This window comes from Typopeltis vanoorti, chromosome 10 (assembly GCF_054136105.1).
Source record: "Typopeltis vanoorti isolate ZY-2024b chromosome 10, IOZ_Tvanoo_1.0, whole genome shotgun sequence".
Taxonomy (NCBI): domain Eukaryota; kingdom Metazoa; phylum Arthropoda; class Arachnida; order Uropygi; family Thelyphonidae; genus Typopeltis; species Typopeltis vanoorti.
This window is the reverse complement of record NC_143558.1, coordinates 2822992-3294104: the sequence shown is the minus strand read 5'-3', so window position 1 is coordinate 3294104 and position 471113 is coordinate 2822992. Positions and strand designations below refer to the sequence as shown.

The window sequence follows — 471113 nt, the reverse complement described above, 5'->3', positions numbered from 1 at the left end:
GCATCTCAGAAGAAAAAAAATCGATTGTAGAACAGTTACAGACAACAGTATGAACATCCGTGTGGTTGGGACTAAAAGAGCTATGCCTGTTCTCTTTGGAAAATAAAAGGCCTTACGCGATTTTTAAAAAAATATTTTTAATTTTAGTATCTTAATTAATATTACTGAATATTAATATATGATTCCTGTGTAGCGCCCTGCGGAAAAAGCGTTTGCCTCCATAGTGCTAGACCACAAAACAAAAAAAAAAAAAAAAGGCAGTTGTTGGTTTTGACGCTGATCGTCGAAGAGAGGAACTTTTTGTATGCCTTTCTTCAACCAGTTGCTGAGTTAGTCGATATTTGCAACGGGCAAGAAATATTTTCCTATCGCATTTTTTTTTCTAATCCCGAAGCTTTAAAATATCGACGTACAACTCACTGTGTCAAACAATATATACTTATTAGGATTTAGGACTACGGGAATAATACGTCGGTAGATGGACCTCCTCCACTGAAAAATTCCAGAAAAAAAAAAAAAAAACCGCGTACAAATAACCAAGGTATAAAACGGGATAAAAGGCGTTAGAGGATTTATATATGAGCAGAGTATCTGGAGTTCTTTTATAAACTTCATTACTTAAATGCGGTACTAAAATAATTACCGTTTTTATTGTTAAAATTTTTCATTTGATTTTTGATGTTTGATTATTAATTAATTAGCGTATGATGATACTGTAAAATTCGATTTAGCTTAAAAATACCAAAGCGCTTTACATCGATTTTACAGAGGTCAAGTCTCAACGAGAACTGTAAATAACCTTGTGTGGTTCTTTCTTGACTATTATGTATATAAACTATTACACTTTTTTTTTAATAATGTTAGTCAAGTGGCTTTTAATTTATTGTCCTACATGTTTCGCCGATTTTTGCTATCGGCATCTTCAGGGAATACAATTGGTAAGCTATATGAAGGTAACAGACTAGGTTTTAACTGACAGTTCTAATTCATACAAAATTAGTATTGTGTGAGACAATGCGCGTGTCTCGGGAACATGATTTATTTGTTACGAGACATAATTGTTACGAGACTGGCTTGAATGCTATTCTGATATTATGTGGTTTTAGAAGGTTAGCCAATTTTTTGGAAATGCTGCTGACAAATGGAATAGTTATAGTACTGATGTATTGGACGTCATCGCGTTGGTTATTCAAAAACACTTTACAACAAGATTCTCTTGACTGATATACCACATAGACAACGCGATGACGTCCAATACATCAGTACTATTACTACTCCATTTGTCAGCAGCATTTCCAAAAATTGGCTAACCTAAAACCACACAACATTAGAGGAGCATTCGAACCGGTCAACACTATTCGGAAATTTTTAAGATCACCGAAAGACCCTCATCCATTCTACAAGTACTCTGGAGTATATAATATACCTTGCTCATGTGGTATTAGTTACGTAGGTCAGACCTCCAGAAGCTTCGAAACGAGAAAGAAAGAACACACAGAGACGTCACATCTCTGTTTACAAACATTCCAGTTGTGGAAGTCATCAACATCTTAGACAACTTGTTCCCAAGAAAAACATCACTGCTTTGTTCAATCATTGTTTAACTTCGAACTATTTTATTTGGCAAAAAACGATCTACAAACAATTTACCGGATTAGCCATGGGTAGTCCCCTCTCTCCTTGTGCTGACTTATTCATGGAAGACCTAGAGGATAAAATCTTATCCCAAATTACCCCAAAACCGAAAACTCTACAAGTACTCTCATCCATTCTACAAGTACTCTGGAGTATATAATATACCTTGCTCATGTGGTATTAGTTACGTAGGTCAGACCTCCAGAAGCTTCGAAACGAGAAAGAAAGAACATATGTCAGAAACAACAGACAAGATATTTTAGGCCTTTCTTGCCACTTTGCCTCTACTAACCATCACATTGAGTGAGATAAGAGCCTTATGCCCTATACAGAAGAGAACTACCATTCCAGAACCTTCAAGGGGACTGCTATGGTCGCCCGTTCAACAGGAAACCTAAATAAGAATCAAGGTCTAATTCTACCGGAAATTTGAAAACTTTAATTAGATCACTAAACATCAAAGAAATGAACTTTCGCGCCAAATACATTATGTCTCGTAACAAATAAATCATGTTCCCGAGACACGCGCATTGTCTCGCACAATACTAATTTTGAATGAATTAGAACTGTCAGTTAAAACCTAGTCTGTTACCTTCATATAGCTTACCAATTGTATTCCCTGAAGATGCAGATAGCAAAAATCGGCGAAACATGTAGGACAATAAATTAAAAACCCACTTGACTAACATTGAAAAAAAAGTGTTTTAGTTATTATAAAACAAGCTGTTTCTGATAACTGAACTGAACAGTTTCACATCGTCGTAAACTACACTGCTCAACAAAATGTTTTTTTTTTTTTCATGAATATGAGCATTTTGCAAATATAAACCATCTCGGTGATGATGATGATGTTGTAATGTCAGATGTGACATTGATTGATAGGAGAATAGAAGTTGAAGAAATGGAGGTGCTTAAAATATTTCAGAACCTCAATACGAACACAGCCTTGGAATAAAACGGCACATCGGCCCGTGTGTTAAGAGAATGTACAAGGGAATCATCAGCTCCTCTGACCAAGCTGTTTAATTTAAGACATTACCAGAAAGGTGCCATTGGAATGGAAAGAGGGCAAAATAGTCCTGCTGAATAAAAGAGGCACAAAGAGAAATAGCAAATTATAGATCAATTAGCATCCCAGGAGTGGTGGTGAAGGTATTGGAGAAATGAGTAAAAGACAGAATCCAGGACTGGGTGGATAGGAATAATATAATTTGCTTACTTTTTATAATAAAGTAATTTTATTATAAAAAGTAATTTGCTTAATAATGCGTAGTCATTTGTTTACTTTTTATAATAAAGCAACAATGGAGTTGGATGAGGGAAACTACTACTCAGCGATATCGCAAGACTTTGCAAAGGAATTTGACAGGATTTCACATAGAACTCTGTTGCATAAATTGGAGAAAATGGGGATGGATATGAATGGACAGATGTCAGAGAGTGATTTATGACGGAGTTGAGTCGAGAAGAAGGTTAGCGAGGTGAGGGTGAAGAAGAAGAGATCTTTGGGAAGATGGGAAGACTAGATCACAAGCTGTGTGCTATATTGATGGAACTGAACTGAGGAAAATGATGAGGTCAGGAACTTGGGGATGATTGTGGACAGGGAGTTGAAGTTCAGAAGGCATATTTCAAAGGTGGCCAAAACAGCGCATCAGATTGCGTGGTTGTTGAAGAACACACTAACAAGCATGAATAGAATTTATTGTTCCCCTTTATAAGGCTTGAATAAGGCCATATCTGAGCTACTGAGCGTAGATCTGGGGTCCCAGATTTCGCGTGGATTGGTGAAGAGGATGCACAGGCAAGTGACAAAGTTTGAGGTAGGTCTATGGAATACTCGCTATGAGAAGATTGAAGTTCTGGGCTGGCTTCAAAAACCAGCTGCTAGGCGAAAAAGCGGAGACATGACAGAAATACATAAGTTATTAAAGGAGTTTTTATAGGAATGACACAGATGACTTTTTTCAGTGCATGGCGGGACGGGAGAGAACGAGAGGTCATCCATGGGAATTATGTAGGACTGTGGTTAAAAAGGGTATTAACACTAAGGTTTTTTGCTTGGAGGGTGGTGAATGGGTGAAATGAGTTGCCAGGGGTAGTTGTGAATGTTTCGTCAATGAATGCAGTTGAGGAGAGGTATGATAGGTATTTGTGTGAATTGGCTAGTGTGTAAACAACGGATTTTGCTTCGAATTTGCATGAAATTCCTAGCAGCCAATCTCACACTGCAATGCAAATTGCTCATGCCTATGAAAACACAGATTGCGACCATATCATTTCACTCTCGTTTTTTGGCCCGGGGCGTTTCGAAGACTTGAACCTGTTGCAGGCAGAGGTTAGTATTCGGGAAGTATTCTCTTGACACTTTGGATGCAGCTTTAGGAAAGAGGAATACCCTCTTTCCTAAATCATAACGGAAACACGTTCATTTAATTTTTTTAATGTAGAATTTTCTGCTATGTTTAATATCCATTATCAATACAATTAGAGGGAAAAAACCCACCTCAAAAAAAAAAAAAAAAAGAGAACATCAATTCAATTGAAAGCGTGATGTTATATGCCTTATCGGCTGTAGGTGAATAGCTCCATTTGCATTAATAAATACAATAAAATAAATTTTTACCGTAATTTATTTTTGCATATTTATTAATACAGATGGAGCTATTCTCCTGCAATCGATAGGGCATATAACATCACGCGCTTTCAATTGAATTGATGTTCTTTTTTTGTGATTGTTTGTTCGGAGTTCGATAAAGGGCTTATTGTGGGAGCCCGTCTGGCTGGAACCACGATTTTGAAAACAGCCGAGCTGACTGGTTTCTCAAAAAGGTAGGATATCTCGGGTGTTTAATCAATGGGAAACTAATCCATATTGCTTGTCTAAGAGGCTAACTGTAGTCCTACGACATTCTGTCAGGAATGAAATCGCCGTCTGAGAAGACTTGTACGGACAAACAGAACTTCCTGTGTGCAGCAATTGACCGAAGCATTTAATGAAGGCTGTTCCCGAACCATATCTCAACGAACTATGCGCAAGGAATTGAAGAGGATCGGTATTTGGCAGTCGCATGCCTATTCTGCGGAGAACTGGGAAGTTCGTCTGCAGTGATGTTAGGAACACCGTGATTGAACATTGCAGATTCCAGTCGGATCACGAGACTGGAAAAAAGTCACGTGATCCGACGAGTCGCAGTATGCTTTGTTCTGTACAGAAGGTAGGCAGATAGTTTGGCGGGAGCCGCATGGCGCAATGAACCCCGCTTGCCTTGTAAACACAACTCAAAGTTCTGGAGGATCATGGTGTGGGGCATGCTGTATTGGTACGGAACAGTCCCACTTATATTGCTAGAAGGTCGGATGTCCTCCAAGGAATATTTATCTGAACATTGTTGCCGATCAGTTCCATCTCGCAATGTTCATTTTTTATCCAGCAGGTGACGGTTGTTTCATGGACGAAAATGCTGCTCTCCATCGAGCATGAATTCTTCAGCAGTGGTTCAGCGAGCATGACAGCGACTTCCACCATCTTCCCTAGCCACCACAAGCCGGAATCTGAACCCAATTTGCAATGTATGGCCCATGTTAAAAACAGATCCGGAAGTGAAGTCTTCTTCAGCCAAATTTGAGCCAGTTAAAGATTGTCTGGCGAACACCTGGTATGTTATAGACGTAAGATTTAATCCAACAGCTTGTGGAATCCATGCGCATATGTGTGCTGTAATTCGGGCTAAAGGAGGTCCAGCACGGCATTAACTAAAGGTTTCTAATTTAGTAGCCGGTATGTGTAGTAAAAAAAAATATATATATATAAGGATACTGCAAATATACCATACTCAACATACTACCTCTTAGATATTTATACGTTTATATGTTAGTGCTGTTAATAAAAAAAGACAATAAAAAAGACAAAAGACAAAAAAAAAGCTAGCTTCCATTCTGCACTCTCTTAAGGATCTATTTCCTCCACTCTCTGTTCTACGTGTTTACGAGGTTCTTGTTCTTGTCATTAATCCTATTATGGTCAAAATGGGAGATCCGCTTTGGTGAACACGAGAAATAAACTCGGCTCCATATTACGATCAGTCTGGTCTAGCCTTGGATACTTTGCACAGGATTAGATGAAAATAACTACTCTGCTTCATCACAGCTAATGCAGACTTCAAAGATTTTTTAGAATCTGTAGAAGGTTTGAAAAACAGCCCCATCTTAATAAATATGTTATGTTAAACTTCTCAAGATTTGAGAAAGTTTAATTCTTAGGCCTCCCCCCCCCCCCATCCCCCAACAGCTAAGACTAGCTAATAGCACCCATAGCAAAAAAAAAAAAAAAAAGGATAAAATAAATAAATAAATGAATAAGATAAATAAAATACAATAAATAGACTTTTGCCAAGAAAACTAAAAAACACAACTTAGAATATTTTGGTTTTGGTTAGAGCTGGGATCTGTTAATTGGTTTCATAAAAAAAATTATGAAAAATTTTTTTCGCAATTTCGAAAAATCGACAAGGGTTGAATTTCATCTCGGAGATAGAAAGAATGAAAGAGAGACAGATAGAGAGAGAGAGAGACAATAAAATCAAAGTATCGAAGAGGCTTTGGGAGAATGAGATTAAAGAGGCAACTGAAAAGTTCCAGCTCCAGAGATGAGTGGAGAAATTTTCGAGAGGCCTTTTTCCATCAGTGATTAGAAAATTTTTGATAAAGAAAAAGAAGAGAAAGCACGTGTGTGTGTGTGTGTGTGTGTGTGTGTGTGTGTGTGGTATCTGATCTTTTTACGACAGTGATAGGTTATTAAGTTATGATAGGTCATAACTTAATAACAAATTATGGTGAACTTTCACTTTACCATTTGTTGATTTGTTATATACCGGCCTAGTTGGCCGAGTGGTTAGCGTATCCGCTCTTCCGCAAAAAGGCTGCGGATTCGAATCCCGCCGTGGACATGGTTGTGATTGTGCGTGAAAATACTAGTGGTGGTGGTCGGCGGTAGATGGCGTTGGTGTAGATGATGAAAATAGTTGAGGTGGTGGTATCACGTAATAATAATAATGTACACTGCTTACAAAGAAGTCAACGGACACCATAATGAGAGGAACAAACAGCTATGGCGCCCATCTCAATGAGATGTAGGACATTCTTTCGCTTTGATGACGGCAGGAATTCTAGTGAGCATATTTGAACATACTTCTCACAAGGGTGCGCCATCGGTCAATGGGAATTTTGGACTATTCTATCTGTAGGCATGTAATGAGGTCCTGGACTATTGTTGAACGGATGTCCACTATACAACAGTTCCACTATTGTGGAACTGGCTTCCTCAGATCCCTGATCTGAGGAAGCCAGTCAAACGTAGTGGCGTTCTTGTCCACAAACCATGCAGTTACAGCAGCAGCCTTATGACACAGTGCCTTGTCTTGCTGAAAGAGACAATGATCAGTTCTTTAGAAACACCACAAAGTAGGAAGCTTTGCATTGTTCAGATACCCCTCAGAGTTCAATGTTTGTGGCACCACAAACAGAGGTCGAAGGAAAAAACCAGGAAAAACAGGACCATACAATTACAATTCCGAATTTCATAGCTTGATTTTTGATCGTTATTAACAATCAAAACATTCCGACAGTTATGGAGGAAAAAGAGGAAGCACTATCATTTATCGTTCTAAACCATGTTGTCGGTAAAAGAAAACAGAATTAATTATAATGGTGAGATAACTTTTCACCATTATATTTCACATAACACTAACCTGCATAATGCCTGACTGCAAAATTCTCATTACTTAATGACTTCTTATAATTGCTTGTACACAATACCGTCCTCTATGTATGTTTGCAGACGTTCATCCTAGGGTATAGAAGATTCGTGAGAAACTTTGGTGGTCGTCTACTTGCAAACTGCATCATGAATTTAAATATGTGTATTAGCAAGCCAAGACGATTTAGAAGTGGTAAAGATTGCGCTGAATGTTTGCAGAGGGTAGAACACCTTGGGTTCAGTTTCGTACGATAACCGAAATTGCAATATTACAAAAATGTTACAAAGCGGGCGTGGTTGGCCGAGTGATTAGCGTATTCTCTCTCTCTCTCTCCAGCCAAGAGGCTCCGGGTTCAAATCCCGACTAAGGCATGGATGTGTGTGGTTGTCTTTCACCTTCATACATTAATCCAGACAGATATGCACACACTCTCCCAAGATGGAGTGGGGTCTCCATGAGAGAAGTAGACCCATCGGAAGTGATAAAAACAGCAGACACTGCGACATGACTCTAGGAAGAAGAAGTGAGAAAAATTTGTCTGTGCGAATAACGGTATAGCTTATTGTTGCTTCTACGATGAATCCTAAGAATCCAACGAAGATGCAGAGATAATAATAAGAATTTTTTTAAATTTTTTAATTGTTTTTTTTTTTTCAAGAAAATCGACCTTAGAACTATATTTCAGACAATGTAATAGAGTGTTAGGGTTAGAGAAATGACGCGGTTATCAGCCGTACTCTCCTCCCAGGACGCTTGTGAAAATCATTAATAGTCTTGGCCAACCATCGGTGACGGCTAAGAGATCAACTGCCTATCAGTCTTCAGAAACTTAGGATTAAATGGCCCTTCGCTTTCACCGAGTGGAGGATAAAGAGTTAGCTGATTTATTTATTTATTTTTAATTTTTCTAAATTGGCTGAAAGAAAGCAAAACAATCACTGAGGTAGAACCATGGAATGGATTACGTTACCCATAATCCCTTTATAATTAAATGCACAATTCGGTTGTAGAAATCTTGTTCTCCCTACAAGATAAAAAAGAAAATACTTAGACTGGTAGATAGATAGAAAAACTTAGTTGCTGTTCTACGGAAGAAATGAAAGAAAAACGTTTTGTGGCTCGACTTATATGCTAAATGAAAGCATCTGATTGAGTGTTCAGAGAACACCTAACAGGGGTCGTTTTGGTTTTATTTATTTTTGTTTCGATTCTGTAGCGCAACAAGGTCAAAATAGCATCACTACTTCCTTCACGCACACTGAAATCTTATTCCACAGGCCTTCTGTTTCATGTTTGGTTTATTATTATTAGTATTCGTTTCTAGCAAATACATTTTTCACGTGTTTGCTGTTTCTCTGTTCATAACAATGTTTTTGAAACGGATGAATTGGCTTTCACAACTAATTTATGTGCAAAATAAAAATTTGAAAAAAATGTGGAGATAGATGACATGCTCGCTTCAACTTCCGCCAAGTTTTCATGTTTTTCTTGACCACAGCGATAGTTATTTTTTGTTATTTTAAATTCGGGGCTTGCTAACTATGACCTTTAGCTATTCTTTGATGATCAATGGGGTCTTTATTTCGTGCAAATCACGGAGATTGAATATAAGTGAATGAATAGGAGTCTAATATTGCGATTTCTTTCTTAAGGAGTGGGGATATGCGTATCAGAAAATAAACAACATCGCCATTAAACGAGAGACAAATTCTCAAAGCAATATTTATAATGTATAGTAAGAAAAAAGAAATCTAGTTTTGGTATTGCACGACTTGAGATAAAAGCTTCCTTTGTTTCGAGATGGGATGTTTATAATAATAGAAAACAGTTGCCGTCATGGCAGTGACGTAGCTAGGGGGGATGGAGACGGGGGACGACACTTTGCGTTTTAGATATCTTGCCTTTCTGTCTAAAGAACAGAAACTGGGTGATGAAATAGACTTCGACAATGTCATCGACGATTTTGGTAACAGAAAAGCAAGAAAAATAACACTTTAGGATGTTGGAATTAAAGATTTACTTCAAAAATAAATATCGTGTCTTAATTTATTTCCTATACGTCGTTTTGACTTTTTGTAGTATTTTTGGTGTGTATTGAGAGGGGCGGCAAACTCCGGGATCGCCCCGGCCGGCAGAAGCGCTAGCTATGCCACTGCGTCATGGCTAAAGAACGATAATTGGCGTGTTTCCCCCCACACAGAAGTTAAAAAAGCTGAACTTAGTACTTCTTGTGTCTGATTGTTATCAGCAAGTTTCACAAGGATACATCACTTCGACCAAATATGGATTAAAAAATGAGAGCTAGGAAATTATTATGAAATTCAGTAAATTAATAATTCGTATATTTCAGAGTTCAGAGGACTTTTTATTACAGCTACAGAGGGCTTTTTTATTTTCGATAATTTTCTTTCCTTTTTAATTCTTTCTTTCTTGTTTTGGTTTTATTATTTATTTATTTCGAAATTCCGTTTGGAAGTAATCTATTTTTGGTTCTTTTCAATTTGTATTCGATGCTGATTATAGTTTCATAGGATTTCCGTTTTAGATTTGGCGGAGAGGGAGGGACACGCCTTTAAACCACTCCTCTGCTGTTAAATCGGTACAAACTGTAGCCCGCGTTTATCTAAATCTCCGAAGTGAAAAAAAAAAAAAAAAAGTTAACCAATGAAAGCAGAGGAGCCATCTAATTCCGATTTTGCAGTTCTATGTTTAGGCCTGGTTGGCCGAGTGGTTAGCGTATCCGCTCTCCAGCAGAGAGGCTGTGGGTTCGAATCCCGCGTAGGCATGGATGTTTGTGATTGTCTTCCACCTTCATTCGTTCACCCGAGTATAGATACACTCTCCCAATATGGACTGGGTCACCATGGGATAGTAGACCCAAAACCTCCCTCAGTGGGTAGAAAAACAGGCTGTTCATCATCACGTTTAGGAAATAGGATTTTAAAAAATCCAAGCTGAATTTCTTTGGATATAAACAGATAGCAAATTTAGAATTTACTTGATAAATACATATGGTGTCTTTGTCTTTCGTAATTACCCTACATGATTTTTATTCATTTATTTTATTTTTTATTTTTTAATGATGTTTTGGTGTTAGGAAATTATGAAAAACAGAAGGCAAGATGGGACTCGTCTTTGAATGGTCCAGCTTTTTCGTGTTATTAGCAACCATACATCATCCTATACAGATTAACCGTTGTTAAATTGAAGGAATCATACAGAATAATCAAATTTCTTCTCCTGAAGAACGTGATAGCAAATGTCCAAGAATTTAAAATCATAGAATCTTAAAATTTAAAATACGAAGAATGTAAAATCTTAGGACTACTTGAATATCAGCTGTGGATACGCAAAATTGAGTCAATGTAATGACTCTTAAGCCAGAATTGCACGAGCCACTGACTGATTACCCTTATTTCAAGAATTATTATAAATCGCCCTGAGGTAATTCCAATTCTAAGTTGAGCTTTCTTTCTTTCTCCCCCCCCCCCCAATATAGGCATTTAACTAGACACAGGCTGGCAAATTCGTAGCGCTAAATTAATAAAAATATTAGAAAATGTCCTCTGCAGATATTTTATATCTGTGGTACATTGTTTTAACCCATTTCTACCGGAATTCGAATTTAATCGCGTTTGATATTACACAGTTTTCGGAAAAACTGCACGGCCGTCGATCAAAAGTGAAATAGGGGGAAGGGGGGGATCGTGCGGATCGCGTCATTTCTCAACTTTTGCAAGTTGCATCATTCACCCGAATTAGGAATAAGTGAGGAGGCAGCCTGATGCGAGCGATTGGAGCATTTAATAAGGAAAAAGGATTTAGCATAAAAATATGAAACTTAGCAGCTCGTCCAGATTACGATATGCATGTAGTTACAGACAGTTATGTGATGCATCATCATTACACATACACACACATACGCACACACAGAAAAAATTGCATACAGCAAGTTTTCAAACAAAATGGGTAAATAGCATTTAAATTTTGCATTTTACACGTGAGCCTGGATCTTTGAACACAAATATGCTAGAAATCGCCCGTTTCTAGCCTATACCTGTAGCTCAGTGGAGATGGCATGTGTCTTACACGGCGCTAAATCGTCCGAAAAGTTCGATTCTAGAAGGCTACTCGAGGAACTTTTGCTAAGCCTTTTTTCCACCGGTTACCGAGTTAGTCGATCTCCGGCACGGGCAAGCAGATGTTTTTCTCCCGAAAACAAAAAATCGACAATAAAACCCACGTTATCTCAGACAATGAATATATAGTGTTAGAATAGCCTGGATAGGTACCACGAGACGACGGCATTTAGGAGTCGCCTCTCTGCACCGGACGCCATGAATAATTAGTGATAGTCTTGGGCCAGCTATGTCTGATTGGCTACCAGTTGAGAATGTACTGCCACCCACCCCCCTCAGTCCCCAAAAGTTAGATAGGGCTAAAAGGGCCTCGCCTGCTCCCTATACGGAAATAAAAGGCGTTAACTGATTAATTTTTTTTATGCTAGAAACCATTACTTAAAGCCAATAATTATACAATTGCGAACGGAGATTCCTCCTTTCTGTAGAAACATAAACATTCTTTGATCAGAGTTTTGTATTTGTTTGGGTTGGTTTCACCCCTCATTGTTAAATGTAGTGTGTTGAATATTTTTGGCACTAAATAAGGATCATTTTTGTGTATTGTTTCTTTATTTCATTTGGGAATGATATATCATAATTTATATCTACTAAAAAACATTGTGATATTTACGCAGTGCCGGATCACCAAATAGGCAGAGTAGGCACCAGTCTATGCGCTCCACGCCGTTTAGGGGCCCGTAGGCCGGTATTTCACAGTTAGAAGATTTCAACGCTGATGAAACAGTGCCAGCATCGCGATCGTACAAACTCATTTTTAAATATAAGGTGCAATGAATATTCCCAAATGACAGCGTTAAGAATTTATAGGGTTCTTCTCATGATCACGAACGCTACTGATGAACGAACCTTTTCGAAGTTTAAAACTGCTGAAAAATTGTCATCGATCTTCAGTGACACAAGAACGACTGAACACACTTACCATTATGGCCACTGAATACGACGTCTTGCAAAAGGTAACTTCCAAGATATCCTGAAAGATTTAACCACAAAAAATTGAGGAAAGTTTTGTTTGGTTATTGAAATTAAGAATTCCTTATTTGTTTATTAATATTGTGTAATATTGTTTAATAATATTTAATAATTATTGTTTAATAACATATTATGTTTATTTGTTTAATAACATTAATATTTGTTTTATGTAATAAAATTGGTTTATTAATATTGTTGGTTGGTAAAATTGAAAACGTACAAGGAGATAATTTGTGAGGGGGGGGGGAGACATTTCGACTGTCTAGGGACGTCCACAGGGTTTAATCCGGCACTGTATTTACGTATTCTTTGTCGATTTTTATGAATAGCAGTACCCTATAAGCATATCAATTATCTGAAGGATAGTATGTTTAGTATGGTGTATTTATTGCACATTGCAATATCCTTGTATTTGTTTCTAGTTAAGATTTGAATTACTTTACTATTATTACTATTACTATTATTACGGGCAACTCCAGGGAGTCATTAGACTCATCGAGGGAGGCCCCAAATCATATTCATCACAACTATTTGACATTCATACAGTATCTATCATACCTTGCCTTAAACTCATTCACTGTCACAGCATCCACCACAGACTCAGGGAGCGCATTCCACTCATTCACTACTCTAAAAGTAAAGAACCCAGCTCTAACACCTTTACTAACCACACTTTTTCCCAGTTTCCATGGATGTCCCCTAGTCCTCCCACAACCAGCCCTGTTCTCAAAAATATCTTCTGAATTAATTTTATAGAAACCCTTCAGTAATTTGAATGTCTCAATCATATCTCCCCTCCTCCGCCTATCAACCAATTTTTGCAACCCACAAATCCTCAACCTGTTCTCATACGGTTCATTCCACAGACCTGCTATCATCTTGGTCACTCGCCTCTGGATCCTCTCCACCTCCTCCCCATCAAGAAGAAACATAGGTGACCAAATCTGAGCACAGTAGTCTAGATGGGGTCTTATCAAGGTTCGATAGAGAGGAACAATAACCTGCTTGTCTCTGCTTGTCAACGTATTCTTCAGCAACCAAGTGATTTGATGAGCTGTTTTGGTCACTTTTGCAATGTGTCCCCTAAATTTCAATTCCTTATCTACCAACACTCCTAAATCTCGTGCCTCATCAATTTCCTGGAGCAGGGTTCCACCAATGCAGTAAACTGCCGCCAATCTTTTCACTCCAAAATGCATAACCTTACATTTTGCCACATTAAACTGACATCCATTCTCCTTAGCCAGACCTCCAATCTATCCAAATCATCCTGCAAAATTTTGACGTCATCTGCATTCACTATCGCCCTACCCAACTTCGCATCATCCGCAAACAAATGAACTGTTCCTCTCAGATCATTTCCTATATCATTTATGAACAAATTAAACAGCAGTGGTCCAAGAACAGATCCCTGTGGCACACCACTAGTCACAGGCCGTCTTGTGGACTCTACTCCCGAGTAAACCACTCTCTGATATCTCTCCGTCAACCACCCTCCTATCCATCTCACCAACCCTATGTCCATTCCCATATGCTGCAATTTACTGATTAGAATTCCATGTGGAATCCTGTCAAAGGCCTTGGCAAGGTCCAGTAGAATCACTGTAAACCCATTACCCTTATCCAGTTCAGCCGTCACTGTGTTATAATACGTGAGCAAGTTACTGAGGCATGACCTACCCTTCAAAAAACCATGCTGTCCCCGATACAGTATCCCATTTTCTTCTATCCAATCTTGTATTTTCCTCTTGACTATTTTCTCTAAGACCTTGACAATGATTCCTGATATGCTAATCGGTCGGTAATTTACAACAGCAGTCTTGGAACTACCTTTATGCAGTGGAACTATTTTCCCCTCTTTCCACCCGCTCGGGACTAACCCAGACCCGAGACTCAAATTAAACAAAATGGTCAAGGGTACTGACAATTCTCTAGCTGCTTCTCGTACAACACGAGCTGGTATACCATCCAATCCCACAGATGTATTGACATTGAGGTTATGCAATAGACTACTCACCTCCACTTCATTAACCACAATTCCCGTATAATCTACTGGTTTATTCGTTTCTGCAATGTCACCACCTGGATGATATACTTTTGCAAAGTGCTCACTCAGTAACTCAACTATCTCAACTGATTCAGTTACCTCCCTACCATCGGCATTCTTTAAAATCAATCTGCCATGTACATTTTTCCTTTTACTTGCTACATATCTAAAAAACTTTTTAGGATTCTCTTTAGCCTGCATGGCCAATGTTCTTTCGTATTCTGAATTTCGTATTCTTTATTCTGAATCGAAACTATATGGTTCAGTGTATTAAGATAGATCCTCACCCATCTTAAAATACCATATTGTAGTGTGCTTTGAATCAATGCAGAATATAATATTTTATATATTATATTTGAAATTAGAAACCTATTTAGGTAGTAAAGTCTGTTTAACATAATCCTCACTGTATTTACGACATCGGTGATGTGCGGTTTCAAACTTAATTTACTATCAAATTTTTAATCGCAAATAAGTCATTACATGGACTTTACACTGATCATCATTCACTATGGTTTGCATTTGTTCGGTTGTGTCCGCAGAGAAAATTAGAACTGTGCCATCCGCAAAAACGTTTATTTTACTGTTAGTTCAAGATTGCAGAAGTCATTGATGTACACTGATTTAGCTCTGCATCAGGAAACCCTCCCATCGATTGATATATTGCGATAACGAAGAACCACGTGATATGAACGTCACGTGCGGCTACTATAAATAGGCACACCTATTTATACGTAATCCTCTGTCAGGGCCGGTCCGAGAGTATCTGATATCCCTAGGCAAAGAAAATTTAGGCGCCCCTATACATCGTCTCTATATGTAGATTTTGTCATACTCACACAAGCACACGTCCACCTACACATGTGGATATTTATAAAAATAAAATCATTCCCCGCTCATCTTGGGACAGATGCCAAAAGGAGGAAAAATCTCTGCACTTGAGGTTAAGTATACAAAGAGCAGGGGAGCGGAAGAAACAGAGAAAGGCGAAAATAATGTAGGATCATCAGCGAGCACCAGGACGGCTTGACTTATTTCAGTTTTTTTTTTATTATTAATGAAGGTTATACTAATTTTTTTCGAAGGTTGTAATTTTACCCCGAACTATGTAGCAAAATCTGTGACCCCGAGGTCTTGGCTCCCCTTGGCGATTGCCTAGGTTCGCCTAATGATAAAATCGGCCCTGTCCTCTGTACGTAATCAGGAAACATTTGCCAGTAATGGGGAAACGTGGTGACCTAAGCCAATTTGACCGCAGGCAGATAGTTGGGGCGCTGGAGGACAGGTGCTAGTATTTGAGAAACAGCAGCACTTGTTGGGTGCTCCCGTACTGCTGTATCAAGGGTGTGCCAGGACGGAATTAACCATGAATACACATCCATCAGAATGGCTCACATTGGTCAGCCATGCACGCTTGATCCTAGAAGTGAGCGTCTGGTGTCACGACCGGTATCTCAGCAACAATGTGCAACAGTCATACAGCTCACTCACCAGTACAACAGCGGGGTAGTTCTGCCTGTTTCTGCATGCACCATGCGCCGCACCTTGATTCGTTTGGGATTCCACAGCTGGATACCAATATTCTCGAACAATGCCTCGCATGGGCCAAGGAATGTCGGCAATGGATCTTCGACAGATGGAAGAAGGTCGTTTGGATTGATGACTCCTGTTTCCTGCTGCGCAATGCTGATGGCCGGGTTCGCATTTGGCATAGTTGTGATTCAATAGGCCGGTGAGTTGGTGTTATGGTCTGGGGAGCTTTTGCCTGGCATGCCTCCATGTCTGCAGGAGGTCAATCCCGACCACAGTGCCATCTTTCAACGGTACAATGCACATTGTCATCGGGTTCGTACAACTAGTGAGTGGTTGGTAGAACATAAAACGAATTCGCCACATTGCCTTGACCCCCAAACACTCTATCTCTGATCCAACTGAACATGTGTGGGATATGCTAGAACGGGGTGTGAGAACTGTTGACTTCCTCCACAGAATGAGCGTGAATTGGCGGAATTGCTGCAGCGGACAGGGGTCAAGTTACGAATAGAGGATGTTCGACACCTTGTGGAATCTGTTCCTAGGCGTCTGTGAGTCATGATTGCACAGAGGTGGACCAACGCGTTTTTGTTCCTAATGCAAAGCTAACTCAATGTACGTACTAAGTAAAATTGATCTTAAAACCAATTCTTGTGGAACACCACAATCAACCGTTTCGGAACTGCTATGGTTAATGTTTATTTTCGATATCTTCTAATTTTTGCCAATTTCTGTAATATTTTTGAAAGACCGACAGGAGGGAGATTGGTCTCTGTAATTTTTCAAGTCATTTTTCTGTTTCCCTTTTTATAAATCGGTACTACTATAGCTTTCTTAAAATCCGATTGAAACGTGGCTGTCATCGTGATAAGTTAAAATATACATTAAGGGTTCCGTAATATACATTTGGCATTCTTTTACAATGCTACTGTTAATGCCATCGTATCCTAAAGTTTTAGTTTTTTCTGTCCACTTCTGTTTGCCGTCGGGTTTTACCCTTCAATTAAAAATGCTTGGAGATTCGAATTGGTTTTTTAACTGAAAGTGAGGTAACCGGTCTCTTATGGAGGTAGTAAGGTTTTTCTTCACATATACTCAGTGGCGGATTAAGGATAGTTGGGGCCCCTAGGAAAATTATATTTGGGGCCCGCCAAAAAATAATAATAAAAAAAAAAAGAATAAAAATGTATAAAAGTTAAGTGGCAAAGAAATGAAATTTTGTACTTTTGAATTTTTTGAACTCCTGGATTTTTCTGCCTGTTAAAGGATGATAAATAATAAAACTGTTTAGTTTAATGAATAATTTTTTATATCGTTTTTACAAATTTCCTTTGCGAATTTTAGAATTCGCGAATTTATTGATTATGTCTTCAAAGTTTAATTTTTTTTTTGGCAAACTCGTGTTCAATGGAAATTAGGGATAAGGCATTTAATCGCTCTTGGCTCATTACAGCCTTCTTTTGATTTTTTATTAATGACATCTTAGAAAAAGATCGCTCACCTTCACACACTCCGCACGCCAATGTCAAATATAGTCGAAATGCGATACTCACGTTTGGATAGCATTTCATGGACAAAATTTTCTTAAACGTGTCCATGATATTTCCTTCATTTTCGTCCTTTTCTTCGATGTGAAGCGCGACATGTTGATGAAATTGAATTATTTCATTTTCTAAAAGTTCTTCGAGATCGTTTGAATATTTTGCGACAAGTTGTTTAGCTGCCTGTTGTTTCTGTTGTAAATTAAAATCTGAATATTCAAAGAGAAACGTTTGAAGGAAGTTTTTCGTAGGCAACAGAGTTTTGCCATTTCTGTGATTAGACTGTCGCATATAGCTAAATATGCTTCAATTTTGAACCGATCCTTTGCCGAAAAATTATCATGGTATGTGGAACGAGATTTATTTTATCTGTGAAAAACTTCAATTTCATTTTACGCTTCTTCAGTTGTCGAACAGTTCAAACTCATTCAAATTTTTGATGGACTAAAATTTTTTTTCCTTCTGTTTCAAATTGATCAAAATTTCCTCAAATTTGTTTTAGATATTCTATTAAACTTCCTAAATGATCTGTGACCTCTTTCAATAGGACTGCATCTTTTTGAAATATTTTATTGACCTTATCAATTCTTTCCAAAATAGTGTACCAAAATACACATGGTATACATGTTTCTATTTCGCATAGTTTGAACAAAATGTTTGCTGCTTCACTTCTTGTGTCGCAATTTTGTTCAATGTCTACTGCTAACATTTTAAAAAATTTAAGGATTGAAATATAATTTGATTTTAAAGATCTAACTGCGTCAAATCGCGCAGACCATCTTGTATCGGAAAGGGATTTAATCATAAAAGGTCGAATTATCGCTTAAATTATTTAAGCGAATTTGTTCCTTTAATAAATTCCATCTGTAAGTAGATCCGGACACAAAGTTAAATAGTTTTTGAATAAGTCCAAAAAATGAAGTTGCTTCAACACAAATACTCGCTGCGGTTTGTCCCACGAGATTTAGAGAATGAGCGCTGCATGGTATGTATTCGGCCAGATCATTGATTTCTTTTATTCGGCTTTGCACTCCACTGTATTTCCCTGACATGTTTGCTGCATTGTCGTGACTTTGAGAACGACAGTTTTTTATATCGAGTTGCAATCTTGAATAAATTGTAAAATCTCTTGAGATAATGCACTGCCTTTGTGACTTTTAATAGACAAAAATTTGAGAAACCTCTCGTGTACTTCAAAAGTACTTGGATTTACATATCTTATTATAAAAGTCAGCTGATCGACATGTTGCAAATCAGGAGTGGAATCTACTATAATACCAAAGTATTTTGCTTCTTTAAAACTTCTTTTAGAATTTTGTCAAGTACATACTCTCCTAACAATCGAATAAATTCGTCACAAAGGGTTGAGGACAGGTATGACACATTTCCACGTCAACAATTTGCAAATGTGATTCGCCAGAAACACATATTTTGCTAATAATTCTAGCATACCCAAATAATTGCCGTTGAAAGGCGATCCAAACATTTCGTTTTTTCCTCTTACTGCAAGCCCTCGCTAACAAAGAAAAAGTATTACATCGACTATTCTTCGTAATACTTGTTTCCAATATTCGGACTGAGTTTCCATTTTTTTAATAAAAAGCGTACCCAAACCCTTCTTGTTAGATCGAATGGACCAACTCATAACCGATCTTGAATGAGCCGCGCTATTTTCGTGGATCGAAAGCCGATATACGGCGTATTTCCAGTCATTATGTCCAACTATTAGTCGATCCTGAACTTCAACCGAAGAAAATAACTTGCAAAATCCGCAATACACCATTTTTGTCTTTGGTGAAAAAACTAGCCAAGGACCATCAATTTCTTTGCCATTCAGCATTTTCCGTTTGAAAATGGATTTTGAAATGAACCGTTGAACTCCTCCACTTATTTGCAGCGTAGACTTGATCGTTTCTTTGTCATCAAAATCAATATTTTGTGGAAAATAACCTTTTTGAACAAAATATTGAAGAAGCTGTTCTTGCTCACAATTATTCCATTCAGCAGGGTCATTATTTGGCGAAACACGAACAGTCATCGTGTGTGATGCACTTACTTGTCCATTATTATCATTAAGCACAAATTTTCCTCTCTCCTTAAAATTTTCACCATTTGAACAGGAGAAGAAGGTGCAATTACTTGTTCATCATTTTCATTTTTCATCTAGCATCGTTAGCTTTTAATTCCAGAAATCCTAAATTTGCTAAAGATGTTTGCCCTTTCGCTTCTCTTTTTTTCTTTTCTTGTTGAACTTTCCGCTTTTCTGCTCCACTTGGGTACCGCCGCTCCATAGTTAAACACTGAAGGGTAAAATAAGTAAATTTAAAAAATGTTTATGAGATTTAGTTTTGAGTTTTCCAAAAAAAAAATGTTTATTACTTACGTTTGCTCTTTAACCTGATTGTTTATCATTTTCTTTTTTACAGTTTTACAAAGTTTTTTTTTTTACTAGCACTACACTCAAATAATGAAAACACGAAAAGTCACACTAAAAAGTTATTTTTGAAACAAACATCTCACTCTTACACGATTCCATAACAAATGAAGTTAAGGAGCAACCAAGCGAAACTTCCTATCTCGGCAATGCAATCAGTTTTCGTGACCTCGAAGCTCTCAACAGCGCCGTGCGCCGACATTGGTAATGCGGTTTAATTTAAAGCGTAGATAGTGCGCGCTGTTCAAAATACGTCTTAAAACGTAATAATAGTTTGAAAAAATTTTCGCTTAAAATAATCAAGATTTTTATTGTGTTTACTGAAAACATCAATCTATTTTAGGAAAATGTCTTGGCTTGGGGGCTCCCCAAAGCCTGGGGTTCCTAGGCACGTGCCTCATTGCCTTAATGGGTAAGCCGCCACTGCAAATACTGTATTTAGTTTTTTTTTATCTTTCAAAAATTTCAATTTTTATCCTTCAAGATTTACTTTATCCGTAAATCCAACCAGTGCTAGAAAATAACAAAGTAAAAACAATATTTAGTTTTGGTGGAAAAAGATCATATATTTAAAGAAGTAGTCAAAAAAAAAAAAAAGTGATTCTTTAAGCTATTAACGAATTCATAAATTTTGTTCCTGACTTAATGAAATCTTTCTCTTATAAATGAAGTCAGAATCTCCACTAACTTATAATGTCAATTGGGATTGTGTGTCAAGAGAAATTGTAGGAGATACTTCCTACTTTGTGGCGTTTCTAAGGAACTGCAGCCATTCGCTCAGCATTCCATTCTTGGTTGCGTTTTCCTCACAACGTACCATTAGAATTTTCCCATACCAGTGTTGACCATAGAACTCTTATTGCAATGGTTAGTGATGTACCTAGATTAAAGATAATTTCTCTCTCCACTTCAGAAGTAAGTCCTGATGCATTCTATGACTTTGTGTATTAAAGATGATCATCAAGATACTTTTGGATGGGTGCTTGAAGGAAGGACGCTGATTACGACTGCCTCGACTGAACAAATGAAATGGATTTTAATACTGCACCATTCCGTCTAGAGAGCCACATTACAAGAATCTAAATGTGTTCCCTTTCCTTTCAAAATCGGCTTAAGTACGGGACTCACTTTCTGCCTAGATTTGAATATATAGGTTTAATCGAGATAAGCATGAATGCTTTTGATACAAGCTTGAAAAATTCGAAAAGAACTGCTATCAAGAACTGTAGAGCAGATTGTTCGAGTTTATTGTGTTATTATCGCATACGTAGAGTACATGTCAGAAGACAATGCAATAGTGAAGGTTACAGAGAATAGGTTAAAGAACAAATGTATAAAGGCAATAGAGTCCTACTCTCAGACTAAAACAAAGGACTGATGTAGCCTGACATTGTAGTAAAGAGTGCCGATACATTAGGTTATCAACTCGATGTATAGGCTGTGGGTGCTAGGATATTACTCACTACCCTCCATCGTGAGAAATTTGCTTAATATGCTGAAAACTGAAACACGATTTCAAGAACACCAGATTTAATCAAACTTTACCTCAAACTGTCTCCTCTAGAAGTGTATGACATCAGCAAAGTTATATGGACAGATTTTCTAAGGCTGATTTTAAGATATACTTTGAACGACTTGCAAGGTGCACTAAAACGTGAAGAACTCACCACAGAATAACTTCTCGATTCCATAGCACTGGAGTTGATAGCATAACATATAGTTAGGGCTTAGACCTCTTCTGTCCCTACATGTGAATCCATAGTATTTCAACTGTCTATTACTTACTCGTTCTTCTATTAAACTTGACCATAATTAAACTTGCCCTATTCACAGCTTTATATAGTTAGATCTAACAACCAGAATGTCACCAAATTTTTAGACTGAGACATGGGATGAAGAATCATAATAACACCATCAGCTAACGCCTTCGATTCCTTTATAGGCAATAGGCGATGCCTTTTAATCTGATCTAGCTTTTGGAGACTTGAGTGGGCAGTTCAACTCCACCAGTCGCCAAACATCGATAGCTGGTCCAAGACTATCATTAATTATAAGCGGCAACCGGAGAAGAGACTGCCAAACAAGAGCTACCATTTCTTAGTACGTAACCTTGAAGGGATATGTTATTGTCAGAAATAGTATGGGTTGTACGGTCTATTTTCCTGACTTTTCGGCCGAAAACGCATAGTTTCCGGGAGAAAAATAAATCACTTTGCAGTGCCAGCTTTCGACTAACTCGGGAGCTTGTCGAATAAAGCCTTTGAAAAAGTTCCTCTAGTTGGTGACAAGACTTGAACTTAAATCTATCTTCAGGCAGCGTGGCGCAGAAGATGCAAACGGCACTTCCACTGAGCTATACAGACTTAGGGAAGAAGGATTTCACGAAAAAAAATTAGAAAAAATTAGGTAGAAAAAGTGGAAGGTAGAAAAATCGCAGAAAGGGGAGAATATGGCGCTGTACAATTTAAAAAAGCATTAAAATGGACAGATAAATGAATAATAAAGACTAAACGGATACAGCGGACTCATAATAAAACTCAGCAGACTCAGCAATAAAACATTTAACATCAATTTAATTTAGAACAGTAATTACGATATTCTGGTCGCTGGGTTGTCACGGCGCATCAGGGAATCACCTCGGTGGTGGATGAGGGGGATGATCAGTGGCACTACTTTGTAGGCCTCCCAGCTAGGCCCATGGGACCCACTAACCAACGACAGCTGTGGTCGTCCATTCATATTGGGGATTGGATGGTTCTGGTGGCCCATTTATTAAAAAATGCCGCTATGTAAAGCATCATGTATGAACATAAATGAAATAAAGCCAGGGTAAACTCAATATGCACAGAATGGGGGTGTCAGGGTGATGTAGCAGCCCCTGCGGTATCATCAGTCCATGACTGCTATAAAGAAATTCAACGCAGAAATTGCTTGAAGATTGCTACTTGGAATGAAAGAGGATTGAATAAATGTGGAAAATTGGCTAATGTGATGAGAGAGATTGAGAAACTGAATATTAGTATACTAGGAATAAGTGAAATAGTTTGGAAAGGATCATCAGATTTTGAGTCGAAACTTCCAAATAGCAAGATATATAAAATATATACGTCAGATGGTGAAATATCAAGAAGAGGTGCAGCGTTTATTGTAGAGAAGAAAACTAATAAAACATTATCCATATAATCAAAAAATCAGATAGAGCAATGGCAATTCTAGTGAAATCTAAACCTAGAGATATGCTGATCATTCAAATATATGCTCTTAAAGAACAGAATGAGGAAGCAGAAATAGATATCATGTATGATGAAATAGAAAGGTGTATAAAGAAAGTCGGAGACAAGAAAGATCGAGTTATTTGTGCTATGGGTGACTGAAACGCAAAATTTGAATCAGAGAGAACATCTACACACATGGGTCCATTTCGACTAGGAATTCGGAATGAGAGACGACAAAAAGCTGGTTGATTTTTGTAACAAGCACAGTCTCATCATAACTAACACTTATTTTGAGTAAAAACCAACAACACGATACACATGGGAAAGTCCGGATGGAAGATACAAAATCAATTAGACTATATTGTAGTTAGTAAACGCTACTTCAATGGAATACGGAACTCAAAGGTGATGCCAAGTGCTGGCTGTGAATCTGATCATAGACCGGTCTTAATGAAGATAAATATTCGCCTGAAAACAATAAAAATTAAAAGAAGTCAACCCCTAAATTGGGATCTGCAAATGGTACAAAATCCGATAGTAAAATCATAATTTAATGAAAATATTTGAGAACTGCTCTCTGCACAGCAGTAAAACGGAAATGAACCCTCTCAGTGGAACAGACTACAAGCAGCTATCATAACATCTGCTAAAAGTCACATCGATAAGCAACAAGAAAGAAAGAAAAAAACATGGATAACTCAAGAGGTAATCAACCTTATTGATGAAAGAACATGGAAAAGAGGAGCAAATGAAGAAGAAAGGTTAAGATATAAAACTTTGGATAAAAGAATCAAACAATTATGTAAAAGATTGAAAGAAAACTGGATAAATAGGCAGTGCACTGAGATAGAAGAATTACAAAATTGGAACAAAACCAGAGAAGCATTCCTGAAAGTGAAAGAACTTAATGGGAAAGCAAAATGTACGCAGTCTAATAACATCAAGGACAAAGATGGAAACATACTCATTGATAAGGAAAAGATAAATGGAAGATGTGTGGAGTACTTATCAGATCTCTACTATGATGATAATGGTAACATGTTAGATGATTCACGCCACCTTAAGTTAAACGTAACAACAGATACCACTTAACCCACAAGAAAGGAGGTAGAATATATAATTAAGAATCTTCCTAATAATAAATCCCCTGGGTGTGACAATATTTCGGCTGAGCTGCTGAAAGCTTTGACTGGCAATAATAACAACTATTTAGTGGAATCCATTCAGAACATCCATAAAACTATACAATTACCTGAGTTTTTACAACATCTATCTGAACCAATTCCAAAGAAACATAATGCACAAAATTGTGAGGATTACAGAACTGTGAGCCTAATATCCCATGCATATAAAATTATTTTAACCATCGTTAACAAGCAAATTGAAAGAGCCATAAACAGTGAATTGAGTGAACAACAGAAAGGCTTCAGAAGAGGAATAGGAACCATTAATGCTATCTTGGAACTAAAAATACTAATAGAAAGATCACTTGAAAGAAATGGAACTAAAAATACTAATAGAAAGATCACTTGAAAGAAATGGAAACATTTACATATACTTCATAGACTTTCAGAAGGCTTTGGACGGGGTAAAACATAATAAAATGTTCAATATATTAGATAAATTAGACATAGAAGATCATGTACTTAAGATTATAAAAATGATTAACATCAGAACAGAAAATGCAGCTGTTTAACTCTGAGACTTCTGAAGTGAAAATAAAAAAGGAGTTAGACAAGGTTGCATCCTTTCACCAAAATCTATTTAATATCTATAGTAAGACAGTGATGAAAAAGATTGAAAAACAAAAAAAAAAATTAGTATCAATGGTATAAAATACAACAATCTTAGACATGCTGATGATACCATTCTAATAGCAGAAAACAGAAACAAATCAATCAAATTACTGCAGCTACTAATTGAAGAAGGTAAAGAATTTGGATTAGATATAAATGCAAAAAAGACTAAATTAATGAAAATCTCAAAAGAAAGCAGATCCGAGCAAGAAATATTCATAAACAATATGAAAATTGAACATACAACGGAATACAAATATTCAGGCACCTACTTTACTGCAGATGAAAAGCAAGATAAAGAAATAAAAATAAGAACAGCCATAGCTAAAGATGCATTCAGGAAAAATAAAGATCTGCTCAGCAGTTCTGTGAGTATCGAGACAAAGAAAAGAATGATAAGAACATTAGTGTGGCCAATTTTCACATATGGAAGTGAGACCTGGATATTCAAGAAGTCAGTAAGGCAACAGATAATGGCCTTTGGAATGATAATTTGGTGCTAAAGGAGAGCTCTGAAAATCTCATGGACAGAACATGTGACAAATACAGATGTCCTACAGAGAATGAGAACACAGAGATCTTTATTACAGGAAATGATCCAGAGAAAGATGAGAATGGCAGGACATGTACTGAGAGGTTCAGCAGGACAGAGGATGCTAACAGTGTTAGAAGGAAAAATTATGGGAAAAGGATCAAGTGGAAAAACGAAGGACATGCCTTGAAGATATAAGATCATGGACAAGATCACATGGCTATGCAGAAACAAAAAGGAAAGCCACCAACAGAGAGAACTGGAAGGACATAATGCTGCACCCTCTCACTGAGGAAGCTACATGAAGAAGAAGAAGAAGAATTACGATATTACAGTTACTGGAGCGTAAGCGTTGTCACAACTCTCTTGCATAACTCGAGCACATTGAGTTCACCCATGCGAAAAAGGACCTGGTTCAATGTGGCCCCGTTCTTGTGGACCAGAAATTGCATCCTGTATAGCCTGCTCAATAGGCCTGAATTAATGATTGTCACAGTCAGTGGTACGTTGTCCTTCAAAGCTGTCAAGTTCAAGAAATCGCCACGATGGAAATTGGCCTTCAGGTAACCCAGCAAACAAAAATCTCATGGAGTAATATCAGGGGAGTGAGGCGGCTATACAACTGGAAAGAAGCGCCTATTCACTCTTTCTTCTGAGAAGTGATGCTATAGAAGCTGCTGTACTGGTCGTGCAATGTGGAGAGGTGCTCCATCTTGTATAAAAATAGTCTCGTCCATACATCGTTGTTGCTGAAGTGGCAGAATGGCGAAACTGTTCAGCATACCGCGATATTTCCGTGAAGTAATGGAACAAGTTACTGGTCTTGTAAGATTGATGTCCTCAAAAAAGAAAGTGATGTCCTCAATATTATAAAATCTTCTGTGAAGATTTTATAATCTTGAGGTTGATTTTATAATCTTACCACATTAAATGGTAATTTTCGGTGAATGTAGTGGGAGGTCCTGGAGCGCACGGGGTGATTAAGAAGCCCAAATTCGACAATTTTGGGTGTTTTCAGTCCCTTTGAGATAAAAATGCGCCTCACATAATTTTCCAAGGCCCAACATCGTCGACTTTCAATCTGAGACAAATGTCAGCCGCTTGTCATAAGCATTGTGTTTGTGGTTGACCTTGAGTAGATAAAATATAATAATTTTGAGGAACTAAGGCGCATCCAATCCAATTTTCGCGCTACTTCACGGGCACTGCTACTACAGCCACATTTTCATGTGATCCGTCGACAACTGCGGCGGCAGCTTCTTCCATTACCCGTGGTGGCTCTGGTTAACGTCCTCTACTGGGTCGAACTTCCAAAGATCCTGTTTCTTCAAACTTCCGAGTCATCGATCTAACTGTGTTAGCTGACAGAGGACTGTTACGCGTGTTCTGGCGAGTTCTAAATTTAGGAATAGCGGCTGATGCATTGCACTCGTTAAGATAAAAGAACTTTATAAGTAACGCGCGATAAGGTAAAGAAGGCACATATTGAACACGACTATCATTAGGAATGCGTTTGTGAAGTTCTCCTTTTACTTTATGACTGTTATGATTTTAGCAAAAAAAGTTACTTAACTTCGTTTAATGCAAATTTTCGGCTGTTTGGGTTACAACTGTAGCCCGCTATTCCCCCTATCGGCGACATTCTGAATAAATTTTTTCTCGGAATGTTCTTACCCATGTCTTGATTAGTCTCACAACCAAATTTGATGACATTCCGTTTAGATTGAGCTACATAAGGTATAAATAGGGGAAGTTTAATTCTGGCCACCATGTATACTACACCCTTTGTCCAAAAAGAAACCGAACTTTTGATAGAAAATAAAAAAACAGGCCAATTATAATTATTCAAATCATTTATTTCAATCAATATAAAAAACTCCAAGATAAAACTCGCCATTGACCGTTTGGCCAGGCGGAATGATTTCTTTGTGGATAATGCCCTTGGAATCGCCGAAACAAATCAGCATTGTCTTTACTTTTGACTTCTCCAAGCGACTTTTTTTCGGAAGCCCCTCTTCTGGTGGTCTGCACTCAGAACTCTGGCTCTTTAACGTTTCGGGTTCATACTCAAAACATCACGTTTCGTCACCAGTAGCGATCGTTTCAAGGAAGTTTGAGACCTTACGAGTGGTTTTAATGAGTTCCTTGCAGTGTTCAATTCGATACATTTTTTGGTCGTCGGTCAACTTGTGTGGAACAAATCGCGAATTCAATTTACGAAGGCCCAAACTCTTGGTCAAAATGTTGTGCCCAGTTGATTTTGGAATCCCCCAATTCATCTTCAATCAATCTCACGGACGATTTCGGATTTTCTTTGATGAAATCACGCACTTTTTGGATGTTAACTTCGCTCAGTCCAGTTTTTGGAAGGCCAGACTTTTGCGTCTCACGCGTCCTCAAGCATCTCACGACCACTGTGATATCGCTTAAACCACTCGTAAACTTGAGTACGGGATAAGCATTCATCACCGTATGCTTTTTGAAGCATTTGACGCGTTTCGGTAAAACGTTTACCAAGTTTAACACAAAAGTCAACCGCAGCTCTCTCTTTGAAACTTATTTTTCGACCGTTCGTCAAAATACACTGTCACTCTCGGCTAGGCTGATCATACGTACCGTTTTGAACGCGACAGTACCTTTTTTTTTTTTTTCGTTTTTTTTCTTCATATTTTCAGGCCGTCCCATCGTTTTAATGGAAATGTCAATTTTGTCCCGTTTTAATAAAAACTATAAATATACATTATTCAAATTATGAAGCCTATTTGGCTCTTTATATTTAAGTAAACATAAATATACTTTAATATTGGTATCAGTATCATGGATACAGTAATTTGTATAATCATGGAGTCGGATTGATATCTGTAGTGATACTAAATATTGATATCTGCAGTGATTTATTCAGAGAAAATAAAAAATGCATGTTGACAACACTTGCGCGTGTCAGACACGGCGTCTGTTCTGCTGTAGCGTTAGATTTTGTTTTGCTTGTATGCTAGCCGGTCGCTCTGTTATTAAATGCCGGTGGTTTAAATTTCGTATATATTTTTTTAACTTTTAAGTCTTTTTTTTTTTAAAAAAAGCTTTAAGTCTCCGTAGCGCAATTGGAAGAACGACGGTACATTGCGCCCTTCGATTGGAATAGGCCTAAGTTCGATTCTCGTCGCGACGGGAGGAATCTTTATCTGGTCGATTTCAATCGATGGTGAGTTAGGCGATCTCATACGGAGGTAGTAGGGTTTTTTCTCCCGGAAACTCGGATTTTTCATCCCGCATACATACAAATCAGCCCTTCAGAACACACGCAATTTACAGACAAAAATTACTAGTTGTGGTGGCGTTGGAGGTGGGCGATAGATGGCGTTGATTCGTAGTAGAGGTAAGGTGTAGAGACAGTTGAAGATGTCCTCCCGCGATGAGTCTTCGGACTCCTTGGAGGTATCAGGAATAATAATAATAATAATAATAATAATAATAATAAAGTCTATCCTTGCAATGTCAAAGACGCGAAACTGCAGTTTTAATGACGATCTCCAGAAAGAATTCAAATTTATTAAACTGGACAAGCTGTGTAGTGATGGAACAAAAGTGGTATGCCAACATTGTAATGTCCATTTTTCCGTTGATCATGGAGGCAGAAGCGACATCAACCATCATCTACTTAGCCAGAAACATAAGGATGCTGAAAAGACTTCAGTTAACAACATCAGCTCGTTTATAGTGAAACGTGACGGTGATAGCGAAAGTGATAAAATTGCAGCAAGTGAAGCTCTTGTTGCTTATCACACTGTGGGTCATAGCCAACGTTTTCGCGCAAATGACTGCTTGTCGACATTGATCAATAAAATTTATGAACCCAAATTTTCTTCAGCATGTACCAAATCAGATGTAATAATTATAAACGTTTTATCACTAAAGATGTTGGGCAAAGTAAAACTTTTTGTTTATCGTCTTACTTTTTCATGAATACAGAATATTACATAACCCCCGTCCCATTTTTGCCATCCCAATGTCTCCTTTTTGTCTCAAGGAAATATGGTCAGCCTACTCTTGGCACTATAACTCAGCTTCTAATGAAACAAATGTCAAATGCTGGCCTGGTTGGCTGAGTGATTAGAATATCCGCTCTCCAGCCAAAACGCTACAGGTTCGAATCCCTCCGTGGGCATGGATGTTTGTGATTGTCTGTGGAAATACTAGTGGTGTGGTGGTCATGGGTGGTAGATGGTGTTGGATTTCAGTGGTGGAGACAGAGTTGTAGAGTAGATGCCCTCCCTCGATGAGTCTTACTAATTTTCAAAGGAAAATTAGTAAGTTTTATTAACTGAATGTCTCCTGGGTAAAGGGATTTTTTAAAATAGTTGATTAAAAAAAACCAAAACAAGCTTAGATATTTTCCAAATCCATATTTTTTAAATTCAGGAAGTAAAAATGAATTTTTTTTTTGTGGGGAGATCGTGAACATATACAGAATCTGGATTGGGTCCAAGCCAAAAAATTAAGGTGTTCTAGCCAGGTACCTGGATCTAAGAAAACTAGTTGAAATATCGGTTAAATTATCTTCGTTTATATAAAATTAAGGTTATCATAACAAGAGAGTAGTGTTTATTTTATCACAACCAATACTGATGATAATCATAATAATAATAATAATTATTAGCAGAGACTTATTGGAGTCAGGAACTAATCGAGGGAAGCCACATAGTACCCGCACCTACTATCATACTTATTCTTGAATTGATTCGCATTGCTTGCACACACAACATCCAATGGCAATCCATTCCAGTCATGCACCACTCTATGAGAGAACAATCTAGACCTCACCCCTTCTTAGCGGCATTCATTCATATTTCAAGGATGCCCTTTTATCCTTTCCCCACCCTCTATAAATTGAAAAATTCCATCATCTGAAATCCTGAACCTTTCTCCTGTTTGCCAGTGTCTGCAGTCTACAAATTCTCTGTCATCATAATCTGTTTTCTGCAATTCTATCATTTTTAACACTCTCTCCACTGTATCAGAATCACAACAGACACCAGGAGACCAAATCTGTGCACTATAATCCAAGTTAGGTCTTATCAAGGCTTTATATTTTTCTAGGGGCAAAATGACATTCTTATCTTTACACGTAAAGTTCATTTCAGCGTTGCAATTATCTCTTGAGTTGTATTTGCAATCTTTGCTATCTGGCCCATGAACTTCAACTTGCTGTCCACTAACACTCCAAGATCCCCGGACATCATTTTCTTTTACCATAATCCCACCAATATAACACAGCATTGGATATCTAATCATGCCAAAGTGCATGAATTTACATTTAATGACAATGAACTGATATCCATTTTCCCATGCCCACAATTCCAGCCTATTCAAATCGTTCTGCAAGTACCGCAGAATGATTCAAAATCTTTCCCAATATCATTTAAACAGGTTGAATAACAGTGGGTCAAGGACTAATCCTTGTGGTAACATTAAATCTAGGAGAGTCACATCCAGTGGCGGCCGGTAAAAATTTTAAATGGTGGTGCTGCATATACACAATAAAAAAATAATAAAAAAATATTTTTTTCATAATCAGTAACAACTTTATTAATAAATAAATTTACATATTAAAAATTGCTTCATTAAAAATATTTCACCCTCACTACGAACAAACACCAATAATAAAAGTTTCGTATCTCACAGAAATAACGTGCGAAAAAAGTGTTTCTGGCTGCTTACAGAATTGACAGGTTGCAAGACCATCCAACGGTATTCCTTTTGCCACAACCCTCATTTTGGTTAAACATACATGATGAACTTGAAAGAAAAATGTTTTATAGAACAGACTTATTGGAAGACGAAGCACACTATTTAAGATTGAGCTCAGTTTGATCTCTCCTCTTTTTTGTTCTCGATGCTGAGGTATTGGGAAAATGGTTCTAGTTAGCTTTGCATATATTGCTCTTGATTTGGTATGTAGTAACTTCTCAATACCGTAATGTAAAGTATATACCAACTTATTGTACAATTGAGGCTCGTTTCTAATGTGCACATCTTTAAATTAAAAAAAAATTATATTTTATGGCTGTGTATTTCTCAGTTAGGTGCTTCTTTCAAGTCAAGCGTGTTTATTTTGTGTCGAGTAATTTTGCATTTGACATAATGGTTTGTATTTGGTATCAGATTGTATGATTAGGCATCGTTGCAGCTAAGCCTAATCTCGCTATTGTGACAGCTAAATCTTCTTTGTAGCCACGTATGTAAATCCTTGTGTTAGATATTTTTGGTTATTCATATAATGACGTGTTTGATGAAACATTTTGAGAATGATATGTTATAGTGATCGCGTTCTTGTTGTTAAGCCTAATACTGCCATTCTCTGAGCATATATACTGGATGTTAAATGAAATCTATTTATTATAAGTGTATAATACTGAGATAATTATTTCAAGCAACGTATGTAAATTTTGTTAGGTATTGTTTAATGTTGTTTAATATGAGTATTTTATTTTAAACTTAGTTCAGAACTCAATATGATAACAAGATCACAGACAATTTGTTTGAAAGGGCACAATCACACACCTAATATATTATCTGTTTTTAATAAATTACTTGCTAGTGAAAGTTTGGTGGATGTAACATTGTTGTGCGAAGGAATGACCCTTAAGGCTCACAAAATAGTACTATCTGCAAGCAGCACTCTTCTGTACAGCTTATTTTTAGAGAACCCAAGTAGTCATCCTGTTGTGACATTAAATGACATGAAGTTCAACGACTTAAGGTTGATAATCCAATATATGTACCATGGTGAAATTAATATTTCATGGGATATGCTTCCATCATTGTTAAAATCTGCAGAGTTCCTAAAAATGAAAGATTTTTTGGAAGTTGCTAATAAGTACAATGATTCTGTGGAAGGCATACAGCAGAGCGCTTTAGATTATGATCGTCACGAAGCAGGGAAACCGATCATTGTTCACTTGGTTGCTGAGGGTCAACTGTCAGGTGAAAGTGTGCATACGGGTGTATTGTCTTGTTCAGTGTCTGATGCTACAGTTGATTCTCACCTAACAGTCACAACCTTGGGTAGTGATGACAACAGTCCTTTCATCAATTCAGGTGAATGTGTGCATAACGGTGTGTTGTCGGTTTCTGATGCTGCAGTCACGGTTTTTAGCGGTGATGATGGTCCTTTCATCAATTCAGGTGAATGTGTGCATGGCAGCGTGTTGTCAGTTTCTGATGCTACGGTTGATTCTCACCTGCCAGTCACAAACTTGGGTATGTCATCTGAGTCAGCCATTTCTTCTGTGGTTGCTGGTGATGTCAATCCAGATTACTTAACATCTTGTGTTTCTATAGTATCCCCTCTTGAATCTGATGTCAAAGTAGAAACGAAAGACTGTGCAGTCCATTCCACATCTTCTAATATATCAAATGTTTTGCCTGTATTAAGTGACTCGTATGATCACAGAAGTTTTAATGTAATATATGATGATACATCTGGTTTGACTAATATCCCAAGTTTAAGTGATCATCAAGACTTCGCAGTTAGCTACCATCAGTCACATAGGGAACATACATGTTTTATACAGCCATATCCCAATGTATCGGATAGAAGCATGTGGAGGAGACTGTGTTGTGCAAGTTCTCCTGAAACAAATGAACGGACATTTTTAAATGACTGTAATATATTTTATAATTTTGATCAGACCAAATTGTATAATCTATCTTTTAGAATTCCAATATGTTCTAATATTTTTTATGGAATAGGAAGTATGGGGGGATTAAGAATGACAAAGTATGAGAATGACAGAAGTGAATATGTGCATGGAATAAATAGTGCAGAAATAGATACACACATATTGCTGAGTGATATACTAAAGAATGTGAGAGAGGTTCAGGAACAAAAACAAGCATCAGTGGGAGTAAACGATGTCAAATTAAGAAGAAGCAAAAAAGATGTTGTGCTGTATGGGAATTCTATAATTAAGGGTGTGAAGGATGGTAGAGTAATTAAAGCGTGTTATCCAGGGTCAAAGATTGGAGATATAACTAGGGCTGTGAAATTGCAGCAAGATAGAGTGAGTGAGATTATTGCAGTTATAGGGACGAATGATCTACGTAGCGAAAGATTTTCTGTAAGACGGGATTTGAAGAATTTAATGATTGCAATGAATGCAAAGAGTGAGAGTGGAAAGATCATGAGTGTGCTACCACGATTTGATTGTGATGAAATGAACAGAAGAGCAATTATAGTAAATGGAATAATGTCCAGATTGTGTAAAAAGTTTTGCAAAGAAATGAAACTGAATATTCATTTTATGAATGTCTGGGATGAGTTTGATAAAAGGAAGGAGTATTTTAAGAGAGATGGTTTGCACTTAAATGGATTAGGAGCTTGGCATTTAGAACATTTATTGATAAAGGACAGAGTAAAGTGTCATAAACAGGGAAATGGGATTTGCTAGGGAGGCAGGTGATAGAGTTAGCTGTAAATAGTACTAAGGTCATTAATCGTTGTGAAACTGGGATTAATTGTTCGCAGAATGTTAACAGTAGACAGAGTGGGGTAATTCGCACACAGGGATATTACGGGAGGAAGGGTGTATTGCAGTTTATGTATACCAATGCTCGAAGTATTAGGAATAAGTGTGAAGAATTTTTGTCATTACTTAGTACAACATGGCCAAAAATTATAGGAATTAGCGAAACTTGGTTAACCAAGAATGATATAGTTATTGGGATTGAATGTAAGGGGTACAGTATTTTCAGGCAGGACAGAGATGACAGAATGGGGGGAGGGGTTTTATTAATGATAGACGAAACATTAAAGCCAAAAAAGATAGAAGTACCTCACTGTGACAGGTATGTAGAGGGCAGTTCATTAGAGGCTGTTTGGTGTGAGATAGAGATTAACAAGGCGAAATATGTAATTGGTTATTGCTATAATCCAAGGGGAATAAGGGAGAATGTAGATAGCATGCATTGGCAAATTAGCACGATGAGTAAAGGTCAAGTAATTATTATGGGGGATTTTAACTTTGGGGACATAGATTGGGGGAAGGAATGGTCACAAGGAACAAAGGAAATGGAGTTTATACAATTGTTAAGAGATAATTACCTGAGACAGCATGTGATGGAAGGGACAAGAGATTCTAGAGTGTTAGATCTGGTCATAACATCGGAGAACATATCAATAAGTAATTTAGTTACAATGTCTCCACTTGGGGAAAGCGATCATGTGGTCTTGACCTGGGAGATTGAAAGACGTACTGAATATTCTATTAAGAATGGGTATGTGTGGAATTACAAGGCTGGTGATTATAGAAAGCTGAGAAGTCAGCTTTCAGCTGTATTATGGCATGAGAAATTCAAGGGGAGAGATGTTGATGGTGCGTGGGAGATTCTCAAGGAGTATATGAAGAAAGCTGTATCAGACTGTATTCCCAGAGTTAGAAGGAGAAATCAAGTAGGAGTAAAATGGATGACTAATACTATTAAACAAGAGTTGCAGATAAAGAAAAGGTTGTGGAAGACATATAAAGAAAAAGGTGATGAGCGTTCCAATGAGCAATATAAGGTACAGGCAAAGAGAGTAACCTGTATGGTAAGGAAAGCCAAAGCTAATTATGAGAGGAAGCTAGCTGATGAATCCAAAAGAAACCCTAAAGTTCTTTCGCTATGTGGCTAGTAAAAGGAACAATATCCATGGAAAGATTACTTTAAAAAGTGTTGATGGTAAGGAAATTACTGAAGCTAATCAAATAGTTGAGTTGCTTAGTGATCATTTCACAAAAGTGTACCATCTTCGTAGTGATAGTGCAATGTCAGATGTGCCATTGACTGATGAGAGTATAGAGATAGATGAAATTGAGGTGCTTAATATATTAAAGAACCTTAATGCTAACACTGCCATTGGGTTAGATGGCATATCGGCCCATGTGTTACGAGAATGTGCAAGAGAATTAGCAACTCCTCTAACCAGGATGTTTAATTTAAGCCTCAGTTCTGGTAAAGTGCCAATAGAGTGGAAAGAGGGGAAAATAGTTCCATTGCACAAGGGAGGCTCTAAGACTGATGTTGCAAATTATAGACCAATCAATATATCTGGAGTGGTGGTTAAGATTTTGGAGAAATTAGTTAAAATTAGAATTCAGGACTGGGTGGACAGCAATATGATACTTTATAAGGGGCAACATGGTTTTGTGAAAGGTAAGTCTTGCCTAAGTAATTTGCTTACGTTCTATAATAAAGTAACAGTGGAGTTGGATAAAGGAAATTCTTACTCAGTGATACTGCTTGACTTTGCAAAGGCTTTTGACAGGATTCCACATGGAACTCTGTTACATAAATTAGAGCAAATGGGTTTGGATCCGAAGATGGTGATTTGGATTAAAGGATGGCTGGCGGACAGATATCAAAGAGTGGTTTACGGAGGAGCTGAGTCCAGGAAAAGGCAAGTGACTAGTGGTGTACCTCAGGGCTCAGTTCTTGGTCCTCTATTGTTTAATTTGTACATCAATGATATTGGAAATATCTTGAATGGAAATATCCACTTGTTTGCTGATGATGCAAAATTGGGAAGAGCGATAATCAATTCAAATGATGTGGATATTTTACAGGATGACTTAAATAGGCTGACGCTATGGACTGAGGTAAATGGCTGTCAGTTCAACGTGGCTAAGTGTAAGGTGATGCACTTCGGGAGGATGACATCGCATGCTGTTTACTATATTAACGGAACTGAACTGCAGGAAGTTGATGAGACAAGAGACTTGGGAGTTATTGTGGACAGAGAACTTAAGTTTAAAGGGCATATTGCTAAGATTGCCAAAACATCACATCAAATTACATGGTTGTTGAGGAACACACTAACAAGCAGGGATAGGGAAGTTATTATTCCACTCTATAAGGCATTAAAAAGGCCGCATTTGGACTATTGTGCACAGATCTGGTCGCCAGGATTTCTTGGTGATGCGGAAGTGGTAGGGAGGATTCAGAGGCGGGTTACAAAGATTGTTGCAGGTCTGTGGGATGTTCCTTATGAGGATAGATTGATGATCTGTGGGCTCCAAAAACTAGCTGATAGACGTAGGAGAGGAGATATGATTGAGGTATTTAAATTGTTAAAGGGATTTTACAGGATTGATACTGATGATATTCTTAAGACCAATGCAGGATGTGAGAGAACGAGGGGCCATCCCTGGAGATTGTGTAAGAGTGTGGTTAACAAGGGTGTTAGGACTAGATTTTTTACTTGGAGGGTTGTGAATGGGTGGAATGCTTTGCCAGAACTGGTTGTGAATGCTTCAACTGTGAATGAATTTAAGGAGAGGTATGACAGGTATTGTGTAAATAATGGTTAGTGTGTCAATGTCGGGTCTCCCGCGATGAGTCTTTTGACTCCATGGAGACACCGTTAAAATAATAATAATAATAATAATAATAATAATAATAATAATAATAATAATAATAATAATAATAATAATAATAATAATAATAAAAGTTTCGTATCTCGCAGAAATAACGTGTGCATGCATACAATTTATCTGTAAATTTATCTAAAGCTACACTGCCCAAACGAGCAGTGTCGGAATCACTTGTAACGTGGAATGACAAGCATAAACGAATATCGGCGAGTCTAGCTGCAATTGGCGCGATAATTCTCACGCTGCGTTAGATCCCAGTGCATTTGTTTCGCGTAACGATAATTGAAAAATATAATTCTTTTCATATTTTCAACAGTGACACTCGTCATAATTCAGCCTTGTATCTATAATAAATAAATATGTTATTTTAACAAAATAAAATAAGATTTACAAAATATAGTTCACCCTCATCACGAACACGTACCAATAATAAAAGTTTCGTATCTCACAGAAATAACATGTGCAAGCATATGATACACTGCACAAACGAGCAGTGTCGGAATAACTTGTAACGTGCAATGAGAAGTGCAAACGAATATCGGCGAGTCTAGCTGCAATCGGCCGAATGTGATAATTCCCACACTGGGTTAGATTGCAGTGTATTTGTTTCGTAATCTAAAGCGTTAATCGAACAATTCCAATTATTAACTATTCAATCAATGTCAAAACATAAGCTGTAACCTTTAACATGTTGTACTGCATTTATTTAATGTTGTAAGCATTGTTATTATTTATGAACACAAACAAAATTTAATTTTTTCCTTGGGGGGGGGGGGGCTGCAGTGTCGCAGTGCTCATGTACGAGCCGCCACTGGTCACATCCCGCACATACCACTTTTTGATATCTGTCAGTCAGCCATCCTCTTAACCATGCTAATATTTTATAATACAAACCCGTATACTCCAATTTCTGCAACATTCTTCCATGCTGTATTCTCTCAAAAGCCTTAGCAAAATCCAAATGTATCATGGCGTATCCATTCCCCTTGTGTAATTTAATGGTAACATTATTATAGAATGTGAGCAAGTTGCTAAAACATTACTTGACTTAGTAAACCCAAGCTGTTCATTGCAAAGTAGAGTTTCCCTGTCAACCCATTTCTAAATGCGAGCCCCCACCTAACTTTTCCAAAATCTTCACCACCACTCCTGAGATACTGATTGGTTGATAGTTGGAATACATCGGTCTTTGCACCACCCTTGTGCAATGGAATTACCATACATTCTTTCCATTCCTGTGGAATCTTCCCTATTATGAGAAGCATATTAAACAACCTGGTCAAAGGAATAGCCAGTTTAGCTGAACACTCTTTTTTTCCCCCGTGCTGATTTCCCATCAGTCCTTATTGATGAATTTTTATTCAGTTTGTGCAACATCTCTAATACCTCCTGTTCATTCATCTGAGTTTCTTCAGAAGAGTAGCAGTGAATGCAATGTTGCATACACCAAATTGATAGCTTTTATCAAAATGGACATTCATTAGTTGAAGAACCTCTTCTGCATTCAGAAGTTATTCTTTCATATTCATTCTTTCTTATACTTGCAGCATATCAATAGAATTCTCATGGACTGTCTTTAGCTTGCAGAGCCAGTTTATTTTCATACTCAGACTTAGATTTCCATAACAACAATTGTGACTCTTCTGACCTGTTGCCTATAATTTTCCTAATGGACATCATCCTTATGCACACTGTATTCCTTCCACATCATCCTTTTCTTACGAATCTCTTGCTTAATAAGATTACACATCCATTTGACTCCTATCCTGTTTAATCTTCGAACTATCGGGAGACTTCTTAAATGCTTTGCATCCAGTAACCAATACCATTTTCCACTGAACCCAGTATACTGTACTCCTTGTACTCCTCACAGCAGTTCAATAAATTCAGTTTCATTCTAGCCTTGGGATTTTACTGTTAATCAATCGATATTTGGATAATTAAAATCTCCCATTATGATTCTTTTTTATGCCCATTGTCTCGATTTGGTGATGCATTTTTTCATCACTAGCAACTGATCCACTAGGTCTATAACAACACTTCACTATGTAATTGATTTTGTTAGATTCCACCTCACACCAGATGGCTTCGAACTGCCACATGAAATACTGTTAGTAGTAGTAGTACTACTACAATCAGAGGTCTCAACTCTAACTGGATTCAAGTCATCTGATATCATTAGCAGCACATCTGCTCTTCTCCTCCCTAAAAATACCGTGCCCTTGATACTCGATTCCACTTACCATATCTGACTTTGATAGTCAGATCTCACTAATGCCTATAATCTTAGGTCCCAACATATTGACTTAGGCATCAAACTTTACCCCTTTGTTTCTGATACTCTTAACATTCGTATATAGACATAATAAGCTAACTGTATGTTCTTTTGTATACTCTTGTCTGCAGTCTGCATGACACAGTTGGACAACTTGCAGATCTCTATTCTTCTCTAGCCTTATACATGTAGACATTATCATTATAATGGTGTCTCCATGGAGTCAAAAGACTCATTGCAGGAGACTCTCACGATAAGTATGACAGGTATTGTGTAAATTATTTACACAATACCTGTCATACTTAAGTTCATTCACAACCACCTCTGGCAACGCATTCCATCCATTCACAACCCTCCAAGCGAAAAATCTAATCCTAACACCCTTGTTAACCACACTCTTACATAATCTTCAGGGATGGCCCCTCATTCTCTCCCTTCCTGACAGGCCGGATTTAGACTTGCTGAGGCCCTAAGCTATACAAAACTCAGAGGTCCCCTACTGTTTTAGATTACAACAGCTGGTCTTTTTTTTTATTTGAGGCCCTGGCAGATTGCGAGGTCCTAAGCTGTAGCTTTTTTAGCTTATACGTAAATCCGGCACTGCTTCCTGCATTGGTCTTGAAAATGCCTTCGGTATCAATCCTATAAAATCCCTTTAATAATTTACATGCCTCTATGATATCTCCTCTCCTATGTCTGTCAGCTAGTTTTTGGAGCTCACAGATCTTCAATCTATCCTCATAGGGAACATCCCACAGACCTGCAACAATCTTTGTAACTCGCCTCTGAATCCTCTCTACCATTTCTTCTTCACCAAGAAATCCAGGTGACCAGATCTGTGTGCAATAGTCTAAATGCGGTCTTATTAATGCCTTATATAAAGTGGAACAATAACTTCCTTATCCCTGCTTGTTAGTATGTTCTTCAACAACTATGTAATTTATTATTATTATTATTATTATTTTAACGGTGTCTCCATGGAGTCAAAAGACTCATCGCGGGAGACCCGACATTGACACACTAACCATTATTTACACAATACCTGTCATACCTCTCCTTAAATTCATTCACAGTTAAAGCATTCACAACCAGTTCTGGCAAAGCATTCCACCCATTCACAACCCTCCAAGTAAAAAATCTAGTCCTAACACCCTTGTTAACCACACTCTTACACAATCTCCAGGGATGGCCCCTCGTTCTCTCACATCCTGCATTGGTCTTAAGAATATCATCAGTATCAATCCTGTAAAATCCCTTTAACAATTTAAATACCTCTATCATATCTCCTCTCCTACGTCTATCAGCTAGTTTTTGGAGCCCATCACATTTGATGTGATGTTTTGGCAATCTTTGCAATATGCCCTTTAAACTTAAGTTCTCTGTCCACAATAACTCTTGCTTCATCAACTTCTTGCAGTTGTTCCATCAAGATAGTAAACAGCATGTGATCTCACCCTCCCGAAGTGCATCACCTTACACTTAGCTATGTTAAATTGACAGCCATTTACCTTGGTCCATACAGTCAGCCTATTTAAGTCATCCTGCAAGATATCTACATCATCTGAATTGACTATTGCTCTTCCTAATTTTGCATCAACAGTAAACAAGTGGATTTGCAAAACTTGATTCCTTTCAAAGTATCCCCAATATCATTGATGTACAAATTAAACAATAGCGGACCAAGCGTTGAGCCCTAAGGCACACCACCAGCCATCCTCTAATATTATTATCTAACACTTATCTAACCAGCTTCGGATCCATACCCATTTGTTCTAATTCGTTCAACAGAGTTCCATGCGGAATCTTGTCAAATGCCTTTGCAAAGTCCAGCAGTATCACTGAGTAAGGATTTCCTTTATCCAGCTCCACTGTTACTTTATTATAGAAAGTAATCAAGTTACTGAGGCAAGACCAACCCTTCACAAAACCATGTTGCCCCTTATAAAATATCATATCATATTGCTGTCCACCCAGTCCTGATTTGTAATTTTACCAATTTCTCCAAAACCTTAACCACCACTCCAGATATATTGATTGGCCTATAATTTGCAACCTCTCTTGGAGCCTCCCTGATGCAGTGGAATTATTTTCCACTCATTTGGGACTTTACCAGAACTGAGGCTTAAATTAAACAGTCTGGTTAGAGGAGGTGCTAATTCTCTTGCACATTCTCGTAACACATAGGCTGATATGCCATCTAACCCAATGGCAGTGTTAGCATTAAGGTTCTGTAATATATTTAACACCTCTATTTTGTCCATCTCTAGACTCTCATCGGTCAATGACATCTTTGCACATTTGATGGCTCCAAACCAGAAAAACAAAGTTAAAATCGTTCTCTCCTATTAATCATTTCCATGATAATTCCCATTCCCATCATTAGCACAATTATATAATATTGTCGCTCTTACTCTCATATTCTCACCATTCCTCCTATTATAATTTAGTTTCCCTGACTTTCTGTGTAATCTCATGCCAGTTATTAGTTTTTCAAGACTCCTGATACCAAATGCATTCAGGTGCAGGCCATCTATACAGCCTACACATTGAATTGTTTGCCATCATAGCCAGTGGTGAGCCATGGAAATTTTAACAAAGGGCTCGCATCATCGAGCAAAAGAAAAAAAAAAAGAAGCTGTATTTCACACAAAAACTTTTATTGATACAGCTTGTGTACAAATTCCAATCAAAAAGTATGAGAGGACAATCAACCTGTAAAGGCTATCATTTTTTAACAAATATTTCATGATCTAAACATGAAATATTTGCACAATCAACTGTGTTAATTTATTTTACATAAGAAAAACATTTTTTAACTATCAAAATGTAATAAGAATGAAATATTTTATAATCTTTTATAAAACATTTGATTGGCTACTGGTTTTACCAATTGATTGGCTACCAAAAGGGGAGAAGGGTAAAGATAGGGCACGCACTTATCATATTTTGAAACTTGTGCGGATTCGTTATAGAGTTGAAACAATAATTCCAAATAATCTATAGGCTAATTTTTGGTAGTCGCTTAATATATTTCAAAAAATTATGTTTTTTTCTTTCTTTTGAAAAAATAAAAAAGTAAACAAGAAAACAAGGGGCTTGCAAATTTGAGAAAAATTTAACAAAGGGCTTGTGCGAGCCCCTTATAGCTCACCACTGATCATAAATCATTATATTCTTCTTCTTAAATCATTATATTGAGGTAATATACTATTTTTAATTTCTTGCCTCTTCCAACAACCCCTTCCTGTCCTCTCTCATAACTATGTAACAATTAGTAGTTTATTATTTTAATGCTGTTTGCTACAGTGAATGTTGAATGCTGTATTTCATATTTCAGCATTCAGTGTAGACATCAGATTAGAACAATGCTTCAATGAGTAAGAGTGCAAATGCTGACAGCACTGTCTGGTAAAATTAAAGGTAACCAGTTTTATTCTTCATGATCCCATTCTTTGGGATCTTCAGTGTCTTCAGCCAAATTTTAATTTGGAATGTATATGTGGATTCCAGAAGTCTGTCACTTCTGAATTAATATTGCTTTAAGCCCCCCACTCCCCATCTGCTGGATGGATATTGAACAGTCTACTAATCTATATATTCTTTTTCATAATATACAGTTTTTAATTTACTTTTTGCTCTGCAGCTGACCCAATGGGCAAATTTACATTTGCAACAAATCCTATGGATGCCTGGCACTAATAATAAGTGAAGTCTTCCACACCTAGTGGTCATGCTTTGGGGTATTTCAGAAGCAACTTTAATGTAAAATGACCATAACTGCATTGGAATAGTTCTTGTTTTGTTAGTCTGTATGTTGTTGGAGAGAAAGATAATTTTATCTTTGTACTATTATTTTGATTACTAATGAAACTATTTAAGACATTCTAATTTAATTTGAGCAGGACTTGATTGAAGTGTTCTAGCTGTGGGCAGGATGAAGGTGTGAACTAACATCCAGGAATTTGTTAGCATGTGTTTTCTTAGACAGGGTAGAAAATGTTATTTGGGATTCTGGTTATTAAAATATCTAGAAACAGTGTGTGTTTTTAATTTCTGCTTTATAACTGCCAAGGGTTAAGCTTAAAGTGTGCTTAAGCACATTAAAAGCTTCACAGATATGTCAAGCTGTATATCCAAATACTGAACATCATTCTAAAGCTTTCACAACAACACAGTTATTACCTTTAGATTTCCTTACAGTTAAGATATTCATCACAGAGGTACTCAGCATCACACATAAAGCTCAATAAACCATGCCTTAAATTCACTGTTCCTGCACTCACTACACACTTACACAATCCTTTCCGCTCACCAATTACTCTTCACGTAAAGAACCTGCTCCTCATACTCTCCTTTATATAGCTGTGAGGATTTTAGAAAATATGAAGCATTCTAGACCTTTCTATAACCACCCCCAACACACATAAAATAATGCATTAACATAGAACATGAAAACTCCAAAACACTAGCACTTTGATATGAAGGACTTCCGAAAAAGAATAATAATAATAAAAAAATGATTAATACATAAATAATTGAAGCATATCATGTTCACACCATCATTTAATGGGGGAGGGGGAGAAGAAGTCTGACCACACCTCCTCGCAGCCCCCCCTGGACCCTTGAAGCTCTTGACCAAATTTCTTATGGTCTGATTTCAAGGTGACTAACGTGGCAAAATGGCACCCAATTTTCTAATGAAGAGTCAACTGTCCCAATACTGAACTGACACCCACTCACATCTTTGCCTGTCCAGCAATTGCAGCGGCCTTGCAGGAAGTGGATCCTAGTCCTGAACGGAAGCTCTGTGCAAGCAGGATCATCGACATGGCTGGGGCAGTGCAGGGAATGCACTGGAGGCATCTAGGAATCTTCAAAGGACAAGACAACAACAACCACTATTTAACACATTCATGCAGACTGTGTCTCATGCAGCACCAGCACAGCATGAGACATCTTGTGAAGGTGTTAGTGTTATGTGACCAGTTGTACAGCATTAGTATGTGTACAGCAAAACGTACAGCATTTGAAATATTTTATTCACCTTAACAGAAAGAGTAAACTATGAATATACATTAGTTATTTATTCTGGGGAACTTTTTCATGTAAAATTATTTTTTGATTATATGCCAAACTTTTAAAGTTCAACAAAATTATCATCGTCAATCAATGTAATCTAAATTTATGTAATACCAACGTTTTATGTTTTGTTTTTACTACTATAATTTACATAGTGTATGTTTAATGCATGTAATTTGTATTCTGTTTTATAAAACTATTACCTATTTTTACTGTGCAGTTCACAACCATCTGTAACAATAACTGGGATAATGCCTGTAATAAACGTTATTACTAGTATTATTATCATAAAACAAAGTTTAGATATATCTGTTGCTTTTAAATTTCATTCATAAAATAAACAATTACGCATGACAGCAAAAGCTGTATTTTCCCTTTTTTTAATAATAAAGGTAATTTAAGTTATTATTAGTTTGAGGTCTTTCAGTACTTCACTCATGTCGATATAAAATCAATTGTGGAGCAAAGGAAACCACGAAACGATATATATTGACCATGGTTATAGTAATTTTAATTTAAAGAATGATATTTTGTAGTTTCAAAATCAAAGTTTTACCTGTAGACATAGTATTACAATTGTTGTTTTTGATATCATAGATCCCAGGTATTCGCAGAAGTGATACGTTGCTATATCTTTTTTTATGTTTAGAAATTGAAAAGTTTATAATTATTTTAAAATAATCAGGTTTAAACCATGTCAGTAAAAAGAAAACGAAGGGATTGCAAACTGACAGATAATTGAAAAAAGAGTATCCATTTATTAAGGAGTATGGACAGGAGGGATATGTTTCATGTACAATCTGTTTGGGAAAATTTTCTGTGGCCTCTGGAGGAAAGTGCGATATCACAAGGCATTTAGCTTCTGATAAACATAAGAAATCTCTACAGGCAGCTTCAACTGTAAAGATGACCAATTTTCTCCGTCAAACTGAATTTGGGATGAAAGAAAGAGAATTAGTGATTGCAAAGGCTGTGTTTTCTTTCCATACCATATATCACAATCAAACTTTTAGATCCATGGACTGTACATCCAAACTGATTCACAAATTATTCGACAACAAATTCACATGTGCAAGGACAAAAGCAGAAGCTATCATCAAGAATGTATTAACACCACATGCATTGAAAGAGCTTGGTAAGGAATTACAAAATATAAACTTTATATCTGTGTTTTCTGATGCATCAAACCATAAAGATGTAAAACGTTTTCCTACTATTATTCGTTATTTTGATTTAAAAAGTAGTGTGAAGAATAAGATTATTGATTTTGTGTCTCTATCTGGGGAAACTGCAGAGCCTATCAGCAATTCTATCTTAACTGTTCTTGAAAAAAAACAATTTATCTAAGAAGATTGTTGCATATTGTGCTGATAATGCAAATATCAATTTTGGTGGTGTAGCTAGAAAGGGTATTAACAATGTCTTCGCTATACTGAACAGAAGTTTAGAGCAAAATATTATTGGAGTAGGTTGTGCAGCTCATATAGTTCACGATGCCATTCAAACTGCTGCTGATCTTTTACCACTAGGCATAGTCTATTGTAACAAAAATTTATAGCCATTTTTTACATTTACACTGTCAGAGTAGAATCTTTGAAAGAACTCTGTGAAGAAGCAGAAGTTAAATATCACAAAACACTAGGCTACAGTAAAACAAGATGGCTAGCTTTAATGACTGTGATTGAGAGGATTCTGAAATTATATAGTCCATTGAAGTCATATTTCTTATCCCTTGATAAGTGTCCAAGAATAATTGAACTCTTTCAATGATAATACCTCTCAGTTGTGGTTAACATTTCTTCATAGTCAGGCATCAGTATTTGAGGCAGTAGTCAGAAACACTAAAGGAAATGATTGTACAATAACGGCAGTCTCAGAGGAACTTGATATGCTAAAAGCAAAATACAGAGAATGTCTTGAATCAAACTACATTCCTATTGGCATAAGAAGAGATTTAAGAATTTTAGAAAATGAGGGAAGCATTAAAAAAAAATTGCTTATTTCTTATGTTAAAATCTTTTACAGTAACTGTTTGGAATATTTGGATATGTGGTCATCCCAGTTCCTGGAAATTAAGACATTTAAATGGATGAACCTTAAAAGTAGGATATCATGGCATGATTTTGAGGCATCACTGGCATATATATATAGATATATGGCATGATATATAGATTCTAATTTTGGAAAAAATCATTGAATATATGAAAATTACCTTTTTGATGAGGTTTCTTGTTTAAAGAAGCATATAATTGATTTAATTGATTCAAAAATTGAATAATACACACAGTGCTCAGAGCACAAACTTCCACAGTTTGTGCTCTGATGATGCTGGATAGAAAATGAGCAAAATATTAGCCAACGTGGTTGGCCAAGTGGTTAGCGTATCTACTCTCCAGCCAAAAGGCTGCAGGTTTGAATCCTGCCATGGGCTTGGATGTTTGCGATTGTCTGTGAAAATAGCAGTGGTAGATGGCATCGGTGTAGTTGTGGTTCATTGGTTGGTGGTGGAAATAGAGTTGTAAAAGTAGATGCCCTCCTTCGATGAGTCTTTGGACTCCCTGGAGATGTCAAGTAATGATAATAATAATAATAATTAGTGAGTATAAATGCGTTTTTTCTCTCTTGGTGTTATTTATACTGCGAAGCATTATTATGAAGACTTAATAAGATATTCCTCATAAGTTAGACTATTCTGGGGAGTAAATTTTATTAGACAGATTACATTCTTGTTTTCATCCTTTTGTTAAGTCACTATAATTTTTTTGTTAAGTATAATTTACATTTGTTCACAGTGGGGGGGAAAATACAATATTCTGGATGTAGCATATGCTTTACAGAACACTATTTTAAATAAATTTATTCAGCAGTACTGGACAGTTCGAATGCACTCAGAGAACAGTTATCTGAGACCTTCATGTAGTTGAGAACTCATTGAAAGAGGCTATACATCACTTGAACCAACTGTCACATCTTTCCTTAAACTTTTCTTTTTTTTTTTTTTTACTCCCATCCATGAAAGGTTATTTACAAACCTATAGTATAGGGTGCACTGTGGATAGGCTAAAGATATTTTTAATTTTTTTTTTAATCAATTATATATATATTTTTGTATTTTGAATTAATTTTTTTACATAGTTAGGAAACCCCACTCTAGAGGCCAAATATGGAACTTCTTTCAAGCCACTTCAGGCCTCCAATAAATGGGGAGGTGGTTTCACACCAGGCAATGAAATTCATCTTCCACCTCAAGACGAACAATCATCAATGCCCATGGCGGGATTTGAACCCCCAGCTTGTAGGTTGGAGAGCGGGTATGCTTAACTATTCATCCAACAAAACTGGCATTTCATTTATACTGGGTACACTCACTACTTCAAGAGGCAAACTGTTTCACTCACTCATGGGAAGAGTAAAATCTAGATATCATCTCTTTCTTAACTGTGAACAAATTTAACTTCTGCAGATGTCTCCTTCACCTTTCATATAAACAAAAAATTTCATCAGATGATATAATACCCATCTAGAAGTTTGTAGACCTCCATCATATCACCCCCCTCTTTCTGCTATTAGCCAGAGTCTGTATTCCACACTTGCAATCTATCCTTAAATTAAATCCCATAATCCCAATATGATCTTTATAACTCTCCTCTGCATCCCTTCCATTATCACCTAGGAACCCAGGAGACCAAATCTGTGCACAGTAGTCCAGGTGCAGTCTTAACAAGACCTTGTAAAGAGGCAAAATGACTCCATTATCCATACATGTCAAAGACTGCTTCAACATTGCAATTATCTTCTGAGTTAATTTTTTTGCTACATGACTTTGAACTTCAAATTCTTATCTCCATAATACCAAGATCTCTAACCTCATCAGTTTCCTGTAGCATAAACTTGCTAATATAATATGCTGTTGAAAATCTCATCATGCTAAAGTACATAACTTTGCACTATTAATATTAAACTGATAGCCATTTTCATTTGCCTGGCTTTACAGTCTACTTCAAATAATTCCATAAGTGCTGAATATCAGTAGCATCCCTGATTGCTCTGCCTATCTTTGCATCATAAACAAAAAAACTGAACATCTCTTGTGAGATCCTTCCTAATGTCATTAATGTATAGCTTGAACAACAATAGTGCAAAGACTGAACCCTGGGGTAATCAAATTGTTCACTGAACATAAGAGATCAACAATGAAAATTTTTATAAGTCAAACTGATAATTCAACACAGGAAAAAAAAAAAAAAAACTTATGCCAACCTAATATAGAGATCTTATGTATATCAGAATGAAAACCCCACTCAAAATCAACACAAAATGTAAGCAACTCATATCAGTAAACCTGTCTCTAATATGCACGCCATCAAATTCCTGACATGAAACCTCAAGGGATTATACAGGATAATACGAATGTATTATTTTTGTTTATATTATTAATTAATAATTTCCCACCAAATCAGTATTATTTTCTTGTCTACAATAATAATCTATATACATAGCAGATAATAAATTGTCTGCTATGTATTGCTTGATATAATGCCCCTGTTTACACCAATAATTGTAATATTTTAAAAAACATTTCTCATGGTATACTGTCATGCAATTTTCAGATCTACAAAAAGAAATACAGATCCTTATTATGCTCTTATGATTTCTCAACTGTTTGAAAGTGAAAAATTGATCCTGGCCACCACTATTTGGCATCAATCCATCTTGTTTTTCCCCTCAAGTTTCTCTTTCACATTTTTTTCTTAGCCTGTTCTCAAGTATGCTTCCATAAATCTTACTTGGAACCGGCAGCTTTACTCTATCCTTTTTGACTTTCAGAATATGAACTAGGTAATGGGTAATGTAAAGCTTTTCCACTGCTGTATTTGAACATTTCTGGTCTAATATCATTCTTCCTTCCTTTCCATGTTTCAGATATCTGATGGCTTTTTTTTTTTTTTTTTCAACCTCAAGTACTGATATGCACTCCTGATTGCATTCCTCTTCAATATTTTCTACCACTGTTCTGTCACTCTTTCCAAGTATTATTGCAGACATCCAGAATATCTTTTTTATCAGTTTTTGTCATCTGATTCCTTTTAAAAAAAAACATTTTTACAATATGGTTGTTTTGAATTACAGCAAAGCAAATGAAGTCAGTATATCATGTGTGTTAATTGCATGTGTTGTTCTTGCTAGCTTGCCTATTTTGCTAGATGACCATCTTGAATTTTTAGAGGCAGGAAATCCTTAACATCTCCTTATGAGAGTGGCTAACATTAGCTGAAAACCCATATAAAAGTTCTTCACATTCAGGTGACTGTTTTCAAAGAGTCAGTTTTTGAGATATACATTTCAAAAATCTAAAAATTTCATCTACAAACATCAAGATAATGTACGATGGAAAGGTCAAATTCAATTACAATTATACAAGTTTTCAAGACAGTGGTTTATTAAGGAAATGTTTCTTCAATCAAAACTAAGCTTTTTTTTTTTAGTGTGTGCCAAATATCCAATATATACAGATACACTTTTAATGAGAGTGAGTAGGCTAGGCGCATAGAAATGGAAAGACTTTTTTCTCTGGGAAATTTGGGCTTTTTATTCACAAGACAAACCAGCCAGAAAATACTTGCAACTAACACACATAGTAGACTAATAAAGTAAAACCTCGATATAACGGAGTAATTCGGGTGGGGAGGGGGGGTGTCCGTTAAATCTGAAAGTCCATTATATAATAAAGTAGATTTTCCAAATGCATCGGCCAGCATGCGTTAGAACTGCCGCAGAAAGTCGCACCACGCGACAAAAGAACCAATTACGGCGTGATTGGTGTGATCATTCGCTGAACATGTTTTATGAGCGGCGATTTATTTATATCGGCTAAATTACTACAGTGTTTTTCCAACATATGATGGCCTATTTGCAAAAATTTGTTAAAAATAACACGAAATTAATAACAAAAAAAATAACCTGTTAATTTAATTATCAGTAAATCTTGGTTAAAAGCATTTTAAAATTAACAGGGTGTTAATTTTTACATGACATACGGACCGGAAATTTTGTCTGTTAAATTGAGGGTTTACTGTACTTTTTTTTTTTTTTAGTTTAATGGTGCAAGGACAGCTATGGTCAATGGTCATGCTGTGCCAGTGCAAAATAAGAAGCATAAACAGGTATAATACTCAGTATATGAAATAAAAACCAACATAAAAAAAGTATACAAAAATAAGTATCAAAAAAATTCACAAAAACCAAGTGTGTTAAAAACGTATATGCTCAATTAAACAAATATGTACAGTATATAATTGATATTAGATGATATACATTGATATGATGTAAAAATTTAAAAACTGGGATGCCACTTAATGAATCAGAGTATAGGGCTCAGGTACATTATGAATGTGATTAAAATAGTGACTGCACTCACTGAAGCAATGAGGACTGTCAATTAAAATATGAATGATGATTATTCTGTCACCACACAACTGACTCATAATAGGAAGGAGGGAATATGTAAGATGATTATGACCTATGCAGAACAATTTTCTGTTTAGGGTCCTTGCTTAAAATAGACTGCCACAATCTGACTTCAGGCCTGATTTAATGGGGGCTTATTATTGGTCTCTCTATTCCATGATGACTGCCAGTGGGATAAAAGTTTGTCTGATGATCTGCCAGTAATCTGTGTCTGGAACAGGCTTGGAATCCAACATAAGCACGCATCCAAGCATAGCTTCAATTACTGAGAAAACACATTCGATTCTAGAGCCCGTGATGTTTCTGCAGCTCTAGACATGTTATTGTCTATAGAGAACTTCACGAATCTGTATATGCAGTGGCGCACTCAGGATTTAACCTTGGGGGGGGGGGAGTTGAGTAGACAATTTGCGAATACACACTACGCATCGCATACGACCTATGACTGAACATCTGCAGTGATCGCTAATTCATAAGTAGTATAGAAATAGAAGACACGACACAACATAAATAAAACAAAAATGAATTTTAATTAGGAAAAGATTTTTGGAAAGTTTTCTAGTGTTTTTTCCTTTTCTTTGGGGAGTATCTAGACCTTCATAGAGTTTTGAGACTATCTAAAATTAAGACAGAACTGTGATATTTTAATCATAGTCAGTGAGCAGTGTGTGCTATATATTATAATTATACTTGTGTTGATCGCTAGCTATGTTTAAGAGCTGTAGAGATGTGCCCAGGCCCCTTGGCCCCCAGGTGGGTGCACCACTGTGTATATGTAATGCACCTTGTATCTTATATAGTTTAAAACAAGCTCCATTGCATACAACTCAGCAGAAAAGTTACATTTCATGGGATCTGAGCAGATATTCTGGAGAATATCTGCTCAGATCCCAATGAAATATAACTGAGAGAATCTACTGGAATCAGAAGATTCCAGTAGATTCTCTGATTTTGAATCATGTATGTAGACAGAGAGAGAGGCACCATAGTTCAGTCTATTTTGACAATGTTCTCTGGCTGGAAGGATGTAAAGAAGCTTTAACAGGCTTTTCAATTGATGGTGAGTTAGCTGGTCTCATACAGAAGTAGAAGAGTTTTTCCCTGCCAGAAACATGTTTTTCATCACAAAATCAGACAAACTGACCAGGAGAACACACACATTTGACATACAAGAATGTATTATGACCAATAGTTTTATAATGGTTTCATAAAATGGCCATACATGCCTATATAGGCCTCATAGTAATTATATTAACATATGCTAGCTAATTAACTGAACTGACAGGCATAAAATCAGAGTATGTGCTTGAAAGAATTGTTGGACAACAGGAGCATGGAATGTGTAGATCATTATACTTGTGCCATAAGGTTTCTTCAATTCACATGAAAACATAAGGAAAGAAGTAAATAATATTATTTAAAAGCCATATATTTCAGCCTGAATATTACAGGCCATCATCAGTGGTGTCATTAACATTGCCACCGATGTCCTGTAATATTCAGGTTGAAATATATGGCTTTTAAATAATATTATTTACTTCTGTCCTTGTGTTTTCGTGTGAACTGAATGTTGGATAGCTTGCAAAAAAAAAAGTTGCATGTTAGTATGTGTGAATGCCAATTCAGTACTGTTTAGTAACATCTGTGCTATGTTGTCTAACCCAATATCTAGAACTTGTAAGAGCTTTTGTTCACAAACCAAATGGTCATATGGCAGTCTGATGAGTGTTGTACAGATTTTCCCCTATGGACAAATAGTTTGGTCATGTGAGACAGTTGGCTGGCAGGGATTTTATTTTAGCAGCATACAGCATAGACAGCTGTTGATGTCGAAGCAACAGGGATTGTTCACTTGCTTGACATATAAACTAGGGATTGGTGAGATTCAAAATGATCCACTTATGATTTATGTGGCTTGATGGTAGATAGACTCCAACCATCGCAAGGTACTTTCTCTGGCAGAAGCATGAACTCGGGGCCCCCATAATCACGTTTTGATCTTAGTGCATGATACAACTGGAGCAAAGAACATTTGTCTGCATCCCAAGAGGTGCATAAGTATGATTATCACTTTCCAGCACTCATTTTGTCATTCACAAAAGATTGTAACCCTCTTAGTAGATTAGTACCGTGAGTGGGTTAAGAACATTCCTCCCCCACCGCTATTTTTATTAATTTTTATAATTTTTTTGGTATTTTTACACAGTCCAGAAACCTTTCTCTAGAGCAGTGCTTCCCAAACTTCTGGACTTCAGGGCCCCCTTTGGAAGAATTAAAATATTTCACGGCCCCCATCGGCAAACAAATCATAATACAGACAAATATTATTATATTTATTGTATTTATATTCAATACGAAACATACACAGTGAATACCACAAAAATCAAATGCAAATATTACATTTTTAGCATCTTACATACACATTTGACATGGCACATCATCTTATATTTTTATATAGATATATTATTATTGTACATTTGCAGTACAAATGTTAAATTTGTTTTCATTAATTCACAGTCCCCTCGACAAAACTTACGGCCCCCAGTTTGGGAAGTGCTACTCTAGAAAAATAAAAATGAAACTCTTTGAAGCTATTTCAGGCCTTCAATAAGCAGGGTAGTGGTCTCACACCAGGCAATGAAATCATCTCCCACTTAAAGAAACTCATAAACATCAATGTCCACAGCAGGATTTGAACCTGCAACACATTGGTTATAGAGCAGATACTCTATCCCACTTGGCCAACCTGGGTTGGCATGGTGAGGGAGAAAAAAATTTTTTTTTTTGTTAAATATGAAATATATGTTAAATTTTGAGTCTGAATTCTGAGTTAAGGTGAAAGCCTTGCCTATAGCAAAAATGCACAAATTTTTGCTACCCTCTTCTTGTATATATACAGTTAGGAGAGTGTGGTTTCTCCTCCTGAGATCAAAGTTGTATAGGTCTTTCAATATTTCATATCTCCAAGCAGTATTGTGTTCTTTTACCATATCAAAGAAAACCAAGTGTTTGCATTTTAAAAAGGCATCTCTAATGGATGCTTCCAGCAGGACTAGATGATTAACTGTAGAATGATATTTGCAGATGCCAGATTGTGGTGTTTTTAAAAAAAAAAGTTTCTCTAGAAACCAAAAGCCAAGAGCTAACCATTTCATCCAGGATTCTACACAAGCAGCTGGCAAGAGCAACTAACCAACAATTTACCGGGGATTTTGAATCCTTCCCTGGCTTGGCAAACACAATAATAGCCTTTTGCAAGGCATCCATAAAGCTGTTCTCATAGGAAAGGAGGTGAGAAGAGGTTTTCTGTTGAAAGGTACAGCAGTTGCACTATGGCTGATGGTGACAAATGCTTAACTATCCCATAATGGATGTTGTCTGGTCCAACAGCAGCTGGGTGGCATATGAACAAAGCAGCTTTCATTTCTGGTTTTGTAAACAACCTGTTTGAAACTTCTATGCTGCTCAAAGAGAACAATTTTTCTGTTTTGAATTTTTGGGGAAGTAACTTCATGGGATAAGATGATACTGGTTTTAGCAAACATCTCTTTCTCTCAACATGTCGGCAAATGCTGCTCGGTCAGCTATTGTGCATCCATTATGTTCAAGGATGGTGCATAGGTGGGTGGTATATATCGTAATTTCATTTTCCAGCTTTTATTGCACACTTCTTTGCTCTCATTTTAGAAGATGTATATTCAATCCAAGATTCCCTCTGGCTCTGATGATTTGTCTTGCTCAAGCACATTTGAAAGCTGCCTACTTAAAAAAGTGGATATCACAAAGAAATGATCACTTCCAAATAATGTCTTCATTTTCCAACTTGAACAGTGGGAAGAGCAGACAAGTCAATGGGGAAGGAGGAGTTTCTTACTCTATTCAAGGGGGGGGGGAATAGTTGTCTAACATAAGCTTAACCATTCTTCTTCTTCTGTTTGTTTAGACACTACTTCACAGTGTGTCTGTTTAACCATGCTACCGGCCAGGACGTATATATATATACATCCACATTTCCATGGATGCAAAGTGCATATTAAAATTGTAATGTCATTGATATTACATTGAAATTTATCATGGATACGAAGCTTCTGAGGGTGCATATTTGATCTTTAATGGCCAGTAAGGTGGTTAAATCGCATATTAAAAGCAAGCATGCTAACTGCAACATAACATCATCAAGGTCATTCTGAGCGATATCTGCAGCAGCAGGAGGAAGGTAGATGTATACTGTTACAAGAGTTCTCACTGAGAACTGGATAGCAGCTGCTTCTATGTTTGTATTAAGTTGGACTCACTGGAAGGGATGTGGTTGCCCACTAGGATTGTGACTCCTCCTTCAGCAGATCCATTCCTTGTCCTTATGACAATGCCATTATGATTGACATCCCCCACATGTTCCTCAAAACTTCTAGAAGTCTGACCAACATAAGAAAGGCCACACGTGCATGGAATTTCATGCACTCCAGGACATTTGAAGAAAGGTACCTCATAATAGAATCATCACATCATTTCTCAACATCAAATCACGTTATAGATTGGAAAAACAGTTCTATGCCTTACATCGAGAATGACTACAGATACAGAACTTTAAAAGAAGCAGCTGTGGTATTACGCACAGGCAATAATTTAAATAGAAATCAGGGCATTGTTCTTAAAGACATATGGAAAAATCTCATCCTCTCTCTCAGTTCGACAGAATTACAATATGCAAATAACTACAAAACACATGGTCATGTACCGTAATCTGACTGAAGCTTTCGAACACATGAACCTTCAAACAGAAGGAACAAAATGTAACGGCCTAACAGTTACTAAAGTGTATGTTTGAAATGTAACTCGATGCATTTGTTTTCACACCAGTTCAGTCTTGAAAATGCTAGACATTGGCTAGTGAAACTTGTTGGCTCTTTGTATATTTTATCATTTATCTTCTGGTCTTTTAATAATAAAAGTTATTTATTTTAATACATCAGACCAAATATGTACAATTTAAACATGTGAAACTTTACTTCACTTTCCTAACCTAAACAGATCTGATGGTCTATATCTATCCCATTTATGGGAGATAGTAGCTAATCTTTCCTAACTTTTAAATAATCTATGTATGTATATTACCTTGATGGACCTGTGTTTCACTCAGGATTTCTTCACGAGTGCTGGTCATAAAGATGCCTCCAACGATCTCGATCTTGAGCCTCTCTCTTCCATGTTATACCCATAGATTTCACTAGTGGATCTTCCTATCTTGTAGGTGGTCTTCCTGGTTTTCTCTTTATTCTTGGTTGACAGTTGAGTATTCTATATGTCCATCTGTTATCCTGGAGTCTGGCTATGTGACCTGCCCATCTCATCTTGCTTTCATATACTGCAGTTACATCTTTTATGCCTGATCTCTTTCTTAGGTCCGTGTTTCTAACATGTTCCATTTTGCTGATGTTACAAATCCTGCATTCTATTGCATGCTGAGTTATTCTGAGTCTTCTTCTTTTCTTGTCATGTTCCATGTTTTTGATCCATATGTGAGTGATGGAAGAATGCCACTATTAAATAGTTTTGCCTTTGCAGAGATGTCAAGATTTGGATCAGTAAGTTTCTTTTATTCTGTTGAATGATAGCCATGCAGCATTCTTTCTTTTTGCTAGTTCTTCAGATAAATCGTTATTCATTTTTATTATTTGTCCTAAGTAATTGTAGGCGTCATCTTGTTCTATAGGGATGTTATCAATACATAGGTGAGTGTCACTTGTGTAGATGTTTTTGATCCATTTTGTTTTTTCTAGATTTATTTCTAAGCCTATCTTACTGCTGTTTGTGTATATTTTTTCACCCATTTCTTCTAGGTCTTTTGGGTTGTGGGATATCAGTACTAGATCATCGGCAAACATAAGGATTTGTAGCTTTTCACCATCTATGCTTATTCTTCCTTTTAGGTCTATTTTTTTCAGAATGTATTCTAAAGTGCTGGTAAATAGATTTGAGGAGATCACATTGCCTTGGCAGACATAGGGTTATTTGTGTGGTCTGATTTTTGTTAATTTCTTTTATCATGTGGATGTGAGTAGGTTCCACATTTATTTCCAGAAAGGCACTGATGACTGCATTGTGTTCTATGGTATCAAATGCTTTTTTAAATCAATAAGGAGGAAACAGAGGGATTCGGTATTCTCTGCATTTTTCTGTTAGTTCGGGGGTCAAATTATCATTCTATCTCCGAGTCAAGGGCCGGACCAAATTATTAAATAAAATAAATTAATATTAAATGAATTAAAACAAGTTGCTACTTCATATTTCATTTATTTATAATATAATGCTTTGGTATAAAGCTCTACATAAATTTTATAATATAATGAACGACATAATTTAATGTGAAGATTGGCCTTGTACTTCAACTACGAGACTATCAATATTGACGTTATTACTTAAAGATAATCCCATAGAATTTTCCAGTTTTTCATCCATTATTCTTGTCCGAATTTTTGATATATTGTATTTCATCCTTGTAAAATACTGTTCACACATATGTGCTGCCGAAAAGACAAATGATTTTTCAAAGCAATGTTGTTAAATTGTGATTTTAGCACTAAATCCGTCTGAAGCTCAATAAGTTCCATCTGTAAGTTTTCTGGCACATTATTTACATCAGCATCCATCGGATGAGCAAATATAGCGAATGTGGAGTCTTTGTTTTTGAAGTCGGCAAACCTTGTATCAAATTGCTCTATTAGTGCCTTCAGTTCATCTCCATAACAATTAAAGGGATATTTTTATGAGTTGCTAGAGTAGGAAAATGATAACAATTTTTAGCTCTTCTCTGACTTTCCAACAATCTCAGTTTATTACAAAAAGGTTTGACATGTCCATGCAGTTCATGAACCAATTGGCCTTGTTTTTGCAATTTAAGATTCAGTTCGTTTAGGTATCCGGTGACATCTACAGGAATGCTAAATCATAAACCCACTCCTCATCTTTTACTTGGTTAATTGTGTTTTCTTTTACGTTCATAAAATCTGCAATGTCTCGTCTCAGATCAGAAAATTGTTTTAACATTTTACTTTTACTCAACCACCTCACTTCACAATAATAAGACACATCTTCATAATCCGAAAATAGGTCTGCCAAATACTCCTTAAATTGGAGGTGATTAAGTGCACTTGACATAATAAAGTTAATACTGGCTACTACAACTTCCATAACATTTATGAATTTAATCGATTTTGCACACAGATTTTGTTGGTGGATAATGCAGTGAAAATTTGTTAAATTTTCCAGATGGATCTGTAGTTCTATTGCTCTTTCATGAACTATTCCAATAAATCCCATCTGTGCACCAACCATTGCAGGGGCTCCATCAGTGCATATGCCAGATAGTGAACTCCATTTTAGCCCAAATTTCTCGAAGAATATGTTGACTGTTTCAAATATAACTTCACCGGTAGTTGTTCCTTTTAACGGCCGAAGCGCCAATTCTTCTTCTGTGATGTTGAAATCTGCATCAACTCCTCGAATAAATATTGCTACTTGTGCTGTATCGGAGGCATCGGTGCTGTCATCCAAAGAAATCATAAACGATTCCAACCTAGCAATCTTCTCTTTTAAACTTTTCTTGATATCATCAGTTATAATTTCTATCCGTTGGACAATAGTATGTCTCGACAAATGAATATTCTTGAAGTCTTTCTTTTCAGGACATATTATACTTGCAACATCCAGCAGACATTCTTTGATAAATTCTCCTTCACCAAATGACTTAGAATGCTTAGCAATTTTTTTGCTTACCACAAAGCTGGCTTTGACAATGCTGTGGTGCTGCGTTCTTTGCTGCTGGGTATCCAGGTTCTTCATCATCAAATTCCTGCCATGTACCCTCAAGGGGTGTACAGGATATGATAGTACTACATGAAAAGAAATTACATCATTATTAATTTCCTATCTACAATTTTCCTCCAAATCAGTCTGTTACTTGTCAACACTCCAACATTATCAGATCTTATATTTCTATCGTCTTAAGCACTTTGTACTGTATCAATCCACCTACATCTTGGTCTTCCTCTAGGTCGTTGGCAGAAAACAAGTGTTCTCTGTCAACCTGGCAGAGAACACTTGTTTTGCTAATCTTTCCTCGCCCATTCTGTTTAAGTGACCATACCACCTGAGATTAGCTCTGCTAATGCATTCCTGGATGCTGACAATGTCAAGTTCTTTCCTAATATCCTCGTTTTTAATATGATACTGCCAATGATGCCATCTATTCACGCCTATAATCTTTCTCAGGACTCTCATATCTGTGGTCTCTAGTCTTTGGTCAAGTGTTTTACTTCTGACCCAGCTCTCAGATCCATAAGTTAAAACTGGTTTGAACACAGTCTTGTATACAGCTAATTTAGTGTTCTGACTAATTTCTCTCTTATTCCATATGAATTTATTCAATTGACTTCCTACCAAACCAGCTTTGCTGATTCTGTTGTCTATTTCTATATTTAATTTACCATCTTCACTAAAAATCGTGCCTAAATAGCTGAAATGTTTTACTTGTTCCACAGGTTCTCCATTCACAACACAGTTGACATTTTCAATGATTCTGCCTATTTTCATTGTCTTTGTCTTTTTATTGCTGACCTTGATACCATATCTATTACAACAGCTATGCAATTTAGTCAGAGAATCTTGCAGACTTGTAGCAGATTTATTTAGAAGTATAACATCATCTGCATAAAGCAAAGAGCTGACATTAACATCTCCAATTCTGACATCATGTTTAATACCACTTTCCTTCATAATGTGATCCATATAGATAATGAATAACAGAGGGGATAATGTACATCCTTGTCTCACACCAGATTTAACATTAAACCATCTTCCTGTACTTCCTTCAATTCTAACTGCTGACTTACAACTCAAATAAAGACTAAGTATTGCTTGATATAATACCCCATCGACACCATATAACTGCAGCGTATTGAATAGTTTGTCTCTTGGCACCTTGTCATATGCCTTTTCCAGATCGACAAAACTTAAATACAGATCTTTATTATATTCCCATGCTTTCTCGACTATTTGTCATAAAGTGAAGATCTGATCCTGACAGCCTCTATTTGGCCTGAATCCAGCTTGTTCTTCACCAAGCTTTTCTTCTACAATTCTTCTCAACTGTTTCTCAAGTATACTCGCATAGATCTTGCCAGGAACACTCAGTAGGGAAATACCTCTGTAATTCTCACATGCAGTTTTATTTCCCTTTTTATATATGGGTACTATGAGAGCTCTACTCCAATCATCAAGAATTTGTACCTTTGTCCAGGCTTTCTGGACTATGCAGTGCAGCCACTGTAAGACTCTTATACCACCATACTTCAGCATTTCTGGTCGGATATCATCTATTCCTGCTGCCTTTCCACATTTCAAGCATTTGATGGCTTTTTCTACTTCAAGTATGGATATGTATTCCTGACTGCATGCCTGGTCAGTGTTTTTTACCACTGTGGTGTCATCACTGCTTGTTTCATTTAGCAGTTTTTCAAAGTAATTACTCCATACTTCAAGGATATCTTTTTCTCCCGTTTTCATGTCACCTTTATCATCTCTAATTCCTTTTATAGCACTCTTTCCTCCATTCTTAAGCTTCTTCAACAACCTTCCAAGTTCTTCAACTTCTGTATTTCATCTTTTCGTAGTTGTCCATCAATTTTTGGGTGATCCGCATGTCTCAAATTAAAATGTCTCTTCAAGTTGTATTCTTTGTAGATGGATACGGATTCGTTGCACAGCAAACATACAGGCAAACCTTTATTCTGAACAAAATAATAATCCTCCGTCCAATTGTCTCGAAATTGATGATTCTCTGCATCTTACTTTTCTTTGTTTTTTGCAATAACCCCTGACATTGTCCCAAATTTATAAGCAATATTCAGAACTGTCAAACAAAAACTGTCTTCTACACCGCAGGCACTGAACAAAACAGAACACAACATCAACGCAGGCACCGAACAGAACATAACATCAATGCAGGCACTGAACAAAGCACAACACCAACGCAAGTACCCAACTGACACGTTGTAACAAGTTCACACATGCTGCTAGTCAAAGTGAGAAAGAGACCTTGGTTGGAGAAAACAGTGTGTTTTGTGCAAGTCATATGATGTCAGCTTAATGTGAGTTAGTAGAACACACCATGTTTTCTCCCACCATTACGAATCAGACAAACTTTGCTGAAATAGATTAGGGCCGGATCACATATGGGGTTGTGCATATGTGATCTAAATGGTGCCCCTAAAATAATTTGAGGCCTACATTACATCAAAGAGAGCAGTGAATATCACATTTATGCAGGTTGTCTCTCATGAACATTGATATGTTAATCTGCAACCGCCACACTTGACTTCTACTATTTATCCCTCCCTATTTTGTTCCATGAGATATTAACCTTATATTGATAAGTATTGGTCACATCTCTGAATGCCATTTTTTTTTTTTAAAAAAAAAAAAGCTGATAGCTGATAATTTCAAGAGAAATGAGTGCTATTTTTTTTTTCATTGAAAACATTTTATTTTTGAAAACAACATAACATTTACAACATAATATAGTGAATTTTTATGTCCATGAGGGTTTCAATGCTATGTACAAGAGTTAACAACTGTCACTGATATGCCAACCAAACTTTTTTGTTTAACGTTGCAATGGTAAAAATCAAAGGAATAAATTTTTGATAAGAAATAATGCATGCAATCTTTTGAGTGGCTTGGGCAAGACATCCTTGATATACATGTAATTCTATATTATATAACTATGACACGGAATAGTTTTCCCCATTTCATAGCGACAAAAACCATAGAATTACATATTACAGGAATCATCTTAAACTAAACTACTGAACTGCTTATTTCAGTGGAAGGGGACTGATGATGATGCCTTTGGATTTATTTATTTTTTAGATAAATACCGTGTGCATGTGCGCACGTACACACACACACACACACACACACACACAGGTTAGGAGGAAAAACATGAGCAAGTAATTTCTTCTTTCACCTAGATATAAGTTAGTATTACAAAATGCATATTCTGGATAAATTTTAAGTGTGATTTTAATTTAGAAAAGCAACTTTTGAAAAGTGGATACTTTTTTCCTACGAGAACAGTGTACTAAACTATTAATGTAAACTGTCATGAGTCCTTTATGTACAGGCAATAATTAGTCTCAACTTGTAATCATGACAATGCCATATATTAATTTTATTTTAGCTAGCTCTTCTCAAATACAGATAAGCAATACTATGTGTTAATATGTGCAACAGAGATCAAAGAATTAGTCAAAAGTTGCTTTTAAAAGGCTCTTTTAATTCACTGTTTTTACAGGAGTGCAAAACTTAAAAGGTATTCCAAAAAAATTTGCCTTCACTAAAATAAAATAACATTATGTAAAAACAAACGTCTATTGTCCCGTACCACTATAACAGGTAACTTATTCTCGAAATATACAAAATCAAAATGAGCAAAATCAATAACAAGTATACTGTACTCATATGCATAACTTTTTATTATTTTTTTTTTGCCAGCACGGATTAATCTATTTTTCCCCCCCTCATACTTTTCTTTATGAGTTCATAAGAGCAAGGGCATCATGGACTGAAATGCAAAAGTTTTATTGATGACGCAGGTTTGATTTATATTTATAATGTGTACCAGATGCACAATGCATAACTGTCAGTTCAGAAGCTGAATATTTAACAGCAACTAATACAATTGTGTGCTTATCAGCGAATAGCTACAAGTCCTGCTCCTATTAATTTATTAACTCTTGCTGCTATGTCTGGATTCTTCAGATGTCTGAAAAAGAGGAAAAAAAATTTTCAAGTTTAAGATACATCATAAAGAGCTAAATACGGTATCTTACAATAACAAAAACATTTTTCAGGCATAGTTCATTGCATTACCTTTCTGAAAAGAAAGGATCCAATACCAAACAGTTTACAAATTATGCAACATTCCCTTAATCAGTTCCACAGTTGGCTGTGTAAAAATATCACACTGTTTTACTTATGTTAATTTTTTATATTATTATATACTGTATGCTGAGTGAAAATTTCATTAATGATATTTAAGTTCTTTGTTATACGATAAAGTAATTTAAAATTTATTGCCTCCATAGCAATGGGAAGAACAACGGTACGTCATGTCCTTCAATTAGAAAAGGCCTAAGTTCGATCCTTGTCATGACGGGAGGAATCTTTATATTGGCTTTTTTTAATTGAAAGTGAGTTAGTTGATTTCATACGGAGGTAGCAGAGTTTTTTCTCCTGGAAACTCAGGTTTTTCATCCTGCATACAGACAAATTGGCCCTGAACACACGCAATTTTCAGACAAAAAATACTAGTAGTGGTGGTGGGCAGTGAATAGCATTGATGTAGATGATTGGTTGTAGAGGTTCAGTGTAGTGGCGGAGAGGGAGAGTTGTACAGTAGGTGTCCTCCCGATGAGTCTTCGGACTCCTTGGAGGCATCACAAATAACAATAATAATATATATATACCATATACATATGTTTGCATTTAGTAATTCAGTTGTATACTTAGAATTACCACAACTGCCATGTGATTAACCAGTAGCATAACAAAAGAAGAAAAACATATTGTCACCGGGTAACAAGACTAGCAAGGAAGGAGAGCTAGCAAGAAGAACAAAGCTACCAAGTTAAGTTCTGTGATACTGAAAAAGTTTTTATATGCATCTTTATCTACTCTCCAAGGGGGACTGTAAAGTTAATATTCAAGGACAGTATACCGTATCAAGCCTTCATATATTACTGAGAATATTATGTGCTTAATGAGAATCAAGTGGTATATGCTCCAAGGAGCAAAATGAAATCTGCAATAAAGTTCTTTTTATTGAAAGAGCATTTGGAAATGCTCAATTAAATGTACTCCTATTGTCTGAGCAATTATTCTTCATGACTGCTTCAGCAAAAATGAAGGAAAGATGTGCTTAAGAGAACTTGCTTACTAGAATATATATGCAAGTATAATAGTCAAGTGAGACCTTTTATGAGAGAGAGAGAGAGAGAGAAAGCATTTGTTTAGAATGTCTACTGTCTAGACAGCACAGTCATTTGAACTTGTATAAGAAGTTATGGATTTTTGTAGTTAAGCAGATTTAAGTAAATTAATTTAGTGTTTGTAATTTTATAGTAATAATTAGATGAAAAAAAAAAGAAAAAAGACTGGAAACTTCTGCACAAAATGTTTTTCGAGAACATATAGGCTAGCAAAAATTAGAGAACACTGACCCTGTGGTGCTATCAATATGGATCATAAGCTATCATATTATCATCAACAAATTCCTGATATGTACCTTTTGGTGTATACAGAATAATACGATAGTAATGATCTAACTTTTTTATGTAGTGCCACAGAAGATGAATATAAGATCCGGTAATATTTGTGTCTTGACAGGTATCAGATTAATTTGGAGAAAAACTGTTGATAGGAAGTTAGTAGTACCGGATCTTATATTCATCTTCTATGGCGCTTATTACTGCATCAATCCACCTGGATCTTGGTTCTATTCTGGGTCTTTTTACTGCATTCCTGAACAAAACATTTGTTTTGCTGAGCTTACCTTTCCCATTTTGTTTAAGTGACCATATCACCCGAGATTAACTCTGTTGCATATTCCTGAATGCTAAGAATGTCAAATTCCATTCTAATCTCATTTTTAAAATGAACTGTCATTGCTGGAATCCAGTTATTCACTCTCCTAATCATCATCAGAGCTTTATATCTTTCTCAGAACCATAACTTGAAACTGGTCCAAACAAGTCTTATATAATGCTAGTTTAGCGTTTTGGTTAATTTTGTCCTTATTCCATATAAATTTATTTACTGGTTCCTCACCAGCTGTGTTTATTCTGTTATCTATTTACATATTTAATTTGCTATCTATACTAAAAATTATGCCTAAATTGCCGATTTTTTTTTTTTTTTTTATACTTGTTCTACACTTAATGGACAAAACATTAGAGATAGGGGTGATGGGAAGTCGACAGTGGCATCTCCTGTGCAGAGTGAAATGTACCCAAACCGACTGCAGCTGATAAATAGGCAGAAATCGGGGCTTCCCAACAGTGTACCACAATTGACAAACATGGGCAAATATGGTGATCTTAGCAACTTTGATCACGGATGTATTATCGGCACAAAACAGATAGGTCATTTTACTGCCCAAGTGGTAAGACCCCTAGGGTTCCTGAAGGCAACTGTATCAAGGGTCTACTACAAGTCTACCATCAACAGATACACCAGCACCCAGCAAACAAGCAAGTAGTGGCCAACCACACACCACTGATGACAATGTAGACTATCGAGGCTCGTACAGACCAACTTCAGGGCAATGGCAGAGGAAATCACATCCAGTTTTAATGTTGGAGATCCAAGCACCATCAGTGAGTGAACAGTATGACGTACCCTGCATACCATAGCTACAGGAGCCAACGCCCTAATTGTGTACCACTGATGACCTCTCATCATTGGGCATTGTGCCTTACCTGGTGTCAGGACCATCAAAACTATACCTCTTCATGTATGAATCCTGTTATCAGTTGTACCAAGCTGATGGGAGTGTGCGGCTGTGGCATTGACAGCATAAGGCCATGGCTGCATTGTGCCAGGTCGGTCCTGATGATTTGGGGAGCTTTCTAATGTGACACAGTAGGTCTCCCTTAGTGTGTCAGAAAAGATCCTTAAATGCTGCAAGCTACCAGAATGTGCTGGCTGATCACCTACACACTTTCATGGCCTTCTCTCATCCTGCAGCCAATGGTCTGTTTCAGCAGGACAATGCGCAAACCCACTCAGGCATGGCTCGAGGAGCACTTAACTGAGTTTGGGACCATCCAGTGGCCTCAAGGTCCCCAGATTTAAATCCGATTGAATCTCTCTGGGATGCCATAGGGTGAGGCATCAGATCCATGTACCTGGGACCAACGTCTAAGGCATAGTTGTGGACAATGCTGCAAAAGGCATGGCTGGAATTATCTCCAGCAACTTTCTGGCATTTGGTGGAGTCAATGTCTCGAAAAGTACAGGCTGCTATTTGCACTGGAAGAGGAATGACATGCTATTAGATAGTTATCTCTAATGTTTTGTCCATTGAGTGTATATGTTCTCCATTCAGGAGGCAGTTGGTGTTCTCAATGTTTCCGCTTAATCTTCATAATCTGTCTTTTTATGGCTGATTTATTACAGCAGTTATTCAATTTAGTCAGAGAATCCTGCAGACTTGTACTGGATTTATTTAGGAGTATAACATCATCTGCATAAAGAAAAGGGCTGAGTTTAACATCTTCAATTTTAATATATCAGGTTTAATGCCACTGCACTTCATAATGTGATCCATATAAATGATGAATGACAGTGGAGATTATGTGAACTCTTGTCTTGCTCCTGTACTTCCTTCAAAAAGGGAAATAACACTGAATGTGAGAATTAGAATTTTCCTGCAGTGTGTTCTTAATGCTGAGTTACAACTCAAATACAGATTATATATTGCTCGATATAATGTTTGTTTTATACCATATAACTGCAGCATTTTGAATAGCTTTTCTCTATTCAAAACATGTTGTATGCCTTTTCCATATCTACAAAAATTATAGATTATTGTTATATTCCCATGATTTTTCACTATCTGTGTTAAAGTGAAAATATGACTGTTCTTGACAACCTTTATTGGCTTGAATCCAGCTTGTTCTTATCCAAGTCTCCCTTCCACAAATTTTCTTAACTATTTCTCAAGTAGACTTGCATAAACCTTACCAAGAATACTCAGTAGAAAACTCCTATTTCCCACATTTTTATTTCCCTTTTTTATAAGTGGGTACTATGAGAACTCTAATCATCTGCAATTCAATTTGAGCAGGCCTTCTGAATTATGCAATGTAGCCACTGCAAAACTTTTGTACCTCCATATGTGAGCATTTCTGGCTGAATATCATTTACTCCGGCTTCCTTTCCACATTTCTGACGATTTTCTTTTAATTTTTATCCCAAGCATTGGTATGTACTCCCAACTGCATTCCTTGTTGATGCTTTCTACCACCATGCTGTCAATGCTTGTTTCATTTAGCAATCTTTCAAAGTAATTACCCAAGACATCTAGAGTATCTTTATCATCAATTGTCATGTCACCTTTATCATTTGATTACAACAGCCTATAGAATATTTTGCCACATTCCTGATATTTATATTCTATGTTCTTAACAAAGTCTTTCTGACTTCATAAGCTAATTTTACATAGTGCTTCATATATTTTTCTTTTCTGTATTCTGAGTACAAGCTGACTTACTTGAACTTTCAATATGCCATGGTTTTTTTTTTTTTTTTTTTTTTTTAAACTACCTGTAACTTCTTGAGTCATGGAGCTCTGATTTTTCTGTAGTTGCAAACAATCTCACCATATGCCTGTCTTTTCTTAGGAGTCTGCACCTGATTCACTAAGGTTTGGTTCTTGTTATCAAACTCTTTCGTTTTTTCTTGAATATTTTTGTACTTCATCTCTGAAAGTTAGTCAACTTTGATTCGTTTCAAAACATTCTTACATAATTTTCAATATGACATTCAATTTAATCCTGCTCCAAACTGAATGGTAACCATTTCTGATTTTAAATCTTCAGTATACTTGTGTCCTGAAACAGTGTGAAAATATCAATCAACAATGACATAGTCAACAAGGCTTTTCTTAATTCTAGTGTCTTCTCTCCATGTGAATTTGAACTCCTCTTTGTGTTGGAATGTGGCACTAGTAATAACTAGTCAATCCTTATTATTAGCTTTACTCTTTTCTCTAAAAATTTCCCAAAATATTTCTACACATTTAGTAATCATTTCTTAGTCTATTATTTAGCTCTCCAACAAGAACCAGCTTTTCTTCTGAAACTAGAAAAATTATACAGTGATATTGAGATTTTCCTTTCCTTTCCTGAGAAAATGAAGTAAACGTTGGCTAAATATTATACCGCAGATGTGCACAATAGAACTTGGAAAAGTTTTGTTTTTTAAACTTTTGCAAAAAAAAGCAATTTCCTTGATATCACAACATTATCCTACTTAATGTCATCTTATAATTAACACTTTTCCCAAAAATAGAGCAGTAAATGCTTGTAATGATGTTACTTTTTTTTTTTTCAATAAGATATTTCTTCCACATTCTACAGTATCTGGAGTCAGGTAGATATTGTGTGCTATCAATTACAATCCAAATGCAGATAACACATGAAAGAACAGAAAGTTAAAATCATTGATGGCAAGATGGTAGTAGTGTCATAGTAGGAGAATTAAGTAGTGGAGAGGGTGTGATGCATTTAGCAAAGTAGAGTGCCCTCCTGCAATGAGTCCTTGGACTCCCTGGATGTGTCACGTAATAATAATAAGTACAGACAACCCACTTCTTACACAAATGGCAGCCATGTTTTCTCTTGCACAGGAGGTTGGATGCAATTTTTGATTTGTATATATTTTTTTTTATGTAGCTTCCACCCATGAAAATGTTACTGTAAACCTAAAGTACATTAATATTTGTGGTTTAAGCCAAATGAGAGTACAAGTTGGTTGGCTAAGTCCCAAATTGCCATCCCATCCTTGTTTGTTCAGTAGTAGTCAGTGGAAACCTACTAATGGGGAATGCCACATGAAAGTGGGAATTGGACATTAAGTCAGAAGCCCCAGGCAGTTTTCTTCATTCCTTAAGGATGATGTGGAGGAGTCTTCCTATTTGTTTGGCTTTGAACCTTAGGCAACCCCTTAACAGCAGAAAGCAGAGTAGGAAATGAATCTAACCAGGCACTTTGGAATATTTCGGGAAAATTTGGAGAAAAGAGCAAAAAAATTCTTCGTGCTGGTTTAGGATACAAGCCCTAAGGATTTGAAATTGGAAGTGGCCACCATAAAATTGAGAAGTTTTTACAGATTAATTCAACTAAACAAACATTACTGAAAAAAAATAAAACAGTTTGGAAACAGGAACCAAACCTTGAAAAACTCTGAAGAAAACTGAGTGATTCAGCTAGGGATGTATGTGGTGAAGTTGTCTGCAAGGATCGAAAACTAAGATCACCATGGTGGACACAAGATGTTAAAGCAGTAGTTCTGGACAAGAAGAAAGCATAACGAAAGTTCCTATTAAATAAGTCAGCAGAGGCACTAAAAGAATACAGAGAAAAATGTAAGAGAGCTAAGTGTCAACGAAGACTTTAGTAAGAATATAGAAAATATCAGGAAGGTAGTAAAATTGTTGGAGGCTATTGAAAACGCTTAGAAATGGAGGAAAGAATGTCAAAAAAAGAATCAAAAATGATAAAGGTAACATGAAAACTGAAGATAAGGATATCCTGGAGTAATTACTCTGAATGTTAAATAAGAAAACAAGCAGTGACAGAACCATGCTAGAACATTTTCCAAAGGAATTCAAACAGAGATCCATATCAATACTTGAAAAAGAAAAAGCCATCAAAAACTTGAAATATGGAAAGGCAGCTGGAGTAGATATTTGACCCAAAATACTCAAATATGGAAGAGTACTAGCCACTGTAGTGGCTAGTAACTCTCCTTTTTAATTCTCCTCCCTTTAACTATTACTGACAAAGTGGAGTAAAGATAGATCTGAACTGGGAACACCCAGACTAAGAACAGATGCTCAAGATGCATGAGCATCTTAAGCACTAAGATGGCCATGTAGAAGAAATGGCCACCCGGTTTCCCAAATGCAGTGCTCAATCTGTCACCCAACATACTTAACACCAGGGCAACAACAGAAGAGCAGCAGACCAAAGAAGAACTTACCTTAGATGTAGATGGTTTCCAACAAAATTGCCTGCAAAAAAAGCATAAGAAAAATGAATAAAAACACGCAAATGCCCACAAATGCAAAGACTGCCAAAAGGGGAAGAATACATCCAGTCACATTGCAAGACAAGGCACAGTGAGCCATACTAGCCTCAGCTCTAAAAGTATGTAAAATAAGAGTTAAACAGGGCTAAAAACACTAAAGGCAGCATCCAATTCAGCAACAGAGTCACTTAATATGGCACAACTACCAAGATCATGAAAAAAAAGCAAAAAAAACAATGAAGGTGGTGCTGAGTGATATCAGTAACAATCTAAGATGTCACAGTTGATCTCCAGAATCACAGCTATAGCCCATCAAAGTAAGAAACATGCTAAGAGTAGACAAATGACCAATGCTGCTTGAAATCAGAAAAGATCAGTGGAAGATCTTTGACCTCATTATCAACTGCGGCCTGGTCATCAAGCCAGAATCTCTACACCAAAGGACATCCAATGGTCAATGCCACAACTGCCAAAAATTTGGCCACTCGCATTGCTTCTGTAAGGCTGAGCTTTGTTGTGTCAAGTGCTGGGAAAATCATGCAACAACTTCATGAGTGAAACTGAGAGTGAATTTGAGAACAGTATACTAGCAAAATGTACCAACTGCACTGGACCACACCCTACCAACTACAAAGGATTAAGGGAATACCTGACCTCCAAGAAACTGAGAAAACTAACTCAGGCCCAGCCTGACAACAAGACAGAGGAAAAAACCTACTGCATCCAACCACGAAAAACCCAAAGACATACCAAAATTTACACAGTCACATGCCTTATAAGCGGAAGTGGTGGCATCTCAAAAAATAACAAAACAGAAACCTCAGAAATTCAAAGGGCCTGATAAAATTACCAAAATTGCAGCCATTCTGGCAGATATGCTTTTTGGACATTACCAATCCAAGTCAAGAAACTACAAACTTATTTGTGACACAAATGCAAGCAATTCTTGCACTAATCAATGATGGTTGACCAATGTAGAAGACCTATTTCATTGAGATCATTTTTTGAAATGTCGGCCTAGAAAACATTTGCCCACACTAACGACCTTACACAAATTGTTCACACGCCAACCAGAATTCTAGATAACCCCAACCACTCCCCCAAACACCCTAGATCTCTTTCCCACCAGTGATCCTTCAAAATACACAGCCATAGCGAATGTAGTGGGGCCCCTTAGGCAATGCTGACCACAATCTAGTGCTTGTCTCCTCCCCCATGCAACAACGCTCACACAACCATTTCTACATAAGATACGAGGGTGGCTTCATAAGTTTCCCACCTGACTAGCTTTTAGAGGTGAGAGAAAGAAAACAATTGTCACTTTTTAACATAATCTCCCTTTACTTCAGCACACTTTTTACATCTTTGAATTAGCATTTCTATGCATTTGAAAAAATAGTCTGTACTTTTGTCTGCAAAATAGATAACATTGCATCTTTCACCTCGTTGTCATTTGCAAATTTTCTTCCTTGAAGGTCTTTCTTCAGTTTCGAGAAGAGGTGATTACTGGATGCTAGATCTGGCCTATAGGATGGGTATTCAATCTCCTGGAATCCACAGTGCTGCACTGTAGCTTTCACAACAATAGTCGTATGGACTAGAGCACCGTTGTGAAGCAGGCGAACACCATGACTCAGCATTCCTCATCTCTTCTCCTTTATAGCGCCGTGCATAATATTCAGCATTCACGTTGGTATTCCTTTTCTTGAAATCAATCAAGAGAATTCTCAGCAATCCCAAAAGATTTTTGCCATGATCCTCTCGGTGGACTGAGTGACATTGGCTTTTCTCAATGGTGCTTCGTCTGGTTTGCACCACTCCATGGATTCCCTATTGAAAGAGGATCGTAAGAAAGAACCATAGTTTCATCCCCAGTGATAAAGCTCTAAAAACTTGTGAGAACAGGTAACACGATGCTACTTCTGAAATGAAAAGAGAAGTTGGGGCACCCACCTTGCACTGACCTTTGTTATGTGAATGATCAGAAAGATGGCTGTAATAGAAAGGCCCACCTTGCTGAGATTTCTTTGAGCAGTTCCTCTTCAACAAGAGAGGTATTTTCCTCAGTCATCACTTCCACAGGCCAATTCCATAAACACCATACAATCAATGTTGGATAGCACTTAGAGAAAGCCCTTCTTTGGTGAAAAACTATCATAATGCAGTACTCAATTTTTAACATTAGAGCCACTTAGCGTGTGTGTGTTAGCGAAACGAATACCTCCATCTGAATGACTGAGGTAGAGAGTTGAAACTCGTACACATAAGCTCCCATAGATCGTGCTGTCATGCATGCTGTTTTAAAACTGGTGCGAATTTTGTATGTCAGGCCAGAAACTTTTGCAACCTACCTCGTACTTTGGCATTCTAACAGCTTCAAGTGGGACAACCTCCATGACTTCTATGCCTCATGCCCATGGTTGTACTTTGTTTCTGACCTTCCAACCCAAACATATGCATTGAACATATCATGGAAACATACATAACCCACACTACTATAAACTGCAAGTCCCTAACCTAGTTATACAAATAAAAAATCAAGCATACCACAACTGGCTTATATGAAGAACTCCATCCTCCTTTAGTGCTTATATTCAAGCTCAAAATAGCTGAAGAAAACTATCAATGTTTCCAAAACAGTTTGAAAGAGCAAAAAGGAAGAAACTTGCAGCCTGTCCAAATGGCAGCTGCACTTTTTGGTCTCTTACCAAAGCAATTGGTGGTAAAACACCATTTCCATTCCTATCATATCTAGATACCTACTGCATTAGCACCCACAGAAAAGGCCAATCTCCTGACTTCACACTTTGTCTTCAATGCACGAATAACTGACTATGGTAAATGTCCCTCAAAAATTCCAGATGCCCAATACAAAATGCCCTCTATGTCCTTTCACTAAAAAGAGATTGCAGTTTTAGTGCATTTGTGTCTTGAAGACATATTTGTCATAGTCCTGCAGATTAATGGGTTAGAGTGAACAGCTGCATCCACAAAAATGTTTGCAGCCATTTTGCATAAGAAGGTTGCGATATCTGGAATTTGGTAGATCAGCAATAACAAGACAAAGACAGTGAAAAATTATGAATGGAGAACCTATATTGAAACAAGTAAAACATTTCAGCTACTTAGGCACGATTTTTAGTGAAAATGGTAAATTAAATATGAAAATAGACACCAATTTGTCTGTCAACTGAATAAATTTATATGGAATAAAATAAAAATTAGTCAAAACACTAAATTAGCTGTATACAAGACAGTGTTCAAACCAATTTTAACTTATGAATCTGAGAGCTGGGTTAGAATAAAACACTTGACCAAAAACTAGAGACCACAGATATGAGAGTCCTGAGAAAGATAAGAGGCATGAACAAATGGCATCAGTGACAATATCATATTAAAAACGAGGATATTAGGAAAAACTTAACATTGTTAGCATCCAGGAATGTTTTAGCAGAGCTAATCTCAGGGCCCCTAAACAGAATGGGAGAGGAAAGATTAGCAAAACAAGTGTTCTCTGCCAGGTTGGCAGGAAAAAGACACAGAAGAAGACCAATATATAGGTGGATTGATACAGTAGAAAGTACCTTAGAAGATAGAAATATAAAATCTGATAATGTTGAAGTACTGACAAGATTTGGAGGAAAATTGTAGATCGAAAGTTAGTACTACATGGAAAACTTACATCGTTACTATCATATCCTGTACACCCCTTGAGGGTATCAGGAATTCGATGATGAGATATTGGCTTCTTCTTGGTGAAGCTGGGCAATCCTCATGACCCAATGAGCGTTGAACACCATGCATCCACACGGCATCCAACGATTTGTATGATTTATATATATGTTTTTTTAATGTTCAAGTCTATTGTATGTCCCCAGTTTTGCAATCCGTATCAGTATAGTTCTGATCATCGTTTTGTACAGGAGTAGCTTGATTTCCATGCCAAGCTGACTACATCAGTTTAGTAATGGTACAGTTGTCCTATTGTTTTTTTTTGAGCAGACAATGTACATGAGATGCAAAGCGGAATCCTTTGTCTAACAGTATCCCTAAGTATTTAGTGACTGGCTGCCATGGAATGAGGGAGTATCAAACATAATTACCTTGTCTTTGGGGTGTGCCCATTTTCTTGCGAAGAGGACAGCAACACTCTTGTCTACATTGATGTTGATGCACCGTCTCCTGAACCACTGCTCCAATTCTAAGATAGTAGTCTACAGCTATTTTGTTACCATTCTCAGCCTTAGGGATTGGGCCAGTATTGTGGTGTCATCTGCATATAGAGCCACTGTTGTGTTGGCCATATAGATAGCAAAGAGTAAAGGGAACAATAGGGAGTGCTGGGGAACTCCTGCATTTGAATTATCTAATTCCCTGTAATTTCACAAGAATCTTCCGATCCTCAAGATAAGACTGATAAGGCTGGTCTGGCCTAATGGAGGATTGACAATGATTAGTTTATAAAGTAGCCTGTATGCCAGACCATGTTGAATGCCTTTGCAATGTCAAGAAAGATGGCACTGGTCTACTGTTTCCAATTGTATCCCACAATGATGAGTTCCATGACTCTCATATTTGTTGTACAATGGAGTGATTCTTGTGGAAGCCAAACTATTTCCTTGCAATCTTGTCAGTATTACTCTTTCAGCAATCTTTTTCAGGAGAGCAGGCTGATTGAATGGTAGTTCTGTGGGAACTGCTTTGCATTTCCCTGGTTTTGGGATTAAGATTATTTCATCTTCTTTCCAGCATGACAGAAAGTAATGAAATCTTATCATTGCATTAATGGTTGCTACAAGGTGCTTAATGGCTTTGTGGAATAGTTGTTTGATGACCTGTTGGAAATCCCATCTAGGCCAGTGCTTTCCTGTTCTTTAGTTTCTTGTATTTCAGTGGGTGACGTTGGTTGGGTGTCATTTGGATATTTGTATGCTTCAGCATGAGATGTATGCTGGCATGAACTTTTCTGATAAATCTGTCTGCATGCATATAGTTGGGGCTGCACTATTTTTCTAAATTGTCAGTGAAAGCTTCTGCCTTCCTGGCATCATGATAGACCAAACCTATTTCACCATGGATTAGTGTGAGGAATTTGCAGTCTAAGGGCCCTTTGTCATTTTCCACAGTGAATGATCCTCAGCATTTAGGACCAGCAATTTTGTTTCCCACTGTTGGATCTGATGAAGGTTTATCCATCTTCAGAGGCCAGCATCCTGGGACACTGGTGCAGGGGCTCTGTTGTTCTCATGGGTGAGATTCTTGATTTCTTCGAAGGCAATTGGTGTTGAGCATGGTACTGTAGAGGTAGCAGCTTGGAGTGCTGTTATCTCTTTTTCCAGGTTGTTTGTTGAAGTATTAATCATCTCTTTAGATTTGATAGTTGGGACTGGGCCTATGAACTAGAGGAGTGTGTTAGGTAGCTTACCCCAGTTGATTACTGATAGCTTGTCAGGAGTATTTTTCCATTTTAAGCCTATGTGAAGTAAGATGGACTGTGGTCGCAATTGAGGTTGTCCACCGCATTGAGCTTGTATTGGTGCACAATGTTTCGAGATATGGCAAAGTCTAAAATGTTGGGATGTCCTGTCGTGCTATAGTGTGTGGGTTATAGAGGTCCCACAAATGTGATATTCCTTGTGGTGGTGAAATGAAACCATTGAATATTTTACCATTCTAATTGGTGGTCCTGCTACTAGCACTGCTCTGTTCATGTCTAGTATCTCTGCTAACTCAGTTTCAAGTAGCTGTTTGCTGGTAGACTTGTATGCAGAATAGATTTCCAAGCTAACTGCACTACCGTCCCCTGGCATTGGGCCTGTCGTCATGATATTAAACATAGTTTCTGAGCCTCAGATTGTTGGCCTGGCAGAGATGAGTTTTGTTTACAAGGATTAGGTTGGCATCGTGAATCTTGAAGCTTATGCTTTTTTACATTGAGCCCATAATGACAGGTTGGTTAATCAGTCTATAGTACATGTGTAAAGAGAAAAAACTTGTTTACATTTGATTTAAAAGCCTGTATATTGTATTCCTTGGGAAACAAATAAGGAGTAAGACTTTCACAATACAGCAGTAGCAGAGATGGAGGAGGAGGAAAAGAAACTTGTTCTGTGGGTTTCAGAAGGGTGCAGGGTGGCAGCTGCATGTGTTCCAACTGACTTGAGTGGGGAAATACTGATGCCATTTCATATGAACATTTCCCATAGAAATATGTATAGAATATACATATTGCAAAAACCAAACACTCATGGAAAATTGGGTGGAGTGAGTTGGTAAGAGATGGGTTATTAATTAACTTAATTGCTCTCATCTGTATTGAGTCAAGCATTTCAAGGGAGCTCTTAGGACCCCATCCCAATGTGAGGTCTGCCCAACTATTGAGCAGTGTTCAATAGTTGGGCAGATTTGTATAAGGTTAACAGCTGTTCAGAGGTGAAGTAATGTCTTAAGCAAAAGAGAGCCTAATTATAACAAGCCAAAAGGCTATTTTACTGGCGACATAAGTTTAAGGGAGATGGTAAATCCCGTATTATTCTACAGCCAAGTATGAAACTCGGATCGAAATCCTAGAGTTTCATGCCAAAAAACTATCGGCGAGCCCAAGTGTAAGTAATCACTTGGGTAGTAGAGAGCCAAATTTTTTGAAAAGCTGAGGAGGCAATTGTTGTGATGTGTTTATGCTAGGAGAGGATTGATGTCAGGGTGATTCCAAGAAAAGAAATCTCATCTTGTCTAGAAATTTGAGTGTTGTCAAAGGTAATACTGTGAGAAAGTATTTGTGTGTGTGTGAGAGAGAGAGCGAAATAAGGAAGAACTGGGTTTTGCTAGCATCGAAATTGACAAAGTTATCTGAATCCACTGGAGGATGGCTTGGAGATCAGAAATGAGGGCAGTGGTGGTTGATGTTCTGTAGGTTGAGATGATTTGTGTAGAGTAAGGTTTATCAAATGAAAGGGAGTGTAATGTGCTGTCATTTGCAAAACTGTATTGGGTTGGAAGTCAACTGAAGTATATCACTGATATATATAGAAGGAAGATGGTTGGTGAGAGAAGAGAACCTTGTGGAACCCTGGCATTAATTGAATGGTGAGAGGATAATGAACCATCCACCATTGCACAGTGTGCATCCAGACAAGGCTGGCAATCTGACTGCTGAAGTCCTGGGCCAAATAAAATGATGGGAGTTTGCTTAGTAAGCCTTTGTGCCAGACATACTCAGAAGCTTTGGAGATATCAAGTAAAACTTGAGATTCACCAAACTTTTCCATGGCATTTGTCCAGAGATGGGTGATATGTGTATGAGGGTTCCATGACAATTCATCAGAAAAGCAATTTATTGAAATGACAATTTATGGAATAAACAATTTGTCGAATAACAGTTCATCACATGACAATTCGTTGCAAATGCCATTGGTCAAAAAAAAAAAAAAAAAAAAAAAAAAAAAAAAAAAAAATCACCAATAATTTTACGATGAATTCTTTCATAATTCACCGAAAAATTAATTTTCGTCAAAATTATGATTTTAAAGAGTTCAGTAAGAATACCAAACATCATCCAAGATGCATTCCAATCATTCACCACTCTCCAAGCAAAAAATCTAGTTTAATCTTTAATTTATTTGTTTGGTCTATAATTTGCTACCACAGACTTAGATCCTCCTTTATGCAAAGGAATTTTGCCATCCTTCCACTCTTGGGATTCTGCCAGAGCTGAGTCTCAAACAACTCAGTCAAAAGGCATAGCCAGTTGCACATTCTCTTAAAATGCGAGCTGATATCCCATCCAATCCCACAACTGTATTTGCATTCAGAATCTATATCCTAAGTACCTCCAGTTCATCAACCTCTATTCACACATCGGCCCCTGTAACCCGACATAATATCTTCACTCGAATGATATAACCTTGCAAAATGATCACACACACATAGCCATCTACTTCTGTTATCTTTCTACCATCTGCACTCATGAAAGTTATTCTTCCATAATCATTCTTCTTCCTACTTGTCACATGACGAAAATACTCTTTGGGATTTCCTTTTACTCATTTGTCTAATTTTGCCTTCTTCACCATGCTGGTCATCTTTCTTGCCTGATCATTGTACTGTTCATGAGTTCATTACTGGTCATCTTTCTCCTTATACACAACAATTTTTTTTTTTTTTTTTGCAGCTCATGCTTAATAATACTATTTATCCATCTAACTCCTACCTGATTTACCTTCCTGGCCTTGGGTATACAGTGTGATATTACTTCTCCCAATATCTCTCAACTATCCCTCATGCATTGTGAACATCCTTCCCATGCAGAACTTTATGCCATGGTAAAAATTCAAACTGCTTCATAAGTGTGTCAGTAATCCTTACGGTTTTCCTTTTGCTACCTCCCTAGACAAGACCAAATGATCACTTTCCCCAATAAACAGAAATTGTGATGACAGTAGCACTCAGGGTTCCCAACTACTAACTGGGTTCAAGTTTGCTTGACTTCAGTGATCAGACAAGAGCTGGTGCTTTCAAACTGATATGGCCACTCAATTACAAAGGAATTTCACTAGTAAGTTACTATTATAATAACGGAATTAACTCACGTAAATTATTCTTTATTCGTAGAATTTTCACCTGAGTATCACAGGCATCATCAGTATAGATACAAGGATAATTAAACAATAACTGTTATATTCACAAAGTGCCACCTAAGTAGCTAAGGTTAAATTTCCTAAATTTATTTTTAATTATTTAGTTATTTAATTATTAAATAATAATTATTTATTAAATTATTAAATTAATTATTAAATGATAATTATTTAATAATTAAATAACTAAATAATTAAAAATAAATTTAGGAAATTTAACCTTAGCTACTTAGGTGGTGCTTTGTGAATATAACAGTTATTGTTTAATTAGCCTTGTATCTATACTGATGATGCCTGTGATACTCAGGTGAAAATTCTCGAATAAAGAATAATTTATGTGAGTTAATTCCGTTATTATAATAGTTAGTAATATGTCTACTCACGGTATTTCCTTACTGAAATTCACTAGTAAGTGTTGCAGGTATATGATTCATGTAAGTACACTTGAAAAAAGGCTGAGAAAAATTGTAGAAGAGAAACTCGGAGAGGAACAAAATTGGCATATAATTGAGAAATCAAGGGAACATTACAAAGATCTATACTTAAGTTTTATAGATCTGGAAAAGGCATATGACAATGTGTCCAGAGAAAAGCTTTTCAAATTATTAATTAAACAATTAAATGGAGTAAATGGGACAGTATACAAAGCAAGCAATACATAGTCTATATTTAAGTTGTAAGTTAGCAGTTAGAATTGAAGGCAATACAGTAAGATGGTTTGATGTAAAATCAAGGGGTAAGACAAGGATCCACTCTTATCCATCATCTATATGGATTGCATTATGAAAGAAAATGTCATTAAACCTGATATTAAAGTCAAGTTTCATACAAAGAGTTAAGTTTGATAGAATCAGCTTAGCTCTTTGCTTTATGCAGATGATGTTATACTCCTAAACACATTCAAGTGCATGTCTCTAGGATACTCTAAATTGCATAACAGCTGTAACAAATTTGGCATGAAAATCAGCAATAAAAAAACCAAACCTATGAAAATAGGCAGGAATATAGAAAACTTCAGCTGTATTCTCAATGGAGAGTTTATAGAACAGGAGTAAAATATTTCAGCTATTTAGGCACAGTTCTTAGTGAAGATGGCAAGTTAAATCTTAAAATAGATAACAGTATAAGCAAAGCTGGTACAGTCGGTAGGCTAGCTGAATGAAGTTATATGGAATAAGAGAGAAATTAGCCAAAATACTAAGTTAGCCATATACAAGACAGTGTTCAAATGAGTTTTGAGTTATGGATCTGAGAGTTGGATTAGAAATAAAGCACTTGATCAAATACCAGAGATCACGGATATGAGGGTTATGAGGAAAAATTAGGGGAGTGAATCGATGGCATCAAAGACAGAATCATATTAAAAATAAGGCTATTAGGAAGGAACTTGACATTGTTAACATTCAAAATAATTAAAATTTAGAATTTTTTTTTTAATCAGGTGTTACACCTTTTCGCTACTTTATATGGGAAATATACCTTTTGTGCATTACTGCAACCTTGATATCTTTTTTGAGTCTGGGTAGTGGCCCTTCACCATAACGTATAGCATTGTACACATCCAAAAGGATGTGCTTTGCATTATGGGATACTAAGGCAATCAATGTGAAGTCACTAGCCTCTATATACAAGAAGCCTAGTTGTGAAGATACTGCACATGCAAACTGATAAAGGATCAAGCAGAACATAATTTCTCAGCATCTTTATTTTAATCCCAAACTTCAAGGTCTACAACAATGATCTCTCCACCATTCTTCAAAGGGATAATGACAACTTAGTCATTATCCCTTTTACCAAATAACTTAGTTGTTTAGTAATTAGAAAACACAACATTTTTTACAAGGAGTGTAACAAATTCCTAATATGTACCCTTAGAGGGGAATGTATAAGATTATAACAGTGCTAAATGAACAGTTAAAATCATTACTAACTTCATTTTGACAATTTTCACTCATATTAATCTGTTAGGACACCAATATCAGACCTAATATTTTGTCTTCAGGATCTTTTCCCTGCCATCCTGACAAAAAACACTTGTTTTCTAACCTTTCTTCTCCCACTGTTTAAGTGACCATACCACCCAAGATCAACTCTGTTCACACATTCCTGAAGCTACCAATGTAAAAGTAACCTGTTAAGTGACCCCATATGAAAAAGAGAGAAAAGAAATACTTCTAAGCCCTTTTATTTGTTTCTGTTTCTATTTCTTTAAGAAGATTATCATAAAGTTACGATAATATGGATGTTTCATTTATTTACTGTAATGTATTTCTATAAAAAATGTTTCAGGAAAAAACAAAAGCTTACTCTTTCACAGCTTGTGGATCATTCTGCATCTGTTCAAGGATTAACCTCATTGCAGGATCAGCAAGAATGTTCTGAACTTCAGGATCTTCCATGGCACGTCTTCTGACTTCTTCAGGATTGGAAGAGGAGGCCAACATACAACGCCGATAATAATCCAAGGCTTCCTAGAAACACAAAACATATTATATTAGTATAGTAAATTGTTACATAAAAAGATGAGTCTTGTTGTTTACAGGGGTCTACAATGCCTAACTTATTAAAAATTTCGCAAACAATATGACCCAAAAATTAATTCTTGATGTTGTAGGATAATGAAATGTCACCTTGTTGTACATTATGTTTTTAAGTATATTTTGGTAAGTTGGAATAGTATACACACATGATCAGTTGCTTTTCTGATATTAACTTAATTAACCACAGGTTTCCATGCAGAGATTAAAGCAGTACTGGTTTCTATCCATATACAGGATGATTTTATAAATAAAATATGATTATTATCATTGTTACTTTTTCAATGTTCCACCAGGAGACATAAATGTAACTAGATTGATAATGGCATAATTTCTATCATATAATAATCATAACATATATGCCATAGTATCTGAGCAAAAAACTGGACCACTCAGAAAAATGGAAAATCCCAAACTAATTAACTCCATGCAGGTATTTAAAAAAGCAGGCAAGCTATACATCAATTATTTCTCTGTTCTGATTAAAAAGCAATGCACATAAGATTTTTTTCTGTTGTTCCACTCCTTGAACAAGTTCACTTGTGTTGACCCTGAACTACTACTGCTATCACTTTTCCTTTGTAGTTTTAATTTTTTTAAATTTTCTATTACACACACACACACACAGCACAGCAAAACAATACCAACACTTGTAATAGTATCAGTTGCATATTAATTAACTCCAACTAATCAAAATAATCTTTTATTTTATTGATGACGTAAATAAAAAATGTACGTCATCAAAATAACCACAGAAATTTGTTCGGTATCAATCAGTTTATTAATCAATACCACCTATCACTACATTAAATGCAAATGAAAATTTACAAATCAGTGATAGTTACTTTGTACTAACATGAGCCTAAACAATCATAAAAAGAGGTGACTAATATAATAAATCATTCTTCACATTAACTGAACCTATAGAAATTTAACTTATGTGGTATATGTAGCTTATTAACTGTTATTTGTAACATGTAATTGTGAGTAGTTTTGAACTGAAGATCAATCAAGCTAATAATGACAAATTTTTGTAATATCCTGAATGCAAAATTTCATTAAGTTACATCTAGCTAGAGTGGAGTATTATATCTGATCTTCAAAACATCGAGTCTTCAATTAAATAACCTTTAATATCAGAATGCCATGATAATTGAAGGACTGCATAAATGGTAGATCGATGCACTGTTGTTTTGAATAATATGCCAGTAATTCTGACAATTTTAGCTAAAATAGTCAAAATAAAATCGAAATTGAGATGAGCTGCACTTTTACTAAGGTTCTCAAATATCCTATGTCAATAAAACCAGCATGTAAAATTAAGTGTTGGTCAAACTCATTTCTTAGCTTAATGACTCCAGTAGGTCATCTATCAGCGATCACTGGAGATAGATGAATACAATAATATGCACAAAAATAGTGCAAGCAATAGACTTTAAACCTAAAGTGCTAAGAGAGGAGTGTTCACTGTAGGTGTTTGTAGTCTGGGTGAGAGGTCAAGGAATTACAATTTCTTGAATATTGGGGAGTTTTAGTCTCATATAGCCATATTCACTGAAGTTGGTTTTTAAGATTTACTACCAGTTCCAAAAAAGTAATTTGTACTTACTGCAGCAAAGCACAGCAATTTTTTTTATCCCATTTGATTCGTGCAGTGTCCAAAGCATGGTCTGCTAGACATGATTGATAATATGGGTATGGATGTAAGGCATAAGAAATGTCTGCTATCACAATTAAAGCCAGTCAGCAATGTTCCCACTAATTTTTTGTTGTGAATGTGTGCAGAAATTTACGTGTGTGCAAAATTTGCCTTCTTTTGAAAAGTATGTGCGCACCCATACAAGTCACCATACTGATCATTTAAGCAAAAAAGTTAAAAGATTTTAGTTCACTCTTTACCTTCTGGTGTCAATGGGACGTCAGCCAGGTCACCCCAACTCCCCCACCATGTTCCCACACATAGCAATAGCCTCCCCAGTAAACAGTCGGAAATCACGATTCACAAGCCTTTGGCAGGACTCAATCCAGGGACTTCGCGCATGCGACGCAACACAATACTGACTGTGCTAGATAGGATTCTAAGTGTGTGTATTATTACCATCACCAAGTAAGTTGTGTGACATCAATCACAGAGCTAACATAAATATTTTATATGTATTTAATATTAATCTGATTTTATAGGTTATGTTTAGGTGGAACTTCTTTAATCAGTTTTAATTTCATCTTGAAAATCTAGTGTGCGCATATTTTTTGCTTTGTGCGCTAGTTGTAAAACATGTGTGCACATCTTAGAGGGAACATTGCCAGTCAGGTCTGCCTTTTGAGACTATACAAAGAAACATGCCTGAAATTTCTTAGGCACATTTATGAAAATTTCTTTCACTGAATATAATGAGACCAGTCAAATTTTTCTACAACTAGTACAGTTAATTGTTTTGCAATACTATGAAGTTATTATATCTCATAGCTAGTATTCTTACTAGAGCTGTAAGACAGGAAAAAAACTATAAGCTTACTTTTCCAGCCAGTAAATTAAACTACAGTAATCTACTGCTTATCCATTCTTCAAAATGATGATCCCTCAATTAATCCACTTCTAGTACAGCACCAATCAACTATCAGAATTCACAGCTCTAATACTGACGGGGTGAATAAATGGTCGATTACTGTATAAAGAAGGTCAATGAATTCAATGAATTTACAACAAGCAGTACTGCACTGAGAGTGTTAACTCTAGGCAGTGCCATTTGATGTACGCTGAGTTAACAGTTCCACTTGGTTTATATTACTTATAACATTACATAAGTGTAGAAATCCTGGAAGTCATTCCAGTTGAAACTGGAATTTTCAATGCCATAGAATAAGATGTGGAAACTGGCTGGGAGAGGGTTGATATGTAGAGGAAGAACATGGATAAATTTATGGATGGAGTTACCATGAGAAGAGCAACATTCTGTAGTGTATTTGGAGGGAGAGTTGCTTAAGAAAACATTCAGGCTGTTTTAAGAATGTTGACTATCTGATATTCAAGTTAGCAAGAGAACAGTGCATGTTAGATAATTATTGACAGTAAGTAATTTGGTTTCCCTTCCAGCTTAATCTATGAAGAGAGGGAGCAAGACTGAATTATGAACATTTAAGTCACTGATGAAGATAATCCCACAGTTTAATTCAGTAAGAAGTTAACTTTCAGCTGAGTAACCAAAGAGGTGAGCATGGTTATCTGAATTAAGAGTGAAGGAAAGGCAGCATTAATGAACAGAGTAAACTTTGGCTGAGCAGATCGCATAAATACTTTTTAACTAGCTGACTGCAGGTTCAAATTTCATTATGGGCATGGATGTTTTGTGAATATCATCATGCAGTGTGAGACCACCACTCTGGAGGCTTCAAGTGTCTTGAAAATCACTGTGTTTGGTCTCTATAATAGAGTTTTTGGCTCATCTAACCATTTACACACACCTAATACTACTACTGTGTTATAGGTTTATAACCTTTCATGGGTGGGATACACATAAGTAGTACAACAGTGTCCATATATTTATGTAATTCTTAAGCTTGATTTGTCCCACTTTTCACTGATATTAGGGCAGTACAGTAATGATGCCTGTCAATTTTGTTGAGGTTGTTTTAATAGCTGACTTAGTACAGTTCACAGTTTAGTAGCAAACTTCACTAAAACTTGTACTCATTTAGGTATGATTTTTTAATATAAATTAAAAATGCCATATTTAATTTGATATCTTAATCTGATATGATGCAGAAAATAAAATAAGGATCACTGCAAGATTCTACTCATGACACCATCCCTAATTTTTCTCAGAATTTTTATACCATGGTCTCTACTGTTTGATCACTAGTTTCTAATCCAACTCTTTAGATCTGTTAAGTTAAAATTGAATGCTGTTGTATTTATTTAATTTTTAATGGAGAACTCATCCGCAAGAGGTTGGCGTTAACTTATAGTACTGTGGATAAGCAGCTAGTTTAGTGTTTTGAATAATTTCTCCCTTGTTCCATTGTCACTAAAAATTGTGCCTTAATATCTGAAATATTTTACTTGTTCTATAGGTTCTCCACTGAGAATATAGTTGATGTTTTTATTGTTCCTGCCTATTTTCATGGTTTTGTCATTTTATTACAGAAGTTATTTAATTTAGCTTAGGAATTCTAAAGACTCTGATTTATTTAAGGTATAACATTTGCATAAACTAAAGAGCTGAGAATAACATCTCCAATTTGGGTATCAATTTTAATGCCACTTTTCTTAATCCAAACAGGTGAATAACAGTGTAGACAGTATGCTCCTGTCTTATAGTTGATTTTAGATCAATGTATTTTCCTGTATTACCTTCAATTCTAACTGCTGACTTACAACTTTAATGTATTTGCTGAATATTAGTATACTATTTCTCTAACCAACATGCCACAGGTTTGAATCCTGTCGTGAGACTACCACCCTGCTTATTGGAGGCCTGAAGTGACCTCGAAAAAGTTCGATGTTTGGTCTCTAGAACAGTTTCTGGACTATGCAAAAATATAAATAAAATATTACAAAAAATATATAAAATTGATAGGGGGGGGGGATCCTTAGCATACTCATGGTACAAAATGTGCTATAGGTTTACAATAACCTTTCATGGGTGGGATCCAACATTAAAAAAAACAAAACGTCTTGTATGAATCAGAAAGTGAAAATCTCATATGGTCCTTAAACAGAATGGGAGATAAAAGATTAGCAAAGCAAACGTTTGAAGCAAAAATGGCAAGTAAGATATCCAGAGGAAGACCGATACCACTAGACTAATCAAAATAGAAAAATATCAATGCAGCAGCAGGATTGGATGCACATTGACCTGTGTGCTATGAGAATATCCAAGAGAACTGGCAGTGCCCCTGACAAAGTTGTTTAAGCTTCTTCTCAGGCAAAGTTCCAAGTGGATATGATAGTTTCATTACATAAAGGTGGCTCCAAGACAGAAGTAGCAAATTACAATTAGTACCTCAAGAACAGGAAAAGTTGGTTAAAGGCAAAATTCAGGATTGGGTAAACAGGAATATGATACTGAATATGAAGCTGGTAGCATGGATAGGGAATGGCTGATAGATAGACACCCTAGAGTAGTATATGGTGGAGTGTAAGGTGAATGAAGATAGCTAGTAGAGTGACAAGGCTATGTGCTAAAAATTAAAATTTTATATTTTAATGATATAGGGAATAACTTAAGAGCAGGAGATACTCAGTTGTTTACTGATGACAAGTTATATAGATATCCTACAGGATAATTTAAATAAATTGGCACTGTAAGTGAATGATAATAGTTGTCAATTTAATGCTGAAAAATGCAAAGTTATGCACTTTGAGATGAAAAGATTATACACTGTGTATCGCATTATTGGTGATGAATTGTAGGAAATTGATGAGGCCATGGATTTGGACCTGATGATGGACAGAGAAATACTCAGAGGACATATTGAAAATGCTGGCAAAATAGCTCAAAGAATTATTTGGATGTTGAACAAGTAAAGATAGGGTGGTTATTATTCTTTAGTACTGTGCACAGATTTAGTCACCTTGGTTTCTTGGGATCAGGTGGTTGTGGTGAGGAAGATAATATACAGACAAGTGACCAAACTGGTGAGAGGCATGGAATCTATTCTATGAAGATAGATTGAAGGTGTGTAGTTTGTAAAGTTGAGTTGACAGTAGAAGAAAGTGAACTTGATAGAAACTTATGGGGAGGGGGGGGTCTATTAGATCAATACAAAAGAAAAATTTTCAATATGTGATTTTCAATATCAATGACTTTCTTCCTTTTACAAGTTCTTTTCTTTTTTGTATACATGTTTCTGATTATATAAAGAAATTATATGTAAAAAACAGTATCAGATCACTGATGAATACTTCTTGTTAAAAGAATGGTCAAGATATATGCTTAAAGATTTCCTGGAGGGACATTGTACTTAACAAATATCCTCCTTTACATGTAATTTTTTTATATAATCAAAAACATATATACAAAAAAAAAATTGTAAAAGGGGAAAATCGTTGATATTGAGACATTGGGCAATATAGAATCTTGTCCTTGGTTTGCATCATTTCTGGCCAAGTAACTACAAGATCAGTTCTGTTCAGAATTGTTTTTTTAAATAAAAAAATAAGGAATATTTAGCAAAGCCATTTTGTGTTTTTGTGTGTATTATACATAGCATTACTTCAAAAAAGTATAACTAATTAAAATCATAAATATAAATGATATTACTTACTGCATTTTGAGGATCTATGTCCAGAGCTTTTTGGAAGGCAGCACAGGCTTTAGCATTTTCTTTCAGTGCCATCAAAGCCATACCTTTTCTGATGTATCCTCTAACTATTATACAACGAAAAGATATATAGAAATAAATATGGAAAAGTGGCAAAGAAAAAAAAATCCAGTTCATATAATTATCCATATTTTGTATTTAGTAAACAAAGTATCACATCTAAGATAACATACATTTAGTTTTACATCTTTAGCATTTAATTCCATTTAAGCAATACACAACATAAGTTTCAAGTCTAACTAATACACACCTTAAAAAAATGCAGTCTTCTGGAAAACTTCCACAATTCAAAACAGCATAATTACATATATGAAAAATACAGCTTTTTATTATGTGGCTGGCAAGAGCAATACCACTTAATGCAAATATATCTGTGATCTCATAGATGATTGCAGTTTATTAAAAATTTTTGTGCTATGTTCCTGTGTAATGTCTTAATGAAAGAATACAAAAACAAGTTTTGTACACTATTTGGGAAGCAGATTAAGAGATTAATAAATATCCCCCCCTCCCCACAAGTCAAACTATAACCGATAGTTTCACTTTGGGGGTATATAAACTAGTTTGGGATATATAAATTAGTCAGCTCATTCTGAGGATATGTTCAGAGCTTTCAATAACAATACAACTTTAATTACAGAGATTATATAACTATATTAATATCAATTCTGATGCTTTTTTTAAATACTCTTGAATATTTTTCCATCCTGATGATAATAATTGTCTCCCATTTCTTTCCACAAGTTTTAGTTTTTTAGTTTTCTTGCATGTACCTTTGCTATATTACAATTTTCTCTGTATTCTCAGAAAGCTGACTTAATTGCCAGGAGCTTTCAATAATATTTCTTCAGATTCTAACTTGTTGAGTGCCGTGCAGTTTTAGTTTTTCTATTCCTATGGATAATAATATTATAACAAGTAAACAATTATATTTGATGGTTTCTTAATTAATGATCCCCACCCTCACTCACACACACACACACACACACACACACACACACACACACACACACACACACACACACACACACACACACACACAGTGTTTCAAGGAGGAATAGTAAATATTTTGATAGGTGGTAGTATTGATTATTCTGAGTAAAATAGTTCATATGAACATGTATCCAATTGTCAATGGATGTGGATATACAGCTGTTTGAAAATGGAACATAAAAAGTTATTATGAGAGGTTACGTTATTATGAGAAGAACGATAAATGACTTATTGTTTGTATTTATTGACTGTTTGAATGATAAAAAAAAAATGCAAATAATTGACAAATACTGTAATTTACAGTTCATAATAAATGTTCAAAAATCCCATCACCAACCTCAATGCACTTTGCAGCTCTTGTGGTAAATAGTAAGTGTTGTTCTTCTGAGGTCACCTTGATGTTCATTTATGAGGGCAGCATTATCTGTAATGTGAACAATCAATTCGTCTCTTGTATTTGCCTTTTCTTTGTATATTTCGTTTTTATTCATCCCCACAAACCAAAATCTAAGGGAAGAAGATCTGGAGATCTTGGTGGCCAATGAAGAGGTGCTTCCAAAAGTAGGAAAAATGCTGACAACATTGCATTGAGGCAGAGGAGAAGAGAATATGTTGAAGGGGATATGTTCCTATAGCTCACATGCTTTTATTATATATATTTTAAATAAATTACATCCTGGTACTTTTTTGAACAGACCTCATACAAGCATTCAAATCAGTTTTAATATATAAACATGGTACCACTGTGGCCGATCCATCATTAGGGAAAGTTCAATTTAGGTATTGTGTTATCTGATGGCTCTAATGTGCAGGAGATCCATCATGCTAAAAGAACATAACAATCCTTGTAGCCATACCAAGGGAACATCCTCCAACAGTAGTAGAAGTTTGTTTTGCAGAAAGACAATTTGGTAACACAATAGGCCCAATCAAGTGATTGCCGATCATATTGCACCACATGTTTACAGAGAAGCAATTTGGAAATATGTTTCTACAGTGGTATGTGGATTTTCATCAGACCACCAATGGAGCATCAGAGCAGTACATACAGTTTCAAATAGCTGTATCTCCACATCCATTGACAATTGGACACCTTCATCATATGAACGTTTTATTATTATTATTATTACATAACACCTCCAGGGAGTCCAAAGACTTATTGAGGGAGGGAACCTACTCTAGAATTCTCCGTCTCCAACCGCAACTATCTTCATCATGTACACCAACAGCATCTACCTTTTTTTAAACAGACAATCACAAACATCCATGCCCATGGTGGGATTTGAACCTGCAGTCTTTTGGCTGGAGAGAGCAAATACGCTAACACTTGGCCAACCAAACTCAGAATAAAACATTTACTCAGAATAATCGACTATCACTTACCAAAATATTTAACATTGGTCTATTATTTGTAGGGTCTCCAAATGCATCAACCTACCTATATTTTTGATCTGGGAAATTTTTCTTGCCATTTTTATTTCACTTGTTTTCTCTTAATCTTTCTCTCATTTTGTTTCAGTGAACATATTATCTTAAATTAGTTATGCTCGCACATTTATGAATATTAATAATGTTGTTTTTTTATATTGCTTCAATATGGTTCTGCCAGTAACACTGTATAGTCACCTTCAATTTTCCTCAATCCCTCATATCCGCAACCTCCAATATCTGATCGTGTTTCTAGCCAAGCTTTCTGTTTATATATTAAAACTGATTTGAATGCTTGTATGAGGTCTGTTCAAAAAAGTACCAGGATGTAATTTATTTAAAATATATATAATAAAAGCATGTGAGCTATAGGAACATATCCCCTTCAACATATTCTCTTCTCCTCTGCCTCAATGCAATGTTGTCAGCATTTTTCCTACTTTTGGAAGCACCTCTGGAACTGTTCTAAAGGAATGTTTTCAGCTGTCTGTTGCATTATTTAATTTCATTTATGGGATGAAACATTTGTCCTTTTAAGTCGAGATTTTAGCTTAGGAAATAAAAGAAGTTACAGGAGGCCAAATCTAGTGAAGGTTAGTGAGGTATGACACTGATGTTCTTTTGAGTTGAATGAGGACTCAGCCTTCATCTATGGGTGTCATAGCCATAAACTTGTCCTGTCACCTGTGATGATGTGCCTGAGGAACATGATCTTTAAATTCCTGAAAAAGTGTAACTCGATGGTTCTTTCGGTCCTGAGTAAGAAGCTGCAGCAATCTTCCTCATTTCCAAATCTTCCATCAGAATTTGGTGGTAGGAACTGAGATTCTTTTCTCACAGGCTAGCTTTTTAACAGTAACAACTGTTGATGACATTTTTGTGAACATGAGCCACCAAATCCCAAGTGAGGGATTTGATGGTTGTCCAGGGCAAGAATCATCTTCAATTGAAGTTGAACTATCTTTAAACTGTTTGAAACACTGATGTCTTTGAGTGGCTTACGCCATTATCCTCGAAAGATCTTTTAATCATGTGATACATTTCTATACCCTCGATGACAGATGCACCTCAGTGCATCTCTCGCTTCACTGGGTGCTAGATCTAGGCTGTGGGATGGGTGTTCAATCTCCTGGAGCACAGTCATGTGAAGCAGTAAACACCAATGACTCAGCATTTCTCATCTCTTCTCCTTTATGGCGTTGTGCAGTAGTGAAGCATAATAATCAGCATTCACAATGGTATTCTTTTTCTTGAAATCAATCAAGAGAATTCTCTGGCAATCCCAAAAGTTTGTTGCCATGATCTTCTTGGTGGACTGAGTGACATTGGCTTTTCTTAGTGGTGCTTCTTTGTTATGTGAAGCTTCTTCTGAATGATGAGAAAGATCATCTTTGATGCTCTCTTTTATACTGTTTAGCCCATCCCTTCATGGTGGAACATGAAGGAGTAGCGTCCCATGAACACCATACAATAGATGTTTGATGGCATTTAGAGAAAGCCCTTTTTTGGTGAAAATCTTTATTGTAGCACAGTACTCAATTTTTAACATTACAACCACTTAGCGTGCGTGTTAGTCAAATGAGTACCTCCACCTGAATGACTGAGGTAGAGAGAAACTGGTACACTAAGCTCCCCATAGATGGGGCTATATGTCATGCATCGTGTTTTAAAACTGATGTGAATTTTGTATGTCAGGCCTGAAACTTTTGGAATCTACCTCATATGTTTCATTAATTCCTGATATTGGGGCACTCAAAAAAAAAAAAACTTGTGTTCATTCATCCATACACTGTGGGCAAATGAGGAGATGCAATGACTTTAGGCTTGTTTCATCATGTGTTACAATCTATATACATTTTTTAAAATAATTAACTACGAGTAGTTGATATCAATTATGAATAATTAAAATCAGGTTTGACTCAGACTGTTTACTAATTAACTGAATATTACCCCAAATGTTTCATAGTTTTTATGGCTGACAGCATCTTCATGAAGATATTTAATATAAAAAACCTGAAATGTTTCCAACAGCCATTATTTCTTTAAATCTAAAACTAATGGACTGACAGTTTAATCATGCATATCATTAGGTGCATAATGCACAGTGTGTACACTGTTGTGCAAATGATGTGATTGCTGACATAAGAGGCATTGAATGATATTTCATACATTAATTAATGACTCCCAGGTGTCACGAAGTATAAATCCTTTGTTTCTGTTTAGTGTGCTGTGTGAGTGGTCATGTAAAATTAGTGATTGTTTTATTGTCTCTGATTTTTGTGTTTTTAGAATATTTAGTATCATTATAACATTTATATTGTTGGCATGGCACCAATGCAACGAACAATGGGGGGGTTTGAGACAGCCCCCCCAGTATTGTTGCCTTGTGGTACATTGTTGGTGCTTCAGACAAAAGAAGCACCAGAGATGAATCACAGGCAACATGAAGCTAATGTCTCAAACAAGGCATCCAAAGGTTTCCAAGCCTCCTGGACTACTTATATTTATGATGAATACAAAACATAAAAAGTTCCGTGCTGGCTTGATCGTCGCTCAGAATAACACGGATCGCGTTGCTTGTTTAGGTGGAGGGCAAGCTTCAAAAAATATGTTACAGTCCCCTAATCAACACTACCTCAAGATATGTTCTCTAAACTTTACGTCATTGCTCACTACATCTCTTTGTGTTTTGGTAAAACCGAAGTCATCGGCAAAATAGCCAAAGATAAAGCAATTGACATCTTGACTCTCCAGGAAACCAAGGCACCAATATTATGGTGGTGACCTACAGGACATCTATAAGGTGACAGATGAGGACTTGAATTGGTTTTCCAGCCTGGACCTTGACCTGTAGTTGGTATGGTGGTGGTTATGGAGTTAACAGAAGATCACGGTCCCGTCTCACCACGAAGACATTATTCTCGTAGTCACTATCATAGTCCTCATCATAGTATCAGCAGAACTCCTCCTGATGTTAGATGATGATGATACAATGTGAAATGGGCTTCCTCTAATGGATCAAGTTTTCTCACACAAGAGACAACTGCTCTCTAATTAAATCTCGGATACAGCTACATTTATGTTGTGAGAACATGCAGCCTTGTCATACTTGTTGCAGCAGGACGATAATTGTCCCCGACTTGATGACAAGTTACTTTTGCTTTATTTTAAAAAAAAGGAAAGACTTAGAAAGCAGGTTGTACCTTTTATGTAATGAACATTTATATGTTAAGATTTTCATCATTTGTTTCTGGAAATTGTGATTGTACTTTTCACTTACTAGTTTCATGTAGCCATAAGCATAAATAAATAAACGAACAATGGCAGCAAAGACCACATTATCAGGCGACATGAATTTGCTAGATATTATTCAGTGCACTGTGCATGAAAAGTCTGATCATTGATCTCAAGCACTTTCATTTTTTCTTGAATAATGTTTTGTATGTTGGAGTTTACAGTTCACTTCTGAAAACTGATCGACTTTCATTTTTGAAATTCATTTTTATTCTACTCAAAACTAATGATCACTATTTCAAGTCTTTTATATACTCCTGTGTTCACAATCAGTGTGAAGCTTCAGTAACAAGCAATAATAACCTTTGTTGCACATTTTGTTATCGTGAAACATGGCAATGGTGATAAGTACTATGTCCTGAACCAGAAATTCTGTAGGTACTTACCATTATTATTACCTTTGCACTTTTCTCCAAATTTCCCCAAAACATTTCTATATGTCTAGTATTCAATTCTATTCTGCTGTTTTAGATCTTCAACTAAGACTAATTATCCCTTATATCAGCCTTTCTTCTAATGACATGAAAAATTTCTCTTCTACTTCCTAGTAGAATCTCCTGTAGGACCATATGCATAACATCACATCATCCAATTCTAGATTATGATGTCTGCCATTCTAGAAGATTATCCTTGGGTTTAATTTTTGAATAATATAGATATTCTTTCCTTTCTGTGATCATTTTTTCCCTAATAGATCTTGCAGTTTTCATTTAGAGGTTTCATCTGTTTTTTTTTCTCCTTTGTTTTTTGCAACACCAAATAAGTGTTATAGTTCACGAACTAGAATCTAATGTATGATAGTCTTTATTATGCCATTCCAGCATTATGTTAGCATGCATGTTGAAGCAATTACAGTCCAGTAAGTGTTCGCAGCAGTGTAGATCAGCATAAATAGCACAAGGAACAAGATAGGAACCACTCTTATCATTGTACCTTTTAAGGGCTGGATTCTTATCCCGAGAGAGAGAGAGATCTTAGTTCCCTCTCAGTTACAATTCAAATGTTTCTGCAATAACGTAGTCAAGTGCTCTGTCTTACAGAAGTCATAATTTGTGTCCTGAAGATGCTGGTTAGAAATCCAGCAAAATATCAGTAACACAATAAGTTTTGTTCCCCTGTTGGTGTTTATACCATGAAGCATCGATATCAAAAATTACCAATACTTTCATTACACTCACATGTAAACCTTCTTGTAAAACTATTCTTATACTTTAATTAAAAATTAGTTTTTGGAAGGCAAAAATTACAATAATCAAGTTATTAAAGTTGGAAGTTTATCAACTAACCAGAAAGTTGATAGACGTTTTTTCTTGGCTATGTTACCAATTATATATTTGGTTTAATCCTTTATCTAAGTGTAAGCAAACAAAGTTTGCGTCTAAAGTATTTTCAGGACTGGGGCAACTCGTAAAAAAAGGTGGTATAAGTTCTCATCACTTGCCTTAGTATCCAATAATGCAAAACACATCTCCTTTTAGACATGTATAATGCTATGCATTAAAGGAAAGGTCACTACCAGACTGGTTTCGACTTTTATTGAGGTCTCATCAGTGGGAGCTACACCAAGAAGTGATACCAAGGTTGGAGTAATGCAGAAGTCATATTTCCATATGCCAGCTGCCAAAAGGTGTCACATCTTATTATTAAAATTCCCTGGATTAGAGATAAGCTGATGGAAGTTTTTTCACTTGGTTATGCTACCAATTATATATTTGGTTTAATCCTTTATCCAAGTGTAAGCAAACAAAGTTTGCGCCTGAAGTATTTTCAGGACTGGGGCAACTTGTGGCAAAGGCAGCATAAGTTCTCATCACTTGCCTTAGTATCCCATAATGCAAAGCACATCCCCTTGCAGACATGTATAATGCTATGCATTAAGGGAAGGGTCACTATCCACACTGGTTTCGACCTTTATTGAGGTCTCATCAGTGGGAGCTACACCTAGAAGTGATACCAAGGTTGGAGTAATGCAGAAGTCATATTTCCATATGCCAGTTGCCAAAAGGCGTCACACCTTGTTATTAAAATTCTCTGGATTAGAGATAAGTTAAACTTTTTTTGCTTACACTTGGATAAAGGATTAAACCAAATATATAATTGGTAACATAGTCAAGTGAAAAAACTTCCATTAACTTATCAAGTTACCTTTTGGCAACTGGCATATGGAAATATGACTTCATTATTTCCACCTTAGTATCACCACCTCTGAGTCTGGCTCAAACTGATGAGACCTCAATAAAGGTCGAAACCGGTCTGGGTAGTGACCCTTCCCTTAATGCATAGCATTATGGGATACTAAGACAAGTGATGAGAACTTATACCAAATTTGCCATGAGTTGTTCCAGTCCTGAAAATACTTCAGGCGCAAACTTTGTTTGCTTACACTTGGATAAAGGATTAAATCAAATATATAATAGTTAACCAGAAAGTGATGATGTTATCAATGTTAGAGTAAGTACAATAGCAAATATTCAAATTTGCTGTTGTACTTCAAATATCAAATTTCAATTCCCATTTAACTACATAATAAGAAACAAATTCATGGTATCTCATAAGACCTTCTACCTGATGGTTAATGAAATCCAAACATTGAAATGCTGCAGCAGTGAAATTCTCAGCTAATGCTACAGCAAACATTTCATTTATTAACTTATTTCATTTTCAGCCAGATTTTCAAGGGCTTTTCAGATTACAGCCTAAACAATGTTTAATGTGTCTAATTATTTAGAGTTTAGCAAGAGTAAATACGAAATGTAAAATATCTATTTATGTATGATATCTTACCAAATTCTGGATCTAGCCTAATACACACTTCACAATCTTTTAATGCTAGTGAAAATTCTGCTAATTTCTGGTAACAAGCAGCTCTATTGCTATGAAGTTTTGAATTTTCTGGATTACGTAAAATAGCCTCAGAATAGTGCTTTATTGCATTTGGATAGTCACCTAAAAACAAAAAAATGATTTACATCTGGTAGTAACTCATAACATGAAAAATGCAGTAACTTCATGCACCCCTCCCCCCAATCAATGCCATAACTGTATATGCATGGTATTTAATTTATAATTTTTCTTTAAATTGAAGGAACTGAACTAATTCTAAATTTATATGCTAATATAGGCAATTCTCAATAACGAAGAGTATTTCTTTAAATCTGAGACTAACACACCTAAGGAACTGAAATGATTCTAAATTTATATGCTAATTATAGGCAATTCTCAATTTATTAAACATTAGCTGCCAGGTATGTAAAATTCTTAACTTTTTTCTATTGTATGTTGGTCAACTTTGATGTTTTACTTGGTCTGTTGCTCAGTTTAAGAAGTTTGTTTTATTCTTATTCAAGTCCAACTTGTTTTTTTTCCAGCTGTCATACAAAACTTCTGATTATGATTATATCAGTTTTGCTGATATTAAATATCATGTGCTGGTCCAGATTTTCCAAATGTGATGAGATTCCATTTTATTTCTTTCTTTTATATTTGTAACCTTTTTCATAATCCAATGACTCCAGAGATTGTGAAACTATATCTCAGTCTGTTTCCAACTATTTGCTTTTTTATGCATTATTTTCACATATTAGAAGCTGTAGAATTACTGATAAATATCCATAAATGTTAGGTATAAGGAAGTTCCAAACTTTATATTCTATTCAATTATAGTCTTTAAAGTAAAAATGTGTTGTATAGTATACTTTTTTTTTCGTTAAATATCAGCCCTACCAGGGCTGATATTTAACAAACGTGTCCAACTTCCACCTATTCTACTTCTAACTTGATTACCTTAAGAGCTTTTTTCTAATTTTAATTCTATTTTTATCAAATTGTATAATTTTTTATTTTTTTTCCCAGATATAGATAATAAAATATTCCACTTCAATTTTCAAATTTAGTAAGCTTGTCTTTCTTTGAAATAATGGCTATCAAAGTTTCTTTTCATATCTTTTTAATCTAGGGCACTTTATACTTCTTTTATACTGTTTATACAACTTCTTTAATGATCTTAAGCATTTCTATTGCTACATTATCATTGACACATTCCTATTCTTTGTCTTCTCGATGACATTTATTATTCATTTTTAGATATTTATTCTGATGTAATATTTAAATATATCCACAGAAAATTTCTTCATCATTACTATTGTCAGATTCCCAGAGAAGCAAGGAGTCATCAAGGGAGGCTATACGTCACCCACATCGGTTGTCATACCCTTCACACTAGATACACTCACTAGGTCAACAGGCAAACTGTTCCACTCACTCGCAGTTATACGAGAGAAAAATTCTAGCTCTCACCCCTTTTCTTAACCATAGTCATTAGTCATGAGGAGAGGACAAGACAGTATTACCAGGGATGCTCTCTTGTCCTCTCCTCACCATCTATATAATGAAAATTTTATAAACCAGTATTCTATAACACCCTCTCAAGATTATAGACTTCTATCATAATTCTCCCCTCTTTCTCCTGTCTACCTATGCCTGCAGCACACACATTCTCAATCCATATTCTATAATCCTGACATCTTTAACACTTCTTATGTCCTTTTCACAGCTTCTTTATCTCTACAAACAAGGTGAGACAAATCTCTGCATAGTAGTTCATGTGCAATCATATCAAAGCCTTGTAAAGAGGAAATAACTTCCTTACCCTTACATGTCAATATTCATTTCAATATTACAATTATCCTTTAGATTTTATTGCAATTTTTGAAATGTGATCCTTGAATTTGAAATTTCTGTTCACCATGAACAGAAATTTCACATTCATGAATCTGATAATAGTAGTGACGATGAAGAAATTTTCTGTGGATATATTTAAATATCACATCAGAACAAATATCTAAAAATGAATAATAATGGCACAGAGAAGACAAAGAATAGGAATGTGTCAATGATAATGTAGCAATAGAAATGCTTAAGATCATTAAAGAAGTTGCCTTTGATAATTTGGAAATGATCTTTTTAAAGTGCCAGAGATTAATAAGATCTGAAAAGAAACAGTGTCAGTTACATCTTCACCAATATAATATGCCGTTAGATATCTCCTCATGCCAAGATGCATAACTTTACATTTACTACCATTGAATTAACAGCCATTATCATTTGCCCACACCATACTTCCAGCCTATTCAAATCATTCTGTAAATGTATATCAAGTAGCATCTTTGACTGCCCTGCCTATCTTTGCATCATCAGCAACAACTGAAGCTCTCCTGTCAGGTCCTTTCCAATATCATTGATATACAGATTAAACAATGATCCAAGGACTGATCCCTGGGATATATCATTGGTGTCACCTTAAATCTGGCAGATTCATCCCTCCCCACATGCCACTTTCTGATACCTGTCTGTCACTCACTTATCCAAGCCAATTGTTTACATTCCAATCCCATATCCACTAGTTAATGCAACAGCTTTTCATGTAGTACCCTATCATATTTTTTAACAAAGTCCAACAAGTACTACAATGTATCCATTCCCTTTCTCAGCTATAACATTATATAATACGAGCAAATTGTTCAAACATGATCTCCTTTTAGTAAAGTCATGCTGTTTCTTTAAAATAGAAAAACAGAGAAGAAAAGAGATGGTAGTGCTTGTTGGAAATAATGATTTAAGTAGCAACAAATATAGTACAAAAGAGGATATGAAAGGCTTGATGGAAGAAGCAAGAAAGAAAAGGGAGAAAGTAAATCTGGTTTGTTTATTACTGAGATATGACAGTAATGAGTTAAGAAGGAAGGCTCTAATAGCAAACGATTCAATGTGCAGATGTGAAAAAATTGGTGAGTTTTGAATGTGTAGAGAGAGAGAGTGGATGGTAGCAAAGAGCTGTATAAAAGGGATGGCCTGCACGTGAATGGATTCAGCATCATATGCCTACAGAAATTATTTATTGGAATAAGACCTAATACAGAGAGTCAGGGAAACTAGATCTTGGGAGGAATGCTGATGGTGTATATATAAGCTCAGCTAGAATGTGCAGACATAGCAATACGAATGTCACAGAACATAATTCAAGAGAGTTACCCAACTGGGACTGTAGATTTTGGTATAAGAAAAAGCAAGGAGGTAACTTGTTATGCCTATACACATGCAAGAAGTATCAGAAACAAAGTAAACGAATTTGCTGTAGTAATTATCACATGTTTCTTACATCTAAAATCTCCAAGTGCTCTCTCCACCTTTTAACAATCTGTAGATAATGAGTGTTATACTGACTTAACTGTCAGTATAACACTCATTATCTACAAACATTCCAGACCTTTTATTAACCAGCTCTTTTTCCAAATGCATGAGATTCTCTCAATAATTCAGACCATCATTTTGTCCATGTTTCTTTTCTAATTAGCAGCCATCCCCAGTCATTTTTTGATGAACCTTTGTGTTTATCTTTTAACAAAAAAATTTATAATTATCTTTGGAATATATGCTTTGAAACCTTCAGGGTCAAACTTGAAATGTTCAAAAAATACATGCTACTCTTCTACTGCCGTGTTAATACTACAATAACAAACACACTTCATTAGTACATTATCTCTGATAGTGAGCAAGAGACTGAGTCAAGTGTAGATGTGTGACAACTGCTGCATGATTGTACACATGCACAGCTTAGAGGGAACAATATGTATATTATATTCAAGTAACACATACATACACACACACACACAGTGATTCCACAATTATCTGACCAAAAGAATGCACCTTCAATTAACTGATTCTTAAATGCATTTGTGTATCAACTGACCTCTGGTACTCATCATCATCTTCCTATTTTGTATTAGGCCTAAGGGCATGTTACGGCCTCATTCCACCTTTTACCTCGTCTTCCAACTGCTCTCTTCCCCACGGGCTTGTATTCAAGGATTTGTTTGGCGATTCTACTATTGTCCGTTCTTTCAATTGCTGTTTCATTTCCATCTATAGTTGTGGATATATTCTATTATTGGTTGTTCATTCATTTCTTCCATGATTTCTTTAATGATCTTACAAGGTGTATCCTGCGGTTCTCCTCATAAATCTCATTTCTGTTACACTTATTCTTCTCTCATCTCCTTTTCTGATCGTCCATGTCTCACTTCCATAAGTCAACACCGGTCTTGCCAATGTTTTATAAGCTCTAATCAAAGTATGTTTTTGTACTTTTGAAGGTTTAAAAACTTGATTACAAATTTAATATTGAAATTTGTAATTTTCATTTCAATGTCTTTTTCTTCTCTGTAGCGTAAATGATATCCAAGGTATTTGAAGGAGTTGAACTGTTCAATAATTGTATTGTTTAAACAGATTTTACTTCTTATTGGTTCTCTTCCTTTAAAGGCAAGTACCTTTGTCTTCTCTTTTGAAATTTCCATATTAAATTTTTTTTACTATTGATTAAGATGATGGATAGAGCATTGCAGATCAGTTTCAGAGGTTGTAAGTATAGCCTGATCATCTGTAAACAGTATTGTGTCTATATTAGTGCATTTGTTGTCCGCGCGGTTAGCCTAGTGGCTTTGTGCTTTGCAACCATATGCCTTGGGAAGGAGTGTGCTAGGTTCGATTCGAGTCCACGACGTGAGGAGCTTAAGGATCTTCCTCAGTCATAGCCAAGTTAGCTGGTCTTGGGCGTCGGCAGCAGGGTTTTTTCTGCTAGTTTATCTGGGGTTTTTCATCCCGCAAGCAGGCAAACCGGCCCCGTGAACACACAGTTACAGTCATAAATACTTAAGACAAGGAAGGCAACGGGAAACCACCTTGCTCATAATCATCTCTCCCTAGAATGGTAGCATATAGCTACCCTCCCCCAGCCATATGGCAGATGGGAACCAGAAGTGCATTTGTTAAATTGGGATATAGACCCCCCCTGGTACTGTACCATGTAATTGGCCTTCAGGTATCCAACTGGAAAACTACTCTTTGGCTGTGGTTTGATAATCAAAGGATTGCTATATTCAAAATTCATTAGTGTTAGTTAATTACTGATTTTGTGGGAAAGCACTGTTCCAGTGATTATCAAAATATTGAAAAATAAATTCTCTGGAATGCTGTTCCTCTGGATGTTTGGATACCTCTTGCATATATGATCCATTCAAAAGTATTTTATCCTTTTCTACCTTTTTTGTTTTTAATGTCTGCATTAATTTTTAACTCACCACAAGAATGATCTGGCATATTTGCAAGTAGGATATTGCATTCTATATGAAATTTTCAAAGTGGGCATTGCTACTCCTAAGAGGAACTAGGAATCCCATGACTTTTAATGAGTCTAGAAATGCCAACTAGCCCCATCAGGTAATAGATGACCTTCACTGCCCAATAAAATAATAACACCATCTTGCTTATTATAGGCTTGAAGCATCTAATGCCATATTTGTCTCTAAAGCAAGGATTCTAATTTGTGCCCTTCCCCCCCCCCCCCATCTCTTCTCCATCAGTGTGAATGAAGACCTTCAAAGGTATGCCAAAACCGCCACCATTTTGAAGGACATCACTACAACTATCACATATTACTGACAGGTTTGGGTCTAAGTCAAGAGGCTTCCCAGTTAAGTGACACAATACTATACACTATGCCAAGACATGCCTGGAGGGAGAAGGATCAAAGGAGTGATATGCAGAAGGCACTGCCAAGAACATGTTATAGTAAGCGGACTGGCTGCTCTCTGCATAGGAGCCATTTCCAAGAGCATCTCCTCTCACGTCATAACTTCATTCTTTCATTGAAGTCTGAATCAAAAATGACATACAACACTGACTACAATCTCCTTCGAACTGATCAACAAATAAAGTCAAACTAAGTACAATATACAAAACATGCCAGAATCCCTAAAAAAGAGAAAACTTTCACAGACCACTTTACCAGCATTGGTATAAACACCAAAGCAGCTGAAGAAAACACGCTTACAATAAGTGACTTGACACGAGACCCCCCCCCCCCCCCCAACTTCACACACAGTTTCATACTTGGCCTATGCTAAAGCACAAAATAAATGCAAAACAACTATCAGCAAATCCATATCTGACTACATAAAGGCCAGTAGCAGAAAATGACCTGTCCTAATGGAAGCTATGCTTCTGGTCCCTTGTAAAGACCACTGGGCATAACTTCTGCTTCTCTCTCTTTCTCTCAATCCCAACATACAAGCAAATGAGCACTATATATTTTTTTTTTGGCATAAAAGGTATCAGAAGAATACTAAATAACTCAGACACTAAAAAAGTCTTCTGGTCCCAATGGTATCCCTGATTACACTCAACACTGTGCTCCATAGCTAATCCCATCAATATTACCTTGTTAATCTTTTATACTCAGCTGACACCTATCCAAATGCATGGAAACAAGCATAAATCCCTATTCGAGAGAGAGAAACAAGACTGCTACCAGACTACAACCAATCATGAAACATCGCCCAAATAATGGAGAAAGTCATCAGTCAATTTCTCCGTTACCTAGAGGCTTACCAGTTGATCCACAGCTCCTAGTATGGATTTTGCAAATACTATGGAAAAACTTGCAGAAATATGTACTCTCTTGACATTTACAGAAGTGCTTATTATTATGCCAGGCATTAAGGCCTGCCAATAAACTTATCCTTTAGTCTACCAGCCACCCACTGTAATTGTGTAGCCAGGTTTTTTTCTCCGATTATATCCTGCTTGTTATGGTGGATGGCTCCCTTTCTCTCTTCAACCACTAATCTAACACCCACTATAAGAGCAGGATACGTTTCTTACTTCTATAAGTGAAGTTTTTTTAAAATTAAATCACAAATGCTTTGAGTTTTATTGATGGTTTTACCAATGTAACTTTAATAACCTGACTTAAAAAAAAAATTTATTTTTTACACGTTATGAGCAATTACAATAATCTCATTTATTAAATATACATGGCAAACCTACCCTTCTGATAACATTCATTTCCTTTATTTTTTTCTTCCAAAGCTTTTTCAGGGTCAATATATGCTTTCCTTTGTTCTTCTTTGATTATCTTTTCAACCTGAAATATGACAAGCTATAATGATTTAAAAAATAAAAACTAATAAAATTTTTTAAAAAAATGCAAGACAGTGGGACAATCATTAGCTCAAAACATGTTTTTACACTACTGTATTGTAGACATTTTTTTTGTTTATTATTAATCCCACATGACAGGTCGCAAAACCAATAACACAACATTGCCTTGTATGGACACCTTAACAATCTGCCATGCCTGACAAAAGCTGTGGATTCTATTCATTGAGGGGAGGAAAAAAAAAGAAAAAAAAAGGTGGGAAGCCTGTTCCAAAGAACAGAGGTCTACAAAATTAATACGGCATGATGTGAATAGTTCATGGATACTGTGAGAGACAATTTGTCTTAGTCTTCTATACAAGTGTTGGAGGAAAGGCCGACACCTGCCTTATCTTCAGGTGATGCCACCACAGGAATAATATGATTTGTGTTTATAATGCTTTTAAAATAACATACAAATTAAGTAGATGACACAGTTTATTTAGCATAAATTTACTGTACAAGTATATAAAAATAAGTAAAATGTATGTGATAAGTTTTATAAAATATTCCAAATTTTTTTTGTATTACGTTATCACCCAGCATAATATGCCAACTTCTTTCCTCACTATTATTTTTACAGCTATTTCGCCTGCTTTCGTTTAGAAGTGCCCCTTTTTTGTGTTTTCCCAGAAATAATACCTATAATTCTTTCCTTACTACTGTGTCATTATTGACTGTTTAATAAGCAGCTACAATCGACAATTTTTTTTTTTTTTTTTTTTTTTTGCTGAAATCAAAGCAAGTCAGCAATGCACTTATAATTTTAATGAATAACAGTGAAGAAATTATTTCTGTCATCAATGAAGCTATGGTAATGCTGATGATCACTCACTTGTTGAAACTGGTATTGTATTTAGCACATTCATCAAATGTTTCAGTTTTTTTTTTTTTTTAAAACCAGCTTTTGAACTGGGTATTTCTGAAATCCAAGAACTGCATCTCTTTCATTTAAATGAAGCCTAATTGTTTAACTCAACTCTCACTAAATGCCATTTGGGATAATATTTTCAGGCCACTGTTTCCTATCAAGTATTTGAGTCAATGCACTAAATCAGCAGTTCTTCTATAATATAATACAAGCTTTCTATTGATTGTTTCAAAGTTCTGTAGAAAAGTTCTCAGATCAATTGGAGAATAAATTTCTAATCTATCCCATGAAGTAACACTCCTTGAAATCTTAGTTTTCAGCAGCACCTATTACAGAACCATTTGTCTTTCATGAAAAAGATGAACAACTTCTATTTTTTAGATCGCTCTGTAGAGATCTATATTGCATTTCTGTAATTCCAAAGTTAGGTATGATAATTCCTGAACAGCATAAAACATTAAACCTAAGTTTAATATAAAGTTTGTATTTGTAATTTTTTCTGTAGTCCAAGTTTACACTCTTTTTTTTTTTTTTTTTGGTCTCGATTTGAATCATTTGATGCTTCTAGAAAATGATTAACTAACACGATAGTCATTCCAAACAGACCAGAAACTCGATACCATCCATCATATGCTTAAAATACTTCCAATTTTTAACAGTTCAATATTAAGTGAGTATGTATGCACTTTCAGCTCAAGTGGCATTTTTGGTGACAAACTACAGATGCTTTTAATTTTTTGAGACCTGCAACAGATTTCACAGTATCAAGTGACAGTTCTAAATGGTGATTAGTGCAACTCCATATAATTAATGAAGTGAATTTTTTTTGTTTCATTAGTTTAGTAATTCCACTTTTACCATCCATCATAGCAGCTGCACTAATACATGTGATGTAAACTGAGATTTTAAATAGTTTCCCATTTGTATAACTCAAAACAATTAATTGAGCAGAGAATTAAATATTCCTTTTGCAGTAATACTTTCCCGAAGTCCAAAAACAAATTTAGGACTGAGGTCATTTTCCTGTCCAATATAGAATTAACAATATACACAATTAAAGTGGATTTGTTACTCAACGTGGTTGATTCATCAATCAATGAAATTTTATGTTCAACAAAAATTTTATTATCAATGTTCATTCGGGATGTTAACACAAGCATTAGATAAATGGAGAAATACACAACCCATGTCATCCCAATGAATTCTTGTAGGTTAATCTCCGATTCAAAATGATAAGAGAACTGATTTTCTTCTACTGGGTAAGTTGATGGACTAATCAAAATTCTAGTAACATTGCCAGTCATTCCTTGATGTTGGATGCAGATACCATCAGGAACAAAAAGTCTTTGCCACAGGCTCTGTAGTAAATTCTTCACTTGCTTTTAATTTCTTAATTGTAGAAGGGAAAACGAAATTAGAATTCTTTCCATTTTTCACTCTACAGTTCAAGACAACTCATGCATTCTTAGATGAACACTTGCAAAAGTCGATTAAAATTGTTGATATTAAATTAAAAATACCAAGAAATTATATTCTTGTTTAACCCTTTATTCAAGTGTAAGCAGAGAAAATTTGCACATAAAATGTATCACCCCATTTAGGTTACTTGTATATAGAGGCTAATGACTTCACATTGTGTTAGTAAAAGAAAACGAGTAAAATGATTTAATAAATTTGCAATGGGTAACAAATCGCCAGGTGCAGTACTACCTTGAGGTAGGACAAGAATTTGTTGCATGCTTTCTATTGGTGTATCACACATATATCTATTTGTAGCTTAGTAGTGGAATAAAAATGACCAAAAATCATCCTCCTCCCTATGAACATCTTACTGCACAGATGCAAGCAAAACAAAATCATGTTTTATTGTAGTACTAAAAACATACATGACATAGTCAATGTATACCGTATTTTATGAAAAACATAGTAATTAGGGTATTTAGATTTAATGGAATTAAAAAGAAATGGAATGAAAATGAGCATATATAATAAAAAACACTGTTCCCAAACAGACACCATAATGAATATTCCTTTCCTTCATAGTTACACGGTGATCAGAATTCATTATAAAAATTATGGAAACAGATACTGTGTTAAAGTAAAACTTGAGTTTTAACATTAACCAAAATAATCGCTAACGATTAAACCTTCAAATTAAAGTCATCTGGAGTAGACATATGTACAAAGAAATTTAATGGTTGACAACATCAATAACTTTAGCATACCATGTACATTGTTTCTTTGTATGTATGTGTGTGCGTATACTCCAGATGGTGACCTTAACGTGAAGGCAAAAACATCCAAGAAAAGGTATGTGCGAATTTTCTTCTAGTATGCTACACATTTGTCTCTAAAAATACATCTGCAATGCCCTAAGAATTCTTGAGTAAAAAGCCAATGACATTAAAAAGGGGCACTCCTTAACAGAAGCAGGCAAAATAGTCGTAAAAATAATAGTTTTAAGAGGAGTAACATGAGAGTTTACCCAGAAAAAAATACCAAAATGTTGTGATTATTTTGGTTTATATTAAACTGAAGTTTTACTTTAACATGGTAGCTGTTTCAATGATTTTTATAATAAATAATGCACAGTTGTAAACTAAAGAAAGCAAAAGTCTTATAGCATTAAATACAGACTTGCATGAGGAGCAAATCGAATGAGACACATTATATTCTGGTGTGGAGGCCATCAAATTCCTGACATGTACCCTCAAAGAGTGCACAGGATATTATAATAGTACTAAACGAAGAACTTAAATCATTACTAACTTCCTATCCACAATTTTCCAAATCAATCTGTTATCTGTCAAGACTCCAACATTATCGGATCTTATATTTCTGTCTTGTAAAGCACTTTTCACTGTATCCACCTATATCTTAGTCTTCCTCTGGGTCTTTTTCTTACCAACCTGGCAGAGAACACTTGTTTTGCTAATCTTTCCTCTCCCATTCTGTTTAAGTGACCCTACCACCTGAGATTAGCTCTGCTAACACATTCCTGGATGCAAACAATGTCAAGTTCTTTCCTAATATTCTTGTTTATAATGTGATATTGCCATTGATAGCATCTGCTCACACCCCTAATCTTTCTCAGGATTCTCACATCTGTGGTCTCTAGTCTTGGTCAAGTGTCAAATTTCTAACCCAGCTCTCAGATCCATAAGTTAAAGTTGGTTTCAACACTGTCTCATATACCGCTAATTTAGTGTTTGACAAATTTCTGTCTTATTCCATATAAATTTATTCAGTTGACTTTCTACCATACCAACTTTGTTGATTCTGTTGTCTATTTCCATATTTAATTTACCATCTTCACTAAAAATGGTGCCTAAGTAGCTGAAATGTTTTACTTGTTCTATAGGTTCTCCATTCATGATGCAGTTGTTATTTTCAGTGTTTCTACCTATTTTCATTGTCTTTGTTTTGTTGTTGTTGACCTTCATACCAAATCTATTACAACAACTATTCAATTTAGTCAGGGCATCTTGCAGACTCATAGCAGATTTATTTAGAAGTATAACATCATCCGCATAAACATCTCCAATTTTGACTTCAGGTTTAATGCCACTTTCCTTCATAATGTGATCAATATAGATAATGAATAACAGAGGGGGCGGGGATAACACTCAACCACCTTCCTGTACCTCCTTCAATTCTAACTGCTGACTTACAACTAAAATAAAGACTAAGTATTGCTTGATATAATGCCCCATTGACACCATATAACTGAAGCGTATTGAATAGCTTTTCTTTTGCCACCTTGTCATATGCCTTTTGCAGGTCTACAAAACTAAAATACAGACCTCTGTCTAAAACAAGACAGCATCAATAGTAGTATCATGTTAAAAATGAGGATATTCTTTCCTAATATCCACATTTTTTAGTGTTAGCAGAGTTAATCCCAATTAACAAGGTCAATTAAACAGAATGGAAGAGGAAAAGCTAGTAAAAAAAAAAAATAAGTGTTATTTAGTAGGATGGCTAGAAAAAGACAAAGATGAAGGTCAAGATCTAGGTAGAATGATACTGTAAGCAGTACCTAAAAAAAAGAGAAATATAAGATCTGATAAATTGCAGTGTATACAGATAGATTAATTTGGATGAAAATTGCTGATAGGAAGATAGTAATGATGTAACTTTCAATATATAGTACTATCATAATATTCTGTACACCACTTGAGAGTACGACAGGAATTCAAATGAGAAATACATATATATTATTTAACATAGAGTGGATTCCAGTTAATTGGGCCACACTAGAAATATCAAAATTTGTCCCAAAACAAAGTTGCACTTGTATTTTGGCTTAACGTACACAAGCCAAAATACAAGTTGTTAATTTATTGTTTATTAAAGTAAAATGTTTGTATACAATTAATTTCATATATACATATTAAACCAGTAGGGTGCTTAAGGGTCAAAGTTGTAGAACTGAAAGGAGACTGGCACATAGCCTTTAAAGGAATGCGGAGAACTGACCAGATTTGGGATTTAGCCGACCAAATTGTATTCTTATTGGCTTAAACCATTATACAAAATGATGGCACAACATGGCAAAATTTCATGCCGGCTAGGGCGTCGCCCGGTTAAACAAGGCCCCCGTTGTTTTCACCAGGGAACCAGGATGAACAGCGAAAAGTCAGCTACTAGAACAAATCTGAAAGCACACCACAACTCAACATTACCAGAGTTAAAGATAGGTACTATCAACATAAGAAGCCTGAATAGCAAAGAAATGGAGCTAGCTGAGGAATTAGATAAGTACCAGATCGATATAAAAGGGGTGACTGAAACAAAAAAGACAAAAACCGGTGAGATCTTTCTGGGTGATAAATACAAAATGTTATATTCAGACAATGACAATCAAGAAAAAGGAGTAGCCATAGTATTCAACACAAAATACAAGGCTTATCTTCTTGAATGACAGGCAGTCTGAAGTAGAGTGATGCAGGCTAATATCAGAATGCGGAATTGGACAATGAGACTTATTTGTGCCTATGGTCCCACAGAATGCTCTGCTAAGGTAGAAGTGGAGGAATTTTTTGATGCTTTAGAAAAAGCAACTGACAATGAAAAAGGAAAAGTTAGTCCTTGTTCGGGATCTAAATAGCAGAGTAGCAAATGATTGTAAGACATACAAAAATATTTTGGGAAAATTTGGAGAAAAGAGCAAAGCTAATAATAATTGGAAACACCTGGTGGATTTCTGCTCAGGAAATGGACTAGTTATTACTAACACCATGTTCCAACATAAAAATGTGCACAAATTCACATGGAGAGAAGAGGCAAGGAATAAGAAAAGTCTCATTGACTATGTTATCGTTGATAGTGATGTTTTCTCCCTGGTGCAGGACACCAGAGTGTACAGAGGATTTGAAATTGGAAGTGATCACTATTTAGTCTTGAGCAGGTTTATTTAGTTTATTAATTTAGTCTTGAAAATTGAATTTCATATTGAAAAGAATAACATAAGAAAGTTTTAAAGTGAATAAAAGTTGAGCAGCTCTCAGAGGTGAACTGTAGACTAAAATACACAAAGATTATTGAAGACAAAATGAAAGAGTTTGAGAACAGCAATCAAACCTTGGAAATTAAGTGGCAAGCCTTGAAGAAAACCCTGATTGATTCAGCCAGAGGCATGTGGTGATGTTGTCTGCAAGGGTAGAAAAATCAGAACTCCATGGTGGACACAGGAAGTTAAAGAGGCAGTGAAGGAAAAGAAGAAAGCATATCAAAAGTTCCTGTCAAATAAGGGAGCTTGTGCTCTTAGAGAATACAGAGACAAATGTAAGAAAGCGAAACACTGTGTAAAACTAGCTAAACAAGTTGTGGGAGGACTTTGGCAAGAACATAGAAAATAAATATCAAGAAGGTGGCAAAATATTCTGGAGGTTGTTGAAGAAGCTTAGGAATGGAGGAAAGAGTGCTGTAAAAGGAGTCAGAGATGATAACAATGATATGAAAACAGGAGAAAAAGATATCCTTGAAGTATGGAGTAATTACTTCAAAAAACTGCTAAATGAAACAAGCAGTGATAGCACAGTGGTAATAAAACACTCAACAGGCATACAGTCAGGAATACATATCCATACTTGAAGTAGAAAAAGCCATCAAAGGCTTGAAATGTGGAAAGGTAGCAGGAGTAGATGATATTCGACCTGAAATGCTGAAGTATGGTGGTATAAGAGTCTTACAGTTGGTTGCACTGCATAGTTCAGAAAGCCTGGACAGAGGGATGAATTCCTGATGATTGGAGTAGAGCTCTAATAGTACCCATATATAAAAAGGGAAATAAAACTGAATGTGAGAATTACAGAGATATTCCCTAATGAGTGTTCCTGGTAATATCTATGGAAGTATACTTGAGAAATAGTTGAGAATTGTGGAAGAAAAGCTTGGTGAAGAACAAGCTGGATTCGGGCCAAATAGAGGCTGTCAGGATCAGATCTTCACTTTACAAAAATTAATTGAGAAAGCATGGGAATATAACAAAGATCTGTATTTAAGTTTTGTCGATCTGGAAAAGGTATATGACAAGGTGCCAAGAGAGAAGCTATTCAATATGCTACAGTTATATGGTGTCAATGGGGCATGATATCAAGCAATACTTAGTCTATATTTGAGTTGTAAGTCAGCAGTTAGAATTGAAGGAAGTACAGGAAGATGGTTTAATGTTAAATCTGGTGTGAGACAAGGATATACATTGTCCCCTCTGTTATTCATTATCTATATGGATCACATTATGATGGAAAGTGGAATTAAACATGATATAATAATTGGAGATGTTAATGTCAGCTCTTGGCTTTATGCAGAAGATGTTATACTTCTAAATAAATCTGCTACAAGTTTGCAAGATTCCCTGACTAAATTGAATAACTGTTGTAATAGATATGGTATGAAGGTCAGCATTAAAAAGACAAAGACAATGAAAATAAGTAGAATTGTTAAAAATGTCTACTGTGTTCTGAACGGGGAAACTGTCAAACAAGTATAACATAATTTTATAACATAATCTATGTCGGGAAGTCGCCGCTAGATGAATTCGTAATGTGTAGTGTTCGTGCAAGCTCCAGATAAGAAAAGTATCATTTTCAGTTATCGATACAAATTACTTAATATTGTGCAGTTTTGTTTTGTTTGCCTTGCGTATTTTAGTGCGTCTATTTTTGGTGTGTTATAACGTATAATTTGACAAAAAAAGTTGCAAATAAATATGGCACCTGTGCGAAGGAAAATGGCGGCCAGTAATGAAGGTTCGCCATCGTTATCAAAGAACGGTAGCATAAAAGAAATGAGTCAGTGTACTAGCTGTGAAATGTACGCTTTGCGGAGTGCGGTCGGAGTGTGGTTAGATGATAATAAAGGATTGAATGTGTGTAGAAAATTTAGATAGAATGAGGAATTGAAGTGTATTTCGGATCGTGAGTGTGATATTTTTGTCAACCTTCAGAATGAAGGAAATAGGGATATGACAAGAAACGGCAAGGTTGTACATGAAAATTGTGAGAGTGTGAATGTAGAAAGTGTGAATGATAGTATAAATGGTTTCTCAGAGAACAAAAAAGATGAGATAGATGCATTGAGTGAGATCGCGTTGTTGAATAGTGCGATAGAGAGAGCAAAACAGCAGTTAGAGTGCATGAACAAAAGTAGACTGAATGAACCAACCAATAATAAAAGGTATGACAGGAAAAATAGACTTATGAATGTGAACATGAACAAAATGAAGGATTGAGTGCTGTATGGAGACTCGTTAGTACGAGGTGTGTTAGTAGAGGATTTGACAAAATCGTACCAACCTGGTGCGACCATAAAGGACGTAACTGCGTCTATTAGAGAGCAAAAGGAAAGGGTGAAAGAAATGATTGTTGTGGCAGGTACGAATGATTTGAAAGGAGATAAAATGGAAATGATAGAAGACCTGAATGAATTGTTTGAGGTAGCAAAAGAAAAGAGTGAGAGAGTTAGAATGATTAGTCTTTTGCCACGGTATGACAGTGAAATGTTTAAAAGGAGGGCCATAATTGCGAATGACTTTATGCGTGGGTTATGTATGACGAGTGGTGTGGAATTTGTGGGTGTGGAGTGAGTTTGATGGGCGAAAGGATCTATATAAGATGGATGGCTTGCATTTGAATGGTTACGGTGTAAGAAGACTTGAGAAAGTGTTGCTGAATGTAGTGGATGTGCAAATTCAGGGAAACTAGATTTGTTAGGGGGGGGGGGAGTAGAAATACAGTCCTTATGGAGGCAGTTGAATGTAAGAATGAATATAAATGCCAGAGCAAATAAGGACAACAAATCTGAGTGGGATAGTTAATATAAGGCATCAAGGTAGGGTTGGGGATACTGGGGGTCTTAAATTCATGTACACTAATGCTAGGAGTATTAGGAACAAGAAGGAAGAGTTTTTGGCTATGGTTGGCACTTCCAGACCACAGGTTATAGGTATTAGTAAAACATGGCTGACTGTAGATGATATAACTAGTGGGATTGAATGTGATGGGTATAGTGTGTTCAGGAATGACAGAGAGAATAAAATGGGGGGAGGAGTATTGTTGATGATAGCTGATGAGCTCCAGCCAAGGAGAATAGAAGTTGAATTACAGGATAGAGAAAAGAGCACATTTGAGGCCATTTGGTGTGAGATTGTGGCTAGCAGAACTAAATATACAATTGGGTGCTGCTATAGACCAGGTGATGGAAAAGATGGTGGTGACAGTATGCACAAGCAAATAGAAGAAATGGGTGGAAGGAGGGTGATTATTATCGGAGATTTCAACTATGGTCGCATTGATTGGAGTGAGGAGAGGACACACGGGAGGAAGGAAATGGATTTCATGTGGTTATTAAGGGATAACTATCTGCGACAGCATGTAATGGAAAATACTAGGGGTCAGAGAGTGCTTGACCTAGTAATTACATCTGAGGATTTGGCTGTAACAAATATGACCACATTGCCACCAATCGGTGAGAGTGATCATAGGGTCTTAACTTGGGAGGTGGCTAAAGGTGTAGAATTTTCAATTAAGACAGGGTACATGTGGAATTATCGGGCTGGAAAGTATGACAAGCTTAGGAGTTTGATTGGTTCAGTGCCATGGCATGTCCAACTGCAAGGACTAGAAGTTGATAGTGCATGGGAGGTAGTTAAGAAGTGTTTGCATGAAGCAATGGCTGACTGCATACCTAGAGTCCGAATAATAAATCAAGTAGGGGTTAAATGGATGAATAACACCATTAAACTTGAGTTGCAAAAAAAGAAACAACTATGGAGGGAATTTAAGGAGAAGGGTGACCGGCAAGCACATGAACGGTATAAAGCGCAGGCCAGAAGGGTGACGAGTGTGGTAAGAAAAGCAAAAAAGGATTACGAAAGAACATTGGCCATGCAGGCTAAAGAGAATCCTAAACAGTTTTTTAGATATGTAGCAAGTAAAAGGAAAAATGTACATGGCAGATTGATTTTAAAGAATGCCGATGGTAGGGAGGTAACTGAATCAGTTGAGATAGTTGAGTTACTGAGTGAGCACTTTGCAAAAGTATATCATCCAGGTGGTGACATTGCAGAAACGAATAAACCACTAGATTATACGGGAATTGTGGTTAATGAAGTGGAGGTGAGTAGTCTTTTGCATAACCTCAATGTCAATACATCTGTGGGATTGGATGGTATACCAGCTCGTGTTGTACGAGAAGCAGCTAAAGAATTGTCAGTAACCTTGACCATTTTGTTTAATTTGAGTCTCGGGTCTGGGTTAGTCCCGAGCGGGTGGAAAGAGGGGAAAATAGTTCCACTGCATAAAGGTGGTTCCAAGACTGCTGTTGTAAATTACCGACCGATTAGCATATCAGGAATCATTGTCAAGGTCTTAGAGAAATTAGTCAAGAAAAGAATACAGGATTGGATAGATGAAAATGGGATATTGTATGGGGGACAACATGGTTTTGTGAAGGGTAGATCATGCCTCAGTAACTTGCTCACGTTTTATAACACAGTGACGGCTGAACTGGATAGGGGTAATGGGTTTACAGTGATACTACTGGACCTTGCCAAGGCCTTTGATAGGATACCACATGGAACCCTAATCAGTAAACTGGAGCAGATGGGTATAGATATAGGGTTGGTGAGATGGATAAGAGGGTGGTTGAAGGAGAGATATCAAAGAGTGGTTTATTCAGGAGTGGAGTCTAAAAGACGTCTTGTGACAAGTGGAGTGCCACAGGGCTCTGTTCTTGGGCCACTGCTTTTCAATTTGTTCATCAATGATATTAGAAAGGATCTGAGAGGAAGTGTTCACTTGTTTGCTGATGATGCAAAGTTGGGTAGAGCAATTGTGAGTGCACAAGATGTCACAATTTTACAGGATGATTTGGATAGTTTGGAGGACTGGGCTAGGAAAAATGGATGTCAATTTAATGTGGCAAAGTGTAAGGTTATGCACTTTGGGGTGAAAAGAATAGCAGCAGTATATCGCATTTGTGGAATCATACCCCAGGAGATTGATGAGGCCAGGGATTTGGGAGTGTTGGTGGATAGGGAGTTGAAGTTTAGGGGGCACATTGCAAAAGTAACTAAAACAGCTCACCAAATCACTTGGCTTCTGAAAAATACTTTAACATGCAGAGACGAACAAGTTGTTGTTCCTCTGTATCGAGCATAAGACCCCATCTGGACTTCTGTGCCCAGCTATGGGCACCAGGGTTTCGTCGTGATGGGGAGGAAGTGGAGAGGGTCCAGAGACGAGTGACCAAGATGATAGCAGGTCTGTGGAATGAACCTTATGAGAATAGGTTGAAGATTTGTGGGTTGCAGAAATTGGACGATAGGCGAAGGAGGGGTGATATGATTGAGACATTCAAATTACTGAAGGGTTTTTATAAGATTGATCCAGAAGATATTTTTAAAAATATGACTGGTGGTGGGAGGACTAGGGGCCATGCATGGAAGCTGGGCAAGAGCGTGGTTGACAAGGGTGTTAGAGCTAGGTTCTTTACTTGGAGAGTGGTAAATGAGTGGAATAAGCTTCCAGAGTCTGTTGTGGGTGCTACGACCGTGAATGAGTTCAAGGCAAGTTATGATAGATACTGTGTGAATGTTGAATAGTTGTTCTTGACATGATGTTAGGGCCTCCCTCGATGAGTCTGTCGACTCCTTGGAGTTTCCCGGAACAACAATAATAATAATAATAAAAAGTAAAACATTTCAGCTACTTAGGCACCATTTTTAGTGAAGATGGTAAATTAAATATGGAAATAGACAATAGAATCAACAAAGCTAGTATGGTAGGAAGTCAACTGAATAAATTCATATGGAATAAGAGAGAAATTAGTCAGAACACTAAATTAGCTGTATACAAGACAGTGCTTAAACCAGTTTTAACTTATGGATCTGAGAGCAGGGTCAGAAGTAAAACACGTGACCAAAGACTAGAGGCCGCAGATACGAGAGTCCTGAGAAAGATTAGGTGCATGAACAGATGGCATCATCATATTAAAAATGAGGATATTAGGAAAGAACTTGACATTGTCAACATCTAGGAATGCGTCAGCAGAGCTAATCTCAGGTGGTATGGTCACTTAAACAGAATGGGCGAGGAAAGATTAGCAAAACAAATGTTCTCTTCCAGGTTGGCAGGAAAATGACCGAGAGGAAGACCAAGATATAGGTGGATTGATATGGTACAAAGTGCCTTAGACGATAGAAATATATGATCTGATAATGTTGGAGTCTTGACAAGTAACAGACTGATTTGGAGCGAAAATTGTAGATAGGAAGTTGGTAATGATGTAAATTTTTCATGTAGTACTATCATATCCTTTACACCCCTTGAGGATACATGTCAGGAATTTGATGATGATGATATTAAACACGTATGCAGCTATTATCAGTTAATGACGTCATAGGAATTGATCTTAGCCTTTTTTTTTTTGATTGATTGCAATTAAACAAAATTAACAGGTATCTAATGCAGATATAGCACTGCCTGCATTGCCTTCCTATATGAAATAGTTGCAATTCAGTAATAAATTTTCTAGCATACTGGGAATTCAAGTTCACTACTGTTATCACTTTTCGTGTTCTTCTAAGGTCCTCTGATTCTTTGTCGCAATTTCCTCCTCATAATCTTCATAGCTTATCATGTGGTTCACATCTAATGGAATTTTCACTGTCAGCCATATCATGATTGAATGTTAAAACCAGTAATCAAAACTGGTTTTGAACGGTGTTGCTTATTTCTCACCAATTATCAGCCATAAGCTGTATTTCTTGTAAAAGATTAACTTTTGCATTGATCTCCTTAGCAACTATCAAGAACCAGTAAAATCTTGATTTCCATTGTAATTCTGTGACCCAACTCATAAGCCAATTCTTAAAAAATTCAGATGTTACCCACACATTTCTGTTTGCATGGTACTTAACTTAAACTCTCCACCCTAATCGCTTTAAACATCAAGGCTCTTCCTCCAATAACTAAGAGTTTCATTTATCAGTTACTGACACATCTGAACAGCATAACACTGTCAATGATCCATTGCATTATCGATCCACACAGTGTAGCGTGTTTATAACAAAGGGAGCCATCCAATTTGGCACAATAAAATAGCCCCATTTTGTCGGCATTGAAGATGTCATTTGATCTAAATTTTCGAAGCAAGATTATGTAATATTTTTTAACTCCATGTGGTAGAAGTTACTGGCTGGCCCAATTAAACGGAAAAATAAACTAAGCAAATTCTTGTTATATTCTCATTTTGTTTTTGTTGTTCCATACTTTCCCAATAATAATAATAATAATAATAAAAGATATTATCATACAAAGGCTGGAGCAGTTACTGTGACCAGACATCTGAAGTAAAAAATAATATAATATTAACAAGTTTGTAATGAGGAGGGACAAATCATCTTGTCCTCTGAGCTTGGGGTGGGCAAGCATGCCACTAATCGTGACAAGATTCTATTAAAACCAAAGCTATATGCATTGGGAGATCCATTTCAGGAATTGTTAGAAAACGAATAATTAAGGTATATTATAATTGTAAATAAGCAATTAAAAATTGGTACTAACAGATGACAGTGAACTGCATCATACCTCTGATAACTTGGACAAAGTGTCAGGTGTTCTATGCTCTGTTAATGACTTTCGATAGTATGTCCTTGCTTCTTCCCATTTCTTCAGTTTTGCATAAGACCCAGCCATACGGGAATAAGCTCTGAAATTTTAAAGTAAAATGAAAAACTTCATGAAAATTCTTATAATTCTCTTTATAGCTCATCACAAGGATTATAATTTATACATCAATTTTTGCTTATTAGTGTCTTACCGAGCAATAATCTTGAAATCTGCTCGGTTTTCACGACCAATTTCTATTGCCTTTTCACATTCTTGAATGCTTTTATCAAAATCTTTTTGTTCGAAGAAGACAGCTGGAAATATTTGCAAAAAAAAAAAAAAATTATCAAATTAAAATGTGGAATAAGTATTAAACATTTAAATGAGTAAAAGTCATCTATAAAAATACAATGATCAAGAGTCATATCATTGAATAAAAACTAAAAATAGCAAGCATTCATAAGTAATAACTAGTAATAATGAATTTCATCATTACACATTAGGTTATTTTACATATAACAGTTCAACAGATGTATTTCTCATATATTATTCCATCTGCAGGCCTGGTTGACTAAGTGGTTACCACATCTACTCTCCAACCAAAAAGGCTGCAAGTTTGAATCTCACCATAGGTATGGATGTTTAATGAGTCTTTCGATGGGACATGAATTGCATCATCTAACATGAAACCACTATTCTGCTTACCAAAGGCATGAAGTAAGGTGAAAATTCCATGTTTGGTCTCCAGAGCAGGATTCCAGATTATCTAACCTCACCCACCCATAATAGTACCAGCAATGTTCCAATAAGCATTGTATGAGTGGGACATAAAAAACTTGCCACCAGATATTTTTGAGCTGGAGAAGAGGAAAACATGAAGAAGGAAAATCACTGTTTATGCATTTCACTTATTTTCTTAACCTCTGTGGAGTCAATAAAAATTCTATTGTACTACTCCTTGAACTTACCACCACCATTTGCACTTTTAGGCGATGCATTCCATTCTCCTACAATTATGCAAAAAATTTACTTCTTATCCCACTACTCACTTTTTATTAATTTACCATGCAATATCAATCTGCAAAAATCTCCTCAGTGTTAATACGATAACTTCAACAGCTTAAATGTTTCAATTATATCCCCCATGCTGTCACCTTTGTCTTATATCCACCAAACTCTGCAGTCTGCATTCCCTCAGTCTATACTCATAATTAAGATTGTAGTCCTGATATCATGAGCAGGGAAATTCAGATGTAGTCTGATCAAAGCTTTATAAAATGGGACTGCAAATCTTATCTCGTGTGGTCAATGTCTTTCTCAATATTACAGCAATCCTCTGAGATGTCTTCACAATCTTTGCAATATGTCCTCTGGATTTCAAATTTCTATCACCCCAAGATCCTTTTCTTCCTCTACTTTTTCCAGTGCAACTCCACATGTTTACTGAGAGATAACTGTGCATTATTCATCCTGTATAAATAATACAGGTTGGGAAAGGAGGAACTTGTTTACATTCAATTTAAATGATTATATAATCATTTAAATCAAATGTAGAACAGCTTAAGACTGTTCCACAGTACAGCAGTTGCAGAGATGAAGGAGAAGGAAAAAAACTTGTTCTGTGGGTTTTAAGGTGCACTGTGAAGGGATGTTGAGCAGCAGCTGCACGTGTTCCAACGCGCATAGTACTAATTGGTGGAATTAGCGATGCTATTTCAGATGAACATTTCCCATGGAAATAATTGTAGAATACACATATTGTGGAAACCAAATGTTTTTTGTGAAAGTGGAGGGGGGGGGGGGAGTGAGCTGAGTCATTAATTTCTAATTGCTCTCCTATGTATTGAGTCAAGCATTTTGAGGGAGCTTTTATGGGCCCCATATGTGAGAGCAGTATTCAATAGCATGGCGAATTTGTGATTTGGACAAGGCGCAGTAACATCTTGAACAAAAGAGAAATCCTAGTTTTTTAGATGCTCAGGATGCAATGGCTGTGATGTGTTTATGTTAGGAGAGGCTTGATGTCAGGGTAATTCCAAGAAGAGAAATCTCAAATTGTCTGGAAATTTGGGTATTGTCAAAAAAGAATACCAGGAGAAAATGGTTTTTTTTTTTAGAGAAATAAGACAGTGCTGGGTTTTATTAGCACTGAAATTGACGAAGTTATCTGAACCCCATTGGAGGATGGCTTGGAGATCAGAAATGAGGGAAGTGTGGTTGATGTACTGTAGGTTGAGGTGAGTTGTGTAGAGAGAGGTTTATCAAATGAAAGGTAGGAGTGCAATATGCTGTCATCTGCAAAACTGTGTATAGGACTGGAGGCAGTGGTGAGCTATAAGGGGCTCACATGAGCTTTTTGTTAAATTTTTCTCAAATTTGCGAGCCCCTTGTTCTTCTTGTTTAATAATCTTGTAGAACTAAAAAATACCACTGCAGAATGTATACATGTTAGTATAATTGCTACTTTAAATTCATATGGATTTTCTGATAACTATTTAAAATATCATGTCATTGCATTTTGTTCTGATGGAGCTAGTGTAATGTTAGGAAACAAATCAGGTGCAATCAAACTTCCATAAAGATTTCCCAACATTGTGATTTGGCATTGCATAGCTCATTGATAAAAAAACATTAAAGAAATAAATCATTTTGAAATATTTATGGATAAATTATATGCTTTTCATCATCAATCCACAAAAAATCAACGAGAATGAAATACGATTGCAAAAGACCTTGGTATCGAAATTTTAAAGATCGATTGTTTGTTTGGACCACGATGAGTAGCTTGCAGTTTACGAACAGCTCTTGGTGTGTAGGGAAATTAACCAGCTTTATGCACGCATTTTGCATCAAATGATGAATATACGGGCTTTTAAAACCGACTTCTCAATTTGGAATTTTTAAAAGATCTAGCATTAATGATTGATATCCTACAGGAATTATCATATCTGTCAGAAGTTCCACAAAATCACAATATAAGTATTAAGGGCTAAGTTAGCCTTTTTTTTTTTTTTCTAGACGATGCGAGCCCTTTGTTAAAATTTCCACAGCTCACTACTAGTTGGAGGTATAGCAGGACAAGGGTTGGTGAGAGGATAAGGAACCATCCACCATCACACACAGTGTGCATCCAGAAAAAAAACTCGCAATCCCTATAGAAGTTCTGAGATAGACCAAATGATGGTAGTTTGCTTAGTAAGCCTTTGTGCCAGATCTGTTCAAGCACTTATCAAGTGCAACCACTTGAGATTCGCCAAACTTCTCCATGGCATTTGTCCATAGATGGGCAACATATGTGAGCAAATCTCCCATAGATCGGCAGCGAAGGAATCCATATTGGCAATTGTTTATTAGGTGAATGCCTTCCAGGTAGTGTAGGAGTTGGGAATTTCATGTGGGGAGTGAATGTGAGAAGCTGCAAGATTTTTTCCATTACTTTAGACAGGACTGAGGTGAGTGAGATAGGTGGTAGCTGGATGACGGTGACTTGTCACACTTCTTGGGAATGGGCTGAATATGGGCCAGTTTCCAGCCTGTGGGATAGATACCAGTGGAGTAAGAGAGTATATACAGTACAGCCTTGGAATATCTTTTGGAGAACCAGGCACTGAACTTATCAAAGATTACTTTGGTGATAAGTTCAGTGCATATGTTTAGGTTGGAAGACAGGAAGCAATAGTCCAACCATGGGAATGAGGCATAGAAGTTGTGGAGGCTGTCCCACTTGGCACTGTTATAATGCCAAACTACTCTTGTATGGAAGTGACTGTGTAATGTTGTTGCATGGGGGGGGGGGGGAGCACTAGATTGTGGTCAGAATTACTTAGGGGGCCCACTACATTCACTGTGTATTTGGAAGGGTTGTTGGTGAGGAAGAGAGCATCTCTGCCTGCAAGATCTGTACAACTGGAGGAAGAAAGCCAGTTGTTGTTGTAAACATTAAATCTCCTAGGAGGATGATTTTGCTGTTGGGAAAGTAGGACTGGAGAAAATCAATTTTTAAGGAGAGGAAATCAAAGAGCTCAGAGTAGTCGGCTGCATTAGGGGAGCGATAGAGACAGCAAATGAATTTGACTGAGCGGGGAATGGATATTTTCAATCAAATAAAGTCCAAATTTTAGGTTGGGTGCTCTCTGGCAAGGTTTGTCAGAGTGGATGTATGCACAACTGCCATTAGTGGGTTGAAAGGAGTTAAAGAGTGTGTGGTTCGGAAAGTTGAGATGAATAGTGCTGGTGGAGGAGGTAAGAGTTTCTGTCATAGAAAGATTAGGCAGGGTTTGGTAGACTAAAGATGGTGATGGACACGATTAAGGTTGGAGTTTAGGCCATGGATGTGTGAAGTGGATATGTTCTGTGAGGCATATGTTTGACTGCAAGGGTATTGCACATTTCTTATGCAGTGCCTGATACTGGTATCCACGGTGGCATCACTTGATTTCTGCACTAATTTAACTTGTTTATAGTTGATGATCCAACTGGCATCTCCATTTTAACGCTTTCTTTAAGTTCTCTTTAAAGATGGCATCCTTGTTCTCTGTGTGCAAATGTCAGGTCTGTTCGAGTATACATGATTGGGGGACAAGGGTCTTTGAACTTGTTGATTGCTTTTTTTAATTTAGATGTGCTTGTCGGCATGTCACAAGTCACTTTGATGAGGCATGGAAGGTTCATTCCATCCCTTCTTTTATTTATGGGTCCAAAATGATGGCACCTAACAATATTTTTAGAATCGATGTTGCATTCTTCTACTAATTTGTTGATGTCTTTTCAGAGATTTTCCCCTTTTCCATGGGAAAGTTCAAAATAACGGTATTGAATTTTTTTTTGTTTTTGGCCTCCATCGAGTCATGTACCATTGATGCGATTAGTCACAGAGTTCATTTGCAGGCAAGGTGAACTTGCATGGCAGCACTGATGTCAGTAAGTTCGAGCTTAGTTTCCAGTGCTCGTATTTTGGAGGAAAAAGTTTCATTAATAGCAATGTGGTGTTTGAAGTTTTCAATTCATTTGCCTAAGTTCAGGAGCTGTTTTACAGAAAGGAGGCACAGCGAATAGAGAAAGGGCTAGAGGTCGATAAATAGCTTGTGCACTGATTCATCTGTTTTTGTGAAGGAAGTATGTAGCCAGTGGCAACTGAACTCTCACAATATACCCTTTTTTAATCAGTGACACAAATTTTACAACTATGGCACTTTGTGGATTTGTCAGCAATCGACGGCACTGCATTGGTAGGACACAGCGTGTGTGTTTGTCATTGAACTTTTATCGCTGCCATCTTTGCTTTGTATGGCAAGTATAGTGGGCATTTACATGTGGCTGATTTTTAACTGGAAAGATAACTGAATTAATGCACTCTCTAAGCGCTTACAGGTTGTGCAGAAGTAATCGGCTCCTTAGTACCTGCTGTTAAGACTTCCGTTTAATGATTAATTTGAATGAAAAACACCTGCAGTAATGATAAAATGTGGGAGCACAAGTTTAGAGTAGATTATTCACAGATGCAGCCTGGAGAAAAATTATGATTGATTAATGACATATTTCTGTTCACGTATCACCAATGCAATGTAGTTGGAAATCAAAAAATAAAATAAAATAAACAACTGAAGGTATATGGATGAAGAATGGAATCTTTCCTTATATGTGGTCAGGAGATAGCCAGGTAAAAAAACTGATGCTATTAGGATGAACTGAAGTATGCACACAATTAAAAAAGAAAACCTTGAGGCATAAGCGCCTCCATAGTGCAATTGGAAGAACAACGGTACATTGCCCCCTTCGATTGGAATAGGCTTAAATTCGATTCTCGTCGCGACGGGAGGAATCTTTATCTGGACGATTTCAATCGAAGGTGAGTTAGCTGATCTCATACGGAGGTAGCAGGGTTTTTCTCTCGGGAAACTCGCGTTTTTTTATCCCGCATACAGACAAATCGGCCCTTTAGAACACACACAATTTACAGACAAAAAACTAGTTATGGTAGTGGTGGACGGTAGATGGCGTTGATAGAGATGATTCATAGTAGAGGTTCAGTGTAGTGGTTGAGACAGTTGTAGGTGTCCTCCTGCAATGAGTCTTCGAACTCCTTGGAGGTGTCACGAATAATAATAATGTGTATATATAATAAAACAGTACAGTTCTTAAAAATAATTTCCCAGATTTTTCAACGTATGACAGTTTTTTTGATTCTAACCAAATCTGTGTAGGGTGGTGGGAAATTAATGTGTTTGTTTTAGGATATATTAGAAAACAATGAAGGAGAATGCTATATTTCGTTGGTATATCTGAATTACTAAAAGGTATAAATATGTTAACCATCATTAATAAGCCATGTGAGAAAGGGAAATATATAGGAGAGAATGAACAAGTGAATAGAAATATTTTCGTTACTGGCAAACGAATATTATGTGATCATATAAATTCCAGACATACACATTATGCATTTATGATGGCATAATTTAAAAAAAAAAACTAACGAGGAGAGGAAAAGAGAATTGTTTGCAAAGTATAAATAACTAACCAATAATAAACAGCCACTGTATAAATTTCGTAGCTCAATAAATAACTGGGAGGAGGGGCAAATCCAATGACCTAATAATGTTGATCAGGTGATTCATTTAGGCATGGTAGAAATAAATGTTCCCTCTAATTTTTTGCTGTGAGTGTGCGCAGAAAATTTGCCTTCTTTTGAAAAGTATGTGCACATCCATACAAGTCACCATACCGATCATTTAAGCAAAAAGTTAAACAATTTTGGTTCACTCTTTACCTTCTGGTGTCAATGGGATGTCAGCCAGGTCACCCCAACTCCCCACCGTGTTCCCACACACTGCAGTAGCCTCCCTAGTTTCACATGATGATTCACAGGTCTTGGACAGGACTCGATCCTGGGACTTTGCACATGCGAGGCCAACATGATACCGACTGTACTAGATAGGATTCTAAGTGTGTGTATTATTACCATCACCAAGTAAGTCGTGTGACACCATTTTTTGGAGATCAAGTTTCTTTTCTTGATTAAAACTGTTTAATAGCTAACACAATGGAGGAGGCATCACATGTCTGCAACTGAATTATTCTGCCAAAATATGTTTTCATATTCATTACAATCTTTAGGTCTAAACTTAAAATAGAGAATGAGACATTTGTTAACTGTTATATCAGTGCTTTCATCAATGGTTACGGTGTGGAAATCTGCTCAAACATGTCATTTTCAAGAATTAAATTGATTGTTTCCAGAAACGCCAGCTGTCTGGGAGTTGAACATACTTTTCCATATGTTCATTAATATGTTGAACTGAAAGTAAAGAGTTATTCATCTTAACAACTAATAAGACGCTGTCAATAAGAACTTTATCACCATTTAGTCTTGAGCAGGATAAAATTGAATTTCATATTGAAAAGAAGAACATGTAGGAAAGTTTTAAAGTGAATAAAACTTGAGCAGCTCTCAGATCTCAACTGTCGACTAAAAGATACAAACATTATTCAAGAAGAAAAATTAAAGAGTTTGAGAACAGGAATGCTGTAAAGTGAACAGTAAAGCTGTATAACTGAGAGGAGACTTCCACACAGCCTTTAAAGGAATGTAGGGAACTGACCAAGATTTCTGACCTAATGTCCAATCCTCACATTCTCGTGGTGCACCATGTTGGGTATCTACCTGGATACTGAACAAACAAGGATGGGCTGGAATTTGGAATTTAGCTTACCAAATTGTATTCTTATTGGCTTAAACCAAAATATAGAATGATGGCACAACATGGCAGAATTTCATGCCACCTGGGGCATCTCTAGGATAAACAAGGCCCCCATTATTTTTGCCACGTAACCAGGGCAAACAGCAAAAAGCTACTGGAACAAATCCAAAAATGCACCCCAACTCAACATCATCAGAGTTCAAGATTGGTACTATCAACATAAGAAGCCTGAATGGTTAAAAAAATGGAGCTAGCTGAGGAATTAGATGAGTATACCAGATCGACATAATAGGGGTGACAGAAACAAAAAAAGACAAAAAGTGGCGAGATCTTTCTGAACAATAAATGCAAAATATTATATTCAGGCAATGACAATCAAGTAAAAGAAGGAGTAGCCATAGTAATCAACACTAAATAAGAGATTAATCTTCTCGAATAGCAAGCAGTCTCAAGTAGGGTGATGTGGCCAAATATCAGAATGGGGAACAGGGCAATAACACTTCTTTGTGTCTATGATCCCAAAGGTTCTGCTATGTTAGAAGTGGAGGAAATTTTTGAGGCTTTAGAGAAAGCAACTCACAGAATGAAAAAGGAAAAGTTGATTCTTTTTGGGGATCTGAATAGCAGAGTAGGCAGTGATTGTGAGACATACAAAATATTTTGGAAAAATCTGAAGAAAAGAGCAAAGCTAATAATAATGGCAAATACCTATTGGATTTCTGCTAAGGACATGGATTGATTATTACTAACACCATGTTTCAACATAAAAATGTGCACAAATTCACATTGGAGAGAAAAGGCATACAATAAGAAAAGTCTCATTGACTATGTTGACAGTGGTGTTTCTCCCTGGTGCAGGACACCAGAGTGTACAGAGGATCTGAAATTGGAAGTGATCACCATTTAGTCTTGATCAGGATAAAATTTAATTTCATACAGAAAATAAGAACATGTAAGAAAGTTTTAAAGTGAATAAAAGTTGAGCAGCTCTCAGATGTGAACCGTAGACTAAAATGTACAAACATCATTCAAGAAAAGATGAAAGAGTTTGAGAACAGCAACCAAACCTTAGAGATTCAGTGACAAGTCCTGAGGAGAATACTGATTGATTCAGCCAGAGAGGCATGTGATGAGGTTGTCTGTAAGGATAGAAAAATTAGAACTCCATGGTGAACACAGGAAGTTAGAGGCAGTGAAAGAAAAGAAGAAAGCATATCAAAGGTTCCTGGCAAATAAGTCAGATTGTGCTCTTAGAAAATACAGACAAATGTAAGAAAGCTAAACATTGTGTAAAACTAACTAAACAAAAGTCATGGGAAGACTTTCATAAGAACATAGAAAATAAATATCAAGAAGGTGGCAAGATATTCTGGAGGTTGTTGAAGAAGCTCAGAAATGGAGAAAAGTAAAAGGAATTAGAGATGAATAAATAAATTCCGTGTGATGATACAGTGTTCCCCCTTTTCACAGTACCATCTAGTCCTCCCAAATTTTAACCGGGCTCCCGAACTCGCATAGGCTGACAAATCCAACCTATGGCTGGATCAGTATTCCTGAGTGTAATTCGTGTGTCCTCGGACCGGTTTGCCTGCTTGAGGGATGAAGAGTTCTCATAGTACCCATATATAAAAAGGGAAATAAAACTGAATGTGAAAATTACAGAGGTATTTCTCTACAGAGTGTTCCTGGTAAGATATTATTATTACATAACACCTCGAGGGAGTCCAGAGACTCATCGAGAGAGGGTACCTGCTCTACAACTCTCCGTCTCCACCACTCCACCAGCTGCCACTACCTTCATCATCTACACCAATGGCATCTACTGCCGACCACCACCACTAGTATTTTCACAAACAAACATCCATGCCTACGGCAGAATTCGAACCCGCAGCTGTTTGGCTGGAGAGCGGATACACTAACCACTCAGCCAACAAGCTGGAATTCCAGCCAAATAGAGGCTGTCACCATCAGATTTTCACTTTACGACAAAATAGTCGAGAAATCACAGGAATATAACAAAGATCTGTATTTAAGTTTGTACATCTGGAAAAGGCAAATGACAAGGTGCCAAGAGAGAAGCTATTCATAATGTTAGTTATAGGGTGTCAGTGGGGCATTATATCAAGCAATACTTAGTCTTTATTTGAGAAGTCAGTAATTAGAATTCAAGGAAGTAGAAGAATACAGTTTAATGCACAGCAGACAATGCCCATCCTTATCTGCTGTCAGACAAGAATGTGCACTGTCTTTTCTGTTATTCATTATTTACACGGATCATATTATGAAGGAAAGTGGTATTAAACCTGATGTCAAAATTGGATATGTTAATCTCAGCTCTTTGTTTTATGCAGATGATGTTATACTTCTAAAGAAATCTGCAAGACTCCCTGACTAAACTGAATAACTGTTGCAATAGATATGGCATGAAGGTCAGCAATAACAACACAAAGACAATAAAAAATAGGCAGAAGGATTGAAAATGTCAACTGCATTGTGAAAGAAGAACCTACAGAACAAGTAAAACATTTCAGCTACTTAGGTATAATTTTTAGTGAAGATGGTAAATTAAATATGGAAAGAGACAACAGAATCAGCAAAGCTGGTATGGTAGGAAGTCAATTGAATAAATTTATATAAAATAAGAGGGAAATTAGTCAAAACACTAAATAAGCTGTATACGATACAGTGTTCAAACCAATTATGACCTATGGATCTGAGAGCTAGGTCAGCAGTAAAACACCTAACAAAAGACTAGGGGGTGCTTAAGGGTCAAAGCTGTATAACTGAGAGGAGACCTCCACATAGCCTTTAAAGGAATGCGGAGAACCGACCAGGGCTTCTGACCTAATGTCCAATCCTCACCTTCTCGTGGTGCACCCTGTTGGGTATCTACTTTGATACTGAACGAACGAGGATGGGCTGGCAATTTGGGATTTAGCCGACCAAATTGTATTCTTATTGGTTAAATCAAAATAAAAAATGATGGTACAACATGACAAAATTTCATGCCGGCTGGGGCGTCGCCCGGTTAAACAAGGCCCCCGTTGTTTTCGCCAGGGAACCAGGGCGAACAGCGAAAAGTCAGCTACTGGAACAAATATCAAAACAAACCCCAACTCAACATCACCAGAGTTAAAGATCGGTACTATCAACGTAAGAAGCCTGAATGGCAAAGAAATGGAGCTAGCAGAGGAATTAGATAAGTACCAGATCGACATAATAGGGGTGACTGAAACAAAAAAGACCAAAACTGGTGAGGTCTTTCTGAGCAATAAATACAAAATGTTATATTCAGGCAATGACAATCAAGGAAAAGAAGGAGTAGCCATAGTATTCAACACAAAATACGAGGCTAATCTTCTTGAATGGCAGTCAGTCTCAAGTAGAGTAATGTGGGCAAATATGAGAATGGGGAACTGGACAATGAGACTTATTTGTGCCTATGGTCCCACAGAAGGTTCTACTAAGGTAGAAGTGGAGGAATTTTTTGAGGCTTTAGAAAAAGCAACTGACACAATGAAAAAGGAAAAGTTGGTCCTTGTCGGGGATCTAAATAGTAGAGTAGGAAATGATTGTGATACATACAAAAATATTTTGGGAAAATTTGGAGAAAAGAGCAAAGCTAATAATAATGGCAAATATCTGTTGGATTTCTGCTCAGGACATGGACTGGTTATTACTAACACCATGTACCAACACAAAAATGTGCACAAATTCACATGGAGAGAAGAGGCTAGGAATAAGAAAAGTCTCATTGACTATGTTATTGTTGATAGTGATGTTTTCTCCCTGGTGCAGGACACCAGAGTGTACAGAGGATTTGAAATTGGAAGTGATCACTATTTAGTCTTGAGCAGGATAAAATTGAATTTCATATTGAAAAGAATAACATGTAAGAAAGTTTTAAAGCGAATAAAAGTTGAGCAGCTCTCAGATGTGAACTGTAGACTAAAATACAGAAATATTATTGAAAAGAAAATGAAAGAGTTTGAGAACAGGAATCAAACCTTGGAGATTCAGTGGCAAACTCTGAAGGAAACATTGATTGATTCTGCCAGAGAGGCATGTGGTGAGGTTGTGTGCAAGGATAAAAAAATCAGAACTCCCTGGTGGACACAGGAAGTTAAAGAGGCAGTGAAGGAAAAGAAGAAAGCATATCAAAAGTTCCTGGCAAATAAGTCAGCTTTTACTCTTACAGAATACAGAGACAAATGTAAGAAAGCTAAACAGTGTGTAAAACTAGCTAAACAAAAGTCATGGGAGGACTTTGGCAAGAATATAGAAAATAAATATCAAGAAGGTGGCAAAATATTCTGGAGGTTGTTGAAGAAGCTTAGGAATGGAGGAAAGAGTGTTGTAAAAGGAATTAGAGATGATAAAGGTGAAATGAAAACGGGGAGAAAAAGATATCCTTGAAGTATGGAGTAATTACTTTGAAAAACTGCTAAATGAAACAAGCAGTGATGACAGCACAGTGGTAAAAAACACTGACCAGGCATGCAGTCAGGAATACATATCCATACTTGAAGTAGAAAAAGCCATCAAAGGCTTGAAATGTGGAAAGGCAGCAGGAGTAGATGATATTCGACCAGAAATGCTGAAGTATGGTGGTATAAGAGTCTTACAGTGGCTGCACTGCATAGTTCAGAAAGCCTGGACAGAGGGACGAATTCCCGATGATTGGAGTAAAGCTCTCATAGTACCCATATATAAAAAGGGAAATAAGACTGAATGTGAGAATTACAGAGGTATTTCCCTACTGAGTGTTCCCGGCAAGATCTATGCAAGTATACTTGAGAAACGGTTGAGAAGAATTGTGGAAGAAAAGCTTGGTGAAGAACAAGCTGGATTCAGGCCAAATAGAGGCTGTCAAGATCAGATCTTCACTTTACGACAAATAGTCGAGAAAGCATGGGAATATAACAAAGATCTGTATTTAAGTTTTGTCGATTTAGAAAAGGCATATGACAAGGTGCCAAGAGAGAAGCTATTCAATACGCTGCAGTTATATGGTGTCAATGGGGCATTATATCAAGCAATACTTAGTCTTTATTTGAGTTGTGAGTCAGCAGTTAGAATTGAAGGAAGTTCAGGAAGATGGTTTAATGTTAAATCTGGTGTGAGACAAGGATGTACATTATCCCCTCTGTTATTCATTATCTATATGGATCACATTATGAAGGAATGTGGTATTAAACCTGATATCAAAATTGGAGATGTTAATGTCAGCTCTTTGCTTTATGCGGATGATGTTATACTTCTAAATAAATCCGCTACAAGTCTGCAAGATTCTCTGACTAAATTGAATAGCTGTTGTAATAGATATGGTATGAAGGTCAGCAATAAAAAGACAAAGACAATGAAAATAGGCAGAATCATTGAAAATGTCAACTGTGTTGTGAATGGAGAACCTGTGGAACAAGTAAAACATTTCAGCTACTTAGCCACAATTTTTACTGAAGATGGTAAACTAAATATAGAAATAGACAACAGAATCAGCAAAGCTGGTATCGTGGGAAGTCAATTGAATAAATTCATATGGAATAAGAGAGAAATTAGTCGGAACACTAAATTAGCTGTATACAAGACTGTGTTCAAACCAATTTTAACTTATGGATCTGAGAGCTGGGTCAGAAGTAAAACACTTGACCAAAGACTAGAGACTGCAGATATGAGAGTCCTGAGAAAGATTAGAGGCGTGAACAGATGGCATCAATGGCAATATCATATTAAAAATGAGGATATTAGGAAAGAACTTGACATCGTCAGCATCCAGGAATGCGTTAGCAGAGCTAATCTCAGATGGTATGGTCACTTAAATAGAATGGGAGAGGAAAGATTAGCAAAACAAGTGTTCTCTGCCAGGTTGGCAGGAAAACGACCCAGAGGAAGACCAAGATATAGGTGGATTGATACGGTACAAAGTGCCTTAGACGATAGAAATATAAGATCTGATAATGTTGGAGTCTTGACAAGTAACAGACTGATTTGGAGGAAAATTGTAAATAGGAAGTTAGTAATGATGTAATTTTTTCATGTAGTACTGTCATATCCTGTACACCCCTTGAGGGTACATGGCAGGAATTTGATGATGATGATGATGACAAAAGACTAGAGACAGCAGATATGAGAGTCCTGGGAAAGATTAGAGGGATGAACAGATGGCATCAGTGGCAACATCATATTAAAAGAAGGGATATAAGGAAAGAACCTGACAATAACAGCATCCAGGAATGCATTAGCAGAGCTGATCTCAGGTGGTATGGTCACTTAAACAGAATAGGAGAAAAAAGATTAGCAAAACAAGTGTTCTCTGCCAACTTGGCAGAGAAAACGACCCAGAGGAAGACCAAGATATAGGTGGATTGATACAGTGAAAAGTGCCTTACAAGATAGAAATATAAGACCTGATATTGTTTGAGTCTTGACAGATAACACTCTGATTTGGAGGAAAATTGTAGATAGGAAGTTAGTAATGATGTAAATTAATTTTTTATGTAGTGCTATCATATCCTGTGCACTATCATAGTTTTGCAGACCTGCAAAAGGCATATGACAAGGTGCCAAGAGAAAATCTAATCAAAATGCTACATTTATGGTGTTGATGGGGTATTATAAGAAGCAATGCTTAGTCTTTGAGTTGTGAGCAGTTGGAATTGAAGGAAATTCAGGAAGAAGATTTGATGTTAATCTGGTGCCAGGCAAGGATGTACATTATCCCCTCTGATCTATATGGATCACATCATGGAGGAAAGCAGTATTAAACATGATATCAAAACTGGAGATGTTCTCAGCTCTTCACTTTATGCAGATGATGAGAGAAGATGGTCAATTAAATATAGAAATAGACAACAGAATCAATCAAGCCGGTTTGGTAGGAAGTTAACTGAATAAATTTATGTGGAATAAGTGAGAAATTAGTCAAAACACTAAATTAGCTGTATACAAGACAGTGTTCAAACCATTTTAAACTTAGGGATCTGAGAGCTGGGTCAGAAGTAAAACTTGACCAAAGAATAGAGATCATAGATATGAGTGAGCCTGAGAAAGATTAGGAGTGTGAATAGATGGCATTAATGGCAATATCATATTATAAATGAGGATATTAGGAAAGAACTTGACATTGTTAGCATCCAAGAATGTGTTATCAGAGCTTCTCTCAGGAGGTATGGTCACTTAAACAGAATGGTCGAGGAACAATTAGCAAAACAAGTGTTCTCTGTGGAAAAAGACCCACAGGAAGACCAAGATATAGATGGATTGATACAGTAAAAGTGTCTTAGAAGACAGAAATATAAGATCTGATAACGTTGATAACAGATTTATAAAATTGTTGATAGGAAGTTAGTAATAATGCAAGTTTTTCATGTGGTTCTATCGTCATATCCTGTACACCCCTTGAGGATACATGTCAGGAATTTGATGATGAAAATATATATAACACACGTTTATAATGTAGTCACTGGGTACAGAATGTGCACAATTTATGAGAGGAGAAAAAATATATATATATATATATATATATATATTATTATTATTATTATTATTATTATTATTATTATTATTTGAGACCTCCAGGGAGTCCAAAGACTCATCGAGGGAGAGTGTGCCAACAGCATCGAACGATTGGTCCCCCTCCAACTACTAACCGCACTTAAACTTACTTAACTGAGCCATTAGTAGCAGAGGCGCTACCAATCGACCAACCTTTGCCACACACACACACACTTACGGAGTTCCATTCCAATGACTCCGTCGTAAGTTGAGGACTTTTTTTAAATTCTTAATTTGTTTGATTTCTGTTATATTTTCATAAGTTAGGTTTCTATTTACCTTAAAATGGTTAAAATTGTATAAACTTACATAAACATTTATAAAATATTTATTAGCACATATACATATAAATACATAAATACAAAATAAGAAAGAAAAAAAATACATAAACACATATCAAAAATCACCATGTTTGATGTGTTTTCAGATTTTTCTTGAAAATTTCGGCAGTTTCAAAATCAGAACTAGTAGCTTCTCCCATCATTCGTATGTTATGTAAGTTAAATCAGCTTTTAAATCGATAATACCAACCTTTATCAAATAGGCTGCATGCTTTTGTTTGAATCATAAATAAACTGAGAGGAATATTCTTGTTGATTTGATCATCTATCCATATCATTAAAAGCTTCTCCATTTCATGAATTTACCCTTCTTTTTTTCATTAAAATTGTACATTTCTTATTAACTGCCTCCATTATTCTTGATTTATCTTTATAATTGTTGAAACAGTTGAATTTGATAGTTATTCTTCTCATGCTATTTCACAGACTTTCTTTCCTTTGCCATGCTTTAATCACCTTCATTTTAACATCTAAACTTAAAGCTTTCCATGCCTTCTTTTTTATGTTGGAATTTTCATCAGTAGTATTACTTCTCTTACTGGACATGATAGGGTTACAACGAGATACAAAAATTGCAACGAGAGAACGAACACTGCGACAGCTGATTAGCAACTAATGTGCCAAAGACTGTGATAAGTTAGAAGTGGGTGAATCATAGCAGCAGCTATTGGATATTGGTGATAGGCTTTGTTTGTCGACAAATGGTGACGCTGCAACGAGTATACAAAAGTCTTCTTCTTCCCTTCAGGTATTAGGCCTAGTGGCCTATTACGGAGCTCTCTGTAGCCCGTCTAAGCCGTACCTGTCCCGTGGCTAGCCCTATGCCTGTAGCTGCGTGTGTTCACGGGGCCGGTTTGCCTACTTGCTGGAGGAAAAACCCTGCAGTCCATGCCCAAGACTGGCTAACTTGTCTACGTCTGAGAAAGATCCTTAAGCTCTTTACATCGGCGATGGGAATAGAACCTAGGACACTCCTTTCCCAGTCATATGGTTGCGAGGCATATAACCACTCAGATAACCAAGCGGATGTATACAAAATGTGATATATGTATGTATATGCAGGCGGCAAAGTTAAATTAGAGAATTTTTAATAATATTTGGCCGTCGTAAGTGTGAATCATTGTAAGTCGAGGACTGCCTGTGTATGTATATATATATATATATATATATATCTTGAAATCAATTTGAAATATTCAATGTCATCAAGACACTTCACAAATGCTATTCAAGGGTTATTTGAAGTTTGGTAAAAAAATAAGTTAAACACATTTTTATGGAAAAAATCACCTTTATTTCTCAACATAGTTACCATCAAGGTCTACACATTTGGTCCAGTGAGTTTGGTCCAGAGAGATGGGATGAAAAAATTTTGTCAATTTTTTTCATTCCATCTGAAAAGTAGGATTTGTCAAATTGTGCAAAATAGTCATTGACAGCCTTGATGACATCCTCGTTCGATGAAAATTTTTCCCACTGAGCCAAATTTTTAAGTTTGGGAACAAGAAGTCATATGGGGCCAAGTCCAGAGAATATGGTGGATGTGGGACCAATTCGAACCTCAATTCGTGCAATTTTGACATTGCAACGCCGATATGTGGGACGGAGCATTTCTTGATGAAAGAGCACCTTTTTTGTGCACCAATCTTGACTGTTTTTTCTTCAGTTCTTTTTAATGGTCCAACAACAACGCATAATAGACTCCTGTTATTGTCTTGTTATTGAGAATTCCTTGGGAATCCCAAAAAAACAGTGGCCAACAACTTCTCAGCTCACAAAACAGCTTTCACTGTTTTTGGTGCTTTTTCACTGGGCATTGTCCACAGCTTTGACTGCTGCTTGGACTCAGGTGGATCAAAGTTTCATCTACAGTCACGAATCAATGTAAAAATTTCTGCAAATTGTGATTAAACATCGCCAAACACTGCGTTGAAATGTCTTTTCGCATGCGTTTTTGATCAATAGTCAACAATTGTGGCACACATTGCGCACACAGCTTTTTCATGTGCAATTTTTCATGCAGGATATTATATACCCGCTCAGCTGAGATGCCTACAATCTCAGCAATCTCACGCACTTTCACCTGGCGGTCTTCCATAACGATACCATGGATTTTGTCAATCATTTCCTTCATAGTGACCTCAGTCAGGTGCCCGGAGCACGTTCATCTTCGATGGACTTATGATGCACCAGTATTAAAGATTATTTTTAATGCTGGTGCAGAGTCCCCATGAACTGCATCTAACTTGGCTTTGATCTGCACAGCCATCCACCTCTTCAAATAAATGTGTTTTATCACTGCACAAAACTCATTTTTCTCAATTTTTATGAAAAATGCAAACACGGCCATTTTAAATGTTTGCCAAATGAAAACTACATGTCACACATGGCTAAAATTTTGCCAGGAGTGATGAAATAGATGATATATGCCAACATTGGTATGAACGAATGAACTGTTCACCGTCTATTGGAAATTTACCAAACTTTTCAAACAACCCTCATACAAATAAAATTCTACTGCAAAAGTTTCAACTAACATACCATATAAGCTTTGTGAAAATGCGACTGTCCGATGTGGAAGCAGCATGCATACTCTAAAACGAGTTCCTAAAGGTGGTTTACATAGGTACAGACACTGCCCAGTGCAAGATGGTTAAAGTGACACTCATATTTGTGGGACCATCAACGTAGTAATTTGCCATCATTCCAACGGATCATGCAGATAGTATTAGTAATCCCATATTCTACTAGATCCAAATTGTTTAGTTTCTTAGATTAAATGTAGGATTTGCTTTAAAAAAGGCACACAGAAACAAATTGGACTGTTTATCCAAAGTAGAATAAGTTGCAGATGCACAGGACTCTTTCTACCTAGAGTCTATTCATAGACTTTAGGTAGCAGTAGAGATGGAATTTTATCTTTTGAAGATGGTATTAATGAGCTAATTGAATTTATAGGCTTGAAAGTTGTGAAAATATTAGACCACTTTAAGATGCAAAGAATGCATGTGAAATACCTTTAATGTACAGGATGGCAATTCTTTGCAGGTCTTTTCTTCTAATAGAGGGTGGAGAAAAATGGTTCATAATTTTCTCTACTGTTCTGGGGTTGTAACCATTGAGATTGGGAGTTTATCTAATTGCAGAAATTTTTTGGGATATATCAGGCAAAAAAAAAAAAAGTTTATGACTCAGGTGAAGTAGAGCGAAGAACATGGGAAAAAAAGCAAAGAAAAAGAGGAATTAAAAGTGCCAGTATCACTGGAAGTCCCCTCCACCATGAGCAGGTGCCTCACATGGAGGGGAAGGATTGCTAGTGGAGCATCCTGGGGATCTGTACTAGGGCGACCATAGTAGTCTTTAAATTATGCATTAGTGATATAATGGAAAATTTAACGGAGAATATTCAGATATTTGCTGGTGATGCAAAAGTGGAGAGGGAAAAAATTGATAAAGGTGATGTAGATATCCTGTAGGATGATTTAAATAAATGGTTGTCAATTTAATATTGTAAAATGTAAAATATCTTTTTATCCTGAAGTGCAGGATAAAAAGATTAGACACTTTGCATCATACTGATAGTACTGGATTACAGAAAATTGATGAGGCTAGGGATCTGGGGTGATGGTGGACTGAGATTTGGAGTTCAAATGACATATTGCAAAAATCAGAAAAATAGCTCAAAGTATTACTTGGTTGCTGAAGAGCACAATGACTAAATATAAGGAGGTTATCATCTCTCTTTATAAAGTTATGATTTAGCCACATCTTGACTGCTGTGTATAGATTTGGTCAGTGGGTTTCTTGGAATCATGAAGTGGTGGAGAGGATTCACAGACAAGTGACTAAGTTGGTTGCAGAGTTCAGTTGACAGGTGCACATGATAAAAACTTATAAGTTACCAAAGGGATTCTATAAGATTGACAAAAGAAAATTTTAAATACATGAGGAGTAGGGAGAGAATAAAGGATCTTCTCTGGAAGTTGTAAGAGTATGTGGACATCTTTGCTTGGAGAATGGTGGTATTGTGTGAATAATGGTTAATGTGGGTTTCCTGCGATGTCTTGACTTCATGGAGATAACCGTATAATAATAATAATTTGTAGTTATCTTGTGATAATAATTTTATTTATTCTTCTGAGATCGATAAGAACAACATTTGAAATATCTAAAAGGAATAACCGATACAATAATGACTTAGGCCTATGCTGGCATGGATGGCTATTGTGCACAGTAAGCAAATTTTCGTTGTTTTTTTTTTACTTTTCTAGTAATTTTTATGAAAAAAAAAAGCTTACATGAAATGAAGACAATGCTTCTCAAAGTTCCTAATGCTGTTCACTATCAGATGATGTGTAGGAGGTGTGAAGTACAGCATTTGCAGGGGGGGGGGTACTGTTGAGGACAAGCTTGGACTGCCAAATGGGCACTTCCTGCATGGGAGAGCCCAGAACATCCACTTGCCCTTCATCCCTGCTGCATACCTAGCTCTGTACATTTTCAACATTACACTAACCATGAAAGGTAGCATAATAAATAATAGTATGACTGTAGTTTAAAAAAAAAAAAATAATAATAATAATAAAATAATTGCTAACAAAAATATACCCCAAAACTCTAATGAACAAAATTCGACACAAAGAAATAAATAAAATAAAAAAATCAAGGATTTAAAACTAACAACAAGCACCACCACTTGAAGGAATCAAAAACCCAATGTGTTATTGCTTACCAAACCCCAAATGGTACCCTCTACAACTACGATTTGCCTCAACTTTCCTTATCATACCATACTTGATGTCTCCTGTAAGAACAGAAGATGTGCTTTTTTTTTGTCAGGTCTAATATTCCAGGTCTGATTTACCAACAGAATGGAGAACAGGTCAGATCATACCCATCCACAAAAAAAGAGATGTCAGATCTTGCACTAATTATAGACCTATTACCCTTCTAAGCCACTGCTATAAAATATTTATCAGGATTCTCCAAAACAAAGTTGAATATTCCTATGAAGAACAACAAATGGGATTTACAAATAGAAGCACAATAGATGCAATTTTCATATTAAACGGATTAGCAGATGAGAGACAAAAATAAAAAAAAAAAACTACTGCTGTTTTATTAACTTCAAACAAGCTTTTGACTCAAACAGAAGCAAACTCATTAAAATTTTAGAAAACAGAGGGTTCAACAAATACTTATTAAATTGTATCAAGAATTACTATTCAGAAACACAAGCAGTAGTGAAATACAAAAACATAGAAATAGATCAAATAGCAATTAAAAAAGGAGTTATGCAAGGTTGCCCATTGTCGGCATATTTTTTTTAACACGTATTTAAAAGAAGTAGTCGATGAAGGACTACAGATATAATTGTAAATGGAAGAAATATAACAAATTCTTGGCTGTCTGTAGTGATAACCATCACTACAGACAGCCAAGAAAAATTAGAAAATATCCTGACCAAGCTGCATCAAACAAGTAACAAATATGATATGAAATTTTAGTAAAACAAAACTAATGGTAATAGGAAGAAGAGAAGCAATCCAAATGAAAATAGGAAACAATAATATAGAACTAGTAAAGAAATTCAATTACCTAGGCTCAATGATCACTGATGATCTAGACTATTTTGAAACCATAAAACATAGAATCAGTAATGGATGGATAACAATGGGCATACTACAAAAAAAAAATGAAACAATAAAAGATTAAGCAGAGAACTCAAACTAAAGATATACAAAACAATGATAATTCCCACAGTACTCCATGGCTCAGAATGCTGGATCTTAAGAAAAAAAGAAATGGATAAACTCAATGCTTTTGAAATGAAATCACTAAGAAAAATCAATAGAACAAGCTGGACAGAAAGAAAAACAAATGATAAAGTCAAAAAAGAACTTAACTTTAAAGAAACAATTACAGCACTAAAAAAGAGCCAACTAAGCTGGTTTGGACATATTTCAAGAATGAACCCAGAAAGACTACCAAACATATTATAAAATGGTAGAATTGAAGGACAGGCCAGCAGAGGAAGGACCGAGAACGAAATGGATTGACAACATTAAAGAACACACCCTTAAACTCCATAATAGAACTACATAAAAAAAAGCAACCAGACAGAAATGGCAAAATTCATCTTTGAGGAACTCAACTTGCCATGGGTGGATGAGAAAAAGAATATTCCATGCTAAAAGGTTACCAAACCTTGGTCTCCTTTTAGATCTGCTCTAGCTCAAGTTGGAATCACTTTGTTTTTCTTTATTTGCTTTACTTCATTTTATCATCTCTCAACAGTAATCACATGCAGTCTAAGAGCACAAACAGTGAGATAATGATCTTTGGAGATGCAGTGTTCATAACTCAAACTGACTTCCAATGTTCAACTTCACAGATCAAAACTGAAGGGAAGCCAAACTGCTTGCAGTCAGTAATGATGGAACACAAATCATTCACTTGCCTAGCAGATTAAAAGATAATTCTTTCCTCTAATATTTTTTAAACAGTGGAGGGAATTTAAACTGTGCAGGGAATTTAAGGAGAAAGGTGACCACCTACAGGCACATGAACGGTATAAAGTGCAGGCCAGAAGGGTAAAGAATGTGGTAAGAAAAGCAAATGCAGATTATGAAAGAAAATCAGTCATGCAGGCTAAAGAGAATCCCAAAGTTTTTTTGATATGTTGAAAGTAAAAGAAAAAATGTATATGGCAGAATGATTTTAAAGAATGCCGATGGTAGGGAGGTGACCAAATCAGCTAATATAGTGGAATTACTGAGTGAGCGCTTTGCAAGAGTATATCATCCATGTGGTGATATTGCAGGAATGAAGGAACCAACAGCTTATACAGGAATTGTGGTGAATGAAGTGGAGGTGAATAGTCTATTACAAAACCTCAATGTGAATATATCTGTGGGATTAGAAGGTATACCAGCTCGTGTCGTACATGAAGCGGCTACAGAATCATCAGTGCCCTTAATCATTTTGTTTGAGTATTGGGTCTGGGTTAGTGCCGAGGGGGTGGAAAGAGGGGAAAATAGTTCCACTGCATAAAGGAGGTTTCAAGACTGCTGTTGTAAATTACTGAGCAATCAGCATATCAGGAGTCGTCTTCAAGGTCTTAGAGAAATTAGTCAAGAAAAGAATATGGGATTGGATAGATGAAAATGGGATATTGTATAGGGGACAACATGGTTTTGTGAAGGGTAGATCATGCCTCAGTAACATGCTCACGTTTTATAACACAGTGACGGCTGAAGTGGATAGGGGTAATGGATTTACAGTAATACTACTGGACCTTGCCTAGGCTTTTGATGGGATACCACATAGAACCCTAATCAGTAAACTGGAGCAGATGGGGATAGATATAGGGTTGGTGAGATGGATAGGAGGGTGGTTGATGGAGAGATATCAGAGAGTGGTTTATTCAGGAGTAGAGTCCAAAAGATGGCTTGTGACTAGTGGTGTGCCGCAGGGTACTGTTCTTGGACCACTACTGTTTAATTTGTTCATTAATGATATCAGAAAGGATCTGAGAGGAACTGTTCATTTGTTTGCTGATGATGCAAAGTTGGGTAGAGCAATAGTGAATGCACAGGATGTCAAAATTTTGCAGAATGATTTCGATAGTTTGAAGGACTGGGCTAAGGAGAATGGATGTCAATTTAATGTGGCAAAATGTAAGGTTATGCATTTGGGGGTGAAAAGATTAGTAGCAGTATACCACACTGGTGGAACTGTACTCCAGGAGATTGACGAGGCTAGGGATTTGGGAATGTTGGTGGATAGGGAGTTGAAGTTTAGGGGGCACATTGCAAAAGTGGCTAAATCAGCTCATCAAATCACTTGGTTACTGAAGAATACTTTGATGAGCAGAGGCAAGCAAGTTATTGTTCCTCTATATCGAGCCTTGATAAGACCCCATCTAGACTACTGTGCCCAGATTTGGGCACCAGGGTTTCTTCTTGATGGGGAGGAGGTGGAGAGTATCCAGAGGCAAGTGACCAAGATGATAACGGGTCTATGGAATGAACCTTATGAGAACAGGTTGAAGATTTGTGGGTTGCAGAAATTGGTTGATAGGCGAAAGAGGGGTAATATGATTGAGACATTCAAATTACCAAATTGTTTCTATAAGATTAATTCAGAAGATATTTTTGAGTACAGGACTGGTGGTGGGAGGACTAGGGGCCATCCATGGAAACTGGGCAAGAGTGTGATTAGCAAGGGTGTTAGAGCTAGGTTTTTTACTTTGAGAGTGGTAAATGAGTGGAATAAGCTGCCAAAGTCTGTTGTGGGTGCTATGACTGTGAATGAGTTGAAGGCAAAGTATGATAGATACTGTGTGAATGTTGAATAGTTGTTCTTGACATGATGTTAGGGCCTCCCTCGATGAGTCTAAGGACTCCTTGGAGTTGCCCGTAATAATAATAACAAGAGATTAACTACAAATGTTGAATAATCATATCCTCCAAACAAGCTGATGTATCATATAGCCCAGTATCCTAAAACATACTAGACTATGTAAATTATCATAGCGTACCCAGGTATTCTGATTTCAGAAATGGCAGTTAAAATTTCACAGTTTAAAATGCCAAATTCTTCATTTCCTCTATTGATATAATAAACTAAACTTAAAACAGTGGAAGAAAGAAAGAAATTAGAAATAGAAATAACAGTAGTAAAATATGAAAATTTCTGAATAATATAGCAAAGAAATCAGGAGTATACATGGTTGAGTGATTATTTATATTATGTCTTTAAATTTTGTGTTTCAATTTGTTTGCTTTGTTTAATAAAGTTCCTCCCAACTGTACAACTGGAAGAGGAAAGCCGGTTGGTGTTATGGACATTGAAATCATCCTCCTAGGTGATTTTAATGTTCATAACACCAACTGGCTTTCCTCTTCCAGTTGTACAGATCCTGCAGGCAGAGACGTTGAAATATTTGCCATCACCAATGACCTTACACAAACAGTTCACAAGCCAACCAGAATACCAGATAACCCAAATCACTCACCAAATACCCTAGATCTCTTACTTACCAATGACCCTTCCAAATATACAGTGAATGTAGTGTGCCCTCTGGGTAATTCTGACCACAATCTAGTGCTCATCTCCTGCCCCATGCAACAATGCTTACAGTCACACCTGCACAAGAGTAGTTTGGCATTATAACAGTGCAAATTGGAACAGCTTCCGAGACTACTATGCTTCATTCCCATGATTGGACTATTGTACTACTCCCTACACTACTCCCACTCCTATCATATCCAGATGGCTCAATTGCAGCATCACCCCACAGAAAAAAGCTAATCTCCTGGCTTCACACTTTGCCTGCAATGCACACATAACCAACAATGGCAGATGCCCCCAGTCATTCCAACTGCCCAACATACAATGCCCCCTATATCCTTTTGCCAGAAAGAGATCATAAACCTGTTGTCAAAATTAGACACAAAAAAGCCCCTGGCCCTGATGGCATTTCTCCAATTGTCCTGAAGGTCTGTGCAGCAGAACTGACTCCTATCCTTTGCCATCTGTACACGCCGTCTTACTCCACTGGTATATATATCCCAAAGCCTGGAAATTGGCCTATTTCAACCCATTCCCAAAAAGGGAGACAAATCGCTGCCATCAACTACCGCCCTATCTCACTCACCTCAATCCTATCTAAAGTGATGGAGAAAATCATCAATTCTCAACTACTACTCTACCTTGAAGGTATCCAGCTATTAAGCGACCACCAGTACCGATACCGATCAACAGGTGACCTGCTCTCATATATCACCCATCTCTGGACATATACCATGGAAAAATTTGGCGAATCCCAAGTAGTTGCACTCGACTATCTCTAAAGTCTTTGACCAAGTCTGGCACAAAGGCTTACTAAGCAAACTTCCATCATTTGGACTGTCTAAGGACTTCTGCAGATGGATTGCCAACTTCCTGTCTGGACGCACACTATGTATAATGGTAGATGGCTCCCTATCCTCCCACTATCCAACTAATGCTGGGGTCGCACAAGGTTCAGTTCTCTCACCAACCCTCTTCCTTCTATACATCAATGATCTACTTCAGATGACCTCCAACCCAATACACAGTTTTGCAGATGACAGCAGATTGCCTCCTCCCTTTCATTTGATTAACCTTACCCTACACAACTCACTTCAACCCACAGAACATCAACCACAACTTCTCTTAATGCAGACCTCCAAAACATCCTCCGATGGAGCTCAGATAAGCTTGTTATTCAATGCTAGTAAAACCCAGTTCTGTCTTATTTCTCACAAAAAAGAACCAATTTCCTCCAGTATTATTTTTTATAACACTCAAATCCCCAGACAAGATGAAATTTCTCTTCTAGGAATTACCATGACATCAGTCCTCTCCTGATATAAACAGATCACAACCATTGCATCCACAGCTTCCAAAAAACTAGGCTTTCTCTTTCGCTCAAAACATTACTATCGAATACTGCTCTCGCATTTAGAGTGGGGCTCCGAAAAGTTCCCTCAAAATGCTTGACTCAATACAGAGGAGAGCAAGTAGACTGATAAATGATCCATCTCTTACCGACTCACTCCCCCCACTTTCACATAGACGTTTAGTCTCTGCAATTTGTATATTCTACAAATATTTTCATGGAAAATGCTCATCTGAAATAATATCAATAATTCCCCCATCTCCCAACATCCCTTCACCGTACACCCTGAAACCCACAGAACAAGTTTCTTTTCCTCCTCCTTCATCCCTGCTACTGCTGTACTGTGGAACAGTCTTCCCCCTGAGGTATTTCTCAAGGAATACAATATACAGGCTTTCAAATCGAATGTTAACAAGTTCCTCCTTTCCCATCCCACCACCCATATACGGTACTAAAGTACTATAGGTTGACCAGCCAACCTCATGTATATGGGCTCAAAACAAGGATAGAGAAGAGCAACCAGTCAGTACAATTGGCTATTAGAATAGCCAGTTGTAAGCTATCAAGTAAGACTCAGATTCTGTATGTTTTAGTTGAGAAGCCATTATAACGATTCTTATATCCAAAGTGTTTTCACACACTTTGGATATAAGAATCATTATAATGGCTTCTCAACTAAAACATACAGAATCCGAGTCTTAATTGATAGTTTACAAAGCCCACTCAACTTCACAAGAGTTAAAGATCGGTACTATCAACATAAGAAGCCTGAATGGCAAAGAAATGGAGCTAGCTGAGGAATTAGATAAGTACTAGATCGACATAATAGGGGTGACTGAAACAAAAAAGACCAAAACTGGTGAGATTTTTCTGAGCAACAAATACAAAATGTTATATTCAGGCAATGACAATCAAGGAAAAGGAGTAGCCATAGTATTCAACACAAAATACAAGGCTAATCTTCTTGAATGGCAAGCAGTCTCAAGTAGAGTGATGTGGGCAAATATGAGAATGGGGAACTGGACAATGAGACTTATTTGTGCCTATGGTCCCACAGAAAGTTCTACTAAGGTAGAAGTAGAGGAATTTTTTGAGGCTATAGAGAAAGCAACTGACACAATGAAAATGAACAAGTCGACCTTTGTTGGGGATCTAAATAGCAGAATAGGAAATGATTGTCGGACATACAAAAATATATTGGAAAAATTTGGAGAAAAGATCAAAGCTAACAATAATGGCAAATTCCTGTTGGATTTCTGCCCAGGACATGGACTGGTTATTACTAACAGAATGTTCCAACATAAAAATGTGCACAAATTCACATGGAGAGAAGAGGCAAGCAATAAAAAAAATCTCATTGACTATGTTATTGTTGATAGTGATGTTTTCTCCCTGGTGCAGGACACAAGAGTGTACAGGGGATTTGAAATTGGAAGTGATCACTATTTAGTCTTGAGCAAGATAAAATTGAATTTCATATTGAAAAGAATAACATGTAAGAAAGTTTTAAAGCGAATAAAAGTTGAGCAGCTCTCAGATGTTAACTGTAGACTAAAATACACAAAGATTATTGAAGGAAAAATGAAAGAGTGAGAACAGGAATCAAACCTTGGAGATTCAGTGGCAAACTCTGAAGAAAACATTGATTGATTCTGCCAGAGAGGCATGTGGTGAGGTTGTCTGTAAGGATAAAAAAATCAGAACTCACTGGTGGACACAGGAAGTTAAAGAGGCAGTGAAGGAAAAGAAGAAAGCATATCAAAAGTTCCTGTCAAATAAGTCAGCTTGTGCTCTTAGAGAATATAGAGACAAATGCAAGAGTGCTAAACACTGTGTAAAACTAGCTAAACAAAAGTCATGGGAGGACTTTGGCAAGAATATAGAAAATAAATATCAAGAAGGTGGAAAAATATTCTGGAGGTTGTTGAAGAAGCTTAGGAATGGAGGAAAGAGTGCTGTAAAAGGAGTCAGAGATGATAAAGGTGACATGAAAACGGGAGAAAAAGATATCCTTGAAGTATGGAGTAATTACTTTGAAAAACTGCTAAATGAAACAAGCAGTGATGACAGCACAGTGGTAAAAAACACTGACCAGGCATGCAGTCAGGAATTCATATCCATACTTGAAGTAGAACTAGCCATCAAAGGCTTGAAATGTGGAAAGGCAGCAGGAGTAGATGATATCCGACCAGAAATGCTGAAGTATAAGAGTCTTACAGTGGCTGCACTGCATAGTTCAGAAAGCCTGACAGAGGGACGAATTCCCGATGATTGGAGTAGAGCTCTCATAGTACCCATATATAAAAAGGGAAATAAAACAATGTGAGAATTACAGAGGTATTTCCCTACTGAGTGTTCCTGGAACTATGCAACTATACATAATAAATAACGGAAAAACTCACGTAGAAATATTATTTAATAGTATAATTTTCGCCTGTGTGTCACAGGCATCTTCAGTACAATTAAGCTCAAAATTAAACACTAACTGACAATTCCAAAAAGCGCCACCTAAGTAGCTGGTGTAAGATAACTAAAAAGGTCAATAACTTTCCTAAAAAAAAAATTAATAAATAAATAAAATAAAATAAAATAAATAAATAAAAAATTTAATACAATAAAAAGTTAGGAAAGATTAGCTGATTTGTAAAGTACTATCTCCCATAAAGGGGATAGACGTAAGCCGTCGGTTCTGTTTAAGTTAGGAGAATGAAGTAGAGTTTCACATGCTTCTTTATAAAGGCGTTCCATGAGAAACTGACTTTTGTGAAGAACTCTTGTCTTTCTCCAATGAACTCTGTGTCTAGTGAAGATGGCATGTTCTGCAAGTCCAGACTTTTCAGGTTTAAAGTATTCAATATAAGATTGGTGTTCTTCTAGCCGAATGGAGGCAGATCTTCCCGTTTGTCCGAAATAATATAATCCACAAGAGCACGGAATCTGGTAGACACCTGGATGATTAAGATGTGGAAGCTTGTCCTTTGGAGAAGCGAGAAAGGTGGAGATTTTTCTAAACGGTCGAAAGGCAACAAAAATATTCAGTGGTTTTAAAATTTTTGCTATACGTTCACTGATGCCTTGTATATAAGGGATAGTAATGCGCGTTATTTCCTCTGTGTTTGAAGAGGGAGACATATTAAATCTACTCAAAGTTCTTTTAATGAAGCAATTCTTATAGCCATTAGATAGAAAGGAAGAAGTTATATATCGTATTTCTTTCTGTAAAAGATCGTCTGTAGAACAAAAGGAACTATTAAAACACTGGTTCATCGGGCCCACTCCTTTTGCTCTACAGACGATCTTTTACAGAAAGAAATACGATATATAACTTCTTCCTTTCTATCTAATGGCTATAAGAATTGCTTCATTAAAAGAACTTTGAGTAGATTTAATATGTCTCCCTCTTCAAACACAGAGGAAATAACGCGCATTACTATCCCTTATATACAAGGTATCAGTGAACGTATAGCAAAAATTTTAAAACCACTGAATATTTTTGTTGCCTTTCGACCGTTTAGAAAAAAAAAATCTCCACCTTTCTCGCTTCTCCAAAGGACAAGCTTCCACATCTTAATCATCCAGGTGTCTACCAGATTCCTGCTCTTGTGGATTATGTTATTTCGGACAAACAGGAAGATCTGCCTCCATTCGGCTAGAAGAACACCAATCTTATATTGAATACTTTAAACCTGAAAAGTCTGGACTTGCAGAACATGCCATCTTCACTAGACACAGAGTTCATTGGAGAAAGACAAGAGTTCTTCACAAAAGTCAGTTTCTCATGGAACGCCTTTATAAAGAAGCATGTGAAACTCTACTTCATTCTCCTAACTTAAACAGAACCGACGGCTTACGTCTATCCCCTTTATGGGAGATAGTACTTTACAAATCAGCTAATCTTTCCTAACATTTTATTGTATTAATTTTTTTTTTATTTTTTTATTTTATTTTATTTTATTTATTTATTAATTTTTTTTTAGGAAAGTTATTGACCTTTTTAGTTATCTTACACCAGCTACTTAGGTGGCGCTTTTTGGAATTGTCAGTTAGTGTTTAATTTTGAGCTTAATTGTACTGAAGATGCCTGTGACACAGAGGCGAAAATTATACTATTAAATAATATTTCTACGTGAGTTTTTCCGTTATTTATTATGTATAGTTATGTCTATTCACGGTTTACCTCTTTTAAAACAAGATCTATGCAAGTATACTTGAGAAACGGTTGAGAAGAATTGTGGAAGAAAAGCTTAAAGAACAAGCTGGATTCAGGCCAAACAGAGGCTGTCAGGATCAGATCTACACTTTACGACAAATAGTCGAGTAAGCATGGGAATATAACAAAGATCTGTATTTAAGTTTTGTCGATTTGGAAAAGGCATATGACAAGGTGCCAAGAGAGAAGCTATTCAATACACTGCAGTTATATGGTGTCAATGGGGCATTATATCAAGCAATACTTAGTCTTTATTTGAGTTGTAAGTCAGTAGTTAGAATTGAATGAAGTACAGGAAGATGGTTTAATGTTAAATCTGGTGTGAGACAAGGATGTACATTATCCCCTCTGTTATTCATTATCTATATGGATCACATTATGAAGGAAAGTGGTATTAAAAATGATGTCAAAATTGGAGATGTTAATGTCAGCTCTTTGCTTTATGCAGACGATGTTATACTTCTAAATAAATCCACTACAAGTTTGCAAGATTCCTTGACTAAATTGAATAACTGTTGTAATAGATATGGTAGGAAGGTCAGCATTAAAAAGACAAAGACAATGAAAATAGGTAGAATTGTTGAAAATGTCAACTGAGTTGTGAACGGGAACTGTGGAACAAGTAAAACAGTTCAGCTACTTAGGCATGATTTTTACTGAAGATGGTAAATTAAATATGGAAATAGACAACAGAATCAATGAAGCTGGTATGGTAGGCAGTCAACTGAATAAATTCATATGGAATAAGAGAGAAATTAGTCGGAACACTAAATTAGCTGTGTACAAGACAGTGTTCAAAGCAGTTTTAACTTATGGATCTGAGAGCTGGGTCAGAAGACCAAAGACTAGAGACCACAGATATGAGAGTCCTGAGAAAGATTATAGGCATGAACAGATGGCATCAATGGCAATATCATATTAAAAACGAGAATATTAGGAAAGAACTTGACATTGTCAGCATCCAGGAATGTGTTAGCAGAGCTAATCTCAGGTGGTTTGGTCACTTAAACAGAATGGGTGAGGAAAGATTAGCAAAACAAGTGTTCTCTGCCAGGTTGGCAGCAAAACGACCCAGAGGAAGACCGAGATATAGGTGGATTGATACAGTACAAAGTGCCTTAGACGATAGACAAGTAACTGTTGGACAAGTAACAGACTGATTTGGAGGAAAATTGTAGATAAGAAATTAATAATGATGTAATTTTTTCATGTAGTACTATCATATCCTGTACACCCCTTGAGGGTACACGGCAGGAATTTGATGATGATATCCAAAGTGAGGTCTTTTAAATTAGAGAACATGTATAATTTTTCCTACTATGTTTACATTAGCCCAGAAATTGAGACTGTATTTGATTAAATATTAGCCATTAAATAACATGAATTATAAAGATTTTTTTATACTTCTTTGGAATTGTGTATACTAGGAAAGAAAACTAATTTACAAGACAAAGGAATTGCTCATAGGAATTCTGTCCTGACAATCATTCTTCAAAAGCATTGATAAGTAAGAAGAATCAATCACATCCAGTTTCTAATTTAAAGATATTATGTATAGTCATTTACAAATATTAATACACTTTCTTAATATAGCTCAATTTTTTTTTTTCTTTTCTCTCTCAAAATGTGTGTGTGGAGAAAAAAGTTCTTTATAAGAAATTCATATCTGTTGATTATTATTTAGCAAACAACTATATTGGCTGCTTTCAACATATGGTAGTATTTGAGTAAGAGGGGGATGTCAAAAGCACAAAAATCCAACATGTAGACATAAATTATTCTATTATCATAAATGGAATTTCAATCACTCAAAGGAAAAACTTATTTTATTTACAAAGCTTTTAAAATAGATATTCTGCATTCCACCAGATAATCCTAATAGCTCATTAATGGCATACGTTTATAGTTCAGGTATTAAACACTAAAAAATCCCCTCCCACACACACACACACCTAAAATACAGAATGGGTATACCCAATGAAGTTGTTCTGAATAGTGGGGGAAAAAAATCACCAATAAAGATTAAATATGCTAAATTTTAGTTATTACAAATGTGGTTTATTTAAAATAGTACACAAATAAAACAGTTATAAATACAAAACAAGGCTTAATATATTAATTACATACCTGCTTTATTAGTATAAAATGTCATATCTGTTGAATCTAACTCTATAGCTTTATCATAACACTTCAATGCTGTTTCAAAATCTTTGTTTTTGTAAGCAGTATTTCCACTTTCTTTTTCTTTTATAGCCTAAAATAATAATTATATTTAGAAATAAAAAAATAGATATTCCATTATTGTAACTGTAGTTTATACAGTTATGACATATCACACCTCAATTATCTAAGTTGTATAGGTCTAAATCATCTAAGTGAAATACTAACCACCTGAAGTCATGTGATACATATGCATCACTCCATTCTGAGAATATCTCAGAATGGAGGATCAACAGAGAATTATCAAGCGGGGACTGTGCTTAACCACCTTACCGGCCATTATGGATCAAATACGCATCCTCGTATGCTTCGTATCCATCATATATTTCAATGTAATATCAATGGTATTACAATTTTAATATGCACTCTCATCCATGATAACATTGACGTCTATAGGCGTCTTGGCCGGTAGCGTGGTTAATGGTACAGGGATAAACTTAACGTTGTCCTATGGATATATTTCCCACCATTCCTGTAAATTGTGTCAATACATACGAGTTTCATTCACCCTTCATTCAACTGGTGAATGAGATGGTGATCAAGAGGAAGACTGCATATCTTTTGCACATTACGTGGACTTGAAATTTGTCTCAGGTATGCATTAAAAAATGGGAAAAAAAGAAAAAAACAGAGATTATGGCAACAAGTATATGGAAATGATCTGATACAATAATAAAGATCTGAATTAATGCATTGAATTATAAACAACAAACTTTTTCAATCAAGAGATATACTTCCACAGTTTAGTGGAAATTGTTTAGGATTATGCACAGTCAAGTATATTATGCCTGCTAAATGCTTCAGTCAGTGATGATGATAGCCTTTGGTTGGAAAGACATCAGTTTACTCCCCCCCCCCCCTCCAAAAAAAAAAAAATAATTTTTCATCCTGCAAAACATGCCAACTGGCCAAAATCACTAAAGAGCACATGCAATTAACAGAAATAAATTAGCTTCATAGAATTAATTAGCTCTGTAATTCAGAACTACCCAACTCAAGAACATGCACAAACTGCGGATATTTTCCAGCTGCTTCTGTGTTTTGTGTGTGCTTAGATATGAAAGAAGTAGGTACCCTGAATTTGTAAAACAAAACCACTGCCACAAGGCTAACAACTAACTCACTTTCATCTTAAAATGCCCTTATAAATGTTCTTTGCATCCTAGATGGGATTTGGACCTGTCTTTCCAACAAAGAGCACATTCTTCCAACATTTACATTTGAGTTCCAATGAGAATAATTAATAATTATCGTACGATGATACAACAGCCGCGAGTCCCCTTTACGGGGGAGTACGGCACCATCTCAAACCCCCCCCCCCATTTTACCCAGGCTTGAAACCGGCATAGCTGACAAATCAAGCCTATGGCTGGGTCAGCATTCCCGAATGTAATCCGCTTGTTTGCGGGATCGGTTTGCCTGCTTGCAGGATGAAAAACCCCCAGATAAACTGGTGGAAAAAGCCCTGCTGTCCACGCCAAAGACCGGTTAACTTGGCTATGGCTGAGGAAGATCCTTAAGCTCCTTGCGTCGTCGACAGGAATTGAACTTCAAACACTCCTAACCCAGGCATATGGTTGCAAAGCCACTAGGCTAAATGTGCAGACAGTTCCAATTGGAATGAACAGATGCCATCTGTTCATTCCCTTAATTTTTCTCAGACTCTCATATCTCTCCAGTCTTGGATCAAGTGTTTAATTTCTAACTTAGCAATCAGATCCATAAGTTAAAATTTGTTTGAACACTGTCTTGTATACAGCTAGACAGAGTTCACTGCAAGACTTCTGAAGTGTTAGTTTTTCATAGCAATCCCATCCATAAAAGCATGCACTATAGTTATTAGATATATGAAGAGCCAAAGGCTTCAATTCGGTGACATATAACTTGTTTAAGTTAAGGGATATTACATCCCATATAGTTTCTTAGCCGAATAAGAAACTCAAAGAGTTTCATGCCGAATATAGTAGAAACTATATAAAGTTCGGCGATTCCAAGCGTAAGCAAATACCTGGATACTGCAGCAACTGACCCTAAAGGTAGTGCAAGCTGAGGCAACTCGTGTCAAAGGTGGAGCAAGCTCCGATCACTATTCTTGATATTTACCCATAATGTGAACTTAGCTCCTAAGAGCTGTATTATTGTTCGACATTATGAGAGAAGGTCACTACCCAGACCGGTTTCAACCTTTATTGAGGTAGAATGGGAGTTCATGCCTTTCATCACTGGCCTCTTTAGATTTCAAAAAGTTGTGCTGAGAGTCAGCTTGATAGTGAGAGAGGAGAGGAAAGATAGAGTGGATAGTAGTAGATAGTTAAAGGAGGCCTCAGTCGATCTACTTGGCCTGACTTAAATGCCAATACCAAGCAGATCTCCGACATTATCTCCCTCCATCCGTTCTCCGGCCAGCCACCTCTTCAGATGTCTGGCCGATGAAAGAAGTGAAAAAAACAAATGCAGGAAGACACACATAAATTGAAAATCAAAAGAACTAGGACACACATAAACAGAAACAACAAAAGTCGGTGAATTAACAGAAAAGTACTGCAAGAACGGGGGAAGAGCCTGGCCCGAGTGATACAGCCCGCAAGGAGCTGCACCGCCCCACTGTAAGCCTTCGCCGCTCGGGTTCTCAGGTCTGCCCCCTCCTATGTGGATTAAGCGTGAACATACAGAAACAGAACCAAGAAACTTAGAAGGGGCTTTTTTTTTTTTTAATTTTTTTTTTTTTTAAGTCATATTTGCCCTGCTATCTCTTACCGCTTCCTCATAGTCTTTTACCACGTTTTCCATCACTGTGAGTACGTGTACTGACTCTTCATCATTAAGTTGCCATATTTTCTTCAAGCATTCATTCCATTCCGCTCGGTCGTAAGTGACTTTCCCAAACTTGAGCCATATTCTAAGACTCTCTAGCTCACCTTCACATTGCAAAGCCACGTTTCCCTTTTCCTGTACAGCTGTGTGGACTTTGTTTTTTATCTCGGGTTTATTCCTAAGATAGAATAGGATTCGTTCTGTTACATTCGAATATTCATATCGGGGTTCTTTTCTTTTTACCGGTTTTGTAATGGCATGAGAAGAACCGGTGTTTGTATCTACTGGTAAAGTTCTTTTTTCAAATTCCTTCATTATCCCTGGGTATCTCTTTTTCAGATCTACTCGTGTCAGCGACTTCAATGTGTCGCATAAGTGTTGTTTTTCCTCCTCTGTTAAGTCCAGGTGACCGTCCAGTTGCTGGGGCTCGACCTTGGTTATATCCTTTACATAGAGTTCTCCCCATATGAGTCTATTGCTCCTTTTAAAGAGCAAGAAAGTTGGCTCTCCTTTTGTGGTCATTATCTGAAATAGTTTTCCTGCCGTTTTTGGAGATCCCTTAAAGTTCTTCAAAATGACAGAGCCGTTTGGAGTATTGCTTTTAACCAACTTTGTTCCTTCCTTAGTTTCTGGATTGTTTCCTTGCTCTCTGTCTTCTTCTTCTGATGAGGTTTCTTCCTCATTTTCTGTGTTGTTTTGCGATATTATCTCATTTCCTTCCTCATCCTCGTTTGAACTTGAGGCTTCTATTTGGCTTTCAGTGTCCTGTTTATTTCGTTTCATTTCTCCTTATTCTTCTTCTGGCGTGATGGGGCGTTTTGTTGTACTGGTGTTGATATCCATTTCCTCTGTTTCTGTGCTGTTATTGTTGCCTCCCGATTCATTGGTGTAAGATTTCTTAGTGTTCTGTTTCTTTTTCTTCCTAATTCTCCCTTCTGCGTTCCTCCCAGTTATTGCCTGATTTCCTAATGTAGTCGTTGCGGTAACTGGCGGTTGGAGGGCTGGAAACTCTTCTGGTTCAGTTGTTTGTGGTTCATTTACTGTTTGGCCGGTAGCTCGAGAGTCCTGTGTTGTGAGCTTAGGAATGGCTGCTGCCGCAGGTGTTATGGCGCCTCCTGCTCTTTCTGCAAGGGTCCTATTAGGACAAATATCTATTTTATGGGATATGTTCCCACATTTACGGCACGGTGACTCACATTGATTCAATGAGTGTTCTGTCGATAAGCAGTTGCGGCATGTGTTGTTTTTCGGGCAGTGAGCGCTAAGGTGACCCAAAGCGGTGCACCGAAAACATTGTTTTCTTACGCCTGGATAATTGACTATTACTCTTGCTGAGCCTAAAAAATCAAGTTGGGGACCTCGGTTTTCATCTCGATTGAAATGCTCACTTCCCCTGATTTCCACTCTGGGATATCCGCGTCTTGTCCGATTGTTACGTTTCGGACAGTCCCCCACTTGGAGAAAATGGTTTTAATGATTTCCTCCCCTTTCTCTAGATATTCGAGTGGGAACCTGTCAATTTTTAGGGATTTTAAAATACTTCCGACTAGGAAGGGCAGGTATTTTTTCCCTTCACATTCTACGCCCTTAAGGAGCATTTCTCTTGTTTCTATGTTGTTTGTTACTATTTGGAATCTACCCCCCCCCCCCGTAGGGGGTAAGCCCGTAAATACTTTCTGCTTTGACGACTTTGAGAAGAGCTCTCACAAACGTCGCCTTGTCGATGTTTGGGTCAATTTCGATCCCGAGAGTACGAACTCTTGGCAAGAATTTCGACATTGTTAAAAAGCAAATACCTTACCAAGGGAATAGCAAATTTCAGTCCCCAAAAGGAAATACCCTAAAACGGACCTGCACCGATTGGAACGAGGCTGCAAAAAATAAAAACCAACAAAAGAAAAACTAGAATCCAAAAGAAGACTGGAACATGGAGCTTTCTCTCGGGGCCGCTAAATCTGGAACTTGAGGTCTCATCAGTGAGTAGGCAGACCTAGTTAATATCAAGTTTGTAGCGAACAGAACTTACCACCCTTCTACGAGTTTTGCCATGAGGTGTCCTAATAAATTATTAGATATATGAAGAGCCAAAGGCTTCAATTCGGCGACATATAACTTGTTTAAGTTAAGGGATATTACATCCCATATAGTTTCTTAGCCGAATAAGAAACTCAAAGAGTTTCATGCCGAATATAGTAGAAACTATATAAAGTTCGGCGATTCCAAGCATAAGCAAATACCTGGATACTGCAGCAACTGACCCTAAAGGTAGTGCAAGCTGAGGCAACTCGTGTCAAAGGTGGAGCAAGCTCCGATCACTATTCTTGATATTTACCCATAATGTGAACTTAGCTCCTAAGAGCTGTATTATTGTTCGACATTATGAGAGAAGGTCACTACCCAGACCGGTTTCAACCTTTATTGAGGTCTCATCAGTGAGTAGGCAGACCTAGTTAATATCAAGTTTGTAGCGAACAGAACTTACCACCCTTCTACGAGTTTTGCCATGAGGTGTCCTAATAAATTATTAGATATATGAAGAGCCAAAGGCTTCAATTCGGCTTCAAAGGCTTCAATTAACTAGGTCTGCCTACTCACTGATGAGACCTCAATAAAGGTTGAAACCGGTCTGGGTAGTGACCTTCTCTCATAATGTCGAACAATAATACAGCTCTTAGGAGCTAAGTTCACATTATGGGTAAATATCAAGGATAGTGATTGGAGCTTGCTCCACCTTTGACACGAGTTGCCTCAGCTTGCACTACCTTTAGGGTCAGTTGCTGCAGTATCCAGGTATTTGCTTACGCTTGGAATCGCCGAACTTTATATAGTTTCTACTATATTCGGCATGAAACTCTGAGTTTCTTATTCGGCTAAGAAACTATATGGGATGTAATATCCCTTAACTTAAACAAGTTATATGTCGCCGAATTGAAGCCTTTGGCTCTTCATATATCTAATAATTTATTAGGACACCTCATGGCAAAACTCGTAGAAGGGTGGTAAGTTCTGTTCGCTACAAACTTGATATTAACTAGGTCTGCCTACTCACTGATGAGACCTCAATAAAGGTTGAAACCGGTCTGGGTAGTGACCTTCTCTCATAATGTCGAACAATAATACAGCTCTTAGGAGCTAAGTTCACATTATGGGTAAATATCAAGGATAGTGATTGGAGCTTGCTCCACCTTTGACACGAGTTGCCTCAGCTTGCACTACCTTTAGGGTCAGTTGCTGCAGTATCCAGGTATTTGCTTACGCTTGGAATCGCCGAACTTTATATAGTTTCTACTATATTCGGCATGAAACTCTTTGAGTTTCTTATTCGGCTAAGAAACTATATGGGATGTAATATCCCTTAACTTAAACATGCACTATAGTGTTTTTATAATCCCATATTGTTGGGAGTGGGGGAGGTAGAGATTACTCAAAATCTATCACCATTCCATATATCCAGGGCACATCTGAAAAACTGACAAAAATCCTAAGGAAATGCAACCATACAACCACTTATAGACCATATAAAAAATTGGCATCTCTTATACATTTCACCAAACACCAGTAACTTTCCCCTACACCTACCAGGTCTCTTGCTGTTGCAAACTGTCCTACTAGGGCCAAACAGTCAGTATCAGAATTTCTGAACACAAGGATTACATCTGGTTCCACCAACTTGCAGACCATGCTTTGGACACCCACCACAGGATACACTTGGAAAAAAGGCCATTCTATTACAGTGCAGCAAATATAAATGTGAAAGGTTATTCCTCAACAAATTTGGGTGCATGAGACTGTCCCCAAATTTGGGAAGCATTAATCCTCGTTAATGGGAAGCATTAGCCCACATCTACAAGTCAATGACATTTTTGTTTGAAACTCTTATCAGATGAGCAGTGTCCTCCAAAATATCCAGTTTACTCTAGAAAAAAAAAGAAACCAAACTAGTCTTAAATTCTAGATTTGTTGATCCTAAGACAATCAGATGACAGTCTACAGAAAGAAAACCAAAAGGAAGGCACACTAATACTATATCCCACCATGCCTCTCAGAAGTCTGAGACACCATCAAAACTGATTCATCGAGTTTACATGTACATCACAGAAGCACTTTTACAACATGATCATATTAAATCCACATCTCTGCAATGGCTATAACTCCCAACTTATAGACAAGGTATTAAACAACCATGGCCATCATCCCAAAAGGATATTCTCAGGAATTCCATTCCACTTGTCAAAAGGTATTTATAAGTCAATGCATCTGTGTTCTGTAAATCAACTTGGTCTCTTTCCATACCTGAAAGTTAGCAACTATCTTGCACTCTCTCTCTCTCCAAAAGACTATAATAAAGCTTGGTTCACCTTTACCACGAGTTGCCTCAGTCTTGAAGATACTTCACGTGTAAACTTTGTTTGCTTACACTTGGATAAAGGATTAAACTAAATTTATTAGTCTAACCAAGTGAAAAACTTTCCAACATCTTTCTCTAAATCCGAGTAATTTAATAATGTGAGACACTTTTGGCAACTCGTATAGGTAAATATGACTTCTCCATTACTTCCATATTAGTATCACCACTTCCGAGTCTGGCTCCCACTGACGAGACCTCAATAAAGGTTGAAACTGGTCTGGATAGTGGCCCCTCCCATAATGCATAGCATTATATATGTCTGCAAGGAGATGTGCTTTGCATTATGGGAGATACTAAGACAAGGGATGAGAGAGCTTGGTCCACCTTTACCACAAGTTGCCTCAGTCCTGAAGATACTTCAGGTGCAAACTTTGTTTGCTTACACTTGGATAAATGATTAAACTAATTTATTATAGTCTAACCAAGTGAAAAAAACTTCTAACATCTCCAAAAGGCAGTTTACCTGCTATCCCATCTCTCATCATAACCTATATCTCAGGTTCCTTGCAAACAATGTCTTCTAATCAATATGCTGATTAGAAGACACTGTTCACTGAGACTGGAGAGAAGGAAGCTACATAAGCATAAAAAAAAAAGATTAAAGCTATGAAGATCTGATTAATCAAACAAAACTAAACAAGAACCACTTTAAGCAGTTCTGGTTTTTGAATTTTATTAAACAGAACTACACTATTAACAGATGCAAGAAGTGATCTCTGAATTATCTATCAAATAACCAACTGGTGAATGGATCAGTGTGTTGAATGACCTCTGGTGCAGCACCATGTAAGTATATCTTCAGTTAACCAACCACAAAACTGATTTCTTGCTGTGGTCAAGATAACGCTGAGAAGTTATTCTAACAAAACAATTATCAATTATGAAATAACTTACAAGACAGTTTTAAGCATAAAATTTTTCACCATTGTATCTAGAGCATTTTCAGTATGACTTTCCAATTCAACAATCAAAACATGTGATGTACATGACATGACAGAGGTATGGTCTAAAATACACTAAGGCTCTATTTACTGACTACAGCAACTGAATGACTACAATAGAACTATTTTCCATAGAAGGGATAACTTCAATCCATTATTTCTATTCAGATTTGGACAGTGAAGCAAGGTTTCACAACTTTATAGCAATGTTCCATGAGAGAATTAGTTTCAAATTCCACCAAATTTGGTGGAATTATTATTTTTTCCATTTGTCTTATTTTATTTCAAATGTAGATTTAAAGTGTTTGAAAACATGTAAGCGAATCCACTACTGAATAAAGTTATCCAAAGGTAGGAAGATAATGTCTTCAGAATAGAATTCTTTAATTATTCCAAAAGCTTAATTTTATTTTTGTTCTTTTTAGTGTGCTTAACAACTCACAAATTACCTATACTGCACCTGAAGATTAGAAAACAAATGACATAAATGCAATGTTCAGAGAACTTTTATACTTCATTATTTCAAATTTTCCTCTGTGTGTGTGTGCGAGAGAGAGAGAGAGAGAGAGAGAGAGAGAGAGAGAGAGAGAGAGATGTAGCACTGCTTGAAAATCAAATAATTCTTTATTAAAATAAAATATAACAAATATCTATTTCTAATAAATGGATGTTTTATTATTCTTTCTTTTAATAATTTTCACTACCAAATTTATAGACTCCTTTCTTTCTTAAGAAATCATTCAGGATAATGTTATATGCATATGACATATTTCTAATTTTTCTAACTTGAAGTGTTTCAAACAAAAATGTCATTGACAAAGCAGAATCATTGACTTGCAGATGTGGGATAATGCTTTCCATTAATGGGATTAATGCTTCCCAAATTTGGGCTATCTTATCTCTTAACCAAAACTTTAACACATACCAAATACTACACATAAGTAATTTAAAATAGAATATTCTCATGGCAATCAGCAATATTAGCCAAAGCAATCAGAAGCACTGTTTTTAATATATGGACAGTGTCAGTCATCTTTCCCTCAAAATTTATAACCACAGTCATAATATTATAACTGGTGTTCAGTTACAATATTAAAGATGGTTGCTACTAAACAAAAGTCACATATCACTGGGTAACAAGATCAAGTTGCTTCTGTGTCTTTCCCTGAGATTAAAGACAGGATGAGTGAGTTTTATATAGATTACAAAGATATCAGACAAACAAGTATCCGAAGTAAAAATCATGGAACATGCTGATGGGCAAGAATAGGCTGAAATCATCTCAGGCACACCATGCATAATTTTTTATGCAAAACTGCATCAACCAAAAGGAGATACTCTTACAAAAACACAAAAGTTTATTCAATAAAATAGATAACAATATCTTCTAAACAAAATGGATTAAAACTAATGCCCTAAACTGAATAAATCAATTTTATTTTATTTTATTTTTTATGTAGATTCATCCATGATAGATTAGTCAACCTATAATATGTCAATACCACGGATGGGAGATAAGGAACTTAATCAAATTTGATTTGGAAAGCTGTGGGTTGTATTCCTTGGAAAACATGGTGGAAGACTGTTGCAGTGGGCAGCAGTGGAAGGGATAAATGAAAAAGAAGAGAAATTTGTTCTGTGGGTTTGGAGTTGAACTGTGAGAGGGTGCTGGTTAACTACTACATGCATTTGGATGAATTTGCAAGAAGGTGGTGGAATTACTGATGCCAATTCTGATAAACAGCGCTATAAAAGTATTAAAAGAATATCTGAATGGATAATACTTTAAAATGAAAACTGCAGTCAAATTCATACTTCAATATTTATCTTTTTTGAATGGCAGGTAGTCTCAAGTAGAGTGATGTGGGCAAATATGAGAATGGGGAACTGGACAATGAGACTTATTTGTGCCTATGGTCCCACAGAAAGTTCTACTAAGGTAGAAGTAGAGGAATTTTTTGAGGCTATAGAGAAAGCAACTGACACAATGAAAATGAACAAGTCGACCCTTGTTGGGGATCTAAATAGCAGAATAGGAAATGATTGTCGGACATACAAAAATATATTGGGAAAATTTGGAGAAAAGAGCAAAGCTAATAATAATGGCAAATTCCTGTTGGATTTCTGCCCAGGACATGGACTGGTTATTACTAACAGAATGTTCCAACATAAAAATGTGCACAAATTCACATGGAGAGAAGAGGCAAGCAATAAAAAAAAATCTCATTGACTATGTTATTGTTGATAGTGATGTTTTCTCCCTGGTGCAGGACACCAGAGTGTACAGAGGATTTGAAACTGGAAGTGATCAGTATTTAATCTTGAGCAGGATAAAACTGAATTTCATACTGAAAACAAGAACATGTAACAAAGTTTTAAAGTGAATAAAAGTTGAGCAGCTCGCAGATGTGAACTATAGAGACTAAAATGTACAAACATCATTCAAGAAAAAATGAAAGAGTTTGATAACAGCAACCAAACCTTGGAGATTCAGTGACAAGCCCTGAGGAGAATATTGATTGATTCAGCATGTGATTGAGAGGCATGTGATGAGGTTGTCTGTAAGGATAGAAAAATCAGAACTCCATGGTAGACACAGGGAGTTCAAGAGGCAGTGAAAGAAAAGAAGAAAGCATATTAAAAGTTATGAAGGTTGTTTTCTTGATCATAAATTAGTAAATAATAATATTTAGTTAACCGATCAAGTGTTGATCAATTTTATTAATTAACTGGACCAACTAGTTTCGCCACACTAATCTGTTGGCTTCTTCAGGGCACTTACATATAGGTTTAAACACTTTCACAATTATGCGTAACTGCAAAACTGACAAGAATAAAAACTGACTAGAATAATTACAAATAAAATAGTATCGAACGTGAGTGAAACACGTATCGCGTGTACAAGATCAGCTAGCTGTTGCTGAGGAACCTTCTGTAGTTTGTATTAAAGTTCATTTCTTCCATTTTTAAGGCTCTGATTAGGGTTTTCCATATCTCTGGGATTAGGCCTTGATTTCTGTTAAGGTTCACAGTAGAACGGGCGACTGTGGCTGCTTCTTTGAACATTCTTGAATGGTAATCTTCCTCTAAGTAAGGGGAACAGCTTTTGTCCCACTCGATGACATGGTTAGTTGTGGAGAAATGAGACGATAGGCCAGAAATGTCCTATCTGTTGTTTTGAATAGCAAATGTGCTCCTTTTGCCTGATTTCGAGGCTTCTCGAAGTCTGTCCGATGTAATTAGAGCCACATGAGCATGGAATATTATAGACTCCAGCATATTTGTAGAAAGGATGGTCGTCTTTTGGAGATCTTAGTAGTTTACGAATAGTATCTATAGGCTGAAATGCTACTCTTATTTTGTGTTGTTTGAGGAGATTGGCGAGCTTGTTGGAGATGCCACTTACATACGGAATTGCAATCGTTTTTATATATTGAATCTCTTCTTGTTCTCTTTGTAGTGGTTCAGAGAAAAGGATTTTATTGACTAGTCTTCTTGGATAGCCGTTCAAGTACAGATTGTTGGAAATAAATTTTAACTCATCTTGAAGGGTCTTGTTGTCCGTTGTGATGCAAATAGCTCTTTTCTTTAACATGTGTATAATGCTGAGTTTATGTGATATGTGCTGTTCCCCTTACTTAGAGGAAGATTATCATTCAAGAATGTTCAAAGAAGCAGCCACAGTCGTCCGGTCTACTGTGAACCTTAACAGAAATCAAGGCCTAATACTCCCAGAGATATGGAAAACCCTAATCAGAGCTTTAAAAACGGAAGAAATGAACTTTAATACAAACTACAGAAGGTTCCTCAGCAACAGCTAGCTGATCTTGTACACGCAATACGTGTTTCACTCACGTTCGATACTATTTTATTTGTAATTATTCTAGTCAGTTTTGCAGTTACGCATAATTGTGAGAGTGTTTAAACCTATATGTAAGTGCCCTGAAGAAGCCAACAGATTAGTGTGGTGAAACTAGTTGGTCTAGTTAATTAATAAAATTGATCAACACTTGATCGGTTAACCAAATATTATTATTTACATATCAAAAGTTTCTGGCAAATAAGTCAGATTGTGCTTTTAGAGAATACAGAGACAAATGTAAGAAAACTAAACATTGTGTAAAACTAGCTAAACAAAAGTCATGGGAAGTCATAAGAACATAGAAAATAAATATCAAGAAGGTAGCAAGATATTCTGGATATTGTTGAAGAAGCTCAGAAATGGAGGAAATGGAGATTGTTGAAGAAGCTCAGAAATGGAGTGCTGTAAAAGGAATTAGAAATGATAAAGGTGAAATGAAAACTGAAGAGAAAGATATACTTGAAGTATGGAGTAATTACTTCGAAAAGATGTTAAATGAAACAAGCAGTGATAGCACAGTGGTAAAAAATACTCAAAAGACATGCCATCTGGAATACATATCCATACTAGAAAAGCCATTAAAAGCCTGAAATGTGGAAAGGCAGCAGGAGTAGATGATATTCAACCAGAAATACTCACGTATGGAAGTATGAAAGTCTTACAGTGGCTTCACTGCATAGTTCAGCATAGTCAGCAGGATGAATTTCAGATGATTGGAGTAGAACTATCATAGTACCCATATATATATATATATATATAAAAAGGAAATGAAACTGAATGTGAGAATTACAGAGGTATTTCTCTATTGAGTGTTCCTGGTAAGATACGTGCAAAGTATACTTGAGAAACGGTTGAGAAGGATTATGGAAGAGAAGCTTGGTGAAGAACAAGCTGGATACAGGCCAAATAGAGGATGTCAGGATCAGATTTTCATTTTACGACATATAGTTGAAAATCTTGGGAATATAACAAAGATCTGTATTTAAGTTTGTAGATCTGGAAAAGGCATATGACAAGGTGCCAAGAGAGAAGCTATTCAATATACTACAGTTATATGATGTCAATAGGGCATTATATCGAGCAATACTGAGTCTTTATTTTTGAGTTATAAGTCAGCAGTTAGAATTGAAGGAAGTACAGGAAGATGGTTTAATGTTAAATCTGGTGTGAGACAAGGATGTACATTATCCCCTCTGTTATTCATTAACTATATGGATCACATTATGAAGGAAAGTGGTATTAAACATGATATTAAAGGAGATGTTAATGTCAGTTCTTTGCTTTATTCGGATGATATTATACTTCTAAATAAATCTGCTACAAGTCTGCAAGATTCTCTGATTAAATTGAATAACTGTTGTAATAGATATGGTATGAAGGTGAGCAATAAAAAGACAAAGACAATGAAAATAGGCAGAATCATTGAAAATGTCAACTGTGTTGTGAATGGAGAACCTGTGGAACAAGTGAAACATTTCAGCTACTTAGGCACTATTTTTAGTGAAGATGGTAAATTAAATATAGAAATAGACAACAGAATCAGCAAACCTGGTATGGTGGGAAGTCAACTGAATAAATTCATATGGAATAAGAGAGAAATTAGGCAGAACACTAAATTAGCTGTGTACAAGACAGTGTTCAAACCAGTTTTAACTTATGGATCTGAGAGCTGGGTCAGAAGACCAAAGACTAGAGACCACAGATATGAGAGTCCTGAGAAAGATTATAAGCGTGAACAGATGGCATCAATGACAATATCATATTAAAAACGAGGATATTAGGAAAGAACTTGACATTGTCAGCATCCAGGAATGCATTAGTAGAGTTAATCTCAGGTGGTATGGTCACTTAAACAGAATGGGCAAAGAAAGATTAGCAAAACAAGTGTTCTCTGCCAGGTTGGCAGCAAAACGACCCAGAGGAAGACCAAGATATAGGTGGATTGATACACTACAAAGTGCCTTAGACAATAGAAATATAAGATCTGATAATGTTGGAGTCTTGACAAGTAACAGACTGATTTGGAGGAAAATTGTAGATAGGAAGTTAGTAATGATGTAATTTTTTCTTGTAGTACTATCATATCCTGTACACCCTTTGAGGGTATATGGCAGGAATTTGATGATGATGAAGTTATTTATATATGAATTCAAATAAAATCATTAAAATAACTTATTTACTCATTTTGAATTAGAAAATATCTAACATGTTAGTGACAGAACATTACCGACTTAATAAGAAAAAAAACAATAGGTAGTATGAGCATACAAAATGGTCAGAATATTGTTAAGATGTCAAGCTGAATTATGTCTTCTATTTGAACACATGAATTTTGTTTTATTTTGAGGGTGTTTACTTTACAGTTTATGAATTACAACAAAAATTTGAATAAATAGCCCAGCCATTTTTGACTACATCTGTGGTAATCTAACAGTAAAAGAGGCAGCAAAATATTAACCATTATGTATTTGTGATTCATTAAGTTATTTTTTAAATACAAGATAACTTGTATTTAAAAAAGAAAGGACTATTTTCCTTTCATAGTCTGAATCTGACATTTTCAAAAAAGGTTTTAACTTTGCGATTATGCCCAAACACATTCCTAAAATGGATTTCATGTGTGGAATTGAAAAAGATCTATATCCACTACTGCAAAACGTAGCCAACACTATTAGATTCAAAAGTACGATAATCCTAGCCAAAGCCAAACAACCTATTCTCAACACGTCTCCTTATGATAGAAAGGCAATTCTCAACTTGAAGAAAAATAAAGATATCATTATTACAAAGGCTGATAAGGGAAATTCTACAGTTATGCTTAACTCTAAAGATTATTATGATAAGTTAAATGTATTATTATCAGACAACTCCACCTATAAGATCCTACACAGAGACCCCACAATAAAAAATCATAATGAAACAAACCAAGTAATCAGAAATTGTAACATTTGGCCAGAAGAAGTGAAGAGAACACTAAAATCCTCACATCCTATCACTCCAAGACTATATGGGACACCTAAAATACATAAAAAGGATATACCTCTCCGTCCAATCGTTGATGGAAGATCATCACCAACCTACCTTTTGGCAAAGCATCTTGCAAACTTATTAAATAATAAAATAAGATCAACAGAATTCTATATCAAGAATAGTCAACATTTTGTAAATAAACTCCAAGTCATTAAGATTGCACCAACAGACATGCTAGCCAGTCTAGATGTTGGATCCCTTTTCACCAATGTACCAGTAGAAGAGGTAATAAACATCATCCAAGATCTCTTTACTCTAGACATCACACAGATGTTTAGACACTGCCTTAAATCTAATTTCTTCAAGGTTAACAATGCTATATACCAACAATTAGAAGGCCTAGCAATGGGAAGCCTACTATCACCATCTTGTGCAGACCTTTTCATGGAAAAGCTGGAAAAAGAAATTCTCTCCACAATCTCCCCTAGACCATCTATATGGTGGAGATACGTTGATGATAACTTCATTATATGGCAAGACAGCTTAGAAAACATAAAATCGTTTGTGGATAAAATCGACTCAATACATAGCAAGATAAAATTCACTCTGGAAATGGAAAACAACAGCCAACTGCATTTTTTAGACATCTCGATAAAGAAACAATCAAATAGTGCCAAATTATCTATTTACAGAAAGCCCACAGATACTGGAAGATATCTTCATTATACTTCAAACCATCACAAGACACACAAACTGAGCATTATCCACATGTTGAAATATAGGGCCAGAAAGTTTATATCAGAAGAGGAGGATACACAGACTGAACTCTCACTAATAGCCAACACATTATCACAAAATGGATATCCTCCAAACATCATCAAAAAATATCTATACAGTGACAACCCCAGACAAGAAGAATCGCACTCCCAGCACATTTCTACTGTAGTGATCCCTTTCATCGAGTCAATTTCTTATCAAATAGCCAGAATACTAAGAGCCTACAGCATCAGAGTGGTCTTCAAACCAACCACCAGCATCAGACAAGTTTTATGATCCCCAAAAGGTAAAGTGCCATTCTACAAATATCCAGGAGTATATTACATTCCTTGCTCCTGTGGTCTTGCCTACATCGGACAAACTTCATGGAGTTTAGACTAAAAGAACATGTTGGTAAACCATAACAGAAATATCTCTTCCGGCTTAGCACATCATTTCTGTACATCTAACCACACGATAGAGTGGCAAAACAGCTCCATGCCATATCTGGATGACGACTACAGACATTGTTTATTTAATGAAGCCACAATAGTGTTAATAACCGGCAGAAATCTCAACAGAAACCAGGGTGCAATCCTAAACAGTTCGTGAAAAAACCTGATCCTCCCTCTAAATCAATCTGAACTACAGCTAATCAATAATCACATTACACGTTTACAACAAACACGCATGCGTGATAATGAATAAGAACAATAAGTCCTCTCTGTCATGCGAACGTGTAACCTTAGCTACTAGATGGTTTACGTTTTTTTTTGTTCCTTTCAATTTGCATTTACTAGTTTTTATGTCTTTCCGTAAACACCTTGAAAAAGCCAGACAGTTTGCTGGCGAAACTGGTAGGCTATAATGTAAGTTTGGTTGTAAATGGTCAGTATTAAATAAGTTTGTATCTTAATTATAAAACGACCAAATACGTTTAGTTTAAAGGACTGTTTTCTTTTTTAATGATGATATCCTACCAGGAAGAGAAATGGAAGGGTATAGTGTTTTTCATGAGGATAGAAAGGAAAAGAAGGGAGGGGTATGTGCAGCTGATGATAGCAGGGAAATTATGTCCACATAATGTAGACATGAAAAAGGGAAACAGCAGCAATGGTTTTGAGACAGTGTGGTGTGGAGGTTGATGGAAAGAGATTATTTAGATGTTGCTATAGACCAGAGAATGTGGAGGGTGGTGATGAAGAAAGAAATAAGAAATTTGGGTTAGTGAATAAGGAGAGGGTGATTATTATGATAATCACCCTCTCCTTGTGCTGCTGATGATATCACGGAAATTATGTCCACATAATATAGACATGAAAAAGGGAAACAGCAGCAATGGTTTTGAGACAGTGTGGTGTGAAGTGGAGGTTGATGGAAAGAGATTATTTAGATGTTGCTATAGATCAAGGGTGGTGATGAAGAAAGAAATAAGAAATTTGGGTTAGTGAACAAGGAGAGGGTGATTATTATGATAATTTTAATTATAGAAGTATAGACTAGAATGAAGAGAAGGTATTTGGGAATAAGGAAAATAAATTTCTAGAGTTCTTGAAAAGGGGTGCTCAAGTTTCAAAGCTGTATAAGTGAGAAGGGAACTCCACATAGCCATTAAAGGAATGCTGGGAACCGAGCAGAAATTCTGACCTAATGTCCAATCCTCAATACTGAACTTCTGTTCGTTCAGTATCCTACCTGGATACTGAACGAACGAGGATGGACTGGCAATTTGGGATTTAGCCGACAAAACTGTATTTTTATTGGCTTAAACCAAAATATAAAATGATGGTACAACATGACAGAATTTCATGCCGGCTGGAGGCATTACCTGGTTAAACGAGGCGCCTGTTGTTTTCACAAGGGAACAAGGGCAAACAGCAAAAGGTCAGCTACTAGAACAAATTTTAAAACGCACCCCAATTCAACATCACCAGAATTAAAGATTGGTACTATCAACAAAAGAAGCCTGAATGGCAAGGAAATGGAGCTAGCTGAGGAACTGGATAAGTACCAGATCGACATAATAGGGATGACTGAAACAAAAAAGACAAAAACTGGTGAGATCTTTCTGAGCAATAAATACAAAATGTTATATTCAGGCAATGACAATCGAGGAAAAGAAGGTATAGTATTCAACATTAAATACAAGGCTAATCTTCTTGAATGGCAGGCAGCCTCAAGTAGAGTGATAGGGCCAAATATCAGAACTGGAAAACTGGACAGTGAGACTTATTTGTGCCTATGGTCACACAGAAGGTTCTACTTAGTTGAACCAGCTCTAAGTGGAAGAATTTTTTGAAGCTTTAGAGAAAGCAACTGACACAATGATAAAGGAAAAGTTGGTCCTTGTTGGAGATCTAAATAGCAGAGTAGGAAATGATTGTCAGACATACAAAAATATTTGGAGAAAAGAGCAAAGTTAACATTAATTCCAAATTCCTGTTGAATTTCTGCTGAGGACATGGACTGGTTATTCCAAAATAAAAATGTGCACAAATTCACATGGAGAGAAGAGACAAGGAATAAGAAAAGTCTCATTGACTATGTTATTGTTGATAGTGATGTTTTCTCCCTGGTGTAGGACACCAGTATGCAGAGGATTTGAAATTGGAAGTGATCATCAATTAGTCTTTAGTAGGATAAAACTGAATTTCATATTGAAAATAAGAACATGTAAGAAAGTTTTAAAGTGAATAAAAGTTGAGCAGCTCTCAGAATTGAACTGTAGAACTAAAATACACAAACATTATTCAGGAAAAAATAAAAGAGTGAGAACAGGAACCAAACCTTGAGATTAAGTAGCAATCACTGAAGAAAACATCGATTAATTCATCCAGAGAGGCATGTGATGAGGTTGTCTGCAAGGATAGAAAAATCAGAACTCCATGGTGGACACAGGAAGTTAAAGAGGCAGTGAAGGTAACGAAGAAAGCATATCAAAAGTTCCTGGCAAATAAGTCGGCTTGTAACAAGCCAAAAGGCAATTTTACCGGTGACATAAGTTAAGTTTAAGGGAGATGGTAAATCTCGTATCACTGCACAGCCGGGTACGAAACTTGGATTGAAATCCATCGAATCCTAGAGTTTCATGCCGAAAAAACTATCGGCGAGCCCAAGTGTAAGTAATCACTTAGAAAGTACAACACCAGGGCAACTCGGAGTAAAGGTGGTGCAAGCTCCGTCACTGTCCTTAATATTCTCTCATAATGTAAAACACAGCTCCTAGGAGATGTATTACTGTTTTACATTATGAGATGAGGTCACTACCCAGTCCGGTTTCAACCTTTTTTGAGGTCTCATCAGTGAGTAGGTAGACCTGGAATGTCAAGGTTTGAAGTGGAACAGAACCTACATATACCTCTACTAACGAATTTCTAAATTCATTAGCAATTTGTTACTAGAGGTATGTGTATTGACAGTGACGGAGCTTGTGCCACCTTTGCTGCGAGTTGCCGCGGTGTTGTACTTCCCAAGTGATAACTTACACTTGTGCTTGCCGATTGTTTTTTCGGCATGAAACGCTACGATTTGATGAATTTCGATCCGAGTTTCGTACCCGGCTGTGCAGTAATATGGGATTTACCATCTCCCTTAAACTTAAGTCAGCTTGTGTTCTTAGAGGATACAAACACAAATGCAAGAAAGCTAAACACTGTGTAAAACTAGCTAAACAAAAGTCATGGGAAGACTTTGGTAAGAACATAGGAAATAAATATCAAGAAGGTGGAAAGATATTCTTCAGTTTGGTGAAGAAGTTCAGAAATGGAGGAAGAGTGCTGTAAAGGGAATTAGAGATGATAAAGGTGACATAAAAATTGAAGAAAAAAATATCTTTGAAGTATGGAGTAATTACTCCAAAAAGTTGCTAAATGAAACAAGCAGTGATAGCAGAGTGGTAAAAAACACTCAAAAGACATGCCGCCTGGAATACATATCCATACTTGAAGTAGAAAAAGCCATCAAAACCTGAAATGTGGAAAGGCAGCAGGTGTAGATGATATTAGATCAGAAATGCTCATGTATGGAAGTATAAAAGTCTTAGAGCGGCTGCACTGCATAGTTCAGAAGGCCTAGACAGAGGAACGAATTCGAGATGATTGGAGTATAACTCACATAGTATCCATATATAAAAAGGGAAATAAAACCGAATATGAGAATTACAGAGGTATTTCCCTACTGAGTGTTCCTTGTAAGATTTATGCAAATATACTTGAGAAACAGTTGAGAAGAATTCTGGAAATAAAACTTGGTGAGGAACAAGCTGGATTCAGGCCAAATAGAGGATGTCAGGATCAGATTTTCACTTTATGACAAATAGTTGAGAAACCATGGGAATATAACAAAGATCTGTATTTAAATTTTGTAGATCTGAAAAAGGTATATGACAAGGTGCCAAGAGAGAAGCTATTGAAATAAGTTGTATGGTGTCAATGGGGCATTATATCAAGCAATACTTAGTCTTTATTTGAGTTGTAAGTCAAGCAATTAGAACTGAAAGGAATACAAGAAGATGGTTTAATGTTAAATCTGGTGTCAGACAAGGATGTGCATTATCCCCTCTATTATTCAATATCTATATGGATCATATTATGAAGGAAAGTGGTGTTAAACCTGATATCAAAATTGGAGATGTTAATCTTCTAAATAAATCTGCTACAAGTCTGCAAGACTTCCTGACTAAATCGAATAACTGGTGTAATAGATATGGTATGGAGGTCAGCAATAACAAATAAGCAGAAACATTGAAAATATCAACTGCGTTGTGAACGGAGAACCTGTGGAACAAGTAAAACATTTCAGCTCCTTAGGCAAGAATTTTAGTGAAGATGATGAATTAAATATAGAAATAGAGAACAGAATCAGCAAACCTTGTATGGTGGGAAGTCAATTGAATAAATTCATATGGAATAAGAGAGAAATTAGTCAGAAAACACTAAATTAGCTGTATACAAGACAGTGTTCAAACCAGTTTTAACTTATGGATCTGAGAGCTGGGTCAGAAGTAAAATACTTGACCAAAGACTGGAGACCGCAGATATGAGAGTCCTGAGAAAGATTATAAGCATGAACAGATGGCATCAATGGCAATATCATATTAAAAACGAGGATATTAGGAAACAACTTGACATTGTCAGCATCCAGGAATGCGTTAGCAGAGCTAATCTCAGGTGGTATGGTCACTTAAATAGAATGGGAGAGGAAAGATTGGCAAAACAAGCATTCTCTGTGAGGTTGGTAGGAAAAAGATCCATGGTAAGACCAAGATATAGGTTGATTGATATGATAAAAAGTGCCTTAGAACAGCGTTTCCCAAACTGGGGGCCGTGGGTTTTGTTGGGGGGGGGGGGGGGGGGGGGTGAAATAATGAAAACAAATTTGAAATGTTTTAAGACTAAGTAGATTTTTTTATTTTAAAAGAAACGTATTTAACTTATTATTTATTATTTCTTTTTTGTTATTTTTTATATTTAATATGGAAAAATTCACACATTGGTTTACAAACTTTGATTCCTGCATATTTCGCCGCTTAATGAATATTAGTAATTATTGCTTATTCATGTTTCATTTCACAGCAGTGGTTAATTGTATTTACTTCGAATGCTCTCCAGAGAAGCTCCAAATCTTCCTGTCCCTTTCATCACGTGTTCGTAATCAGGGACTGTTGATATTGACTTTATATACATATCAAAACTCGTTTTATATTATCAGTGTTATCCGAGCTAGTTTTCTGTAAAATTTACCAATAAAAGTTTCGCATATACTTCACACATGAAAAAAAGCTTAAACAATTTCATGTGGGGAGATAATAACTTACTTGCAGTGGTAAACAACATGCCCACCTTAACAGCCACTATACTGCAGAGGCAATAAAAACAAGTACTTTTATTATGCCAGTGAATAAGGTATGAGGAGTTTGTGTAATATATTTCTCAACAAATAGTGCAATTAGAATTACAGACAACTGGGATAAAAACACACTTATTAATGAATCACATGTCCCCTCATACAGAAACTATGCTGTATAGACTGAAACAAAACCATATGTTGCATGGACAAACACAGTATCTAACTAAAAACTATTCTTATTAATTAGATGTGTGCGAATTCAATTTCCCAAGGCAGCAATAAAATTCAACCGAATGTGTTAAAATTCGTAAAAGTGTTAAAACTAAGTAATATATATATATATATATATATATATTATGAATGGTATGGCAGTTTCACATATGGAATTCGGTTGAAGAGAGTTAGCATTTCAACTCAATTGTCAGCTATGCTTTTATCTTTCGGTTGCACGATATTTTGTTAATACCACACCAATCATATGTACGTTTTAATAACCTGCCTTTGCTGTCTGTTTCGCGTTAGGCTTAATTACCTTAAAGGGAGAAAAGTCACAAAAGAGAAAAATGTTCCCAGTCCGGGGATTACCTTATTCAGGTAATATTCACTAATTTCATGTTATCAGTCTGTGGTGTGCCAGTATCGGTAAGTGGTGATATTATTTGATCTATTCTATGTTAAAAAATTTAACCCTGAGATGGATAAGTGGCTGATAAAAAAAAAAAAAAATCAGAAAAGACTAAAAAAAAAAGAATAGTATTTCATATTTTACCAGAACAGCCCGCATCATCTTCAGAACCAAATGGTAAGAGGCAAAAAATGTAATATATGCATTTGATTTTTGCAATATTCGCTCTGTATGTTTTGTATTGAATATAAATACAATAAATATTATAATAATATATCTCTCTATTACGATTTTTTTTCGAAGGGGGGCCATGAAATATTAATTTTTTGCAAAGGGGGCCCTGACATCCAGAAGTTTGGGAAGCACTGCCTTAGGAGACAGAAATGTAAGATCTGAAAATGTTATAGTCTTGATAGGTAACAGACTGATTTGGAGGAAACTTGTAGATAGGAAGTTAGTAATGATGTAAATTTTATCATATTCTGGATACACCCCTTGAGGGCACATTGCAGGAATTTGATTCCTGCAGAAATGAAGAAAAAAAAAACTTGTAGAAATAAAGAGGTTCTGATTTCTCTGTATAAGGCCTTGATCAGAGCTTGTATGGATTATTGTGCAGAGATTTGGTCATCTATTTTTTATGATGAGGATATGTTGGAAAGGGTCCAGAGAAGACTGACTAAGGGAATGCAGTTTGGAAAGTCTTGTGAATAGGAGGAAGAGAGGGGATATGACTGAGACATTAGGTTGGTAAAGGGCTGTTACCGAGTTAATGTGGAAGAAATTTTTTGAAGAATGGGGAAAAGGGTTGAACAAGAAGCATGCCTGAAAATTATATAAGGAGCATGTGAGCAGGGGCATAAGGATTAGGTTCCTTGTTGGTACGTGGAATGAGTTGCCTGACATTTTGGTGAATGCAGATATATAATGAATGAGTTTAAAGCATGGTTTGATGGGCTGCATGTGTAACAGTGTTTGATTCCATGGAGGTCTGGTGAAAATAATAATAATAAAATTATCTGATTGACTGTTGTTCCAATTTTCTGGAAGATATCAAAGAGTTCATTATGTGGTGTCCAATTAGTTATTCTTGGACACAGTAATGATTATTGTGTCAGGAATATTCAAGCTTTTTGCCTATTCATTAGTACAATGAGCGAGCTAATGGTAAAATAATTGGCATCTGGAGAAACCAAACTTGAAACTTACTTTTTTTTATGCTGTGTCAGGAGGTTTCTGATATATAAGAAACTAGTCTAACAGCAGGTAAAGATCAACAGCAATTACAAGCATAAAAATACAAATTAAATTTTAGTACTAGAAATGCTGTTTACAAAAATTTGCATATTTTAACAGAATTGCTTGATTGGATTGTTTAGAAGCACTGCTGAAACAATTAAGATAATGGAACAATACATTGTCTTGTCATCTTCAGGCTTTCAAACCAAAAGAATAACATAAATCTTGACACTTATTGACAATAAATATTTAGCAACCCAAAATTTGTTATTATCATTATTGTTATATCAGAGAAAACAATCTGACCTGTGCTCTTTCTTCTGACACTTCAACATCCATAGGTTCTTCTTTTCTCTTTTCAGATTTTGATGATGATGATTCAGATGAATTTGGTTTTTCATCCATTGTCTCATCATCATCTTCGCCATCAGTTGCCTTTTCAAGATCAAGACCAAGCAGGACACTCAGTGTTGTGAGCATTCGTGGATCCTTTAAGTATTGCCTATAAGAGATATTTTGAAAAACAGTGATATACTTGGGAAGTATAAATTTGTTTTTGATTTTCTGGAAGTAATTTGGGAAAACAATGAATATCGCAGTTTATTGAAAAAGTGGCAGAATACTTTTTTACAGTTACAGAAACCTGTTTATCTTTGATATACAGGTTTCTTCAAGAGAGAAGGATCTATACACTGATTTTTGAAATTATGGATTCTACAACCGTGTTAAAATAACTCTTTTTATTAACCCGATGTTTCGATCTTCATATCAAGATCATCATCTGGAGCATATACAAGACAAGCTGCTTTACATTTCAAACTGAAAGCTAGAGAAACAATGATTTGATCACATGCTACTCACTGGCATGACCTCTAGTAAAAAAAATTACCTCAAGCTAGATTTAATCTATGATTACATGAATAAACATTCTTGCTTACAGATAGTTTTCCTTCCAGTAACAGTGATTTCCTATTTCTATTATTACAATTGTTATTTTTGATTTAAAAAATTATTTATAAATTACAACATGAGATAAACATTCTTTCTTACAGATTTTTTTCTTAAACAGTGATGTCCTATTTTTTTTTTTTTTTCTAGTATTAAAGTTGTTATTTTAGATTTAGGATCCTGGATTTTCTACAGTCCTATTTATAGTTGTTCTTAGAGAGGAAGGATTTGTGGGACGATTAAATGCCTTCCATATGTATGGGATTTTTAGACCATCATTATTGTTTAGATTGGGGTGGTTGATAATGATCTCATAGGCTTCTTTAAATTTGCGTTCATATGTTTTGGTGTGATGTAGACTAGTGCTTTCTCAGTCAATTCTATGTAAGGTGTTCAGGCATGATCAGAAAGGCCAGCTTCACCATAATTATTATATTTAATGTGTCGTTTATGTTCTTTTTGTCTGATCGGAATTGTGGGTCCTGTTTCTCCTATGTATGGTATGTTACAGGTGCAGTCAATATGGTATACTCCAGGGTGGACCAGCGGATGGAGTGGGTCTTTGGATGAGTTGAGTAAGCTTTTTAATTTTGGAGGAGGTTTAAAGGTGGCTTTGAGGTAGTATTTTTGTAGTACTCTGTTTATTTCATCTGATGTCCCTTTAATGTAGGGAATGGTTACAGTTTTATTGTAGTCTGGTTTGTCTTTGTTTTTTTATTGAGGTCTTGTGGAGAATTTTGTTCATAGTGTTTTGGCTGTATCCATATTTTTTTTTTTGAAAAGTATTGCTGATCACTTTAAATTTGTTTATCACTGAAGCAGATCTTCAGAGCCCTGTTTTTTAGATTACACACACACATAAGTTTATGTGTGTGTGTGTGTGTGTGTATACACACACACACACACACACAAACTGGCCAATATATATACATAAACTCCTACCACCATCGAACACAAAAACTAGGTGTAATCATTACCCTAAAAAACAGGGCTCTGAAGATCTGCTTCAGTGATAAACAAATTTAAAGTGATCAGCAATACTTTTCAAAAAAATGGATACAGCCAAAACACTATTAACAAAATTCTCCACAAGACCTCAATAAAAAACAAAGACAAACCAGACTACAATAAAACTATAACCATTCCCTACATTAAAGGGACATCAGGCAAAATAAACAGAGTACTACAAAAATACAACCTCAAAGCCACCTTTAAACCTCCTGCAAAATTAAAATGCTTACACAACTCATCCAAAAACCCACTCCCTCTGCTGGCCCACCCTGGAGTATACTGTATTTACTGCACCTGCAACATACCATACATAGGAGAAACAGGAGGCACAATTCTGATCAGACAAAAAGAACATAAATGACACATAAAATATAATAATTATGGTGAAGTTGGCCTTTCTGATCATGCCCTGAACACCTTACATAGAATTGACTGGAAAAGCACTAGTTGTCTACATCACACCAAAACATGGTATGAAAGCAAATTTAAGGAAGCCTGTGAGATCACTATCAACCAACCCAATCTAAACAATAATGATGGTCTAAAAATCCCATACATATGGAAGGCATATATTCATCCTACGAATCCTTCTTCTCTAAGAACTATAAATAGGACTGTAGAAAATCCAGGATCCTAAATCTTAAAAAAAAAGTTTTTTTTTTTACTAGAGGTCATGCCAGTGAGTAGCATGTGATCAAATCATTGTTTCTCTAGCTTTCAGTTTGAAATGTAACACAGCTTGTCTTGTATATTTATGTATGCGCCAGATGATGATCTTGATATGAAGATCGAAATGTCGGGATAATAAAAAGTTATTTTAACACAGTTGTAGAATCCATAATTGCAAAAATGAATGCTGATCACCGTGTAACACTAAAAGAAAGGATCTATGCACTGAAATACAAATTATTTTATTAGCAATCCTCATCATGAAATAGTTACGGATTATTCTGACTCTTATCAAAAAATAGAAACTGTTCATAAAATAAAAATTGGGCACTTTACAACTACTATAATAACTGCTTTTCAGAGTCTTCATCCAGAAATCCAAAAAAATATTAATTTTCTTAAAACATGATTTTATTTGTCAATATAAAAATTTACTTTTGCATTCAGAATATAAAGAAAAAAAAAATTTTTTTTATGATAACTTACGTCATCCCTGTTGGATTTTGCTGTAGATCACATATAAGTTTCATATATTCTGGATCTTTAAGGAAATCCCTTGTTTTTGGATTATTATGAAGCTTCATAAGAAGTCCAGGATCAGCAAATGGATTAGGGAAATTTTTATTTCCTAAACAAAATATTGCAGGATATTTAATTACAATTAAATGATAAATAAAACCAGTGAATACATTTGCATATAATCATTTATATATATTTAGTGATATTTGTAGTTTTATATATATATATATCTCACAATTATCCATTTCATAGGAAAATCAATATGCTAGCCAATTACTTAAGGTTATATAAGGAAGTGAATACAGTTAAAATTAAAAATGTCAGTTGACAAGCTGGCTTATTAACGATTGGTTAACTGAACGTATGGCTATCTGAGGGTTGGAAAACAGTTGGAAGATTGGAAAACTTACTGTGTAAAGTAAGGTCCCTGCCTTATAGTGCGTTCACTTAATGACTATCTGCTCATATGAAAATTTTCAATTATTACCTATTTCCATTTTACAACCACCTTGCATCCACTCACAGCAGTTTTACTGACATTCAAACTACTGTTAATCAACCAATGTACAGGTTTTGTGGATTCAATTATAAACTGTTTATAATTTTATTATGTCATTTTATTGTTGATAATGCAGAGAAAATCAAAAGAAGGATACTGTTGCTTCCAGTGAAAAGAAGGAAGACTCGTGAACCTATTACATTAAATACTAAGATTAAAATTATTAAATTTAGCGATCAGGCAAATTTTAGAACTGGCATGCCTCACATAGAGAAATATGCAGAGAAAAAAAAAACATTCAAATGTTACTCAATTTTCATTTGTATAACTAATGTAATAAATGCTTTCTTTAAGTCAGTTATGCCTGTTTAAAAATGTTATTAAACCATTAGATCAAGCATGTCAAACTCAAAGGCTAACACGGGCCAAATAAACGAGGTTTAAGTTTATGTGGGCTGCAAAAAACAAAAACTTCAATTTTCATAAAAATGCAGGTTTATTTTGAAAAGTACAGTATAAAAAAAGAACAAGAACAATGATAAAATTAATGTTTTCTCCCTGACACTTGGCATCTCTTCTCTCCTACTACCTTTCCTACTTCGGGGGAAATCTTGTTGCAGTGATTACTTTCAAAACTAATCCAACGTGAATGTCGGTAATTCTGGATCTGACAGAAGACTTATTTCCCTTCATAATTGTAAATAACTGCTCACACCGATAAGTACTTCCAAACATGGATATAATTTCATATGCGAATTTGAATATTTTTAAACCTGGCAGGTAAATATTTGTAAAATCCAGGCATGCCAACTTCACTGAATTTTGCCTTCAAATCTGAGTTGCACTGGATCTCAATTACCTCTATTTGCATTTGATTAGAGGGGTGTTTAAGGGTCAAAGCTGTATAAATGAGGAGACCTCCATATAGCCTTTAAAGGAATGCGGAGAAATGTCCAATCCTCACCTTCTCGTAGTGCTCCATGTTGGGTATCTACCTGGATACTGAACGAACGAGGATGGGCTGGAATTTTGGGATTTATACACCCCTCTAATCAAATGCAAATAGAGGTAATTGAGATCCAGTGCAACTCAGATTTGAAGGCAAAATTCAGTGAAGTTGGCATGCCTGGATTTTACAAATATTTACCTGCCAGGTTTAAAAATATTCAAATTCGCATATGAAATTATATCCATGTTTGGAAGTACTTATCGGTGTGAGCAGTTATTTACAATTATGAAGGGAAATAAGTCTCCAAATTGTATTCTTATTGGTTAAACCAAAATAAAAAATGATGGTACAACATGATGAAATTTCATGCCGGCAGCGGCGTCACACAGTTAAACAAGGCCCCCGTTGTTTTCGCCAGGGAACCAGGGCGAACAGTGAAAAGTCAGCTACTGGAACAAATCTGAAAACACACCACAACTCAACATCCAGAGATAAACATCAGTACTATCAACATAAGAAGGCAAAGAACGGCAAAGAAATGGAGCTAGCTGAGGAATTAAATAAGTACCATAATAGGGGTGACTGAAACAAAAAAGACAAAAACTGGCGAGACCTTTCTGAACAATAAATACAAAATGTTATATTCAGGCAATGACAATCAAGGAAAAGAAGGAATAGCCATAGTATTCAAAACAAAATACGAGGCTAATCTTCTTAAATGGCAGGCAGTCTCGAGTAGAGTAATGTTGGCTAATATCAGAATGGGGAATTGGACAATGAGACTTATTTCTGCCTATGGTCCCACAGAAGGTTCTACTAAGGTATAATGGAGGAATTTTTTGATGCTTTAGAAAAAGCAACTGACAATGAAAAAGGAAAAGTTGGTCCTTGTTGGGGATCTAAATAGCAGAGTAGGAAATGATTGTGAGACATACAAAAATATTTTGGGAAAATTTGGAGAAAACAGCAAAGCTAATAATAATGGGAAATACCTGTTGGATTTCTGCTCAGGACATGGTTATTACTAACACCATGTTCCAACATAAAAATGTGCACAAATTCACATGGAGAGAAGAAGCAAGGAATAAGAAAAGTCTCATTGACTATGTTATTGTTGATAGTGATGTTTTCTCCCTGGTGCAGGACACCAGAGCGTACAGAGCATTTGAAATTGGAAGTGATCACTAGTTAGTCTTGAGCAGGATAAAATTGAATTTCATATTGAAAAGAATAACATGTAAGAAAGTTTTAAAGCGAATAAAAGTTGAGCAGCTCTCAGATGTGAACTGTAGACTAAAATACACAAAGATTATTGAAAAAAACTGGCAGAGTTTGAGAACAGGAATCAAACCTTGGAGATTCAGTGGCAAGCCTTGAAGAAAGCACCGATTGATTCAGATAGAGAGGCACATGGTGAAATTGTCTGCAAGGATAGAAAAATTAGAACTCCATGTGGACACAGGAAGTTAGAGAGGCAGTGAAGGAAAAGAAGAAAGCATATCAAAAGTTCCTGGCAAATAAATCAGCTTGTGCTCTTAGAAAATACAGAGACAAATGTAAGAAAGCTAAATAGTGTGTAAAACTAGCTAAACAAAAGTAATGGGAGGACTTTGGCAAGAACACAGAAAATGAAATATCAAGAAGGCGGCAAAATATTCTGGAGGTTGTTGAAGAAACTTAGGAATGGAGGAAAGAGTGCTGTAAAAGGAGTTAGAGATGATAAAGGTGACATGAAAACAGGAGAAAAAGATATTCTTGAAGTATGGAGTAATTACTTTGAAAAACTGATAAATGAAACAAGCAGTGGTGACAACACAGTGATAAAAAACACTGACCAGGCATGCAGTAAGGAATATATATCCATACTTGAAGTAGAAAAAGCCATCAAAGGTTTGAAATGTGGAAAGGCAGCAGGAGTAGATGATATTCGACCAGAAATGCTAAAGTATGGTGTAAAAGAATTGTCCTGAAAAATCCATGTCCTGAGAAATGGCTGCACTGCATAGGTCAGAATGCCTGGACAGAGAGATGAATTACTGATTATTGGAGTAGAGCTCTCATAGTACCCATATATAAAAAGGGAAATAAAACTGAATGTGAGAATTACAGAGGTATATCCCTACTGAGTATTCCTGGTAAGATATATGCTAGTATACTTTAGAAACGGTTGAGAAGCATTGTGGAAGTACAAGCTGGATACAGGTCAAATAGAGGCTGTCAGGATCAGATCTTCGCTTTATGACAAATAGTGGAGAAATCATGGGAATATAACAAAGATCTGTATTTAAATTTTGTCGATTTGGAAAAGGCATATGACAAGATGCCAAGAGAGAAGCTATTCAACTAATTTAGAGTTATATGGTGTCAATGGGGCATTATATCAAGCAATTCTTAGTCTTTATTTGAGTTGTAAGTCAGTAGTTAGAATTGAAGGAAGTACAGGAAGTTGGTTTAATATTAAATCTGGCTTGAGACAAGGATGTACATTATCCCCTCTGTTATTCAAACATGTTCATGAGCAATTTTTCGTTTATTACTATCACTTGGTTTCGATAGAGACATGCTGAATACAAAGGACTGATAAAAATTAATAATTGTTAACATAAAATAACAGAATATTTTAATAAAAACTGATATTTTTTCTTGAACATCAACTTACCAGACACTAAATAACTGCACAAATTAATAAGCGTAATGTAAATAAACTTATTTTTCTTGTTCACCGAAAGCGAAATATTTCCTGTTATGCACATTAAACAAGACTGATGACTAGACGTGGCACTGGCATGTGATAGTATATAATCGGCTGGTAGAAATAGTCGGGGAAATGGTTAGCCTGCGTGTAAAGGAAATGCATGCAACACGTCTATATGTAGTAATCACTTTCATTGGCAAACGTTTGTCTGGGCTGCAAATATGTTTGACACCCATGCATTAGATGAATCCACACACACACACAAATTTTATCAAAAATAATTTGCTTTACGACAAAAATCTGCTATACAATGGTGGTCTAGAACCTAATGTTGTACGATGAGGGTATCCTATACATATAACCACTTTAAAATATTTAAGGATATTATAAAACTGAGAAAAGCAGAAAACAATATAATGCCTAATCTTTTAACTATTTAATATTTTGACTTATAAAGCCTCAATTAAAACAATGAAGTATAGAATGATAAATGTTTGAAGCAAGATTACTTGCATATATGAATAAGATACAATCTGACTTAAAAGAAAAAACATACGTGCCCTTCCCCATCATTTTACAGCTGAACTAAAGACTGAGTGAATCTACTATTCCCATTCATTTTTCATTCCGTCCACGATGGGAACAGCCTTCTCCCCCATGAACTATTCTCTAAAGACTACAATCACCAGTTCTTGAAAAAGAACATCAATAGACTACTTTTCTCTTGACCCTTCCCCACATACATAATTGATTTCGATAAGACTTTATAACCTCTCATGTGTGGTAGCGATTTATATATAACTGCTTATCTAAAGTAAACTTTATACTGTGGAGTATCTGAAGTATCTCATCTAAAGTAAGCTTCATACTGTGAAGCATCTGATGATTATCATTCAGATATGTTGTGGCATAATAAATAAACTTTCAAAAATTAAATTATTTTAAATTATCTAATTTTGGAACATAGATTAAGATATGAGATACATTATCCTCCTCCCAACAATATAGTTAATGCCCTATAATAGTCCATAAGGAATTTCATTTTCTTGTAATTAAATTCACTTGTCTTCTTTTCCACTGAAAGAATGATGTAAAAATTTATGTTAATAAAATCATTTCATTGAAATGCATTAAGATGTACAGTTGAAATTTATGACTGTTACTTGCAAAAGGTGTGCAAGTAAGTTGATCTTTCATAATAGCAGCAGAGAGACTAAATATGGACTGAAGCTGTTAAATTTCAGGAAGAATACTAATTTTATTTCAGCAAATATAGACAATTTATCATCTCTTAACCTGAAAACCATATTATAATAAGGCCATTTTCCTAGCCTAAGGAATTTACATGTTGCACATTTATTTTACATTCCATACATCATACCCATAAATTTAAGCAGTGCAACTTGTTATAACTGCTGTGAATGTGAATGAGGGGTGTGGATATTCAGAGGAATATTTTTTTAGGATACAAAAAATTTTAAAAGAATGGAAACCAATAGGTTATCTGTATCAACACTAAATGACCATCTGAAAGTATAAATCTAAAAGAAGGCCTCTAATATTGTTTTAAAGGATAAACTGTGATGCAGTTTTTGGATAAAATTTTTTTTCTTTTTCTGGTAATTAGGCTATTATAGCCTAATTACCAGAAATGTGCTAGCTATTTTATAGCTAGCACATTTCAATACTGAAATGTGCTAGCTAAAAAATGTGAATTATAGACAGAACAATTGTTTTAAAAGAGTAAATTATATCTTCTTAATAGTATTCCTCACATAATGCATTAAGTCAAAGAGAAAAACATATTCTGGAGAGAAAAACACAAAAATATCATTAATGAAAAGCTTGCAATAGACTACAGTCAAAATTCTGTCTTTTCCAGTTTTCATGTGACCTTTATCTTTGATTCCTTTTATAGCATTCTTTCCTCCTTTCTGAAATCTACATTCTTACTGAAGTCTTTCCATGACCACCCCACCTTTTTTTTTCCCCCTTAGATCTTATTTTTCTCAGTGTTCTTTTGGAATATGTATCTGCCAACTTATTGGCTAAGAACATTCACTATGCTTCCTTCTTTTCCAGGACAGCTCCTTTACCTTCTTGTGTCCACCATGGTTTTTTCTTATTTTTCTATTCATGCAGAAAAAACTTCACCACATCCTAATTGAATCAAAGTTCCCGAGATTTTGCATTAAGACCTCCAAGATTTCGTTCCTGTTTTCAAACTCTTATTATTTCTTCAATAATGTTTGAATAGCTAATTCTACAGATTAGTCATAAAGGTTGGTCAACTTTTAATTATTTTTAAAACTTCCTTACAATTCTTTCCAACGTGAAATGCATTTTTATCCTAATTAAAAAACGAGTGATGATCACTTCCAATTTCAAATCCTCTATAAACTTCCATAACCTTGAACCAACATGAACATATTACTAATAATAAATAAAAATGCATATATTTATGTTGGAACATGGTGTCAGTAATGACTAGTAGAAATCCAGCAGGTACTTACCATTAATATTAGCCTTGTCCTTTTCTCTAAATTTTCCAAAAACATTTCTATATGCTATAAATTAAAGATACCAAGAAATTATATACTTGATTTAATCCTTTATCCAAGTGTAGGTTGCCCCAGTCCTGAAGTATTTTCAGGACCAGCACAACTCATATAGAAGCTAATGACTTCACATCACCTGCCTTAGTATCTCATAATGCAAAGCATATATCATTACGGACATTTATAATGCTGGTATGTAAGTAAAGTCCTTTCTAAAAATTAAGACGATCCCCAGACCACTCCTCACGAGTGGCCGAAAGACTGTCCACAACTCAGCGTTGGTTCCACTCAGTAGTGACGCCCCCCCCCCCCCACCACCACCACCAAGCAGAACTGCTCATATTCCAGGGAAAAACATCCACTGACAAGGTCCCTTCACAGGCCATGCCAGAGAAGACCCTTCCCAGAGACTCAAAATGCTCTCTCAGGGCAAACCACCCGAAATCTAAGCTCCCCCCTCGCCAGGAGCAAGATTCCAGAAGAAACCTAAGAGAGCGAAACTCTGCATCCCATTTTAGTCGCCTCTTACAACATGCATGGGCTACAGTGGGACTATTCTTAACCCAACCACCACACAGCTTCTATCATTACAATCATTTATAATGCTATGCATTATGGGAAGGGTTTCAACCTTAGTAAGACAAGACCCAAAGGTGATACTAAGGTTGAAGTAACGAGGAAGCCATATTTTCATACACGAGTAGCCAAAAGGTGTTGCACTTCATTATTAAAATACTCTGGATTAGAGAAAGTTGTTGGAAGTTTTCGACTTGGTTATAATATAAATTAAGGATATCAAGAAATCATATACACCCAATTTTCCATTTATATGGCAGATTGGTTTTAGAAAAATTTGTGTAAATGAAAACCATGTAAGAAAGAATACAGTGCATATGAAAAAATAGAAAAATGGTTCCGGATGTGAAAACCTGATATAAAGAATAAGTTATTCTCAAACAACACACACATATATCTTAAAGAAAATAGTGTGTCATTAATAAAACAGAAATTCAAAAAGGTCCAAATACACCCACGGATATGGTTATTAGCTAAATTTTATTTGCCATCACTTTCTGACAGTAGCCGCATTCATTTATGTGAGACTGTAATTAAATCACTTCTATCACTCGAAATACTTGGGCTGGCTTCTTCATACTGCAATGGAGAAACATTTTCTTCAGTAAAAGGAACAAAATTAGCACTAATTTCCAATAATTCTGAAAGTTGTTTTTTTTTTTTACTACAAATTGTAATTAATCATTGAAATCCTGTTTTAACTAGATCTTTGTATAATTCTTCATATCGCGCCATACATGACTTCAGTTCACGTTTAAACTGTTTAGCTCGTTCAGTATTTGGATCAAGTATAAGAAAATGACTTTGCAATTTTACTAGCCATTATTTGAAGCCTTTCTTTAATTAATCCTGCAGTGAGTAGAATCTCACCATCACCATCACTTTTTTTTTCTTTTTCATTGAGATTCTCGAGGACAGCTTCTATTATTTCGTCATCACTAACAGCCTTGTCGACCATTACTTCAATATCTGCAGATGAAAAATCCATATCCGTCAACTGCATGTGCTAATCTGAAGATATTGGAATATTCAGTTGAATGCAAGTACAGGGTTTCTTTTTCACACATTTTGGCCAAGTAGCTTTCCAGCATGCATTTAAAGTTGATGGTTTCAATTCTGATAATGCCAACTTTGTTGGTGTTATCAGAATTGAAAGTGTTCGATGCAATCCAAAATAGAAAATTTCTTTCTCATATCAATAACTGTCAGTAAATTATCCTTATCTAGTTTATCCAAAATGTATTGGAATATTCTTCTTGTGTAGTAAGTTTTGAAGGTAGTGATCACACCCTGGTCTATTGGTTATATTAAGGGTGTTGTATTAGGTAGCAGAAAACAACTCCATATTCGGGTGTTCTAAAACAGGATGGACAAGCACACTGCCTATAATCAATAAAACTTTATAAAGTCCAGATTTTTTCTATCAAATAGCATTTAACTTCTGAAATAAAACATTGATGGAGCCATTCATTAAAATTTCTTTTGTAACCCAACCTTTTTTTATTTGCCTCCCAGTGGACTGGTAACATGCTACAATCCACACCTTTCACTGTCTGCGGTCTTAGGGATCGATTAATGAGTAACGGTTTTAATATACAACTTCCTGAAGCATTGCTGCAAAATAATAGTCACAAGATCCTTAACTGCTTTAAAGCAACAACACTTTTTTTGTGATTTTGCTATATAAGTTCTACCTGGCAATTTTTGTCATATGTTCTACTTGGCACGTTGTCTACATTCTGTAACATAGAGTAATCCCTGATATCTAAATTAACATTGAGGGAGTTTCCCAAAATTCAAGTTTAAGTACATATGTACCGTACTAGGAAATGATAATTATATTGGAAATACCCTTTTTAACAGAATTGAATTCAAACAGAAATTTTAAAAATAAGCACCATTTGAACCGTGTTAAATCAAAACATACAGCATAAAAACAGAATTGTTTTTGTTTTCTAAACAGTGTTATTTCGAAATCGTATAAAAAAAAAAGCCATGTAAAAGAGAATTAGCTGTACTTGGTTTAATCCTTTATCCAAGTGTAAGCAAACAAATGTTGAATTGGATTTAAATGGTATTGAATCGAACACAGATTGATAAGAAAAATAACTATTTATTAACTTAAAAACTAATATTTGGCTGGTATTATATCCAGCATCTTCAGACCACACAAACAAAGTTTGTTACAAATGTGAGACAACCACAATTCAGTGTAACAGTGGGAAAAGTATATGTAATTGCAGCGTGCAATACAAGACTAAAGTCCTAATATGGCACCATCTAAGTTAAAAAAAAAAAAAAAACAGTAGTCCAATATTTTGAAAAAAATAAAATTAAAATAAATAAATATTAATTAGACCTTAGGATGACAGTCTCCCAAATCTTTGGTAGATTTATACAGCCATACTTGTTAAAATTTAGAGTATGTTTTAAGGCTTCAGATGATTCCGGAACAACCTCTCTACTTGTAGAAGCTTCTATGCAGTACTTTTGTTTTTTCCCATTGATCCTGTGTGCTGGGGTATCCAAAGCATGGTCTGCCAGACCCAATTTGCCATAGCAAAAGTGCAGGATATATTTTTTGTGTTCACTGAGGCGGATGTCCACATTCTTCGTGTCTGTCCGTAGTAGGCTCAATGACAAGAACAGGGCACTTCATAGACTCCTGGATGTGATAAAGGAGTGAATCTGTCCTTAGGTGAACGGATGAGAGCTGCTAATTTCACATAAGGTTTAAATACAGTGTTAAGCACCCTAGATATCTTTTCCGATGATGCGTTTAATGTACGGGATGATGAATAAGTGGATTTTAGGGTGCTGGCTATTTAGATGCACTAAAAAGTTATTCAATGTGTCTGGGCCATGTGGATAAATAGCAAACACATCATCAACATAGCGCAGCCAGAGACCAGGTTTGAGAGTGGCTGTCTTGATAGCTAGCTTTCCCAGATGTTCTATGTAGAAGTTGGCTTAAAGGGGGATCCCACAGTTCATCATCATCAAATTCCTGACATGTACCCTCAAGAGGTGTACAGGATATGATGGTACTACATGAAAAATACACATCGTTACTAACTTCCTATCTACAATTTTCCTCCAAATCAGTCTGTTACTTGTCAAGACTCCAACATTATCAGATCTTATATTTCTATCATCTAAGGCACTTTGTACCGTATAAATCCACCTATATCTTAGTCTTCCTCTGGGTAATTTTCCTGCCAACCTGGCAGAGAACACTTGTTTTGTTAATCTTTCCTTGCCCATTGTTTAAATGATCATACCACCTGAGATTACCTCTGCTAACGCATTCCTGGATGCTCACAATGTCAAGTTCTTTCCTAATATCCTAGTTTTCAATATGATATTGCCATTGATGCCATCTGTTCATGCCTCTAATCTTTCTCAGGACTCTCATATCTGCGGTCTCTAGTCTTTGGTCAAGTGTTTTATTTCTGACCCAGCTCTTAGATCCATAGGTTAAAACTGGTTTGAACACCGTCTTGTATACAGCTAATTTAGTGTTCCTACTAATTTCTCTCTTATTCCATATGAATTTATTCAGTTGACTGCCTACCATACCAGCTTCGTTGATTCTGTTGTCTATTTCCATATTTAATTTACCATCTTCAGTAAAAATCGTGCTTAAGTAGCTGAACTGTTTTACTTGTTCCACAGGTTCTCCATTCACAACACAGTTGACATTTTCAATGATTCTGCCTATTTTCATTGTCTTTGTCTTTTTAATGCTGACCTTCATACCATATCTATTACAACAGCTATTCAATTTAGTCAGGGAATCTTGCAAACTTGTAGTGGATTTATTTAGAAGTATAACATCGTCCGAATAAAGCAAAGAGCTGACATTAACATCTCCAATTCTGATATCGTGTTTATTACCACTTTCCTTCATAATGTGATCCACATAGATAATGAATAACAAAGAGGATGAGGTACATCCTTGTCTCACACCAGATTTAACATTAAACCATCGTCCTGTACTTCCTTCAATTCGAACTGCTGACTTACAACTCAAATAAAGACTAAGAATTGCTTGATATAATGCCCCATTGACACCATATAACTGTAGCATATTGAATAGCTTCTCTCTTGGCACCTTGTCATATGCCTTTTACAGATCGACAAAATTTAAATACAGATCATTGTTATATTGCCATGCTTTCTCGACCATTTGTCGTAAAGTGAAGATCTGACAGCCTCTATTTGGCCTGAATCCAGCTTGTTCTTCACCAAGCTTTTCTTCCACAATTCTTCTCAACCGTTTCTCAAGTATACTTGCATAGATCTTGTCAGGAACACTCAGTAGGTAAATACCTCTGTGATTTTCACATTCAGTTTTGTTAAAAATTCTACCCACCTAAAAAGTATTTTAGACAACCGCATCTTAAATAGTTCAGACCTAAAATGGTGAGTTTTGATATCACCTCATTATTCACTAATGTACCACTGACTGAAACACTTAACTTACTAAATTCACAATTTCCCCATGATATATTTCAGCTATTTAAATTCACACTACAAGCAGGCTATTTTACATGGAGAGAGAAAATATACAAACAATTAGATGTTCTAGTAGCAAGACTTATACGTTGGTTAGACATAACTGGTAATTAGTTTACGGAATTAACAACGCACATAAAGTATATTAATTAAAGGTAACGTTAATGAATAACTTCTATATTTCGGCAATGTCACATTGCCATCTTTAGGAACATAAAGATATGGTATGTGCACTTAGGAACTAACACAAAGCAAATGAGGAAGAAAGCAAGAAACTAATATTGTTCCTAAAGTCCTAAAGTCCAAGACTACCTAATTAGCCCTCTTGCGGGCTAATTTGGTAGTCTTGGCAGTAGGGCTGAAGTTCTCATAATGAAAGTCTCCCAAATTTGGGGCAGTTTCATGCACCCAAATTTGTTGAGGTTAGGAACGTTTTTTAGAGCTGCTGAAGATTCTTTGAATAATCTTTCGTATTTAAACTTGCTGCGATGAATTATTTTCGTTTTCTTCCAACGAATTTTATGGTGGGTATCTAAGGCATGGTCTGCCAGCCCAGAGCGGCTGTACTGGTGAAACCGGATGTAGTCTTGGTGTTCTGAAATCCTGATATTTGTTGTTCTGCCTGTTTGGTCAAAGTAGGACAATTTGCAGCTGCAAGGGACCTGGTATACACCAGATAGGTCTAGGGGAAGTGGTTGGTCTTTGGTAGAGCAGATAAGGGATGCCAACTTTTTATATGGTCTGTAACAGGAGGTAAGGTCATATTTTTTGAGGATATTGGTTATTTTCTCAGATGTGCCCTGGATGTAGGGGATGGTGATAGACTTGGTGTAATCTTTATTGTGGAGGGGGGGGGGGGGGTTGTGGTTTACAGGTTTTAGTATTTTTTGGATTTTTTTTGGGGGGGTTATAGCCATTGGCTAAGAAAGTGTTGAGGATGTGGTTTAGTTCAATAGTCAGGGCCTTGTCATCTGAGCAGATTAATTTTGCCCTGTTATATAGTGTTTTTATCACCCCATATTGTTGTGAGGGGGGGGATTGTTGGTGAATGTATCTGCCAGTGTGGGTGGGTTTTCTGTAAACAGAGAAAACCAAAGATCCATCAAGCTCGCAGGTGATTAAAGTGTCTAGGAAGGGGAGGGTGTTGTTTTCCTCTTTTTCTAAGTTGAACTGGACTCTGGGGTGTTGGTTGTTTAAGTGTGCTAGGAAGGAGTGGAGTGTGTCTGAGCCATGTGGCCAAATAGCAAACACATCATCCACAAATAACGAATATATAACGAAGCCAAATAGTGGGTTTTTGTGGGGCGGAGTTTAAGGCTTTCTCTTCAAATGTCTACATAAAGAAATTGGCCAAGGGTGGGGAAAGTGGTGAACTCATGGCTGTCCCCTCTATCTGTTTGTAGAACTTTCCTTGCCAAACGAAATAGCCTGAGTTCATTGTGAACTGAAATAGGGCTGAGATATCGGGAGGAAACTTGGCTTGGATGAGCTCAAGGGCTTCTTTGAGTGGGACATTAGTGAATAGGGAGGAGACGTCAAAACTGACCATTATGTCAGTGTGTTGGAGTGCGAGGTTTTCTATACTGGCTTTAAAGTGGGCCGAGTTTTTTTATGTGTGATGGTGTGTTGCCAGTGTAGTGTGTGAGCGTTTTGGCTAAATGTTTGGCTAATTTATATGTGGGGGAATCAATGCCATCCACTATGGGGTGCAATGGCACATGGCTGTACGGTTTCACCAGTACAGCCGCTCTGGGCTGGCAGACCATGCCTTAGATACCCACCATAAAATTCGTTGGAAGAAAACGAAAATAATTCATCGCAGCAAGTTTAAATATGAAAGATTATTCAAAAAATCTTCAGCAGCTCTAAAAAACGTTCCTAACTTCAACAAATTTGGGTGCATGAAACTGCCCCAAATTTGGAAGACTTTCATAATGAGAACTTCAGCCCAACTGCCAAGACTACCAAATTAGCCCGCAAGAGGGCACCATTAGGACTTTAGGAACAATATTAGTTTCTTGTTTTCTTCCTCATTTGCTTTGTGTTAGTTCCTGAGTGCACATACCATATCTTTATGTTCCTGAAGATGGCAATGTGACATTGCTGAAATAAAGAAGTTATTCATTAAAGTTACCTTTAATTAATATACTTTATATGCGTTGTTAATTCCGTAAACTAATTACCAAACAATTAGATGGGACAACTATGGGATCAGGGGTGCTGAAGAGTCAAAGCTGTATAACTGAGGAGTCCGCCGCATAGACTTTAAAGGAATGCAGAGAACCGACCAGGGCTTCTGACCTAATGTCCAATCCTCACCTTCTCGTGGTGCACCCTGTTGGGTATCTACCTGGATACTGAATGAACAAGGATGGGCACACAATTTGGGATTTAGTCGACCAAATTGTATTCTTAGTGGCTTAAACTAAAATACAAAATGATGATACAACATGACAAAATTTCATGCCGGCTGGGGCGTCACCCGGTTAAACAAGGACCCTCCGTTGTTTTCGCCAGGGAATCAGGGTGACCAGCAAAAAGTCAGCTACTGGAACAAATCCTGAAAACACTCCAACTCAACATCACCAGAGTTGAATATGGGTACTATCAACATAAGAAGCCTGAATGGAAAGAAATGAAGCTAGCTGAGGAATTAGATAACTACCTGATCGATATAATAGGGGTGACTGAAACAAAAAAGACAAAAACTGGCGAGACCTTTCTGAACAATAAATACAAAATGTTATATTCAGGCAATGACAATCAAGGAAAAGAAGGAATAGCCATAGTACTCAACACTAACTATGAGGCTAATCTTCTTGAATGGCAAGCAGACTCGAGTAGAGTGATATAGGCAAATATCAGAATGGGGAACTGCACAATGAGACTTATTTGTGCCTATGGTCCCACAGAATGCTCTACTGAGGTAGAAATGGAAGAATTTTTTGAGGCTCTAGAGAAAGCTACTGACACAATGAAAAAGGAAAAGTTGGTTCTTTTTGGGGATCTGAATAGCAGAGTAGGCAGTGATTGTGAGACATACAAAAATATTTTGGGAAAATTTGGAGAAAAGAGCAAAGCTAATAATAATGGCAAATACCTATTGGATTTCTGTTAAAGACATGGATTGATTATTACTAACACCATGTTTCAACATAAAAATGTGTACAAATTCACATTGGAGAGAAGAGACAAGGAATAAGAAAAGTCTCATTAACTATGTTATTGTTGATAGTGATGTTTTCTCCCTGGTATTGAAGCAACTCAGAAATGGAGGAAATGGAGTGCTGTAAAAGGAATTAGTGATGATAAAGTCACAGGAAAACAGGAGAAAAAAGATATCCTTGAAATATGAAGTAATTACTTCGAAAAATTGCTAAATGAAACAAGAAGTGATAGCAAAGTGGTAAAAAAGACTGAACAGTCATGAATACATATCAAAACTTGAAGTAGAAAAAGCCATCAAAGGCTTGAAATGTGGAAAGGCAGCAGGAGTAGATGATATTCGACCAGATGTGCTTAAGTATGGTGATATAAAAGTCTTACAGTGGCTGCACTGCATAGTTCAGAGGGTGTGGACAGAGTGCCAAACAAATTCCCAATGATTGGAGTAGAGCTCTCACAATACCCGTCTATAAAAAGGGAAATAAAACTGACTGTGAGAATTACTGAGATATTTCCTTACTGAGTGTTCCTGGTAAGATTTATACTAGTATACTTGAGAAAAGGTTGAAAGAATTGTGGAAAAAACGCTTAGTGAAGAACAAGCCGGATTCAGGCTGTCAGGATCAGATCTTCACATTACGACAAATAGTCGAGAAATCATGGAAATATAACAAAGATCTGTATTTGAGTTTTGTCAATTTGGAAAAGGCATATGACGAGGTACCAAGAGAGAAGCTATTCAACACGCTACAGTTTTATGGTGTCAATGGGGCATTATATCAGGCAATACTTAGTCTTTATCTGAGTTATAAATCAGCAGTTATAATTGAAGGAAGTACAGGAAGATGGTTTAATATTAAATATGGCAATGAGACAAGGATGTACATTATCCCCTCTGTTATTCATTATCTATATGGATCACATTATGAAGGAAAGTGGTATTAAACATGATATCAAAATTGGAGATGTTAATGCCAGCTCTTTGCTTTATGCGGATGATCTTATATTTCTAAATAAATCTGCTACAAGTCTGTAAGATTCTCTGACTAAATTGAATAACTGTTGTAATAGATATGGTATGAAGGTCAGCAATAAAAAGACAAAGACAATGAAAATAGGCAGATTCATTGAAAATGTCAACTGTGTTGTGAATGGAGAACCTGTGGAACAAGTAAATCATTTCAGCTACTTAGACACTATTATTATTATTATTATTGTTCCGGGCAACTCCAAGGAGTTGACAGACACATCAAGGGAGGCCCTAACATCATGTCAAGAACAACTATTCGACATTCACACAGTATCTATCATACCTTGCCTTGAACTCATTCACGATCGTAGCACCCACAACAGACACTGGAAGCTTATTCCACTCATTCACTACTCTCCAAGTAAAAAACCTAGTCTAACAGCCTTGTTAACCACGCTCTTGCCCAGCTTCCATTCATGGCCCCTAGTCCTCCCACCACCAGTCATATTTTCAAAAATATCTTCTGGATCGCTCTTATAGAAACCCTTCAGTAATTTGAATTTCTCAATCACATCACCACTCCTTCGCCTATCGACCAATTTCTGCAATCCACAAATCTTCAACCTATTCTCATAACGTTCATTCCACAGACGGGCTATCATCTTGGTGACTCGTCTCTGGATCCTTTCCACTTCCTCCCCATTACGAAGAAACCCTGGTGCCCATAGCTGGGCACAGAAGTCCAGATGGGGTCTTATCAAGGCTCGATACAGAGGAACAATAACTTGTTGTCTCTGCATGTTAAAGTATTTTTCAGAAGCCAAGTGATTTGATGAGCTGATTTAGCCACTTTTGCAATGTGTCCCCTAAACTTCAACTCCCTATCCACCAACATTCCCAAATCCCTAGCCTCGTCAATCTCCTGGAGTACAGTTCCACCAATGTGGTATACTGCTACTAATCTTTTCACCCCAAAATGCATAACCTTACATTTTGCCACATTAAATTGACATCCATTCTCCTTAGCCCAGTCCTTCAAACTATCGAAATCATTCTGCAAAATTTTGACATCCTGTGCATTCACTATTGCTCTACCCAACTTTGCATCATCAGCAAACAAATGAACAGTTCCTCTCAGATCCTTTCCGATATCATTAATGAACAAATTAAACAATAGTGGTCCAAGAACAGTACCCTGCGGTACACCACTAGTCACAAGCCGTCTTTTGGACTCTACTCCTGAATAAACCACTCTCTGATATCTCTCCAACAACCACCCTCCTATCCTTCTCACCAACCCTATACCTATCCCCATCTGCTCCAGTTTACTGATTAGGGTTCCATGTGGTATTCTATCAAAAGCCTTGGCAAGGTCCAGTAGTATTACTGTAAACCCATTACCCCTATCCAGTTCAGCCGTCACTGTGTTATAAAACGTGAGCATGTTACTGGGGCATGATCTACCCTTCACAAAACCATGTTGTCTCCCATACAATATCCCATTTTCATCTATCCAATCCTGTATTCTTTTCTCGACTAATTTCTCTAAGACCTTGACAATGATTCCTGATATGCTAATCGGTCGGTAATTTACAACAGCAGTCTTGGAACCACCTTTATGCAGTGGAACTATTCTCCCCTCTTTCCACCCCCTTGGGACTAACCCAGACCTGAGACTCAAATTAAACAAAATGGTCAAGGGTACTGACAATTCTTTAGCTGCTTCTCGTACAACACGAGCTAGTATACCATCCAATCCCACAGATGTGTTGACATTGAGGTTATGCAATAGACTACTCAGCTCCACTTCTTTCACCACAATTCCCGTATAATCTACTGGTACATTCGTTTCTGCAATGTCACCACCTGGATGATATACTTTTGCAAAGTGCTCACTCAGTAACTCAACTATCTCAACTGATTCAGTTACCTCCCTACCATCGGCATTCTTTAAAATCAATCTGCCATGTACATTTTTCCTTTTACTTGCTACATATCTAAAAAACTGTTTAGGATTCTCTTTAGCCTGCATGGCCAATGTTCTTTCGTAATCCTTTTTTGCTTTTCTTACCACACTCGTCACCCTTCTGGCCTGCGCTTTATACCGTTCATGTGCTTGCCGGTCACCCTTCTCCTTAAATTCCCTCCATAGTTGTTTCTTTTTTTGCAACTAAAGCTTAATGGTGTTATTCATCCATTTAACCCCTACTTGATTTATTATTCGGACTCTAGGTATGCAGTCAGCCATTGCTTCATGCAAGCACTTCTTAACTACCTCCCATGCACTATCAACTTCTAGTCCTTGCAGTTGTACATGCCATGGCACTGAACCAATCAAACTCCTAAGCTTGTCATACTTTCCAGCCCGATAATTCCACATGTACCCTGTCTTAATTGAAAATTCTACACCTTTAGCCACCTCCCAAGTTAAGACCCTATGATCACTCTCACCGATTGGTGGCAATGTGGTCATATTTGTTACAGCCAAATCCTCAGATGTAATTACTAGGTCAAGCACTCTCTGACCCCTAGTATTTTCCATTACATGCTGTCGCAGATAGTTATCCCTTAATAACCACATGAAATCCAATTCCTTCCTCCTGTGTGTCCTCTGCTCACTCCAAACAATGCGACCATAGTTGAAATCTCCCATAATAATCACCCTCCTTCCACTCATTTCTTCTATTTGCTTGTGCATACTGTCACCACCATCTTTTCCATCACCTGGTCTATAGCAGCACCCAATTGTATATTCAGTTCTGCTAGACTCAATTTTACACCAAATGGCCTCAAATGTGCTCTTTTCTCTATCCTGCAATTCAACTTCTATTCTCCTTGGCTGCAGCTCATCAGCTATCATCAACAATACTCCTCTCCCCATTTTATTCTCTCTGTCATTCCTGAACACAGTATACCCATCACATTCAATCCCACTAGCTATATCATCTACAGTCAGCCATGTTTCACTAATACCAATAACCTGTGGTCTGGAAGTGCCAACCATGGCCAAAAACTCTTCTTTGTTGTTCCTAATACTCCTAGCATGCATTAGTGTACATGAATTTAAAACCCCTCATTAGCCCCAACCCTACCTTGATGCCTTATATTAACTATCCCAATCTGATTTGTTGTCCTTATTTGCTCGGGCATATTATATTCATTCATTCTTACATTCAACTGCCTCCCTAAGGACTGTATATCTAAACCCCCCCCTAATAAATCTAGTTTCCCTGAATTTGCACATCCATCACATTCAGCAACACTTTCTCAACTCTTCTTACACCGTAACTATTCAAATGTAAGACATCCATCTTATATAGATCCTTTCGCCCATCGAACTCACTCCACACGTCCACAAATTCCACACCACTCGTCATACATAACCCACACATAGTCATTCGCAATTATGGCCCTCCTTTTAAACATTTCACTGTCATGCCGTGGCAAAAGACTAATCATTCTAACTTTCTCACTCTTTTCTTTTGCTACCTCAAACAATTCATTCAGGTCTTCTATCATTTCCACTTGTCTCCTTTCAAATCATTCCTACCTGCAACAACAATCATTTCTTTCACCCTTTCCTTTTGCTCTCTAATAAACTCAGTTACATCCTTAATGGTCGCACCAGGTTGGTACGATTTTGTCAAATCCTCTACTAACACACCTCGTACTAATGAGCCATACATCTCCATACAGCACTCTATCCTTCATTTTGTTCATGCTCACACTCATACGTCTATTTTTCCTGTCATACTTTTTATTATTGGCTGGTTCATTCAGTCGACTTTTGCTCATAAGCTCTAGCTGCTGTTTTCCCTTTGTATCGCACCATTCAACAACGCGATCTCACTCATTGTGTCTATCTCATTTTTTTATTCTCAGTAACACCATTAATACTATCATTCACACTCTCACAATTCTCTGGTACAACCTCGCCGTTTCTTGTCATATCCCTATTTTCTACATTCTGAAGTTTGAAAAAAATATCACACTCACGATCCGAAATACTCTTCAATTTCTCATTCTCCCTACATTTTCTACACACATTCACTCCTTTATTATCATCTAACCACACTCTGACCGCACTCAGCAAAGCGTACATTTTGCAGCTATTTTTAGTGAAGATGGTAAATTAAGTAGGAAAATAGACAGTAGAATCAAAAAAGCTGGTATGGTAGGAAGTCAATTGAATAAATTCATATGGAATAAGAGAAACTAGTCAGAACACTAAATTAGCTGTATACAAGACAGTGTTCAAACCAGTTTTAACTTATGGATCTGACAGCTGGGTCAGAAGTATTTTACTTCTGACCCAGCTCTCAGATTTGGTAAAATACTTAACCAAAGACTACAGACTGCAGATATGAGAGTTCGGAAAAAATCAGAGTCATGAACAGATGGCTTGAATGGCGATATCATATTAAAAACGAGGATATTAGGAAAGAACTTGACATTGTCAGCATCCAGGAATGCATTAGCAGTGCTATACTCAGCTGGTATGGTCACTTAAACAGAATGGGCGAGGAAAGATTAGGAAAACAAGTATTCTCTGCCAGGTTGGCAGCAAAGCGACCCAGATACAGATGGATTGATACGGTACAAAGTGCCTTAGACAGAAATATAAGGTCTGATAATTCATATTTATAAATTTAGGGACACAAAACACACGTGTTGAAAAGATTATTTTACCGATTAATAATAAAATAATAATTTTATGTTCGACCCCTGTATTGAGGTCATCATCAGAAGGATACATGTGAATCCTTCTGATGATGACCTCAATAGAAGGATACACATGTATCCTTCTGATGAAGGATACATGTGTATAAGAACCAAGCTACATGCTGTTGCACTCTATACAGGTAAATTACATCTACGTTGTTAACTAATCTTTTTTCTTAGCCTGCCATCTAGTGATTAAAAAAACTACAATAATCTCAGCTAAACTCCTCATGTACTAGGATTCTTTTGGAATTATAGAGTTCATATTGTTATATTACGATTATCTTCTGGATTTATACAGTAAGGTTGCTATTGAATGTTCAGGAAAAAAACACTTCACCAAGTCTTCTTGTATAGAGACTTTTCTTTGTGGTTGCTATGAAGGTTGCAGATGGGTCCTCCACATTCTTGGAATGGTTAGACCATCATTTTTATTCAGATTTGGATCATGTGTGAGCATTTCACATGCTTTCTTGAATTTCCGCTCGAACCAGGTTTTGGTGTGGTGTAGGGACTTGGTACCTTTCCAATCAATTCTGTGGTATGTTTGGAGTGCGTAGCCAGAAAGGCCAGTTTTTCCAAAATAGGAATGAGATAGACACAATTGGCTGTTTCCCCTATGTATGGTATGTTACATGTGCATTGTATTTTGTAAACCCCTGGGTGGGCTAGGTGTGGCAGTGGATGCTTGGAAGAACTGAGTAGGTGTCATAATTTTGTTGGGGGTTTAAAGGTGGTTTTGATGTTGTATTTGTGTAGTGTTTTATCTACTTTCTCGGAAATGCCTCAAACACATGGTATAGCAATAGCATTCTTGAAATCTTTTTTGTTATTAGTGGTATCTTTGTGGAGGATCTTGTGAATGGTTTTTATACTGTATCCATTTTTTATAAAGGTATGTTTGATGGTCTCATATTCATGGTTAAGAGCTTGTTCATTTGAACAAATAGTTTGAGCTCTGTGTTTAAGGGTGTGCTTACGACCCCTAGTTTTTGTATTGGGTGTTGATAAGAAGTTTTGTGTATGCATTGACCTGTGTGTGTAGGTTCGGTAAACTGAGAAAGAGAGACAGCCTGAAGGAAGACGTGTGACGAGTGTTTCTAGGAACAGAAGAGAGTTGTTTTTTTCAATTTCAATGGTGAATTGGATGCGTTTATGTTGTTTGTTCAGGTGGCTAAGGAATGTATTTAGTGCTTTGCGGCTGTGGGGCCAAATTTGCAAGACAAGCCTACTGTAGAGCTCGTTGCTCAAAGTCTTCCATATAAAAGTTCGCTATTGGGAGGGGAATGTGGTGAGTCCATGGCTGTACAATGTTTTTGAAGTAAAAATTGTTTTGTCACATGAAATATCTGGAGCGGAGTACGTGGGCAAAGATGGCCGTGATGTCGTGTGGAAATATGTTCTGTAAGAGCAAGATAATATCATTGATTGGGACATTGGTGAAAAGGAAAGTTATGTCACCGCTGACTAATAGATCTTGGTCGTTGAGTATAATGTTTTTATGAAATGTTTTGTATTTTTTTTTTTTATGTAAGAAGGGGGATGACCAAATAATTCCTTGAGTGTGGCCGCTAATTTTTTGGCAAAGTGGTAATTCGGGTTGTCGATTCCTTCCACAATTGGACATAAAGGTGTCTCTGTTTTGTGTACTTTTGGCAGGCCATAAATTCTGGGCGTGCAGGCTTACTGCAATATTAATTTTTTAATTGTTTCTTCCGGCCAAGTGTTAACTGATTTAAGTAGTTCAGTAGTTTTCTTTTGGTTGCACTGTGTGGGGTGTAATTTACCATTTGGTAGGTGTTGTGGTCCGATACCAAATGGTTCGTTTTCTCTATGTAGGTTGCCCGATTTAAAACAACAGTGGCACTCCCTTTAAATAATGTCACGGTTATTTTTTTAGGGGTTTGAGAGCCAGTTTTTCAGATATGTTTAGGTTGCTGCTTAATTTTTTGGTTGAATTTAGTAAACAGGTAGTTTTCATCCATATTTTGTCAGCTAAATTGGCAGGGAGGGATCTTAAACCTCTCTCGATATGATAGATTATATCTAGTTTATTTACTGACCTCGGAGCAATGGCGTAATTTAAACCTTTCTCTAGTAGCGAGAGTTCACCTTGGGTGAGGTTGTAATCCAAATGGTTGATAACCAGACAATGGTTCGATGGTGGTTGGTTGCTCCTAACCACATTTGTGGGCGATTGGCTGCTGCTTTTGTTATCGCGTCGTAATTGTCTTGTGCTTTCCTGTAGTTTTAATGCTTGAAACTTTGTTATTAATTGTTCTTTGTTCTTGAGTAATAGATGCTTGGCTGAGTCATCTGTGATCTTGTCCAGCATATCCCAAACTTCTGGATTAACGTAACTGGATAGCTCAAATTTTAGTTGTAAAACTTTGGCTTGGGTAAATGCTAAGTTCTTTCGTGCGTGGTGGATCTGTTCTCTTAACAACCCTTTTTCTAGCCTGCCATAGATACGGAGTGCTTTAGCTGATGTAAATTTCTTCTTTAGTTTAATGCAGTTGGGTATTAAGTTGCTGTCTCTACATCGTTTCAAAAAGGCCAGTTGATTAATTAACATGGAACTACGTATCTTTAGCTTTCCGTAGAGGCTGCACTGCTTGTGGGTTGCATCTCCATGGATTATGATGAAAAGATTATTTTACTGAGGACCTATCTGCAACCTTCATAGCAACCACAAAGAAAAATCTCAATACAAGAAGACTTGGTGAAGTGTTTTTTTTTTCCCTGAACATTCAATAGCAACGTTACTGTACAAATCCAGAAGATGATCATAATATAACCATATGAACTGAATAATTCCAAAAGAATCCTAGTACATGAGGACTTTAGCAGAGTTTATCGTAGTTTTTTTTTTTTAATCACTAGACGGCAGGCTAAGAAAAAAGATTAGTTAACAACGTAGATGTAATTTACCTGTATAGAGTGCAACAGCATGTAGCTTGGTTCTTATACACATGTATCCTTCTGATGATGACCTCAATACAGGGGTCGAAACGTAAAGTTATTTTATTATTAATCAGTAAAATAATCTTCTCAACACGTGTGTTTTGTGTCCCTAAATTCATAAATATGAATGCTGATCACTGTGTAACCTTAAAAGAAAGAGTCATCATAATCCATGGAGATGTGACCCACAAGCAATGCAGCCTCTACAGTAAGCTAAAGATACGTAGTTCCATGTTAATTAATCAACTGGCCTTTTTGAAACGATGTAGAGACAGCAACTTAATACCCAACTGCATTAAACTAAAGAAGAAATTTACATCAGCCAAAGCGCTCCATATCTATGCCAGGCTAGAAAAAGCGTTGTTAAGAGAACAGATCCACGAGGCACGAAAGAACTTAGCATTTACCCAAGCCAAAGTGTTAAAACTAAAATCTCAGCTATCCAGTTACTTTAATCCAGAAATTTGGGATATTCTGGACAAAATCACAGACAACTCAGCCAAGCATCTATTACTCAAAAACAAAGAACAATTAATAACAGAGTTTCAAGCATTAAAACTACAGGAAAGCACAAGACAATTACGACGTGATAACAAAAGCAGCAGCCAATCACTCACAAATGTGGTTAGGAGCAACCGACCACTGTCTGGTTATCAACCAATCAGATTACAACCTCACCCAAGGTGAACTCTCGCTACTAGAGAAAGGTTTAAATTATGCCATTGCTCCGAGGTCAGTAAATAAACTAGATATAATCTATCATATCGAGAGAGGTTTAAGATCCCTCACGGCCAATTTAGCTGACAAAATACGGATGGAAACTGCTTGTTTACTAAATTCAACCAAAGAATTATGGCAACCTATACAAATCTGAAAAACTGGCCCTCAAATCCCTAAAAAATAACCATGACAATATTATCACAAAAGCAAGTAAAGGGAGTGCCACTGTTGTTTTAAATCAGACAACCTACATAGAGAAAAATGAGCCATTTGGTATTGGACCACAATACCTACCAAATGGTAAATTATAACCCCATGCAACGCAACAAAAAGAAAACTACTGAACTATTTAAATCAGTTAACACTTGGCCGGAAGAAACAATTAAAAAACTAATATTGCAATATGCCCGTGCGCCCAGAATTTATGGCCTGCCAAAAGTACACAAAACAGACACACCTTTACGTCCAATTGTGGAAGGAATCGACAGCCTGAATTACCACTTTGCCAAAAAATTAGCAGCCACACTCAAGGCATTGGTTGGTCATCCTCCTTCCTACATAAAAAATACACATTTCATAAACAAAATTAAAAACATTAAACTCAACTAAGGATCTATTAGTCAGCTTTGACATAACTTCCCTTTTCACCAATGTCCCAATCAATGATATTATCTTGCTCTTACAGAACATATTTCCACACGACATCACAGCCCTCTTTGCCCACGTACTCCGCTCCAGATATTTCATGTGACAAAACAATTTTTACTTCAAAAACATTGTACAGCCATGGACTCACCACATCCCCCCCCCCCCCAATAGAGAACTTTTATATGGAAGACTTTGAGCAACGAGCTCTACAGTAGGCTTGCCTTGCAAATTTGGCCCAGATATGTTAACGATATTTTCACCATTTGGCCCCACAGCAGCGAAGCACTAAATACATTCTTTAGCCACCTGAACAAACAACACAAACGCGTCCAATTCACCATTGAAATTGAAAAAAAAAAACAACTCTCTTCTGTTCCTAGATACACTTGTCACGTCTTCCTTCAGGCTGTCTCTCTTTCTCAGTTTACCAAACCTACACACACAGGTCAGTGCATACACAAAACTTCTTATCAACACCCAATACAAAAACTAGGGGTCGTAAGCACACCCTTAAACACAGAGCTCAAACTATTTGTTCAAATGAACAAGCTCTTAACCATGAATATGAGACCATCAAACATACCTTTATAAAAAATGGATACAGTATAAAAACCATTCACAAGATCCTCCACAAAGATACCACTAATAACAAAAAAGATTTCAAGAATGCTATTGCTATACCATGTGTTTGAGGCATTTCCGAGAAAGTAGATAGAACACTACACAAATACAACATCAAAACCACCTTTAAACCCCCAACAAAATTATGACACCTACTCAGTTCTTCCAAGCATCCACTGCCACACCTAGCCCACCCAGGGGTTTACAAAATACAATGCACATGTAACATACCATACATAGGGGAAACAGCGCAAATCATCCCAATCAGGAAGGATGAGCACAAGCGACACATAAAATACCTCCATTTTGGAAAAACCGGCCTTTCTGGCCACGCGCTCCAAACATACCACAGAATTGATTAGAAATGTACCAAGTCCCTACACCACACCAAAACCTGGTTCGAGCAGAAATTCAAGAAAGCATGTGAAATGCTAACACATGATCCAAATCTGAATAAAAATGATGGTCTAACCATTCCAAGAATGTGGAGGACCCATCTGCAACCTTCATAGCAACCACAAAGAAAAGTCTCAATACAAGAAGACTTGGTGAAGTGTTTTTTTTCCTGAACATTCAATAGCAACCTTACTGTACAAATCGATTAGTTAACAACGTAGATGTAATTTACCTGTATAGAGTGCAACAGCATGTAGCTTGGTTCTTATACACATGTATCCTTCTGATGATGACCTCAATATAGGGGTCGAAACGTCATTATTTTATTATTAATCAGTAAAATAATCTTTTCAACACGTGTGTTTTGTGTACCTAAATTCATAAATATGAATGCTGATCACCGTGTAACCTTAAAAGAAATAAGATATGATAATGTTGGAGTCTTTACCAGTAACAGACTGATTTGGAGGAAAATTATAGACAGGAAGTTAGTAATGATGTAAATTTTTCATGTAGTACAATCATATCCTATACAACCCTTGAGGGTAAATGGCAGGAATTTGATGATGATATTTTTAGTTTTTCATGAAATATTCTGCTTTTTATATTTTGTATCATGTATTCAATAAACTAATACCTCTGTAGTTAGCAGGTTTTGTTTTATCCTCTTTTTTAAATATAGGTATTACTATGCTTGTATTTCATTCTATTGGTATTTGTTCATTTGTATATATTTTATTTAAAAATTTTAGTAATCTTTCATGAAATTTTTTTCAAGCAAATTTATACAGTTCGGAGTTTACCCCATCTTCTCCTGCTGATTTTCCATTTTTTATTTTATTTCGGTTGTCCTTTAATTCTTTCATTGTTATCATATCATTTAAGGTATTTTGTAAGTTTCTGGTGTAATTATTTTTGATGTCAGTATTATCCGTTGAAAGATCTGTAAAGTAATCCAAGAATTCTTTTACATCCATTTCACAATTTATATTTGCAGTTTCATTTATATCTGCATTCATGTGTTTTAGTATTTTGTACACACTGGGTCTTATTTTGTATATGTCATTTTCTAGATATGATACAAATTTTTCCCAGGTTTCTCTGTGTCTCTTTCTGGTTTCTCTTTTGGCTATTGCTCGTCTTTTTTAATATTCAATTTCATCTTCTTGTTTTTTGCTACTTAACCATATTTTAAGAGCCAGCTTTTATTTTGAATTATTGTTTTTATTTCACTGTCCATATATGTAATTTTTTATTTTTTGTGTGTTCCTAGACTTTCATATGCTGCTGATGTGATAATTTCTTTTATATTATTCCATTCTTTCTCAATGTCTTCATTTTCTTGTATTTTTTCTAAGTAGTTAATCCTCTATTGATATAAATTTCTTATACTTGAATCATTTAGTAGTCTTACTTTGTAATTAGATTTTGTTTCTCTAGTTTGTTTATTTTTTTGTATTTTTTGTAGCCAGTTTGGTGGAAATCTTAGTTTTGCCTGTACTAAATAGTGATCTGTGTCAATTTCTAGCCCTCTTTTAACTTTAATGTCTAGGAAGAGGTTTGCTGGTTTTTCATTTGCTATAAAGTAGTTTATTATTGATTTTTGTCCTCTAGCACATAACGTATATTTTTATGTTTGTAAAATGTATTCATTATTTTTAAATTATTATATATTGTATAATCAATGAGTCTCTTTCCATTTTTGTTTACTGTTGGTCCTCCAAATTTTTGTATATTATTGTCAATTTTTTTCATTCCTATTCTGGCATTAAGATCTCCGGCTATAATTATACGGTCTGTTTTATTTAATTTTTCATATATTCCTTGTAACTCTTTATGAAAGTAATCATTTTCTTCTTCATTTCCTTCTCTAGGGGCATACACTCCAACAACTGTTAAATTTTCTTTCTTTAATTTTAATCACACTTCTAATATTCTTTCATTCCAGTATGTATAATGAGATATATTTTTGCTTTAATTGATTTAAGGATCCAAATCATTACACACCAACTTTTGCATGTATTTGTTTGTCCACTCCACTATATATGATATTGTAGTTAGCTGTTTCTTTTGTTCCTTTAAGTTTCTTTTTTGTTATTATTATTATTATTATTATTGTTCTGGGCAACTCCAAGGAGTCGACAGACTCATCGAGGGAGGCCCTAACATCATGTCAAGAACAACTATTCGACATTGACAGAGTATCTATCATACCTTGCCTTGAACTCATTCATGGTCGTAGCACCCACAACAGACTCTGGAAGCTTATTCCACTCATTCACCACTCTCCAAGTAAAAAACCTAGCTCTAACACCCTTTCTCTAACACTGTTTCTGTAAAAACTGCAATTTCTATATTTTCCTCATTTAAAATTTTATCTAATTCTTCTTTATGTGCTATGCGTCTAATGTTCCATGTAACATATTTCACCATGTTTTTCTTTTTCCAAAGTTTCTTAACCTTTTCCAGTTTGTGGCTGTTTCCCATGTTTTCTGTCCGGTTTGGATTTCGTTCAGACTCGAAAGTAATGTGTTTCCCTGTGTCAAATGACTAGCACGACGATAGGTATCCTAGTAGTGGAGCTGCTACCTTAAGACAACTAGGTTTGCTTTTTTAGTAGATAGTGGAAACTACAGTTTGAATAGCACTGGGGGGGGGGGGGAAGAAGTAAGAGAGTAGAAGGAAAGAAGAGTAGAAGACCATTCTCCAGATATGAATATCAAGTGTATATTGTATGAAGTAAGATCAGGTCTAGCTGGGGTATCTTGGGTTTGCCATGCCCGTACTCACCAATGTGAGCCCCTGAGAAAGCAAATAAAGTTTGCACCTGAAAATACTTCAGGTGCAAATTTTGTTTGCTTACACTTCATAAAGGACTAAACCAAGTATACTGATACCTTGATATCTTTAATTTATATTATATTATAACAAAGTGGAAAAACTTCCAACAAATTTCTATATGCTTGATAGGATTCATTTCCTACTCTGCTGTTTACATATCCAACACGGCCCACTTTTTCCAGTTTCTTTGTCAGCTGCCTGCTGAAAATACAACTAACATACTAATTTAGTTTGATAAATGCTTTCGATCTTGCATGAGAGTTGGTCAACATCCTGTAGGCTTTCTTATAAATTCTTTTCTTAATGTACATTTTTCATAGATAGATGAAAAATGAATTACCATAAGCAATGGGTTTGTAAAGGAATATCTATACATTTCACAATGAAACAATATAGCCATAAACCAAGAATGGAAGCAGCACTTTGGGATTCATCCTGTTTCATTATAACACCAATTCCAGGAGCTCAATGCAGTATTACATGATATTTATGATTAATTTATTACAAAACTGCTTTTGTGGATTTTTTTTAATACAATTAGCTTATGAAATTATTATTTTCATCTACTTTAAATAATTTAACAATCTCATATATTAAATAAAATTGCAACTGAAAATGAACAAATGATAATCAATTGTTTAGTTTGTGAGTAATTAACATGATCCTACGAACCTACCCCTGTTCATTTGTGCTTCAACCTCTTTGATACCTTCCTTTAACTGCTGGTTGTTTGGATCATACTTAAGACCCTCTTTGTATGCTGACAGAGCTTCTTCATGCCGATTCAAGTATGCCAATGCAGTTCCTTTTCTTGAGTATCCCTAACAGAAATGTTATTTAAAAACTATAATCCAACTTAATTAAATATAACTTAAGCCAGCACAGTTTAAAACAGAAAGTAAAAAAATATTTCTGTACTTAGTTAAGTAAATATGAAATATGAAACAAGCTATTGTGTAGTATTTTTTCTTGACTATTATGTATATAAACTATTACATTTTTTATTTAATTTTTTTTTTTTATAATGTTAGTCAAGTTGCTTTTTATTTTATCATCCTACATGTTTCGCCAATTTTTCTATCGGCATCTTCAGGGAATACAAATTAGTAAGCTATATGAAGGTAACAGACTAGGTTATAACTGATGGTTCTAATTCATACAAAAATTAGTATTGTGCGAGACAATGTGCGTGTCTCGGGAACTTGATTTATTTGTTATGACTCATGATGTAATTGTCATGAAAGTTCATTTCTTTGATGTTTAATGATTTGATTAAAGCTTTCCAAATTTCTGGTAAGGTTAGACCTGGATTCTTGTTTAGGTTTTCAGTTGTACGGGCGACTGTAGCTGCTTCCTTGAAGGTTCTTGAATGGTAGTTATCTTCTATATAGGGCATAAGACTCTTATCCCACTCAATGTGATGGTTGGTAGAGGCAAAGTGGCAAGAAAGGACTGAAATGCTTTGTCTGTTGTTTCTGACATATCCTAAGTGTTCTTTCTTTCTCGTTTCAAAGCTTCTAGAGGTCTGAACCTATGTAACTAATAGAAAAATTGGCGAAACATGTAGGATGATAAAATAAAAAGCAACTTGACTAACATTATAAAAAAATGTGTAATAGTTTATATGAAACAAGGTAGTTTAGTTATACTTACTTTATCATCATAATACATTTTGATATTACAGACTGAAAGAAATGGTAAATACAGTCAACTCTCACCTGTAACAAGCTACTGAAAAGTCCTAATCAGAGATCTGCTAAGAAAAACTTACTATAAACTATTCCTGTGGTCTCTATAGGTTTGCTATACAGTGAGAATCAAATATATCTGTCTTTTGATAAACTAGATGAAAATAATGGTACCACATACAAGTCGAAACAGCTAAGTATGCTGCCTTTACTGAAAAGCAGGTTGCACTGCCTGAGAGGTCACTACAAGATGAATAAAGAAATAAATACTAATATAGTAATATGGCTGCCTTGGTTGGTCAAGTGGTTAGAGTATACACTCTCCAGACAAGAAACTGTGGGTTTGAATCCTGCCAAGGCATGGAAGTTTGTGATTGTCTTTCATCTTCATAGATTCATTCATACAACTATATAAAAATGTACCATGGAAGAAGTAGATCCAGCCCTCTCGCAATGGAGAGGCTTTACCCAGTAGTGGGGAAGTTATAGGACAAGGAAAAAAAAAAACAGTACTTCATTTACTCAAATATAACTTGCCTTCGTGCATATCTCACACCCCTGATTTTACTTTACGAAGAAAGTTTAAAGCTTTTAAGAAATAGATAGTGAATGCTATTATGGCACTTTCAAATATTTTGGAATTCGGTTGAAGAGAATCAGAATTTCAATTTGGTTTGCCTTGGTCATTCAGTTGCACAATCTTTTGTTAAAAATAAATTTAGTTTAATCCTTTATCCAAATGTAAGCAAACAAAGTTTGCACCTAAAAATATCTTCAGGACTGAGGTAAGGTGGTGCAACACCAGGCAACTCTGACCACAGGTGGACCAATATTTTCAGTTGCAAACTTTGTTTGCTTACACTTGGATAAAGGATTAAACTAAATTTATTATAGTCTAACCAGGTGCAAAATAAACTTCCAACATCTTTTGTTAATACCGCACCTATCAAAACACATCTTCACAGCTACACCATCTCTACCAGCCTACCATTGCTGTCCATTTCGCACTCTGCTTTTGCTTCTCATTAGTCATTCATTAAGGATTGTTCATAACATATTTCAAGTCTTGTAAATTACTCGTAATTTTTGTTTGAAATATGAAAAAATGTTCAAGTTACAGTGCTGGTTTTAAACCCAAAGTTATTGCTTTTGCAGAAAAAAACACAGCAATTGAGCAGCAGGGCATGACTTGACAGTGAATGAGATCGAAATGATAAAAAGACAAGCAATAATGAAACTGTTTAATTTAATTACAGTTGCTAAAGGTGCAAATACATCATGTGATGAAGGTAAGTGGCTGATTATGTAAATAATATTGATAATTAAAATTTAAATACATTCATTTTATAATGTGAGCAATAGAGAGGAGACCTCCACATAGCCTTTAAAGGAATGCGGAGAACCGACCAGGGCTTCTGACCTAATGTCCAATCCTCACCTTCTCTTGGTGCATCCTGTTGGGTATCTATCTGGATACTGAACAACGAGGATGGGCTGGCAATTTGGGATTTAGCCGACCAAATTGTATTCTTATTGGTTAAACCAAAATAAAAAATGAGGGTACAACATGACAAACTTTCATGCCGGCTGGGGCGTCGCCCAGTTAAACAAGGCTCTCGTTGTTTTCGCCAGGGAAAAAGGGCGAACAGCAAAAAGTCAGCTACTGGAACAAGTCTGAAAACAAACCCCAACTCAACATCACCAGAGTTAAAGATCGGTACTATCAACATAAGAAGCATGAATGGCAAAGAAATGGAGCTAGCTGAGGAATTAAATGAGTACGAGATCGACATAATACGTGTGACTGAAACAAAAAAGACCAAAACTGGTGAGATTTTTCTGAGCAATAAATACAAAATGTTATATTCAGGCAATGACAATCAAGGAACAGAAGGAGTAGCCATAGTATTGAACACAAAATACGAGGCTAATCTTCTTGAATGGCAGTCAGTCTCAAGTAAAGTAATGTGGGCAAATATGAGAATGGGGAACTAGACAATGACACTTATTTGTGCCTATGATCCCACAGAAGGTTCTACTAAGGTAGAAGTGGAGGAATTTTTTGAGGGTTTAGAAAAAGCAACTGACACAATGAAAAAGGAAAAGTTGGTCCTTGTTCGGGATCTAAATAGCAGAGTAGGAAATGACTGTGAGACATACAAAATATTTTGGGAAAATTTGGAGAAAAGAGCAAAGCTAATAATAATGGCAAATATCTGTTGGATTTCTGCTCAGGATATGGACTGGTTATTACTAACACCATGTTCCAACATAAAAATGTGCACAAATTCGCATGGAGAGAAGAGACAAGGAATAAGAAAAGTCTCATTAACTATGTTATTGTTGATAGTGATGTTTTCTCCCTGGTGCAGGACACCAGAGTGTACAGAGGATTTGAAATTGGAAGTGATCACTATTTAGTCTTGAGCATGATAAAATCAAATTTCATATTGAAAAGAATAACATGTAAGAAAGTTTTAAAGTGAATAAAAGTTGAGCAGCTCTCAGATGTGAACCATAGACTAAAATACAGAAAGATTATTGAAAAAAAATGAAAGAGTTTGAGAACAGGAATCAAACCTTGGATATTCAGTGGCAAACTCTGAAGAAAACATTGATTCTGCCAGAGAGGCCTGTGGTGAGGTTGTCTGCAAGGATAAAAAAAATCAGAACTCCCTGGTGGGCACAGGAAGTTAAAGAGGCAGTGAAGGAAAAGAAGAAAGCATATCAAAAGTTCCTCGCAAATAAGTTGGGTTGTACTCTTATAGAATATAGAGACAAATGCAAGAATGCTAAACGCTGTGTAAAACTAGCTAAACAAAAGTTATGGGAGGACGAAGGTGGCAAAATATTCTGGAGGTTGTTGAAGAAGCTTAGGAATGGAGGAAAGAGCTGTAAAAGGAGTTAGAGATGATAAAGGTGACATGAAAACAGGAGAAAAAGATATCCTTGAAGTATGGAGTAATTACTTTGAAAAACTGCTAAATGAAACAAGCAGTGATGACAGCACAGTGGTAAAAAACACTGACCAGGCATGCAGTCAGGAATACATATCCATACTTGAAGTAGAAAAAGCCATCAAAGGCTTGAAATGTGGAAAGGCAGCAGGAGTAGATGATATTTGAATAGAAATGCTGAAGTATGGTGGTATAAGTCTTACAGTTGGTTGCACTGCATAGTTCAGAAAGCCTGGACAGAGGGACGAATTCCCGATGAATGGAATAGAGCTCTCATAGTACCCATATATAAAAAGGGAAATAAAACTGAATGCGAGAATTACAGAGGTATTTCCCTACTGAGTGTTCCTGGCAAGATCTATTCAAGTATACTTGAGAAACGGTCGAGAAGAATTGTGGAAGAAAAGCTTGGTGAAGAACAAGCTGGATTCAGGCCAAATAGAGGCTGTCAGATCTTCACTTTATGACAAATGGTCGAGAAAGCATGGCAATATAACAAAGATCTGTATTTAAGTTTTGTTGATTTGGAAAAGGCATATGACAAGGTGCCAAGCGAGAAGCTATTCAATACGCTGCAGTTATATGGTGTCAATGAGGCATTATATCAAGCAATACTTAGTCTTTATTTGAGTTGTAAGTCAGCAGTTAGAATTGAAGGAAGTACAGGAAGATGGTTTAATGTTAAATCTGGTGTGAGACAAGGATGTGCATTATCCTCTCTGTTATTCATTATCTATATGGATCACATTATGAAGGAAAGTGGTATTAAACATGATATCAATTGGAGTTGGAGATGTTAATGTGTGACATTAACATCTCTAATGAATTGGAGATGTTAATATCCAATAACATCTGCATAAAGCAAAGAGCTGACATTAACATCTCCAATGAATTGGAGATGTTAATGTCAGCTCTTTGCTTTATGCAGACGATGTTATACTTCTAAATAAATCCCTAGAAGTTTGCAAGATTCCCTGAATAAATTGAATAACTATTGTAATAGATATGGTATGAAGGTCAGCATTAAAAAGACAAAGGCAATGAAAATGGGTAGAATCATTGAAAATGTCAACTGTGTTGTGAATGGAGAACCTGCGGAACAAGTAAAACATTTCAGCTACATAGGCACTAATTTTACTGAAGATGGTAAATTAAATATAGAAATAGACAACAGAATCAGGAAAGCTGGTATGGTGGGAAGTCAATTGAATTAATTCACATGGAATAAGAGAGAAATTAGTCGGAACACTTAATTAGCTGTATACAAGACAGTGTTCAAACCAGTTTTAACTTATGGATCTGAGAGTTGGCTCAGAAGTAAAACACTTGACCAAAGACTAGAGACCGCAGATATGAGAGTCCTGAGAAAGATTAGAGGCATGAACAGATGGCATCAATGGCAATATCATATTGAAAACTAGGATATTAGGAAAGAACTTGACATTGTCAGCATCCAGGAATGCGTCAGCAGAGCTAATCTCAGGGTGGTATGGTCACTTAAATAGAATGGGAGAGAAAAGATTAGCAAAACAAGTGTTCTCTGCCAGGAAAACGACCCAGAGGAAGACCAAGATATGGGTGGATTGATATGGTACAAAGTGCCTTAGACGATAGAAATATAAGATCTGATAATGTTGGAGTCTTGACGAGTATCAGACTGATTTGGAGGAAAATTGTAGATAGGAAGTTAGTAATGATGTAATTTTTTCATGTAGTACTATCATATCCTGTACACCCCTTGAGGGTAAATGGCAGGAATTTGATGATGAGGTTAATTTAGTTTACAAAAATCCTCACATATCTCACGCCACGATTTTTTAACATTAATTTTGGGAAAAGCGCAACTTATATTCAAGTAAATGTAATATAATAATAATAAAATAAAAATAAAAATCTAACTTATTTATTTTTGTAGTGACAATGCAAGTCCTTCATGACAGGTTAAGAAAAAAAATTTTTGGAATAAGGGCAATAAACCTAAAAGGAGTGGACTGGTTAAAGGATGACCACAAGTATTCATAAATTATTTGTTTTCCAAGTAGAAGGGCTATTAGTTCCATTCTGAAATCAGTGGTTGATTGACCTGATACCTCCAAGAAATGGAAAAATAATTTCTTGTAGCTTTGTTCTTACATTGAATATTTCTTCATTTGAGATAAATGAGCTGTTGAAAGTAGTCAAACCAGATTTATCTTTCTATTTCATTTCTCTTTCTCTCTCTACATGACAAACAGATATTGAGTACCTTCACATCCATATACCACACATGCATCATGCCAACTGCACTCTTCCACACTAATAATAATTTAAATTTTATCTGAAGTCACATCCAAAACACAAAATAAACAAATGGGAATGGTTATGAGTATTTTCATTTAAATTCTTAAAATTAGGAAGAAATACAAGACAAAAATCAACTTTCAAGACAAATTGTGTCCAAAGCCAGGATTGCAGGAAGATGGATTGATAGTAGCACATTAGACGACCAAAATACAAGATCTAAAAATACTGAAACTGGACATAACAATCTGGAAGAAAACTGGTGCACTGTCACATTTCTAGCTGATCTATTTGAAGTTGATATATTTGACTGTTAATCAGAAACAGCTTTGATGCATCTGACTTTTTTTTTTAATTTTGTGAAGATGTGTATACATTTTTTTTGGCATTTCATATTAATTGATCACTCCAAAAAAAGCTACCAGATGTTGACAGTAAGTTTATCATATATTACATCAATGTATATGAAGAAAGGACGAAAATATCTAGACTTACCTTCCCCCAGTCTGGTTTTAACTGTACTGTTTTCATCGCATCATCTAAAGCTTCTCTATACTTCCCAGACTTTGCATATGCAGCACTTCTGTTACTAAAAAGAACATGATTTGTTGGATCCAACTTTATAGCTTCACTGTAATGCTTGATAGCTTCATCAGTTTTTCCTGAATTCAAGGCAGAATTGCCTAAGTCCTTCAGAGCACCAGCCTAAAAATATCAGTAACAGTTTATATACATATATACTAATTATACAAACACACATATATACATACATATAAAACAATAAAAAAAAAAATCTGCCAACTCTACTGCATTTAGTACAGATGAAAGGAATAGAATCTGCTGTGATTTCTCATTTATTTTGAAGTAATAGATTGCATTATTGAACACATCAAAGCCTTACACAGAAATTTTGTGTTGTCCCTTAATCAAAAAATTAAAAACTTTCTTCTTCAAACTGAGAAAAACTACAATAGAAACCTTTGAGATATTAAAACTTGCTTTGAAAGAGAGAGAGAAATAAAATTCAAATAACTTGAAAGGTTCCCAAGTTCAAAATTGAAGTGATAATGCTGAATGTTGGGAATCTTCATCATTAAATAAATCAACAAACAAGTGGCACTGAAGAAAAGATTTAATGATATAACACTTTAAAAAAAAATCCTTGGCTATATTGTATACTTCAAGGGCTCACTTTAGTGAATATCTATCTCAATGGCTTTAACAGGACTTTAAGGCCCCACATCCCTCCAAGTATGCTTGGATTTCGTAACCGAAATACGAGGATAAAATGGTCACCCCTATGCCTCGAAGTATTCCTGGCTGTATCCCTGTGTGTTCACAGGGCCGATTTGCCTGCTTGTGGGATGAAAAACGCCAGGTAAACTGGCAGAAAAAACCCTGCTCTCCACGCCCAAGACCGGCTAACTTGGCTATGGCTGAGAAAGATCCTCAAGTTCCTCACGTCTTCGACGGGAATCGAACCTGGGACACTCCTTCCCCAGTCACATGGTTGCAAAGCGCAAAGCCACTAGGCTAACCGCACGGACTTAGTGAATATGGGCATGGCAAACCAGAGGTACTTGATGTTGGACCATGCCTTATAATATAATATACATATGTTATATTATCTGTAGACTGGTCTCTTCCCTTTTTCTTTTCTCTCCTTCTTTCTTTTCTTCTTGCTCCTTCCCCCTAATTCTATTAGAGTATTCGAGGGCTAAGGGTGAATCTTTCCTATTTTGCTATTTCATTTCTTCTTATGTGAAAAGGGCCTCTGCTGCCCTACCACTCTCTTCTTGCAATGACTTCACTCCAAATTGCTAATATGGTTGTGCCTTATAATGCATCTCATGCTGCATCAGTTGTAACACAGAATAATCAGAGCCACATTAAGGACTTAGGCAGAGGGTCCTGTTCAAGAAGTATATTACAATCTCCATCAAAAATCAGTGATATTGTGAATGAGCAACATAGAAGGAATAAGATTAATCTTAGAAGGGAATTTCACATTGGCACATGGAATGTTCAAGGTCTACAGATGGGTACTCTTGAGATAGTCTGTAAAGAGATAGATAGGTATGAAATTGACATCCTGGGAATTACAGAGACCAGATGGAATGGAGAAGGTCACTTCAAAAGACAGGATGGTAAGCTAGTTATTTACTCGGGCGGTGACTCAAAACATCATGGGGCAGCTGTGATACTAAAGACAGCTCAGGCAAAAAAGCCTTCAGGGTTATAACCCCATTAATGATAGGATACTTTCTATTAGACTTAAGGCTCAGCCTACCAATGTATCAATCGTGGTAGTTTATGCACCCCACAAGGATAGGCCTGAAGAAGAGAGTGAAGAATTCTATGAAAACTTATAAATTGTTTTGGAATGCCTACCAAGGAGAGACATACTTTACATCTTAGGGAACTTAAATGCAAAAGTGGGAAAGGGTATGAGAATTAGCCCAGAGTGTGGCATGTGTGGTCTAGGTGAATGCAACACCTGTGGTGAAAGACTGTTGGAATTTGCCCATGCTGACAGATTAGTTATTACCAATATCTGCTTCCATAAACACCCACGATGGATCTATACTTAGATATCTAACATTGATGGGTCAAGGCACCAGACTGATTATAATCTGAGGTATGCTGATGATACAGTACTCCTTTGTAGTATCATCAGAGAGCCAGGATGTAATCAGTCTGATGATACAGTACTCCTTTGTAATGATATGGAAGAACTAGGACTAATTCTTGACAAAGTTAACAAGATCAGTAATAACAGAGGACTTCAACTCAATCCTAGCAAGACAAAGATCATGGTTCTCAAAGGAAATACAAACAGAGAAGCTCTCGAGAAACAAGTGTACCTTAATGGAGAAAGAATTGAGAAAGTCAGCAAGTTTAAGTACCTGGGATCCATTATTAATGTGAAGAAATGCTGTTCAGAAGACCTCAGAAAAAGATTAGGAATGGCTTAAACAACAGTCAGAGACCTGTTTAAAATCTGGAAGGGAAGGGATCTATCTCCATGGGAACAAAGTTGAGGATTTTGGATGCAGTTGTTTTTCCAACAGCGACTTATGGATGTGAGACTCGGAACCCAAAGAAGTCAGATAAGAAAAGGATATCCGCTTTTGAGATGTGGTGCTACAGAAGGCTGTTGAGGATATCATATACTGAAAGGCATACAAATGAATGGGTATTAGAAAAGATCAGTAGAACTTTAAGGCTCCTTAAGGATATTGACAAAAGAAAGTTAAAATATTTTGGGCACATTGAAAGGATGGAAGGAGGACTTCTCAGAACAGTAATAGAAGGTAAAATTCCTGGAAAAAGAAGAAGGGATTGACTATCAATGAGATGGATGGTGTGTGGAGCGACTAATCTTCAGAGTTGAGATCTCCAGAAAAGCAAACAACAGGACTACATGGCGAGACCTGGTGAGGTACATCACTGAGCATCGGAGTAACCATACAGCATCTGTGGATGTCCAGTGAACATATAGATAGATATATTGTGAGCTCAAAACAGATTTGTGCAAATGTAGGGATTACCATACTTCCCATACAAAAACACAAGCCAGAATTTTTTAGTGTTATTACATTAGAACATGGTGTTAGTTTTGGACATGGATTAATAACAACTAATCCATGTCCTGAAAAGAAATCTGGCAGGCATTTACCATTATAATTAGCTTTGCGTTTTTCTCCAAATTTTCCCAAAACATTTCTATATGTCTGATGATAATTTCCTACTCTACTGCTTATATCTCCAACAAGGACCAACTTTTCCTTTTTCGGCGTGCCAGCTGCCTTCTCTAATGTCTCAAAAAATTCCTTCATTTCTTCCTTTGTAGAATCTTCTGTGGAGCCATAAGCACAAATAAGTCTGTCTAGTTCCTCCATTTTGAAATCTGCCCAAATCACCACAACATTGCCTGCAATTTAAGAAGATTAGCCTCATATCTAGTGTTGAAGACTATAAATACTTCCCTTGTTTCATAATCGTTTCACTTTTCCCTGATTGCTATTGCCTGAATGTAACAATTTGTATTTGTCACTTATCAAGATCTCACCTGTTCGGTCATGCCTATTATATCAATCTGGTACTTATCCAATTCTTTTGCTAGTTACATTTCTTTTCCATTGTCTTACATTGATAGTACCAATCTTGAACTCTGCTGACATTTGTTCCAGCAGCTCACTTTGTGCTGTTCGCCTTGGTTCCCTGATGAAAATGACAGGCACCTTGTTTAACTGGGCAATGTCCCAGCCAGCATGACCATCAATGAAAGGAGTATTACAGAAAGAAAACTGAACTTGCTAAAGAATTGGAAAAGTACCACATGGACACAATTGGCATTACTGAGACAAAGACAACAAAAACAGGCGAGATCGTATTAAATAATACATATAGGATGTTATGTTCAGGCAATAATGATCAAGGAAAGGAAGGAGTAGCGATAGCATTCAACGCCAAACATGAAGACAAACTTCTTGACTGGAAGGAAGTTTCAAGTAGGGTGATGTGGACACACTTCAAAATGGGGGGAATGGACAATGAAACTTATTTGTGCCTATGGTCCCATAGAGGAGCCTCTGCAGCTCAGTTGGTATAGATGCCCTTTGGTCAGAAAGACCTAGGTTCTATTCCTATCCATGATGTGAGGAACCTTTATCTGATCTTTTTGACTAAAGGTGAGTTTACCAGTCTCATACGGAGGTGGTGGATTTTTTCTCCCAGTAACTCGGGTTTTTAATCAATCAAAACAGGCAAACCGGTCCTGTTTTGAGGGATTAAAAACCGGACATGACTACAGTCATAAATACTTATGGCAAGGAAGGCAATGGGAAACCATCTTGTTTCATAATCACTTTCCTAGTAATTAGCTGCGACCCTCTCAATAGAGAGGAGGCTGCAAGATTAGGATTAGGTCTCACAGAAGAACCTTCTGTTATTCTAAGGAAAAAGTCAAAGAATATTTTGTTTCATTAGAACAGGCAACTGACAAAGAAAATGGAAAAAGTGGTCCTTGTTGGAGATCTAAACAGCAGAGCATGAAATAAATCCCAACAGGCATAAGGAACATTTGGGAAAAATTTGGAGAAATGGGCAAAGCTAATAATAATGGAAGTATTTGCTGAATTTCTGCTCAGAATATAGACCAGTCATTACTAACACCACGGTACAACAAAGATGTGCACAAGTTCACATGCACATCTTTATGTTAGTGTTGAACACTTTTACATAAAGACAAGAAATAGGAAAAGCATCACTATCTACATCATTGTTGATAGTGATATCTTCACACTAATTCAAGACAAGAGTGTACAGAGGATTTGAAATTACTTAGTGATAAGCAGGATAAAAATGGATATTACACCAAAAAGAACAGTATGAAAGAAAGTTGAGTGGCTTTTAGAGGTAAACTGTAGATTCGACTATACGAATATTACTGAAGAAAATTTGAAGCAGTTTGAAAACAAAAACCAACTTTGGAATCTCAGTGACAAACTCTGAAGAAGACTGATTGATTCAGCTGGGGGAGGAGTATGTAGTGAAGTTGTCTGTAAGGATAGAAGAATAAGAATTCCACGGTGGACACAAGAAGTTAAAGAAGCATTTGGAAAAGAAGAAGGCATACCAAAAGTTCCTATCAAATAAATTGGTAGAAACCCTAAAAGAATACACCAAAAAATGTAAAAAATGTAAGTAGCTAAACAAAAGTAATGGGAAGACTTTGTTAAGAATTTAGATAATAAATATCAGGAAGGTGGTAAAATGTGGAGGCTATTGAAAAAGCTTAATGGAGGGAAAAGTACTAAAGGGAATTAAAGATGATAAAAGTAGCATGAAAAATGAAGTTAAGGATATCCTTGATGTCTGGAGTAATTATTATTATTTACAGCATCTGAATGGAGTCCTGAGACATCACAGGAGATCCAAATTAACCATCACACACACAAATTCTGTCATATCTCTCCTTGAATCCATTCCCCATCAGGGGACTCACAACCAATTCTAGCAGGCAATCCATTCCACTCATTCACTCATCACTCTCCACACAAAAAATCTAGTCTGCACATCCCTACCAAACACACTCTTACACAATTTCCATGGATGGCTCCTAGTTCTATTTGTTATATATTAAAAAATTTCACTTGCATCAATTTTATAAAACCCCTTTAATATCTTACAAGTTTCTACCATGTCCCCTCTTTTCTGGCTATCTACTAAACTTTGTAACCCACAAACCTTCAACCTTGTAGGGAGTATTCCACAGACCTGTCATCATCTTGGTCACTCATCTCTGAATCTTTTCAACCACCTCCAGGTTGCCAAGAAACCCAGGCAACCAAATCTGTATGCAGTTGCCAAGATGTGGCTGAATCATAGCTTTATAAAGAGGGATAATAACTTCCTTATCTGTACTTGTTAGCCACACTCTTACACAGAATCCATTTATAAAAGGGATTTTGTGTAAGAGAGTGTGATAAACTATTAAAATTAAATGTGATAACTATTAACTGTTATTTGTATTAAATGTGTATTAACTATTAAAGGGATTTTAATAAAATCCCTTTAACAGTTTTTCAACATCCAAGCAATTCAATGAGCTATTTTACCAACTTTTGCAATATCCCCCTCTGACCTTTAACTCTTTGTCCACCATTATTCCCAAGTCCTCAGCCTCATCAATTTCCTGCAAACCAATACCATCAATATGATACACCATGTGCAACCTTTTCAACCTGAAGGGCATAACCTTACATTTTGCATCACAATCCTTTACCCACAATGCCAATTTATTTAAATCATCCTGCAGGATATCTACATCACCTTAATCAACTATTGCTCTCCCCAGTTTTTTCATCATCAGCTAACAACTGAATATCCCCTCATAAATCTTTCCCTATGTCACTGATATAAAAATCAAAGAGTAGTGGCCCTAGTACCAAACCCTGAGGTACGCCACTAGTCAGTCACAATCATTCTCCTAGACTCCACTCCACCATATATATTACTCTCTGGTGTCTGTCCATCAGCTCCCCCCCCCCCCCCCATCCATGCTACTTGCCTCATATCCATTCCCATTTGCTTCAGCTTGTTGTTCTTCTCTTCAAGTGTAATTGCATAAATCATCCTAGGAATACCCACTGTGAAAATTCCCATGTAATTTTAGCTTAATTCCACTTTTTATACATGGGAACTATGAGATCCCTATTCCAAACATCTGGAATTCAACCTTGTGACCAGGTCTTCTGAATTTATGTAGTGTATTCAACTGAAAAATTTTATACCTCCACGTTTGAGCATTTCTGGTTGAATCCACTGATGATCCACTCCAGCTGCTTTTCCATATTTCAGGCTTTTGATAGCTTTTTCTACTTCGAGTGTTATATACTCCTGTTTCATTTCTCTTGAACCTTTTCTACTACTGTTCTATCACTGCTTGCATCTTTATCTTCAGTTTTCATGCCATCTTTATTCACCTCTTCATTCCCTTGATAGTTTTTCTACCATTTCTATGTTTTTTTTTTTCAATAGCTTTCAGAACATTTTGATATTTAAGATTTCAGAGTCAGGGGATTCATAGATGGAGGCCACATATCACCTGCACCAGCTATCATACCTTTCTTGCATTCGTTTACACTATCTGCATTCACAATCTCGACAGTCCATTCTATTCACGGACAACTCTATAAGAGAAAAATCTAGCTCTTACTGCCTAACTGATGGCATTCATTCTCAGCTTCCATAGATGCTCTTGACCTTTTCCCCTCTCCATAAAATAAAAAATTCCATCTACTGGTATCATGTATGATCTTTTCATATGTTCGTAAGTTCGCAATGATATCACCTTCTTTCTTCTATTTGCTAATCGCTGCAGTCAAAATTCTCAATCAGTCTTCATAATCTGTATCCTGCAATCCTTATATTATCTTTAACTCTTTTTACATACTGTCCACTATATCAGCATCACCATGAAAACCAGAAGACTAGACCTGTACACAATAGTCCAAGTGAAGTTGTATCAAGACCTCATAAAGAAGCAAACCGCAATTATCTTCTGAGTTGTATTTGCAATCATGGCTATATGGACCTTGAATTTCAACTTCCTATCTGCTAAAACTCTCCACGATCCATTATTTGATCAGTTTCTTTTAGTATAATCCCATCGATATAATATGACACTAAATATCTCATTATACTAAAGTGACTACATTTACTAACAGTGGAGTGACAGCTACTTTTAAATGCTTATAAGTGTAGCCTACCAAATCTTTCTGCAAGCACTGCATATAAACCTCATTCCTGATTATACTTATCTTTGCATCATGAAACAGCTGAATGTCACCTGTCAAATCCTTCCCAATGTCATTAAAGAATGATAACAATGGACTATTGATTCTTGTGGAACATCACTGTTCACCTTAAATCTTGCACTCTCCCCCCCCCCCCCACCCCATAACAAATTTTTAATATGCCAATCAGCAATTCTCTTATCAACACTAATATTTTTAATCCAATTCTATATTATCCAAATTATGCAAGTCTTCATGTCAAAACCTTTAGCACAGTTTAAAAGTATCAGGGTGTATTCATTCCCCGTTTAATTCGGTGGTAACATTACTATAAAATGAGAGTAGCAAGTTGTCAAAACTTTACCTTCCCTTAGTAAACTCATGCTGTTCATTGCAAAATACAGATTATCTGTCAACCATTTCTGTTCACTTGCTCTAACTTTTCCAAATCCTTCACCACCACTCCTGAGATACTGATAGGTTAACAGTTGGAAATATCAGTCTTTGTACAACTCTTGCACAAAGGGATTACAATATATTCTTTCCACTCTTGTGGAATCTTTCCTATTAACAGACTTAAATTATATAGCCTGGTCAAAGAACAGCCAGTTCAGAGTTGAACACTCTTTCAGCATCCATGCTGATATCCCATCAGTCCCTATTGCCGAACTGTTATTCAGTTTGTATTTTTTTAGATAGAGGACACCTAATTAGAACTTTATTCTTTGTATTGTTGCTACAGTTTTGTTAAACTAGTCCCTTTGTTACACCATGTTGTTGTAGTCTCATGTACTGTGACAAACTGTGTTTTTGTGCTCTGAAGATGCTCGTTATAACACCAGCGAAATATCAGCAATAAGTCAATAAATAATTATTTACTTATAATTCTGTGTTCTGATATATATCGTCAAAATTAAACAAAACAACGAACACATAAGCCTTTCTACACATCCAGTGAAGAGGTAGCAGTTACATCCAGTTGGTAACTTTTAAAAATCAGCACTCATTACGTGAACAATCTCTTCTGCATCAGTCATCAAGCACATACCATCTACATTCAGCAGTTATTTTTTCACACACATAGTGATTGAATTCTTTTAGGTTTTCTTTAATTTAGAGGCAGTTTCTTTTCATACTCACAGTTAGCTTTCCATGCAACAGTTGAGACTCTTCTGCCCTGTCCTTATAATTTTCATAAATCTCATTATTTAATAAAATTGCACATCCACTTCACTCTTACCCTATTTATTCTTCAAACTCTAAGGACATGTAGATATTGCATCATTTAAGTATTTTTTAAATGCTTACCATACACTACTGATATCCTTCCCACCTAACAAAGGATACCATGCGAGAGAACTTAATTTACGCCTCAGCTGATTATAATTCCCTGCTTTGCAGTTCAGCACGTAACCTTTTTGGAATGGAAAATCAAATAAACTTAGCCACTTCCCAAGTCAGTAAAGCATGATTAACTGTCACCAACCTAATTCAGAACAGTCACATCTTTAACTAAAACTTCCCCTGTCACTATAATTGGATCTAACACTCCTGTTCCTAAGTTCCTTCTTGAGTGCTAGAGTTGTCTTGCAACAGCTCAATAAATTCAGCTTTATTCTTCTCATGAGATTTTACTGCTACTTAATCAACGTTTGGATAATTAGAGACCCCCTAAATGGTTACTTGTTGTGCTATCATGTTTAATGATAATGCATTTTGTCATCACTAGCAATCAATCCATATGGTCTGTAACAACACCTCTACTATGTATTTGATCTTGTTTGATTCCACATCACACCAGAATGCTTCAAACTCACTGCTACTAGTATGAGGGTTGTTCGATAAGTCTGTGCAAAAATGAAGAAAACAATTTTTTTTGGGACAAACAATTTTTATTTTTCAACATAGTCTCCACTGAGGTCTATACACTTTAGTCCAATGATGCTCCAGTTTTTTGATCCTCTCCATATAGTATGATTTGTCCAACTCTTCAAAATAGGCAGTTGTTTCAGCAATCACCTCATCGTTTGATGAAAATCTCTTTCCTGGCAGACATTTTTTCATGTTTGGAAACAAACAGTAATCCGAGGGATCCAAACCTGGAGAGTGTCTGGGGGACTTCGTAGCATAAATCAAACAATTCTGTGGTCACAATTGAAGAGTGAGCAGGTGTTTTGATGTGGTGAAAAAGAACCTTCTTTTTTGCCGAGTGTGGTCGTGTTTCCTTTATTTCATTATTTAAATGATCCAGCAAAGAAGCATAATACACTCCAGTAATTGTTTTACCCTTTTCCAAGAAGTCTATGATGATTATGCCACGAGCATCCCAGAAGACACTGGCCTTAACTTCTCCTGCTGAAGGAACGGTTTTTGCATTCTTTGGTGCAGATTCCCCACTTGCTACCCATTGTTTTGACTGTTCCTTGGTCTCACGCTGGTAGTGATGAATCCATGTTTCGTCCACTGTTACGAAATGACACAAAAATTCCTCTGGATTCCGTTGAAACAGCTTCAAGCTGTCCTTGCAACAGTTCACACGTTGACACTTTTGATCCAGTGTGAGCAAACAAGGCACTCATCTTGCAGATAGTTTTCTCATGTAAATGTTCATGAAAAATATTATGTGCACAGTCATTTGAGATGCCCACAACCTTAGCAATTCAACGCACTTTCACTCTTCTATCATTCATCACCATATCATGGATTTTTTCAATAATTTCTGGAGTAGTGACCTCAACAAGGCATCCAGAAGGTTCAGCATCACTTGTGCTCATAACCACTCCCCACCCTCTTGCTCACAGTTTCCTTGTGTAACTTCCAGGGATGGCCCCTTGTCATCACTACTTCGAAAGTTACTAAACCACTTACAAACCATTCTAATCGAAGGTGCAGACTAACCATAATGTTTATCAAGCTTAGCTTTGGTTTTCTGAGCTGATTTGCCTTTCAAAAAATAATGTTTAATCACTACACGAAAAATGGAAGAGAAATTCTTTCTGTTCCATTTTTCACAAATATCTCCCTGCAATTCACTGATACAAAAGTTAAACAATATAGGTCCCAGTAATGAGCCCTGTGGGACCCCACAAATTATTATTATTATTCAGGCGTCCACGGAGTCAAAAGACTCATCGCAGGAAGGTAGTTCCTAAGAAACACAAAGTCTATCAAGACTCATCATGGGAGGTCCCTCCTAGGAAACACAAAGTCTATCAACAGTCAATGAGTCTTTAAACTCATTGACTGTTCTTGCTCACACCATTCTATCAGGCAATGCATTCCATGGTTCAAACACCCTCAATGTAAAGAAACCACTCCTCACCCTCTTGCTCACAGTTTCCTTTTGTAACTTCCAGGGATGGCCCCTTGTCACCACTCCTCCCTGCTGTTCAACCAAGTGAAAGAACTCCCCCAGTGTCGGCGCAGTAACCACCTCTCAACAGTTTAAAAGTCTCAATCATATCTCCTCTCCTCTCCTCCTTCTATCCACCAAACTCTGCAGTCCACATTCCCTAAGCCAATCCTCATAACTAACATTGTACAGCCCTTAAACCATCTTTGTTATCCGCATTTGTACCCTTTCCACAGTTAATTTATCCCCTTCAAATCCTGGGGACCAAAGATGAGAACAATCTTATAAGTCTTATACAACAAAAATATAACTTATCTCTGCAGGTCAGTGTCCTTCTCATTATTGCAGCAATCCTGTGTTACCTTCACCACCTTTGCAATATGTCACCTAAATTTCAGGTTTCTATCAATCATCAACCCCCAGATCTCTTGTCTCCCCTACTTCCTCCAGTATAGCTCATGCCAATAGCGTATGCAGCGTCTCATCAACGTCTCCCAAACCTCAAGACCTTACATTTTGCTGCATTAAACTGACACCCCCATTCATTTGCCCATCTGTCAAGCTTATTCAAATCCTCTTGCAGGGCTACCACATCTGCACTATTACTAATAACCCTTCCCAGCTTCACATCATCTGCAAACAACTGAATATCTCCCTGCAATCCACTGACAATGTCATTGATATAAAGGTTAAACAATATAGGTCCCAGTACTGAGCCCTGTGGGACCCCACGTAACCCTCTGAAACTGCCCCACCATACACAACTCTGATTCCTATCAGACAGCCAATCCTGAATCCAGTTGACCAACCTGACATCCAGACCCATGTGCTGCAACTTAAATATCAGCTTATTATTATTATTATTACGGGCAACTCCGGGGAGTCATTAGACTCATCGAGGGAGGCCCCAAATCATTTTCATCACAACTATTCGACATTCATACAGTATCTATCATACCTCGCCTTAAACTCATTCACTGTCACAGCATCCACCACAGACTCAGGGAGCGCATTCCACTCATTCACTACTCTAAAAGTAAAGAACCCAGCTCTAACACCTTTACTAACCACACTTTTGCCCAGTTTCCATGGATGTCCCCTAGTCCTCCCACAACCAGCCCTGTTCTCAAAAATATCTTCTGAATTAATTTTATAGAAACCCTTCAGTAATTTGAATGTCTCAATCATATCTCCCCTCCTCCGCCTATCAACCAATTTTTGCAACCCACAAATCCTCAACCTGTTCTCATACGGTTCATTCCACAGACCTGCTATCATCTTCGTCACTCGCCTCTGGATCCTCTCCACCTCCTCCCCATCAAGAAGAAACCTAGGTGACCAAATCTGGGCACAGTAGTCGAGATGAGGTCTTATCAAGGCTCGATACAGAGGAACAATAACCTGCTTGTCTCTGCTTGTCAACGTATTCTTCAGCAACCAAGTGATTTGATGAGCTGATTTGGCCACTTTTGCAATGTGTCCCCTAAATTTCAATTCCTTATCCACCAACACTCCTAAATCTCGTGCCTCATCAATTTCCTGGAGCACGGTTCCACCAATGCAGTAAACTGCCTCCAATCTTTTCACACCAAAATGCATAACCTTACATTTTGCCACATTAAATTGACATCCATTCTCCCTAGCCCAGACCTCCAATCTATCCAAATCATCCTGCAAAATTTTGACGTCATCTGCATTCACTATTGCCCTACCCAACTTCGCATCATCCGCAAACAATTGAACTGTTCCTCTCAGATCCTTTCCTATATCATTTATGAACAAATTAAACAGCAGTGGTCCAAGAACAGATCCTTGTGGTACACCACTAGTCACAGGCCGTCTTGTGGACTCTACTCCTGAGTAAACCACTCTCTGATATCTCTCCGTCAACCACCCTCCTATCCATCTCACCAACCCTATGTCCATTCCCATATGCTGCAATTTACTGATTAGAATTCCATGTGGTATCCTGTCAAAGGCCTTAGCAAGGTCCAGTAGAATCACTGTAAACCCATTACCCTTATCCAGTTCAGCCGTCACTGTGTTATAATACGTGAGCAAGTTACTGAGGCATGACCTACCCTTCACAAAACCATGCTGTCCCCGATACAGTATCCCATTTTCTTCTATCCAATCTTGTATTTTCCTCTTGACTATTTTCTCTAAGACCTTGATAATGATTCCTGTTATGCTGATTGGCCGGTAATTTTCAACAGCAGCCTTGGAACCACCTTTGTGCAGTGGAACTATTTTCCCCTCTTTCCACCCCCTTGGGACTGACCCAGTCCTGAGGCTCAAATTAAACAAAATGGTCAAGGGCACTGACAATTCTTTGGCCGCTTCACGTACGACACGAGCTGGTATACCATCCAATCCCACAGATGTATTGACATTGAGGTTCTGTAATAGACTAGTTACCTCTACTTCATTCATCACAATTCCAGTATAAGCTGTTGGTTCTTCCATTTCCGCAAAGTCACCACCTGGATGATATACTCTTGTAAAGTGCTCGCTCAGTAATTCCACAACATCGACTGATTCGGTTACCTCCCTACCCTCAGCATTTTTTAAGATCATTCTACCATAAGCATTTTTCCTTTTACTGTGGCACATTCTATCATGTGGCACTCAGTCAAATGCCTTCGCTAAGTCCAAGAAAATGGCAGTATATGCCTCCTCCCCCATCTACTGCTCTTGTAACTTTATTATAAAAGGCTATCATATTACTAAAAAAAGAGTGTCCCTTCAAAAATCCATGTTAACTCTCACAGATAACATTATCCTCATCTGCCCAATGTTGTATATGGTCCCTAACTAATTTTTCCAAGATCTTAACAACTACTGATGACACAGAAACTGGCCTATAATTAGACACTTCCAGTCTGCTACTGCCCTTATGCAATGGCACTATCTTACTTTCCTTCCATTCCCTGGGCACCTTTCTCATAGCCAGACTTTCATTGAAAAGCCAGGTCAAAGGAGCTGTCAGTTCTTCAGCGTATCCTCTCAAAACTTGTGGTGAAATACCATCGAGTTCCATAGCTTTACTGACATCCAGAGTACTCAGTATTTGGAACACACTTTCCTCCTGCACCTTTAAACCTCGAACCTGCCCTATCCATCTAGTATTAAAATTTACTCCTCCAGGATGAAATACTCCAATAAAGTGTTCATTGAACAATTCCACTATGTCCTCTGCATCAGTCACTCTATTCCCATTTTTTATCCCACAATGTCATTCTTCCACAGTCATTTCTCCTCCCACTGGCCACATAGCTAAAAAATTCCCTAGGATTTTCTTTGGATCTTAGGGCCAATCTCTTCTCATATTCCAGTTTCGCCTTCCTTACCATACTAGTCACTCCTGGCCTGCATCTTATATTCTTCATGCATCTGCTCTTCACCTGTCTCCTTCTCTCTCTTCCATAGCCTCTTTTTCACATGCAGCTCCTGTTTAATATTGTTTGTCATCCACTTTACTCCAAATTGTGTCCTCTTGTTCACTTGTGGTATACAACTTACCATTGCTGCTAACAAATATTCTTTCATAATTTCCCATGCACTAATGATATCCCAGCCTTCCAATTCCTCCCTCCATGAAACTTTCCCAAGTTGACGTCTAAGACTATTATAATCACCTGCCTTATAATTTCACATATGTTCCCATCTCTTTGATGCTCCTGCATGTCTATTCATCTTCCAAGTCAAAACCATATGGTCAATCTCTCTAACTGGTGGGAGAGATGTCATCTCAGTTATTATCAACTCTTCTGATGTTGTGAACAAATCCAAAACTCTCGTACCTCTTGTTCCCTCTATTACATGTTGCGTAAGACATTTGTCCCTCAAGAATTCTAGAAATTCCATTTCCTTATTGCTACATGCATCTTCCTCTCCCTAATTTATACTGCTGTAGTTAAAATCTCCCATAACAATCATTCTTCTTGCACTTGCCAAGCTCAAGTGCCTAAACATCTCCTGCTCCCCACCCTCTGTGCTCCTTGGTCTGTAGCAACACCCCACTAAATATCCTGTCTTGCCCACATCTATCTCATAGCATATGGTTTCAAAATCATTAGTGTCACTGCCTTCCAAAGCCTCCATTCTCAGAGGACATAAGTCATCGCTTATCATAAGCAGTACTCCACCACCATGCTTTCCCTTCCTATCCTGCCGAAAAATGCTGTACCCTGCTACTTCTATTCCTGTTATTGATATGTAAATATATGTAATATATTTACATATCAATAACATGTATATATATATAACATATCAATAGATATATGTAAATGAACGCCAAACACAGAGTAATAGATCTATCTGACTGAAACTTAGTGTGTGATCCTCCAACAGCTGCCAGCAACTAAAAATAACCACAATATGTACTAGTAATGCCATCTCTTTGACTTTGCACAGACTTATCGACCAGCCCTCATATTGCAGCTGCAACTTTCTGCCCTACTGATTCAAGTCATTCAACATAATTAGAAGCAATCTCCTCTTATCCTATCTTGTCTATTGTTCCTATCTTGTCTATTGTTCCTAAAAATACTGTAACCTTCACACTCAATACCAGTTATTATATCTTGCCCTGATAGCCAAATTTCACTAATGCATACAATCTGAGGTCCCAATCGTCTATATTCTGACCAAAGTCTTCCCATGATGTGTTCAGTTACTTTTACACATAGCTTGGCTCTCTTACATTTCCTCATGCAAAATGGAGCCCTGTAATCCTTTTGGGCATCTGTTGACCTTTTCATTTATTATTTTTTAGGGAATTTTCGCTAAATATTTTGCAATATTTTTTTGTCTGAAATAATAAGAAAAACATGTACTTAGTTGTAATAATATAAAAATGTAAAAGAATAATTTGCTGTTAGAATGCACCTGCACTTTAGACTTGTTGTTAAGAGCTTAATAGGAATTAAGCCGGATTAGTGCAGAATACCACCGAAATTGTACAGTCAAGCGGCCAGCTATGATGTCAGTTCTTTCATTGTTTCTGACTAATCCTGGAATACTCTTGCTTACGAACAAAGGACTCAACAGGGAATAAAAGGCAACGCAGCATGTGGTTCTTGGCTTTATCAGTCCTTGGCTCTTCACCTACTATTCTACGGGGTTCCTTCCCAAAATCCAGGAGGTTTGTTTTCCATCCTTCGTTGCCTGATGTTCACCGCTGCCAGCTCGCTCTAGGCTCCCGGTCGCTATGGCAGAACCTCAGCGTGACCGGATGAAGGACGTTCCAGTTCCAACGTGTATAATGGAATGTATGTTGGACTTTCCTTTTGCGATTGTTAGCAAGTACGCCATAAAAATTGTTGTAATATGTTATGTGTATGTAATTCGAAATCGTAAAGGATTGAGAGAGGTTACTTGTTAACTAGCAGGAAAAGTGAATGTGAAATAACGGAAAATTATGTATTGTTAAGTATATCTAATTCACAGGTTGATTGTGATAGTGTCTGAATTGGTGTCATATAAGTTTTGAATATATTGAAAGAAAGCTGAATGTAATCCCTTATGGAATACTTATGCATACTTGTAAGCCAAGTTGTGTCATAGAAGACACTTTTATATCAAGGAAAAGTAGGTTTTTCTGATAGTGAAAGCACTATCAGAAAAATTGCTCAGATAGCAAGTAGATTCTGTTGCTCAGATAGCAAGTAAATTTGTGTGTTAAAGTGTTTTTGATTAAGTTAATCTTAAATTAACTTTTATGTGCTCTGTATCACATCTTTTAGTTTGATAATAAATGTTTTTGTTTTGTAACTACCTGGTTCTCATTCCTTAGCCAATGCATTATCCCGAAAATATTAACGAGCCTGTGGGAATAGAATATAGTAACGAGCCACGACTTGCTAAAATTCTTAATTGACATTGTGCGATTGCTCAGGGACTGTTACGTTAGATAAACTTACAACACGAGGTCTAACAAACAGTAGAAAAAGGGGAGGCAAGAAATAATGTTAGGTAAGGAAGTAGATAGACAGATAAAAGAATAGATAAAAGGAAAAGTAAAACAAAGTAAATATTTTACAAAGGAGCAACTGACAAGGATTTAATAAAAGTAATATAATAGAAAGAATAATAAAGAAGAAAAGAATAGATCTATTTGACTGAAACTTAGTGTGTGATCCTCCAACAGTTGCTAGCAACTAAAAATAACCTCGATACGTACTGGTGATGCCATCTCTTTGACTTTGCATGGACTTATCGAACAGCCCTCGTATTGCAGCTGCAACTTTCTACCCTAACTGATTCAAGTCATTCAACATAATTAGAAGCAATCACCTCTTATCCTATCTTGTCTATTGTTCCTAAAAATACTGCAACCTTCACGCTCAATACCAGTTATATCTGGACCTGATAGCCAAGTTTCACTAATGCCAACAATATGAGGTCCCAATTACTGTCTATATTCTAACCGAAGTCTTCCCATGACTTGTTCAGTTACTTTTACACATAGCTTGGCTCTCTTACATTTCCTCATGCAAAATGGAGCCCTGTAATCCTTTTGGGCATCTGTTGACTTTTTCATTTATTTATTTTTTTATCCCACAAACGTGAAGTAAAAGAACTTATAGCACATCAGTGCCAATGTAGGTTGAAATTATTGGGAAACACGTCATGGGGGAAGGCAGTTCCAGAGGACAGAGGTAGATGGAATAAATGAAGAGGAGATGCAGGCATGATGAGTTTCAGTTGTACTCTAAAAAGCTGAGCCTGTTAAAACAAGAGTAACAGTTGCCGCTCTTGTTTTAACAGGCATAACAGCAAGTGGAGAAATAATGTTTGAAACTTCACTGGAGCAGTGACCATGGAAGCACCATGAAGAGACAAAGAGCTGAAACCTTACATCTGTGAGACAGAGGTTGAAGAAAGCCTGTGAGAGAAGGATCATCTATGAGCACAATTGCTTTCCTCTAGACAGTATCACGAATATGAGGTTTTAGATGCACACCCCCAAATGTGTGAACAGTATTCTAAGGATGGGCAGATTTGGGATTTATACAAGGTTAACTGGGTGGATGTAAAATAGCTTCTTGAGCAGAAAAGAATGCCTAATTTTTTAGAAGATGAGGAAGCTACTGATGTGATGTGCTTGTGCCAAGAGAGGTGGGAGGTAAATGTCAGTTCGAGGAGGGATAGTTCATCTTGTCTGGTGATGTGTGTGTGTGTATTGCTGAGGATGAGGAAAGGTAAACCAAGATCCCTTTTCTGAGAGAAAAGGCAGGATGACTGCATTTCGGCACTGCTGCCGAAATGCAGTCATCCTTGCCCCATCGAAGGATGGTATAGAGATCAGTGTTTAAGCCACGAATTGCAGATGATTTTGATGTAAAGGATGTCTGGGAATTACCTGGTTTTGTCAAAGGAGCAGAATGAATGGAGGGTACTATCTTTGGCAAAACTATGGATGCATAAAAGAAAGATCGGTGAGAGAATGGAGCCCTGAGGCACTCCTGCATTGGCGGCAAAACTCAGAGGATGCTGTCTACCATGACACACAGTGAATGACCACAGAGAAAGTTGGCTATCCAGTTACAGAGGATGGCAGATAGATCAAAGGAAAGCAGTTTGCAAAGCAAGTTTTGATGCCAAACATAATCAAAAGTCCCAGAAATTGTCAAGGGAGAAAGCACGTTTCTCCTAACCTTTCTATGGCACCAGTGGTGAGTGATGTAGGCTAAAATATCAGCCGTGAATCTGGATTGGCAGAATCCATACTGGTGATTGCCGATTAATTGGTGAGCTTCTAAATAGAAGAAGTTGACCACTGATTACTTTCTCCATATTTTGGAGAGGATTGAGGTGATGGCATTGGTTGGTAGTTTGTCTCCCTCTTTTTGGAATGGATTGGATATACGTTAGTTTCCATGAGATGTGATAGGTGCCAACTAAGTATAGAAAAATTGAAGAGACGATAGAGGACAGGTGTTAGCTATGGACAGGTCTGGTCTGAGAGCATCTGATGCCCCTAGGCAAAGAAAATTTAGACGCCCTATCGCTAAGACTTCGGGATTCCCCGAAATCTTAGAACCCCTAGGCGATTGCCTAGGTTCGCCTAATGATAAAACTGGCCCTCGCTATGGAGCACAGCATTTGAGTACAATAGGAGAAATGCCATTGGGAACAGATGACTTTGTAGTGTTCAGGTTGTCTAATATTCTTTTTGTCTTTCTGCTGAAAAGCCACAGCAGGCAATTTGCCTTTGTCATCTATGCAGGAGTGAGGAAAAGGGTGATGCTAGAAGGTCAGTTTTTTAATTGGGTGCTGTAACAGTGGTGCCATCTGGATGGGTGAGAGTCCAGGGGAGCAGAAGTTGCATCCAATGGCTTTTGCAAGGAACTGGAAGTTCACTTAGACAAGAGATGAGTTTCTGCTATTGGCCTGTATGAAGCTGGATTTGGAGATTCTGATTTGCCTTTATTGTGGGTGTCTACATAGGCTGACAATGAAGCTTCGGTTCTTGAAGCAAGTCACCTGCAGTAAGCAGTGTTTTTTTCCTTTGATTGCTTTCATACATCTGTTGAGCCAGGGTGGAAAGTGGATTGAAATTTTGGATGGAATGAAGGGCAAATGCCTTCATGCCACTGTGAATGATTTCTGTGACTCGTTCAGAAGAGCAGAAGTAGTAGTAGTCATGCAATGGGAAATAAGAGTAGTAGTTCTGGAGATCATCCCACTTTGTGACTTTGTAGTATTAGAGGACATATTGTTTGATATGGTCAGAGGAGGGGCATTCTGTGAGACTGGAAGTAAGCTTGCACAAGATTGTGGTCTGAGTTGCCAAGAGGAGAGGTAACCTCTACATTGTGTCAGGAAGTAGAACTAGTTATTCAAAAAAAGATCAAGGATATTGGGAAGGTGGAGTTGTTTTTTTTTGTTTTGCATGGTTTGTTTTAGATCATTGCTTATAGCAAAAACTTCCACATCAAGTTCCTCACCGTCAGCTTGATTGGAAGTGTTAAGTTAGGTATAATGCATAGCTTTATACATGTCTGTAAGAAGATGTGCTTTGCATTATGGGATACAAAGGCAAGTGATGTGGAGTCATTAGCCTCTATATACAAGTTGTACTGTCCTGAAAATACTTCAGATGCAGACTTTGTTTGCTTACACTTGGATAAAGGATTAAACCAAGAATATAATTTCTTGGCATCTTTAATTTACAATATAACCAAATGGGAAAACTTCCAACATTTTAACTGCTGTACCTTCGAAATGGAGATGGGTCTAGATCTCTAAGTATGTAACATATGTCCTTGAAGTGTATCGCTCACACTGCAAGGAGAAGAGATGAAGAGGGAAAAGGAGGCTGGAACTCCTGCTCTGAAGGCCGAAAACAGCATTTGCCACTTCAAGCCCCAGCCCCCAATAAGCAGGGTGATGGTATTTCACCGGGAAATGAAAGTCACTACCACCTAGTGGTCTAACTGGCATTTCCTCCAACTAGGAAGATATCCTATTCGCTAAGAACTTTTGGCATGCTTTCTTCTTTTCTAGAACTGCTTCTTTAAGTTCTTGTGTCACTGCAGTGTTCTTACCTTTCTATCCTTGCATACAACTTCACCCTGTGCCTACTTAGCTTGGAAGAAAACAAAAGTTTTCTTTTGAGTTTGCCAATGAGCCTCCAAGGTTAAGTTGAATAGTTTAATATACAATTTACCTGCAAAAGCTACTCAACTTTAGTTATTTTTAAAACTTCCTTAAAATTCTTTTCAATGTGATATGAATTTTTATTCTACTTAAAACTAAGTGATGATTACTTCCTTCAAATCCTCTGGTATACTCCCACATTCTTGAATCAGCATGATGATATGTTATTTATTTTCACGGTACTGATGACAATACAGAATGATAAGAAAATAATATTTATTAACTTATTTATTGATATTTCACTAGTATTATATCCATCATCTTCAGAGCACAAAAACAGTTTGTCGCAGTATGCGAAACAACAATTTGGTATAATGGGACTAGTTTAAAAAAAATTGTAACGGACAATACAAGGAACTGAAGTCTTAATTAGACACCATCTATGTTGGAAAAAGAGAGAAAACAAATATTAATTAGATCTTAAAATGACTCTCTCAGAGAATTTTGGTAAATTTATACACCCATACTTGTTGAGTTTGGAGTATGTTTTAAAGGCTTCTGTTGATTCCAAAAACAATCTCTCTGACTTATGACTTCTGTGTAGCACTTTTGTTTTCTTCCAATTGATCCTGTATGAAGTGGTATCCAAGGCATAGTCTGTAAGACCCACCTTGCCATAATGATAGTGTTGGATGTATTTCTTATGTTCACCAAGGTGGATGTCAACAGCTCTTCCTATTTCTATAGTTAGCCCACTCACAAGAACAGGGCACTTCATAAACTCCTGAATGTGATAAAGAAGAGAGTTTCTCCTCAGGTGAATGGATGAGAGTTGCCAATTTGACATAAGGTTGATGCATAGTTGATATTTATTGAGCACACTAGATATCTTTTCAGATGTGCCTTGAATGTATGGAAAGGTAACAATCTTGCTGCGGTCTTGTGTGGTAGGCAATGGAGGGAATTTCTGGGGAGTATTCAGTATTTTTTCTATCCTATGGAGATTACAGCCATTGGCTAAGAAGGTGTGACATAAGTCAGTGAGTTCCACAGTAAGAGCATTGTCATTGGAACAAATAGCTCTAGCTCTGTGAGTTAGTGCTTTTAGGATACCATACTGTTGAGCAAGATGATGATGTGACTCTTTGTGCAAATATCTCCCTGTATGTGTGGGTTTTCTACAAACAGAAAAAGATAAGGAACCATCTGGAAGCCATGTGATTAGTGTGTCCAGGAAGGACAGACAGTCATCAGCTTCATGTTCCATTGTGAAGTGGATTTTAGGGTGTTGACTGTTTAAATGCATTAAAAATGTATTCAATGTGTTTGGACCAAATAGCAAACACATCAACATAGCATAGCCAAACCACTAGTTAGCTGTATTCATAGCTAGCAGCATTTCCAAGTGTTTTATGTAGAAATTGGCTAAAGGCAGGTAAAAAAAAAAGGGGGAGCCATTGTGGTCCCATCTAGTTGTTTGTATATCTCCCCTTTCCATGTAAAATAATTCCACATTGTTTTGCATACTGCGACAAACTGTTTTTGGGCTCTGAAGATGCTGAATATAATACCAGTGAAACATAAGAAAATATTTATCAACTTATTTGCTGATCATTCTGTGTTGTCATCAATACTGTGAAAATAAATAACATGTACTGCGAACACATAAGCCTTTCCACACGTTTCAGCATGATGATATATCACTATCAACAATTACAGTCAATTAGGTTTTTCTGATTTCTCTCTATATGAATTTGTGCAAATGCACATCTTTATGTTGGACCATGGTGTTAGTAATGACGTCTGCATCCTAACAGAAATACAGCAGATACCATTATTATTAGTATTGCCTTTTCTCCAAAATTTTTCCAATACATTTCTATATGCCTGGCAGGATTCATTTTCCACTCTGCTATTTAGATCTCCAACAAGGACTTTTTCCTATTTTTTCTTCATGTCAACTGCCTTCTCTAATGAATCAAAAAATTTCTCCGCTTCTTCCTCAGTTGGACCATAAGCACAAACAAATGTTTCATTGTCCAATATTGAAGTTTGTTCACTTAATTACTTGAAATTAACTTCCAATCTAGAATTTTAAAATTCATGTTAGGTGTCAAATGCTATTGTTCCCTTCCTTTCCTTGTCCCTCATCAGATGAATATAACATCTGACATTTACTATTTAGCAGGATCTTACCTGTTTTAGTATTCTTTGTCACAATAACCCGAGTTCCGTTTACATAGTACTTTTCCAGTTATTGTGAAAGTTTAATTTCCTTTCCATCAATTCTCCTTATATTGATGGTTCCTATCTTTAGTAGCTGACTTTTCGTGTTTTCCTGAGTTCCTTGATGAAAACAGTGAGGACTTTAACTGGATGATACCCCAACTGGCATGAAATATTATTTTTACCATCATGTGTATTTCTGATTTAAGCCCATAGAAGGGTACGATATGGGACATTAGGTTAGATATCCCAGTCAGTTCTCTGCATTCCTTAAAATGCTATGTGGATGTCTCCTCACAGTTATATGGCTTTGATCTCTCTGTCTATTAAGTATTACAATTTCTTTTTCCAATGCAGAATGTCAGTGGCATCAATCAGTTCACGACAATCCACAAGTGACCATTTTCAATGTATGCTAAATACTTAAAAATGTAATGAATTTGCAAGTGAAACATCCCCATCCAGAGGTTTTAGAGCAGTATATGATAGCATAGATCTAATTTATATACTGCAACGGAGGGATGACAGATCACACAAAATCTGTCAAATTAAAATTCAGTTTCCAATCAAATAAGTTATAACAGCATTAACAAGGAATGGTCTAGCATGTCTACTGGTTAACCAAGGAACTTGAAATGCTGTTATCATATGGAGCTGTTTATTGATGCTAACATAATAAACAAGAAATAATGAATAGACCACACAAAAAATTATGTAAGAAAATCTAAAGTATTTAATATGATAACCCAAATTCTAAGATGGTTATCTTATTCCATCTCCAGAGTGAACATTACATAAAGCAAAAAGGAAGAGAGAAAGATTACAGTCATTCTTTTAACCAACAGTGACAAAATTGCTATTAAGAAACAATGTTAACATAGCCATGAATTCCAGATTTTCTGAAATAATTAAACCACCACTGCACACTGTAATTCAAATTGATTCGGGTTGATTGTGAATGTCCAGCTTAGACATTTAAATTCAGGAAGTCCCCCCCCCCAATTTATTGAAGACAAAACCTAACCTTAAACAAGAATAATTCAAAAACTATCATATTTCATTCTGTTATTAATCACCACATTTTCTTGCTTATGACAAAAAAATGAAGTGTGTGTATGGGGAATGAAAATGACAAGATGAAAGCATGGTAAACAAAGTATCAAAAGACACATGAGATGCATTATAAGGGTGATCTGATTATCAGAAATATGAAGAATGTAAAGCTATGAGAACTGGTAGTAGCCTGGTTATGAGACGTGAGAGAGAGAGAAAATGTTTGAAAAGGATTCAAGCAGTTGCATCAAGGAAAGAACAGTACAGTTGAGAAGATAGTTAACAGGATCAAGAGACAGGTCAGTCCGAGTAGTCAAGTGGATAGCATCTCTGCATTCCAGGTAGAAGGTTCAAATTCCACTATGGTGTGTGTGTGTGGATAAACTAAGGTTGCTGTCATCACAGAAACATGTGAGATAAAATATAAGGAATTTATTTATTTATTCATATGGAATTTCCTCCCTTTCTCCCCCGTCCCAACTGGGGCGAGTTGAGCCCCCTCATGGGGGGTTAAGTATTTATGGCTGTAGATCCATGTGTTCACGGGACCGGTTTGTCTGCTTGCGAGATGAAAAACCCCAGATAAACTGGGGAAAAAAAAATCTTGCTGTCCACACCCAAGACTGGCTATGGCTGAGGAAGATCCTTAAACTCCTCACGTCAGTGACGGGAATCAAACCCAGGACACTCCTTCTCCAGGCATATTGCGCAGCACATATGCCACTAGGCTAACTGCGCAGACAATATAAGGAATGTATAGCATACACACAAAAAATAACAATGTTAGAATATAAGCCCAACATCATAGAAGAGCATCCTTGACAGGTCTTGTAGGCAGCTTTGGCTGTTGGGTGGAAAGAGTAAGATACTGTTCCCCGAATCTTAGGAAGTTTCACACCACCATATTTATTCAGGTTTGGTTGGTTTTTCAAATCTTCTGCTGATTCCAAAAATCTCATGTTTGTATTTTCAGCAGTGAAGCATAGTTTTCCCTCCATTTGATTCTGTGCAAGGTGTCCAAAGCAGTCATCTGACTGATATACTTAGTCATAATACCCAACTGACTGTAATTGTGGTGGCAATTATACTGCAAGTGTTCTTCAGGACTGATGTTGGCAGATCAAACTGGAAGATCTACCAACATCCTTCTTAGAGAATGTAAGAAATGTGTGTGCCACAATTATGATCAATCAGATCTAGATGTCCATGTCTTGGAACCTTGGAAATGTTTAACAATAGATAATGAAAATCTTTCAAGAGGCAACATGGTTCAGACCTCAAAATTAATGCTTAAGGTCAGTTAATATCAATACATTCAAAACTCATGAAAAAAGTAAAAATAACAACAAAAAAAAAAATTGTTTATAAACTAACAAAATCACATCCAAAAGTTTAAATCTGTTTTGCAATTTATAATATTTCTAACATCACTGAGTTCCTCCCAAATTACAGAAACATGGAATACAAAATTACAAGGATAACAGGAGGTTGGTGAGAAGGATAAAAGATAACAGTGTGATTGGAAAGGTAGTGTGTCTGTTGTCCAGGTATGACAGCGATGAGGACGAGGCAGAGAGCACCGATTATGAATTGCATGTTAGTAGAAATTTGTGAAGAGAAAAGAGTGTTGTTTGATGAATGGAATGAGTTTATGACAAATTCAAATATACTAGAGTGATGGACTGCATTTAAATGGTTTTGGTGTGGGTCATTTGGAGAGACTGCTGCTGCTGAAGGGAGAGTAACGAGAACAGAGAATGAATCTGATCAAGTCAGAACCAATGTGAATGAGCAGAAGAATGAGGAAGGAGAGATGAAGTGGTGCTTATGAATGGAGGGGTAGCACGAGTGAAGAGAATGAGAGAACAAGTATGCAAAACAGACAAGGAAATGGGCAGACTTAGGGTGGACAGAACATAGCACGGGAAAGAGCAATGCTTAGAGAAAGTGTGTGTGTGTGCACGTAGACAAGAAAGGAATGAGATGTTGGGGGAACTTGGATTTGCAGAAGGTTCTAGGATGGGTAAGGAAAAAAGAAATGGCTTGAGGAAAGCATGGAGAAGTCACCTCATAAATGGTATCAGCAAAACTTGTTATAGATTCAGAAATATGCTGTTATGTTTGTATATGAATGCTAGAAGTATCCAAAACAAGAGAGAAATTTGAATTGAGTTCATTCAACCAAAAATATTTGGAATAAATGATACATGGTTGACATCCTTTTGTATGGACAGGAGTTATGTCCATGCAAAATAGAGAATGGGAAATAATGGCAGTGATTTTAAAGTAGTATGGTGTGAGATAAGACATAAATAAAATGAAATACTTATAGACCTGGTAATGTGGTGATGATGAAATATATAAGCTAATTAGCTGAGCAAATAGGAAAAAGATGATCATTATGGCAATATAGACTGGGATGAGAAGATAGTATGGTGAATTTTAGAATCCCCCCCCCCCTCAGATATCGCTTCCACATGATGCACAACATATTCCTGCAAAGTTTAGCAGCATTTGGATTACTGGGTGGTGTTCCACAAGGTTTTAAACGGTGATACTTTAATTTTGATCACTGTATATTTAAATTTTGCAAAAGCTTTTGATAGATCACCACATAAGTTGATAATCAAACTAGAGCAGTAGGGGTTGGATATTAGATTAGTACAGTGGATTGGAGATTGGCTATCTGACAAATATCAGCAAGCTGTGTATAGGGAAGCAATATCCCAGAAGAGGAAAGTCATTAGTGGTATCATCAGGGGTCTGTCTTAGGACATTGATGTTTAACCTGCATGTTAAAAGTATATATATACACACTTTTAATGTTGCACCCATACACAAGAGGTTGGTTGATCAACCTATAGTACATTAGTACTGTGTATGGGTAGTGGAGGGGGGTTGGGAAGGGAAGAACTTGTTTACATTTGATTTAAATGACTGTAAATTGTATTCCTTGGGAAACACAGCAGGGGGAGATTGTTCCGCAGTGGGAGTTGTAGGGATGAAGGAAGAGGAAAAGAAACTTGTTCTGTTTGTTTCTAGGTATACTGTGAATCCATGTTGAGCAGCAGCTGCACGTGTTCCAATGAGCTTAGCACTGAGGGGAGGAACTATTGATGTTATTTCAGATGAGCATTTCCCATGGAAATATTGGTAGAATATACATATTGAAGAAACCAAATGTCTGTGTGAAAGTTGGGGGGGGGGAGCTGGTAAGAGATGGGTCATTAATAAGTCTAATTGCTCTCTCTGTATTGAGTCAGGCATTTTGAGAGACCTTTAAGGGGCTACACCCCATATGTGGGAAGAGTATTCAATAGCTGGGCAGATTTGGGGTGAAGTAACATCTTGAGCAAAAGAGAAATCCTAGTTTTTTTGAAGCTGAGGAAGCAATGGTTGCAATGTGCTTATGTCAGGAGAGGTTTGATGTGAGGGTAATTCCAAGAAGAGAGATCTCAAACTGTCTGGAAATTTGGGTATCGTCAAAAAGGATACTGGGGAAAAAAATGGTTCTTTTTTTTTTTTTTTTTATGGGAAATAGGACAAAACTGGGTTTTATTAGCATTGAAATTGATGGGATTATCCAAACCCCACTGTAGGATGGTTTGGAGATCAGAACTGAGGGTGGTGGTGGTTGATGTTCTGTAGGTTGAGGTGAGTTGTGTAGGCTAAGGTTTATCAAATGAAAGCGAGGAGTATAGTGTGCTGTTGTCTGCAAAACTGTGTATTGGGTTGGAGATCAACTGAAGTAGGTCGATATATTGCAGGAAGAGGGATGTGAGAGGACAGAACCTTGTGGAACCTCAGCATTAATTGAATGGTGAGAGGATAGGGAACCATCCACCATCACATACACACAGTGTACATCCAGACAGAAATCTGGCAATCCAACTACAGAGGTCTTGAGATAAACCAAATGATGGCAGCTTACTTAGAAAGCCCTTGTGCCAGATCTGGTCAAATGCCTTAGAGATATCAAGTGCAACCGCTTGAGATTCGCCAAATTCTCCATGGCATTCGTCCTGAGATGGTAACATGTGAGCAGATCTCCTGTTGATTGGCAGCGACAGAATCCACACTGGTGGTAGTTTATTAGACGGGTAGCTTCAAGGTAGTATGTGAGTTGGGAATTGATGGTTTTTCCATTACTTTAGACAGGAGTGAGGTGAGCGAGATGGGGTGGTAGTTGGGACAGCAGTGACTTGTCGCCCTTCTTGGGAATGGGTTGAATATAGGTCAATTTCCTCTTTGTAGGATAGATTCCAGTGGAGTAAGAGTATATATAGGCGACATAGGATAGGAGTCAGTTCTGGTGCGCAAACTTTCAAGACAACTGGGGGAATGCCATCAGGGCTAGGAGACTTTTGTGTCTAATTTGGATAGCATTTTTTCTGATCTCATCCTGGCAAAAGGATATAGTGCATGCATTGGAAGCAAAGTGTGAAGCCAGAAGATTGGCTTTTTCTGTGGATGATGATGCAACAGAGCCATCTGGGTATGAGGGTGGGAAGTGTTGGGCAGAAGTTACAGCCAACTGCTTTGCTGATATGGTGTGAGTAGCATGTTTTTGCATGGAGAGCTGAAAATAATTGGAATGCATTGCCTGAGTGTGGTGTTTGCAGGGAATATGAATGTATTTAAAGCACGGTATGATGAGCTGTGTGTACAAAAAAGGGATTGCTCATGATGAATCTTTGACTTCATGGGGATTTTGGGATGATAATAATAAGGGACTTTGTGAAAAGATCAGTACTACCAAATTTAATTTGACAATGGCATATGAAGCTTTATACTGAAAAAAAAAAAAATAATAATTATAGAATCTGTACATGGGGAAGAATAGTTAAGCTAACAGAAAAAAGAAAATTAAGCTGTCTACGATACCCCACTGTTTATTCAGACTAAAAACATGCAGTAAAGATGTAAGCTTATCAGATATAATGCATTATTTTTAGCACATAAGGCAACTAAAAACATCCTGTTTTAGTCACATGTAAGCTTGCTTTCTTATTTAAAATATCATTTGATAAAATGATACAGACAATTCATAAAGAATCTAAATATACTGAAAATCAAAGTTCTGAATATTGTTTATATGTATGGTATAAATTTCAAACTTCTTTCTCTTGAAAATACTGAGAAAGAAATACTCCACAGTGTATCCTTTTGTGAAGATACATTTTTTAACATAAATTTACTTTAAAAATACTTTAAATTTAGGTTGTAAGGAGTGAAGATTATTATTACAATACAGTTTTTACATTTCATTGCTAAATACTTTACATTCTTTCCCCTCCATTCACCCTTAAATAGTCTTTGAAATATTTTTGGCATTGAATCTGCAATTTTTTTTTTGATATGACACATATCAAAATTATATCATGTTACTACACAAATCAACCTGGTTTTGGTTATACACTCAATTCTCCCAAAATTTTCCTTTACTAATAGCCAAAGATTTATTTCTGGATTTAGATCTAGAGAATTTCATGTCCACTAAGCACTAAATGCTATGTATTGCCACAAATTTTTCTTTAGCAGAATGGTATGGTACAAAGTCTTGAGTTTTTTTTTTCTTGCAATGGATCAAATTTCCTTAACTGAAACAATACTTGCTTTTTTTGCAAGCATTCATTTCAGTGAGTGAGAGAAAGATGTCCATTAGGTTGTTTAAATCAACATATTCTCTCTCTCTCTTGCAGGATCTTTTTGGGAGTACTGATCATGATCAATTTTATTAATCAGTACTCCCAAAGCTTAAATCATTCAGCATTTCTCTTTGAGTGAGAAATGTGTCCTCATGTAAAACAAGAACTCATTTTTTTTTTACAACTAAAATCCACACAAAATTACAAGTGGTGCCCGATAAAGAACAGAATCACTTACCTATTCACAAGGTGAAATATTAAAAATGAAATAATTGTAAAAAGAAATATTATAACCACTATATAACCTGATGTAAAAAATCTTAATAGTTAAAATTAGTAGATAAGGTGTGAATGCATTAAAAAGTTGTATGTTGAATTGTAATGAAATACTGAATGTTGTTTCTTAATTAACACATTCCCCACTTCCAACCAAATTCAGTTAGAAACAATCAGGAGAGTAAAGCGCCACTTCCTGGCACATTCCCTAAAAACACAACTCCTGACAGTCAATTCAAACATTTCCAGTTCATTCACTTTGTAATTTCCTCTCTTCTGTATGCCAGACAGCATTATTCAACAGTCTGAAACATAAAGTTTTAAATAATTACACTCTGATATTGTCACTATACTGCGATTACCATCTATATTCTTCTTCATACCACAGAGGATTCCTTGAGCCTTTCTTTGGCAGAGTGACAAACCAAAAACATGCAATATGGTCACCTCTCATAGTGCACATATTCCCCCCCCCCCCCTTTCCTTACCATGGTTGCCACTTTCCTAACCAGACATGTGTACTTTTCATGCAACTGATAACTGCCTGCTATCATATTTTTAGTAAAATAAAAATTTCTTTGGTTAATATTTATAACAATTCTAAAGAAAAAAAAAAAAATTAAGATTACTTTTTTTTTCCATTTTAGTAATTGCAATTCTAAATTACACTGAAAAGTAGTTCAAAGCAAGCAGGTTCTATGCAATTTAAGGTCTTGGGGAATAAAATAAATAAAAAAATCCCAACTTTTTTTTGTCATTATGCCAAAACATACATATATATATATATATATATATATATAAAAGGAAATTAAATGGCTCTATACAGAGAATGATAAGTTTAATGTTAAGATACAACTAGTTTCGTTGAATACATCAACTTCTTCAGGTATCACAGGCAAAGAATTAAATAAAAAATAACAGACATGATAAAATACATTAACAGATCTAGTCTAAAACACACAAGTACATTTACATTTAAAAGAGAGGAATGCGTGCTTGAGTTCCAACTGACGTTGACTACGTGCGAGAGCTGGCATGAGTGTGCCAATACTGGACAGTGGCAATGTGTGCATCAGAGATATTATAGCTAAGGCTATTGTTAATATGAGATGAATCAAGCAATATTTCTCTAGATTCAATTATTTTTCTTTCAAGTTCATCATAGCACACATGGATATTAGAAGTTAGTGGTCAGTCTACGATGCATTGGCAGCCCTCATCTGAGTTGATAGAGAAGAGAACATGGCGAAAGAGAGCACTGGCTCTGGCTCTGTTGTAGGAAATGTCTCTTTTGTGTTCTTCCATGCATAAAAAGATGGATTTAGCTGCCTGGCCATAGTATGGTCCGCCACAATCACACAGAATCTTGTAAACTCCTGGATACTGAGTAGGGAGATGTTTCATTTTAGGTCTACTAAGTATGGAACGAAGTTTAGGAAATGTAGTAAAGCAAGTTCTAATGCTGAATTTCTGAAGCATTTTAGCAAGTTTTGGGGAGAGAGAGCTGATGTATGGTAATGAAATAAAATCTCTTGGTGGAGAAGAATCTTCGGCAGCAGTTGAGCAGCGGACAGAGAGAAATTTATTAATCTTCTTAAGAGAGAATCCATTGTTAACAAAAGACCTTTTGAGAAAATTCAGTTCGTAATCAATTTCTGTTTCATCTGTAAATAACAATCTGGCTCGATGTGCCAGGGTTGAAATGATACCAAACTTTTGTGGAGGGTAGTGATGGGAAGAAGCATGAAGGTATCTGTCTGTGTGAATGGGTTTCCTAAAAATGGAGATTTTGATATTTTCAGCACATCTCGTAAGCTTTTAAGTCCAGAAAGGGGAGACAGTCGTTGGATTCAAGTTCACAGGTGAAATTGATTTTCTGAAGAAAATTGTTGAGGTGGTCTAGAAAAAGGTTGAGGTTGTTGACGTCGTGTTCTCAGATGAGGAATACATCGTCAATATAACGATACCATATTTTAGGTTTAAGACTCGAAGAATTAATAGCTTTTTCTTCACTCTCCTGAAGAAATATATCAGCAAGAATCACAGAGCGGACTGCCCATAGTTAAACCTGAGTTTTGTTTATGAATTTTGTTATCATATTTGAAGTATCCTGAGTTCACACAGTGAGAGTAAGGAGAAAAATTTTTTGGATAGTTTCATCTGGAGAAGGTTAAGAACCTCTTGAGTAGGTACATTCGTAAAGAGGGAAACAATATTGAAATTTGCCATTAAATCTGATGTGTAGAGTTTGATGTCTTTTATTTTAGAGACAAAATCAGCTGAGCTTTTTATATGAGAAAAGGAAGTACCACAAAGGCTTTTTAAAAAGGAGGCGAGGTATTTTGAAAGGTTGTAAGTAGGGGAGTTTATGCCTTCAACGATTGGTCGTAGTGGAGATGTTAATTTATGCATCTTAGGGAGTCCATATAACCTAGGGATTAGAGAATGAATCGACCTAAGGGAAAGACGGATGTTTCTTGGTAACTCTTGGTAATTTTGTTATGGTAATCCAATCTATTTAAGATGACGGTAGCATTCCCTTTGTCTGCAGGGAGAACAATGATGTCATTATTGTATCTCAAATTTTTGATAGCTGATTTCTCAGAATGAGAAATGTTGTCAGAAGGCGGTCTTGCATGATTTATGGAGAAAATAGCTACCATACGAAGAAGGTTTGCCTCGTGGATAGGTAATGAAGATGCTGCTTTTTCTATCTTAGTTAAGAATAGTTCTTTAGGTATTGAAGTAGGGGCGATAACAAAATTGTGACCTTTAGCAAGTACACTTTCTTCTGCCGTAGAGAGTGGATGGGAAGAATTATTTATAACAACTTTTTTTTATGAATGCGGAATTGAGATTGGAAGTGCGACGATGTTGCATTTACGTTTATCTACTCTATATAGAGTAGATAAACGGCCTTCCTAGCAAAATAAGCAGTCAGACTCCATTCGGTATCAAAAATCTGTTTGGATAAGAGTTCCAATTTAGCTTTGAGGAAAATTCTTTGAGCTCTAGTTGTTGTAATGGACTCTTTAAAATTAATAATAGAATGGAACTTACATCTTTTGAGAAATACTAGTCTGTTGATGAATAATCCAATGGTCCTGAGATTTTTCTGATAATCTTTGATGAGCAAAGGTACTTCCTCGTCATCAGAAAAATTGATATTAATGTTCATTATTTACTCGGTAGAACTATATATAAAAAAGGAAATTAAACGACTCTATACCAAGAATGACAAGTTTAATGTTAACTAGTTTCGTTGAATACATCAACTTCTTCAGGTATCACAGGCAAAGAATTAAATAAAAAATAACAGAGACATGATAAAATACATTAACAGATCTAGTCTAAAACACACAAGTACATTTACATTTAAATCTAGAGAAATATCGCTTGATTCATCTCATATTAACAATAGCCTTAGCTATAATATCTCTGATGCACACGTCGCCACTATCCAATACTGGCGCACTCACGCCAGCTCTCGCACGTAGTCGACGTCAGTTGGAACTCAAGCACGCATTCCTCTCTTTTAAATGTAAATGTACTTGTGTGTTTTAGACTAGATCTGTTAATTTATCATATCTCTGATATCTTTCATTTAATTCTTTGCCTGTGATACCTGAAGAAGTTGATGTATTCAACGAAACTAGTTGTATCTTAACATTAAACTTGTCATTCTTGGTATAGAGTCATTTAATTTCCTTTTTTATATACAGTTCTACCGAGTAAATAATGAACATTTATATATATATATATATCATGTTAAAAATGCCAACAGCCTTAGCTGGTGAAACTAGTTAGTATAACTTAGTTGTTTATTATATGCACTTGATCAATATAATCCCATTAAAAGTCTTTCCAATATATATATATCATCCTCATGCACAAGAGGTCCCAAGATCTGACATGACAGTGACATGTGTAGACAAGTAATTAGAAAGAAAGGAATTTGTTGGTGTGTTGCTTAATGACCTGAGGGTTGTAACTGTTGGGGAAAACAGTATATAGAAGATCATTGCAAAGAGCAGAAGTATAGAGAATGAAGGAGGATGAGAAGTTGGCCCAAAAATTTTGAAGCTGAACTGTATATGGGTGTTGACCAACAGCTGATAGCATTCATACCTTAGAAGCAAGTAGAGGAATAATAGTGGCAAGTTCAGTGAAGCAGCACCCAAAAATACCTACAGCAAAAACATAATGCAACAACAGAGCATCTATGGGATAGTGACTTGGAGGGAGTCAGTGCAAAAGGGATCATCAATTAAGAAGATTGTTCTCTTCTGAATACAATCAAGCATTCTGAGGAGGTCCTAAATGCATATCCCAAATGTGAGAACAACATTCTAAGGTAAAGCAGAAGTGTTGGGAGTTGATAGGAGAGAAGTACTGCTCAGAACAAAAAGAATACGACACTTTTGGGTATTCCAAAGAGGCTGGACCTGATGTGCCAGAACAGGCACAAGTACATCAGTCAACAGGCTCTAGCCTAGTTGAAGATATTTCACGTGCAAACTTTGTTTGCTCATACTTGGATAAAGGTTAAACAAGAATAATTTCTTGTTGAGTATAATTTACTTTATAACAGTGGCAGCTTGTACACAAGCACTGCAACACTGCAGCAACCCAAGGAAAAAAACTAAGAAATTAAATTTTGTTTGTGTTTATAAATAATAACAATGCTTACAACATTATATAAATGCAATACAACATGTTAAAGGTTACAGCTTATGTTTCGACATTGATTGAATAGTTAATAATTGGAATGATTCAATTAACACTTTAGATTATGAAACAAATGCATTATGAAACAATTTAGATTATGAAACAAATGTTAGATCTGTGATCTAACACTGCAATCTAATGCAGTGTTAGATCACAGATCTAACACTGCTGTTAGATCTAACACCTGCTGTCCACACCCAAGACCGGCTAACTTGGTTAGCCGGTCTTGGGTGTGGACAGCAGGGTTTCCCCCTCCAGTTTATCTAGGGTTTTTCATCCTGCAAACAGGCAAACCAGATCTATGAACACACGCTGCTAGTCAAAAAATACCCCCCCCCCGCGGCAGGTCAGTTGTACTAACAAAAAGTCACACCAAAATGTAACACGCGGTCCCTGTATTGGAAGCAGGATAAACGCGTAGAGGAAGAAGAAGGTCAGTTACGGATAGACTCGCCGATATTCGTTTGCACTTGTCACTGCACATAAGTGAATCTGATACTTCTCGTCAAGCAGTGTCACTACAAATAAATTGTATGCTTGTGCGTGTTATTTCTATGGGATACAAACCTTTTATTATTGGGGTGTGTTCATAGTGAGGGTGAAATATTTTTGGTAAATCTTATTTTATGATGTTAAAATAACATATTTATTTATTATAAATACAAGGCTGAATTATGAGTGAGTGTTGCTGTCGAAAATAATTATTTTCTCAATTATCATTACACAAAACAAATACACTGATCTAACGCAGTGTCGGAATTCGAAACCGACACTGCTCATTGAGCAGTGTCACTACAGATATATTGTATGCTTGCACACGTTATTTCAGTGTATGAAACTTATTATCAGTGTGTGTTCATAGTGAGGATGAAATATTTTTAATAAAGCAATATTTGTAATTATTTCTGGGAGTTCTCCCAGAAATAATATACATAATTTTTGTAATATCTGTACACTGGAGGTAAAGGGCACTATGCCCATTTTTTTTATGCATCTGAAGTAAATGGCTACTTTTCCACTTAGTGATCTTTACCTCAATACCATGATGGCACATAGTGCCCTTTCCAACTGGTTAATCTGCTTATTATTACACACAGGAGATAATGCTTTGCACAACTGAAAAGAGCACAAAACAAAACATTAAAATATACCTAAAACTCAATTCTGTAAAAAATGGACATAGTGCCCTTTACCTCCAGTGTACAGATATGCAAATTTATTAATCAGTAACCAGACAGATTCCTTCCTCAGTTACCTTAAAATTTTCACCAGCCACCACTGCTTTGTAACCAAGTTTTTTTTTTTAATACTGATCTCATACATGACACTGAAAAACCTATAAGCACATCATTGAAGAGTTGCACATTGTAGTTGTCTGGGAATACTTCATGAGAAGAGCTGTTCTGGAAGATAGAGATATATGGAATAAAAGAAAAAGAGGAAAAGCATGTCCTGTGTTCTTGCAGTTGCATTGAAATAGTATGCGGAGAAGCTACTGCTCTTTTTCTGAAAACCCCAACCAAAAGTGAGAAATGACAATTACTATTTCAGTGTAGCAGCAACCAGGGAAGTACCTATAAAATAGATATGCTAAAACACTGCACCCATGAGATAACAGTTGAAGTAAGTCTGTAAGGGAGGGATCATCTATGAGCTGGACAGTTCTTTGTACAGTATTGAGTATTTTAGGAAGTGTTTCAGGTGCATCATTCCAAACATGTAAGCAGTATTCTAAGGATGGAAAATTTAGAATTTGTATAGTTAGTAGCTGGGTGGGTGTAAAATGGCATTTTGAGTAGAAGAGAATGCCTGGTATTTTAGATGCTGAAGCTACTGAAATGATGTGTTTATGCAGGAGAGGATGGTGGGCAAATGTTAGTCCAAGTAGAGAGATCTGATCCTGTCTGGTGATTACTGAGGTTGAAGGTAGGCAAGCTGAGATCCCTTCTGTGAGAGAAAAAGCAAAGCTACATTTTGGTAGCATTGAAGGTGACCAAATTATCCTTGTCTCCATGTGTTGAGGCTTAAGTGTGGTGAGGACATCATGTTGGAGGCTTAATGGATTGTATACAGCACTCAGAAAGGATTAAAACAGAATTTAATACTTCCTATATTTAGTCTCAGTCACTGAGACATCTTCAGGGATTACATAAAAACTAATGTAACATATACACAAATACCACACAATACTAATTGATGGCAAAGGAAAAGAGATCTAAGATGTCAGAATTCCTACTGACATCTTACATCTGAAATCAATTCTGGTTATTTTTCTTGGAAGAACAAAATCTACAAGCAGATAGAGGAAACCGCAATGGGCCCCCCTCACCAATTTTTATATGGAAAATTTTGAAAAACAAGCCATAGACTCAGCCCCTCTCAAACCTATCTGGCTAAGATATGTAAATGATGTCTCTATTTGGCCTCATGGCCCAGACACAGACTCCTTCCTCAGTCACCTCAACAGCCTATATCCAAGAATCCAGTTTACGATGGAAAAGGAAAAGAACAATAGTTTACCCTTCCTAAACACCTTAGTTACACTTTCCTTCACTGTATATAGAAAACCTATGCAAACAGGCAGATACACTCACAAACTCTCCCACCACCCCACTTAACAATATGGCATTATTAAAACTCTATCCCACAATCTTTGTTCCAGTGGAACTGCCCTTGCAACTGAGCTCGACCACACATACAACACCTTCCTCTCCAATGGCTACAGCGATCATAGTATTAAAAAAAATATCAGTTCCTCCCCCATCTCCCCAGTCATCTCTTCAGAAAGAGTTTAGAAATGCCATCACCATACCCTACATCCATGGCACATCGGAAAAAATAGTCAAGATTTTAAAAAAGTACAACCTACACAGAGTATTTAAGCCCCGATGCAAACTTGCTACCTTTATCCATTCTACAACAGATCAGCTCCCTCCTCTCTCAGTGCCTGGAGTTTATAAAGTACTCTGTTCCTGTAAGCTGGTGTACTTGTGTGTTGAATACTACAGTGGTTGAAGACAATTTTGAAGCTTGGAATGTCTGAGCACTGCATGGCTTATCAAATGAGCAGGATGAATGAAGAGTACTATTTGCAGTAAAGCTGTCAGGATTAGTGGTGACTGACAGGTCATTTATGTATAGAATAAAGAGGATAAGTGACAGAAGAGAGCCCTGTACTACTGCATTGCATCACTTATTTTCCATAACATTCAGATATCAAAACACAATCAGATTTCTTTTTCTGGATTGACATGCATCTCCAACCTTTCCTGGTACAAAAACGTCTCACCCATGGCTTCTACTGCCACTAGAAAACTGCATCCACCAAGAAGTGAATTTTTTCTGAACAAGGCATTACTTTTCACCTATTTTAACGATGTCATTTAGTTGGAAAGAATGTGGATTTGAAATCTGTGTAGGATGCAAAGAACTTTTATCAGGACTTTTCAACTGAAGGCAAGCTAGCCAATCTCATAGGGAGGTGGCAGCATTTTTCCGCCTGGAAACTCTGATTTTTGCACCCCACAAAACAAACCAGCCATAAGAACACATGCAATTAACAAACATAACACATAAGCCTCTGTCTGAGTTGCTTTGACCATAAATCAAAATTAACTGATATTCCCCCCCCCCTCCATCACAAAATAACTCCAGTTCCTCACAGATGCCCAGTTTTCTGCCTAATGTCTGTTCTAGAGGTTCTTTCACGTTCAATGCTCTGCTGAATTGGCCACTATCATTCTTGAACTTTCTTCAAAAACTGCAAGAACAAGAGCAGCTGATGATCAATATCCATTTTCCATCCATCTTCAAACTTAACGTTTAAAACATGTTATGATGAGCTGTGCATGTGATAAAAGGACCTCCCAGATGAGTCTTTGACTCCATGAGGTCTTCGGGTTGTAATAATAGTAATTAACTACTTTTTCATTCCATCTACCTTTGTCCTCTGGAACAACTTCTCTCACTCGGTCTTTCCCAAAGAATACAACCTTTCACTATTCAAAAAAATGTCAACAAATTCTTATCCACTCAGCATGAATGTGCTATATGTCTTGCAATCTTTCATTCAGATCAATGTGTGGCAACCATTCATCACTCTGACCAATTGGTGACAGAGTAGCTACCTTGATTATGAATGCATCTTCCGATACTACTACCGCATACAGCATGCTCTCAAACCCCTGCCCCCAATATCACATTTCAGGTAGTTATCCTTCAGTAACTGTATAAATTCCATTTCTATTCCACACCTCCCAATAATAATCAATCAGGCTACACTCCTTGTGGTAATTTGCCAATGCATGGTATTCGTATTTTTCTGTGGACCTCATGATCATTATCAAATTCCTGATATATATCCTCAAAGGGTGTACAGGATATGATAGTACTACATGAAAAATTTACATCATTACTAACTTCTGATCTACAATTTTCCTCCAAATCAGTCTGTTAAATGTCAAGACTCCAATATTATCAGGTTTTATATTTCTGTCTTCAAATGCACTTTTTACTGTATCAATCCACCTATATTCCTTCGATTACATAAATAATCTGACCTGAACGAGGAACTGATGAATGCAAATATGAAATTGATGACAGAAAGTGTTAGTACCAATTGTGTCGCGAGTGCACACTTGAAAGAGAAGGATGGTGAGAAAGAGTGGCGAAAAAATGTTAAGAAATCAGGAAAAAAGAAAAAGAGCGATTTGAAAACCGTAATGGATGCTAAAAAGGACGAAAGTGAGGCAGAAAGAAACGAAATTGAGAGAACGAATGAAAGTAGAAATGGCGTGATGCAGAAATCGCAAGTGAAAAAAATCGAAAGAATAAATGATAGCAAAAAAATAATGAATGATGACGAAAGTTGGAGGCATGTTGGACCGAAAGTACTGAAACAAAGAAAGATGAATGACAGTAAAAGTGAGAAGAATGATAGCGAAAGTTGGACAGCGAAAGTAGGGAAACAAAGAAAGATAAACTAGAGTGAAAGCGAGAAGAATGATAGTGAAAGTTGGATGTATGTTGGCCCGAAAGTACAGAAACAAAGAAGGATGAATGAGAGGGAAAGTGAGAAGAGGGGAGGGGGGGGGGTCGAGAGTTAGAAAGTTAGAAAGATTTAATGATAGAGAATGTGTCGCGAGATTCGGAAGGTGAATTGGATTGGATGAGGCAAGAAATGAAATGGATGCATAATGAAATTAAGAGAATTCAGGTCAAAACTATTAAAATAAATCATGATGGCATGAAAGAGTTAACGAAAGATTAGTGAGCGGCATTGTATGGCGACTCCATTATTAAAGGTGTGCTAGAGGATAAAATGCACAAGGTATATTTTCCAGGTGGTAAAATGAGTAGAGTGATTGAGGCATTGGATACGAGGCGGGAGCGAGCAAAAGAGTTAATTGTATTAATTGGTACAAATGATTTGAGAGAGAGAACAAAGAGCATGTCAAAATGAATGTCAGGAGACTGCTTGGAAAGATAAAAGAGAATAGTGTGACAGGAAGGGTAGTCAGTGTGTTGCCTAGGTATGATTGTGGTGAAATGAGGTGGAGAGCAAGGATTATGAATGATATTCTGGCTGAAATGTGTGAGGAGTTGGGAGTACAGTTTGTTAATGTGTGGAATGAGTTTGAGGGACGAAGTGAGCTGGATGGGAGCGATGGACTGCATTTGAGTGGTTATGGTGTGAGTCGCTTGGAAAGACTGCTGCTGGAAGGTAGAGAAGTGAATAGAGAATGAATCAGATTGAGAGGGGAGTGATGTGGAAGAGCAAGAGAGTAAGATAGGAGAGATTGAAGAAGTGGAAATGAATGGGGAAGTGAGTGGTATGAGTATGGAAAATGAGATTGGGTGTGCAAGAGGAGCAGGGAAACGGGGAGGCTCAGGGTGGACAGGGGTACACAGCATTAGAAAGGTGGATGCTCCAAGAGGAGGTGAGAGCATGTGTAGGCAGGAAAGAAATGGGATGACCAGGGATCAAGAGGAAACAGATGGAATTGCAAAGGGTTCTAAAATGAAGAAGCAGAAAGAGAAATGGCCCCAGTCCAGCATGGAGAGATCACATCGAGTGAGTGGTATCAGTGGAACTAGCTGTAAATCCAGAAATGAGCTGTTGTGTTTGTATACCAATGCTAGAAGTATAAGAAACAAGGCCGATGAAATGGTTGCACTAATTGCATCTGTGCACCCAAAGATTGTCGAAATAAGTGAGACATGGTTAGATGAGGACGACATCCTGACAGGAATAGAGATGGAAAGGTATGATGTGTTTCGTGAGAATAGAAGGGTTAAAAAGGGAGGGGGAGTGCTATTGATGATAGAGAAAGAGTTATGTCCATACAAGGTAGAGATGCAAGAGGGAAATAGGGCCAGTGGTTTTGAGGCAGTATGGTGTGAGATAGAGGTGAATAGAATCAAATACTTGGTGGGATGTTGTTATAGACCTGGTTATGTGGATAGTGGTGATAGTGAAATGTATAGTCAAATAAGCCAAGCAAATAAGAAAAGGGTGATCATTATGGGTGATTTTAATTATGGCAATATAGACTGGAATGAAGAGATAGCAACTGGAAGTAAAGAAAACGAGTTTCTTGAGTTTTTGAGGGATAACTATCTCAGACAGTATATAACAGAGGGCACACGAGGATTAAGGGTCTTGGATTTGGTCATCTCATCGGAGGATGTAATTAGAAATGAGGTGTCAAATCATCCACCAATTAGTGAAAGTGACCATGAGGTGATACCTGAGTGGTTGCCAGCAGTGAAAGGACCCCTGTGAAAAAAGGGTATATGTGGAACTACAACGGGGGGGGGGGGTGATTATGAAGAGCTCAGGAGACAGCTTGCAGGTGTAGCATGGAATAAGGAGTTAGCTAGAAAAGAGATCAATGCAGCTTGGGAGATTTTCAAAAACTATTTAGTAGATGCAATGTCTAAATGTATACCACGGGTGAGAAGGTTAAATAAGGTAGGTGTGAGATGGATGAATAAAGAGATTAAGCATGCGATACAGAAAAAAAGGGCATTGTGGAGGCAGCATAAGAGAAGTGGAAGTAACCAATTTCATGAGGTATACAAAGACCAGGCAAGGAGGGTGACTTGGTTGGTGAGAGTAGCTAAAGAGAGGTATGAACAGCAGTTAGCTAATGAATCCAAAAAGAATCCTCTGGAGTTCTTTCGATATGTAGCCAGCAAAAGAAAGAAGCAAAAGAATTATGGAAGGATGACATTGATTGGAGGAAATGGTATAAAGACAGCTGTTGCAGAATGTGTGGTGGAGATATTTAATGAGCAGTTCATAAAGATCTTTCAATCTTGTGAACGTGACTTCATGGAGAGATTGAGAGCAGTTGATGATGGGGAGGAGAGACTACTGTAAGTGAGCAAGAGGTGTTTGGGGAGTTGAGTAAACTAGATATAAATAAGGCTGTGGAACTTGATAATATATCGCCGCATATTCTGAAGGAATATGCTAGAGTTGACACCTGCCTTGACATTGGAAGGAGGGCAAGATTGTGCCACTATATAAAGGAGGTGATCGAACTCAAGCATCAAACTATAGGCCTATCTCTGTGTCAGGTGTTGTAGTTAAGTTGTTGGAGAAGCTTGTGAGAACTAGGATCCAGAGTTGGGTTGACAACAATGGTATAATCTTTGATGGACAACATGGATTTGCTAAAGGGAGGTCATGTTTTAGTAATCTACTTATTTATTACAATAAAGTGATTGCTTCCTTGGACAGAGGAGGATACACAGTAATATACTTGGATTTCGCAAAAGTTTTTGATAGAGTACCTCATAAGTTGACAGTCAAACTAGAGCAGATGGGGTTGGATATTAGATTAGTGCATTGGATTGGAGACTGGCTATCTGATAGGTATCAACAAGTTGTATGGGGGTGCGATATCCAGGAAAAGGAAAGTGACTAGTGGAGTGCCTCAGGGGTCTGTTTTAGGGTCATTACTATTTAACTTGTATATTAATGATATTGGCGAAGATTTGGATGGAGATATTCAGTTGTTTGCAGAGGATGGAAAGTTGGGACGAACCATAAACAGTAGTGATGTTGTGGCCTTGCAAGAAGACTTGAATAAATTGAGTGATTGGGCAAGCAAATAGGGATGCGAGTTCAATGTTGCAAAATGTAAGGTTTTAAAATTTGGAAAACAAAGATGGGATGCAGAATTTATGCTTGGTGAGAATATATTGTTGGAAGTAGAGGAAATAAGAGATCTGGGGGTGATAGTGGATAAGGATCTAAAATTTAGGGGACACATCGCCAAAATTGTGAAGGCAACACAAAGACTTCTGGGAATGATGCGGAGGACACTGACGTGTAGAAGTAGGGAGATTCTTGTTGCATTGTATAAGGCTTTGATTAGGCCACACATGGACTATTGTGCCCAGATTTGGTCACCGAGTTTTCAGAAGGATGAAGAGATGTTGGAAAGGGTCCAAAGGCGACTGACTAACGTAATTTCTGACCTCTGGAATGTTGAGTATGAGGAAAGATTGAGAAGATGTAATTTGCTGAGTCTGGTGGAGAGAAGGAAGAGGGGAGATATGATAGAGATCTACAAGTTGGTAAGGGGTTGTTATAAGATCAGTGGTGGAGAAGTTCTACAGAGAATAGTGGGAGATCAGGGTAGAAGTAGAGGTTATCCCTGGAAACTGTATAAAGAGGGTGTGAGTAGGGGAGTGAGAAGCAGGTTTTTTTTTCGTGCAGAGTTGTGAATGATTGGAATGCCTTGCCTGAGAGTGTGGTGTCTGCAAGGAGTTTGAGTGTGTTTAAGACACGGTATGATGAGATGTGTGTGTGATAAAAGGACCTCCCAGATGAGTCTTTGACTCCATGAGGTCTTGTTTAATAATAATAATATTTGGTCTTCATCTGAGTCTTTTTCCTGCCAACATGGCAAAGAACAGTTGTTTTGTTAATCTTTCCTCTCCCATTCTGTTTAAGTGACCATACCACCTGAGATTAGCTCTGCTAATGCATTCCTGAATGCTGACAATGTCAAGTTATTTCCTAATATCTTCATTTTTAATATGATATTGCCATTGATGCCATCCGTTCATGCCTATAATCTTTCTCAGGACTCTCATATCTATGCTCTCTAGTCTTTGGTCAAGTGTTTTACTTCTGACCCAGCTCTCAGATCCATAAGTTAAAACTGGTTTGAACACTGTCTTGTATACAGATAATTTAGTGTTTTGGCTAATTAATCTCTTATTCCATATAAATTTATTCAGTTGATTTTCTACCATATCAGCTTCATTGATTCCTTTGTCTATTACCATATTTAATTTACCATCTTCACTAAAAATCGTGCCTAAGTAGCTGAAATGTTTTACTTGTTCCACAGGTTCCCCGTTCACAACAGTTGACATTTTCAACAATTCTACCTATTTTCATTGTCTTTGTCTTTTTAATGCTGACCTTCATACAATAACTATTACAACAGTTATTCAATTTAGTCAGGGAATCTTACAAACTTGTAGCGGATTTATTTAAAAGTATAACATCATCCGCATAAAGAAAAGAGCTAATATTAACATCTCCAATTTTGATATCAGGTTTAATACCATTTTCCTTCATAATGTGATCCATATAGAGAATGAATAACAGAGGAGATAATGTACATCCTTGTCTGACACCAGATTTAACATTAAACCATCTTCCCATACTTCCTTCAATTCTAACTGCTGACTTACAATTCAAATAAAGACTAAGTATTGCTTGATATACTGCTCCATTAACACCATATAACTGTAGCTTTTTGGAATAGCTTCTCTCTTGGCACCTTGTCATATGCCTTTTCCAGATCTATAAAACTTAAATACAGATCTTTGTTATATTCCCATGATATTTCAACTATCTGTCGTAAAGTGAAAATCTGATCCTGACAGACTATTTGGCCTGAATCCAGCATGTTCCTCACCAAGCTTCTCTTTCACAATACTTCTCAACCATTTCTCAAGTATACTTGTATATATCTTACCAGGAACACTCAGTAATGAAATGCCCCTGTAATTCTCACATTCTGTTTTATTTCCCTTTTTATATATGGGTACTATGAGAGCTCTACTCCAATTATCTGGAATTTGTCCCTCTGTCCAGGCCTTCTGAACTATGCACTACAGCCACTGTAAGACTTTTATACCTTCATTCTTGAACATTTGTTCAATACTTGAAGTATGGATATGTATTCCTGACTGCATGCCTGGTTAGTGTTTTTTTACCACTGTGCCATCATCACTGCTTGTTTCATTTAGCAGTTTTTCAAAGTAATTACTCCATACTCATATGATATCTTTGATATCTTTTTTTTCCTGTTTTCGTGTCACCTTTATCATCTCTAATTCTTTTTACCGCACCCTTTCATCCATTTTTGAGCTTCAACCACCTCCAGAATATCTTGCTACCTTCTTGATATTTATTTTCTATGCTCTTGCCAAAGTCCTCCCATGACTTTTGTTTAGCCAGTTTTACACAGTGTTTAGCTTTCTTACATTTGTCTTTGTATTCTCTAAGAGCACAAGCTGACTTATTTGCAAGGAACTTTTGATATGCTTTTTTCTTTTCCTTCACTGCCTCTTTAACTTGCTGTGTCCACCATGAAGTTTTGATTTTTCTATCCTTGCAAACAACCTCACCATATGCCTCTCTAGCTGAATCAATCAGTGTTTTCTTCAGGGCTTGCCACTGAATCTCCAAAGTTTGGTTCCTGTGCTCAAACTCTTTCATTTTTTCTTGAATAATATTTGTGCATTTTAGTCTACAGTTCACATCTGAAAGCATCTCTGGACCTCCTGGTCTATAATAGAAATGAAGAATATAGTTTGTTATACTTGCCTGTATATTTTGCTAGAGAGACCTCAAATGAACGATCTCCCTCAGACCTAAAATCCTTTTTAACTTCTAATTTTGCTGGTTGAAGTTCTTCAGTTATCATCAATATCTCTGTCACCTGTCATATTTGTTCTATCCTCCCTGAAAATACAATACCCTTTACATTTTATTCTTACATTATCATTTTCTATTGATCAGTTTCACTGATAATCTCAAGCCGATATCAATGTCAAAAACTGTCTCACACTCCTTTGTCCTAGGGATGGCTAGACACATGCAGAACTGCACCCCCCCCCAACAATAGCTCTAGTTTCGAATTTCTCTCATTGAACACTTTCTCCGAACATCTAACTCCAAAATCATTCAAATACTGTCCATCAGGCATGATATATGGATTTATATATAGATGCAGAGTGAATTTGATGGACAGTTATTTTGTCCACGAAATTCACTCCATACATCTATAAACTCACGATCTTTTCACCAATTCATTTGCAATCTTAGCTCATTCTTCTAAATTTAGTTTGATTATACCGTGACAATAGACTCACAATCTTTACACATTTTCACTCTTCTTTTTTGCTTCTTTCAGCAACTTCTCACATTTTCTTTCATTGCATATGTCTCACCTTTCAAATCATTTATCTGACAATTAACTCTTATTTCTCCTCTCTGCAAAATAACAGCATCACTAACATTCTCAATCTTCAGACATAAGAAACATGCTTTCATCAATCTTATCAAGTATACCAACTCTTATTACAGAAATTCCATACAGTATCCTTTCACATCAAATGGCAGAGAAGAAAGAAACAGCTGCAATAAGCATTCTACTTCTTTTCACTGCCATCTTGCCATCCATGTTACCTTCAACCACTTCTTCATACTCATATTTCATCCACTATCACTCACTCCTTCCATTACAACAGTCATCATCATGCCTTAGATCATTAGCGTCTGTCATTTCATTCTACCACTTTCAACATGTCTCTTTTCTTGCACTCTCATTATCATACCATAAGCTATTCACTATTGGCAATGAGTACACTGCACAAAATCTTTCACATTAAACTATCTGAAATCGAAGCTTTAGCCACCATTATATGTGTACACACATTGGTGTGTACACATATAATGTGTCACATTGCACTTTTCGATATACAGGGTGATCAAAATTAAATTCCTGTATTCCTGTTTAAGGGCTTGTGCAGTGCCATCCAATGATCCAAATGCTGTGAAACTTTGCAGCAATAAATTGTGCATCATTTGGAAGTGATAACTGAGAGGGAAAAAAAAAAAAAAAGAGCAGCAGTTCCAAAATTCACCACCAGGGTTGTTGTATGATGTACAGAATGTAGATGTAGTAATTTGTGTGTGTGTATAAAGAGAAAAGTGACACAAGCATAAATATTTAATAAATTTAGTTTAATTCTTTATCCAAGTGTAAGCGCCTGTGCCTGAAAATATCTTCAGGACTGCGGTAAGGTAGTACATCCCCAGGTAACTCGCAGCAAAGGTGGACCAAGCTATCATCACTTCTTGTCTCAGTATCTCCCATAATGCAAAACACATCTGGCAGACATGTATACTGCTATGCATTAAAGCAAGGGTCACTACCCAGACCGGTTTCAACCTTCATTGAGGTCTCATCAGTGGGGAGACAGACCCAGAGTGGCGATACTAAGGCAGAAGCAAAAAAGAGAGGTCATATTTACCTATACGAGTTGCCAACCGGTGTGCCACCTTATTATTAAATTACCCTAAATTTAGAGAAAGATGTTGGAAGTTTATTTTGCACTTGATTAGACTATAATAAATTTAGTTTAATCTTTATCCAAGTGTAAGCAAACAAAGTTTGCACCTGAAAATAATTTATTTTTATTTTAAGCTAAAAAAATAACAAGCATAAATACATTCTTATTCACTTCTATTATGCATTCATGCATGGAATTTGCATATCATGTAACAAGGCAGATGCCAGGATTTAAAAAGATGGATACAGGATTTTCCTTCATTCTGGTTGTTAATACCATCCATAATGATGGTGCTAACCTTGCCCCAACGTGCTTTGCTTGTGAAGCTGTACAACTTAAACAACTGCAATGCTGTTACTGCACTCTGTGAATTTTGTTACCAGAACAAATGTCGACGAGGTCCATTATCTCCATATCCTCTGTAATGAATGATCAGTATTTTGAAGAAATGGGATTGTTGAGAGTTAGACCTGGCAGAAGTCACAAACCAATCAAGTTCACAAGTGAATGAAGTTGATACTGCTGTTGTGAAGCAGGCAATGAATAACAATGTTGGTTCCTGCAGCATGTACTGTATCAAGACACATGGATGTGCCTTGCACAAGTGTCTTAAAAATACAGGAATACCTTGTATAGTGCAGTTAATTGGTTCCAAGAAGCGTCCGCGTTATGCAAAACCGCGTTGTTCGAGGTCTATTTATAAAGGTTTTCAATTTAATTTGTTTATTACAAAAATTTAGGATAATAAAATTGTTTAAAAATTAAAAACAATTGTTATTTTTATTAACTAAATAACAAATAAAATCCTTTTAAACTGATATAAAAGTTGTAGAAAACAAAACAAACATTGCTTCAATTTTAGCACACAGTAATTTGTAACTAAAAAAATTTTAAATTTAATATTAAATATTAAACTTAGGCATACAGTAACATCAAAAGACTACTTTTTACTAAAGTAGTCTTTTAGTGTTTGTTGAACCATCCTTGTCTTCTTTGTCTCTTCAAGTACAGTACTAGATCTCTGTAGCATTTGATGGCATTATTGAGTCTTTGTCTCACTTTGATGCTTCTTTCCAAATTCGGGTCAGCATTTATGAGAAAGTCGGAAGCTTTGTCGATTTTATTATTATTATTATTTGACACCTCCAGGGAGTCCAAAGACTCATCGAGGGAGAGTGTGCCAACAGCATCGAACGATTGGTTCCCTTCCAACTACTAACCGTGCTCAAACTTACTTAACTGAGCCATTAGTAGCAGAGGCTCTACCAATCGACCAACCTTTATGTGTATATACATGCAGAGATGTAAAGATACTTCATTACATATCTCAAAAGGGTGAGCCCAAACCTTGAGATCAAGCAAAATCTATAAAAAGTAGCAGCGATGACTTCAAGGAAATATAAAAAGTGAAAAATTTTTCTCACAAAAGTTGAAAGGTCAGCAAAGGAAAATTCTTCAACCATGACATCAGTGGGGTCATCTTCGTCTTCTTCATAGGTTTGTTGTTGTTCCAACTCCAAAAGGGTTTCATCATCCAGATCATTTGAATGAGAATCAATATGTTCGTTCACATTGTTACAATCTAAACTTGTAAAACAAAGATCTTTGCCCATCTGCACAATTTCTGTTGAGATTTCCTCTTTCTGTGTTGAAAAGGTAACAAAGTCCTTTGAACAATGCGGCAAGATATTATGCTATATGGCTCTCATGTTGCTTTGAGTCACCTCTTGCCAAGATTCATAAATATTTTGAATGGCATCTTTTATACTAAATTTTTTCCAAAATTCACTCAAAGACCAAGAATCTTCTTCTGCTGCAGCTTTAATAGCTTGAGCAAAAGTTCTTAAATAGTAAGCCTTGAAAGTGGAGATAATGCCTTGATCCATCGGCTGCAGATTTGATGTTGTGTTTGGAGGGAAAAAACGCATCTTGACATTTTCATCCAAGTCAGTCAATAGAGTTGAATGGCCTCGCGCATTGTCTAATAAAAGCAAAATTTTGAAAGGAATATCATTCTTTTTACAATGGCTTTTAACTTCAGAGAAAAAACAAGTTTTAAACCAGTCTTCGAAAATTGAACGAGTCACCCACGCTTTTTTTATTCGAAAGCCAATGAACAGGTAAATTGTTCTTTGTAAAGAACAATTTACAAAGAGCCCTTAAGCCCTTAAGAGCTCTTGGGTTTTCCACTCTGTACACTAACAGTGGCTTCAATTTTAAATCACCTGATGCATTACCTCCTAGTAAAAGTGTCAATCGGTCTTTTGACACTTTATACCCAGCTTGTGGTTTTTTCCTTCTCTGCTAGAAATGTGCATGATGGCATTCTTTTCCAGAATAAGCCACTCTCGTCAGCATTAAAAATTTGATCATCTGTGTTGCCTTCCTTCTCAATAAGCTCCAATTCATTGGAAAATAATTCTGCAGTTTTAGTGCCAGCACTTGCACTTTCACCTTGGATTCTTATGTTATGGAGTCCTATACGCTTTTTGAAATTGTAGAACCACCCGCGACTTGCTATAAAAGTTTCACTGGTTGTACCTCCTTCATTTTCGCTTTCATTTTCTTTTATTTTGTCATATAGACTTGTTGCTTTTGCCTGGATTATCATTTGATTCAAAGGAATCTTTTTCTGATTAAAATCTTCAATCCAGATCATTAGGTGTTCCATATTTTCCATTGTAGAAGATCGATTTCTCGTGATCACTTTTGACATATAAGAAGCAGTGCTCATTCCATGTTGTTTAATCTTTTCTTTGCTCTGAATAATTGTTCGTACAGATGACTTATTCTTTGAATTCTCACGTGCTATTTTAGCAAATGAAGCGCCATTCTCATAACATTTTATAATTTCAAGTTTCTTCTCTAATGTCAACCACTTAAGTTTTTTTTGTTACTCCAACAGTGTCTTCTTTGTTTTATCTCTTTTCACTCATACTTAAATAATAAAAAAAATATTAAATACTAATATTAATGTAAATAATGAAATACCGTGGGGAAAGAACGTGTCTACATGAGAGCCAATCGAATAACTACTGCATAATCGTGGCTCTCAAATGTCACTTGTGGTGCCCGGGAGTCGCCAGTCAGTGTTGACAATGTTAGTGTAATAATAAAAACCACGTTAGACCAAAACCCGCGTTGTTCAAAACCACGTAATACAAGGTATTCCTGTACTACGAAAGATTGTGCATTTCTACTCATTCAAGATAATCCTGACACAGAAGTTGCACCCACAGGACTTCGAAAGGTGACTGACATTTGTGTTAACATTCTTTGCTCAAGTGGAGTTGGATGCTGTGTGGTAGTGGATGATTTTGTGGGGAGATGAGACTCCCTTTTACCTGAACAGAGCTATGAATACTCACAATTGCCAGGTATGGTTACACAAAACTTGTATACAATGCTATAAATTCCTCTGCCTTGACCCAAAGTCTGGTGCAGGTCATCTGAACTACTCAGTAACTGAGTAGTTCAGATGACTGCCAAGAGGTATCATGATAAAAACAATTTTGTTGTGTCACAGCTACAGCAGTGTCTGTGCATGGATTTAGTCATTTTCTTGCAGAATAGGACCCCTCCACATGTCAGTCGATCCATGCAGGAGGTTCTTCAAGAACACTTCACAGAAGCCACAATGATCAACCATGTTTTCCCACTGCATGGCCACCTCGTTCACCTGATTTGACCCCCCCCCCCCCCGTGACTTTTGGCTCTGTGGATTTCTCAAAGAAAAGGTTATTGCAAATGTCCTGATATCTTGCCAGCACAACGCAGCACAACAGTCCCAACCAGCTGTGTTCTGTCATTGAACACAATGTGAAAAGAATGCAGTTTGTGGCATACTGGGAAGGGCAACACACTGAACAGTACAGCCCGTGAATGCATAATGGAAATGAATAAAAATATTATTTATGATTGTGTCACTTTTCTCCTTACACACACGCACGACACAGAAAAATTACATCCTAAAGCAACCCCAGTGGTGAATTTGGGAACTTTTTTTTCTCAGATATCGCTTCTGTATGATGCACAATGTATTCCTGCAAAATTCCATGCCATTTGGATCACTGGGTGGTCTCCACAAGGCTGTAAACAGGGATACTTTGATTTAATTTTGATCATTCAATATGCAACAGGATTCTCAAAAACACTCAGTTGCAATTATAAAGCAAGTAAAGTACTAACAATAACATTCAATAATCAGTGTAATGTGCTCCCCATAACACCACTAGCAGTTTCACACTCTAGCAGTTCCCCTTCTTTATAACATATTTCTTCAGCACCCTTGCTGATATTCCATCCATTCCCACTGCTGTATTTGAATCAAATGTTTCAAACAGCTTTCATGCCTTGTATATCATATTAAAGTGATCATAATAACTCAGCTGTTTCTAAAACATCTGACAGTTAAAACTCATTGTCTTTATTGATGATACTTTGGCATCAGTTAGTCTGTTGAAGAGAATACTAGAATAAGCAAAGCTGTTATCACAAGGAGTCAACTGAAAAAATTTATATAGAACAGGAATCTAGCTACCTTATCTACCAATAATTGTCCAGATACCCCTGTTATTTGAAGTTATGAAACATTCCTGAGAGCCTGTGTAGCTCAGTGGATGTGCCGTTTGCATACCACGGCGCTTGACCACACAAAGGAAGACTTGGTTTCGAGTCTAGTCGGCGACTAGAGGAAATTTTTCTAAGCTTTTTTTCGACCGGTTCCCAAGTTAGTCGATCTCTGGCACAGGCAAGCGGGTTTTTCCTCCCAGAAACTCGGGTTTTTCGTCCCGTAAACTCAAGAAAATCGGCTGTAGAACCCACATTATTTCAGACATTAAATATATTGTGTTAGGGTTAGGGACCACGAGATGGCGGCACATTTGAGCCGTCTCTCTTCACTGTGTACCGTTTAATTAGTGATAGCCTTGGGCTATCTATCTCTGATTGGTACCAGTGGAGATTGAACTGCCCACTCAGTCTCCAAAAGTTAGATAGGACTAAATGGCCTTGCCTACTCCCCGTATACGGGAATAAAAAGGCGTGATTTTTTTTTATGAAACATTCCAGGTTTGTTAATAACATAAAAACCAGTGTACAAATAATAGGAAGCAGTATTTCATCATAGCAGTTGAATACAGGTGGTACAGCAACACAACGTGAACTTGGTGACTTTGAGAGAAGTGTCACGTGAGCTGCCACATTGGTGGCATATTCATATGTGCCATTACTGCTCAACTGGAGCATCCAAAAATCAACGGTCGGCAATGTGATCTACAAATGGAGATGTTCTGGCATCACCAGTGCAGGAAAGCACCCAGGGTGGTCACCAAAAATAACTGACAGGGAAAGGAGGGTGTTAAAATGGGTGGCATACAAAAACCAGTCACAATCGTCACAGACCATCCATGATGACTTCCAGAGTGCCAGTAAAACTGTGGTGAGCACTAATACTGTATGAAAGAGAACTCCATTGACTGGATTTCCACAGAAGAGAAGTGGCACACAAGCTGGCTCGTCTGGCCTGGTGCAAAGAGTGCGTGAACTGGACAATTGACCAGTGGAAAATGGTTACTCTGGAGCAATGAATCGAGGCTCACTTGTTTCCAAGTCAGATGGCAAGGTGTGGAGGCAGCCTGGTGAACACTTGTTGTGTGTTGTACCTACAGTAAAGTTTGATGGTGAAGGAGTAATGGTGTAGGTGCATTCAACTGGTTTGGAGTGGGACTACTGGTTGTCCATGGTACCATGAAGACAGTTCAGTACGTTGATATTCTAGATAATCAGGTGCTGCCCACACTGAGAGTTTTTATGGAACGCGCCTGTGTTACCATTAAGATAGCAAAGTCCCATGCCATAAAGCTTCAGCTGTCATGGAATGGTAAGAAGAGATGGGTGTTAAATGACTGCCCTAGCCTGTACAGAGTCCTGATCTCAACCCCATCGAACACCTGTGAGATGAATTGGAGCGGTGACTGAAGTCCAGAACAACACGCACTCAATCTATTGCTGAACTCAGTGCTGTTTTGATGGAGAAATGAGACAAATTCCACCAGATGTCTGCCACATTGGTGGAAAGCCTCCATCAAAGGGTGCAGAAGGTGATCAAAGCCAAAAAATGGACATGCCCATTATTACAGTTGGACTGCTGATATCAATTGTAAATTGCTCACAGAATTATTGGTAGATAGTGTATATACAAGTGTTCAAGTCGGTTTTAACTTATAGATCTGGTAAATGAGTTAGAAATAGAATAGGTAACCTTTGATCCAATGGCATCAAAAGCAAAATCATATTAGAAATGGAGATATCGAAAGGAACTTGATATTGCTTGCATTCAGAAAGATGAATTCTGAAATTTATCAAGGCATCATATTCAGATATGATGCCCTGTTGGCATCAAACACCTGTTTTGGTAATATGAATGTTCAATTAATACATTTACAGAAATGTATTCTTTGAATATTTTTTGACTCAGAGAAAGATGCAGATCTAGGAAATTGAAGTAAGAAATATAAGATCTGACAATATTGGAGTCTTGGCAAACAAGACTAATCTGAATACTAGAAATAAATTTATTACTTCTGTCCAATATTTTGGAAATTCTTTATCAATGTTTTTTTTTTAAAAAAAAAATCACTGACAAAGACTAAGTGCTTTAATTTTTTTTTAAACAAATAATGCCAAGTTTTTTCTTCTCTGTTTTTACCAGATAATCATAAAAAATAAGTTTCACAAATGAGTGATGCTGGATGAGTAGATTTTTATATTTATGCCATAATAGGCATACCTTACATTTCCCATGTGACCAGTTAAATAATGGTTTTGTTCTTGTTCAGGACATTTTACAATTCAATTCGAAAGAAATATTTTTATTATTATTATTCACTTCCAAGTACTCACTGCAGTAGGACACTGCTCAATCCTCCAGCTATACAATTCCACTATCCATAATCTAACATCCACTAATTTTTATCTCCTGTAAATTTACTACATTCTCTGGCTATCTTGCCCATATGCCAGATAAAAACTCATGTTCAATTGAAACAGACTGTATAAATATTCCTCTCATCGTAACAAGAATACTAATCAAAAGGTGCAACATCCCATTATTCTTACAATTGTGTTATAGGGGCACTATGGCCTCTAAAAGTTGCAGAAATATTAAACCATCGGGGAAGAATAAAGTTAAACATGCGGAATGTGTGCAAAAATCCTATAGCATTCTTCATTAATATTACAATGTTGATGAGTTGTGTACACAAGGAAGTATATTCAGTCTGATCAAAAAAAAAAAAAAAAAAAGTTTCCATGCCTAGGTTTCTCATGCACTTAGAGAAGTCTTAGCAATTTTCTTCACCTTACATATCAGGAATTTCTTTTAAATAATAGGATATGTTTGACTTGAACACAATAAAAGAACAAAAGCAAAATCAACAACTTCAATGTTTTCTGCTGATGACGAAGCATAATTTATGAAACTGAAATAACACAAATAAGAATTTAAAATTAATCCTAAAAATGAAACATACATCGCTACCTAAAATCATCCCCATAATGTAGTAGTAAAAACAAATCGCAGCGTTTTCAACGAGAAACAAAAACTTATCACCATTCATTCGGGGCGCCTGTCCGAAGGAGTGGGTGCGTTCATGAAAGGCGTGCAACTACATGATATGCAGAAAAATAAAATTTCAGATAAACTATATAGGTCTTGTTTTTAACACTAATTTTCCTACCTTAGATTTTATACTATCTTCCATTTATTAAGAACCCTTATACAAACCAACAAACGAACAACCTATACTTTTACAAAAAGCGTCTACAGACTTTTCCAGAAGAAACTTAGATATGACACTATATTGCCCTCTAATGGCTGTTCATTCAAACTACAAAATACTTCTGAAAATATACAAATGGTTAACGCAAATGCGTAATTTCTATTATCAAATCACTAAAAAAATGTATTTCATGTGTAAAAAAAAGCAGCCAAGTTTCTCGAGAAAGGAAAATGTTGGCTTCACTTTAGAAGTAGCTACTTGGGTGGCATCATTTTTTAGTTAACCGATAGAGACTGCATCAGCAGAGCACAAGAAATGGGCTACTCAACTATATAGCTCTGTTGATGGTGCATCGTTTTATGGATCTAATCTAGTACCCCCCCCGCATCAGTGGGTACGAAAAGGTACTAGACTCCTACCTACCTAGTCACGAATTTATTGACTTAATCAGGACTAGGATCAATGCCCTGCCCAAGAGGACCCTCACAACCCGCGGCCGTAGAGGTGACATAAGTTGTAGATCAGGCTGCCGCTACTGAAACCCTTTATCATATTGCCCAATGTTGTTTTCGAACTTATAGTATTCGAGTGAAGAGGAATAATGCCGTGGTCTCCATATTAAATAACCGACTGAAAAACAAAGGTTGTGAGACTGCAGTTGAATTGCACTATAGGATTACAGTTGGTATTAGAAAGTCCGATTTAATTGCAAAGAAAGGTGAAATAGTTTGTGTTATTGATGCATAGATAATGGGTACCCACTTGTTGTCAGTCATAGGAAAAAGGTCTCATATTAATGAGAAAATATAAATTTTGCTCGACAGATTGAAGAGGAGTTTGAGGCAGCTCCTCATTTCACTAGTGCTGCCATCTCCCCTCGTGGTGTATAGCGCAATGAGAGTTACAAAGAATTGACTTCTATATTGACTTCTGGAATACCTCGTACCGGCATGGGATAGATCTTGATGTATTTTGGCTTCAGTCTTTCTGGTCTATTGAGGAAAAGGCATAGGCCTTTGCTCTGGTAGACCACAATATGAAGCACTGCATACTGTGCAGCACTACATTTCGGTGCGAGGATTTTTAAAATAAAATATAAATTAGTAGTGATACTATTGTTGCTTAAATTTCACCAACAACTAAATTCTTGCTTTCTCAGGGCTTGCTTCATGTTTTGTGGGGGGGGGGGATACCAATAAATTATATACTTTGATTTAATCCTTTTCCCAAGGAAGCAAAACAAAGATTTGCGCGTGAAATATATTCACATCTGAGCTACTTGTATATAGAGGCTAATGACTTCATATCACTTGCTTTAGTATGTATCCCATAACGCAAAGCACCTCTTTGAATGTATAATGCTGCACATAATGACAAGGGCTACTACCCAGATTGGTTTCAAGGGCTACTATCCAGGTCTCATCAATGGGAGCCAGACCCGGGAGAGATACCAAGTTGAAGTAACGCAGAAGTCATATATATCTCATATACAAGTAGCCAAAGGTACCCCACCTTATTAATAAAAATCTCTGGATGAGAGAAATCGAATATGATTTGCATTATGTGAAACATCCTAAGGCAAGTGATACGAAGTCATTCGTCTCTATATAAAAGTAGCTCAGAACTGAATACATTTCACGTGTAAAACATCGTCGGAAAAGGATTGAAATCAAGTATATAATTTCTTGATATCTCTAACGTATAATGAACCCAAGGTAAAAAACTTTCAACATCTCTCTCTTTCTCTGTATGTGTACGATGGTGATCCGAGAAATTCTCGGCTTCGACCATAGATGGCAACATTATCGGCAATATACCATATTGTGCACTTCATCAATGATTTCTGGTGTTACGCTTTTTGGACATCCTTCATATGGATCATCTTCAACGCTGGTATCGCCACGTTTAAACGTAGCAGCCCATTTCTTAACTGTCGAAAACGAAGAAGAAATGTGCCCATAAACCTCGAATGAATTTCTTTTGGCGTTAAACCTTCTTTTGCAAAGAATTTTATAATCTCACGATACTCAATTTTATCCATTTCAAGGGTTAAAGACAATACTTCAGACAGCTGTATAAAGCAACCCACTTGATAGAATGACTTGCAATTTCACATGGATGCTTATGACAGATGAACCAACTTAGAAAAAGAAATCTTGCCGATAGTGTTATCATCTATGGTCGAGGCCGAGAACTTTTCAGACCATCCTCGTAAATAGGCCGTGAGGATGAGCAAACGATAATAGGTGTTGGTGTAATGTGAAGAATTGTAAAGATATACATTTTTAGTAAAATAGATTACAAGCTATACCACATTGTAGAACTGACTGTACTCCAGTAAAGGATGACGCTAGAGATTTAGTTTCGATGTTAGACAGAGATTTTTAGTTTAGACTGCATATTGCTAAGGTTGCTAAAGTATCTCTTAGGATTACTTGGCCATTGAAGAGCACACTGACAAGTAGAGATAAGGAAGCTGTTATTTCACTTTATAAGGTATTGATACATCCTGATTACTGTGCTTGGGATTGGGCTCCTGGATTTCTTCGGTATGAGGAAGTGGTGAAGGAGATTCAGAGGCCTGCTGCCAAGATGGTGAAGGGTCTATGAAATGTTCCCCATGAGGATAGACTGAGACTGTGTAGATTGCAGAAGTTGGTTAATAGGAGAAAATAAGGGATATGATAAAACATTTGAGTTGTTTAAATGGTTTATAGGATTAACGCAGGGGAAATGTTTCAGCCTTTGGCTAGATGGACCAAAACAAGAGACCATTACTGGAAGTTGAATGAACGTGTAGTCAGTAGAGGTGTGAGAAGTAGCCTTTTTCTTGTAGAGTTGTGAACGAGTGAAATAGGTTGCCAGAGTCAGTTTTAGTGGGCTGTGTGCATATGCATACTTTGGGTATCTGTGATAAGAACTGAGACTCAATGGATGTGCCCATGCAATAATAATAATAAAGTCATAGCTCTCCACAAGTTCACGTGGTACAGGTGTTGAAGCATTGTCTATACCTCAGGGCTTCCAGTTTAATTAAATAGAGAGCCCCGAATCCTGACTTCAATTTTACCGAGATATCGTATTTGTTTGCTAAATGCTCTTCAGCCTATTTTGTGTGGGATATATATATATATATATATATATATATATATATATATATATATATATATGGGTGTGTGTATTAAAGACACCAAGTTATTTTATACCTGGTTTTACTACATTTCCGAAGTAAGCAAACAGACAAACAAGTGAAGTTTGCGCCTGCACGTATTGGAAGTCTAGCTGACCCTCAAAGTGATGCAAGTCAAGGCAACTCATGGTAAAAGTAGAATAAACTGTGATCGCTATTCTTAATATTTACCCTTAATGCACAGCCCATCTCCTTGAGGAGATGTATGATGCTATGTATTAAAGGCAAGGGGACACTAACCATACAGGTTTTCGACCTTATGGATAAGTAAAGTTGTCTCTAAAAATTCGGACGATCCCTAGGCCACTCAATTGTGGGCGAAAGACCGTCCATCTCAGCGTTGGCTCCACTCAGTAATGGCCTTCCACTCACCACCACCACCGAGCAGAACCGCTCATATTCTGAAGAAAAGCATTCACCGACAAAGCCCCTCACCGGGTCGTGCCGGAAAACACTTTCCCCGGAGACAAATTGCTCCCTTAAGGCAAAAACCTTAAGAGAGCAAACTCATAATAGTCCCCACCGGTTTCGACTCCTATTGAGGTGTATTTAAGTAAAGACCTCTCTAAAAATTAGGACGATCCCTAGACCACCCCATAGTGGCCAAAAGACCGTCCTACTCAGTGACAGGCTCACCCCGTCACCGAGAAGAACTTCTCAGCGTTGGCTCTACCCAGTGGCAGGCTCACCCCACCACCAGCCAGATCATAATCTCAGCGGTGGCCCTACTCAGAGACAGGCAAAAACCTATCCCCAAGCAGAGCCTCTCAAAGCCTGCCCCCACCAGTTCTGAGGTCTCATCAGTGGGAGCCAGGCTAGAAATACCAAGAATATACACATAACATAACATAACATTACTGGCTGGATGGGTGAAGCAAATATGCTTTTCGTTTTCCCCTTTGTCTGTTACGTAAGTGTTTTGAGTGGGTTGTTTAATGAGCTTTATGCTTGCCTCCTGATGGCTGTGAGTTTAGCTGTGTTTAGCTGGACGTAGAATGGACTTTGGCCTTTTGTGTTTGTGTCTTTCTTCTTCGTTATATTCTGAGGCTTCCTTGATCAACGGGTTTGGATGGTTGCTTGTTGTGGCAAAGAATTTCTTTGCAAGATCTGTGAGTAGGGGGGAGATGTAAGGGATGTTCATTTCTCTGTGGATTTGTGAGTTTCTGATGAACCACGGGGCATCTAAGATCATCCTCAGGCATTTGTTCTGTATTCTCTGTAGTTTTTGGATGTTTGTATTCGTAGTATGACTCCATGCAGGGGATGCATATGTGATGACCGGGCGTATTACCATCTTGTAGATGAGAAGCTTGGTTTGTATGTCCAGTTTGCTTTTCCTGTTGATCATAGGGTAGAGCTGCGCGATTACTTTCGATGTCTTTGAGGCAGTGTACTTTATGTGATTGTTGAAGTTGAGTTTTTTTGTCGAGTGTTACTCCGAGATATTTGATGTCGTTCTGCCATGGGATCTTGACTCCTAAGAGGTGAATGTCATCCGTGTTTTGGACTCTCTTTCTGGAAAACAGAACGGCTAAACTTTTTTCAGGGTTTACTTGGATCCTCCAGTCTGCCAGCCATTTTTCAATTATGTGAATGTTGCTTTGTAGTTTTCTAATTGCCAGATTTGGACTCCTAGATCTTGCCAGTATTGCAGTGTCATCTGCGTATAATGCTGTGGTTGTTGTTCTTGGATTCAGAGGGATGTCTGCTATGAAGATTGAGAACAGGAGAGGTGCCAGAAGTGATCCCTGAGGAACGCCTGCCGATACCTTTCGTCTGGATGATAGTGTTTCATTGATTTTTATTTGCATATGTCTTTCTTTTAGGTACGAGTGGATGATTTTCGTTAACTTAACTGGTATGTTAAATTTTATGAGTTTGTACAGGAGGCCTTGGTGCCAAACTTTGTCGAATGCCTTTGCTGCATCGATGAAGATAGCAGCTGTGTGTTGTTTCCTGTTGTAGCCTTGTGTGATGATCTCCACTAGCCGGTGTATTTGTTGGACTGTGGTGTGGCCCTTGCGGAAGCCGAACTGCTCGTTTGGTACTATTCCCATTTTGTCTGTTTCCGCTTGAAGCCTTGAGAGTATCACTTTCTCGGTCACTTTTCCGAGGTTGGGTAACAAGCTGATTGGTCTGTAGTTTTCAGGGTGTTGGGGGTTCTTTCCCGGCTTCTTCAATGGTATGATATTTGCGATCTTCCAAGCTGTGGGGAAATGTTGGTATCTGAGGACAGCGTTAGTTATGTTGACGAGATGTATTATGGCCTTTGTTGGGAGAAGTTTTATTATCCGGTTGCTTATGCCATCTGGGCCTGGAGCCTTTTTGCTGTTTAGATGGGTAATGATGTTCGTTATTTCTGCCGGAGTGGTGGGAGTGATGGGTTCTGAGTTATCTTTCTGCAGTTGTAAGGTTCTCTTAACCTGACGGTGTATCTTATATATGAGGTTGATGTTTCAGTTTGTGTAAGATGGATTACACTGTGATTCCAGTTTATCTGCTAGTGCTTCAGCTTTCTCTTTATCTGTGTGTGCCATTCCTTTCTTGGTTTGTATGGGGGGTATGATTTGATGTTTGATGCGGATAGTTCTTAGAAATTTCCAGACAGAGTGGTCTTCCGCATTGATGTTGGTCAGTTTGTCTTCCCATTTTTGGTTTCTATGTTTTTGAAGAGCCTCTCGGACCTGTCTGTTTAGGTTGTTGAGTGATCTTTTGTCTTGTGGTGCTCTTGTGTTATGGTATCGCTTTCTGGCTTTATTCTTTGCTCTTATTAGATCCATTATTTCCTCTGGGATGTGGCTGGTTGGGTGGAAGACTATGGTTTGCCTGACAGCTTCCATTGCTTTCTGGATTTGGCTGGTTAAACTGTTTATCGCTATGTCTATCTCTTCCTTTTTGCGGATGATTGGGACTGGACCGATGTGCTGTGGGAGAACATTTGCTAGCTTGTCCCATGGTATGAATGTGTGTGGAGGAGAGTGTAAGTCTGATGATCCTAGCTGGAGCTCTATGGGATTGTGGTCCGAAGAGAGTTCGTTTATTGTTTTCAGTTGGTATTGGTATTTGATATTTTTAAGAATGGCGATGTCTAGCACATCTGTGCTGCCTGTAGGGCTGTAGTGGGTTGGTTCAGTGGGACCAGCCACAACCATAGAATTGGTCAGTGCATAGTTGAATAACGTGGTGCCTTTGGTGTTGTTTGATGAACTAAACCAAGATGTGTGTTTTGCATTGAGGTCCCCTGCTATGATAATGGAGTCGTTGAATCCTAGGATGGAATCCAGATCTGTTTTCAGTATGGGTATGCTTGGTGGGTTGTAAGCAGCATAAATTTTTATGCTGTTGGCGTTGCTGGTATGTACTTCCACTCCGGTTACTTCCAGGTTCCTTGTTTTGGGTTTGGGTATTGTATTGTGATTTAGGTAGCTTTTGATGCATATAGCAGTGCCTCCTATATGCATCAGTGCCTCCTATATACCAAGAATATAGTAATACAGAGCTCATAAGTATTTTAACAGAACAAGTTACCATAAGGTGTTTCAACCTTATTAAATAAAAATCTCTGGATGAGATATAAATGTAGAAAGTATTTTACCTTGGGTATAATAAATGTTAAAGATGCCAAGTTATTTTATAAATGGTTTTACTCCATTTCCCAAGTATGCAAACAGACAAACATGTCAAGTGTGCGCCTACACATATTGGAAGTCAAGCTGACCCTCAAAGTAGTGCAAGTCAAGGCAGTGGCCCCTTGCATTTAATACATATATAGCTCGGCGAACCCGAAGCACCGGAAGCTAGACCACGCCTTACTTCATATAGTATACACCTGTTATATTATCTGCAGACTGGTCCCTACTCTTTATTCCCTCTGTATTCTTTGAACTTGCTCCTTACCCCCCCACCCAATGCTATTAGAGTATTCGAGGGCTAAGAGTGATTCTTGCCTACCCCGAGTTTAAAATGTTGAAGACAAATCAGAACGCTATACCACATCGGTAGTCGTGCGGGTTATCAAGGACCGCACTGGATGTTAGACTTCCTGGACATCCAGTGACAAGTGGACTAAAGGAGCAAGATCTGCAGAACTTGAAAGTGATTACTAGGAAAAAGTGGCGCATGGCTAAAAATCGACAAGTCCTGCAGGGCTTATACTGTTGAAACCCATCAGTTAGGAGATTTCGAAAGTGAATGTTCTAATTTTGGCTTGAACTACACCTAAATTTGAAAATTCATTCGAAAGGTCGACGCAACAGTGCAGCTTTGTTATGAAACGCAAGATATTTAGTGAAATTGAGCTTGAAGCACTGAAAGCTTACGCTGTAAATGGAAACTGTACTGATCCTAAACTGACCAAGAATATGAGTGGAGCACAATGAGATTCCAACGTGCAGAATGTTGAAAATATTGAAAATACACAAATAGTTGAAAGGAATCTATCATAGAAGGAACAAGTACCTGCCACTAAAATTATCAAGCAAATGAAGAACAACAACCTGGAAGGAGTAAGACTTCTATTGTTGAGGCAAGTACCTCAACAAAAGCTGAAGGAAATTCTACAAGAAGCCAATTATGCTGCAAAGGCTATTCCTACTGGAACTATTGGACAAACGACTCAACTTATGTACTCAATAGCTTATATCATAACATCTGAGTTAGGCTATAAGTTTAGTGAACCCAAAAGCAGTAAGGCTCAGCAACCGAAGTGAAAGCATCGACTGGAGAATAAAATTCTTAAACTCAGGGCAGTTTGAAAAGCATTAAGGAAAAGAAGCTGAAAAACACGAGAACCCGAATTAGCCCCATAAAATACGACCTATTGATGAAGCATTAGAGGAACTGAAGCAAAATATAGTTGCAGTCACAGCTAAAATAAGAAGATGCACTGCACGCATTGAACAGTATAAGCAAAATTCAATGTTTCGTGCGAATCAGCATCAATTTTACAAGAAAATTGATTGCAGCAGAATGATAATCTTAAAGAAAATATACATATAAATACTACAGACAAAGAAAATACATAAAAAATACATAAAAAATGGCAAAACCTATGGGACAACCCTAAGAGACACAATAATAAGGCAAAGTGGATTGAAAAAATTAAGAACGAAAAATGGAACTGAAAATAACAACTGAATGGTTCAAAAGCAAGCAAAAGGATAAAAAATTGGTCAATACCTGGGAGGATGAATTACATGGTTACTGGTTGAAATATCTAACAGACATACACGAAAGATTTCCTGACCAATTTAACGAAGTTAGAAGAGTGCAAAGGTATCTAATTTGACGATCTGAAGCCATACGCAAAGTTCGCAAATGATCTTGGATCATTGCTTGATACTGTGCACATATTCAGTCTGGATATATCAGTGGATTTTGGCTTAGACAAATGCGCAATTGCTGGAATAACAAGAGGAAAAATTAAAGATCTGAACGAATAAAGAAAATTTAAGATTTCCAGGCAGAATTGGCAATTTTGTAATATGCTTGTGCAATAGAGATTCGATTTCAATGTTAACCCAAGAAGATAAATCTTATCATGCATGTCAATTTTTTCTCAATAGTAAAACAAGAAGAGATTGGTTCTTTTTGTGTGATATCAGACAAAGTTAGCCTCAGGGGCTCGCTGTAGTGAGTATGGGCGTGGAAAACCCGAGGTACCTGATGCTGGACCATGCCTTACTTCATGTAATATACATCTGTTATATTATCTGTAGACTGGTTCCTCCTCTTCCTCCCTTGCTTCTTTCTTTCTTCTCGAGGGGAATCTTTCCTATTTTGCTGTGACATTTCGTCTTGTGCTAATAGGACATTATCAAACACTGTAATATGATCAGGCCATCAAAAAACGTCCATACCGCATCGTCCGTCGCGCGGGTTACCAAGGGATGCGTTCGGGTTTTAGGAAGAGGGACCGGTTCGAAAAATATGTTACGGTCTCCCTTAGACACCACTCCTCAGCACTCTGCTAGGGGAAACTCCATCAATTGGCCCGCTACCCGTTTGGGGAGGTGTTTATGGGCAGCGCAAAGAAATGGTTCTGCAAAAGGACCGAAATGGCAACGACAACGGCACCAGACTATGGCGTTAGGCAACTGGAACATCTCTCTGACAGGGAAGGAGTTGGAACTGGTCGAGGAAGCCAAGCACTACCGGATAGACTTAGTCAGCCTTTCTTCGACCAAGCGGAGAGGCTCTGGAACTGTCGACCTGGATAAGGGGTGGATGCTCTACTACTCTGGTGTGAGCCCGACAATGTCTGCTCAGGCGGGTGTAGGGATACTCACAAGCCCACAGCTATCAGACTGTGTTGCTGAGTGGATCCCCACTCAGCAACTTAAGGCTTTAGATGAAATGTTAAGGCTTTAGATGAAAAACCATGATTTGGCTGTGGTGCAAGCTTATGCATCTAATCTGGAGTCAGAATACTCTGCCTTCCTAGAGGAAGTGGATGCTGCTTTTGACAGGGTGGCAGACATGGAATCAGTCCTGCTAATGGTGACTTCAATGAACTTGTTGGAACAGATGACCAGACATGGAGGGGTGTGGTTGGGAGAAACGGCGCCCCTGACCTTAACGCAAATGGGTTGAAATTATGGGACTTCTGCTGTACTAACAGCAGAAGTCTCGTGCTGGAAGAAGATATTCATTGTCCACAATGAATACCTTCTTCCAGCACCGAGAAGTCCATAAGTATACCTGGTACAGGGATACACTAGAACAAAGGTCTTTGATTGACTTGTTTATAGTCTCAGCAGACCTATTTTCCTCAGTGTTGGACATTCGTGTGAGAAGAGGGGCAGAAATGTCAACTGACCACCACCTTGTTGTGTGCACTCTACGGCTTCAGAAACCAGATGCTACATCAACGCTGGTAGTCCTAAGCAGCTATACCGCGTGAAATAGGAGACAATGGAAAATGAGTCTGTGAGGAAGAATTTTGCAGATGACATTTCCTCCAGTTTCAAAGAGATTCCCAAGCATACTTCAGATGTTGAGGAGCAGTGGAAGCTGTTCAGAACAGCTGTCACTGCCTCTGCACCTTGGTGGAACCAAGAAGTCCAAAAAACTGTCCTGAGAAAAAAGGAGTCCTACCTAACATGGCTTAGAGTCAGGTCACCGTCACCTGATATACGTTTGCGGTATGCTGAGGCACGTAAAGCTGTTGCTGAGGCAGTAAAGACAGCAAAGTAGAAGGCTTGGGAATCCTTTGGAGAAAGATTAGACTGATCCTATGCAAATGCAAACAAAGTATTCTGGGCAGACCATCCGCCGCCTTCGATGGAGGAAATCGTGCACAGCAAGGGCACGATTGATGCTGGAAATGATGCTGGAGGAAATCGTGCACGATCTGATGGTGCACTATTTCAAGCGCGCCATCAGATTAAGCATCTGATGATGCACTTTTAACAACCGAGAAGGATATCCTCCACAGATGGAAGGAATACTTTGAGAGCTTTCTTAACCTGGGTGGCCCAGCGGTTGTGGACATCCAAGAGGTGCAGATCTGGGAAGATGGTGTCAACAACCTCAATTTATTTTTAGACCACCTAAACAAGTGTCATGAAAAAATCTCTTTTACCTTCGAACTGGAATCTGATGACTGCCTCCCCTTTCTAGACCTGAAACTTACCAGATGTGCTGAGAGTATTAAATCTCAATTTTTAGAAAACCCACTCATACTGATAGATAACTTCATGCTTCCTCCCATCACTACCCCCCCCCACAAAAATTTGGTATTATTTCTATCTTAGCTCGCCGAGCGAAGTGTTTACTTACAGAAGAAGCAGAAATTAAAATGATCTCCTTTTTCTTAAAAAAACTTTTATTAATAATGGTTTCTCTCCTAATAAAATTGACAAATTTCTCTCTCCCAGTCCCTTAACTACTTCTGAAGATCCCTCTTCCCCAAGAGCCTTCATCTCTTTGCCTTACATCAGCTCTCTTTCACCAAAACTGGCAAAAATTCTCAAGAAAAGTAACTTCAGAACTTGCTTTACTATACTCCCAAAACTTTGTTCAATACTTAGTAAATCTAAAGAGAAACATCTTCGAACTCAGTTTCCAGAAGTGTACAAGATTTTATGTGATTGTTGAAAGCCATACTATGGCCAGACTGCTAAATCCATCCTTATATATTTGGAAGAACACCGTATAGATATCTCCTACAACAGGACTAGAGCCAGCGCTCTCTCTAGCCACGTTCTCCTTTCAGTTAACTCAGACGAAGGCCGCCAACACATTGTGAACCGGACTGAAACTTATAACATCCATGTATGCTACGATAAGCTCGAGAGAAAGATTGTCGAATCTAGAGAAATTTCTCTAGATTCTTCACATAACAACAACAGCCTAAGTTTTAATCTCTCTGACGCACACGTTGCCTCAGTTCAGTATTGGCGCACTCTTGACAGCGCGTAATCTATGTTTATTTGGAACTCAAGCTCGCATTTTGTTTTCAAACACGATTCTCTCTTTTGTACTTGTTCTGTTATTACAATTTTAAGTGTCTGTAATTTTTTTATATATTTATTTGATTGTGATACCTGAAGATGTTGATCAGTTCAACGAAACTAGTAAACTAGTAGTATGTTTTCAAATATACCATGTTATCTCTTTATCTCTCGGTATCAGTCATTTGGGGGTTGGGAAAAGCAATGGTAAACTACCCTGTAAAAATCTCACCAGGAGTACTTTGTGCGCAATGTGCACAAAGTCACCCACGGTCGGAAACGACTGAAAGGGAAAATCAGATGAGGGGTTTGATTTGGATATGGTGTGTTTGTGTCCTTGTAATGGTGTCTGAGAGGAAATCGTTATAGGTTTGTGTGCGTGTGTGTATATGTGTGCATGCGTTCATGCGTGTGTTATGCAGTTTGTTGAGCGTGGTCTTGTTATCTGATAGGTTGTTCTGGTTACTCTGTAGGTTGGACTGAAGTAATGTTTAGCATAACTGTGTAGTGGCATTAGTGTTCTTCTTATTCCTCGCGTTATGCCTCTCGATGCAGGGTCCGCTATTTACATGATGATTTAAATTTCCATGATATTTGAGCGACCCGAACCGGCCTGTCGCCGAACCTGACTTTGAGGGAAATATATTTATATCTTGACGAAAAACCCGACTTTCCAGTTAAAAATACCCTCTATCTTCTTATGAGAATGGCTATCTCATCTTTAGCCAAAAGAGATCAGATAAAGGTTCCTCACGTCATAGACTGGAATGGAATCCAGGTCTTTCTGACGAAAGGGCTTCGTTTATATCGACTGAGATATGAAGGCTCGACATAAGCGTTTTTCCTTAAATATTTTGTGTTTTGTTCTTCACGCAGGTACAAGGGCTCGCGTCTAATATTCTGTGTTCCCAGAATATTAGTTTTAACATTTTATCTTGCAACAATTTTAATCTGTTAAGTTTGTAGTCCGCACAGAATGCATATGACCTAATTGCATATCTTAAACTGTTTTCATATAATGCTTTATAGATTAGTATTTTTATGTATGTCGTAACAATATCTTTTATTGGATACAGTTTATTTGTTATTATTCTGAGTTTGTCCTGTAGATAATTTGATGGCTATTCTATCTTTGATCAGCATCGCAGTGAAGCCCACGTGAACGTATTACTTTCATCCGTGTGATGTTTATTGCAGTAGGATCAGCGTTTTTTGCATAAGAGAATGGATGTTGGATAGTGCGAATTTTATTTTCTATGGGTATTGTCTGGGGATGTTTGAATAACATTAGGTTTTTGTTTTTCATGGTTTATATATATGCAGTTTTCAGTTGCCAGTTTTTCATCTGATTCATGTCATGTTGCATGTTTGTTTAAGCTATATTTGCGTTGTTGTGAATGGATACTATGGCAGTGTCATCTGAATATTGGAAGATATTATGTTATATTTTAGGGGAAGTTAGCTAATATCACGTGTGCATTTGTTAAACAGGATGGTAAAAAGAACAGCTTCTTGTGGTATTCGACAGGTTACCAGTGCCTCTTTGCTGCACACTGATCCTATACGCTTGATGTGCTTTCTGTTTTCCATGCATGCTTTGAACTACTAAAGGAGACTACATCCGATACTGATATGTGTTAGTTTGTTCAACAAAATTTTGTGTGTTAGTTTGTGAAACGCATTTCTTAGGATAATAAAAATGAGTAATACTGTTCTGTTTTTATGTAACGCAGCATTTATTAGGCCTGTGAAATCTTCCAAGAATGTTGCTTTTCCTTCAATTTATTGAAAATGATATTGTATTTTTGGGTTTCTTGTGGTCCTAGTGGAGAATATTTAATGTGAGGGGAGAATGTTTCCTGCAGTTTTTTGACACTGTAGCGAAGTGCTGAATCAAGTTGTTTGCCAACTGTTTGAAGGATTTAGAAACGCAAGCAAAGCTGTGTTTTATGGTTTCTGATGCAATGGGTTTGTGTCTATTGTCCAGCATTTTATTGATGAGGTGCCAAGTTTCCTATATGTCGTTTTAAGCTCTTGTTAATTTGTTTCTATAATAGTTTCGTTTGCAGTTCTACTCTGTGTTGTTAAGTAATTCTGTTTTCTATCGTATTCATGTTGTAAAATTGCACTGTTAGGCGACCTCTTAAATTGTTTCCATAAGGCATCTTTTCATTGTATATCGCATTATCCATGAATTTCGTTTGGTTTGGAAGCGTATATTTATTTTTGTTAATGTTTGTTATATATTTTATTTAATATAAGTTTAAGGTTAGTATATACAGCATCGGCAGAGTCTGAAGATGCTGTATATACTGATCTTAAACTTACATATAATAATAATAATAATAATAATAATAATAATAATAATAATAATAATAATAATAATAATAATAATCATCATCTAACGCCTATGTTGTTCCAGTATAGGAAGTAGGCGAGGCCGTTTACCCTATCTAACTTTTAATTTACCCTATCTATCTAATAATAATAATAATAATAATAATATCCGAAGACAAAAAAATAGTGCACTTGTGGGCCATAAGAGGACAAAATTAATATAGTAAAGTGTAAAGTAGTAAATAAAGTGTAAATAAAGTGTAAATAAATAAAGTGTAAATAAAGTGTAAAGTGTAAAGTGTAAAGTAGAGTGTAAACTTAATATAGATTGAATTACAGTAAAATGTATATTTACATTTACATTAAAATATATGTTCTAAATTATTATTATTAATAATAATTTTGATTCTAAAATATGAGTTTTTATTTTAAAGAGGAATTGGGTATGATTTCTAGCGAAGTTCAACGTCCGTCCACTAGGGGATTTTAATATTTTAATGTATGAAAACAGGGTTAGCATGTGGAGAAGTGTGGTTTTTGTTTATTAACATGAGAAGAATATTTTAAATTTACTTGCAGGTGTTTTTGTTGTTTTGGGGATGGCATCTAGGGTGGATTTAGGTTTTATTCAAGAGGAGGAATCGCGGAAACTTCAGAGCAAGTATTTTCCTTCTAAAATTGGGGGATTTCCGGCTTGGTTAGCCCTTAAAGAACTACCATCAACATCCCATTTAGCATGTCAGCTTTGTCAAGAACCGCTTATATTTTTATTGCAAGTTTATGCTCCACTAGAAAATAGAGAGACAACATTTCACAGAACTGTGTTCGTATTTGTGTGTAGGAACGGATGCCTTACAAAAAACAGTAATGAGGGACTACGTGTGTTTCGATGTCAGTTATCAAGAAGGAATGACTTCTTTAGCTATGAACCTCCTGTAGAAGATCGCACCAATTCTGACCATCCGTCAGCTCATGATTTTAACTCTTTGTGTATTGTGTGTGGTTGTTTGGGTCTTAAAAAATGTGGCCGATGTCGGAATAAAAATTATTGCAGTAAAGCTCATCAAATTCATGATTGGAAGAATGGTCATAAAATTCTTTGTACAGAGCAAGGTAAATATCATACTGTGGTGGGTAGACAAATATTTTTGCAACATTTCAGTATATAAATATACACATGGGAGAAGATTTTTCACAAAGAAAAATCTTCTCCCATGTGTATATTTTTCTTTGTGAAAGTAAAAATTTGGGCGTCTAAATGCAAAATGCTGGAATTTTAGCCAAAGATTAATTTATATTAGATGAATATTCTCATGATGCTTAGAAGATCCCCAAGGCACTATGGATATAAGGAACAGATCCCACAGATGTCTTGAAGATAAGGCAAAAGGCAACACGTTGAAAGCTAACATCACTTAATAGCATTTTGCAAGAACCAACATTACCTTTTGTGTTATTTACAAGTTAGCTTCCTCCATGCATTCTAAAAACAAGTTGAAAGCATTCATCATTATCTGTGGGGAGTTTACTAGGTATCTTGCTGATGTGGCCTTTTACTTCAGCAAAACATTTCAGCATTTGTTCACTTACGACACCAAGATTACCTGATATGTCAAGTGTTTGATTAGTCAAGTCTTGTTTGCAATGCACTATGGTCATAGTTTAGATGGGGATATGAAGCATTACTCTTCCAGCTGAATGAATTTTGTTTATGTTGGAATGTTTTGGAAAGCAGTTTGTTCAAGACCAAACATTACTGTCAAATGAAATTATTAAGAAATTGTTTAATTACTATGAGATGAATGCCATATCAGACAGAGTTCAGCACTTGTGACACATCACGGAATGTAAATTTAGTAAATATACTATTCCACTCTGTTTATTTTGATTTCTTGTAGACTGTGTGCAGATGGTAGCATTGATACCAAGCTGAATATTTTACAAGAAATGGTGGAAAATAATGATCCATTAAACAGTTTTGTATAACTATTTTAACACATACATCCAGTAACAGCTCACTATTGCAGGTTGAAATGTTTGGGCTAATACCAGCCACTTGAAAGGAGTAGGTGCTATTTCTGAAACCACACATCACTTAGCCTTTATGGGTATGTTGTATTAGGTTATTTTTGAACTGTCAGCCAATTGAATAATCTCATTATGCAAAGATGAAGTTCAGTATACCATGCTGCTCATGTTGGAGGTTTAATGGAATATTATCAGTACTGAGAAAGGATTAAAATTACCCAGCTATTAAGTGACCACCAGTATGGATTCTTGATTCTGATCAACAGGTGATCTGCTCTCATATATCACTCATCTCTGGACATATGTCATGGAAAAATTTGGCGAATCCCAAGTAGTTACACTTGATATCTCTAAAGCCTTTAACTGGATCTGGCACAAAGGCTTACTAAGCAAGCTTCCATCATTTGAACTGTCTCAGGACGTCTGCAGATGGATTGCTTGCTTTCTGTTTGAACGCACACTATGTGCGATGGTAGATGGCTCCCTATCCTCCCACCATCCAACTAATGCTGGGGGTCCCACAAGGTTCAGTTCTCTTACCGACCCTCTTACATCAGTGATCTACTTCAGTTGACCTCCAACCCAATACACAATTTTGCAGATGACAGCACATTGCATTCCTCCCTTTTATTTGATAAACCTTACCCTACACAACTCACTTCAACCCACAGAACATCAACCACAACTCTTAATTCGGACCTCCAAGACATCCTCCGATAGGGTTCGGATAACCTCGTCAACTTCAACGCTAGTAAAACCCAGTTTTATCTTATTTCTCACAAAAAGGAACCATTTTCCCCTAGTATTATTTTTGATAACACTTAAATCCCCAGACAAGATGAAATTTCTCTTCTCGGAATTACCATGATATCAGACCTCTCCTGGCATAAACATATCACAACCGTTACATCCTCAGCTTTCAAAAAACTAGGCTTTCTCTTTTGCTCAAGACGTTACTTCACTTTAAAGCAGCTGTTAACCTTATACAAATCACAAATCCACCCAGCTATTGAATACTGTTCCCACATTTGGAGTGAGGGGCTCCTAAAAGCTCCCTCAAAATGCTTGACTCAATACAGAGGAGAGCAATTAGACTGATAAATGACCCATCTCTCACCAACTCCCCTCCCCACTTTCCCATAAACATTTAGTCTCTGCAATTTGTATATTCTATAAATATTTTCATGGAAATTGCTCATCTGAAACAGCATCAATAATTTCCCCACTCTGTACCAAACCCATTGGAACACATACAGCTACCACCCAACATCCCTTCACAGTACACCTTGAAACCCACAGAACAAGTTTATTTTCCTCCTCCTCCATCCCTGGGAAATACAATATACAGGCTTTTAAATTGAATATCAACAAGTTTCTCCTTTCCCATCCCACTACCCATATACGGTACTAAAGTACTATAGGTTGATCAGCCAACCTCTCGTACATGGGCCCAACATAAAAAAAAAAAAAAAAAAAAAATTAATACTTCCACTATTAAAATATTATTAAAATTAGCTTTAATTAAAACTAAGTATTAAAATTAGTTTTAATCCTTTCTCAGTGCTGATAATATTCCATTAAACCTCCAACATGAATTCTTCACAGCACTTAAGCCTCAACACAATGATACCATGCTGCTGAAATTATAATTTTACTTTGTACACCAAGATTATTGGTTATTGAACAAACCTATTCTGAATTATCTGATAGTGAATGTGAAGGATTTTTCTTAATTTATTGATAAAAGTAAGAATTTCTTTTACTTTAAAAATAAAAATTTCTGAAATTGCTATGCTAAAGTGCACATGCATCACTGAAGAAAACTGTTATGCAAATATAAATGAAATTGTTATGCAAATATAATATGAATATCCAAAGCAAATTTTCATAGGCTTGTCTTCCATTCATGTCTGGATTACTGACATGAATGGAAGACAAGCGTTTATTCACTAGCTTTGGATAGTAGGGTTAAAAATCCAGATTGTTCTGCAAGTCTGGGCATGTCTGACTTTAAAGCATTGTGTATTGAATTTGATGATGAATAACTGCTCATCTGATGGAAGAATTACAATTACATCACTGATTCATGCATAACTGATTTCTTTTGAAAATTACTGCAAAATTTGTAAGACTTCATATATCCAATTTCAGTTACTAACATTTGCCACATTGTTTATCTAAAATGAAAACATGCCTCACAAATTATAATATAGTCTGCCTTAAAATGCATACGTTGTTGGAAGGCAACAACCTATATAAGAGCTTTGACTAAGAAGGAGCATTTGTTGATCTGTAAGGCTGTGATTGGGAAGCAACTTGAGGCAGTACCTGCATAGTAAAGGGATCACACAGGTGTTAATTTAAATCGTTATGAAACAGCCAACAGAAATCAAATATCAATAAAATGGCTATAAAAATACCCACACCAATAACACACTAGTATCAAGAACCAGGAATCATACAATCCCTTTGTTGTCCTTTTATTTGGTAACCAAAAAGGTTTTTGTGCAGTTTTTCATAATAAAAATTAAAAAACTGCAGTAATTTTCATAAAATGTTTTATTCATTAAAATAAGCAAATTCACAATCTACACTTCTTTCCAAACAAGATGCAAGTTTGTAACTTCCACTTTTATAAAACATTTTGTCTTTAGGAGTAATTAACCTAGCAACTCCACTTCAATCTGTTTTATTGAAAAACTGCCTATTGCACATGTGATTGTCTAGCATCAAAAAATGTGATAATTGTTTGGAGAAATGTCAGGAGAATATGAGGATGAAGGAGTATCTTCCATCCTAAAGCACAAATGCTCTCACGGGCAGGTTTTGTGTTGTCCTGTAAGAATAGCATTTTCTTCTGATTAACTTGTCCTGGCTATTTCTGAAGTAATGCATCCTGCACATGGTCAGGTTCCATTGAGTGAGTAGATCTTGGCTGTAATTGTTTGATCTGCATTGAGAAACTCATAGTAGACTGGCTCCAGTCCCCCACACACGAAGCATAGTCTTCTGAGGATGAACCAGTGCCTTTGACGTGTGCGGTACTGGATCGTTTGGTGACAACCAATGATAAGTTCCATTTTTCATCACAAATGAGCAAGTAATCCAAAAATGGATTGTTTTTATTTTGTGAAAAAATTGAAGAACAAATTGATAGCCATTGAAGTTTTATCATCTGTTAATGTATGTGGGACCCGTTTGTTTAGCTTCCACAATTTTCACAGTTGATGCAAGTTGGCATAAATAAATTGTTTCAACACTCAAGTTAAACAAATGTGAAAGTTCTTGACATGTAGAATTATTTTCAACAGCAGTACATAATTATTCATTATCAATAATGGAAGGTCTTCCTGAACATGGTGCATCTTCAAGTGATTCAACACCAGAAACAAATTTTTTAAACCATTCTGAACAGTATATTCTGCTACCATATCTTTTCCAAATGCCACACATATCACATATCTTATGGGATGCTTTTGAAGATTCAACACTATGTTCAACTGACATTTTAAAAGGGTTCAAAGTCACAGAAAAAGAGTACACACCAAGTTAGAGCACACCGATTGACTGATGCCTTATGATGCACATAAAAAATTGTGCTCTGCAAACCAATACAAAATAAAACAATTCATTTCAGCAAACTCTACCAAAAACTACACAAATGTTTTTGGGTACCTGATATTTACAGACTTTATTTTGACAACCATTGTAACTATAGTTAATTATACGGTCACTCAATGTCTAGGCTAATGAGAATATAAGTAGATGCAAGACAAAATTCAGAAAATTTTGTTTTTAAAATCTGGTATGTTTTTGATATACAGTAAACCCTCGACTAATAGGGGCTAAGGGCTGTCTGTTAAATCGAAAGTAAGTTAAATCTTGAATTTTTTAAAATAAAAATATATGTAACATTATACTGCGATTTTATCAATATTAGCACTTTTATCAATATTAGTAATAACAAAAAAATAGTTTTACACACAATCCTGCTTTGAAAAACCAATAGAATTTTTTTGAACTTTTGAATTCTGCTGTTTTTTTTATAATTAACTCCCTAAAATTCCAAAAATGTATGTAATAAAACTGCCACGTGACAAAAGAACCAGTTACGGTGCGATTGGTGTGAACATGTTTTATGAGCGGTGACTCATTTATGTCGGCTAAATTACTACAGTGTTTTTTCAACATATGATGGCCTATTCACCAAAATTTGTTAAAAATAACAGGAAATTAATAACAAAAAATAACCTGTTCACTTAATTATAAGCAAATCTTGGTTAAAAGCATTTTAAAATTAACAGGGTCTTAATTTTCATGTGACATATGGAGCGGAAATTTTGTCCGTTAAATCCGAAGTCAGTTAAATCGAGGGTTTACTGTATTAAGAATTATCTCTAAAAGCAGATAGCGATTGGGATGTTCAGCTGGCATCTGTGGCTGAGTGGATAGTGCTTCTGTTCTCCTGCCAAGTAGATCATGGATTCAAATTCCACTGCAGGTGTAGATGTTTGTAAATGTTTTCAAGTGATAGATAAATTTCATTGCCTAGTGTGTGAAAACTATAGCAGGATTTCCAGATTATCTAACCCTTTTCACCCATCATGGTACTAATGTACAATAGATTTATGGGTTGAATATACTTTAAAAACAATTGCTTAGCAAGCTTATAGCTGTGGCAAGCAATAGAATGTCTCAATAGAATGCCCTGTTTGTGAATTAATTTTAGGAAGTCATATAGTCTAAGTTGTTGTCCATAGTATGTTCCCTGTTTTTTTTTTTTAAATTCTGCATCCCAACTGGTGACTACATATGGGAGTTGTTCAGTCTATTAATCTGCCTTTAAGTAGAGTTGTTGATATGAAGATAGTTGGGGGTAGTCGTGCTACATTATTGCATCTATTCCAAACTACTGCCACTTTTTCCTTTTTGGCTTTCATGAGGATCTAATTACTGTTCCTTTTCAGAGAACTTAAAAGTATAAACTCAGAGTAAATTAAATTAAGAGTGGAGGTGTAGCATTATTATTTTTTTTTATGTTGATACTACCCTTGAAATATTGTCAAACCTATTATAGTTTTTTCATATAATTGTGGGTAGACTAGAGGTTAGATAATCTGGTTCTTTTGTTCTTGAGTATTTCTTACTACTTCAGTGCTTAAGTAAAAAAATACATAAAATAGAAAATAGTAATCTGAATATAGAATATGAGCTGCTTCAATTGGGTAACCAGGTTTCTGGCTTGGTTTGCCGAGTGGTTAGCGTATCTGCTCTCCAGCCAAAAGGCTGTGGGTTCGAATCCCGCCGTGGGCATGGATGTTTGTGATTGTCTGTGAAAATAATAGTAATGGTGGTGGACAGTAGATGGCGTTGGTGTAGATGATGAGGTTCAGTGATGGAGACAGAGAGTTGTAGAGTAGGTGCCCTCCCTCGATGAGTCTTTGGACTCCCTGGAGGTATCAAATAATAGTAACAAATACTTGCTATCTAATGACTTACAACATAAACATCCATGCCACAGTGTATTTTGAGCCTATGTCCTGCTGATTAGTTAAGATGACAACCAAGATGCCAGAACAGAGCTGTTTCAAACCAAAATTTTCTTGGCTGTATCTGCATACTTTTGTCTGTCAAATAAAAATTCATTACTGGTGTTCTTTTGGGAGTTACAGAGTGATTGGATGTCGACAAGTATTATTAATCTAGTATCCAGTCCACTATTATAGATGATGGTGCTACAGTTCTGTTTTATAAATGTGTGGTTCAAACTCTCTCCTTTTTGCTGATGACCAAATAATAATAACAAATTCTGAAGATAACTTACAGAAAGCTATTTTAAATTTAAATGAGATAGCCAAAGATTATGGTATGATAATATCAACAGAAAAATCAAAAACGATGGCCTTTAATTTAAAGGACAAGATCCAGCAAGAACTAAAATAGTAATAGATAACAAGATCTTAGAACAGGTGAATTCATATAGGATGTATGGTCACATATGAAAATAAAAAAGATATAAATGTAGAAATTGCAAAATATTTAAAAATAACAGGTGTGATTAACTCTATATTAAACCAAACCTAGTTTAAAAACAAACCAGACTAAAAGTATACAATATTTAGCCCTACCAGTCCTAATGTATGGAAGTGAAATCTGGACAATAAAACAAAATGACAAACAAAGATTAATAACAGCTGAAATGAAGATCGAGAAAAACTGCAAAGTATACTCTATTTGATCACAAAAGAAACGAAGAAATTATGAAAGAATTAAACCAGGAATCAGTAATAGAAAAAATTAAAAAATTTAAACATAAATGGATGGAACATGTTCAAAGAATGAAAACAGAAAGATTACCAAAGCAAGCCTTAAAGTACAAGCCATTAGGAAAAAGAAAACCAGGATGTCCTCTTAAAGGATTCATTGATGACTTCTAAGGCTGGAACAGGCCACTTTAGGCCTAAATCCTTGGTAGGCATGGTGGTGATGATGTGGTTTAAACATGAAAGATTATAAACCTATGGTACATTTGCACCAAGGGTGGGATAGGAATTTTTTTTTTTTCTGCCATTTTTTATCAGTTTTATATATATATATATATATATATATACATTAGGGGCACTGGTGCCTACGCCCCCTCCGAGTTCTGGACTGGTAGACTGGTTCTCCTTAAAAACCCATAAAAAGCAAAATTCAACCAAAAAATCATAAAAAAACAACACAAATCCAACCAAACAACCCACTGTGGCCTAAACAGCAATATAAACGATGTGCACCACAACCAATAGTCATCGAAAACCAGAATTGCCATTCCTGTCAGAACTGGCAAATTCAACGACCACTGTCCACCTCAACGGCCCAAACTACACATTACACAGTTCCTTTTGTGGCACTTGTGCATTCATCAGAACCAATATACTGTGAAAGAGATTGTAAAACCTCAAATCTCTACTGTTTTGGGTCAAAAATTTCCCTACCAAACAACCTACCCTTTTCATTTACTCTCTCTATCGCTCTCTAAATTCCATTAATCACTCTGACCTCTTCAAACTCTCTCTCTCTAAAGCTCGACTTTCTGCAGTTGAAATACCTGAATAGTGAGGTTGTCCTTCTTGGGGACTTCAGTGTCTGCAACTCACATTGTCTTCCCCCCTCTCCAGTTTTCACAAATCAAGCAATCAGGGATGCCAAGGTGGTTTCCATCATCAATGACCTTTCACAGATCATCACTCTCCCTACCAGAATACCTGACAACCCTCTCCAATTTGCCAACACACTTGAGTTCTTCCTAATAAGCTCTCCTTTCAAGTGTACTGTGGCTGTCAGTTCTCTTCTTGGTAACTCAGATCACAACCTCATACAAGTTTCTTTTGCCACAGAACAACCTTCATCCACTAGTTCGCAGTCTTGGTCCTTTGTCACTACAAGGGTGCCAAATGGGATGATTTCTACTTCCATTCCTCTTTCCTATGGTCCAACTACTGCAGTTCTTCTGATCCAAACACTCGCTCAGGCTGAATAACAGAAATCATCCTCACAGGAATGAAAGCTTTCATCCTTTATTCCACTCCAAATTCTCAGCCACCATCCAAGCCGTGGTTCTCAAAAAAGTATGCCAACACAAAAAAAAAAAAAGAAAAAAAAAAAAAAAAAGAAGCCTCTGCATACCATAAATGACTCAAGACCAAAACTCCAGCTACTCACTCTGCCTATACTGCAGCTCACAACAATTGTAAAAGAATCATCACCAAGTCCAAGCCAGACTTTGAAAGGACCAAATGCTGCAAACTCTCTTCCTGCCCAAATGTATGTCACTCCTTTTGGTCCCTTGCCAAGGCCACTGGGTGCAACTTCTGCCCATCCAGATTTTCACCACTCTCACATCCCAGTGGCACTGTAGTTGCCTCACCTAAAGACAAGGCCAACTTACTGGTATCACCAAATTTTGCATTGATGACCTGGGCAAATTGCCTTTCACTCCACCAAGAATGGCTCCCTTCATGTCTCCCATAGTCTTATGCCAAAAAGAAATCCAAAGAATTTCTTAATAACTGAATGCAAACAAGGCATCTGCTCTGGATGGTATTCCACTTATTGTGTTAAAATTGTGCCCCAGAACTAACACCTATCCTGTATCGCCTCTTCAATCTATGTTATTCAACTAGCATCTACCCTATAACATGGAAGGCCCACATTTAGCTCATCCCAAATGATAAAAGTCAACCAATGTACTATCTAATTGCTCTCACTTCTGTTCTCTATAAAATTATGGAGAAGGTCATCAACAGCCAACTCTTGAACCACCTAGAGACCTACCAACTAATCACTCACCAGTGGTATGAATTCCATGACTCATGATCTACAGCTGATCTTCTTCCTTTCATTAACCCCCCCCCCCCAACCTCTGGGCTCAAGCCATGGAAAAATTTGGAGAAACTTGTGGTTGCCCTTGACATTTCAAAGGCATTTAATTAGATTCGGCACAGGGCCTACTTAACAAACTAACATCCTATGGTCTCCTTCCATACTCTACAACTGGATTGCCAACTTTCTCACTGACTGCTCACTAATTTTGTTGTGGACGGTTTCCTCTCCTCATTTCTTCACCAATCTGGGAGTATCACAGGGTTCTGTTCTTTCACTCACTCTTGTCCACTTGTATATTAATGACAGTACACTCCGTTCCTCCTTTTTATTCGACAAACTTTTTAGTGCTCAAATATTAGAATCCTCAAAATCTACCACAACTAGCGACCTGAACTCAGATTCTCCTAGCTATATCCCAATGGGGCCAGGACAGCCTTGTCAACTTCAGTGCCAACAGAAGTCAGTCCTGTCTGATCTTTTATAGCTAAGAAACAATATGGGATGTAATATCCCTTAACTTAAATAAATTCATTTCGCCGAATTGAAGCCTTTGGCTCTTCATATAATTAATAATTTATTAGGACACCTTCTTGGCAATTCTCATAGAAGGGATGTAAGTTCTGTTTGCTACAAACTTGGTATTAACTAGGTCTACCTACTCACTGATGAGACCTCAGTAAAGGATGAAACCGGTCTGGGTAGTGACCTTCTCTCATAATGTAGAACAGTAATACAGCTCCTAGGAGCTAAGTTCACATTATGGGTAAATACCAAGAATAGTGATCAGAGCTTGCTCCACCCTTCCTATGAGTTGCCTCAGTTTGCACTACCAAATGGGTCAGGTGCTGCACTATCCAGGTATTTGCTTATGCTTGGAATCGCCGAACTTTATATAGTTTCTATATTCGGCATGAAACTCTTTGAGTTTCTTATTCGGCTAAGAAACAATATGGGATGTAATATCCCTTAACTTAAATAAATTCATGTCGCCGAATTGAAGCCTTTGGCTCTTCATATAATTAGTAATTAGCTTTTATAGCTATTTTTTATATAGCTTTTGCAGCCACCAAAAAACTTGATGTACTTTTTTTTTTTTTACACAAGACACCTTCACAGCTGCTAACTCTGTACAAATTCCAAATCTGCACAACCATGGAATACCGTTCCCAAATTTTGGGTGGTGTACCAAAATCCTCTCTAAGATTGCCCGATTCTATCCAGTAGAAGGCAGTCTGGCTCATTAATGATCCTTCTCTCACATATCCACTTCAATCCGTCTCTCACAAATGTGTCCAGTTTCTGCCTTGTGCCTTATCTACAGATACTTTCATGGGCAGTGCTCTGCTGAATTGGCCACTGTTATTCCTTCACTCTCCTCCAAAATCATTAGAACAAAAGCCACTGCTAACCAGCACACTTTTACAGTCCATGTTGAAACTTACCAAACCAGCTTCACTGCCTCCTTTTTCATTCAATCTTTTTTTTAATTATATATATATTTTTTTTATGTTGCTTCCGCCCACGAAAGGTTATTTGTAAACTTTTACATTTTATATCATGGGTTGGCTAAGGATTCATGTACTTTGTTCTTTGAAGCACTCTTTCCCACTCTGTCTTCCCCAAAGATTGCAACCTTCAGTTGTTTAAACAAAATGAAAACAAAGCAGATTTCTCCTTTCTTCTATTACTCTTGGCCACATTACACTAATATGCAACAGGTCTTGTGGCATTTCGTGTTTGAATCAGATATAAAAAAAATGCCCAGAACTTGTTCCAGGATTTTGCTGCCTAAAGCAGCGTTTATTAAACTTCTTTTTAAGACTGCAGAACCCTACACAAAAAGTATGTCTTTATCTCAGAACCCCTATGAAAACTTTCATAAAAATTATTAGAAATGAATTTGACAACAAATCATTACATGCAGAATATCTTAAACAAGAAAACATCATCATATTACAAATGATAGCAATGTCAGTTTAGCAAAAATTAACATTTCCCTGTTCACTAGAGGTTTTTTTCAGAATTACAGAAGTTTCTTGAATTTAGGACAAGAAACCTTTATAAGGACTTTCCAGTTGATGAATTAGTTTAAGGTGTCCCCTCTGAGGAATTTGGGTTTTTCATTACATAAAACATGCAAACTATTTAGAACATGAAGGTCACAGACATAGGTCTTATAAGCTTACTTGAGATGTGGAATACATCAATAAAACTTTGGAATAGGGTCAAGGACAGTATATTTGGAAAATTGCTCAGGAATTCCTTCGACAACTCTCACGTTATCATTACTATAATGAAATGGATTTCACTGTATACTCCTTATTGAAAGCTTGGTGAACATATTTTTTGTAAATGCACTCAAGTTAATTATATCATCCATTACACAAAAAAAAACACTTCTTACACTCTCCGAGAACACTTATGAGAACTAGACTACGTAATTTGAAGCACAGTTTGTGCACAGTCAGGCAGCACTATAATTACTAGCAGCTGAATTGTGGCATAATCATCTCTCTTCATCATCTGGAATGAAACTCATGTTTATTTAATCCTCTCCCCACTGCAAAAAAATACCGAGGAAGCAACTCTGAAACTTTTGCAGACTTTTCTGGGAGCACTCTGTTTAACAAAGTATTACTTCAAAAAGTTTTTTGTATATGTTTAAGAAACATAGAAAAAAACTGTGTTCTTCTTTCATTACTTAGTGATCTATCCACCAGAGGTAATGGTAAACAAAGTTACACAAAGCACACAGACAGGCTGTGAATATTCACAGCTCATGAACAGGCATAATATGCTTCTCTTATAGTCTTAGTTACCCTCAGTGTAACTAAATAATCCCAGCTAGTTTTGGGCACATCTTGTACCCCTAAGTAGATTAAGGTTTGATATCTCTTGGTCTCCAGTTTTTGAGTCCCATTTCTCTTACCAGAACTCAGTGTGTGAACAGCTAAGGTTAAATGAGTTTTTTTTTACATTGAGAATTATAATAATCTGAAAGCATAATACATTTGTTTATCATTTAAGTAATGTTAAATTTTTTCCTTAGGACAATCACAACCAACTAATGTACTTCAAAAAAGCAGCCTCCTCTTACCAGAGTATGAGTTAGTTATTGAGCCAGAAGCAAATGTAGAAACTCAAAGAACAGAAAAAACAGAAACTGAAAAGATGGAGGAATATAAAAAATTTCTTGACTCTACTGTGTCATCCTCTTTGCCAATTCAGAAATCAGATATTAAGGAACTTGAGACACTGTTGACAAAGAGTGATAAAGTCTTCACCAAATTTCAGAAACGAATATCTTCTGAACCAGAGCAGGTAATACTAACATCTATATGATGAACTCTTTGAACTTCCTTTCATACCCTCCCCCCCCTTTCTCGAAACAAAATTTGATGTTGGGATTTTTTTGTTCAAAGACCTGATCTCTCATCATGTTAAGCGCTATTTAAATTTTTTTTTAATATAAAATTTATCTCATAGTAGCTGGTTAAATTCATAATTAAGAGATACTGTAATGACAATGTTATTTTGGATTCAATATAATAGTTAGTTTTTTATGAAATGTAAGTTTTAAATAGGCTTTGCAATAGAGAAGAACTTTTAATAGGATGATGACATGAAAGGTCACAGGACCTATAACACTGCAATGCTATATGTGGGTAAGTGATTTAGAAGAAAGATTAATGTAGCACCTATTGATATGTTTCTTAAAGAATTGGAGGTCATACAGTAGGAAAAACAGTATGGGAGAGATTGTTTCAAAGAATAGAGGTGGATGGAATGAAGAAAGATGATGAGAAATTTGTTTGGTATGTTTGGAGTTGGACAGTGTATGGATGGCTGATCTAGTTCTTACATTGTTAGAATAAAGTGCAGGCATGGTAGCAGCCAATTCAGAGGAGCAATGCCCATAAAAGTACCTATAAAAAACAGACAGTGCAGAAATAGAGCCCCAATGGGAAAGTGACTGTATTCTTCTGAATATCATCAAGAAGTCTTAGGGAGGTTTTGGGTGCACCACCCTATAGGATTAATATTCCAAAGTTGGTCAGACCTGAGACTTTTAAAGCGTTAGGGGTTGAGAGGAAGAGAAGTAATGTTTGGAATGGAAAAGAACACCAAGCTTTTTAGAGGCTGAGAAGGCTATGTATGTAATATGTTTGTGACACTATTACTTTGAGATTAATCAGGGTTCTTTGGATGTTCTTCTGGCAAAAGTTCAGAGGAAGCATGCAGTTGGCAGTTTGTGGTAGTATGGGAAGTGATTTGCCTTTGTTGTCCAGGAAAGAGTTTGGGGGGGGGGAACTGATGCCAAGCGGTCTGCTTTTTTTCCTTGGATGAGGTTATTACCATGGTGCCATCAGGATTCAAGAGGTGGTAACAGGGAAAGGCAGCAGTTATGCCCAACAGCCTTAGCAAGTGATCAGAAGGCTCAACTGCCAGTTCAGCAGGAGGAGGCAAGTTTATTATGTTTCATTATGAAGCCTGCTTTGGAATCGTTGATAACATTTTTACACTTGCTTTAGACTCTTTTGTAAGTTGAATGAGAAGCTAGATTTTTTAAACCATTGAACATATGCTTCACTTTTATCATGGATTGCAGAAGCACATTTTTCTGAGAGCCAGGGCTTGGAGGGTCAGTGCAGATTTGGATCAGAAGAGTGAAAGCAGTAATCTAACCATTGAAAAGAAGCATAAAAATTCTGGAGGTCATCTCAGTTGGCACAATTGTTATACCATAGAGTATAGAGTACGAGGATGAGAGAAGGAGACTTGGGTACTCATGTTAAAGGTTTAATAGAGTGAAACAACACTGAGAAAGGATTAAAAATAGTATTTAATTCTCCCAGTATTTCATCTCAGTCACGAAGATATCATCAGGGAGTGCGATATGAGACTTGTAATACACACAAAGACAATACAAAACTAAGTGAAACGTGGACAAAAGATTAGAGTCCTAACTAGGTGGGGAACTCTTTGTGGATACTTGTTGGCAGCATAGGATGTAAACGGGGAACTCAAAGTATTAGTTTCTTATATTTTGGGAAGTTTAATGTAACCATGTTTATTCAGGTATTTATTCAAATAAATTTATTCATATATTGTCAGCTTGGTTAGCCCGAACCCACTCTTCAACCAACAGTTCCCGGGTTCGAATCCTGCTGTGGACATGGATGTTTGTGGTCGTCTTTAAGTGGAAGATAAATTTGAGGAGGCCTGAAGTGACTGAAAAAGTTCTGTGTTTGGTTTCTAGAACAGTGTCCAGACTATGTAAAAATAAAAAAATATATTTATATATATATACAAAAATATATATATAAAATTGATAAAAATGGAAAAAAAAAAATCTGCAGCCCACCCACTGTGCAAATGTACTATAGGTTTAGTAATAAACTTTTGTGGATGATAACCACATAAACAAAAAAAAAAAAAAAATTCTGAGAGCAGCTGCCAATTCTGAAAACAGTTTATCTTTTAAATTTACTGTGATGGCGCATGGTGGTCTTTTTCCAGTTGATTCTATGAGCCGTATCCAAAGCATGGTCTTCAAGGCCTGATTCACCTTTGTGTTTTCCTTCTGTGTTCTATGCAGATGTTGGCTGATCTTCCTATCTCTCCATAGTAGGCCAGTTTGCAGGAACAGGTTGATTTAATCCTTTCTCAATGCTTTTTCACTCCATTTAAACTTCTAACATGCTTAAGCTTTCCCCAGCACTTAAGCCTTAATACACAGAAACTTGGATAAGATTGTGGTCAGAGTTGCCAAGGGGAGAGTAGACATTCACAGTGTATTTGGAGGGGGAGTTAGTTAAGAAAAGGTCCAGAGTGCTGGAAGAATGATGAGGACTATCTAGTATTCTTTATATAAGTTCTGGCATCTCTGGTGATGATGTAAGTCTGATGACTTATAAAAATTTGTTGAGTTATGTTGTTTATTTTAATAAACCTGTTATATTTGTTTAAAACGTGATCTCAATACCAAAAATTAACTGAAAAAAAAAGCACTTTATTAATGAAAATACCGTAGTCCCCCACCACCCATGAGTTCATTATCCGCAGTTTCAGTTATCCACGGTCATTCCCGGTACAAAAATATTAAATGGAAAATTCCAGAAATAAACAATTTATAACTACATAGGTAAAGTGGATATTAGATCCAACATTATTTCAAAGCCAAATGTTTTTAGAAACTATGAAAGTTTCATAGTTGACCTGAGAGCTTACAAGAATACAATCCTTGGCATCCCTAAATTGCCTTCACATGCACTACTTGATTTACATAGCTAAGACAACTTGGGGATGCTGAGGATTGTATTCTTGTAAGCGCTCAGGTCAACTTAACGAAACTTTCATAGTTTCTACAAACATTTGACTTTGAAATAATGTAGGATGTGATATCCACTATGGTCATATAATTTTACATCGCTGAAATGAAGCGCCGTATGGCTCTTTCTTTTAGTAATAGACAATTCATAAGTTTTAAATTGCGCTCCGTTCCGAGTAGTTCTCAGATCGACTGTTGTGGTATCAGAGTTTGTGTTCAAGTGACCCTTATTTTACTTAATAATGGCCCCAAAGCACAAGAGTAGTGATGCTGGCAATTCAGATATGCCAAAGAGAAGCTGTAAAGTGCTTCCTTTTACGTGAAAAAAGGTGAAAGTTCTCGACTTCATAAAATAATAAATAAATATTAAAAAAAAACATATGCTGAGGTTTCTAAGATGTCATTCACATTCATATAATGCTTATTACAGGATGTTGTTATAATTGTTCTATTTTATTGTTAGTTATTATTGTTAATATCTTACTGTGTCTAATTTATAAATTAAACTTTATTGTAGGTATGTATAGGAAAAAACATAGTATATATAGGGTTTGGTACTATCCATGGTTTGAGTTATCTGCAGGGGAAGGGGGAATCTTGGAGTGTATCCCCTGCAGATAAGGGGGGGGGGGACTACTGTAACAGATAATCACAGATGTGATCCCAGGATAGGAGGTTCTAGTTCATTCATTTCTACTAGATGGAGTAAAAATGAACTAATTGGTATAGAGCAGGCTAGGTGTTAATCAGACTGTGGGATTAATTGACATATTGTTGCATATTTTAAAAGGATATGTAAAGCAATTAACTGTATTCTTAACCTGACTGTTTAATAATTAGCTTGGAGTAGTCCCAAAATAGTAGACTGACTTCAAAATAGTGCCACTGTACAGGAGTGCTTAGACCTGGAAACAATTAGAGAATTGTTTCCAGTTATGGACCACTCTGTATCTGCAGTTGTGGTTAGACAAAGGTTAGCTAGGACTAGAATATAAGACTGCATTAATAGGTATAGAATTCTTTATGATAGTTAGCATATGTTAATTTGTAAAGGGGGAAATTGTGCTCTAATAATCTACTTGCATTTTCTGAAAAAGATGATAGATGTAATGGATAAGGGAGATTTATATACACTGATATTTTTGCACTTTGCAGAGGCACCTAACAGATTGTTGCAGATTGTTAAGATTCTTAACAGATTGTTAAGATCTTCTTGAATTATATTTGCAGTGAGGGGGGGGGGGCAGGTTTTCATCTGTTTCACTATCGTTTTCTGGATCTTCGACGATATCTAAAGCTAATCGATATCCAGTAATATCATCGTCACTTAAGGCATTATCCACAAGCAATTCGTCTACATCATTCTGGCTAAATGTATCAAAACCTTCTCCATCAATTTCATGTGCCAAAGTAATGAATTCAACTGATAATGTAGATGTTTGAATGGTTGCACTGTTTGCAACACATCCAAGCCAAGCTGCTTTCCAGCAGTCATTTAAAGTTTGTGGTCTTATTTCAGCAATAGCAGATGCAACATGATTTAAACAGTCCAAAATAGATTTTTTCCAATTGTCAGTTACTGTTAATGATTCATTTTCTAGTTTATCCAATATAAATTGAAAAGTGTGCTTAACGTAATATTTTTTAAAAGTAGCAATTATGCCTTGCTCTAATGGCTGAATAATGCTTGTATTGTTATATTAGGAAGTACAACACTACCTGCACATCTGGATGTTCTAAATGCAAATGACTTGGTGCATTGTCAAAACTTTAAAATCGAGTGCTTTTTGCTTCATATATGTTTCCACTTCTGGTACAAAGTAATTATTGAACCATTCAGTAAATACAGCAGTTGTTACCCAGGCCTGTATTAGCCATCCAATGTACTGGCAGCTGTTTTAGATCTTTGCCGTTTAGAGCACGACATCTTAGATATCGATTTACTAGGAGGGGTTTCAACATTCGATCCCCTGGTGCATTGCTAAAAGAGTAACAATGTTACTTTGTAGCACTGCATCAGGGACAATATCCACCAGCTTCCTGTAATCTTCACGTTTTAAAAAGGAAGTGCATTCCTTTTTAAAAACGTTGTTAGCCATCCTTTGCTAGCTGAAAATTTTTTATCAGCCTGGGAAGTAGATGGCTCCAATTGCTTCATCTGTTCATAAAACTGAAGCACTTTTTGTTTAATTAAATAACCACTTATAGGAATTCTTCTTCGAGTTAATTCTTCAATCCAAATTACGAGCGCTCGTTCCTCTCTGCTGGACTAATGGTTACCTCCAGTCTTCCTGACATAAACACATCACATCAGTAGCCTCTTTAGCATCCAAGAAATTTGGATGCTGAGGAGCCTATTTTACACCCAACCAACTCTTCATAATAAAGCATCTCTTGAGTACGATGATAATTTGGCACTTAGTTTTGTGCCAGAAATGATAGATTTTCTTATTGCGGCTTCATTCTTTTTAGTTGCTCATAATAATAGATTCACCTAAAGTAAAATGTTTACCAATCACCGTAGATCCCTCTCCTTTTGCTAAGCGATCTAAAATTGCAATTTTCATTTCCAAAGAAATTACTTTTCTTTGCCACTTTTTTCTCCACTTGGCCAAATTAAATCTTTAAAATAAAAATTAGCAAAATTTAGACTTATGATAAAGAAAAGACAAGCACTTACTCACATGCAAACTTAAACTTCACGGACACTCACTGACTTTCACGTTATGCCAGAATGTGCTGCAACATGCTGTTCATCATGTACAACGGTACATAAATTTTGAAGTTATGCACTGCATAACTTCAAAACCGTATAAAAAAGATACACATAAAAAGAGACCCAAGTGTACTTGGTTTAATCCTTTATCCAAGTGCAAGGACAACCTTGTTATGTTCATTACTGCTAAAACAGTCTTGCCTTTTCTTGTACAAAAGAGATCCCATCTTACCTATCCTTATGCTCAGTAATACACAAATCACCAGACAAGGTCAGATCTCTTTGCTTGGACTAATGGTTACCTCCAGTCTTCCTGACATAAACACATCACATCAGTAGCCTCTTCAGCATCCAAGAAATTTGGGTGCTGAGGAGCCTATTTTACACCCAGCCAACTCTTCACTATATGCAAATCCCAAATTCATCCATATTTAGAATACTGCTCACGTATTTGGGATGGTGCATCCAAAACGTCCCTTAAAATCCTAGATGCCATCCACAGGTGTACATTTAGGCTATTAGATGATCCCTCTCTTACAGACTCCTTCAATTCACTGGAGCAGTGACCGTGAAAGTACCTGTAGAATAGACACAGTGCTGAAACACTGTGCCCATAGGTACTTTCATGGTCACTGCTCCAGTGAATTGACAACTATCATTTTTCCACTTTCTGTTGCACCTGTTAATACCAGAGCAGCAACTGCACAGCTTCGCTTTACTGTGCAACTACAAACACACTGAACCTGCTCTTTAATTTCATCCACTTCTAATGTCAGGAAAAGCTTATGTGTTCATCATACATGTTGATTAATTTTAACGGTATAGATGAGAACACAGACTGATAAGAAAATAACTATTTTTTCACTTATTGCTGATATTTCATTGGTATTCTATTCGGCATCTTCAGATCACAAAACGTTTTTCACAGTACGTGAGACAACAACAATCCGGTATAAGAATGGGAGACTAGTGAACAATGGTAAAGTACAACACAAAGACTGAAGTCCTAATTAGGCAGCATCTATGTTGAGAAGGGAAAAAAAAAAAAAACAGAGAGAGAAAGCAGGTATTAGTTAGGTCTTAAGATAGAGGTTGAGAATAAGGCTAGCCAACATGCTGATTGGATAGTGGCATTCCCATGCTCCTATCAGCAGGCTGTGGTTTGAATTGCAGTGTAGTATTGATGCTTGTGGGTCTTTAGATGTTCAGTGGTATTGGTCATCCAGTGTAAGGCCACCACCCTGTTTGTTGAGGGTCTGAAGTGCCTGCAAAAGTTCAAAGTTTAGTCTCTGGCTCAGAGAACCAAGTTATCTAATCCTCAGCCCACCCATGGTACAATCTATTGGAATGGGACACTTTCAGATCTAGTAAATCTGTAAGTGTTTCACTGTATCATTCATTATGTTTTTAGAACTGCTCTTTATCTAACTACCCATAGAGTGGTTATGAAAATTAGCTTAATTTTTTAAGGCATCTTTGATCAAAAGTCAATTACTTTATTATGCAATTTAGTATGGATGCTGTTACTTTGAGTTGGGTCTGATTTTCCCATTTTCATTCTTTCCATCTTCTGCAACATAGTTCATAAAAGCTGTTACTCCATTGGAAAGGCTACAGGTTCAAATCCTGCATATAGTGAGTATGGATATGTGTTAGCAAAGTCCCTTCTGATACATGACATTATATTATAAAGAGATTGTATTAAAATTAAACAAAAATTGCAGTATTTGAATCATAACGCTACTTAGGATTCAATGTCTACATACTTCTTAAGCATGTCCATTAGACTATTTATAAGACATTGTGTAGAATAGTGGCAGCAGTATTTGATTCACTTCTCTTTCATAGTAAATTTCTGTCCTTTTTGTAAACAAAAAGGACAGAAATTTACAGAAACACTTAGATCCACATAGAATTCAGGACTGTAAACTTGGAAAAGCCATATTTAAAATGAATAAGCAGATCCAACATAAATTTAAACTAGGTTACTCCTGATTCAGTATCTTTGTGGATCAAAGATCCACACTTCTTCAGATTCATATTTCATACCTGCACCTGTCTCTCTCTTCTCCCCCACCCCACTTCATGTAAATTTAACTTGACCAAAAATTAACAGTTTCAATTTTAAAAATCCCCATTTATATGCAATTTGTAATGATGTTCTGAATGAATGGGTTTTGATGAAATTCACCATTGAGAATTATATCACAATTTAGCAGTTAAGCTTTGGCTTAAATTGGGAGCCAAATGTTTGTCTAATTAAAAAAATGGGACAAACATTTGAGAATATTAAACTTCTATATATAAAATAGTTTTGTGATTAAAATTATTGAATTTTCAATGTAGAATTCTTAATTCTACTTCATTTATAATGAAATATAAAGTGTTTTGTACAATTGTAGAGGTCTTAAAATAGTGTTTTTAAAAATTCTTCAGATTTAACTACAGTAGTTTATTTAAAAAAAAAAAAAAGTAATATTTTTGGTTTACTAATTAAAGCTTTAAAATTATATAATAAATTAAATATATTTATTACTAAATATATATTAAATATAATTAAATAGTATTCAACACAAAATATGAGGCTAATCTTCTTGAATGGCAGTCAGTCTCAAGTAGAGTAATGTGGGCAAATATGAGAATGGGGAACTGGACAATGAGACTTATTTGTGCCTATGGTCCCACAGAAGGTTCTACTAAGGTAGAAGTGTAGGAATTTTTTGAGGCTTTAGAAAAAGCAACTGACACAATGAAAAATGAAAAGTTGGTCCTTGTTGGGGATCTAAATAGCAGAGTAGGAAATGATTGTGAGACATACAAAAATGTTTTGGGAAAATTTGGAGAAAAGAGCAAAGCTAATAATAATGGCAAATATCTGTTGGATTTCTGCTCAGGACATGGACTGGTTATTACTAACACCATGTTCCAACATAAAAATGTGCACAAATTCACATGGAGAGAAGAGGCTAGGAATAAGAAAAGTCTCATTGACTATGTTATTGTTGATAGTGATGTTTTCTCCCTGGTGCAGGACAAAAGAGTGTACAGAGGATTTGAAATTGGAAGTGATCACTATTTAGTCTTGAGAAGGATAAAATTGAATTTCATATTGAAAAGAATAACATGTAAGAAAGTTTTAAAGCGAATAAAAGTTGAGCAGCTCTCAGATGTGAACTGTAGACTAAAATACACAAAGATTATTGAAGAAAATATGAAAGAGTTAGAGAACAGGAATCAAACCTTGGAGATTCAATGGCAAACTCTGAGGAAAACATTGATTGATTCTGCCAGAGAGGCATGTGGTGAGGTTGTCTGTAAGGATAAAAAAATCAGAACTCCCTGGTGGACACAGGAAGTTAAAGAGGCAGTGAAGGAAAAGAAGAAAGCACACCAAAAGTTCCTTTCAAATAAGTCAGCTTGTGCTCTTAGAGAATATAGAGACAAATGCAAGAATGCTAAACACTGTGTAAAACTAGCTAAACAAAAGTCATGGGAGGACTTTGGCAAGAATATAGAAAATAAATATCAAGAAGGTGGCAAAATATTCTGGAGGTTGTTGAAGAAGCTTAAGAATGGAGGAAAGAGTGCTGTAAAAGGAATTAGAGATGATAAAGGTGACATGAAAATGGGAGAAAAAGATATCCTTGAAGTATGGAGTAATTACTTTGAAAAACTGCTAAATGAAACAAGCAGTGAGGACAGCACAGTGATAAAAAACACTGACCAGGCATGCAGTCAGGAATACATATCCATACTTGAAGTAGAAAAAGCCATCAAAGGCTTGAAATGTGGAAAGGCAGCAGGAGTAGATGATATTCGACCAGAAATGCTGAAGTATGGTGGTATAAGAGTTCTGTCCAGGCTTTCTGAACTATGCAGTGGCTGCACTGCATAGTTCAGAAAGCCTGGACAGAGGGACGAATTCCCAATGATTGCAGTAGAGCTCTCATAGTACCTATATATATAAAAAGGGAAATAAAACTGAATGTGAAAATTACAGAGGTATTTCCCTACTGAGTGTTCCTGGCAAGATCTATGCCAGTATACTTGAGAAACGGTTGAGAAGAATTGTGGAAGGAAAGCTTGGTGAAGAACAAGCTGGATTGAGGCCAAATTGAGGCTGTCAGGATCAGATCTTCACTTTACGACAAATAGTCGAGAAAGCATGGGAATATAAAAAAGAACTGTATTTAAGTTTTGTCGATCTGGAAAAGGCATATGACAAGGTGCCAAGAGAGAAGCTATTCAATACGCTGCAGTTATATGGTGTCAATGGGGCATTATATCAAGCAATACTTAGTCTTTATGTGAGTTGTAAGTCAGAAGTTAGAATTGAAGGAAGTACAGGAAGATGGTTTAATGTTAAATCTGGTGTGAGACAAGGATGTACATTATCCCCTCTGTTATTCATTATCTATATGGATCACATTATGAAGGAAAGTGGTATTAAACATGATATCAAAATTGGAGATGTTAATGTCAGCTCTTTGCTTTATGCGGATGATGTTATACTTCTAACTAAATCTGCTACAAGTCTGCAAGATTCTCTGACTAAATTGAATAGCTGTTGTAATAGATATGGTATGAAGGTCAGCAATAAAAAGACAAAGACAATGAAAATAGGCAGAATCATTGAAAATGTCAACTGTGTTGTGAATGGAGAACTTGTGGAACAAGTAAAACATTTCAGCTATTTAGGCACGATATTTACTGAAGATGGTAAATTAAATATAGAAATAGACAACAGAATCAGCAAAGCTGGTATGGTGGGAAGTCAATTGAATAAATTCCTATGGAATAAGAGAGAAATTAGTCGGAACACTAAATTAGCTGTATACAAGACAGTGTTCAAACCAGTTTTAACTTATGGATCTGAGAGCTGGGTCAGAAGTAAAACACTTGACCAAAGACTAGAGACCACAGATATGAGAGTCCTCAGAAAGATTATTGGCGTGAACAGATGGCATCAATGGCAATATCACATTAAACACGAGGATATTAGGAAAGAACTTGACATTGTCAGCATCCAGGAATGCGTTAGCAGAGCTAATCTCAGGTGATATGGTCACTTAAACAGAATGGGCGAGGAAAGATTAGCAAAACAAGTGTTCTCTGCCAGGTTGGCAGCAAAACGACCCAGAGGAAGACTAAGATATAGGTGGATTGATACGGTACAAAGTGCCTTAGACGATAGAAATATAAGATCTGATAATGTTGGAGTCTTGACAAAGAACAGAGTGATTTGGAGGAAAATTGTAGATAGGAAATTAATAAAGATGTAATTTTTTTCATGTAGTACTATTATATCCTGTACACCCCTTGAGGGTACATGGCAGGAATTTGATGATGATGATGAAATTATATAATTTTAACAACACTTATGGGCTTGCCATTAAATTGAAGTAACAGGTATATTAAAAGTTTTATATTTTTTTTTGAAAATTCAAAGCTTTTCCATCTGAAAAAATTGACTCACAGTAGTTCTGTTTTATTTTATTTTATTTTATTTTATTTTTTTCTGTTCTGTTCTGTATTTACTTTCTTTTCTTTTATTTAGGTACTACGCTATCATCTGGGAGGAGAACCATTACTGGTGTCATCACAGCATGTTCCATCAACTAATGATATTCCTCCTTGTGACTGTGGAGCTGGAAGGCAATTTGAATTTCAGGTAAGTATGAATATATTAACAATGGTCAAAGTTATTTGAATCTGCAAGCCACAATATCAAATATGAATCTGAAACACAGAATGTTTCAGTATGTGCTTATGTTTGAAATCAAACAGCTGAAATTCTGAGTGTTATATCAGAGGTGTTCGAAAGTAGCGAGCCTCCTAACATTTAACACATGAAATATTCTCAGTATGATTATTCCGATTTAAAGTAACATCCCTTAATTGTCTACATTAAGGGATGTCCATTAGACTATTTTTAAGACATTGTGTAGAATAGTGGCAGTAGTATTTGCTTCACTTCTCTTTCGTAGCAAATTTCTGTCCTTTTTTGTAAACAAAGTACAGAAACACTTAGATCACACATAGAATTCAGAACTGTAAACTTGGAAAAGCCATATTTAAAATGAATAAGCAGATCCAACATAAGATGATATAGTCACTTAAATAGTGTGGGAGTTGAAAGATTAATAAAACAGGTGTTAGAAGCAAAACTGGCAGAAAAAAAACTAGGCAAAACCCAGTATATAGGTGAGTTGATTAAGTCTAGTATTGCTTTAGAACAGGGGTGGGGAACCCCTCGATTGCGAGTCTATTTCAGTTCGCCCCTTTGCTGATGTACTCGTATGTACATGTAAATAAAATTTTATCATCATCATCATCAAATTCCTGCCATGTACCCTCAAGGAGTGTACAGGATATGATAGTATTACGTGAAAAAAATTACATCATTACTAACTTCCTATCCAAAATTTTTCTCCAAATCAGTCTGTTACTTGTCAAGACTCCAACATTATCAGATCTTATATTTCTATCGTCTAAGGCACTTTGTACCATATCAATCCACCTATATCTTGGTCATCTTGGTCTTCCTCTGGGTCATTTTGCTGCCAACCTAGTAGAGAACACTTGTTTTGCTAATCTTTCTTTGCCCATTCTGCTTAAGTGACCACACCAACTGAGATTAGCTCTTCTAACGCATTCCTGGATGCTGACAATGTTAAGTTCTTTCCTAATATCCTCATTTTTAATATGATATTGCCATTGATGCCATCTGTTCACGCATATAATCTTTCTCAGGACTCTCATATCTTTGGTCAAGTGTTTTACTTCTGACCCAGCTCTCAGATCCATAAGTTAAAACTGGTTTGAACACTGTCTTGTATACAGCTAATTTAGTGTTCTGACTAATTTCTCTCTTATTCCATATGAATTTATTCAATTGACTTCCCACCACCAGCTTTGCTGATTCTGTTATCTATTTCTATATTTAATTTACCATCTTCAGTAAAAATCGTGCCGAAGTAGCTGAAATGTTTTACTTGTTCCACAGGTTCTTTTCACAACACAGTTGACATTTTTCAATGATTCTGCCTATTTTCATCGTCTTTGTCTTTTTATTGCTGACCTTCATACCATATCTATTACAGCAGTTATTCAATTTAGTCAGAGAATCTTGCAGACTTGTAGCAGATTTATTTAGAAGTATAACATCATCCGCATAAAGCAAAGAGCTGACATTACACTCTCCAATTTTGATATCATGTTTAATACCACTTTCCTTCATAATGTGATCCATATAGATAACGAATAACAGAGTGGATAATGTACATCCTTTTCTCACACCAGATTTAATATTCAACCATCTTCCTATACTTCCTTCAATTCTAACTGCTGACTTACTACTCAAATAAAGACAAAGTATTGCTTGATATAATGCCCCATTGACACCATATAACTGTAGCGTATTGAACAGCTCATCTCTTGGCACCTTGTCATATGCCCTTTCCAGATCTACAAAACTTAAATACAGATCTTTGTTATACTCCCATGCTTTCTCAACTATTTGTCATAAAGTGATGATCTGATCCTGACAGCCTCTATTTGGCCTGAATCTAGCTTGTTCTTCACCAAGCTTTTCTTCCACAATTCTTCTCGACCGTTTCTCAAGTATACTTACATAGATCTTCCCAGGAACACTCAGTTGTGAAATATCTCTGTAATTCTTACATTCAGTTTTATTTCCCTTTTTATATATGGGTACTATGAGAGCTCTACTCCAATCATCGGGAATTTGTCCCTCTGTCCAGGCTTTCTGAATTATGCAATGCAGCCACTGTAAGACTCTTATACCACCATACTTCAGCATTTCTGGTCGAATATCATCTACTCCTGCTGCCTTTCCACATTTTAAGCCTTTGATGGCTTTTTCTACTTCAAGTATGGATATGTATTCCTTACTGCATGCCTGGTCAGTGTTTTTTACCACTGTGCTATCATCACTTCAGGTTTCATTTAACAGCCTTTCAAAGTAATTACTCCATGTGCACAAATTCTTGACGTATGTCCAGGATATCTTTTTTCTTATTCCTAGCCTCTTCTCTCCATGTGAATTTGTGCACATTTTTATGTTGGAACATGGTGTTAGTAATTCTCAGCTAGCTCCATTTCTTTGCCATTCAGGCTTCTTATGTTTATAGTACCGATCTTTAACTCTGGTGCTGTTGAGTTGGGGTTTGTTTTCAGATTTGTTCCAGTAGCTGAGTTTTTTCTGTTTGCTCTGGTTCCCTGGCGAAAACAACGAGGGCTTTGTTTAACCGGGTGACATCCCAGCTGCCCTGAAAATTTGTCATGTTGTACCATTATTTTTTATTTTGGTTTAACCAATAAGAATACAATTTGTTCGGCTAAATCCCAAATTGCCAGCTCATCCTCGTTTGTTCAGTATCCAGGTAGCTACCTAACAGGGTGCGCCACGAAAAGGTGAGGATTGGACATTAGGTCAGAAGCTCTGGTCGGTTCCTTTAATGGCTTTGTGGAGGTCTCCGCTTAGTTATACAGCTTTGACCCTTAAGCACCTCATAAATCCAATAAAATTTTATGATAATTTAAATTTATTATAATTAAATTTATTTAAATTTAAATAATGGGGTGCTTTAGAGTCAAAGCTGTATAACTGAGAGGAGACCTCCACATATCCTTTAAAGGAATTTAAATTTCATTTAAAAAAAGGAAATAAAACTGAATGTGAGAATTACGGAAGTGTATCCCTAATGAGTGTTCCTGGTAAGATATATGCAAATATACTTGAGAAACGGTTGAGAAGAATTTTGGAAGAAACGCTTGGTGAAGAACAAGCAGGATTCAGGTCAAATAGAGGCTGTCAGGATCAGATCTTCACTTTACGACAAATAGTCGAGAAAGCATGGGAATATAACAAAGATCTGTTGAGTTTTGTCGATTTGGAAAAGGCATACGACAAGGTGCCAAGAGAGAAGCTATTCAATATGCTACAGTTATATGGTGTCAATGGGGCATTATATCAAGCAATACTTAGTCTTTATTTGTGTTGTAAGTCTGGCAACCATCAAATCAAGACCAGACATTGAAATAAAAAGAAATCAGGAGCATTTCTTGCAAGCAAAGTTCAGACTTTCTGATTGGTTGCTTCCCAATTACCGCCATTACATTTTCCTGCGTGTCAAATTATATTGACTTTTGACTTTGTTTTTCTCATGCAGTACTGCGAGTGCCTTGTAATTAACCAGTTGACAACTTTAATTAATTTGTTTTTTTAAAAGACAAGTTGTAGTGAAAAGCTCATTTACTTATTGAGATATATATTGCACACTACATACACTATATATAAGAGTTAAAATTTGCCAATCGCCAGTGAAAGTTTTTGAATTAGCAATTTTCGCCCATGATACTGAACAGTTCCCCACCTCTGCTTTAGAAGATTGAAATGTGAAAGCTGGTCATAGCAGAGACCTAACAAATTATAGACCATAAAAGTTGTTAATTGGAAACTAGTTATGAAATCGTGAGTGCATTGGACTCTAATAGTATCCAATATATTATTGTTATAGTAACTCCATGGAGTCTTGTAGACTCATTCTGGGAGGACTACTCAACCAGCAACATGTCTATCTTATTGAACCTTGAAATCATTGCACTTCTTGCATTCACAGTGCATATGAGTTATAGAGAATGAAGCTGTAATCACAACTTTAAGCAAAACGTTTAGCCATAATATTGTGGTATTTTTGCCCTTTGTTCTGATATTCTTTCATGCCTTTCTTTTGGTTGTAAATAAATTCCATCCCAAGGTCATATTCACCATAGGAACATTTTGTTCTCTCCACTTGATGCTGGTTAATACATAAAATTAAATCATAAACCTATAAACAAAATATTTTGCTATGCCATAGTAATGATATTTTTGTTGTTGGATCTTGGATTCCATGGTTGTGACGCTCTACGTATCTTTCTTCCACATGTGAATGGCTCGAAGTCATTTATCACTATTGAAAGAGAAATTAGCATGTCGGGAAATTAAAATAGTTATTTATCACACGGTTGTAAAGTCCATAATTTCTAAAATGAATGGAAGAAATTAATATTGCTAATTTTCTTTCTTTTAAGGTTACACGGTGATCAGAACTCATATTTGTATATTTAGAGACACAAAAACACATGTGTTGAACAGATTATTTTATTAATTACTAATAAAATAAAACTTGACGTTTCGACCTCTACATCGAGGTCATCATCGGAAGAATACAACTGTATAAGGAACCAAGCTACATGCCCATGCCCTGTATACCGGTAAACTAAATCTACATAGTTAATAAATCCTTTTTCCTAGCCTGACCTCTAGTGATAAAAAAAAATAAAAAAATAAAATAAAATAATTAAAAAAAAAAATATTATAAATAAATAAATACAACTACAATAAACTGCTAAAGTCCTCATGTATTAATATTCTTCTGGATAGTTCTGATTGTTATAAAATGATTTCTTTCAGTTGCTGTTGAATGTTCCAAACACTTCACAAATATCCCACTACAAACACTTCTTGTAGTGGGATATTTCTAAGGCTAGTTCAGGTTGTTATACAGGTTGTAGATGGGTCTTCCACATTCTTGAAATGGTTACGCCATCATTTTTGTTGAGATTTGGGTTGTGTTTGAGCATCTCACATGACTCTTTAAATTTTCTCTCAAACCAGGTTTTGGTGGAGTGTAGGGACTTGGTATTTTTCCAATCAATTCTGTGGTATGTTTGGAGTGCGTGGTCAGAAAGGCCGGTTTTACCAAAATGGAGGTATTTAATGTGTCGTTTGTGTTCGTCTTATCTGATTGGGATAGTTCGCCCTGTTTCCCCTATGTATGGTATGTTACATGTTCATTGTATTTTGTATACCCCTGGGTGTGCTAGGTATAGAAGAGGATCTTTAGAAGAACTGAGTAGGTGTCTTAACTTATTTGGGGGGTTTTAATGTTGTATTTGCAAAGTTTCTGTCTATTTTTTCAGAAATGCCTCTAACATAAGGAATGGCAATAGCATTCTTGAAATCTTTTTTGTTCTTACTGATATCTTTATGGAGGATCTTGTGAATATTTTTTTACTGTATCCATTTTTGATAAATGTTTGCTTGAAGATCTCGTATTCCTGGTTTAGAGCCTGTTCATTAGAACAAATAGTTAGGGCTCTGTGTTTAAGGATGCTTATGACACCTAGTTTTTGTGTTGGGTGGTGGTAAGAATTTTTGTGTATGTATTGGCCTGTGTGTGTAGGTTTGCGGTGAACTGAGAAGGAAAGACAGCCAGAGGGAAGACGTGTGACAGGTGTGTCTAGGAAAGGAAGAGAGTTGTTTTTTTTTTCATTTCAGTGGTGAATTGGATACGTTTATGTTGTTTGTTTAGGTGGTTAAGGAATGTATTTAGAGCTTCGCAGCCGTGGGGCCAAATGCGAAAATATTGTCGACATATCTGATCCAAATTTTGGGCTTTAGATGTGCTGTCTCTAGAGCACGTTGCTCAAAGTCTAAGTTAGCTATTGGGGGAGAAAGTGGTGAGCCCATGGCTGTACCTTCTTTTTGAAGGTAAAAATTGTTTTGCCACACGAAATATCCGAAGCGGAGTACGTGGGCAAAGAGGGCCGTGATGTCATGTGGAAATATGTTCTGTAGGAGCAAGATTGTGTCATTGATCGGGACATTGGTGAAAAGGGAAGTTATGCAAAGCTGACTAATAAATCTTGGTCATTGAGTGTAATGTTTTTAATTTTATTAATGAAATGTTGTGTATTTTTTATGTAGGAAGGGGACTGACCTACCAATTCCTTGAATGTGGCAGCTAATTTTTTGGCTAAGTGATAATTTGGGCTGTCAATTCCTTCAACAATCGGACGAAGCGGTGCGCCTGGTTTTTGTATTTTTGGTAGGCCACAAATTCTCGGTGCACGAGCATACTGAGGTATTAATTTTTTTGTTGTTTCTTCGGGCCACGTGTGGACGGATTTGATTAATTCAGTTGTTTTCTTTTTGTTACGTTTTGTGGGGTTGTAGTTTACCATTTGGTAGGTGTTGTGGTCTGATACCGCAAACCTACACACACAGGCCAATACATACACAAAAATTCTTACCACCACCCAACACAAAAACTAGGTGTCATAAGCACCCTTAAACACAGAGCCCTAACTATTTGTTCTAACGAACAGGCTCTAAACCAGGAATACAAGATCATCAACCAAACATTTATCAAAAATGGATACAGTAAAAAAACTATTCACAAGATCCTCCATAAAGATACCAGTAAGAACAAAAAAGATTTCAAGAATGCTATTGCCATTCCTTATGTTAGAGGCATTTCTGAAAAAATAGACAGAACACTTCACAAATACAACATTAAAACCACCTTTAAACCCCCAAATAAGTTAAGACACCTACTCAGTTCTTCTAAAGATCCTCTTCGACACCTAGCACACCCAGGGGTATACAAAATACAATGCACATGTAACATACCATACATATGGGAAACAGGGCGAACTATCCCAATCAGATAAGACGAACACAAATGACACATTAAATACCTCCATTTTGGTAAAACCGGCCTTTCTGACCACGCACTCCAAACATACCACAGAATTGATTGGAAAAATACCAAGTCCCTACACTCCACCAAAACCTGGTTTGAGAGAAAATTTAAAGAGTCATGTGAGATGCTCAAACACAACCCAAATCTCAGCAAAAATGATGGCCTAACCATTTCAAGAATGTGGAAGACCCATCTACCACCTGTATAACAACCTGAACTAGCCTTAGAAAAATCCCACTACAAGAAGACAACCTGGTGAAGTGTTTGGAACATTCAACAGCAATAACAATCAGAACTATCCAGAAGAATATTAATACATGAGGACTTTAGCAGTTTATTGTAGTTGTATTTATTTATTTATAATATATACAGGGTGTTCGGGATAAATTTGACATATTTATAATTAATTATATTTTTCCGTAAGTTACATGTATTAACACACACTTCTCTTCATTTAAAAGTTTGGACCCTTCTTCATTCATATACAAGATGTCAGAAAGGATGGATAGCTGGAACCCACCTGAATCATGGAAGAGAATAACTTGTATCATGATGATTCGTGCCCGCCATCAAAATAAGGATATTACGACTGCTGCCCAATGCTCCCTGAATACAGTAAAAACAATCAGGCATGAACTAGAGACTTGCAATGGTGACTACGAGGATGTAGCAAGAAGGAAGATCCCTAGCAGACGATCTGATGGCGTTCGTACAGCAGAATTCCTCGCAAATCTGCAGGAACAGGTGTTGAAGAACCCTGGCATTGGAATTCGGGCTTTGTTCGTGGAGTTGCTAACTGTAGTCAAGCCCTGGATAACAAGGGTAGCCAATGGTAGGCCGTATGTATGGCAGCAGGATTCGGCCCCTTGCCACACCTCTGGGAAAAGTCAAAAATGGTTGTCTGAAAATTTCTACGACTTCACCAGTCCAAATGTTTGGCCTCCAAACTCCCCAGACCTTAACCCCATGGATTATTTTGTATGGGGCGCAGTTGAAAAAGACACCAATCGCACTTCCAGTAATACAAAAGCCCAGTTAATGGATAAAATTAAAACAGTTTTTGCGGCCCTTCCCAGGGAGACTGTAGCATCAGCTTGTTCGAGGTTCCGAAGCAGAATTGAAGCTGTGATCGATGCTAATGGTGGTTATTTTGAGTAAATCTTGTTGATAGTATTGTAATTAACTCTGCCTGTAATGTTTTTTTGTCAATTCATTAAATTTAATAGATACAAAGAAGATTTTCTTTTTCCTTACGAAACTGTCAAATTTATCCCGAACACCCTGTATATATATATATATATATATATATATATATATATATATATATATATATTTTTTTTTTTTTAATTATTTTATTTTATTTTTTTTTTATCACTAAAGGTCAGGCTAGGAAAAAGGATTTATTAAGTACGTAGATTTAGTTTACCGGTATATAGGGCATGAGCATGTAGCTTGGTTCCTTATACAGTTGTATTCTTCCGATGATGACCTCGATATAGAGGTCGAAACGTCAAGTTTTATTTTATTAGTAATTAATAAAATAATCTGTTCAACACGTGTGTTTTTGTGTCCCAAAATCTACAAATATGAGTTGCTAATCTTCAATGCATTAATTAAATAAAACCTCCACAAGATGCAGAAGTTTTATTTTTATTATTTTCTTTATTATCAAACTTTTATTGATAATATTTTTATTTCGGTTCCTGGTAACATCCTGTACAGAAAAATTTTTCTTTACCCAGATTTTGTCTAACAGACCATTTCACTGAGAGGAAGTGAGAATATATGCACTTGCTCATTGGAGTCCAAAAGTGTATATTTTCTTTTTTGGTTTCCATAGTAGAGTATTTGGTTTCTTCCTTCATCCCACACTCTTCTTATATACAATGTAGATGATATCCTTCCACTGTATGCTAAATGCACTAAAGTAATTTCATAAGCCAGCTTCTAGGTAGTACATGATGTAAATACCGGCCTTGGCCAAAGGATTAGCATATCTGTCCAACCAACATGCTGCAGGTTCAAATCCTGCTGTGGGCATTGATGCTTGTGCTTATCTTTAGTTGGGAGATGATCTTCATCACCCATGTCAGACCACTGTTCTACTTATTGGAGGCTTGAAATGAAGTGACTTGAAAAGTTCTGTGTTTGGTTTCTGGAGCAGAATTTCCAAATTAGTTAAAAAATGAATAAAAATACAAAAATGAATCAAACTAGAAAAAAAGAAAAAACCATAGCCTACCCATGGTACAAATGTACACTGTTGTTCAAACCTATGGACGAATATTATTTCTGAAGATTTCAACCTCAACTTTAGACAAATCAGCTTGTGGCAATTTGTATAGTTGATGATTTTGAGTAGAAAGTGGGTACACATTCAGATTTTTGAATCGTGCGCAAAGGAATCACATGGTATCACTCAACAGGATAAAAGGCAGAAGGCTGCACTAAGCAAATTGAAGGAACCTCTTTTTATGAAGGAATAAAGTTGTTGTAATGTCTCCAAGATATTATTTAGATGATTTTAAGTGGGGAAGAATTACTGGAAAGCATGAAGAAGGTTGCAAAATTATCGATATTGCCAGAGAGTTTGGAATCTCACATAGTATTGTATCCAGATTCTGGCAGTTTTCAAACCAGTGGAATGTGTTCCAGACATTAACTAAGAAGTCGTCCTAGCTCTACCATGGAGTATGAAGTTATATTTTTGGTTATAACAGCAAAACGTAATCAACACACTATGACAGGTCAGCTTGCAAGTTCCATTCATGCACAGGTATGCAGATATCTCACAAACTGTGGCAGTAATATCATGAATCAAGAAGTCTTCAACAAGTAGGAATATGTGCCCAAATGCCTGTGGTCTTCTGCATCCCTTTATCCACTGCTCATTGTAGAGTATGTTTTCAGTAGTGTTGTATCCATAAAAATTGGACAAGACAACAATGAGCTAATGTACTCTTTACAAATGAGTCATTTTAGTCTTTCCTCTAATTCTTGACAACACTTGATCTGGCCTGAAAGTGGTACTGCTTACAATCATGAAAATATTCTTGAAAGGGATTGATGTGGTGGTGCTTGGATTGTGGTGTGGGGAGGCTTTTGCTTAATGGATGCATCGAGCTGCAAGTGCTGAAAAAAGGGAATATGACTGGTGATGATATTGCATTGAAGTTCTTCATTGCCATGTTCAATTTTCTTGGTGCTGTAGGTGAAGAATTCATTTTTATGGATGTCAGTGCCACATCAAATCGCACATGAGCAGTGGAGATACTGAATAGAGTAGCCGATTAATCGAATAGAGTAGCCAACATGCTTCCCTGATCTCAGTCCCAAAGAACAAGTTTGGATGCAATAGGAGATGCATTGATGCTCAGAATTTCTCTCCAGAAAACAAACAATGGCTTATCCTTGCTCTCTCAAGGAGGATTGGGACAGTTTGCCTGAATAACTCATGAATCACTTGGTGCTAAGCATCATGCAACATTGTGAGAGCTTCATTGCAGTTCGGGAAGGATATATTTCATCATGAAATGTCTCTCCACATAGTTTTCTCTAAGCACTGTACATTAATTCCTTAACTATGTTCTTAGCAAACTTGTTGCAATTTAATTTGTATGAAATTTATAACAACACGTTTTTTGTGTAATATAATTTATTAGCATGGTGGAAATAAATTTATGTTCACATTTGGTTGTAGTCACAAATTTTTTCACATACAGGTAAAAATGTAATTCATCCTTAGGACACCAGTGTACTTCCTAACCAGCTAGGAAACAATTCTGTAGTGACTTACTCTGCAAGATTGTGCATGGAGGGAAGAGTGCTGTTATAACAATATGCAGAGGATGCAGTGTTGAGGCCATGCACAGATGAGACCGGGTATTCTCTCTGTCTGTGGGATTAGAAATTAATGAGTCTTTCATCCAGATGTTGCATGTTCCTGCTTTGTAATTAACTTCTTTGTCATTACCATCCCTGAAAGATACATGAAAATATATAGTAACTCTATGGATCAGAAAAAAAATATTCCGTAAAAGTAATATTATTTTAAATGAAAAAAAAATATAATAAAAAACCATAAGCATCAAAAGTACAGTAAAAATCATAAACTACCAACAAACACAAAAAGCCAGCAATAATTTACAGAAAAAATAAATAAACAAATAAACCTCTAGCATGACTTATGTATGTTCAAACCTGACCGATTATTTCTTACAGAAGTTAACTGGCAGTTTCAGCTATCTGAATTACGTTTCCTTAGGATCTGACACTCTTTGTTAGAGAATTCCAAACCCAGAATTGCTCTGTTTCAAAATTTCTGCACCACACTTTTTTTGTATTCATTTGCTGTCTTATTTAAATTAAGGGGATATTAAATCCCACATTGTTTTAAAACCGAATAAGAAACTCAAAGATTGGAAACAGAGAGTTTCATGCCGAATATAGTATAATAAACTATAAAAGTATTGGCGACTACTAGCGTGAGCAAATGCATGTAGTCCTAGTACGTAGTACAAATTCGGGAAGCTCGTAGCATAGGTGGCAAAGTTCTGATCGCTATTCTTGGTATTTTCCATAATGTAAAAACACATTTCTAGGAAATGTATGCTGTTATTACATTATGGTGGGAGGTCACTACCCAGACCTGTTTCAGCCTTTATTGAGGCTTCATCAGTGAGTAGCTAGACCAAATTAATACCAAAGGGCATAACAAAAAAGAACTTATGTACTCAGCTATACGGTGCACCCATTAAGTTACTTAAATAAATCTTATTCAGTTTTAAAACAATGTGGGATTTAATATCCCATTAATTTAAATAATGTTTATGTCGCCGAAATGAAGCCGATTGGTTCTTTATATTTAAGTAATTTGCTGTCTTTATTGCTCTCTGAATTCTGAAAACCATTTTGACCACTTTATCTTTCAAGATTGATTTTCTGCAATATAATACAAACAGTGATGTTAACTTCCCTAGGGACTTCATTGTCTACAACTCAAACTGACTTCCTTTTTTTTTTCCTAATTCAAACTATTAAGTTAGAAGATATTTGCTGTTAATGATGATCTAACATACTGCCCATCTTACCAGCTATCCTTCATTCTGCATTTCTTTTTTTTTTTTTTTTCAGTCTGCATTCCTTTTCTATAGAACATATATCCTTGGTCACTGGGATTTTATGACCTCTGAATTGTACTCCTTTCCTTGGTCTGATTGCTGTTTTTATTTTCCTGGTCCGAACATCTAACTAGGGGTTCTAGAATCAGCAGGTTACTTCTTTCTCCTTAGTCTCTTGACTACATACAACACTGTTATTTGTTTTGCAACTTCTCTTGTGTGAAGTTGATCTATAAAAAAATTTTTCTTCCATTAAAGAGATAGTGATGACCAGGAGAACAAAAACAGCAATCACTACCTGTTTTCCTGTATCTGCAAACACAATAGCTGTTTTTTTTTTGCAAGCTGATATTATACAGCTATAGCTGTAAATTTCATGAAGGTAAACTATATTTCTCAGTTCATTCAGCAAAAGAAGTTAGAACTATCTGAGCATGTCAATATTTAAATTGGAGAAGTTTTTATGGAAACTCGAAGCATAGATTACTTCTTCAAACTCATCACTGTGCTCTAACGATGTGACACAAATCAACAGGATTGGACCATCTATCCTAGCCATTAAGGCTGTGAATACATGAGTTTACTTTTAGGGAATTTTACTCACTTAGTCTCTTTGTGGTAAAAATTATGATGTATATTTCAATCCTGTAAACATATATATGATTTGAAATAACTAGTTTTTAGTTACAACTAAATTGTCATTACTAAGCTATAAAGAAATTAATTTTAAGTTTTTTCACAGTAAAATATTCTTATACAGTTGACTTTCACTATAGTATACTCATTGAGAGAGTATGAAGAGTTTGCTATAGTGAATTTTCTTAATTATTTATGGATGTGCATTTCAAATTTATTGATGGCATTTGCTATAGTGAGAGTAAATGTAATTTTAGTATATGGTGAGTTATGCATAAATAAATGTGTTTATTCATTAGATCATGCCTCAGCTGCTCAATCATCTTGGACAAACAGCAGATAAGAGTCTTGATTGGGGCACTCTTCTGGTTTACACCTGCTCAAGGAGTTGCAGTGAAGGCCCAGCTTATCACACAGAATTTCTGTGGAAGCAGGATTTCTCTCTGAATACAGAAGAGGAAAATGCATGATACCACTGAAAATGGTATTGTAATTATTTTTGGAATAAATTGAATTATGCATAGTATTTTGATAAATAGTGTTCTGCTTTATATCAACATTGAAAATGTTCTAACTGCATTTAGAATACTTTATTAAAAATTAGCTACTTGTCTGTTCTCAGAAGAATTATGGTGTGGAGAAGCAAACGCATATATGCCAAAAGTACTGGAACATTTAAGAATTTATTATTTTTGTAAATCTTAAAAAGAGCCATGAAAAGCCACCATCACAGGATCATCAATTTCTTGATATGTACCCTCAAGCAGTGTACAGGTTACTATGACAGTACTACCTGATTAAGTTTACATTATGAGTACTATTACTAATCTGCTATCAATAATTTTCCTCCAGATTAGTCTGTTACTTGTTAAGCACTCCCATATTATATCTGATATTTTGGTCTTCTAAGGCACTTTTGATGGAATCCATCCACCTAAATCTTGGTCTTCCTCTGGATCTTTTTTTTTTTAGAATGTTTTTTCTAATCTTTCCTGTCTCATTCTCTTTAAGTGACAATACCACCTTAGATTATCTGTGCTCACATATTCTTGAATGCTAACATCTTCATTTTTAACATGATTCTACAATTGATACTCTCTGTTCACTTCTAATTTTTCTCAGAACTAGTCTTTGATCAGTTGCTTTATATTTAACACAGTTCTCAGATTCAGAACTAAGACTGGTTTAACTGAACAGCATCCTGTATGCTTTTATTCTACTATTCTCTAATGTACTGTTAATTTCATGTTTTGGCTAATTTCTTTCTTATTCCATATAAATTTATTCATCTGGCTCTCCACTGTACCATCTTTTCTTATTCTGTTGTTTATTTCCATATTTAATTTGTCATTTTCACTAGAAAACTGTGCTTAAATAATTAAAATATTTTCCTTGTTCTATAGGCTTGCCATTGCAAATGCACTGAAATTTTCATAGTTTCATAGTTTTCATAGGAAATCTAAATAGTGGTATCTTTTTTGGAACTATGGCAAAATTTTTTATTTTGTCATAGTATGTAGTAGATAGTAAATAGAAAATAGTTTAATTTATTAAGTTGTGTTTTGGTGGAGTTATGCTCCAGGAACTGGAGAGTTGAATGATCTGGTAATAAAAGAAAAAATTTACTTTTGTAATTTGCTGAATCCATGACTACTGTAGCTTTTTCCTTATCTGCTTTGGTGATAATAAGTTGACTGTTGCTTCATAGGTAATGTCAAGTTTTCTTTTCAGCAGGTGAGATGTTAGATGGCAGAAGCTTGGATTTAAGTAGGATGGATGAAACTTCGAAGTGGAGATTATTAGGATCTTCACTGAAAAGGCTAGATAAATTTCGTTCGATGCTAAAAAGGAAATCTAATAGTGGTATCTTTTTTGGAACTATGGCAAAATCATGTCCTTTTTGAAAGAATAAGTGTTTCCTTTAGTGTTACACGGTGATCAGCATTCATTTTACACAAATTATGGCCTCTACAACCGTGTTATAAATACTTATTTTAATTTCCCGACATTTTGACCTTCATATTAAGGTCATCATCTGGAAAAGCACCTTTATACACCTCTGGAGTACACACACACACACACACACACATATATATATATATATACAGAAATAAGCTAAACTACATTTCATACAGTGTGCTGGAGAGACAATGAATTGAACAAAGGTTATTTTACCTGCCTGACCTCTAGTGAAAATAAAATAAAATTACAATAAATAAATGAAATAAAATAAAATAACTACATCAAAGCTATATTCTATTTAAGACAAAGTCAAAGAACATTCTTTCATATAGATAGTTTTGTTACAGTAAAAATTATGTCCTAACTTAACATGACAATTGTTAGCTTAGATTTAAGATCCTGGATTACTTATGGCTCTATTTAGAATTAACTCTTAGGGAGAAATGTTAAGTGGGTAGAATATGTGCCTTCCATATCCTTGGGATTTTTAGACCATCATTATTGTTAAGTTTAGGGTGGTTGATAAGAATCTCACAGGCTTCTTAAATTTACGTTCATGCCATGTTCTGGTGTGATGTAAACAACAGGTACTTTTCCAGTCAGTTCTATGAAATGTGTTCAGGGCATGATCAGAAAGACCAGCTTGATCATCGTTATTATATTTAATGTGTCGTTTATGTTCCTTTTTTTCTGATAGGAATTGTGCATCCTGTTTCCCCTATATAGGGCAAATGACAGGTGCAATGAATACAGTATACTCCAGAGTGGACCAGCAGAGGGAGTGGATCCTGGGATGAGATGAATAAGTTCTTTAATTTTGCAGGAGGTTTAAAGGTGGCTTTAAGGTTGTATTTCTGTAGTATTCTGTTTATTTTGTCTGATATCCCTTTCATGTATGGAATGGTTACAGTTTTATTGTAGTCTAGAATACTATTTTGGCTGTAACCAATTTTTAGGAAGGTATCGATGATAACTTTTAATTCATTTTTAAGTGCTTGTTCATTGGAGCAAATCTTCAAAACCCTGTTTTTAGCGTATTGACAACCCAAGTTTTTGTGTTGGGTGGTGGTAGGAGTTTGTATATATATTAGCCAGTATGTCGGTTTTCAGTAAACAGGGAAGGAAAGACTGAAGGAAGACGTGTGACAAGTGTATCTAGAAACGAAAGTGTGTTCTGCTTTTCAATGTCATTTGTGAATTTGTGAAACTCACCCACCTACAGGTGGCTGAGGAAAGTGTCTAATGTCTGGTGGCCATGGGGCCAGATAGTGAAAACATCATCAACATATCTAAGCCAGACTTTGGGTTTTAAAGGAGAGGAATCTAGAGCACCTTGCTCAAAATGTTCCATGTAAAAGTTAGCAGTATGGGGGATAATGGTGAACCCATGGCCGTGCCTTCTTTTTGTAGGTAGAAAGTGTTTTGCCACACAAAATAGCAAGAAAGTAGTACATTACACATTACGATCTCAAAAGTTAAACAAACACAAGCTCATCAGAAAGTTCAACTTACTCAAGTCAACACAAGGACGGTCTACTCTAAATAATTGTCATGACAGACTTAAAAATTTGGTGATTAACAAATCGTCATATGTCCTAAGTCCCGATGAAGAACAAATTCTTGGAAAGGGTCTTTATTTTGTACTGGCACCAAAATGCATTCTCAAAGAACTAATTTTAACTAAGATGGAGAAAGCAGCTTCGCTACTTTCTACCGCAGACGCGAGTTTACTTCGCATAGAAGCAATTCTTGCAATCAACAATGCAAAACCTCCTTCTGATAATATATCCCCTGGTGAGAGACTTGCAATTAAAAATCTAAGGAATAACAAGGACATCGTCATCTTAAAAGCTGATAAGGGGGATGCAACTGTAGTTCTAGATAAAATAGACTACCGAGAAAATATCTTAACATTGTTAGAGTCGGATAGTTATTTGGAAATTGAGAGGGATACAGCAAAAGAAATACACAATAGAACCAATAATCTCCTACTAAAGATCACAGAAATTCCACAAAATACACGGCTTTCCATCCGTTCTTTACACCCATTCATTCCAAGGCTATATGGTTTCCCTAAGGTACATAAAGAAAACTACCCACTGAGGCCTATAGTAGACAGCATTGACTCACCCACCTACAGGTTATCTAAATATCTGGCTTCATCGTTAAAAGCTTATGCGGGAAAATCTTCTTATGTTCAAAACTCAACAGATTTTGTCTCTAAAATCAAGGACTTAAAACTCAAGTCTTCTGACATCATGGTGAGCTTTGACGTGGTAGCACTCTTTACCAACATTCCGACACAAGAAGTTCTCCATATTTTAAAGAACAAGATTTCAAATAAAATGTTCTCTCTACTATCTCGTTGTCTAAACTCTGGCTATTTTGAATTTGAAGGTAAACTTTATAAACAGGTCAAAGGATTAGCAATGGGAAGCCCCCTCTCTCCTATATTAGCCAGCATTTTTTTCGAGGATTTTGAACAAAAGATTTTGAACTTAGTTTAAAACCAAGAATTTGGCTTAGATATGTGGACGATATATTCCTCATATGGGTGGACGATATATTCCTCATATGGGTGGACGATATATTCCTCATATGGGAACATGGTATTGAGAATCTTCACAGTTTTCTCCACCACTTAAACAACCTCCATCAAGATATCAAATTGACCATGGAGATTGAAGAAAATAGTTCCCTCTGTTTCCTAGATGTTAAACTCACCAAGACGCCTTAGTCCAAAAAAGTCTCTATATTTAGAAAGCCGACACATATCTGCATGCGTCCTCACATCACCATCCAGCGCAGAAGTTGGGTATTATATCAACTCTAGTGAATCGTGCAAGATCTGTACTGTCAGATGAAGAAGAACTAAAAAAAAAACTACAACATCTTAAATGGATCTTTAAAAGCAATGGCTTCTCTTTAAAAAGTATTAACAAACAATTATTCCACCGTCAACGTAGCAATGTAGAGACACAGGACAACCCCAAAGGTTACATCTCCTTGCCATATATCAGCAAACTATCCAAAAAAAACTGAGTAGAATCTTAAAGAAGTTTCACATACAAACGTGCTTCTCGACTCTTCCAAAAAATAAGATCATGTTTCAGCAATTACAAACAAACACACAACCTTCTACAATTCCCAGGTTTATACAAAATCACATGTGAGTGTGGAAAAACCCTACTATGGCCAAATGGAGAAATCTATCTTCCTATGTCTCGAGAACAAGGGCTACTGCCCTATCAGGCCATGTCCTGTTTTTAATAAACACAAATAACGAAAGCCGCCAACATGAAGTAAATTGGACAACTTCAAACCTGCACATTTGCCACGATGAAGTAGAATGCCGCATTGTTGAGTCAAAAGAAATTACCTTGGACCCTCTTCATATGAACAATAATCTCAGCTATAATTTGCCTGACTCTTTCGGCTTTACTATCAGATACTGGCGATCTCGTGGATCCATACACGCACAGGTGTACAACAATAGAACTTTAGCACGGACTATAGCTCACGTTCATAATAACTGTAATTTACAATCGAATTTATAGCTTTATAATTTTATAGCTTTAGAGTGTCTCAATGTTTTTTTCAGTGTCTTTTAATAGCTTTCTATGTTCTTAACACCTGATGAAGTCGATCCCAATGAAACATGTTGCGTATCCAATAAATCTCAATTTGTTATAATTCTCGGATTTTTAGTCAGTTTATATAAAAAATGAATATATATATATACATACACACACACACAGTCATACCCCGAAGTTACGCAGTAGGTGAGACAAAAAAAAAATGCAGAAGTCGAATTCGCATAACTCGGGGTATAATTTTGCATGTCATTTATATATACAAACATACAAAATATTAGTTAATTGGGACCAAAGATTTACAAAAACACCTATATTTTTTAAGAAATATAATCATAATTGTAGTTTTTTGTACATAAAAAAAAGAAAGTTATTTCGATGTTGATGGTTTCATAAAATCTAATAGATTCTGTGTACAGGAATACACAGTATTCCTGTAGATCAAACTTCTTTGCTATCTCACAAATTTTTATTCTGCCTTCAAAATCCTTAATAATGTTGTTTTGTTTCCAACGTCAATGTTTTTCTTTTCTTGCTAGCTGTAGAAGAATCGGATTTGCTTCTTTTGGGCAACATTATTATTTTTTATGTGATAAAATTTTTATCAAGAACATAACATTAAACAATTGCAAGGTTTGTAGACTATAAAAATCATGTATGAATGGAGACCACGCGAAACACGTCAATGCTTGTTCACAGCATGTGCGACACTGGCAAATGCAGCTGATGCCGGAAAGATACGACTAGTGGTGAGGCGGGATGGGAATGTGTAACTCCGGATTCATGTAAGTTGGGGTATAACTGTATATATTTAGAAAATTAATATTTGTACTGACTAGAACCCGAGAAGTATAACACAAAAAAACTTTAATGAATCATGACTAGTTTCATCTGTGTCCCGATTTCTTCAGGTGAGTAAGAAATAACACAAAACTTATAAAACTAACAAGGTAAAAAACATGGACTTTTCAGCTTAGCTCAGAATAGCAACAGTCATATTTGAAATAGTGACCCGCGTGCTATTGTTAGCGTGAGTTGAATGTGAGTGACAGCTGATTTTAGAGCGCCAGTACTGGATTACTGCGCTATGGGAATCAGGCAAACTGTTTCTTTATATTCCTCTCTCACTCCTAGCCTGAATTGGTTAAGGACCGCCCAATCAAAATGGCTCTTTTCCTCATCCGGCACACTCAAGCTATTAGCTAAGGTGAGCAGCCTATTGTAAAGGTCTGTGATAGTCTCTTTACTTTCCTGCTTGCATTTATGTAGCCTCCACAGGTTCGGACCCACGCTTCTGGTCTTGGAAAACTGAGATATTAGGGTATTTTTAAACTTATTGTATTCCAAAGTGTTTCTCAGTATCGGAGAGGAATACAAAAAGTTTTTGGCCCTGCCAATCAGTTTATTCATTAATATTACGAGAAACTGAATGTCCGACCAGTTTCCGACGTTCCTTAGCTCCTCTGCGAACTTGAAGAAGGACAACACATCGTCGTGGTTCTTTCCACAGAATTGAGGGATTAAGAAGTGAGGATTCACCGTTCTGAAAAATTCTCTATCCCCCATTTTTTCAGTACTAGTGACTCCCGAATCAGCATTGTTTACATTCATGGTTAAAAAAATTTCTTTCACACTATATAAATACTCTCTATAAATATAAATATAAACTTTCTGTTTAGTTGCCTGATCTTAATTTTTCGAAACTGTTCCAATCCACTACTATTTTAATTACTGTGAATTTTATCCTGTCAGGTGCGCCATTTATGTTGTATCAATTTCTCTCTATATTACGTATTACATAGTCAAACACATCAATACAAGTAAGACTCCTTTTCAGATATCACGGGGAACCTCTGGATAACAAAGGAATTGCCTCGAGGTCGAGCCAATACCAGTGTATCAGAGTATCCGAAGGTCAAATTCTCGTAAAGCTGTAAGAAATTTATATTAATATTGCTGCGCCACTTAGGGCCCTTAGATTAAACAAACTAAATTAATCAAGATGCTATCCCAGAATTTACTCAAGTGATACCTTATCTTTGCAGACACAGCCAATATTCTTATTTCCTAATTTCCCGCTGAAGTTCATGTTAATTTTATTTGCAAGAGGTGCATCGGATTCCAAATTACAGACAATCTTGATTGGATTCAAAAGCAAAGGTTTATTGAACACTATATATATATATATACACAGAATATGATATTACAATTCTCACTCTAAGAAGGTTAATGACAGTTAGGTTAAACATACGATACTCTAACTGAACACAATTACTCAAATTGATCATTCTTTGTTATCAATTCAATCACTCAGTAAGTATTCTAGCTAGGTACGATACTTGTAGCAATAATTACTCTAAATTAGTCACAAGCAGACCACTCTAGGCAGCAATAATGTCAATTATAATTCATTACTAACATCTATCTTCACTCTGAATTATCTTAGCATTCTTTAAGCACATACAATAACTCAGTACTGCAAAGCTATAAAGTTATGATATACGACTTTAAATCACTTCAGTTCAGTTTATGATACTACTATAGTTCTGAATCACTATACAACACAAATTCCTTTCAACTGTAGCTAGCAAAATAGTAAATTCTACTTATCTATACTTGAGATTCATCACACTTGCTGATCCGTTGGAAATTTCCTCTCCCCATTTCGAAATGTTCCTTTGATTCCCTCAACAGACTTTAAGGCACGTGGCTCTCCGAGCTATCGATGAGTCTTCACGATAATCTCCACATGACGTGTGCGTAACCCTTCCTTCTAATGACAGCTGGGCCTATTCTAGCTCCTTGGAACTACGGATCTAAAATTTCCATCAATGCATTGACCAAATGCTCCGGACTGGAGGCGCTCTCACCACTGCCGAGCTCACAACACCCAAGAGACCAATACCAGGAGATCAGGAAAAGAAAAAGCCTTGTTAGGAGGTTTTTGACCCTTTTATTTCACTCCATCGCGTCGATTCCCACACTCTATGATGTCCACCTAGCGCTTGGAACATTTTGTCACATGGGTCAACGTCACAGCGACCACCTTCTCCGTTGTCCCTCTCGCGCCCGAAGGTACGCGATCGCCCGGGACAAACCGCTCCCCTCGCATTACTGCTCTGTGATCTTTAGATTTACATTCCACTCAGAATTTTAAGCAGGTCATGTAACAACTCTAAATTTTTATAGCTCTAACAAATATTCAATATTTACACATCGCAAAGTTAATTACACAAACAAGTGAGTAATCTTTACTTGAATTATTTTATAAACTACTCCTTTCTCTAAGTTTGGAACATTTGATATAAATACAAGGTTGTATTATAATTCACTTAGAGACAAACATATGTATTTATTCTCTTTTCAATGGATCTTGTTTGTTAAACTATGATGAGATTGGAATTCCTAAATTCTCAATCTATCACAATTTAACACCATGGAGTTCTGATTTTTCTATCCTTACAGACAACCTCACCACATGCCTCTCTGGCTGAATCAATCAGGGTTTTCTTCAAGGCTTACCACTGAATCTCTAAGGTTTGGTTCCTGTTCTCAAACTCTTTCATTTTTTCTTCAATAATCTTTGTGTATTTTAGTCTACAGTTCACATCTGCAAGCTGCTCAACTTTTATTCGCTTTAAAACTTTCTTACATGTTATTCTTTTCAATATGAAATTCAATTTTATCCTGCTCAAGACTAAATAGTGATCACTTCCAATTTCAAATCCTCTGTACACTCTGGTGTCCTGCACCAGGTTGAAAACATCATTATCAACGATAACATAGTCAATGAGACTTTTCTTATTCCTAGCCTCTTCTCTCCATGTGAATTTGTGCACATTTTTATGTTGGAACATGGTGTTAGTAATAACCAGTCCATGTCTTGAGCAGAAATCCAACAGGTATTTGCCATTATTATTAGCTTTGCTCTTTTCTCCAAATTTTCCTAAAATATTTTTGTATGTCTCACAATCACTTCCTACTCTGCTATTTAGATCCCCAACAAGGACCAACTTTTCCTTTCTCGTTGTGTCAGCTGCTTTCTCTAAAGCATCAAAAAATTCCTCTACTTCTACCTTAGTAGAACCTTCTGTCAGACCATAGGCACAAATAAGTCTCATTGTCCAATTCCCCATTCTGATATTTGCCCACATCACTCTACTTGAGACTGCCTGCCATTCAAGAAGATTAGCCTCGTATTTTGTGTTGAATACTACTTCTTTTCCTTGATTGTCATTGCCTGAATATAACATTTTGTATTTATTGCTTAGAAAGATCTCACCAGCTTTTATCTTTTTTGTTTCAGTCACGCCTATTATGTCGATCTGGTACTTATCTAATTTCTCAGTAAGCTCAATTTCTTTGCCATTCAGGCTTCTTATGTTAATAGTACCGATCTTTAACTCTGGGGATGTTGAGTTGGGGTGCACTTTCAGATTTGTTCCAGTAGCTGACTTTTCGTTGTTAGCCTTGGCTCCCTGGCTAAAGCGACAGGGGCTGTGTTTAACTGGGCGACGCCCCAGCCGGCATGAAATTTTGTCATGTTGTACCATCATTTTGTATATTGGTTTAAGCCAATAAGAATACAGTTTGGTCCGCTAAATCCCAAATTGCCAGCCCATCCTCGTTCGTTCAGTATCCAGGTAGATACCCAACAGGGTGCACCATGAGAAGGTGAGGATTGGACAATAGGTCAAAAGCCCTGGTCGGTTCTCCGCATTCCTTTAAAGGCTATGTGGAGGTCTCTTCTCAGTTATACAGCTTTAACCCTGTGGTATCCCATTATTTTTTCTTTCATATATTTTATGTATTTTCCTATAGCCCTGCCTTTGTGAGGCACGCAGCATCTTAGGGACACAAAGGAAAAGCCCGGGGTCGAGCCAAAACCTATGTGGCAGACACTTCGTTACCTATTTCTCGTTTAGTTCTAAGAAAATTTATTGAAACTGCGCCACTTAGGACTATTAGATTAATTAAAGGATTAATCAAGAAGTTAATCGGGTTAATCAGGTAAGGAGTGCACAATGATAACACGAGATTTTGCAATCGTGACCGTATAATACTTTCTACAAATTTTCCCACCCAGATTTGTACCTAATTTAACAAGTGGTGCATCGAATTCCATTAAAGAGCCACAGTAAGTTAAAGAAAATAAGTTTTAATTAACAAAATGTACATATTACTAATAATACAAAAATCAAAAGGTTTCATTCAAACTTAGTTAAAGAATATATCAATTCTGATAGCTCCAACACTTTCCATAGAGACACACATTAAATTTTCATTAACCTTAACTACCATACACAAAATATCCATCTCACACCATAATCTTAAATCCTTGGAATCTCAATTAACAACCATTCCTTGGGTCAAATCCTCTTAAACATATTTTAGACATATTCAATATTCAAACTTGTGTTACACTTAATCCATTCATATTATTCTACACACTAACTCTCTTTCCTATAGTTTTTTTCTTAGAAATGTCTCTGAGTCCTTCGTTTTAAGTTTACATAACACTAACTCCATGGATTACACACAAGAAAAGAAATGGCAAATTTTCTACTTATCTGTTCACGACAGTTCCGTTCCTTTCTTGCACTAAATTCTGCCCTCACTGCCTCTTGCTTTTATATAGCACGGTTTGGGTTTCCGATCATCGATATGCTAACGTGATCTTCTATCTGACCTCTTTTGTTACAGCTTTCTGGACACGTACTTTCCTAGATGTTCCATGTGCCATAGCCTGCTGCAGTATCTCGGGATCAGACTTCCCACCTAAAACTGTCCAATCGCATGCCAGCGACGGACCTTGCACCGCCGAGCTCTGATCAACACGAGGTGAAGACTCAGGAACAAGAGAGCGAGGGGGGGGTTCTAATCCTTTTACACCTCCTCCCTTATGGCCATCAACGTAACTTTGTCCGTTCACACGGCATGTAGAAATCGCCGTCACGAGTGTATGACGTCATGACTAGGAGTCCGGTCATCTCCCGCGACTCCTAGTCACGTTCCACGAGGACCAGATCTCTTGGGAAGCTGTCTGCTTCCCCCCCCGAATGTTTACACAAGTTATGTTGTCCTGGCCTTACATGTTATTTCACAATAAAGTTTAATTTGCATGGTAATGTTGGTTTTAACTCCATTTTAGGATATACATATGATATATACACACTCTTCTTACATAAGTATTCAGAACTACTCTTACCCAGATATCAAGCATGTTTTAAATGTTTCTTAATTGGGTGTTTGCTCTGTTATGCAATGATAAGATGAAATATCTTATGTTCCAACTTATCAGGGTATAACAACCCTTAAGCACCCCCCCTCACAGAAACTAATACACACACACACACAGAGACAAGCTAAATTACATTTCACACAGTATTCTGAAGAGACAATGAATCTCTTCAGATTCATTGTCAATGGTTATTTTACTGGCGTGACCTCTGAAAATAAAATAAAATTACAAGAAATAAATTGAATAAAATAAAATAACTGTATCAAAACTGTATTCTATTTAGAGCAATATCAGAGAATCATTCTGGTGCCCTCCCTCGATGAGTCCTTGGACTCCTGGAGGTGTCAAGTAATAATAATAATATAGATAGTTTTGTTACAGTAAAAATTATGTCCTAATTTAACATGACAATTGTTATATTAGATTTAAAATCTGGATTACCTATGGTCCTATTGAGAATTATCTCTTAGAGAGAAAGGTTAAGTGGGGAATATGTGATTCCATATTCTTTGGATTTTTAGGCCATCGTGATTATTAAGTTAGGGTGGTTGATGAGAATCTCTGAGGCCTCCTTAAATTTACTGAAATAATTCATATCATGTTTTGGTGTGATTGTAAAAAAACAGGTGCTTTTGCAGTCAATTCTATGTGAAGTGTTCAGGGCATGATCAGAAATACCAGCTTGATCAAAATTAAAGAACTTATTCAATTCATCCAAAGATCCATCCCTCCGCTTACAATGCATACGCTTACAGTGCAATGAATACAGTATACTCCCACCGTGGAGTATACCATATTCATTGCACCTGCAATTTGTTCTATATTGGGGAAACAGGATGCACAATTGCTATCAGCAAAAAGGAACATAAATGACACATTAAATATAATAACAATGGTCAAGCTGGTGATCATGCCCTGAGCACTTTATATGGAATTGACTGGAAAAGCACCTGTTGTTTACATCACACCAAAACATGGTATGAGCATAAATTTAAGGAAGCCTGTGAGATTCTTATCAACCACCCTAAACTTAACAATAATGATGGTCTAAAAATCCCAAGAGTATGGAAGGCACATATTCTACCCACTTAACCTTTCTCCCTAAGAGTTAATTCTAAATAGGACCATATGTAATCCAGAATCTTAAATCTAAACTAACAATTGTCATGTTAAATTAGGACATAATTTTTACTGTAACAAAACTATCTATATGAAAGAATGTTCTTTGACTTTGTAAATAGAATATAGCTTTGATGTAGTTATTTTATTTTATTTCATTTATTTATTGTAATTTTATTTTATTTTCACTGCAGGTCAGCCCAGTAAAATAACCATTGATCAATTCATTGTCTCTTTAGCATGCTGTGAACATAATTTAGTTTGTCTCTCTGTGTGTGTGTGTGTGTGTGTGTGTGTGTGTGTGTGTGTGTGTGTGTGTGTGTTTATACTTCATATGATGATCTTAATATGAAGGTCAAAACGTCGGCTTGATTTTTCTCTCAGAGGGTGGTGCGTGATTGGAATGGATTACCTTTGAATGTTGTGAGTGCAAGCACTGTGAATGAATTCAAGAATAAGTATGATAGCTGGTGTGTGTAGTATGTGGCCTCCCTCGATGAGTCCCTGACTCCCTGGAGGTCTCTCTAAAATAATAATTTTTTTTTTTTAATTATATATACAATCTATATAATACATATAATACACATATTTATTTTATACATACTATTTAATATAACTACATACAATTTAAAAGATAATACTATAATTTTTCACTTGTGGTTCAATTCAGATTCCAATTTATCACATACTTTGTACAGTGCGCTAGTCATATAGTTCAACAATTTGTGTGTTATTAGTAGTATTAATGATTTTGGTAATAGTTTATAATCAGTTATAGTTCAGTTACACAGGATAGATTATACTATTTATCTAACTATGTAATTTTTTTTTTTCAGTATGGAATACTAAGAAAATATCTTATTTAAATTGCATAAATAAGGATATTAACATGTTTTACATCTTTTTTCACATTCATATTTACAATGATTCATTTAAATTTACAATGATTTATTTTTTATGAAATCGATTATAATATTTACTTGTTTCTTTGAGTGATTTCTTCCTCGAAGCTGTGCAGAGCTTATCTGAATAATGTTATCGCTATCTTCATTATTGTTATACACCTAACTGACTGTTTTGTTACATAATCTGCAGTCTTTGATTATGAGGATTATGTGTAGATGAATGAGGCAGATTAATCCCACCTACTTCGAAGCTTGGGTTAGCTTTTATGAAGAGAGTGGGATAGCCTTCACTATTTATATTGTTGTTACTGTTTATGGATGGCATGTAGGCATTGGATGCTGGTGATTTGTGATGTGTATATTAGTGTTAATGGTATATTAACTTTGTTGGTATATTTTCCAGTTTGTGTTTTAATGTTCTGTAGTTATATATGTTTTAAATTTCTTGGTAGGTTGTTGAGTTGCGTGGGTATTTGATGTGATCTCACAAAAGAACCATATGAGTTGTTCAAGGGTGTAGTGATGTAGAGAGTTGTTGTCGGTCATGTTATACAATATGTGTCTCTGTTGTTTCGATAGGTGATGTTGAAGTAATTCCTTTTTAATGTTATGTAGTGTTTCAGATTTTGAATGCTCAGGATTCTGTGTATCGCCATGTGCTGGTCGGATATTGGTTGTTGCGTGTAAGGTGTCCAAACTACTGTTGACACAATTTTCCTATGTAATATTTCTAATTTTGTTAAGTAGCTGTTTGATGTTTTTACATGAACTGTTATAGCGTATCTGAGTAGGGATTCACAGATACCGTGATATAGGAGTTTTTTTATGTTAGATGGAATAATGTCTTTTACTTGGAAGAGTTTTGCTGCGATGATCTGGAGTTTGGTATGTAGGTATTCTATATGTTTTATCCATTTAAGGTGGCAATCTATGTAGAGACCAAGGTATTTTGCATGTGTTACGGGTTTGATTTTGGAACATTGGCAAGTTTTTTTGTTGTTAATGCAGCAGTATGTGTGACAGTGTATCGATAGTGGTGTGGTGCACATGATTCTTGGGTTGTGTATTATCAACATCTGTGTTTTGATGCCGTTGATTACAATTGCGTTTTGGTAGAAGTATGTTGTGATTTCATTTAGGTCTTGTTGTGCTTTGGAGAGAGCCATGTTGATGTCTGTGTGGATTGCTAGTAGTTCGGTATCATCTGTATACTGAAATATTTTTCTTATGGCCATGTTAAGAACATCGTTAATGTATATGTTGAGTAGATTAGAATAATAATAATAATAATAATAATTTGTGTAATATGAATAAGTGTTTCACTTTCAGTTAATTCTTTTCCTGACATGTTGATTACCCATTATCTGGAACCAGGTGAGGAGTGATTTGCTTAGCAACAAGGCCATTGAATTTACGATTTAGATGTTGATTATGTTTATTAAATGAATGTTGTAGAGAGCATTTAGCCACATTAAGAACTATGTAGGAAAGTTGTGGGTCTATATTTGAGAAGATAAAATTCTGGAGCTCAGCAGCAAGATGAATATTAATTGCAAGTTCATGTTTAGCTGCTCAGAGTTGATTGTGGGTGAAAGATAAGCTAGCATTCAGATAGATATTATGCACACTAGGAGATTTTATAGAATCCTTCAGTTTTGCAAAGTTTGGAAGAATCTTCAGGTCACAGCATATTTTAAAAAGGTAATCCTATCTTGTAGCTTAACTTGTAATACAGATAGTTTTCCAAGTTTACTGTTCTTTGAAGTTCCAGACTCTCTACTTCCATTTTGAGATAGTCCAAATTGACTGAATCTCTGCCATAAGATGTAGAAGGCCTCTTTTGTTTATAGGGACTAACAGTAAATTTAGAGCTTGGCTGCTCTACTATATGCATATGCTTTGGCTGAGGTGCATTCAAATTTTCCATTAAGCTCCTCCTTTAAGGAAGACTGCAAAGCTTCCATAACATTAGTAATGTTTGCCTTGTGAACAGCTCTTTGCAACTCAGGCTTAAGACCATTCTAATCTAATCCTGTGGTCTCCTCTTTTGAGAGGGTTGCAGATGATGAACAGTCCTCTTCCATTCCTCTCTTGTTTCCGTAAGACTTTTGCCGTCCAGTTGGGGTCGTCCTCTTCCTCTTCTTCCCTCCACCTTCCCCTGCAATACTTTCTGGGAACTCTCCAGAAGAACCCCTCATCAAATGTCTTGCAAACTCTATTTTTCTGCTTTGGATACTAGCCATATAATCTCTTTTCACCTTGAATCTTTTAAGAACTTCTTCATTAGTCACTCTTTCAGTCCATCTGATATGATCCATTTTTCTCAAACATTTCAAACTCATTCAAACTCATTTAATCGGTCAGTCATCTCCTTATTGATTGTCCAGGACTCGCATCCATATGTCCTCATGCTCCAGATCATTTTCTTGAGAATTCTTTCTTTTAACTTTTTGTTCAGATTTCTGTTTCCTAATATGTGGTATATTTGGAAAAATGCTGCTTTTGCTTTTTTAATTCTGTTCTTAATTTCATAGTTAGATCTATCGTCATCTGTTATCCAGTTCCCAAGATATTCAAAACTTTTTACATGCTCTATTCTTTGTCCGTTCAAAGTAATTTCCATCCCATCATTTCCTTTCCTCATCACTTCTTCATCACTTTTGTCTTTTGAACATTTATTTTCATTTTATATCTCTCATTTCCAACCCTGTTCAATCTATTCAAAATTTGTTGCAAACTTTCCTCTGTTTTGCTCATGAGTACAGTATCATCTGTGTATTTTATTTATCAGATGTCCATTTATCATTATTCCATCCTTCTGGTCTTCCAAGGCCTCTGTCATCATCCATTCATTATAGACATTAAAAAGAAGTGGGGACTTCCCGACTCACATCCTTCCTTATGGCGCTCCATTCAGTATCCTCTCCTTCAAATATAACCCTGGCTTCTTAATTTTATATATTCTGAACAACAGTCTGATAATTTTTCCATCTATTCCCCTTTTATGCATAATATCAAATAAAACAGAGTGATTAACATTATGAAAAGCTTTTTGTTAATCCACGAAGCATAGATATTAATCATTATTGCACTTGATCGTTCTTTCTCCCAATATCCATAGTGTTGTGATGGCTTCCCTAGTTCCCTTGTTTCTCCTGAAACCAAATTGTGCTTCATTTAATTCATTATCATCTGTTACATTCTTCTATATATTATGTTGATTAGGACTTTTGCAACATGGCTAATCAAGCAAACTAATCAACCTAATCAAGTTCTGTGCTAAAAAGTTGCAATCCATTGTTCCTCTAGTCTTGGGAATAGGGACAAAAATAGATCTTACGAAGTCTTCAGGTATTCTATCCTCATCCAGACTTCTGTTATGGATAAAAGTTTTATTCCTTCCTTTCCCAATGCTTTCAGTAGCTTCCCTTGAATATCATCCACTCCCTGAGCTTTCCTATCCTTTATTCTTTCAATGGCTGCTTCGGTTTCCCATTTCTTAATTTCTGGGGTATCATCTTTTTCTGTCTGATCACATTCCAGATTATCTTCATTTCCATAAAGTTCTGTTACACAATTCTTCCACCTTATCATTTTTTTTTATCCTTTTTATGTTTTTTTATCCTTCTCTTCTTCCCTGAAATCAAGTTCAAGCCTTCATAGACCTTTCTCATATCCTTTGCTGTATCATTTTTTGCTATTTCCTTGCAGATTGAACCAGTCTTCCTTTGCATTTTTAGCCAGAATTTTTACTTGTTTATTGATCTCTTCATATCTTAAAGATATAAAGAGATCAATAAAAAGTAAAATTAAGACTTAAATTATAATCAATCCTATCAGTGATTGTGCCATTTGTATTTCTGTCCCTGGCTATATATGCAAGAGTATTATGTACTTGAGTGGTTCATTAACTTTTAAGTTAATATTACAGATTCAGATCTGGGGTATTATTATTATAATAAGTTAACTTACGAGATTGAGTGAGAGACAAAAAATAATATAATACAGATTTCTTCGCCTACAGTACCACGGATAAATCGAACATGACATTGAAGAACTTCATTGCAATACTGTTCATCAGTCATAGGTCCCTTTTTTCCAGTACTTGTAGCTCGGTGTGTCCCTTAAGCATAATGCTTCTCCACACATGATCCAAGCACCGCCATATCTATCCCTTTCAAGAACATTCTCACGATGGTAAGGTACCCACTCTCATGGCAGATCAAGTATTGTCTAGAATTGGAGGAAAGACTAAAACGGCTCTCATCTGTAAAGAGTACATTAGTCCATTTGTGTCTTGTCCAATTTTTATGGATACAACACCACTGAAAACATGCTCTATAATGAGCTGTGGATAAAGGGATGCAGACTAATTCGGGCATATAGACCTACTTGTAGCAGATGTCTTGCCACAGTTTGTCGAGATACCACGTACCTGAGCTTTAATGGAACTGACTTACAAGCTGGTTATTTTTCTATAACCAAAAATCTGTCTTCATGCTCCATGGTAGAGCAAGGGCGACCTCTTTTGCAAATGTCTAGAACACATTTGAAATGGTTTCCTGAGTCTGGATACAACACTATGTGAGATTCCAAACTCTCAGACAATATCAGTAATTCTGCATCCTTCTTCAGCTTTCCAATAATTCTTCTTTGTGTGTACTGTAGACTCAAAGATACAAATATTATTTGTGATTAAATAAGAGTTTGAAAACAAAGAACCAAATCATGCAGACTTACAGACTCTGAAGAAAACATTGCTTCAGCTGGACAGACATGTGATGCAGTTGTCTGCAAGGATGGAAAAATCAGAACTGCATGGTGAACTCGGGAATTTAGAGGCAGGCATGGAAAAGATGGAAGTGTAATAAAAGATCCTGCAAGTAAATCAGCACATGCTTTGAGAGAATACAGAGAAAAGGTAAGAGAGCAAAGCAGTGCATAATTGTAACTAAACAAAAGTCATGGAAGACTGATATGAACATAAAAGTTAGATATGAGGAAGTTGGTAATATTCTGGAGGCCATTTATTTATTCATATAGTCAAATATATCAAAACAGGGCTATTTACATCTATTGCAAATCGAGTTTTAAATTGGACAGCCATTGCACTGCTCCCTTTGTAGCCTGATGTAATTTTGCTATTCCTTTCAGGAAATGGGAAAATGGACAGGACTTCATTAATGAGACATGGTTTACATAGCAGAGCATTCACAATATGGCTGATTGGCAATTTTCCATTTATGAAGTAGATATTTCCATAGATTTCTACTTCATTTATGAAGTAGATATTTCTGAAGCCGGAACAGGCCATGCTAGGCCTAAATCTTTAATACGAATGATGAATGAAGTAGATATTTACATCTTCCATGGAGATCAAATCCAGGAGGCTCAGAACAGGGATCTTCGATATTTGATTGGTCATTACCAATCATTACATTGATTGGTAATGTTAGAATTGTTCCAATGATTCGTCCATTCATCTTCGGGAGTAAAGTTATGAATCCTTTCTTTTAGGCTTGCACGGTGATCCGAGTACATTTTTGAAAATTATGGAGACAACTACCATGTTTAAGTAAAACTTTAGTTTAATAGAACTAAACTCTACATTCGACATTTTGATCTTTATATCAAAGTCATCTTTTGGAGCATATGCACTATATACAGAGAACAAGCTACACCACAATCTATCTGGTTTGTTAAAGTTACTGACCAACCATTATAACAATTGTTGGCCTGACCTCTAGTGAAAAAAAAAAAAAAATGTTCATGCTGCCATTGTTGTTGATATTCAAAGTTGCTGTCTGTCTTCTAAGATCCAGTGGGGTGACATCTGCTATAGTTTGCCCACCGATTAGAGATTCTTCGACACTTCTGTGCATGTCAGAAAAAAGAGAATCCATTCCGATAATAGGGTAATCAATCTGTCTTCCTGGATGAGTTTGTTTATTATTATTACAGGTCGGAAAATTTAGCTTTTCTTTTACAAACATTGCTGTTTTTAAAGTGTAACTATTTTGCTTGTATAACAGTTGGAAAAATGTACGTAGAGTATTAACAAAATTAAAAAAAGGTATAGCATAAAACAAAAATTTAACTAAATTTATTTTTAAGAAAGTTTTCTATAAAATAAAAATAATTCTACAGAAAAACAGAAGTTTTTTCAAATAAACTTAGATATTCTAAACTTACAGTTGAGAGAACTTAGACACTTTAATGTCCTAAACCGATTAATTATTTATGACTTGTTGTGACTCTTTTAACAAACCCATGCAAAAAAAATGTTGGAAAAAAATACCATTATCAAATCCTTTTAATCTTCAGAGTCATCTGAATCGGTGTCCGAATCGCCATCACTTTCACTTAAACTGATCTACAAAGGTTTGCATAATTCTTCGATAATTCCGTCTCTGTCCCAATACATATTTTCCAATGAGGTGACATGAGAGCAATATTTTCCCCAGTTTTGAACTGTAATACTTTCAATCGCCTGTTCTGAAAGCTTAAAAAGTTTCGACATGTCAATATCCCCAGTTACGTTGCGATGCCGAATGAAACTTTTCACTTCTGCCCAAACATACTCAATAGCATTAATATTGCAGTGATATGGTGGTAGCCTCAAAGCTAGAAATCCATGCTCTTTGAGCATCGTGTCGAATTTAAATAGTTTAGTTTTGTGCGAGTTTCTTTTGACCAAATTAAGCAATTCGATTTTTCACATATCTGGGGAATGAGAAATGTTATTTGCAGAGAGCCAATCCATAAGAACTTGCTTCTTATTAGACCAATTTGGAACTTTTTTCGAATAGAGTGATATGAAGCATTATCAATTATAACAACAGCATTTTTAGGATGGTTTATAATCAGTTTTTCTTCTGCCCACTTTTCGAAGATTGTAGAATTCATTTGCCCATGGTAATCTCCAGTAGTTGAATTGGCTTTGTATAGTAAGTTTGAATTCAGTAAAAAACCCATTTCTCCACCCGCACACAAAATTATTATGTGCCCAGAGGCATTTCCGGTTTGTAGCACTCCACATTCTTCTTTAGACTGCCAACATTTTCCATAAGTTAAATTACTATCAATTCAAGTTTCATCTAGATACACAATCGGTCTTTTCTCCTCCCAGAATACTGCGTTCTAGATAAAACAATGTCACTTCGCTCCATGATAAGTTTCCTTTTATTTTGGGACTTTTTAAAACAAAATCTGATTTCATGAAGTATTTTCCTTAAAGTTTCTCTTTTCCAAGGAAAATTAATTTTTTCTTTAAGCACAGGAATCAATTTCGGAACAGTTGGCACTCTTTTCTCGACTACGTAAAATTTGTGAATAGTTCTTCTTATAACATCTACATCAAAATCGTTCAAAGCTACGGTTTCAATGGTTTTCTTTCTCTGGCACTTTTTTTTTTAGGAGATTTAAATTTTGGCCTACCTTCACCTTTTGATTTCCTACGAATTCTTTTTAACAGTCGACCCCGATACGTCCACAATTGCACTTGCATGTTTTATGACTTGAGAAAGGGGAACAAGGAGACAGCCTTCCGACGATTCTTTTTCGCAGAATGTCAGCACATTATTCAATATTCTTTTACAAGAGCTACGGAAACGTTTAACAACAGAACTTGTTGACTGTACTGGATCCATCATACAAATTAATAATAAAAAAATAATGCAAAAAAAAGCGACAACAAAAATCAAGCTACTGTTTGCTAGCACAGCGACAGACAAGAAAGCACGTGATTTTGCATGTTGGTAACCAATTCATACATCCTCCATTTTGCATGAATCGACTATTCTTGGCAAAATGCCAAGGAGAGACCTACAAACGGTGGGCATACTATAGGACAGGAAACCATGGTAGAGGAGTTGATTTCAGAGTACCTGAGATAATATGCAGAGTTTGGTTCAGTTTTATATCTATTAACTTGGCATGAGTAAAGTTATTTTCCAATAACTCTCCCTCAGACCAAAAGGGAGTACGTGATCTGAGTCGGGTTAGTGCCTGATTGTTTAGTATATTTGAGATTGGTTGTAGAGGATCAGATTTGATTTTTTTACATTTTTTCAAAGTTGTTGTCTGTCTTCTAAGATCCGGTGGGGTGACATTTGCTAGGACAGGAAGCCATGGTAGAGGAGTTGATTTCAGAGTACCTGAGATAATATGCAGAATTTGGTTCAGTTTTATATCTATTAACTTGCCGTGAGTACTTCTACTCCAGACTGCGGCACAATACTCTGCTGTTGAGAAGACCAAAGCCAGGGCAGACACCCTAAGTGTGGAGACTCTGCATCCCCAGTCAGTTTAGATATAATATTGTTTCTAGCTTTACTCTTATTTCCTAGTTGTATATGCTTTTTGTAGGTGAGAGTTTTGTCTAGGTTGACTCCTAGATAATTTGAGTAAACTTCATGGTTTATGACTTGATTACAAAAATTAAGATTTAGTGTGCAGTTAGCTTTAGAATTGAGCAGGTGGAATGTAGATGAGACAGTTTTTGCTTGGTTAGTTTTAGGTACCAGCAGTTGGAATACTTTTCCAGTTGTATTAGGTCATTTTCTCCACATCAGCAAAATTAGGCTTATAACTAATGATAGCTAGGTCATCAACATACATGAACTTGTGGGAGTCTATGGAAGGTAAGTCTGATATATAAACATTGAAGAGAGCTAGAGACAAGACTGATTCCTGGGTGAGGCCATTTTGGAGGAATCTTCTCCTTTTTCTTGCACCAAGCTGCACATGGAATTTACGATTTGAAAGGATTGAGTTTAAAAGATTATTTTATTATTTTATTTTATTTTTTTTTTTACTTTGGAGGATATTTGCTAATTTAAATAAAAGTCCTTTTTTCCATAAGATCTATGAAGACAGCTCCTGTTTTCTGGTTTTTCTGGAATGCTTTTTCAATATGTGTTGTAATTGAAAGGACTTTGTCACAGTAATCTCGTCCAGGTCTGAAACCTGCCTGTTTAGTGGATAAAATACTTTCAAGATGGGGTAATTCTTTTGAAAGAGTTATTCTGAGGATTACTCTTTCAAAAGGTTTGTAAGAAGTACCAAGGAGAGAAATAGGTCGGAAGTTCTTTGGATCATCAGGCTGTTTCCCAGGTTTTAAAAGGCCAGGATTTTTTATTCTTTCCACTGTTTGGGAAGTTTACCAGATTGAATTATTGTGGAATAAAGTGCTGCAAGCCAACCCCGTGCACATTCTACGTTCTCCCAGGTTTTTTGGGAACTCTGGAAGGATACCATCAACTATTAAAGGATACCATGGCTATTTTTAGTTTTAATGTTTTTATTTCTTCTGTTGTGATCTGATCAGCTAGGTTAGGTTAGGTTCTCCCAGGTTTTTTGGGAACTCTGGAAGGATACCATCAACTATTAAAGGATACCATGGCTATTTTTAGTTTTAATGCTTTTATTTCTTCTGTTGTGATCTGATCAGCTAGGTGAGATGATTCTTGACTAGAGGCCTAATATAATCCTCAGAGCTTATTTCTCTTTTGGAGTTTTTGCTGGGCTTTATTTTTGAAGTTTCCAGTAAGCACGAAGCTGTACTATTTGCTGTGACTTGGGATTTTTGAGGTGTAGTCGAATAGACACTGCCCTTAGTTTTCTAAGAAGGTTCCAGCTTTTCCTACTGGATGTTGTAAAATACAAATTCTCCATAGTTTTGTTCTATTTTGATTTTTTCTTGCATCAAGTGTTCCTAACAACTGTTGCACTATTTGAGGATCTAGGCTTTCTTCATATTGTTTAAGGAGGTCATCACATTCTTTATTCCAGCATGGGATGTATTCTTTTGAGTACCCTTGAGCTTGAGGGATAGTATTTTTAGCATTTGAAATTAGTAGCTTGGTAAAAGTCGTAGATTTCAGGTATGGAATATATATTAATGATTTATTTCTCTATTATATTTCTATAATTTTCCCAGTCTGCCTTGTTCATATTTCATCTTGGTAGAGGAGTGCTTTTGAAAGTAGAGAAGATGACACCTATTTCAAGTATAAGGGGTAGTGCTTTTCGATAACGCTTCAAAACTGTTATAGTTGCAGAAATTTGAAAATCCTGACCGTCTTTTGTTACAAAACACAAATCAGAAATGTAACTCCTATTCCATCTGGGTTGAAGGTACATAGCTGTTTTGCATTGAACACCAGATGCAGTTCAGCTTGCCCATGTAGCTAGCTTCTCTCCCTTGTCATCGTTTTGAGGATTATCTCCACATAATATGGTGCAAGTTGAAGTCATCAACTATGATGCTAGGATGAGATGGGATCAAGGAGCAAAGTATTGGCCAGGTCTTGTGCACATTATAGATTGTTATATTTTCTAATTTTATGCCAATGTATAGTTCATTACTTGGGAGAACTGTGATAGTTTTTTAGGCAGTGGCATGCAAAAAGCTATTCCATGCTTAGGCTGATTTAACAATGTGATTAGATTGCATCCAGGAACCCTGAGTTTATTTGTTGTTATTTTGGAGACATGCATTTCCTGCAATGCCAGAATGTCTATGGAATTATCAGCTGAGAAAATAATGCTCTAAAAGGAATCAGATGATAAATGTGATATAAGGATGTTTTCTAGATGTTTGTAGTTAGCACTCAAGATTATTAAATGAAACAGGAAGTGAGAGAGCAGTAGTGGAATATATTCAAGAGGAATACAATATTAATATAAATACAATCCTTACTAGTACTTGAAGTAGAAAAAAGCCATCAAAAATATAAAATGTGGAAACACACCTGGTGTTGATGATATTCAGCCATAAATGTTCAAATATGGAGATATAATCCAAAAATTTTCTGAAACTACAATTTCATATTGCTGCAGTAATGATGGAAACAGCAATACTTATTGGGTGATGGAGCTACTTCCCTTACCAACCAAAGACAAATTTACATGTAATATACAATTACATATAATGTAAAATATGTAAATTAAGCATAATTAAAAGAACATATACCTGGTAGTGCAATTTCAGAAAGTAGGGATGATGTGATATTTGGTGCTGACTTTAATGAGTCAAAATATCAAGTATGAGAAAGGTGTTCAGAATGGAAGCTCAATTATGTGAATTTAGATACTTACATTGGATAGTCAACAATGAAACATGAATGTAAACAAGGAAAATGATGAATGGGATGAACTATAGATTTAGAATTTAAATGATGAAACCAAAATTTGAAAAACTAAAAGAATAAAATGAAACCAAAAACTGGTAAAGTATATACATAATGGTACTGGTCCTGAATATACTTGACTAGTTTTTTTTGTTTCTTTTTAGTTTTCCAGATTTTAGTTTTAATAAATTTAAATTCTAAATAGGTAGTTCATTCCATTCATCATCTTCCTTGTTTACTGTTTATATTCATGCTTCATTTTCAACTAGTCAGTGTACATATCTAAATTCATGTAACTCAGCTTTATTCTCATTACCTTTCTCATATGTATTGTATATTTTGTTTGACTCATCAAGGTCAACTCCAAATATCTTGTCATCCTTACTTTTTGGAATTGCACTACCAGGTATGTATTACAAGAAAAGTTTAGATTATTACTAACTTCCCGTTGACAATTTTCCTCCAAATTAGTCTGTTATTTGCCCTGACTCCAATATTGTCAGCTGTTATGCTTTGGTCTATTAAGGCACTTCTAACTGCATTAATCCACCTAGACACTGGTCTTCTGTCTTTTTCCTGCCATCCAGACATCAGATGTCTTTACTGTCCCACTTCTTAAAGTGACTGCTATCTGAAATTAGCTCTGCTCACACATTCCTGAATACTAACAATGCTAAGTTCTTTTTTAATGTCTTCATTTTTAAGATGATCATGCCACTGATTCCACTTTTGTTTTATTTTATTTTTTTATATCTGCCCACACATGAAAGACCATAAGACCTGTAGCACACTAGTGCCGTGCATGGGCAAGAGGAATAGAAGAAAGGAGTCTATTTACATTTTGCTTGAACAGCTGAGGGTTGTAATCTTCGAGGAAAGCAGAATGGAGGAGACTGTTCCAAAGGATAGAAGTAGATGGAATAAGAGAGGAGGAAGTGAAGGTGGTTCGATGAGTTTTAAGATGGACTGTAAAAGGGTGTTGGTTAGCAGTGGTTCTTGATTTAATGATTTTGGAGGAGAGTGGAGGAATAATAATGGGCAATTATGCAGCGCACTGCCCATGAAAGTATTTGTCGAAGAGGCACAGAGGCAGAAACTGAACATCTATGAGAGAGGGATTGAAGTGGGTCTGTGAGAGAGAGAGAGAGAGAAGGATCATTAATTAGCTGATTGCCCGCTTCTGGACAGGGATCTGGATTGATCATTCCATTCATTTTTCTCGGATCTCTTATATCTGTAGTCTCTAGTCTTTGATTTGTTTTACTTTTATCTCTAAGATCCATAAGTTAAACAGAGAAAAAGACTAATTTCTCTTATATATATTATAAATAAATATTTTAAGTTGATTCTCCATAACACTGCTTTGTTTATTCTGTTTTTGCCATCTTTATTGAAAATTGTGTCTAAATAGCTGAAATGTTTTCTTTGTTCTATAGGTTTTTCCATTTAGATTGCAGTTATGTTTTCCATCTTCCTTTCTATTTTCAGACAAACTTTTTTTATTATAGTTTATACTATTATTATAAACTATAATACAATTATAGTTTTATAATAATATAATTTTTTATTGATTTTCAGACAAACTTTGTTACAGAAATTATTCAGTTTAGTTACAAATTCCTTCAAACTGTATACTAGATTTATTTGGGGGTATAATATCATTTGAATAAAGTAAGAAGCTGAGATTAACATCACCAATTTTAATATTAAATTTAATGCCACTTTCCTTTATAATGTTATCTATCTTTTTAACAAGGATTAACCAGCTTTGGTTCTCTACAGTCAGGCAGAGAGGTTACGTGCTCATTGATTGTTGAGTTGTTACATAACAGTTTAACAGTTTATTATCATTCCCATCACGTATACAAGATATTTATACTGTATTATACAATTCAAGTTGTACAATTCAATGTACAGTATTATACAATACAAATCAAGTTGTATAATTCAATGTACAGTATTAAACAATATAATTCAAGTTGTACACTTCAAAGTACAGTACTGTACAGTACAATTCAATATACAATATTATACAATATAGTTCAAGTTTTGCAATTTAATGTACAGTATTATACAATACAGTTCAAGTATTACTATCATTTTCTGCTGGTAATTACACTTATTTTTGGCTGCTTATTTTGCTACAGTTAATAAATGTTTCATTATATATACAAATAGAGTAAAATACATTTCAGATAGTTTTTGTAGTTTATAATAAGTTACTGGTTTTAGTGATAAAGTTAGTTAGTTTGTGTATTTATGTGTAACCAAGGGCTGTAGCCATACTGGTTACTAGAGAAATAATTAGCTCGAAACAGTCACTGTGAGTTCAGTGACAGCATTTATGAGGACTCACCTTACACGGTTTGAGTTGATGTACATGTAAATATATTAGTCTCCTAAGTGAATGAATTAGTTAGTATATTGGTACCTTAATTGGATATGACGATGCGAGTTATAATGATCTCTTATGCTATGCGTTTAAAGTAATTGTCAATATTGTTTAGTCCCATGAGGTAGTCTCTCAATCTTTTTCTGAATGCATAAGCTGAGGTTATAGATTTGATTTCATTTGGTAGTTTATTGTAGCTGCCTGTCGCTAGGTATTTGAAGGATTTATGAAAAATTTCTTTGTTTGCCTTGGGTACTACCGCATGTTCTGGCCACAGCATAATCCTTAGTCTACATTATATACCCAAGAAACTTTTAACGTTCCTTTTTACATATAATAGAATTTGTCATATTATTAGAATATGACAAACAGATCATTGGTTGAATGTGCGAAGTTAGTAGTGGTTATGGCTCTGATTATTCTGTTTTGTATTCTTATTAATGGAAGGAGATTGTTGTAATAATCTTTACCCCAACAGGTGATGCCATATTGCAGTGAGGAATTTACCCAGAAATAGTATAAGCATCTTAAGAATGCTGCATTTACAAATATTTTAACATAATATATTCTATTAATTATAAACCTAAACTTATTTGTTAAGAAAGTGGTGTGGGAGTTTCACTTCATATTGTTATCAATATGGAGGCCCAAATACTTGACTGATTTTGTTTTTTTGATTACGCTACAGTTGCAATTTAGGATGTCACTACATTTCCTTTCATGCTATTTTATGGTTATATCGTGGTCTAGCTTATCTCTTAATGTGAAGTACATATATCTTGTTTTATCAGTATTAATGTTAAGTCCATTATTGCTAAACCATTTACTTAGTTTTAACATATCACTATTAATCCGATTTTTTTAGATCTTCAAGGGTTGTTTCCGTGTATATTAAAAATTTTGTATTTACATAAATCATTAACATATATTAAAAATAGGATGGGTCCTAGTACAGACCCTTGCGAGACTCTGTATTTTATTATTTTTGTTGCGCTATTGAATGTGCTGTAGCTGGTATATTGTTTTCTATTATTCATATAGGATCTGAACCAGTCATTAGTAATTCCTCTGGTGCTGTATTTGGACATTTTGAGTAGCAATAGGTCATGATGAACACAGTCGAATGCCTTAGATATATCAAGAAAAACAGGTGCTGTGGGCATTCCTTTATTTATTCCACTACAGACCGTTTTATGAAACTCCAATACCGCTTTTTTGGTATTGTATCCAGATCTAAACCCATATTGATTAATTCATAAAACGATATGGTATTTAAATTGCTATTTAAGCATTTTTTTTATTAGAATTTTTGAGATTGTGGATAGTATAGATATTGGTCTGTAATTTTTTATTTCATTTCTGTTACCTCCTTTATATAGAGGTACAACTGAAGCAGTCTTTAAGTGTTCTAAAAATTTACCGTGTTCAAATGATTTATTAATGATATTTGTATTTAATGATAATGTTTAGTTTTTTGACATTTATATTGTCGATTCCCATTTTTTTCCCTTTTTTTAATCCAATTACTACACTCTTTACCTCTTCTTCGTTTATTGCATGTAGATACATGGAATTCTTAATCCATGGAAGGTGACTCACGTACTTTGTGTTTATATATATTTATTTATATCCCTCACTAGTATGACAGTGTTGTATTTTAAGGTTTTTAGGGCATTATTTAGCTCTTATAGAAAGATATCAAGTGGGCCATTGTGTGCATGGTATATAGCAAATATAAGTATATTCATTGCTGTGTCGTAAATTATTACAGTTTCAGTGCTTTGTATTTTTGATTCCAGTTTATGAAATTTATAAATATTTTTTCTAGCGTATAGAATTAATCCACCTGAACAATTATAGTCGCGACAATCATAATACATGTCGTAATCTGCAAGAGAATAACGATCAACCTCAAGTTGTTTGATATATATTTCACTTAAGACTAGCATCTATATATGATTGGATTTCTGTGAAAAGTAACATTAAATTATCAAAATTTGACCTTATCGACCTAATATTGACCTGATATGTATTGAAATTCTTGGATGAGTTTGCAGTAGTGTCAAAAATTTTTTTTACGGAGGTTAGATTATATAGTGTTTTACAGTTTACAGTTGCATCAGAATCTAAGCTATTCATGTGGAATCTTAAATCCATTTAGGTGTTTATTGTTCCAGTTATTCATCGGTAATATTTAGATTTGCTGTTTTCTTTTGATCGCCTCGACCGGACAAGAGGAGTTCGTCGAGGTCATCCGGTGTTTTTATCCATATCACTTTTGTGGGGTCGTTCTTTCTCATAAATAGTTTACCATCTCTTACCCATACATATTTGACTGCGCCACTTGCTCTCGTTTGTTTTGCTTCATAAAGGAGTTGCTTATTGAGTTTGGTCAAGTGTTCGTTTATGTAGACGGGCACCGGTTTTAACTGTTCATCAAATTGTTGAGCTGTAATCTTGAGTTTTCTTGCCTCCATCATCCATTTATTTTTAATATTCTTGCTTTCTAGTTGAATAATAACTGGCTTGATATCTGTTTTTCTGCTGATGGATATTCTGTGGGCATGCAAGATGTCTTCCCTTTTTACTCCAAGTAGATTCACCAGCTTTTCAGTTATAGTATGCAAGTGTTCATTCTGACCCTCTGGAAGACAGTTTAATTTGATATTGTTCAACCTGGAGCACTGCTGAATTTCATTAACTTCCCATTTCAGTTCATTCATTTGAGCTTTTAGTATTTTATTTCCATTTGTTCTGTCTTTTTAGTGCACAGATCCTTAATTAGTTTTTCATTGCATTTGGCTTTGTTCTTTAGATCTTGAATGCGTGTAAAACAATACTCCAGTGATGCCTTCAGTTCATTTATTTCAGCTTTAAATAGTACTTCCAGTTCCCTTCTTATCGTGGAGTTATCGTCTTTAATTTCTACTTTGATGGCATTTAGGTCTTCTGAAATCTGTTCCCTGAAGTTTCTTAGGAAAAACCCTCACATCAGCTTCTCTGTCATCTTTGTTTAATGCTTTTGTTAAATCTAAACCGGTGCTGCTTCTATTTAGCTTACTTGTAGTTTTAAGGTCATTTTTGGGAGAAGTATTAATACAACCCTGGCATTTCCATTTTAATTTCTTTTCCTTAGACATTTTTCAAAAGTTAGATTCTGTTACATCTATACATGCAGGATGATAATATTCTCGACGTTCAACAGCACTTTGTTTTTGTCTATCTTACCTTTGCAGTTGCCGATGGACATGACTTGGCTGTTGACCTTGTAGGAGGATTAGTAGGTATCGTTTAGGTGAGGATGGCGGTCGTCTCAGCAAGTGACTCGAAGCATTATATGGCGTCAATGACTATGGTCTTTGTTCTTCTGCTGTAGCTTGACGCTCGTTTTGAAGAACTAGTTTTACAGGAACCACTGGATCGATTTTGATGATTCATTTGAGCACATTTTAAAGGTGATTATATTAAGACAATTACTTACATTTAAGTTTAGAACAGGAGCAGATTCAGCAACAGGTATTCACCGTTTTTCTTATGTCCACATATATTTATTCTTATGTTCACAGAGTGAACATAAGAATAAAATTGTTATAAGATGATATTACACTTTTCATACCAATAACAGTTATTATAACATGATGCAACTTACACGAAAATAACAGTCGCTATATGAATATTACATGTTTACATGAAAATATCTCTCTTTTTGCTTTTTTTTTGGGGGGGGGGATTAACAATGATTTCACTTCTATGTTGGAAAGTTGACTGTGGTGCAGTTGTCCTGCTCAACCCAGGAGTTGATTCTGTGGATTCCACTCTTGATGGAAAAGGTCTAAGGTATTGTTCTGCCTGTGGTGATTATGCTCATACGACTTCTCACCTTTTGTTTAAAGGCTGCAAGGTCAGCTGCCTCTCAGTGAAACTGTATATTACAGCTTTCACAGTGATGAAGAGGTAGTTGCAGATCGAATAATTGCTTTGACTCTGCATGTGCAAAATTGAGATATTCTTCTTCCGTATGGAGACAACTTACTTCCATAGGTTAAGGATGCTGTTTCCTGAGACAAACAGATTAATTTGGTGTTAACAGGGCATTCTAAGTAGATATGTTAGACTGTTCCTTCTCGCTAGCAGAACAGAAAGTTATCTGAAAGATCCAGGTTGAAATTCTGTAATATAGCTGGAGAGTGGGTAAGGCATTGTGCCACATTCTCTACTGAATATCAGGTTTGGTGGCTCTTGTGTGATATAGTAAGTCCCAGTGAAATAGTGTTTGGTGGGGTGATACAGGATTGTCCAATGAAGTGCTTTGCTTGGCCTGCTGTATTAGAGTACTGTAGATTTTTTCTATATTGCAGGGTGTAAGTCTCTCCCATACATTTTTACCAAAAATGGCATCATATTTTCTACCTCAGGAAGCCTGAGGTAGAAAATATGATGCCATTTTCTCCTCTTCTCCTATGCTATCAGTCATAGCAGCTTGAACAGCAGATTTCACAGTGTTATAATATCAGTTTGCAAGTGATTTTGGACAGCGCCAGGTAAGGCTTGAGAAAGAATATCACCCAAGATCTTCATGCCTCCTTGAGAAAGAATATCACCCAAGATCTCCATGGATGGGGACGTCCCAGTTATTATAACATGATGCAACTCTGAGTGATGGGGTTCCTTACCAACGTGTTGTGGAAGATGGGTACCATGAGATTTCAGGAAGGGATACTACCTTCAGTGTGTGCTGGAGATTTAACTGCTTCCATTTTCAAAAAGCATCTTTGTTAGACTGACTTGCACGTGAGCTCTTGTCATTCTTAAGGTTGTGGAGAAAGAGAGAACTCTACTGGCAGAATTGGTGGTGCATTTGTGTGCCATTTCCTGTTGTAGGGTATTTTCACATCAGGGAGAATTACGAGTATACCAGCAGCATCCATGGGTGTTGGATTAGCTTAGCATAAGTTTTTATCCTACTGCAAAGCACATATTTCAGTCTAAAGAGTGGCTGTGTCTGTGAAGTTAATGTGCCTGCATCATGCTCTTATTAAGCTTCTCTTGCAGAGTGCTCTAGGTGTGAGCATATGATGGCTTTTAGGGACAGATGATGTAATTGCTATTATTGTTGTATATTATTTAAGACTGAATGTTTATTCAAATTACTCTGATGACTATACTTTTGAGTAAATACCCTGACTTGAGCCTTAAAGAATGACCACCAATCAGAAATTGGTTTTGAAGTAGGTGTCTCTGATTAGAGTAGCAATATAGTTTTTGGAGGTTTTGAGATATTCTGTGTCCTGTACTAAGCTGTTATTAAACATCCAGTATGCTCCTCCTTTGTGTTCAGGGATGCAGATGCTCATAAGGATTGAATCATGGTTTGATGCATGAAGGGTATTGTGTGCACAGATACCTAGTACCTGTCAAGCCATTCCTGGTATATGGTTCTAGTAGAACCACCTTTGGCCCTCCTGGAGAACACTCTTTTCTGTGGGTGCAGATTTCTGAAGATATCAGTCAGCTTGTAATCATTGATTACATCCTGGAGAAGCTGAGCTAGTGAGAGTCGATGTTCCTGGCATTGGTGTCTGTCCATTGCAGGATGCAGAGTGCATTTGAAATCCTCTGCCAGTATGAGGTAGTCCTCATTGACTTTGAGGTGATTTTCAATGAACTCTAGTACCTGCACTACAAGCTGTTTGTCTTGTGGTATGTATACATTAATTATATATATTTTCTTCCAGGTCTGAGTTCTAATGAGTGCATATATAGCATTAAATAGCAGTTCTTAAATTTAGGGTGTTTTTTGTGAATTCCAATAGTGACTTCTGATCCATGAAGTTGTATGGCAGGACAGTGGTGCATATATGTGGCCATCTCTTACATTGCTAATCTGAAACTTTGCTGATGGAATGGAGGTTAGTTTCCTGCAGCATAACTATTTCAGGCTGGTGGGCAAGGATATGCTGTGGGACGAGCCTGTTTCACAGTGGTGTGGCACATCCTCTAGCACAGGGATGTCCAACCTTTTAGCTTCCCTGGGCCATTTGGAAGAAGACGAGTTGTTTTGGGCCACACATAAAATACACAACACTAACGATAGCTGATGAGCAAAAAAAACGTTGAATATATAGTTAACATATTTAAGTAATTTAAACTTCATTAATTCATGAATTTTTTATTATAAAAGTAAAAGACAAGACAGCAACATGAAATTAGTGTTGTTTTGGGCCACACATAAAATACACAACACTAACGATAGCTGATGAGCAAAAAAAACGTTGAATATATAGTTAACATATTTAAGTAATTTAAACTTCATTAATTCATGAATTTTTTATTATAAAAGTAAAAGACAAGACAGCAACATGAATTTAGTGTTGTTTTGGGCCACATAAAATACACAACACTAACGATAGCTGCTGAGCAAAAAAAGCGTTGAATATATAGTTAACATATTTAAGTAATTTAAACTTCATTAATTCATGAAAGTTTTATTATAAAAGTTTGTGAGAATGTTTGACATTGTTTTTGAGACATTAATGCTTTGATGGAAGTAGTTGCAATTCTCAGTGAATTCTCAAGTTGCTCATCAGATATTTTGGTTCTAGTTTTATTCTTCGTGTGCTTCATCCTTGAAAATTGCTGCTCACAAATGTAGGTGCTTCCAAATAGCGATGACATGAATAAGGTACGATTGTGAAGCAAGGGATATTTTTCCGTGGGAGGATTATATCTTATAGAAGTCCAGTAAAGAGACATGATCAAATTTTTCTTTAAGTTGTATGTCAGATTGTAGCTCTATGCATTCCATTTGAAAATTGGCAGGTAATATGTTTATGTCGACTGAAAATGTAGTCGCAAATATAAAAAGATTGATGATTTTTCCAGAAATCTTGAAACCTGTTCTCAAATCGAAAACCAAGACTGCATATTTTTCGTTGTTCACAGGACCGTGTTTAGCCAACATGTCGAAATGCATAAACTTGTTTGCCTTAATTTGAGATTGCCATAGTTTCAGTTTAATTTTGGACGCTGTTATAGTTTGAAACATTGTATTGATCAGTTGGTTTTCACCTTGAAGACGCATGTTTAACTCATTTAAATTAGCGGTGAAGTCTACTAAAAATGCCAAATCTGTGACCCAATTTTCATCGTCAAGTTCTGGCACAAATTTTGTTTTTGATTCCATAAACGACTTGATTTCATTTCGAAAATCATAAAATCTTTTCAACATTTTATCTCGACTTAACCATCTTACTTCCGAAAAGTAAATGATGTCCCCATAGTCAGCATCCATAAATTTAAGGAATTCCTGGAATTGGCAATGATTCAATCCCTTGGCCCTTATGAAATTTACAGCCTTTATGACAATCTGCATGATGTTATCCATCTTGAAAGCTTTTGCGCATAAATTTTCTTGGTGTACTATGCAGTGATATTTCATCATACGTAAATTTTGGGAGGCAATTGCATCATCTTCTATTAATTTTACAAGTCCATCTCTTTTACCTATCATCGCCGGGGCACCATCATAGCTATACCAGATATGTTCACAATGGACAAAGAAAATCGCTTTAACGTATTTTTCACTGTTTCGTATAAATCTCTTGATTTAGTTGAGTCTTTTAATGGCACTAAAGAAGCCATTTCTTCAGTGATGTTATATTCATCATCAATACCTCTAATAAAAATTGCCAATTGAGCTGTATTAGTAGCATCAGTACTTTCGTCTATCGCCAAAGCATAAAATTTAAAATTAGCAGCTCTACTCTCCAAACCTTTTTTGATAGATTTTTCTATTTCATCAATTCGCCTGGCTATAGTCTGGTGAGACAAACTGATTTTAGAAAAATCACCTTTTTTTTTAAATCAGGGCAAATGATATTTGCCAGGCTTTCCATACATTGCTTAATAAATTCAACATCGGCATACGGTTTTGATTTTTTTGCTATCAGGTTTGCAACCGCATAACTAGCTTTTTCAATAAAATCCGTTTCAGTTATTTTTTTAAAAAAACTTTGTTGAGATGATAGACTTTTTTTCAGTTCCGTTATTTTGTCTTTACGACACATTCCTTGATATACACTAAATTTTGCAGCATGTTTTTGCGTGTAATGCCTTTTCAAATTGTAGTCTTTGAAAACTGGCACAAATTCCCTACAAGTTAAGCAGATTGCCTTAGTATTTGCCTCAACAAAAAAGTAGTCATCTGTCCACTTTTCATTGAACAATCTCCCTTCTTCTATATTTTTTTTTTTTTTTTGGTTCGGTTTTCTTTGGAGACGCTGTGGAAGCCATGCTGGAATTTAAAAAAAATAAATAAATTGAAAATTAGAAAGCAAGGTTTAATAATCACCAAATCGGCAAATTTTTACTACTGAAAAAATTACTCGCCAAATAGCCACATGTAATGTGGCTATTTGTTTGGTGTCAATTCGACTGTTTACAATTGCACATTGAAAGCTGTACCAGCATATACCCATGGCACACATAGAGAGACATCTTTTGCGTGTTAAAAGTAGGAAGCAAGAGCGCTCGCACACCATTTATTATGTTGAGAAGTAACTACTCGCATGGGCGGCAATTTTGAATAAATACAATTATTTGAGAATGATTTTATGAATCTCTCATTGCTAAAGAACGTGTTTAATTCAAAAATTCATTGCTTATAAATTAATAGCATATTAAAATTGTATTTGTAGTATTATTAATGGTATTTTTAGTCGCAATCTCATAAAGTTTGTAAGTTTACGATTTTTTGTTGGGCCACATTCATAGCTGTCCTGGACTGCATGCGGCCCGCGGGTTGGACAAGCCGGCTCTAATGCATTTAATGTGAGAAATTTTACTTGGGTACTCATTATATCCTGATTTGTTTTTCTGGTGGGGGTGATCCTCATTACTTTAGGGATAATTACGCTGCTGCTGGGATTTAAGCCTATCGATCAAGTAGTATATTCTCTTTCTGAGGTTGATGTTTTTTTTTCCCTGCCAAAACGGTTTTTAGTCCTTCCAGCTGGGTAATGTCATTGATGTCGATGATGTAGTTGTATGCTGTCAGCAATTTTTGTGATGAGCCTTGAACTTTCTTAAGGAAGCTCTGAAGCCACTCATTTGTTAGTGAGCCTTCAGTGTGACGAAGACCTGCATTTTTAGTTTCTTCATCATCTGAGGATTCAAGAGGTTCAGTCTCCTCATTTCTCCTCTACATTCTGTTGGGAGGGTTTCAGAATGTTTGGAGTCAAAGATTCTCTGTTGCAGCTGTGTTGGTTCATCTTTGGCTGTTTTTCTGATTTTGTTTCTTGTTCCTCTTCCTTATGTTTTTTATGTCAGTTTGTTATTTGTTTATTTCCTATTTCCTTTTCTCTAGAATGGTTTTTAGACGATGTAGGCATAGGTTCTTCCGAAAGCCATGTTTTGTTAGCAGTACTTGATTTTGTATACTCAGTATTTGGGCTGAAAGTTTTGTACTTGAGATGTTTGTTGTTTATTGGGGTGCTATGTATTTTCGGGTTTGATGTTTCTGGTTTTCTAATCTGTTAGGGTTCGTAGATTTGTTAGCTGGTTTCTCATTTTTGAGTATATGTAGGCCCAATTTCCTTACATTACTTCATGCTTCCTTTGCGGCAGTAGAAGCACTGAGTAGCAACAGTAATGTAAAAGGTTTAAGTTACTCTATTTCTGTATTTATTATTTTAGGTATTGTTGCCAAAGTGCATTAAAGCCTGCCTTCTAAAATTTTGATATGGGTGAACTCAGGTCTAGTGGTAGAGGCTTACAGCGTTCGGATTTTGCCTGTCACTGAATTGTATTTTGACAGTAATCTGCAAACCATTTGGTGGCTTATTTCGAATGGAACATTTGATAATTTAACAGGTATCAGCGCGATTGGCGAGACATTCACATGGCATGTTCTGATGTTTATTCCTTTTTTAATTAACGTCTCGGACCACGATGCATTATTAAAATACATTTGTACAGTTCCAGCAACTCTTGAAACATGGGTTATATTTTTCAGTGGGACATGCTGCTCCACTGTATCTAGTATTTTTCTAATGGGGTATTTTTGATTGTGAAGATGAATATTCCATTTTCTCAAGAAACGTAGTTGGTTAATTGTGCATTTATATACATGGTAGTTGCTCCAGTAGTAGGATTTTGCATGGAGGTGTTATCTACAATATTGGCATAAGAGAGAGTTAGTACTGACATTTGTCCGTTGCTTTCAGCAAGGCTCAGACTTTCCTTCGTCCATTACTGTGAGACTCTGACTGGTATCTTTTCCATGGTTTTCGGAATTCTGTGTCCTTTGACCAACTCTTGCAGAGCTAGAGTATGGGACAGTTTCTAGCGGTGAATTATCAGTGCTGGTTGAACTTTTGCTGACCACTGCTTAGGCCGAATTCAGGGAAAGCATATACTATTACTATTTCTCATAACTCGAAGGCATACCATTGTAGTGATAACAAGGGGAACAAAGAAAAATTTTTAAAAATTCAAAATAACTTTGTGAATTAAAAAAACTAATTTTATAGCATGAACTTGAAGTTAATTGAAATATAAAGCTGCACAATAACTAAGTTAAAGCAGGAGTGATCTTGGACATCTTTGTTCCCCTTTGCAACTAGAGCTAGTTAATCCTTGTAAATAAGATATTTATTTATTTATTTAAAAATAACAATCTATCTAATGCTCCGTTAACACCCAATTAATCTGTTCATCTCAGGAAACGGCACTCTTAACGTGTGGTTGTCTCCATACAGAAGAGAAATATCTCAGTCTCGTGCACGCACAGTCAAAAAAACCATTCGATATGCAACTACTGCTTCATCACTATGAAAGCAATAATATACTGTTTCTCTCTTCCACATATAAGACAAGATAGCAAAACAGTTTCACTGAGACAGGTAGCTGATCATTTCCTTGCAGCCTTTAAACAAAAGGCGAGAAGTTGTATAAGCATCAATATAGGCAGAACAACGCCCTAGACTTTTCTCGGACAACGATGTATTATTAAAATACATTTGCATGCCTCCTACAACTCTTGAAATGTGGGAAATGAGCATCACAGTCCACTTTCCAACAGAGAAGTGACACCATTGCTCCTCCTACCAAAAAGGGGGGGGGGAAGAAAAAGAGATTTTCATGCTTAATAGTGTGAGTAATGATCATCTGTTACTTTCATGTAAATATGTAATATTGTCTTATAGCAACTGTTATTTTCGTGTAAGTTGTAGTATCATGTTATAATAACTGTGATTGGTATGAAAAGTGTAATATCGTCTTATAACAACTGTCATTCTTACATAACTCATCTCAATAATTAATGTAACCTCTCTGCCTGATTGCAGAGTACCAAAACTGGTTAATCCTTGTACATAAGATTGTTACTTTTAAATTAAAAGATATATCTATATATGTGTGAGTGATGAATAACACTGGAAATAGGATGCAACTTGTCTTACATCTGATTTTACATCAAATTATCATCCTATACCTCCTTCACTTCTAATAGCTGACTTTCAGCTTAAATATAGACTGTGTATCTTTCAGTATAATTTTCCATTTACACCATATAAATGTATTGTTTGGAAATGCTTTTCTCTTTTCATCTTGTTATATGCCTTCTGGAGAGCTACAAACCCTAAATACAAATCCTTGTTATATTTACATGATGGATGTTCACTATACAAATTTGTCTTTCACAGTTTTTTTTAGCCTCTTCTCAAGCATGCTTGCATTAATCTTATCCGAAAACATAATTTAAAGAAATTTCTTTAAATTTTGTAATTGTCACATTCAATATATTATTTCCCTTTTTTTTATGGATGGTTACTGTGAGAACTATTCCAATCATCAGGTGTTTGACCTTGACCATACCTTGTGAATTAGGCCAAGCAGTCATTATCGTTTATTGTAGCTGCCTTTCCAAGTTTTTCATTTATTTCTGACTCAACTATTTGATGTGTACTTCTAATTGCAATCTTTTTCAATATTTTCTGTCATCATTTTGTCACTACTTGTTTCATTTAACAGTCATTCAAAGTAATATCTCCAGATGTCTAGGATATCTTCAGTTTTATTCCATCTTTGATTCCTTTGCCAGTATTTTGTTTTGGTCCATTTCTAATATTTATTCAGTATCCTCCAAAACATATTGCCACCTTACCTCCCCAATATTTATCCTCAATTTTATTTATATTCTATCTTTTATACTGGAGTATTCCCAACACTTTTATTTAGCTGCTTTTACAAACTGCTTTGCTTTCTTACTGTAATCTCTCTGAGCACATGCTGACTTGCTTGCTAAGAACCTGCCTCTTTAACTTCCTCTGTCTACCATGGTGTACTTATTAATTTTTCTGTCTTTCCTGACTTCACCACATACATCTCTGGCTGGATCAATCAATGTTGTCTTCAGAGCATGCCAGTCCCCAAAAGTTTGATTGTTGTTTTCAAATTTCCTTAATTTTAATCCAGTAATATCTGCATATTTGAATCTACAGTTCACTTCTAAAAGCTACTTATGTGTAATAGTAAATAATGTAATAAACAGCTTCTCTTCCATCCATGCATGTAGCTTCTTGTAATGTTTGTAGTTTTCCCAACAAGTGTGATTTACTTATTGGGAAAACTTCTTAACATGTCTTTTTTAAAAAAATTTAAAGAATGAATCGCAGTCTGATTTTATGTGAACATAAAAATCACTGATTAGATTTTTCAGTACTCTGAACTGCAATTTAATCATCACAGACAAGCTAAGAAATTTGCCATCTCGTGTAAGAGAACATATTGTTAAAATGTTGTTATTTTAAATATGTTATCAAATCTTCAATTATATCTTGTCTTCTGCGCCTTTCTAAAAACTATAATTATCTCGTTTAAACCTTTCTTCTTAACCTTTACTATACTTTTGACTTATGGCCACAAATAATATAAAGCTGACGTGTGCAAAACTTGCAGAACAAAGAAATCGCCTCAGGCCAGAGCCAATCTCTTTGTCTGACCTGCTGGTGTTTATTTTCAACTGAATTTGGAAAATTTATTCAGTTTCTAGCTGCGCCACCAAATTCGTGGGTGGAAGTTGAATCTCCCTCTGAAAAATAACACACAGTAAACCACACGGAACTTTTCTCTCTTAATTCTAAGTAAATCTAGCAACCTAAATTTTCTGTTATGCAGTCGTGACAATATCTACCTTAAGGCTCGCTCACAGATTCGAATTAATGAGTAGCGCATTGGAAATAGAAATCAGGCAAGTTATTTAAACAAGAAAACAATTTTTATTATTATGACCTTTTTCTTGACCACTAGTATTAATAAATTAAAGACTTAATTATGTATGTTAGTCAAATAAATAATAATGATATAATCACGTAATCACAAGAAAGATATTTATTTAACCAAATATTTCGGTCTGGAAATAGCAGACCATCTTCAGTGGTATTTAAAGAACAGTTTAAAAAATACAAGCTAGAATACTAACAATAGATCGTTAAAATTAGAACACGCCCCGTGATGTTATATCACTAAGTATAAAACGGAATATTTTGAAGTAGAAACATGATTGAATTTGCTATTACAAAAAAAAAAAAAATTAATTAATGAGTAATCTTGATTAGGCTTTCCCAGATTTTTGATATAGATATAGTCTTTACGATTCAGGTTGGGGTGATGGAGCAAGGCCTCCACGCTTTCCTTGAACAAATGTTCGAACCTATAATGGGATCTATGTAAGAGGCGAGTCCTGGACCAAAGGATGCTGTGGTTAGTTTCAATCCCATGTTGAGCAAATCCAGACTTTTCAGGTTTGTTGTGAAGAATGGATGATTGATGTTCTTGGATACTTTTTTCAAGAGAACATCCAGTCTGTCCAAAATAAGAGAGATCACAGTTGCACGGAATTTGATAAACTCCAGGAAGGGATAAAGTTGAGCGTTTGTCTTTAGGAGAAGGAAAATGAGAAGACAATTTGTTAATAGGTGAATACATAGTTGTTAAATCATATTTCTTTAAAATTCTTGTGATAGGTTCTGAAATACCGGAGATATAAGGAATAGGCACTCGACGTATTGAAACTTTGTTGTTTTGTGGAGGATTATAAGAATTGAGAAGACGTTGAGTACTTTTTTCAGAAAAGCCATTGAGTTTCATGTGTTGTTGGATAGTAGAAAGTTCTTTCTGTAGATAATCAGAAGTAGAACAATTAGTTTTGACTCATCAGAAAAATGCCTCATCAGAAGAGCCAAAACTAATTGTTCTATCAGCATTTTCAAAGGATATACTGGTAAGCAATAGAAAGTAACAAAAACTAGGAAACTAACCGACAATTCTAAAAATTATATAAAGTTATCACTGTGTGTGATAACAATACGACACATGATACAATACGCGTGTCGCAAGTTTTATTTGTTGAGATATTTATTGTAATTTTCATGAAAGTTCATTTCTTTTTGGTTAAATGATCTGATTAGAGTTTTCCATATATCTGGTAGGATTAGGCCCTGATTCTTATTTAAGTTACCTGTTGAACGGGCGACTGTAGCAGTTTCTTTGAATGTTCTGGAATGGTAGTTCTCTTCTATGTAGGGCATATGACTCATATCCCATTCAGTATTATGGTTGGTAGAGGCAAAGTGGGAAGAAAGGCCTGATATATCTTGTCTGTTATTCCTTACATAGCCTATGTGTTCTTTCTTTCTTGTTTCAAAACTTCTAGATGTCTGTCTGATGTAATTGATACCGCATGAACAGGGTATGCTATAAACTCCAGAGTATTTGTAGAAAGGATGGCTATCTTACGTTGATCATAAACTTTTGAATGGTCTCAATAGGTTTGAAGGTTACTCTAATATTATATGGTTTTAGAAGAAGAGCTAATTTTTTGGATATGGTACTAACAAATGGAATTGTTATAAAGCTGATGTATTGGGTTTCATCTCGTTGTCTTTGCGGTATGTCATTAAAGAGAATCTTGTTGATGATTCTTGTAGGGTAGCCATTTAGGGATAGATTTCTGGATGTTTTCATTAATTCTTCTTGTAAGTCGCCAGGGTCTGTGGTACACTGTATAGCTCTTTTTTTGAGCATATGGATAATGCTGAGTTTCTGGGATATGTGGTGAGACAAGTCGAAATGGAGGTAGCGTCCAGTGTTAGTAGGTTTTCTATATACCGACAGGTTGATGCTATTGTCAATTTGTTTCTTAATAAGGACGTCTAGGAATGGAAGTTTATTATCTTTTTCTAGTTCCGTTGTGAACTTGATAGTGTTGTGGAAGCCATTAATTTTGTTTAGATAATCTATTAGTTCTTTTTTGTGATTCCAAATGATGAAGATGTCGTCAATATACCTAAATCATGTGGTTGGTTTAAGGGTAATTTGGGATAAAATTTGAGTTTCCAAATTTTCTAAGAATTGGTCGGCACAAGAAGGAGAGAGAGGGCTACCCATGGCTAATCCTGCAAGTTGTTTGTAGTAGGTTTTTTGCCATGTAAAATAATTCGAAGTTAAGCAATGCTTGAACAACTTGGTGATGTTTGGGGAACAAAGATGTCGATGACTTCTGAAACTGGGATATTTGTGAAAAGAGATGTGACATCCAGGCTAGCCATAATATTATCTTCAGAGATACGGATGTTTTTTAATTTTTCCAAGAAATGTTGGGAGTTCTTGATATAAGAATCCGTGTTGTGAATGTGTTCTTGTAACATTTTGGCTAGATATTTTGATAGATTGTAAGTAGGGGAATGGATGCCATCTACTATTGGACATAATGGTGTACCTTCTTTATGGATTTTGGGAACACCATATAGTCTTGGAGTTAACGGATGCATAGATTTTAGTTTTTGATTAAGTCTACAGGCCAGTTGGTCATATCACATAATAGTTCATTGGTATCAAGATGGTTTTTGGGAGTAGGATCTGTGTTAAGAACATCATAGACAGATGTATCCAATAATACATTATTGATCTTTTCTTCATATTCCTTAGTATTTAAGATGGCAGTGTTGTTGCCTCTGTCTGCTCTTAGTATAATGATTTCTTTGTTGTTCTTTAATTTCAGTAGTACTTTTCTTTCCATAGTGCTAGAGTTGGTGTGAGAATATCTAGAGGGAGTGGAGAGGATTACGCTGCTTTTTAATCTTAAGTCATTGGCTATTGTGTGTGTGTGGAAATAATGAGAAGGCTTTCTTTAAGTTGCAGATAAAGTCCATTTTTGGAATAGTAGTTGGTTTTAAGGTGAAATTGAATCCTTTTTTGAGAATAGAAATCTCTGGTTTTGTTAAGATGTGATTAGATTGGTTCACAATGACTTGGTTGTCTGGTAGGGAAGGTTTAGAGTTGATGTGGTTATCATATAGTGCGTTAAATTTTTTAATTTGTGTCTTTTTACTTTGATTGAAAGTTTTTGTATAACTTTTTTGAATCATGTTGTCCAAAAGATGCCAAGTTTCTTCATCTAGGATATTAAAAATGTCTGTGAATATTCATAGCATTGAGAGTCTATTTGGTTGAGTATGAATCTCGAATGACAAATTCTTTCTCTAAGTAGAGCGAATGCTGTATTGAGGTAAATATTAGCTTTTTTTTGACTTAAAAAGTTGTCTTAGGTGAAGAAATTTTGGTATGACGTTGTTGTCACGACACCTTTTTAAGAATGTCAAATGGTTCAAATACCTAGCCTTTTTACATTTTAAACTTTCAAGATTGCGTAACTTTCGTGTTGTGATTTCGTCGATTATATTCATATTATGACCTTTTTCTTGACCACTAGTATTAATAATTATTAATAAGTATTAATTCAATATAAGTATTAATAATAAGTATTAATTCATTCAAAGAAGCTGCTACAGTTGCCCGTTCAACAGGTAACTTAAATAAGAATCAAGGCCTAATCCTACCAGATATATGGGAAATTCTAATCAGATCATTTAACCAAAAAGAAATGATCTTTCATGAAAATTACAATAAATATCTCAACAAATAAAACGTTGTACTTGCGACACGCGTATTGTTTCATGTGTTGTATTGTTATCACGCATAGTCAGTGAAACGCCGGATATTAAACTATTATTTACTTGACTAAGATACAGAATTAAGTCTTTAATTTATTAAGAAAACAATTTATTTAACATCAGTGAAATGTACAATGGGTCAATTTTAACTACTAAGTAAATTAGCTTCTATGCTTCAAATCACAACTAATGACTATGTTTACAATTTAGTTCCTCATCATAATCAATTCTAGTACGACCACGTGGCTATAATTTTCTCTCGTTAAACATGGTAATACTCAGAACAATTTTTACATCACATTCTGCAAGTTTAGGCAATAGCTATAACATTAAACATTAATAATTAATAACCATTAAACATTATAACATTAAACAGCTATAACATTAAACATAGCTATAACATTAAACATCGTGTATTTAATGTTATAGCTAATTTTATCTTTAATTACACCTTAAATTTTAGCCAGACCTTCTTTCACATATAAAATACTTCAGATATCAGCATAAGGCCTAAAGTCCTCAAGTATCACTATAAAACAAGTCCCTTAAATAAATCACCGTCACAATCTTCTTATTTCTAGCTCAACAAAGGAAAAATCTTATGTTGAACAGATGACTGGTCTTTTCTGCATGATCCCTGATATCACTTCTTTCTATTACCGTCCGACTTTAGTACTGCACTTGGATATCACATCCAGGATTTCGTGAGATCTCGTCTTAATATCGGCGAACATTTGGATCTTGGCGGCATGAAAACTCAACATTAATTTCTTCTAAAACCGTTTATCTTAGTTACGTCACTTTCTCGGCATTTTCTATCTGGAACGCAGGTCTCCGATGGCGATTAGAAATCATTTCCCAAGATGTTATCAAAACTTTGCTGCCGTAACATATGTTGTATCATCGTAGCTCTCGACTCCGGGACCCCCATCAATTTCTGGAACCCGTAACTTCTAGTTGAAACCCCACGTGACCTCGAAACTTATCGCTGACCAAGGAACCACTAAAAATCCCCCTGTCTTTCAACTTTCAACTTTATTGGCTTAAAGGGAGAAGCAGATGCTTTTCATATTCCCTGCTATCTGATGAGGAAAACTGTGAGAGGGAAAATATTAATGAGCCTGTTGCTTGGCCTGAGTGGGCCTGAGGATTAATCATTGAGGTTGCAGTTTAAAATAGCTTTTGGTCTTTTGTACTTGGTGTAATCTGTTGCGTCGTAATTTGCAGATAGTTGAATTAGATTATTAGGGTGCACAGATGCTATTGAAAAGAACTTAGTTGCTATAGTCTGCATGAAGGTATAAATATTGGGGACTTCTGTGCCCCGGTGAAGTTGCACAGTGCATATGAACCATGGTGCTTCGGGATTATTCTGAGACATTTGTTCTGCACACATTGTAGTTTGAGGATATTATTATTAGCAGTATGACTCCAAGCTGGAGAAGCGTAGATGAGTATAGGACAAATCATCAATTTATATATAAGTAGCTTGATTCTGGTGCTCAATTTGCTGTTTCTGTTTATTAGAGGATAGAGCTGTGCAATGATTTTTGATGTCTTTAGACATTGAGACTTGATATGGGAACTGAAAGTCAATTTTCTGTCCAACAACATGACAAGATATTTGATCTCAGACTGCCAAGGGATTTCTGTGTTAAACAGGAGAACGTGTCCAGTAGGAAGCATTGATCTTCTGGCGAACAGTACTGCTACACTTTTCTGAGGATTTATTTTGAGTCGCCATTTGGTGAAATATTGTTCAGTTTTTCTATTGCTAGGTGCGGTTTTTAAGAGCTGGCTAATATCGCTGTATCATCTGCACATGAGGCTTTGATAGATGACAGTGGGTTGTGCGGAATATCACACATATAAATGGAGAAAAGAGTCGGTGGCAGTAGTGATCCTTATGGGACACCAGCCAAGATGCGTTTTTGTATGGAGAGTGTGCCACGTAACTTGACTTGCATGCGCCTATCATAGAGGTATGATCTGATCAGATGAACTACTTCCAGTGGTATTCCAGATGTTATCATTTTATATAGCAAGCTGTAGTGCTAGACTTTGTCGAATGCACTGGCTATGTTAAGGAAAACAGCCCCAGTGCATTGATGTGAATTAAATCCCATGGTGACATATTCTACTAATCTGTATACTTGTTGTGTAGTACTGTGAAATTGTCAGAATCCAAATTGCTCCTCAGAAAGAATGTTTAGTTTGTGCACTAGTTCTTGGAGTGTAGTGAGAATGTCTTTCTCAGCAATTTTGCCTAGGTTGGAGATGAGGCTAATTGGTCTGTAGTTTTGAGGTGATCGCGGGTCTTTTCCAGGTTTATGGATTGGGATTACATCTGCTAGTTTCCAGTGGGAAGGAAAATATTTGTAGTGTAAGGTGGAGTTTATAATGTTAGTCAGATGCACAATAGCTGTGCGGGGTAGTAGTTTAACACCCTGTTTGGGATTCCATCAGGTCCAGAAGCCTTTTTGTTTTTAAGCTTCTTGATTATGTTGTATAATTCTACAGGTGATGTGGGTGCAATTTGACTCGGGCAGTGACAGAAAGTTTGAGCGAAGATCTGACATGTCGATGGACCTTGTATGTGTGATTGAAGTCGAGATGGTCATATGAGGGTTTGCATTGCTTTTCTAGAGAGATGTTACTATTGCTTCAGCTTTGTCTGCGTTGGTATGGATAAGGCCAGTATCTGTTTGGTGAGGAGGAAGAGGTTTGTTTTTATTCTTGATGTTTTTGATAAGATTCCATATGGAGTGGTTGTCAGGTGAGATAGAATTCAATTTTCCTTCCCAAATTTGATTTCTGTGCACTGTGAGGGCATCTCTAACTGCAGAGTTGAATCTGTTCAAGATTCTTTTATCTTCAGGTGCTTGCATGTTGTGATATCTTTTTCTTGCTCTGTTCTTTTCTCTGATCAAGTTCATAATGTCTTCTGGCAAGTGGTTAGATCTGGGGTAGTTCTGGAAATAGTTACTGCAGCAACAACAGTGTTGATTTGTTTAGTTAGATCCTTCATAGCTGTTTCAATTTCCTCTGTGGATTTAATCAATGGTACAGGACTGATATATTTTGGGAATACCTTGGATAGCTTATCCCAAAGTATATATGAGTGTGTGTGGGGGGGGAGATAGATTATCCTGGTTTCCCAGCTTTAATAGGATGGGATTATGGTCAGATGAAAGATCATTTAGAGTCACTACACTGTACTGGAGTCTTACATTCTGTAGGATAGTTATGTCTAGTACATCAGCCCGACCATATGTGTTGTGATGGGTAGGCGCTGTGGGGCCTGCCACAACCACGTTGTTGGATCCAGAGTAGTTAGTGAGGATGTGACCATTTTTATTTGTGGAACGGCTATTCCAGATAGGATGCTTGGCATTTAAGTCGCCAGCCATGATAACACGCTCCCTGTTGATCAGTACAGTGTTCAGATCTGAAAACAGTAATGTTTTTTGCTGAGGATTATATACTGCGAAAATTTTTAGTTTGCCCACTGTTGTTGTGTCCCAATTTATGATTATTATTCTAACAATTATCCTTACAAGTGAAATTCTACTTATCTTTATCCAAATTTCATCTATGTACAAGATATTACCCAAAATACAAATATTTAAGCTATTTCTCCCCTTAGTGTCCCTAATATTTATATTATGCTGCGCCTTTTAGGACATTTAGTTTGAGATATTAAATACAAAAACAAGGAGCAATTACCAAAATATGTCTGAATGTGAAACAATATTGCAGTCGTGACACGTTATCTCGTTTCTCATCTAAATATTCTCCCCTCCCGCGTGTTAGGTTCGTACGTTTTCAAGTGGTGCATTGGGCAGCAATTTCAGACAACTGTATTATCAATGAACAAAGGGTTATTAAACTCATTAGCATGGTACAATTCAATTTCTAATATATATAACTCAATTCAATACTGAGAAAACATTTACAAAATAACATTAGCTAATCTCAAGTATTTGGCTAAGATCCTATATGGGTATTGCGATCATGCCACCATAACAAATTCAATACATACAATCATATGTATAATCCTAGATCTAATTAACACTTTAGTTAACTCTATATTAGTCTGAAAATGCTATATGCTGCAGCACATGGGCATATGTGATCAATTCACTCTATTTAACTATCTAAAACTATGTAGATTAAACTATCCTTTCACTGTGCTAATACATAACTTTGACATTTAAAACTTTCCTATAAGTTACAATACACATGCATAAATCTCAGGACACTTGAATAGTTATATAATTAATATTAACAAGCATACTTTCATTACAATCAGTCATGTACTATAGTCCTAGTATAATTTTCCTTAGTCTCTTCAACTGTTCAGTAATAGAACAATGATTACAATCATCTACGATTTCAATTAACATGAGATTTTTACAGTACCTTTTGACTTGGGTTTTCTATATTGGCCTCTACCGTTTTTCCGATTGTACTATACTGGAATGAACTCCTCTATAATCTGTCACTCCTAAGGTCTTTTGGCATTAAACTGGGCTTTTGCGATCTTAAATTTTTGTACTTGAATTAAGGACACACTTAGAATCATCTATACAATGGCTGTGAAACTCACCACGTGGACACTGACTTCTTTATAGATTTCCTCTTTTCGTTGTTGTCACTGGTTGATGAAACACATAGACAATACCTTCTTTCCTTTAGCTAAATGGCATTCCTCATTTCTTACCATAGAAATACGGAATCGAAATCCCGCTCACTTTTGTTCCCTTGTTGTGTTGGACGGAGATTAACTCCAACCCTGCCACTCAGGAAAACGGCGTGCAAAAACCTATATGAAAAACTCATGAAGAAACTATCCGGGAAAAAGCCCTGTGGGGAGGTTTCTAACCCTTTTATACCTTGACCCCTACTGGCATCTTCTTTAATTTCTTTTCTCCGCCCCTTACTGGATTCGACTTCACCGACCAATTAGGGTGGCATTTTTCTGCCAAACATCCTGCAGTCGGCGAGCATGCGACTCACACGTGACGACGTCTCAATTTGGGAATTGACCCTGAGCGATAGTCTTTTGCTTTTGCTAGCCTCAAATTAATCCCCCTTCCAAAATTTTCTAAGAATTTACTTAATATTTTAATCTCTCATTTCAAGCGTTAAAATTAGCCTCTCACATACAATTTCTTATGACTAATCTTTTCTGTCTTACTTAACTAATTTTTTCATATCACAACTGTAATACATTCCTTCTTTTATTATTTAGTTCAAGAAACACTTTTTTTTAATATATTTTACTTGGATGCAAGAATATTTTTCTTTCTTTAAAAAATTTATGTATTAGCTCTTATACAGGGGTTTTATTTTATTTTTTCTTCATGTTACACCATGATAACTGAAAATTCCACATAGTGAAGGTATCAGGGTGTAACACTGTGCATGTGGGAATTTCTATGCCTGTAATCTCAAGATTAATGGTGGATGTAACATTTATAGAGTGATGATTGATGTAATTTTTAATGTAAATAGCACTTCTGCCTCCTCTGCAGATTAATCTGTCTTTTCTATACATCTGGTATCCATTTATTTTGGGATTATCTGATGGTTGGAGATGGGTTTCACTAATCAAGAGTATATCCAGCTGACACCTTTGGGTGAACTCCCGGAGCTCCATGATTCTACCTCTTAATCCATTCGCATTCCATGCCATGATCTGTAAAGAATCTGGTTTTATTTTATTTCTGTTCATGAGTGAGCGCTGAGATAATAACTTGTGTGTCCTTTAGAAATCTATTTGTAGAGCATGGTGAGGGGTTGGATCTGCTAAAATCCAACAGCATGTTTGCCAAGGAAGAGGTAATGATAGCTGTCAGATTTGGATGTGATGTTGGCTGTTCCACGGATGTCTGTTTAAGGCGAGTTACATCCACATATGTCCTAGACTGTTGCTGAGTTGTTGTTTTAGGGCCTCTGACTTCAGCAGGTGAAATAGGTGTGCTAAGAGAGGAAGAGTATGTTCCTTCTTCTGATTTTCTATTTCTTGGATTGTGTGCGCATCCTCTGTAGTTGGCAGTGTGAGGACTGCCACAGTTGGCACATTTAGCAAGGGTGGATTTTGGCTTAGAGCATATATTTGTTGGATGGCTGACCCCACATTTTAAGCATTTAAATTCGGCCTTGCACATTTTCTGGATATGACCAAACTTCTGACATCTGTGGCATTGCCCTGTTGAAGCACTTTTCCTTAATGGTTCTATAGTAATTTTCAGTCCACAGATGGACGTCAGATCATATATGTGCTTGTAGGTTTGACTGATCTCTACTAATACCAGTGACATTAGAATCCTGTCTCTCCTGGTCATTCTGCTGACCTTGACGGGTGGTAAATCTTGATGGTGTAGATCGGCAGTGATTTCTTATATGGAAACATCTTCAGATACACCTCTAATCACCTTGAGGTTTTTTCTGATCCTAGTGAAAAAATGTGGTACTGAATACCTATGGTATTCAATTCATAGGTTAACCGTCGATAACCCATCACTGTCCTGGGTTGGATTTTAATACCGTCTGTGACATTCTTCGCTTGGCTGTATGAGATCTGTAAGTTGTACATCATAGCCCTTAGCGACATCCATTTATTCTTTTCACGCAGAATAATTGGGGGTATCTTTTCCCTTGAGGAGGTAGGAGAGTCCGGGACAGGGCCATCTTCTTCCATTTCATCCACATTGAGTGGTTCAGAGGATGCAGTTTTGCGTTTTTTGCAAGCGCGAACCTCCTGATAATCGGTGTGTTCTGTAAGGGGATTATCCTCAGCAGTTGTTGCTATTTTGCTAGCGCTGTCTTGAAGAAGTTCTAAGAGTTGAGAGTCATCTGTATCAACTTCTTTTATTTCATGAACTACAGTTTTTCCTGGCCATTTTGTGTGAAGCAGATTGCCTACATGTTTAAATATTGCCAGAAGCTGTTTAAAAATAAGTTCTTTGTACGGTGTATCCATGGTTAGACCTAAGCCTTGTTCTGTAGAGCAGGACATGTCTTTCCCTTTCCACAATAATAAGTAGACAGTTTTTAATGAAGTGAATGAAGCAATGAAACAATGGCAATACTAATGGCAGTAGGCCTAGCGTATCGCCTTTGTTTTGAAATTTGTTTACTTACCTATATAGCTGATTTCTTTAGCATATATAAAAGACCTCTTGAAAAATAAACCGATTGTTTAATAGTAGTAAAACTATTTACTACTAGTAAATTAACTAGTCAAAATTCCTTAAATCACATATTATTATTATTATTATTACCACCCCAAGACTTCATGGAGTCAAAGACTCATCTGGGAGGTCCTTTTATCACACACAGCTCATCATACCGTGTTTTAAACACATTCAAACTCTTTGCAGACACCACATTCTCAGGCAAGGCATTCCAATCATTCACAACTCTGCACGAAAAAAACCTGCCTCTCACTCCCCTACTCACACCCTCTTTATCCATTTTCCAGGGATAACCTCTGGTTCTTCCCTGATCTCCCACTATTCTCTGTAAAACTTCTCCAGCATTGATCCTGTAACAACCCCTTACCAACTTGTAGGTCTCTATCATATCTCCCCTCTTCCTCCTGTCCACCAGATTCTGCAAATTACATCTTCTCAATCTTTCCTCATACTCGACATTCCAGAGGTCAGAAACCACCTTAGTCAGTCTCCTTTGAACCCTTTCCAACATCTCTTCATCTTCGAAAACGTATTATACCAACTAACAAAATCCAAACTCGATCGATACCGGACTTGAAAGATAACTCTATCATATCTAACCCCCCTGTTGCCGTAGCAAACCCCTTTTATATCTTGCTGATGACCTTTGGTTCTGCTACGTAGTAATCTCCTGGGTATTACGTTGTTCTGCACCCGCCACCTTTTTTTCGGTCATTGCATTAAGGTGGGAAACCCCCTTGCAATGTTGACTTTCCAGGTTTGCAGTTGCCCCAGGTCATTAGTTAATACCTTAATCTGTCTAGAATTACAGGTGACTAAGAGGTTTCTTTAGACAATTTATCTTACACTTATATTCCTTTGTTCTTTTACAAAAACCCTTTGAGGTGACAATATTCAGTAATATACAAAAATATTATTTCCAAATTAAAAAATATGAAAATTTCTCTATCAACCCACAAGTATTTTTAGTGAATTTTGTTTACCAGTAAAATCGGTATATAAGGTATTTTTGTATAAAAATCCTTCTATACACGATTTTACAATATTCCCTTTCATTAATGGCTCACACATTACATTTTTATGTTGTTTTTTTCATCCCCCTCCCTCATTAAATTTATTAGTTCTCTGTTAAGAAGCGGTTGTTCATATTAAGGTAGAAAGATGTAGATTTTCTGTGTTTAAAGATTTTAACAACAGTAAATTCTTAAATATAAAGAGCTAATAAGCTTCATTTCGGCAACAAAAACATTATTTAAATTAAGGGGATATTAAATCCCACATTGTTTTAAAACCGAATAAAAAACTCAAAGATTGGAATCAGAGAGTTTCTTGCCGAATATAGTAAACTATAAAGTATCGGCGACCACTGGCATCTGCTAAATGCAAGTGACCCTAGCACGTAGTGCAATAACGGAAGTCTCGCAGCAAAGTCGGCAAAGTTCTGATCGCTATTCTTAGGTATTTTCCATAATGTAAAAACACATTTCCTATGAAATACATGCTGTTATTACATTATGGTAGGAGGTCACTACCCAGACCGGTTTCAACCTTTTTTGAGGCTTCATCAGTGAGTAGCTAGACCAAGTTAATACCAAAGTGTATAGCGAAAAGAACTTATACTCTGCTATACGAGTTTCCAAACAGGTGCAACCATTAAGTTACTTAAATATAAAGAGCTAATAAGCTTCATTTCAGCAACAAAAACATTATATAAATTAAGGGGATATTAAATCGCACATTGTTTTAAAACCGAATAAAAAACTCAAAGATTGGAATCAGAGAGTTTCTTGCCGAATATAGTAAACTATAAAGTATCGGCGACCACTGGCGTCCGCTAAATGCAAGTGACCCGAGCACTCACTGATGAAGCCTCAAAAAAGGCTGAAACCGGTCTGGGTAATGACCTCCTACCATAATGTAATAACAGCATACATTTCCTAGGAAATGTGTTTTTACATTATGGAAAATACCTAAGAATAGCGATCAAAACTTTGCCGACTTTGCTGCGAGACTTCCAGTATTGCACTATGTGCTAGGGTCACTTGCATTTAGCGGACGCCAGTGGTCGCCGATACTTTATAGTTTACTATATTCGGCAAGAAACTCTCTGATTCCAATCTTTGAGGTTTTTTATTCGGTTTTAAAACAATGTGGGATTTAATATCCTCTTAATTTAAATAGTAAATTCTTATTTACTCGGGCAAATTTTTGTCATGAAAACATTATAGTTCAAAGCAGTACTTTTTTTTCTAGAAAAAAAAGGTGCCGGAACTCGCATCTTGTTAAGCTTTTTATTAAAGAAAATGATATTGAGATCTTAATTTAAATGAAATAAAGCAGCTGTTGCTGTCATGGAGTCGCATAAATGAATTAAATTAAATTTAATTTTGTATGCAGCAGATTCTCTGTGATCGAACATTTTTTTTCGAAGTGAGCTCATCTGTAGCTTCCTATCTTTGCCAGAAAATGTAATCTCATTGTTGGCCCATTCTTTAGAAATTTTCATTCCCATCTTTGTTTCAATCCCAAGAGTTCTAAATTTTCTGCAAGGCGTACAGCCAAGTTTCTTTTTGCAAATATACATCCATTCATTTTTCGAGCAAAAATCATTTTTATTATTATTATTATAACGGTGTCTCCATGGAGTCAAAAGACTCATCGCGGGAGACCCCACATTGACACACTAACCATTATTTACACAATACCTATCATACTTCTCCTTAAATTCATTCTCAGATGACGCATTCACAATCACCTCTGGCAATGCATTCCACTCCTTCACAACCCTCCAAATAAAAAATCTAGTCCTAACACCCTTGTTAACCACACTCTTAAATAATCTCCAGGAATGGCCCCTCGTTCTTGCCCTTCCTGAACTGGTCTTAAAAATGTCATCAGCATCAATCCTGTAAAATTCCTTTAATAATTTATATGCTTCTATCATATCTCCTCTCCTAGGTCTATCAGCTAGTTTTTGGAGCCCACAGATCTTCAGTCTATCCTGGTAGGGAACATCCCACAGACCTGCAACAATCTTTGTAACTCACCTTTGAATCATCACCATTTCTTCATTGCCAAGAAATCCAGGTGATCAGATCTGCGCACAATAGTCCAAATGCGGTCTTATTAATGCCTTATAAGTGGAACAATAACTTCCTTATCCCTGCTTGTTAGTGTGTTCTTCAACAACCATGTAATTTGATGTGATGTTTTGGCTATCTTTGCAATATGCCCTTTAAACTTAAGTTCTCTGTCCACAATGACTCCCAAGTCCCTTGCCTCATCAACTTCTTGCAGTTCAGTTCCGTTAATATAGTAAACAGCATGTGATCTTATCCTCCCGAAGTGCATCACCTTATGCTTAGCCACATTAAACTGACAGCCATTTACTTTAGTCCATACCGCCAGCCTATTCAAGTCATCCTGCCAGATATCTACATCATCTGAATTGACCATCGCTCTTCCCAGTTTTGCATCATCAGCAAACAAGTGGACATTTCCCTTCAAAGTATTCCCAATATCATTGATGAACAAATTTAACAGTAGAGGACCAAGCACTGAGCCTTGAGATACACCACTAGTCACTTGTCTTCTCCTGGACTCAGCTTCTCCGTAAACCACTCTTTGATATCTATCGACCAGCCATCCTCTAATCCATATAACCAGCTTCGGATCCATACCCATTTGCTCTAATTTATGCAACAGAGTTCCGTGTGGAATCTTGTCGAATGCCTTTGCAAAGTCCAGCAGTATCACTGAGTAATAAGGATTTCCTTTATCCAACTCTATTGTTACTTTGTCATAGAAAGTAAGCAAGTTACTGAGGCGAGGCCTACCTTTCACAAAACCATGTTGTCCTTTATAAAGTATCATATTGCTGTCCACCTAGTCCTGAATTCTAATTTTTACCAATTTCTCCAAAACCTTAACCACCACTCTAGATATATTGATTGGTCTATAATTTGCAACATTAATCTTGGAGCCTCCCTTGTGCAGTGGAATTATTTTCCTCTCTTTCCACTCTATTGGTACTTGACCAGAACTGAGGCTTAAATTAAACAGCCTGGTTAGAGGAGATGCTAATTCTCTTGCACATTTTCGTAACACATGGGCCGATATGTCATCTAACCCAATTGCAATGTTAGCATTAAGGTTCTGTAATATATTAAGCACCTCTATATTGTCTATCCCTAGACTCATCAGTCAATGACACATTTGATACTGCACTATCACAACCAAGATGGTACACTTTTGCAAAATGATCACTAAGCAACTCAACTATTTGATTTGCTTCTGTTATTTCTCTACCATCAATTTTTTTGATCTAATGTCCAGCAATTCGGCCAATCATTTTCAGTTTGGCCCTGCTCCTCAAGATTAGCTTGAAATGATTCAAAAACATCAACTGGCACCATTATTTCCATATTTTTTTGACGTCGTGTCTGTTATTATTCTGTTATTATTGGAGGTGGGCAGTAGATGACGTTGATGAAGATGATTCGTAGTAGAGGTTCGATGTAGTGATTGAGACAGTTGTAGGTGTCCTCCTGCGATGAGTCTTCGGACTCCTTGGAGGTATCAGGAATAATAATAATAATAATAATTATTATTATTCTGGGTTTCTTATTAATGGGACCGGTGATTGAGAAGTAATTGGAAATCTTTTTCATTTTCAAACTTGGGGTCAAACTTTTACACTAAAGAGTAAAAAAAAAAAATGCTAAAAGGATATGAAAATAATGACGTTAAATTTACGTTAATTCAATAAAGATATTTTTTAGATAAATAAGTGTTTTGCCGAAAATCTTTCACATGTTGTGAATCACACGTCCATACAGTCACAAACATGGATGCTAATGGCGTGCGCATCTGTAGATGTGTTATGCATATATGCGAACATTATTTCAAAAATTACTTTTGAAAAATTGAAAAAACTGTAAAAAAAAAAGTAGGTGCCAGAACGCTGTTCCAGTGCGTTACACCAGAAAAAAAGCACTTGTTCAAAGTAGTGTAAATTTACCAAAGTGGGGTAATCACAGCTCTGTTTTAATTTCCTTCTTTGTTCGAAGAGAACATACAAGTGCTGCACAGATTAAAGGCAAGATAAGTGTTATGTGTAATAGTAATTGCAACTGTGACTGCAGAGTATGCACTTAATATATAATATGCCACATTCAGTGGCAGATTTAGGCATTATGGGGCCGAGCTGTTTGCGATTTTTGGTCCTCTAAATTATTAAGTTACAAACAATTTATTTTAATTTTTTTTTTAATATTTTATGTATAATTGCACAATGCATACACATACATAACAATAATTACTTCACAACAAAAATTATGAAATGTTTTGTATACTTATAAATATGAAAATAGGAAGGTAACTTTAATTGTATATTACATATTATAGGAACTATTCGATAATATTATAATCACATTCAGGTACAGTCTGTATTTTGTACATAAGTATTTTATGAAATTATACTGGCACTTTTCTACTTTTTGCAGCAGCAAATTTGTCAATTAATAAATCAAATTCTAATTCTTGTAATACAGAATTTTCAATAAACATCAATGACAAATTTGATAGTCAATCTTGCCCCAATGAATTTCTTAAATAATTCTTGACATGCAAGGACGGAAAAAGATCTTTCTGTAGAAGCATTTACAAATAGGCATTGTTAAAAAATTTTTTAGTATTGTTTCTACATTTGGAAAAGTTGATTGTAATCCGTTAATGATTGTTTTGTACATTTGAAATGGACATGGGATTTTTTCTTCTTTTATGTATTTTAAGAAATGATGTACTTGTCATTGAAATAGCTAATTTCAATATTATTCTTATATATATTTCCTAATTTAGAAATGCAATCGTTTATGTCGTCTTTACTCATATCATGATCAAAAAATAATTGAAAATGACTTAACATATTAGAATACATATTAATTTTGGTGGAAATTTGGTACTCAGTCTATCACAAATCAAATTATGAGTTTCTGCGATGAACAATTTGCGACCTGTTAGAATTGTCTCGTTCGTGTTATTTGATGCTGTATTTAATTCATCAAAACATCTTTTTTGTTTCTTTATCTGGTTTATTTCATAATTTGTTTCATCAGTTAATAGATTTGCTTGTCATTCTATTTTATAATGGATGTACGAAAATCATTTCGTACATCCATTATGAAATTATGCAAAGATTTTAATAGTTTACACATTGCAACAAATGTGTTTGAACTTCTTGAAGCGAAAGACTTGTGTTATTTATTCTTTGCAATAATCTATCCCATAATATTGTTAACACTGCAATTTCATATTTATCAAAATATTTTGACAATGTTTTGACTTGCAATCTATTATCTGGTTTTTCAAGTTCATTTTTGCCTATTTTAAAACGAACAGTTTTAATATGTTTATAATTTAATCACAAAGCAGATACAGCATCACCTCGTGATGACCATCTTGTGTCGTTGATTCTTTTAATATGTTTGGAATTTGTATTGGCAAAACTGTCTGTAAGTAAATTCCATCGTTGCATAGATTTAGAAAAAAAATTATATACGTTCTGTATGAAATCGAAATAATAAACAGCCTTTGAACAAGCTTCTGCAGCAGAATTTCCAATAATAAGTGTGTGAGTGAAACATGGAATGAAAATTGCTGATTCGTTCAACATCTTAATTCTTGCTTGTAGACCATTATATTTGCCAGCCATATTTGCCGCATTGTTGTATGTTTGGCCACGACAATTTTCTAAAGATAGAGCATTTAAATTGTTAGAAACGAGTTACTCTAAATTTTTTGCGTAATGGTTATTTAATTGAAGAAAACCAAAAAAAAAACGTTATTCCAGCACATCTCCTTTACTATTTACATATCTCAGTATAAAAGTTAACTGGTCTATATGGCTCACATCGGGTGTGGAAACGATGATCAAAGAATAATAGAGCTTCTCTAACTTCCAAAATTAATTTCTCCTTTATTTCAGTCTGCATTAAAGCAATAAATTCATCACATTTGTAATTAAAATAAAAAGCTAAACGGCTAGTTTTCTGGCAATTTAATAGATATTAAATGGATAAGAATCCTATATTGTTATATAACCAGTAAGTGAAACTCAAGATCGAGAACTACGATCTATGAGTTTCAATGCCGAAAAACTATCGGCGAAGGCAATTCGAAGTAAAGGTGGAGCAAGTTCCCTCACTCTTCTTGATATTCACTCATAATGTAAAACATAGCTCCTTATAATGTAATGACAGTATTACATCTCCTAGGAGCTGTGTTTTACATTATGAGTGAATATCAAGAATAGTGAGGGAACTTGCTCCACCTTTACTTCGAATTGCCTTCGCCGATAGTTTTTCGGCATTGAAACTCGAAACTCATAGATCGTAGTTCTCGATCTTGAGTTTCACTTACTGGCTATATAACAATATAGGATTCTTATCCATTTAATAAATTCATCACATGTCATATGAGATAAGTAATTAACCTTCCCGCTTCCGATATTATCATATCTTGTTAAATGATTTTTAATGAACTCATCAAACTGTGATAAATATTCTATACAAGTTATAAAATTTCCTCTTTTGTTAACACAACCAACACTTTCATCTTCTCTATGCTGTCGAAATCCTAAACCCAAACTTGCTAACAACTTTACTGTATCTACAATTCTTTTTAAAACATCTCGCCAATATTTTTGTTCAATATTAATCTGATTAATCAAATGAGAATCAATACGTCCAGTTATCGACAATCTTTTTTTTTTAAATCAACTTTGAGGAAATATGTTCTTTAGAGCATTTTTCATAAGATTTTTCCAATCATTGTATCCTGTACTAAATTTAGTAATAGAACGTGTAAAAAGTTTGCACACATAGCAGTAAATCTATTTGCTACTTTCTGAAAAAATAAGCCATTCTCGATATTCTTTTGTGCCATTTGCTTTTTCACAGTAAAAATGAACACTTGAAATATTTCTGCAGTACATCTGATTTCTGTCATTATATTCAACTTTTAAAGATGTTATGTCTCCAATATTACATGGTTTATTATTTATAAAGTAATTTATCATTTTCTCTGATATTTTGCATGGCCATAAAACGACATCTTTTGGAAAATTATCATAGTCTGGTTGTTTATGTTGCTCTGCATCAGCACCTCGTTCTTTTTCTTCTTCGGCATTTTCCTTTGTGTCTTGCACATCTCATTCAAGTTCAGCATTGTCGGTTGTTTCGTCATATTTGGCACCTTCTTCCTTCGCAGAATTTTCTTCATTTCATTCAGCGTTTTCTGTTATGTTCTGTTTTTTTTTTTAGACTATCTTCTTCTTTTTCATCTCGTTTATCACGTGTTGGTTGACGATCTTCGTTGCTCTGAAATTTAGATGAAGATGAAGTCAAAAAAACCTCCAGGGAGTTTTTTTGAGAGAGCGATGATTTTTCTTTTTCCTTTCGTCGTTTTCTTTTTTCTGCTCCGGACAAGTATGTTCGTTTCATGGCTAAAATATTAAATATTCATATATATTCAAAACAATTATTTTATAATTACAATTACAATAATCGAACCACAACAAAGGATAAAGGATACTGAAGGTTACAAGAATTTCATTGGTTCCTTAACTGTTTATACTGCCTTTATTTGAAGCGGTAGATTTGGAAAACAACAATGAAAATATAATATATTTTATTATTATATTTACAATTAAACAACAGTACAGACAGTAAGAAGAAAAGCCAAAACGCTATTTTTTTTTTTCTGCCAGTACAGACAGTAGTTCCAAGAATTAAGACAAAATTGAAACAAAATGGAATATTGGTTTTTCAAATTTTTACTAAAAAAATATAGTGTGGGCTGGGGGCCCCTAGCCTTGCAGGGCCTGATGTGGCCACCACTGGCCACATTGTTCTGCTGACATTGTTATTGTCTCTTTATTTCTATTGATTATCCTTCCTTGTATTCCATCTTTGGGAAATAATATTGTGGTTTGTACATCTTGAAAATGATCTTGAATACATGATTCATTCATTAATTTTATACTTAATGTGTTTAGTTAATTATATGTTAAGAAATTATATGGCCGTTCTTTCTAAATGTAAAGATCATTGTACCAATGTCATTTCAGGGTTGCTATCTGTTTTTTCCTTCCTTAAATGTGTGAATTTTTGAATGTAATCAGGTTTTGGGAAGGTGGTTAGACTTTGCTAATTGGTGTATTTTAGTAATGTCAAATCAGTTTTTGGTATAGATTCTCATTAAATTGTTTTGGCTGAGTTTAAGGCTTATACAACACTGATGATAATGTAATGGTATGTTGTATCACTACACAACCTAAAAATATGATATGAGCCATTAGGAAGTGAGGGATGTGTAGGAAGGCTTATGTGTTTGTCATACATGTTGATTAATTTTAACGTATTTATTAATTTTAATTTTTTTTGTGCTCTGAAGATACTAGATAGAATACCAGTGAAATATCAGCAATAAGTTAAATGAATAGTTATTTTCTTATCAGTCTGTGTTCTTATCTATACCGTTAAAATTAATCAACATGAGGTAAGGGCTGATTAAAGTGTTCATTAATCATTTTGATGTTGTAGTACATTTATGGTTGTAAGAAGTTTCTGCAACTTACTTGGACTTGTTTAGATGCATTGTTCTTCAGATTGTTGAAGATGAGTTATTGATGATGTATTTTAACTGTTATATTGTGGTGTGCTATAGTTAGTCTTTGTCAGTTTCAACTGAAGCTTGACTCATAGTTGAATATTGCAAAGTAGATGGATTGGTATCTGATAAATAGTTCCCATATAGAGTAATGTTAGGACATTAGTCTTCGCTATGATTGAATTGCTTAATTATTTTATGGAATGCCTATAATCTTCTCTCCCACCCATGAATAGGAGCCAGTTGCAAAGATGGTAAAGTCAGCTACTCTAGATGGGAATATTACTTGACTTAATTTTAGGAAGCATATGTATAATTGCATATGCATTAATCTCTCAATTATTTAATTTCATTGCATTGCAAAATGTAATTGTTATTTGGTTAATTGAGAGTGAACTGAATGGTTATACAGTGCTGCTCAGGAGTCATGACCTGCTAATCTAGTCAAGGATTGGTTAAAAAATAGTTTGGTTAGTCGAAGATTAGATAATGTAGAGACCATTATATTTGCAAATAGGATTTTATTTCAGGTGATGAAGATTGAGTGGTTACTGTACAAGGGAGTCCTGGAAAGTTCTGATAAACACCTAGAACAAAAAATATTAAAGCAACTGATATAAGAAAGAACAAGGTTAAAGGGTTTTAACCCCCAAATTCATCAAATTGTAATAATTTGTTCTTTTTCTTTTAGGATATATAAGAAGACAAAATTAATTTTTGTTTTGACTTTTATCAGAACTTTCCAACCTCTGATCCCTCATATATGAGGTTTGTTTTAATTGTTGAAGAATAAAGTTTGAGTTGTAAAAGATACAAATGTGCAATCATTTTCAAGATAATTTAATCTTTAACAAACAAAACATTCCTAGGAAGTCATTTTTCATTATTTAGAATAATTAGTATTCATTATCCAAGTTAAAATCACAACACAGTATAATTCTATCATAGCTCACAACAACAAACAGAAATACTTCAAGTGATACACATAATCAATTCAGATATAATTACATTCCTGGAACCAACCATCGTTGTATAACACATTGTTTTCAAATATAAAATTATACATTTGATACTATTCTCAAGTATTAAAACAAGTTATTTGACTGCCCAGTTGAAGCTTCTTTTTGTCAAGGGAAAATAAACCAAGAAAAACTATCACTCTGTGACTACTGATGTATAGGTTATTATAAATCACTCTTAAATCATCAGTATTTCTTCTAAACTGATTTTTTTTTTTTTTTTGGTTAAAAAAGGGGATGGGTTAAGTAAATAGTATGCTTATTATTATGTATTTTATCAATTTTGTGATTATCATTTAAATTTGGATCCCTTAATAAAATCTGAAAACGGGTGATAAAGATGGGTTCTCAGTTTTTTTTTAAAGGATATGTTATACAGAAGGTCTCTCACTTTAGTTATCTTATTACTGTGTAACTGATATTAGTCAAGTGAGGAATGAAGTAGGTAGGAAGATTAGTGATGGCTTCAGGAGTGTTCAAAAAATCATAGAAAGTTTGGAAAGACAGCAGAATATCAATAAAAACAAAACAAAATTTAAAATCTATAATAGTCTGTTCTTTCTGTTTTGCATTATGGAGCTGAGACATGGTTATTGTGTAAAAGTGATAATCAGAGATTTGATGCTTTTGGTCAATGGCCTTTAAGGAGTATGATGGTTTGACTTCGTGAATAATGATGAGATATGTCATCCGCCTCTCATTATATCTTATGTAAGGAAAGGCTATGCTGGTTCATCCATACTGTTAGAGTGCAGGACATTTGGTTGATCAACAACATTGTGAAGTAATCCAGAATAAAAACAGTTAGGCCTCAAATGAGATGGATTGACAGCATCATACAAGACCTAAGTTCAGTGCATAAAGTAGCAGTGGATGCTCAAGAGACAATTATCTGGAGTAGGAAGATATTCAATCTGGCTACACCTACATGACTGTTGATGGCTTTAGGAACTTGTATGCATGTATGTAACAAAATCTGTAACATATTTTCAGATGTCAATAAAATACTTTTGTAATTTTATTTGTGATAATTATCATTCAATAATTGTCATGAATGTAACCAGTTAGTGTGATATAGATATCCCAACTAAATGTTTATTTTATATGCATCTCAGAATATCAGTATTATTCATTAAACAGTTAAGTGGTTAAAGAAATCACAGTACCATACACTTTCCAGAAATTCACATTCTGTTCATACATGAATAGGAAAGTATATATAAACTTCATAGTAGTAGTAATGTTCGAAAAAGTCAGAAATATGTGTAAACAAAATCTATTAATGTTACTCATTATGTCAAACACATGCAATTTTATTACTAACACAATGTTCCAACATAAAAATGTGCACAAATTCACATGGAGAAAAGATGCAAGAAATAAGAAAAGTTGCATTGACTAGGTTATTGTTGATAGTGTTGTTTTCTCATTAGTGCAGGACACCAGGGTATACATAAGATTTGAAATTGAAAGGGATCACCATTTAGAGTTGAACAGGATAAAATTGAATTTCATATTGAAAAGAAGAACATGTAAGAAAGTTTTAAAGCGAATAAAAGTTGAGTAGCTCTCAGATGTGAACTGTAGACTAAAATACACAAACATTATTCAAGAAAAAATGAAAGAGTTTGAGAACAGGAACCAAACCTTGGAGATTCAGTGGAAAGCTTTGAAGAAAACCCTGATTGATTCAGCCAGAAAGGCATGTGGTGAGGTTGTCTGCAAGGATAGAACTCCATGGTGGACACAGGAAGTTTAAGAGGCAGTGAAGGAAAAGAAGAAAGCATATCGAAAGTTGGCAATAAGTCAACTTGTGCTCTTAAAGAATACAGAGACAAATGTAAGAAAGCTAAACAAAAGTCATGGGAAGACTTTGGTAAGAACATAGAAAATAAATATCAAGAAGATACCAAAATATTCTGAAGGCTGTTGAAAAATTTCAGATAAGGAGGAAAGAGTGCTGTAAAAGGAATTAGAGATGATAAAGTGACATGAAAACTGTTGAAAAAGATATCCCTGATGTATGGAGTAATTACTTCGAAAAATTGCTAAACAAGACATTCAATGACAGCACAGTAGTAAAAACACTCAACTGAAAGGCAGCAGGAGTAGATGATATTCGACCAGAAATGCTCAAGTATGGAGGTATAAAAGTCTTACAGTGGCTGCACTGCATAGTTCAGAAACTCTGGACAGAGGGACGAATTCCAGATGATTGGACTAGAGCTCTCATAGTACCCATATATTAAAAAAAAGGAAATAAAACTGAATGTGAGAATTACAAGATATTTCTGTACTGGGTGTTCCTGGTAAGATTTATGCAAGTATACTTGAGAAACGGTTGAGAAGGATTGTGGAAGGGAAGCTTGGTGAAGAACTAGCTGGATTCATGCCAAATAGGCTGTCAGGATCAGATTTTTACTTTATGACAAATAGTTGAGAAATGAAGTACAGGAGGATGGTTTAATGTTAAATCTGTCAGACAAGGATGTACGTTATCCCCCTCTGTTTCTGTATTTATCAGTTATGAAGGAAAGTGGAATTAAACCTGATATCAAAATTAGAGATGTTAATCTCAGTTCTTTACTTTATGCAGTTGATGTTATACTTCTAAATAAATCCAGTAAAAATCTGCAAGATTTCCTGACTAAATTGAATAACTGTTGTAATAGATTTGATATTGAAGGTCAGCAGTAGCAAGACAAAGACAATGAAAATAGGCAGAAACATTGAAAATGTCAACTGCATTGTGAATAGTGAACCTGATCTTATAATTATTTAGCTTTACGGCTGTCTAGAGGTAGCTATATATGCCACCATCTAGGGAAATGATTGTGAGCAAGGTAGTTTCCCGTTGCCTTCCTTGCCGTACCATATCCTATGACTATAGCCTGTGTGTTCACGGGCCGGTTTGCCTGCTTGCAGGATGAAAAACGCCAGGCAAACTAGCAGAAAAAACCCTACTGCCTATGTAACAAGTAAAACATTTGAGCTACTTAGGCACAATTCTTAGTGAAAATGGTAAATTAAATATGGAAATAGACAACAGCATCAATAAACCTGGTAAGGTAAAAAGTCAACTGAATAAATTTTTATGGAATAAGAGAGAAATTCATCAAAACGCTAAATTTGCTGTATACAGTATTCGAACCAGTTTTAACTTATGGATCTGAGAGCTGGGCTAGAAATAAAACACTTACCAAAGACTAGAGACCACAAATATGAGAGTCCTGAGAAAGTTTAGGGACACGAAGTGACAATATCATATTAAAAATGAGGATATTAGGAAAGAACTTAACATTGTTAGCATCCAGGAATATGTTAGCAGAGCTAATCTCAGGTGGTATGGTCACTTAAACATTATAATAAATTTAGTTTAATCCTTTATCCAAGTGTGTGCAAACAAAGTTTGCACCTGAAAGTATCTTCAGGACTGGGGTAAAGTGGTACAACACCGGGCGACTGCTTGCAAAGGTGGAGCAAGCTACCAACACTCCTATCTCAGTATCTCCCACAATGCAAAACACATCTCCTTGTGGATATGTATAATGTTATGCATTAAGGGAAGGGCCACTACTCAGACTAGTTTTGACCTTTATTGAGGTCTCTTCAGTGGGAGCCAGGCCCAAGTAGAGATACCAAGGCAGAAGCATTAGCAAGGTCATCTCCTCCTATAGGAGCTGCCAAATGGTGTGCTACCTTTTTATTAAATTACTCTGGATTTAGAGAAAGATGTTGAAGGTTTATTTTAACTTATGGATCTGAAACTTTCAACATCTTTCTCTAAATCCAGAGTAATTTAATAAAAAGGTGGCACACCGTTTGGCAGCTCCTATAGGAGGAGATGACCTTGCTAATGCTTCTGCCTTGGTATCTCCATTTGGGCCTGGCTCCCACTAAAGAGACCTCAATAAGGTCGAAACTAGTCTGCGTAGTGGCCCTTCCCTTAATGCATAACATTATACATATCCACATGGAGATGTGTTTTGCATTATGGGAGATACTGAGATAGGAGTGTTGGTAGCTTGCCCCACCTTTGCAAGGAGTCGCCCAGTGTTGTACCACTTTACCCCAGTCCTGAAGATACTTTCAGGTGCAAACTTTGTTTGCACACACTTGGATAAAGGATTAAACTAAATTTATTATAGTCTGACCAAGTGAAAAATAAACTTTCATCATCAAGGTCACTTAAACAGGAAGGATTAGCAAAACAAGTGTTCTCTGTCAGGTTAACAGGAAAAAGACCTAGAGAAAGACCAAAATATAGGTGGATTGATACAGTAAAATGTGCCTTAGATGATAGAAATATAAGATCTGATAATGTTGGACTTCTTGACAGGTAACAGATTGATTTAGAGGAGAATTGTAGATAGGAAGTTAGTAATGATGTAAATTTTTCATGTAGTACTATCATATCCTGTACACGCCTTGAGGGTAGATATCAGGAATTTGATGATGATGATGATGTATTTTAAAATCAGGGCTAACAGATGTTTCAGTATTCACTTCACTATTATTCAGTGATGAATGGTGACATAACTGGATGAAGAGTTTAAGGAAGATGAAATCAAAAATAGTTTGATGTTTTATCTTGTATTAAGACTAGAAAATGAATTTTTTTTAAGAAACAAATACACACATGAATAAACTAGAATTTTAATGGATACTTTCTTTAATCTAGCTAGCTATTAATTAGATGTTTTAAGGCAACATATGTAGTAGATATTATGAATTAAATAATAGTGATCACATGGAAAAAATTATAGAATTGATTAACTTGTATATATATTTCTTTCATGTTGCAAGATCATCTTGGAGAGAAAGACCAGTTGACAACAATCAGAAGTGAGGAGTCGTGTAGCATGTGTTTAAGTACTAATTTCTTGGTCACTGCTGAGTAAACACAATAACACTATTAGAGTTCAAATTCAGACTTATCAGAATCCTAGAATTTAACCTAACCTAACTTGGGAAGATGTTGTGCATGTGCATCAAGTGCATGGGAAGTTGTCAAGGATTGTTTGAGTGAGGCAGTATTAGAGTGCATACCCAGGATCAGGAGGATAAATTGAGTAGGGATTAAGTGGATGACTAGCAAAAAAAGAAACCATTGTGGAAGGAATATTAACAACAAGACAATCAACATACCCATGAGCAGTATAAAGCAAGCATGAAGGGTAACTAGTATGGTAAGGAAGGCTAAATCAGATTTCAAGAGAAAATTAGCTAAACAGGTCAAAGTAAATCCAAAAGAGTTTATTTTGCTACATAGCAAGTAAGAGAAAGAATGATTATGGAAAGATAACTTCACTCAGTGCTGATGGTACGAAAGTGACAGAATCAAAAGAAATAGGCAATTACTAAATGATCACTTTGCAAGTGTATATCTTCCCAGTGGTGACGTTGCAGTTATTGAGGTGACAGAGACCAGTGTGAGCATTGAGGTAGATGAACATGAAGTACTCAGATATTGAAAAAATATCAATGTGAATACAGCAATGGGCCTGGATGGTATGTCTGCTCGTGTGCTACAAGAATGTGAACTGGCAGTGCCTCTGAAGACGTTGTTTAACACTTTCATTGCCAAGCTGAAAATTGGAATTTCGTGTGGTGGCCAAATTTTTTTTATTTTTTTATTTAGTTAGCGACGTCTACGCGATAACGCGTGATCGGCCATTTGGGTGAGAACTCGCATCACGCGATATTGCGTAATTGTGCAATATCGTTCGTTGCCAAGATGAAAATTGGAATTTCGTGTGGTGGCCAAATTTTTTTATTTAGTTAGTGACGTCTATGCGATAACGCGTGATCGGCCGTTTGGTGAAAACCTGCATTACGTGATATCGCGTGATTGGCAATGAACGTGTTAATGTAAGTCTCAGCTCTGGTAAGGTTCCAAGGGAGTGGAAAGAGGGTAAGATAGTTCCACTACATAATGGTGGCTCCAAGACAGAAGTAGCAAATTATAGACCAATTAGTATCTCTGAAGTGGTGGTTAAAGTATTGGAAAAGTTATTTAAAAGTAAAATTCAGGAATGGGTGGATAGGAATATGATACTTTAAAAGGAACAGCATGGCTTTGTAAAAGGTAGATCCTGCCTCAGTAATTTATTCACATTTTATAATACGACGACAGCAGAATTGGATAAAGGAAATGGCTACATCATGATAATGCAAGACTTTGCAAATGCATTTCACAGAATATCACATGCAAAACTATTACATAAGTTGGAGCAAATGGGAATGGATATGAGGCGGGTGGCTGATAGACATCATAGGGTGGTGTTGGATGAAGTGAAATCGAGGCAAATGAGGGTGACCAGTGGAGTAGCCCAGGGCTCTGCTGGGAACACTGCTCTTTAATTTGTATATTAATGATGTAGTAGAAGATTTGAAGGGAATATTCAGTTGTTTGCTGATTATGCAAAACTAGGGAAGGCATTATATAAAGGCGATGTAGATATCTTACAAGATGATTTAAATAAATTGGCTGTGTGGGCAAAGGTTGTCGATTCAAAGTATTTACAACATTGAATATAGTAATTACCACGAACAGACTCTCTTCCATCTACAATCTTATTTTTAACATTAATAATGAATGAATTGTACTTGAGTGTTTGCATTTTCAGTCCTCCTCTAGATTTTGGCTCCTGCACGTAGATTCATCCTTATTGTCCCTATAGTAGGCATTTTCTTGACCATACTGACCAGCTCTTTCCTCATACCAGCTTGTCAAGCAACTCAAAATCCTGTTAATGCTAAGTTGTGATACGAGACTAAAGATATCTTTATAAAATTTTAAGATGACACAGATTGATCAGTTGGCTACTCTATGTATAGGAAGAATGTATTAACATTATTATGCATATTTTGAAATTGTGTAGCCAATAGCCAACTCATTAATCTTAAGGGCAAAGAAATATTTTTTTTTAAAACTGAAAGTAGAATTTTTAGATGTTTCATGACATTTTTAGGTAATCCCATCCATGAAAAGTTGCAAACTTATAATACATTAGCACTGTAGGTGAGTAAAGATTAGAGATTAAACATAGTATTTTTTTTGCCGGCCTGATTGGCTGAGTGGTTAGCATATATATCCACTCTCCAGCCAAAAGGCTGCGGTTTCGAATCCCACCGTGGGCATGGATGTTTGTGATTGTCTGTGCAAATACTAGAGCTTAATATAAACAGTTAATAAAACAATTTAATCATCTTTTGATTAAATTGTTTGGTGTTGTTAATACCATTAAAAACTTAAATCATTAATAACCGTCAACACCTAAGCTTATCTGTTAGATTAAGTACTAGAGGTGGTGGACGGTAGATGGTGTTGGTGTAGTTGCGGTTAGTTGGTGGATTGAGTGGTGGAGACAGAGAGCTGTAGAGTAGATGCCCTCCCTCGGTGAGTCTGTGGACTCCCTGGAGGTGTCACGTAATAATAATAATTTTTTCACTTCATCCATTAAGCAGGGTTAAAGGTGGTTTCATACCAGACTTGTCACCTAAAGATTTGCGTGTATGTTATCCACTCAGTCAACTAGTCATATATCACAAAAGTATGACTTTTTTAATATAATATTTACTATTATATTATTTTAGATTTAATTTCTTGGATTTACTTTAATTTAAAAGGCTATTCTCAGTTTAAATTGTAAGTGTTCAATTAATTATATTACATCTTTGCTGTACATTTCTATTTTTAAAGAGATTATATAATTTTATACTATTTCATATGTGAATTCCATGACCTGACAAGGTTTCATTTGAGAATAAACTGGGACAGAGCAGTTATTTGTTATTTCTGACTGAAAAGGAATGTATTTTATTATTATTATTATTAAACAAGACCTCATGGAGTCAAAGACTCATCTAGGAGGTCCTTTTATCTCACACACATCTCATCATACCGGGTCTTAAATACATTCAAACTCCTTGCAGACACCACACTCTCAGGCAAGGCATTCCAATCATTCACAACTCTGCACGAAAAAAAACCTGCCTCTCACTCCCCTACTCACACCCTCTTTATACAGTTTCCAGGGATGACCTCTGGTTCTCCCCTGATCTCCCACTATTCTCTGTAGAACTTCTCCAGCATTGATCCTATAACAACCCCTTACCAACTTATAGGTCTCTATCATATCTCCCCTCTTCCTTCTCTCCATTAGACTCTGCAAATTACATCTTTTCAATCTTTCCTCATACTCGACATTCCAGAGGTCAGAAACTACCTTAGTCAGTCGCCTTTGGACCCTTTCCAACATCTCTTCATCCTTCTGAAAACCAGGTGACCAAATCTGGGCACAATAGTCCATGTGTGGCCTAATCAAAGCCTTATACAATGGAACAAGAATCTCCCTACTTCTACACGTCAGTGTCCTCCTCATCATTCCCAGAAGTCTTTGTGTTGTCTTCACAATTTTGGCGATGTGTCCCCTAAATTTTAGATCCTTATCCACTATCACTCCCAGATCTCTTATTTCCTCTACTTCCAACAATATATTCTCACCAAGCATAAATTCTGCATCCCATCTTTGTTTTCCAAATTTTAAAACCTTACATTTTGCAACATTGAACTCACATCCCCATTTGCTTGCCCAATCACTCAATTTATTCAAGTCTTCTTGCAAGGCCACAACATCTTCACTACTCTTTATGGTTCGTCCCAACTTTGCATCATCTGCAAACAACTGAATATCTCCATCCAAATCTTCGCCAATATCATTAATATACAAGTTAAATAGTAATGGCCCTAAAACAGATCCCTGAGGCACTCCACTAGTGACTTTCCTTTTCCTGGATATTGCACCCCCATACACAACTTGTTGATACCTATCAGATAGCCAGTCTCCAATCCAATGCACTAATCTAATATCCAACCCATCTGCTCTAGTTTGACTGTCAACTTATCATGAGGTACTCTATCAAAAGCTTTTGCAAAATCCAAGTATATTACTGTGTATCCTTCTCCTCTGTCCAAGGAAGCAGTCACTTTATTGTAATAAGTAAGTAGATTACTAAAACACGACCTCCCTTTAGCAAATCCATGCTGTCCATCAAAGATTATACCATTGTTGTCAACCCAACTCTGGATCCTAGTTCTCACAAGCTTCTCCAACAACTTAACCACAACACCTGACACACAGATAGGCCTATAGTTTGATGCATGAGTTCGATCACCTCCTTTATGAAGTGGCACAATCTTGCCCTCCTTCCACTCTTTAGGGACTTGACCAAGTGCAAGACTCGTATTAAAAAAATATGTCAAGGCAGGTGTCAACTCTCTGGCACATTCCTTCAGAATACGCGGTGATATATTATCAAGTCCCACAGCCTTATTTACATCTAGTTTACTCAACTCCCCAAACACCTCTTGCTCACTTACAGTCAGTCTCTCCTCCCCATCATCAACTGCTCTTAATCTCTCCATGAAGTCACATTCACAAGATTGAAAGATCTTTATGAACTGCTCATTAAGTATCTCCACCACACTTTCTGCAACAGCTGTCTTTATACCATTTCCTCCAATCAATGTCATCCTTCCATAATCATTCTTTCTTTTGCTGGCTACATATCGAAAGAACTCCCTAGGATTCTTTTTAGCTTCATTAGCTAACTGCTGTTCATACCTCTCTTTAGCTACTCTCACCAACCAAGTCACTCTCCTTGCCTGGTCTTTGTAGAACTCATGAAATTGGTTACTTCCACTTCTCTTATGCTGCCTCCACAATGCCCTTTTTCTCTGTATTGCATGCTTAATCTCTTTATTCATCCATCTCACACCTAACTTATTTAACCTTCTCACCAGTGCTATACATTTAGACATTGCATCCACTAAATATTTTTTGAAAATCCCCCAAGCTGCATCGATCTCTTTTCCAGCTAACTCCTCATTCCATGCTACACCTGCAAGCTGTCTCCTGAGCTCTTCATAATCACACCCCTTGTAGTTCCACATATACCCTTTTTTCACAGGGGTCCTTGCACTGCTGGCAACCACCCAAGTAATCACCTCATGGTCACTTTCACCAATTGGTGGATGATTTGATACCTCATTGATAATTACATCCTCCGATGAGATGACCAAATCCTAGACTCTTAATCCTCTTGTGCCCTCTGTTACATACTGTCTGAGGTAGTTATCCCTCAAAAACTCAAGAAACTCATTTTCTTTACTTCCAGTTGCTATCTCTTCATTCCAGTCTATATTGCCATAATTAAAATCACCCATAATGATCACCCTTTTCTTATTTGCTTTTCTTATTTGACTATACATTTCACTATCACCACCATCCACATTACCAGGTCTATAACAACATCCCACCAAGTATTTGATTCTATTCACCTCTATCTCGCACCATACTGCCTCAAAACCACTGGCACCATTTCCCTCTTGCATCTCTACCTTGTATGGACATAACTCTTTCTCTATCATCAATAGCACTCCCCCTCCCTTTTTACCCCTTCTATCCTCACGAAACACATCATACCTTTCCATCTCTATTCCTGTCAGGATGTCATCCTCATCTAACTATGTCTCACTTATTCCGACAATCTCTGGGTGCACAGATGCAATTAGTGCAACCATTTCATCTGCCTAATTTCTTATACTTCTAGCATTGGTATACAAACACAACAACTCATTTCTGGATCTACAGCTAGTTCCACTGATACCACTCACTCGATGTGATCTCTCCATACTGGACTGGGGCCATTTCCCTTTCTTCTTCTTTATTTTAGAACCCTTTGCAATTCCATCTGTTTCCTTTTGATCCCTGATCATCCCATTACTTTCCTGCCTACACATTCTCTCATCTCCTCTTGGAGCATCCACCTTTCTCATGATGTGTATCCCTGTCCACCCTGAGCCTCGCCGTTTCCCTGCTCCTCTTGCACACCCATTCTCTCATTTTCTATACTCATACCACTCACTTCCACATTCATTTCCACTCCTTCAATCTCTCCTGTCTTACTCTCCTGCTCTTCCACATCACTCCCCTCTCGATCTGATTCATTCTCTCTATTCACTTCTCTACCTTCCAGCAGCAGTCTCTCCAGGCGACTCACACCATGACCACTCAAATGCAGTCCATCGCTCCCATACAGCTCACTTCGTCCCTCAAACTCATTCCACACATTAACAAACTGTACTCCCATCTCCTCACACATTTCAGCCAGAATATCATTCATAATCCTTGCTCTCCGCCTCATTTCACCACAATCATACCTAGGCAACACACTGACCACCCTTCCTGTCACACTATTCTCTTTTATCTTTCCAAGCAGTCTCCTGACATTCATTTTGACATGCTCTTTGTTCTCTCTCAAATCATTCATACCAATTAATACAATTAACTCTTTTGCTCGTTCCCGCCTCATATTCAATGCCTCAATCACTCTACTCATTTTACCGCCTGGAAAACATACCTTGTGCATTTTATCCTCTAGCACACCTTTAATAATGGAATCGCCATACAATGCCACTCGCTCATCTTTTGTTAACTCTTTCATGCCATCATGATTTATTTTAATAGTTTTGACCTGAATTCTCTTAATTTCATTCCGCATCCATTTCATTTCTTGCTTCATCCAATCCAATTCACCTTCTGAACCTCGCGACACATTCACTCTATCATTAAATCTTTCTAACTTTCTAACTCTCGACCCCCCCCCCTCCCCTCTTCTCACTTTCCTTCTCATTCATCCTTCTTTGTTTCTGTACTTTCGGTCCAACATACGTCCAACTTTCACTATCATTCTTCTCACTTTCACTCTCACATATCTTTCTTTGTTTCCGTATTTTCGGACTAACATGCGTCCAACTTTCGCTATCATTCTTCTCACTTTTACTGTCATTCATCTTTCTTTGGTTCAGTACTTTCGTTCCAACATGCGTCCAACTTTCGCCATCAGTCATTTTTTTTTTCGCCATCAGTCATTCTTTTTTTTTCGCTATCATTCATTCTTTCGATTTTTTTTACTTGCGATTTCTGCACCACGCCATTTCTACTTTCATTCGTTCTCTCAATTTCATTTCTTTCCGCCTCACTTTCGTCCCTTTTAACATCCGTTACGGTTGTCAAATCGCCCTTTTTCTTTTTTCCTGATTTTTTAACATTTTTTCGCCTGTCTTTTTCGCTATCCTTCTCTTGCAAACGTGCACTCGCGACACAATCGGTACTAGCACTTTCTGTCATCAACTTCATATTCGCATTCATCAATTCCTCGTTCAGGTCACACTTTGCACACACCCTTCTTCCATCCGCACTAAACATCCACAAATCATTTATGTAATCGAAGGAATACATATAACAGACCTCACACTTAACGAACCGACTGAAATCCAAATTAAAATCATGGAATGACAATGCCGCCGCCATTTTTTTTTTTTTTTCTCTGCAGGTTACTAGGTCTAATATTAACGTTTTCGTATTTAGTTTAAGCAAGAAAAAAAAAAAAACCCAAATTAATAATATCGGTAGCGTACAACGTTTACAGCCGCTCTTACTTAAACAATTACGCATATATACTTAATTATTCCTAGTAAAACTTATCTGAATCAGGAGCTCTTCAAAACACGTTCGTAGCGCTTGACCCACTAGCGCCCTATATTCTGATGCATCGTAGATGGATGTGTGTTTTAATGGTTTGATGTTACTGATATGCACTTCAGTATAGTTGATGCAGTTTAATTCATACCCAGTGCAGTGGAATAATAAATACTTTTTATCATGTTCTTTCTTCAGTATACCTTATATAAGTAGTGTAACACCAAATATATACTTGCCAAGAAGTTTTGTAAAAAAAAATGTTCTATGTGTCTGTGACAGGAACAGTACATTATGAAAAATTATGGAGACAACTACCATGATCACGCTCTCAACATCCTACACCAAATTGATTGGAAAAGTACCTGCTCTTTACATCATACAAAAACCTGGTATGAACAAAAATTTAAAGAAGCCTGTGAAATTCTGATTAACCACCCTAATCTCAACAATAATGGTGGCATAAACATTCTAAGAATTTAGATTGCACATATTCAGCCTACTTAGTTTCCAGCATATCCTGACTTTAGCACTTTAAGCAATTTTCAGCTTTTATTGGAAACTATTCCATACCAGTCAGTTGGAATTTATATGCATACTTACATAGTTTTATATATATTGCTCTCCAGCCCAATTTAATTTTGTAACATAATGGATAATGGACGTGCTTAAGGGTCAAAGCTGTATAACTGAGAGGAGACCTCCACATAGCCTTTAAAGAAATGCAGAGAACCGACCAGGGCTTCTGACCTAATGTCCAATCCTCACCTTCTCGTGGTGCACCCTGTTGGGTATCTACTTTGATACTGAACGAACGAGGATGGGCTGGCAATTTGGGATTTAGCCGACCAAATTGTATTCTTATTGGTTAAACCAAAATAAAAAAATAAAAAAAAATGATGGTACAACATGACAAAATTTCATGCCGGCTGGGGCGTCGCCCGGTTAAACAAGGCCCCTGTTGTTTTCTCCAGGGAACCAGGGCGAACAGCGAAAAGTCAGCTACTGGAACAAATCTGAAAACAAACCCCAACTCAACATCACCAGAGTTAAAGATCGGTACTATCAACGTAAGAAGCCTGAATGGCAAAGAAATGGAGCTAGCTGAGGAATTAGATAAGTACCAGATCGACATAATAGGGGTGACTGAAACAAAAAAGACCAAAACTGGTGAGTTCTTTCTGAGCAATAAATACAAAATGTTATATTCAGGCAATGACAATCAAGGAAAAGAAGGAGTAGCCATAGTATTCAACACAAAATACGAGGCTAATCTTCTTGAATGGCAGTCAGTCTCAAGTAGAGTAATGTGGGCAAATATGAGAATGGGGAACTGGACAATGAGACTTATTTGTGCCTATGGTCCCACAGAAGGTTCTACTAAGGTAGAAGTGTAGGAATTTTTTGAGGCTTTAGAAAAAGCAACTGACACAATGAAAAAGGAAAAGTTGGTCCTTGTTGGGGATCTAAATAGTAGAGTAGGAAATGATTGTGAGACATACAAAAATATTTTGGGAAAATTTGGAGAAAAGAGCAAAGCTAATAATAATGGCAAATATGTGTTGGATTTCTGCTCAGGACATGGACTGGTTATTACTAACACCATGTTCCAACATAAAAATGTGCACAAATTCACATGGAGAGAAGAGGCTAGGAATAAGAAAAGTCTCATTGACTATGTTATTGTTGATAGTGATGTTTTCTCCCTGGTGCAGTTCACCAGAGTGTACAGAGGATTTGAAATTGGAAGTGATCACTATTTAGTCTTGAGCAGGATAAAATTGAATTTCATATTGAAAAGAATAACATGTAAGAAAGTTTTAAAGCGAATAAAAGTTTAGCAGCTCTCAGGTGTGAACTGTAGACTAAAATACAGAAATATTATTGAAAAGAAAATGAAAGAGTTTGAGAACAGGAATCAAACCTTGGAGATTCAGTGGCAAACTTTGAAGGAAACATTGATTGATTCTGCCAGAGAGGCATGTGGCGAGGTGTGCAAGGATAAAAAAATCAGAACTCCCTGGTGGACACAGGAAGTTAAAGAGGCAGTGAAGGAAAAGAAGAAAGCATATCAAAAGTTCCTGGCAAATAAGTCAGCTTTTACTCTTCCAGAATACAGAGACAAATGTAAGAAAGCTAAACAGTGTGTAAAACTAGCTAAACAAAAGTCATGGGAGGACTTTGGCAAGAATATAGAAAATAAATATCAAGAAGGTGGCAAAATATTCTGGAGGTTGTTGAAGAAGCTTAGGAATGGAGGAAAGAGTGCTGTAAAAGGAATTAGAGATGATAAAGGTGAAATGGAAACAGGAGAAAAAGATATCCTTGAAGTATGGAGTAATTACTTCGAAAAACTGCTAAATGAAACAAGCAGTGATGACAGCACAGTGATAAAAAACACTGACCAGGCATGCAGTCAGGAATACATATCCATACTTTAAGTAGAAAAAGCCATCAAAATCTTGAAAGGTGGAAAGGCAGCAGGAGTAGATGATATTCGACCAGAAATGCTGAAGTATGGTGGTATAAGAGTCTTACAGTGGCTGCACTGCATAGTTCAGAAAGCCTGGACAGAGGGACGATTTCCCGATGATTGGAGTAGAGCTCTCATAGTACCCATATATAAAAAGGGAAATAAAACTGAATGTGAGAATTACAGAGGTATTTCCCTACTGAGTGTTCCTGGCAAGATCTATGCAAGTATACTTGAGAAACGGTTGAGAAGAATTGTGGAAGAAAAGCTTGGTGAAGAACAAGCTGGATTCAGGCCAAATAGAGGCTGTCAGGATCAGATCTTCACTTTACGACAAATAGTCGAGAAAGCATGGGAATATAACAAAGATCTGTATTTAAGTTTTGTCGATTTGGAAAAGGCATATGACAAGGTGCCAAGAGAGAAGCTATTCAATATGCTGCAGTTATATGGTGTCAATGGGGCATTATATCAAGCAATACTTAGTCTTTATATGAGTTGTGAGTCAGCAGTTAGAATTGAAGGAAGTACAGGAAGATGGTTTAATGTTAAATCTGGTGTGAGACAAGGATGTACATTATCCCCTCTGTTATTCATTATCTATATGGATCACATTATGAAGGAATGTGGTATTAAACCTGATATCAAAATTGGAGATGTTAATGTCAGCTCTTTGCTTTATGCGGATGATGTTATACTTCTAAATAAATCCGCTACAAGTCTGCAAGATTCTCTGACTAAATTGAATAGCTGTTGTAATAGATATGGTATGAAGGTCAGCAATAAAAAGACAAAGACAATGAAAATAGGCAGAATCATTGAAAATGTCAACTGTGTTGTGAATGGAGAACCTGTGGAACAAGTAAAACATTTCAGCTACTTAGGCACTATTTTTAGTGAAGATGGTAAACTAAATATAGAAATAGACAACAGAATCAGCAAAGCTGGTATCGTGGGAAGTCAATTGAATAAATTCATATGGAATAAGAAAGAAATTAGTCGGAACACTAAATTAGCTGTATACAAGACTGTGTTCAAACCAATTTTAACTTATGGATCTGAGAGCTGGGTCAGAAGTAAAACACTTGACCAAAGACTAGAGACCGCAGATATGAGAGTCCTGAGAAAGATTAGAGGCATGAACAGATGGCATCAATGGCAATATCATATTAAAAATGAGGATATTAGGAAAGAACTTGACATTGTCAGCATCCAGGAATGCGTTAGCAGAGCTAATCTCAGGTGGTATGGTCATTTAAACAGAATGAGCAAGGAAAAATTAGCAAAACAAGTGTTCTCTGCCAGGTTGGCAGGAAAACGACCCAGAGGAAGACCAAGATATAGGTGGATTGATACGGTACAAAGTGCCTTAGACGATAGAAATATAAGATCTGATAATGTTGGAGTCTTGACAAGTAACAGACTGATTTGGAGGAAAATTGTAGATAGGAAGTTAGTAATGATGTAATTTTTTCATGTAGTACTGTCATATCCTGTACACCCCTTGAGGGTACATGGCAGGAATTTGATGATGATGATGACATAATGGATAATATTAATAGGACTCTAGCTTTGATACAGTAAAGTTTTTTTTTGTCACCAGAGGCCCGTAGTTGTAACGGTTGGTCAGTAACTTTAGCAAACCATGTAGATTGTAGTGCAACTTGTTTCTTTGTATATATGTGTATGCTCCAGATGATGACCTTGATATGAAGGTTGAAATGGCGAGTGTTCATTTTGGTTTCTATTAAACTAAAGTTTTGCTCTAGCATGGTAGTTGTCTCCATAATTTTTCATAATGTATTCTGATCACTGTGTAAGCATGAAGAAAAGGAAAATGACAGGAACAGTGCTTTTATAATCTGCAGTAAATTACCCTGGTATATATTGAGCACATAACCAGTTGCTTCCTTTTACTGGAAACATCATAGATCAAGGAGTACTTTTATCAGTATTGTTATTTAAAGCAGTGGTCTATATTGATGCAGTTTTACAGAAAAAGTGCTCATTTATTTAACTTAATTACAGGGAATGATTATTAATTCACAAGTGAAGTTTGAAGCTATTTTGCAGTTATGGTTTTGATTTGTGTTTCATTGCCTCCAGGTAGAGTTAGAAAAATCCCTTATCCTCCTTGTTTGAGTGCTTCATCAGATGATTCATTGGTGCAGGCAGGGACACGCCGGCACAGTGTGCAATGTGTGCGACGCACACAGGCACCAGGATAGTAAAGGCGCCAAAGATTTCAGGCGAGGAGGAAACACTTTAAACAATATTATTAATTAATTCTTCTTCTGGTTCCCATCTGCCATACGGCCGCGGGAGGGTAGCTAAACGCTACCATTCTAGGGAGAGATGATTATGAGCAAGGTGGTTTCCCGTTGCCTTCCTTGCCGTACGTATTTATGACTGTAGCCTGTGTGTTCACGGGGCCGGTTTGCCTGTTGCGGGATGAAAAACCCCAGATAAACTGGCAGAAAAAACCCTGCTGCCCACGCCCAAGACCGGCTAACTTGGCTATGGCTGAGGAAGATCCTTAAGCTCCTCACGTCGTGGACGGGAATCGAACCTAGGACACTCCTTCCCCAGGCATATGGTTGCGAAGCTCAAAGCCACTAGGCTAACCGTGCGGACATTCATTAATTATGTCAAAATAAATTACATTTTTTAAAATTTTAATTATATTTTATAGATTTGTCGTGATATTTTATAGTGCTTTTTTATTGGGGGTAGGGGTATAAGGGCACTAACTAAAGTTTTGCACACAGGTGATGGACACAAGTGGTGTGCTAGTGAGTATAGGCAGTGACATGGTTTAGATTATTTAGTGATGTATAGTGTCGAGTCCTTTTTTTATTTTCATGCTATGAATCCTTTTTTGAGCAAGGTTCTAGGAGATTTAAGTTTATCATTGTGTTTTTTGGTAGAATATTGGAAAAGAATGGTTCTTTGCTTATTTCAATGGACATGCTGTAAGTATATATTTTACATACTTAGTGATTTTATGCCTTTTACTCGGGCATCTTTTGATGCCTGAGTAAAATGTAATCCGCTTGTTGGCTCCTGATTCTGTTAGTGAATTTAACTAGAGTGTTTTCTTCTGTCTTCTAGTATGTGAAGCCCACACTCTTGTTGAGCTTTTAAATTATTTGTGGATGAGACTGCACGTATAATAATTTTTGCTGCTCTTGATTGTACTCTGTCAAGTTTTTCTTTTGAGCTAGTAGGCAGCTGGAGCCAGATTGATGCTGCATATTCCATAGTGGGTTGTATTAGTGCCATATATATAGTTTTAAGTGTCTTCAGTTTTGCACCCCACTTTGTCCCAAAAGTGTTTTGATGATATTAAGCTTTTTTTAAGAGCTTTATTAGATATATTTGTAATATGAATTGTAAATCTCAGTTCAGTATCTAAAATTAGGCCTAGGTATTTTGAGGACTATTTTTTTCAATTTTGGTATTATATATTTTGATTCGGGGGTTGCAATTGTGTCTGTTTTTTCTATCAGTGGAGAAGACGCTCAGGTTTGTTTTTTCTGGGTTTATCTGTAATTTAAGTTCTTTTGCCCATCTTTCTAAGCCTTTTATTGAATTATTTAGGACAGATTGTTGAGGATTACTGCTTATGTGCCAGATTGCTATATCATCTGCATCTGCATTTGTTTACAGTGATACTACTGGACCTTGCCAAGGCCTTTGACAGGATACCACATGGAACCCTAATCAGTAAACTGGAGCAGATGGGGATAGATACAGGGTTGGTAAGATGGATAGGAGGGTGGTTGAAGGAGAGATACCAGAGAGTGGTTTATTCAGGAGTGGAGTCAAAAAGACGTCTTGTGACTAGTGATGTGCCACAGGGCTCTGTTCTTGGACCACTGCTTTTCAATTTGTTCATCAATGATATTGGAAAGGATTTGAGAGGAAGTGTTCACTTGTTTGCTGATGATGCAAAGTTGGGTAGAGCAATTGTGAGTGCACAGGATGTCAAAATTTTACAGGATGATTTGGATAGTTTGGAGGACTGGGCTAGGAAAAATGGATGTCAGTTTAATGTGGCAAAGTGTAAGGTTATGCACTTTGGGGTGAAAAGAATAGCAGCAGTATATCGCATTGGTGGAACTGTACTCCAGGAGATTGAGGCCAGGGATTTGGGAGTGCTGGTGGATAGGGAGTTAAAGTTTAGGGGGGCACATTGCAAAAGTAACTAAAACAGCTCACCAAATCACTTGACTTATGAAAAATACTTTAACATGCAGAGAGAAACAAGTTGTTCCTCTGTATTGAGCCTTGATAAGACCCCATCTAGACTTCTGTGCTCAGTTATGGGCACCAGGGTTTCTTCGTGATGTGGAGGAAGTGGAGAGGGTCCAGAGACGAGTGACCAAGATGATAGCAGGTCTGTGGAATGAACCTTATGAGAATAGGTTGAGGATTTGTGGGTTGCAGAAATTGGACGATAGGCGAAGGAGGGGTGATATGATTGAGACATTCAAATTACTGAAGGGTTTTTATGAGATTGATCCAGAAGATATTTTTGAAAATATGACTGGTGGTGAGAGGACTAGGGGCCATGCATGGAAGCTGGGCAAGAGCGTGGTTGACAAGGGTGTTAGAGCTAGGTTTTTTACTTGGAGAGTGGTGAATGAGTGGAATAAGCTTCCAGAGTCTGTTGTGGGTGCTACAACCGTGAATGAGTTCAAGGCAAGATATGATAGATACTGTGTGAATGTTGAATAGTTGTTCCAGACATGATGTTAGGGCCTTCCTCGATGAGTCTGCCGACTCCTTGGAGTTTCCCGGAAGAATAATAATAATAAATAATAATAGCATGCTATTTTTGTGTCATTTATTATGTGAGGATGGATATTGTTCATATAGATGAGAAACAAGTGGGCTTAAAATAGAACCTTGTGGGATTCCAGCCCTAGTTCGATGCATGTTGGAATAAATTTCATTAACTTTTACTTTTATTTTTCTTCCTTTCATGAAATACAAAGCCAAAATTTGTGTCCCCCCTTATTCCAGTATCGTATGCAATTTTTATTAGTTTTTGTCTCCAAACGAGATCGAAGGCAGCTGTGAGATCCAAGAAAATTGCTGTTGTCTACTTTGGTGATTTTTCTTGAAAGCCATCTATGATTGATTGGCAAAGATAAAATAATTGAACTTCTGTACTCTGTTGAAACCTGTATCCAGTTTGGTATAAGCCCAAAATAAAATCAGCTAATGCCTTTTATTCCTGTATAGGGAGTAGGCGAGGCCGTTTTAGCCCTATCTAACTTTTGGAGACTGAGTGGGCAGCTCAATCTCCACTGGTACCCAATCAGAGATAGCTAGCCCAAGACTATCACTAATTAAGCATCATGCAGCGAAGAGAGACAGCTCAAGAAGTGCCACCATCATGTGGTCCCTAACCCTAACACTGGTATTTAATGTCTGAAATAATGTGGCTTCTTCGGTCGATTATCCCGAGTTTACAGGAAGAAAAACCCAAGTTGCCAGGAAAAAAAACCCGCTTGTCGTGCCAGAGATTGACTAACTCGGGAACTGGCCGAAAAAAGGCTTAGAAAAATTTCTTCTAGTCGCCGACTAGATTCGAAATTAAGAAGTCCTTCGTGGGGTGCAAATGCCATATCCACTGAGCTACACAGGCCTCTCACCATAAAATGAATAAATCAAAATTACTGTAATTATATGAAATTATGTTAAAAAGAGCTTCATGTGGAATTAGTTTTATTTTATGTTTAAACCTAATGTAGAGTGCCTAATCTCACTCGCTTTCCTTAATTAAACTTAGAGAAACAAATGCAGTTGTGCTTGTAAATAAAGACTCCTTTGTGTTAAACAACTTTTATAATGAACTGCACAGACTTTTAGCACAGTGGAAGGGGCATCTGTGTCTTTCCACAATGCTAAAAAAAACTTAGGTTCAATTCTATTCGCTGACAAGAGGAACTTTTTCTGAGCATTTATTCAACTAGTTCCCGACAATCTCTGGCATTGGCAGGCATGTTTTTTTCTTTTTCTCACGGAGGTTTTTCATCACTCAAAGGCAAGAAAATCCATAGAACCCACACTATTTCAGATGATAAATATAATGTTAGGATTAGGGACCATGAGATGGTAGCACTTGTCGGCCATCTCTTCACTAGATGCAGCTTATAATTACTGTAGCCTTTGGCTACTGGTGGTGATTGAACTGCCTCCCAGTCTTCCAATGTTAGATAGGGCTGAAATAACGTCAACTCCCCATAGTGGAATACAAGTCGTTAGCGGTTTAAGATACACTGAAGGTCAAGGACTGGAGGAACTTTTTCTAAGTGTTTCTTTGACTGGTTCCCGAGTTAGTCGATATCTGGCACAGGCAAGTGGGTTTTTTCTTCCCGAAAACTCAAGAAAATCAACTGTAGAACTAACATAATTTCAGACAGTAACACATCCTGTTAGGGTTAAGTACCAAAAGATGGCAGCACTTGTTTGTCCGTCTCTTCATCAGTTTGCTGCCTATTGTGATAGTCATAGGCCAGCTATCTCTCATATCTGGTGGAGATTGAACTGCCACTCAGTCTCCGATAAGCTAGATTGGGTTAAAAGGCCTCAGCTACTCCCTTTAAGGGAATAGCCGAGGCCTTTTAATATAAATTTTAGCTGATTTTATATATATATTCCTGGAGCCATTTTAGAAACATCCGTATACCTTGTGAAGTGTCCAGCAATGCTTAAAAGCAGCATTCAGATTGTCTTTCCAACATCAGTGGGTACAGAGGGGGGGGATATCAAGAAGATACTCTCAACACGCAGTTTATTGCGTATTCGCAATAAACTGCGAACACGCACACACCCGTATATTCTACGTGTGCATCTGCTAACTTTCTTTATATAGTTTTTGAATGGATGTGATGTTCTCTCTTTCTCAGTTTACATTATGAATTTTCGAGAGATAAGAAAAGTCAATCTATTGTTAGATCCTAAATGAAGGAACCTTGGAAAGAAATCATTTAGGGTCTAACATATAAAAATTGCAAAACATAGAGAAATACCTGCACATCAGTTGTAATTAAAAGTGAAACTTCTTCACTTTATGTAAAAATTTGTATTCTTTATTTAAGCACCTTATATTTAAGCTATTGTGATTAATTTGAGATTTCATTTTGTATGTCGTAAAAAGAGGGATAATGTGAATTAAATTTAAGCCTTACTTAAGCTATGTAAAATCTATTGAGAGTCATCATAAAGCTGTTAAGTATTAATTCCTGGAAGGCCTAACGCTATACGTGTACAGCATAACGCTGGTGGGTATAGCTTATTCCGAAAATCACGTAACCATGTATTCCATGAATCCGAGTATATCAGCGTCATAGTAACGAAGGATAAGCCAAAGGATGAAATTAGTAAGGATCGTGTGCAAAAAGGGGCTGAAAAAGAGGATGCTCTATAGGAGTATAAAAGGGGGTTGAGCCTGGAACAGGGCTTTCTCTTGTATCGTTTTTCCTGTTGGGTGTTTCGGAAGTTGGCTGGCAGTTTCGCTAAGGGGGGGGGGGTGAAGTCTGTGATGTTGGGCAGCGAGCGTTCGTAAAGAAATGAAGCTGGATTCTGTGCAAAGCTGAAGTAAAAATTCCAGTCTTAGCTGAATCAAGCCGTCGCTGAAAAGTCCCATCGAGTTGTTCCTGAAACGCAAAGATTGTGAGTCCGTCTCTGCCAGAAAGAATGAAGATAGCGTAACCCCTACGTTGGCGTATAGATAGCCAAAATCGATGAGAAATATCCAGACAAACACGTGTTGCAGAACGACGCGAAAAAAAGTCGGTAAGGTGTAAATGCTCTGATTTTGTGTGAATGTTTATTAGAAGAAAGAAGATTGTTTACGATTGTGAAATTTAGAACTTTATATTAAGGAACTCTGTGGACAGTCACTATTTAGAAAGTTAACCTCGTTTGTGAGTAAGAAGAATTGTTTAGGAGAGATCTTTTATAACTTGTATGTGATAGGATTAACTTGGTGCGATATGAAAGGTAGAATTTAGTGTCTCAGTAACATTAGAATGGTTGATAGTTTGTCCTTACGAGTAACTGCTAGAAGGAATTTAGCTTAACTTATTATCATTTGATTTATATCCCAATGCGTAATTACTGTGTTTAGCATGCCTTATAAGTTTTAATTAGTTCGAATGTGTTAATCTCTTAGTTCGAGTTTATTTAGTATTGAACATAATTAAGTGTATGAGTTTGTATTGTGTTTTAGATATTCCAATAAACATGTCATATTTTCCTGAACCTGAGTCATACCTGATTATGATTCCAAATTACCACTTATAAAATAGAACCTATTTTGGGGGAAGGATTTAGAGAGTGAATATAAAATATAGATTTAGGTCACGACTGCAATAATCTGAATCTATACGGCAGTTAAAATAAGATATTGTGTAGGTAATCTTCAGACTCTAGTATTGTATCCCTGAGCAAGGATCTTTTCTGCTATAGGATACTGGCTGGTGCAGCAAAATATAAATTTGCCAGTATCCGAAGAGGAAACAATCCTAGATATAAAAATAAGATTAAAGTAAGAGAAGAAAGAATAAATAAGGAAAGATAAATATATATAACAATAGAGCAGCCGGTAGGATTTTGATAGAAGAAGGTTTAAAGAAAAAATGATAGTTTTAAGAAAACAACAAGAAATTAAGAATAAAGCATAAATCATATAGAAGAACATCGAGCAAACGAATAAAAGATAATTATTTTAACACTATACTTTTGAATAACGCTTCTGTATAACTGCGCACGAGCACGCGCGCACACCCACCCACACGTGAAGACGTGAAATATTTTGGACATATTTGAATTTCAAGAGAACCTATTAAAAAGTATTCTCAGACAAGGTGATGTGTTACTACTCAGCTGTCAGGAAGAAAACTGGGAAGCATTTTAAACTACATTTTCCCAGCAGAAACCTTCTCTGATGTGTCTCCACACCTGACACTAAGCAGACTCCCACGAAAGGGAACACGATAAATATGGAACCATACATCCAATCGATACTGTTTGGCTGTCTGGAGTAGCCTGTCCTCTTTGAAAGCCTCCAATATGGTCTTGCGTGTCAGTCGACGTTTAGCGCGAGCAATTTCTTAAGTCTCTATCTTCTTACAAGACATTTGATGCAAGCGTTTGTGATCGCAATTCAGATGGCTGGATGTTAGTTTCATCCCGTCACACATTGTCTGGACAGACAGAAACTTTCAGATCTATAAGAAACTGACAACCAGCCCATGTTACGTCGCAAAGATGTTCATTCTTATGAACGATAGCCGATAAATTGGCATGTACTTGCAAGCTGCTACTCACTGAAACTTCGCTGCAAATCAAGATAGTGAAGCTAGAACTCACTTCGTTCGAGAAGACTTTTATGGTTGCGTGAAAGGCAACTTAAGACGAGCACAAAAACAGAATAACCTTGAAGCTTACGGTCCCAAGATTGCCCTCTTCGTACTTGCTGTCCTTTACCACAGTAATTATTTTTGTACCTGTAGATGGTGGAGGAAAAAGGAAGAAGTTTCTTGCCTATAATTAGTTATCCCATCCTTTGCAATGATTTAATCCCTTTCTCCGCTAATCTCGGCTGTAAATCAGTGTACCCATCAGCTAGTTGATTAATGGTAACCGTCTCAGATCTCTCCATTCACGAGAGAATCGATTTTGGCAGCATGCCCTCTCCTCTCCCCAAAAGAAAATGAAAGAGGATTGGTAAAAAGAAGCAATTTATTAAGACAAAAGGGTTCCTTCCATAAAAAGCAGTGATCAGTCTTGTGTCATTCAAGAAAGGCAGAAAGAACCTGTTAATGACTTTCCCATCTTCATTGCCTGCCCTATTGGATGCATTAAATTCCCAACTAATCTTTCAATTTACCAAGCGAAGCTTTCCACTAATAACGATCACTCTAAGAACACGAAGGCGTCTTTGGCAAACCCCTTTCATTCTGCTTGCATCCAATGGCATAAAAACACCAATAAAACCCTAACGACACCAGATAGCTGTCACTTCTATTTAATTTAGAGGTGGCTACAGGGAACGCTAATTGTTTTTGTGTTACCGCCCATCAGGGAGCATCATTTATACGTGGCCAGCTTCGAACATCCTGCGAGATCATGTTTATAGCCGCATCTCCGGAGATTTCCAGATAACAGCTTCTAAAGAATAAGTTATGAAGCTTGGGAAGACAAAAGGTGGGATAAGTACACTAAGTACACTATTAACAGCTGTGGGACTCGTAGTTGTTACTCGCTATATCGAAGATTGAAGGATACTCACTGATAGTGTATTCGTGCAGTTTTCCATAGCTCTTTTGTTTCAGGACCGCTAATTCTTTTCTGGTGTAACATGCGTGTGTTTCAGTTAATGGATGGCATTACAAAACTGATGTGAGTATTTTCAATTTTCTGAAGGAGTTTTGCTGCATCAGGGAATGCTGATTGTTTTTGTGTTACCACCCATCAGAGAGCACCATTTATACGTGAGACACCTTCGAACGTCCTGTCCTTAGACTTCATAATGATGTCACGTGATAATAATAATAATTTCACTAGTTTGATTTTTTTTAATTCGTCAATTGAAGGAAATTCAGCCATTTCCTTCAATTCAATCATTGAAAGCCACAATTATAATAACTAAAAAAATTAGATTATGATTATTTAAAATTTAAGCTGTGTAGCTCAGTAGAAGTGGCGTTTGCTCTCTACAGCGCTTGACTGCACGACGAAAGACTTTGGTTTGAATCGAGTCGCCGACTAGAGGAACATTTTGTAAGCCTTTCCTCGACCGGTTCTCGAGATAGTCGATCTCTGGCACGGGCAAGCGGGTTTTTTCTCAAGAAAACTCGAGTTTTTCGTCTCGTAAACTCAAGAAAATCGGCCGTCGAATCCACACTATTTTCAGACATTTAAAAAAATACTGTGTTAGGGTTAGGGACCACGAGATAGCTGCACTTGTTGAGCCGCCTCTTCACTGCGTGCCACTTAATTAGTGATAGCCTTGGACCAACTATCTCTGATTGGCTACCAGTGGAGATTGAACTTCCCACTCAATCTCTAAAAGTTAGATAGGGCTAAAACACAGCCTCCTTACTCTCTATGCAGGAACATAAAGGCGTTAGCTGATTTTTTTTTTAAATTTAAGATTAAAATAATTTAGACTAAGCAATAAATCCGCTGATTAAAATGGCTCATTGAGCTCATATGGTCGGTAACAAACGGTGCCCTTCTTGTTAGCTTTCAATAATAATTCATATTACTGAAAAGAGGAAAAAAGTCTCTTTAGTCGAAAGAGACGTGGTCTCTTTCGACTAAAGGTGAGTAAACCGGTCTCATATGGAGGTAAAGGATTTTTTACCAGGAAACTAAGGGATTTTCGACCCCAAGAACAGCGAAACCGGACCGTGAACATCTACAGACAGAGGACACTCCTGGAATAGGATTGACCGACCTATTCATTGGGGATTTCCGGTTTCGAATCGTAATAGGCCACTCGGCCTAATGCGTAAAGGAAGAAGAAAAATCACACTAATAAGATATATAAGAGATAGGTGTCGCTAATTTTGCTTGTTAAAAAAAAAATATGGTATTTGTTGCACTGTACTAAAGGCGGATCCTATTGTTGTTATAAGAACAATACGTCACGCCCTCTGTGCGTCTCGTACGAACCTTTTTTTATATTAGACAGAGAGATAACATCCATACCGCCTCAAATTTTCCGAAATAGCATGCAAAACTTAGTTTAAGGTAATCTCAATAAGAATTACGTGATAGTGGAAGAGAATGACATAAACGCCAATAGCGTATGAATATTCAGTGTGCTAACGAGGATTGAACAGTAAACAACTCATTTGCGAAAGAAACTATCAAAGTTTTATTGTCATTTTCTTTAAATATGCGCTGCTATCAAATACGCCAATTTACACCAGGATAAATAACCTAACAAAATATTACTACTTTAGGATTGTGTGTGCAAATAAGTATAATTCATGATTGGATCGAATTGCAGTGAAACTGCATTAAAAAAAGTACACTGCTTGGAAAGAAGTCAACGGACACCTGAAGTTGCAAGTGCTCTCCAGCCGGCTTGAGTGTTTAGCATGTGGGGGGAGGGGTCGAAGAGCTTCCATTCTACTGCCTCCTTACGCGAAATGAATGAAGTAAGAAATGTGGATTTTAAGATAGCCATTAGGACATCAGCTCATTTGCCATCAGTTTACTTTGTTGATCTCTTGAATCCGAATATTAGTGCAGACCTGTAATCTGAACTGATTTCAAAACTGTTTTAGGAAATTCACTGTAATATCAAAAGTGGTTCTTCGAAAAACAAACGGCGTGCAACCATTCCCGATTTGCTGATCTAGGGAAAATCATGAAGATCAAAACGGTAAGAGAAGGCTAGAACAAATAGATGTTTTCTCTTATTCAGCAATCGGGCAACGAGAGGCGACCTTGTTTTGCTTTTGCATTTCATGTATTTGCAGTGTCTCGATTGTGTTTAGTCGGAATGCTAAGTGTGGCGTAAAATCACCAAATGTTGAATTGAACCGACTAAAGTGCGAACAGCTCTTTGATTCGCGGCGGCAATTTGATTCAGTTTTACGAACATTAAACACGAGAAAATTTTTTTTATAAACAGGAGCAGTACAAGGAGAAAAAAATTAACTTATGTCATTCAGATGGAGGAATAACGCAACCCACTTCGTCAGAATGCTACTCCCCAAACAGACGAGCATCGGTAAACGATCGAATTAAAAAAAAAATAATAATAAGAATAATAAAAATAGCGGTTCGGCAACACTTTAATCCACTCGATTCATTTCGTCAAAACTTATTAGGGTCGCTTTGTAATTAATATTTTGATTAATTCGTATTTAAGCTGTAGACTGGTTTACTTCAAGCGTATGTTCGCCATTGAAATTAATGATGTGAAAAATTTGTTATATTTTTATTTTATTAAAATAAATACCTAAGAATCTTACGCTAACGTTCTACAGCCCTGGTCGTTGCTATCTTGTCATTCTGTGTTTCCAGATGTGGATTGCGGCTATATTTCGCTCGATCTGTGTGATTAGGCTGTTTTAAGATAAAAGCTTCCTTGTCTGATTGAAAGTTTTCTTTTCTGTTCACAAAGCAAAACATTTCCTACAGAAATTGACCATTTTCTTTTTTGAAAAGGTCGTTCAATAACTTAGCCGTATAACTATAACGTGAACAGAACTCCGCTATAAATTCCTTGCTGATGGATTTTTCGCCTATGAACACGGGTAGAGTAAATGTCAGGCATATAATCTACCCTATATCTATCCTATATATATATCAAATGATAAGTCTTTTTCTGTAACGTTTTAGTGTCACGTTTTTTTTTGTCAAGTTATTTGAAACGTTTTGAAACTCAGGGGCTACCCTGAGTGTCAAGTCTTCAAAATTCGGGTCATCAGAATTCAAGGAGAACCGGCCTACCAGTCAGAAACTCCGGGGAGTTGGGCGCCGGAGCCCCCCTAGTAAAAAAAAAAATAATGAAAACTTACCTGGTGATTTTTCTCGTCGCTGGTAGGCTTTAAATACCAAAATTTCCTCAGTTTAACTGGAATGCATCCTGCGGCGACGAAGACACTTCGCATTAAGTCTTACTTGTGCGAACCACACAAAATACAATAAATGCAACACAAAAGAACCGCTCTACCTACTCAGATTATTTTCAGTCACCCCATAGTTACCTAAACGTAACGAAAGGTACGTGATGCTATCTGCATGCAATAACGAGTGAACTGAAGGATATGCGAGTAATTTAAATATTTGAAAGCGAGAATTTTGTCCAACGGACAAAACAGTTCGAGTTATACAAGTCCAATTTTACAGTCTTTTACACGAAATCCAAAGCATTGGTGAGTAAGAGATTATTCAGAGACGAAATGCAAACACAAAAGAATATCTTTCGGTGTCACAGCGATTTTGGACAAAAACAAGTGACGAAGTTAACAAACCTCTTTGGAAACTATTGGTTTATAGTAAGAGCTATTTCTATCTATTTTCAAGTTCTGCGTTTTGTTTTCCATTCTTTCCTCTTTATCGTCAAAAAGAAGCTTCCTTTGAGGGAAGCCAGTGTCGGGGGGGGGGGACAAAGGGAACCCTTGCTCCCAAAGAAAAAGGAAATAAAAACACTAGAAAATTAAAAAAAAAAAATCTTTTTCTAATTAAAATTATTTTTTTATTTATGTTGTGTCGCGTCTTCCCTGCGACACTTTCCAGTAGTTGACATTACTACGGGGTGGGTCTACCCTTTGCTTCTATGACAGCTCTAACTCTGCCGGAGAGACTTTCTACCAGGTATCGGAACCTCTCTGGAGGAGTGGTAGCCCATTCTTACTGAAGAGCTGTAGCTAGAGCAGTTCGTGATGTAGGTCGTTGGGATCTGGAGCGAAGTCGGCGTTCTAATTCATCGCAAAGGTGTTCTATGGGATTCAGGTCGGGCTCTGAGCCGACCAGTCCATTTCTGGAACGTTATTGACCACAAACCATTCCCTCACAGATCTTGCTTTATGGCAGGAAGCATTGTGATGCTGATACAGACAATAGTCATCACCGAATTGATCTTCTGCAGTAGACAGTACGCAATGGGTCAAAATGTCCTTGTACCCTTCAGCATTTAGATTTCCGTGTAGTGTTACGAGAGGGCGAAGTCCATTCCATGAAAAATGCTCCCACACTGTAACTCCACCTCCAAGTTTCACTGTTGGCACTGCACACGCTTGCAGGAATCGTTCTCCAGGCATTCGCCACACCCAGACCTTTCCATCGCCACATGGTAAAGTGTGATTCGTCGCTCCAACTCACACGTTTCTAGTTGTCCACTGTCCAGTGGCGTCGCTCTTTGAATTTGAACGGAAAGGCGCGCTCAGCTTTCAAGGGAGAAATGTTTGGTTTATGGACAGCTGCTCGACCAGGAAATCCCATTCCTCTTCACTCTCGACGCACAGTCGAGACAGTTAAGACAGTTAGTCTTAACTGTCTAGTATGGCTTAATATGACTGGACAGTTAGTAGCACTGCAGAACTGTCTGGCGATTTCCACGAATCTCCACCTTCAACGCTCGACGGTCGCTGTCTGTCATTAAACGCGACCTACCCGGCCATTGTTTTGTTGTCGTTGTGCCTTCACGCTTCCACTTCACAATCACGTGACCAACTGTTGACTTGGGCAACTTGAGGAGGGTTGAAATATCTCTGATAGATTTCTTAGTGATGTGGCAACTAATAACTAGTCCACGTTCGAAGTCACTGAGCTCCTTTGACCTACCCATTCTGCTCGTACTTCTTATTACTGAAACAACATAGCTCCGTGCCTCCTTTTATACCGGTAAGTGAGGTCGTAGTGACATCTAGACGTCAGTTTACGAATTACAGAGGGATGTCCGGATACTTTTGAACAGTGTATTTCATTAACATTTCTGTAGATATAACTAAGGAGCTTCGTGAAAATTTAAGGTACACCGGAAACATTTTCAGTGAACGGTTCAACACAATTTTGGAAGTGTCTAAGCAAAAATCGTCACAGTTATTAAAACTGATGAGAAGTTTATTAAACATAATTTTATATGAATTTTGATTTCATTCCATGAAAAAGTATTTTAAAGTTATTGCATTATATTTTATTGGCGTCATTCTACTTACTCTGAAATAGCTAAATTATTGTGCAGTAACGTATTCGTAAAAGGTCAGGAGATGTACGTATAAAGCGTTAATAGATAATGACATCTCCTAGGAGCTGAGTTTTACATTATGAGAAAATATTAAGGATAGCGATTGGAGCTTGCTCCACCGAGTTGCCCTGATGTTGTACTACCAAGTGTTGACTTACGCTTGGACTCGCCGGAAGTTCTTCGGCATGAAACTCTTTGATCTCGATCTTCGAGTTTCGTATTCGGTTGTATAAAATAATGAGGGATTTATTGTCCACTTAACTTAGTGTAGTTTTTGTTGTATGTAGGTTTAATCATCATAGTGATTGACTATATTTTTAAATTAAAGTCGAGCCTCATCTCAAAGGAGACGAAGATTCGTATTTACAAGTACACCAGCCAGTCTATCTTTCTGTACGGCTCCCAGACCTGGAACATCTCAACAAAATCAGCGACGAATATTATAAATAGTTTTGGAACTGCTTGTCTAAGAAATATCCTGGATTACTCCTGGGAAGACCACATTCCCAACTCTACTATATTAGGTGAAACCCAGAAAGATCCTCTAGTCAGCACTGTTCAAAGAAACCGAATAAAATGGCTCGGCCACCAACTCGGACATCCACCCTCTGTACCCTTTGATGCTCTGGTCCTCTACGTCTCTACAGATGGAAAAAAGAAAAAGAGGCAGACCCCGAACTCCATATTGGAAATACATCGGCAATATTCTGTCCGTTCCCCCCCCCCCCCCAACTCTGTGCATCAGAGAGCCGTCAATTAGCATATGACAGGAGCCTGGTTTTCCTTCCCGTCATAACAACCTCCAAGTCCTATTTTAGTGTACACAACTAGTTTTGTTTTGATTGGTTTCCCTATTTATAATTGTGAAACTATAAATAAATGATGACGATGACAATTGCCAGTCCTTATCAACACGACAGAGTCAATGATGGAGGATGCACGCGACACGTCTTTATGCATTCTCACGTATGGTTTGCATTCCTTTCCTCTTTCCATAGTATACGCAAGGGTTTAGTCTTGAGTAGAGACCCGTATTTCCGGCATCGAGCATAGTAGTAAAGTTTACTGAGTAGAGAGGTCTGTTTATTAATATTTGTGCTGGTTTGTTCTTTATTCATTTGCAACACAGCACTCCTATCGCGTAAGAACGACCTTGAAAATTTGCCGTGAAAAAGATTTGGTCCTCTTCCATTATATGAAACTGCGATGACGAAATTCGGGGAATTCACCATTTATTTATTTATTTTGTCGTTGTTACGAATTATATTTTATTAAAATACCATTTTCCTCTTAATACCCTTCAACGTTGTTTATTATCCATTTCTATTTTTACTTATTGATGTGATTTCATTCTTCCTGTCGTCAGCTCTGCTTATGCATATTTGAAGCTTAAAATAACCACCAGAAAATGTCATAATAGAATCTGAATGATGAGAGGAAAAAATAAGTTGTGAGTATTTGAGCTTAATTTTGTTGTCTAGCGAGCCACTGCTGTAATTATCATAGAAAAAAGAAGCACTGTATTTAATGACCTCCCTGTTATGTTCAATCGTTTTAATTTGTTTTAGTAGATAAATTCGATTTTTCATCTTAAAATATTCATTTACTAATGAATCATGATAAAAACGTGATCCAGTCTTAAGAAAGCACATGAAATTGAAGAGTCGTGATCCATCAAGAAAATCCGTAAGAAAAAAAAAAATCGCAGTTGTTTCATTCTTGAATTCCTCAGTTATACTGGAAATGCCATTTTTAAAAAGGAAAGAGCATTATAGTCACGGCTTCATTATACAAAAGAATTTTAACCAACTAATTATAAATGTGTTCTTGAGCAACATCGAAAAACCATGATTCTTAGGTGAACAGCACTAAATGTTTAAAATTTCTCGCAAAAGAGATTAAAATATTAACAAAATAATTGTCTCCTGAAAGTATGAACGTGTTGTCTCAAAAGTTGAAATTTTGCAATTAATATGATTTTAAATACCAGTATAATTTATTAACACGTGATTAAAAAAAAAAAATAATAAAATAAATAAAAACTAAAAAAAAGTAAAAAAAACAATATAAAAAATTTATAAAAAAATAAAAAAATAAAAAAATATAAAATACAGAAAAAATTAAAAAAAAAACACCTAAAAATTACAGTGAAAAATATATAAAAAAATTAAACTAGAAAAAATGTAAAAAAAACACCTAAAATTACAGTAAAAAATATATAAAAAAATTAAACTAGAAAAAAATGTAAAAAAAACACCTAAAATGTAAAAAAAAACACCTAAAAATTACAGTAAAAATATATAAAAAAATTAAACTAGAAAATATGTAAAAAAAACACCTAAAAATTACAGTAAAAATATATAAAAAAATTAAACTAGAAAATATGTAAAAAAAACACCTAAAATGTAAAAAAAACACCTAAAAATTACAGTAAAAATATATAAAAAAATTAAACTAGAAAATATGTAAAAAAAACACCTAAAATGTAAAAAAAAACACCTAAAAATTACAGTAAAAATATATAAAAAAATTAAACTAGAAAATATGTAAAAAAAACACCTAAAATGTAAAAAAAACACCTAAAAATTACAGTAAAAATATATAAAAAAATTAAACTAGAAAATATGTAAAAAAACACCTAAAATGTAAAAAAAACACCTAAAAATTACAGTAAAAATATATAAAAAAATTAAACTAGAAAATATGTAAAAAAAACACCTAAAAAGTCTAAAAAAGTGTCAAAAAAGTACATGATTTTGTATGATTCAAAAAATGTAGTTCTTCAATAGACTAACTGCTTTGCTTTACTTGCACTGGCCATAATTGCCTACAAATAAATGAAAGAAAAAATGCTTGAAGTAGTTCAACATTTAATCTTAACTAGTACTTAAGAAACTATAAAGTGAAGATAGAAATATTCCAATATGTAAAAATTTTGTTTGTGATCAACTCCGTTTTCTTTGTCACTTGGTGGAATTTCATTAATAAATCACACTATTAGCTTATTTGCAAGTGGATTTTTTTTATAACATCGTAATTTCTGTTTATGGGAGAACCCTCAACCACAAAAAAGTGTACGCTCGGGGATCCGAAAACCATTCTCTGTAGAGAACAATTACGGGGACTTTTTCGAGTCATTTCTTCAGGCTAACGAGCAAAACATCGGCGGCCCCACTCGAGAATAATGAAATATTCGACAGCTCAAGACATTCGGAAAAATACGGCTGGATTCGAACTTTGCACGAACAGGTTGGTTGCAGAGTTTGAATCATCCAACCGAAAATTAATCGGATTTCAAATAAACAAATCACACAACTGTATTTGTTTAACTGAGATAGATTTATCATGCGGTGTGATCTCTCTGCTAGTAAGCTGTCAAATCAAACACCAGATGTTAATCGAAAAGAAAACACTCCGCTTACAGAAGACAATAGGAATTTTCTGATTTTAATAGAAATCCAAGGCATAAAAGATGTTATGGACGTAATATAATATGAAGGGGGGGGGGAACTAAATGCTGGAAGAAATAAAGAAAGACCTTTGTTGCTTTTTGGAACCGAAATCATCTTTCATTTTAATTTTGAGAAATTTTTGCGCATTTCCTAAGAAGATTAAAAAACAACAACAACAGCGGAATTGAAGAAAACAGTTTGTACGAAAAACATAGCATGGGGATAGGGAATATGCCTTCTAAGTTATATATGTGAGTGTACATCATTGTATCATCACAAGATTTCACAATAGTTCAACATCAGTGCCCTTTCTATTATGATTATCTGGTGAAGTAGTGATAAATATCACTATTTCACCAGATTGGGACGGTGGCCGTGATCACATACACTTTCAGAACAACGCTTCATTTCTAATCAAAAAATGCGCCTCATCTTCAACCTCACGCTGTAATATGGTAATGACCTTTACGGTGGTGACTTTCAGTTGAGTGCATTGCAATGTACCACATCATATGAATGCGCCTATTGTTTCAATGGATTTTGTTTGTCGCTTTCGCCGAACATTTCACTTTTTTTGTCCTTTTCCCGTAGACCTCCACGCGAACAGTAATGTTCCTTCCGTCTTCTCGAAATCTGGATTTTAATGAAGAATTTAAATTCTTGACCCTCCTGAAGTGTCGGCCGCTTTCTTCGCTGGCTCATGTCTGTCCGTTCACCATTTTTTCTGCTATATAAATGAATGTTCACACTACTATAATTATCAGTATCATGTACACTTTGGTGAAATTTTTATTAGCCACGATTGTGTTTCCATTACTTTATTTCAAACTGTCGCATTTTTTTTTTTTTTTAAATATAAGCAATTGCTTTCTATTTGTGCAAAATGGTGGCACGTCTAACAGCATTGGTAGCGTAAAAATGCAACATCTGTATTAAAGACATTAAGGTATGTGATGTCTTTATTTGGAGACAGAATACACAAAAGTTAACGCTATAATTTAATTTGTATCTGGTCTACTAAAGAAAAACACTGTTTACACGTGAACAAAAACTTATTTTCGAATGCGACAAATTCTCTCTCTCTATCTCTCTCTCTATATTTGTGCCTTAAAGAAAGAGTGTAAAAAAATTCTTTAAATAAAAGAAAGGAAACCTCTCCGTTTTTCTTTTACTTTCTTTCAAAAAAGTCACTGAAAAAAATCATTGCTATTGTTTCCTTTTTTTTTTTAGTTTTTTTTTTTTCAACTTCGTGTTCCATTGAAGTCTTCCTAGCATAGTTTAAGCAACATTTTCGATTAAGAGATAAAATACTTCTCGAAGACTTCTGCATGGAAACGTTTCACTTTCATATGAAATCCATTCCACGACAAGTAAATTTAATGCTGCGGACAGAATAGGGATTGAAATCGAGCTGTAGGAGCCAAACGTATTTCACGTCACTTTAAAGAGCTAAAAAACAGGGCTGAGGAAGAAATAAAATCCATTCACCGAACAATTTAATAACTTTTCTGTTTTGTATATATTCAGTTAAGTGACGAATGTAACCAAAATAATAACATTTCAATTAGATAAACATCATTAATATGTCTATATTTTTAAGTTAAGTAATTTATAACGAATTTTAAACTCTGCGCAGTACGACTATTACCAAAATTAATTAGTTACTCACCCAGGGCAGTATATTCTTTGACGTTCTCTAAATCTTGAATGGTACAAGCACTGTGGCCGCTTCTGCTTGTAAACATGGGTTTTGAAGCGCACCATTGGTTTTCACTTTGAGAGTATTTTTCTACTTCCGATAGACTGAGTACTCCTTTGATAAAACAGAAAATGAAATATTATCCATAACAATACAGCAGCTAATTGTATATTTATTTATTCTCTTTACTAGAACAGTAGATTTATAAAAGCAGTTTCTACATACCGAGACGCACAGAGTTGTAATAATTAATTTACATTTCACGAAAGATGGATTGTTGCGAGATCGCTCAAACGAACAGTTTAAAAGGCTGCGACACGCGCTGTGATATTATCCATTCTTCAATAACGTCTGCGCAGGTATTAAACTTAATCATTCGAATCATCTTATATAACTCGAGATTACTTATTACGTATATTACAGCTAGTATGGATAGATAAAGGTAGATTTACATCTGGATAAAAATATCTGCGCATTATTACAGAGCAGGAGTCCTTTTTCCGGCTTATAAAGAGAGAGAGAGAGAGAGAGAGAATGTCGATAAATAGCAACGTAAAAGTCATAATAAAAATCAGTAAAGCACACTTTGCTCTGAATTGAAGTGGTCACAGCTGAGATAGCTTGACAATTGAGGTCTTGTCTGTCGTGCAATTCCTTCTGGAACGTGGACCACAGGAACAAAATTAGTCCTTCATAGAAGACACTTTATATTACAAAGGCTGCGAAGATTCACGTCATTAATCGAAGCCAATAATGAATGTATTAAACTCTCTTAGTTTGGGAGGTAAACCTGTGAACTATCCCTAAGAGCAGTTGTAATTATTTTTTATAACTGTCAACTTTATTCCTTTTATATGTTAATATATAACGCTAAACCATTCTCTGCTCCTCTTCTTCAACAAGCATGGGGTTATTCTATCGTTTTATCTCCATGTTACTTTATTTTACGACTTGTGCGTAACATTTTAACATTGGCCCTGAACACAGATTGCTGAGAATTTTTTAAAATAATGTTCGTGTAATTTGATGATAATTGAGGGACTCCATTTCATTAGAGGTTTGATACGAATGCTTGGAATTACCACAAAAATAACAGCACTCATACCAATCCTTGGCAAGCGTAATCTTAGACTCGCTAGATTCTTTTCATCGGAGGGTCATGCTAGACAAGCCTTTTTCCACCTTTGGAAGACACACCTTGGATTCCGCAATGAATGTCAACGAAGGTTAACAATAATGATCAATACTCAGGTCAGTTGAATCATCTTAGAACGACAAGCCCGTTTTTCTTTACCTTGCACTTGTTGCTTGCGAATCGATTACTTAAAAATAATTCGGTTTCCTTTGGATGGTAATGTTTGGAGAGAATTCCCCAATTCCAAAAGAGGGGATGCGAATACCAAGATCATTCACTTTGAAACTAAAAATCTGCTACTTTAACAGCTCATACGTTAAATAGGTTACGTTACATAAATGAAACAATAACATTATTTAAAACAATTCTCAGCCAAGGCTTATCTAATTTAAGTGTTATTATTTGAATATATTTAAATTATTTTATCTATTTGAATAAATTAAAAAAATAGACTTACATACGAGTTAAGAAATTTTTTTCAGAGATTTCTTTATTAAAAATGAACAAAATGAGAAATATTTCATAAATGTAAAGTTGTGTTTAATATTTATATCTTAAACACAACAGACGTACAGCAATATAAATGTAAGCATTCGTATATCTTGCATTCATTTCATATTAAAGGAAAACGTTTATGTTGAACAAAATATTCGTAATATGTGGCAGCTGAAAAAAAAAAAAAAATCACGGTTGAATACGATCGACTTACCATTAAATCCTCCTATGACATAAATCTGATTTTCTAGTACTGCACTGGCCATGCTCATTCTCCGGTTTATCATACTATTAACCATAGTCCAGTTGTGTACATTGTCATCATATCGTTCCACTAAAACAGTGAAACAAACTCATTAATAACAGGAAAGATTTGCGTTAATATGATATTTGATCAAATGAATTTGTGTATCAGAAATGTGCTGCTGTTATAAATTCAGTATAAAAGTTGATCGTAAGAAGTGAAAATTATCCCGAATCTCAGAAGACAAGATATTAGATTGCTTTAAGACACGCTTACAGGAAATCATTATAAATTTGTTTGCAATTGAAATATAAAAAAAAAGACGGGCTGAATTTATGCTTACTGCGTGTTATTGTGGTCGATTTACCAGTTTTGTGGGATGAAAAACCAGAGTTTTTGGAATTAAAAAAAAAATTCTACCAAAAAAGGTAAAAAAAAATGAGTAAAAAAAAAATATTACTGCATTCCCCTTCCCCCCCCCCATCTAATTAAACCGCGAAGTCACCGCACGAGACCGGATGACACGCAGAAGAGGGATTGTCGTCAGCTGAAAACATGCTGGAATTTTTTCTGAGTAAAATTCTCTCTCGCTTGAAAGCGAGAATTTGCGCTCACCAAAGAAACTACTCTTAAAGAACAAACATTTAAAAGTCACTACAGGCCTACAATAATCATATTAGTGGCCTCATAGAAAAAGCGGTGGAATTCATCTTCCAACCTAAAGACATTCATAAATATTCACGCTCACTCAAGGATTCGAATCGTCATTCTGTTTGGTGGAGTGTGGAGACGTTAATAAGTCGTCCAACCTTGCCTACAAGGCGTCTAATAAAAGTATTATTACTTTGTAAGCAGCCCCTCTGAAGTTCTTTTCATAATGCTGTATAAAGGAAAAGCTGGCGCAAAACACAACGGTGATTACGGATTGAAAACATGAATTCCGTATTGCATTATCTCACTTACTTTTAAATGATTTGTTTTTCTACTTTCAGCTGTGGAAGAAAGAAATTCTTTTTAGCATATCCAAAAGACCTTTGGAATTTTGGATTTTTTTTTTTTTTTAATTTTAAATTCCCTCTGTTTTCTTTTTTCAAAACAAAATTGTCTGTTTGCAGTTTAAAAGTCAAGCGTAATCTAATACCAACACGCCAGTGAGCGCTCTGCTGCGGGATCCTTATTATTAGTTATGCCAATATATATATATATATATATATATATATATATATATATATATATATATATATATATATATATATATATATATATATATATATATATATATATATATGTGTGTGTGTGTGCGTGTGTGTGTGTGCGCGCGTGCGTGGGAACGTGTTTAACCACTTGTATTCCATTGAATACGTTAACGCACCGACATGTAACTAACTCGTTTGAAGTCAGTTCCAAACATTCTGTGAGAAAAATATGTAATGTTCAGTAAACCAATCGGCCAATACAAAACTCGAATGATAATTTTCTTTATATTTTGTAGAAAACATAATTCGATAAAAGTCATCTTTATAAATGAGATATTCGTTTATTTCGTATAATATCAAAAGAGTAATAAATAATTTCAAATCATCAGACATATTCCTTACCACTGTTCATAACGCTCATTCCGTCGTAACCACCTATTGCATATATTTTTTTCTCAGTAGTAACTAATTGTAGAGCCCCTCTTGGGATGGTCATAGGCATTATTTCCGTCCATTGTCTTTCTCTAATGTGCAGCCGTTCAACTGATGAATGTGGCTGTTGACCACTAAAACCTCCCGCCACGTAGATGAAACCTATAAAAAATAATTTCAAATGGTTGGTAAGGGTGTTCCAAGGCAAGAGAGAGAGAGAGAGCAGAGGTGTATCGAGTAAGGAATCAGAACTTGTCAGTTTTTGACTACATTCGATAACAGTAAATTAGCCATCTATTCGTATTCCGGGAGGGAGTTGCGTGTGGTTCTTTTGAACTGAAAGGTAAGTTAATCCATCGGCTACCTACTCGCTCATTACGAACAGGAAATAATGATCGTGTGATAACTTTCACAGTTTTGCTGAAATACGTTGGAATAACAGAACTGTTTGCTTACTTATTAGAGTGGGTGGACTTTTTACGAAACGAGGCGTTAATTTAAATCAGCGAAACTCAATCCGACAAATAATCCGTTTCTACGAGGTTAATACTGAACATGGAAGCGCGAACTTTGTTTTTATTTAAGATTATTGAATACGTTATTTGTTAGGACTTGAGAATTTGCAATTACTTTTGACAAATCAAATTTTTTTTACTTGGTTGACTACTCTGATAAATAAACTTTTCTAACCCAATTCCCATGACAACATGTCCTGCCCCTTATTTCTTCCAAACATTTTTCGGATAATCAGTGGAAAAAATTGAAAATAAAAAGGTTTCGTTTTTTTTTTCCCTTCCTTTCCTCAAACATTAGAATACAGTTAAATATTCAGAAATGTTTTGACGCATAAAACGCTCCGTCATGTTATTTACATTTTTATCTTTTTGTTTTTTGACATTTAAAAATTGATTTAAATGTCAAATCACGCCATTTCTAAGAACTAACGTAGTGATGTTTTTAATCCAGTGCGCATGCATTAAAAGTAGAATTCCGTCTCTCTCAATGAATTCCTTCTGCAGAGATTCGCAAAATCCGATATTTTTTCCTTCGAAAGGTTTGTTCCTGCAAAGTTTGTTGTATTCCTACCTCGGCTTGAATGGAATTTTAGGAAATCTGATATTCAGGATTCTTATTAAGATATCTCGTTATTTCAAGTTTAATAACAGACAGTGTTTAGTACAAAATTAAGTGAAAGCATTTCAAGTGATACGTTACGAATGGCAGTAAACAAGAGGAACGTATCATAAAAACATCATTGTAGTTTTATAACCATCTAAAATTGAAAATATACTTCTAGTTCCAAGCAATTCTAATACATCAAAGGTATGTTACTTCGATGGACAGATTAAAATGGGAAAATTCTTACCATTGAGCAGAGCACAACTGGCATCTTGTCTTGCCACTCTCATTTCGGGAAGCACTTCCCATTGATTTTTTTCTAATGAGTATATTTCGCAGGTTTTCAGTGCTTGATTATTTGCTCCACCGAACACATAAAGGCTAAATTCAACTCCAATTGCGCAAGAATGACTTCTTGGGAAATTCATATTCCCCTTTTTTTCCCATCTTCTTTGGACTGTACTGAACATGTTAACGTAGCTACATGTATTAAAACCATCAACTCCACCTATTATAAAGATATTCTTTTCTAACGTAGCAATGCTACAGAAACTCCTATTAAAGGGAAAAAAAAACAACACAGTATAAAATCGTATTCATTTATGGAAAGTGCAACATATATTCAAAAAAGTATTATAAGTATTAAATTAAGACTCTATGAGTGCTCGATCCTATAAGAACAGATATGTAACCACTCGGTTCCAAAATCGTCATCACAGCCCATGACTTTTGACAAACCGAAGGTCCGTTTCCTGCTATATTTTAGGCAAGTTAGTGACGCTTTCTCAAAGGAATCTGCCAAGCCAAAAATGGATGTACACATTATGATTTTTTGTGTGGAAAAATTACTGACCTCGAATGCTTCTGAAAATGCTCCTACTTACGCTATTTCTGAATAACGCCATTTTCCTTTGTAAAAGGGAAACACCTACGTATTAATAATTAAAAAAATAATAAAAGAAAGGAATTTTGTTTTCTGGTTAATGAAATTTTCAAACGAATTGAGCATGTAGAGGATTTTCCAGTTTGATTATGGCTTAGCGCGCATTTCTGCTGGTCAGGTTACTGCAGGAACCTCGCAACATGCTCATCTCTTGCCACTCATTCGAAGTAGTAGTGAATGTGCGTGCTGTGCAACCGTGATTTTTATTTGCACTGATGATCAGTCTGTTTTTCTGCCCGCTACAGGCTCCACCCATAGCCGGAGGGTTGGATCTACTCCCATGGGACCCACTCCATCTTCGGAGAGTCTTATTCACTTGTATGAAAGACAGTCCGAAACATCCATGCCCACGGCGGGATTCGAACCCACAGCCTCTCAGCTGGAGAGCGGATACGCTAACCACTCGGCCAAAGCCGGCCGGCTGTTTGCGTTATTGAACCGTGGTGGGGGTGCATAAAAAAACTGTGCATAAAGAATACGTACGTATAGAGTTAAAAAAAAAAACGATTCAGAGCAGAATATGAGAATATTAGAAGTATTGCACAAATGATATTTGATGAAATGTTAATACTTCTGCGAACTCAATAATTTTTTTTTTCTTTCGATTTTCATTAGATTAAAATATCACGTTTCTCGGCATTACACCATTTTCACTAAACACATGGCATTATCAGACTTCACTTTGGTACCCTACTTTGTGGTTTTTTTCTAAAACTCGTCATGAATATTATGAATTTCGAACACTAATCAATCATCCTGGTACCGCAAACTTTAATGAAGTTGGATCGAAATACATTCTTGTACGATCCAAACACAGGACGTTGTTACTTGAGTATATATATCATATAGCTCAACATTGATATCATGCTCACGAGTCTAGCTTTGAAATGAAAAATACCTCTTGAATATTTCTTGTCCTTACTCAGAATTGCTTTGCAGTTTTGCAGTCGGAAACATTGAAGTCATTTTGTACGCTTCCATAAGCAGAAGCATTTTACAAGGACAGGAGAGATTTATGAAAAAAATTATTTTTATTTAAAATTTTAATGAAAAAAAATTATTTTAGATTCCTTCATAAAGAATTCTAAGCATTTCACTGAAAAATAAAAAGACATCTCCATCTTAAAAAGACATCCTTGCAAGCTTAGACATGTTTCGTTATTTTATTTGCCGACGTACCAATTGAAGAATTTATCAATATCCTAGACAATCTCTATCCACATAACACAGCTCAGTTTTTCGTCATTGCCTCAAATCTAATTTTTTCAAAGCGAATGACACATTTTAGAACAACTTGATGGCTTAGCCATGAGCAATCCCTTATCGCCTTCCTGCGCTGATCTGTTCATGGAGAAACTAGAAGCTGACATCCTTTCCAGAGTAAATCCAAAGCCGCTGGTTTGATGGAGATACGTAGATGACGTGTTCATTATTTGGAAAGGCACCCAAAATATCTTATTTGATTACCTCACAAAAATAAATTCCTTCCACCAAAAAATACAGTTCACGTTAAAGCCTGAAAAGCCTGAGCCAATTGCCTTTTCTAGATACACTAATAAAGAAACAAGAGAATGGACAAATCCAGCTCACAATCTATCAGAAACCAACAGACACTTGACGTCACCTGCACTTCAAATCATCTCACCATATTGCGCAAAAACTTAGCATAATACACATGCTTAAAAATAAAGCGACCAATATTATCTCAGAAGAAAAAGAACTCACTCTCATATCTCAAACACTGTAAACAACGGTTACCCAAAAAATATAATCCAAAAGGTTCTTCATAGGTACACTCCACAGCAACACCTTCCTGTCACGCAATATGCATCGTCCATCGTCGTCCCTTATGCAGGCTCAGTTTCTACGAAAATAACCAAACTCCTTAAATTTTTCAACGTCAGAGTCGCTTTCAGACCTGTCAAGACAACACTCCATATTTTAAGATCACCAAAGGACATTAATGCCTTCTTCAAATACGCCGGTGTACACAACATCCCATGTTCCTGTGAATTAAATTCCATAGGCCAAACATCAAGAAGCCTGGAAATTCGAAAAGAAAAAGAACATATAGGGGAGGTGAAGAACAACAGAACAGACACTTCAGGATTAGCCCATCACTTCTTGATCTCTAATCACACCATCGATTGGGATAAAAGCTCCATGCCTTATATAGACGAAGATTTTCGATGTCGAAACTTCAAAGAAGCCGCGGTTGTACTCCGCACTGGAGAAAATCTAAACAGAAATCAAGGAATGATTCTGAAAGACATCTGGAAAAGCCTGATAAGTTCGCTCAGCTTACCAAAATTTCATTTCGCTGAAAACTATATAACTCCTTCAATAAACAATGACTGAGACACCGCGTTCCATGCTTATGATTACGCGTCAGTTTTAATTGATTTGACTGTGTTACTCCATTCTTCCTTTTTACTAGGAAACGTTGTACCGTTACACATGTCCTGAAGAAGCAAGATGTATCAGTCGCTGGTGAAACTTGTAGACAATATATTTATATATTTTACAAAAATCTGTGGTCAACTAATAAAGCCAATATAAAGTTCCAGTTTAATATTTAAGAATTGACGAAATACAACACAGAGATAGAAAGATTTCTGTATGTAAAATAGGGACAAAAATTTCGGTAGTTTGATGGAGATTTAAATAGTCATGATCACTGTGTAAAAACTCGATTGTAGCTTAAATATTTCAAAGCACATTACATCGATTTTTTACAGAGGTCAAGTCCCATGAGAATGTTGTAAAAATAACTTGTTTGTCTCTGTATATGTTGTACTAGATATTTTTTTAAATAACCCTTTGGAAGTTAACTGTATATACCCCTTTAATAAGAATATTATAGAGTGTTACAAACAAAGGTAATGCTTTACCGCTGGAGCTGTATGTAATAGATCTACATAGTGGCGTAGGAAAGGTTGTTTATGAAATTTTGTGTGTATGCGAAAGGCTTACAAGCTCTGCACGTAACCATCTCTGAAGTCAGTCAGAAAGGTTCAAACAACTTTCCGATGGCTGGCAACTTACAATCAAAGGAAAGCGGTGGAGAACAGAAAGCGACTGAACACATGAAACTTAAGATGAAAGAATCATGCCGAATTCTTCGGGTTTTACTACCCTTAGTGATCGGAGAATAAAAAGGGACGGAGCCAAGCATAAGGGGCTTCCCGGATCCAGAAGTCGCTAGAGAGACAGAAGGCCGCCCGGTTCCAGACGTCGCCAGTGAGACAGAGCTTCTAGGCTGTAGACAGGGCTTCAAATTGCCGAAAGGAGAAGCTCCCATCGCAGGAAAAAAGTTTTCAGTCCAGAGAAAGGGATCCTGGTTGACTGTTGGCGGCAGTTCGAGCTGTATTTCGAGACGGCAGACAAAAGAGGCAGTGGTCCAGGCATTTTTGGCGAGCCCAAGCAGAGGAGAGAAAAGACGAGGCAAATTATCCGAAGCACCTTCGCTCGGAAGTTTTATTCTTTTCGCCGTTGGAGAATAACCGTTACCGGAGCTGTACGAGTCCACAGCATGCTATATTCCAGATAAGAAATTTCTCAAGCCAGATTTCCTGAAGGAAGCTCAAGATTTGAGATGAGAGAATTGTCTTAGAACTTTTTGTGCAAGACCTTTGACTGAATGTGCGATACAGAGCTTTTGTAAGTTTTATCCTTTGTACAATTCTTCTTATAATGTGTTTTAGTTGGACAATTAATATTTAGATTAACAGTAACAAGAAGTGTCATTAAGAGAATCTGTTGGCATATTAGAAGTTGATATAAAGTTTGTAAAAGTAACTTAACAGAGGTAACTAACTTCTTTGCAAGTAAACTAGGAGTTTAATAAGTGGAAATTGTAAGCAGAGAGTAAATAAGTTTTTGAGTTAAATAGATTAATTATTGTTGAAGTAAAAAGGTTCTAATTTACGATAAAGAATATTTACAGATGGATAGAGAAAGCAATCTCCCTAATGTTTAAATTCGTGTATATTTCATAGTAATGTAAATAAAATGTGTTTTGATTTTTTTTTTTGTTAAAAGAGTGCTGCCAGTTTGTTTATTTACAACTACGCTGTTTCTAAATAAATCGGACTTGTGAGCGGGAAACTGAGTGAGATAGCCAAAGCGTAAAGTTAAGTAAAAGAATAGACCACGACTGTCTGTGTAAAGTTTTATTGAAGGAATTTGTGTGTGTTAGAGAGAGAAGGCCGTATTATTGAGTTTTATGCTAATTAAATGATATTAGTCGCACAGTCTAAATTAAATAAATTTTCTAGTATGTTAGGCATAAGACTCGTAGTGCGAAGAGTAGATAAACATAGTACGTAAAAGAAAACAAACCAAGAGATTATACAAATAAAATTTGGAAAACAACACTCTTCGTTACAATATGATACAAATTTAATATTCGAAAAACACTCTTCATTACAACTGAATCTGATCACGTGAGCAAATTAGTTAGCAAGACAGCCTTTCAGTGAAAATTCTTCTCCCTCTGTAGTCTCTGGACCAAAATACGTTGAATTAAAAACACTTTAATTAAATCTTAATAAAAGCAGAGGTATGTACCTATTCGGCTGACCATCTATTTGGAATCTGTACCATGAATTAGATCTGATATCATAACTCTCCATTTTTGGTTGCAGGCCTGTTCGCTCACCGAACACGAATAGAACTTGTTGTGGCATTCTTGGTCTTAGAAAGTAATCATCTAAATCAATTATCATATTTGGAACAAATGTTCCGCATAATTTTGATTTCTGCAACAACTTATGCTGACAGCAAACATCACTAAATGATAAGTTGATATCTTCAAGATATCTGGAAAGGAAAACAATAACGCTTCTATAAAAAAAATCAGTAATATGTAAATAATATTCTATCAATATGTATAGCTTGCAAAAAGAAGTAGCAAAACCGTTTTTATTACGTGTCTTATCCTGCATTGTCTTAGTTCACTGTTACTTGGACAGCAAATAGATTGTGCTGTAATTTAAACATTGACAAATCACTTAAGGTTTCTCAAACTTTTTCTACGACGGAACACTTCACAAATCCTGAAATGTTCACGGAACACCTTGGTTATTTTGTATTGTATTAATTAATAATTAATTGGTAATTTAGCTTATTTCATTGCTAATTAATAGTTGATAATTAATTAAACATCAATTAAACCAGCATTAAATTAATTTGTGCCGATTTTCATTGACATATCCCATTCTGATCACCAAAAATTACTTACGAGTGAATGCAGACTTTTTCTCCTGTGTGCTGGATTTGTAGGTTAGGTAAATATAAATAAAATAAATGAGTAAATCTAAGCGTTAAGAAAAAACACTCATTTATTGTCAAATGTTAATTAGTAAAAACAAAACGCATAAAAATAGTAAAACACGTATATTGCAAATTAAGTTCTTAATGACTCCGATGTTTTTGGGTCTTTGAATTACAAATTCTTTTGATATCAGGCACAATATTAGAAAGTTGAATTCTCATATTTGGTGTAGCGTCGAATCTGTTCCCGGGCTTCCATTTGGTTGCATCATAATATGAAAATCCAGCCTGGCATAAATAGGTCGTTGTAAAAGGAAGTAAAACAAGAATAGCTAGTTTTGACAGGCTTGTCCAGAAATCATTTATTGGCGGTTCCTTGTATTTTTGTTTTAAATCAGAGTCACTAATTAAGTCGATTAGATTTTCATAGTCACTGAAGCCTGCTGGCTTAGCTGTCACTGTAAATGGATTCAGAACCCAGGAATTGTCCTCGCTGCATTTTGGAAAATGTTGCAAAAGGGTTGATTGCAAGTCATGCAAGTGTTCTAAAATTACATTAGATACTTCTTCATTTACTTTAAAATTTATTTCAGTCAAAAATTCATGCAAGGTGGGAAAACAATCAAAATTATTCTGTTCAATTGTAGAAATCCAGAATTGCAACTTCCTATCAAAAGATGCAATTTTATCTATTGGATTAAAAATTGTAATATTCTTTCCTTGTAATGATAAGTTAATTTCATTGCACTTTTGTAAAAATATCTGCCAGATACGCAAGACTCATCAACCATGAAGAATTTCTTAATAATTCAACAAAATTTTGTCCTAAATTATGTGACATCAAGAAGACCATTAACTCACTACGAAGTTCAAAAAGCCTCAATAATGCTTTTCCTCTGAATAGCCACCTCACTTCGGTATGTAATAAAAGTGCGTTACGTGCACTACCCATTTCATTGCACAAAATTTTAAATAATCTGGATTCAAGTGGTCGAGATTTTACATAGTTGATCATTTTTCTGCTTCATCCAAAATAGTTTTTAAATATGTAGGAGTTCTTTTTGTTACTAGTGCTTGTCTATGCAAAACACAATGACTTTTGGTGGCTCTTGTAGCTACTCGCAGGATTCGTGTTACAACTCCTTTCATCTTTCCTACCATTGCTTGAGCACCATCTGTACAAATATCAATACACTTCTCCCAACCTATTTTCTGTTTTGCAATATAATTATTAATACAGTTGAATATATCTTCTCCGGTATTTTTTCTTGTAGATATTCGCACATGAGTAAATCTTCTTCAATACTTTTATCAAATATGTAACAAACAAACACTAGTAATACAGCGAGTCCTGCGACATCTGTAGATTCATCCATTTGCAATGAATATTCACTGCAAAGTCTAAGTCGATGAATTAGCTCTTTCTCTATGTCAGCAGAAAGATCTTTGATGCGGCGTGAAACAGTATCATTTGAAAATTGTACTGCATCTATATTTTTAGCAACCTGCTCGTTTAACATGCATGATACAATGTCTTTCACACAAGGCTTAATGAGCGTCTCACCAATTGTATGAGCTTCACCATGAAGTGCAATGCGGTAACTCACGCGAAAAGACGCCTCTGTTGCATTGTCAGTTGTAGCAATTGTAGCCATTTGAAGTTTAGATTTTTCTAGCGTGTCACGTCGTTTCTTAAAAAAATGTATATCTTTTACTTTGTAATCAGCGTGTGTTTCGTTTCGAAGTGCCCACGAAAAATTTAACTGGAGCCAAAGAACTGTTTACTACTATTTTATTACATAAAACATCAGGAGCATGTGTATTGCCAATACACGTAATCCATAATTTAAATACCTTTCATGATACTTCCGTTTTGGTCTTAGATGACTCTTGTTCTTTAATATTAGCTTTTGAAGAAACCACCGTTTGCAATTCCATATCTTCTCCAATCACACGAGTAGATGTGTCAGCAGAAGTACTTGCTCCTCCTTGTGTTAAAGTTCCTGTCTTTAAACAAGAATCCATAGGTATTTAAAAAAAAAATCAGCTAACGCCCTTTTGTTCCCTTTATAGGGAGTAAGCGAGGCCGTTTACCCTATCTAACTTTTGGAGACCGAGTTCAATCTCCACTGGCAGCCAATCAGAGATAGCTGGCCCAAGGCTATCACTGATTAAGTGGAACGCAGTGAAGAGAGGCGGCAAAAGTGCCGCCATCTCGTTGTCCCTAACCCTAACACAATATATTTAATGTCTGAAAATAATGTGGGTTCTATGGTCGATTTTCATGAGAGATTTACGGGACGAAAAACCCGAGTTTACGGGAGAAAAAAACCCGCTTGCCCGTGCCAGGGATCGACTAACTCGGGAACCGGTCGAAAAAAGGCTTAGAAAAATTTCCTCTAGTCGCCGACTAGACTCGAAACAAAGTCTTCCTTCGTGCGGTTAAGCGCTGTGGTGTACAAACGCGACATCCACTGAGCTACACAGGCCGACTATACGGTATTTTTTCAATAATATTCAAATTCCAATATTTGTCAGAGCTATAATAAAAACAAATAGAATTGTGTTGTAAAGGTAACTTTAGTATGAAGAACAATACGATTATAAATAAGAAATGTCGAATAATATAAAAAAGTAAATGAATAATGCAAAATAGTAAAAAAAAGACTGCAACACACAAAGTAAACATGAATTGTACCAATACTCGTAAGAAAAGTACTAAACCGTATCAAATAATGTAAAAGCAATTGTAATAAGAATGATTTGATAAAATGTTCAGTAACAAAAATTAAACAGTTCGAAATAAATCAGATATTAATTATAAAATTAGTTAAAAGAGTAAGAAGAATTCTTTTTTAAGAGCCGTCTCGCCTACTCCCTATATACGGGAATAAAAAGGCGTTAGCTGATTTTTTTTACTTTTTTTCCCGAGGGCCCGGTCCCAACAAATTTACTCGTAAATACCTTTCCAAATTTTTTTAAAGTACATGCATTAATAATTAATTATGGCATAATCATAAAGAGCATGTCGTAGTTTATTCAGGCAAACATCATTTAATTAATTTGTGCTGATTTTCATCGACATATCCCATTCTGATCACATAAAATTTATAATAATATTATTATAAGTACTTACGAGTGAATGCAGACTTTTTCTCCTGTGTGCTGGTAGTTTTCCCCTCCTTTTGTACATCCTGGAGATCTTTGTAGGCTTGAGGTGGATGACTCACTATCTGTTCCGTCACAAACACCTTCAATAAGAGATTTCTTAATACCAAAATTAAACAAAGTGCCTTGTCTCTTATTCATATCAGATTTTAACTCTGTATTCCTATTACTCTTAAAAAAATCACGGCACTCCGGTTTCAGAACAAGCACTTGCACACTGCAATACGAACTTGCGAAGAAAGTATTCAGTAGTAATAGATTTGAGAACCGGATACAGACTACCTTGATCTTCAATTTCAGTGGAAAAATTTTCTTTATATTTCCTTCAGATGTTATTTCCTTCAGTTTTGAGAATGGAGGATATGACACCAGTTGTTGTAATGGGCTTGCAGGCAATTTTTATGACCCCTCATAAACAACAGCATTCCCTCTCCCAAATGTTGAAAGGTTTCGATGTGTGAAAATTAACGATACACAGATGTTAGTAGGAGTTCTGGGTCTGAGCTTTTCGATATATTCACGAATATTATTCTGCTCAGAATATTTCCACTATGAAATATTTATTCATGAAAAATGCTTAGAAAACTAAAATGACAAATTCCAGAACTCTCGCGGAACACCTATTCACCTTCCGCGGAACACTAGTGTTCCACGGAACACAGTTTGAGAAACCCTGACTTATCATATGAGAGGTCGAATAATACAAATGCACACTCTTCTCCCTCATTTCTGACAAATTAGCAACTGGAGGAGTCTGACTTCATTCGCATGGGGGGTGTAAAAAGAAACCGAATGCTGGAATTACGGAAATATGGAATATAAATGTTATTATTGTAGGCTGCTTTAAGATGTTGAAATATTACAGTTGTTTTACTGTACTTGGGGAAGGGAGATTAATAAGGATAAAAATTTATTTATTTATTTATGCTTATGGCTACATGAAACTGGTAAGTGAAAAGTACAATCACAATTTCCAGAAACAAATGATGAAAATCTTAACATATAAAAGTTCATTACATAAAAGGCACAACCTGCTTTCTAAGTCTTTCCTTTTTTTAAATAAAGCAAAAGTAACTTGTCATAATCAAGCCAGGGACAATTATCGTCCTGCTGCGCCAAGTATGACAAGACTGTATGTTCTCACAACACTTCACAACATAAACGTAGCTTTATCCGAGGTTTAATTAGAGAGCAGTTGTGTCTTGTGCAAGAAACTTGATCCATTAGAGGAGGCCCATTTCACATTACATCATCATCTTCTAACATGAGGAGCTGATACTATGACGAGGGCTATCAGAGTGACTACGAGAATAACATTTTTGTGGTGAGACGTGACCGTGATCTTCTGTTTCCTCCATAACCACCACCATATCAACTACAGCTTAAGGTCCAGACTGGAAAGCCAATCCAGTGCCTCATCAGTCACCTTGTGGATGTCCTGTAGGCCACCACCGTGAAATTGACGCCTTGGGCAGTCGAAGACAATATGAGTAATCGTCTGAGCCACGGGAGAACAATCCCAATAAGGGTGATCTGACAGCCCCCATTTACGTAGCAGGTAGCCACATCTGCCCTGGTTAGTTCTTATCCTGTTGATTGATGACCAAATCTTCCTAGGAAGATCAAAACCAGGCTGCGGAACACAGAGATCTTCTACCAGGAAGCCGTTTGTTGGACCAGTATTCTCTCCATATATCAGATATTGATGGCAGCGCAGCTGAAGAGAGTTCGTCCATGGACCAGAGAGGCTTTCTAGATTTGAGGCGAAGACTAGGTTGGTTTACGAGAGTCTGGTGTAGGGGCAGGAGTGGGTTGCTCATTGCTTTATTAAATTCCTTAATCGAAGCTTGTCTTCTCCGTATGTGTGATGAAGCAATGTTGGATAGAACAGGCAGCCAGGAGAGAGGGGTGCTTCTCACTGTCCCACTAACTGTGCGCATGGTAGAGTTTAGCTGGATGTCTATAATGTTAGCGTGTGCACTTCTTTCCCAGACAAGGGCACAATATTTTGCTGCAGAGAATGCGAGGACTTATGCAGACGACCTTAGGACTTCTGCACCACAACCCCAGGTTGTTCCAGCAAGCCTTGAAATGATATTGTTTCTCATTTTAATTTTGTTGGACAGGTTGTTGATTTGCCTTTTATAGGTTATGCCCAGGCTCATTCCAAAGTATTTCGGATGAGACTCATGTTCTACCATTTTTCCAGAGAAAGAAAGGTTGAGGTGTTGATTCCCCTCTGCATTGTTCAGGTGAAATGTTTTCGTTGGATTTTACTGAACACCACCCTGAAGTACTTCCAGGGTGGTGTTCAGGTCTGTATTCAAGGTTGATTCTAGGTTGTAAAGGAGGTGGATTGATGTAAGCGCGCTAGGTCATCGGTGTACATATACTTGCTTGATCTGGTATGAGGTAGATCATATACGTAGATGTTAAAAAGTAAGGGGAGGTTACAAATGGAACGCAATCTCCCTCTCTCTCTCTCTCTCTCTTCATTCAAATGGTACCACCATAACACTAGTGAAAGATTCGGTTGACCTCTTGTATACGTATCCTAGGCAAAATCACCCGCTATGTAAAGAAGAGTTCACTTGCAAGCCTCCCTCAGTCTTTCGTCAGAAGAAGAGAAGAAACTTGAATTTGAGTAGCTTCGATACTAATACGCCTTCTGTCTTGATGGTATCACCACACGCTTATATTCAAAAATGGCTTTGTTCTACCTAACAGACATTCTCTGTATTGTCTGTACAAAATACACTCAGATGACATCAACTTCTAAACAGCTTGTAGCTTTTCTTGTTGCATTGTGTAAAACATGGCAAAGACACATCATATCTATTAAATCCTTATTAAATTGCTTTAATTCTGTAAATACACTCTTGATATTACATGGAATATGTCAGTTAAGAGGCAACTGATCATAACATTCCAGAAAACATAAATAGTCAGAATAATATTTAAAACCAATGGAATATGATTAAAGAGTTAATTACAAATTCATCCAATCAATTATCGAAAAATACAGAAAAAGGAAAAAGAAAACATTGGATAACAGATCTTAAAAATAAATGTTACAGATTTTTTTAAATTTCTATACATTTTTTTATGGTTAACTATTTTAAAAAATCACTCACTAGGATGAATAGTTTAGTTAGCAATTTAAAACATTTTACAAAGTTATTTTTATTCTTGAAGAAACAGGAAATAATTGCAAAATTTTTCACTTTCAGAATATCTGGAATAATGTCCCTAAAAGCTGCATAAAATCGCCACGTTCATTTATAAGCGCAGTCAAACGAATCACTAACTTCTATCTATGATTTACTCCTCTCCTTACTGCAGAAATATTCCTTTCCACAGATGATTCCTTGTAAACAGCACAGAACTGAATTTCGTTCACCACTGTGCTGCAGTTCTTGAGAACACAGTTTCGCTCCGTACATCCGATATATGAACCCTGATAATCGTTTGTATGTTTGCGTGGGTCTTCTGAAGACACAAATGTGTACCTTTGAAAGTTATCGATTGGTAAATCTGCCTGATTTGTGAGACTTTAAGCCCTTCTATCACGAAAAATATCACGTGATATCATAGCACTAAATATTTATAGTGCTGTGATACTCACAATGTGTTAAGAACCACTGTAAGAAATTTTAGAAAGTAAGATATTTCATTTCGTGGAAAAAAATATAATAAAATATGATATAATATATTAGCCTGAATACTTAATCTTGCATTTTATATAAACGTTTCTCTCTAAAACAGAATATTGCTCTCTGATAATAATCAAAAGTTGCTTTCGACAGCTAATTAGGGATAAGGATCGCCGCCCACTTCTTTTGGTAATGAAAGCCGTTATAATTTTACAATAATAATACTAATAATGATAATAGTAACATAATTTGTTTGCTTATTAATAATGAACAAATATTAATAATAAGTTTAGACATGCAAATGGAAAAATTCAGAGAAATGCTACTTTTCAATATTAATATTAATAATATTTTCAATTCTGTTTATTCATTTTGATTTTCTACCCGCAAACCTTGTGCATGGCTTCCCTTTTTTTCGCTTTCATTTTTCTCAGATAAAACTCCAGCTCTTCTCCTTCCTAAATGCAACCATCAGCTCTACCACACTGTAATGCACGTGTCTTTCGTGTGCAATGCTCTGCGGCCCAAGCAAAATTTCCACGATCTGAACGCAGAGCAAGATATTTTTTAGTGTCTCCTCTAGTTCGGAGAGAGTGCATTCGTTTGGGTCCAATCTTGGTATTAAAAACTTGCGTCCCAACTCGAACTTCCTCTTCTTTCTGATGGGTTTGGACGTACCTGCAGACTCCTTCGCTTATGCCGGCGATCACTCGATATACTCTCTATACAAAGCAATATTTTTATACTCCGCAAGTTGTAAATGTTGCACATGTGTGATAAAACCACACTAATTACAGAATGCGATATATATTACAAAATAAAAAAATAAAGACTCATATAAGCACACCATAATAACTTAAGCAGATCAAAGATATTTCGGTTACGAATGTTACACTGAAGAGGAATAAGGAGAATGGAATTGGGAAAGCTGGATGAGATGCTAAAGAAAGCATCCAAGGCTGAGAAAGATACGATGGGTGCGGATGCTACAGAAAATGCTACCAAACCAGCAGAATTAAATTGAAAAAGCATTTTTCATTGTTTTTGATCTCGGTGTAATTGAGAGCAGCAATTTATTATTCGCACCGTAGTCATAGCTGATGTTTTAAGCTGTTAGACGCATACAAAAATATTCTCCGCTGATATGCAGTTTGCGATGTCAACCAAAAATAATCAAAAACGATGCCCATAAAATGTCAAAATAACGAAACCTCAGCGGCATTGTTCAGGGTCAACAAAATATAACAGTCATCATAAAGTGTCTTATAAAACCAATAACTTCAAAATTGTTAGACATAATTAAAAACCTACACAATTAAATCTCTCTCTCTCTCTCGAAATTTTCATTTTGGCGTAAACTATCCTAGAATCTTATTTACGTACCTCGATTTTATAAATCCAAATCGCACTGTTTCAACTAGATCACAGAAGTCTTTATTTCTTTTTGGGGTATTATATTCTGTCCATTTTACGAGTGCTTCAAAAACATGTTCCTCATTTCTCACGTTAAGGCCATCGTCTATAAGTATCATTTGCAGAATCTCTGCTGGTAAATCACTATATTCATCACTGTTTACTATTACCTGGAAAGGAACGGGTGGAAAACAAACGTTTAATTAGAATTTCCTTTCGTGCTGCAGTCCAGAAGATATTGCTACATTTTTGTGAAAAATAATATCAAATCCACGAACATTAAAAACCTGTCACCAATGAAACTTCTATTTGTGTGTGTATCCCAGTAACCTATTTTCCTATTTTATGGAAGCCAAAAAAAAAAAAAAAAAAAAAAAAAAATATATATATATATATATATATATATATATATATATCCGGTGTTTAAGAAAGAAATCTGTGGCAATAAAACGGTTAAGAATCTCCTTGCAAGGAATGTTATTGCAGTTTCCAGCTTCAAGCAATACAAAAACCAAAATCTTGTCTATCACGAATCATTATAGTAAAGAAATGCAAAGCGAGGTTTTTTTTTCTCTCTCTCCCCCTTCATTCATGCAATGTTTACTGTCCTCTCCCCAAATTTAAATAGGATCATTTCTACATCGCGCTCGACATGAAAATATTGCCGTTTAACTACACTGTGGATGTTATGAATTCGAGTACATAAGAAAACGCTTTTAATCGAAGGTTCTTTTTCAATTAAAACAAAGATTCATTTCTATTGATACCCATTTCTCCAAGGGTTACCTCAAAAAGGCCCGATTAGGCCCACTGTTAGCAAAAACTTAGGTTTGGGCTCCACGTTTGAATAACGGTTGAAATTTCGCAGCTGCGCGAGCAGTAAAAAAAACCAAGAAGAATTAGCTACTTAAAAGATGTACATATATTTTTTTAAATTCTGTAAATGCAATCTGTTGAAATTGCATTTACAGCGTGTAAAGTGCAGTGTCAAACTTCCAGGGAAGCTTGAAAGTTTGTGTGTGTGTGTGTGTGTGTGTGTGTGTGTGTGTGTGTGTGTGTGTGTGTGTGTGTGCGTGCATGCGTTTATCCTCTCTGGAATCTTCCTTTGTCAAAGAACAAAATTCTGAAATGCTTCAAACGTCAACGAAACCTTATTGCTATGCAGTGATGATGTATTTTCTTTTATCCTTTTCTGACGTTCATTTTTTCACACTTTTTGTGTGAATTGTTTGTTTCTGTTACTCCGTTGTAAATTCACAATATTTTGGTAAGGAGGTATGGGAAAGAATCTCGGTCCGGTTTAAATTCCTAAGGTGGTTGTCAAAAAAAGAAACCACTTTCTCTCCCTCTCTGCACGCGCGCGCACACACACACGGAGAGAGAGAGGGAGGCTTCTTTTTAATTTCAGTGAAAATTGTTTGTGAATTTTTCTATTTCTCTCATTGTCATATATATATATATATATATATATATTAGGATAACCAAGCAATTTTATATGCTTGGTTATTTTAGCACCTAATCCCAAGTATGCAAACAATTAAGTTTGCGCCTGAAACAAAGTTCAAGTCTAAAGATGGTACAACACCAGGGCAACTCATTGTAAAGGTGGGTAAAGCTTTGATCACTATTCTTAGTATTTTCCCATAATGTAAAGCACATCTCACTAGAAGATGTATACTAAGAATAGTGATCAAAGCTTTACCCACCTTTACAATGAGTTGCCCTGGTGTTGTACCATCTTTAGACTTGAACTTTGTTTCAGGCGCAAACTTAATTGTTTGCATACTTGGGATTAGGTGCTAAAATAACCAAGCATATAAAATTGCTTGGTTATCCTAATATACAATATACCCAAGTTAAAAATTTATTCCCATCAATATCTCCTCCAGAGATTTTTATTAAAACTTAATACACCTTGTTGCAACTTATATAGGTAAAGTTGATAAGGCTTTGTATTACTAAAACCTTGGTATTTAGGGTCTAGCTACTCACTGAGGAGACCTCAAAAAAGGTTGAAACCGGTCTGGGTAGTGACCCCACCCATAATGCATTGCAGTATACATCTTCTAGTGAGATGTGCTTTACATTATGGGAAAATACTAAGAATAGTGATCAAAGCTTTACCCACCTTTACAATGAGTTGCCCTGGTGTTGTACCATCTTTAGACTTGAACTTTGTTTCAGGCGCAAACTTAATTGTTTGCATACTTGGGATTAGGTGCTAAAATAACCAAGCATATAAAATTGCTTGGTTATCCTAATATACAATATACCCAAGTTAAAAATTTATTCCCATATATATATATATATATATATATATATATATATATATATATATATATATATATTGTATAATAAAGCGTAGCTATAAATACAACTTAGAAATCCAAAATAAGTGACATTTTCAAATCTCAATCTCTCCCGAATGAATCAATGTCCCCTCAAAAAAAAAAAAAAAAAAAAATCTTTTCGACGTCTCGCTATTGTGCCCCAATCGTATTTACATACGGCGCTAGACGAAAGATTTGAAAAATTGTAAATCTTACAGGAACTGCAATTTATTCTGCAAGCAACAGCCAACCAAATTTACATACCACGTGTTACTCTGGTGGGCACACTAAGAGAAAATGGGTGAGGAATATAAACGACTCTCATCATAAGTGGTCCTGGAAAGCGCGCGCCCCTCGAGACATCTCTAAAAGTAGTATCAATTTAAGCTAGTTAATCCTCGCTAGCTGCACCACCCTCTGTTGCGCCGGTTACAAAAAATCAAAAGTAATTTAGCAAAGCTTTGAGAGCATCACGTGATATAGTTTCTTTCTTTTCTATATTTCTTATATTTTAAAAGAAAGGACGAAAGAAAATGCAAAAATCACAAAATATTGACAGCATTGGCTTCCTCTCTTGGAAATTTAGGATCGATAATGGTTACGTGTGTCTACACAAGCAACATTTGCTACACAACAGGAGCGGTCACTCGCCTGATATGTGGTTATAATCATTAAGTGTCGCTGAAAGCCCAAGAGAAAAAGACAATCACTTTAGTAAGTTGATATGAGCGCATCCTCTTTTGTAAATTCGCTCATTCAAATACCTTTCAAATTATGCACTATTACTCGCAAATATTCATCTTCATGAATAAACATAAAACGAATTACCTGGTAGAAGTTTTTTAAGATGAAGGCACGAGCGACATTTTGTAATTGAGGAAGGTAGTACCACAAGCTCAGTCTAAATATTCCTAGACAATTGTCAGTACACATTTCTTTAATTAAGTATTCACAACACAGTTTTTCTGCGTCTTCAAGTAACAATTGGTGACTTGCTTTGAGCAATATTTCAACATTTAGATTGTTTAGTTTGATTTCTCTAGTGTACACAAAGTTCATAATTTCTGCCATGGTGCTCGATTGGATGTTATATATGGCAATTGGACGTTCTTCTGCAACATTGTTTCTAAATAACGCATTGAAGAAAGGACTTACTGCTGCCAAAATTATTTTGTGGATCCTAAATGCACCTCCGTCCTCAGTGTGTATTGTACCGTCGCAAAATAAATCATTTTTGCGACATGAATCGATTGTAGATAAAAATTTCTCCATGTTACTTACATTTAGTTAACCGTTAATTGCATTTCTGGAATGCATTACGTAATAAACACGTGGTAGCATACTTTCGTGTTCCATCGCGAATACATACAGCGCCAATAGCAATATGATAGCATTTATCGTAAAATTAAGAATCAAATGGCATAAATATCGCTATGTATTCGATCTTATTAAAATCGTTATAACAGTTTTAGATAACATTTCAAATGTGATTCACTACGAGGCAACAAAATTAAATAATTTATCATTAAAAATATTTTAGGTAAATAATAAACCAATGAACGATTATTCATTTAAATATAATAATTCTCCCTCCTCCCAAAAAAGCGGGTATAAAAAAAAGAGGCCGAGTGACAAAAAGAAAAAGAAAATGCTTGGATATTTGAATTCTGTGACTTACAACGATTTCAAGTAAGTGAACTTTTAAGCAAATTTTAAAGATTATTAAAAAACGAAGTCAAATGAAATTCAGATCAAGTTTCATGGATTATTTAAACTAATACAGATAAATTTAATATGTCCTTAGATGGTGTAAAAATAATGTACTCAACGTATCGTATTAAGTACCAAAATGGCTTTAAGATTGTCTTTATTAGGCTGAGTTTGTGTTCTTTTTGCATTGCGAGACAATCCCTGTTCAATCAGTGCAGAAATATTTTAAATAAAAATGAATATATTTTTTTCAAATTTATCATTCTTATACAAAAAAACTTTAACATACCAAAACTATAATTAATATAGGAGTGTGTGCTGGTAGAAAATCCAAAGTGATACGCTTCTATTCAAATAATAATCCATTTTTATACATCCACATTACTTGTTATAGCCTTTCGGCTGTTCTAACGAAATGACTATAAGCAAGGGGGTTTCCTGTTGCCTTCCTTGCCAGTACTATATCCTATGACTGTATCTGTTCACGGGGCCGATTTACCAGCTTGTGGGATGAAAACCCACAGATAAACTGGCAGAAAAAAACCCTGCTGTCCACGCCCAAGACCGGGTAACTTGGCTATGCCTGAGGAAGATCTTCAAAGTTTCTCACGTCTCGGACGGGAATCGAACCTAGAACACTCCTTCCCCAGCCATAGGATTGCGAAGCGTACAGCAGCTAGACTAACCGCGCGGACAAATTTATATTTATAAACCGATAATAAATATATTTTCAGTTCAAGAAACTTATAAGTTTTTTTTTATTTTTTTTTATTCGAAGATAAGTTGGCCGGTCTCGTAAGGAATTGGTAGCGTTTTTCCTTTATCGAAAAAGCAAACTGCCCTGAAGAAGCAATTTACAGACATACGCACTAACTCATAGCCTTCGATTCTTCCGCCGTAATTCCACAAACTAAAATGTTCCTTGAAATCAATAATTAATCCTAAGTTCACTTATGATTAATTATTGATCATGTTGGAGTTTCTTAAGAAGCAGATTTGCAATACTTACAGCATTCTTTAAGGAGTTAACTTAAACAGAATAAAAGTGTAAAAAAGTGTTTTGAGGGGAGCGGGGACGGATGTGCAGACGATAGTATGTTTAAAGTTAAAGAATATCCTCATGCTGGAGGACTGGCGGGATGATAAAGCTTCTTTCTGTAGCATGAGAATATTCTTTTACTTTAAACAGGAATTCTGTTTTCTTCCACTTCCCAAATGAAAAATGAACTACATTTTTACACTTATCAAATCCTAGATACATGTTGCTTGTAGGAATGACAGAAAGAGAGAGAGAGAAAGAGAAGATAAAGTAAAGCTTTATTCTTGGTGTGTACATTATTTTTATTTCTTTGCGTAACAAATGCCTTGATAATTTTTATTTATAATTAGCGTTATAACTCGACTAGTTATATTCTAATTTACATTCTAAAATGAACAAACTCATTAACTCTTCTCATCAAATTTAAAAAGAAAGAGAATTATAACAGCGATTCCATATAGACTAATTACTACCGCAATATTTTCTAGATAAAATAGCTAACCCTAAATAGGTCGCATTGATTTGAATGTATCAACGAAGTTACATGCAAAACTCTTCTTTCTGTTCTTGTGTTTAATCTTATATGTTATTACCGGAACTGTTCTGCTTATTACTAAAGCTAACTCATTCATTTTTACAAATACAGTAGAACTCGGTTATGACGAATTCCACGGAACCGCACATATTTGTTCGTAATAACTGTTATTCGTTATATCCAAGAAGGTCATAATTTGAGCGAATTAAACATGTTTTCAGATTTTTCTCAGCATAGGTATATCGGGTAACATAAATACATATGTGCATACCTATATATTAAGAACAAAAATTTATTTTTAAAACTTCACGTTTTTACATAAAGACGCATATTTCATACGTTTGAAATTGTTCCCTATACCACTAAGATCATATTGAATGTATCATCTGAACTTACAGATCGCGATTCCATAAATCTTGTTAAAATATGTAAAGCTCTTTCTGCTTCACACCAGGTAACGATTTTCTCATCATTGCTATTTTCTTTCGCGGAGTCACTACTCTTATCTTCTTCTGGTGTATGAGAGATTTGTTTTAAGATGTTAGCGTCTGTCGGTATATCCGAAGTTGCGACGCCATTATCAATGTCTATAAAATTGTCAATCTCTGCGCACTTTTCAAAATTGTTCAAGTTTCGCGCTTTTAACCACGCTGATAACGGTAAGTTATCCTCTTCAGATTCGCACTCGTGTTCCGCAAGACCGGCTTTCTTAAAACAGTTTTGTATCGTAGACCAGTGCTTCCCAAACTTCTGGATGTCAGGGCCCCCTTTGCAAAAATTAAAATATTTCACGGCCCCCCTCAAAAAAAAAATCGTAATAGAGAGATATATTATTATAATATTTATTGTATTTATATTCAATACAAAGCATACACAGCGAATATTGCAAAAATCAAATGCATGTATTACATTTTTTGCCTCTTACCGTTTGGTTCTGAACACGATGCGGGCTGTTCTGGTAAAATATGAAATACTGTCCTTTTTTTTTTTTTTTTGTCTGTTTCTGCTTCTTCTGATTGTTCGCGGGATTTTTTATTTTTTATCAGCCACTTATCCATCTCAGGGTTAAATTTTTTAACGTAGAATAGATCAAATAATATCACCAGTTACCGATACTGGCACACCACAGACTGATAACATGAAATTAGTGAATATTACCTGAATAAGGGAATCCCCGGACCGGGAACATTTTTCTCTTTTGCGACTTTTCTCCCTTTAAGGTAATTAAGCCTAACGCGAAACAGACAGCAAAGGCAGTCTGTTTATTAAAACGTGCATATGATTGGTGCGGTATTAACAAAAGATCGCGCTTTAACCGAAAGATAAAAGCATAGCTGACAATTGCGTTGAAATGCTAACTCTCTGCAACCGAATTCCATATGTGAAACTGCCATAACATTCATTATATATATTACTTAGTTTTAACACGTTCGGTCGAATTTTATTGCTGCCTTGGGAAATCAAACTCACACACACACATCTAACTAATAACAATAGTTTTTAGTTAGATACTGTGTTTGCCCATACAACATATGGTTTTGTTTCAGTCTACAGCATAGTTTCTGTATGAGGGGACATGTGAATCATTAATTAGTGTGTTTTTATCCCAGTTGTCTCTAATTGCACTATTTGTTGAGAAATATATTACACAGATTCCTCATACCTTATTCACTGGCATAATAAAAGTACTTCTTTTTATTGCCTCTGCAGTGTAGTGTCTATTAGGGAGGGGTGTTGTTTACCACTGCAAGGGAGTTACTATATCCCCACATGAACTTGTTTAAGCTTTTTTTCATGTGTGAAGTATATGCGAAACTTCTATTGGTAACAGAAAACTAGCTCGGATGACAGTGATAATATAAAACGAGTTTTGATATGTATATAAAGTCAATATCAACAGTCCCTGATTACGAACGCGTGATGAAAGGGACAGGAAGATTTGGAACTTCCCTGGAGGGCATTCGAAGTAAATACAATTAACCGCTGCTTTGAAATGAAACATATGAATAAGCAATATTTACTAATATTCATTAAGCGCCAAAATACGCAGGAAGCAAAGTTTGTGAACCAACACCAATGTGTGCATTTTTCCATTAAAATATAAAAAATAACAAAAAAGAAATAATAAATAATAAGTTAAATACGTTTCTTTTAAAATAAAAAAATCTACTTAGTCTTAAAACATTTTAAATTTGTTTCCATTATTTCACGGCCCCCCTCAACAAAACCTACGGCCCCCAAGGGGGCTGCGGCCCACAGTTTGGGAAGCGCTGTCGTAGACGATGACACCAAATTCCAAGCATCACTCATTAAACGTATTGCGTGAAGTGCACTGATCTTCGAGTCGTAAGCATTTTCCGCGGATTTTTCTCTGCGTTCTATCAGTTCCAAGCCTAACAGACGACGAAAATTGGATTTAAAACATCTAATTTCGCCTTGATCAAGTGGTTGCAAGACAAATGTCACATTCGGTGGCAAAAAAAACAAGTTTTATGTTTGTTAAATTAGCCACTACAGGATGGGCAGGACAGTTGTCTATCAATAACAAAATTTTCCGGTTTTCACTGCTAAGATTTTTATCCCACTTGCGAATTTCATTTTCGAAAATTGAAGATGTCATCCAGGCCTTCTTATTCTCTGTATTATCAACGGGAAGTTTCTTTTTGTTTTTAAAGCATCTAGGCTTTGCCGATTTTCCAATTACAAGAAGCTTTCTTTTATCGCTACCGGTCATGTTCGCATAAACTAAAACTGTGAGTCCGTTTTTGATAAGTTTTCCGCCAATGCACTTTTCGTTTTTAAATTGAAAAGTTTTATCGGGCGTTAAATTATAAAAACCCCTGCTTCGTCTGCATTATAAATGTTGTTGTATCCATACCTTCGTTTGATGTCCGGCCATACATTCTTGATCCAGTCAGAAACAACGTTTTTATCAATGGACAACGCCTCGCCACTTACTTTTGCGTAGACAATATTGTTTCTGTTCTTAAAGCGATCAATCCACGCATTGTTGCATTTAAGATCGCTATAACCAAGTTGAACAGCAAATTTTTCGGCTTGAACTTTCAAAATTGGTCCGCTAATAGGTAAGCAAGCAGTTCTTTGCCTTTAAACCACGAAAGAAGTGCCTCGTCAACGTCATTTTATTACACTTTTTAAGTTTTTTGCACTTCGATAAATTGTTTTCAAAAGCTTTCAGAGTCAACTCGCGATTGTTCCAAATTGTTGATATTGTAGATGGGGACAAACCATTCTTCTTTGCTACTGGCCACTTTCCACCTCCCGTATAATTTCTACTTTTTCGGAAACTGATAAAATTTTCCGTTTGACTCCCGACATTTTTCCACAACCAGAAAATGCGTACGTACGAAATGTCAGTAAAGGAACGACGACTAACGTGTATTATTCGTTCGTTATTCCCGTGAAAAGAATTCGTAATAAACATGAAATACACGCATTAAATCAAATGTAATTCAAATATACCTTCAAAATTATTCGTTACTAACGTGAATTCGCTGTAACCGTGATCGTTATAACCGAGTTCTACTGTATTACTATTAGCCTTTCTGAACGTAGGACGAATTATGACAGTTTCCCTCGTGGGCCGGTTAATTTTCCCTACTCGCGAGATGAAAAAGACTGTATCACATTAGAGAAAATATTTCCAGAGAAATTGCTTTGTATAAATCGGGAAATGATTGACAGGTAATCAGAAATTAGAAAAATATTAGAGGAATGATAAAAAAGAAAACACAAGGAAGCTTTCATGATAATCTCTCTCCATCAAATAAACACTGTTGACTCATTGGCAAAATCTTGAAATATGTCACTATTAAATAGCTTATTTATTAGGTAATTCTTCAGTTTAGAAATCAACAACGAGCCGTCCAGGTCAATAGAAAAATGTTAATACAAATCTACTTATATAGTCTCAATAGCCTTCTCATTGAAAACTGATTACAGAAAATTTCCAAAGAAAATTTGTTGTTATTACATCAATAATATACGATCTTGAGGTAAGTTGGTTGCACATGTGACTGTAATAATGACTACCAAATGGGTTATCAGTGTTTATGTGAGAATGATCAAGATGAAGACGGTATGTGAGACATCTTATCACGAAGGAGGTCGAAGACGCATTACACGTGATGGAACACTGAAGATCAAATCATTTGCCACTGTTTATAACATCGTTAAGAAAATGTCAAGTAATTGATTGGATTTTAGCAAAAGAGGAAATTAGAAAGAAAATTACAGAAAATAACTATTCTTTAATGTACCACTAATATAGTATTGGAATGGGTAATTATGTTACCGAATACAATTACTGATATTCACTTGCCCCCGAATAATAGAGGGGTAAGTGGATACCAAAACGTGACCAAATTACCTTAATGTTACATTTTATTGGAATACGTACGAAGGCGTTAAAATTTTCAGGAGATTATTTTTGTACGGAAATTAAAACACTTCACTTTCTTCATGTGCTCTTTGTCTGAATAAACTGATGCTGTTGTAACAGTTTCGTCTATTTTCAGATACGTGATAAGGATTACGCCATTCGTATCCCAAAAAGATAATGCCATGAACCTTCCCTGCTGGTTTCGGAACTTCTTTGGCCGTGGAGAACCTTTGTTTCTCCATTCCATCGACTGCTCCATATTTCATCTTTCGTATGTTCCATGTCCTCACAGTTAGCCTAGAGGCTTTGCGCTTCGCAACCATATGCCTGGGGAAGGAATGTCGTAGGTTCGATTCCCGTCAACGACGTAAAGAGCTGAAGGACCTTCCTCAGCCATAGCCAAGTTAGCCGGTCTTCGGCGTGGACAGCAGGTTTTTTCCCCAGTTTATCTGGGGGTTTTCATCCCGCAAGCAGGCAAACCTGCCCCTGAACACACACGGATTACAGTCATGAACATCGTCCTTAAGGGAAGCTGCAGACGAGAGGCAAACCGGCTGCATTAATACGGCAGTAACCCCTCATTAGGTTCTCGTCCTACGATGGACGAAAGAGAGATAGGATAGGTAAGTTTCATATGAAGCCACATTTCATAAACAATCTCAATGCGAGTCGAAAAATTTATACCTGATTTCTCATCATAGCCCCAAATCCATTGAGATGACAGCACACGTTTTTTCTTTTGGCCAACATTTCGCGAATTGAGTCAACAGGGACCCAATTCGCGGAGAGATTCTGCATGTCCAGATTTTGGTAGATAATGATCCCAACCCGTTCCCTGGATATCTGCAGAGTCTTTGCAATGTTTTGGGTGGTATTTGTCTATCATCATGGATTGTATTGCATCGATGTTTTCAGGCGTGATCGCTGTGGAAGGTCTTCCTCATCTTGGAGCAGCTGTTCTCTCAGAATGCCAAGTCTTAAACTTGGCTATCCATCTGGCAACTGTTGGTTATGCTGAGGCACAGTCCCCTAAAGTCTCACACAAAATTTGGCGAATCTCAGTTGCGGACGTTTCTTGCAGCACGAAAATCTTGATGGCCCGAACCTCTGTCTCTTCGAATTTCTTCAAAACTTCTGACACGTCTTCTTATATATCCGAAAAGAAAAAGAACAATTTATTACAATTCGATGAAACACGGGGTTAAAGGGTTTTAAGATAATGTTCTTCCTTGTGCTTTATATCAGTTGCTTTAATATCATTTTGTTCTAGGTGTTTATCAGATCTTTTCTGCCCCCCCCCTCGTAAGTTCGATTATTGCTGCTGCCTAGAGGTACTTCACCAAAGAGTTTTCCCGATCATTTTTTAAATAACAAGCACGATTTCCCTTCCAGAAACCCTGTTTTTTTTTTGTTTTGTTTTTTATTTTTTTTTTATCCCGAACTGAAGAAAATCAACCGTAGATCCTAAACAAAGTGACAACCACGATGGTCGCTTTGTTCTTGTCAGCTCCTTTTTAGTGTTAGTTTCGTATCTTTCCGAACAGAGTCGATCTGTTTAATCGCGGATTGAGTGCTGTTCAAAAAGAAGGCTTCCGAAACCAACACTCCATCTTTCAACCCGACTGGAAGTGTGCACAAGGAATCCCCGTAATTGCCAAACAAGACTTGACTCTCTATCCTGTCAACAATGATGCCCTTCACACCCCTAAATATTGCTCGAAATAAAATCAGTCCGTAAAATAATCATTTTTGGCTATTCTAGAAATAAATGTTAGAAGTATATATTTGAATTATAGTTAATTGATACCCCGTAAATGAAAACATTTCAACAATTAATTTCATAGTACCTGTTTAAATGCAGATGTTTTAAAATACATAGATCATCCTGTACTTTGTTTTGGAATCTCATTTGAATTATAGTTATTTGACACCCTGTGCTCCCCGTGTGGACGCCGGGATAAGAATAGCTCAACTGCAGCCCATGCATGTCGTAAGAGGCGACTAAAACGGAATGCAGAGTTTTGCTCTCTTAGGTTTCTTCCGGAATTTTGCTCACGGTGAGGGGGGGGTTTCCCTGAGAGAGCATTTTGAGTCTCTGGGGAGGGTGTTCTCCGGCATATCCCGTGCGGGGCCTTGCAGGTCGATGCTTTTCCCTGAAATATGAGCGGTTCTGCTCAGCGGTCGTGGGGGGCCCGTCACTGAGTGGAACCAACGCTGAGTTGGACGACTTTCGGTCACTATGGAGTGGTCTAGGGATAGTTCTAATTTTTAAACAGGACCTTACTTAAAAATTGCCCATGCATGTCGTACGAGGCGACTAAAATGGGTACCCAGGGTGGGTAATGGATGGCAATGCTGTAGCCAGTGAAGTTCTAACTGAGGCTCGGCTATTGCTGTTACCCTGCTGCCATGATCAGAGCTCATAGCCCAATAACACGCTATCCTTACATTGTCCTCTACAGATAACGGGGAAGATGAAAAGCATTCTTGCTTTGTCCATCTAGCCAAAAAAAAAAAAAAAAAAAAAAAATTACATGGCAAAAAAAGGAAATATGTCTTATTTTTTATAACTGATTTCCTGTAACCTGTATTATGTACAGTAACGAAACACATTTAGGGATTGAAGGAATCCACTAGCATGGTCGATATTCGAAGACGGTTTCCTGTCCAATGAACCAGCCTGCCAACTATTTTCCCAACGACTTATCCATCTTTTGATTTGTTCTCGTCCATGCATTAAACAGACAACTCCATGAAATTATTTGAGTGGATTATTTTTGTTTCTGGCGTTTCCCAGCATGAGCCAGATAATCCCTAGAGGTCGTACGATGTCGTGGTAGTGGCGGCATCATCTCTAGAAATTAACTGGCCTTCCGAGAAACTGGAGAGCGGTTCTAAATCAATAGGACAGTTGACTACGACGTTTCTTTATGGTGTGAGCCACACAATCCACGAGGCCGAGTTAAAAGGATTTGCTTCTTTGGCATCGCGTCAGTCCACCACTTTTCTCTGAGGCGCATGCGCACACTACATCTCCGAGACTCGACTTTTATTTGGTAAACTGCACAGTTTAACTGTTAATTTGTTAAGGTTTAATAAACTTTTAACGGTAATGGTCATCGTGCGTTTTTGCACCAGTTACACGAAACACCGAAATGTCAACTTAAATGAGCAGTTGAACAGTTATTGGATGCCGTGATTTTGTTAATAATCTCCCCCCCCCCGAAATTTCTCATTAACTTCTGCTCCCAGCATTAACCCCGCAGTAAAAGGTTTAATGGACTATTAAAAAACCAAAAGGTGCTGCTCCCACTGTGTCGTGATGGAATTTTGCGCTTCTACGCAAATGCTGAGCAGATCGAGCGCGAATGCCGACAGTAGTCACCCTCATGTTAACGAAGATTCTCTTTTAAAACTGACACGAAGCTTCGTCCGCCTTGTACGCGATAACAAGAGAAACACAAGAGGACACTCCATCGTGCATCACCGCATAATAATCTGTCAAGGATGAAGGAACAAACCACGATCCCCCCCCCCCCTTTTTGACACTCCAAGCAATCGTAGTCATTCCCCCCTCGTCCACTCGAACTTGTTTATTCTGTTTTCAGCATTAAGTGTGACCTTTTTTATTACGTCTCTTTTCTGATGTTGTCAGCAACCTCTTCTGTATTTTTTTAAAAAAATCTTATTCTCAAAGATAATGTTTCTCGTGTAATACGAGCGTGGGAGCAATTCTAAAATCTTTAAAAGAAACTTGCTTTTAGCAAGAAATGTCGCAAAATGTTTCTAAATTCATTGCGAAATATTTTCATTTTATTTTTCAAGAATTTCATGGTTTTCAAGAATTTTTCAAGAAGTCCATTCCACAAGTCACTAATTTATCGGAAAAAATCAGTTAGTTACGGCCGAAGCTGAGAACAGTGTACTACGAGGGTGGTCTGAAAAGTTCTCGGCCTAACAATGAAAGAACGAATTTATAGTTTCAAAATTAATTTTCTTTTTCAACATAATCTCCCTTAAGACTAATACATTTATTCCAGCGCCATTACCCCGTCCCTGTAGTGGTTCTCAGTAAGATCTACAAAATACCCCTCTACAGCTGCAATCACCTCTTGACTCGAAGAAAAACGCTGACCAGCAAGGAAGAGTTTTAGTTTTGGGAAGAGATAGAAATCAGAGAGAGCCAAATCTGGGAAATAGGGTGGATGTTCCAGCAATTCATAGTGCAGATCGCTTAATTTTCCCATTGCCAAAACACCTTTGTGGGCAGGTGCATTGTCCTGATGAAAGATGATTTTTTCTTCTGCAAACCGGGTCTTTTCTCACGAATTTTTTCGTCTAGTCTGGTTTAAAGATCGGAAGGATATTTCTTATTGTTTCAGAATTTTCAAGATAATTAATAAACAAAATACCTTTAACATCCCAAAACACTGACGCCATGACCTTTCCTGCTGACGGAACCGACTTTGTCTTCTTTGGCGCAGAACAACCGGCTTCTGTCCACTGTTATTTGGATTCTGGCGTGCAATCGTGAATCCAAGTCTCATCCATAGTAATAAATCGACGCACAAAATCACTTTTATTCTTGTTAAAACGTTTCAAGCACTGTTCAGAGATTTTCATGCGAGTGCGTTTTTGATCTGCAGTGATCCAAAAACGCATACGAAGATTGCTTTTTCATTTGCAATTCTTCATGCAAAATATATCCTGCACGTTCTTTTGAAATGCCTAAGTCTCGATCCTCAATTTTATCCATTTCAAGGGATACAGACAACACTTTGGCTTCAGACAGCTGATTCAAACAAACTAGTTGATAGAATGACTTGCAATTTCACATGGATACTTATGACAGATGGTAGAAAAAAAATCTTGCAGATAGTATTGCTATCTATGATCGAGGTCGAGAACTTTTCAGACCATCCTCGTATGTTTGTTAACTACGTGTATTCTTTTATCCACTCTGCCTGCCTTTCGGCCTGAAAATCTGAAGTTTCTGGGAGAAAAATCCAGCCATCTTCGAACGAAAGTGGATAATATCTAATTAACACACACACACACACACACACACACACACACACACACACACACACACACACACACACACACACACACACACACACACACACACACACACTTTCTACCTGATCAGTAGATGTCTCTCTGGAGCTAGGTTCTTCATTTTTTGTGCTTTAAATCCGGATGATTTTTTTAAACCCCCCCCCCCCCCCCCCCACACACACAAGTACATTTTTGTGTTATAGAAAGGAAATCGAGCTACCTTCTGCCACTGGAGACTTAGCCGTGCCTACGATGAACCATCTGCTCTGGTTAAAAGAAGTTTCAACTATTTTTAATTATCTTCTTGTCGATGTTTATAAATATCAACTTTGGATAAACGCAGCACTGGTCATGATATCCACTTCGATGACTATTCTGAAGGGATATCACAAGGGGAACATGAGAGAAGATAGCTTGAATATAATTCTACGATCTTAACCCGATTTGTTTGTAGATTCAGTTCAAATGGGATGGCAGAAACTGCAAATGAAGGTGATCTTTACGTCCTGATACTTTTGGAGAGGTAGTGTATTTTAATAACCAACACTGCTTCGATCCCATGCTCTTCGAATAAAAAAGCGTTTACGGTATACTGAAAAGAGATTGTTTCTTGGAATTATTCGCATTGGATTGTTTTCTCCTTCCGAGGGGTGGTTAAGGTGTCGCTACTGTATAATGCCTGCCGAATTATACAACGGATTTCGATTATTTAAAGCGATGTACTCCTTACGATCTTTATATTCCAGTCTGTGGTCGATTTGGCTTTCTGCTTGGAAATCGCTTGTGGCATTTTGAATCGAGAGCGAGGGGGGTATTTGTTGTTGATATCCTTGACAGAAATTTGCGACCGGCTGAAGACACCCCGCAGGTGCTTGAAGAGCTGCGATGAGATAAACGAATACTTGATGCTCACCCGTGACGACAGCGGGAGGGATATCTTTCGAATTCATGTCGCCGTAACTCCTCCAAGTGGGATTTAATCAATTGTTCTGGAATGAGCGATTTCCACGGGTTTCGATTTGGTTTAAGCAGCGGGACTTCGTTATGTTGTTGATAAAACTAATCCAAATGATCGAAGCCGATTTGATTTAATTCCTAAGTGGAATTGATTTGGGAAAAAGTTGAAAATTAATAATAATAACTTTAAAAATTTCACCCTTTTGGGGGGGGGGGATGCGCGCATGCGTTTATGTATTTCATTCATGGAATTTCGTTTTTTGTCTTCCTTTATCACTACGAACGATCAGTTTAGAAAGAAAAATTCAAATCATTCATTGAATGTTAAAGTGGTGATCTTAAATCCCATTCCTTAAAAGTTCTCTCGGCCGGCAGGAAATTATTATTAAAGCCAGTTCGAGTAGCTTTGCCAATAAAAATTTGTTCACAGTTTTTAGTTTTAAAAAATTAAAATCAAACCTCATTTTGTGTCGATCTTATCAAAACTATCAAGACCTTAAAACACCTGCAACCAAAAAAAAAAAAAAAAAGGCAAGCAATTCTCTAGAGAATTGATTTTAATTTATTTCATACCATAACGGGACTGTCCCAAAGGGTGAAGATTAACGCAAAATTTAGCTCGCCCTATGGAGCTGAGGGATTAAGCGATATCGTTGGGTATTATAATGGCTTTAGGTCTTCTGTGCTTGTAGAAGTCGTTTTCGCTGTAGTCCACAGTATATTGTATCAGCTGATTATGATGAGTGGTCGCTGTTGAAAAGAACTTAATGATTTTATTAGAGAGCGAAGGAACGAGGAGAGATATGGGGGATACTGGTGTCTTGGTGAAGCTGATCATTTCCGACGAACCACGGAGCATTTAGTATCATTCGCAAGCATTTGTTTTGTACTCGTTGCGATTTAAGCATGTTGACATTGGAAGTATGGCTCCAAGCTGGAGAGGCAATTATAGGACGAATCACCATCTGATAGAGTAGCAGTTTGTTCCTTGTGTTCAATTTGCTGCGTCGATTAACCGAGGGATAGTTGAGCAATACCTTTGGATACTTTCACACAGATGTTCATGATATGGTTGCACTCTTTGGTCCAGTAGTATCCGGAGGCATTTGGTTTCTCTTTGCCGTGGAATTTTGGTATCAAATAGAACGATCTCCTCTTGGGAGATGCTAATCTTCTAGTGAACAGAACGGCTACACTGTTTTGAGGGTTCTCCAATCTGAGAACCATTTTTCTAGCTTTAAAATGCTATCTTGAAGTTTTTTGGTTACAAGGTGAGGACGGCTTGATCTAGCTAATGCTGCCGTGTCATCGGCATGAAGGACCATGATAGACGCCATGGGGGTTCTGTGGGATATCTGCCAGGTAGATTGCAAACAATATCCGGGCTAGTAAGGATCTGTGGAACGCCAGCCAGAATTCTACGTTGGGTTGAGCTAGTTTTATTTATTTTGACCTTCATCTTTCTATTCGTGAGATCTGTTAAACGTATCATCATTAGTGATATGTTAGTGATAATAAGTTTATAAAGCAAACCATAGTGTCACATTATTGTAAACTAAAAGCCAAATTTCTCTCTCTGTATGATATTTATTTTGTCGACTGATTCTTGTAGTCTGGAGAGGATCAATTTTTTCGGCAATTTTTCCTAGTTTTGATAGCAGGCTGATGGGCGATACTTTTGAGGTTATTGTGGGTCTTTGCCTAGCTGGCGAGCTGGAACAATGTTCTGAGAATTGCATTTATAATGTTGACAAGATGCACTACAGCTTTTCAGGGTAGTACTTTGATAACTTTGTTTGTGATGCCATCCGACCCGGAGCTTTTTTATTATTGATATACTTAATGATGTTAATTATTTCTGCTGGTGAAGTTGGAGTAATCGGGTTCGAATTATTATCGGATTGTTTTAGTGTGCGTCCAACATGGCGATGAAACAATAGGATTGATGTTTAAATTTTCGTATGTAGGACTGCACCTTTTTTCCAGATTCCATGCTCTACAGCTTCTGCGTTTTCAGTATCAGTGTTGTACTTGACCCTGATCTGATTGGATGGGGGGTGGAGAGATTTAGGTTCGTTTCTGAGATTTGTTTAGGAATTTCCAGATGGAATGATCTGTAGGGTTAATAGATGATAATTTATTTTCCCACTGCTCGTTTCTGTGATTTTTAAGAGCTTCTCTGACTGAATCATTTATCAGTTTGTTGAGGAGTTTATTTTTTTTTTATCATGTGTTATGATATATTTTCATTGCTTTATTTTTATCTCTAATTTTATTCATATGATATCTTCTGAAAGACGGTTGGGTTTAGAAATAGTTGTAGTTTTGATGACTGCGGTTTTATTGACTGGATCAGTGAGATTGTCTATTGCTTTATCGATTTCTTTGATTTTATGCTGGGTACATGACTAAACCAACGTATTTAGGGAGTACGTTTGATAATTTTTTCCTAAGCTATTGTTAGATCCTGAGTGGAGAGCTTTACAAGTAAATTTCTTTATTCAGGATTTAACATGATAAACTACTACTTATTAAGGAGATATCTGCACATCAGCTAATAATTATGAAGTATTGTTTTATAATATGTAATAATGTGTAGTCCATGTGTGCGATATAGTGAGAGTTATTGCTAGGTTATTTGTAATTCCCAAGTAAGCTGTCTAGTACTTTGCGAAATTCCGAGAAAAGTTTATAATAGTAATCCGGAATAATCGCGTATAATCGGTACGAGTCGAGCGTAGCGATGGAGGCTATACCTACGCGGAAATATGACGTCAGAACGCCTACCTAGAATAATGTAACCGGACAGGTTAGCGAGAGTGTAGGATCACCCAAGGGGCATGAACGATGGGATTCGTGGGTGAAAACCGCATTGAATAGAGGGCGCCCGAATAGGGCAAATAAAGGACGAAGCACGCCGTTTTAAGGGCCTTTTTTGACCTTTTGATCTTCGAGTGCCGGATTCGAGTTTTAGGGGGAGTTGGTCGGAGGATTCGTGAGAGAGCGGTGGGTCGACTACGGTAATGACGGACGGACGGCCTTAGCAGAATGTCCCATTGGAGAAAGTTTCCTGCGGAGCGGTAGACAGCACGCAACAGTCGGAAACGATTAGATGAAAAAGCGTAGTACATCGCCAGGCGCAAAGACGGCCGAAGGATATGCAGTAAGGTAATCCAGACCTACATGAGATGGCGGCATGAAATCTGAAAGGATGCGGTAATGTAAGCTTTCGTTCTATGTTAAAATTCGTTTAGAAGAACAAGAAATTTGTGTGTGTTGTAACTAAAGGACACTGGTAGAGAACTTTTAGTGAGAATTTGACTGAATTAATTAGACCCTTGTGGAACAAAGAAGAGTTGTTAAATAGGCAGTGATTTGTGAATGGCTAGACTTGCTTAAATGAAATTTAGAATTAAGATAGTTATTGATAGTATTAATGAAAGTGTTCAATGTGTGTTCTGTGACTAACTTGTGAAAGGAATTATATAGTAGTAGTATTATGCTTAAACCCAATCTTATCCTTTCATAATCGAAGGATTTAACTTACTCAGATTCATTGTGATTTAGTATAACTCTTAACTTAGAGTGAATTTTGATCCATTGAGTATTTAAACTCACATAACTGTAAATGTTTTGTGCTCTTCCAATAAACATGTTTTGTACCTTATACCTGAGTTATGCCTGATTACGAATTCAAACCACCACTTATGAAATTGAACCTTTTTGGCAGGAAGGAATTTAGATAATTGTTTAAGTGAGATTCGGTCTACGACTGCTAACTGAATCTGCACAGCGCTAGCGAGATAAATTATTGTGTGTATCCTTTTAAATTTTGAATTATTTCCCTGAACAAGAGTCTCTTCTGTTATAGGATATTGGCTGGCGCAGCAAAAATATAAATTTTGCCAATATCCGAAGAGGAAATAAATCTGAATTAGTATTTTAGGAGCGCGACAGTAGATTAGAAGGAGAGTTATTGTAGAGGTAGAACAAGATATAATATAGAGAAAGCAGCGACATAACAATAGAGTAGCCGGTAGGATTTTGATTGTATAAGGTTTTAAGTAAGCAAAAGGATCGATTCAAGATCCAGTAAATTAATGTATAATAAGATTAAACTGACTAATTTAAATAAAAGGACTTGACTATTTAACCATAGAAATTACTATTTAACACTATGCAGGAGTGAGAGGGAGAGAGAGATGGTTGCTCATGATTGCCTAATTGAAGTAAAGTAGGGTTGTGGTCTGAGGAAAATTAATTTAGTGATTGAACGTTGTATTCATATTTAACGTTCTGTAGAATTGCAATATCTGAGGCATCAGATCTGCCAAGAAGATCGTGATGAAGAGGCTCAGTAGGACCAGCCACCACAATATAATTTGACCATGTATAATTATATAGAATGCGACCGTTTTTGTTGGTTGATTTATTATTCCGAGCTGGGTGTTTTGAATTCCGATTCCCAGCGATGATGATGATGGACTCCCTGATGCCAAGAATGGCATCTAAATCAGCCGACAGCAAAGAGCTTGTCGGTGAGTTGTAAGCAGCATAGATTTTGAGCTTGCCAGCTGTGTTGGTATAAACTTCATTGCCTGTAATCTTTAAATTTGTAGTTGGTAGGTTGGTTATTGAATTGTGCTTCATGTAGTTTTTGATGAAAGTGCCACCGCCTCTGTAATCCAGTCTGTAATTTCCGTAGAGCAGGTATCGTCTCAATTTCGGATTATCTGCAGGTCTTAGGTGGGTTTCGTTTATCAATACATTTTCTGGATTCTACCTTAGTGAAAATTCTTGAAGTTCCATAGTCTTGTTGGTTAAGCCGTTGGCATTCGAAGCTGCAGTTAGAAGGGAGTTAGGAGTGTATCATAAGTGAGTGCTGCTAGGATGGAATGAGTTTCTTTTAGGAATCTTTTTGTAGAGGTTAGCGATGGGTTTGATTTGCTGAAATCTTGAAGCATGGTAGCGAGAGATTCAGTATTGATCGCAGACAGGTTAGGATGCGTTTGATCCTTTGACGGGACGAGCCACTTCAGCGTAATTTTGTAATTTTTGCCCTTATGATGAATATCTGCTTCCTTTGTAAATGCTGCCTCCTTTTGTTGTGTACGGTGAGTTGAGGAAACTGTGCTTCCTTTAGATGTGTACGAAGTTGAGAGGTGGACTGATTATTATAATATGTAGACACGTTTACACAAGAATATTATATTTTAATTTGCCAATTTGAATATTATATTTTATTTTATACTATCTTCAGTGGCTACATAGGAACAGTTTTTTAACAAGGTGGAATACAAATTGATCATTCAAATTAAAATACAACATTCTTGTGTAAACGTGTCTATATATTATAATCTTAATGTCACAAGTTTCTCTAAAGAATCACGGACTGATTATTTTTTTAATGCCAGCCGGTTCTTTTGAATAGTAGCCACATCCTCTGTGCCAAGTCTCATCGCAATTTACTCCGTATTTATTGAAAATCTGTTTTCGTTTTTATTAATTTTTACTTACTCGTGTAGTATTTTTAATGAACATCTTTATTTTTATTTTATTACTTTACTCTTTTGCCTAAAGAAAATCGTCCGAATTCACAATCGGCTTGTTTCGTATGTGAGGCTTTACATCTCTTCGAATTTCCTGCGTTTATAATTTCCGATGGCGAAAGTTAAAAGATCTCTCGATCGGTTAAAGGTAAGAAAATGAAACCCACTGCAGACCATCAACAGATCGATATTGGCTTCCCACTTACAATTTCCTCATCATTCATGACTAAAATGAGTGTCGTCCATTTATTTATTTTTTCATTCAGGATGACCGGAGGCGCCTTCTCTCTAATAGAGCTAGAAGGGTCGTCATTCTGGATGTCTTCATCTGTTCTGTAATCTCTGTGTTGTGCGCATGTACTTCTTGGAATTCTGCGGGTGGGGAAACTACCAAGTCAGTTGTTTCCTCCTCTGGTCTCACGTCACCCCTTTCTGTGTCCTTATTAATTACGGAGTAGAGGTAAGAATCCTGGCCATTCGTTTTCGCACTTTAATAAATTTTAATTTGAAGCAGTTCAAGTGCAAGAGGTTAATAATCCGTGCGTCGAGATTATTCATAGCATAAATAACTTACAGATGTAGTAGCTAATATTTTTCTCAGACAGTAATAAATCAATCAACGATTCTGAAACAACACAATTGATACAAATCAATCCCACTGAAAATACTCAGTTGAATTAAAATTACACGCAGGACGCAGGACATATATGGCGCAGAGGGTGAAGCTTGACGCTTTTCATATTCCCTGTTGTCTGTTTCGGGAGCAGTGATGGGAGAGATTTGCGAGCTATTTTAGCTCGCCCTGAGTGGGCAGAAGTGGTTAATCGTCGTTGGGTGTTAGGATGGCTTTCGGTCTTTTATGTTTCCAGTGGTCATTACCGTCATAGTTTCCGGCTTGTTGTATCAGTTGGTTTGGATGGATAGATGTCTTCATTAAGAATTTTTCTGCTAGGGAGCGTAGTAGCGGAGAGATGTAGGGGATATTTATGTCCCGGTGGATCTGGGCGTTCCTGATGAACCACGGGGCGTGTTAAAATTAGAAGTTCGGTTAGGAGATTATTCTAATATTATTATACGAACTACTTAAAGGTATGTTAATACATTTCAGAATTTTAAAGCAGATTTTTAAAATATTTTAAGTATTGTTTAAAAATATTAAGTAATTTGTGAGTTACGTTATTATTTTTGAGGAAAATTAAATAAATTCACGATTACACGATGCACAAGTAATACGAATGACACCGCTTTAACGAAATTCAAACTCGTCTAATTTAGTAACGAACTGATCCAATATTTTACGGATAACGAGACTGAGGCAAAATTCGCTTTTTAATGGTTCAAATCCTTTCAAGCGAAGAGGTTTCACTTGTTTCAGTGGTTTCCCTCAATAGTGGGAAGCCAATTTCGATCTGCTGATGGTCTGCAGTGGGGTTCATTTTCTTACCTTGAACTGATCGCGAGATCTTTTAACCTTCTCATCGGAAATTATAAAACGCAGAAAATTCGAAGAGATGTAAAGCCTCACATACGAAACAAGCCGATAGTGAATTCGACGATTTTCTTAAACCAAAAGAGTAAAATAATAAAATAAAAATAAAGACGTTCATTAAAAATACCACACAAGTGAGTAAAACAAAGAATGCAAACGATAATAATAAAAATTGTTTCCCCGCGACAACAGAAATTAATCAAATGTCCGTCAATCACTTCATTCTGCGCTTCTGTGACATTAATAAGGTGTAGCAACATTTGCAGTTACAACTGTTTTAATCGCTGTGAGGAGTTTTTTTAAATTACCAGCACTCGAACCACATTAAATGGTCCAAGTGCTGGTAATTTAAAACTAATAAAGTCCCTAATAAAGCATTTATTATTGACATTAATGACTTTAATGTCGGGGTGAAGCAAGATGCTTTTCATATTCCCGCTATCTGTTACGGTTTCACAGTGGCAATTATTATTATTATTATTATTATTTATTTACTTATTTGTTTATTTATTTTTATTTATTCGCTAGATGGGCGAAGCAAAAATGCTTTTCATATTCCCAGTTATCTGTACAGAAAATGTATGGATAGGGTAATATAGGATTAAAAGCTCTGATCATGGCAGGAAGGTAACAGCAACAGCCGAGCCTCAGTTAAAACTTCATTGGCTACAGCATTGCCATCCATTACCCTCCAAGGGTACCTATTTTAGTCGCCTCGTACGACAGACATGGGCTACAGTGGGGCGATTTTTAAGTAAAGCCCTTTCTAAAAATTAAGACGATCCCCCGGACCTTTTTAATATTTCCGTACAGAAGTATTAAAAAGCAACTCGTTTTAATATTTCCTTAAGAGTGGTCGAAAGACCGTCCAACACATCGTTGGTTCCACTCAGTGACGGGCCCCCACCACTGAGCAGAACAGCTCATATTACAGGGAAAAGAATATGAAGAACACCCTCCCCAGGGACTCAAAATTCTCTCTCAGGGCAAACCCACCGAAATCTAAGCCGCCCCCCTCCCCTTACCGGGAGCAAAATTCCAGAAGAAACCTAAGAGAGCGAAACTCTCGAAACTCTGCTCCATTTTAGTCACCTCTTACGACATGCATGGGTTGCAGTGGCGCTGATACGTAAGTAAAGCCCTGTATAAAAATTAGAACGATCCCTAGACCACTCAATAGTGGCCGAAAGATCGTCCAACTCAGCGTTGATTCCACTCAGTGAAGGGCCCCACCACCACCGAGCAAAACCGCTCATATTTCAGAGAAAAGCGTCCACTGACAAAGCCCCTCATGGGCCACGCCGAAGAACACCCTCCCCAGAGACTCAAAATACTCTCTCAGGGAAACCTCATCATCATCATCATCATCATCATCATCAAATTCCTGCCATGTACCCTCAAGGGGTGTACAGGATATGATAGTACTACATGAAGAAAATTACATCATTACTAACTTCCTATCTACAATTTTCCTCCAAATCAGTCTGTTACTTGTCAAGACTCCAACATTATCAGATCTTATATTTCTATCGTCTAAAGCACTTTGTACCGTATCAATCCACCTATATCTTGGTCTTCCTCTCGGTCGTTTTCCTGCCAACCTGGCAGAGAACACTTGTTTTGCTAATCTTTCCTCGCCCATTCTGTTTAAGTGACCATAATACCTGAGATTAGCTCTGCTAATCTAATGCATTCCTGGATGCTGACAATGTCAAGTTCTTTCCTAATATCCTCGTTTTTAATATGATACTGCCAATGATGCCATTTGTTCACGCCTATAATCTTTCTCAGGACTCTCATATCTGAAGTCTCTAGTCTTTGGTCAAGTGTTTTACTTCTGACCCAGCTCTCAGATCCATAAGTTAAAACTGGTTTGAACACTGTCTTGTATACAGCTAATTTAGTGTTCTGACTAATTTCTCTCTTATTCCATATGAATTTATTCAATTGACTTCCCACCATACCAGCTTTGCTGATTCTGTTGTCTATTTCTATATTTAATTTACCATCTTCAGTAAAAATCGTTCCTAAATAGCTGAAATGTTTTACTTGTTCCACAGGTTCTCCATTCACAACACAGTTGACATTTTCAATGATTCTGCCTATTTTCATTGTCTTTGTCTTTTTATTGCTGACCTTCATACCATATCTATTACAAGAGCTATTCAATTTAGTCAGAGAATCTTGCAGACTTGTAGCGGATTTATTTAGAAGTATAACATCATCCGCATAAAGCAAAGAGCTGACATTAACATCTCCAATTTTGATATCATGTTTAATACCACTTTCCTTCAGAATGTGATCCATATAGATAATGAATAACAGAGGGAATAATGTACATCCTTGTCTCACACCAGATTTAATATTAAACCATCTTCCTGTATTTCCTTCAATTCTAACTGCTGACTTTGGTGGGGGGGGGGGGGGGTGGGGGGGGGGGGGGGTGGGGGGGGGGGGGGGTGGGGGGGGGGGGGGGTGGGGGGGGGGGGGGGTGGGGGGGGGGGGGGGTGGGGGGGGGGGGGGGTGGGGGGGGGGGGGGGTGGGGGGGGGGGGGGGTGGGGGGGGGGGGGGGTGGGGGGGGGGGGGGGTGGGGGGGGGGGGGGGTGGGGGGGGGGGGGGGTGGGGGGGGGGGGGGGTGGGGGGGGGGGGGGGTGGGGGGGGGGGGGGGTGGGGGGGGGGGGGGGTGGGGGGGGGGGGGGGTGGGGGGGGGGGGGGGTGGGGGGGGGGGGGGGTGGGGGGGGGGGGGGGTGGGGGGGGGGGGGGGTGGGGGGGGGGGGGGGTGGGGGGGGGGGGGGGTGGGGGGGGGGGGGGGTGGGGGGGGGGGGGGGTGGGGGGGGGGGGGGGTGGGGGGGGGGGGGGGTGGGGGGGGGGGGGGGTGGGGGGGGGGGGGGGTGGGGGGGGGGGGGGGTGGTTACATTTGCTGGTGACAAACTGGTGGTTTATCTCTTACGGACATGTTGCGGGACAAATGAGGGTATCTGTGTAATTCTGCGGCATAGTGCATGCACGTGATTGTTTATCTGAAGTTCTGTTTGTGTCCAAAGTTTTCAGCAGGATTGACTTCAGCTCAGTAAATTCTTTTCCAGCCAAGTGAGTGAGGTCATCTCGCTTGATGCTGTTTTGTGAAGGCCACAATCATCGTCAATGCGCTTGATGGGCACACGTGAAAGTCGGAGGAGGGCGCACGTAAGTTACTACCACCTTTTATTCCCTGATGGAAAAGTGAAACGACATTTAGTTCTTCATTTGTACATGTAAATAAATAAATTCCGTATGATGATACAGCGTTCCCCCTTTTTACGGAAGTTCACGGAACCATCTAGTCCTCCTAAATTTTATCCGGGCTCCGGCACAGGCTGACGAATCAGGACTACGGCTGTATTCCGTGTGTGTTCACGAGGCCGGTTTGCCTGCTTGAGGGATGAAAAACCCCAAATAAACTGGCGGAAAAACCCTGCTGTCCACGCCAAAGACCGGCTAACTTGGCTATGGCTAAGGAAGATTTCGAAGTTTCTTGCGTCGTCGACGGGAATCGAACCTAGGACACTCCTTCCCAGGCATATGGTTGCGAAGCGCACAGCCACTAGGCTAACTGCGCGGACATTTCTACACGCAGATGATGACAAATGACGAAGTCTCTCTCTCTCTCTCTCTCTCTCGTGTGTGGACTTTGGAAAATAAAATTAAGAAAGACAAAGAACGAAGATAAATTCATCTTTGGATTCTGGACGTATCACAGTCCATCCTGCAAAGTTTATCCCGAAAACATTAACAAGCCGTTGTAAGCAAACTTGAAATGCTTTCCGATTCAAATCATTTACTTTGATTCGAATGAGCTGAAAATAGCTGAGAATAATAAAAAAAATTGTTGTTATCTAGGTAGGGAAGAAATATGAATTACAGTAAGTAAAAAAAAACGTTTATCAAAAATGACCCCAGTGCACCTTCCAGAGTACCCGGATTCGCTTGTATATGAAGCAGCACGCTTACAAGAGGGGCGACATGTCTTCTGAGCCTTGCTGCGCAGCGCTGACAGGTTGGTCACAACCTGTTGCAGAGATCAGCATATCTGGGAACTGATTAATATCCCTGGAATCGCACAGAATTCACAGAAATCGCAGTGAATTCTGTGCGATTCCTGGAATTAATAAATTAATAAAGTTAAAAATAATAAATGAACACGTGATATAAATAAACAAGGCGATGCTCTTTCTGATATCCCATAAACGAGATGCTGCTCATCACCGGAGTATTTTACAGCGAACGAGCACAAAACTTCGGGAAAAGAAGGGTTTCAAAAATGTTTAAGAAAATGTTTAAGAAATGCAAAAGAGACAAAATTAGCGGTGTATCCGAGTTAGTTGTCCTCAGCACATCAGGACTTTCGACAGGAGGTGAGTTAGCAAGTGTCATCCGAAGGTAGCAGGGGGGTTTGCTTTTTTTCCCCTGTGAAAAAGCAAACTAACTGCAGGAACACGCGAAGTTGATAATTCTGGTCTTATGACCGAAGTTCTTCGGGTTGTAATTCGAAAACAGCGAAGTGGCCTCAGTTGTGAGGTCGGAGGATGAGGATTCCTCTGTTCCATTCCGCGTAAAATGGATCGAGACATCGCAGAGCTGAAAATGCAGAAATCAGAAGACCAACCAAAAGGATGCGCTTACTTGAACAGGCCTCTTGCGAAACGCGATCAGCCACTTGAGGTTCAATTCGGTGAAATGCAGTGGAAAAGGTTAATCTTCCACTTGAAGAAGATTAGCTGAATCCACACCAGCCGTCGCTTATTTGTTGAAGCGATGATCGTTAAAAGCGGGGTCGCATGACTTCAGAGGGAACAGTAGCGAGTGAAACTCTGCAGTGAATTGAATGGCAACGCGATCTGAGAACGAATGGGTAGAATAATCGTTAGGCTGCAAGAACTGTTTTCTTCTTCTCGTACTATTCTTGTTGTTTACGTACAAATATAATACGGGTTTAGTAAAAAGTTAGATGAGGTAAATTGGATATCCTTGGAAAACTGGCAATCAGTAACCTTCTTGGATGTTGTGAATGCTGGAAGTTGGCCCTTTGAGAAAACTCAAAGTAAAAAAATGGACTGCTAAAGATGAGTAAATGGTTTTTGGACGTCCAGCAAGTTCCAGTATCGATCCCGGTGGTAATTAGCGTATTTCACAGACAGCTTTATTCCACTTTGTTCGATATCCTCTCTACGGTAGTTTGATGACCTTTTTCCAGTCCACCGTTCTTTCAAGAGGTGTCACGTGGTTTCTGAAATTCCGGAACATGTAAAGTGAAGATTCTTAAGGCATTTCCTGCAGGTTATATGACTTCCGTCGGACGACAATTTCAACCATACTATCTTACGATTGTGTCGTTAGTTTTATGAGTGAATATCTCCAACTTATTCCTGTGATGTTTTCTCGTCTATTTCAAGATTGTTTCGCATTATTCCGTCTCCATGTATTACGGGAAGGTGGTCGTTATCCCCGTCGAAGAGTTGTCACTTGCACTCCCGTGTCTGCAATAAAGCCGACACGACAGAATTCGACAGAAGCGCGTGTCTCTGTGTTCACGACGATATTTCGATGGGGTCGGTTGTTCTGGGCCAGCTTTCTTCCGGTTTAGCTCAGCGCCGCGTCGGAGATACTCACCCGTTCAATGCGGAGCATTCGAATTCTATTTTTGGAGCTGTCTTGGCCAGACGGAGGTCGAGCAATAACAATACGGCAGCTGCTTAAGAAAAGAGTTCTGCGACTCTTTCTGCGTATTTCAAATTCACTAACAGACGCGCTGTGGACCGCCTGTGACAACACGAAGACGTTCAAAGAGAAGGAAAAATAAATAAAACAAAATCACGAGTCAAAACATGTTTCTGAAACCCGCTGAAATAATTTAGAAGAAGAGTGCGACCTCAAGCTTCTTGGACGATGAGGTGCTTTTGCCTTCTTTTCGTTACTGTTCGGAACTTAATGGTTCAAACAGTTTAGAACTCAAGTAGTGGCAGGGGAGACGGTGCGATGTGTGTAGCGAAGTGAAGTGGAGTACCCTCCCACGATGAGTTCTTGGACTCCTCGGAGGTGTCACGTTGTTTCTGAAATTCCTGAACATGTAAAGTGAAGATTCCTAAGGAAATTTCCTGCAAGTTATATGACTTCCGTCGGACGGTAATTCCTTCAGGCACTTGTTGCACTTCATGACTTTACCGTAAAGCAGCTATTCACTCACGTCCTCAGTTCTAGCGAAGGTTTTTTTTCACATTGTTCACACGAATGCAGCTAAATTTGAACACTGGATGTTGGGGAAAAGAAAGACAAATCCAAATTTGTTAGCAGCTTTTATAATAATAGTAAACTAAAGCCTTTTATTCCTAATACGGAGTAGGGAAGGCCTTTAAACCCTATCTAATTCTTGGCGACTGAGTGGGTAGTTCAAACTCCACCGGCAGCCAATCAGAGATAGCTGGCCCATGTCTGTCACTAATTATCGGCAGTCACCGATGAAAAGACCGATAAACAACTGCTGCCATCTCTTGGTGCCCAACGCTAATGGTCTTACTGTAACCTTTTCTAACTTTTCTTGAGTTTCCGGGAGAAAAACCCGCTTGCCTTGCCAGAGATCGACTATCTCGGGAACAGGTCGAAGAAAGGCTTAGGAAAAGTTCCTCCAGTCGGCGACTAGACTCGAATTATAAGTCTTATCTTCGTGCGGCCTGGCGCAGAGGATGCAGCCGTCACTTTCACTGAGCTACGCAGACCTCTTTGCAGCGTTTATAGAAAAAAAAAAATCTTTTGAGGAATTTTCTACTATACTTCAGATACTTTTAAGACAGAAAAGCTCGAAACTGTAATTTATAGAACTTAATTGCATTAATATTTGCCACGAGTGGGTTTTAAGAATAAATTAAAACGAACAGTGTACTGAAACGTAGTGGACAAAATCTAATGATTTCGTTAACAAAACAAAATCCCAAATCGTCCATCAAATTCATCTCCAGCTGTGTGCTCTTTTTTGTATACTCTGTGGATGTTGGACAATGGTCTTGAGATTTCCAACACGTATGAAACCCTGTTCAGTTCGTCCTACACTGCTGCCCTCTTTAGGTATAATGAATTACAATTTTTAGAAACCTGTAATACTTCATTATCATCATCATCAAATTCCTGCCATGTACCCTCAAGGGGTGTACAGGATATGATAGTATTACATGAAAATTTTACATCATTACTAACTTCCTATCTACAATTTTCCTCCAAATCAGTCTGTTACTTGTCAAGACTCCAACATTATCAGATCTTATATTTCTATCTTCTAAGGCACTTGTACCGTATCGATCCACCTATATCTTGGTCTTCCTCTGGGTCGTTTTCCTGCCAACCTGGCAGAGAACACTTGTTTTGCTAATCTTTCCTCTCCCATTCTATTTAAGTGACCATACCACCTGAGATTAGCTCTGCTAACGCATTCCTGGATGCTGACAATGTCAAGTTCTTTCCTAATATCCTCATTTTTAATATGATATTGCCATTGATGCCATCTGTTCACTCCTCTAATCTTTCTCAAGACTCTCATATCTGCAGTCTCTAGTCTTTGGTCAAATGTTTTACTTCTGACCCAGCTCTCAGATCCATAAGTTAAAACTGGTTTGAACACTGTCTTGTATACAGCTAATTTAGAGTTCCGACTAATTTCTCTCTTATTCGATATGAATTTATTCAATTGACTTCCCTCCATACCAGCTTTGTTGATTCTATTATCTATTTCTATATTTAATTTACCATCTTCAGTAAAAATTGTGCCTAAGTAGCTGAAATGTTTTACTTGTTCCACAGGTTCTCCATTCACTACACAGTTGACATTTTCAATGATTCTGCCTATTTTCATTGTCTTTGTCTTTTTATTGCTGACCTTCATACCATATCTATTACAATAGCTATTCAATTTAGTCAGAGAATCTTGCAGACTTGTAGCGGATTTATTTAGAAGTATAACATCATCCGCATAAAGCAAAGAGCTGACATTAACATCTCCAATTTGGATATCAGGTTTAATACCACTTTCCTTCATAATGTGATCCATATAGATAATGAATAACAGAGGGGATAATGTACATTCTTGTCTCACACCAGATTTAACATTAAACCATCTTCCTGTACTTCCGTCAATTCTAACTGCTGACTCACAACTCAAATAAAGACCAAGTATTGCTTGATATAATGCCCCATTGACCCATACAACTGCACCGTATTGAGTAGATTCTCTCTTGGCACCATGTCATATGAGAGGTACTATGAGAGCTCTACTCCAATCATCGGGAATTCGTCCCTCTGTCCAGGCTTTCTGAACTATGCAGTGCAGCCACTGTAAGACTCTTATACCACTATACTTCAGCATTTCTGGTCGAATATCGTCTACTCCTGCTGCCTTTCCACATTTCAAGCCTTTGATGGCTTTTTCTACTTCAAGTATGGATATGTATTCCTGACCGTATGCCTGTTGAGTGTTTTTTTTACCACTGTGCTATCACTGCTTGTTTCATTTAGCAGTTTTTCAAAGTAATTACTCCATACTTCAAGGATATCTTTTTCTCCTGTTTTCATTTCACCTTTATCATCTCTGACTCCTTTTACAGCACTCTTTCCTCCATTCCTAAGCTTCTTCAACAACCTCCAGATTATTTTGCCACCTTCTTGATATTTATTTTCTATATTCTTGCCAAAGTCCTCCCATGACTTTAGTTTAGCTAGTTTTACACACTGTTTAGCTTTCTTACATTTGTCTCTGTATTCTGTAAGAGTAAAAGCTGACTTATTTGTGAGGAACTTTTGATATGCTTTCTTCTTTTCCTTCACTGCCTCTTTAACTTCCTGTGTCCACCAGGGAGTTCTGATTTTTTTATCCTTGCACACAACCTCAGTACATGCCTCTCTGGCAGAATCAATCAATGTTTTCTTCAGAGTTTGCCACTGAATCTCCAAGGTTTGATTACTGTTCTCAAACTCTTTCATCTTCTTTTCAATAATCTTTCTGTATTTTAGTCTACAGTTCACATCTGAAAGCTGCTCAACTTTTATTCGCTTTAAAACTTTCTTACATGTTATTATTTTCAATATGAAATTCAATTTTATCCCGCTCAAGACTAAATAGTGATCACTTCCAATTTCAAATCCTCTGTACACTCTGGTGTCCGGCACCAGGGAGAAAACATCACTATCAACAATAACATAGTCAATGAGACTTTTCTTATTCGTAGCCTCTTCTCTCGATGTGAATTTGTGCACATTTTTATGTTGAAACATGGTGTTAGTAATAACCAGTCCATGTCTTGAGCAGAAATCCAACAGATATTTGCCATTAGTATTAGCTTTGCTCTTTTCTCCAAATTTTCCCAAAATATTTTTGTATATCTCACAATCATTTCCTACTCTGCTATTTAGATCCTCAACAAGGACCAACTTTTCATTTTTCATTGTGTCTGTTGCTTTTTCTAAAGCCTCAAAAAACTCCTCCACTTCTACCTTAGTAGAACCTTCTGTGGGACCATAGGCACAAATAAGTCTCATTGTCCAGTTCCCCATTCTCATATTTGCCCACATTACTCTACTTGAGACTGCCTGCCATTCAAGAAGATTAGCCTCGTATTTTGTGTTGAATACTATGGCTACTCCTTCTTTTCCTTGATTGTTATTGCCTGAATATAACATTTTGTATTTATTGCTCAGAAAGATCTCACCAGTTTTGGTCTTTTTTGTTTCAGTCACCCCTATTATGTCGATCTGGTACTTATCTAATTCCTCAGCTAGCTCCATTTCTTTGCCATTCAGGCTTCTTACGTTGATAGTATCGATCTTTAACTCTGGTGATGTTCAGTTGGGGTTTGTTTTCAGACCTATAATACTTTATTCGTTTAAATAAATAATATCGTTTACACTGTAAAAAGTAATGAAGACCAAAGGTACATCTTCAGATATCCAGACGCGATTGTACAGTAGCGAAATTCAAAGGACTAGCAAAGGTCAATATGCGATACAGCATGGTGGCTAAGCAGACACAAACAGGTTTAAATATTTAATAACTTTTTATTTATTATTTTTGTTATAATAAACACAGAATCTGGAGAATTTTTTATTAGTAAAGCAAAACCGCATCCCGTCAATGTCTTACATTTCCCGTTTCACAAAGAATTCTTCGGCATGTTCCATGAGAGCTGTTAATGTTTCTGGCTGCAGCGCCCTCATTTCTGGGGCTTTTTCACTACACCCTTATCCTTCAGGTAACCCCATAGGAAGAAGTCGGGAGCAGTCAGATCTGGAGAACGTGATGGCAAATTAATTGATTGCGAAATGATTCGCGACCAAAAATGTGCTTTTCGAGTTCCACTGGGGCTCAATAAGGGCAAAGAAAAATCTCCAATAGAAAATTTTAAAAACATTCTCCAGATTCTATTTCATTCCAGCAAAAAAAATAAAAATAAATTGTAAATAATAACTCATCAAGTGTTTAAATCCCTTCGTGATTTATGGGTCACCCCGTATACTCCATTCCGGTGAAGTTTGAGTTTGGTCCACTGTTCTGCGGCGTATTTTGCCGTGCGAGTGTGAACAATCAGAAATGCTTCGCTCATTTCAATGGGATTATCATGCATTTTTTCCACTCTTGTGGAATCTCCTCTTAAGTTATATAGCCTGGTCGAAGGAATAGCCAGTTCAGCTGAACATTCTTTAAGTATTCGTGCTGATATCCCATCAGTCCCCATTGCAGAATTCACATTCAGTTTGTGCAACAGCTCTAGTACTATCGCCTCATCTTAATGCGGTGAAGAGATAGTGGCGAGTTTAATGCTGCATATGCCATCGAAGGAAAAATGGACAGGAAAAGACTCAGAGGAAGAGCGAGGAAACCAATGCGAGATGACATGCTGAATGGAGACACAATCTTGAAAGAGAAGGCTCAGAACAGAAGAGAGTGGAAGGAATGTTTCTGCTCCTAAAAGAAGAACCTGTTCAATTGCAGAATACTCAAGAAGAAGAAGTTAACAGGTCGATGGCTTTTAGCAAAATGGCTGTTCATCAGTTGGGCAACTACTTCTGCATCCGTCACCTTCATACCATCTGCATTCAGATGAGTTATTCTTTCAAATTCATTCTTTCTTCTACCTGCAGTATAATGAGAGAATTCATTTTGGCTGTATTTAATTTACAGAGACAGTTTCTTTTCATGCGCGAACAGTTCTCGTACAACACTTGTGACTCTTCTGGCATCTGCTCATAATCATCATAAGCACACGATATTCCTTCCGCATCGTCTTTTTCTAACGAATCATTTGCTTAATTTGATTAGATTGGTTAATTTTTAACTTTGACGAATGGCGGCAAAGTTTAAATTTTAAAATAAAAATATAATACCGATTTTTTTTATACCCCATTTCAGGTCTCTTTCATCCCGCGGCCCTGTGTCTGTGCACCTGCCCAGTTACGGCAATGAAATAAGAAAACGTCATTAATTTAAAGGATGATTGTACAGAATCCTGGAGTACTCCAGCATCGATAAAGAAATCTGATGAGACGACGTTGAACTCGTATACAGAGGAGACTGTCTACACATTATGCTAATGACAGTACTGACTGGCAGACAGAGGATAGCTTTTATAATCTCTGCAATGAAAAGAAAACAAGAAAAAATAAATAAATACAAGTTTGGGGGAAAAGACTATAAGCGAACTCCTTTAAAGAAAGATTTCTCTCGGACACTG

The 471113-nt window shown here is 36.5% G+C and overlaps 3 protein-coding genes across 5 annotated transcripts; 1 reads left to right on the top strand and 2 right to left on the bottom strand.

Annotated features, from left to right (window-relative positions):
• Positions 1-19142: 19142 nt before the first annotated feature.
• On the bottom strand, positions 19143-19664 carry LOC150102133 (zinc finger MYM-type protein 5-like). The gene has a single exon (XM_090399514.1). The coding sequence runs from the start codon at positions 19662-19664 to the stop codon at positions 19143-19145; it is 522 nt and encodes a 173-aa protein (XP_090255640.1).
• Positions 19665-62150: 42486 nt separating this feature from the next.
• Stip1 (Stress-induced phosphoprotein 1) lies at positions 62151-267441 on the bottom strand. Of its 2 annotated transcripts, none has more exons than XM_090398793.1 (13): positions 267304-267441; positions 212256-212465; positions 205512-205656; positions 175961-176102; positions 173153-173348; positions 149292-149418; positions 117151-117253; positions 116919-117039; positions 102804-102900; positions 95703-95864; positions 87147-87250; positions 80650-80813; positions 62151-62660 (listed from the first exon to the last, which is right to left on the bottom strand). In XM_090398793.1, exons 1-13 carry the CDS (start codon positions 267325-267327, stop codon positions 62588-62590), a joined length of 1668 nt encoding a protein of 555 aa, XP_090254919.1. In that variant the 5' UTR covers positions 267328-267441; the 3' UTR covers positions 62151-62587. The 2 variants fall into 2 exon arrangements, with proteins under 2 accessions (XP_090254919.1, XP_090254918.1); XM_090398792.1 differs by lacking the exon at positions 267304-267441 and adding an exon at positions 267097-267217.
• A 14422-nt stretch (positions 267442-281863) lies between these two features.
• LOC150102131 (uS5 assembly chaperone PDCD2-like) lies at positions 281864-434652 on the top strand. 2 transcript variants are annotated; one of them, XM_090399445.1, is made up of 5 exons: positions 281864-282438; positions 294770-295041; positions 306325-306438; positions 319377-319561; positions 434462-434652. In XM_090399445.1, the coding sequence occupies exons 1-4, from the start codon at positions 281925-281927 to the stop codon at positions 319545-319547; spliced, it is 1071 nt and encodes a 356-aa protein (XP_090255571.1). In that variant the 5' UTR covers positions 281864-281924; the 3' UTR covers positions 319548-319561; positions 434462-434652. The 2 variants fall into 2 exon arrangements, with proteins under 2 accessions (XP_090255571.1, XP_090255572.1); XM_090399446.1 differs by lacking the exon at positions 434462-434652 and having other exon boundaries at positions 319377-319603.
• Positions 434653-471113: the final 36461 nt, after the last annotated feature.

Coding starts and splice junctions, on each gene's coding strand:
- LOC150102133 (XM_090399514.1), bottom strand. CDS start 19,664: ATGACTGTTCGTGTTTCGCCAAATAATGACCCTGCTGAATGGAATAAT.
- Stip1 (XM_090398792.1), bottom strand. CDS start 267,183: ATGAATGGTGATAAGTTTTTGTTTCTCGTTGAAAACGCTGCGATTTGT. Junction 176,103..205,511: donor TGAAGCACAAATGAACAGGG/GTAGGTTCGTAG, acceptor TATTTTGTTTAG/GAAATAAAAATTTCCCTAAT. Junction 87,251..95,702: donor TAGGCTAGATCCAGAATTTG/GTAAGATATCAT, acceptor GTTGTATAATAG/TTAGAGGATACATCAGAAAA.
- LOC150102131 (XM_090399445.1), top strand. CDS start 281,925: ATGGCATCTAGGGTGGATTTAGGTTTTATTCAAGAGGAGGAATCGCGG. Junction 295,042..306,324: donor TATCTTCTGAACCAGAGCAG/GTAATACTAACA, acceptor TCTTTTATTTAG/GTACTACGCTATCATCTGGG. Junction 306,439..319,376: donor GAAGGCAATTTGAATTTCAG/GTAAGTATGAAT, acceptor TTTATTCATTAG/ATCATGCCTCAGCTGCTCAA.